A 499624-nucleotide genomic window follows, 5' to 3' on the forward strand; every position below is an offset into this window, starting at 1 on the left:
TTGTTTTCAAGTTACGTTTAAAGTTTGAATGATTGCCCAAACAATTCGTTTAGAAGAAATACATTTTGACACATCATGACAGCGAAACTTCAGAACTGGAGATTTTTGGTTTGCTTTTCTTCTGTTGTTTTGTTATCTTTACTGTATATGCTGTAGTCCACTGCATTACTCTAACCTTTAAGTAGTATACAGTACATATAAGCACTCCTTGTTCTTTCCCATTAAAATAAACCATCTTTTACTACATTAAACTTGGACTTTCTAATACAGCAGGATTTGGTAGCAGTAGAATGCATGTAAAAGATAGGAATTTTGTGGGGACCAAGAAAAATCGTCGATATCATTACAGAAACTGAACAGCCGGCAGCCTCAAGCTAAACCAAAGAGCCACATTAAAGAACCATTCACTGACTTCAACACCATTCGTCATAGCACATGACTAGGGAACTGTGTTCCGAAAGCTAGTCCAATTCGATGTGAAGAAATTCGATATTGCCAAAACGAACTCGCAGCATCAGGCTATAACAGATCGTTAGAATCTACACTGTGGTCTGTGAAGTAAGCAACGATCATGCTGCTAAAAGCGAAACTCAATCAATTACATTACATTGTAGTTGAAAGTGCGCTGAAAAACAGATCAAGCGAGACAAAAATACAAGCCTGCGATGAAAGCGCTTATTTGGCAGCGCCGATATAATTAATTGTAACCGCTCGTGATGACGTCGGCAGAAAACCGCCGCGATGCAACAGGCCTTCCTACTTTCGGTGGCCTCGACTGAATCGATAAACAATTCTACTTTCGCTGCAGCGAATTCGTTGCGATCAAAAGGACTATTACGAAGTAGATCGTTAAAGCGGTTTCAATTATCCGATTTCATATGCATTTTGAAACCGGTTAGACTCTACAACCGGTTATTCTATATTCGGTATTCTATTTTGCCCATCCCTAACCGTAGCCCTACTTAATCTGTTACGGGTGCAACCTAGTTCGTACCTTAAACTATTCGTACAGTCAGTTCATACCCTGAAAAGATCGAGAGAAAAAATTAAAAAAAGCCGAAGTCGCTGATCGCAGTTTAATAGCACATAGTCGAAGTCGCTGATTGGAGTTTCCCCAAACAATTTAAAACAAACTCGAGGGTTAGGGTTAGCGGAAACTGCGGAAAAATGTTTGCGGAAACTGCGATCAGCGAGGGTTAGAGCATAGATTACTCTATGGCAGAGGTCGGCAACCTTTAGCATTAAAAGAGCCAATGTTACCAAGTTTCTTCAAATTAAGACATATTCGGAGCCATAACATGTAACTGTCGAGTTGGCCACTAAAACCAAAGGTAATTATAGCCTATGACTTCATGTAGAATTTCTTTCAATTTTTGCTTTGTACATGCGAATATTCTAGAATTTCAACAAACAAAGCCTGACTATTAAACACAACACTTTTTAGTAGGCTACCTACGGCACAGTATTGGGTAAAAACATACATTTTCAAATAATCATTTATTTCACCCAGCTAATGCGATATTTGCTCCTGAATTTCACTGCACAGCACATCTACATTAGCTTGATAAGATGACACTTTGAGTTTCGTCTGGGACTGCAAGCTCTCATCTGTTAGGCGTGAGCGTTGTTCATTTTTTAAGTAATTCATGACCGAAAAACTTTGTTTGCATAAATATGTTGATCCAAATATCGACAGAACTCCAAATGCATATTTTTTCATGTTCATGTAAGAGTCAGGTATGGCATTCCACGTATCGAACACGAGCTTGTCTGGTTTTTGAAGCTTTTCAAGGTCACTCCATTTGTGGTTGTGACGAAGCATGGCCTTCTGGCGAGCAAGATCTTCAAGGTCAGCTCTCAAGCTTCGGAACTTAGATACCTACACATCCTTGTCAGCTATGTCGGCCAGTTCAAGTTCAAGACTAGATTGACTTACAGCTGTGAATGCAGTCATATTCAGCAGAAATGGATCGATTTCCAGAGGGGTAATAGGGAAGGATAACATGTCTTTTTCCTTCCTAAAATCACAGAATCGTTGTTGAAACACAGTTTGCATATCGATGATAGCTGGCTGAAAGTAAACAAAATTTAACTGGTTGTGTGCTTCTTTGAACTCTTTTAGAAAGGGAAAGTGAAGTAGTGTACCTCTTTGTAAATCTCTGGCAAACACTGTCATCTTGCGTTCAAAAGCCAAAACCTCCTCCAGCATCTGCAGGGTTGTGCTACCTTTTCCTTGCAAGCTTTTGTTCAACGTGTTGAGGTGCGATGTCATATCCACCATGAAATGCAACTTTTCTACCCAATCTGGCTGATCCAATCCAGGAAATGAGAGCCCTTTGATCACGGATATATTTACTCAGCGGATATGAAAGCTTATCTTTTTCCGCACCGGATAAAAACAACTGTGGGGCTACTGTGATTTGCCGCGTGTTTCAAATACAAAACGAAAAGCGAAAAAAAAAATGTAGAAATACTTGAAAGAACCTTTGAGAATAACAACTGAATAGCGTGGAAATTTAGTCTAGAGTTATAAGACAGTTATCTTCTTTGGGTACCAGAATGGTGTATACGTGTTGTGTTCCTCAGTGTAATACGGGTTATCGATCCAATAAGAATGATGGAGAGAAGTGTATGATCTTTCAATTTCCCAAGGATCCTGAGATGCGTCAAACTTGGATAAATGCCATTCCACGTAAAAATTTAAATGTTACTGATTCTTGTAGAATATGCGCCAAACACTTTTGCGAAGACGATTTTGAAAAATGTTCCACTGATAAAAGTAAAAGTCGACAACAACGGAGAGGTTCTGCAGCTCTTAAACAACTTCGATTAAAAGATAGATAGATAGATAGATGTTTATTAGCTGCTGCGAAAAAGATGCACAACAAGTCAAAACACAATGTACGGTACATAGCAAAACTGTTGAAATGATAACAATTAAAAATAAGAAAATGATGAAAGCATCACAACAGCGGGAGGCTGCGAAGTGACCATTCAAGGTCTTCAAGTCAAGCAGCCACCCCTTAACTCATTAATGGTAACTTAATTATAATCGGTTAATTGAGAAAAAGACATAATAATAAATAAATAACATTGAAGCTGTCCAATAGGGTGGAGTGAAAAAAATAAAAATCACTAATTCAAAAAACGTCCCCTCTCAATAGTTGCCTTTGGTCCCAAAACTAAGTTTAAAAGTGGTTTTGGGAAGTTGCCTCGAATACTCAGGTGACAACCTTGACGTAAAGGTCATGCTGGGGTCAAATCCCATAAAAATGCCATCACTCTGTGAGCGGTGATGTTAGAGAGCTAATTTTGATGCCAAAAGAAGCAGAATTTGCATTTTCCTATCTGTCTCAAAAGAAGTTTTTTTCGAAATTTCGCTAGATATATGGTTATTTTCACAAAATGTAATTTTCGGGTGAAATATGAATAACATGTAGCATTATGCACAGTTTAACATCACCATAACATAATCACTCCACAAGAAATCAGCATAATGAGTATGATATATCTCTAACCAATGAAACACACATTTGAGTGGTTTTAGAGCAAGCACAAGCACAGGATGGTAACAACAAACAAATATGAAATTGGGTTTCATAATATTACAATAGCCTAGACGACAGACGTTAAATGCCAGTTTTATGCAGGGGAAAATGGTATGGGCAGGAAGACCTAAGATTGAAATTGCTTTTTGGTATTGTATTGCTTCATCAGTTTTCGTGACCGAATCTTTAGCCTGATCAGACCGTCACGTCTGTTGAAGCCAGCTACTGCTGATGAAGCTTCGGTTACAAGCTTCATGTGGCGCTCCACAGCTTAATTGTGGCATGGGTGGCATAATGAGCTTTTTTTCTCTGATTTTTTCGATGTCGCAGTTACTCAGGTGTGGAATTGCTGGTGGTTCGTTGGTTTGGTCAAAATTTAAGTTCACAAGTTTGTAGTAAGATTTAGCATGAACGTTGATTGCTGGAACATTGAATTTTTTCACATGGACAGAAGCTACGAATTCTTCCCCATCGGATGGCTCGTTTTGGACTGGTGCTGCTTCGCTTTCAGGCACTTCATTTTCGATTAAAAATTGTTCAATGACCTCTCTCAAACTAAGGATTTTGTTCACAGCTAAATGACGAACTGTTTCATCTGCCAACATCCCCAAGAGAATGTTTTCTTGGTGCGCAAAGAGTGCATTTCGCATAAGGACATCCAGTGCAATCTTCTTGACTTTATTGTTCGGAAATTTGACGACTCTTTGTAGCATATTGAAGAAGTTTTTCGGTCTATCTGTGATCGTGTGGTAGTGCTTGATTTCAAACTATGCCGGAAAGTAAACTCTAATGCAAAATTCTGCAATTGTTGTCAATGTTGTGGTTGGTCGTTGTATAGAAACATAGAAACGGAGTATGCGACAGGCCAAGGTCAGCCACCTTGCATGGGAAAGTCCTCCAACTTCGAGAAGCTCGAGATCTTCATCAACAGTGCCCAACATTACGGCCATACAGATTCTGTACCCATAATTTTCGTCATTTAGCTGTGAACAAAATCCTTAGTTTGAGGGGGGTCATTGAACAATTTTCAATCGAAAATGAAGTGCCTGAAAGCGAAGCTGCACCAGTCCAAAATGAGCCATCCGATGGGGAAGAATCCGTAGCTTCTGTCCATGTGAGAAAATTCAATCATGCTAAATCTTACTACAAACTTGTGAACTTAAATTCTGACCAAACCAACGAACCACCAGCAATTCGACACCTAAGTAACTGCAACATCGAAAAAATCAGAGAAGAAAAGCTCATTATTCGCCACCCATGCCACAACTAAGCTGTGGAGCGCCACATAAAGCTTGTAACCAAAGCTTCATTAGCAATAGCTGGCTTCAACAGACGTGACGGTCTGATCAGGCTAAAGATTCGGTCACGAAAACTGATGAAGCAATACAATACCAAAAAGCAATTTCAATCTTAGGTCTTCCTGCCGATACCATTCCCCCCTGCATAAAACTGGCATTTAACGTCTGTCGTCTAGGCTATTGTAATATTATGAAACCCAATTTTATATTTGTTTGTTGTTACCATCCTGTGCTTGTGCTTGCTCTAAAACCACTCAAATGTGTGTTTCATTGGTTAGAGATATATCATACTCATTATGGTGATGTTAAACTGTGCATAATGCTATATGTTATTCATATTTGACCCGAAAATTACATTTTGTGAAAATAACCATATACCTAGCGAAATTTCGAAAAAAACTTCTTTTGAGACAGATAGGAAAGTGCACATTCTGCTTCTTTTGGCATCAAAATTAGCTCTCTAACATCACCGCTCACAGAGTTATGGCATTTTTATGGGATTTGACCCCCTCATGACCTTTGCGTCAAGGTTGTCACCTGAGTATTCGAGGAAACTTCCCAAAACCACTTTTAAACTTAGTTTTGGGACCAAAGGCAATTATTGAGAGGGGACGTTTTTTGAATTAGTGATTTTTATTTTTTTCACTCCACCCTACTGTCCAAGATGATAAGAAATTAAAAAAAAATTCAGGTAGGCCAACGTAGTAGCCTGTGTTACAGTTGCAAGTCAGATTAGTAATTTAGCTTTTGCCTAATATGAGTCCATAATTTTCTTTTTGTACATTCTTTTAAAGGTTGTGAAGGAGGATTTGCGAGTTTCATCTGGTATGTTATTCCAAATTTTAGCGCCAGAGTATTTTATTGAGCGTTGTAGTTTTGTGGTGGTGTATCGATAATAATAGTAATCTAGGTTGGTCGAGTTTCGAGTAGTAAAGTGGTGAATTTCGTTGCATTTTTTAAAGTAGTCTTGAAAAGTGTCGGGTAATGAATTAAAACTAAACTGGTACATGAATTTAGCAATATCAAAGTTGTACAAATCTTTTAACTTTAGGATATTGAGTTGTTTATAAAAGGGTGTTACATGGTCAGCCCATTTGCCTTTTACAACAGCTTTGACTGCCTTATTTTGTAAAACACCAAGCTTTCCAATATGTGTTTTGTATGACGACCCCCAAATTGTCAGTCCGTATATTAGGTAAGGATGCACAAGAGAATAGTAAAGCTGAAGCATAGCTGTGGTTGATAAACAATGTTTTAATTTAGAGAGTATACCAACAGATTTGGAGAGTTTGGAAGATAGAGCATCAATATGAGGAAGAAAAGATAGATTCTTGTCAATTAAGATACCAAGGTATTTAGCAGTGTGAACATTTTTTAGTTGGGTATTGCCGTAAAATACTTCAACATTAGTTGATGTTTGGGTGGTCTTGGGTGCAATTATTAAAAAATTAGACTTAGAGGCATTTATCGTGAGTGAGTTGGCTGTGATCCAACGTTTGATTCCTTTCAGTTCCAGATTAATTAAATTTTGAAGACTTAATACATTATCGGCTTTAATAACAAGACAAGTGTCATCAGCAAATAATCTAGGAACAGAAGAAACACAGTTAGCTATATCATTTATATACAGTAAAAAGAGAAGTGGTCCTAATATGGACCCTTGAGGGACGCCAAATTTTATTTCTTTTAATGTAGAATTTTCTTGTCCTATAGACACAAATTGTTTACGATTTTTCAAGTAGGAAGTAAGTAAAGCATTGGCAACTCCTCGAATTCCATAATGATCAAGTTTATGCAAGAGTTTTTCATGATGAACTGTGTCAAAGGCTTTTTTAAGATCTAGTAAAACAAGTCCAGTTAATTCATTGTTCTGCATTTGCTCATATGAGGAGGTAATAATGTCCAGAGCAGCATGACTTGTTGAATGGTTGGCACGAAAGCCATACTGAGTAGACGTTAAGATCGAATGTTTATTTATAAATGATGTCAAACGTTTAAACATTAACTTTTCCAGTATCTTTGAAAAGCATGAGAGTAGAGAAATTGGTCTATAATTATTTGTTTCGAGTTTGCTTCCAGATTTATAAATTGGAATGACTTTAGCAATTTTGAGAACATCTGGAAATATGCCATTCGAAAATGCGTGGTCGAAAAGGATAGATAGAGGCAAGGCTATGATAGTCGAAGAGATTCGGAGGAAATAAGGCGAGATACCATCACTCCCTGCTGATTTATTTAATTTTAGTTGATGTGTTTCTTCTATTATTTCGTACACGTCTGGTGGTTCAAGGAAAATGGAAGAGGAAACACGGTTGCTTAAAAAGTCTTTAAAATTATTTGTTTTATCAGTTTCGACTCGTTCTGCGAGGTGGCTTCCGATATTGGCAAAAAAGGAATTAAAACTCTCAGCTATTTTTTTTGGATTGCTTTCCAGTTTATCATCAACGCGAACACAATCAACATTTTGGGTTGTTTTATTTTTATTGGGCAAAAGAGAGTTTATAATACTCCAGATTTTTTTTGGTTCATTACTGTTAATGTTCAGTGGGTTTTGAAAATACTGCTTTTTAGCTATACTTTTAATCTTTGTTAGTTTATTTGAGTATTTTTTGTAAATGCATTTTCCTGTTTCGCCTCCTGTTAGAAAGTGAGTTTTGTACATTTTTTGTTTGTTTCGTATGGAAACAAGCAATCCTCGAGTCAGCCAGGGTTTACTTTTCAATTTAGCTTGTCTACGAGAGAGTTGTTTAAGAGGAGCATGTTTATCAATTACGGCAGTGATTATTTTTACAAAGCGAGCAAACTTCAAGTTTAAATTATCGAATGTCAATTCAGACAAAACTGGTAGTAATTCAGACATTTGATTACTAAGCTCATTACAAAATAGCTCAGGATTAAAATGTCGTTTGTCTCTGACAAAGTAGGCATTTAAACGCGAGCAGTTCTTTAAACCAGAAATAATACAGAATATAGGATAATGTTCAGAGAGGTCACTAGTGATTATCCCAGGCAGGATAGTGTTTGAAGTGTCATTTGTTAAAATGTTATCAATAGTTGATGAAGAGGTATCAGTCACTCTGGTTGGTTCAACTATCAGAGGGTACACTCCATTGCTTTCTAGCATGTTTAAATATTCGGTCACACCAGGGAGATTGCAATTAGTGATGTTTATATTAAAGTCCCCAAGAAGATAGTACTTTTCATTCTTTTCGTTTAAAGTGGTTAGGGAATTATTTAGATCTTGGACAAAAGAAGATAAATTAGTTCCTGGGTGTCTATAGAGAGCACCAACTATTAGCTTAGATTGAGTGGTCACGTTTTTGATACTAATCCATAAGTTTTCACAGCAATCGGAGTCGACTTTACAATGGTTTAAAACAGAAAAGGAATAACGGTTGGAAACATATATCATGACCCCACCAGCTGAGGTTAACGAGTTTTCATATACAAAATCATAGCCAGGAATGGTAATGTTTACCAATGGTGCTGTTTTAATGCGAGTTTCAGTGATACATATGACGTCAGGAAGGGTTTGTAGCGTCGTAAGGAAATCGTACAAAGAATCATAGTTTTTTTTGGATAGACCTAATGTTAATATGAAGAAATGCTATAGTTTTATTTTGGTTTCTATAAAGGGCTGGAGAATTTTGTTCGTAATAGTTATATACTTGGGCTAATATTTTGTACAAGCGACTTGTTTAGAGTTTCACACAAATCAAAGTTGTCGTTAGGATTGCAAATGAACGTGGCTGATTGACTTGTACGCAGAAATTCAAAAGGATTATAATCAAGCGAGCTAGACATGAGCAAGCAATTTCAGGCGCATTCTCAGAACAACAAATTAGTTTAGGCCTAGTCGCTTTCTATTTCAGTGTCAGAGTCAGTTTCCATTCAGCTCAGTCACGCAATCCCTCAATCAAAAGCAACAGCAATCCCTCCAGTTTTTCCTGGACTGCCACAATATTTGTCAAAACCTGCACCAAGAAAACGTGAAACTTCTGCTTCTACAACCACTGCAAGATGTGAAAAGGTCAATGCAGAAATTCAGCGACAAACCAAAGCATTTCATGCTGAAGATGCTGTTGATAATTTGAGCTCTTTAAAAATTAAATTATGTGATGCTGTGTTACCAACCAACTATGTGAAAGTAGTAAAAGAACATTCAATTGAACTTCACTACGGTATATTTCATCTTTTGATGAAATGAATAATGTAGCACCAAGACTCATGACTTCATTGATCATAACAGAAGATATGGTTGCACATGCTTTTGTGTCATCAGTTCAGCTACCAAAAGAAATGTACATGCATTTAATGGACTCTCCATTGATATGCAAAGTTACAGAAGTTTGCAATTTACTTGCATTCTGTAAAAACCTTTGTAGTGCCAACAATTATAATGCTTGTAACAATAACTACCATTTGCTCACTTTGGCTTGTACTTCAATTGAGCAGCACATCATTACCCAAGAAGACAATGAGGATTCAACCTGTCGACCAGTACTTCAGTTTTTAACAGAGCAACTTAAATTAATGCAACATGAAAAGAGTGGTCGTCGATATTCATCAAATTTGATAAAACTTTCACTTTTATGGCAACTAACCAGCAACTCTTTATATAAACAACTTTGCAACTTTTTTATGCTACCATCAGTCAGAAGACTTCAGCAGCTTTCAACTGATTGCGCTGTAAAAACACAATTTGTAGATTTAGAATATTTACGACAAATAACAAGCAGCTTATCAGAAGGTGAACGAACAGTGACATTGCTAATCGATGAAGTCTACACTGCACAGAGAGTGGAGTATTGCAATGGTGCGTTTATTGGTTTATCAGAAAATGGTCGCCCTGCTAAAACTGTACTGACATTTATGGTGCAGTCAGTTTGCAACAACTACAAAGATGTAGTATATCTCAAGCCGGTTGAAAATCTTGACACCAAACTTCTTCGATCCTGCTTCGACAATGTCTTGCAAGCACTTGATGAAGTGTTTTTTGTAGTTGCTGTTTCTGTTGACAATCATGTCTGCAATAGGTGAGTGTTCATTGTATACTACACCCACATTTAACCTACCAAGTTATTTACTCAATGTATGCTAGATTCTATTTTTCAAAATTGAAATACTGAAACAAGTATTATAAATCTCTAAAATAGAAAAATATATATGTATGATGGCAAGTTATTTACTGACTTGCTAGTTCAACAATGAACACAAGCAGACTTGTAGTGTTATAATGTCATTTCCCGTGCATGGTTAAGTGGTCAAAGCACTTGCATGAACCTGATGGGGTTCAATTGGTTGGACAAACTGTTCAGGGGCTCAATTAGGTGTCATTCCTTGGAAATTATGCATATCATTCATGGTAAGTATATAGCCTCTGCCATGATTAATACAGTTGAACTCAGTTAATTGCATACCGGTTAAACGCATAAATAGTTTTATAGCATTGCATACTCCTAAACCATTCAAATGTGAAGAAAGTACATCGTCTATTCAGGTAAACTGGTTAAATGCAAAAAAGTGGGGCAAATTGACTATGCGATTAACCGATTTCGACAATAGTGGAAACAACTCACTAACAGTTTTGACTTTGTTTAGGAAATTATTCATGGATTTATGTGGAGGCAACCAACTGACGAACAGCATTGCTCATCCTACAAGGAATAATGAGCGTTTATTCTTGCTTTTTGACTTCACTCACAATTTTAAAAATATCTTTAATAATTTTGTGAATAGAAAGCAATTCCATATCCCTGTAATTCCTAATGCTCAGCATATTTTTGGAGGAAAATGCCTTGCACAATTCATGCATATAAAGCGACTTTATTATTTGGAAGAGCACAAGCCTCTAAAAATTGCTCATGCTTTGAAGAAAGCCTCTCTCAACCCAAGCAACATAGCACGTACATCACCACGACACGCTCTGAGTATGTAAAAATAATGATTGTTTATTTTAGCATCAGGCTGTGTAATTGTAGTTAAATGCAATGACTATTGCTACAATATACTGAACTGATGTAGAAATGAGAATATTTCTTAACTAAACATAGCCTAAGTGTTTCACAAATTCTCAAATGTAACACCAAACAGTAGGCTATAAATAACCTAAGTGAAACAATACAGTTGGTTTGGTCATATGGGAATAGAGATACAATTAAAAAAAGCCATATGAACAAATTTCTAATGTATGCTATTCTTAATGTTGGCCTGTCCTACTCAAATCTGGAATGCTTGCAGCACCCCAAGTTTTAGTTGTTTAATGAATCAATCAACAGTAACAAGCTAATTTTCAAACATTTGTTCATATGAAATCCTTAATGTATTTACTTGTGCAGCAAGCCTTAAAGCAGCCGGCGGCCATCGCCGCTAAGTAGTCCTTGGATGGCCGCCGGTGCTCAGGGCCGTTGACAGGATTTCTCGGGCCCGGTACCAATTTATTTTCGGGCCCCCTTCGGCCTTCATCGACTATGTTATGAAAATAAAGGTTGTTTACAAACTTTTATTGATGTCGTTTAAGCATGGTCATTTAACAAATCTTGCGCAATCTTAAAATTTCTTGAACCGCAAAACTTACTATCTCTATCTAGCGGCTGCTTTTTTGAACTTTTATTTGTCACATGGCGCTAGAGTATTCTAGGCTCACCACAAGAGAATTTACAGCAAAGGTAGTGCAGACAGTCAGAAAGTTTTCAATTTGATTTGGGAAAGGTGTTTGAGCCTCGATCAAACATTTGCTGATTGCTGCAATCTGAAAAGCGGTTTTGTGCAGTTTTTAGTGCAGTGCAATGCAATTTTTAGTGCAGAAACAGGGATAGCAATCTTCTTACCTGTGCCATTTCAGTTTGAGTTTAAACAAATATTAACCTGTTTATGTTGAAATTCGTGTTTCGGGTAATATTCATGGTTAGGGAAATCACTATACTAGACTAAACTAAATTCTTACTTTACTGTTTGGTGGCTGAAGTGGCTATTTGACCACCAGAAAGCTGAAGTAAAGTGCTGTGTTAAGCCCTTTGTGGGCCCCCGGGGCCAAAATAATTTTGAGTCCCTTATTGGCAAGCAGACTTATGATAATGTAGTGTGTATGTTAACTGCACTGATATGGAAAGGTGGTTCACTTCACTAGACTTTCTCACCAGTTGAGAAAACAATACAAATGTAAATAAGAGCAAACACAGGTCTATCAAGTCATAGCTACACCTTTGCTTGCAATGAAAGCCAAAAGTGTTAACGATTTCTAAACATACTGGCAACGGTCATGAAGCGTATGGGTCATTCAACCCAGATCTTATATCACACAGTAGAAGCTGGTATCAAAATTTGACATGCTTATCACATTGAGTTCATACAATTTTTTACATCGGACAAGACTTGACAAAATTATGAGAATTTTAAATTGGTTACCTACATTTAGAAGCAATTTTTTCCAAAAATTACAATTGGCATTTGAAATTTCACTAACCTATTATTTTTAAATGTATAGCCATAACATAGCAAAACAGTTTAGAAGTGCAAAAAAAAGTGAATTCACAAATGCTTTAACAAACAACATTTTAACACTTTCACCAAGTGGTAATTATGTTTTGCCTTATAGGATCGCCGAGGTGGAGGCTGACTTGGTGACCTCATAAGGTCTTTCGCTTCTTTCCTATCTCACTTTTATGTAGTGTACCAGTGCATTTGATGTGATATTTTGTGAAAAAAAATAAACCAGTGATTGATTGATTAAACCACTCACCTATACAATACTTTCAAAAAGCTAACAAGTACCCAATCAAAATGCTAACATGAAAACTCAAGTGTACTCAAATGTGCATAATCAGGAACTTAAGTACGATAAAAACAATAGTTTACCAATCTAGTGATATACTTTCAATTCACAACAGAACAGTGTTAATCCATAACAGCACAGAATGGCGTATATGGTTTATTAACTAGGCCTACTCACACAAGATACACTATTATTAGAAACCTGTTGTTAATCATGCTATATTTCACTAAAACATTTTTTTTATTAATTGCTTTATTTTTGGAACATTGTGGTTGTTGAATTTAAGAAGCACAATTATTATGAGCAGGAGTTGCTGTAATCTAACTGTTGAATTAACTTTTCTACATGTAATTATTTTTTCATATGCAAACACCATTGGTCATGCTAAAAACAGTTGTTATTGAAATGGTGCATAAGTGCTGACTTATGTAGATGAAGTTTAATAACTTCATCACATGTTGCAACTACTTCACAGGAATCACAGCATACATAAGAAAATTACTATGATCTTTAACAAAACGGAGCAATATTTACAGTGTAACACTAGTTAATAGGTTTCTAGGTAAGGTCTAACAGCTTCATCACTCACTGACAACTTTGCAGTACTCAGAAAGCCTTCATAGGTTACTGGTGCTTAATGAAATGTTATAATGCTTACTGCACAATACCGGCTAACTACTACCTAGCTAAACTTTTATAACTTCATAAACAATCATCAACCCAGCAGTGTACAGAACACAGCAGAAATATAACTAATAGTAAACACAGGTCTATCAAGTTATAGCTTCATCTTTGCTTGGAATGAAAGAAATGAAACATAAAGCAGCAACGATTTGAAATCACAAACAAAATACTGGCAACTGTCATAAAATACTTATTATACTGGTATCTAAATGTAATATGCTGGTTACACTTGCTGATAGCTACCTCTGTAAAGTCAGGGATATTTATAATTGCGGGATTGTAAATGCTAAAAATGAAATGCTAATTAATCTATGAGAAATGCTATTTTGTTTACTGTTCACAATTTTTTAGCAATAAACAAAATATGACTGCACAAATGGAATAGGCTACAAATAAGACAAACATTTTTATGGCCTACAGTTAAAGGCAGGTTAATTGATTATATACCTATTACACTACTCAATGTTCGCTTATTACTTGCTGACCTTTGACTTTGAGGTCAGTTTTTGAATTGCTTGTCTTACTTTTGGTGGTCGTTCTTAAGCTTGTGGCCTGCTGATCACTTTATCTGGTTCTTACCACAGCAATTAAAGACATGGGTAAAGATGGCATTAAATGCTTCATGGTTTCTGGTACATTCAAGGTTTAACATTTGGCTCAACATAACTTTTGAAAAAAAAAAACTATGCAAAGACCTTGGAGAAAAACATTCCCTTGTTTGGAACATCTGCAAAACTTTTACAGCACGTCTGCACCATTGCTAATCATAGTAAACAAATGTATTCCAATTGCAATAACGGCAAAGCAAAGTTTGCTAGGTTCTGACAAACCTCCATGTTCAGCCATTTCAAAGAATTCCTCTTTGAGAGTTTTGTTTATCTGAAATGTTCAAAGCAAGAATGTCGGTAGTTCAAACAAGACATCTTCTTTAAGAAATGCTGAATGAAATCTTGGTACATAGCAAGGTTACACCATTCTAGAACTAGATTACCGGTTGTAAACCAGTAACATTCACTTTGAAGTAAAGCTTAAGAAAACAAAACACCCTGTAAAACCAAAACGTTAGTTAAGCTAAAAGTGCAACAGCCTTAATGCAGCTTCTGACACTTCAAAAAATACTTTTACCTTTCAAGTTATACCGGTAGATGTAGAAAAAATATTTTATTGTTAAATGAGATATCAATAGACCCAGGGATATCTAGAGAAGGGGATATGAAGGCTTTTAATACGTCTGACAATAGAAGGGCTTCTGTTTATCGTAAATAATCTCCGTTTACCGTAAAATGACAATTGTCACCGGTAGTAGTTTAATGACTCTTGTTATGATAACCTGAATTGCGCTATTAGCATCAGGCGTGGATACTCACTGCATGCTCATGGTCACTTGTTAATTCAACTACCCGTACACTTGCTTTACATTTAGTGTACAAAAACGGCTTTGTTAAGAAAAACGGCTTTTTGGTAACGTTTCAACTGTCTTTCCAAACAAGTATTGTTTAAATATGCTCTATGTAACATTTACTAACTGTCACCTGTAGCTGACTGTACCAGCTGCACTACAAAACTTTCTGCAATTGTAAAAAGAACCGCATGTTTCACGCGCTGCAAACTACCGCCCTGGTAGTGTCATAAGATTAAGGCAATCGCTGTGAGCCTTCGCATCCCCTTCTTTAGATATCCCTGCAATAGACCAACCATACTTTAAGCTAGTCCAGTATTACAAAAAGTATTTCATGTGTCTTGTTTACTTATTGGCAGACTTCAAAATCAATCGTACCTGACTCTTAAAGTTTGTGCTAACGAGAAGCTAACCTACAAAACATGAACGCTTTCACCTTATGCTAAAGAAAGGTTTCAATCTATGCTTTTGCAAAATTTAGACAAGGCATTGCAATTAAGTTATGCAAATGTCTTATATAATTTGCCCATTTATGACAATCATTTTAAAATGAGCTGTCTACTTTGTGGTTTAACCTATAACAGTAGTACACAAAGCATGGTGACCCTACCACTACTAGTGTATAAAGCGGTTTCAGTTCAACAGTTGCCAATTCCAAAGTTTTACCACAAAATACGAAAAAATAAACAACCAAAATAATTAAAACACATTTATCTTAAACACACCTTTGTAGGAATTGGGCCTGTCTTGATTTCAAGTATTCAATTGCAACCAACCTGTTTTATTTCAAATGCAGGTAATTTTACTAATGTTGTCACATTTTAACTTAACATAATGTGGTTTTGAAATGAAATGTGAATGTGAAATGAAAATTTGAATGTGTGAATGTGAAATGTGAATGTGAAAATTGAAATGTGGGCATTCCGAAAAATGCAGAGGATTTCCTGGACTGACAGAAAAAGCAACCAAACTGTTTTAAATCAAGTCAAACAAACAAACAATCTACTAAAAAATATCAAAGAAAAACAACTTCAATTTTTAGGACACGTGCTGCGAAAAGGAAAGTTAGAACATCTCTCTCTCACAGGCAAAATTGAAGGGAAGCGTGCCCAAGGCAGACAAAGATTAACATACTTAAACCAACAAACCGACAAAACTAACACCAACATACACCTAATACACAAAGCAAACAACAGAGAATCCTGGAAACTTTTCATACACGAGGCAGTCAATGCTTGGAATCAAGTGCGACAAAAAAAGAAGAATGTGGTTTTTAGAGATGTTTTGGTATAAGGGCCCAGCATCTCATTGGTACCGAACCTAAATTATCTTCTCAATGGAAGTACACACAGTAAACTTTAGCAGCTAAAAAACATGTTGTCACTGACACGCAAAAGTCTATTACTAGTAGGCCCCCTGAGATGGTGGGCCCAGTACCCAGAAGGGGGCCCAGTACTTTACCATCTGACGGCTAAAATAGCAGTTTTAACCTCTGATGGCAATTCCTTCAGATCTGATTATATTAAGATCTTGATTAAAACAATGAAAACTATCAATACTACAAAAAAGTGCTCAATGCTAAGCAAAAAAGCAAAGCAGAGCAAATTAAATCAAATATAGTTATTACTATCTGAAGCCTTTACAAATTGTTTCACCTAACGGATCATCAGAAGGTCTGCAAAAACATGCAAAAAAGTAAAGAATCGATAATTCCTGAAAAGATATTAAATAATTACAACTGTAATTTAATCTACAAAAAAAACCTTTTAAACCTGTACTTCCTGAAAAGATATTAAATATTATAACCGTAATCCAATCTGCAGTAAAAAAACCTCAGAATTACTAAGGGCTACCTTCATCCATTACTACAAAGTTTCAATGGATTTGTCCATCTGAAAACCAAGCAACATGATGGCAACCTCTATGACATCACAAAAAAGCAAATTACAAAAAAAAATCACAAAAAAGCAAAAAAACAAATGAAAAAACATCACAAAAAAGCAAATGCAGTTTGATGATCAATGCAACCCGTAGTAATCTGAAAAAAATAAATGGAAATTGTTTGTTTAAAAACCTGTAAAAACTAAATGAGATTTATAACCTGTAAGAATCAAATGAAATTTAATTTTTTCAAAACTATAACCTGTGAAAATCACAAGGAACTGTGATGATGCAACCTGTAGCAACCTGAATAAATGAAATAAAATCTGTTTATAAACCTATGAAAATTAAATGAGATTTATAACCTGTAAAAATCAAATGAAATTTTTTAAAAAATAACCTGTGAAAATCAAAAGGAATTTATTTTATTTTGAAGTACTTGAGTTTAAATTTGTTTCTATGACGACATTTACCCACCAGTTCGGAACGCTTGTTCAAAAGGTGGCCACTATCAGCCTTCAGAATGGCCAGCTTTTCAGCCAAACATAGGCCACAATTATTACGACCACCTCCACTGTAAGGTCGAGCATAGCTGTGGATGGACCAAGATATTTTAGGATCAACACCCTTGTCCTTAAGGTCCCAAACTGCCTTAGATAGTTCGGTGCTGTTTCGTTTAGAACTATCATTAAAGGTACATTTATGGTTGGAAAAACGTTTTTTAAAAGTAGTTTCACAACAACCAATGTAATTAAGGACCTTCGGGCCGTTATCAATGGTAGCTTTGTAAACAACGGCCTTCTGCAAGCATTGCCCATTCAAAGGACAATCTGGCTTCACCCTGCAATTGCAACCAGGCTGCGATGGTTCATTATCAGTCTGCAATATTGCTTTATTGTGGGAGGATATGATGCTTGCAACATTCGGAGTACAACTGTAGCTCAGCTTAATAGTGTTACGGTTGAATATTTTATGCAATCTATGATGGGGCGGAAAGTGTATGGAAACAAGTTTGAAAAATTCCTTACCAATATTGCTATCAACCTGCAAGCTAAAAGGAGGGTTAAACCATAAAATTTTTCGACTCCTTTTCCTAGATGTTCGTAAGTTATTAGCAGGGTTGTAGCAAACTCTCTCCGCAAAACCACTTTTCAATAGGGCATCATTATAAACAGATGCGGTCTTATCAAATTCATATTGGCCAAATGATGTGGCGGACAATCGCTTAGCAATCATAGTCGGGATTTGTTTCTTAATGTTGGGTGGGTGATTGGACTGGGCATGGATGTAAATGGGATCATTATTGGGTTTTCGATAAGGCCAGAATTTACCAGATAGCAAATTCAAAGTGACGTCAAGAAAATCAGTTTCAATTAGACCAGTATCCACAGTAATATTTAAGCCATGTTGTTTAAATAATTGAATGACATTTTTTCTCAAACTATTAACTTTAGGGCCAGATAAATTACGCAAAATAGCCAGACCATCATCACGATATAACCCAAGCATGTCTCTGTCAACAATAGCAGAAAGTTCGTTCAAAAGAAACAAGCCGACCAACTCACAAATCTCAGCACCATCAAATGAGCCCATTGTAACATCGAACAAACCATCTTTCTTAGCCCAAGTTTCACCACCATCAAAAAGCAACGATTTCCTAGCATGGAAAATTGTTTGTATGATACAATCATCCAAATCCATAAATGGTTTGGCAAACTCAATTGCTTTACACAAAAGCTCCTCCGTAATGGATGGGTAAAAATCAACAATGTCAAATTTCAAAAAGGTGCATTGACGTTTAGATGGAATAGCCTTAAACCAGGATAACACAGAGTCTGTGTTTTTCCATTGATTCAGTCGTGATGCATCACGGATGGTTACGTTAATAGAGTCCAAGTATTGTTTACTTATACGGCCAATCTGGGACTTGGAAGGGTTAATCAACCTGCATTTAGGGTTCGATGTAAAGTTAGGTTTATGATCTTTTAGTGTAATAAACGCTGGGTTGCTTGATACTTTTTCAACCCGATCATCAACCTTTAACGCCTTGGCAATCTTTTTAGCCTCAGTATTGATTGTGTCACTAATAGCAGGATTCACCTTTTTGTATTTTGCCGATACATTATCATGAAGTAATTTTTTATAATCCTGGGTTTTAACTTTGTACAAGTTAGTAGTTTTATCTGCTGATATCAACAGATCCGGAGAGTTAATAATGTTCTTAATGTCATTAGTTAGTTTTCTCTGAAAAGAATTGTAAATGGGTTTGAAGTTCGTAATATTAAGTTCAAACCCATTTACAATTCTTTTCAGAGAAAACTAACTAATGACATTAAGAACATTATTAACTCTCCGGATCTGTTGATATCAGCAGATAAAACTACTAACTTGTACAAAGTTAAAACCCAGGATTATAAAAAATTACTTCATGATAATGTATCGGCAAAATACAAAAAGGTGAATCCTGCTATCAGTGACACAATCAATACTGAGGCTAAAAAGATTGCCAAGGCGTTAAAGGTTGATGATCGGGTTGAAAAAGTATCAAGCAACCCAGCGTTTATTACACTAAAAGATCATAAACCTAACTTTACATCGAACCCTAAATGCAGGTTGATTAACCCTTCCAAGTCCCAGATTGGCCGTATAAGTAAACAATACTTGGACTCTATTAACGTAACCATCCGTGATGCATCACGACTGAATCAATGGAAAAACACAGACTCTGTGTTATCCTGGTTTAAGGCTATTCCATCTAAACGTCAATGCACCTTTTTGAAATTTGACATTGTTGATTTTTACCCATCCATTACGGAGGAGCTTTTGTGTAAAGCAATTGAGTTTGCCAAACCATTTATGGATTTGGATGATTGTATCATACAAACAATTTTCCATGCTAGGAAATCGTTGCTTTTTGATGGTGGTGAAACTTGGGCTAAGAAAGATGGTTTGTTCGATGTTACAATGGGCTCATTTGATGGTGCTGAGATTTGTGAGTTGGTCGGCTTGTTTCTTTTGAACGAACTTTCTGCTATTGTTGACAGAGACATGCTTGGGTTATATCGTGATGATGGTCTGGCTATTTTGCGTAATTTATCTGGCCCTAAAGTTAATAGTTTGAGAAAAAATGTCATTCAATTATTTAAACAACATGGCTTAAATATTACTGTGGATACTGGTCTAATTGAAACTGATTTTCTTGACGTCACTTTGAATTTGCTATCTGGTAAATTCTGGCCTTATCGAAAACCCAATAATGATCCCATTTACATCCATGCCCAGTCCAATCACCCACCCAACATTAAGAAACAAATCCCGACTATGATTGCTAAGCGATTGTCCGCCACATCATTTGGCCAATATGAATTTGATAAGACCGCATCTGTTTATAATGATGCCCTATTGAAAAGTGGTTTTGCGGAGAGAGTTTGCTACAACCCTGCTAATAACTTACGAACATCTAGGAAAAGGAGTCGAAAAATTTTATGGTTTAACCCTCCTTTTAGCTTGCAGGTTGATAGCAATATTGGTAAGGAATTTTTCAAACTTGTTTCCATACACTTTCCGCCCCATCATAGATTGCATAAAATATTCAACCGTAACACTATTAAGCTGAGCTACAGTTGTACTCCGAATGTTGCAAGCATCATATCCTCCCACAATAAAGCAATATTGCAGACTGATAATGAACCATCGCAGCCTGGTTGCAATTGCAGGGTGAAGCCAGATTGTCCTTTGAATGGGCAATGCTTGCAGAAGGCCGTTGTTTACAAAGCTACCATTGATAACGGCCCGAAGGTCCTTAATTACATTGGTTGTTGTGAAACTACTTTTAAAAAACGTTTTTCCAACCATAAATGTACCTTTAATGATAGTTCTAAACGAAACAGCACCGAACTATCTAAGGCAGTTTGGGACCTTAAGGACAAGGGTGTTGATCCTAAAATATCTTGGTCCATCCACAGCTATGCTCGACCTTACAGTGGAGGTGGTCGTAATAATTGTGGCCTATGTTTGGCTGAAAAGCTGGCCATTCTGAAGGCTGATAGTGGCCACCTTTTGAACAAGCGTTCCGAACTGGTGGGTAAATGTCGTCATAGAAACAAATTTAAACTCAAGTACTTCAAAATAAAATAAATTCCTTTTGATTTTCACAGGTTATTTTTTAAAAAATTTCATTTGATTTTTACAGGTTATAAATCTCATTTAATTTTCATAGGTTTATAAACAGATTTTATTTCATTTATTCAGGTTGCTACAGGTTGCATCATCACAGTTCCTTGTGATTTTCACAGGTTATAGTTTTGAAAAAATTAAATTTCATTTGATTCTTACAGGTTATAAATCTCATTTAGTTTTTACAGGTTTTTAAACAAACAATTTCCATTTATTTTTTTCAGATTACTACGGGTTGCATTGATCATCAAACTGCATTTGCTTTTTTGTGATGTCATAGAGGTTGCCATCATGTTGCTTGGTTTTCAGATGGACAAATCCATTGAAACTTTGTAGTAATGGATGAAGGTAGCCCTTAGTAATTCTGAGGTTTTTTTACTGCAGATTGGATTACGGTTATAATATTTAATATCTTTTCAGGAAGTACAGGTTTAAAAGGTTTTTTTTGTAGATTAAATTACAGTTGTAATTATTTAATATCTTTTCAGGAATTATCGATTCTTTACTTTTTTGCATGTTTTTGCAGACCTTCTGATGATCCGTTAGGTGAAACAATTTGTAAAGGCTTCAGATAGTAATAACTATATTTGATTTAAGATCTTGATTATGTTTGAAGTCGCGGGGAATTTTTAAAATCCGGGCCCCTCAAATATTCCGGGCCCGGGTCCAAAAGTACCACCTAGACCCCCCTGTCAACGCCCCTGCCGGTGCTACCTCCTCAGTCGGCCAAGTTTGGCCGCCGGTTTCTTCTAGCCAATTATTTAATTTTGCGTTTTATTTATGTAATTTTTTAGGCAACACTAAAAGGCGGAAATGCGGAACGCGGAAATAAGCCGGGCATGAAATGGCGTATTGTCCGCAGAAGTAGCGATTTAATGCCGATGTAGAAAACGCGGAAATACGATCTTGGCGTCCATATTGTTTAACATAGCGATAACTTCATCATGAAAGAATGAAATGTTGCAACATGGAAAAAGGCGGAAATGCGATTTTTAACAACAACTCACCACCGAACCTACTTTTATGTTGAAATATCATTGAAAGATATTGTTTAGAAGCAATTGTGAGGTCATTAAATACGTTGACTGTTTTAATTCCACAGTTATTGGAGTAAAATTCGAAAGTTTAAAGAGAATTTATTGAAATAGGAAAAAAGCGGAAATGCGATTTTTAGCCACAACTCAATACCAAACATTTTCTTTTGTTGCAATATCATTGAAAGATATTATTTAGAAGCAATTGTGAGATCATTAAGTACTATGACTGTTTTAATTCTAAAGTTATTTCGGCTTATTTACGCGTTTCCGCATTTCCGCCTTTTAGTGTTGCCCTAATTTTTTCGAATAATCGTGGATTAACTGTCGAAATATATAGTATCAAAGAGTGACGCAGAATTAGGTCAGCGCGTCATAATCACCACTGTTGTATTATGCGGGAACATTTACTATTGTATATAATGGAATATATCCACTATCCAGCTGCGATTACCAGCTACAAGTCTTGTTTGTAATTCCCGACGTTTATTTAAAAAAGTGTTAATCTGAAATGCTAATTTACATCCGTGGCAACATTGTCGTTTTTATGTTGATTCAATGTTCTCTGACATTGAATCGTTAATGAAAAGGAGAACTAGGTCTTCATAATTGAGGAATGTTCTCGTTGTGGGTTATTGACTTCACACCTTCAATGGTGACATCATAACGGTATAAATGGTCAGGTTTTATGAAAGGTGGTATGCAGCCCAGTAAACATTGATTGTTGGGGCAACATTTGCAAGAAGTTGGCCGCAACATTGGCAAGATGCAGACGCCAATGTTGGCAAGATGTTTTATGCACCATTTGGATGCATCTGGCCAGCGTTGGCGTCTGCATCTTGCCACCGTTGACTTCTGCATCTTGCCAACATTGGATTATGCATCTTGCCAACGCTGGCTTCTGCATCTTGCCAACATTGGCTTCTGCATCTTGCCAACGTTGGTAAAATGTTTTATGCACCATTTGGATGCATCTGGCCAGCGTTGGCTGTTGCATCTTGCCAACGCTGGCTTCTGCATCTTGCCAACTTTAGCTTCTGCATCCTGCCAACATTGGCTTCTGCATCTTGCCAACGTTGGCAAAATGTTTTATGCACCATTTGGATGCATCTGGCCAGCGTTGGCGTCTGCATCTGGCCAGCGTTGGCGTCTGCATCTTGCCACCGTTGGCATCTGCATCTAGCCAACGTCAACTTCTGCATCTAGCCAACGTTGGCTTCTGTATCTTGCCAACGTTGGAAAAATGTTTATGCACCATTTTGCTTCATCTTGCCAACGTTGGCATCTGTATCTGGCCAACGTTGGCAAGATGGATTGTACACCATTTTGCTTCATCTGGCACCTAAATTCTGGTTGACTTTTATGCACCATGATGCTGCATCATCTGACCTATTGACTATTGTGATGCCCGCGCTTTGGCCAAGGTTGGCCATGCGAAGCAAGCTGGTGCATAAAACATCTGAACAGCATTGGCATCTACATTTGCCAAACGTCTCTGTACTTAAACCTCGCTCATCACCAAAAGTTTATTGTTGAACCTAGCTAATCCTTGGGCGAAAGAACAGCAGCAACACGGATTTATAAGCAACACTACTCCCTTTGTGACAAAGCAAAGTAACAGCCCAGCTTCGTATATTTTCACATTTATTAGAAACAAGCCACATCAAATCGTATTGATAGATGGAGATTCATTGCACATCAGCAGCTTTTTCTTGTGTATCCTTATCATTGTGAATTCCTGCGAATGAAACAAAAATATTTAATTCAAGAGGGCTGTTTGGCAACAGTGTAGGATTTTGATCAGTTGTCGTCCAGGACAATACGAAGTTAATTGACAATCTGCAATATCAATGTAATATCCCTCTCTCCAACGTGTGTGACAAAAAACTTATCATTCAATTCTGCGCCACGCAGAGCGATAATCAAGTTCCAATACATTCTAATTGCGTGTACAGTAGTTATTCAACAACTAAAGCAACACATTCGCTGTTGTCTTTCAAACATATAACAAGCTCACCAAAAGTTAGTTTTTGCCGTTTTCGGCCACCTTGCTTGTCCTTCCAATTTCGAAATCACTCTGAAACTCTTCATCAATTTGCTGCATGGCAGCAGCTTTGTCGTGCACCATCACCATGTCTAATCATGAAAGTAAAAAAAGAAGTGTTAAATCAGTATATAAATGCCGACATAGCCTACCAACCACCATGTTCATTGTTCACATCAATGCGAGTACACCACTAAAACATTTTCATACATTACTCAATACTCTTCACAATTACATCATACATTAATCAAAAGAACAAAATGGTATAGTTATGACATAATCATTTAGTCGTAGTAGAAACATTTATCCGTACTCACCTAAGAACAACCTTTTTCAGATTCTTTTTTAAACAATCAAACGAGTGCTTAGACTTCACGACGTTTTTTTTCTTTCTTTTTTCTCGACATGACTTGAACTGTGTTGTGTTCGATAATAATAGTTGGAATAAGTCCACTGATATAATCGCTTGCATTTTTGCCAACAACTTGACTTAAATTGGCCACCTGCAAAATGTAAATCAAATGTAATGACAGGGGTTTCATCCATCATATTAAAAAGCTTCAGCACTTGTTACATAAATTTTCGACTGTTACAAATGACAGCCAACGTTTAAAGTTTATTTTGGGATTCCAGTCGTCTGTTGTGTTGCGTATGTAGGTCGCAGTGTAGGCTACTGTAGGCTATGTTGTCGCAATGGGCGCAAAATAAAACATGTTATTATTATTATTGTTCAGTTGACGGCAATGAAAGCTACATTTGCAAGTACTCTACAACCATCACAGACCTATCCACACGACATAAAAATACAAACACATTCAAGCAGTCAGGCAAACACTGCCGGAGCAGCAAAATCAAAGATTGAGCAAAACCCTACACATGTTGTGGGACATCACAAGCTCTGCTACTTTGCTGATATCTTCTTAGCACTCATCTAGGAGCACTGGCACTAAATTTGTCACGAGAAGATTTCATATGAAAGTTTTCCATTGGTCATTGAGTTTTATAACTTTCTCTAAATTGAGTTTTATAATTTTCTTTAAATTGTGTAAACGTAGCCTAGTGACAAAAACGACTTTACACAATTATTTCAGGTTCAATGAATAAAAGACATTCACTTATCAGGTTTTCATAAACATTGTTGTAAGTCATTCCTATAGTTTCATTTTGATCATTTCTAAAACTTCTTTCGGCCGTAATATCTCAATTGAATTCGATTTTTTATATTTTCGATGCAAGAAGCGAAAATTCCTCTTAGCGCTGTTCACATAAGCATTGTGCTTTCGGCTCTCCAAGTAATTGTGTATTGCGCACAACCGCCATGCTTGAACAGTCGAAGTGAATCGAGTGACGTCATAATCCCTTTAGCAAAGGATTAAGTCATGGACTTTGTCTTCCTTCATAAAAAAAAAGCCAAGTTCTTCTGCTAAATTGCATCTCCTCACATTGATATAACACATCGCCGCATTCTAAAGCTTTGTTGCCTATTTCACTTCAACGCGTCATATTGCCCAGTCAAAGTTTAAGTAGTGACGTCATAATGGAGTTTTCACAACAATTATTGTGCCTGCAGTATTGTTCTATGCACCGCGGGAGGAGAAAAAACGATTCGCCGGATCGTTGAAAGTAAAAGTAGCGATCGTTTTGTGAAATCTCGCTTCAAGAAATTGAGGAGAGATTTCGACACAACATGACTGCTCCTGAAGCTGGCCTATTGTGCAAGCTTTGCTACATTTAAAGTGAAGACGCCCCTTTGTTGGCGACACGAGAATCTCATCCACGTGGTCAAAATCAGACAGTGGGCGAGACTGCTCTCAGAACAAAATCAATAAGTGATAGCGCATCAATTGATTTTTTTTACATTGATTCAGCGTCTGCAGACAGGTCAGCAGCGCGGCGGCAGTGCAGCCGCAACTCAATGAATCAATGATCACATGATCACCACAATCATGCTGCTGTGTCGAGCGCTACCAAACATCAACAAGTGAATTCGATTAAGCTTACAAGTTGTTTACAATTTTCTTGAACTGCACGCAAATTTTGAGGTTAGTCCTGAAAAAATGTTTTCAAAAATATTACAACACATTTTAGTATAGTCAAACTTGAAAATGAAAAAAGCTTTTGTTGAACACAAGAAAAAAATGAAGACCTGTCAACTTGAATTAGCAACCACGTTTTTAAGTTTATCGCTTGTTAGTTACCTTACCAACGTCTGCAGACGTTGAACCAATGTAAAAAGAACGGATTATGCTAGTTGGGTTTTGGAGGCGCCAAAGCCTAAACTTTCTGGAAGTGTCCTCTGAATCACAAGACATTTATTGCACTAAATTATCTGAAGCAATTGAATATGAACAAACGATTTTTATCATGGCGTTGTTGGTACAAGAATACGGTATGCTAAAGAAACTGTGTTTTTCCACTAAACCAATTGAGTCATTTAGTTAAAGAGTCATTTTATTGTTGGCTATTAATACTTTCAAAGAATAAATCAAGTGAAGCTGAAATGAAGTAGCCAACGTTGCAATTGTTTACTTTGTAGAAACGTGTAGGGCAGAGGCGTGCAACATACGGCCCGCGGGCCAGAGCACGGCCCGCGGTATCCATTTACGTGGCCCGCACATTCTTCATCAAGTAGCCCATTATTTTTAAATACTTTTCACTGTTAGATCGGAGGATGTTGTTATTTGTTAACATATTTCCTCATTTCAAGCAAAACTACAACTCTTTCGATCTCAGTTGAGCAAAGCATCCCTGACTCACTTTCCTTTTCTGGAAAGTAGAAGCGTTCAAATTCAAGACTGTGAAAAATATGTTGGAATGGTTGAAAAGTTAACTTCGGCATTTGAAACTCGCTTTGAAGATTTTTGAAAACACAATGTCGACTTTCAACTTTTTGCTCATCCATTTGACCTGATTGTGGAGAATATTCCATCTAGCTTCTAATTAGAAATACTAGAATTGCAAGCAAACGTCGATCTCAAACGAGCCTACAATGAAAATGATTTGCTTACTTTTTACAGAAGCTACGTGTGTTCCAGACAATTGTTCACCTAATCAAACGTCATATAAAAACCGTTCAAGTTTACTGAATATTACGTCATGGAAGTTGCTAGAAAATGTGCCAAAATTGCACCATCGTTCATAAGACTTGTGTCAAACCTGTTTAAACCTGTTTCAGTTTGAAACCTGTTTAAACATGAAACATTGGATCACCAGCTTGAACACCTGTTTTGAATTGCGTGACAATGTCTTTCACTATTGCGTCACAGTACTGCATACGTGAATTTGAGATATTGATATCTATTCTGGTCATTCGTGAAATGGTTGCTTGAGAGTTAGTCGCACATTTAACTGTTTGCTTAGTGCTTGCTAGCTGGACAAAAGTTCCGTCTTTATCTAAGTAGTTTGTATTGTAGTGACAGTTTTTAGAGGTGTACGGCGTTGCATCCCGATTTCGATAGCCGCGGGCTAATTTTACAGGAATACACTTTTGAATAGACGTTTCAAAGAGTGTTTCTTTTTCGGTCATTACATACAGACGAACGGATTCGGGAATCTTACGTTACAATTTTCCCACGAAGAGATTATGGTTTACCGCTGTGACCATAAAAAATAAAGACGATTCTCTGGCTAGTGTTTGTACGGAAGCACAGGCAGCATAAAAAATAAAGACGTGGCTTGTTAGCTGGTAGGCCAAGAAGCACTTAGAAGCATAAAAAATAAAGACGTTGTTGTCAGTTGGAACTTAGAAGCACAAAGAATAATAAAGAAGATCTTGTTGGTTGGTAGTCTATAGAAGCAAAGAAAATTGGAGACATTTCTTCTCGGTTGGTAGGCTACTGAAGAACTTTAAGCTAAAAAGTAAAGACATTTCTTCTCAGTTTGGTACTGAAGAAAAATAACTTTGACATTCATTGGCAAGAAAGAAGATTAAAGACAATCCATCTGTGCTTGAAGATTCAAGTGGACGAATCCAAGCAAGTTTTGTGGACTTTTGGACTTCATATACTCGTACAGCTACGGTATCGTGCATTTAAATTCTTTTTTGTATTTTACGGTCTTTGCAGTTAAGTTTTTTATAACTTAATTTTGTGTGTTTGTGTAACTTAATTTTTTAATTGTTAAATTTAGCCCCAACATTTAATATGTCTACACTCGGTGGCGACAGGGACTCGACCGCCGTCGACTCGACTGAGTTTAAGCCTGATGATGTTCTTTGCGGTCGGGCAGGCCATTCTGGGGAGGGACCCAGTAACGATGAGGCTAAGTCAGTTCGAGAGGCCCGGCATCTTAGAAGGGATATTTTGACTCAAATTGGGGAACTTTCTGTAGCCCTAGGTTCTTTGAGTGATAAGCAGGAACTGTTAATTTTTCGATCTAACTTATCTACTTTAGAAGAGGAATTACTGCATTTCCATGCTCTTTTGAGTAAAATTTGTAACTCTGCAATTCTGGCAGAACTTCGTGATAGGGTAGATCCCAAATTTAACTCGTTAAAAAATAACTTCGAACAAAAAGTAAATGAGTTCTCAGATATGTTGGATGCTGACATACATCCTGAGGATAGCGCCTCAAATATAGGCACTAGGATGTCTGAGAGCTCGTCACGGATAGTTCCACAAATTAACCTGCAGCTAAGACGAAAGGAGCTCCAGATACAAGCTGACGCCGAAGCGAGAGCTGCTGAGGCCGCCACGAGAGCTGAGACCATACGAGTTGAGGCTGAAGCGAGAGCTGCTGAGGCCGCCGCGAGAGCTGAGGCCATACGAGCTGAGGCTGCCGCGAAAGCCGAAGCGAGAGCTGCTGAGTTCGCACTCAAAGACGCACAGTTGAGGGCTGAACAACGTAAAGAGGTAGCTTTGGCTGAATATTGATCAGATGTGGGCTCCCGGCGTAGCTCTAAGAAGGGATCTTCTAGGCATTCCAGAAGTGAACATCAATCGCGGTTAAATTTACATAACCTTTTCCAGACGCCTGTTCAATCTATAAGTGGACCAGTACAATCCACATCTTTTCAAGCTGTTTCAGGAGGTTTCGGGACCGCGGCTAAGGGTCTTCCGAAGGCTGTAGAGCCAAGGTCTGTGAATTATAACCGATCTCCTCCCCCAGAGCGTACAGGTCACGGGGCCGCCATTAGCAGTAATGCTTTGCCCCCTTCACAGTTTTCTGCGCCGCTAGTTTTTGATCGCCCAGCTACACGTAATTTGGGTGGTTGTGAGAGGCGTATCGCGTCTCCTGATTTTAACGTGTGTGAGGATCGTGATCGGGCTGTGCACGTGACTGAGCCCCCTCACCCCCTTAAGGGATATAGCTTGTCTTCTCCCGCTAAATCGAGTTCTCAACAGCAGGATTGCTTTTTTGAATACCAAAATAGTAGGACATTTTTTCGATAAGGCGGCCTTGATTGGTTACGATGGTAATAATATGCCATTTGTCTTCTTTAAAAATCGTATTACGGCCTTAATGGCAGCTTCTCCATTTAAAGGAACTCGTTTGACTTTGTTACAAGCAGCTTGTGTTAGAACAGCTGCGCAAACGATTGCTAATTTGGTTTCTGACACTCCTGGCTTGTCAGAGGAAGACAGGATAGAAATGTCGTTAGCTCGCTTGTCTCAACGTTTTGGAGTTCGTGGAGGTCTTTTCGCAGAACCAGAAATTAGAAAGTATCGCTATGGTAGCAAATTGACTTCTATCTCTTCCAGTGATTTGAAAGAGTTTAAAGATGAATTGTCGCAGTGTCTGCTTTACGCGCAAGCTTATGGTCAGCGTGACAAATTGGAAGGACGTTTTGTTTTGGATTTGGCTAAGCGACTCCCGTTTGACGCTAAGCAGCGTTATCTTGACTTTTTAGGTGATCAGTATGGTGGCACTGATGAGCCTACTTTTCAGAGTTTGTTTGATTTTGTAGTACGGGAGGAAACGCGCAAGTCGACTGATTTTAGCATTATGCTAATGGGCGATTCTGGTGAGTCGCAGCAATTTAAAAAGTTTGGCAAAGGAAAATTGCCTTCATGTCCGGTTAGGCAGACGTCCGTAAAACCCCATGATAATGTGATGTCAGGGAGTTCGCAGTACTCGACTGCACCGCGCGGTGGTGAGGCCAGACGTAAAAACCTACCGGCATGCATTTGTTGTTCGTCACGTGGTCAAGTTGAATATCATTTTTTGTCTAATTGTAAAGAATTTTTGCGCTTGACACCTAAAGATCGGAGAGATGTCATTGTGAAAGCTGGCAAATGCTTGAATTTGTGTATCAATTTGTGTATCATGTGTTTTTATTCATTGGCTCACAATTGTCGTCAATTCTTTTTTAGTTATGCCATGTCAGACTGTCATAACTAGGGGCCGCTATGTTCCAGACAATTGTTCACCTAATCAAACGTCATATAAAAACCGTTCAAGTCTACTGAATATTACGTCATGGAAGTTGCTAGAAAATGTGCCAAAATTGCACCATCGTTCATAAGACTTGTGTCAAACCTGTTTAAACCTGTTTCAGTTTGAAACCTGTTTAAACATGAAACATTGGATCACCAGCTTGAACACTTGTTTTGAATTGCGTGACAATGTCTTTCACTATTGCGTCACAGTACTGCATACGTGAATTTGAGATATTGATATCTATTCTGGTCATTCGTGAAATGGTTGCTTGAGAGTTAGTCGCACATTTAACTGTTTGCTTAGTGCTTGCTAGCTGGACAAAAATTCCGTCTTTATCTAAGTAGTTTGTATTGTAGTGACAGTTTTTAGAGGTGTACGGCGTTGCATCCCGATTTCGATAACCGCGGGCTAATTTTACAGGAATACACTTTTGAATAGACGTTTCAAAGAGTGTTTCTTTTTCGGTCATTACATACAGACGAACGGATTCGGGAATCTTACGTTACAATTTTCCCACGAAGAGATTATGGTTTACCGCTGTGACCAACGTGTATGGAAATTACACAAATCTAGAAAATCACGCGAGAAAAATGATCTCTCTTTTCGGAAGCACATACTGCTGTGAGCAGTTCTTTTCAAAAATAAAGCTGTTCAAGACAAAATGCAGGAATCAGCTGACAGATGAGCACTTGTCAAGTCAACTTCGAGTTGCCACTTCTTCCGTCAAAGCTGACATTGGCAAGATATCTGGACAGAGAAGATATCAGACATCTCATTAATCACTCACTCAATGTGTAACTTGATTGTGTGTACTTTTTCATTAAATAAATTGTTCGTATAAATTCATGTGTTTTTCGATAGACTGACCCTCAGCATCATTATAATTGTACGTTGTGGCCCATTGCTGCACCCAACAGTTGCACGCCCCTGGTGTAGGGCGTATGGAAAGTTTAAACTGGTTCGGTATCAAGCACGTTATCGCGTTCGCGTTTTGTTGCTCCTACCTTTTTTTAGACCTCTGCTCCGTTTGGCACAAACAAACTTGGCAAACTGTTGTCTACACTTCTGACCAACGCTGGTCTTAAGTATTTATAGTATACTTGTACTGTATCAGAAAATAATAACAGCATTGATAGCCTATTATTAAAATGTAAAATTGTAGCAAAATCATGGTATACATTTGTATAATTTTAAAGAAAACACCGAAATTGTTATGAATTGGCACAACGCGGGCAATGCTTCTGACCGATGTTAGCCAACCACACAACTGTGTTTTGAAGCAATACCACATGAAATGAAGTTTGTGTTAGTAATTTTAAAGATTAAAACAAATAAACCTGTGGTCACAGCGGTAAACCATAATCTCTTCGTGGGAAAATTGTAACGTAAGATTCCCGAATCCGTTCGTCTGTATGTAATGACCGAAAGAGAAACACTCCTTTGAAACGTCTATTCAAATGTGTATTTCTGTAAAATTAGCCACCTGGCTGTCGAAAATGAGACGCAACACGGTACACCACTAAAACTTGTCATTACAGAACAGATTACTTGGATAAAAGACGGAATTTTCGTCCAGCTGACAAGCACTAAGCAAACAGTTAAATATGCCTCCAACTTTCAAGCAACCATTTTACGCATGACTAGAATAATTTGCGATATCTCAAATGCACGTAGACAGTAACTGTGACGCAATAATGAAAGACATTGTCACGCAATTCAAACAGGTGTTGAAAGTCGATGATGCAATTTTTCATCAGGTGTTACGAACGATGGTGCAATATTTGGACATTTTCTAGCAATTTCCATGACGTAAGATGCCAGCTAGTTAAGCAGACCATAACGGTTTTTATATGACGTTTGATTTGGTAAAAATTGTCCGTAACAACCTGAAATAAAATCTTTAAGACCTTTTTGAACGCATGATAAGAAATAAGTTATTGAAATTGATGGCGTATTGTTGGCAACATGTTGGACATAATTGCCAATCTTGTGCCCTCACATCCAGCATATAGCCGACATTGCAATTGTTAATTTTGTGGAAACGTGTAGGGCAAATGGAAACTTAAACTGTTTCAGTATCAAGCACGGAATCACGTTCGCGTTTCTGTTGCTCCTACCTTTTTCTAGACCTCTGCTCCGTTTGGCATAAACAAACTGAAATGAAACTACTTTGTTGGCAAACCGTTGGCTACACTTCTGACCAACGCTGGTCTTAAATATTCATAGTATATTTGTACGGTATTATAAAAACAATAACAGCATTGATAGCCTATTATAAAAATGTGAAATTGTAGCAAAATGATGGTATACATTTGTATAATTTTAAAGAAAACACCGAAGTTGTTATGAATTGGCACAGCGCGGGCAATGCTTCTGACCGATGTTAGCCAACCACACAACTGTGTTTTGAAGCAATACCACATGAAATGAAGTTTGTGTTAGTAATTTTAAAGATTAAAACAAATAAACCTGAAATAAAATCTTTGAGACCTTTTTGAACGCATGATAAGAAATAAGTTATTGAAACTGATGGCGTATTGTTGGCAACATGTTGGACATAATTGCCAATCTTGTGCCCTCACATCCAGCATATAGCCGACGTTGCAATTGTTTATTTTGTGAAAACGTGTAGGGCTAATGGAAAGTTTAAACTGTTTGGGTATAAAGCACGTTATCACGTTCGCGTTTTGTTGCTCCTGCCTTTTTCTAGACTTCTGCTCAGTTTGGCATAAACAAACTAAAATAAAACTACTTTGTTGGCAAACTGTTGGCTACCCTTCTGACCAACGCTGGTCTTAAGTATTCATAGTATACTTGTACTGTATCAGAAAATAATAACAGCATTGATAGCCTATTATTAAAATGTAAAATTGTAGCAAAATGATGGTAGGCTATACATTTGCATAATTTTAAAGAAAACACCGAAATTGTTATGAATTGGCACAACGCGGGCAATGCTTCTGACCGATGTTAGCCAATCACACAACTGTGTTTTGAAGCAATACCACATGAAAAGAGGTTTGTGTTAGTATTTTTAAATTTTAAAACAAATAAACCTGAAATAAAATCTTTAAGACCTTTTTGAACGCATAATAAGAAGTATTGAAATTGTTGGCGTAATGTTGGCAAAATGTTGGACAAAATTGCCAGCCTTGTGCCAACATACCCAGCATATAGCCAATGCTGGCCCAGCAATCAAGTTGAAATAAGATCGTGTCGTCAGATGGTCCCGCACTGATAAAGCAGTTATTGCGTGGTACAACCAACAATTCTAGGACAGCAGGACGTCGCCCAGACTTCAACAATTCTAAGTGATCATTTTAGCATTGTAGCAAGTTTAATTCTGTTTATTTGTGCTGTCGTTATTTGTATTTTGGCCTCCAAGTGCGCAGATTTGGCCGCCGAGAAGGAGCTCCCGGTAGGCCACAATGGCCGCCAGAAAAAAATACGAGTTTTAAGGCCTGGTGCAGGTGTATTCAGCGAGTCTACAGCCCATGGTTTGGAGATGTATGCAGAAGCTAACCCAGGTTTTAATGATACTGCAAAGTTTGTCAAATTTATATGCAGCATATGGAAGATTATGTCTGTCAAAACACCCAATAAAGGTTAGTTTTTTGTTAGTTAAGGTGAAATTGCATTCTAATAAAAAAAACTGATATTTTGTATGTTCTGCATATGTGGGTTGGAGACAATATATCTATGAAAACTGTTTGAAGTGAGACACAAATGACAAAGTAATCAAAAATTCAATTCTATGAAAAGTTTAAAGTGACAAAACTACGTTGCAAACGATACAGTAGGAAATATCTGTAATCAGTAACTTTTCCATTTTAAAATTTACTACGATTTTTAAGGTGTCAGAAAAAACGATGAATTATGCAAGCCAATTACATATGATTGCGAAGATGATGAGCCAGTCAACTTAAAGTATCTTGTAACAGCAAAAGATGTCTTTATCAAATGGAAAGAGTCGGGCAATTCTGGCCTTTCCAGTCAGACGTTTTTAGCATGCATTCAAACAATGTCTGCGGTGTAAGAATTGGCCAGATACCTGTATGAAAAGTTTGAATTTAAGTATATTCTCCTTGGGAAATTTACATCTGACCCAATTGAAAGCCGCTTTGGCTGGTACCGCCAAGTCAACGGTGGTAACTTTTTCATGTCATTAAAACAGTTACTAGAAGCAGAAAAAAAAATTCGCAAGCTTAGTTTACTGCAACAGCGAAGCATGGTTGCAGCTTCAAAGCTGACCAGGCCTAGTGATGTTTCCCTGGACAGTGCCGACGTGAACAGCTCTGATATTGCATGGCTTAAAAACTTCTTTTTAGAGGTAACAGTTGACGATCTGTCCGACAATGACGCTAATGTAGCTTACTATGTTAGTGGCTACATTGCACGCTGCATATCCAGACGTCGAAAATGCACTTCTTGTAGAAATATGCTGATTAAGAATGACGATGTACCGCCGTCTCCAGTGTGTGAATACAAGGAACATTCTAAGCTTTTTGAAATTGCGGATCGTGGTGGTTTAGCTGTCCCAACTGAAATTTGCTTTGCTGCAACCACAATAGCTGTGCAATATTATGATGCACTTATATCAAATGATGTTGCTAAACGTAAATTTTTTACTGTTGAAAATCAACGTACAAAGAACAAGATATAGTTTCCTTTCAACTGGCTGTACTGAATTGTATTGTTGTTGATGTAACTTGTTGTGCGTTATAGATTTCGGTGCAGCTACTGTTCACTCGCTGTTAAACAAAGGATTCGAACTCGTCAAATTCCCGCATTGCATGTCCAAAATGAAAGTGATAGTTCTTGCCAGTAGCTTTGATCGGCTTACAGTTGCCGTTATGTTCAAATGTTATGTTATATCGTAACTGTCTTTAATGGCACCAGTGCTTTATTAAAAATGTTAGTTGTATATTCATGTCTGTGTTCTGTATATTTCATAACAGCAAATTGTGATGAATTTTAAATATGCTGGAAAGCGTAACCCTGCAGTTGGTCGAAGTGCAGGGATATTTTGCGCTCGATGAAGTGTCGTTTCAAACAACTTTCATTTGACCAGTCATTTATTGAGTCAATTAACATGGACATGATGGGGCACAACCAGTACTGTACACAGGGGTTTGTAACGGGGCCCCAGGGGGCATTCAGTTTAATTTGACATTTTTTTACAAAATTAACATTATCTTATAGCCTGCACAAGTTGCAATGGCCCTGGGGCCCCGTTCTGCAAAGTTGCAATGCCCCAACTCCCCCAAAAAAGTTGGAAGGAGGGGGAGTTGGAGCATTGCCTAATGCTTTCTGTGTATGCCACTGGACTGGACACAACTGTATAAATTTTATCTTGCGTCAATTTTTAGGTACTTTTATGCAGCTTTCTCTGTATCGTATACTGCGGTTTGTGACATGGAACACTTTCATGATATGTAAACTAAGTGGTTTGATTGTGAAAACCGGTTATACATATTCAATGCTAGCAATAGCATTCATATTAAAATTGATACGAATACTCAACAAACTTCTTAATGTTGCCAGGAAAGAAGAAAATTCACAATAGCTTTAGAATTTAAAGAGTTTTGATCCCACAGCTATAGACCAAGAGTAGCCCTACAGTTGTTAAGGCAATTTTTGAGTTTCATATCCGCTGAATAAATATGTCCGTGGGTAAAGGTTAGCGGAAACTGCGGAAAAATGTTTGCGGAAACTGCGATCAGCGAGGGTTAGAGCATAGATTACTCTATGGTTAGGGTCAGCGGAAACTGCGGAAAAATGTTTGCGGAAACTGCGATCAGCGAGGGTTAGGCTTTGAGCTATTTTTTCTCTCAATCTTTTCAAGGGGAAAATTTTAAACTGATTGCGGAAACTACGATCAGCGATTTTGGCTTTTTTTAATTTTTTCTCTCGATCTTTTCAAGGTACGAACTGACGGTCCGAACTGTTCATGGTACGAACTAGGTTGCATCCATCTGTTACCAGGCGCGGATCTATGGAGGGGGGGCCAAGGGGCCCGGGCCCCCCCAAAATTTTGTAAAAAATTGTTGAATGGTTTGATATGCTTCTAAACAGCTGATATTAGTCCCACAGCGGACTTACAACCCCCCTTTTGGCACGCGTGTGACGTCACGATATTGAGAATGATGCTTTCAGTCTCTATGTCTCTAAAACAAAGTTTGCCTAATTTTAAGCGAAACTGCATTAAAAGAGCGAGTTTTTCCAATACCAAACATTCAAACATCTCAGCCAGGAATTAGCAACAAGAAAACGGTTATAGGCAAATTGTTCGTAAGCAATTGTTCGTAAAGCAATTGTTCGTAAGCAATTGTTCGTAAAACAATTGTTCATAAACTGTTTTTCGTAAAATGAAATCCGTAAAACAATTCTTCGTGAAGCATTTCTTCGTATACATCAAATTTTAACTGCATGCACGAAAAAATGCTTTAGGAAGAATTGTTTTACGAAGAATTAGTTTTACGAACAATTGTTTTACGAACAATTGCTTACGAACAATTGCTTTACGAACAATTGCTTACGAATAATTTGTCGGACACCCAAGAAAACATAGAGACCAATTAGCTTTATTACCGAAAAAATACCGAAGAAAACATGATCTTATCCTTTTGCTATGCCACCGGACAGCACCATTTTACAGGAATATTTATAGGCTACCCATATTTTTGTTGAAAATGCTCTCAGAATGCACCAAATTCAAAGTATTTTTTCAAAATGTTCTGGGGGAGGCCCCCCAGACCTCTCCCAGACCTCGCCCCCCAGCCTATTACTTAAATTTGGTACTACCCATTACTCGAGAAACAACAGCAAGTGCGGGTGGCTGGAGTCGAACATGCAGAAATATTTTCAATTCCTTATAAAAAGTTATTTGCACTGTTTATTTGAATACATCAATGAATGTCATTGTACAATGAACTAATTGTTTAAAATCGCTTCCGGCGGGCTTTTTCTCTTGCAAACAAATCAATAATTTCTTCAAAGTCTGTAGAAATAAGTAAAGATGGGTTAATGCTCAAAAATGTGAGATCATGCTTCAACCTAGACCACCGTGCATTCTTGATCAGCTTCAAAATAGAGACATAAACATCAAGGCAAGTAGGCTACACAAAATAGCCTGCAACTTTTCCATCAACCTAACATTGACTAAAAATATTTTTTCTAGGATCCTTTAAACTTACAAACAGTAAAACAAACCGAACAAAGATTAATAAAAATTGCATAGACAAAGCCTAGTCCTCCAGACTAAGCGAAACAGATAACTAAAAGAAGCGCTAAGCAGCACATATTGTTGAAAACCAATCAAGCGTGAAGTACTCTAAGCGCGATGACTTGCCATACGTGACTTGCCGCACTGTTTATAAATGTGTGTGATGTGATAACATATTTATTAGTTGCTATATATCTGAATACTGGTAGCCTATATCTGTTGTGAATTATTATATTCACGTACCGTACAGTAGCCTATTATTATCAATGTAATATCGGGGACATAGTGAGTATCGGGACGCGAAGGCGATTTCAGGCGTTGTTGGGAGAAGGGCGATTGTAGCAAAAAACTATTTTTGCACAAATAGGTTGCTCGTAACCGTTCCACTGCATTTTAATGCGCAAAAAGCATACATGACTATTGTAGTTGAAAATATAATGTTTACAAACTTTTGCTGAACTAAATCGCCAATACCACGAGACTCTTTGACATTCAAGATTGAAGAAGTAAAAATAAAACGCTAATTCAACAAACTAAACAGTTTCGACTTAGCCAAGTCATCACTCAATATAGCAGTGTAATATTGAACAGCCAGCGCTGTCACTGCAAAGCAGTATTCTGTGGGAGCGGATAAACCGCCACGGTCAGCTATTTCAAAAAGATGTGCACGATAATGTGGTACCGACTCAAGGAGGCTCGGCCCATCAACATTTTTTACCAATAACATCTTACAAGCACTCGAGAGATACTGTGGCCAATGCATCCGCTCACAAAATACGTCACATTAGCATCAGCATCGGAGAGGTCATTCACATTAACCGCAGAAAAAAATTAGTAAACCATCAAACATCTGTAAACGGAACAGTTGACATCGAAACGTCAAAGCCGAGTGGAAAAGCATCAAGGGTTGTGAGGTTACCTGCTGCAAGAAGATCATGTTGCTGCAACAAACTAAGAGTGCAAATTTTTTTTTCAGCTTTCAGAACTTGTTTTACAAACATGAAAAAATTACCACCATTGGCTTGCTGATACCACCCAAACCGTCATTCTATTGAATTGGACAAAAATTTTCCAGTGAGAACATAGGTGAAATGATGGTTGGTTATCAATGTTGCGCCAACTTCGGAACCTCACCCATGGTCTAAATGCATGCAGTAAATGTCTGTGAAGTGAGCCCAGAAAGGTTTCTTTTTTTCCAAAGTATAAATAGATCTCTAGCTTTTCCCAAGAAGGTCAAACTCGGTTGTTGTTTGATTCCATCAGCTTCAATTGGAGAACTCATCTCTTTCGAAAAGCTGAAAAAATGCAGTGCACATTAGTAATTTTTGAGTAGTGTACTACTGTACACCCATTGGTACACAACATACAATTTAGACCTACTATCCTCGCCAGAACAAACCTTTTTTGCCTCGAATCAAAGTCAGAAGACGGTAAATAAATGAGAAAAAAAACTTATTTGCTGGGCCGTAATAAGTAGGCCTACTGTTGTCACTCTACACAATTTCAACCTAATTAAATAAATTTAACAACCAAACTAAAGCCATTCTTTTGATCTTATTCTTACCTTTTGTAGGTGTTGTAACAGACATGATTTTCCACACATTGCAATTAAATTTATGAAACAAGCAGCATCTTTTTTTCATTTTTTCATCTTTCGGAAATCAAAACATTGGTACTTTCACTACAGTCTTGCAAGACTTGTACCCACTTTTACAGCTTGTTACACAACACACAAACCCCATTTCACAAATATAGATTATTAAAGCACTGAATTTATCACAATAAAACCTAAATGAAAGATCACATTAAAACCTTGGATTGCTACTAAAATTTAACATATGTATACTTTTGTTTATAAATAACTTTCTGGACTACTAACAAGCTAGCCCTTTAGTTAGCCTATACTGATGTACGGGGATGCAACCTAGTTCGTGCCCTGAACAGTTCGTAGCCTACCCTGAGTTCGTACCCTGAAAAGATCGAGAGAGTAAAATTTAAAAAAAGTGGAAGTCGCTGATCGCAGTTGCCGCAAACATTTTAAAATTTCCCCCCTGAAAAGATCGAGAGAAAGATAGCACAAAGCCGAAGTCGCTGATCGCAGTTTCCGCTAACCCTAACCCTCGCTGATCGCAGTTTCCGCAAACAATTTTTCTGCACTTTCCGCTAACCCTAACCATAGATTAATCTATGCTCTAACCCTAACCCTTGCTGATCGCAGTTGCCGCAAACATTTTTCAGTAGTTTCCGCTAACCCTTACCCTAACCTTAGAGTAATCTATGCTCTAACCCTAACCCTCGCTGATCGCAGTTTCCGCAAACATTTTTCCGCAGTTTCCGCTAACCCTAACCCTCGAGTTGTTTGCGGAAACTCCGATCAGCGACTTCGGCTTTGTGCTATTAAACTGCGATCAGCGACTTCGGCTTTTTTTAATTTTTCTCTTGATCTTTTCAAGGTACGAACTGAGGGTACGAACTGTTCAGGGTACGAACTAGGTTGCACCCGATGTACGGTACTTCATATTATAACCTAGGCCTACAGCTATATCCGTACAGAGCCACTTTAGGGGGTAAAACTGTGTGCAATTTTAATGAAAGTGCCCAAATACCAAAACAGCCATCGACTGAGTTCAAGAATATGCTAGCGTATATTACAACTACAGCTACTGTGAAACTGGCCAACTCTGCACTTTACGTTCACTCTGTCTGCTTTGCAGTAGACTACTACCCAGGTAGCAATAGTCGGCGTGCAGCTGGCGTCATCAGGGCGGCGAGCGCTCACATTGGCGACATCGAAAATCGTTAGCTGTAGGACAGCGCCTCACTAGCGAATATCGTCATGATTTTTTTTCTGTAAAGTCATGACGATATTCGCCAGTCAGGCGCTGTCCTACAGCTAACGATTTTCGATGTCGCCAATAAGAGCGTTTTCTGATAGCTTTGCGCCGTCGACTTTCGAGCGAGAGACGCGCTTTCGATTTTCACTCGCTTTCCGCTGGCAACGCGCCGTCGAGTTTCGTCAGATGGTGTTGGTTTCGTACGAAAGGCCGAGCTTCGCGCTTGATTATACCGTTTAGTTGCGCTTGATTGAAGTCACGTGCCATTTCAAACACGCGGTTGATCTGATTTGAAGAGCCTGGTAGACTGCTGTACAGTAAAGCTTACTTTGCACTTATTTTGGTGTACCCGGTTACGCCTACAGCATGTAAGAAAGTGTCGAAAGAGGGAACTGTGTCCTAGTCTATTGTGTTTTAACCTTAATTACATGAAGATTTAAGAAAGCTAACAAACGCTCTCTTTTTGATCTGGAAGAAAAGTTAGAAGAAGATGCGGATGTTTTGGCAGCCATTGTAAGTCACTGTACTCATTTGTTATAACTTACACGTTTATGCCACAAGCTACATGTGCGGTAGGCCATGTCGGAATAGGTACATGCAATCCTATTCCGACATGGCTACACCAGCCTTATGTCATGCAACAACCGATCAGTTAAATTCTAACATGACGTGTTGACAAAATATTTGTTATTGCACCTATAAAGTAACTGTTGTCATATTAGTTACATGTTTGTTTTCGCTTTGCAGGTGGTAACTACAGTAAATCATACTCAAAACAGATTAGAACCTCCCAGATAGCAAAATCCGTCATTTTTACATTGATGTGACGTCTGCGGACATTGAACCAATGTAAAAATGACAGATTTTGCTGTCTGGGCTTTTAATTATTCAACTGCTCAGTTTCAATTTTTAAAACTTGTTTGTTTTGCTCTAAACGCTTCCACATACATTTTGTGTGCAGAAATAACTTAGTTTGTAAAATAGAATCATGTTTATTAAACCAATTTATGATGATTTTTAAAGAATAACCTAACGATTAACCTATATATAGAACGTGTGGTTGTTTGGTTTGAGTTCACGATCTAGACTTCGCTTGTTACCTTGTTCAGTTCTAAACTGACTATTGCGTAACGTGTGGATGTTCATTTAACAGCGATGGAAAATAACAACGGTTGGAGGAAACGATTGTACCGAAACTGTGTGGAGAGTTATGCGACTTTTAATGAATGACGATCTGGCCGCTCAGTTTAATTGGAGTGGAAAAAACGAAAAAACTACCTTTCTTGATCTGAAAATAAAAAAGTGTTATTTGGTAAGTTTGTATTTATATAATTGTATATTTAAGACTTAAATTTTAAGTTTAAGTAGTTTTACGATTTTAAAATGATCTTATCCTTAAATTTCAAAATCGTTTTACGTAGTTTTATGTAGTTTTATGAGCTACCGTCAGTAATAAGTGCTGCAATGTTATTGCTAACACCATGCATACTACAATACGATGGTGGAAAATGCCAGGCTTCTTTGTTTGTATGAATGGAAGTTAAATATAAATCAAATCAACTGAGGATTCAGAAATTGGAAGATTTATCAAGGAATGGAATATTTTTCTGTAATATAAACGTTAAAATGTGACAACGTCCTGTAATATATCAGTTTCTACCATTTAGCCATGCCTTCCCAATATCACATGCGTGGTTGTTGTTGCAGGATAAAACACGGGTTTCAGCAGCACCTTATCACAAAAGATGTTTCAATAATGCCGAGTTTATCACTGATGAATTATATTAAACCCCTCCCCCACCGATGTGACGCTAACATAACGCTTTACATACCCCCCCCCCCCCCCCCCCCCCCGTCGAAGGAGTTACGTAATATTTGAACGTTTCCTAATTACAATTTTTTTTATTACTACCCGTCTTGCTACGTCATAGGGGGGCTTATACAGTACATTTAATTGTAATGAACCCCGCTCATGTCCTCATGCAGGTTAAGGATACTTGCCATCGGTTCGATCCCTAATAATGAGTTAGTAGTGTAATTAAGTTGTTGTTGTGAGCGAAATTGTTTTCACAGAGAGCTCATATTGTATTATTACAGATGTGATTCGAAGGCAAGCCAAGGCGACGGACAAAGTTATCAAATCCGCAGTGAAGCGGTATTTGAAGGCGGCTGGTGACAGAAATGAAAAAAAAAGAACAGGGCAAACAAAACTTCCGGCGCAGATAAAAATTCGGACGCTACATGAACGCTATCTGTTTTTTGATTGTTTGTTGACCTTTTAGTGTTCTCTTTTAACATCTTGCTGCGAATTATTATTTTTGCGTGCCTCTTAATTCAGTTTGCTTCCTTCGTACAGTGGTTGCATTTGGGGACAATTTTATCCCGACAAGCTATTGCCAAACACTGTTGTGCCGTCTATTTACTAATATTAATTCTTGTAGTGAAGTCGAGTTTAATGTTATGAATCATTTAATTAATATGTTTAATGTTGTTATTCAAACGTGTTTTCGGAGGGGTGTTTTGCCGCCAGTCCTAATCCCTAACATTAACCCGAACCAAAGCTCTTTGGCGTCAAAACGACCTGTTCCCATTTTTTTTTATATTTACCTAATGGATGTCGGAACGCAATGATCACTCATGATTGTTGGTATACTGCATGTATCATACGTGGATTTACATTTTTTTTCATGCAATGGTATGTTATGAGGGTTTGAATTTTGTGCTATCTGGCTTTGAAGGTTGCCAGCATGACAGCCACAACAGATGTGCAAACGAATATGCGTTATGGTCGTCGTTCAGGCGCCCTTCCCTATAATTGTGGTTGCCGTGCTGGCAACCCTCAAAGCCAGACAGCACAAAAAACTCATTAATTTGAATTTCCATGCTAGCTTCGTATTAATCTTTATTACATCACAGAGTACAGTGGAAGCAATGGTAGTGTTCTTGATGTTGCTGTGTATTTTCTTCCAGTGCTGTGATTTTGACGTATTGCAATACCTACAATATATGCTTATAGTTATGATACTGTCGTATGTAGTACACAATTGGTTTCTAACCGGGAGTAAATTTTACTTACCCCTTACCCTAGGCCTAAGGTAAATGTTGCAAGCAAACATTTTAATCAAACTCATTATAGTTTGGAAAACCAAGAAAGTTTTTTTTAATAGAATTTTTTGCTTAAAAATTATTGTTTTGCGAAAACTGTCAAAATTCACTTTAACAGCTGCTGGGCTTTTACAAATAATCTCATGTTATAGTCTTTAGCTTTGCTCTCACATGGCTTGGATTTGTAAATTGTTCTGTTATTTGTATTACAAATGATCAGAAAAACCGCCATTCATTATTACTGAAACATTTTTTAGCATTGTGTTACGAAAATGGAGCTGTGGTAAGACAGTATATTAAAAATCTTCATTGTTTTCGTTGTTTTACATTCTTGAATTGCGTCTGACTTTAACCACAAAAAGACAAATAATACACGAAATGCTTCAAAAAGTTTTAGTGTTTTGTGTTGATAATTTCGCAAACAACAGCTGCTGCTGGTGGCCGAAAAAAAGGGCTTCAGTAGGGCGACATTCGTCAGTCCAGCGACAGCGCACGCAGCCGCAAAAACGTGCCAGTAAGTTTAGCGAAATTCGTTGGCGTACAGACAGCGCACCGTTAACTAACTTGAGCGACTTTCGCGATCGAGGCGCTTACGCACAGCCGACTTTATTGTCGAATTTCGCCAGCGTTACGCCGGCTATGCGATGAGCAGATCGGTGGCGGCTGGCTGGCGATTATCGCTGGCGCGTCGCCAATAACTTCGCTAGCGTGGAGCTGGCTAGACGCCAATCTTTGCTACTTGGGTAAGACCTTCGTCATTTAGAATAAAAAAATAACTATGGTCAGTATGATAGCCGGAAAGAACGCCCCTCTCTTCACATATGGTCAGTATGATATTAACAAAGTATCATATTGTATTAGCTTTTTTTTTTTTTTTTTTTTTTTTTTTTTTATTCAAAACTGATGAGCAGAGCTGCATGTCAATTTTCTCTAAAACAAGGTCTTTCCATAATATATATTTCTTATGCCTAAACTGAAGAAATGTTTCTGTTTCATAAAAGAGTGATTGAAAATTTTTAACATTTTTAATCAAGTAAACAATTCTTCAGGTGGACATGAAGTAGCAAAAAGTGTAGGCCTATTCAGTATGTTAACAGGTTTTTGCAATTTCTATTTTGGGCAGATGCACAAAGGTTTACAAATGATTTCATGTCTGTGGGTGCAAATATTGTTATCCTGTTATGGAGTTGTAGCTTACAAATTAACATAGCCTACTTTATCAGATTGTACTAGTTTTGTAGTTTCCCAAACATTGCTTAATTATATGTTTCTCGGCAGCCAATTTGTAGCAAGAATTGACAGCGATAGACACGTGTTTCGCCCATGAGGCTGGGCTCATCAGTATCGCACCGTATTCTGCCATCAATTTATTCGACCACCGCTTTACCAGTCAGTTTAACTCTTATCTTTGTGGAAACAAAGAAAGAGCCAACAAAACCAGCAGGCGCCAGGGCAGAGGACATTGTGAAGAAAGAGGCGTTCTTCCCGGCTATCAGCACAAGGCTGAGCACTCACTAGTACAGCGAGCAGCTGCGATTCGCCAACCATAACGGTGTAGCTTCCACGCTAGCCATTCAGACCATCCAATCAACAATATGTTTCTCGGCAGCCGATTTGTAGCAAGAATTGACAGCGATAGACACGTGTTTCGGTGCGATACTGATGAGCCCAGCCTCATGGGCGAAACACGTGTCTATCGCTGTCAATTCTTGCTACAAATCGGCTGCCGAGAAACATATTGTTGATTGGATGGTCTGAATGGCTAGCGTGGAAGCTACACCGTTATGGTTGGCGAATCGCAGCTGCTCGCTGTACTAGTGAGTGCTCAGCCTTGTGCTGATAGCCGGGAAGAACGCCTCTTTCTTCACAATTGCTTAATTACATACATTTTTGCCAAAATTAGTGACTTTGTTGATGATAGAGCTCTGGGCAACTGCTTCACCTGCCTATGGCCTAGCACAATTTAATATACACAAAGCTACATTGGATTAGTCAATGATACTAGTCAGTGTATGGATGGTGTGATGTATTGAAATTAACCCATACTCTTACTACTAGCTCTTGTTCTGACAAGATAACTCTTGAAAGCTCTCACTACAATGACAAGGTTACATATCCAAACCGTAGGCCTACAAACTAATCATTTGTATAAAAAGTATCCTCAGACCTCAGTCATGTTTTTAATACAAAAAATAAACCTTAATAATCTCAGAACTGCCTGTTTTATTTCTTATTATTCCACTTTGCACAGAAAACAACACTGATCACACAAATTTGCTTCAATGGACAATACAAAATACCGTAATGTCTTATAAGCCTAGTCTAAATCCACTTGTAAAGTATTTAAATGTGTATTTGCAGATAGCCTACAGAAAACTAGCATGCAAAAGACGTTCATTAGCCTTTCTGTCCCTATTGCACAACTAAACTTCATTACTAACTAGTCTTCAACGTGCAGCCAACCACCAACAGCCCTGTTTAAACTTTGAATACTTGCCAAACAGTGACACTACTGTGCGCAGAAGTGCTCTCGCGAGGTCACGTGATTTCGTATCCCGAAGCTCACTATATCCCCGTGTAATATATTCGTATATTTTGCCGCCCCCAATATTTTGCCGCCTTAGGCAACCGCCTACTCTGCCTACTGATAAATTCGACCCTGGGTCTCTAGATTAGGAGTCCCCAGCTTTACCTCATCGGATCGTGGCAGGCAGTTTACATCGGTCCTATGGAACAATATGGCCTCATTTCTGGGCAGCAGGATTGCGCACACCACCCTGCGTCCAACAGCAATAGGATGATATGGGCTCGGGTTCCAAATAGCGACTGTCAGAACAGCGACTGTCAATAGAGCGACTACACGACAGCGATTCATTTAAAACAGCGACTGTCAATAGAGCGACTACACGACAGCGATTCATTTAAAACAGCGACTGTCAATAGAGCGACTACACGACAGCGATTCATCAAAAACAGCGACTGCCACAACAGCGACCTCACTTCTTTTATTAAATCCAAGGCTTACGCGCACACGCACTCTTTCACCCCCTCCACACATACCTTCCATCCCCCACACCTCTCTACACACGTATGCACGCACAAATAGGCAAACACTGCGTAGTGAAAGATTGAAACCAAAAGGGACTTTAAAACAACATTTTATTTGGACTATCCATAGAAGTCACATGATTTAAAAAGAAATAGGCTAGTCAAGCCAAACAACAGAAAGTCGTCAAGCCTTGCAATAAAATTCAGGGTCTAGAAAAAGATTGAAACCAAAAGGGACTTTAAAACAACCAAAAGTCTTGCAATAAAAATCAAGCCACGTTTATTTCTAAATTGTGAGCAAGGGCTCGAAGGAACTGCCGCAGATCATACTGGCCTCGATTTTGCTGTACAACAGTGATTCGTGTGTTCATTGTCACGTATCTTTTCATTCGCTGAGTCAGGTCTCTGCCTTGTAGTAGCTGGGTTCGGTTTGGTTCGGTTTAAAGTGTTAAGTCGCTATCATAACAGTCGCTGTTTTAATGCAGTCGCCATTATGACAGTCGCTGTTTTGACAGTCGCTCACTTCATTACGTCGCTATTATGAAGTCGCCATTATGACAGTCGCTGTTTTGACAGTCGCTATCCGGCCTGGATGCCGATGATATGATACAGTAATGAACGCTTCAACTGCAGCCTGAAACTTTCTCTAAAAGCTCAAACCGACCAGGCCTCTTGGCGCAGTAATCTAGGTCTCGTTATGTTGGGAATATACGGTCCGCGTTGAAAGACGATCTATCCTATTCTGCTGCGCAAATGGCCTTGGGCATTTCATTGAGGCTCTTCGGCGAATTCTGTGATACCCGTGACCAGTGGCGTACGCAGGATATCATTTGATATCGATATCATTTGACTTTTTTTTTATCAGGAGTTGCCTTATGCTACTAGTCTGACCGGGTCTGCTACTATTCGGCTAGTCCGATTGGGCTACTCCGATTCGGCTAGTCCGATTCGGCTATTACCCTATTCGGCTACAGCCCGATTCGGTTAGTCCGATTTGGCTAGTCCGATTGGGCTAGTTCCCTATTTGGCTAGTCTTTATCAGTTAGTTCCCTATTCGGCTATTTTTTGAAAATCCAACGATAATCCTCGATCTGTTATCCAACAAAATCCTTCTGTAAATCCAACGACGCCTTCTGTTTATTTAGAGAATTTTGTATTTTATTCCACAATAGGCTATCGTTTCTTTTGCATTCTTGCATTTTATCCAGTGTTTACCTTTGAGTGCCTTCCCAGACGGCAAAATCAGTCATTTTTACATTGATTCAACGTCTGCAGACGTTAAATCAATGTAAAAATGGCGGATTTTACTGTTTGGATGAACCGTGTGATAAATTAAAGCCTTCGGTTGCGTCATAATGAATTGCGTGTAATTACCACCCCTTGACGGAGGAGCAAGACTACGCGCGCCGGTATTTAAAAAAGAATAGCGGAGAAAAAAATGGGAAGCGAAATAAAGTTGTTTACCATAGAAATGCTTGTAACAAAGCAATAACGAAATTCTGGAAAACCTTTTCGAATGCGTTGATTAATGATTTTAACTGGAAAAGAAAGCCAGAAGTAGACATTTTTTTATTCAGGTTAAAGTGAAACCACTCTACGTTGGACTAAAGTTCAAAGTAACTATCAAATGCTAAAACCTCAATTGCTAAGGTAACAGGGATCAGTTGTCAGTAGATGTTACAGAAAATATATTTCGCACTTATTCAGTGCATCGTCAGTTCTGATCAGAACTGACGATGCACTGAATAAGTGCGAAATATATTTTCTGTAACATCTACTGACAACTGATCCCTGTTACCTTAGCAATTGAGGTTTTAGCTTTCTAGATATGGAACAGGGATCGTTTCAGAATAAGACTAGGTCAGAAAGCGAGGCAGACTCCGACGCAGCTCAGCATCAGCCAAGAGCAGTTAGCTACTAACTATCAAATGCCTTGCAAAGCGGAAGATCAAAGTTCGCAAAACCGGTCGTAAAGTTGATTTTGCCCAAAAATTAGGTCGTTGAAATCAATGCTTAATTACTCGTAACTTTCACGTGATATAGGCCTAATTTTTTTTTTGTAGTCAGAGTGTAAAGATGAAGGTTTGATATTATCGAATTGAATCGCCGGTTAATACTTACCGCCGGTTAAATCTCTAAATTGATGGACTATGCATTATCGTAAAAACTGTCCGTCCGCGCATTTGCCACTTTGACTATATATGATAATATATGACTTTGTTTTAGAGCATCAAATTTATGCTATCTCCGTAATTAATAACTCGTATGTAAGTTTTTACGTGTATTTTGAACATAGGCGCCTAAGCCCTGGGGGCAACTTTTTATGCTGTATTGATACATAAAACAATAGATGAACTAGCGATCGGCAGCAGGAAAACATTTTTTGAATGCAAACCGCAACAGATTCGCAATAAATAATCACTAGAACGAGTAGCCATGCTACAATCCCACACCAGACAACAAAATCTTTCATTTTTACATTGATTTAAAGTGCCCCTGACAGGTTGGATCCAAGTATAGTAACTTTTTAAAGCATTTCCTAGCGCAGAATTACACTTAGCGAACTTTTTAATCTTAACCTCGTAGCTCGACTGGTTAGGGCGTAATTTAATCAAACGACTGCTCCGCAGCGCCACCACCGGCGAAACTCCATATTTCACTGCTCTGGGACGACTTTGGTGGTATTACGTCATCCTAAGTGGATGTCGTTAGCAACGGATGAAACAAACGCTTTTTAGATGTAATTGGTGGATCACAGTTTGGTCGGAGTTGGTACAAGCGGTTGCTTTTTTCGAAGATTTATTGTTTTTTGCAGTTTAATAAAACTGTACTGGATACGTTCCTACAAAACCTAAAATATACTTGAAGTAAAAAATGAAGAAATTGTACGAATCATCATTCATATTTAATTCATCATAACTATTCAAAAATAAATAAAAGATCTCTTACTCTCTCATAATGTGCCTTCAGTTGGCCATTGAAATCCTGTGTAACGGCCATCTGGATCTGGAAAATTGTTTCGGATTCGCCAAACAATAGCCTACATGACGGCATCACAATCCGATTGTTGCTCCCGAGAGCATCACCTTGTAGTATCCACTCCAACACATGCCTGTAGGCATTTTTACTTGAGTGGTATTAACAAAATCATCTTCAGTGAAGTGAACATATACGACTAGTTTTGTATGGCCCATCCCACTTTCGAACACTTGAATAAAACTTTGACCATTTTCTTCTCAGTAGCCTACCTTGTTTTGTGGGAAAGTGGGAAAAGAAAGCACACTGTCTTTGTCACTGACAGTGTCACATAAACAGCAATTTGTAGGCATTGCCTCAACCATAAATTAAAGGTAAGCTACTGGTTGTGAGATACTGTTGTTACACTGTAAATGGCTATAGCCAGATTAGGACAATTAAAAAAGTATGAAAATTGTAGCCCTATGAAACTGCAATTTCAATTGAATTGAGATGCTGTTTGATAAAAGTAAACTCAACCTATTTGATCGAAACCTGATAGTAATAATAAGTTCACTTTTTCATTTCAGTAATTCTTAATTTGCACATGCTTTAGACCAACAGAGCCCCACACATTCACGTTTTGCAGTAGCCGTACCATACTTTAGCAAGTCATCACAGAGAAAGAATGTATCCTCCGCGCTTACTGTGACGTCACAGCGGTGTTGCCGTTTTTATTTTCGCAATTGAATGAGTGCCAGATTCGCCGATGTCAACGAAAGTTTGCAAGCGTGTAACTTAGTAGCCTGTTAATATTTTTTACAATTTGCAGGTCAGGGAAGTTTGTTAGTGTCATCTTTTTGGTATCTTAGGTAAATTTAGCGAATTTATTTACCTGTCAGAGGCACTTTAACGTCTGCAGACGTTGAATCAATGTAAATATGATTGATTTTGCTACCTGGGACATAGCAAAAATCTACCATTTTGTGTCGATTCAATGTCATCAGATGTTAAATGCAACTAAAAAAAACAACATAATTTTCTACGTAGACGGAGCGTGCGTTTAGCTTAATGAGCTTGCAAAAAAATGGACCAGTCAGATCTCAACGCCTATCATCAAGGCGCCCATTCCATCGATATGCTACACAACTTGTGGATAAGAACTTCAGCTGCATGGAAACATGGGCCCAAGAATGGAACGAGCTGCCACATATCCCTCCCCAGTTTTCAGTTATGCCAGCACTCTCCATCCCTCCTGGAGCAGACCTCTCAAGAAAGGCATGGGTCACATTGAACAGGATCAGATGTGACGTTGGTTGTACTGGAGCTAATCTGTTTAGGTGGGGGTTGCATAATTCGCCGATATGTGTCTGCGGAGCGGTAGAACAAACAATGCAACACATACTCCACGAATGTTCCATCTTACGGCCCCCAAGTGGAATCATTGGTATTCGACAACTGGACGCAACTACCGTATCATGGCTGCATGATGAGGCATTGCCAATCTAAGCTACTACAAGTCAAACGAGAGAAGAAGAAGCTTGCAAACAGACTTGATGTCGCTTTCGAAAGTCGAAACTCAAACAGGTTAGCTCATATTTCCTTGCTAGCTGATTTTGTCAAAACTCACTCTGCTGTGATGAATTTCATTTAATGGAGATTGACAAATTGTATGATCGTATTGTAGAAGTTCTTCTAGATTCCTCAAGAAAAGTGCATTTACATAAGAATAAGAAAATGTCCACTTATTCTACTCCTGGGTGGAATGATACTGTCAAGACCTTCCACAAGAAAGCTAGAGCAGCGTACCTTTACTGGGTTGACATTGGTAACCTGAAACTGGTAGCGTACACAAGGCCATGTCTGTTACTAGTAAAATATTCAAATCTGCTCTACGAAACTGCAAAAGTAACAGAGACCAGCATGAAACAGACGCCATTGCCAAAGCGTTTCATACTGATTCCACGATTAAATCATTATGGCATAAAATTAGGCAATCTGCATCACAAAGGTGCTCATTACCTACCTCTGTTGGAGATGCCACGACTATTGCCGTATTGCGCATTAACTTGGCTATAGCATGTACACAATACAAATATAATGCACATCCATATCATTGGACAATTAGATATCATAACTACAAACGGTAACCACAATCAAGTGATGACATAAATTCAAATATTCGCAGTCTTGCATGAACCACCACTCGTAAGCTTGCAAAATTTCCACACGGGTTCCTCGCGCCTGGGAGCGTTCAAACGTTTATTCTATGAAAATTTTTACTTCACCAAACCCACGCTCTGCTTTTGTTCGAGCTGTTTAGAACGCCGCAGAGACGTCATTCGGCCTGCAGGCTGATGACGCTAGTCCCATAGGCCACTATAACTTTGAATTGAATTGTCAAAACTTCGTTAAGTTGTTTCGCCAAAAATAAACTAAAGCGTTTGAACGCTCCCAGGCGCGAGGAACCCGCAGTGATGAAACCACAACTCCCTCTTCAAGAAATTAATTCAACGAGGAGTGTCAATATTCTTTGTTCGTCTGATATTTTATTGGTACACCCATCAGCAGATGTAGGCCTACATACGCTGGGGTTGTCATTACTCTCAACCTTTTTCTATCAGCAATGGTGTCAAACAGGGTGGCATCTTTAACCCATACTTATTTGCTGTGTATGTGGATAACCTATCGGCTGCGTTAAGTAAAACGGCTGTTATACAGGAAATACACTTGTCAATCATCTAATGTTTGCAGATGATATTTGTTGTATTTCTCAAAGTATTCATGGTCTGCAGAATATCTTGCTTGTGTGCGAAGAGTATGCACTTTGTAATGACGTCATTTTTAACTGTAAAACGTCGTTTGCTATGTATTTTTCAACCAATCATCTAGAGTTACATTTGAATCCAATTGTGCGGCTAAATAGAAGCCAGATCAAACTCGTAGATAGTGTCAAATATTTGGGTGTTTTTCTTGACATGGCAATGTGTGACGACAAGGATATAAACCGACAAGTGCGATCAATCTACTGTTCTGCCAATAAATCAAAATGAAAATTTTGCTAGTGCTCCAGTGATATTAAAAATGTTCTATTCCGTTCATATTGTACTGCAATGTATGCATGTCATCTGTGGGAAAATCATCATCAACGTGACATTAATCACTTGCGTGATGCCTCCAATATCGCATTTAGAATTATTCACAATTTGCCCAAACAATATAGTGTTCCTAAACATCAAGTTTTGTGTGACATTGTTACATTTGAATTTGATGCATTAGTACGGAAATATGTTTTTTCTTTTGTTGAATGCAAATCGTCGTCAAACTCTATTGTTGCCTCCCTGATGAGGTCTGACTGCTATCGTAAATCGAACTACTGTCTTCATTACAATAAGACTAAGCATGCAGTTACTTAGCCTTGATGGCTGCCATGGCACAAAGATATCAACAGTCATCGTTTGCTAAAGTTAAATCTTGTCGGTTGGTTATTTGAACAAAATGAGCTCGTAATTTCATTTCAATTACTTTTGCGCCGCAGCTGCGTGTATACTAGGCTACTGTAGCCTATATCTTTTATTTTTGTATTTTTCTTTTTGTGTGTAATTTGAATATTTACATTCTTGTCTGATGCAAATAGATAATAATAATATTCAGCTCTTCACATAGATTAGCTCCGTCCCGGGAAAGACGTGAAACTGCATCCATTCTTATTTTCAATTATCTAGTTACTCGATTAGTTGCAATAGTTCATCGTCCTGGGAAAGATGTGAAACTGCATCCATCTCTTCACTTAATAGAACAGAAATTAATTAAGAAATTTAATAATTTAATAATTTTCTGTTCTATAGCTGCCTAGGATAAGCGTTTCCCTCATGTAAGTTTACGACGTAGCTTGCCTCCCTCACGTAGGATTTCGCACTGCTTTAGTCAGACCATTGTAGTTATCCGTAGGCGAGGTTTGTTCACGACGGGCCTTGTTATCTTGTTAAGCCACTGTTATTATCTTCTTCAACAGCCACTCTTATTATAGCCACTGCTTATTCATGTTTAATCCGTAAGGTGGGGTTCACACTATGTAGGTAAGGTAAGGCTGAATGTAAGGTAGGGCTTTTGTTGTAAGGTAGGGCACATATGATATAAGCGGGCATGTTACGTACATTTGTTTGACTGCCGCTGTCTGCCCTATTGACCTTGTCGTGTTACTGCTCTCGTTGCCTCTGTGGTCTGATATACCGTAAGTTGGCATGTTACTTTTATTTACCTGTCCGCCGCTTTCTACCTCGCTTCCCTTGTAGTCACTTTGTGGTTATATTTATTTTACGTGACTTATAAAAGTGTTGTTGATAAGAATTAATAGTAAGGCTGTCTGACTGCCTGATGAAATTTCTATCTATCTAATTTGGCTATCTGACTCCATGAACTGATTTCCACACAATTGTTATTCGAATTATAATTTCAAGTTATCAGAAGGTGTTCGTATAATGTTGTAGGTCTATAACACAATTTGAATTTAAACAGTACAGAATAATGAATTTACAGGATAGTGAAACATTATCACGAGTTATTACATTTTAATTAAACAATCAATTTAATGTTTTCCTGAGAGCTGAACTGGTCTAACTGAGCTGGTTTGATGTGATAGAGCTGGTCCGATTTGATAGAGCTCCTGTCAAAGGACGAACAAACCATTTTATTGTGTGCGCCCTTTTTTCTATTTTCTTTGGGAGCAGTTGCATGGAAAATTACAGAAACTTTAGTAAAAGGCAGGAAAACTTATACGATGAAATAATGGATCGCTACAGAGGCCCCCCCAAATTTGGGCTAAATTGGAACCAAGGGTACCAAGTTTAGTTCAAATTTAAGGAGTTAAAAACGTTAACACAATTGTAACAGACATAGTATGAAATAGGTATGTTTAGTGTTTATGATAATAATGTGGTGTTGTGTTTGTGATATCGTGTCGCGAAGTGATTCTGCGTGGTTCCACCGCCTTCCGCAAAAGAATGTCTGAGTTTGTGCCGTATAAGAAGAGTCCACCGCCTTCCGCATTGGAATGTCTGAGTTTGTGCTGTGTTGAAGAGTCCACCTCGTTGAAACATTAATTGTTTTGTAAGCGCCGTTGAAAACCGTAGCAGGCATTCATTGTTTGTCTGGCTTTTTCTGTTGAAAAGCAGACCATGCCGATTGAGTTGATGCAAATGCAGCAGCAGCCTTGTCTCCTTTTTGTTTACTAGAGATCATCGCAGTTGGAGATCATTGAGGTCGTCGTAGCATTTAATTGTTGGCATTTGGCTTTTTGTATTCCTTGAGAGGCGCTAGAGAGTCGAGTGCAGGTGGCTCTGGAGCATTTTTTCGTTTCAGGCGGCAGTACGCATAATCACGTCCTTCTGGTGTTCATGAATGAATGTGGTGTAAGATTTCTGAAAAAGGCAAAGCAAATTGATTACAAGTTCAACTTTAAAATATTGAGCGACTTGGTTTATAAGTCGACCTGTACAACATGTAAAGATACGATTTGAAAGGCGAACAAAACTAATTAAAACAAAAGAACATAGGCATCGACAGGTCTAAATACCATTCACAAAATCGTAAATGTGCATAAGTTTGAACAGTCGTTCAGCAACTGCAAACAAAACACAGAAATAAAAAAGGTGTAGTAGGCTACATGATTCAAAACCATGCGGTTGTTTCATACAGTATGTAAACTAATGTTTCGTGGGCATATGCATGCTTGCCCAACATAGGTTAAATAGGTTAGTAACATGCCATGCCAACCGTTAGATGCGCGCATTTGCATGCCACTCGCAGTCATATTCAACCATACACAATAAACAAAAACGCTTAGCAGACAACCTATACAGAGAGAAAGGTTGAAATTGACAACCACTGGTTGTCTGGTTCTGCATTGGAAAGGATGCAGGCAGTGGAGAAAAAGACAACGATTTCGTATTAATGCAATATTTGCATTTTTCCTGCAACGAAGTAATATAACCTGCAGTGGAGGCAAGAGCTTTTGAAAAGCAGGTTGGCCAGCTTGTGGCCTACAAGAGACTTGAAAAAGAATTGCCAATTGGCTGAGATGCATCTCTTTCCGAAGTAGGCGTACTTGAGATGGCTATACTGGAAGACGCTGTACTGTCCTGCAAAGAACTACATAGGATGATTAAACAGTCACATGTATTTAGAACAAACAAAAATAACTTAATTCTGCGATTACTGCAGACTGTAAAATAAACAAATGGACAAATGCTGGAGTGGTCAATCCTTAAGACCATTCGTCTTAGCACAACAGCTTGGCGCTGTTAAAAAGACACAAAAAATACAGTATAAAGTTACATAATTACAATATTAAAATACAACGTAAACGCAAGGTTTTGCAGCTTTTAATCACATGAGCTGCCCGTCGACTGTTCGCCGGATGACGTCACTGATTGATGAGGTTGTTGTTTAGCAACATTTCCGGGGTTCGAAGGTCCATCACTGTTGTTCACAGCGTGTGACATCATTTGTGGGGATAATAGCACTGTTAAGAAAAAACGTTATACAGCAACATAACTAAAACATCGAAAACTGTTCATGCAACGTGAACACTGAACACTAAGATTTGCAGTCAACCCTATGGGTTGTCTGGAAGATTTTCAGGGATTTGCTACAAAACGGTTATCCAACGTTGATCAGCCATATTTCGATACAAAATTACAAATGGAAGAAATTATATAGTGTCAGTTGAGTCGAGAGAGACTGGCATCATCAATGGATTGTTTTGCTGAGTAAAAGTTTAAGTGTGATGGATAGTGCTGTTTTGTCGATCTCAGCACCAGAACACGTGACAGCGATTCTGCCTTCTCAAGAGACAAAAGAAAATATATGTCCAAATGCCAAGCAAGCTTACACAAGAGTTCCATTACAGGGTAAAAAAAAACAAAAAAAAAACTGTGCATAGACAGTAGTGCAATGCAAACAAAAAACAGAAACAACGTTTCTTAAATCATGTTAGCTCCTAGTAATATTAAAAAAAAATTGGGGCACACGAAAGCTACAACCTCTTTGGGTGGCTTCGCATAATTTCCCCTGTCTTTGCGCCACAGAGTTATACAAACTGATGCTTCAGCTGAGAACATAAGGGTGGCAAAGTGGTGAAGCAAAGTCTTCACAATGATTTCTCCTATTTGGAGATACTCCTTGTTGGAGTAAAAAGACGCACAAACTCACGGATGGTTGCTTGGAAGCGACACCATAACGCTTTGCAGAGCTGTGCCTGCACGTGTACGTCTGTATAAAAAGTGAGATTGAGGCACGAACCTGGCAATCTCGCATGCTAGTTGCATGTTTAGGTTAAGGCAAAAATAAAAAAAATATATTAAAATGAGCTAAGGATTTAAGTAACATTTGACACTGCGATAAATCTACAAAAAATTACATAATTATGTTTCCCTGCAAAGGCAACTTGTTGGCAATTAGTAGGCTTTGTCTAAGCAACGTTTAAAAACATTAAAATTGGCAAATGGCACTTCGGCATAAAATGAAATAAATTGTCGACATCGGCTGCTGAATGGGCTGTCTGCCGCGGAACAATTCGCTTCATAACATCCATTGATCAGACAACAACAAAAATCAGTTACGTTTAACAAGCAATAAATTGCCGGCAGGGTGCTTTAAAAAGTAGTCTGCAATGAACTGCAGAAAAATTGTTGGCAAACCAACGCGTGAAATGATAAAAGGTGACATGTTTTTAAAAGATAATTATGAGCTCGTGTTGTTTTTATTTTTGACATACAGTAGAAATAAAAATTTTGTATAATAATGCACTTACCAGATTCTTCATAGTTTGGTGATCTTGGTAAACTTACTTTTTATTTTTTTTTAAAAAAACCTACTTACGTGCGGGGTAACCAATGTGGTAACATTTATTTTACGTAACTTATAAAAATGTGGTAATAATTATTTAGGTTATTATTTAAGGTACACAAGGATAATTTATATTTAAGTATGAGAATGGTTTGTTTATAAATTGAATTAAGATGAAGGCTGTCTAACTGCCTGATGAAATTTCTATTTATCTAATTTATCTAGTTTGGCTATCTGACTCCATGAAATAATTTCCACACAATTGTTATTCGAATTATAATTTCAAGTTATCAGAAGGTGTTCGTATAATGTTGTAGGTCTATAACACAATTTGAATTTAAACAGTACAGAATAATGAATTTACAGGATAGTGAAACATTATCACGAGTTATTACATTTTAATTAAACAATCAATTTAATGTTTTCCTGAGAGCTGAACTGGTCTAACTGAGCTGGTTTGATGTGATAGAGCTGGTCCGATTTGATAGAGCTCCTGTCAAAGGACGAACAAACCATTTTATTGTGTGCGCCCTTTTTTCTATTTTCTTTGGGAGCAGTTGCATGGAAAATTACAGAAACTTTAGTAAAAGGCAGGAAAACTTATACGATGAAATAATGGATCGCTACAACTTCATCTCACTTTCATGCTGCTTTTGTCTTGAGGTTGGGTTCTTTCAGCTCTGCCGCCCTCCCTTGATGTGTCTCTTGGCACTGTAGTTCTGGTCTGGTTGTGGATTAAACGTTTGTCCGTTTTTGATCTTCCCCCATTTCATTAGAAGACCTATTCAGCTGCTGTCATGACGCTTTGCTCGCACGGTCTTTGTTCGGACTGTTCCACGGTTTCGTAGAGAAAGTGCGCTCTGTGCTCTATGACGTGCCTCATCATTTTTTCTAATAGAAGTTAGGCTTCGTATGTTTTATCTAGGCGGTAGCCCTGCCTTCGTAGCTTTCATTAACTGTGCTTAGGTTTATCACTAGTAATCCCTCACTAGTAACCGTATAATTTTTGTTGTGCAGAATAGCTTCAGAAATAGCCTTTCTCTCTATCCGACTGTCAGAGCCGACCAGCCGCTTCACCCGGAAGCACCGTGCGAAAGAGATCCGATCTGGCTACTCCACTAATTATTGTGTTTACCATTTTTCACCTCTGTACCGTCGTATACTGTGTTTTGAGTGGGCTACCGTTCGCACATCTTCATCAGAAGTCAAATAGCTCACCCGTCTGCATTTGGGGTGTCTTACTGTCTGTAACTCTTGCGGGTTCTGCATACGTCTTTTCATAATTGGTTCTGAAATCCGTGTGGCCTTATACAGGCTCATAGTTTTTTACCTGCGTTGCGTACAAATCCTCAGGCTGAAATTTTACAGAGCGCGTGCTTGCTTTCTTGCATTACGTTGCATTCACATGATTTTACGTCTATCTACGTTGTTGGTCTGTTACGTGCTGTGTGTAATCAATAAGTCGGGGCCATGTTTGTAATCTAAAAACTGGTTTTTAAACTACAACGTCCAGCGTCTTAATTTTTAGTATGAACTAGTGGTAGGAGTCTTAACTCTTGGTATGTGAGTTTCGATAAGTTGTAGAATGGGTTGGTTTTCAATATGTAAGGTTGTTACATGTTTCAAGAAGTTTCAACGTGCAGTCGAATGTATAAAGAAAGTTTCAGTAGTTTTCAAGATGAGCAGTGCGCTCCAACTGTACAAACTCTCGTTGTGGGCTTCAGCTTCAAAATTGATTTCAAACAGTTTTGCACTCTGTTGTTGGCTTAATTTTGTCAAACCGGTGTTACTCTCTTTTGCTCCAATGTGTCAAGTTGGCTTGTGCAATCGTAATAAACTACTACGAAGAATGTAGACGTTGTTGTGTGTTCATCCCCACCACTATCGTGCTCGGGATGTTGCTGCACTACTGCGGCTGCATATGGGTGGCCCATCTTTAAATAATGCCGCTGCATAATGCGGTACTGCTCACCTCTGGCGACACGTCTCTACGACCACGATTTGCCATTCGAAAAGTTAAAGCTTTAACAGTATAAGAAACTACAAAAATTATGCCGAAACAAAATATTACCTGAGTATGGTAAAAAGCACATTCTGATCTTGTCATAAAACAATATTCAATAAATTATTTTCAAACTAGTCGCTTACCGGCAATCAAGTGCTTGCGTAGCAGCACCGGTACGCGTAACACAGTTCGAGTTGCACAGACTTAGAAATCTCTCATTCTCTTGAACCGCTTTCTTTCGTCAAGCCTTCCAAATGTTTACTTGTCGTCGGGGTAGTCCCAATCAGATTGTCAGTGACAATAGCAGCAACTTCGTAGGCGCTGACCGCTTGCTAGAAGGTCTGAAGAAGACGAATGCAAACCCAATTGCCGACCAGCTGAGTTACCGTGGCATTGAATGGACATTTAACACTCCAGCAGCGAGCCATCAAGGTGGTTTGTGGGAGCGAATGATTAGATCAGTCCGGAAAATCCTCTGTGAATTGTCTGATGAAAAGAATTTAGATGATGAAGGACTTCTGACCTTTGCGAATTCTAAACGGACACCCCTTGACACCAATGAGTTCCGACTGCAGCGACATGGACGTCTTGACGTGTTACCACTGAGATTACAATCTTGGAAAGATTGACAATTCTCTAGCCCAGGGCTTCCCAAACTTTTTGATCGCGACCCCTTTCAATCTCCTAAAATGTTCTCGGCCCCTTACGATTAAAACGACAAACAGTGCGAAATATATATTTGTGATATTTATTGAAAAGCTTAAATCTAACGAAATCCAAAAACAATTTACCGTTCCCAGTTCAGTTTGTTTTTATTTATTTCTTACCGTAACAACGAAGCCTATGGCCAGCCTACTGGAAACAAAACAAAAAAGCAAACACATTTATTCTGTGTGATAGGTGTGACTGCTTTCTGCTACAAAGCAAGTCCACCCGTGGCTCAATGTTTGTTAATGCTGGTATTAAGGCGGTTTCAATGTTGCTTAGGCTGGAACGGTTGGCGAAGTGAGAACATTTCAGATCAATCACTTTGACATTCCAGATGTTCAATTTTTTTGATGAACGCTTCAATTTTAGATTACAATCAAAATATTGATGTTTTCTCCAAGGAGGGACAAATTAAATTCGTTTAGTTTTTCAAGATAATCTGACATTTCATATAATTTCAAAAGCTGGATGTTATTGCGACAATGGTGGACCAAGACTGAATTTTATTTTATTGGAAAAATCACGATTTCGGTTTTCAACGTTAATTGGCTAGCCATTTTAAACCTTTGACTTTTGAAAGCCACCTCACTTCACGATGCAGTGAAAGAGTTTTTAACTCCGATTCCATTTCACATCATAAAGTTTCAAAAATACAGGCAGCCTATTGAGTGCGCGACTCTTAATAAAGTTAATAACTGTCACAGCATCTCGCACAGAAGTGTTAAATACAGCACCTTGTGCAAATTGGTATACTTTATGCGACCCCTGAAGTTCGTTACGTGACCCCTTGGGGGGTCGCGACCCCCAGTCTAGCCTACCTCCAGTTTACCCCGATGAACACGGCAATATGCGGATTGTTAAAAACGATGTGCGAAAACTCTACTTGATGGAGACTGTCGAGTAAGGAACTATTCAATTTCATTTTTCACTGCTGGCATGAACACGAATATTTGGGAGAATCTTGTTGTTTTCGTCGCTGTTGCTTTTTATGTGTTGTGTATTGTGTACAACATGTGCTTTTATTTTTAGTATTAGTGGCGTTGGCCTGCTGGGTGGACGGGATCTGCCCATTTTGTTTGTGCCTTCTTTATGATCACGAGAGTGCTGAGTATGTTAGCTTTAAATAACTTTTATGTCTGGAATTGTGTCCTGCTATCGAATCTTGAGGTGTTTTCGAAAGCAGGAAAGGTGTTGTTCACTGGCCATTCGGGTCTCCTACAAAGAGTTCAGGTTTCACACACATAAAAAAGGGTGGTCAAAATAATGCTTTACATAGCCTACTTTTAGCTTTGTGGACAGCCTGATTCTCCGGCTCCTACACGTTAGACTTCAATCTACTGAAGGCGCAGTACCGGATTTATCACTAGACTGGAAATAGGGACAGTGGACGACTCGCTTTATTGATTTTTCTTACGATATGGACAGCTGGAGGGTCATTGCAAAATTTAAAAATTGGCAGAACTGCAAAATGTTTTCTTTGCTTTTGGGTAGATTCATTTTTATCAAATGAAATGCTATATTTTGTTTATAGAATATCACCTTTGTTCACCTAATGCAGCAATAGATTTCACACTGCAGTAGTAACAGTAGTTAGCCTCACACTGCAGTAGCAAGGTTCTGCCGATGTTCTAGCATCCTAAACCTCACGCAAAATATATTTTTTATTTTATTTTTTATTTATTTATTTGGTTCAGACCAGAAGATAGAGGTCCATAGAAACACGCCAGCACACACATACAAAGTAACAAAGGTGATATTTCTGATGTTTCTAATTATAGGCCCATTGCTATGGCAACTATTATGTCCAAACTGTTTGAAAAATTTATTCTGTACCACATAGAACCGTTTTTGCAAACCACTGATAATAATCAATTTGGATTTAAGTCCAAGCACAGCACTGATATGTGTGTATTCTTGTTAAAACAATTCATTTCCCAGTATGTACAACATGGAAGCCCGGTATTCTCAGTATTCTTAGATGCATCCAAAGCATTTGATAGGGTGTGCCATTATATACTTTTTGAGAAATTAATTCAACGTAATGTTCCAATGGTATTTGTCCGTCTACTCTTCTACTGGTACACCCAGCAGACCATGTCTGTTAGATGGGATGGTTGCTTCTCAGCAATATTCCAAGTCACTAATGGTGTGAGGCAAGGAGGAGTTCTTAGTCCCTTCTTGTTTAATGTGTACGGTACATGGACGATTTGTCAAAATTGCTTAATAACTTAGAAATTGGCTGCAGTATTGGTAATTATTGTATAAATAATCTTATGTTCGCTGATGATCTTTGCTGTTTAGCTCCCAGTATCAAAGGTCTGCAAAAACTCATTGACACATGTGATACATTTGCAACTACGCATAATATTGTGTTTAATTGTTCTAAAACTGTTGGATTGATATTTTTGACTAAACAACTCAGGGGAAAACTCCAGCCTACAATCAGACTTGGCAAAGAAAGCGTCTCTTTTGTAGAAAGAGTTAAATACCTTGGTGTTATTCTTACCAATAACTTGTGTGATAGGCCTAATGATGACATTGCAAGGCAAACCATCTTCATACTGCATAGCGAACATGCTCAGATATAAATTCAACAAATGTAGTGTTCTTGTAAAAAATGTGCTTTTTTGCACCTACTGTTCTGCATTTTATGCTTCTCCCCTTTGGTGTAATCACTCAATATCAGCTATTAATCGTCTGAAAGTTGCATATAACAACTCGTTCAGAATTCTGTTTAAATTGCCTAAAATTTGCAGGATTAGTCACATCCAAGTAAACCACAACGTGAACACTTTTTATGCCCTGCTACGGAAGAGCATTGCTAGCTTTGTAAATCGGTGTTGCAGCTCTTCTAACTCCTATATCAAAGCGTTAATGACTTCTGAGTGTTTCGCTCGTTCAATGTATTTACAACATTATAACCGTACAATGCTTGTTTGATTTTCAATTATTTTATTTGTATGTGTGTGCTGGCGTGTTTCTATGGACCTCTATCTTCTGGTCTGAACCAAATAAATAAATAAAAAATAAAATAAAAAATATATTTTGCGTGAGGTTTAGGATGCTAGAACATCGGCAGAACCTTGCTACTGCAGTGTGAGGCTAACTACTGTTACTACTGCAGTGTGAAATCTATTGCTGCATTATTATGACTAGTATAGCATTACATAAACATGATATTACATATTTTCATGCATTTATTTTGGCAATACACACTTTGTACACATGTAGGCAGATCACATACGCTGCACCTGGATATGCGACATATGGCGGTTTAAACGGAATACATTACATTTGGAGAAATTTTCACCTATTACATAATAACATAAAATCTTCTGAAACCCAACCGGTTCTAAAAAAATTGGTGTTTATGAACAGGTCGCAATGCAGTTTAATTTTCTGTTCATTAAAAAGAAAAGCAGCCATCAAAATTGCACAAATATTTTCTTTCTTGCTAACCGGACAGCATCTAAGCAAGACATTCAGCAATAATGATTGAAACATGGGCAAAAGAAATTGACACGAAACTTACTGATGAACCTTTGCACTTTCACATGTGGCCTGTGTGAGACGAAACTATAGGTCTACAGAAGAGCACGCTTTGTCTCATACAGATCTCAGTCTAATATTAAAGCCTATTAGGCCTACAAGCAAAACATTTCGATGACCTTTCTAGTGTAAAATGAATTATTCGTCTACCTTTTAGCTCATGGATACCAGCTGGGCCTTTTCAAGACTGAAAAGAATTAAAAATGAATTTAGATTCCCAATGTCCCAAGATGGGAGGTCTGTGCTGAGTAGCCTGTGTATTGAAAGTGATAAACCAAGGAAAATAATTGTAATCTGATTTTGGATAATTTTGCTATACGAGAAGGACTGAGGATTTTTTTTGATCAGTCTGAGTACTTTTGTTGATAAAAGTTCATTTCTTATTTTGTTTTTTAAGCCACACTATTTGTTGAAAACAGATATGGTAGGATCTGTATGGATCTCAATTGTTATCAAGGAGGCTACGTGTAACTTATAGCTATTAATTATACCGTAATTATTTTTTTAACTTATTAGCATTGGTCATACAAGCAATATAAAATTTGTATGTTCAATATTTATTCAAAGAACATAACATTAACAATAAAGAAGGCTACAACTATTTTATTTGACCAACATTTATTGTTTTAATATTTTACAAAACGTCTACGATTAAATTACAAACTTTGGTTGTCTTCAAATGGTTATTTTAATACTTGTGTGCATATTTCTCCATCACAATTTACTGTGAAATCAGTGGTTGTTTTCTTGTTTGAAATACTTTTCTCTATGGTTGTTACGATGAAGGTTGGCGACCTCAAACAGAGAATAGCCCAGGGCCTCTCTTTATCTCAATCCGGTCCTGCAAAGGCGATAGATGCTTTGGCGATTCTGTTGTTGATTTCCAAGTCAATGGTGGCTGTGTTAGAAAGAGTACTCCTGAGCTTTGGCATGCATGAAGTTTCTGATCGTTTACAGTGATGATTGTTTGTCATACGATTTTCTTGGGACTAGCTAGTAGGGATTGCCTCCAGTGGCGTAACCAGAAAAAAATGTTTGGGAGGGCCAAATATTTGATGAATTGAAGAGATCAACAAAGTGTTTGATTTAAGCCATCACCACTTGATGTGCAGTGGCGTATCCTGGTGGGTTGAGCAAGGGAAGCAATGAAAGTGGTGGGGGTTAGAGCGTGCCGAAGGCACGCGTATTCTAGGGGGGTCCGGAGGCATGCTCCACGGAAAATTTTTGAAAAATTACACTCAAATAATGGATTATAGCGCTTTCTGGAAACACTTTTAGGGTAATATTTGTATGAAGTTTATTAGCAGATAAACAGCTATTAACTTATTAAAGGTAGCTCTTACACACGAACGGGCAAAAACTGCGGCTAAAATTAGAGAACACCAAAAACTCAGCTACACAAAAACTCAATAACTACACAAAAGCCCAACAGAGTAAGCCATTCTGAAATTGCTTCCACAAATTAGTTCAAAGAAACGTAAATCGCGTAAACTTTGCCCGATTTACGATTTGCGAAATTTATTGGTACCTTTCTGTGTGTCTAAAACAAGTCCTGGGGGGTGTTAATGGCGAAATGTTTTGGAAAACGTTATAAATTTCTGCAAATTTTATTACAGTTTCAACAAAGGGCTCAACTTCGGAATCCAAACTTGGAAAATTTGGGGGGGGGCATGGCCCCTTTCGCCCCCACTGGCTACGCCTATGATTGCTTCTGTTGTTTGGTGCTGATTGGCCCAAAATTACCCAAAGCAGTGGAGAACTTTTTTCAGTTATCGTTGAATTCTGCTTTGGAAATAGCCATTCATGCCTCAGCATACAAACATTCTTGAACGGCGGTTTTGGTAACTCCAGTGGTTGGTTTAAAACGTCTCAAGTCAAATAAATTGTGATCACAAGATATCAAATTGAAATTCATTGCAGTCTTCATCTCTGAAAGTATCAATCTCAGATCTGTTTGCATAACTCAGTGTTTCTTAATCTTTACAACCATATAGAACCATTACAAACATTCTGAAGTCGATAATACAATCAACAGTTTTCACTTTTTTATCGCATGCTAAATTAGTGTGCAAAAATAAAATTCGCTCGTGTATGGCCCTTCCCATGATGATGATGGAATTATTATCATTTAAAAATTCTGCACTGCTTGATCACTAAGAACAAAATTAAGTTTAATTAAGCGATGCCTTGTTTTTTTACTAGTAGTAGTGGTTTCTGCGAACGCAAATAAAAAACCATCGGCATAGCTGAAGACATCAGGCTAAACAGAATGAGTGTCAAGACTTCTTCTTCTTGCTTATGAGGCAGCAATTCAGGCAACATCTCCCAATTGTTGCAACAAGTGCAATGTCTTCATATCAGGGTCTATGAGATCCACATGTTTTACAGGTCGAAACACTGGACAGTGATTTATGATGTGCTGTGCTGTTTGACAGTCACCACAAACACAGACTGGTGAGTCACACAATCCCCAGGTAAACATATTGTGCTTGAAGCGACCAACACCAGTACGGAGGCGATTCAGAGTCACCCATTCTTTTCTTGGCAGGTCTGAGCCAGGTGGTACCGTAGTGTCTGGTGTGACTTGGAACTGGTTAGGCCGTGAGATGGTTTCCCAGCGGTCTCCATGACTTCATCAGGTCGAAGTGATTTTCATGAAGCGCCACAACGTGTCGAAAAAGGGAGCCTGGAAAGCAGGCGTTGACGTGTGAGCTGTTGTGCGTCCAGGACTACAGTGTGGAGGAGATGGCGATCATTGACCTCTGCCTTTAATGCGAGCCATGTGGTGTCAAGACACAGCCCCGTTTGCCTGGCATTTGTGACTGGACAGGCTTTAGAGAATTCATTGTTATCAACAGCGTAGGCCATCATTTCTTTATGAAATTGTCATACCATCGAGGTGCATGTATCTGAGCATTCGTATTTATGCATGATCGTCCACAACCTTTCCCTGCTCACTGTATCAAAAGCTTTTGTGAAATCAACAAAGACAATGCAGAGGTCTTGGTGTTGCTCCATATATTTTGTTAATGCTGTCTGGCCGCAAATATCAAGTCCACAGTTTTTCGGCCCTGGCAAAATTCACATGGGCTTTCAAGGAGAAGACCTTGCTCGAGATGGTTCAAGAGGCGGTTCAGTAGAACATGAACAAGAATTTTTCCAGCCAGCAATTGACAGGAGGAAAATTCTTTGATAGTTGTCGCGCAATTGAGGATTTTCTTGCGTTTATTGATGAGAGCCCTGGTATAGTCGCTCTATATATATAGCCGAATAGTGAAAGCCGCTGTACGGAGGCTCGAAAGGGCGACGGTTCGACACCACTCAAAAGCATACGGCTGTGTCTTTGGCAGGACATTTGGAGGCATGCCTAAACATTGATGCAGAGATTGGGTTCCTTGCTTTCCAGTAGGCTACATTTAAACCAAATTCTCAACCCCAACGCGTTAGCCTGGATATAACAAAGAACATAACAATATGTAGCCTGCAGTAGGCTAGAATGAGCTAAAATGACATCGGATTGTTGAAAATGAAAAATAGATGTTCATTCTATATTGACAATTCAACTAATAAAATTTCAGACGGAAACACAAGTTTCAAACCTAAGATACTAGCTTGTCTCCTGACAGAACGATTGCCAAAATGAAAATCCGCAATAGTTCTATCTCTGCTACATCAAATAGTTTTTGTCTTGCTAATACAGCTTTAAAAAAAATTGAAAAATTTTATCCTGTTACTGCTCTAGCATAAAAGATCTCCGACAAGGTCGTAAAATACGTATTTTTGCAACCAAATTAAAAAATTGTTAATGTTTTAAAAACTGTGTTTTTCACCCGAGCAGGTAGGAAAACTGTCTTTCAGCAAACAAAACAATTTGGTAACCATGCCAACTATACAACTTTTATTCAAAACAAAACCAATAAATTTAACAAAATAGTTTGAATGTTTGTACAACCAAACGTTTAAACTGACTAGGACGACAAAAAAAGGGAACAACTTCATTTGTGTCTCCTTGAATCCATCGCTGGAAGGTTTTCATCAAACTCATCGAGATCACATTTAGAAGGTGTCGGTATATTTAAGTTCCTTTCCTTATTGTTTGTGCTGTAACGTAACGCTTACTGGTATCGATACAATTGTTGAAGTGTACTTGAGCAAGGTTGCCCCATCACCTGTCCGAACGAGTTTCTGCGACTTGCTTGAGATGCCCCATTGGCGACATTTGTTGATGCTGTCCCACGAATAGTATCTGTCGATGACGATTTGCGTCGATTTACTCGGGATAAATATGAGTTGCTAGTACCACTTTTCGTTCCCCGTCGACCAAAGCTACGAGTCGAACTATTAAAACTCCTCTTTCCGCTGAACATGTCCATCCACGCTGATCGTACTGCACGAGGTCGCACCGTGAAGACAATAAAAATCCACAAACCCTAAATTCACATTGCTTGGTTAACAGCTGCAGTAAGACAGACAACTATTAAGGTGCATAAATTACCAGTGAAAATAAAATTTAAGCTAATCAACAACCTCTCAAGCATTATGTAGCTCACTCAGCAAAAGTAGCATGACTTCACCACAGCCTACTGCATTTTTGATTTCAATAAAATAAAACATGTAGAAAAACATTAGGCTACTAACTGCACACACATGTCAACTGTTTTAAACTGAAGGTTTTCTTTAGTGCAGTAAAGTTGCAGAGTAAAAACTTGATTTGGATTGTTCGTGGGTGATCGAAACATAGGATAAGAGCTTTTTCATCTTCGCCGTTCAATCGCTAGCACAACGTAGTTTTAACCATCAATAAGAAGGTTGGACTTTGTTATAGAAAAGTTATGCTAATAAATGATTGAAATATGTTAAAAATAAAAATTGAAGAAACGGTTAAAATTTGTTACTGAGCTTGGACAAAACAATTATCCAAGATAGAACCAAAATACAAACAGTTAGATGCTAGAGGCGCAAAACAACACCAACTATATTTCATGAAGCTGACTATTGTCTGATGGAAGGTTGTCTTGCTAAAGTTTGGTTTTTCAGATATTTTTCTTTTTAAGTTCCCTTCTTTGTGCAACATCATAATATTTTGACTATTAACTGCTGATAACCTTCTTTTTTAGCCCATACTTTTAGGTAACAAATTTTGAAAACAGTTGATTTTGTTTTGTTTCCAAAAGAAATAAGTTATCTCATTTATAACAGTTTGCACAGAAGCATCTGTTACATAATAATATACAGTTGGTAGTTCATAGTTTTGCTGTAAGAGTGTTTTCTTGTTAAAAATTTGAAAATATACGTTCACTCCCTTATAAAACAATAATGTTTTTTTTAATTTTGACCATTAGGAATATTAATTATTGAAGGTATGATGGAAGAAAATAGGTGCAGGGGAAGAAAGAGACGAACAGTAGGCTGACTTGTCAAGCATCGGAGAAGCAAAAAGAGTAGCGGAAGAACGTGACGTGTGGAATCATTTGACAGTCAATCTTCGGCTCGGAGACGCCACATGATGATGCAAATAATTATGAATATTGAAAGACTTATTAAAATAAGCAAAGTTTATATTAGTTCAGCTATTAGACTTGTTACTGAAATTATTCCTTTGCTCTCATTTGTCAATCTCGGTAACCGGATCTGGGTCAGTGGTTCAAGCCTCTACAACAGTGTTTCCCAACCTTTTCAATTCACGGACTATTTTTGCAATAGCCCAAACTTTTGTGGCTCATGTTACAGCAATCACAAAAGAACTTGTTTTAGCGAAATCTGTTTATTGCTCACATTCTCAAATTTCAATGGGAACCTTGTCCCTGAACTTGCTTCACCAGTTCATGGAAATTGGGGTTGATGGTCGTTAAGACACATTTGATGTCGTCTTCTGGTTGTAGTTGGTTACGGTACTTGGTTTTAATCATAGCTAGTGCTGAAAAACCAGCTTCACAAAGATATGTTATCTGAAAGGGCAAAAAGCTCTTGTTGCCTGCAAACAGAGTTCAAATAGATTGGGTTCCATTCCTTGGACGTTGGCCCAAAACTGAGTCAGAGAAACATTTTTGCATTTCTCTTTCCACAGCTGTCGACTTTGCAGCACAACCAGTTGTTCACCAATGCAATCTATTTCCTGATGAACCAGTAGTGCTGAAACCTCGAAGGGATTTCGTACCCACTTAAACTCTTCGTTGAAATTGTGGGAAGGAATATATCTGTCCAGCTCGAACATAAATGAAGTAAGGTGCTAGAGAAAGATTCCACCGATGCTCTTCAAATCAAATTCTTCTTCCAAAAATGCGTTTAAAGCAGGAAAAGCGACCATCTTCCTACTTTTCATTCGATGCATCCACAGTTTCATTTTACCTTTAATGCGACAATGTCTTCCAATACATCCAAAAAGATTTTATTTCTTCCCTGCATAGTAGTGTTCAGCTGGTTTAAATGGCTGAAAAAATCAGATAAAAACAGCAATTTGGCAATCCACTCATTGTCGCTGAATCGCTTGGCAAGTTTATGATCCTGCTTATTTAAAAAAGCAGCTAGGCTGCGTAGGCTAGCCACTCTCTCTAACACTTTTCTGGAAAGCCAGCGAATGTTCGAATGAAATAAAAGCCCAGTGTGCTCCGCACCCATCTCGTCACACAACGCTCGAAATATACGAGTACATAAAGGGCGAGATTTGATATAATTAACCACAGATACAACCTCATTGAAGACTATGGCTAGGTTTTCTTGAATCTCTTTTGCTGCCAGGTTTTCTAGATGAAGAAGACAATGAATAATTAAAATATCTTTGTTTTCCATTTTCACGAAACTCATAAAACATTTTTTTGTTCCATCATAGACGGAGCATCATCAGCACAAACAGAAACACAGTCAGTCCACGACAGTTGATGTTCTTTAAAAAAAGAATCTACTTCCTTAAATATTTTTTCTCCTGTAGCGTGTTTTGTAAGATGACGGCAAAAAAGAAATTGCTGAATGTTGTCCTCACTTGCACGGTATCGTACAAACACCATGGGCATCGTTTCCTATATCGGTAGTTTCTTTCAATTGTAAACTAATTAATTAAACAAACAATTCCGTTGAGTTACATCAGAGTTGCATTGAAACACATGTTGCTTACATATATGATTTTAGTTGATGTGCTTGTGGACTCACCCAGAGCCTTCCGCGGACTCATTTGAGTCCGCGGACTCGGGTTGGGAAGCACTGCTTCTACAAGTATGAGAAATTGCCAGAAATACATACAATCTATCAGGCTTTGTCAGTCCGAGGATAAAGATTTAAAAAATGTAGGCTTTCTTCAACAACAAACATGCGGCTTATCGCAGTCGAGTCCCAACCGAATGCTGGTCAAGTCGAGTTGTTGTGTAGGCCTACTGATGTTGACATTTTGATGATTTTGGTATTATTTGCCGATATCGATATTTCAGTATGTGCGCTTCATTGCCATCGTGGATTAACAAGGAGAGGATCAATCGAGTTTTAACTCGTCTAGTTGGCGCTAGCGACGGATGGACTTTTAACTGCAGTGGTAGGCTATATGTTAATAATGTTGTAAATATGTATTATGTTTCAAATCAAAAATTTTTGTAAAAGCAGTTGTTACAGTGACGAAAGCTATCGACTTATGCTTTGAAATTTAGCATTTGTTGTCGTAATATGTTTGAATAAAAGGTAACCCAAACAGAGTAAGGTATTGTTAATAGCTTAGTCAAAACATTTGGCCCCTTCAAAATTTTGTGTTGGCTACGCCATTGTAGCATATATCATGTGTAGGCTAGGCCAAAACTTAGCTCAAAAACCTGATGTGATAGAATAAAACAAAAGTCAAATTCAAAATCAGCACCAAATTAAGTGTATTTGCATGGTTTTAGTAGAAGAAATGTTAGTTAAAAAATCTAGGCCAGTGTGAGGAATTTCCAATCTGTACTTAGGCTGAACAATCAATATAAGTAATGTCATGCTAAGAAATACCTGAAAAGCATTGAAGATAACAAAAACATAAGATAAAATTCTTCTGGTCACTCCATCTTGGATTGGATCTATGTTGATAAAAAATCCTATCACCCAAGTAGGTCCAGATAGAAGAAGAATTGCGGTTGCATTGATCACATGCTGCTTTGCCTGAAATAGGTTTGTTATGTTACAACAATAAATCATAGCCTGAAAAATGTAGCTTGGAAATACAAATCATAACAATAGCTGATAATTTATCTGATAAACCACACAAAAAAGAAACAATAAGTAATAACAACCTCCAGGGCCGGTGCGTCCATTATGCAAACTATAGGCAGTCGCGGAGAGCGTAGCCATCAAGGGGGCGCAGAACTTCCTTTTTCATTCGGTTTTGTAACTTTTTTAAGTCATTTTTCTTTGAAGAAAGACATTTTTGTGTTTCAAATATTGTCACAGGCAGTGGCGGCTCGTGCCATAGGGCTGCAGGGCTGCAACCCCAGCTGAAAGAAAGAAAAGAGGGAAAATATGTTTTCCTCTGTGTTTGTCCGACCCGGTTACTTTTTTCACATAAGAATTGCGGATCGAAAATTAAAATATAAAAAGTTTCGTTTGACAACACCGATCTTGAGCAAACTCATTTGCAGCCCGAGATTCTGGATTTCAATCGCTCTGATTGGCTATCCTTCAAGCTCCACCTCTCTTGGTATGTTACAGCAATTTTTGAATCTGTTGGGGCTCCATGGAAAACAGCCCCATCTAACCGAATAACTTTACAGACTTTTTAAAGTTAGTTTTTATTTCGCAGAGTAGCGATGAGCCATGAATGTAGAAGTGTTAGCTGTAGAGTTAGGGTATTCAACAGTTATAGGAAATGCTAGGCCATCTCAAAATCACTAGAACCTTGTATGCAACGGCTAGGCTAGTCAAGACTAAGCTCAATACTAGTAAAGTTTGTCTCCAAAGCAATACTGTGAGTTTTTTAAATACAGCTTAGGAATACATCAATTTTTCAGCAAAGTTTGAATGCATTTTTTCAAAATTTGGGATAAAAGCATACTCAGAACGCACCAAATTTGATGCGATTTTTCAAATTTTTCTTGGAAGAGACCCCCCACACCCCCCTGCGAAGTCGTTTGCAGCCCCACTGCTTACAAACAGTACCAGCCGCCACTGGTCACAGAAACTGCAAGCCTGTAGCCTACGAGATAATAAACGAGATACTTGCTCTGATGCTTTGAAACCGCAAGTTTATTGGACTCATCTGGAAATGCGGACTTGCATTCGCAAATCCCTTGCAAAAGCTTTGCGATTGTTGTAATTTTGCAAAACATTGATACAATCAAGTAGGCTCATTGACGCCAATGAGTTGAGCTGTGAACTAACAGCAATAACTAAAAATATCTTAAAATCTATGAAACCTGAAGATGTGTCTGTGATCACACCTGAAGATGTGTCTGTGATCACACCTGAAGATGTGGCATCATTTTTAATGCAATAGAGTTTTTGCTGATCGACAATAAAAAAAACAATTGACGTAAAATATTAAATATTGAGCTTTTGTAGCAGATATATATTTTTCTTTAAACATGCTAAACTGAGTGGGGCTCTAAACTCTCCCGACCGAGGGTACGGGGGGCGGTTAACACAATCCTGGCTCTATTGATGCAATGGTGACGATGTTGTTATTGATTTAGTGAAGAAAAATGTTTAAAAACAGGCTAAAAATAAACCACTTGCGTCCAGCTGACAACGTGATTTGCATCAAAATGATAATCAGCAAAAAATTGGCAACACTAAAACTACCGGTGACTTTAATTAGGCAGCTCCTTTACTAAGAGCGCATATAGTACAAAAAATAATTTTCTTTTGATCTAATCTTCGCAATATTTTCAATTGGGAACAAACTTACTTAATAAAAACAAACAACTTGAGAATTAAAATAAAGTTCAACCAGCTTCATGTTTAAAAAGAATATATATTTCGCTACATAGTAATGAGCATCTTCAGTTCTTATTCAAATAGAATCGTGCCAGGGTTAGGTCTCGGTGTCTCAGATGACATTCACTTTAAAAACAAACAAGAAAGTAAAAATAAAATTATTTCAAAATGTCCGGTATGAGCAGCTAATGCAAGTCCAGAATAAACATGAATTTTAACATGGGAGTTAAAGGATTAAGGAGTTAATTTATCGATCAAATTTATTTTCAGTTGCAACACTTTAATTTTTAATAAAGGGTAAACCATTACAATCTTGCCTTCACATGGTGCGAGTTACTACGTATGCGCGCCAGGCTAGTTTTGGCACGTTTGCAGGTCACGTGATAGATCACTACACTGAAGAGAAGGATGTTGATAAAAAGGATAATTCCCATCGGAAGAAGGAAAGCCCAATACATAGCCAATGTTGAAATCCAGCAGCTAAAAATGTAAAGTTTAAAATCTTCCATCTTCTACTAACATACATGCTATTATTATAGCGGCATTTATTCAATTTGTCAACTTTGCAGCGGTCATAAACAGGATGTATTGTGCAATCCAAGTTGTACTATGGCGTAGTAGATGCTGAACACATTGTCATGGTGCACAAACTGAAAACACTTAACTATCAGATATGTTTACTGGATCGGATCCTGATCTGGCAGGATCATCGAAACTTGTTTGGATCTAAATCAGATCAAATTGAAAATTTTGTGACTCTTTCTGTATTTTATCAACCGTCAGCCTTGGGTGTGACATTGCGATTCTACTACTCAAACTGCGACAACCAATGATTGGCAGAACAGCAATAGTCACTTAGGCTACTTATTACAATTCCTAGGACAGTGATCGAGTGATTGCTATCCCTCGTCTTCGAGGATGATGGCCTTCGCAATAAAATAAAAGCTAACGGTGAGTTCTTAAATGGCTAATTAGTCCAATCTCGGCTTTAAAAGTTCGGTTACATTTGGTACATTTAAGATCCTTTGGGAGAGTTGGTTGTGGGTGTGATTATCGTTCTTTTCTTTGCATTCTTTTTTCTTTTAACCTTTTAGATCTGCTCTTCTCAAATGTGGCAACACCTTCCTGAGTGGCAGATCTCCAAAGCAGCCTATCCTCTGCGGTTTCCTCCCACTTTGTATAATTGATGTTACACACTTTAAGATTACTCTTCAGTGAGTCTTTATACCGCTTCTTTTGTCCACCTACCGAACGCTTATCCTTAGCCAATTCCGAGTAGAACATTTGTTTAGGGAGACGCTGATCTGGCATTTGCACTACATGCCCGCACCATCTGAGTTGATTTCGAATAATGCGGGACTCAATGCTTGTTGTTTCAGCCTCTTCTAGCACGCTCAAATTTGTTTTTTTCTTTTTCCAGCTGATATTTAGAATTTTGCGCAGGCAGCGTTGTTGATATCTTTCAAGAGTTTTAATATGGTTTTGGTAGATGGTCCAGGTCTCGGAAGCATTATAATAGTGTTGTGATAACTACTGCATTGTAGACGGCGAGCTTTGTACTTTTTCGTATGTTATGGTTGTCAAATATTTGTGAGCGAAGTTTTCCAAAAGCAGTGCTAGCACAATTTAAACGATGTTGTATTTCATCCTGAAGGTCAGCGTTGTCTGAAGTTTAACTTCCGAGGTAGCAGAAGTGTTTCACATTCTTTAGAGGTGTACCACCGAGAAGGATTTCTGGCAGAGCACTGGTACGATCTTTAAGAAGTGGTTGAAAGAGGACCTGAGTCTTGCTGGTATTGACGCTAAGTCCAAGCCTCTTGTATGCTTGATGGATACCATTCAGAATCTGCTGTAGGTGGTTTTCACTCAGTGCTGCTACACAGTTATCATCGACATATTGAAATTCCATGATACTCCGTGTTGTAGTCTTTGATTTACTTTTAAGGCGGGCGAGGTTAAAGAGCTTTCCATCCATGCGGTAAGATATGTCAATGCCAGATGGAAGGTCATGGTGGACTATTTCCAAGATAGATGCAATAAAAATTACAAAAAGAGTTGGTGCTATTACGCAGCCCTGTTTCACTTCAGAGTTAACCAGGAAAGGTTCAGAACTGTTGTTGCTGGTCTGTACTCTGGCAAACATACCATTATGAAGAAGACGCAGAATACGAAGAAATTTGTCTGGACATCCGTATTTCGAAAGTACATCCCACAGTAGATCTCTTGAGACGCAGTCGAAGGCCTTAGAGAGGTCAATAAACGCCATGTACAGTGGTTGATGTTGTTCACGACACTTTTCTTGCAATTGTCTGAGGGAAAATATCATGTCTGTGGTGCTACGCGATGGCCTGAAGCCAGCCTGAGATTTAGGAAGGATCTCGGATATCAGTTTGAGGCGATTGTTCAAAATACGTGCTAAAATCTTGCCAGCAGTTGCTAACAGAGAGATCCCACAATAATTTCCACACTCTGATCGATTACCTTTGCGCTTGTATATGGTGATGATATTAGCATCTTTGAAATCAGATGGAACAATTTCATTTGTCCAAATTTTGATTAGCAGTTGATGAAGGTTATGTTGGATTAAACTGCCACCTACTTTGTAAATCTCTGCTGGGATTCCATCAGGGCCCGCTGTTTTGTTGTTTTTAATGGCCATGATGGCAGTTTTGACCTCTCCGAGAGATGGTGTCTGAGAAAGAGAGTCTTCTTGTGTCATGTTGGGAATAATGTCAATCACGTATTTGTCAATAACAGCTGTATGGTTGAGAAGCTCCTCAAAATGTTCCTTCCATCGAGATCTTATTTCGGCTTCGCTCTTAAGTATCGTTTCTCCATCCTTACTTCTCAGAGGGGATTGTCCATGCATGGATGGTCCGTAGACTTCTCTCATTGCATTAAAAAAGCAATGTGCGTTATTGGCATCTGCCAGCTGTTGCATTTTGTGGGCTTTCTTTTCCCACCATTCATCCTTGAGAATACGAGTAGTTCTTTGGACTTCAGCCTTACATTTTTTGTACAGGTCACGTTTTATATCAGATTCAGGGTCATTCTGGAGCGTGATAAAGGCTTCTCACTTTCTATCGATTAGTTTCCTAAGATTTTTATCGTTCTCATCGAACCAATCTTGGTGGTTCTTATTCTTATGACCAATAGTTTCTTTGCATGTGTCGAGAATAGCCGTTTTAAGGTGATTCCAGCAATCTTCAACAGAGTCAGAAATCGAATTTTTCTGAAGACGAGTTTGGAGGCACTGTTGAAAAGTCTCACGTGACTTCGTGTCCTGAAGAGCTTCAATATTGTATTTTTGTGGAACTTTTTCTTGATCGTGGTGTTTTTATTTAGTATGTAGTCTTATCTTTAGAATCGATGCAATGAGACGATGGTCTGTCCAGCACTCATCGGTTCCAGTGACAGCTCTACTAAGGAGCACATCTTGTTGGTCACGAGATCTTACAATCACATAGTCGATGAGATGCCAATGTTTTGACCGCGGATGTTGCCAAGAAACTTTCAGGCGGTTTCTTTGGCGAAATAAAGTGTTGGTTATCAGGTTGTAACACTTAGTGAGAAGAAGGGTTCCGTTAGAGTTGACCTTTCCCATTCCCTCTTTTCCAATTGTACCTCTCCAGGAGTGGATCCTAAAGAGGGCTGCTCAGTCGTGATAACTGCTGCCGAACATCTTTCCTGCTTCTTCCAAAAGATAGAGCGACTGAATCAAGTTACCACCACTAACGTGTCGGTTCCGCACTAGAAACTTCCAGCTTTCACTTGCCTGTTCCCGTTATGCATTATCGATAGCCGTTAGGTTTGAGTGTCTTGCGAAGACGACTGTGCGTGAATTGATTAGCGTGGACTTGATGGCGCACACTCAACAAGCACACATAAACTTGACAAGGTCATCAGCTTTATCCAATGGCAAGGCAAACCAAGACGATTGAAGCTGGTGGCATGCTGCAGCCTTCATCCGCCTTCATAGTCGTTGAGCCTGGCTGGCTTCATCCGCCCGTTCCGCCGTTGGGGACTTTGGACTACGTTTTGTCTGACCTCTACCTTTCGACCAACCTGGCATGGGTGGCCCATCTGGGAGCAGTTAGCTCCCGCCAGTACAGCTGTAGAGGTCATTGAGGTACGGAAACTCTCTCACCACGTTAAGGTAGTACTCCGAGGAGAGAGTAAATTGCAATTGCTACCACCTTTTGTGTTTGTTCGTCAGTTGTTGCTTGTACGCAGATCAGTGCAGTTTTATTGAATTTCAGTCATTTATTATTAACATTTCACGAATAATTGTTTTGTTTAGATGAATTAAGATATTTTCCTGAAGAGGGCAGAAAGTTTTGCCGAAAACGTTTGAAATTATGTGTCTATTTCATTTCTGTATTAATTTTAAATTATGCAATTCAATGTTAGTAAGTTGTTATCGATTGTCTGTCTATGGTTTTTAAGAAGTACCTCTCTACCAAAGCTATATTAAAAGCAAAATGTAGCAAAATAAAATATTTTTAACAAAATATTTCTGCGGCTAATTGAGAGGATCACAAATGGAAATCCAGCATCACCAAAGTTCATTCGTCCATCCCTGACGCCTACTCCCGTCTTATTGGCTCAAAGCTACCGAGACGGCCATATGTATTCCTCAACCTTGTTTGCAGAGGCTTTGGCTCAACCATGCACCAATGGGGAGTAGTATCTTCCACTTCTTGTGAATGTAATGATGAGGAACAGACCGCAGACCACAGCATCAACGATTATACCATCTTCAACTCACTTAACCGAGTTAGGTCTGCATATTTTGGAACCAAAGACTGGCTGCTCTCCTCTGCAGTCATCCAGTTATGTTAGGGAACATCGTGAATTTGAGGTAGTAAAAGGATAAATCCTCGGCTAAACAGCTCACACGACGACTACGAATACAATCTTTGTGCATATTTTGCATGATTTTGGGCTGCTTTTGTGGTAGTACAAATATTGGACAAAATTTTGACACTTGTGTTTGGAAATCTAAGATCATCTGGCAACAGTAGTAGCAGTGTCGCGTAGCGCTTCCACAGGTGAAGCTCGTTCTCTTTAAGCCAGTTTTTAAAAGTGTTTCTGGATTGGTGAATAGTGTTGTAACCTTCGGATAATGCAGTAGATGAACGCAGTCTAAAATCAAATGTTTGCCTGCTCATTTTGCAGTTTGGACAAATTGGGGTGTTTTGATGACCCATCCATGAAAAGTAGTAGCCTAGAGGTTTAGGGATGACAGGATAAAATATATTATATATTGAGTTCTTGATAATGTTTGACGTCGCGGGAATTTTTTTAAAACCGGGCCCCTTAAATATTCTGGGCCAGGGTCCAAAAGTACCACGTGGACCCCCCTGTCAACGCCCCTGATTGTAGCTGATCCATTCTTTTCTGTTACATGTCGAAAAAATTTCTGTTGCATTATCTTCCACGATCTGGGTCAACACGTTGTCATCGTGTGGAGGCTTGTGAACACCAACTTATTTTTAATACAGTGTTCACTGTTCAACATGTTGTTACAGCATCACAAAAAGTGCGAACAATAGGTGTTGCCACAAATAACAGTATTTATTGAATTTTCAACACAATATCTACAGAAGTGATGATACAGCTGTTCTTAACCTAATATTGTTGTAAAACTAGCTCTTCTTCGTACAAACATTTTTTCTTATTCACCACTCCAAGGGTCGAGGAGCTCTGCCTTTCACCACCTTTGAGCAGGGGTTGACTCAGGCTTGATGTTTGGGCAGGTTTCGAGCAGCAACTGAATTTATTCTTCATCCAGTGTACGTGGACTACCACGCATACCATTTGGCGCAGTTGCTGGTGGTGTGGTCTGCGGATTTTTCCTCCTTGTCGCACTCACAGATCGCGAATGGTGCCAGCTCCCATTTGTGTATGTTGGAGCGAAATAGTCCGACGCTAGTGCGCAAGCGATGGATCCACAACATCCAAGCCGTTTTGAGCATTCCAGTTTGGGTAGAAGCCGATGTCGGAGATGAAACTTTGAAGTCTTGTAGGAATCTTCTTCCACTCCAAGCTCCATTGGTGGTTTGTTCAAATAGCCACACCGACGGATTGGTTTTCAGCAGTTTTCATCGGAAGTTGTGCCACCTGCACAAATGGGTGTCTCGATTTTAATCACCAAAGTTGCTTACTTGCAAACTCAGAGTCTTGAATGGAGCAAGTGGTAGGGAGTTATTGCGCGCGCGACGAGAAAGAAATAGAATGGCTTGTTCACGACAAAGCTCAGCTAGTTGGATGACTGCAGCCTGCAAGGACTGGAAATTGTCCGATGGTGTAGGTTGCAGGTATCCAGTCACGATACGCCAGACGTCAGTTATGGTAGTTAACACTGCGACTCCAAACAACTAGGCTACCTGGTGTTCTGTTGGAGCATGAATTAGAGCAGTGGGCGTAGATTAGACGAGCTGCTGAGTTGATGGCCATTAACATAAAGGTATCATGTGATCATTGTCGTTCAAAGTTTATATTTTGTTAAAAAATGTTGTCTGCCTGTTGTTGTGCGCTACGTCAACACATATTAATTTTTTGTTATTAACAGTGTTTTTGCTTAAATATTGTGGCAAAATGGTTATTGGTCAATTTTGTTTTATGAAGAAATTTAAACGGCTTTTTGTTAGTTGACACAAATCATTACGGTTTACTTTTGCTGTGTTATATGTGTCATATGTGATATGCAAAAGATTTGGTGAAATATGATGTTTACCACTATATTGGCTTGATTTCTTTTTTAAGGCTATATGCCACTGGTAAAGCAAAAGCAACCTAATATAATTATAGGACGACTGGTATCATTATCACACGCAACAATGCACTCACACTCCGGTTTCCCTGTAGATTGGGTACATTCTGAACCATTCCATTCCTGGGTGTGCTTGAACGAGACCGAAGTGGGATCCCAGCGTGGCAATGGTTAGAAGAAAGGGAAACCCCCATGCAAAAGTACACATTTTCCCGATCGTGTGGTTGGTTCCGCCCCATACTTTCACAAACATGAGATACATATCAAGGACTTCAATCAGCATCCAAGCGAAACTGGCAGCAGTGAAAAAGTGAAGAAAAAATCCACTCTAAAACATCAGAATCAAATGCTTGTGAAATGGTGTGAAAGTTACCGAGCTGTAGCCTACATTTTATCATGCCTTGTTGCAGCTGATAAGACCTTTCAGTGATTGCGAACCTAACCCAAGCCAACTGTCTGCTTGAAGCGTTGACTATCTCGTAATCGGTTAATAAAAGGTGCTTTGAATGACGCAACAACAATTTACCAACTTCAAGAATTCGATTTCGAAATGCTGTTATAGCCCCATCAGTCTCACAAAGCCAACCAAACAGTCAAAGCTTTAACGTCGCTTGAGTGGCGAAGATAAAGAGTTAGGTGGCGGTAGTCGACATTTCATTCACGTGGTTCGATTCCTACCCCTGCCATAACTCTTTTTTCTTCTGTAATTACCATAGTTCCAGAGATGTACGTATACGCCGCAAATTCTACGCCGCATACTTGCGGCGTAGACTTTTTGTTTACGCTAACGCTTGCGGCCACATTTTTTTTGGATAGTTTGCGCTTGAGGCTACGCCGTAAAGTTTTTGCGGTTTTTTAGCGCATAGCGTCAACGCATACTTTTTAATGTATTTTTTTCGCTACAACATGCCAATACTTTCCAGCGCTGCAGTTGAAAGAATGTTTTCAATGGGAAAAGACATATTGGAACCAAAACGCAGCAAAATGTCAGATGAACATTTTCAGATGCTTGTGTATCTTCGGGGAAATTCAAAATAAAACTTGTTTGTTTCGAGTGGTTTATACCGTGTGAATGTTTGGCACCTAGCAAACAAAATTAGTTTACGCTAGTGTATGCGCTGACGCCGCCAACTTTTTTTACAAGTTACGTTGACGCATACGGCGTATGGTTTTTCGAACGTTTGCGTTTACGCTGACGGCGTCAATATTTTTTGTATGAGCGTACATCACAGGGTAGTTCAAAGCAAAAACCAACTCTCTGGTTGAGTGCTACAAGGGTTACAATTGGACGGTAGCCACTCAAACATGTTCTGATGGGTTGGCGGTTGCAATTGGGATCATACTGGGAGTTAACATAATTAAGTGGCTACCGTAATTAACAAGGCATCTTATACTTCTTTCAACTAGTTAAAAAAAAGTTTACAATGACAGTTGTGTTCAAAACACAATAGACGTAAACTTGTTTGGTTGGTTTTGAATCTTTATCTTCGGACTGACAAAGCTTCTGAAGGTTATTCCCGACTCTGTCGCATACCTGATGAGGCTTTAATTCCACTGACGCGGGTGCGATTACCGAGATTAATAGAGTGGAGTTTCCAATTGTTGAATTGCCAGTGAATTAATCCATCCACTAAGTGCCACTGAATGAAAAGCTGTCCTAAAATGCGATGCTCAAGCGTAGCCTACACACCGAGTCGAACCATGCCGCTTGGTCTTGAGGTTTCTTCGTGTGCAACGTCAGGCGTAGGCCTATAACCGGTTGAGCTATCGGAGCTTTTTGTTTATTTGGTAACACAAAGACGTTACCAACGTAGGCTTCATTCACATATATAGCCTACTGCACAGATATCTGGCGATCTAATACGATTCAACCATGTCTATTAATCTTAAAATTCAAAGCGGATATTAATAACAACCTCACACAAAAAAAAACTATTGTTGGAGAAAGTTGCAATTATTTGGTTAAGCTGAGTTGATTTACATTTCCACAAATGACAACATGCAACATGCATATAACCTTACATCATACTATACAACAAGTAGATTGAATGAGTATATACCGCAATGCATTGTCCTTGTGTGACAGGTAATGACATCACAATCCCGAATATGTAAGTGATGTAGACTCCAAAGAGGGCGACACAAAAGTGCAAAAGGATCTGTTTAGATTTGTGCTTGCGAAGATGTCTGCAAGGAAACCTATGTGCTATAATTCAGTTGTACTTTGATAAAGAAGCGTTAAAATGTGATGAAAAATTTTGAGCTTTAGTCATAACAGTAAAGCATTATTTTTCATCACTAAAAAATCTCGAGAGTTTTCACCTACAGCATGTCAAAACTCTCAGTTTGGTAGTTTTGGCACACAACAATGCATGGGAGTAAATTCTTTATTGAAGTAATCTAGTTCCAGAGGGCGAGAATTCCCCATTAAATCTGAAAGCGATTTCTTAAAGTTGCCAATTTTCAGCCCAAACGATTATTTTGGAGGGAAGAGAATAATTTCAATTCAAACTTTAGTCCTGATTTAAGAAAACAACGGTATATTATAAGATCTCTGGTATTTTTTGGAAATTTTCGTCCAACAACTCCCCTTACCCTGAAAACTACTTTCAAGTAAAATTGCATTGCATAAACGTCATTTTTTGTTTAGGGCGTTAAAAGTTCAAATATTATTTTGCTACTGAACTAAAACATGTTAATAATATTGCAAGACAACCGCAAACAATTTTTCTGATCTTGTTGACATTATCGTAAAACGCGGTAAGTGATTATTTTAATTTCTGCGCATGACAACGCTTGATATGATAGAAAACTGTTTTTTCAAATTTTGCAATCCTCATTGCTTCTGTTAAAAATCCTGTAGTGCAGTGGAAGAAAATGAGGAGAACGTCGTTTGAAAAGCGATTATGAACTCTGAGAGCTTGCAATGACTGAGTAGAAATAATTTTACTGTTTGTCTTTGCAAAAACGCTATTTCTCCAGTTTCTCTTAAAAGCATTTCTAATGATACAATTCCTCATTCAAATCAAGTTTTTCATGTCATTACCCAAGGGAAGATTTCTTGTTGTAAGTTTTTTCTTCGTCAATGGATATTTGCTGGTTGAAACAACTGTTTTGAACAGTTTGTGGCCCACATTTTTATTGTGGATTGCTATTCTTCGTAGAGCTGATAACCCAAAAAACGTTTGCTATTAATTATTATTGCTTCCAATTACGAACCTTGTGTTCACTGTTTTTTATATCATAGCACAAGAAATAATGCGGTTTGTCATATTGAGGTCCAACCAAACAATGGAAAACTAGACGATGCACCTCTCTGCTTGCGCATGTTGATTCACGAAGCAATTATGAGCTTATGGCTTGTAAGCGCAATGTAATCCATTTCTTGCTTTGCTGGAAGTTAGCTAGTAACAGCACAAATTCACCAAAATCTTGAATTTACAAAAAAAAAAAAAATACACAACTTTTAGTATAAAATTTATTAACATCATCAGATCAGCCAATTTTTGAAAAAAGTCAAGAATAAAACAGTGCATGGCGTTACTGTGCTTTCAGTTATCAAACGAAATATTAGGGGAAACCAGACCTGCCCCCCCCCCTTCCCCCCTTGAGGAGCAAAGTGTTAAATAAAAAAGTTGCCAGGTAATTTTTCGGCAAGAAATGCTTTTTATGACTTTCTCATATTTAAAACGAAGCTTGTTTGGTAAATCTATCACAAAGTTTACAAACTCCACAACTTTAAGTTATCCTCCTCACTGCAGAAGCGTTTGGGAAATGAAAGCTTTTCAAACCAATTAGGCTACAGTCTGAATAATACAAATTTAACCAACGACCTTCTGCTGCCTATCCATTCATTTAAGAGTAGCACTACTGTACAAAACAAGTTTTTGGTGCAATTTCTGTGCAGTTCATAATTTAATTACAAGTTGTAATTTCTAAACGGCTAAGTAGCCTAAGTTGTATACACCATCGCATCGATGATGTAATTTTGTCGCATCTTGGTTACATATGCTTTGATGAGTTCAAAGGAGATCACTTTGAATTAAATTTTATAGATTTGTGAATTTTGGGCTAGGTCTGACTGGAAATCATTGGGTTACTTTTGAAAAAAAGTGTTTTAAAATGCCATTTTTTCTGAAAATATAAAAAAGATCTGGCAACGCTTTCACATAACCACCCTTCTCTGCGCTTCACGAATGCTTTTCCAAAGTTTGAAATAAAGTTTATTACGAAGGTAGTTGGTGTATAAGATCTGTGAATATTTGCAGCTCCCGTATTTTGTTGTGTATTTGGAACTCTTAAGATTGCAGACTACTGCGTTGATGGCTGAACAATACCATGGCATGGTATGGCTTGTGGCTAAATCATGGATTATCACGTTTTGATAAAAATAACACGGTGTGTTATGATTTTAATTAATACAAATAAAAACATAAAAGCCTCAAAGGTAAACACTACGAAGAGGGTTGACCTTTTTAGTCTTGTTTCCGCACGACAACCAAAGCAGTCCATTTGCATTGCGCAATTACTAATGAGAAAAACTGTTCACTAAATATGAAAAGTTGAACAGAAAATATTACAAACCTGAACAACGAATATGATAGTATTGATACGAACAGTCCAGCAGTTGACAGAGAACAACCAACGATTGTTAAAGTTGTGAGCACTCCATCCTCCGATGCTTTATCAACGCTCTGCAATCAGCCAGAAATTAGTAAAGTAAAAATTGATCGTTTGTATAATACGGGCAGGAAGATTTTTAAACCAGTAACACTAGACTTAGAAAATGTAAGTTTAAGTGTTGAAAAGTGTGGGTGTTCATCAGGATTATTATCTTTTCTGGCAGTATTATTTTGTAAAAGTGAAAGCAGAAACATACGAGTTGCGTTATTGTTGCACTGACGTTTCGCGCATGATGACAATGCGCATCTTCAAAGCGAATAATACACAAAATAAATCTACGAAATATAAACTGCAGTGCGATTGGATGCAAGATAGAAAAGTGGAAGATACATTATTTCAAATAGGCAATAAAAAACGTGAGAGCGGTTATTTTCTAGAGTTATTTAGAGTTTAGACAACGTAAAGCTTTCAAGCAATTAACACAAAACCGAAGCAGTTGAGATCAACAGAATATTCGGGACGAAATTATAAGGATGCTTATAGTCAGTTAGCTATAGTTACGTTCAAGAAGTTGAAATTTATTGCCTTTTTATAAATATTATCAGGTTCCTGATGAACGAACGTTCCAACGTTTTCGGCAGTAATTAAGCCGAAAACGTTTGACTGTTAAAAGTATTTGTAAATATGTAAAAGATATTGTTATAATGCTAAACCCTGTTGTATTGTTGTGTTTTGCCTGTCTTTGGTACAAGAACTTATAAGGACGTTTTCAATTGTGCCCGATTAGGTACAATGCCTGTCCATCAAGACAATATAGACTTGTTCGTATAAATAGGAAGACTATCTATTTAAATCTCTTTTTTAAACTTTCTTTCAAACTCTGAAGGAAATTATTTGTTTGATAATAATAATTTGCAATTTTCATTTTCCGTGCCCAGTTGTTAGCCATAACATGGTCCTCTGCTGTATGCTACATAAGCAATGGCTACTTAATCCATATTCTGTTACGTATTGAGTAAACCTGCCGATGGAAGATTTTCTGTGTTTGGTCTGCGACCAGGTTTCTTTGAAAGTAAAGTGTTATGAAACATTTCACTTGTAGTTTTATTTTCATACCTTGTCAATTTTCTTGTAGCGTCCAAGTTTTTTCATCACGCTTCCGTTTAATAACCTAGGTGCCGTTTTATGAAATTAATTTCGATTTATCTGCTCAAACTGTTTCGTTCTTCTTGTATAGAATGTCTGCAGAGTAGCACTTTCTCATATTAAGTTTGCGTTTCACCAAGCTGTGACATTGCCTGTGCAAATCCACTCAATAGTAGCCTACTGTGGCAAAACAACAAACTGGTGGTACATTTGTGTAAAATGATGTTTTATTTATGTCGCTTTTTCTATTCCTTTTGATCTTTTCACATTATGTCTCTTTCATAAACGTAGTTTCGGGCACATTAACATAAACGTGTTGAAATCTCTCTTTGGGTAGGCTACTATTGTAATTAACGTTTCTATTATCGCCCCAGGAACGACCAAGTCCGAAACTTGTTGGCTAAGGTGTTGCCTGTTAAGTAGGCTACGAAAAAAGTTGTTAACTAACCTACTACTGTAGTGTAGGTTAGTAGCATTTTACTCAATAGCAATAACGTTCCAGTGTAAGTGAAACATGCGGAAGGTGGAAGTATATTGTTGCTGTTATAGCGTGAGGCCAACCACACTGCAACCGTGCAACGTAAGAGTTATCGTCACGTTATCCATTCCTCATAACAGTAGACTAAGCATGGACGTTGTATCACTTCCCTTCATTTGCTTCCTTATGGAGAGGTCAGGCAACACGCAGCGGTAAACCTCACACTATGGTAGCACAGATGTATCAATATTATTAATGGCATTTATGTTATGTAGGCTTTCTGAAACTACCCAATTTTTTCCCCAAATATTGTTTTCTACAAATTTTAGAGTAAATTTTCTTTATGAGGCAAGTCCCTTCAAGTTAGGACTTATCAAACTGCATTGCGCGTAAGTCATCTGATGAATAATTTCCAATATCTAATCGTGCATTTGAGCATTTTACGCTCCCCAACAAGCAACCTCGACAATTAAAAAATGACACACATTTATGTCAACCACTCAACTTTTAACCGGTGACTTGGACAATCAAAATCTCTTCGCGGCAAAGTGAGTAAACTGTAGTTTAATGCAAAGTACAACAAGGCTCCGTTCCTTCACCGGCACATGTCCACTCTTCCCTACCGGCACAAGGTAGGTGCGATATTTGCATGAGCGTCGAGCTTTTCTTCTGAGCCATGCACGACTGGAGGAAATGGCATATTTTCTGCAAGTAGGCTATGTTGCTGAGGAACAGACCGCACATCATGTCATCAAGGATTGTACCATCCTTCATTCTCTAAGAAAGTGGAACAAAAGTTCTGCACGTCTTGGATGATGAAACTGAAAACTGGTTGCTTTTTGGTAGGCCACCGGTAATCTATTGGTTTATTTGTGAAAACGTCGCCAATCTGCTGTGGCTAAGGACACAGCCTCACCTTCAGAGGCTCATTAACGTTGATAACTAAGAAAGTTTAAGAGATGAAGCTTAGAGTGTTGTTCAAAAGTTTGGATACTTTTTTGTGTAATGATCAGATATAAAATCGCTGTGACCTGAATTTGAGCTTGATTTAGGCAATTGACTTACCATTAAAACTGCAAAACTGGTCAGATGGTTGCAACTGCATTGAACATTTCCGTCCGATAACATCCCAGTAATGCATCCATCGTCTGACCAGTCACCAAGCCCACCTCTGGATTGGTAGTCAAAGAACACACATCTAGGATTGTACAGTGAGGTCCTTATAATTGTGCCGTTGTCCATAACAACCGACGACACCTTGCGGACGAGCGTAGACAATCTGAGATGAAAAAATGATTAAAGCGAAACTATTTGGAATTTCCACCAATAACATTTGCAATGTAAATTGTATATCTTTTCATAGATTAAACAAACTGTGGAAACATAAGTTAATAAATCAGTATTAACGTAATTACCAGAGCTAACTTGATATAAAGAGGAGCGTTCTTCTCGGCAGTTATAGCAAGGCTGAGTATTCACTAGAACAGTGAGTAAATATAGCGCTAACTTCTTTAGGTGTATAAAAAAATATGTAACTTCTCAAGTACATGTAGCTCCACACAAATGATTTTTGACTTTTTTTTATTTCTTTAAAAGTAATGTCTAAAAAGACATTATTGACTGCGGAGAGTGGTCACTGATCAAAAAAAAAAAAAAAAAAAAATGCTTTGATCTTATGGATCTTTTCAGCGCAGTGATATAAAAGTAGAGAATTGTCTTGAAGTTTTGGATGAGATGATGGTTTTCGAGAGTGATTAATAAGCCCAGTAAGAATTCATTTAATTTCGGACTGCAGCGAAACGTAATTTTCCCGCCAATTGGAAAGTGTGATTGTTTTGAGAAAAGTTGTGCTAAGCAATGATTGGAATTTGTTAAAAAAAAAAACGAAAAAAACAGAAATTTGTCACTAAGCTAGGACAATCATCTGATATGGATCTAAAATACAAGAAATTAGAACAGGGGTTCTTAAACTTTTTTTTAACGCGGACCCCTTAAAAAAAATTTGGTTTGCGTGGATCCCCTTTCATGGCCTAGTTCGAGAAACTTTTTTGGTCAGCATGAATTGGACATGACGCAATAAAATTAAAATGAATTGGTAACAAAATTTATTTCTATGTAAATAAGGACCTTATGATGATCCTCCTTTTAGGGTGAAACAAGGTGAAAGGGTTTAGACTCTTTAGAGAGTATAGTAGGCCTAACTATATTCGATTTGAGGTAACAAAATTTATGTTTTATTAAATTTAAGAAATAGCGAATGCAGATTGTTTTTCAATATCTTCGATTTAATTTCATTAAAGGGGTACTAAAGGAAAAACCTGACTTGGCGATTTTCCACGTTCTTTGTGTTTAACTTGCTACCATAAAACTATTTTCAATAAAATTTTGCCCCATGGCGGTCTGACCACCATTGTGCGCGTGCTTTTGTCAGAGCTTTCAAAACCAGTATGGGCCTGAGCAGCGAAGCGTGCGACTGTGCAGTCTACGTAATAAAAGACGAGCAATCAACTGATCACGCAACAGTTGTTACTGCCGGCGATTTAACTGTAGGCTATGTATGTATGTACAATGTACATCAAAACATCAGATTTCAACGTCAAAACATCAGACAGTTAGCTCAAAACCTCAGATCTGATGTTACAACATCAGATGTTGTAACGTGGCTTTTGTTATTGCTGTCTTTTATGACGTATTCTCGAGCTGTGTTTGCACTTTTTAATCATTTTGAAAAAAAATGAAAATAAATGAAACATTGGACTTTGGGCCTTGCCAGCGCCATTGAAAACAAATTTTATTCGGTAATTTTTTTTGAAATGTATTCTTGAATGTTCAGTTTACGCATTTTAATGCTTAATTCCCGTTTGAAAATTTCATTGAGTATGCCTTTAATGTGAAGGATGCTGCTGATTTTCTTCAACAAGAACATGAAATTATGGCTTCGTTTTTAATAGGGCAACACGCATGTCATCCTTTAATTGCATCCAACCGGTTTCGACTCTGTGTTTTGATAGTTACCAAGCAATAGGATGAAAATCCTGACTCATATAAATATGTAGTCGCAAAAGGGATTATAGCAGCCATGGTTCTATTTACCAAAAGAGGACATGCATAAACTTTTCACAATCTTAACCTAGCCCAGCTGACGTCTAGCTTAGCTGCAACTGATAAAATTTTGCAATGTTCAAATAGCGGCAAAAACAATAATGTGGAAAGTGACATAATAACCGTACGTAACAAAAACAGTACAATGCGATAACAATTATCTGGAAACGTCAAACTAGAAATCATCAGCGCTGTTTGAACTTAATCTCTTTTGTTTTGAAAAAATTATTTCAATTTTGAAATTATACACTAATATTTCCATTGGGCCTTCATGGACCCTTTGGAGGTCCACGGACCCCAGTTTAAGAACCCCTGAATTAGATACTAGCTGCACAAATGTATTAAGATTCAAAGAATATGAAAGGTTGTATACCAGCAAACATCTATAGGATTGGCCCATATTACAAGAGAAAGATCCACAGAGGATACTAACTTCTTATACTTCTTCCACTTACTTAAGAGGATACTAACTTCTTATACATCTTCCACTTACTTAAGAGGATACTAGCTTCTTTACTTTCCTGTTGTATCAAACAGCCAGTGTTGGGCGCGATAACTCATTTTTCAGTTAAGCGATAACGATAACACTAGCCGACAAAAAAAAAAAATTTTGTGGTGCCGAAGATTTTTCAGCTGTTTTCAGCTAATTTGTGGTCGCTGATTTCGAAAATGTAGTCAGTTTTTGTCCATCAGATCTAGTTTTCTAGTTACGGTGATTCCACTGCATGAGTGAACTTGTGCATAAGGGCTATTCCGTGTCGATTCACACAGTCAAGAAATTCAACCTTTCGATTTTCTTTAAATTTTACACACCTTTTTACTATTCTATATGATGAACACTTGCAAAATTCGAGTGAAATTTATTGAGAAACACGAGAGTTATGAACCATTTAGTTTGAGGGGGGTCTGCTGAGGGGGCACAATTTTTTTATTTTTGGCCATGTTTGAGGCCCTATTACTGCTAAACTAAATTAGGTAACAACCCAATTTTTTACAGATGATAGTACTTCTGCCAAATATTGAAAAAACAACATCGTTCACTTTGTCACTCTAAAAGGTCAAAGGTCATAGACTCCCAAAGTTGGCCGTTTCCAGCTCTCGGTTAAAATTTTCCAAAATCTGAAAAGCTCACCAAGACCCCATTTTTGATTGATTTTGGCTGAAATTTGGTGGAAGTGTTGTTTATAGGATTCTCTATAAACTGAAAAAATTTTAGTACAAAATATTAAATAGGTTGGGAGATATTTTATATGAAACATGGGTCAAAATGAAAAAAAAAACTAAAAGTGGGGTCCTTTTAATATCCCGGTTACCCATGACCCCAGAAAAAATTTGCACTGAAATTTTATCCACATATTCACTAAGATATGAAAAGTCCACCATGCAAAATTGATCCATGGTTCTCAATGTTTTATAGAAAGTATGCGTCAAAGTAAATCCAGTTGTGGCAACCCTTCAAAAACAGGAACAGGAAGTTCTTCACTGTGTACAAGTGTGTAGCACTGGCTTGATTGCTGAAGCTAGGTTTGGATATTGCAAGAAAGTCCTATTTTTCCTGTTTATGCCTTTTGTGTTTACTGCACAAAAACAGCAGTCGCTTTCTTCTTCTTCTTCTTTCGTTTGAGACCAGATCAAATCAAATTTCAGGGCAGGTGATGGAGAGCCAGGTGAGTGTAGCTTCGTCCAGCGTTGCTATACCATGCGTTCCATTTGGTGCCTTATAGATCGGACATTCGAGAACGACATGGTCAGCAGTTTGTTCCTCCGCGCCGCATTCGCAGGCCGGTGAGGGAGCCAAACCCCACTTGTGCAATGTGCATGTTGGAATGGAAGCGACCGACTCCGGTTCGGATTCTGTTGAGCTTGACCCAAGTCGGCCGAGGCGGTAGAATGGCAGGTGTGGAGTCTGGAGGTGTTGTGTGTCCACGCCTTTACTACTGTTTACTTTAAAGTTTTCTTGCTTACTTTACTGTAAAGTGAAGTTGGGAATCAAGATAAGTCTTGGGCTCCCCACATTGTTTGCAAAACTTTGAAAGAACATTTACGTCAATGGACGAAACAAAAGAAGTCTAATGGTGTGGCATGAGCCAAAATATCATAATAGCGACTGCTGTTTTTGTGCAGTAAACACAAAAGGCATAAACAGGAAAAATAGGACTTTCTTGCAATATCCAAACCTAGCTTCAGCAATCAAGCCAGTGCTACACACTTGTACACAGTGAAGAACTTCCTGTTCCTGTTTTTGAAGGGTTGCCACAATTGGATTTACTTTGACGCATACTTTCTATAAAACATTGAGAACCATTAATCAATTTTACATGGTGGACTTGTCATAGCTTAGTGAATATGTGGATAAAATTTCAGTGCAAATTTTTTCTGGGGTCATGGGTAACCGGGATATTAAAAGGACCCCACTTTTAGCTTTTTTTCCATTTTGACCCATGTTTCATATAAAATATCTCCCAACCTATTTAATATTTTGTACTAAAATTTTTTCAGTTTATAGAGAATCCTATAAACAACACTTCCACCAAATTTCAGCCAAAATCAATCAAAAATGGGGTCTTGGTAAGCTTTTCAAATTTTGAAAAATTTTAACCGAGAGCTGGAAACGGCCAACTTTGGGAGTCTATGACCTTTGACCTTTTAGAGTGACAAAGTGAACGATGTTGTTTTTTCAATATTTGGCAGAAGTACTATCACCTGTAAAAAATTGGGTTGTTACCTAATTTAGTTTAGCAGTAATAGGGTCTCAAACATGGCCAAAAATAAAAAAATTGTGCCCCCTCAGCAGACCCCCCCTCAAACTAAATGGTTCATAACTCTCGTGTTTCTCAATATATTTCACTCAAATTTTGCAAGTGTGCATCATATAGAATAGTAAAATGGTGTGTAAAATTTAAAGAAAATCAAAAGGTTGAATTTCTTGACTGTGTGAATCGACACGGAATGGCCCTTATGCACAAGTTCACTCATGCAGTGGAATCACTGTAACTTAAAAAGTTGACCTGATGGAGAAAAACTGATTGCATTTTCGGATTCAGCGCCCCAAAGTTAGTCTAAATCAGTTCAAAAATCGCCGGCACCAAAAATTGTGTCGGCCAGTGTAATCGATAAACGAAAAATGCCTAAAGCGATAACGATAAACGATAAATCAAAAAAAGTTAAGCGATAACGATAAACGATAAAATTATCGCCGATAATGTCCGATAACGATAATCTTTTTTCTTGATTAGCGCTGCCCCATCCCATGCAGCACGAACTGTTTTCATCAACATGACGAAAAATCGAACATAATATAGGCTACTGTAAAGGGACAAAACTTTTTGTAAGTTATGCATGAATAGAATCGCAACAGCGGCAGTGGGTATCGAATCTTCAACCTCTTGATCCAGAATCAAACCACTGAGGTAACCGCCGTGCTTATAATTATACCCTCAGATACCAGTTGGATGCTTTTAGTTGGATACACTGCCGCTTACGTGCAGTAGGCAAAATAATTAAATCAAATGAAAATACCATAAAAAATTCCAAACTTTGTATTTTGCTTTCTGCTTCAAGGGCTGTTTACAGCAAAGTCAGCAATAATTGAAAAAATTCCAAAAAACGCAAAATCAAACGAAATTTATATCGGAACAACAATATCGGATTTTTCAATGTTAAAATTAACCATTTAATGCCAAAAACTCTCTGATAAACTCCCTGAGCTTCCGATCCTCGGATTCCACTGAGTGAGTTTGCAGCGCTTCCCCAGTTCTCTGGCTGAATTTTAAATAATTTTTCATTCAAATTCACTAGGCTATTATTTGTTACGTTTTTGTCTCTGTGGCCTCTCCTTATCAACCGATTTCTTATTATGTTGATTAGTTATTTGTTAACTTTGATTTGCAAAATTACCATTCCGCATTCACAATATTGTTGCCCCACGAAAACTTATGGCGTTTATTATGTGACCCGGCTTTTTTATGACTTGTTCATTAGGTTAACATTTTGGTGCTCTCTCACTTTGGGCAGGTGCCTCCCTCCCTATTTTTTTCGCTCTGGCGAGAGTACTGAACTATAGGCCTACAGTATTGTTCATGCATCTTTTCTCGACGGTCATACATAGCCTATCTACTTATACTTACTGCATGGCTAATTTTCTTTAACTTTAAACAGAAACAACTTTTAACTTGCTACGCCCCTAATCTAAGCCTATGCAATAAAATCCCACTCTCCAGAGTCTTGATCTTGAAAAGTGCGGTAAAATGCACGATGCTGCAATCAGAGTTGCGCTTACATTTTAATTGTAAAATTTACTCACGATTGCCGATTGCAGCAAAACAACAAGAGAATTGTTGCATGCATTTCATTGCATTGCAATTTGCAACTCTAAAAACTATTGTGTTGTCAAGGCCGTCGCTGCAGGGGGGGGGGGGGGGGGGGTGCCCACTCCCCTGACAACGACCTGTGCACACACACTTCAGGCACTGAAGAAGAACTGGTTTCAATTTTAGTTTCATTAACTAGCTGGCTAGTAAAAATATTACTTTTCATTGTTTTTCCACTTGTGTGTTGATCCGAAATAAAATTTATCGGCGATTATCGGCGATAATCAAATATTGCCTTTGGCGATAACGATAAACGATAACTGAAAAAATAATTGAGCGATAACGATAAGCGATAAAAATTTATCGCCGGTAAATTATCGCCGATAATGCCCATCACTGCAAACAGCTGTTGCATAGACGAATGATTGTGAGAATCTTTAGCTTCGGACTGAGAAAGCTTCTTGCAGAGCTTAATCCTAATAGTTTCGCGTACTTGTAGAGGCTTTGAACCACTGTCGCAGACCTGGTCACCGAGATTGACAGAGTGAAATTTCTGATTGTTGAAGTGTTTTATCCACTAGGTGCCACTGAATAGAGAGCATTGTAGTGCGTTGCCCAAGTGCACATACCTTGAGTCAAACCATCGCTGCTTGATCGTATTAGACAGATTAAAGAATAGGGAAAGGAAATCTAAGTCAGTATAATTGCGTCTGGTGCTGCTATAGGCTAGTATGCATTTCATTGGGTGCTTTGTAGATAGGACATTCAAGAGTGACACGTATACTTACATGGCCCGTCCATAGGCACGAGATCAGTTCAACACAGCTCGGAAGCGTTTTTGGGATTCAGGTTGTCAATTTTTTTGTGGTGAATCCCAGCAACTGAGCAAAAATCAGGCTATACAACAAATGAAACATATCAAGCTATCTCTGGGGAGGTGAAATTATGCGCTCTTGACCCCATAGAACAAAGAAGCCTCAACAGGAAATTCAACAACCCTGAACTGTCTTTAATTACACAAGGTGGGTAAAAATTCACAATTTTTCTTTCATACGCCAATCGATTCCGTGTGTAAAGTAGACACTGTGTTAGCTACTCGCAGGTAGCCTACTAAGGGAGGTATAATAGTTTTTGCAAAACTTTTCTACGATTTTAAATTGATGCATATTACAGTATTGCCATGCGATCAGTCAACAGTTTAGAACCGATTTTTTTCATACTATTGGCGTCTAATCAAGTTAATCATTGCGATAACAATGCAGTGCAATTCAAGTTTAAAATATGATATGAGTCCATAGCGGGATTGCTCCTCACAACATTCTGAAACACCGTATTGTTCCTTTGTGATGCAAACGTGTTGTATTTGTACATTTTGTTTTGAAGGAAAGTTTTCTTTCGATTTCAACTCGGAACCGAAACCAATTGTTAACCAATCGAGCTGATGAGTGTTCAGCACAAAAATAATTTTATTTAAAATATTTTGTTCGTTTTAATGCAAAATTCTTTGTCTAGTACTTGTTCGCTTCGTTTCGATTGTTTTTATTTTTGTCAGTAAAATTTCGAATAAATTAAAAGCAGGATGAACCGATTTTTCCCCACGTTTATGATCAATGTACAAACTAACACAAGCCGCTTAAGATTTGCAAACCGTAGCTTCCCTTTCCCTATGTTATTGTGGTATGCTGTTGAAATTTTCAAAATAATATCTTTCCTCTGACAACAACTAATAGTTCTAGTGGCTCGAACTCACGATATTTTCACGGGACGTTGCAAACCCACTGCAACCGTTCCGTTCAGTGACGCTCCCACCACTGCGCTGTTTATCGCCGATGACGTTTGCAGTGAACTCAGATCAAACGAAGTTCCGACCACTCTCGAGGTCCCAGGTGAATAAAATAATTTCGAGTCATGATAACCCACAAAGGAAATTCTCTAAAAGCATCAAAATAACATGTTAATTATTATATTATGGGCCACCTCACCTTTAAAAATCCTTGTAAAAACAAGTTGTTTAAGCGCAAGGTAAATTGAAAACTGACTTGAATTCTTCTTCATACATACCTTGCCTGAACCAGGCATCGACGGTATCGGATGGACAAGCAATCCAATTATTCCTATTATACTATGAATAACAATAAATACTAATTATCATTACGATTAATGATAAATGCTTTCTGCCTTGTACATTATTGCAGATAAGTTTCTTTGTTTACCAGTTATCTAATAATTTTACAAGCCCAAGAAAGGTGTTCCAGTTTGTAAAGGTAAAGGTCCCATACTTAGATACGGTACTGAGCTTTGGGGAATGAGAAGATAAGGTTCTCATTATACTAAGCCTTCGGCACTAAGGAGAGTAGGGTGGCCAGCAGTGGCGGCTGGTGAGCTCTAGAAATGGGGGTGCTGCGTGTTCGCCGAAAGCAAATTCAACAGAGGGGAGTCTGGGTGCCTCCCCCAGAAAATTTTAAAAAATCACATTTTATTAGGTACATTCTGAGCGTATTTTCAGCTCTGAATTGTGATAAAAGTGATAAAACTGGCTTATTTAAGAGTTTCGCAAATGCGTAATATTTTGAAGGGAACGATCAACAAACAAATGTGAATAACACGTTCTAGCTATTGTGCTGTCACAGCATTTGAGCACGACAGTCGACAGGGTAATGTTATTCACTTGGTAAAACAATGTTAGTAGGCCTATTAGTAAAATATTAATATTCATTACATTAGCCTAACAGGCGGCAGGCCTGACTGGTCACTGGTCAGTCATAAACAACAGCTGCAAAGCTTAAAACCAAACAAGTGGGTTAGTCATGTAAACAACGTTTAAAAGGCCAAATTAAAAAATGCCAAACAAAATTTTTTGGGCAAAAAAACAACAAAAAAGGCCAAAAAACTGCCAAATTTTGAAAAAAGCCAAACAGGATTTTTTTCATGCCAAACAACAAAAAATGCCAACCTGGCAACTCTGAATGTGCTGTTTGAAACGCAGCACAAGCGTTTGCTATTCGTTTGTACAGGCAACTCAAGAAAACACGCGGCTCGTTGACGTCACGATCGAGTGTTTGTTTTATTGTAACCTTGCGCAAAATATTTCACAGCACGCAGAGTTGCCAAATATAATTTACACAGTCAGCAAATCTGTGAACAGAAAACATAACTACATTTTGGGCTGAAGAAACGCTAAGATATTTGAGAAACGTTTCGTGAAAATTTTTGTGGGAGTGCTGCAGCACCGCAGCACACACTAGCGAGCCGCCCCTGGCGGCCAGTTCCTTTCTCTCGGCCGCCTTTTTTAGCAACTAAGCCCACTCAATTTATTACACCCTGAGTAGAGGGGAGCGGTGTCTTTCAACAACCAGCTGAAGCCGGGAGTCAGTTTGTACAGTTTGTACTTTCCTAATATTTGGACAAGAAATTGATATTGTCTGGTTACCTTTTAGCTAAAGGAGTAATTTATGTTGTACGGATTTGGAAAATTGATTCTCATCTTATAAAAAAGTGATTCCAAATACTGCATTGTGGAAATACCCATTGTATATAGGTTAACTAGTTTAAAAAGGAGTTGAACGTTTGTAATAACATGTTTTAATACACAGTTCACCATCAATATGCGTTGCTCGGGCGGCAGGCTACATTTTTGTTCTAGAATGGGTGAACTATTTCATTGTGTCACAATCAATATGCGAAGCCTAACGACAGGCTACATTTTGTCTTGCCCGAGCGTAATATTTTAATAATATTGCAAAATTCTTGTGCGATATGTTATTATCGGTTACTGTCCTGTAGTGACCTCTGATTGCGAAATCTTTATTATGTGACGACTGTGACGTTTTCTGGAACATTCTGTGTACGTACAAGCCTGGAATATTCTTTTGCTTCTCAGGATTTACCAGGTGTAAGGTTTTATGATGTCACAAAGATGTTTACCAGAAGTAAAACTTGACAGAACAATGAGTTCTTATGATGTAACATTATAGTACCTTCTCGAAGTTACTAGACCAGCGTGGTCCAACCACAGGCCCGCGGGCCGAACTTGGCCAGCGAGCTCCGTTTTTTTGACCCTCGAACTGATATTTAATCTAATATCACTTCAATTTTTGTTTTTTTGGTATTGTAATTGACAAAAGACTTTGTGAATGATCCTTTGTGGTGCATAACAATACCACTTTGTTCATAAGTTTTTCCCATGGGCGTGAGAGTTAGTGCACAGCCCCACCCAGAGCTTCAACTCTAATTATGTGAACTTAAGAACGATCCGTTTTTGCTGTAAAAAACAGGAATATCCTACAAGCTTTTGGAAGTTAGTGTCAAAGAAGAAATTTCCCCTTTAAAAAGATGCTGTTCTGAACCTGTAGGTTTGGAAGTACAATTAGTAGGCTACATACATTTGCGAATGTACGTTTTCGGCCATGAACAATATTGAAACCAAAAATCGAAATCAAATTGGAAACGAGGCTCTTTAGGCTTGCGTTCGCATGGCCACAACCACGATTCTCGTGAATATCAATGCTATTGTCTAAAATTAAAATGTAAAGTTGATAAAGTTAAAGATTTTGTTTGTTTGTTTATCTTTATCCTGCATTGCGGGAAAGCGGACTTGAGCGCTATGCATCGGTGTACGCCTTCCGACATATACCTGACCCACGCTGCAGCCGACGGCAATGTCTGTTTCCGGTTGTCTACTCTACTTATGACTTAAATTTGGTACTACCCATTACTTGAAATCGATCACTAGGTAGAGGCAATTATCGTAAAGTTTCTTGCCCAGAGAAACAACAGCAAGTGCGGGTGGCTGGAGTCGAACATGCAGGCTCGACTCCAGCCACCGCACTTGCTGTTAAAGATGATTCCCCTTTTAGGGTGAAACAAGCTGTATAGGTTTAGAGCAGGGGTTCTTAACCGGGGGTAAATTTACCCCCTGGGGGTAAATTTCACCTACCCAGGGGGTAAATTTACTGAATCATAAATTAAAGCAAACTTCATTTTTTCAGTTATTAAAAAACTGGGAGTGACCACTCGATTTTCATTCAAATTTATGCTTAATGTAAATTTCTGTCATTTTCGAGAAATTCTTGATGTGTGAAAGTTGAGAGACGACTACCAAAGCGGTTAATGTTCTGGAAAAAATGGATAATTTCTTTCAACAAAATAATATATCCTGAAATCATGTGGGTTCACTTTGGTGCTAAGTCTGGCTTTACAACTCTGGTGCAAAAACAAAACACTCACCGAACATCATTTCTACTCACTGTGCCCTTTATCGACATGCACTGGCAAGTAAAACCCTTCCAGAATATTTGAAAGCAGTATTGAAGCATGTGGTTGAACGTGCGAATTATATCAGGGCACGTGCTCTTAATCATCGTCTTTTCAAAGTGGTTTGTGATCACATGGAATCAAAACACTCTGTTCTCCTTTATCACACCGACGTTCGGTTGCTCTCTAGGGGTCTTGTTTTGTCTCGAGTTTTCGAACTACATGGTGAAATCGAGATTTTTCTTCGAGATCGCAAATCCCCGTTGAGTAAGCACTTTGGCGACAACAAATTTATTGGTGCATTGGCTTACTTGACAGACATTTTTTCAAGTTTTAACCAGCTCAATATGCAAATGCAAGGAAAAAGTGTTAACATTATAGATGTAGCCTACATGATAAAATTCAGGGCTTTCAGGCAAAATTAGATCTGTGGAGTAGAACAGTTCAAAAAGGAATTTGCCCAAATTTTCCAACATTTGATGATTGGAATATCAGAAGTCGCAACGAGATTTCTGACCTCAAAGTCGAAATATGCCAGCACCTTGCCGCCTTCAAAAAGAACTTTGACGATAATTTCGAAGGTGAAAGTTTTAACAGTAGGCTACTGCTCTTTGGATAACTCATCCCTTCGAAGCCAAGTTAGAAAGTATTGCTGACGATGATCTTTGCAAAGATGAATTGATTGATCTTCAATGTTCAACAACGCTTTGTTCCAAATTCTTATCGTGCAATGGTGACTTCTCCAAGTTTTGGTGTGGATTAGTCGAAGAGTTTCCTACGCTGACTAAGCGTGCATTTGAAGTTATTATACCTTTTCCAACTACTTATTTGTGTGAAGCAGGGTTCTCTTCATTGTTGACTATTAAATCAAAACATCGATCTCGCTTAGCTCCCAAATACGACATACGAGTACGGTAGCTCTTTCAACGACTGTTCCTAGAATCTCCAAAATTGTTCGTGGAAAGCAAGCACAAAAGTCCCACTGATTGACTGTTGAAATTGCGTGTCAGTTATTAATAAAAGAAAAAAACTTAAACATTCTCGTGTGCTTTTATCATAGTTATTTAGGACATTTGAGTAGACATTATTTTTCACAGGACCCCATCAAGAACAATCGTGTCTTCGGCAAATAAACAGTTTGTTTCAGATATTTGCCAAGGTAAATCCAGACAAAAAAGGATGTTTTGCATTTCTTCGCATGGTTGACTGGACACGATGACATCACAAGGGGCCACCAAAACGGTGGGGGTAAACTTTACTTTTTTCATTCGGCAAGGGGTAAACGAGACAAAAAGGTTAAGAACCCCTGGTTTAGAGAGTAGTAGCTATGTGCCATAGGCTATGTATAACTGGCCAGCAATAAGCCTATGAATCGCTATTTAAAAACATTGGCCCGCAAGATAAAAAAAATAAAGTTTTTGGCCCGCGATGAAAAGAAGTTGGACCACGCTGTAGCCTACTAGAACTAGACCATCAAACCTGCTATAAATAATTGGCGTAATTTGCGTAATTGTTGTAGATAGTTGTTGTAGTTAGAAGTATAGAGTATAATGAGACGATTGTTGATTGAAGTTGAAGCTATTGAGTACGTGTAGATGAGAGTTGATGCTATTATAAATTGTGATCGAGATTATAGAATCATACAAGAAGCTGTGAGTGAATCACGAAGTCGATTAAGAATTATAAGCGTTGGAATTTATTGCTGTTTCTTGCTAGTTTGATTATTTGCTGGAATTGTTGAGCTGTTCGTTGGAGTCCTTCAAGTCTTTTCATATATCATTTCACTGGTAGAACTATTCGACATTTAATTGACTGCTTTTCGGTGATATCCCATTAAACTACGTCATTAATCCTTTCCAGGTCTCTTTCCTGGTAGATAGAAAGAATCGTGACATATCGCGTCATTCTGTTGTGGTGTTTCGACAATTGCTGACCGATAGTAACCTTTAGTTACGCAAGTGGTTCTTAACCTTTTTCCTTGTTGGCACTACTTTAAAATCACAAACCAGTTCGAGCACCCCCTTCTAGAATGACTCAAAAGTAATTTTATTTACTCAAAACTACTCCCACACTTCGACTCGGCCCTACCCACAAGTACCAAGAAGACCATACTCCTAAACGAAATACAGAGAAGAAAGGATAGATGTTCCTTACCTAATAGACTAACAGAGTAACACCACACCTGACGGAATTCGAGAAGGCAATTGAGGACAACGGATACTCCAAGGACTTTCTAAAGCAACCACCCAAACGATGACGACACCAGCAAAACAGACAACTCCCCAGACACCATATAACCCAATACATTTTGAACTTCCTTTTATGAGCGACGAATCGGACCGTAAAGTAAAGAAAGTCTTCAAAGACATGGATTTGCCAATCCGCCTCTTTCGACTCTCACGAACCCTCCGAAACGCCCTTCAAAAACCATAAAAATCCGAACCTTGCTGGCTACAAAACTGCCCACCATGAAACGACGACATGTGTGCCACCAAAACTGTGTTTACAAGAAATGCAAGAAACGCAGGTAGAGATATATAGACAGCACGATCAGGGGTGCATTCCTAGCATTTTATTTGAGGGGGGGCTCTATAATCCCAAGCTGTGTTAAAGTATGTATACGTAATCGGTGTAGTTGAGCCAACAATCTTTACCTTTTTTAAAAAGAAACACTGTCAGTTTGTTTTTATTTTTGAACATCATATCAAAAAACAACCCTTGCTAAAACATAACTTGAAGTAACAAAACGTAAAAACGTGGTCGAATCCGAAATAAAGTTATAAGTTTGAAATTTGGCTTGGTTACGAATCCGAAATGTGCTTGCTTATGTGTATGTGTTATGTGTTAATGTGTTATGTGTTAATGTGGTTATGTGTAATAAAAAAAACAAAAACGATCCACACTTTCCTTTCACACGTACCTAGACTCCCTTGCCTGGCCCCCGTGACCTAAGCTGGTAGACTTCCCTTCCGGGTGCATCGTCACCCCATAATCACTCCGCTCCCCGCTTCCGCGGGGCGTGGCAGGCCGGTTCTTTAAAGTCTCTGACCTGGCAATGCTTAGGCTATTGTGTTCTTATCGCCGTGTCAATTATTTTGTACTCGTGCGCTGTTGACCAAAATAAAACAGTTCATCACCTTGCATCGGTGCGCAGCAGTCGATTTCAAGATCGCTCTCATCTCTGCGTCTTAGTCACATCACGTTTAGTTAGTTATTCGCGACGTTGTGTAAGCGTGCTGCATTCCTTGCTGAAACGTCATGTTCGCAGGTTGTTCCATGAAAGATATATTGGATATGCGACACAGCTGCTGGTTTATAGAGTCAAACAGGACTATGCAGATGGTTTTTGATGAGCAGTGAAAACTTTTCATAGAGCCAGTTCTTAACCAATTCATTAACAAGGCCACAAAAAAACTGTGATAAATTGAACATATACTTGATTGTCTGTGGAGAACGGCTGGTGGGATGGAAGAGTGATCGATGGAGAAGATAAACCATTGAGACCGGAAGCAATGGAAAAAACAAGATCTGGAATATTACGAAAGGAGTTTTATAGTCATTGCGATTAGCATCGTTTCATCACTGTCATAAACTTAAACAGGTCGACAATACCAGTAATGAAAGTGGTAGGATTTTCTTGCAAGAACAAATCTACAAGTTGTCAGTCCCATTCAGTAGTGGCTCTAGGTTTTGATCATTATACGGGTTTATGTTAAGTTATGAGTGATATGACATAAAAAAAGAAGATACTCCATGCTACAAATTTATATGCGCATGATAATTAAGAATATAGAAATAAATACAACATGCAATAAAATAATACACTACAGCTCTACAAGTTAATTTTGGTTTTATTTAAACATAAATTCCAATCTCCTTGGTTTAATGGCAAAATAATAAAAAAGTTTATCGTACAGTTCTTTTTTGCTTGTAAAATTTTCCTCGACCACAAAACAAAACTAGCCCAATTCCGCAAAAAAAAAAAACTGAACTGGCAACTCTGCTGCCAACATGTAAGCTAATGCTGACTGGCTGTGATGTGCACCCACTGAGTGAAATGCTTTGGGTGAAATAATAAAAGCCAATCTGCACTTTTATTATTTCACCCAAAGCCAAACTGTATGCATATAATAATAAAATAGACTCTCGGATTTGAATGTAAACTTACGGAACCCCTAGACTTACTGGCAGAACCTTGGGGTTCCGCGGAACCCTGGTTGAAAACCACTGAATCTACACTATTTTTTATTTTTCTTTTCAGCCTAAAATCGTTAAGTTTAGCTAAGGATATGTCTTGTGCTGTATTCGAGGGTATACGGCGGTGTACGGCAGTATACTCAAATTTGCTTTTTTCGAGCTTTTTTCGAGCAACTATAATAGTATACCCTCTGGTTTTCCAAAGAGAGTGCACTAACCTTACTGATTCTTAAAAGCTACTAACTAACTACTTAACCATTTGAGGACCAATGGTACACGGGTGTACCCAGGGCCGGAGTAACCATTAGGCTAATAAGGCTGTAGCCTTAGGCCCTGGAAAAATTCGGCCCTCAATTTTTGTAAGGCTGATAGCGATGCAGATCCAGTAGGCTACAGTACAGTTTTTGCTTAAATGACTGAGTTGAGTCAATACATATGAAGAGCTTACTTCCAAAACCACGTAGGCGCCACTTTTACCGAAATTGAGTTTAAAGCAGGGCTTTTCAACCTGGGGGTCGCGAGCCATTTTTCAGAGGTTCGCGAGGCCCTTGAAATTCCAGTGTAGGCTATAGTTTTCAATTTTTTTTGCCAGAAAAGATTAAAAACTGTGTTTTTTTCGCAATTGCTCATTCCTCTACTTGAGGTTATTATATCGTGCTTTCAGGCGTTGCAAAGGCTTTAACCATAGGAAAGCATTCGATATTTTTCACCAAGGTCTTGTAGCCTACGTTGTTTTGTGCAGACTAAAGTTAACCAGTAACAATGCTATAGTTAAAAAAATTAATAGTTAAAAATATGCAGCACCAACCATCTCACTGAATTGATTTAAATAAATCCATAAAAGATTGCAATAAATTCAACCGGTGAAAGTGCGAAAACGTAGATTATTCTCATTATTTTTTCTCCTATTATCTAGCTAAGCTTGATAGAAAACGGAAATAACAATCGGAGAAAATTTAATAAAAGCCGTGATAACATCGCAAAAAAACGTTTTTCGTTTCGGAAGTTTACGTTGGAACAGCAAAACTAAACATAACTGGATGTCGGCATGAATCAAATTTGGTTAAATTTTGCATTAAATATGCTTTTGTTGAATACTTTTATGGAGGTTGGGCGCGAGACTAGATTGATTGCTCTGTGGGGGTCGCGGTGGAAAAAAGTTGAAAACCCCTGGTTTAAAGTGTCATTAGGTAAAGTATTACCATAGGTACCTACTATCCATTTCTTTCTTTCCAAAATCTTTTTCATCTGCTTCAAATTTGACAAAAATAATTGCATTTGTTTCCAAAATCAATTATGCGCCATCACTAGCCATTTTTATGTTATGTTTATGTTATTTTGCAGTAAATAATTTCAATTTTTCATGTAGACTATGTATTTTTATTACTTTTTGTACGGTAGCTTGGTTTGCAAAAGTAGGCCCTTTCTCTAGTGAACAGCCTTAGGCCTACAGTACCCTTTATCCGGCCCTGGGTATACCATGAACTTAATTCCGTTCCGAGGTACAAAAACAATTTTGTACCTCTCGTCCAATTTTGATAATTCATGTTTTAGTAGAATAAAGATTAGTATTTTGAAAATTGTGTATTATTTATCATTTTGGCAAATTCGACAGTATACCCTGTGGTTTTTTTACGAATACAGCACTGTTGTGGATATGTCTGGTCTTCAAAAACGTGCTTTTGTCACATTTAAAAAATGATTCACGTTAGATGTTACTTAAAGTATAATCAATGTCCAGTAACTTCATTTACTTACAGGCTACTGCAATGTGAAAATGTGCCTGGTTTTGTGCACAAATAGGGGTTTGATCTTGATCAGCGTCAGTGCAAAAAATGCCTATTTGCACTTGTAGGAGCAACTCGATTTTACATTTTTTTTAACTAAAAAGAGAGTTAGGTCGATAAATCAGTCAACGTTTGTGTTGTGGTGGCTTTGAATTCTTCATCAGCTAAAGTCAAAATTCTCTGTTCTAATGCAGTTGCAATATAATGTGAAAGCAATGGACTTACTTGATGAAGTTTCGTTTGCACGGACGGCAGCAACAGTCAGTCGGTTTCTTTTCTGCTGGAAGACTCCAGATTTCAGTTTCATTGTGAGAAGAAGGTGATCCACTAGCTTTGTTATTTCTAACAAAACTTCAGGAACAAACTCTGCTGCAATGACGTATTTACTGGTCAAAGAAAGTGATTGAAAAAACAATTATAGGCGAGAATTAGCATGTAAGAAATAATAATGATAATAACAACATTTATACAGAACAAAATTACATTTATTTAACAAGATTTAATTACATAGAACAGTTGATGTAATAATAAAACAAAATTTTCCACTTGAAAATCTAAATATTCAGCAAGATGGAATTTTGAGGTTAGATATCGCTACACAACCCAACAATTCAACAGCAAACAAGCAAAAATGTGGGAAAGAAATATTCTGAAAACTAACAATAAAAGCTACAAGAATAAGGTTGCTCAGTGTGAGATATTGACAATTGATGCGCAAAGCTTCAAAGAGTTTAGTTTGAAACTTGAACAATGAACATGCCTCTGAATATAAAGTTTGGTTGGAACCAATTTTTTGCACTCTATTGCGTTTGATTGATTGAATCTTTATCCTCGGACTGGAAAAGCTTCTTGCAGAGGTTAATCCTGGCAGTTTCGCATACTTGTACAGGCTTTGAACCACTGACGCAGACCTGGTCACGAAATTGAATATGTGATCTTTAATGGCACTTTGCTTGTTTAAATTGCCATGTTCAAATTGCAAAAGCAAAGTGCCATTAAAGATTACATATTCGATTGTCAAACATGTTCAAATAACAAACCATCCTTGGAGTCCTTTAGAATTGTGCGTAAATGTTCCACCGAATTCGACACTAAAATCCACGAGGGTTTGCTAATAAAATCATGCAATCCTCGCCTCAATACACAGTTGTTTGCCTCAGGTGCTTCTTATTTACTCAACGTCTTTTCTTGATACGTCAGATGATGCGTCTTTGCCTCGTGTAATTTAAACGCCATGTGATGTGCCTTTCTCCTATGTTCTGCCGTTTCATTTTGCATTTCGTTTTTTCAATTCAGTGTTTAGATCAGTTATTCATTTTCAGTGTAGATATGATAAGCAGTTATTATTATTTTTTTTTTGTTACTTGATAAGGGCTAACGTGTTTATGGCCGAAAACGTTTGTAGCTTATAGTTTATGTTCAATTTTAATGGATTATGTTAAATGCCGTGTGGTTGCTTGGTTGTATATGTCTGTGGTTGAAGTCTTGTTGCCGGGGAATTATTCCATCTATTAGATGCTGCTGAAAGGAGAGCAATCCTTAACGTGCGTAGCTCAAGCGCACACCCCGAAAATCGAACCAGCGCAGCTTGACCTTGAATCTTCTTCCTTCCAGAAGCCATGCGCTAACCAACTGAGCTATAGGGGCGGACTGAAGTTTCATATACGAATTGAAACCTTCTTGGAAATTATTATGTAGTCGATCGAATTTACCACAAAAATTTTGCTTCAGACAGAGGGTTTAACCGCGCAGTAAGTTCGTGCACCGATGAAGAGGTTATCCATCCAGACGATACTGTCAGATTTTAAAACCAGGAAATGAATGTTTTGCTAGATTGAGTCATATCCGTAGGTAGGCCGTAGTTCAACAATAAAGCATCAAAAGAAAAGTGAAACATGGTTAAGAAGGAAGAATCTGGTCACAGGTAAATTTCATTGACCAACGAACTAACCACATCAGCTCCACTAGTGCGACTCAGTGGACACTGGACAGTCACTGGACAGCCTGCTTCCACCTACATGGTTTTTACCAGTAGCCTATAATAGCGCAGCCATTTCCAGAGAAAAACAGAAAGAAAATAAACATTGCAACAAAAGTCGATGCTTACACGTTACAAAACAAGGCTTGTTCTTCACAGCCTTTGACATAATGTATTTGTTTGCTAAGCTTCAAACAAAAAGGAGTGGGGTAAATTGCTGAGGCAAGTCGTGCACCTGCTGTTTCTTGCTTGCTTTAATTTGGTAGGTTGGTTACCACTGCCCGATGTTTTGTTACAATAAAAAGGATAACTCAGTCAACGGTTTTATGGGAAAAGTAAAACGTAGAAAGAGAAGTCGCACTGGAACTGATTGAACTTTCTCTATTGAAAAAACATTGATTTGTGGTAAGATTTTGACTTTATTTTTTTGCTTTAAACTTAAAGTAAGTATGAAAACAATTTTATTACCATCTGAAGAAGCAAATGCGTCAAATAGTGAGATAAGTTGAACGGCCGTGTCTTCATCAACAGATGTTCTGGCAAGCAAGTCTGAGATGTTCGATAAAAGCTCCAAGGCAGCTGCTGTCGAAATGTTTCCTGAAACAAGATAAATATGATGTTCAACGTATTGTTAAAGTTTTGATCATAATATTTTTTATGTTTGATTCAATTTTATTCTCATTTTGTGTACATTGTAGATTTAAAGTAATTCCTGATGATGTTGTATATTTCTTTGTGCAATAAAAACTGTTAAACCCGTTAAAGTTGTACAGTCGAATTTGTGTCCGCTTTTCACACAAGTCAGTTCAGTCATAAACAGGTAAAAATTCGATTTCGATCAGCTAGCAGCTAGAATGCTAGATCATCTTCAGTCAAGCTGAAAGCAAACATCACAAAAAATCAAATGATGACGATGCGAAAGAATGAAAAACGTTTCACTCTAGCTACGTCAGAAAATTGATGGAAAAGACTAACAACCAAAGGCGAATTAAACGAAAAATAGCACGAAAGAGCAGCCTATAGGTAAAATTGTAGGCCTACCATCATAAGCCTAACCAGGAAACATCAACAACGCAATTCTTTCCCCTGCGACTTTCGAAGTCAAGCAACAAAGTTTTCGCTCTCCGTGTCCAAATCTAAAAACTGGTTTCGTGATAAATTGGGTCATGGAGACTAACTAAGTTTAGTAAAACAGTCTTCGAAGTTAGCATATTTTTACTTGGGCAAAAATTCCCGGCAAAAACGTTGCCGAGGCCAAACGGCAAAAGTTGAAATTGCCTCGGCAGTTGCTGTGAACAGTTATTACGAAAAGATTGTACCAAAACATGTAAAACGAAAAGAGAAAAATATACTAGAGTAGTCTATCACGACCGCATTGTTTGATTTATTGTGATGTAATAATACCAAAAGTAGCGATAAAGCGAGCAACGCGATACGCACGCTGTTACAGTAATGCGCGTTAAATAACTTCGGATGGGAAGTAGCCTAAGTTAATTTTGGGTTGATTCAACGTTCGAGTCAGCACAAATCGATTTAATTTTCCCGGCGGGTTATATTGCGTAACAACAATGCCCAATAAGAAATTTACGTTTGTTTTAGGCTACATTAATTCGACATCTAGCGATGTTGAATTATCATAAAATAACGTTAATTGCTTAACCAGGTACCAGTAACAAATTAATAGCCCCCACGTGGCGCAATACAAAAATTTACTTTCTGATTCAACGATTGTCTAGTCATCAACAACCTAGAATCGTTGCAACCATCATCTGCTAGAAGCGTTACAAGCTAACATAATTTCGGCACAATTGGGACACTGCGAGCAACACACAGTCTGTTTGATAAAGAACTAGTCAGAATCGGTATCATCAGATGCTGTATCAGCAGCTGGACGAGATAACGGCAAGCGGGCGCAATAAGGAGTAGATGCTTACAATAATTTGACATCTACTGGAGTTAAATCAATGCAAATACGGTGATATTTCTATAAAACATTCAATTTTGCCAGCTGGGCACATGTCTGAGCTCCGGCGCAATAGGAAGTAACCCAAATAAAACATCCAGCAATAGTAAGATTGAATCAACATCCTAGTCTGGTGTAAAAAGGTAAATTGGGTCCCGTCGGGTCAGTGGCGTAGCAGCCACCTGGCAGTTCTGGCTTTGCGCTAGGGGCGGAAGGCTGCAAGGGGGAGGCAAAATGAGGCTGCACAGTGCACACAGCACGAGAAATGATGTAATGCAAAAATAAATGAAAAGTAAAACAAGAAAATGATTTACAAAGTGACAGCTAGCATACCTTAAAAAATTTAAGGATAGAACAACAGCTAAAAAGCTCGAGTTGCTTCTTGCGTGATGTTGGATAGCTGTAGCCTCCCAGCCAGCAAGCCCATATGGGCCTCATATACTATTTTAATGGGCATGTGGGCATGTGGGTTTTATGTGGGTTTTTGTGTTTTTGCCATATGCGCCCAATATGGGCTTTCTAGCAGAATGTGTTGCTAAATGACAAGGTGGAGTATAAAGCTTCCAATCTTCAAATGCGTGATCATTAGGGCCATTTTTATATGACCTTAAAAAATCAATAATATGACTTTATTTTTTGGAAAATATGACTTTATATGACATTATGTGAAAATCGTTTATTTTTACATACGAACAACGTCACTCACGGAACTAAAGAGTAAAACATACGCAACATAACAGTAATACACATCCATTTTTATTTTAAACCACTGTTGTAGTACAGTTTCATGTAGTGTGGAATGTTAGAGTCTTTGAAGTTACGATTTGGACGTAATAATGACTTTAGTAAGGAAAATGAGCGCTCCACAGACGCTGATGTGGGTTGACACTTCTGCAGTTTTGCATAAAGCGCTGGTGAAATGTCTTGTCTTTGTAACTCCATAATTTGTTTCACATCGTTTTTGTCCAATCGCTTTTTAATGTAATTTTTGAGCTCAAGCGGATCTTTTCCGAAATCAAGGGCATTTAGATCAGCATGGGCCTCTTTGATGGTGTACGTACAACTTTCCATTTTGAGTATTAAGTTGACCTCAATGTGTGACCTCATAAAATATAGGTCTGTGACTGTAAGTGTTATGTAGGCTAATCCTACAGTTTGCCTTCGTTCCATCAGAAATTGCCTTACTTTCTTAGTGCTTAATTGCTTCACCGCTTAAATTGGTATTTTTTATTTAAAGTATACAACGGTATGACTTCATAACTCAAAAATATAACTATATAACTTAAAAAGCTGATTTATGACCTAACCAGGAAAATATGACTTTATATGACTTCATAACTTTCTTAATATACCTCAAAGGGATGCGGTTTTTGCGTTAAAATTGATTTCACGACTTACTGATGCATAGAAAAAAATATGACTTTAATGACTTTAAATGGCCCTAGTGATCATATAAATGCATTTTAATAAATTTAGCCACATAAAATTATTGAACATGGGCTAAGCATGAAATATTGATGGGCTTCCCACTTTGTTTATTGGCAGACCATGGGCTTCTCATTTTGTTTATGGGGAGACCATGGGCTTCCCACTTTGTTTATGGGCAGACCATGGGCTGCCCACTTTGTTTATGGGCAAACCATGGGCTGCCCACATTTTTTATGGGCGGAACATGGGCTGCCCACATTTTTTATGGACAGATCATGGGCTACCCACATTTTTTATGGGCAGACCATGGGCTACCCACATTTTTTATGGGCAGACCATGGGCTGCCCACATTTTTTATGGGCAGACCATGGACTGCCCACATTTTTTATGGGCAGACCATGGGCTACCCACACAGTGATTCAAAGGTTTGTGGGCAACCCATACTAATATGATATACACAGGGCCGGATTAAGGTTTTATGGGGCCCTGGGCTGAGCTGAAAGTGGGGGCCCTGATCAAGTGACATTTTTCGCTAAAAATTAATGGTGGAGTGGGGCTACGACACGGGCCCAGTTGCATGTATCTGTGGCACCGAGCCCCAAAGAGCGTAGCCAGTGGCGTAGCCACAAAAAAAAATTGGGGGGCCAAATATTTGATGAATTGAAGAGAACAACAAAGTGTTTGATTTAAAGCCATCGCCACTTGATGTGCAGTGGCGTATCCTGGTGGGTTGAAGCAATAAAAGTGGTAGGGGGGTTAGAGCGTGCCAAAGGCACGCCCATTTTAGGGGGTCCGGGGGCATAACCCCCCGGAAAATTTTTGAAAAATTACACTCAAATAATGGATTATAGCGCTTTCTGAAAACATTTTTAGGGTAATATTTGTATGAAATTTATTAGCAGATAAACAGCTATTAACTTAATAAAGATAGCTCTTACACACAAACGGGCAAAAACTGCGGCTAAAATTAGAGAACACTATAAAAACTCAGCTACACAAAAACTCAATAACTACACAAAAACCCAACAGAGTAAGCCATTCTGAAATTGCTTCCACAAATTAGTTCAAAGAAACGTAAATCGCGTAAATTTTGCGCGATTTACAATTTGCAAAATTTATTGGTGTCTTTCTGTGTGTCTAAAACAAGTCCTTGGGGGTGTTAATAGCCAGATGTCTTGGAAAACGATATAAATTTCTACAAACTTTATTATATTTTCAACAAAGGGCTCAACTTCGGAATCCAAATTCTGAAAATTTGGGGAAGCATGGCCCCTTTCGCCCCCCCTGGCTACGCCTATGCAGCGGATCACCTTCTTGTTTGCCCTCGGCTTGCCACCCGGTGCAGTAGGTGGGACCTGTCAGTGTATAACTCCGTTGCGGAAGAATGTGTCAATCTGTGGTGTATCAACGAACTTTAGAAGACTCGATAGAAGAAGAACTGCATCATATCTAACTGACCATCTTGTATCAGATAATGTCTTCAAAACAGGCAAACCGTCTAGGAATTTTGGATGGACTTGCCAACGATAAGTAGACGAGACGAGCCATGAATAAAGGCTTAGCAACAATTCAAAAAGCTCAGCGGCAGAACGGCATGTTTCTACAGGACATTTAGGTTACTGATTAAATTAAGTGAATGTGCTGTGCAAGGGACATAATGAGCTACACTACATTTCTCGCGCAGAAGAGCTTGAAGACCGTTATACTTGCCACTCATATTGGCAGCATTATCATAACTTTGACCCGTAATCCGTACCATTTTCGAATATGAAAGTATCAAATAAATATGTTTTTTGTTAAAAAAACGAAGAAAAATTGAATAACTGGGGCTGGGCAGGGGTGCTGCAGCACCGCAGCACATATGGGTGAGCCGCCCTTGCTTGTTTGAGATACGAATTAAAGCAGTAATCTCCAGCTGTGCAACTAAAAAAATTAGTAGATTTTTTCTTTGAGGTGGGGGCCCTGGGCTTCAGCCCAGTCCGCCGCCCCCTTAATCCGGCACTGGATATACACCTCGATCAGCATTTGTCTAGAGTTTGAGATTTTTTAGTTGTCTTAAACGAGTTTTATTGGTCTTATAAACAAACACAAAATGAAATTGAACAAGCAAAATTACTGGAGGCACCTTGCTATGCATTGCGCAAAGCTCACTGCTTGCAGTTGGAGCACTTTGGAAAGGTTGGCAGTAGTACTATTTTTGGTGCTTACGTACCACAAATAGGAAAATGTAACATGGGTTCGATACCTTATCGGGTCATACCAAAGACTTTTTAAAAATGGTACTGAATCTAATTCCTGCTTGGCACTGAGCAATGGAGTGGATTCGGGTAATAATGTACTCAATACGGCCGCATTGACACTGTCTGCTTTGTAAAGCGCTGAGGAGCAACGCATTCTGCGATGGATTCAGCGCTATATAAAAACTAACATTATTATTATAAAAGCAGAAAATTGAAGTGCTTCGGACACACAATAAAGCAAAACTCGTTACAAAGATCATTAATAGAAGGGAAGATAAACGGTAAAAGAAACAAAAGCAAACCAAGCATGATTTGGACATCAAACATCACTAAATGGACAAATTTAAATCGCAAAAAAATTATTTCATTAATTGTAACTTTTGTAAATCCTTTGGAAATTGAAACTGGAAATGATTGATCAAAGTTTATTTGAACAGAAGCAGTATGTCTGTATTTTATTATATTTAATTTTTTTCCTATTTTTATTTACTTTTCGTTCTGAATCCGCATGGTCACACTGCTGAGCCGGTTCCCTGTAATTTTTACCTTGCTGAGTCTTTATGACATCACAACTAAGTTTTGGAATTCCAGACTCTTCAATTTCAATTTTCAGACTCAGACAATTCATGTTAAAAACTTAAGAAAGTTTGTCATATTTTGAAATTCTTTGTGGGCTTCATTGTAAAATTTAAATTGTCCTCGTTATACTTGCAAGTGTTTATTGTAGCGTATTGTGCCAAGTGCCTATTTTTACAAATTACAACCGACGGAATAAAAGATTATTTTTTTTCTCTTTTTTTTCTAGGTTTGGTAGCTGTGCATTTTTAGTGTTTCACAAACAATGTTTTATCGATGCATTTAAACCTTTCGGTTTTGTCATTTTTTGATTTTGTTGGTGCGAAATTCGTGTGTTTACCTTATCGTTTTCTACATGATCGCGCCTGCAATGAAAAATAAATTGAATTGAAATATTGGTTAAACTGACAAAAGAGGATAAAGTCATCATCCCCAACCCTGTGGAAAATGCTCTCTTTGCGGCAATCAGCGTAAATACGGTAGTATGATCTCTATTACAAACCATTTCTTCTCCAAATCAGGAAAAACCGTACCACTAAATCAAAATTCACACTGCGAAAACTTTGGCACATACGTTGCTACATGTGAACTATTTAAAGAGCAATATGTTGGTCAAACTATTAATGTTTCCTAAAAAATAATGGACAGGTCACCAAACAATGTGGACAAAGTCCTCTAATAACACAAAAGCATCCCTACTATCACACTACTCCAAATTCCACAACGACATTTTGCAAACCAGACCCAAGCTAGAACATTGCTTCGATGTCACCTTCACAGAACAACCATCCACCGATTTACTCGACCTACATGAAAACAAATGGCAAACAATTACCAAAGCAAAAATTAATATTCAAAAAATGATTACACCTTTTGTTAAAACCTTGTCCCCTTCTCTTTTTTCAACTCTTATGGAGACTGCTTATCTATTCAATTACTTATAATGTAAAAATTGTTTTTTACCTTTCTATCATTTGAATTTATCTTATAGGTACAGTTGCAGGACATGTAGGATAATATTATCTTCACATCTTGCAATTTTAGTCACTATAAAAAATTTGTTTTGTGCAGGTAGTTGTCAGGTTACCTCATGGATATCTTTTGATGTAGTTAATTCTTTTCATCGCTATATTTGCTAAAACAGGAGCCTTATCGGTTAAAGCACATACTTTACCTTTTTGTCAATTTAACCAGTATTTTGCGTATTAAATGCAAAAATAATGAAAAAGGCAATATAACGCAAGAGAACAACTGCACGCCCAGCAAGCTGATGCAAGAGAGAGGCCCAATTACGGATCCATAGGATGCACTGCCAAATAATTATAAATTCAAGACAAATGTACGACTAGTCCAATTGATGTCAAGTTATCTTGTTGTGTATCACGATTTCGAATAATAAATTCTCTTCAGCACAACTTTATAACAGGCATAGTAAAATCTTCAGTAGGTCAGTTTAAGAATGCAGCAGTTAAGTTTAGAAAGAAATCAACAATAGTGTTTTTCGGTTGCTAAGAAACAAATAAATTTAGTCTGCGAGCAGTAGTGACAATATTATTTAAATTATGAAGGAAATTAAGTCATACATTAGTAAAACGGAGTGACAACGCCAGGAATTTTGCGTATTGTTGATGTTTCCTGGTTAGGCTTATAATGGTACAATTTTATACCATACTCTATCGTGACATTTTTCATTTATTTCGCCTTAGGTTGTTACGTGTTAGTCTTTTCCATCAATTCTTTGACGTAGCAAGAGTGAAACGTTTTTCATTCTTTCGCACCTTCATCATTTGATTTTTTGTGATGTTTGGTTTCAGCTTAACTGAAGATGATCTAGCATTCTAGCTGCTAGCTGATCGAAATCGAATTTTTACCTGTTTATGACTGAACTGACTTGTGTGAAAATAAATTCGCTTGCATTGCAAGACATGTAACCGAGTCGTTCACATCAAGCATTGTTGTGGGTTTGACATCTGTCAGAAGACATTTCATTTTTCTAGACCCGTCTAAGTTGCTTTGTTTAGTTTGTGTATGGTTCAACAAAGCGAACTCTATCAAAGCTTTATCATTTTTTTTTTATTTAATAGGCGTTTTTATTTTCAAGCTAACATTCGCTTTATCACTTACTGCCATTTTTTTATTGTACAAATTTAAACTTATTTGGACATACCCTGACACGGCGGTTGAAGATTAAACGGTAATTCAATCTTTGTGTCTACATTAAAACAAGACATGAAGTAGTAATTTTTCACGCAGCAGCATGCTCACAATAAGAGCTACCTTTGTTCTAAGGTCGTACAGGCGCTATCTGCTCTCAGTTGTGTTGCCAGATCGTCAACTTAATTGTTTGCTTTTCTATTGACAAATCTCTTCAGTTTTTTTGGAAGGGGGGTGTGCATGAGGTCATACAGACGCATTTTTATCAAAATGGAGATAAATTTTAGTAAGTGATTTTTCAAAGTCTAAAATTGCTCTTGTAAGGTCATTTTTATTAAAAACAGGCTTGATTTTACCCTAGTGACAGCCTATTTAATAACTATAGTCGGTGGGGGCTCGAAGCTGGAGGAGCTGCAGACTTGATTCGATATGTTTATTGGCCGATGATATTTTTATTAAAGAAATTGTCAATGATTACAGAAATTAAAAACGCGATATTCATTAAAACTCTTGATCCAGGCTTATGCCGTCAAAAGGAATCATTCTTCTTTGCCTAGCAAGATGTGAATCAAACTACTCTACGTTGATTAACCAAAATTTGATTTTTTTTGGGGAAACACTGGTTTAGACTCTTTATTTTTTTATTACAATTTTTATTTTTTTCAAAGTCAATTTAGCAATAGAGGTTGCGCTATGCCCGGGCCAGAGGATTACTTTACGACAAATGATCGGTGACAACACAAGTAGATCTTACACAAGTAAAAATACACTCATGCAAGAACACAAAATCTGGCATGCTACCTGGGCTAAACACATTGGTTGTGACAAAATTAACTTAGTCTATGCATAAATTGATATATAAAGACTTTTTTACGTTTGTCAACTAATGTTATTTTTACAACAGTTTCTTGAGGCTTGTTTCTATATAGTTTTGTTTCCAAAGAATCGTGAACCTTACAAGCCACTCAGTTTCAGGAATTAAAGGAAGATTGTTTTGTAAATCAGCTAGGATACTTTGAAATTGACAAGAAATTTGTTCTTCAAAAGCATATTGGCTCGCAGACAACTGTTAAAAAAAGATACGATTGGTTTCAATTAGCCTTGGTGAAAACAAGAGTATTTTCCATGAAGCAGCCGATAGTAGCAGCTCAATGCCTATCCATCCACCCAACAAATTACAAAATACTATTTAATTATTGTCCCACTTGCCACTATAATTTTATTAAGTCGATCTTGTAGAACAGCGCAGGCCCGGTGCTAGGAACTGCGGGGCCCAATTAGAAATGTGATGACGGGGCCCCTACTCTTCATAGCAAAATTTATGGGTGTTTATATATCATAAAATACATACCAGTACATACAAACTACAAAGATAGACATTTATTACTTGCTATAAAACAAATTAAAGGTAATGTGGATGTTTATTTACGATATGTTGTTTTACATTGTTGAAGCATTGAGCGCGGGGCCGCTAGCGCGGGGCCCCTTCAAGGTGCGGGGCCCAATTTGATCTAATCGGTCAAATCGGCCTAAAACCGGCCCTGAGAACAGGGGTCACCAAACTACGGCCCGCGGGCCGGAACCGGCCCGCGAACTGATTTCATCCGGCCCACCACGTGCTGCTGAAATAACAGCTGCACTACAACTGTTAAGGAAAAAGTTACCAAACTTTTTGTAAAGGTCTGACGTTGCTGTTGAGCTACATGCAACCTGCTAATGATTTTTCCATTGTTTCTTCTTATGACATCACAAACTTTGCTGTTTAAAACACCAATGTTTCATCAGTGTAATGTTTTTTCAAGAGCACGATGCCCCAAACTGTGGACCGCGGACCATTGGTGGTCCGCGACGACTGCACAGGTGGTCCGTGGTGATATGACAAGAAATTAAAAAGTCACACATAGCCTACGCTGTACAGTACCTACCCTGTCAAAGATAACTGCCGCAGTTCTTAATTAATACAGAGTTGATTTTCTCTGACGTTACAGAAGATTTGAAATTGCTTTCTGCACATTTCAAGAAGTACTTTTAAGAGACATGAGAATTTTGATTGGATTTTAAACCATTTTGTTGTTACAAAGACTGATCTGTCAGGATGCGAAGAAAAAGAATTAGCCGAATTATCATCTGATCGAACTTTAATCCTTAGTTTCAATCAAACAGCTATTGCTTCTTTCTGGTTGAGTGTTGTGGAGGAATAGCCATTGGCCTATTGCTATCGCAAAAGGCAACTAAAATTGTATTGCCTTTTGCCACGACCTACATGTGTGAGACAGCATTTTCAGCTCTTACCAACGTGAAGACAAAATACAGGACCAGACTTTCCGTGGACCCTGACTTACGAGTTTGCCTTTCACAAACAACTCCGAGAATTCATGACAATAAGAAACAATCCCATCCGCCCCATTAATGTTGTCAGTTTTTTACATAAACAAAATTCGGTTTTATTGATTTTTACCTTTGTATTGGAATTGGAGGGGTCCGCAAATAAACAGATTTACAAATAGTGGTCTGTGACCCAAAAAATTTGGGAAACCCTGCTGTAGTGTATCACAGCAGGAGATAACTTTTCCAGCAACCTTTCGATTTTCATCACAACTTTGCTATTCCACCGCTGACTTTGTTATTTATTGTGCTCAATTCAAGTCAATGGAGATTCTAAATAGTTGTATATCTTTTCGCAATTTGCATCCGGCCCGCCCCAGCCAGCAAGCCTATATGGGCCCCACATGGGGACCCATATGGGCTGATGTACGGGCCCCATGTGAGATGCCCATATGGGGCCCATACACATTGTGTCCGCGGGCATCACATTGCCCCCATATAGGCTGCCCATATTCATTTATGGGTTGCTCACCAGGGTTGTCAGATTAGTTGTAGCCTTCCCTTCCAGATTGCATGCCAGTTTGATTCTAAATTATTCTAAATTTATTCTAGACATTTCATTTCAAGTCTAAAACGAAATACCATTAAATACGCAGTGTATATTGTAAATATGATATAACTTACAATAAGTAGTGGTGAGAATCTTCATGTTGAAATGAAAATATCCCTAAGATAAGATGATGCCAGCACATTTTTTATCAAGTTTTGTAGCCTTTGTTCACCCCAATTTTATGTCTGTGCCTGCGTGCTTGTTGAAAAATTAAGTTTGTCAAATGATTGGCAGTGTAAACGATGTATGCTGACAAATGAACACAGCAAGCGAAAGAGCAACTGTTTTTTCTTTATATCATTAGAATTCTTGAAAAATGTACGTAGGGTTGCCTCCTGCTGAGAAGCCTTGCCCAGTTTTTGCCCGTTTGTGTAAGAGCTACCTTTAATAAGTTAATCGCTGTATATCTGCTAAAAAATTTCATACCGTACGTACATACAAATATTAGCCTACCCTAAAAGTGTTTCCAGAAAGCACTACATATAATCCATTATTTGAGTGTAATCTTGCAAAATTTTTCCAGGGGGCATGCCCTCGGACCCCCTAGAACACGCGTGCCTTCGGAACGTTCTTACCCCCCACGAGTTTTATTGCTTCCCTTCAATCCCTTGCTCAACCCACCAGGATACGCCACTGCGGAGAGCCATATTCTTCCTACAATAAACTTCACATACGCTTGGATTTTTGAACTTCTTATCTAACTGCTTCGATGCAACAAAATATGAAAATCAATAAATATCGTACCGGTACTTAACAGTAACTACGGTACTGCATTCTGTAACAACCTAAAAACATAACAGATTAAAAGTAGCCTAAACTTAACATACATGGAAATACAACCCAGTGTTAAGTGAGCGGAAAGTCCTGTCAGCTAACTAGGTTGCGTCACACTTCTCACAGACAGGCTTTCGTGCCAGAGAGCATGCAATTCAGCAACACAGTTTCAATCAAAGAGACGGAACTAAGGCAGAAAGTTACGCGCACGCATTGCAGCTACTAAATGCAATGAAAAAAAGACAATTACCGAAACAATCTAGACTTGTCTAAACAATCCCAATTTGCTTCTAAAAATTATTCCAGATTCCAGACATTTTTTTTCCCTACTAGACAGTTCGTTTTGATTCCAGATCTGGAATCAATTATTCCAATCTGACAACCCTGTTGCTCACACTCAACCCACAAATCTAATATGGGCTGCCCATATGTAACCGATAAATCTAATACAGGCTGCCCATATGTATATAACTGCAGACAGATGCCAAAGTGCTGCAAGCAGTGAACTTTGCGCAATGCATAGCAAGGTGCCCCCAGTAAAGAGCTCAATCGGCGTAAGCCATGAGCGTGCACACGATGATGAACTGTTTTATATTGATCAATAACGCACGAGTAGGTATATAGCTCCATGTGATATTTTCCTATTTGTGGTACGTAAGCACAAAAAATAGTACTACTGCTAACCTTGCCAAAGTGCTCCAACTGCAAGCAGTGAGCTTTGCGCAATGCATAGCAAGGTGCCTCCAGTAATTTTGCTTGTTCAATTTCATTTTGTGTTTGTTTAAAAGATCAACAAAAGTCGTGTGAGACAACTAAAAAATCTCAAAGTCTAGACAAATGCTGATCGAGGTGTATATCATATTAGTATGGGTTGCCCACAAACTTTTGAATCACTGTGTGGGTAGCCCATGGTCTGCCCATAAAAAATGTGGGCAGTCCATGGTCTGCGCATAAAAAATGTGGGCAGCCCATGGCCTGCCCATGAAAAATGTGGGTAGCCCATGGTCTGCCCATAAAAAATGTGGGCAGACCATGTTCTGCCCATAAAAATGTGGGCAGCCCATGGTCTGCCCATAAACAAAGTGGGCAGCCCATGGTCTGTCCATAAACAAAGTGGGAAGCCCATCAATATTTCATGCTTAGCCCATGATCAATAATTTTATGTGGCTAAATTTCTTAAAATGCATTTATATGATCACGCATTTGAAGATTGGAAGTTTAAATTCCACCTTGTCATTTAGCAACACATTCTGCAAGAAAGCCCATATTGGGCGCATATGGCAAAAACAAAAAAACCCACATGAAACCCACATGCCCACAAGCCCATTAAAATAGTATATGGAGCCCATATGGGCTTGCTGGCTGGGGCAGCTGTTAATCTCGCAGCAATCCGGCCCTCAGAGAAAAAAGTTTGGTGACCCCTGTTGTAAAATGAACATTTTTTAAAACGTGATATAAAAATTCAATTTTTAATGTTGTTTTTATCTCTTGTTAGAATAATGTTTCAGATTGTTTATTTTTTTCCCTATACAGTATTTTATCAAACTTTGTTTATATTGCTCTGCAATGGTTCATCTATGCTGTGATTTGCAACTCGCAGAATGTCGGATGAGTGACCGAATCTTCAGACTTGAGAGCATCTATCGTAAAGATGACGTCATCCACTGCCAGTGCGCTGCTACGTTTTGGCAAGACACTTGATGACATGCTCAAGAGTGGACACACCAGTGGACTCAATAGTGACATAGGAGTGGACACAAGAGTGGACAAACGAGTTGACTCAAGAGTGGATACAAGAGTGGACATACTGGACAAACGAGTGGATACAAGAGTGAACACAAGAGAGGACACATGACTGGACTCAAGAGTAGATTCAAGAGTGGACACAAAATCGGATAAAAGAGTAGACTCAAGAGTAAACACAAAAGTGGACACAAAAGTGGGCACAAGAGTGGGCACAAGAGTGGACACAAAAGTGGACACAAAAGTGGGCACAAGAGTGGGCACAAAAGTGGACACAAGAGTGGGCACAAGAGTGGACACAAGAGTGGGCACAAGAGTGGACACAAGAGTGGGCACAAGAGTGGACACAAGAGTGGGCACAAAAGTGGACACAAGAGTGGGCACAAGAGTGGACACAAAAGTGGACACAAGAGTGGGCACAAGAGTGGGCACAAGAGTGGACACAAGAGTGGGCACAAGAGTGGACACAAGAGTGGGCACAAAAGTGGACACAAGAGTGAGCACAAGAGTGGACACAAGAGTGGGCACAAGAGTGGACACAAAAGTGGGCACAAAAGTGGACACAAGAGTGGGCACAAGAGTGGACACAAGAGTGGGCACAAGAGTGGACACAAAAGTGGACACAAGAGTGGACACGAAATCGGATAAAAGAGTAGACTCAAGAGTAAACACAAAAGTGGACACAAAAGTGGGCACAAGAGTGGGCACAAGAGTGGACACAAAAGTGGACACAAGAGTGGACACGAAATCGGATAAAAGAGTAGACTCAAGAGTAAACACAAAAGTGGACACAAAAGTGGGCACAAGAGTGGGCACAAGAGTGGACACGAGTGGGAACAAGAGTGGACACAAGAGTGGACACAAGAGTGGACACAAAGATTGGATTTTTTGTCACCATGGTTACCAATAGTCAATTTTAGTCATAACCTCGTTTCAATTTCTATTCTGAGAGTGCAAGCATAAAAGCAGTTTGGTAGCAGCCTGCCGCAACAATCTACATACAGGTTGTAATTAGAAACAAAACATTTATTGCTCTTATATCTCTAAAGCGTGACGTGATAAATAGGCTAAGCCATAAAGTTCAATTTAACGTTCTAAAACACCCAAAAAAAACTCCACACGAGCAAACCTGTATTGGTTAGAACAACATTTTTACTTAACTTTTAACTAAGGCTTTGAAAAATAAAACTTCTTTACGTTATAATCAAGTTGTAAATAACAACATTTTCGAAATCACTCACCAGTGATGACGCTTGTAGCCATTGAAATGTATTCGGCTGTGACAGCTGTCGGTCCAATAGTGACCTAATAGAATAAATTGTTAGTTATAATCTAAAGCAGTATGGTTTGCTTTACGAATGTTTGAAGCAGTAAAATTATAAAACAGTGTATATTTGACACATATGTTAGCGTTGCACAAAAACGATCCATTCAAAAGTTATGAAAAATCCATTGTATGAAAGATCCATTGTTATGAAAAACTTATATTGTTTGCATTTGCAAGAAATATCAAACTTTTGGATTTTTTTATCATTGAACTGTCCGTTAGTAGAATGTTTCTTTATTACCTTAGTTAGGCCTATTGGTAAGTCAGGAAAGTATTTGTTGATGTGACATATGAGGATATTCTAAGAGATCGAGTTATTTTGTAAATAATATTTGATTTTTGGACACCATCAAAATTTTCACACAATACACAAATGCGCATCGAGATATAGTGCTCATAGTTGGGAAAAGTTAGATTGTGATAATTACAACTTGCCTGAGTAGGCCTACAGCAAGGGACAATCAAAATAGATGAAACCGCTCATGGTAATATAAACGTTTTGCAAACTGCTCTTTTCATTTTCAATATAATAACAAGAATGACAGCTTATTTTCACTAAATATATAAACAAATATCAAAATTATGGATGAACAGCGCATCTATATTTTTCGGTTTAGGTTCAACAATGCATTCTAGCCGTCAAAATGATGGAATATTTAGTAATTTTGTTGAGACATACCATTGCCCAATCGTTGAATTTACATCAGAGATAATTTTGTTAGATAGATTATCAGTTTCATGCACATGGTTTCACTCAGCGTTATAATGTTGTTTTTCAAGCCACGTGGCGTTCATGGTCATAACGCAACATTGCAGAAACAGCCAATATTGATACCAGGTAGGCCTACTAATTATTACTTTCGTCGAATCTACGTCGCTAAACGACGAAATTGTGCAAACGCCTGCTGGATTTACCTTCTACGTGTAGTTTATCATAAACGTGAAGCATTGCTCAAGAAGCTAATCTGAATCACCATAGATAACCATAACATTCATATAGTTTCATCATCAGTAAATATGTAAAGTGCACTTCACAATTTTTGACAACGGTCTGACAATTTATTATATTGCAAAGTTTTGGTTTATTCTTGACTTTTATAATTCTGTGTAACAGTTTTTTTCTAACTAGTTTCTATGTGACTAACAATTTGTTTCATTATACATTTTCTTTAGTATTTCAACGCCATTATTAAAAAAATTACGTTCTTTTCACTTTTAAATAAAACATGGCAAGGCAAGGATTCAGTGCTGAAGAAATATTGCAACATGTTTTACTAGATTCTGACGACGAAAGCCAGGCGGATGATTTGGAGGATTTATGGCACTCCGATTCAGATGAAGAAGCGGAATCTTTTCCGTCAACTTCCGCAGCAACAGCGATTCCGATCGAGATTGACGACCAGTTACCTTCCATGGGCGATGTTCAACCGGAGTTTGCGCCACCACGACCAATTATAACATCGAATAGACTGGTGAACAGCATAGATTCCTCTCTCGACACGAACAACTACGATGCTGTTGAGTTTCCCGCCACACTGAAGTCTTATACAACTTTTGTAGAAAAGCCAAAGAACAGACAAAGAGGGCGGCGTCAGCATTACTTGGTCTAATGCGAGACCGGTGCACAATGGGAGAAGGGGCCGGGCTAACATTATATCTGGCCCGATTGGTGTTAGAGGAGAAGCCAAAGAAGCCAAGACTCCTCGGCAAGCATGGAAACAATTTTTTACTTTAAACATTTTGAACATTATTGTTCAAGAAACAAATAGAAAAATTGCCACATTCATTTCTCAATTGCCAGAGAGAATTTTAGATGACAGCAGTTACTGCTATTTTGGCCCAACCAACAACGAGGAGATGCTGGCCTTTGTTGGATTGGGCATGGCCACCTGGAGATGCGGCATGATTTGTCACATTTTGCAGATTTTGATTACAGCTACTGCTCGTGCTTGACTGACATTTTTTGAGATGTTTTTACTTTTTGCGGTTTCCTAATGACAAAAAACTTTTTTGTTTCCTTGGGGAAGCAGTAGCAAATGAGAAAAAGCAAGTTGAAAAACGCAAAATCAGACTGTTATTGAAAATTAACAGTCTGACTAAAATTTTCGAAATCAAATTTTTTTTGTTTTTCAACATCTGAGAATGTTAAAACCTGTTGTGTCATCTGGGGAAAAGAATAAAGAAAGCGTAAAAACAAATTTTTAGAAAAATTTATTTAAACGTTTGCCCAAAGTTAGAAAAACCTGGAAATTTCTGCAAAATGTGACAAATCAGGCCGTATCTTCAGGTGGCCATTGATTGGGGTATTTTCGGGGGCTTTTAGGACAGTCTGGTCATTCCACGGATGTATTGTTCAATCGACTGCAAGGACATCCCATGTTTAGTGCAACAATGAGCAAGAACCGCTTTAAATTTTTATGTTCGAACATTTCGTTCGACGATCAAAATACTAGGCCGCAACGTTGGAAGAATGACCGGTTGGCCGCATTTCGAGTCGTTTTCGAAATGTTTAACGAAAACTGCATCAAACATGTCATTCCAGGTGACTACTTGTCGTTGGACAAAACGCTATACCCCATGAGGACACAAATTGCCTTCAAGCAATATAATCCAAACAAGCCTGCGAAATATGGCCTTCTGTTGAAGTCGGTAAACGCCAGCAGATTCCCATACACATTTGCGGCATCGTTCTATTCAGGTAAACCGAAGGAAGAGCCATTTAATTTTTACGTTCGTGGAACAGAAGAACTGGTAAAAGGTATGGTGATGAGCCTGGAACAACACGGTGACTTTCAAGGTCGAAATATTTTGTATGACCGCTTGCACACCTCCATACCACTCGCGCAGTGGTTACTTGACAGGGATATAACGTCAGTGGGAACCCTCAACGCTATACGTAGAAGAATACCCCTGGAAGTGAAGCAAGTGAGTGGTAGGGAGAATTGTCGTACGAAATTTATTGGCAGATGAGTGAGGCTGATCTCAGCCTACATTCTTATGTAGTAAAAACGAAGAATTCTGGCATGCGGAATGTGTTGATGTTGACGACCAGTGCTGTGAAAAGCCTTTATGCCCTGCACATTCCATACGAGTATGCCAAGCTTGTTTTTGCGCAGAATAAACTATTTGAATGATTGCAGTTTTATAAACTTTGGCTTCAACCACAGCCTAAATAAAACGCGGAGCTCAATGAAAGATTTTCCTTTTTTCCCTTCATTAGACAGATAGCTATTTTTACGTTGATTCAACATCAAGACGTTGAATACTTGTAAACATGCGCGGTTTTGCAATTAGATTGCTTATCAAAATCATCTATCTTTTTTTGTATAAAAAGTGGGTCATAAAACTAATCGTAATACTCGATGTAAAATTCAGCATTTTTATATGCTGAAACAGTATGGTATTCATATTTTATAAATCCATTTTCTATTTAGAAAATATCAATATAATGCGGTTTGAACATAGCTGAATTTTAGCACGGATACAACGACTGATTTTATGTCTTTTATACAAACAAGGACAGAAGAGAAGTAATCTAATTGCAAACCCGCGCATGTTTACATCGTCTTGCAATGTTGAATCCACGTCGAAATGATTGTATTAGCGTTGTATTCCATTCCTCGTATTATCGAACTGTAAATGTGCAGCCACTTGTAATTTCAATGTGCCTCATTGCATATTCCTAAATATTTCTGAACTTGTGTGTACATAACCTGACAGAACACAGGTTGCTTTACCATTGAATCAAGTTGAAAAACGTTGCTGCAAGAGCCTTGTGCCAATTGCTGCAGTCCGGTATTGCTGTAACCAAATCAAAATACTTATCAATATTTTGCTGCCATACTGACATTTTTATCGCATAAACGCCCATTAGGCAGCTAATTCTTTGTAAAGTATTTCTCCAGGTTCACAATGATTTGACGCATAATAAATACTACTTTGAATGAATCTAAATATTGTTTGGATTTTAGTGTGTGGCATATGAATCTTAGAGAGCTTATTGAATCTACAAGAAAATGACCCGAGGCATTACAGATTTTCCTTTTGACGAAAAGCGTTGTGACGTTCTGTTAATTAATGAACCGTAACTGTTTTATTTTGAATTTCATTCTGACTTTTGTTTACGTAGAGCATCATCGACTTTATCGGGTAATCTTACTCCTAGTACTAGCCTTGTATGTAGCCGAGTTCACATTGAACTTACATTGAGAGACGCTGTGGCAACTACAATACATTGCATTTAAACCGCTTTTTTTGTTGCATGATCTTCCATTCGTTTCGTGGATTACATAATAGTATTTGATAAACGCCACCCTGCTTCTTCAGCTGGTCTACATTTGTTAATAAAGCGTAGTAGTTGCTGTTCTTGGAACCGAGGTCACAAGATCATAATCCAAATTGGTGTGACACGCGTTCAGAAATCTCATTACTGCATGTAATTGATGAAGCGTTGTTCTTTTAGTCAAGGAGCGAGCTTTATTTTGAGCGTGGGAAAAGTTATTATTTTGCATGAAAAATATAGATTCAAATTGAGATTATGTAAAAAAAATTTAATAACAACATTGCAATGCATGTTCTTCATCACTCTACCAAAAAATAATGTGTGAACTCACGCTACAATTGCTTTAATCGCAAAATAATCCAAAAGTCATAAGTCACCTCAACATTTTAACGTCTATGAGTAGTTCTAAAATTTACATAGGTTTAATTTTCGGATATGCTCAGCGTGAATAATTTTACAAAGTGAATCCCAAAGTTTGAAACCGTACCTTAAAAAACAACAGAGATATCACTCCTAAAGCATAAGAAGAATCGACAGCCCCCCCCAAACTGAGCAAGACTCCAGGGAGCCCAACCTTGTAAGGGTTAAGAGTCACACGCGCACTGGCACCGTATTTCTGAAAAATTATGAGGTGAAATGGAATCGGAGTTAAAAACTCTTTTAGTGCATCGTGAAGTGAAGTGGCTTTTAAAAGTCAAAGCTTTAAAATGGCTAGTCAACTTTGAAAACCGAAATCGTGATTTTTCCAACAGAATAAAATTCGGTCTTGGTCCACCGATTTTCGCAATAACATCTAGCTTTTGAAATTATGTCAAATGTCAGATTTGCTTGAAGAAAAACTAAGCGAATTTTGTCCCTCCTAGGAGAAAACATCAATATTTTGAATTGAAATTTGAAATTGATGCGTTCATCAAAAAATTGAACATCTGGAAACCAAAATTTCAAAATAGTTTATCTGAAATTTTGTCACTTCGCCTATCGTTTCAACCAAAACAACAATGAAACCGCCTTGAGACCTGCATTAACAAACACTGAGCCACGGCTAGACTTGCTTTGTTCACACTGGATAAATGTGTTTGCTTTTTTGTTTTGTTTTCAGTGGTCTGCCCATAGGCTTCGTTGTTATGGTCAGAAATAAATAAAAACAAACAGAACTGAGAACGGTAAATTGTTTTTGGTCTTCGTTAGGGTTAAGCGTTTCAATAACGAGCACAAATGTATATTTCGCACTGTTTGTCGTTTTAATCGTAAGGGACCGCGAAACATTTTAGGAGATTAAAAGGGGTAGCAAGCAAAAAAGTTTGGGAAGCCCTTCTTTAGACTATATCGAAAGATTACTAGAAATCAGCCAAGCTTTCGTTTTATCATTTAAGACACACTTGATGGACAGAAGTTGGTACACATTTTGATAATATGGTCTGTGGTGTGTTTTGTTGAGTTGGTTGAGCAGAAAAGCGAGGTGCCTGTAGGGTACTAAGACGATCGAAAGCCATGTATGCCTGGCTCGATAGGCTCAGGCCAATAGGCAGAGGCGGGCAGTAGAGCGCTACTTTTTTCAATGTAGCGATAGCGGAGAGGCGCTACATTTTCTTTATGTTGCTACATTTCTTTCAGTCGCACTCTTGCTACCAGCTACTTTCCAATATACAGTGAAGTGGAAAAATGACTCGTTTTCAGAAATTTTTTGTGGAAGCAATGCGTGAAAAAATCAAAACAAAAATCATTCGACTATTGAGGGAAACATCAAGCCACGTTGATACCGACAAACTGACAGCAACATCAGTCACGACTCCGAGAATGAATTTTTGGTGTGCTGGTGCCATCGCATGAAACGTTGGTACGGAAAGAAACGTCAATTGTGAAGGACTTTTTTTAGACAGAAGCAAGTCCTTTATTTTTCCCAGTGCCAATTAACAGTTTCTACATTAAATACAACAGCTCCATTTCTGCCAGTGCTACGGTGGAGAGATTTTCTCTGTGGAAAAAACGTGCTGAAGTCAAATGGGGCAGGACTCACCGACTCGCATTTTGAAATGCTCGTATTTTTGAAACATGCACATTGCACAACAATAAATTTCACCTAGAACGTGTTTTCTATAAAGATGTTAAAAGGACAGTGTAAACGAATGATACCATTTGTTTTCAAGGTCATTTTAACTTCACAAAGTGCTTCCTGTGACAATTTAAGTGAAGACAAAAGTAGCGGTAGCACGTTCTACTTTATCCCGAGTAGCGGTAGCAGGTTGCGCTCTACTTTTATCGATTGGTAGCGGTAGCGGTAGCGCGCGCTATTTTAGCCTGAGTAGCAGTAGCAGGCAGCGCGCTACTTTAAAAGTAGCGGATGCTTACCTCCGCTAATTAAGCGGCGTCGTGGAAGAAAGAATGGAATCTGCTCGCACTTAGTCTTTATTCTAAGCTTCAATTATGGTTCGCCCAATAAGTTGCAAATGTCATTTGTTTGTACTGAGGATAAAATTGAGAGCTGGCACGAATGGGTGACTTGACTTCAGTCGAGCGGTTGCTACACTCTATACCTACCAGTTAAAGTGACAACCACACAACCTATACTCAGTGGTTGTTCTACTTCCCGGTAAACTTGTGATGGTAATTTTAAAGTAAAGTAGACATGGATGCTGAGTTCGTCTCCTTGCACAGTAAATTAAACCACAGCTGCAGAAATGTATGACGACTTGTTCAAGGTATGAACAAAACTTCAAAGCCACTAATAAGCAGACAATTATTTCACATGCTGTTGGAAAAATTAATTTGTCATTTGTGCGAATCGTTTTCAGTGAAAAAATTTCAGCTGTGCAACATACATTGAAAAGCCAAGATTACAAACAATAAGCATAATGCTGGCTGGTTACAAACATTTTTACCTCTTGCCTTGTTGTTGGAATTGCTGGTGTTGTTGACAAGATTTCTGTACTTGTGGGGATGAAAATTGAACTTGCAGCTGTAGAAATGGTCCCATCATTGCTTTTGGTTGTTTGGTTGGTTGCATTCAAGTTGACATTAGCGGAGCTGGTGGCCCCGATGCTTGTGGATAATTGGGTGGTTGAATAGGTTCTTTTGGTCACAGGAATCGTTGCATCAACGCTGGTGATGGGGATAGTTGAATCGGCTTGTGTGATTTTAGGAATGGTTGCATCAAGATTATTGGTTGTGGGAACGGTTGAATTAGTTTTTGTAGTGATTGGTATGGTTGTATCTATGCTTGAAGTTATTTGGGTAGCTGAAGCCGTTGTTATGTTTACGGAAGCCGTTTTTGTGGTTGAATCGGTTCTTGTAGTTTTAGGTATGGTTGCATCGTTATTCCTGCTGGTATAGATAGTTTCATCGATCGTCGTGGTTACAGGAGCTGTTGAATATATGCTTGTGGTTGTTAAGGTATTCGAATTGGTTCTTGTAGTTGTAAGCATGATTGAACTAATACTGGTGGCTATGTGACTGATTGAACCATTGTTTGTGCTGGTATGAATGGTTTCATCGATGTTTGTGATTGTGGAGCTGGTTAAATCAATTTTTGTACTTGTATGAATGATTGAATCGATACTTGTAGTTGTTGGAATGGTTGAATCGATGCTTGTAGTTGTTGGAATGGTTGAATCGATGCTTGTAGTTGTTGGAATGGTTGAATCGATGCTTGTAGTTGTTGGAATGGTTGAATCGATGCTTGTAGTTGTTGGAATGGTTGAATCGATGCTTGTAGTTGTTGGAATAGTTGAATCGATGCTTATAGTTGTTGGAATGGTTGAATCGATGCTTGTAGTTGTTGGAATGGTTGAGTCGATGCTTGTAGTTGTTGGAATGGTTGAATCGATGCTTGTAGTTGTTGGAATGGTTGAATCGATGCTTGTAGTTATTGGAATAGTTGAATCGATGTTTGTGGTTGTTGGAATGGTTAAGTCGATACTTGTAGTTGTTGGAATGATTTCATCTATGACTGCTTTCGTGGAGACAGTTGCATTTACAGCCGGCGTACTAATAGCCACAAAGTTGATGGTTGTGACTGGACTGTGGGTGCGTGATTGCATCGCAGCAGTTGAAATATCTAAAATAATGCAAAAAAAAATACATTTTCAGTTTTCATCTGTGTGTTTGTTTTTCATATGTTTACCCTGCATTGCGGGAAAGCGGACTTGAGCGCTATGCATCGGTGTACGCCTTCCGACGTACACCTGACCCACGCTGCAGCCGACTGGAATGTCTGTTTCCTGTTGTCTACTCTACTTATTACTGACATTTGGTACTACCCATTACTCGAAATCGATCACTGGGTATAGAGGCAATTATCGTAAAGTTTCTTTCCCAGAGAAACAACAGCAAGTGCGGGTAGCTGGAGTCGAACATGCAGGCTCTCGACTGCAAGCCCAACGCGCTAACCACTCGGCCATTGCTGCCACTCGGCCATTGCATTGACTGATTGACAAAGTCTGTTTGTTTGTTAATGATGCTGACTTTGTTTTGAAATAAACTTCGAAACACCGTTATGATACTTTCAACGCCTTTCTTTAGTTGCTAAAATCCACTACGTGTACTTATCCATTGAGATAATAATTTAAATCGGATACCAATAAATTGCTGGATCCTTATACCAGAACATCTCTAAAAGCACTTGGCTATCTTGAAGGAAGGTAAAAATGCAATAACGTTAATAAAACCATTTACAAAAATGTCTTTAAAATAAAACAAGCAAGTTACAATTGCATTACATCAAAAAAGTGTTTTGTTTCAGTTCCTGGTTCCTTTAAATCCAAACAAGCTATGAGCCCAGGACTGTAAGGTATAACAATGAAGCCAGCATCATAATGCTCAAACACAGAAAACTACTGTAATACCGTTGCTGTATTCAACCTCGAAACAAACTTGATTAGAAATTGTGGCATGAATGGCCAAATCATCACATGGCTAATTCACTTTTTGCACCATAAAATTCTTAAGTATACAAAACAGCATTTCTCATAGCTTAATTAGCATTTCATTTTTAGCAATCCAATCCTGTAACTCCGTCCCAAAAGAATGTGTAAATCTGTGGCCTGTCAAATAAATTTAAAAGATTCAGTAGAAGACCGAGATAGCTATCAGCAAGTGTAGCCAGCATGCATTTAGAAATAATAATTGCTTCATGACGATTGCCAGTATTGTGGAACGTCCTCTGAACTTCCAAAGGACACACCAGGGCGTCGGGACGCACAGCTTGAGAACCGCTGATCTAAACTATTCTTCACATGAAATTTCAATAACAAAGCTTAGATATGGATAGCGAATTCTACAAATATAATTCATCCCTTAGAGCAGGGATGTCCAAAGTTTTTCCCGGGCCGGTCAGCTTTGATCACGCAAAAGTGTTCGCGGGCTGACGGATTCTGACAATCTTGTTTTGCATAAAGATGCATAAATAGCAAAATTGTATTATCTAACGTCATTTTCATACAACAATGCAATATGCGGATTTAAGAATTTTGTTGTATAGTCTTGTTACGGCCAATCTCTATACAAATCAAACGTCATATAAAACCGTTCAGGTCTACTGAATCTTACGTCATGGAATTTTTCCTAAAAATGAGCCAAAATTGCATCATGGTTCGTAAGACTTGTGTCAAACCTGTTTAAACATGAAATATTGCATCATCACCTTTGAACACCTGTTTGAATTGCGTGACAATGTCTTTCACTATTACGTCACAGTACTGCGTACGTGAGTTTGAGATATTGATATCTATTCTGGTCATTCATTTTAAAATTGTTGCTTGAAGAGGTTGGTCGCACATGTTTAACTGGTTTGCTTAGTGCTTGTCAGCTGGACGAAAATTTCCGTCTTTTATCCAAGTAATCTGTTCTGTAGTGACAAGTTTTAGTGGTGTACGCGTTGCATTCCATTTTCGACAGCCAGGTGGCTAATTTTACAGAAATACAATTTTGAATAGACGTTTCAAAGGAGTGTTTCTTTTTCGGTCATTACATACAGACGAGCGGATCTGGGAATCTTATGTTACAATTTTCCCACGAAGAGATTATGGTTTACCGCTGTGACCATAAAAAATAAAAGACGTGACTTGTTAGCTGGTCGGCCAAGAAGCACTAGAAGCACATAAAGAATAAAAGACGTTACTCTGTCTAGTGTTTGGTGCAGAAGCAAAAGAAAATTAAAGACATTTCTTCTCAGTTGGTACTGAAGAACTTCAAGCTAAAAATTAAAGGCGTTTCTTTGTCGGTTCTGAAGAAAAAACTCCATTGACATTCATTGGCAAGATAAAAGATTAAAGACAATCAATCTGTGCTTGAAGATTCAAGTCGAAGAATCCAAGCAAGTTTTGTGGAACTTTAAGACTTCATATACCCGTACAACTACGGTATTGTGCATTTAAATTCCTTTTTATATTTTTTCGGTCTTTGCAGTTAAGTTTTTTATAACTACTGTAATAATTTTGTGTGTTTGTGCAACTTAATTTTTTAATTGTTAAATTTAGCCCCAACATTTAATATGTCCACCCTCGGTGGCGACAAGGACTCGACAGCCGTCGACTCGACTGAGTTTAAGCCTGATGGTGTTCTTTGCGGTCGGGCAGGCCATTCTGGGGAGGGACCCAGTAACGATGAGGCTAAGTCAGTTCGAGAGGCCCGGCATCTTAGAAGGGATATTTTGACTCAAATTGGGGAACTTTCTGTAGCCCTAGGTTCTTTGAGTGATAAGCAGGAACTGTTAATTTTTAGATCAAAGTTGTCTACTTTGGAAGAGGATTTACGGCATTTCCATGCTTATTTGACTAAAATTTTTAACTCTGCAATCTTGGCAGAACTTCGTGATAGGGTAGATCCCAAATTTAACTCGTTGAAAAATAACTTCAAACAAAAAGTAAGTGAGTTCTCAGATATGTTGGATGCTGACATACATCCTGAGGATAGCGCCTCAAATATAAGCACTAGGATGTCTAGGAGTTCGTCTCGGATAGTGGCACAAATTAACCTACAGCTAAGACGAGAGGAGCTCCAGATCCAAGCTGAGGCCAAAGCAAGAGCTGCTGAGGCCATGGCGAGAGCTGAGGCCATACGAGCTGAGGCTGCCGTCAGATCTGAGGCCGCACGAGCAGAGGCCGCCGCGAGAGCGGAGGCCGAAGCGAGAGCTGCTGAGGCTGTACGAGCAGAGGCCGCCGCGAGAGCTGAGGCCGAAGCGAGAGCTGCTGAGGCCGCCGCGAAAGCCGAAGCGAGAGCTGCTGAGTTCGCACTCAAAGACGCTCAGTTGAGGGCTGAACAACGTAAAGAGGTAGTTTTAGCTGAATATCGATCAGAGTTGGGCTCCCGGCGTAGTTCTAAGAAGGGCTCTTCTAGCCATTCCAGAAATGAACATCAATCGCAGTTTAATTTACATAACCTTTTCCAGACGCCTGTTCAATCTGTAAGTGGACCAGTACAATCCACATGTTTTCAAACTGTTTCAGGAGGTCTCGGGGCCGCAGCTCAGGATCTTCCGAAGGATCTAAAGCCAAAGCCTGCGAATTTTAGCCGAACTCTTCCCCCAGAGCGTACAGGTCACGGGGCCGCTGATAGCAGTAATGCTTTGCCCCCTTCACAGTTTTCTGCGCCGCTAGCTTTTGATCGCCCAGCTACACGTAATTTGGGTGGTTGTGAGAGGCGTATCGCGTCTCCTGATTTTAACGTTTGTGAGGATCGTGATCGGGCTGTGCATGTGACTGAGCCCCCTCAGCCCCTTAAGGGATATAGCTTGTCTTCTCCCGCTAAATCGACTTCTCAACAACAGGATAGCTTTTTTCAATACCAAAATAGTAGGACGTTTTTCGATAAGGCGGCCTTGATTGGTTACGATGGTAATAATATGCCATTTATCTTCTTTAAAAATCGTGTTACGGCCTTAATGGCAGCTTCGCCCTTTAAAAGAACTCGTTTGACTTTGTTACAAGCAGCTTGTGTTAGGACAGCTGCGCAAACGATTGCTAATTTGGTTTCCGACACTCCTGGCTTGTCAGAGGAAGACAGGATAGAAATGTCATTAGGTCGCTTGTCTCAACGTTTTGGAGTTCGTGGAGGTCTTTTCGCCGAACCGGAAATTAGAAAGTATCGCTATGGTAGCAAATTGACTTCGATCTCTTCCAGTGATTTGAAAGAGTTTAAAGATGAATTGTCGCAGTGTCTGCTTTACGCGCAAGCTTATGGTCAGCGTGACAAATTGGAAGGACGTTTTGTTTTGGATTTGGCTAAGCGACTCCCGTTTGACGCTAAGCAGCGTTATCTTGACTTTTTAGGTGATCAGTATGGTGGTACTAATGAGCCTACTTTTTAGAGTTTATTCGATTTTGTTGTACGAGAGGAAACGCGTAAGTCGACTGATTTTAGCATTATGCTAATGGGCGATTCTGGTGAGTCGCAGCATTTTAAAAAGTTTGGCAAAGGACAATTGCCTTCATGTCCGGTTAGGCAGACGTCCGTAAAACCCCCATCATAATGTGATTTCAGGGAGTTCGCAGTACTCGACTGCTGTTGGCGCACCGCGCGGTGGTGTGGCCAGACGTAGAGACATGCCGGCATGCATTTGTTGTTCGTCACGTGGTCAAGTTGAATATCATTTTTTGTCTAATTGTAAAGAATTTTTGCGCTTGACACCTAAAGATCGGAGAAATGTTATTGTGAAAGCTGGCAAATGCTTGAATTGTTTGCGCCAGCATATGGTTAGGGATTGCGTTCATGCAAATAACTGTCGTAAGTGTGGGCCTAACAACGATAGGAAACACTATTTTCTTCTGCATGATTTTTATGTGATGTCACGTGATTCTCTGGTTTCGATCGGCAAAGGTGATGCTGGTGCCAGAGTTCCTGTGCGTAACGTTAAGATTGGAAATGTTAAAGCAGCCTTTAATCGCGTTACTGCTGCTCGTGTTTTGAATCCAATGACTGGCAACTCGAAGTTGGTGTATTGTCAGCATGATCCTGGTTCGCAGTTGACGTTTGTTTCGAGTGATTTGGTGTGCAAACTTGGCCTTAAACCGTCTGATAAAGCGTCGTTTAAAGTGGATACTCTGGCTGGTCAGAAACCTACTTTTGCTTACCTTGTCAAACTCAACATCCAGTCGTTAGAGACAGATGAACTGTTTTGTGATATAACCTCGGTGGTTAACCCAGCTTGGGCTGACGATGTTAAAACTTTACCGCATAAACAAGATTTAAGTGGTTTCCGTCATTTTCATGACGTGAATATGTTTCATTTGAATGATTGTAGTACTGTAGATGTGCTGATTGGCAACGACAACGCTTATTTGACGTGGGCAAAAGAAGAACGTGTTGGTGAAAATCGTAGTGAACCACATGCTTTACTCACTCCTCTCGGTTGGTTGGCTTGTGGTGGTAAGTCACCCTTAGTTGAAAGCGTTGCTAAAGTGTGCAGAGTGCAGACGTCTTCAGAGTCGGATGTCATCTCTGGCTTTCAGCGTAAAATTGAGTCTCGTGATATGGAAATAGCAGACCTGAATAAAGTCATTCAGGATTTGACTTTGCAAAATGAAACCTGTGAATTGTCTCGCAATGATATTTTGGCTAGAGAACTTGTCGAACCGAACATTGAGTTGAAAGATGGTCGATTTGAGATACTTGTTCCGTTGAAGGAAGATATTGATCTACCTAACAATTTTATGTTGGCGTCAGATAGAGCTGCTGCTTTAAAGAAGAAGGCTTTAAAACAACCTGAACTTTGTGATTTCCTTACTGACACCATGAAGGATCTTAAATCTAATGGCTATATTGAGCGTGCTGGTGAAGCAGAAAATGTCAAGGGATTTGAATGGTATTTACCATACTTTGTGACGTCACAATTAAAAAAACGTATTGTTTACGATGGCAAGTCTGAATTTCGAGGAACTTGTGTTAATGATGTAATGTTTTCGTGTCCTGATTTGTTAAACTCTCTGGCAGATCTCTTGGCTAGATTTCGGCTTGAAAGGTTTGGTTTCATGGCCGATGTGATTAAATACTTTTTTCACATTTTAGACTCTTCAATACGTAAGCCCAATTTTATTGAACTGCTTACGTGCACAAGCAGTGCCGTTCGGATCGTGAACGAACGCCCTTTGGTACCTTTGAGTGACGACCCTAGCGATTTTACTGTCATCCCCCCTGCCTCACTTTTGACCCCATACTTAGACCCATACTGTGCTGTTGGAAAACCACATGATCGTGACCAACTAAGAAGGGATTATCGGTTCAATTTGTCACTTTCTCAGCAGTTTTGGAGTAAATGGATCGATTTTTACTTGCCAGGGCTTCAGGGCCGGAAAAAATGGTTAAAAATGGCCGATAATTTGGAGCCTGGTCAACTTGTAGTGGTGGGTTCTCTTCAACTTCACATTGGTAAACGTGGGAAGTATCAACTTGGGAGGGTGCATGAGGTAGTCCCACAAATTAGGAAAGGGAAGCCTGTGGTTCGTAGAGCCAAAGTTGCCGTCTGCAACTATGCTGAGAGTACGGGGAAAGTAAAAGTAGACTACGTGTTGAGAGATATTTCGTGCCTCGCCCCCGTAAAGAACACCTAAGTGTTAAGGTTTGAGCCTGGTTTTGTCTGCGGTGGCCGACACTTGTCTGAGCCCAGAACAGTCGGTTATTATCGAAACTATTGTATATAGCGTTATTTTAGCGTGTACCTATGGTACCAATTTCATGTATCGTCGTATATTATTCTTATTGCTGTTCATTCTTTGCATGCCCTTTGTATTTGCGTATTAACTTATACGTGAGTGACTCAAACAATTTGTGTATCATGTGTTTTTATTCATTGGCTCACGATTGTCCTTAAATTCCCTTTTAGTTATGCCATGTTAGACTGTCATAACTAGGGGCCGCTATGTTACGGCCAATCTCTATACAAATCAAACGTCATATAAAACCGTTCAGGTCTACTGAATCTTACGTCATGGAATTTTTCCTAAAAATGAGCCAAAATTGCACCATCGTTCGTAAGACTTGTGTCAAACCTGTTTAAACATGAAATATTGCATCATCACCTTTGAACACCTGTTTGAATTGCGTGACAATGTCTTTCACTATTACGTCACAGTACTGCGTACGTGAGTTTGAGATATTGATATCTATTCTGGTCATTCATTTTAAAATTGTTGCTTGAAGAGGTTGGTCGCATGTTTAACTGGTTTGCTTAGTGCTTGTCAGCTGGACGAAAATTTCCGTCTTTTATCCAAGTAATCTGTTCTGTAGTGACAAGTTTTAGTGGTGTACGGCGTTGCATTCCATTTTCGACAGCCAGGTAGCTAATTTTACAGAAATACAATTTTGAATAGACGTTTCAAAGGAGTGTTTCTTTTTCGGTCATTACATACAGACGAACGGATCTGGAAATCTTATGTTACAATTTTCCCACGAAGAGATTATGGTTTACCGCTGTGACCAAGTCTACATATCACGGGATATGATGAGTTAGGCTTTTTGCACATGTGAGTGAGGTTGACAATGAGTCTCCAACAGCGTAGCACCCACAAGTTACAATCGGTACAGATTTTGAAGTTTGCGGTATGACCCGACCTGGAATCGATCTCAGATCTCAGAGCATTATAATGCATCTACTTATAAATGACTTATTGCTGAGATTCTATTTGAATAAGGACATTTTGATGATCCCCCTTTTAGGATGAAACAGGCTGTAGAGGTTTGAAAAAGTAGTAACTATACTTGATGTAGTGCACCTACCGTGTATCTATACGAATATAAAGTAAAAGCTCACTGTTTGTCGAATTGTCAGACAATTGCTATATTGGTCGGCCCTGGTGCGTTATCAGGAGTGTCAAATGATCAACGTGGGAGACAAGGCTCTTGATGCGTTAGGTTTAGCTCCTCAAAAAAAGAGCAATGTAAGCAAATAAAACCCCACAAAAAGATAAAATATATCCTACCATGGGCAAAACTATTCCAAAACGCACCAGGTCTTGCAAGATATACAAAATATAACGATGGGATATACTCAAACATTGTGAAACGCATGCTACATTGCGTACCCGCATGCCTTGATTCAACATTTCAAAGTAGAGACGTAATTTTGATATTGTGACAAGACAGGTTTAAAGTTTAGGCAAAACAAAAGGAGAAATATTGTGATTATTCTTATGAAGTATTAGCAATACAGTGAATCAGGCAGACTAATTGAAAAATTAAACTTATTGCGTTATTGGATTGTAATGTGCATGCACTCATGCATGAACTTAAAACAAAATGTCGTTTCAGTCATTAGCCTCATTACAATTAGAGTGATTCAGGATTTATAATGAAAAGCGCTCGAGTTAAAATCACACGACTCGCTGTAAATGAAATCGTCTCCGAGCGTCTGGATGACCAGTTCACGCTTCTACTTTGCGATGTAGGCTCCACATATTTGTTAGATATTGACTCCAACCCCCACTCCGACTCCAAACGCAAACCATACTTTAGGTTTTTAGTACAACAGTTATACCTTCCCAGTTCCCAGTCATGAAAATAAAAGTATATTTTGTAACTTAATAAAAAACTTACTACTTAGAAAAGAAAACACAAAAATAACAACTGCGCCAAGTATAACGCAATTATTTGTATGCTAAGAGTATCAACTGGCAAAATCATACTCCGGCTTCAATTTGGCTCCTTTTTTATCCAAGTATTTTAGACTTCCACTCAACTCTGACTGCGACCTAAACCTTAGATTTTGGCATCTTCAAAACTCCGACTTCTGTACACTTCAGGTGGTGAACAATTGCTTTCCCCACGTTCCTCCTACAAAGGCCTTCATTAACGATCTTGGTTGCACAAAGTCTAATGCAATGTTATTGCAAACTGTACTAAAAAGATGGAACTTACTGGATCCATCCAACCAAACCACTGAATAGCGGATACGCCTCAGAGACATTTTAGATTTTCACTGCAATGCATGGACTTAGGTTCTCTCCCAATGCAAATGTTTTTCGTTTAATCGAGATTCTCTGTATTTCAATGTAGTAAAGTATGTTTTGCATATAGCTCAAGCAAGAATCGCAACGCTGTATGATTTCAGCTGGAAACAGATATTCCTCTTGTCCAATCAATGCACTAAAATAAAACCTGTGTAAGCTCTTTTTACTTAAACCCATTTCTGAAGCTTTTCTGACTGCTTTTGTTGTAAATCCATTTAGAAAGTAATTGAAAATTTCAAAATGATGGAACTTATTAGGACTGACAAAAAAATATCTGAAAGTGTGTATGAAAGTTTAAAAATATAACACACATTTTTATCTTTAATTGCGCTTTGTATCCATCTAAGTGGACAATAGTAACGGTGATTACAATTCAATACTAGATGTACTCCTAGATTAATATTGCATATTGGTGCCAACTCCATATATTGTAAGAAAAAAATGAAAGAGTGTAGGTGTCCTTTAACGCTTATCGAATGAAATAGAGAATTAAACAGGATCGAGCATAAAAGCCGGTAGAACAGAATGACGTAATGACAACGTTGGTTTCCTGCACACAGAACCATCCAATAACGAAAGCATCAAAGCTCCATCCACTATGGTGGACTACCCATTTTAACGTTAGAACGAGAAGTTTAAAACATATCGCTCTCATCAAATCACAACGCAACATTTATAAGAAACAAACAAAAGGTATTTCAACCCGTTAAGTGCGCAATTAATACTTTTCAACTCGCTATAGTGCTTATTTAATTTGACAACTCCCAGTCTTTTTCGTCGCATTACTACTTCGTGTTGTGGAGCCCGCAGCGCAACAAGCTTTTCTTTTAATTCTGTTGTAGTTTTTTACTTATTTTTTTGTGGTTTTGACTATTTCTGAGAAGTCAGTATAAGACTATTCATGGACTTCTAAATAGCAGCATCTGGACTGGAAACGCAGTGACCAACAAAAGGCCAAACAGTTGGTACAACAGTTGGCCAACAGTGGGCCAACAGGGTTAGTTACTTGGCTGTTGGCCCACTGTTGGCCAACTGTTGTACCAACTGTTTGGCCTTTTGTTGGTCACTGCGTTTCCAGTCCAGATGCTACTATTTAGAAGTCCATGGACTATTGTTTTCTGATGTAATCGCATTATTTCTGTCAGACTGCAATTGTCCTTAGAAACAATGCACCTCGGTTCTTCACACGCTGTAACAGCGCCTTCCATATAAAGGCAAGCCGGTTCGCCCCCGATAGCTCAGGTCCGCCCCGATAGCTCAGTTGGTTAGCGTGTGACTTCGTAAACGAAGAAGCTTTAAGATCAAGCAGCGCTGGTTCGACTCTCGGGGTGTGCGCTTGAGCAACGCACGTTAAGGACTGCTCTCCATTCAGTGGCAACTAGTAAATGGAACAATTCTCCGGCAAGAACACTTCAATGATCGGAAAACTTTTAATCTCGGTAACCGGCCTTGACTATACAGCCTCTACAAGTATGCGAAACTACCAGGAATAACGTAGGCCTATCAAGGCTTTGTCAGTCCGAGAATAAAGATTCAAAACCAAACCAAAAGCAAAGAGCACGAAACGAAATTAAATGCGTCATGAAAGGATCCACTACCGAAATCGACTATTGTCGTGTTGCGTATATTGAGAGCGATTGGCTCGAACAACAATTATTTTGACGCGTACTTAACAGAAAGCCTAAACAGAATTATCTCATGATGCTGGTTGATTATAACGTAATCGCATGAAACGGTACCTAAACAAGGCAAGTTCGTCGAGCCAGTTCCATTCAACTGGCAACTACACGTGTAACCTCCTTCAACGTTGACGCATGTCTCGTGGGAGCTGCAGTCGTTCAACAACGAATTGTCACATTCATCTATATCTGAAAGCAAAAAATAACATTCATTTTTAAGTGACAAGAACTGAAAAGTAACAGAGTATAATATTATATTAGAAATAGCTGAATAATGGCAATGTTAGACAAGAAATATTTTCCTAATCTTTTTTCGAATGTATTTTTATTCATGATTCTTCCACTGATTCATGTGTAATTGACCGTACAAAGCATTGAGAGCTGAGAAATTGGTTCGTTCACAAGAAACTCCGTTAGCTCAGTTAGCTCAGTGGTTACACGCCCGGCTCAAGATTAAGCGGCGCTGGTTCGACTCTCGGGGTGTGCGCTTGAGCAACGCTTTTCAGGACTGCTCTCCATTCAGTGAGAGGATCAAAGTGAAAGCACCTAGTGAATGGAATAATTCCCCGGCAATAACACTTCAACAATCGGAAAACTTCACTCTTCCAATCTCGGTAACTGGCCCTGCGTCCAGAGCCTCTACAAGCATGCGAAACTACCAGGAATAACCTATCAAGGCTTTGTCGGTCCGAGGATAAAGATTCCAATCCAACCAACCAAACTTGTATTCTCAGATTGCCTAGCTGCATGTAATCATTACAAGATGAGCTTTCCGAATGACTTTTTGTTGTTGTAAAATATGTTAAATATCCTATGTCATAGCAGGGGTGTGAAAACTTTCAACACTGCGGGCAAAATACACATATCCAGCTTAGTTCGCGGGCCATCACAACTGAAAATATCTAGTGTTCACTACTGTATATTATGACGAATGTATAATTGACCACGCAGGTTCCTCACGCCTAGCTAGTCTAAAGACCCTTTCCACCGCAGCGGGATGCTCAGCGGATGGGTGTTCACTTCTTCATCATACACAGCACGTGAGTAGTTTCTTGCGCAGTGACACCAAATGGTGGCGGTATGTGAGCGATTCGTCTACTGTCATTCCAAGATACTTTGGTTCAGGGCAGAAGAACAGAGATTTTTCGTTGCTCTGAACATGTAGCTCACGATCAGCTTCCCGATTGTGTAGATGGAAAGTTGCTGCCGCAATTTTGGTTTCGCTGAGTTTCAGTCACCAGTTCTGGAGATAAGCTGGGTTTTCATGGTGGAGTGGAGAATTGCCAGGTCGTCCACAAAAGCGTATTTTGCGGAGACCGTGGTTGGCAGGTCGTGGGTGTAGATGCAGAAAAGAAGAGAAGCCAGAAGCGATCTCTGTGGGACGCCGTTTTTCAGGTGTCTCAGTCTGCTTCGCCGTGAGTTGCAAGTGGTGAGGGTGAAGCTTCGATTCCTGACAAGTTCCATGATCATATGGACCATATGTCGTTCAGGAAGCAGGCTAAGCCGCTTGCAAGTAAGGCTGCGGTGCTATACGGTGTCATAAACAGCTGTGAGATCTAGAAAGACAGCGCGGGCCTTCTTTTTTGCCTCGAAGCAGTCCTCGATATTTTGGGTCAAGAGTGTGACCTGATTTACAGTGGATGTTTCGCGCCAGAATCCAGCTTGCTCTTTTGGAAGGAGCGGGTCGATGATTGAGTTGACGCGTGCATTGATCAGTATTTCGAGTATTTTGAAAGGAACATCAAGGAGGGATATCGGAAAATAACTCTTTGGGTCCTCTGGCGGCTTGTGAGTAGGCTGGCGCAAAATCTCGAAAACATTTTTTTTTTTTTTTAAATTTTTCGTCAGTTTGTAATATTGTTCCTTTTGGTAAATGTATCTCCTACACCAAATTTCACAAAAAAATATTAACGTTTGACCCTGGTTCACTAGGTTTGAATTTTTTCAAAATATCGAACTTTCGCTTATCCCTGAAACTGCTCACTCGCTATCTTCTAATGAACTCTAGCATCTCAATGGACACAATTAAGAGGCAGTAACGCAAACTTGTAGCAAGCAAAGTGGTTTAATTAGCAACTCCATGAACACTGACACGTGTATTACTCTCAAAATGTCGAATTCTACCACATTTCAGGCATGATTTTCTTTGTGCCCCGTTCACCGTATAGTAAATATCTACTGCTTTCAGTTTCTTGAATCATTTGACGCTGTTTATCGATTTTCACAGGCCAACAAAACTTTATATATAAAGGCAGGACATGTGAAAGTCATTTTAAGGTATTTCGAGGCTCCTGATTCTGAAAATGCACTAAGTTTTCTCGAATTGGCCCTAGTTTTTGATTTACAGCAAAAAATTTTTTTTTTCAATTTTGAGCCCCTATAGATTTAACGTCGTGTCGTTTACTATATAGACAAAACTGGAAGTAATCCCAGGCACATTTCTGAGTTTTATAAACGCTATTTGAAACCAATCATGTTGATTACAACCCAAACAAACAGCTATTTAACGTTTACTGGCCTAGTAACAATCAAAATATGATGTGAAGTAGGTCTAAGGATACAAGATGTAGAATATATAACTTGCGTTTTGCGTTGATATATTTGTTGCCTTCAACAGTATCAGACTTACTAACTAAGCTACTAAGTGCTGTAGGCCTACAAACAAAATGCATTCATTGTTTTGCTTTAACAAACTAGACAAATAAGCAAAATAAAGCTATCGATGAACAAACGCAACTCTTCATTATGATTGGCCTACTGAGCAACACCCATGAAGATACGTAGGCCATTTATATAATTACAGAATACAAAGTTATGTTCTTCAGTAAAGTTAGCTACTTAGAATTTTATCCTTGTTGCGGAAGAACGTAATCTTGGCCTTGGAGTCAAGAATGCCATGTTGATCGAGATGAGGAGCCAAGATTCCACTTACCACTTTTGATAACTAAATCTTTAACTACTACAATAGGAGGTAGACATGGTTTTGAGAAAAAAACTTGACCCTGCTCCAAAACATTACTGATGGTATTGAGGTTACTCTCAGTCATGCCCGTTTTCCTATTGTTTCAAGCAAATCACCACTTGAAACAAGAGAAGGCAAACAAAGAGAAATTCCAACGTCCACGCAACGACTGCCTTGCACAAATGCACACTCCACGTAATCATGATGTTCCAACTTCCTTCGAACATGCTCACCGTACAGAAGTATCAATTTTCATGGTGATTCTACGGCTCTCTTTATGCCATGGCACTCTGAACTTCTCAGCCTTGAGCCCAGAAACGGGTTTGAGTACAATGTTTGCATACTTTTGGAGGAACCCAGGACTTATTTTGATCACCCAGCTTCATGTCAAAGTAATTATAATAATAATGCTTGTTTTTATATAGCGCTGTATCTATCGCAGAATGCGTTGCTCCTCTGCGTTGCCTCATGCAGTAAAATATATTTGGGTTGTTTGTGCAGCATCCTATTTGTCAAAGGCATATTTTATTAGCCTATATGCCATTTATTTAGCCTATAGACCAGAAAAAAATTCTTGCAGCAAAGACTTGGCCTTAGCAAAGGCTTAGAATAAAATTTCATTTGTGCAGTAGGGGAGATGTGGGACCAATGATACAAGGGGACCAATACAACACAGCTTGTTTTTGATCCCTACTAAAAATTAACTTTTTTTTTGGTAGTTATTGGAACGAGATTACATAAACCTTCTTTGCCACGAGGTTTGAAAGTTAGGTTGTTGCAAATGCAGAAATGAGAGACAAAAGTATGTTTTTGGCAGGCAAAAGTAAAATGTAGTACTTCTGGAAAACTTTCAATATTATGTTCAAGTGTTTATTATAGCAAATGCTAAATTTTTCATGTACTAGGTAGGAAGGTATTTTACAAGATTGGTAGGCTTTATGAGAGATAATAAGTCGAGTTTTGTGAAACCATCGTTTAATTCAAAGTTTTTGAGATGGGGGAGCTTTGAGACACTGTCAATTGAGACCATGTCTCAAAGGTCCCTGTCTGAATTTGAAAGTATTTTTTGCAGAAAATGCCTATGTTAAAGCCATCCGAAGGCTTAAAAAAGAATTTTTCAAATGAAGCTTCAAATAATGCTTTGCATGACATTGTTTAATATAGCCTAACTTATCTGTGAGAAAAGCTGCCAAACAACATAAATTTGATCATACCACTCTTGGCAGATACTTGAAGGATGGATGAAAAATGAGCCATTTTCTGAAGTCTTGTCACACTTCATTAAATTTATAAATTTCTCCAAATCAATCTAGGTATTTCTGGAAACGTACAATGTGAGAATTCTGTAACTTCTGATGAGCATCACCAAACAGGAGAAACTGAGCCTTGTACCTCAGCTTCCTTACAAAAAAATAATTCGATTTTGTTATCTTCAATACGGCCATATCCAAAAGCAGTTGCAAAGGGAAGAAAGAGAAAATCACGAAAACGTAAATCAGTTGTGAAAATCTTCAGAATCTAACACAAGCAGTGTTGCGGAAGTTCATCTAGAAACTGACGTTGAGAGTATTTGCACCGATACCAGTGATGTTTCATGTGAAGAAAATGCATTGCAAAACATAATTCCTGATTGTCTTTCTACTGGAACCTATGTAGGCTAGTGGCCAAAGTTCATGCAAATGCAGATGTTAAATTTAAACATTTCATCGGCCGGCTTGCACATGGACCTGATCAAGATAATGACTATGAAATGGAGTTTTTAAAACTAAATTGAGAAAACATCGGACAAAATGAAGGACTGTTTGTGTTCCCAGGAAATGAAAATGTGGCTTATATGTCTCATTGTGATATTGTATGTCTTCTGCCAGACCCAACCTCTGTTGCCAAAACGAAACGCTTGTCTGGTGTTTTGAAATTTGCAATAAACTTGTCACAATATCACATTGCTGTCTGTGACGACCCCTCCCCAGCCAACTGTTACTGTTTCAACAATTTTGTATTGAATCAGTGTCTCAAACGTTTTCTGCCTAGACTGGACAAAGTGCAGGCCTTACTTATTAGAAGAAATGGTGTATTGGAAACGACAATAATAAAACGAAACAAACAGTTGCTTACCGAATTCTTACATATTCCCTAGTCACTCCAAATCTCCAGTTCTCCAGATTTATAAAACAATGACCACTCCAGTCCATGCCAAAACGTAAAAAAAAAAAATCAACTAGCAAAAATTGTTAATGCATGGCCGGGTCACTCAAGCATGAAAATAGAATGGAGCAGAGATACAACAATAATATTAAATGGGCGGGGAATCGTTTCTAACAATCAGCTTGTTCGTTCTTCCATCTGTCCATGTTCGTTCTAGAAACTTTTTGTTCTTTGCTTTTACACAAAATGCAATCTTTCTTCAGAAAAAGTACAGTTTTCGTGTAAGTAGTAAACCTGTCTCATTGGTCCCATTGGTGTGTAGCAAAGGTCCCACCCAGGTGGGACCAATGATACAAAAAAGTGAACTTTTAAAAAGTGAAATAATTTTTTAATCTGTGGTCCAATCCGAAGCCTTAGCTATGCATAAATACAGTAAGAAGATGTGCTTCCCTCAAACGCTTAAGTAGCCCTGTACTGCGAAAATCACGCGCGACAACGGAAAAAATACCCATTTTGTTTCATTGGTCCCACATCTCCCCTATCCATTTCAGTAGGCCTACCTTTTCAATATAAAGCGGCATTCATAAACACATGACTTTCGGAATATTTTTCTTGTGATGTAGGCTTACTGATTCACAACTGTTTTCATTGAATATTTATGTGTCACTTACGTAAAACACAGTTCATTTCAACCTTTGCTTGCGTTTTGAACTTTCGTGCAATATGAACCAATTGAACTGGACAAGTGCAATTATGACATCATAATGGTAAACAGGGCTAAAAATAAGTAATTTGATAATTAATTGAAAGCTTTTGAGAAACGATTTCAAAAATATTTCCATTGTCGAATATCTCGAATACTAGAGCCAATTCGAAAAAACTAAGTGCCTTTTCGGAATCAGGGCCCTGAAATACTCTAAACTGACTTTCATCTTTTGTGCCTAAAAGTTTTGTTGGTCTATATCAGGGGTTCCCAACCTTTTTATGTTCTCGTACCACTTAGCCACCACGGATTGTCAACACGTACCACTATTTTCAAAACAACTAATTTGATCCAATGTTAAATTATTTGCAAGATGATGAATCTGGATGTAAAGTCAGCGAAAGTAGCAAAATTACCAACAAAATATCACAAAGTCCATTACACCACACAGCACAGAACGCATCAGAATAACAAAGAAAAAGACACAACTAAACACAAACACAATACAACTAAATTTAATGAGATTTTTGTTATTGTTTATCTTTCACCAGTTGATCGATGCGTGGCATAACTTTGCTAATAGCACATCTGAAGTCATGTCCAGGGGCACTTAGTCGGTTTCGATTTTTTAATTTGATGTTCTGAGAATAGAAAATCCCTGCTGCTCGCATTCCCTAGTAGTTGTGGAACAGCGTGGAAAGCTAGCGTTGGGTATGAAGAAGCCATACTAAGCCAGAAGTTTATTGCAGAACATTCTTTGCGTTGTTTTTTTGCTGTCTGGTCCTCCTGGATGTCTATCAGTTCTTCTTGTTCCCCTGTACCGACAGGTAGGTCGGCTGGGTCCACTGAGAAAGGATCTGTGATGTATGGGCAGCTTGTGGTATCTGGAAAGTAATGCTGCAATTCAGCAGTTAGCAGCGAGAGGTGCTGGGTAATTTCTCTGGAAAAGTCATCACTGATTTCCATTTCAAGGGCTGACAAAAATTTAAACATACCATAGCGCTTTTTTTCCACCTTTTTCCTCCATAATTCCATCTTTCGGATAAAAGCTCCCAGTTTTAAAACAAAGTCTACGACCGTGCAGTTTTGCCCTTGAAATGACAGATTTAAATGATTGAAAGCTTCAAATATATCTGACAAATAAGCCAATCTTGCAATGAATTCCTCGTCCTCCAGATCGTTTTGAAATTCATGGTCTTTCTGTTGGAAAAATAAAAGTAATTCATTCCTCATTTCAAAAAGACGCTTAATTGTATTTTTTCGAGAGAGCCAGCGCACTTCTGTGTGATAGAGGAGATAAGTGTGGTCTGAGCCGAGATCTTCACAAAGAACCTTAAACAATCGAGTATTTAAAGCTGATGTTTTAACAAAATTACGATTTTGACTACCCTGTTCAGTGTTCAAGCACATCAACAACTTTGCAGGAAGAACCTTTGTGCAAAGAGCAAACCTGTGTATGAAACAGTGAACTCTTATGACGCGAGGTGACACAGCTTTGACATGGGCTTGAAATCCAGACTTTCTACCGAGCATAGAGGGAGCCCCATCTGTCGTATATCCGACAAGATTTCCCCAATCCAAGTCATTTTCCTTGAAAAAATTATCCAAAGAGTTGAAAATATCTTTTCCTTTTGATGTAGTTGACACCTCATGATTCAACAATAATTCCGTTTTTACAGCATCGTTCTGTGCAAAACGGACGTAGACAAGCAGTTGGTAGCAGTTTGTGACATCTGTGGATTCATTAAGTTGTAAGGCAAATCCAAACTTCGAATCTCCTACTCCTGCAATCACTTGGTCAGTGATATCAATTGACATTTCCTCGATGCGTCGTTTCACAGTATTGTTAGAAAGCGATACACTATCTAACTTTGCCACTGAATCTTCTCCAATCAAATTTCTGACTAATATCTTTGCTGCTGACAAAACAAGTGACTCCGCAATGACATGAGATTTTTTGTTTTGGGCCACCAGAAGAGATACTTCATAGGATGCCTTCACAATTCCGGCATTATTTCGGTAAAACTGGCCTGTGTGATCCATGCACTGTCGCTTCACGTTCTCCCCAAGTCGCTCAAAATAACTCTTATTTCGATTCATCTTATCTGCATGATTGGACTCAAGATGCCGCAAACTTAGTTTCAAAGCTTCATTTGAAAGGGTTTTCATACAAATCACGCACTGAGGTGAGCTATCTCCACGATGTTGAATAGCAATAAAGCCATACTTAATATAATCTGCGCTATACTTTCGCTTCGACATTTTCAAATATTTAGACAAAAGTGTAATGCTGTTCAGAATTCAGCCACTACACGTCGAAAAACCAACATCAGAATAAACGCAATTCTGCAATTGCACAGACCACATTGCACACGTAATAGTTTCGTCACAGACACCATTCACTTTATTTGACAATACTACTAGCCTACATATCGCATGCAACGGAGAGCTGCTCGCGTACCACCTGAAAAGCTCCCGCGTACCACTAGTGGTACGCGTACCATCGGTTGGGAACCCCTGGTCTATATGTTATAGATTTACTGACTGCGAAAAGGCTGTAAAATCAACTAAAATGACACTAAAAGCATGCACTATTAGTGACTCTCAGACTTGGAGTAGGGTGAAGATGTTCCACGTGGAAGTTAACAGAGGAAGTGACGTCAAAATCAGGTGGTCAAATTTTGAGAAATCCCCTCTTCAGATACTGCTAAACCACTTCGAAATTTACTAATTTTTCAGAAAAATTCAGAATTTCTCTTTGGGTGAACCAGGGTCAAAGGTCAAAACCGAACAAAATTTTGGGTTTGCAAATATCAGTGAGCAAAATGGAACATTATTCCAAACTGACAAAAATTTTAAAGAACATCAAGGAAAATGTGCCAGCCTACTTGTGAGTCTTAGGGATCGCAACTACTAAAAATATTCTCCTGATGTTTGGAATTGTGAGGTAGTTGTAGTCTGAGATACAAATGCACACCCATTAAATCTCGGCGTCAGTTGGAGTTTGGTCGACAAAGGTCCACTTCAGGCTCTCATGCAAAAACGTGGCAATGCCATGCTTCCTGCTTAAGGTAGACCCGGCTAGCGTGTAGTTGGAAACAGCTAGCCTATCTGCAGAGGTGCAGTGGGTCTCTTGGAGGAGGATGATGAGTTCCCGATTGGTATGGGCAAGCTGCTCCACAACTTTGATCTTGCTTGTTGTGTAGCCTTCTATGTTGAGCTGCAGAATGGTGAAAACTTATCAATTTCCCCTTGCAGTTGTGCCGTCCTGGTGGAGGCTCTTTGTCGGCATGTCTCGTTTCTCGTCTGCTTATGTGCAGATGGTACTCACAGGATGGGGTACGTGGAGTCACTTGTCGTCCATCCCATCGCATCAATGAATAAGTTAACTATAAATTGTTCAGAAACCTAAGTTCGTATGAAATAAAGGGCCAACGCAAGGCTTTGTCTGGGAGTCTGTTGCGTGTTGCAAACAATCGATTTTACAGAATGCGTCTTCAAACATCACCTCCAACAAGTCGAGCTCCAAGGCGGACTTTAAATCTTCCCTTGCGTACTTTCAATGCTGATTGCTAAGCAGGAATAAGATTCTGTGGTAATTCCATAATATCTCTGGTATGACCTGACAAGACAAGTTATTGCACCAAGGGCCACCGACAGAGAGGCAGGCATTCAATTCACTAGACCTGCGAGACGATAATAAGTGGAAACCAAAGCCTGCGATATCCTTTCTAGCACCTGGTGAACAGTCCCTTTCCGTGTTTGTATGTCTCGTTTATTTTATATGTAACGTATTGTATTGATATGTTAAGCATAAAATGGTTCATACAGTATAACACAAGGTTCAACCAAAGGCCAGTGCAAGTTGTGCAGATTTTTTAAATGTACTGTATGGTGGAACATACTGCATTTTTATTTGAAAATTACGTCGACTTATTTGTCAATTGTATCAAATTCATCTCTATTCACGCTCCATTGAAACACTATACACCCAGCAATCAATGGGCAATGCCGTGGTTTCAAACTATCAATCATGTTCACACAAATACGTTGTGTTGGCCTGTGACCTGCAGTTTCAATTGCTTGAACCGAGCTTTTTATAGAAGAGAGAATGGCATATTTGCTGACGATGGACAATTCTCTCAAAACCGCGCCACCATCCAATGAGGCCTCACCCGACTCTCTCGCCGTCCACGTATAAGATATTTATGTTCAAGCCTTTTTCAAACCTGCTGCTTATAAATTAGACATAAGTGTCATGTTTGACCAATGTGATCGACCCTACTTTACCTAAGCTGCTTTTACGTGCAATTGCTTACCTGCGCATTGAATGGATCCGTTTAAACTGGTCACATTTTTGTAGCCTTGCAAGCATGTACAGGAGAAGGTGCGGAATATATTTTCACATCTAGCATTGATTGAACAAAACGAAAGACTGTTGTCGCACTCGTTGAAGTCTAAGCAATAAAAACATTTCAAACAACCACAACTGTAGAAAGTTTAAGATAAGACTGTTTTTTATGTCGCCTATATTGTTGTCCAAATGTATCATCATTTAAAAAACTCTTGCGTGAGATTTATTAATACACAATTGAATTTCAAAAGAGCAGGAATTATTCCGTTATCTGAAAATCTTACTTCACCTTGCAAAACAACAGCGTAAACCACAGGAATGCTGGTGTTGGTGTTTGCAGTGATGTTGATCTCTTTAGGAATCCTGGTTGCAAATATCTCCTGCAGCATTCTACACTGTTCCTCCCCAGAGCATGTAGCTTCGATCACGTAGTCACCTCCTACAAACAAACCAGTAACGTTTTGTTTTTACAATACAATTCGATCCACAAGTACATTGTAGTCTATAACGTATTGCTTTATCAATGGCTAGCCAGGTAAATTTACCATGATATCAAACACGCAAATGAGGAAAACCAGCTTCTGTGAGTGTCGCTGGGTGGTCGTATCGTGAGATAACTTTAAGCAGAACATCTCTTTAATGTTTTTTTCTAATATATTTTATGCCGTAAAGTGTAGATTCTGCGAGCTTTCCGTATATCGTTTTTGTGCAGATGACGTCATGTATTATTGGTTCTGGAATCTGTGTACCCTTCCAAGCTCTTTACTTTTGTACAACTCATAGGATTTCAGTGCCATGGAGTGCGTGGTCGCGTTCATGCAATCGGGACATCGCTGAGAGTACAGTGCATGATCTTGCGTTCGTTTTACGTTGTTATTTTGTCACATGACATATTGTAATCAATATGATGTAGGCCTATGACGTGTGACCATGGCTTACTATATTACAGGCCTCCCAGACGCGCAGTGCCACCTAAAAACTGGAGGCGAGTGTTTTAAAATCACGTTTAACGTGTAATTGGTACAGACCAATCATTTTACCATTTGCAACCATTTTTACATTTCTGACTGTCGAACCTACTACTTCTACACAGAATAAATGTTGCTAGATATTGAAACAACATAAAACAACTGATTTTGCTATAGGTTGTGTAATGCTTAGAAAGCATGCAAAATTGCAATTTAACCAAATGTCAACAAAAGAAACTTAAAGTTTATCAACATGAAAATGTATGCATTGCACTCAATTCAACAATATTCATAAACAAATATGCAGTTATATGCTGTGAGCTTTGAGTTTTCAATTGAGTTTTACATTGCCAATTAATAAATTGTCACTTCTGGCAATATACGAAAGCCACATGCTAGCACAGTGATACTCAACCTTTTTTCTTTGTGGCCCATTTTTACCAAGCAGAATTTTCTGTGACCCACTATCCTGTTCACACTGTTGTAGTAGCTTAAAATCAAGGTTCGTATATGGTGCAATACAAGGCATTGATTGCATATCAAAACTACTAAACTAACGCACAAGTGTAAAATTAACTGCAGTGAAACAAATGAAACTAAAATTTTCAATGAATCCAGCATTTTTTAAATAGTTCTGCGGCCCATCTCAAAATGTTTCCATGGCTGAGAACCGCTGTGCTAGCACAATCAAATCAATAAAACATATGGGGCTCTACGTTGTGGAAGTCAGACAAATTAGCATCAGTTCTGTAGTTTCAAAACTTTTAGCTTTGCCTCCTTGTTGCTACGAGGTGTGTACAAGCGCGAATGATTGTTAAACAAAATATTGCACAAGGTTGCAGCATGCTGTTTACTTGCACAAAGCAAAAGAACACATAGAGATTTACGGCAAGTTACATTTGCCACTTCTCGAAAAAGTATGTAGCTGTAAAACACCCACTGGCAGACGTTATCGCCAGGAATTGTCAATCCCCACGATTTATTTTTTTCATGCATTCACCGTACTTTTTGTAATAAAAACCGGTGTCATCAACATCAAAATTACTGTTTCGCACAACATAACCAGCAATATACAACAATGTCATCTTACATCTGTAGGCAGTGAGCCCTCTAATTTGTCCAAATGTTCAAAGACTGTGCAAACGTTTTCTGACATAGAAAAATCACATTTCAAGCAAGAGTGACCACCAGCATTAGCACTTTTTAACAGGTTTTTGTCTATGCCAAGAAGAAGTTTGGTTTTGTAAATATCAACTTTTTCAAGCACTTGCTGTGCAGTAATAAAATATGCACCACCTGAGCCCTGGCGCAGTTTGCCAAACTTTTTCTGAAGTGCATCGGTAGAAAACTTTTGCTGAAAATCTCAGATTTTTATGCCTGTGTGCAAGTAAACAGCATGCTGCAACCTTGTGCAATATTTGGTTTAACAATCATTCGCGCTTGTACACACCTCGTAGCAACAAGGAGGCAAAGCTAAAAGTTTTGAAACTACAGAACTGATGCTAATTTGTCTGACTTCCACAACGTAGAGCCCCATATGTTTTATTGATTTGATTGTGCTAGCACAGCGGTTCTCAGCCATGGAAACATTTTGAGATGGGCCGCAGAACTATTTAAAAAATGCTGGATTCATTGAAAATTTTAGTTTCATTTGTTTCACTGCAGTTAATTTTACACTTGTGCGTTAGTTTAGTAGTTTTGATATGCAATCAATGCCTTGTATTGCACCATATACGAACCTTGATTTTAAGCTACTACAACAGTGTGAACAGGATAGTGGGTCACAGAAAATTCTGCTTGGTAAAAATGGGCCACAAAGAAAAAAGGTTGAGTATCACTGTGCTAGCATGTGGCTTTCGTATATTGCCAGAAGTGACAATTTATTAATTGGCAATGTAAAACTCAATTGAAAACTCAAAGCTCACAGCATATAACTGCATATTTGTTTATGAATATTGTTGAATTGAGTGCAATGCATACATTTTCATGTTGATAAACTTTAAGTTTCTTTTGTTGACATTTGGTTAAATTGCAATTTTGCATGCTTTCTAAGCATTACACAACCTATAGCAAAATCAGTTGTTTTATGTTGTTTCAATATCTAGCAACATTTATTCTGTGTAGAAGTAGTAGGTTCGACAGTCAGAAATGTAAAAATGGTTGCAAATGGTAAAATGATTGGTCTGTACCAATTACACGTTAAACGTGATTTTAAAACACTCGCCTCCAGTTTTTAGGTGGCACTGCGCGTCTGGGAGGCCTGTAATATAGTAAGCCATGCGTGTGACGTAATAACAACGTCATGTGACAAAATAACAATAACAAAATTACATATTGTAATCAATATGTCGTGGCCACATGCTCTAAGTGGCACAACTTTGATCAAAACGGTTTTTTTTTAAGCTGGAGCGACCAGCGTTTAGTTTCAATATGTACCAGAGAGCCTCTATACCAATATGCCTCAGTGTATCAATATACCAATATGCCTTGTGGATACTAACTCTTAGTACTACTGTTAGTCTTAAGTTTGGTTCCTGGTATGGACGTCATTGTTCTGCAGTTTTGTTTTGCGTTCTGTTCATGGCTTAATTTTTGGTGGCACACAGGTGAGTCTCTTTTTATGTTTTGATGGTGAGGATTCATTATTTTTACTGCAACACACTACTACATAAGAACATAGGCCTCGTTCTCAGGTTACCCCAACCACTACTGTGCTCGGGCTGTCGCTGTCTTCATTACAGCTACGTATGAGCGGGTTGGTACACATTACATCCGCTACAAAAGCATTTGACAGGATAAAACACACCACATTACTACAATTGCTTGAAAAATGTAATGTCCCGTTCTTAGAAAGAAGATTTATAAAAAACATATATTTTAAACAAACAACAGCAGTTCGCAGTGGTAGCAGACTCACTGAATTCTTTCCAATATTTAAAGGTGTTCGACAGGCATGCATACTCTTACCAATTATGAATAATTTATATATTTTTAGAGGATCGGCAGGACAGCTACATCAGTTGGATATTGAAGGTATGGAGGGAGAAAATATATGCAGGGGAAGAAGTAGACGATCATAAATATCAAATTATCTATTGTTTTTCTTGTCTCTCCTATGCTTATTGTGGTATGTATGAAGTGGATTCCATCTATGCAGTATGCACACACCTCTCGGGATGTTCGCTTGAGCAACGCATTTTAGGACTGCTTTCCATTCAATGTTTCCTAGTGGATGGATTAATTCACAGACGATCCAACAATCAGAAACTTCGCTCTGTCAATTTCGGCAACCAGGCCTGCATCAGTGATTCAAATTCTCAACAAATATGTAAAATTGTCGGGAATAACCTAGCAGAGGCCTTGTCAGTCCGAAGATAAAGATTTAAACTAAACCATGCAGTAAAGTGGTGTGGTGTGCACAGACGTTCAGCCATAGCTTGAGAGAATCAAAATATCGTAAAAGTTCTTGTAAAGGCAACCCACAAAATATTATGTGAAAATGTTACTAGCAACAGCTCGCATTACCTTTCAAATAAAATAAGTCTCCAACGACAAGTAAGAAAACATTTACTTTCTAAATAAAATAACCCTTTGTAATTCTAATGTTTTTTTTTGCAGATGAAATTAAGGTTATAATATTTCATGTCTTTTCAGGTATTACCGGTTTATTGCTTTTGCATATTTTTCAAGACCTTTTGATGATCCCTCTTTGGTGAAACAGGCTGTAGAGGTTTTAGAGAGTAATAACTATATTTGATGTACTTCAAATGTATTTATTGCTAATGTCGGTGAAAAGTATTTAGCTTTTTAATCCAAAACCAGGACGAAGTAGATCGAAGGCGACACAGATGAAACGAAGTGAGCAGAGGAAAATGTCCGACTTTTTCTTTTAGTTTTCTGATGGCTATGGAGGCTTTCAAGTATAAACCATCTCCAAAAATGACTCGGTGACCTCAGCAGAAAGAAATAAATCTGTGCGACCACAACGTATTGGCAAGGCAGCATTGTATGCAAGCTCAAAATAAATCTTGGATTGAAAAGGTGAGAACGAAAAGTAGGAAAGTCACAAAATGTCGGTTGTAAGATGATTAATGATAATAAAATAGTTTAGTTTTCAGATAACCCCCAATATGACGATGGGATGGCGCAGCGGATAAGACGACACTCGACTTTATTTTTGGGAAACATTTCATAACATACTGGAAGATGGCAATAAAAATAAGCTCATTTCCTTCCTTTCCACCTAATTTCAATCTTCAACGGCTTGAAATGCTTCTGGAGATGACGAAAAAAAGGTTAAGAACGAATGACGCAAAAGTTGAAAATTGTATTTTGGCGTATTCAGGCAACGAATGGCAAGTCATCATCCAGTAGCCACGCGTTAGATACCCCAAACGTAATAATTAATTGTACTAAAACAGAGCAGATACAAACTTACCATCGCACGCTTGTAGGCTTATCAGAAGTTGAAGAAGTGATGTGATACTCCACCACATTACAGTAAAAATCAGCACACAAAAAACTTTTTTTAAATAAAATTATTGAAAATGTAACAAAACAATTGACCGGTCTTCAAAGTATTTTTGTCTGTGTGAACACCTCATCTGCGTCGAAAACATTTATTTTGCATCTTCTACTTTTGTTGAATGAAGCTTCAGATAGCTGCAAAAATAAATCAACTACCTGTTATGACAACTCTATTGCAGATGTTTTGCGACAGGCGATTGTACTAAGATTTGACAGCGATGGACAGTTGGACACCCATGTTTATCGCTGTCAATTCTTGCCACAATCGGCTACCGAAAAGCATTTAGTTGATTGGAAGTCTTAATAGCTCCCGTGGAAGCTATACAGTGAAGGTTAGTACATCGCAAAATTGCTCGCTAGTCTAGCTAGTAGCCTAAAGCCTTGGCTTGTGTTGAGTGCCATAAAGAACACTCTATCTATTGCCGATTGTTGAATTTGTGTTTTTTTACAATCCCGATTTGAATTTTCTTTATTACAAATACTCTAAGTACAAAACTATTGATATACAGTACTTCAAAATCGACAGATGGAGTTATCTTTATCAAACGAAACTTGAGGACAGAGTGCAACAGCTGGAACGCTGAAGATGTGTCAGCGTTGCACTTCTTTAGTTTTTCTAAGGCAAATAGGTTGTTCTTTTTCCTAACGTTTTTTCTGTTTGCAAACAATAAAAAATTTCAGCTGTAGAGGCCTAATTTGCAATATCAAAGTTAGAATGCGCTTTTTTTTAGCTGAGCTTTTATTTTAGAAAATGAAACATTTGTCCAAATATTCGCATCTCTTACCAACATAATACCTAACCCTATCTTAATACGAGCTGTTTTCGTAGGCGGAAAGTACGTCACGGTCTACAATATCTTAGCCCCGTGCTAATTAATCGCTAATAACGGGAGCTATGAAAATCACAGAGCCAAAATATTTTACAAGATAATAGCCATGTGTATTGTGCGTATAAAAATTAAATTTTTACCCAACAAATTTATTAAAATAAGATGTTTGAGATGAAAAAAGGTCAGAAAGTCGGTTTTTATTCTAATTTCCCGAAAATAGCTTCAAAATTGAATTTTTGAATTATAACATAGAGTAATGCTAAATTAAACAGAAAATTAATTTTCATCATAAATATAAGGAATTTTTGGCGTTTTTACATTCCAAAGTAATTGTAATAACATTTATATTGCACTAACATTAACATATATATAACTAGCACTGCACGAAAATGTTTAGCTACCTGAGACGAAATGCTTATTGTGAACGGCAGGAAGGTAGAAAAATGACCAGTGTAGGTTTAAAAAATCTGCAAAGAATCAAAACTAAAAGTCAAGAAATTTCAACATTTCTAGCATATTTCCTTCTGTGAAATATTTCACTACTCGAGTGAGGCGTCCTCATAAAACCCCGTGTCACTACAGATAATACTTTATAAATTACAAGCAAACGTTGAAAAAAACTTTATACCTGAACATCAGATCGGAAAGCCGTTGCTGAAACCAATGTTCTACCATCGGAACCTCTGTTCCAAGAGAGCAAACGCCCATTGAGAAAGTGAAAAACACTAAATCAATGAGGGATCATTGTCTTGTGGATAGTTTTGTTAATTTTCCAGCAGAAAAAAATAAGTAAACTGAACTGAACTACAAAACCGCGTCTACGACCAATGCATCTTTCCAGCTGTTACATATGGCACAAAAACTTGGAACATTACAAAAAAGTTAACTCTTAAACTATGAGATCAATGCAAAGAATACATGAACGAATTATGACGGGTTTAACATGGCGAGACAAAAAACAATGCTGGATGGATTCGAAATCAATGAAAATTACGGGATATTGTGATAACTATCAAAAAACTAAAATGGTCATGGGCAGGTCATATAGCAAGACATCAGGACAGCAGACGGACTAATAGGGGAAGACGGGGCAAAGCGGGACACTTTTCGTAAAAACGCAATTTCAGCAACAGTGACGGTTGGATTTAGTTAATTTCTTTTTTAATCGAAAGCCTTAGTTGGTCAGCATATTTGGTTCGAAGATCAAGCGGAATCTTTCTACTGTTATAGTACAAATCAAAAAAGATTGTTTTTTTAAATGTCCCGCTTTGCCCCAGCCGTGGGGCAAAGCGGGACACTTCATTTTCGCATGATTTGGTACTGTTTAGCCGCTTCTCTCAAAGACAACTTCTTGCTTTTCACATCTTCTATTGCATTCTTAATATTGATAGCCTATCCGTCCATTTACCTATTTCAGTTTTTCACTTATAGCGACGAACCATTGTCAGAATTAAATTGTGTAGGCCTACAGGTACAATATAAATAAATATTGATAAATATTTTACAATCTTGAAGGTTAAAAGAGTTATAAACAAAAATTCAATCAACAGAAGAACCACAGATACAATCTAGACTTTTAGAGTCTCATATTGCCCTAATGCACTGTCCCACTTTGCCCTAATACAGCTGTCCCGCTTTGCCCCAAACTATAGCCTTTAGAAAATAACATCTCTGCTGAAACCTATAAAGTTTTAGGTAAAAGTTGCTTTTGTTACCAACAAACACTGTCTCAATGTCTAAGATAAAAACAAAGCTACCAACAAATTCGCTTATGCTAACGAATGTGGTAGCTACTTTTCCATCTCTTTCTTATAACAAACCATGCCAAAACACATTTTGCTTCCTCACGACACGCGTTGTGCTCTGCCAGTCGCCATTTTTTCACAGCAAATACAGTTTATAGTTGCCTAACTAGTGCTTCCGGTTAGAGGGAGCCAAAGAATACAAAACGTGAGAAATCGCGATGTCCCGCTTTGCCCCGCGTCTCGCTTTGCCTCGTCTTCCCCTACATTAACAAACGCAAACGAAGAAAGCCAAAAATGTGATGGAGAGACAAGATTGACAAAGAATGTAGAACAACAAACTGGTAGGCCTACATAAAAACACACGATCGACTGGAATAGGTAGAAAATGGGAAGGCCTTTGCTCAGCAGTGGGCTACCACAACCTGAAAGTGATGACGATGGTGATGACTAAACGTCGTCAGCCTCTACAGCCATTGCTCGCTTAAATCATTGCGTTCTTTTATTTTCATTGAAAAACAACTTGTGCGGTTTTCACTGAATCGTAATAGAATCTTCAGTGTCGAAAGATAAAATAAACTTTCATTTCCGATGATATCAAAGGTTGGTGAACTGCAGCCGTTGAATTGAATACGTTGGAGCTGGTCAAGTCAGCATCATTTCTAATGAAATAAAAATTTAGTTAATCGCATAGTTTTTGCACTTGTTCACTCCTTTTTCATAAACCTTTTCTCTGCCAGTAATGAGTCTGCTAGCCAACAACTCCAGAACATCAATACTTGTTTATACTTTGCTACCACTCTTTCCCTTTGAGCTTGATTGGCTGCACTTCAATATTTCACGCTTCTGATTTATTTGCGGTGTGATTTCCTCAATTATATTGAGGTATCGCTTCACCCTCAGCCTGCTGTCTCGTAATGAAATATCAATAAAGGAATTTCGAATACTTTGCCTCAAATCAGATACCAGTACCAGTTTAACACTAAACCAACACATATTAGCATAATTGCTCAATTTAAGGTAATTCAAGACAGGGTTAGTTTGACTGCAATCTGTGCTAATTAGCCTACTGTACACAGAGCGCTTGTCTAGCACACAAAAACAGTTCGCTTTAAATATTCGACTTGCCACAACGGCTTCTTACATTTCGTCCAAAAGCAGACTTCTTGTATTTCAGTTGCATTTTTTTGTTTGTTTTCCAATGCAAGTAGAAACTATTTGTCCAAATGAGCTAGTTATGAAACAAAAGTACTAAAGAAAGCCTAAACAAAGCTATCATGTTGTGAACAGCTTGGGTTGTAAAATCTTGTCTATCGAAATTTTGTAAGGTTCTTACATCATAATGATTAAGCTTTTTTTCTATTTTTTAATTTTTTTCAATTACTTTTCTTACAAAAATCTGAAATGTTGAAATCTTTTCATACTTTTATAAGAATACCGGCAGGGAAACACATCTTATGCCAGAACGTTTAAAGAATGCGCACAAGTGCAACGAAGCGAGATGACCAGCCCCGGGCTGGGACCGGTTACGTCACAGCTGCTCTATTGTAATGTATTTACTTCAGACTTTGCTTTTGATAGACGTTGTTTTTGCAACTTTCATTCAAAGTTATCTCTGCACTTTCAACGTCACAAAAGTATCGCTCGCTTCAACTCTCGTGCTTGAAAACAACAAAGGGCAGAGCAATATTTTAAACATTACGCAATATCGCGAATAAGAGGCTTGAACAGATGCAAGAGTGGAATGTGAAAAAATGCCTAAAAAAAGTGTTTACTCGAAAAACTAAATTCTAAAAATAGTCAAGCACATTGTGATGGAATGCATGCTGGTCGCCTGTATCGATTGCGCATTGGCCACGTATAGAAAAAAAAATCTGCTGAACAAAATGTGTTGGTAGCCGGGTGCTAACAGTATAATTGTTAGCATGAATAAGAGCAAGATAAAGTTTAACTTTGTTAATTTAACAAAAGCCAGGATTTACCTTTTCTATCAAAATGGAGAATCTGTTGAGCAGTGATTCGTCTAAACAAACCGCATTATAATATTCATAAAGCACAGTGAAGGCACCTTGAAATGTACAATCTGTAGCCTTGCATGTGGAGTAATTTGTCAACATACAAACGACAGTCGCCAAAAGGTGTTTCACCCAGAATGCAATAAAACTTTTTTCAAACAAAATACTGTATTGCAGAATTGTCCATCATTCTAACTTCATAAATCTACAACAAAAATTGACTTTTTTGTTGTAAAAATTTATGTTTTTTGCAATTCTCGCAACTTTCATGGTCATTGGCGAAGTGCTTATGATTTGTCTTTTAAACAGGGTATGGGATGTAATCGAATGGAAGATGTCTTGTTCATCTTCCGTCTTGAGATTTTCTTCTATTTCATTTCCATTCCATCTCAAAAATTTCTTCCACTTTTCATCTGAAAATTTGAGGTTTTTGCATTGTTATACGCCACAAGTAGCTTAAGCCTATACGGACTATAAGCCAAATTGAGCTAAAAATTTTACAGTACGGTAGTATTTTTCCAAGGATGAGGCTACGTACCGTCTGGTGATAAAAGTTATGATTGGAAGACCTATATGTGTCATATTGAGAGAGGTATTGTTTCTGTTCAGCTTCAACACTTATTGTAGAGAGAAGTGAAGCATCAGAAGTATCTTACTTACAGTCTGTGACAAAAATTTAAGGACACTTTGCGTTTTTCAATAATTCTGTGTGTAAACCACCATAACTTTTATTTCACCCCATAATTTTTGTTGTTGGTTTGTTAGTTACTTAGAGTAGCCTACATAAAAACACAACAAGCTTACGTAGAATTGAAAAAGGTTTACATTTATTAATATTTTGTGTGACCGCCCTCGTTTTTGATCACGTGTTGCAGGCGACATTGTATGCTGTCAATATGTTAGCAGCAATAATTTGAAGTGATTTCACTTTCCCAAACTTTTTTTATTGCTGTTTGAAGAGCTTCAAGGCTTAGGGATGCTTTCTTGAACCTTTCGTTTTGATAAAGTTTCGTAAGTTTTCTATCGGATGCAAATCCGAACTGTTAGCTATCTGTGGCCACTCCAACATTTGGATACATTTTGCCCCAAGATTTTTTTACCACTTTGCTTCGATAGTATACATCGCCATAATTCAAGAAAATCTTGCAGTTGTGGACTTTCATATAAAGTTCAAGCTTGCTCCTCAACAAATTGATATATTTTTTACCATTCCTGGTGCTTCTTTGGCGATAAAAAAAAGTCCAGCTATCCCCATGGAAAACATTGCTCCCCAATCATTTAGCTAGGGAGGTGTTTTGCAATTAGGTAGTGTACTTTTCTTTGTAGTGTGCTCCAACAGACTTCCAAATCGATATTTTTGAAAAACAAACTGTGGTAGACCTACACAATATTCATCAGAAAAAAGTACCTTTTACCACATCTGTATGTTCCAGCTAGCTTGTTTCTTGTCAAGGTCCAGATGTTTCGTCTTCATTCCTGTAGCGCACCCAGCATGGGGCTAAGGGGGATCAAGCCCCCCCAAACCCGCCTTCAAAAATGAACTTTTTGTATGTTCCCATCTGTACATTTTGCTTACAGGTTAGATAAGAATAAGACACAACATTAGTTACAACAGGGCTGAGCATTATATCAAGATATATTATACATATTTACAAGTAGTTTTAACAGTCGAACGTTTTCGGCTTAACTTAAGCCCTCATCAGGATTCTAAAAATATTTATAAAAATAAAATAAATTTAAACTTTTTGTAGGGACAGTGGAATACCGGAACGACTCACTTTACTGATTTTTCTTGCGATATGGACAGCTGCAGGGTCACTAAGAATTTCAATGGGCCGAACTCCAAAAGTTTTCTTTGGTTGACGTGAATTCATTCACAACAAATGAAATGCTATATTTTTCTTGAAATATTGGGTGCTACAACATCAGCAGAACCTTACTGCAGTAGTGTGAGGTTACCTATATGCTATCGTCACCACTGTAGCGTCAAGTTTACCGCTGCATTATTGTGATAAATAGGCTAGTATTAATAAACATGACATCACGTATTTTTATACATTTATTTTAAAAATAGCCTGCAGTATAGGTTACACACTTTGTACACTCGTAGACAGGTCATCTACACGCTGCACTTGGGTGTGCGACATATGGCGGTAGACCTCAAGCTGTAGTAGACCGGGAGCCCGCGACGTCCACCCTAGGTGAAAAAGTTACCAATTTCTATTCATACAGCGATGTCCGGTGGTATGTGGGTACTCATAATCTGGAAGTCTGCCGGGCCGCCGGTGGTGGGTGTGGGAATGGGGGGCATTTTTCATGGCCCAAAAAATGCGCTAGGTCAGCTGAAATAGTTACTGCTTGAAACTTAGTTGGTTGTAAAGTAAATTGTTTCTAGATGATTGTCTGGTATGTGGCAGACATTTTCGGTGGTGGGGGGGCTCTGACAGACAAGTTTTATACCCCCCAAAATTTGCGCTAGGTCAGCTGAAAAAGTTACCGGATAAAACCAACTGATTATTAATCTGTGAGTGTTAAGCTTCACAAAAATATATGTGACAGACAAATTTGATGGTGGGTGTCCCCTGACAGACGACCTAAAGTAGGCGACCCCCCTAACTGAGCTAGGTCAGCTGAAATAGTTACCGGATAAAACCAATTGAAAATTAATGTATGAGTGTTAAGCTTCACAAAAATGTATGTGACAGACAAATATGGTGGTGGGTGTCCCCTGACAGACGACCTAAAGTAGGTGACCCCCCTAACTTGAGCTAGGTCAGCTGAAATAGTTACCGGATAAAACCAATTGAAAATAAATGTATGAGTGTCAAGCTTCACAAAAATGTATGTGACAGACAAATATGGTGGTGGGTGTCCCTTGACAGACGACCTGAAATAGGCCTAGGTAGCCTAACCCCCAGGTTTGCACTAAGTCATTTGATAGGAGGGATTTGTTAGCTGTGCTTTTGAAGTATGGTATACTAAGTAACAGAAGGTGATTTATCTACTTCATTTGTCCACACAAATAAAAATAGTTTCAGTGCAAGGAACTATATCAAGCGTTTTTGCATCTGCTTGGCTCACTACAATCTCAGCTAGTAAATCAACCGTTTTCTACATTGGTTTAACGTCTGCAGACGTTGAATCAATTTAAAAAAGGGTTGATTTGCTGTCTGAGATAGAAAAATCCGGTTGTCTTACTTTTAGCGAGTTTGGTGATTGGAATTTTACAGCCCTAGTGCAAGCTGTTAAATTAGTTTGAAAGGGATCATTTGCTTTTGTGTCACAGTGGGCAACGACACATTACTAACAATTCACTCCTTAAAGCGCTTGATCATCTAACTATACCCTAACCATTTAGCTATGTGATAACACTTTTTTCGAAACTCCCTACAATAAGCTACTATATGACATCACAATAATAAATAATCATGTACTCTACGTTTTTTATTCCTCCAGCTCCAAACCGTTATTCCATGAACAAGACTTTTCAAAGAGGCAGTTAGTGACAATTCAGTTTAAGCTACGCAACAAATCAGCGATCTAACGAGTATGGGTAAACATTAGTAGGCTAAGTTGAAGAATATGATACAAAAACAGTGTAAAAAGCATCCTTTCGAAGAAAACATTGACAGCAAATCAACCGTTTTTTACATCCATTCAACGTCTGCAGACGTTGAATCAATGACAAAAAAAAAAGTTGATTTGCTGTCTGGGAGTAGGCTAATTAGTGTACGTTATTAGCCAATACTGCAACTATTTGTATAGTTTTGATTTATGTCTGGTGATGTCTGCAATACGTACTCCTAACTTTAGAAGAGTTAACAGGTGGCTTGGCTACTTTATTATTTTTAAGCCAGCAATGTTTCGCCTATCACACCAAGGTTTCATTTACCCATAATTCTAAGAGTTACTCAAAAGATTTGCAAGATTTTTTGTAACAAGCATGTTGGAAAAGCAGCAGTAACTTGGACAGACTTCAAAAGAGTGTCCGAATTTTGGAGTGATATTTTGCAGACAACCACCAAATGGAGGCGTGTGTCATTGATCAGTTGCCTACCATCATCGTAACTCCGCCAACCGATGAGGATGCGACTAAGGTACCGTATAGGAACTATCACGATAAAGGATGGTATTTCGTACGCGACGTGAAAGCGCTTGATTTGAGATTAACTCGTATACAGTTATATCGCGATTGGCAACGCAAAACTATAGATTAGTAACCAACATGTTGCTAATTTAACTTTACGTTGACATACGTCTAACTCTTTAGGCTCACACATTTTTTTTTTCCAGGTCAACTACGAAAGACCTGCAGAACAACATCAACTATGTTTTATTTACTGCAGCACGACTTCAGACGATGCAAAATGTAAAGTTGTGAATATAACAATCTGGACTTCATGGAAAAACATTGCAAGCATTCGACTACAATTATTATCATCCAATTGCTTTTCTGTCACCACACGTAAAATCATTCAGACAAGTTCCTCTGCGTTACCCACAGGTGTCTATCATCAGTCATGTCACAAAAAGTTTACCTGTACAGCAGTTAAAAGAACATTTCAACCTAAGGCAGTTGCTTTATCTTCTGCTAAAGTTGAAAAAGATGCAAAAGCTCGCTCCCTAAGTCGGACAAAATAGGTTTATTGAAATAATCCTGCATATTTTGCTGTTGTAAGCGAAAGAAATACAAAAACAAAGAAGAAAATACCGTTAAGGTGTCAACGATGGATGGATGCGAACCACTTGCCAAGAGCAGTGTTTTCTAAAAACGAAAGGATTAAATCACTAATTCGTAGTGGTGTGGACTTAATTGCCAAAGAAGCAGAGTATCACAAGTCTTGCCTGGTTCATTTTGATAGTGAGACTAAAAGCAATCCCCAAACCACCACAAACTGGAATATTTCATCTCGCCAAACTCACAACCTTCCTTTCCTAACAACATGCGAATTTGTTGAGGAAGAGATGCAAAAGCAAAGGCCAATGCTATTTTCAATATTGTTTAATCTATACAAAGATGAGTATTTGGTAAATGGAGGAAATGATGTTGAGCTATGGTCTAGCACCACACAGAGCCTTGTGAGGAAAATTTCTCATAAGTTTGGTAAAGCACTAACAATAAGTAGGCAATTTTATTTACAACTCACTTCTCTCCGCCCAAGAAAAAAAACATGCTCTGATAGGTGATTATAATAGTGCCAATCAAGATGATCAGTTTCAAACAGTGGCACTTCTCTTACGAGGTGAAACATTGAACTTACGAGCTACTCAAAACCAAAACCCCGAATCCAACAATCATAGAGAGCTTGAAGGATATGGCCTCAAAACTTACCGAATGATTGCAACTGTTCTATACCACACTATTATGCGGGTTGAAATTTAAATTTAGTGATTCTCACACAGACACAATGGAAAGAAAAGTAGAATCAATGTACTCAGATGCTGTGTATAACGTCAGTCGAGGTCATGTAAAGCCATGGAAGCACACAATACTTGGTTTAGGAGCAATGACAGGTTCCAAGTTAACTTTGCAGATACCTAACAGGGAAGGCCACACAATTAACTACAATGATGTGAAAAGTTTAGAGCCGGAATTTGCATACTCCGCTTTAGGACAGGAAGAAAGTAAGAATCACGTTCCGTGAGAGAAGCATCTGATCATATTCAGGAAATAATGGATAAAGAGTCCATCTTGACATGCAAAATGAAGCCGCTAGATATGTATTGGTTCAGTAAAAGTAGAGATTTTGCAACTCCACTCTATGCTGATTTCATGAGCAATAACAGGGAACAGAGTGGATTGTCTACCGCTACAGTGAATATGTTACATGGACCCAATGACAAGATTACCAACCAACACTAACGTTGTTTAAGAAACACTGGCTAGAACGATGAAGGTTGCAACTGAAACTCACCAACAATATGCCGTGGTGACGTATGACGTAGCTGTTGCACACCCCTGGTTGCACAAAAAGCCTACTCCATTTAAGCCATTGAAGCCCCTCTTTTTGACAATCTCCTCATTATGCTTGGGAATTTCCACATGGATCTTGCATTTTTCGGAGCAGAAGGAACCTTCATAAATGATTGCGGAATAGAGTCCATATTGTCGGACTCAAAAATCATTGCCAAGGGATTATTACAAGGGTTCATTATAGGAAATTTTACAGCAGGTGTACTGTACTCGTGTGCACGAAATTTCAGCCAAGGTCATGGAAAGAAAGCTATACGATCGATTTTTGACAACTTTAGATGCAGATGAGATTGACAACTCCTAGCAAGTCATGTCCACTATTCCAACTGACCCTGATAAAGCAGAAGTATGCTTGGCCAATCCAGTCGTCACCGAACATCGGGAAAAGTATGAAGAATGCTTTAACAGGTCCATGAATGGAGTGTTTGGTGAAACCTGTCAGTTCTGGACACTATACGTATTCTTAATAAACCGACTCTATCGAGAAGTGCAGAGATGTGTCAGGATGAACGACATAAGTGGTTACATGGTTATTGTACCAATACTTCTAGAAATATATTTCGCTCTGAATTGTCTAAATTATGCAAGATGGGGATCGTTGTTCTACAACAAACTAAAAAACGCGTATCCGAAACTGAGGGCTATATTAGATAATGGTGCTTTCTCATTTAGGCGTACCAAAAAGGATTACTCTAGGACGGCAGTCGACGGCAGTCGGCAGAGAGCAAACTGCGAATAGGGACGCTGCGTCGCAGGTACTGTAATAAGAATAATTGGCTTTCGGAACTCGAAAAGTGCCATAAAAAGATGTTGTGTCACAGTTACACAGAGACCTGCTTCTGTAACAGAGTTAACATATCTTGCAGGCTTAGAACAAGCCGAAGATGCCGGCATGCCGCGAAACAATTACGCAATCACAGAATTGTCCAAGAAAACGAACAAATGTCACTATTATGGCTGGTCGAAAACAAATGAAGTTATCATTCCAGACTGATTTGAAGGCGCAGCTATACCATCTGAGCTATTTAGTAAATCCGAGGAAAGAAATGATGAGGATGACATTGAGAATTGTGATGAACAGTGGAGCGGAGATTCCGACTCGCAAGATGAATCTGACTTGGAATTGTTTTTTTAGTCAATGACTCACCACCATTGCCAAACATTTTTTCTTATATAAGCTAGAGCTAGACTGTTCAGTGTTGGCGAAAAATTCAGACAAAAACTTTTCAAGTATCAATAAGCTACCCTTAACAGTGATTGTTATTATAAATCTAACTAACCCTAACCCAAATTGGGTAATTGCTCAATTTGCATCATTTTTATTCCGGTATTCCATTAGTAGTTAAAATGCCTGTGATACGTAATACTTATTTTCTGTTGTGCACACATAAAACAAAACACTTCTTCAAGTTTTTTTGCGGTAACTCCTGTTATTGATTTAGCGCAAAACTGAGGGTTACCTAGGTCTACTTCAGGTCGTCTGTCAGGGGACACCCACCACCATATTTGTCTGTCACATACATTTTTGTGAAGCTTAACACTCATACATTAATTTTCAATTGGTTTTATCCGGTAACTATTTCAGCTGACCTAGCTCAAGTTAGGGGGGTCACCTACTTCAGGTCGTCTGTCAGAGGAGACCCACCACCAAATTTGTCTGTCACATATATTTTTGTGAAGCTTAACACTCACACATTAATTTTCAATTGGTTTTATCCGGTAACTATTTCAGCTGACCTAGCTCAGTTAGGGGGGTCGCCTACTTTAGGTCGTCTGTCAGGGGACACCCACCATCAAATTTGTCTGTCACATATATTTTTGTGAAGCTTAACACTCACAGATTAATAATCAGTTGGTTTTATCCGGTAACTTTTTCAGCTGACCTAGCGCAAATTTTGGGGGGTATAAAACTTGTCTGTCAGAGCCCCCCCACCACCGAAAATGTCTGCCACATACCAGACAATCATCTAGAAACAATTTACTTTACAACCAACTAAGTTTCAAGCAGTAACTATTTCAGCTGACCTAGCGCATTTTTTGGGCCATGAAAAATGCCCCCCATTCCCACACCCACTACAGGCGGCCCGGCAGACTTCCAGATTATGAGTACCCACATACCACCGGACATCGCTGTATGAATAGAAATTGGTAACTTTTTCACCTAGGGTGGACGTCGCGGGCTCCCGGTCTATAGTTGCATCAAATTTTGTCGTAACACTAGTGGCGTAGCTAGAGGGGCGCGGGGGCGAACCTAGGAGGGCGGACCGCTCTGGTCGGCACGTCTGGGGGCGGCACTTTCAAATTACGATTTTTGATTTTGATTATAATCTGATAAAAAAACTCATTTCATTTTCACATGTTTTTTCTTGAAGGAGCGGCAAAATCTGAATCCGCCCCGGGCGGCACATTCCCTAGCTACGCCACTGAGTAACACTATGACCCTCCAGTTGTCCACCTTCTTTTTGAGTGAGCAATCCCCTACTTCTACCTTCTCTAACTTCTTGAAGGTACAATTACATTGGGAAAAGGCAACTACAAAAATAGCTACAAAAAATTTTACACCACAGGGAACGTGATAGGCTACATCACGCAAATGTTGAGGAGAATGGATGCGCCTCCAGCAAATAATTGTTTGTTTAAATTTGGGTTGTAGCGTTTGATTAATAGCGCTTCCTCGATTTTGGTGTCAAATTGGGATTTGCCTTTGCGTAAAATTTGAAATGAGTCAGTAGAGAATTTTCGATCTGTGCAAAAAGAACACTCCATGATATGGTCTTTGGTGGCACTTTTCTTTAACTCCCTAAAGTTCAGATGCTCCCGTTCTCTCGTGGTCAAATGTCTGGTGGACATACCGATGTAGGCTACCGTACGTTAATGCCGAATCACACGGACAAGTATAACTGTATACTACATTAGAGCAAAGAGACAAAAGAGTCTGGGACTTTAGTTGAAAATAAGAACTACTTTGAATGTTTTGTTAGTAGGAAAAACGTCCACGTCAAATTTACTGTTTACAAAATTAGTGTTTTGTTTCAAACTGTTTTCGTGCTAGTTGTTGTTATCGCTCTTATTTTTGTTGACAAACGGAAAGCTAATTCTATTTTGTCATACATGACAAAAAAGTCGAAATCTATAGAAGGGATGAGGATGCTGCTAGTAGCCTAGCATGGGGTTTACTAGGCCAACTTCTAATCTGATTGAGAGAACGAATCCAGATGTATCTGCAACCGGTTAGTTGTGGGCCGTGAGTGCCTTTAAATATAGATCAAAGGGATGAGCATTGGCTTATTGTCACTGTCACTATTGTCGCAAATCACTAGGCCGAAATTTCTAAATTAGCCTCCCCCTAAGTTTTTTTTCTGGGTGCGCTACTGCTTCATTCTGAGTCAAACGTAGTTTTCTGGCTGGCATGCACGACCGGAGACTGAATTTCACAGACATCTGCATTAAATCACTGTGGTACTGACTACTGTGCCAGTTTCCATCCACTTCGCCTGGATTTTTTATAAGAACTCATTAGAGAGCAAGGAACCATCCTATCCAAGATGCAGTCTTCTTTGCTGCAAGTAATTTTCGGTCTGACAGACGTTTTTCTGTCTTTAAAAATGCTCTCATTTTGGTATTTTATAGTTGCATTGTGCACAGTAGTTTTGCAAAACTTCAGCTGTTTCGCAATTTTACGTACAAAAACGTTTAAATTACAAAAGGTTACAATTTGGGACCATTTTTCCACCCTGAGTGATGTTTTTTAGCTTATTTTTACGTCTATACATTTTTTAATGATTCTAACTAAAACTCGCTCTTGCAAGTAACTTATTGAGGAGAAAACTACATTGTCACACATAGATTCTACATCAACGCAATAAAATAGTTATGCATGTAAAGCAAAAATACCACTTAGTGGAGCTTAAAAGCGGCTGCTATATGGCGTTTTTTTCTTCATTATTTTCAGGAGTTTGTAGCAGGGCAAGCATTCTCTCTCTCTTCTATTGTTTCAGTTTAATTCAGGCCCGATAGTTCAGCTGGTTAGCGCATGACTTTGTGAACGAAGAAGCTTCAAGATTAAGCGGCGCTGGTTCGACTCTCGTGTGTGCGCTTGAGCAACGCATTTTAAGGACTGCTCTCCATTCAGTGGCACCTAGTGGATGAAATAATTGCCTGGCAACAACACTTCAACAATCGGAAACTTCACTCTGTCAATCTCGGTAACTGGCCCTGCGTCAAGAGCCTCTACAAGTATGCGAAACTACCAGGAATAACCTATCAAGGCTTTGTCAGTCCGAGGATAAAGACTCAAAACCAACCAATCAACCTTCTTAAAACCCATTTACGGCCGGTGTCCTTTTAAAAGAACATCGTTTTGAATGCATCAGTATTGCATCATCTTATTTTGATTGAATCATTTTGGACTTGCTAGTAGTTGTTTAGGGTCTGTTTTGGAAGGTGCTGATAAATATTTGAGAGCAGCATACTTTTTCTGGATTTTGTGAAAGTTTGAAGATTGTTGAAAAATGAGACGAGCCGGTAGAGGTGAAGTGAGGAGGAACATGCAAGTTTTATTGCCTATTAGTAATAGATATGAATTGTGTCTCTTCATAGTTTGACTCTCTATAATATTGTGTTTCCTACTACACTACTACACGACACCGGCCACATGGCCAATTTTTTTTTGGCTGTTTGTTACACTGTCAAAGGATATTGAACATCGTATAAAAGCGTATACTTATAACCATCGTGTTTTTAACAACTATGCTATATCTATTCGCACAAAAGTTATGGTCTTCCGGGCAGTCGTTCTTTCCACCCTTCTCTCTTCTCTAAGCTTGTGGGACCTGGACATTATACCGCCGTCACATTAAACGTCTTGAAAATTTCCAGCAGAGGAAACTGAGGCAAATGCTAGGCACTCGTTGGGAAGATTGTCTCGCAAACGATGCAATCCTTGATCGCGCTAGGTTGCCCACCTTAGAAGCCACCATATTGCAACACTGCCTTCGCTGGATAGGACATGTCGTGCGAATGTACCCAACGAGGCTTCCTCGAATAATTGTTTATGGTGAACTAGAGACAAGGAAAAGACCCCCGCCAAAAATGAGATACAAAGATCAGCGAAACTCCCTCAACCATGCAAACATTGATCTGGATCCATGGGAACAACTTGCTAGTGACAGATCACTCTGGAGGAAAAGAACTAGGAAAGACACGAAAGGCACCCTGGGAAACAGCCACAAAACTTTATGAGGTTGACGTTAGACTCAACAATGTTGCTCGCGCGATAACAAGAAATTCCAAATTTAATCTTCTCAACAATCTATACAAGTCATTACAATTTTTAAAGCGGAAAGATATTCACAAACTGGAACTCGCCAAATTCATGCATCAACTCATCAACACCAACTTCCAAGCTTGTTTTAAGAACACTTCATCAAACTTCAGAACGTACACACTCATAATACCAGACAGTTAAATAAAGCTGCATCTTTTCTTCCTCAAGTAAACAAAGCCTTCGCGCAAAACTTGCTGTCTTATTTGTAATGTTTCGCGGAATTCTTGACGTCCAACTATCTCGGACGAACTTTCATAGGCAAGCAGACAACTTTATTTGAATCTCAACCAGTACTCAGAGACTTCAACATAAACTGGCAATGTAAACGCCCACATGGCTGCGGCACTAAAACGATTGAACTTGATATTTGAACTCGAGTTTTGAGAGTGATAACGCTGTCAGGAAAGCACATTTAACAGCGGCCAATCAAGAGGTCATGGAAAACGCGCAAGGCAAAATGCGAAACACACGGTAGGCACTTTAACTTAGTACACTCTTCGAAAAACGTACGCGCAAATCAGCTGACTTCAGTCATGTGACTCAACGTGATTATCTGGTCGTCTTTATCGAAAGATTTTGATAGAAAGAAATTTAACTGGATGCATCCCCACAACCTGCGTGGCCGAATGGGTTAGGGCAAAGGAGTAGTAATTTCGATTGCGTGGGTTCGATTCCCACCTTCTGCTAATACTATTTTTTTTCTGCAACTGAACTGAGTGCAAGAAGAATCTTAATGACTGCAATCAATGGAGTTTATAAGGAAAATTGTGACTGAAATATCAGTGATGTCATATACGTCACGCATGATTGCGTTATGAATTCGGACAGTGTGGTATGTAAAAGTGCCTACCGAAACACAAGGTACAAGCTTAAAAGGCAAGTTCTCAAAAGAATTAAAAGTTTAAAGGCACTTTTCCAATATTACATTATTGAGAGACCAAAATTTGGACTGAAATTAACTTCACAATAAAAAACTTGCATATAAACTCTTTTAAGGAACACTACAGTATAATAACATTTCACTTGACTCCTATAAATAGCCCTTTTGTTTCCAAATGGAAGAAAATGTATCATTTGTCGCTGGTTGTTGAGTTGCCTGAATAGCTTGTGATGGAGTTATGAATTGTTTTCAATGACGTTAACAATGAACGGACTATGCTGTTCTAATTGTATAAATATTAAAGTTTATACGCACTGCAAATTGTGAACCTTTGTATGTGCTACACGCAGTGATTATACTTTTTGATGAAAGGATGTTATTTCTGTTACTTGATGACAGGCAGCATCTCGACTAGGAAACCGCAAGGTTAGTCGGTGCTGCCAGTCTTTTCTCCATTATATAGGCTACGGTATGTGTTTTATGGTGTCCGACGTTTTTTTCGTAAACAGTTTTTCGTAAAACAATTGTTCGTAAGCAATTGTTCGTAAAATCAATTCTTCGTAAAGCAATTCTTCGTAGCCTGAAACAATTCTTCGGGCATGCAATTGACCGTAATACTAATTGTTCGTAAACAAATGTTCATAAAAGTTAGGCTACAGCTTTTTTTAAAAACAACAGTTACAATTGTTTACGAACAATCAATTAGGGTAGCCTATATGCTAGAGATGTGCTAATTGTGCTTAAAGACGTGCTGTACCTGTAGAGTGTAGACGAGCAGACAGAGTGTAGAGTCCCTGATTCAGAATGGCATTACAGTTTGTGAGCAGCGAAAAAGGAAAGCCAAAACTTTTGTATAGTGGCAGTGGCGCGGGAACTATTTTTCTCTAGGGGGGGGCCGAAGCTTCCGTAGTGTTGTCAGCTTCTGGGGGGCTTCGCCCCCCAGACCCCCCTTATGCAGGTGAACTTTAAGAGCGGGTTGTAAGAATTCGGTTCCTTCCTGTGAAAAAAACGACGCCAAATCACACACTTTGTTATTGTAACAAATGAAGAACGGTAACAACAAAGCAGCTGTTCAGGAAATCAATATGAAATACGCTTCCGAAGAGTGTTTTTTCTATAAACTGTGTCATGAGTTCTTTGACATCGACAGTGTTTTGGTGGACATAATCATGTTTTTATTTGCGCCCATTGCGATAACATACAGTACACTGCGATCACAGATGCGATACGACAGGAAGCAGCGAAGTGACATATATAGTTTTCGAGTCAGCTGCTCCCTTATTTTGGTTTGCCTTTAAGTGTCTTTCGCCGAGACACAGCCGCGTGCTCTGGAGCGGTGTCGAACCCATGTCCTTTCGAACGTCGCGCAGACGTTCTCACCACTCGGCTACGCAGCCGACGACTACGCAGCCGGACATGCATCAACGCAAGATGAGTAAGTCTTTTTTGTGTCATTGAGCTTCTCAAGCATGTTTTCAGGCGTTTAGAGCAGAAAAAGAACGTTCTGGTGATGCAGCTGAAATCGGGAGGCAAAGACAGAGCTCCACGAATTTCCGCGTTTCTTTGAAAAGATCTAGTGCTTGGAGGTTTAGTTGCGATAGCATCTCAGCAACCTTTTTAACGGAGTTTGCGATTTTTCCACTTACAACATCGCTGAGCAAGGTAAGTTGCGTTTTTATGAGATTATTCTGATGGCATCGGGTAAGCTGATCTCAGTATCAGACCTTTCGTCACCGTTTGCACAGCTCAGAAGGGCCTTCTCTCTGTTGGCTGCTGTAAGCAGATCCGCCTGGTTGAATCTTCGATCAAGCTCAGCTTGAACCAAGTTAAGGGCTTTAGTGTATTGCCGTTTCCACGCTCCTTCTCCCCCAGACGACAAAGCATCCGATTCCTCTCCGGGATCCTTTGGCGTCTTTAGGTTATTAGCAGACGTAAAGACGTTCGCTGCTTCCATAGGCTTGTAAACGGAGTCATATTTTCTGAGATTTTTGATCCGTTTGTGGAGAATGGTGATGGATTCTAAAGCTGTAGAAGCAGAGATCTTCTTGTTTTGGAGCTATCTTGCGACGGCTTCTGCAGGCTGAAAAACTTTACCGCTGCAGGTAATCGCAAAATAAGGTCGCATCGTGCGTACTTGTTTTACCAAGCCGAATGTCTTTGTACGTGCGTCTACTCTCATTGCACTATCTTCTGTCATGTCTGTCAGACATTGCAACAGGGTAGGGTAGCACTTAACAACACGAGCTAGGGCAGAAGCACGAACGCACCAACGAGTAGGACACAAACCCAGCAAATTGCAGGCAACTTTATCGGAACCAAAAAGCGACATGAATAAATATTTACGTTTAGACGATTCACGAATTACAACTGCAACTGTTTAAACGAAGTGGGCATCGGCAACAAGCCTCACCTCCTTTACAACGTTATGTACCTTAAATTGTCAGAATTTTCTAGGGGGGGCTGAATCAATTATTGAAAATTCCAGGGGGGGCTGAATTAGCTCTAGGGGGGCTGCAGCCCCTTGAGCACCCCTACTTCCCGCGCCCTTGTATAGTGGCCACCTTTATTACAAAGATTATAGTGCACTTAACGCACAAGGGCAAGAAACTACTTATTGGAAATGTGAGCATTTTAATAAGAAATGTCCTGCACGAGTAACAACTGCTATGGCAGCCATTGTACAATCCAGAGGTGAGCACAACAGTAGCGCACCCAGAAAAAAATTTATGGGGGGGCTAATTCAGAAACGTCAGCCGAGTGACTTGCGACAATTGTGACAGTAGGCCAATGCCCATCCCTTTGATTAATATTTAAAGGCACTCACGGCCCACAACCAGTGCTGTATTCGTAGGGTATACGGCGGTATACGCAGTATAGGCTACTCTCTGCTTTTTCGAGCAACTATTAATAGTATACCCTCTGGTTTTCCACATAGAGTGCGTATGCTATCCTTAGGCTACTGATTCTTGACAACTATAGCCTACTAACTAGCCTACTAAGCATTGTTAGCAGAATGCAAATGAGATTTTGTGCTAATGCCGACACTAACAATGGTCAGCTACTGGTTGATATTGCTAACTTTGCAACCTGAACAAATGATAGAAGGAAATTTGCGTCATGGAGAAGCAGAGGTGAGAAGAATTTGTAGACGCTTTGACATTGATGAAATACAGTCAATCCAAGGGTTAAGAGACTTTAGTGAAAAAGTTGAAATTGTGCCCAACAATTTGAAGCCTCTCTTGACAGCTATTTCAACTTTCCTTGTTCTACAGCAGAATGTGAACGTAGTTTCAGTTTATTGAACAATATTATCACAAGTTCAAGAGCATCTTTGCTTATTGATAATGTGGGCTGTTCGATTTTAACTAAACTTAACTTAACTTTAACTAAACTTAACTAAACGAACTTAACTAAACAATTTTGTACCTCTCGTCCAATTCTGATGTTGATAATTCATGCTATGGTAGAATAAACATTAGTATTTTGCAAGTTGTGTATTCATCATTTTATCAAATCTGAGACAGTAGCCTATACCCTGTGCTTTTTTTACGAATACAGCACTGCGGCCCACAACCCACCAGTTGCCGATACATCAGGATTCGTTCTCTCAATCAGATTAGAAGTTGGCCTAGTGAACCCCCCCGCTATTAGAACCATCAGCACTCTCATCCTTACGTCCACTCTCGCAATCTTCTATAGATCTCGACTACTCTCGCTTTCCGTTTGCCAACACAAATAACTGCGAAAACAACAACTAGCACGAAAACAGTTTGAAACAAAACACTAAGTTTGTAAACAGTAAATTTGATGTGGACATTTTTCCTACTTACAAAACATTCAAAATTAGTTCGTATTTTAAATTAAAGTCCCAGACGCCTTCGTCTCTCTGCTCAAATGTCGTGTACAGTTTTACACCACGAGAATACGGGAGCATCTGAACTTTAGGGAGTTAACCCTAGCTGTAGCGACACCGGGTTTAATGAGGACGCCCCACTCTAGTAGTGAAATATTTCTCAAAAGGAAATATGCTAGAAATGTGAAATTTCTTGACTTTTAGTTATTGTTCTTTGCAAATTTTTTAAACCTACACTGGTCATTTTTTTACCTTCCTACCCTTCACAATAAGCATTTCGTTTCAGGTGGCTAGAAATTTTTGTGCAATGCTAGATATATACAATTTAATGTAAATGCAATATAACTGTTAGGCCTACTGCTATTACTTTGAAATGTAAAAACGCCCAAAAATGCCTTATATTTATAAGCAAAAGTAATTTTTTGTTTAGGTTAGCATTACTTTATGTTATAATTCAAAACTTTCAATTTTGAAGCTATTTTTGAGAAAGTAGAATAAAAACCGATTTTCTGACGTCTTTTCATCTCAAACACTTTATTTCAATAAATTTGTTGGGTACAAATTTAATTTCTATACGCACAATACACATTGCTATTATCTTGTAAAATATTTTAGCTCTGTGATTTTCATAGCTCCCGTTATTAGCGATTAATTAGCCCGGGGCTAAGATAGCCCGTGACGTGCTATACCCAAGTACGAAAACAGCTCGTATTAAGATAGGGGTGAAGAAAGGTGCCATCAAAGACCATACCATGGAGTGTTCTTTTTGCATAGATCAAAAATTCTCTGCTGACTCATTTAAAATTTTACGCAAAGGAAAATCCCAATTTGACACCAAAATTCAGGAAGCACTGTTAACGCTACTGTAGCGATCCATTATTTCGTCATATAAGTTCCCCTTTTACTTTAACTTAAATTTATTTCCTAGTGTTTCTGTAATTTTCCATGTTAACTGCTCCCGAAGTAAATAGAAAAAAGGGAACAGAAAATAAAATGATTTGTTCGCATTTGGCGACAGTCCAGTTAGACCAGTTCAGCTCTCAGAAAACATTAAATTTATTGTTTAGTTAAAAATGTAATAATGCGTAATAGCTTAAAGTTTCCCTGTTCTGCAATTTCACTATCCTGTAATGTTACCTACAATATTATACGAACAGTCGATCACCTTCTGATAACTTAAAATTATAATTCGAATAACAATAATTGTGTGGAAATTATTTCATGGAATCAGACATGGACTTCTAAATAGTAGTTAGACAGCCTTCATCTTAATTCAACTTATCAACAAACCATTCTCATACTTAAATATAAACTATCCTTATAGCCTACGTTGAATATAACCTAAATAAATGTTACCACACTACAACCCAAATTCAAACAAACAATTATTTGCTGGAGGCGCGTCCATTCTCCTTAACATTTACTTGATATACCACGTTCCCTGTGATGCACATTTTTTTGTAGTTATTTATGTTGTTGCCTTTTCCTAATGTAATTTTACCTTCAAAAAATTGAAATTTATTGCATTTTTTAATTAACTTACTTTCAGATTCCTGATGAGGGCTTAAAGTTAAGCCGTAAACGTTCGACTGTTAAAACTATTTGTAAATATGTAAAATATATTGTTATAATGCTCAGCCCTGTTGTATTGTTGTGTCTTATTCATATCTAACCTGTAAGCAAGAGGTATAAATGGGGATCATACAAAAACTTCATTTTTTGTGGCGGGTTTGGGGGGGCTTGAGCCCCTTTAGCCCCATGCTGGGTGCGCTACTGGAGCACAATCATGCTTGAGATGCTGGTCATGTCGAAGCAGCAAAGGTTATGGAAAATATTCGTTGTGCAGCAAAAGACAGTCGTGATGCCCCAAGTTACCTCGTCTCAGCAAAAACTATTGGACTCAGTCAAGCCACGGCAGCAAAATTGCCAAGTGTGCAGAGCATGAAAAGGGCAGTCACCCAAGTGCGATTGAAGGAAAATGCAGGCCCGGCAATCCCACATTCTCTCCGTGACATTGTGCTTCCAGTAGAGTACAAGCAAACGTTTGCTGGTGTAACATTCTTGGCCTATGATTCTGGGCCTGGAGATAACCGTATGGTCCTCTTTGCCACTGAAAGAAATCTGCAGCTCCTTGCCCGTTCAAAGCACTGGTATGCTGATGGCACCTTCAAGACAGTGCCTTCACTGTTTGAACAGCTTTACACAATACACGGACTGAAGAAAAACACTTCAGTGCCTCTGGCGTATGCTGGGGGACAAAAGGAAAGGGACATACATTCGTCTGCTGCAAAAGATCAAGGAGTTGTTACCTGCTGTTGCTGTTCCAGAGACAATCATGACTGACTTTGAGATGGCCATGGTCAATGCAGTAAGCAGAGAGCACCCACTTTCAACTCACCGTGGCTGTTTCTTCCATTTGTTGCAGTGCATTTGGAGAAAGACGCAATCAAGTGGCCTGAAGGAGCAATACAAGACAAGTGCAGAGTTTGCTCTGAGGCTGCGCATGTTGTCGTCTCTGACCTTTGTGCCTATTGATGAAGTCAGCCGGGCCTTTGACATTCTCATTGATGGGAATGTATTACCAGATGTTGCTCAGCCAGTAATTGACTACTTTAAAGACACTTGGGTTGGGCGCCCAGATCGTCGTCAAGGGCTCCGTCCTCCAATGTTTCCAATTCAAATGTGGAACTGCTATGATGGCGTCCTCAGTGGCCTTCCCAAAACTAATAATAGCATTGAAGGATGGCACAGAGGGTTCATGTTCCAGGTATCTGCAAATCATCCAGATATTTGGAAGTTCATATCTGCAATCAAGCGAGAGCAAAACCTAAATGAGGTTCGCATTGAACAGTATGTCAGTGGCCAGGCAGGACCCCCTCCAAAGAAGAAGTACAAGGACAAGTAAAAAAATATCTCCCTGTCTATACCTCTCCTTTATAGAAAAGATTCATACGTATTGAGTGCATGGTTGCAATTGCTTTCATTGTAATCGATTTATTTTATGGTTGAGGATATACTTTCAACCAACTCGCAATCTCGACTGCCATTTTGATTGTGTGTTCTCGTGACCCGGTAGTAGGACCCCTATCGTAAAGCTTTCATTGGATTATTCATTACATCATCGTCTTCTCAATTCTAACGCATGTCTGCTCCGTTGGCTCAGTGGTTAAGCACCCGACTCAAGATCAAGCGGCACTGGTTTGACTCTCGGGCTGTGAGCTTGAGCAACGTATTCTATGAGCAACGTATGCTTTCTTGAACCTTGCGTTATCTACTGTATGCTTTTCTTGAACCAGTTATCGCCGCAGTACTGCGACGGATCCAACCAGACGCCATTCATTCGCATGCGAATGTATAATAAGTCCCGTACTCCATTTTTCTGCAACACAGAACAAGAGTGATTGATTGGTGCGATAAAATGTTTGCCAGGTTTTCGTCACTTACAATCACAATACAATTGAGTCGGTTCTCAACTTGATTGATTGATTGAATCTTTATCCTCGGACTGGGAAAGCTTTTTGCAGAGCTTAATCCTTGCAATATCGCATACTTGTAGAGGCTTTGAATCACTGACGCAAGCCCGGTCACCGAGATTGACAGAGTGAAGTGTCCGATTGTTGAAGTTTTGTTACCGGGGAGTTATTCCATCCATTAGATGCCACTGAATGGAGAGCATTCCTTAACGTGCGTTGATCAAGCACACACCCCGAGAGTCGAACCAGCGCAGCTTGATTTTGAAGCCTCTTCGTTCCAGAAGTCACGCGCTAACCAACAGAGCTGTCTGGACAACTTTACGTGTGGTGCACATTTGAGATAAATAATAAAGAATCAACAAAAAACGTCCTACCCAGTGTAACAAACACTCTGCTTTTCGTCGCTCTCGGCGTCATGGATCATGCATTCGTACTGATTGTAGGGCGACACAAACATCGCTTCCTTTGTTGGCTCTGAACTGTCCAATTTCAAGTTTGTATCAAACCCTGCAATAACATGCAGCATGAGAAAACAATATCTGGGAACTTGTATAAGTCGCTATCCTTCGCGCAACGCGAGATATGACACAAGGAATCTACCGCTTTAAACATTTTAACACAATTAAACTACTAGCAATCTCCAACAAAGTAACACTAACACATGTTCAACAGCAACGCAAAAAACGGGTTAAAGGCCTATCCTATAGAGTGGCTTGAGTGCTCACCTCCAGATCGGTAAATGAGGGCATGATTTCCCGGTACTACGACAGTGTATCAAACGACTATTGATCGAACGGCAGTTAATCGAAACGACTGTTAATCGAAACGACTGTTTATCGAAACGATAGTTTATCGAACGACAATTAGTGGAACGACAGTTAATCGAAACAAATTTTATCGAAACGAATTTTATCGAAACGACAGTTTATCGAACGACAATTAGTCGAACGACAATTAATCGAACGACAGTTAATCGAAACGAATTTTATCGAAACGACAGTTTATCGAACGACAATTGGTCGAACGACAGTTAATCGAAACGACGGTTAATCGAAACGACTGTTTATCGAAACGAATTTTATCGAAACGACAGTGTATCAAACGACAATTAGTCGAACGACAGTTAATCGAACGACGGTTAATCGAAACGACTGTTTATCAAAACGACAGTTAATCGAAACGACAGTTTATCGAACGACAATTAGTCGAACAACAATTAATCGAACGACGGTTAATCGAAACGAATTTTATCGAAACGACAATTAATCGAAACGATAGTTTATCGAACGACAATTAGTCGAACGACAATTAATCGAAACGACTGTTTATCGAAACGACAGTTAGTCGAACGACGGTTAATCGAAACGATAGTTTATCGAACGACAATTAGTCGAACGACGGTTAATCGAAACGACTGTTTATCGAAATGACAGCTAGTCGAAACGACAGTTTATCGAACGACAATTAGTCGAACGACAATTAATCGAAACGACTGTTTATCGAAACGACAGTTAATCGAATCGACAGTTTATCGAACGACAATTAGTCCAACGACAATTAATCGAACGACGGTTAATCGAAACGAGTTTTATCGAAGCGACAATTAATCGAAGCGATAATTTATCAAACGACAATTAGTCGAACGACAATTAATCGAAACGACTGATTATCGAAACGACAATTAGTCGAACGACAATTAATTCGCAACCACTGTTTATCGAAACGACAGTTAATCGAAACGACAATTAGTCGAACGACAATTAATCGAACTGACTGTTTATTGAAACGACAGGTAATCGAAACGACAGTTTATCGAAACAACAGTTTATCGAACGACAATTAGTCGAACAACAATTAATCGAAACGACTGTTTATCGAAACGACAGTTAATCGAAACGACAGTTTATCGAAACGACAATTAGTCGAAACGACAGTTAATCGAAACGATAGTTTATCGAACGACAATTAGTCGAAACGACTGTTTATCGAAACGACAGTTAATCGAAACGACAGCTTATCGAACGACAATTAGTCGAACGACAATTAATCGAAACGACTGTTTATCGAAACGACAGTTAATCGAAACGACAGTTTATCGAACAACAATTAGTCGATACGACAGTTAATCGAAACGACAGCTTATCGAACGACAATTAGTCGAAACGACTGTTTATCAAAACGACAGTTAATCGAAACGACAGCTTATCGAACGACAATTAATCGAAACGTCTGTTTATTGAAACCACAGTTAATCGAAACGACAGTTTATCGAAACGACAGTTTATCGAACGACAATTAGTCGAACGACAATTAATCGAAACGACTGTTTATCGAAACGACAGTTAATCGAAACGATAGTTTATTGAAACGACAATTAATCGAAACGACTGTTTATTGAAACGACAATTAATCGAAACGACTGTTTATCGAAACGACAGTTAATCGAAACGATAGTTTATCAAACGACAATTAATCGAAACGATAGTTTATCGAAACGACAATTAGTCGAACGACGGTTAATCGAAACGATAATTTATCGAACGACAATTAGTCGAACGACGGTTAATCGAAACGACTGTTTATCGAAACGACAGTTAATCGAAACGACAGTTAATCGAAACGACAATTAGTCGAACGACAATTAGTCGAACGACAATTAATCGAAACGACTGTTTATCGAAACGACAGTTAATCGAAACGACAGTTTATCGAACGACAATTAGTCGAACGACAATTAGTCGAACGACGGTTAATCGAAACGACTGTTTATCGAAACGACAGTTAATCGAAACGACAGTTTATCAAACGACAATTAGTCGAACGACAATTAATCAAAACAACTGCTGTTTATCGGAACAACAGTTAATCGAAACGAATTTTATCGAAACGACAGTTAATCGAAACGATAGTTTATCGAACGACAATTAATCGAAACAACTGTTAGTCGAAGGACGGTTAATCGAAACGATAGTTTATTGAACAACAATTAGTCGAACGACGGTTAATCGAAACGACTATTTATCGAAACGACAGGTAATCGAAACGACAATTAGTCGAACGACAATTAATCGAAACGACTGTTTATTGAAACGACAGTTAATCGAAACGACAGTTTATCGAAACGACAGTTTATCGAACGACAATTAGTCGAACGACAATTAATCGAAACGACTGTTTATCGAAACGACAGTTAATCGAAACGACAATTAGTCGAACGACAATTAATCGAAACGACTGTTTATTGAAACGACAGTTAATCGAAACGATAGTTTATCGAAACGACAGTTTATCGAACGACAATTAGTCGAACAACAATTAATCGAAACGACCGTTTATCGAAACGACAGTTAATCGAAACGATAGTTTATCGAACGACAATTAGTCGAACAACAATTAATCGAAACGACTGTTTATTGAAACGACAATTAATCGAAACGACTGTTTATCGAAACGACAGTTAATCAAAACGTTACTTTATCGAACGACTATTAATCGAAACGATAGTTTATCGAACGACAGTTAATCGAAACGACTGTTTATCGAAACGACAGTTAATCGAAACGATAGTTTATCGAACGACAATTAGTCGAACGACAATTAATCGAAACGACTGTTTATCGAAACGAAGGTTAATCGAAACGACAATTAGTCGAACAACAATTAATCGAAACGACTGTTTATTGAAACGACAATTAATCGAAACGACTGTTTATTGAAACGACAGTTAATCGAAACGATAGTTTATCGAAACGACAGTTTATCGAACGACAATTAGTCGAACAACAATTAATCGAAACGACCGTTTATCGAAACGACAGTTAATCGAAACGATAGTTTATCGAACGACAATTAGTCGAACAACAATTAATCGAAACGACTGTTTATTGAAACGACAATTAATCGAAACGACTGTTTATCGAAACGACAGTTAATCAAAACGTTACTATATCGAACGACTATTAATCGAAACGATAGTTTATCGAACGACAGTTAATCGAAACGACTGTTTATCGAAACGACAGTTAATCGAAACGATAGTTTATCGAACGACAATTAGTCGAAACGACTGTTTATCGAAACAACAGTTAATCGAAACGACAGCTTATCGAACGACAATTAGTCGAACGACAATTAATCGAAACGACTGTTTATCGAAACGACAGTTAATCGAAACGACAGTTTATCGAACGACAATTAGTCGAACGACAATTAATCGAAACGACTGTTTACCGAAACGACAGTAATCGAAACGATAGTTTATATCGAATGACAATAAGTCGAACGACAGTTTATCGAACGACAATTAGTGGAACGACGATTAATCGAAACGATAGTTTATCGAACGACAATTAGTCGAACGACAATTAATCGAAACGATAGTTTATCGAATGACAATAAGTCGAACGACAATTCATCGAAACGACTGTTTATCGAAACGATAGTTTATCGAACGACAATTAATCGAAACGATAGTTTATCGAACGACAATTAGTCGAACGACGGTTAATAGAAACGACTGTTTATCGAAACGACAGTTAATCGAAACGACAGTTTATCGAACGGCAATTTGTCGAACGACAATTAATCGAAGCGACTGTTTATCGAAACGACAGTTAATCGAAACGATAGTTTATCGAACGACAATTAGTCGAACGACAATTAATCGAAACGACTGTTTATCGAAACGACAGTTAATCGAAACGACAGTTCATCGAACGACAATTAGTCGAACGACAATTAATCGAAACGACAGTTTATCGAACGACAATTAGTCGAACGACAATTAATCAAAACGATAGTTTATCGAAACGCCAGTTAATCGAAACGACAGTTAATCGAACGACAATTAGTCGAACCACAATTAATCGGTACCCGGTCAATTGGTCGAAAGACAATTGGTCGACAGTCATTTGGTCGACAGACATTTGGTCGACAGGACGTTTGGTCGACAGACATGTGGTCGACAAGACATTTGGTCGACAGGACATTTGGTCGACAGGACGTTTGGTCGACAGACATTTGGTCGACAGACATTTGGTCGACAGGACGTTTGGTCGACAGACAATTGGTCGACAGACATTTGGTCGACAAGATATTTCGTCGACAGGACATTCGGTCGACAGAACGATTCATTTTAGGGTTAGGGTTAACTAACCCTAACCTAACCCTAACCTAACCCTAACCTAACCCTAACCTAACCCTAACCTAACCCTAACCTAACCCTAACCTAACCCTAACCTAACCCTAACCTAACCCTAACCTAACCCTAACCTAACCCTAACCTAACCCTAACCTAACCCTAACCTAACCCTAATCCTAACCTAACCCTAACCCTAGCCCTAACTCTAACCTAACCTAACCTAACCTAACCTAACCCAACCCTAACCCTAACCCTACCCTAACCCTAACTGTAACCCAATTGTCCTGTCGACCAAATGTCTGTCGACCAAATGTCTGTCGAGCAAATGTCTTGTCGACCAAATGTCTTGTCGACCAAATGTCTTGTCGACCAAATGTCCTGTCGACCAAATGTCTGTCGACCAATTGTCTGTCGACCAAACGTCCTGTCGACCAAATGTCTGTCGACCAAATGACTGTCGACCAAATGTCTTTCGACCAATCGACCGGCCACCAATTAATCGAACTGACTATCGAAAGGACTGTTTATCGAAACGACAGTTTATCGAAACGGCAATTAGTCGAACGACGGTTAATCGAAACGATAGTTTATCCAACAACAATTAGTCAAACGACGGTTAATCGAAACGACTGTTTATCAAAACGACAGTTTATCGAACAACAATTAGGCGAACGACGGATAATCAAAACGACTGTTTATCGTAACGACAGTTTATCTAACGACAATTAGTCGAACGACAATTAATCGAAACGACTGTTTATTGAAACGACAATTAGTCGAACGACGGTTAATCGAAACGACTGTTTATCGAAACGACAGTTTATCGAACGACAATTAGTCGAACGACAATTAATCGAAACGACTGTTTATCGGAAGACAATTAGTCGAACGACGGTTAATCGAAACTACTGTTTATCGAAACGACAGTTTATCGAACGACAATTAGTCGAACGACAATTAATCGAAACGACTGTTTATTGAAACGACAATTAATCGAAACGATTGTTTATCGAACGACAATTAGTCGAACGACGGTTAATCGGAACGATAGTTTATCGAACGACAATTAGTCGAACGACGGTTAATCGGAACGACTGTTTATCGAAACGACAGTTAATCGAAACGACAATTAGTCGAAACGACTGTTTATTGAAACGACATTTAATCGAATTGATAGTTTATCGAACGACAATTAGTCGAACGACGGTTAATCGAAACGATAGTTTATCCAACGACAATTAGTCAAACGATAGTTAATCGAAACGACAGTTCATCGAAACGACAGTTAATCGAAACGACAGTTTATCGAACGACAATTAGTCGAACGACAACTAGTCGAACGACGGTTAATCGAAACGACTGTTTATCGAAACGACGGTTTATCGAAACGACAATTAGTCGAACGACGGTTAATCGAAACAACTGTTTATCAAAACGACAGTTTATCGAACGACAATTAGTCGAACGACAATTAATCGAAACGACTGTTTATCGAACGACAATTAGTCGAACGACAGTTAATCGAAACGACAATTAGTCGAAACGACTGTTTATTGAAACGACAGTTAATCGAATTGATAGTTTATCGAACGACAATTAATCGAACGACGGTTAATCGAAACGATAGTTTATCGAACGACAATTAGTCAAACAACGGTTAATCGAAACGACTGTTTATCGTAACGACAGTTTATCTAACGACAATAAGTCGAACAACAATTAATCGAAACGACTGTTTATTGAAACGACAATTAGTCAAACGACGTTTAATGGAAACGACTGTTTATCGAAACGACAGTTTATCAAACGACAATTAGTCGAACGACAATTAATCGAAACGCCTGTTTATTGGAAGACAATTAGTCGAACGACAATTAATCGAAACGACTGTTTATTGAAACGACAATTAATCGAAACGACTGTTTATCGAACGACAATTAGTCGAACGACGGTTAATCGAAACGATAGTTTATCGAACGACAATTAGTCGAACGACGGTTAATCGAAACGACTGTTTATCGAAACGACAGTTAATCGAAACGACAATTAGTCGAAACGACTGTTTATTGAAACGACAGTTAATCGAATTGATAGTTTATCGAACGACAATTAGTCGAACGACGGTTAATCGAAACGATAGTTTATCCAACGACAATTAGTCAAACGACGGTTAATCGAAACGACTGTTTATCGAAACGACAGTTAATCGAAACGACAGTTATCGAACGACAATTAGTCGAACGACAATTAGTCGAACGACGGTTAATGGAAACGACTGTTTATCGAAATGACAGTTAATCGAAACGACAATTTATCGAACGACAATTAGTCGAACGACAACTAGTCGAACGACAGTTAATCGAAACGACTGTTTATCGAAACAACAGTATCGAAACGACAGTTTATCGAACGACAATTAGTCGAACGACAATTAATCGAAACGACTGTTTATCGAAACGACAGTTAATCGAAACGACAGTTTATCGAACGACAATTATTCGAACGACAATTAATCGAACGACGGTTAATCGAAACGAATTTTATCGAAACGACAGTTAATCGAAACGATAGTTTATCGAACGACAATTAATCGAAACGACTGTTAGTCGAACGACGGTTAATCGAAACGATAGTGTATCGAACGACAATTAGTCGAATGACAGGTAATCGAAACAACTGTTTATCGAAACGACAGGTAATCGAAACGACAATTATTCGAACGACAATTAATCGAAACGACTTTTTATTGAAACGACAGTTAATCGAAATGACAGTTTATCGAAACGACAGTTTATCGAAACGATAGTTTATCGAACGACAATTAGTCGAACGACAATTAATCGAAACGACGGTTTATTGAAACAACAATTAATCGAAACGACTGTTTATCGAAACGACAGTTAATCGAATCGATAGTTTATCGAACGACAAATAATCGAAACGATAGTTTATTGAACAACAATTAATCGAAACGACTGTTTATCGAAACGACAGTTAATCGAAACGATAGTTTATCGAACGACAATTAGTCGAAACGACTGTTTATCGAAACGACAATTAATCGAAACGACAACTTATCGAACGACAATTAGTCGAACGACAATTAATCGAAACGACTGTTTATCGAAACGAGAGTTAATCGAAACGACAGTTTATCGAACGACAATTAGTCGAACGACAATTAATCGAAACGACTGTATATCGAAACGACAGTTAATCGAAACGATAGTTTATCGAACGACAATTAGTCGAACGACAATTAATCGAAACGACTGTTTATCGAAACGACAGTTAATCGAAGCGATAGTTTATCGAACGACAATTAGTCGAACGACAATTAATCGAAACGACTGTTTATCGAAACGACAATTAATCGAAACGACTGTTTATCGAAACGACAGTTAATCGAAACGATAGTTTATCGAACGACAATTAATCGAAACGATAGTTTATCGAACGACAATTAGTAGAACGACGGTTAATGGAAACGACTGTTTATCGAAACGACAGTTAATCGAAACGACAGTTTATCGAACGACAATTAGTCGAACGACAATTAATCGAAAAGACTGTTTATCGAAACGACAGTTAATCGAAACGACAGTTTATCGAACGACAATTAGTCGAACGACAATTAATCGAAAAGACTGTTTATCGAAACGACAGTTAATCGAAACGACAGTTTATCGAACGACAATTAGTCGAACGGCAATTAATCGAAACGACTGTTTATCGAAACGACAGTTAATCGAAACGACAGTTCATTGAACGACAATTAGTCGAATCGACAATTAATCGAAACAATAGTTTATCGAAACGACAGTTAATCGAAACGATAGTTTATCGAACGACAATTAGTCGAACAACAATTAATCGAAACGACTGTTTATTGAAACGACAGTTAATCGAAACGACAATTAGTCCAACCACAATTAATCGAACGACAATTAATCGAATCGACTGTTTATTGAAACGACAATTAATCGAAACGACAGTTTATCGAAACGACAGTTAATCGAAACGACAGTTTATCGAACGACAATTAGTCGAACGACAATTAATCGAAACGACTGTTTATCGAACGACAATTAGTGGAACAACAATTAATCGAAACGACTGTTTATTGAAACGACAATTAGTCGAACAATGGTTAATCGAAACGACTGTTTATTGAAACGACAATTAATCGAAACGACTGTTTATCGAAAAGACAGTTAATCGAAACGATAGTTTATCGAACAACAATTAGTCGAACGACGGTTTATTGAAACGACTGTTTATCGAAACGACAGTTAATCGAAACGACAGTTTATCGAACGACAATTAGGCGAACGACAATTAATCGAAACGACTGTTTATCGAAACGACAGTTAATCGAAACGACAGTTTATCGAACGACAATTAGTCGAACGACAATTAATCGAAACGACAGTTAATCGAAACGACAGTTTATCGAATGACAATTAGTCGAACGACAATTAATCGAAACGACGGTTAATCGAAACGACTGTTTATCGAAACGACAGTTAATCGAAACGATAGTTTATCGAACGACAATTAGTCGAACGACGGTTAATAGAAACGACTGTTTATCGAAAGTACAGTTAATCGAAACGACAGTTTATCGAACGACAATTAGTCGAACGACAATTAATCGAAACGACTGTTTATCGAAACGACAGTTAATCGAAACGATAGTTTATGGAACGACAATTAGTCGAACGACAATTAATCGAAACGACTGTTTATCGAAACGACAGTTAATCGAAACGATAGTTTATCGAACGGCAATTAGTCGAACGACGGTTAATCGAAACGACTGTTTATCGAAACGAAATAATAAACTTAGTATTTCAAATGTAGCCACAGTATGGCCGGTGCATGGAGGAAAGTCTTGGAAAACTTGTCCTATATAAGAAATCCTATATAAGAAATCATATAAGAAATCATTATTCTCCTTAGTGAAAATTAAACATTGTTTACAAACTTTTAGCTTTAATAACACCTTTTACGTTTTTGATGAGTAATTAGTTGCTGACTGTGGTAATAACTTTACAAAAAATAAAATTGCTAACTGTCTAATAATAACAATATAGGCTGAAAATAAAAACAATACATAAAAATATTATCTGTCTATGGTATTTCTAAATTAAGCATTAATCAACTATCTGCTGTTTCAAAATAATTAAGTAGAGCTTACGTAGCCTTATAAAAAGATTTAACTTTTTTATATGAAGAACCTTTGTTCGACGCCTTTTGAAATTTGAAACGACGCACCAGTGCGTCGTGACACACAGTTTGCAAATCAATGTAATTCACAAAGAAAACACAATCAATATTTAAATATGTAATTTATCAATCATGCTGCAAAGCTTTTACGAACTCTCTAAATACCCTTCGCGAACCCCTTGGGGACCGTAAACCCCCGGTTGAGAACCGCTGCCACATAGGCAAGAATTGTTGTTGAACCGAGCAGTGCAACTACATCATACAAAGGTTTAACACTTTGCTCCTCAAAGGGAGGCCAGATTTGGCCCCCCCCTCATATTTCCTTTGATTATTTGAAGCACAATAACGCCATGCACTTGGTTTTTCTTGACTTTTCCTAAAATTGCCAGGCGGTTCTGATGATATTAAATTTGATGCTAACAGTTGTGTAGTTTTCTTGTAAATTCAAGATTTTAGTGAATTTTTGCTATTTCTAGCTCACTTCCAGCAAAGCGTGAAATGGATTACATTGCGATAACAAGCCATAAGCTCATAATTGCTTCGTGCATCGATATGCGCGAGCAGAGAGAAACGTCCTCTTGTTTTCCTTTGTTTGGTTTGACCTCAATAATACAAAGCGCGTTATTTCTTACGCTACAAAAGAAAAGCCAGTGATCACAAAGCTGTTAATTAGAAAAAATAATAGCAAACGTTTTTTGCGTTATCAGCTCTACAAAGAAGAATAGCAATCCACGATCAAAATAGTAGGCTATGTAGGCCACAAACTATTCAAAACAGTTGTTTCAAGCAGATAATATTCATTGACGAATAAAAAACGTTACAATAAGAAATCTTGGGTAAAGGCACGAAAACCTGGTTTCGAAATAAATGTTCTATGGAAATACTCTCATTGACAAGCATTGCAATTGCGGAAATGTATGACTGCAAATGCTTTTGGGAGAAGCCGTGGAGAAATAGCGTTTTTGCAAACAGTAATTGTGAGATACACTCAAAATTATGAGATAGGCTCCATTTACACGTAGCAGCTAACTCGATGGCGTCCCTTCCCTGCTTTATGTCGCCTACTTGTTCTTATGTCCTGCATTTTTGTTCCACCGTGCACTGTGTGTTGTTCCAAAGAGCGCAAAATAAAGATGATAATGCCTCATGTACATTACAAAATATTTTGTAATGTAGACAAGGCATAAAGTTAGGCGTCACATTAGACAAAAAACAAATCAGCTTTCTTAATCATTGATTCAACATCTGAATACGTTGCGCCAATGTACAGTATAAGAGGCCGGCTATTGTGAAGACCCGCCATTTATAAACGATCCGATTATACCAATGTGAGACAAACTAGTGGATCAAAGAATGAACAAACAATGCTGAGGAAACTAAATCTAAGTGACGAACAATACCGATGTCTTCATTTATCTTGGAAAAATGCTGCCTAAACTTATCAACAAAAAATACAGTAAATAACGGCAAGGATCCCGAAAGCAGAATTTGCTCCACTTTGGCATGAATTTAGTCAGACATCTACAGTAATAATTCCACACATACAATAACGCCCTCTCAACGGCAGTAAGATACATAATAATCAACCTGGTTCTGGGCGGTTTGTGTAACAGCTTAGGGGAAGACACTACTTGAAATGATGCACCACACAAAAGATTTTCAATGAAGACTGAGTCTAAAAACCGATGTGGATTGTGCTTCACAATGACTTCAAGTTTAGGACAGAAAAGGCACAAAAATATCACGATAAAAATAAAGACCTTGTGGGAAATTTTCGAGAATCATAACACGATGCAAATACCAAAAACGCGTAGTTTGCATGCTGGTCTAAGCTGGCCGGCAACCACAAAGGTAGACAATACAGGCAGTTTATAATTCGATAACAGCGCAATAAACATTATAAATACGTAAACCGACTATTTTCTTTTACAAACGTTTTACGTCTAATAGTAAATTTTCCCCCAACAATTTTTGTAAAGCGCTTGCAAACCACGGTTTTGTAAAATAATTCATCATTATTATTTTTTTTACTTCTCGGATATTGTAAAACGTCATCAGCAAAATCACAAAAAATTTCATTACTTCAATGTAGTAGGCCTAAGAATTTTTTATAGAATTGTAGCCACGTTGTTTCAACAAAGAAGCCATTTTTTGGCAATATAAAGTTATAGAAAATAATTTGCAATCATGCAAATGTTTGGAAAGAATCTAGGAAGTCTTCTCACAATCTGGCACAAAATGATTATGTTTATTGCATCTCTGCAATATTTTTTACGACAAACTTTGAAGCTTCGTTATAATCATTTTTATCTTTGAAGTCAAAAGTTAATTTTTTTTTTGGCCAGAAACATAATCGCTGCCTTGCTGATGTTGTCGCCTTTACGCGTATTTTTTGTGCTTCAAACAATAAGGACCCAGTCAGCAATCCAGTCCTTTTACATTGATTCAACATTTGTAAACGTTAAATTTATGTAGATTTGCTGACTGTGGGTTATTTCACATTTCTTTTGTTTACGCATGTTCCTCAATTCGCTGTTGCATTGTTTCGACGCTGGCGGACTAAAAATGTTATTTCAAATTGATTGACACAATCTTCAATAAAAAGTGAGCTTCGAACTTAGCTTTGTTGATGTAAATGCTGTATTTTTTGTGGATGTAATTTATGAGTCATGTTTATAAACACCCGTAAGCGAAATGACTTATGATGTGGCCTGCATGATATTTGTGTTGCGACTTGACACACATCCACAATTTCAAAAGCACCTAATTTGAACTTAGAATTTCAGATAATTTCAACAACTTGTTCAATTGTCTTCTCTCTACTAAAAATATTCATACTACAAACTCAATTGTAGACATGAAATACACAAACGAAGATGTAAACAGCTATTCAAGCAGGCTAAGGTGTTACTTATGAGAAATTTGGTTTCATAAAACTAGAAGCTAGCCATGAGTTTCGGAATGCATTAGTTTAGGATAAAAATGTAAGACAACAAACGCAGTTTTGTTTTTTTTCAAATTCGTGTAACAATGTTACTCTGATTGTAACTATTTTAGAATCAGTGAGTAGCTTACAATAAGATTTGCTCGCAAGTCGTAAATTCTAATCAATGCAATGATTCGGCACACCGCACACACACTTCGTGCGTTCGATCGAGCTCTTTGTTATTCAGAAGTTTGCATGAAATCGGATTAGCACGGTAATTAAATAGCGGCAAGTTAAATCAAAATTGTCGTTTTTGGGTACCTTTGCAAAAATTGAAATATCAAGTTTAACATATAAAATTTTAAAATAATGACTTTTCAAACTTATAGACAAATGATTTGCTTTCACACCAGTGCAACTTCTGTTGAAATAGCACCAGCGGATAACACGTAACAGCTGATTGAATTTGATCCAAAAACGGCCCCCCCTTGAGCAGTTAACTTCCAAAAAAACGTTGAAAAGCAAAGGGTTAACAAAACTGGGTCCTTTTTATGTATAATTATCTGTCTGAGCCAGTTTGCTCACACCTTTCTGGTATGTTACACACCAAAAAACCAGAGTAATAGTCTTCGTCGTGTGAGCCTCTTGGGCCGAGGGTCTATCTTTTTACCACCCAGATTCACGATGTTTCCGGACTACACTGGAAAGCTATTAGAGAGCAGTCAGTCTTTGGTTTCATCATCCATGACACGCAGACCTTCCACTCCATTAGGTGGCTTGAAGATGGAGCAGTCATTGATGATGTGGTCTGCGGTCTGTTCCTCGGCACCATATTTACAGGAGGAGGAAGAGGCCATTCCCCATTGGTGCATGGTTGAGCGGAAAAGCCCGACGCCCGTACGGAAACTGTTGAGGCGCACCCATGCCTGTCTTGGCAGTGTTAGACCAATGGGGCGTGTATCGGCGTCGGGGATGAACGAATAGAGTCTGGTGGCGGTTGACTTCCATTCAGAACTCCATTTATGGTCCGCCCAAGCAGCCGCAGAGATGTCCTGTACATCAGCTTCGTTGATAAGAAGTTGAGCAACTGGCACGAATAGGTGTCTTGATTTCAGTCGACTGGGGTGCTCGTTTGGGAGAGCAAAGATCTTGTGGTGGAGAAGGTGGTTAGGCTCCAATGTCCGTCGATCGAGGGACAGAGTGGCTTCTTCGCGACGAAGCTCAGCGGGTTGGATGCCAGCGAGAATGGAGAGATTGTCCAATGGTGTGGGACGCTGGCATCCGGTCACTGTGCGCAGGGCGCTGTTTATGGCAGTGTCGATGTTATGGCAGTGAGAACTGCTGCACCAAACAGGTGCACAGTACTCTGCTGAAGAGTAGACAAGGGCTAAGGCTGCTATACGCAAAGTGTCGGCCCTCTCCCCCCAGCTAGAGGCTGCCAGGCGCTTGAGTAGCGCAGCGCGGGATGTGAGTTTCTTGCGCAGTGACACCAAATGGTGGCGGTATGTGAGCGATCTGTCACAATAATAGCGAAAATGATGGTTCATTTGGATTGTATTTGACCTTTTCACGTTATAATTTACTTAACGTGATATAACTCCTATAGCTAAGTTGGTTAGCGCGTGACTTCGTAAACGAAAAAGCTTCAAGATCAAGCGGCGCTGGTTCGACTTGATCGTGGTTCGCAGATCTGCTTATCAAGATGTTGGTAGAACTAAGTCAAAGTAAACGATCGAAATGGTTTTTACCTTGGCACGTTCCCAGCTGGGCAGTAAAAAGTAACCATAGCTCAAATGAGGAAATTAAAAATGCTGTCACCATTTTGGCCAGGAGCAGCAGATAATGAGATCTATAGAAATGCGGCAACTGAAGTTCTTGAGTCACAGCATAAGGAAAGGCGAACTTGAAGATTCATCTTTAAGTGGAAAAATAATAGGAAAACGGTCAAGAGGAGCTCAAAGATTCACATTTTTGCACAATTTTCAACCACAAATCAAAAACCCTACTAAAATTTGGCAAGACGCACGAGTTCGATCAAACTGGAACATCATTGTACATCGAGGGCTGTATCAGCCATGATACCTACAGAGAGAGAGAGTCACCATTTTCGCTGCAGGCCACATTGCCATCCACTGACAATCGCCGCGCAAACTTCAAAACTGTTGATGTTTATTGACAAGATAAACTTTTCTGTCTAATTTATGATTTAGAAAATTTGTTAAAAGCTGAAATAATAAATTTAGTATTTCAAATGTAGCCACAGTATGGCCGGTGCATGGAGGAAAGTTTTGGAAAACTTGTCCTATATAAGAAATCATCGAGATTTATTCTCTTTAGTGAAAGTTAAACATTATTTACAAATTTTTAGCTTTAATAACACCTTTTACGTTTTTGATGAGTAATTAGTTGCTGACTGTGGTAATAACTTTACAAAAAATAAAATTGCTAACTGTCTAATAATAACAATACAGGCTGAAAACAAAAACAATACATAAAAATATTATCTGTCTATGGTATTTCTAAATTAAGCATTAATCAACTATCTGCTGTTTCAAAATAATTAAGTAGAGCTTACGTAGCCTTACAAACAGATTTAACTTTTTTATGAAGTTGTTTTAGTTGAGAAACCGAACCTTTGTGCGACGCCTTTTGAAATTTGAAACGACGCACCAGTGCGTCGTGACACACAGTTTGCAAATCAATGTAATTCACAAAGAAAACACAATCAATATTTAAATATGTAATTTATCAATCATGCTGTAAAGCTTTTACGAACTCCCTAAATACCCTTCGCGAACCCCTTGGGGACCGTAGACCCCCGGTTGAGAACCGCTGCCACATAGGCAACAATTGTTGTTGAATCGAGCAGTGCAATTACATCATATAAAATTTTACAAAACTCGGTCCTTATTATGTATAATTATCTGTCTGAGCCAGTTTGCTCACCTTTTCTGGTATGTTGCGCACCAACAAACTAGAGTAAAAGTAGACGATTGACAAAACAAGAATCATTAAAACTTCAAACAGCACTCACCGTGTTGTGGTTTCACAAAAAGAAAGTGGTGAAAATGATGGTTCATTAGGATTGTATTTGACCTTTTCACGTTGTAATTTACTCAACGTGATATAACTCCTATAGCTAAGTTGGTTAGCGCGTGACTTCGTAAACAAAAAAGCTTCAAGATCAAGCGGCGCTGGTTCGACTCTCGGGTTGTGCGCTTGAGTAAGGCATTCTAAGGACTGCTCTACATTTAGCGGCTCCTAATGGACGAAATAATTCCCCCGCAACAACATTTTAACCATCGAAAAACTTCACTCTGTCAATCTCGGTAACCGGCCCTGCGTCAAGAGCGTCAAGGCTTTGTGAGTCCGAGAATAAAGATTCAAAACCAACCAACCAACTTTGAATTCAGCCATTCAGAAAATACAAACGTAAAATTTGGCTGAGAGAATTATTTAGCTGGAATCGGAGCATTTCATCACTTGACACTTGTTGCAACGACATCATTTGAATGAATACACGTTTGTGGAATTTGAATTTTAGCATTAAAAGAGCTTTTTCAGTAGTCAAAATTTACTATAAACATTTTTTATTACTTTTAGGATGACAATATTTCATTGCTTCATGTATTTTGACGCAGGTTATCACTGACCATTCTACCTGTCCAACACATCGCCTCGACGCCTGAGTCAAACGTCTTTTGCAGCAGAACACATCGTTAATTTTGCCTCGCGTTCTGTCAATCAAATCGATGCTGGTGGTTCAAACAATTGCTCAATAACAATACATTGTGAGATTATGTGTCAAGCTTTGACAACATAAATACAGATGGTATGTGATAGATGACAATACTCTGTAACTCTTTGGTATCAAAAGCTGATACAAAGGAACAAACAAGTGTTAAAAGGAACTCTCGCAATTAGATAATAGTAATTTGAAGAAGTGAAACAACAGCTATTGTGGAAACATACACTTGATGTGATTAAAAAGTGATGTTACTCTGGCACCTGTAAACTTTGTAATGTCGCTCATGGAATGTAGTTATGCAGCTTTGCTACGATTTTGGAGAAGTCACACAAAGAATACGTTTATCTTTCACTTGAATCTTGGACAACGACCGCGTTTCAATGTGCGCTTCAGCTCGTTTCCGCTTTATACAGAAAGACTTGACATTGCCCTCATTCGATGATCATTGTTCATTCATACATTGTTGAAGATCTTTCTCAAAATGGATTGACTAGTGTACATCTAAATAGTGTTGTTTTTGTCTGTGCTAAAACTATTTTTGTGAAGACATTGTCTACAATCTACCAAAGATACTGTTGTTGAGTGGAAAGACCGTCGTCCGATGCAATAATGCACTACGATGCTACAAATAATGGGGCGAACAACCTTGAACACTTGTGCTGATTGCATGCTTGTCCGTGCTTGGGAAAGTAGCCTTCACAAATCGGATGTCAAAATACGACCGGGCTATTTTTTCGTCTTATTAACTTATTTCGGTTTCAAGCACATTTTAACGTTTGCGCTTTGTCGCTTCTACCCTTGTCTAAACTTTGCTATGTTCACATGCGTTGTTTTCGCGTAATAGTCAAAAATAAAAACGCCTAAACTGATCTGAACTGAAACGTGAAAAACTAATCTTTCTAATAGAATGAAGCAAAAAACTGGCGACAACTACATGCGCTACATTAGAACAACATATCAAACGCAAAGGTAGGCTAAAACTTTAAGACTTGAAAATCTCTGGGAATGACTGTAAATACAGTATACAGTAGTTGGGATTAATTCAGCGGCAGCCTGGAGAGTTGGTTTTCAAGAGCCAGTTGGCAAAAAAAGACGTAGCTTCTACGTTTTCATAATAAAAAATCCGACGTGTTTTCGACTTTTATAATAAACATTTTTTTCCTTCACAAAGTAAATAACAACCATTTTAATGCGTAATATCAGAAAATTGACACTGAAAATCCTTTGTTATTCAAAACGGTGTCTAATTACAAAAAAAACATTTTTACTTTATTGGAATTTTGGAAGAAAGTGTATGCTTGTAAAAAACGTTGTGTCATCATTATTTCATCAAAAACAACATTTTCCATGACGTTTTGATAAAAGTGGCTGGTTTTCCGTCCAGTAATGATTTGTTCTGACCTTCTGTGTCATTTTGTTTTATTGTAAATACAACTAATCAAGCTCGTATTTGAACTGATATTTTTCATTTATTAAATTATCACATTTCCACTTGAGTCCGAATCGCGCCACTTGGTGCGATAAAGGTGTTAAAAATGTTGCTAGGATGAAGGTTATTTCGCAAATTTTGTTTGCAACCATTGAACAGAGAAACGATGAGAGACACACATCTGGTGGTGAGTGGTGACCCAATGCAACAGCGTCTCCAACGCGGTCATCATCTGGCTCTTTATCGAAGGGTACAGCTTACCAACGAGCAGGGACTCCGAGAGGGGGGGATGAGTCGGGCAACTCCCCCCCCCCCCTAGCATAACATTGTAAAGGAAAAACGAGTAGTTTTTCGTTTTTTTTTGCATGAGGGGGGCCCATTTTTGCCACTAAAATAATAGTGTACCAACTTAAAAAATAAACAAATTTTTTAATGAAATAGGTTGTTCCAAGCATTTTTCGATCATGGTAGATGCTACTTCAGATGTTACTCATCAAGAACAAATTATTCTTGTATTAAGGTAGGCTATGTTAAACTGCTTCAAGGCGTAAAATTTGATGCTGTTAAGTCCATTGATTTCTGCGTCATTAAAGGGTTTCTATTGTTTTAACTTGAAACCTGGTGCTGCTGCCTTTGGCTAAGCGTTGTAGCCTACTATTTTTGCTTGACCAACTGAACCTTGACTTCAAAAACTGCGTTGGCCAGGCATATTGATCCAACATGTCTGGAAAGTTTAAAAATGTTCAAGCAAGGTTCAGTTTAAGGGAAGTAAACTCGTTTTGCCTGTGGTCTGCTTATGGATGTCATTGCTTAAATTTGGTTGGAGTTCATAGTGTTGTCCAGATGTCATATCATTTTTGGAGTAATTGATCGACTGTAGGCTAAGCTTGTGTCTTTTTCAATTGTAACCCGGCCAGATAGGAAATTCTAAAGAAAGCTTTTTCATTCAAGCAGTCTAGCCTACTGCTTGAGCCACTGAGCTACTTGAGCTACTGCTAGTCATTGAGCTTACTACAGTTTTAAATCTATGCTTCTCTGCATTTTGTGGTTTGCACTTCTAAACAATATTCATTCGACTAACCTATAGTATTTATACAGCGATAAAGAACTGTTCAATGGATAGCTAGATATTCAACAGGTAAATGTCCGCCCCGATAGTTCAGTTGGTTAGCGAGTGCGACTTTTTGAACGAAGAAGCTTCAAGATCAAGCAGCACTAGTCCGACTCTCTGAGTGTGCACATGAGCAGCGCATTCTGAGGACTGCTCTCAATTCAGCAGCATCTAATGGATGGAATGATTCTCTCAGCAAAAGCCCTTCAATAATCGGAAACTTCACTCTGTCAATCTCGATAATCGACCCTGCGTCAAAAGCCTCTACAAGTATGCGAAATGACCAGGAATCACCTATTCAAGGCTTTGTCAGTCCGAGGATAAAAATTCAAAACCAAACTAACCAACCAAACTAACAGCAGCTACATAGCAAACCTGAGCTGGACGTTAAGGATTGCCAAGTCACCAAAATCAGTGTCGGATATGGAGTAGTATGTGTAGATGTTAATATATGACAGTAGGCCTACACATGTGAACATAGCAAAGTCTAGACAAGGGTAGAAGCGACAAAGCGCAAACGTTAAAATGTGCTTGAAACCGAAATAAGTTAATTAGACGAAAAAATAGCCCGGTCGTATTTTGACATCCGATTTGTGAAGGCTACTTTCCCAAGCACGGACAAGCATGCAATCAGCACAAGTGTTCAAGGTTGTTCGCCCCATTATTTGTAGCATCGTAGTGCATTATTGCATCGGACGACGGTCTTTCCACTCAACTACAGTATCTTTGGTGGATTGTAGACAATGTCTTCACAAAAATAGTTTTAGCACAGACAAAAACAGCACTATTTAGATGCACACCAGCCAATCCATTTTGAGAAAGATCTTCAACAATGTATGAATGAACAATGATCATCGAATGAGGGCAATGTCAAGTCTTTCTGTATAAAGCGGAAACGAGCTGAAGCGCACATTGAAACGCGGTCGTTGTCCAAGATTCAAGTGAAAGATAAACGTATTCTTTGTGTGACTTCTCCAAAATCGTAGCAAAGCTGCATAACTACATTCCATGAGCGACATTACAAAGTTTACAGGTGCCAGAGTAACATCACTTTTTAATCACATGAAGTGTATGTTTCCACAATAGCTGTTGTTTCACTTCATCAAATTACTATTATCTAATTGCGAGAGTTACTTCTAACACTTGTTTGTTCCTTTGTATCAGCTTTTGATACCAAAGAGTTACAGAGTATTGTCATCTATCACATATCATCTATATTTATGTTGTCAAAACTTGACACATAATCTCACAATGTATTGTTATTGAGCAATTGTTTGAACCACCAGCATCGATTTGATTGACAGGACGCGAGACAAAATTAGCGATGTGCTCTGCTACAAAAGACGTTTGACTCAGGCGTCGAGGCGATATGCTGGACAGGTAGAAAGGGCAGTGATAACTTGCGTCGAAATACATGAAGCAATGAAATATTGTCATCCCAAAAGTACAGTAGTAAAAAAATGTTCATAATAAATTTTGACTAGTGAAAAAGCTCTTTTAATGCTAAGATTCATATTCTACAAACGTATCTTCATTCAAATGATGTCGTTGCAACGAGTGTCAAGTGATGAAATGTGTCAAGTGATCAAGTGTCAAGTGATGAAATGCTGTGGTTTCAGCTAAATGATTCTCTCAGCCAAATTTTACGTTTGTATTTTCGGAATGGCTGAATTCGAAGTTGGTTGATTGGTTTTAAATCTTTATCCTCGGACTGACAAAGCCTTGATAGGTTATTCCTGGTGGTTTCGCATACTTGTAGAGGCTCTTGACGCAGGGCCGATTACCGAGATTGACAGAGTGAAAATTTTCGATGGTTAAAATGTTGTTGCGGGGGAATTGTTTCGTCCATTAGGTGCCGCTAAATGGAGAGCAGTCCTTAGAATGCGTTGCTCAAGCGCACACCCCGAGAGTCGAACCAGCGCCGCTTGATCTTGAAGCTTTTTCGTTTACGAAGTCACGCGCTAACCAACTTAGCTATAGGAGTTATATCACGTTGAGTAAATTACAACGTGAAAAGGTCAAATACAATCCAAATGAACCATCATTTTCGCTATTATTGTGACAGATCGCTCACATACCGCCACCATTTGGTGTTAGTGCGCAAAAAACTCACATCCCGCGCTGCGCTACTCAAGCGCCTGACAGCCTCTAGCTGGGGGGAGAGGGCCGACACTTTGCGTATAGCAGCCTTAACCATTGTCTACTCTTCAGCAGAGTACTGTGCACCTGTTTGATGCAGCAGTGCTCACTGCTATAACATCGACACTGCCATAAACAGCGCCCTGCGCACAGTGACCGGATGCCAGCGTCCCACACCATTGGACAATCTCCCCATTCTCGCTGGCATCCAACCCGCTGAGCTTCGTCGCGAAGAAGCCACTCTGTCCCTCGATCGACGGACATTGGAGCCTAACCACCTTCTCCACCACAAGATCTTTGCTCTCCCAAACGAGCACCCCAGTCGACTGAAATCAAAACACCCATTCGTGCCAGCCGCTCAACTTCTTATCAACGAAGCTGATGTACAGGACATCTCTGCGGCTGCTTGGGCGGACCATAAATGGAGTTCTGAATGGAAGTCAACCGCCACCAGACTCTATTCGTTTATCCCCGACGCCAATACACGCCCCATCGGTCTAACACTGCCAAGACAGGCATGGGTGCGCCTCAACCGTCTCCGTACGGGCGTCGGGCTTTTCCGCTCAACCATGCACCAATGGGGAATGGCCTCTTCCTCCTCCTGTAAATATGGTGCCGAGGAACAGACCGCAGACCACATCATCAATGACTGCTCCATCTTCAAGCCACCTAACGGAGTGGAAGGTCTGCGTGTCATGGATGATGAAACCAAAGACTGACTGCTCTCTAATAGCCTTCCAGTGTAGTCCGGAAACATCGTGAATCTGGGTGGTAAAAAGATATACCCTCGGCCCAAGAGGCTCACACAACGACGACTGTAACTCTGGTTTTTTGGTGTGTAACTGTAACATACCAGAAAGGTGTGAGCAAACTGGCTCAGACAGATAATTATACATAATAAGGACCCAGTTTTGTAAAACTTTTATATGATGTAATTGCACTGCTCGGTTCAACAACAATTGTTGCCTATGTGGCAGCGGTTCTCAACCGGGGGTTTACGGTCCCCAAGGGGTTCGCGAAGGGTATTTAGGGAGTTCGTAAAAGCTTTGCAGCATGATTGATAAATTACATATTCAAATATTGATTGTGTTTTCTTTGTGAGTTACATTGATTTGCAAACTGTGTGTCACGACGCACTGGTGCGTCGTTTCAAATTTCAAAAGGCGTCGCACAAAGGTTCGGTTTCTCAACTAAAACAACTTTATATAAAAAAGTTAAATCTGTTTGTAAGGCTACGTAAGCTCTACTTAATTATTTTGAAACAGCAGATAGTTGATTAATGCTTAATTTAGAAATACCATAGACAGATAATATTTTTTGTATTGTTTTTATTTTCAGCCTGTATTGTTATTATTAGACAGTTAGCAATTTTATTTTTTGTAAAGTTATTACCACAGTCAGCAACTAATTACTCATCAAAAACGTAAAAGGTGTTATTAAAGCTAAAAGTTTGTAAACAATGTTTAATTTTCACTAAGGAGAATAAATCTCAATGATTTCTTATATAGGACAAGTTTTCCAAAACTTTCCTCCATGCACTGGCCATACTGTGGCTACATTTGAAATACTAAATTTATTATTTCAGCTTTTAACAAATTTTCTAAATCATAAATTAGACAGAAAAGTTTATCTTGTCAATAAACATCAACAGTTTTGAAGTTTGCGCGGCAATTGTCAGTGGATGGCAATGTGGCCTGCAGCGAAAATGGTGACAGCATTTTTAATTACGTCACTTGTGCTACTGTTACTTTTTACTGCCCAGCTGGGAACGTGCCAAGGTAAAAACCATTTCGATCGTTTACTTTGACTAAGTTCTACCAACATCTTGATAAGCAGATCTGCTTACTTTAAAGTCCATTTTCGGTGTGTATGCATCCGGTTATCTGTTCCCGGGAAGGCTTATGTGCAATGCTATTTTTATCTGTTGCTTCATGTCATAAATGACATCTTCGTTAGGTTTCGTTAGCAAACAGGCAAACAGTTTGCCGATTTGAATTTTTCTGCTTGGTGAGAATATTTTTTTTTTGCAGAAAATGTAGTGGTGTCCTACGTGACCCCCAACTATGGAGGAAGGAATGGGGGCACCCAAGTTCGCATCTTCGGAAAAGGTAGCAAACCAATACATCATAACAAATCATTTTTGCGTTAGTACGACTCATCATTGGATCGAATAGCAATCTGTTACTGATACATCTCACAAGGCGATTGTCAGTTGAAAATTTCTGAAACAAAATAACTTCTTGAGTCTATCTATTCTACAGTAACTTAGTTGCACTTCAAATCAATGAAATGACCGGTTCTAAAAAATAGAAACAACGCATTTTGTTTTTGTTGGTTTGTTGAGCAATTTGGGTTCCTTCCCAGGCTAACGTCGAGGCGTCTTAATTAAATCGCGATCAACTGTCAAGTTTGAAGGATTCCTCCTTGTTGTCCGAAAGCAATTAGTTCAGCTCGTAAGAAAGGCGGCATAGCCCTTGACACCGAGAGACGGTGCGAACGACGTCGGTGCCTAAACCCACTTCCTCCGCAGAATGCCAAACATGAGTGAAGTTTAGTTCCATTTTTTGAATTTCTTTGGAATGATCCGACGGGAAATCAAATCCTCACTTACCGGTCTGGAGATGGGCACTTGGGCACTCAAGCCACTCTAGGCCAGTAGCCTAAGTGTTTTTTTGCGTTGCTGTTGCACACGTGTTACTTTGATGGAGATTCCTAGTAATTTTATTGTGTTAAAATTCTTAAAGCGGATAAATTCCTTAAATCCTTGTTGTCATACCTCGTGTTGCGCGAAGGATAGCGACTTATACAAGTTTCCAGATATTGTTTTCTAATGCTGCATGTTATTGCAGGGTTTGATACAAACTTGAAATTGGACAGTTCAGAGCCAACAAAGGAAGCGATGTTTGTGTCGCCCTACAATCAGTACGAATGCATGATCCATGACGCCGAGAGCGACGAAAGGCAGACTGTTTGTTACACCGGGTAGGAAGTCTTTTGTTGATTTATTTATTATTTATCTCAAATGTGTACCACATGCAAAGTTGAGAACCGACTCAATTGTATTGTGATGGTCAGTGACGACAACCAGGCTAACATTTTATCGCACCAATCAGTCACTCGGTCGTCGGTCGGCCGTCACTCTTGTTCTGTGTTGCAGAAAAATGGAGTACGGGACTTATTACATTCGCATGCGAATGAATGGCGTCTGGTTGGATCGGTCGCAGTACTGCGGCGGTAACTGGGTCCATCCACAGTGCACATTTCAGGTAAGATTGTTCTCCAGATTAGTGTAGCCATAACATGAAAAAAGTTGAAATATCTGCGCTGTGGTTCCTTCTAGTTAGTTGAAAATCGTAATGTTTCTGAACATATGGAGTGACTAGAAAAAGACATCCACAATAATGACAGTACAGGTTTCACCGATTCGCTTGACTCTCTAATGCTTCTAAGTACACAAACCTCAGAGTAACCCTTTTCTAACCAAGTCAAGGCGCGCAGTATTTCTTCGGTTTGCATTTACCTTTGATCCATTGTGACAATATGCGTGTACTGAGAATTGCAAAATGACTCGCGATACTTTCATGCGCCGAAAGTCGAAATCGACCAAACGGATTATAATGGCTTTCATGTAGGCCACATTTTTGCGAAATAAATAAACAGTTTGTTTCTGGCGAGGTAGGAATACGGATAAATCTTTGTGACTTGAAGCGTAGAGATGTGTGGATAGCAGCACTCGTTGTTTCTAGAATGGTACATCACTAAACTTATGACGCAGATCCACGAAGAGCACACTCCTTACATCACAGACCTTAGTTGGATCACAGGAGAACCCAAGTCGCTATTAGGAGTAGGAGGGCGGCTATTTACCAGTCTTATATCATCGGCCGAAGCATCATCTACCAATGGAAAAACAGCTGCGATTGTCCGAGTGTGGATGACGTCGGGACAATGTCTCCTGTACAACGAAACAAACCAACCGTAGGTGGCGGTTGCATACTTTTATAATGATCTTTATTTGTCCACATGAAAGCAAACGTTTTTAGAGTTTTTATGTTCATTTAGCTTTGTATGACCTGCTGAAAGTACTTTTTCGCATCGTATTATTTCAGCCCCTGTAGCTCAGTTGATTAAGAGGCCGACTTTGTGCACAAAGAATCTCTAAATTTAAGCGAAGCTAGTTCGGTTCCCAGGGTGTGCCGAACAACTCCTTTCAAGAACTGCTCTCCAAATGTTACAGCTTTTCTGAGACAAATTTAGCCATTTGAACCAAGAACTCTCAAAATGTATTTGATTTTTTTGCTTGTATTGACCTGCTTATTTAAAGTTTCACCTGCTGTAGCCTACATAGAAAATACCAACAAATTCTTTCTGCTTTTTTAAAAATATCATCCTCATCATCATTATTGTACCGAATGGCTGTTAACGAAGAAGTTAGGCTACATGCTAAAGCTGGAACTTGTTACAAGAGAAATTTACTGCTACACTACTTATGAGTTGGGTGATGAAATATCAAGCAAAATATTATACGAGTATCGTTAAAAGTGGCGTCACGAAGACATAAATATAAGGCAACAATTTTGTACAAGCACAAAGAAAACGAAGCTTGAGTGATTGTATAATTACGCTTATTGCAGTCACAACAACAAAATTAATTGGTGCTAACTTAAAGTTTAATGTACGACCAGTGGCGTAACGTGACTCATTTAATTGGAGGGAGGGGGCACTCCAGAAGCACAAATATTTAACTTGACATAAAAATTTAACGACAAGCAATTTTTGGTCTATACCATTCCAAATTTCATCTATCCAATAAGCGCATTTTTTTACCCCTGGCCACTTTCCCTTTACCAACTTAACCTTTTCGCAGTAATACAGGGCTATATGGAATAATAGCGAGATACGTCCAACAGGAAAAGATTCATCAGACAAAATGTAGACATATGCGAAATTTGCCTAAGGTTTCTTGACTTTCTTGAATTCGACAATTGGGTTTTGAAAGATAAGTTATATTGAAATTAGGCCAAAGTGTCATGAAGATGGAGTATCGCGCATTCTACTCGCCAGTAGGTTTGTATGAGCCATAAACCTTGGAAAAAAACACATTTTAAATCAATGGCGCAGGCTTCACCGAAATTTTCAATGGTGAGGAGAGCAGAACCATGGTGAATACCTTTTACTCCGCAGCAGAAACTTGAAATTTGCTGTTGGCTACAAGTAGGTTGTCACTGTCACTGAACAAGCACGTGACGCGACAATTTATCGAAAGACAATTTATCGAAGGACAGTTTATCGAAGGACAGTTTATCTAACGACAATTCATCGAAACGACAGTTCATCGAACCGACTGTTTATCGAAACGACAGTTTATCGAACGACGAAGCACATATGCTATGGAATACTTAGAGTTAGGAGTTAGGAGTTAGGAGTTAGGAGTTAGGAGTTAGGAGTTAGGAGTTAGGGGTTAGGGGTTGGGGGTTACGGGTTAGGGTTAGGTTTTCGATTAACTGTCGCTCGATAAATTGTCGTTCGGTGAACAGTTGTTTCGATAAACTGTCGTTTCGATTAACCGTCGTTCGATTAATTGTCGTTCGATAAACTGTCGTTTCGATTAACTGTCGTTCGATAAACTGTCGTTCGATCAATAGTCGTTCGATAAACTGTCGTAATACCAAATAAGCACGCTCTAATGTTCTGAATTACTTCCATCTTGGGTAGTAACGTTTCGTTGGTCTTACCCCAATTAATTATTATCGAATATTGAAGATATGATTGAAATAATGAAAAGTAAATTAACCGTAATATGGATAATGGGAGATAGCATTTGATTTTGCAAGCAATGCCGCATACTTTACTCAATTTTGTGCAAAGGTCAGAGATATGGGCGTTCAAGCTCAATCTGTGGTCCATTGTTACTCTAAGATATTTTATCAGTTTTGATATTTTATCAGTTACTAAGTTACTTGATCAGTTTTGTTAGTGTTTTGGCAGTTTTAAAGTGAGAGAGATCGATTTTGCATTTAGTGTAATTCATCGATAATAATTCATTTATTCTCATCCAAACATCAATCTTTTTTTAATTTAGGCTATGCTGAACTAGCCTTTTTACCAAATGCTATTTCACAGAAAAATTAAAAAATATGTATTTGCCCAATTGTTGGTATCGTTATAGGTAGATGGGTATAGTGCGGTTGCCAAATCAAATTTTTTGGCTGAACCTGGAAATTTTATGTAAAGTTTTTTTTTTATTGATTTTGGTAGCCTAGGGTCTACTTTTTCAGAATCTGCCGGGTGCACTCCGTGCATTCTTGAGCGTTTTGAGAAATTCAAGGTGGCGTCCAAAATGGCTGCCGTTTCAGATAACTCCCTCTAACTCAGTTAGTGTTTGACCTAGGATGATAATTTTGGTGTCTAACCATATGTTTTGAGGGGCAAGGAATCCATTGAAACTATTTATTTGACTGGTTGGGGATTGCATCATGTAGAAATGCAATAATGCCGCCAATAGGGCTGCCATATTACAAAATTTAAACAAAAACAAACAAATTAACTTGTATTAGGTGTAGAATGATAATTTTGGTGTCTATCCATATGTTTCGTAGACAAGTAATCCATTTCAAGGATTAAAACAATTGCATTTAAATTACATCACAGTAAAATTCAAAATGGCTGCTGATATATTTGCCGAATACTTACTGTAAATTTCTTAATCTCGAACTTCCACTATGCTACGTAATGACTTTGCTTTCTGACTGATAAGTGCGAACTTGCGTCTCAGCAGGCTTGTAAGAAAGATCGATAAAGCGTTCTCTCTTTCGAAGCCGCAGTGCTTGTTCTAATTCAATGTTCTAGTTAGTAGTTCTTATTATATATATTCTTCGAGGAGCACTTGATTGCAATGCACTTGAGTCAAAGAAGGATTTCGTGGAGGTCTTGGAGAACATAGCCAAAAGGAGTAAGACTGCCAAACTGTGGGTGGACATGTTGATTAAACCAGTGTTCCTTATCATGAGGTTTGTCCGAGCTGAGCGGGAGGCTGATTGGCTGTTGCATCTTGAGGCATACAAACAAATGCTTCCCTATTTCTTTGCCGCTGGTCATGTGCATTATGCAAGGTATGGGATGTGCTACCTAAGGGCAATGGAAGCCCTCCCAGAAGAGGTACTAGTCCGGTTCATGAAAGGGGAGCATGTGATGAGGCACCTGCGCGAACTATGAAATGGCCTATGGATTGATATGTTTATAGAAACTACTTTCATGAGATGTGGCCATGTCCCAAATGCCATCATAGGAATAACCTTGAAGCCGGATACGTTCAAGATCTGGGCATTGAATCTTCATACGTAGTACTGTGGAGGCTGCTCTGGGCGAAATGCTTGGAGATTCTGGAGACCAGGGAAGTGGACATATGGAAGAAAAGAGGGCACAGATAGAGAATGACAACAAGGACCGAGAAGCCATAAGGACGAAGCTTCAAATGTATGAATCCACTTGATCCCGAGAAACATCCAGAAAATCTAGTGAACATTGCAACTGGTCAACATGGAACCCCGGCAGCGAATGTGCAAGAGGCTGTGCAGAAAGGATTCAAACAGATGTGCGAATTTGGAGAAAAATAACCTGATGGCTTACATGAAACAATTCACAAGACTGTGACTACCATGGTGGCTACAAAGAAACATGTGAATGTGGGAGGCAGTAAAGTGTACGACATGAACGTCATCTACTCCAGGGTCATAGGCTAACAGGCTAGTGGGCGTGATGTTGACATAAAAGATGTCCTATTCTATATCAAAGTCTTTCTTAAAACCACAGCTTCAGGTTGAGGTAGCCTATCTGCTCGGACAACAGCAAGTGACACTTCAGTAGTTGTGATTGATGGTTCAGCCCTACTCTGGGTGATTCCTTGGCCTGCAGAGGGCACCACTACAGACTCAGGGATATCTAGAGAAGGGGATATGAAGGCTTTTCATACGTCTGACAGTAGAAGGGCTTCTGTTTATCGTAAATAATCTCTGTTTACCATAAAATGACAATTGGCCCCGATAGTAGTTTAATAAATCTTGTTATGATAGCCTGCATTGCGCTATTAGCATCAAGCCTGGATACTCACTGCATGCTCATGGTCGCTTGTTAGCCTAATTCAACTACCCGTATGCTTGCTTTACATCTAGCCAACTGCAAAGGCTTTGTTAAGAAAAACAGCTTACAGGCAACTTTTCAACTGTTTTTCCAAACAAGTATTCTTTAAATATGCTCTATGTAACATTTGCTGACTGTTTTCTGTAACTTACTGCATCAGCTGCACTACAAAACTTTCTGCAATTTTGAAAAGAACCGCATGTTTCACGCGCTTCAAACCACCGCCCTGGTAGTGTCATGAGAACAAGGCAATCGCTGTGAGCCTTCGCATCCCCTTCATTAGATATCCCTGTGGCCTGTACAGACTACGCAAACAACTTGAAACACGCCATTGACAAGAGACTAAAAGTTGGGGACGTTTACCTAGTGTTCGATCGATACTACGATTACAGTACTAAGAATGTCACCAGAAGTGCTAGGGTCACTGGAGTTAGCCGAGTCCACGAGCTGCAGTTGAACACCAAATTACCACCTCAAAAGACTGTATTGACAGTGACCGAAAACAAGAAGCAATTGATAAACCTGATTGTCAAACTTCTGATTGAAAGGCAAGTCATTCCAAGAATGCACCCAAAGTCACAAGTTGATAGTGATTGGTGAGGACGTTGCCCCATTTGAGATCATCCATGGTGGTGTAGTGATTAGGAGGGCGGACCTCTCAACTAGTCTGCTCGACTAGAAGACCTTCCAGGTCACTTCGCAGCCACCCGTTTTAGTATCCAAACATAATACATTCTACGTTATCGTTTGTTTTATCCGACTTTGTTGAATATGTGTGTATATACTCGCAACAAATAAAATGTCAAGCAATCAATTAGTCATGAGGAAGCGGACACTATCATTGTCCAACAGGTGATGCTGTCTGCTCGAAATAATGAAGAGAGTGATATAACTGTGATATCTGATGACACTGACGTTTTCATTCTCTTGCTTCATTATTATCACGTTGGAAGCATGAAAAATCGTATCACCATGGAATCACCAACGAACAGTAGGGTGGCTCGTTTTTGAACTTTTTTTTAAATTCTCTCTGGGTAGTGAAGAAATGGTGCCAATGAGTGAGAAAACGCTCATGACAAAATTTGAGATTCGTAACAAATTGTCTTCAGCCTCCTCATGGGGCCCAAAAATCGAAAAATGGGGTCAAAAACGAAATTTTTTCAAAAATATTTTTAGTTTGGGTAGATACAATATTTTTTAGATATATCTAATTAACCTAAAAAAAAATTTGAAGTGTTTTTTTTTATTTTTTTTATTTGAACTATTCCTTCAGCTTCCTCACAGCTTCTGAAAATTTCGCATTTTTGTTTGTGGTTAGCCTACATAACTACAAACTTCGTCAGTGACGTAAATTCAAATAAAAGACGTCACTTTTTCCTACCAAATTAACCCAATTTCATTAAAAAATGACGCAATAGCTCAGGGCAAGTCTATAAAGAGAAATACAATGACGTTTTATAGCTGGCAAAATGTCTAACGCAATTATGTATTATGTAACCACAAACAAAAATGCGAAATTTTCAGCAAAATGGAAATTTTCAGAAGCTGTGAGGAAGCTGAAGGAATAGTTCAAATGCCTCCAATTTTTTTTTAGGTTAATTAGGTATATCTAAACAATATTGTGTCTACCAAACTAAAAATATTTTTGGAAAAAATTTCGTTTTTGACCCAATTTTTCGATTTTTGGGCCCCATGAGGAGGCTGAAGACAATTTGTTAAGAATCTCAACTTTTGTCATGAGCGTTTTCTCACTCATTGGCACCATTTCCCCACTACCCCGAGAGAATTTAAAAAAAAAGTTGAAAAACGAGCCACTCTAACGAATAGTCATTGACATTAGAAAAACCGTAGAGAAGCATGTGTCTTTTGTGAACGAACTCCTGCCAGCCCATGCTCTTACTGGGTGTGATGCGGTAGCATGCTGCTATGGGGTTGGAAAAGGTACCGCATTGAAGGTTCTGAAAGATGGTCACTCACTGTCACTTTTAGGGGTCATTGATTCTCCCATAGAATCAGTGATTGCGCAGGCAACCACATTCATGTCAGCCTGTTACGGTCAATATACTACCAGTAAATCAATGTCCGAAACACGCTGGAGGGCATGGGCATTCAAAACGGGTCGGGCCTCCGCGGTACCACCAAAACTTTGTTCCCTTCCTCCTACAAGTGAGGCCTTTAAAGATAATGTAAGAAGGGCCCATCACCAAGCCATTGTGTGGCGATCACTGGAAGACAGCAATCCGCTTGAACTTGATGTAGAAATGTACGGATGGGTGAAAGACTCGAAACTTAAAACGCTACAACCGGTCCTCCTTCCCGCAAATGTTGAACTCGCCCCGGAAACTGTCATGCGCATGATCAGATGTGGATGCAAGAGTAACAACCCCTGCAGAACGTTGTCTTGCAGCTGCACAAGGGATGGTTTGAAATGTACAATATTCTGTGCGTGTTATGCTGCAGGTTGCAGCCAGACTCTTAGTTACCATTTTAATTCCATTGGACAACATCACAGATTTGTGGACTAGGTGACTTAATGACGAGATGATAACCACAACTGACTGTCTTGTGACAGTAAGAGAGGCTTGTACATTACTAATGGTTACATTTGTGATAACTAATGGTGACATTTGTGAGTGATGTTATATGTTAGATGGTATTTCACAAGCAAAGTCGCAGATATAATGATTTTCTGTAAGTATTCAGCAAATACTGTATATCAGCAGCCATTTTGGATTTTACTGTGATGTAATTCATATGCAATTGTTTTAATCTCTTAAATGGATTCCTGGTCAACGAAACATATGGATAGACACCAAAATTATTCTTCTAGACCAAATACAAATTAATTTGTTTGTTTTTGTTTGAATTTTGTAATATGGCAGCCCTATTGGCGGCATTATTGCATTTCTACATGATGGAATCCCCAACCAGTCAAATAAATAGTTTCAATGGATTCCTTGCCCCTCAAAAAATATGGTTAGACACCAAAATTATCATCCTAGGTCAAATACTAACTGAGCTATAGAGAGTTATCTGAAACGGCAGCCATTTTGGACGCCATCTTGAATTTCTCAAAACACTCAACGATGCACGGAGTGCACCCGGCAGATTCTGAAAAAGTAGACCCTAGGCTACCAAAATCAATAAAAAAAACAACTTTATATAAAATTTCCAGGTTCAGTCATACTTCTGCCGGACTAGTACTACGACAGTTTATCGAAAGACTATTGATCGAACGACAGTTTATCGAAACGACAGTTTATCGAACGACAATTAATCGAACGACTGTTTATCGAAACGACAGTTTATCGAAACGACTGTTCACCGAACGACAATTTATCGAACGGCAGTTAATCGAAAACTTAACCCTTAACCTAAAACCTAACCTCCAACCCTAACTCCTAACACTAACCCCCAACCCCTAATCCCTAATCCCTAACCCCAAACCCTAACTCTTAGCCCCTAACCCTAACCCCTAACCCTAACCCTACCCCCTAACCCCCTAACCCAACCCTTAACCCCTAACCCCTGAGTATTCCATTGCATATATGCTTCGTCGTTCAATGAACTGTCGTTTTGATAAACAGTCGGTTCGATGAACTGTCGTTTCGATGAATTGTCGTTTGATAAACTGTCTTTCGATAAACTGTCGCGTCACGAGGTAGATGATAGGCTACTGATTTCTTTGCATAAGCTAAAGTACTGTACAGCTGTAATTATTGGAAAAAAATGGATTATGCAATTGCCTACTCCACAATGTGCTACCCCATAGATAATGATCAAAGGCTACCTTAAAACTTTTATCTTGTGCAAGAATTGCATATGTAGACATTGTAAAGCTTACATGGACTTCACAAACTAAATAGGCCTATGCCTCATTTAGAGCCTGTGAGTGTTTTCTAAGATTCAATCAAAATTGGAAGCTGGAAAAAAAGTTGAATAGTTTTTTGTCCAATATTTACCACAAAGCATCTACATGCTACATTTTGATTCTTTCAATACAGTTTTAAAAGTAGTATCTTAGAATTGTAGCCTAAAGGTTTGTCTTTTGTATTGAATGATATTCAAAACTTCGAAGGCAGTAAAGATCACATAATTTTTACTGCCAGAAATGGGCTGAGATTGCTTGATTTGAGTGCCTGTTTTGTACATCTTGTGTTTAATCATGATCCGAAATATTTTGCGTTTAATTGAACATACAAATAGATAGAATAATATTTCGACTGTTAAAGTTCGCACTGGGTACAACAAGATGTTTTATCAATGTCGTGGCTGAGATCTATTAAGCAGTGTGCTTGTTATCGTTAAATCGTGTTAATACTTGCAAGGGTATCCTTCGCATGGTTTGTAAACACCTGCTTGTTTAAAATTTAGTTAGCACAAGCCACACATGAAATACGTAGCAAACGCTGTATTGTGACATGCTTACGACACAGACAAATCGGGATGATGAGCACCTTCACGTGATCCCTCCTGTGAGCAGTGATGTACGCGCATACAAAAAATATTGACGCCGTCAGCGTAAACGCAAACGTTCGAAAAACCATACGCCGTATGCGTCAACGTAACTTGTAAAAAGTTGGCGGCGTCAGCGTCAGCGCATACACTAGCGTAAACTCATTTTGTTTGCTAGGTGCCAAACATTCACACGGTATAAACCAGTCGAAACAAACAAGTTTTATTTTGAATTTCCACGAAGAAACACAAGCATCTGAAAGTGTTCATCTGACATTTTGCTGCGTTTTGGTTTCAATATGTCTTTGCCCAATGAAAACATTCTTTCAACTTATCCAAAATTTGGAAAGTTTGATAAAAAAAAATGTAAACAACAGCTAAGACATTAAAAAGTATGCGTTGACGCCAGGGATTCATAGTATATACTATGAATCCCTGGTTGACGCTATGCGCTAAAAAAACGCGAAAACTTTACGGCGTAGCCTCAAGCGACAACTATCCAAAAAAAAATGTGGCCGCAAGCGTTATCGTAAACAAAAAGTCTACGTACATTTCTGCCTGTGAGTAGCCGAGTTCACTTACAAATGAAAAGGCGAAACAACGCTCATCAAAAAGTCAGAGAAAAAAACTACATTCACGACGTTTCACAGCGAAAACAGCCCTTTTCAGGGCGTACGGTCGTCCCAGCTGGGACAAAGACGGGAGAGAGGAGAAATCGGCAGGGGTCTTTCCGAATCCTCCAGGTGAACGTCGAAGGGCTCACGACCGGCAAGCTTGACATTGTGGAGCGGCTGGCTCACGAGTACAATGCAACCGCTGCTCTTCTCCAGGAAACTCACTGCACAACAGTGGGAAAGCTAGCAATCAACAACTTTTCGATAGTGGGATACACTTTTAGCAGGAGACATGGCCTCGCATCTTTTGTCAGAAGAAACCTGTCTTGGAAAACATCAGATTCCTCTCCGGAGAATTCCGAGATAGAATGGCACTGCATCAATGTAGAGCGACACAACATCATTAACATCTATAAACCTCCTCCCTCACAAATGACTGTTACATCACTACCATTGTTCTCCGCCCCTTGCATTTATGCTGGAGATTTCTATTGTCAGCATACTGACTAGGGGTACAATAATATCAGTGCAAATGGAGAATCTGGTCTCCACGCATCAGACTTAGCGGCCAGCAAACTGATCACAAGGCTTGATAACAACAGACGAGAGTGATGGGAAGAAACGGTCCAAAACATCGACTTCACCCACTCAAGCCGTAAAGCATGGTCCACGATTAAAAGGCTAACTAGCAGGTCCAGACAACCGCTTGGAGAACGCCCCATTATAGCCAACTCTATTGCATCACAACTTGTGAATAATGGAGTATACCGCCCTTAAGTGATAAAAGCACGGCTCGCCAAGTGGCTAAGGAAGTGTCTGAACTGTGGAAGATTCCAACACCACCTGAGCAAAATATATCCCGAGACTTCACTCTTGAAGAATTACAGCAATTACAATTACAGCAATTACCTCGAAGATTTTACTTCATCCTCAAAAAATTACTCTAAACCTCCTATAGCCAGGCAAAGCACCCAGAACAATATGCCCAGAGTTCATCCTCCACGCCGGCAAAGCACTGACATCTTGGCTGCACGCTTTCCTCTCCTCCTGCCTGCACCACCTAAAAATACCCAAAACTTGGAGACGAGCTGACGTCATAGCCATACCAAAGCCCAACAAGCCCCTGGATGACGCTAGGATGACGCTAAAATCCTCGAACGGCTCATCCACACCCGAGTCGATCCAATCATTGACCCACTTTTACCACCAGAGCAAGCAGGTATTCGCCGTGGCCGATCAACTGTAGAACAGGTCACTCGCATGAGCCAAGACATAGAGGATTGTTTTGAGGAAAAGAAAAAGGCTGTTGCCGTGCTCATTGATCTCACTGCAGCATGAGACACAGTGTGGCACCGCGGCCTCGTCTGCAAACTTCTTCACCTTCTTCCCAACCGGCACATGGTCAGAATGATTACGGAGCTTGTCCACAACCGCAGTTTCACCCTCACCACCGGACGCGGACAAAGAAGCAGGCCAAGACGCCCCAAGAACGGTGTTCCTCAGGGATGCGTCCTAGCTCCACTCCTTTTTAATGTTTACATCCATGACCTTCCACCAACAACATCCAAGCTGTACGCCTAGCAGACGACCTGGCTATGGTGCATAACGCTTCGGAATGGTCTCCACCGAAAAGGACCATAACTCAAGATATGGCTAAGATGTAAGACTACCTCCTTAAGTGGAGATTCAAGCTCAGTAAATCTAAAACAGTGTCAACCGCTTTCCATCTAAACAACAAGGAAGCAAAGAGTGAGCTGACCATCAACATCGATGGAAACATTCTGCCCTTTAACCCCACACTTGGAATCTACGAACGCAAGGAAAGTAACATCACAGTCTACGTAGGTGTTAGTTTGGACAGGACTCTCACGTACCGACACACTTGGAATCACTCCGCAAGAAAGTAACATCACGCATCACCCTTATTCGTTGACTGGCAGGAACGAGCTAGGGTGCGACAGCAACAACTCTGCGCACCACAACCCTGGCTCTTGTCCATTCCACCGCGGAGTACTGCGCCCCTGTATGGTGTCGTAGTGCTTATATACTCACTTGCTCGACAAACCCATCAACGACGCCTTGCGTATTGTATCGGGATGCCTGAAATCTATACCTACTGAGTTTTTACCAGTTCTTTCAGGCATCGCCCCTGCTGAGCTTCGCCACAGAGCTGCCACACTCTCCCTGGCTCGCCGGTCACTGGAGCCACACCACGCGCTCCACAACCACACCAAGCGCTCCACAACCACAATCACCAGATCGGTAATAAAGAAACGCCTCAAATCGAGAAACACCTTTGTTGCTCAAGCACAATCCTTGCTGGAGCACAACACCAGTGCCTCATCCTGGATCACCAATACCTGGCAAGAGGAGTGGACACACAACACCTCCAAACTCCACACCTTTGTCCCCGAAGCTGGACCCATGCCTCCAGGAAAGAATCTCAGTCGACCTGCTTGGGTACGGCTGAATCGCCTTAGTAGGGGTGTTGGGGCGGTTGGGCGCTTCGCATTCTTGATACACAAATAGTGCCTATCAACATCTACGGCATGCAACTGTGGTGTACAGGAACAGACAGCAGACCACATCCTCTACCACTGCCCGACGTTTACTCCTGCAAGGGCAGTTGGCCTGTCAACGTTGGAGGACTCTACATCAAGTGGCTGCTCGAAGAATGCCCGGACATTTGACCCCAATGAAACATAGTCAAAAACCAATCTCTCATACGAAAGAAGAAGACACAGATAAATAGTATCCTAGCAACTTAACTCCATAATGTAATTTTAATTAGACCTGCTTTTAGTAAAACTGTATCACATTCGTTCATTCATTTTATATTTCATCATTCACGCGTCTGGGACGAAAAAGATACCACTGTACTAACTACAATAGTGGATATAGGCCAACCCTATATTATAGGCCAACCCTATATTATAGGACTACCAGCACGTTTAATGAACGGGGAAAGCCAAAAAGGAGGCAAAACCTTGAAAGGTTTAAAACGTGCCTGAATAGTAAATCATGCAGTAGGCTTTATGTCTGTAGTTAGCTTAACCTAAAAAACAAACAGTAAAAAATAAAACAAAAGCAAAGAAAAGCACACATGTAGTAATAAATGGCAACCAAATGAATGATGACATCGCATGCAATAAATGAAAATACTTTGATTTCACATTCTGAGCGATTAGTTTTGAGTTGTTATTTGTTCATAAGCTTATGTTGTGTCAATGCAATAACAAGGGAATGACAAACTGCTTTGAGTTTTACTTTCCAAATTTTACAAACGTTTCCATTTAATTTAATTTTTCCTTGTTGGATCGAACATGACAAGAACGTCAAAATAAACACAGGGGATTGGCACCAACAAAAGGAAAAGAATGAAAAAGCAAAAAGGTTAAATAGTATGCATCAATAAAACAGTTTTTAAAAGTTAATATTTTAAATTTGCACAGCCACCAAACCTAATTGATATTGCTTTGTAACTCGATTTATGATGAAAGCAATAGAGATGTTTGAAGCACTAATAGCTAAACTCCATTTAGACGTCGTTTCAACAACGCGAGACGTTGGAACAATATGAAATAATGGTCGCAAAAGAAAATTTAAGGCGAACTAATGTAACATGCAAAAGAACGCTTCAAAAGAAAACTGCTCTTCAAAAAATTTTTTTTTTTAGGTCATATTTTCTTGACTTTGTGTTTATAGCCACCTACAATTTATAAATATTGGCAAACCGTATAGTCGCTTCATTGTTTCCCTGTCAGTATGGGAACTTGTGCCACTTTTGCAATGTATGTACATTGTACAACTTGCATATTTCGACCATGTACTGTTCCTCATCGTCGTGTGAGCCTCTGGGGCCGAGGGTCTATCCTTTTACCACCCCAGATTTACGATGTTCTTGGACTACATTGGAAGGCTACTGTTCCTGTTTCTGGCAAATAAACTATTGGTTGATTGGAAAAGCAAATAAGTTTTTATTCTTTTCGAACAGATTCACAATTTCTTTGGGAAACTACGGTCAATCGGACTGGGGGAGTTTTGCTTGTTTAGTCAATAACTCGTACGTGGGAAATCAAAACATCTCGTTCATAGTGGACCAAAATTACGGCCGATCCCTTCCAGTGGCTGCTGTTCGTAGAATCAGCGCAGACAACAGAATCTACATGATCCAGACCTATGCAGGTATAGCACCCTTGTATTGCAGTTCCGTTAGTGACGTTTCTGTTTTATTCCACGTCATATTAGGCAGGTAAACTGAAACAAGAACCCCGCGCCAAAGCAGATTTGTTATGCTTCTTATAATGTTGCAAGTGTTTTTTATAGAAGTATAAAAACAACTTCAACCAATTGCTCCTTAATTGGTAATTGCTGAGTCCGCATGATTTCCTAAGAAAAGTGGACGTGGATTTGTGATCCAATGGTATAGGAGACCTACGTTCTATTCAGATGTTGCAGCAACGCGGAAACTTTTGTCGATCCTAAGGCAGTATTGCAAAATTTTTTTGTTCAGTTTCTTGTGAACAAAAGACGGGCATTCAAGCGCAGCCCATGTTTGATAGCACTGCTCATAAACACTATCTCATATATCTCAGAGTTTTTGAACTGTTTTTGGTTAATTCTTGAGCGCTGACTATAAATCTGAAATCAGCGCCAGAATCTATCACATCTAGTTTTTGAAATACTGAAAACGGCCATTACGTGTGTTTTACTTTGAATTTCACATAATAGTGTCATTGCGACCCCCTTTATATACAAAAAATTCATACAGGATTAATTTGAATGATTGTATAATTATGCTTATTGCAGTCACAACAACAAAATTAATTGGTGCTAACTTGAAGTTTAATGTATGTACGACTAGTGACGTAGCATGACTCATTTAATTGGGGGGAGGGGGACAATCCAGAAGCACAAATATTTAACTTGACATAAAAATTTAACCAAAGTTTCATCTCCGCCACCGGCTCCCACCAAACCGGAATACTTTTTCCTGGGTGCGGGTCACCGCTTGCGCACTGGCGTCGCACTCCTTCGCTCCAACATACACAAATGGGGCTGGTATCATTTGCAATTTGTGAGTGCGACAAGCAGGAACAAATCTCAGACCACACCATCTGCAAATGCGCCAAATAGTGTTCTACGCAAACTGGATAAAAAATCAATTTGGTGGCTGGCGAAACCTGCCAAAATGTTAAGCCTGAGTCAACGCCCCTGCTCATGGGAAGTAAAAGACAGTGCTCCCCGATCCTTTTGTAGACATTGTTTTAAGAGTTCAACAAATAGTCTATTGTTGTTTGTAGTAGCAGCAATTGTTTGCCCTCTTTGGATTGTTGCAACATCATATTGAACATTGTGTTAAGCTGATTTGAGCCTGATTTTTTTATATATCAAATATGGAATAATCTGATTGCAAATTTGGTTCAGCGCCCTCAGTTTACCCCAAAACGCATTCTGGATGGTTGCCAGATACGAAATTTTTGTTAGACAGTGTGCCCAACACAATAATAGTCGATTTCACTGTCGTAGTCTTTTGTGGCACATTTAATTTTGCTTCTTGCTTTTCGCCTTTGTAGCCTACATCAGAAAACAATCGTCCAATTTTGACTTCTCACGAGTAGTCAAAAAGAAAAAATGAAGCAAAAACTAGACTACAAAAAGAATTAAAACAAAAGCTTTTTGCACTGCGGCTCCCCAGCACTATGAAGTAATAATGCGAGGAAAAAGACTGGGAGTCGTCAAATTAAATACGCGCAGTAGCGAGTGGAAAAGTATTAATTGCTCACCGGGTAAAACCAATGTGAAAGAGAGCAGTGTTTGCTCCAAGCAAAATAAGACCTTGCGAAATTTATATTTATTTAAGAAATTCTACTATAGTATAAGGAATAGCAAAACTTAGAAAATCAAAACATGCATAAAAAATTCACCGTGGTTTTTCGCTTACAGTGATCACAGATGTGTCGCCAAACGCTGGCAGCATCGCAGGAGGTACACTGTTGACCATCAAAGGACGCAATTTTGATGACCTTTCTGGAACGCGAGCAAAGGTATACGATGTTCAATTAGTTTTGTTACTGTGACGTTACGACAGTTACTTCTCTTGTAAACATTTCGTTGCTTTTATCGATTTTAATCTGTTTTAACAAACTTCATGAAACGGCTACAATACAAATTAGATGATAACAACTTAGAACCATTCAAAGTTGTTATAAAGTTTCGTCTTGATTGTACAGTAGCTTTATTTGAATGAGTGCACCCTTCAACTCGTTGTAAATTGATTGATAGGTGATGGTTGGAGGGAGCGATTGCGTGGTACAGAGTGTTACTCATAACGAGATACAGTGCCTGACGCCCGCAGAAGTCCCATCCCGCTCTTTATACAGCGGCGGTCGAGGGATAAATGTGGAAGTTTATCCAGGGGTGGGCAGTGTGTCAGCTGATTTGGATGAAGGAACCCATAGTGGTAAAGTAATAGCATATTTTCAAAATGTTTGAAACCATATTTTTAGCCATTGCTAAAAACAACTACAAACAAAAATGAGGTTTAACGAGTTAGCTGCAATGCAGCCTTGACCTTCTCACAGGACCATGCCTATTTCCCTTGTTCAGTAACTTGAGTTATTGTTAGCCTACTTTGCAAAAACAATTAAAAGCGTGTGTCCTGACCGAGTTTTTCATTGTAATAATTTAAAAGCAAATCATACATTTATGTTATTATGGTTGTAGTATGCCTATTGTCGTTTACGTTGTGATTCCGCTGTATATCGATATCATACTGTCATACTGATATGAATAGTATCATCATCAGCGCAGCATATAAAGAAAGTAATGGCCAAGATAAAAATGCAATTTTTCAACTGGACCTGCCTAGAATCCAGTGAATCTTTCTTTAATCATTTACTTATACGAAAAACATGGCATCTGAAAAATTAGCAAGATTTGTGCAATTGATGCTTTTCCACCAATATGACGATTCTCTTCTGGTTGCTTCGACCTCCTTGGTGGCAATTTGATCCTTTCACCACTCTGCACCTTCCAGCTCAAGTTCATATTTCAAATATTTGTTTTTGTTGATTCAAAATTTAAACAATATTTGCTTACTTTTTTAAAGACTTGCAGTTTGTTGATTCCACGTATGTAACCAACATCCTCAACAGTCCATACGTGTCGAGGACTCGGGGCTTCTTCGTTCCATCCATTGACGCTGATTATTTTCTTACAATAACAGCAGATGACTTAGCAGAACTTTTCTTCAACGGGAATGGTCATGATCCTGCTCAAGCGGTAGGCGATCATGACGATTACTAGGCTTAAGCTGTATCATTCCTTTCACACTTAGTTTTGACACCAAGACATGACGGAGGTAAAGTCTAAATTTTCCTCGACCTCAGACAAACTTTTCAAACAGGTCGTTGTTCTCAACTGATGATGCGGCGGCCGCCAAGCCACCTGCCATGACGTGCAGTTGCTGTATGGGTGTTGCGTCACAATCACCATGCAGCAACACAACTGTAACACTGGAATTTTGTAACCTTTCTTTTAAAGTTTTATTTTTGTGTGTAGACAGTAGAGATGCAGCGAACCCAAAATTTTTATCCGCACACCGCACCGCAACTGACTCATCTATCCGCGCACCGCACCGCACACCGCAATTTATCTGGAACTTTGACACTGCACCGCACCGCACACCGCAAATTACAAAATTAAAAAAAAATATTTTAACGAGTTATTGTTTAGAAAGTCAATTGTAGGAAAAAGCATCCATGGCATATAACTGGTAACCTAGTACCAATACAGTTGTGCACTAATTGGCCAGGCTAACCAGATCATATTCTCTTATCAGCAATGCATCTAAGTTCTAAGACATAATACAAACTAAGACAAATAGAATGTTCCTGGATCCAGTATCAGGACTTTTGAACACTTTTTGTAAGCAATAATGCAATTATAATGCCAGTGGCTATAGTGGCAATGCAGTGAAATAGAACATCTAGAAGCATCTCATAAGTCACTTGAATTACACAATAAAGTTAAACAGCTAACATGTTTGAAGAAAGTTGAACAAGCAAACAGCTGCATCATGGATAGTGGGGGAAAAATGTTATTTCAGGAAGAGGATATAAAGAGTAGATGGGAAGAGTATGTAACAGAATTATATGATGATGATAGAACATGTATGCCTGAAATTACCAATAACGAAGGAGAAGAAATATTGATATCTGAAGTTGAGAAAGCCATTCAAGATCTGAAATGTAATAAAGCTGCAGGAAAGGATAACATTTATCCAGAAATGCTAAAAGCACTCAATGGCATAAGTTTAAAACGCATACACAAATTATGTAATGAAATATATATGACTGGATTTATACCTAAAGAAATGAATGAAACTGTTTTTGTCAGACTACCAAAGAAATCCAAAGCAAAGAACTGCAGTGACTTTAGAACATTAAGTTTGATCAGTCATGTACTGAAAATTTTGTTGAGAATAATTTTATTAAGAAATCGAAAATCTATTGAGAATGAGGTTAGCATGACTCAAAGTGGATTTATAACTGGTAAAGGAACACGAGAGGGTATACTTAACTTCAGAACAATTTGTGAGAGTTACAATGCAGTAAATAAAGATGTATATGCATGTTTTATTGATTATGAGAAAGCATTTGATAGAGTTAACCATGAGAAACTGATTCATTGCTTGTCCAATATTGGTATGAATGGCAAAGACTTACGTTTTATTATTAATTTGTACTGGAATCAAAAAGCATTTATTCGCATGGAAAAAGATTTATCTAAAGGAATTGATATCAAGCGTGGAGTACGCCAAGGATGTGTACTTTCTCCATGTCTTTTTAATTTATATACAGAAATGATTTTTCGATCAATTGATGATATGAAAGGAGTAAAAGTTGGTGGCTTGAATATAACAAATTTACGCTATGCTGATGATACTGTTCTGTTGGCTGAATCACAAGAAGATCTTCAAGAAATATTGGACAATGTTAACTCAATTGGTAAAGAATTTAATATGAAAATTAACACTAAAAAGACCAAATCAATGATAATCTCAAAATCACCAGACACCGCAGTACTCCAAATTATAATTGACAATAAAATTATACAAAAAGTAAAATCTTTTTCATATCTTGGTCATTTAATAACTGAAGATGGGAGGTGTGACCATGAAATTCTTAGACGGATAGAAATTGCAAGAACTACATTTGGAAAAATGAAAAATATTTTAACCAATCAACGTTTAAATTTATCAACTCGTCTCAGGATCTTAAAATGCTATATCTGGTCGACCCTATTATACAGTTCTGAAACTTGGACAATATCACAAAAAATGGAGAAACGGATCGATGCCTTCGAGCTCTGGACATACAGGCAAATGTTAAAAATTTCATGGAAACAAAAAATCACTAACGATGAAGTACTCTCCAAATTCAATTCAAGCAAAATGCTCTTACAAACAGTCAAAAGAAGAAAATTGAAGTATTTCGGACACACAATAAGGCAAAATTCATTACAAAGATCATTAATAGAAGGGAAGATAAACGGTAAAAGAAGTAAAGGCAGACAAAGAATGATTTGGACAACAAACATCACAAAATGGACAAAATTAAGTTATGAATGTGCAGTACGCACAGCTCATGGTCGAGAACAATGGCGCATTGTATCCAACCCTCCAGACGAGGAAGGAACAAAATGATGATGATGATGATGGCTATATGAACTACACACACAAGAGTAAAACTTATAGCCTGAACTCACTGGGCTAACTGATATAGTAAATAATGCGGTAGTTGCGCTAGGCCTATAGCCTGGTAACTGAGCTTATCAGCTAGGCTACTAACCAAAAACATTCGTACAGCTTCCCTGACAAGCAAGCCCTAAAACCCTGTCAACTGCAAGCCATTTGCAATTTGCATTTGCATAGCTTTCCATCTTAGGGTTTCCGAAGGGAAAAATAACTGATCCGTGTTTCCAATTTAAATTTGAAGTTTCATAGCTGATTCTTGAAAAGTTGAAAGTTTACGTTTACGAAAGTTTAATTTCTTGAAAGTTTACGTTTACGAAAAATTAATTTCTTGAAAGTTTACGCGGCAAGCGGCGCGGCGCGGCTTTGTCATTTCAACCTTCCACGCGGCGCGGCGCGGCACGCGGCGAAAAAGTCAAAAGCGGCCGCGTACGCGGCGCGGCGCGGCGCGGCTTGCATCACTAGTAGACAGTACCATCTGGGTTGCTGGGTGGTGGTGGTAAATCACAGCCGTTTTTGTTGACAAACCTCCCGAATTCTTCCATGCAGGTGTTGGTTGCAAGGGCTAGGTTTGGTGCGGCCTCCACGAACAGATTTTCCTTAACCGCTGGCACAGAATATTACTACGAGATACGTCACCTGGAGGGAAGAAATGGAGGAAAGTTTAAACTGGGGGTCTACGCAAACAGAACCACCTACACACCGGACCAAACAAGTACGTGAGGGCGTCTTTTTCTGCAGCCAAGTAGCCTACAGCAAGAATAGCCAGCATTGATAGACCTTTTGTCGTTTCTGAAGTGTTTGTTTGATTTTCATTAATTCAGTTTAAATCGGTGGTTGTTTGCGTGATGTTGCAGCTCTAAAGTGATAATTGTTAGTCCTGTATGCCAGTAGCCTACGGAACAACAATTTGATCTCCTTATCTCTCTAGCAATTGTTGCACACATGCATAAGTGCTTTAGATTTTAGAACACATGGGTGCTTCGCATTCGGTGGCTTGTTGCCAGGCGCACTCACATGTGCAAAATACTTATTTGCCCCTCCCCTGAAATTGTGTGCTGGCTATGCCCCTGGTAGAGTTGTGTGCCGCCAGACTGGAAAAGCGTCGCGTGTGGATAATCGGCAACAGCAAATTTCAACTTTCGTTACCAGCTATGGTGTCAAACTACAAATCTTTGTAGCGAAACATTGTCACATACGTATATCGAATTGGGAATAAGTTGGCATTGTGGTTTTATAACTGAAGTGGTGTTGGTATAATCAAGTATCAAAATGTTTTGCATCTGATGGCATGTTTATCCATCTAAACCGATACGCTTTCCTGCATTCAAGAATAAGATGACTTGTTATTCCGCTCACAGAAACAACTTAATAATATTATTTTGTTAGTTCAACGTTTATCGGTTGTTCAGCAAACTGAGTCGTGTTACAAACACGTATCAATTTTCCTTTGTTCAAATAAACAGGTTCAGTAGTGGCAGAAACACAGACCCTGACCACACGTCATGACGTCACACAGGAAGTACAACTAATCACTTTTGACAACTGGGAAGAACGGAACGGGACTTACTCTCGATGGAAGGTTTCATTCAATTGCTCAGACGGAAACAATGACTGCTTATACGGCAACAGTTACAGACTTTCTGTGTTTGGTCACACTACAGGTCCGGTTTTGTTATCAAATAGATGGTTTGTGATTATGGATAAACCTTTGTCACTGTCTATCAACGTTGCCGATCAGCTTCTCATTTTAGTCGTGGAGTGATAACTTTATTTCTACTATTGCTGTCTAATATATGCTGTCAGGCCGTTTTCGAATTTTCGGTGTGTCAAAAACATCTTTGTTCTTTTTTGTTTTCTTCTATACGACTTCCTTTATCTTTTTTACCTTCTTGCAGATGTCCAGCATGTTTCTTTCATTGTTTTTTGAGGTTATTGTTGTTTCTCTCGTTTGACGTTTTGAGAGTGACTAATACTAATAACAATATTTTTAATCTATCAGTGTTTACATCTTCCTGTAAGCTCAGCATCTTTGGAAAAGTCACAATTTCACAATTATCAATAAAAGATGTCTAGAAGCTGTTTTGGCGTTGTGTTTTTTTAAGAGCAGTTTTGCAGCTGACGTGTTACAACCAGGGTCAGACATAATCACATCAATCTCATGTTTGCTTCACTAGAATTGCTTTCGATTTATTGTTGACATTTTTTCACGTTTTAATCCCAAAATATATCACGAACGGCGCAAGTAGAAATGCTTGCATAAGGTAATCAATGTAACTCTTTACTTTCCAGACAACTTAAACGTCATGCGTTCTACCGAAGCAGACATAGAAGCAGACCTTCAAAATTTTGTGGCAATGGCTGGTGAAAAAGTCAACGTCACAATCAACTCGACCGACCGTAGCCACATCTACGTCACCTTCCTGTCATCAAGAGGTGCCCACAGTATCGCGTTTGTATACACAGTACTGTACTACCGTATAGGAGTGAAACTGGAACATTTTCAAAATCTTTTCTTATGTTTTTATTTCAGTAGATAAATGGAAGCCAGGTAGTTTATATTATAATGGTTCCAATCTCGCGGTTGGCATCGAAAGCAAGAAAACAAGTATAGTCGGGACAGCCAACTTATTCGGGTTTTGAACCAGGTTCGCGTGGCTGGAAGTGCATATTAAGATTTTTTAGGACATCAATGCCTCTGTCGGCTGTATAGCCGAGTGGTGAGAGCCGTGGAATGGCAATCGAAAGGGCGCCGGTTCGACACCACTCAAGAGTATGCGGCTGTGTCTTTGGCACGACACCTAATAACGTGCCTGAAGGTGGACACGAAGATTAGCTTCCTTGCCTTTCCGTCCACTTAATCTAAATCTTCAACCACCGGTGCAAGCCTGTAAACGACAAAAAAAATGCATCTTAGTAGAGGATATATGTTTGTTCAAGCCAACCACAGATGAAATGCACTTGGGTGTGATGTAACAAAGAAATCGTTTATGCCGCAAAAGAATAAATATGCAACTAAGAATATCACAACTGTAAATTACCAGTGTACCCTAACGCTGTGGCGTAGGGTTTTGTTGTTTGGCCGTTTGATCATGTCTGGCCAACAAAACCTAAGCAATGAAACTTTAATTATCACGTTACATGCCTTATGTGGGTTGGGTGCAATGTGGATCGGTTTCGCTTCAAATGGGTCGGTTCCAATGTGGATCGGGTGCAATGTGGATCGGGTCCAACTTATTTTGTACAATTTGGGTAGAGAAGTTACTTTTTGAACCATAAGCAGACGAAAGCGAAAGAATTTCCTTGTTTCTTTCTTTAATTAAAAATTAAGTTAAACAGTCCTAAACTTCTTCGTAAGAAAAACTTTCAATCAAAGTAAACAAACACAGCTGTAATTCTTCTGTTGTGTGGAGTTTTAATCAGCATTTACGACGATGTCAAGGGGGGAAAGGCGTCATTTCGTGCAAAAATTTAAGGGCAGTATATTGCGTTGCTACGCCACTGGGATAGGCTGCCCCATTAAATTGATAAATTCAAGTGCATTGTGAAGTTTTTCCTCCAGAAGTGTGGCTTCGTCAATGACTACATATCTATCATATTGTCTCGGTTCTTTCTATCTCTTACCAGGAAAAAGACTGAGGGAAGAAGAATGATGTAGTTTAATGGGATATCAACGAAAAGCAGTCAATTAAATGGTCGAATAGTTCTACTACTGAGATGATAAATAAAAATTCTTGAAGGACTTTAACGAACGGCTCAAATCTTTAAACAAATAATCAAAGTAACAATGAACAGCAATAGATTTCAACGCTTGTAACTCTTATAATCGACTTTAACGTGATTCACTCACAGCTTCTTATACAACTCTAATCTCGATCACAACTTATAATAGCACCAAATCTCATCTAGCCTACTCGTATTCAATAACTTCAACTTCAATTCAACTTTCCATCAACAATCATCTCACCATAATCTCTACCTCTATCAATAACTCAAATTACGCTACTATTTATAGCAGGTATGGTTTGACCAGTAGCTTCGAGAAGGTACGACAATGTTACGTCATAAGAACTCATTGTTCTGTCAAGTTTTACTACCGGTAAACATCTTTATGGCGTCATAGCAACCTACCACCTGACAAATTGTTTGATCTTGTTGGTGAAGCTTCTAGTCTTGCACGTATGCAGAATCTTCTAAAAATACGTCACATAATACAGATTTCGCAATCAAGGGTCATTAGCAAGATATAGGGCAGTAACAGATAATAACACTTTGTAAGAATTATACAATTAAAACAGTAGGCTACGCTTAGTCGACACATAATGTAGCCTGTCCTGAGGCTTAGCATTTTGATTGTGACACATTATCAAAGTAAGTTTAAAGTTCTAGTTTTGTAAGAATGATACGTGTAGGTTACTTAAGAAGGCATACGTGCATGGCAAAAGCTGTACAATTCCTTGGATCAATTTAATATGGCAGCCTATTCTGTATTTGTTTAGTATAAAATATACGGTATGTCTTTTTGCTACGCTTTTGTGCATCATTAACGTGTTTTAGCACAGCAGTAAATAAAATTTGCACTTTTAGTACCATAAACAAAAAATGATGTCACTAACCTACAATACAAGGCTTTTACTCGAAAAGTAATTTTTAGGGTACCGTATAGGAGGGCTGTTTGGACGTAAGTTTAAAAAACAAAAAACAAAATTCTAGAGGTTTTGAAATGTGCTGTTGTATTCTAAAACTAGGCCTAAAGCTGATATTAAAATTAACTATACAATTAAATTCTATGAAAAGTAAACAAACTGACAGTAATGTTTTATTTTTTGTCTAAACCTACTCATAAACTACTAATTTAGTGTATCTTTACAAAGCTTTAGGCTATACGGCTAAAAATATGCCGAATATTGCTCACAATATTCTGGAAAACTTTACAAAAACTGTTCACTTAGCCAATAACTTTAATTGCGCCTGAAGTGCAGTGCTGTGTCAAGGGGGAGGCCCCCCCGAGCCCACAGATAGCAGACTTTTATGTTTCAATAACAACATGTTTAGGCTACTGTTTTAATTTTTCATTCTGGCAAGGAGTGTGGTTAGGTCAATATTTTTTTGTAAATTGTTTGGTGTAAACTCACTTGTACCAAATTACTGACTTAAATGGAATGGTTGTATGCAGGTTTTTTTTTAAGGTTTGGTTTGGGTGACCGCTAAGTAGTTTTAAGAGGCCGCAAGTGTTTCATTTAAATACCAAAAAATAACCAAAAAATAGCCACAACTACATACAATCAACGCAACATAAAATGAATTATTCGACAAGGCACAGCTTAAATGATTGTGACAGCGACCAAACAGCCTGCCCAACACGGCCGCCAAACAAGTTTGCTGCACAATCAAACAAAGTGTGCTTGTTGGCTTCTGCTTGTTATGTTTCCACACGTAAAAACTGATCATTATGCGCCATGAATCAGAAATAAACATTGACGAGTATCGAAGGTGCACTTCTTTTGTGAATAACTCTTTGATTCAGCTGTTAGCTGTACCTCCACTTATTCTTTTTTCCGGACGTGAACTATTGATCGTAGGCTATATTAGTATTATCGACAAGACATAGCGAGAAACAACCATTACTTTTCTACTGTAGTTGCAAGTCCAAATTTTGGGAAACCGCTGGAGAAATTTGGGGGACCGTTTCGGTCCCCCAAAACACCTTAAAAAAAACACTGGTTGTATGTATGTATAACACTAGAACGGTCGAGGTGTCGAAATCGACACTTTTAGAAATTTAGTTCACTATTTTGGGCCTTAATTGTTATCGCAATGTTTTCAAACTATCAGTAGCTTCCCATTTATGCTTACACTTTATAGTTCAGTATTACTTTTCTATAAAATTTTTTTATGTTATCTGCCATGTGCGGATATACCTCCAACGGCCGAGGTGTCGAAATCGACACCTTATACAAATTTAATTGTAAGATAGAAAGATTTGAAAAATATAAAAGATTTCCTGTGTGAAAAAAACTAATTCAGTAGTTTTCACAATTACATGTGGCGTTTCTCATGGTAATTGTCCAATAGGGTAGCTCGTTTTTAAACTTTTTTTTTAATTCTCTCGGGGTAGTGGGGAAATGGTGCCAATGAGTGAGAAAAAACTCATGACAAAATTTGAGATTTGTAACCAATTGTGTTCAGCCTCCTCATGGGCCACAAAAATCGAAAAATGGGGTCAAAAACGCAGTTTTATCCAAAAATATTTTTAGTTTGGGTAGATACAATATTGTTTAGATATAGCCTATCTAATTAACTTTAAAAAAAATTGAAGTCATTTGAACTATTCCTTCAGCTTCCTCACAGTTTTTGAAAATGTTCATTTTGCTGAAAATTTTGCATTTTTGTTTGTGGATACACATGGCCACCTAAAGATACGGCCTGATCTGTCACATTTGCATAATTTCCAGGTTTTTATAACTTTGGGCGAACGTTTAAATAAATTTTTCTAAAATTAGATTTTTACGCTTTCTTTATTCTTTTCCCCAGATGACACAATAGGTTTTAGCATCCTCACATGTTGAAAAACAAAGAAAATTTAATTTTGAAGCTTTTAGTCAGACTGTTAATTTTCAATAACAGTCTGATCCAGCGTTTTTCAACTTACCTTTTCTCATTTGCAACTGCTTCCCCAAGGCGACAAAAAAGTTTTATGTCATTAGGAAACCGCAAAAAGTAAAAACATCTCAAAACATGTCAGTCAAGCACTGGCAGTTCCTGTAATCAAAATCTGCAAAATGTGACAAATCAGGCCGCATTTTCAGGTGGCCATGGGTTACATAACTACAAACTTCGTCAGTGACGTAAATTCAAATAAAAGACGTCACTTTTTCCTACCAAATTAACCCAATTTCATTAAAAATGACGCAACAGCTCAGGGCAGTTCTATAAAGAGAAATACAATGACGTTTCATAGTTGGTAAAATGTCTAACGCACTTATGTAGCTTATTACTGTATGTAACCACCCACAAAAATACGAAAATTTCAGCAAAATGGAAATTTTCAGAAGCTGTGAGGAAGCTGAAGGAATAGTTCAAATGACTCCAAGTTTTTTTTCTTAGGCTAATTAGATATATCTAAACAATATTGTATCTACCCAAACTAAATTTATTTTTGGAAAAAATTTTGACCCCCTTTTTTGATTTTTGATTCCCATGAGGAGGCTGAAGACAATTTGTTACGAATCTCAAATTTTCTCATGATTTTTTTCTCACTCATTGCCACCATATTCCTACTACCCGGAGAAAATTTAAAAAAAAGTTCAAAAACGAGACACCCTATTGTCCAACGCTCGGCTTGAAGTTTGTCATCGCTCGGCTTGATTTTAGGTCATCGCACTGAGTTTACAGATAGCCTACCTTCCATAAATCTACCAGCGATTTGCAACAGATAAGTTTATTCATATTCGAGAGCCAGTGGAAGGACTTGTTGCTAATTGCATAAACAATTATACTCCGAATTGGAGCCTGCCAATCGATGAGCAGCTGTTTCCAGTGGAAAACAGATGTCCTTTTATCGTGTTCATGTCAAACAAACCAGACAAGTTTGGCATGAAATTCTGGGTATTAGCCGAGGTTCATTCCAAATACGTATGCCATACCGTGGGCGTACCGTATTTATCGTACCTCGGAGCCATTGAAAGAGAGCAACGAAATGAAAGGCTTTTCCTCGAGGATGTAGTGATGAGGATCACCACCAATTTACACAGACAAGACGGGTACAACGTCACAACAGTTAACTTCTTCGCTAGGGTGAATCTTACTGGTTTGCTACAGGAAAGAAATATACCGTAACCATTGTTGGAACTATTCGAGCTAACAGTAAAGGACTGACAAAGGAGATGACCAAGGGTGGAGGAGAAAGATTTTCCAGTAAATTCTTCTACAATTCAACGAACAGCTGCATGCTTGTGAACTATCAGTGCAAACAAAAGAAAAATGCAAATGTCTTTTCCACTATGCATGACAGCCCCAGTATTGATGCTACAGAGAAAAATAAACCCTCTGTGATCCATTTTTATAGCGAGAACAAAGTAGCAGTTGATGTGTTTGACCAAATGGGAAGAAAATGCACCACACATGCAGCAAGCAGAAGATGGCCTCTTGCAGTTTGGACAAACATGCTAGATATTGCAGTAAAAAACTTTCTGGCAGCAACATCAGCCGATATGATTTTATCCTCCAGCTCATTGAGAGCTTGAGAACTGCTCGTGTGCTAAAACGAAATCAGACACTACACTGAGAAGAGCATGGACGATCATCTAGAAAACGCAGAAAATGTGCTGGACATTATTGCAAAAACAATACAGTTACCATATACAGTCACTGTCGAAAAGTGGGAAGTGTGATAATGGTGACTGGAAAGTCACAGAGTGCAAAAGCTGCACTGCGTGAAGCGCTTATTGGTTTGTTTGATTTTTTTCTCCTGAATAAGAAAACTTTATGCTTTTTTTATGATAATTATGTCTTCGCTCTGTTGAATTCTTAGATCATCGTATAGAGTGAAGATACAGATACAGTCAAGCTTCGAACTGATCAAAACCTGGTAACTTACGTCATAATTTTCGTCTAAAACCAAAAAATGAACAGCGCAAATAGGTGACAAACGTAATAAGTGCTTCAGATAGTTTTATCAGTGTAAAATAAAACGAACTCTTACTGTTAACTTTGCGGAAAAATAAAGTTTTTGTGAAAAGTGTCGATTTCGACACCAGCGGCCGTTGGAAGGATACTTTTTTTTCGGCCGTTCTAGTGATAAGTAATGTTGGCAAGCACAAACGGTGCAGTGTTAGTAAGTAGAATCGGTAGTAGGCTGTGCCATAAAGAGGCGAGGTTCATGGATAATTCCTTAACTTTCTGAAAAGTTGTAGTGGACTTTTACAAACACAAACGTGAAAAAAAATAATTGAAAATAATGACGTCACACGGTCGCGCTGGGCGTTTCTATGGTAACCAGTACCCATTTTCATAAAAATTGTCATATTTCGAAAACCACTGGAGATAAAAAGATGAACGTTACATCAAAAGCTGCAGAAGTGGCATGTTTATATCTGCTCTGAGAACACTTTTTATTCTAGGACTACTTGAAAAATATTTATAAACAAAAAACTCAATTTTACTATTTTTTTGTAGTGGGGGAGATGCAGGACCTATTAGACATTGAATTGTCCTCCGAGGACACTAAAAAATGCTCAAATGTCCTTTTTTTTTAACAGTTTGGGTTTTCATGCTTATATTTTCAACGGGATTATATTGCTTGATGACGTTTCAGCGGCGGCTTATAGGCTATTTGTTTTCTAAACATTTTGTACAGGTTACCAATGTAACATGCTGATTTATAAATTCTACAAGAAATTGGCGTATTTTATGGAACTGTTGTTGAACGTTCATTGCCTGGTTCACTGAAAGATATTAAACGACATTTTAATAGCCATGCTCATTCTTTCACAAAAAATTATTCTTTTACCACCTACATACGTTTTATATTGATACAACGGTTGTAGACGTTGTTGATTACTAACTCAGTTTGGTTCGTTTGGTAGGCTACTTGAAACAAATCGAAACGAATGTCTATAAAGTGCAATGTGTATAACATCTAACCTCCAGCAAAAGAAATCGTTGCATGGATAGGCCTACAACTTTGCAAGGAAAGAGACAGATTTTTAGTTCAGTCGTTTTTAGCATCTTAACGGTATGTGCACTTTGTGCAGCCTACCGTTTTAATCATATTTCTTGCAAGTAATTTAACAATTTCGTTAAGGCTGGCTATTCCTTGTTGGAGAAAGTTAAGTCTTGGCTACCCGTAGATCGTGCCTGATTTGTCACATTTTTGTGATCATGGCTGTCTGACTGAAACTGTCTAAAAATTATGTGTTTTTTAACTTTTTGCTGACTCTTAATGATATAAAATCATTTGTTGTCTTAAAAGGAAGCACTAAAAATGAGAAAAAATAAGTTAAACGTTCAGTCAATTTGCGTTAAAATTTCTTTTCCCAAAATATATTGAAACAACAGTTCAAAAAAGAGTAGGCCCTGCATTCTCGGAAGCCTATATTGCTAATGGCCTTCTGTGACCAGTTAATCCATCATAGAAGGCCATTTGTAACAACAATGTGTACGTCACAGTGTGACCGTCACCATGTGACCAGTTATTGTTGATCGGTCAGTTATGCAATTTGTGAAAAGTGTTTTGCAGAGTAGCCAACTTCTCAAATTTGCAAAATTTTACGTTGTATAATGGCTTCTGGAAAGAAAAGAAAGATTGGTGATGAAGGCAGAATGTTCCAGAAAGATTGGAACTGACTGATAAAAACGTGGAGATGCAGTTAAGAGTTGCAACTTCTTCCGTGTCAGCAGACATCACAGTACACGACTCATCATAAATATAAACTTTCAGCCATCCCACTAGCTGTGAAAGTGAAATAAATCATTGTCTACTTCGCTGCATTTTTTATCTGTAAATAAAATTTCGACATTTTTATTGGCCCGCCTGTGTTATTTCTCATTTTATGTGGCCCGCAATACTAAAAAGGTTCCCACCCCTGATCTAAAATGATGGAAACGATTTTTCAAGCCTAAAATTCTACCTGCTGGGGAAACGTGTCCCCTTTTTAGGCAATGAAAATATGGTAGGCCTAATGTTCATTAGCCTAATGTTCATTAGCATTAGCATTAGTCGGCAGCCGTGGCCGAGTGGTGAGCGCGTTGGGCTCGCAGTCGAGAGCCTGCATGTTCGACTCCAGCCACCCGCACTTGCTGTTGTTTCTCTGGGCAAGAAACTTTACGATAATTGCGTCTGCCTAGTGATCGATTTCGAGTAATGGGTAGTACCAAATTTAAGTCATAAGTAGAGTAGACAACCGGAAACAAACATTGCTGTCGGCTGCAGTGTGGGTCAGGTGTATGTCGGAAGGCGTACACCGATGCATAGCGCTCGTCCGCTTTCCCGCAATGCAGGATAAAGATAAACAAACAAACATTGACTGTGTAAATATCTTGACAATCGAATTTATTTTTGTGAGCTTATAGGCCTACAAACTTTTTTGAAGAGGGTATAATCGATCCTGCCCCTGAAGGACCTATTATACACAAGCAAACATTGAAAAACAAAACATGTTTTTTCACTTTCATTGCAAAACAAGCACATAAAAATGTGAAATAATAATAATTAGTGTCTATAAACATCTTAATTGCCAAAGTAAGATTAATTAACGTTACATCAATAGCTCTTAACTGGGTAAGAGGCGTCTTCATATAGGGGTGGTTAAACTCTTTTCCGCCACGGTCATAATTCACTATTTTCGTTGAAATGACTTTTGGAGCGTACATGTAATTTATAATGTTGCTAGAGAAGTAAGCTTTTTATTTTTAAAACGTACAAAAGTTAATTCTTCAAGTGCAGGGATTCCAAACCTTTTTTTACACCGTAGCCCCTTTGGAAATTTTGACAAATCAATGGCCCCCTATTTGTTTCAACCTTTTGAAAAAATTAAGAAACGTCATTTTAATTAAAAAAAAACTTGCTTATACAGTCAGCAGACATATCCACATCTCTGCCATCCAATACTTCTGATAACTTTGGAAACATTGCAAAATTGCATAATTCTATTTTTCTCTGCCAAGTTTTCTGATGAATCTTTCAATAATGGGCAAAATGTTTGGGCAAAATGTAACCTACTAGTATTGGTGGAGTAGACTTAGAGATGATAAATCAAACAAAAATTATTTTTCAAATTTTTCCATGGCCCCCTTAAAAAAGGCTCATGGCCCACTAGGGGGCCATGGTCCCCAAGTTAGGAACTCCTGTTCAAGTGCCTTAACTCATTGTGGGCCTATAATAGATCTTGGACGTTACTGTTTAATAGGTCCTTCCAGGATTCATTTCAAAGGTGTGAAAGAAAAGCTACACAGTTAAGACCTATTGATGTAACGTTCATTAATCTTACTTTGGCAATTAATATGTTTATAGACACTAAGTATTATTATTTCACATTTTCATGTGCTTGTTTTTGCAATGAAAGTGAAAAACATGTTTTGTTTTTCAATGTTTGCTTGTGTATAATAGGTGCTTCAGAGGCAGGATCGATTATACCCTCTTCAAAAAAGTTTGTAGACCTATAAGCTCACAAAAATAAATTCGACTGTCAAGATATTTACACAGTCAATAAACATTGACCTTGGCCGTATTCTCTAAAATTTTTGTTTATTTTGAGCTGATTTATAAGCTAAAGAAATGAGAGCAAAAAAGAAAAAAAAATGTCTAATAGGTCCTGCATCTCTCCCACTACGAAAAAAATAGTAAAATTGAGTTTTTTGCTTATAAATATTTTTCAAGTAGTCCTAGAATAAAAAGTGTTCTTAGAGCAGATATAAACATGCCACTTCTGCAGCTTTTGATGTAACGTTCATCTTTTTATCTCCAGTGATTTTCGAAATATGATAATTTTTATGAAAATGGGTAGTGGTAGCCTAACCATAGAAACGCCCAGCGCGACCGTGTGACGTCATTATTTTCAACTATTTTTTTTCACGTTTGTGTTTGTAAAAGTCCACTACAACTTTTCAGAAAGTTAAGGAAAAATCCATGAACTACGCCATTTTTTGGCACAGCCTAATCGGTAGCCTAGTGCTAATTGCTGTGCCCCTGAAGTAGCCTATTAGGCAGTCAGGTAGGTTTATTTGTGCATGAGCTTACAATGGGATGGTTTAAACCTACCAGGCAAAACATAGTAACAATTGGGTAAAAATGTTGAAATGTTTTTTGTTAAAGTCAATCCTTGTTGCACTCCCAAAATGTTTTGCTCTCTTACGCCTACGTATTTACAAACGATAGGTTAGTAAAATTTCGAATAACTGTACTTTTTAAGGAAAAATTGCTTTCAAATGTAGCTAACCCAATTAAAACTCCTAATTTGTCAATTCTTGTCCAATCTAAAAAAAATGAATTTAATAAGCATGCTAAATTTTCATGCTAACTTCTACTGTGTGATATAAGTTCTGGGTTGATTGACCCCAATGTTCATGACCATTGCCAGTACTTCTGATTAAAAATCTTTTTGCTTTTACCTAGCCTAGACTGCATTTGCGTTGTTTTCAAACTGCTTAGACAGTCTATTAAAGTAAACCACCTTTCCATATCGATGCAGTGAAAATACACACTATAGCAGTGGTTCCCAGCCTTTTTGTTGTCACGGACCCCTTTAGACAAATTATTAATTCTGCGGACCCCTAACTAAATTTTGCCTGAAACTCAATTAAAATACTATTGATTACAGCAAAGAAATTTATTTTCACGCGAGTCAGTTCAATCACAGTACTATTGACTATTGTAATAATTATGCTACTCAACTACTGTACGGTGTCATATTGCATTGCCGCTGTGACTCCTGCGGCGAATATCAGGATAAACAGTTGCTCAAATAAGAAAATGAATGAATTGTTCAAGAAATGTCAGCAGTATTTGAATATTAAGGTGACCCAAAGTGCCATGCCGAAACTTTTTCAACGTAAGCAAATTTAATGAGATGGTTGTAGTTCGTAGTTCTCACACCCACCAGATTGATACCGCCATCAACGACGCACTGCGTACTGTGACTGGATGCCTGCTTCCCACTCCAACGGACTGCCTACCCATCCTAGCAGGCATCCAACCCGCTGAGCTACGCCGTAAAGGAGCCACGATTTCTCTCGCTTGCCGCGCTTTGGACCCCGACTATCTCCTCCATGCAACACTCAAGAGACCACCACCTATAAAGCAGCGGTTGAAATCAAGACGCCCCTTTGTGCCTGCCGCACAACAACTCCTTAAGAACGCCGAAGAACTTGGTTTAAGTGCGGCACACTGGACGAACCACATGTGGAACACGGAATGGCAAAATCACACTTCCACGCTCCGTGACTTCATACCCAACGCCGATCCCCGTCCACCAGGGATGTCCCTCGCAAGGCTTGCGTGGGTCAGGCTTAACCGCCTGCGAACTGGCGTCGGCCGCTTTCGTTCGGACATGCACAAGTGGGGCCTGGCTCCTTCATCAGAATGCGAGTGTGGTGCCACGGAACAGACCGCAGACCATGTCATCCACCACTGCCTAACCCACCGGCCTCCACACGGTGCGCATGGTCTGAGAATCCTGGACGACGAGACTGCTGAGTGGCTGAAGATTTCCTGCCCTCCAATCTAGCCTGGAAAGATCGCTCATACGCCATCATCATGAGATGGTTGTTGTTGTTGTTGTTGCCTTTCCTGAACTAAACTGCGGTTGAGTTTTTGACAACGCAACACGCATGTCATCTTCAACGTCCACTGTCCAGGCGATTTCGATGTTGCTTTTATTGAACTAAACTGCGGTTGAGTTTTTGACAACGCAACACGCATGTCATCTTCAACGTCCACTGTCCAGGCGATTTCGATGTTGCTTTTATTGTAACAAGAGCTGAGACTCCTGCCTCGTAAAGGTTAAGTGGTTATGAATGGTAACAAAACAATAATCGCTTGCTTTGCCAAGAATGATAGGTTTGCAGTTGTGAGCACCAAAAATCCTCCACAGTTTTTGAATGAAACTCAATGCGTAATAACTCTTTTGATCTTAAATCAATTAGGTCATCTTTACTGAGATCGTCATCGCTAATGTTGTTCAAGTCAAAAAGAAAAGGATTTCAAATCCATGTTTCAAATTCGTTCGGCAGGTGTTCTAAATTAAAATAATGTTGAAATGAGATTTGCAGGGTTTCAAGTGTGCGCAAAGTTTTTCTCTCATAGAGATCAAAAGAGTGCATTCTCTTTGAGTTTCATCTATCAAGATAAAATCTTCTAACATTGGAAAGTTAGCGTAATTACCTGCTTCCAATCTGCGTTTCCAAACCGGCAACTTGGCTAAAAACGCTTTCAGTTTTTCAGCTGCATCAATTATTGTCACACCTGGTACTGGAATGCCACGATTAACATTGTTAATCTGACCGAAAATATCGGCTAAGTAGGCCATGCCGTATAGAAAACTTTTACTCTCGAACAAATTTGAGAGGGGACTTCCATTTCCTTTCAAAAGAGTTGATACCTCATTTTTAGGTGCTGCAGTCGTTTTAAAACTTCTCTAGATAACCAACGTACCTCAGAATGATACAAAAGTACCGTACTCCGTAATCTGACCCTACTTCTTGACAGAGCGCTTTAAAAGTACGGTGGTATACAGCTCTGCTTTTGATGAAATTAACGACTTTCACGCAATTCGTCAGAATTTCTTTGAGACTTGCTAGTAAAGTTTTTGCTGCTTACGCGTACCTGTGCAAGAAGCAATGGGTAACAACCAACCGAGGAGCTTCGTTTTTTACTAAAGCAGCAAATCCGGACTTGTTCCCGAGCATAGCTGGTGCTCCATCCGTACATATAGAACAAAGTTTTTTTTCCAAAATTCATCAAGGTAATCACGGACCCCTAAATGCTTTCTCACGGACCCCCAAGGGGTCCGCGAACCCCAGGTTGGGAACCACTGCACTATAGGCTATTATCATAGAATTTCTTGCCTGTATGGGCTTGAAAATTATTTTGGCCTCGGGGCCGATAAAGGGCTTAACGCAGCACTGATGAAGTGCCATACTAAACTCAACTTGTTAGCAGTCGCCTACTGTGATAATAATTGAAACAGAAATCTTCTACACGCTAGTAAAAGCCATTTTATGAAAAAGTACAAGTGGTACTTTATACAGTATTTCATAAAATAGGAAGATTTTCAAGCGTTTGTGTGGGGGTATAACTAAGATTTAAAAAGTAATTTTGTAATTTGGACCAAAACGCCTTTCTATATTATAAAAATTCTTTAGTAAAGGTTTGTAAAAAAATTAAATCAAGAGTTGAAATAATCCAAATCACCAACATCTCGGTCCATTTGATTGAAATGCGTGGTAGCCGTGTTTAAATTTTTGCTACCTTTCGAATTGATCTAGTTTTGCGTTGGCTTGAAGTAAGCGACTGTATGGAAGAGCTTCAACCAATCGTCTAATATTACTACACTGCTTAGTGACTAAGGTTGAAGTGCAGCAGACATAGGCGCCGACTCCGGGGGGGCGGAGGGGCGGCGCCCCCCCATAAATTTAGCTCGGGGTGGCTGCCCCCCCCGCAAATTACTTTTAAAAAAATCCTAAAGCAAATGTTTGTAAGTTCAGATTTGCGTTAGTTTGACCTTCATTGCGGATCGATCTCAATTAAAAGATCTACTTGTTGCAACAAGAGCGCTGCTCCGAAGATAACAAAAGAAACAGAAGTACGGTAGCTGATAAACGAAAGCATGGTGCCGTTGAAGCATAGTAACAATGATTGAAAAACGTTTTTCTTGATTTCTTCCTCTTTGTTTTTTCTTGGGAGTGTCAATAACGAGGTGCAGTTTGCTCAGTTTAGTGTCTACGTGTATTAAGAGCTAAAGTTCAAAGTGACTAGCATATAATTCGAAGTAGCCTTAGGCCTCGAAATTCGTTTTTGTTGACGGCGGACAAGCGTGTCCGGTCTGAGCAGCTATCTCGGCGGACAAACCAAGTCTCACGGCGGACACACCAGTTTTAGCCGCCGATCGTCATGCTTAATCACTTTATCTTGATAATAATTCTTCGCCATTTCAGAACTATAACTACGGTTTTAGAAGGCTTTTTAAAAAATCAGTAAAGTCACTCTGAAAGGCTTTCATCAGACCAACGACTTGCGCTTGAAGAGTCAAAGCGCCGTGTAGCTGGTCAATACGTGACATAACTGATTAACTTCCACCGAGCGAGGTCGTGTGGCTTATTGTGTCACAATACTCTGGGCAGGAGTCGGAAAATTTCTACACCAACGCTACTATTTTCTGCTGTGCAAAGTTTCACAGGCTTTTTTCTTTAAGTTTATTTTTGCGTGTCATGTGAGCGAAAGTAAATTTTCCTTGGGTCTTTTCTTTCTTACTGTAATACCAAAACTTAACAAATTTTGTTGTATCTTGCTGTAATAGCCTACTCGTATAATCTAAATTTAGTAACCAACCTTGCCGTATCATTATTACTCTGAGATCAAAGCCAGACATTGTGACGTAAAACTTGAACTAAATTGCGCTTGATTAGTGTAGAAGTACCTGTACTTCTATCGATTCTTAGCGAAGAATTCACCTTTGTTACGCTGATTCAATGTCATCAATCGCTGAAGCAACGTAAAAATCGAAAGTTTTCTTCCTTGAATGAAAGCTAAGGGATACAGTATTCACATTTTCTAGATGCGCGCTAGAATGCGCTGGAAAATGTATTATCGCAACAATTGTTCCTGTGTTATTTCTCTGCGGACAAATATGAACGATCTAGATGGTAATTCCCGCGGACGTGAATTTCGAGGCCTGAGCCTACATTATAAAGCTTGGCAATATACAATGGCAGATAGACGCAAACAAACATCAATGCTGACAAACAAACATCAGCATTTTGAATGTAAGCAATCAGTCGGCTAGAAAGTTTGCCCCCCCCCCCCCCGGCAATTTTGAAAACCCGACGCCTATGGGCCAGCAGATATAAAGATTCTAGTTGCATAGTAAAAGAAATAATCAATATTGTTAGATGCCACAGTAGGAGTCTATAATTTGAACTAATTTTTTGGTATGCTTCAAAGGTTGCTTTTGCAAATTATGTTTTAGCCAGGGCATTTAAAATCTCACTGAAGGTATCATCATCATTATGTTATTTCCTTGTATTGAGAGTTGGATGCAATGCGCCATTGTTCTCGACCATGAGCTGTCACATACACTGAAGGTGTAGGCTACGTGACAATGTTTCTTGTAGTATAGTTTTATTCTTACACTACTACTGGCATATTGTTAATAATCGGGTGGAAATTAAAGAATGCAACTCATGTAGCACAATTTCAATCATTTCTGTTTGTTATCACTGTGGTTTCATTTGTCGCAGCACTAGTCATACCCGCCGTAGATGAATTGATAACGTTGAATTTTTTCTTGATATTCTCTGTGCTGGTTGGAATTACACTCCAGAGCGTTTAATTCGAACAAATTTTCAATTTCTTGCTGTGTTATTATTACATTTGTTTTCGATAACTTTGAACAACACTTGGTGAATATGTCATGTAGTGCCGTAAGTGCTAACTGTACCAAAAATAAAAAAAATTGATATAATTTTGTGGAGTTGCTGCTGTTCTTCTTTTCGGGGGTCCGAATTGTACTACTTTCCACCTATGTTACATGTAACGTATATGCCTAAAAGTGATAATATCGAAACATTTAAAAAAAGCTGGCAACTTTCACGAGTAACGTTGGTCCATATCCGGGGTCCATATGTAACTGTTTAAGAAAAAGAACTTGGTGAACTTGTGGTACGAACATTGGTCCTGTGGCGTTGAAGAGATAATTTCTGTTAATGATAATATGAGCGATGAAATCTCAACGTAAAAATTATAGCACAACCTCTCGAAAACCCTCTCCTTCCAGTCGGTTCACGCTACACGACTATTCAATAAAACAACAACAACCTAATCCTAGGGTCCTCTAGAACGTTTGCAGTTCAATTAAACTCTTTTCTTCAAGCAGTCGCCCAATGAATAGTGATGATTGGGTTTTGCTGCTCGCATTGGATATTCTACCTACTTACCTATTATACCTATATTATACCTTACCTAAGGTTTAAAATACGAAATATTAATCAATTTGTTTCTTATTGCCTGCGTTATCGTAAAAACAAATATGCCACAAGTTAGACATTTTAATAAAATGATCAAATCAATAAAACAATAAATACTATCAACACTCAAATACTGTTCAATGAAAAGCAAAAACGCCAAGCAGAGCGAATTATAGGAAATATAGGGCAAAGTTCGATAACTCAAAACTCTCCTTACCTCGAAGAAAGTTGACTGGTCCCTGTAAAAACACCTAACAGATACATGGCAAAAACTAACTTGAAGCTTTATAACTCATTCATTCATTTGATTTTTCGTCATTAACGCGTTCGGGACGAAAAAAATACTAATAACTGCAATAGTTGATATACGCCTACTAGCACCTTAATGAACGGGAAAAGGTGGCAAAACCTTGAAAGGTTTAAAACGTGCCTGAAAAGTAAATCGTGTAGTAGGTTATATGTCAGTAGTTATCACGGCCACAAAACCCAAAAAAACAAATATCAAAATAAAGCAAAAACAGAAAGAAGCACACATGTAGTAATGAATGACAGCCTAATGAAAAGTGTGGTGGAATGGTTTTGCCAGTTTCAATATTGATGTAGATGAGCACTGAGCAGCCATAATAATAATAATAAAATAGTGAAAGAAAACCGGACATAAAAGAAACCCATCCTCAGGCAAAAGTCCGTTTCGATGTGGCCCAGGAGAGCAAGAAACCCGAAACTTTGAATAACTCAAAGTGCTTTTGTGCCCCCAGAGCATATGCAGCGCTCTCTATCTCGAAATTACCGAAGACATCGATGTTTTTGAAGAGTTCAAATTGCTTGATGGAGCTTGGATATAAGCAATTGCTTCAGACATGCCAATTTAATATGACTTCTGGCACCGAAGTCACGACGCACACATCTCATGACAAAGATGACATTCCTATTGCTGAGCTCACCAGATGTGCTGCAAATGCCTGTGTGATTATTGGCGGGACGTAGGATGATTATGCAGCAGCTGATGACATTCCTGAGGCAGTCACTGAAAAACACAAAATAGCTTTACTGGTGGAAGTAATAATATCTGCTGAGGCTGTTCTCTACAATATGTGAAGAAACATGAACGATACATTGCTTTGAAGAAAGTGAAGGCACTGAGACAAACTGATGTTGACTATTTGCGTAATTTATTCGTGTGTATTATTAATACTACACAGTACTTGTTGTTGCGTCATGCATTGATTATACGCAAACTGCGGATAACTCGAAATAATTTGGTCGGTCCGTTCAACTTCGAGTTAACGAACTTTGATTGTACAGTTACTAATCACTACCATAATTACTAAACAAGTTACTAATCACCTAAAATCTAAACTGCCTGTTTCAGTTTTAATTGGCTCTTTGGAACGTTTTTATTCAAATAGAATCAAAATCTTGCAGACACCAAACAAAACAATACAACAACAATTTATTCACTTCTTGTGTTTCTCAGTGCGATATCTGAGCGTGGGGTGAGAACAAAAAGTTGATATTCGGGCGGGAATTGTAGAAAGACAAACGGGAAACTCTTGCGGTTTTGACTTTCGACCGCTCTTATATGGAGCATTACTCAAACTAATAAATTTCTTGCAGCACACCTGACGATCTATCCCGAAACACTATTGCTCCGGGAAATTTAGAAATCTCGAAATCGCTGGTATAATCAATGCTGAAAGTAAGAAATCGCTGGTGTAACCAATGGATTTAAATTTTTTCAAGGGCACATCATGCTATCTGGGGAGAGTTCAGATTCCTCGCAACTCCAAGTGACTTTTGTTGAGGAAGAAGTAGGAATTTCTGATCTTTCTACAATCACACTTCTCGTCAACGAAATCATGTCGGATCCGATTCCAATCGACGCCACAGAATCGGAGTTTGCCACCGGTGTAAAAAGTTTGTTTGGTCCAAACTGCCCAGAAAGCCTGGGGACTGGTATTGGGAAACAACTTCTTGCATATTAGTACGTTTGCTTAAATTACGTCATAGCGTGCTTATCATAAATGCTTTTGAACATATCAAGTTATAGCCGTTGTATTAACATCTTGCGTTTTCATTTTCTTTTATTATCATCTTATTTCTCATACGGTTGGTGACCATGCAAGGATAACTTTGCTGCTTCATCAAACCTAAGGTTGTATGGAGGTAAGACAAACATAAACTGTTACCGGTCATCGTTTTGTCAACATATCCAACTTTGTATATTTTCATATGTCGATAATATCAACATAGCCATATGCCTTTTACCGAACCACGAATATCTGCAAAATTTGAAAGTTCAAAGGACCGCAGTTCACCGGGTACGATCGTCGAGAGCTTTTCATCCACTAAACAATTTTGATTGCGTTGTCGATAAGTTGCCCAGTAGCTGCTGACCACTGATGGATCAATACGGATTTTCTTTTTCTGTCCTCCTCTTCTTAAGCAGCTAAACCTAACGCATCAAGAGCTGTGTCCCCCACGTTGATTATCAACACTCCTGATAACGCACCACGGCCGACCAACACAGCAATTGTCTGTCAAGTGCTTATTTTGTTTTATCTGTTGGTTACTTTTTTATAGACCTGTAGGTTATATATTTTCTCTCTTAGACGCCAATTTTTGATCCTTTTTTTGCATTTGTTTCATTTTTTTTTTCTCAAAGTGTTGCGACGGTGCCAAATGGCTATCAGAAAAGGTTGTCCTTTGTTTAGTGATGCGTTTTGTGCTTTCACCACATACAAAATAAAAAGTTACACAAGTAACTTTTACACAACATTTCACCACGCCCCCGGTAGGGAACTATCGCCCTGGATTTAGGTTTTAATATTTTATTGTATTGTATGCAGCGACTTGGAATCGAACAACTACCACAGTGGTTCCCGGACAACACAGACATCTTATTGTGGAGTGTACTCCCTGAGAAATCCAACTACTCTGTTTAAGACCAAGGAAGCTTTCAACCCTGCGATGTATTCAGACGTGAGTCTCGCTCCTAGTTCCATGGAAGATTGTGTTGCTTTCAGCGCGTAAAATCGTAAGATGTTGCTGCATTATATTCAATGCATGCTATGAACTTTGCTCAATTTGAGTTGTGTCTGTAATCATACAAACAAATCTTTCCTACCTTTTGAATAACGCTGGGAGCTGCTGCATAGAGACTAATTCTATTGGTTGCCATCCGAACATTTAGTGGTTGTGAAAACTTTTTATGAACTTTTAATCAATCTAAACAATTGATTTCGAACATTTATTTCACCTGTGGCGCGGCTGGTCACGACTCTGAGCGAGATTCACTTACGCCATACCTAATCTTTTACAGATTTGCTTTGCCTACAAAGGTGATATAGGTGACGTCATTAGAATGACGTACTCGTATCAAGAATCAACAGATTCAGGAACAAAAAGTTTTTATCACGAGCTTCGGAACTTCGGTGACGTAGATTTGGTCGACTCCATTGACGGATGGAGACACTTTTGCTACAATGTCTACAACAGATTACTAAACGGTGGAGTTGTCTTCCATGTTTGTTTTTTTTTACTTTAGCCCACTACCATGCACAATTAATACACTTTATGCTTAAATTCATATTTTGAATGCGTACATTTTTTAGCAGCTTGTGTTTACCTACGATTCTCAGAGTTTATCATTACAATTCTTGGAAACACCAACCATTTATTACTGAAAAATTTCTAAGTATCATTTTGTTACAATATTTTCCTATCGCAACATTTAGTTAAAGTTTGTCAACACATTCAACACCCAATCACAGTTGACGTCAAATCAGTTTTGACATTTTTTTAATTTTGCAGCCGCCCCCAACAAAGAAATCAATACCTGCAAATATTGGTCTTTTAATCTTTATAGATAAATACAAAAACATAAGCACTCAGTGACTCAGTGTGCAAACACAAATAAAACTTTATTTCTGACACAGCAGGCTAACCTTGCTTTATTGCAATGTGTTATTTTGCAATGCTGCGGCACCATTCAGACACAGTAACGTAAGAGTTTACTCTCTATAATCATAATTGCCACAGAACACCGGTATGGACGGAGTCTACAAATATACGAGATTGCGATTTCTCAAGGTTCCAGCTCTTCTGTAAGCCTCTTTGTGGACAACATCTTTATAGGAGGAGAACTGAACTTTGGCCATTACGAAATCGAAGGTATAGGTTGATTAACCGAATAAATTAGAAATAATTATTTTTTTAACAAATTTCTACTGTGTGAAATGCTGTCAGTAGCACTGCACATCAATCCCTGTCGAAATATGATCAAGTATAGTAATTTACGTTCCGGCGCATGAATGAGTAGTATGAATATTTTTTCATCGTAGTGAGGCGTTTTATAGCCAACCAACCTGTTGCTTTTTGTTCAAATTTGTAAGATCAATGGTAGAGCAGGACTTGTACAACAGAGAATGGAAGAGGCATAAGCTATCCTGTTCCACATTCAGCCAGAGGGCTACTTGAGAAGGAAACATTTTTTATAAACAACGACTCACAGATGCTAACTCTTGAGCAACGGTTGGTAAACTTTTTGCCTTTCAACAATTGGTGTTGCGAGGCGTAGTTGTGTTGTAGGTGGCCACGGTTGTAGGGTAAAGTTTTGGTGGCGACTATTGCATCGCGGTTTCGCTAAAGTGGCGAAGGTTTGCCCTAACAGCTCGTTTTTGCAAACTTCACAGTTAGCAGTAACACAATGATTCACTTGAAGGTTTCTCTTATATTGGAGATAAAAATCGAAATGATCACTTTAACGTGTTTTACAATGAGACCAAGACCAGAAAAACTGTTTGTAGCAGTCTTGCAACCTTATTAACGTGTTTTAGTACAGTAGCAAATAAAATTTGAACTTTAAATTCAATAAAAAAAATTAACATCAATATAATATGAGCCAATTTTACGCAAAAAGGAATTTTCAGGGTAAGAAAGGGTTCTGGACTGAAAATTCAAAAAAAATTATATCAGAAGTCCTAGGACCTAGAATACAGTATAGTCTACTCTTAAACAATAAATACTATTAATAAATCATGATGTTCATTTGGCTCCACAAAAGCCAGTGTTTCTTTCGGTCTCTGTAGACACAATATTGCATGAATTTGTTGGTGCAATATCTGCTTTATTGTTTCATAGGCTACAATTCAGTATGGGAGACATTGGTTTCTTGAAGTATGCAGTAGAAAGATGGCCGGAGTTTCAGAATTACAAAAGATTGGAAAAAGTGATAAAGCGTATCAAAGTTGTAAACGATGTGGCAGAACGAGAAGTGAGAATTATGGAAGAGTACAAAGGGATTTTAACCCATGATGCAGAAGAAAGAAATGTAGGCTAATTCTTCATTGTGTAGAAAGGGCAAGGCGGAATTATCCAGATTTCAAAAAAGCCACATTGTCATCCTCAAGAATGTAATTGTTGACGTATTGGGAGTTTAGTTCAGTTTCGTTTGCCTCATCACCGCAATTATATGCTAACTGCGAAAAGGATTTCCTTGCCTGATCCAACAGCAAATAAAAGAAACCTGGATGATGGGCGACACGTTGAAGCGGTGTTCAGGCTTTCAACTAAGATTGCCCTTACAAAAATAGGCATAATATTGCTACTATTTTTTGATCAAATTAAACTTTTCTTGTATCTTTTAAACATCGATTGATACCAGATATGTGGTGATTTCAGTCAAAAATGATTATTTTAGATGTTAGCAAGTGCATATAGATAAAAAATCACTTAAAAGCCACCAAAAAAATTGTTTTTTTACCATACGTTTTCCCATATGGCCTATCATGCTCCTATACTGAAAACTTCAAAGGGCCATTGCTTGACGAATACTTGAACAAACCTGCTCAAATTTTTTTGGGGAGTTTCCAGGACCAACCTCATAATCTGAAGGGGTTGCCGCCATGTTTTGCATAGAAAAACTTTTTTTTTGACCCAGCCTAGAGTAGGCTACAACCTTTCCTAACTTGCTTTGTTTAATCATTGTGGTTTTAAAGAAAATTGCTCTTAAACAGGGATTTTGCCAATCGGTTTAAACGTAAGTGACTATGCAAGTACCAATCAAAAAATTGTAACAAGATTTTGCGTCAAACAATTTATGTTATCAATGTTATTGCAAGACGGTTTGTTTGTTTTCTCTAGTAAGGTTTAGTTCAAATACTGATTGGTCAACAATTAAGAAATTTACGCACCACTACAATAGAACTACGAAGACCATGTAGTTGCAAGGCGTGATACCCATGATCACATGATACCCATGATCACATGAAATCACGTAATAAGTATCTCCATTGCCATCGATGGTTGTTCCAAACGTTAACATCATCATTGTTTTGAACAGACCAACAGAAACACATCCTCCCCAGTGCTGTGCCTCACATCAAATTAAGCAGTTTAAATGTGAAAAAGACAAACAACCAATTTAAAGTGGCACTAACTCCAATGAACTGCGGTTTCAACTTGCCTCTGTTTGGTAAGTTATAAAATACATGAAGTATTTCATTAAATCATTTTATAATTGAACTGGTAAATTATTGTAAATTGAACTACATCTTTTTTGACCAGATTTGTTACAAAAGAGACTTTTTCTTACCGTCCTCTACTAGTTTTAAATTATTTGATACAGGCAATTGTGCTGGAAAGTGTTTTACTTTTATTTTACGCCGTTTTTCTTTAGCTTTTAAATCTTTCAGAATATGTGACATAGTTTTCTTCCAGGTGGTTATTCATTTAGCTTCAAATATTTGAGTTGATGAACAGCTAGAGCAGTGGTTCTTAACCAGGGTTCGATCGAACCCCTGAGGTTCGACGAAGCTTGCTGTTGCTGTTTCCGAGACAAAGCCTCGAATCTCATTATTGGTCTCAGAAAAACAACAACAGAAGTCTCATTGATTCAGTAATGTATTATACTACTATTAAATGTGGTAGATTTTTGTTTTTGTAACTCAACGAAAATTAGGGGTTCTACGAAACCTTGCAGATTAGCGTAAGGGTTCAACAGGTTAGTAAAAGTTAAGAACCACTGCACTAGAGTACGAAAACCTAAACAAACGTAAAATACTTAAATTTCCGAGTTCCCAAGTACCAAGTTTTTATTTTTTGTGGTTAGTTTCACGGCGTTTCAATATTTTTCAAAACATTTATCCTTTTGCAATAATCATTTTCTTATACGAAGTTAATAGAAAAATTTCCAGAAACTATAGTTGGTGTTCCAAACCAGGGGTCACCCAACTTTTTTCTCTGAGGGCCGGATTGCTGCGAGATTAACAGCTGCGGGCCGGATGCAAATTGAAAAAAAATATACAACTATTTAGAATCTCCATTGACTTGAATTGAGCACAATAAATAACAAAGTCAACCGTGGAATAGCAAAGTTGTGATGAAAATCGAAAGGTCGCTGGAAAAGTTATTCCCTAATCCCTGGTGTGACCTATGATACGCTACAAGGCATCGTGCTCTTGAAAAAAGATTACATCTTTCCAAATTTGGCCTAGGCCAGCGGTTCTCAACCTGTGGTCCGCGGACCACTTGTAGTCCGCGGACATTTACCTGGTAGTTCGATTGCAAAGTCTGAAATCGTTGTTTTTTAACCCTTGAAATCTATTTTTGATCAGGTCATCAAAGTTGTAAATTTTATCAAGGCTCATCCACTAAATTGTCGTCTCTTTGGTTCATTATGTTCAAATATGGATCTTAACTATGAACAGCTACTAATGCATATTTAAGTTCGCTGGTTATTAAGGGGAAAAGTGTTTAACAGACTGTTTGAGTTACGTGATGCTGTGAGAAAGTTTCTTAGAGAAAAAAATCCAAGCTTGTTGCTCATTTCAACGATAGCTTTTGGGTTGCTGTTCTGGCTTACTTGGCTGACATTTTTAAACAACTTAATAAACTTAATTCATCGCTGCAAGGAAAGCAGACAAATTTAATTACCCTCAGTGATAAAGTGTCTGTTTTTACGAAAAATCTCGATCTTTGGAAGACAAGATTATTGCAAGGTAACTTTGACATGTTTGATCAATTGAATTAGGAAGAACAGTCACCTTCACGCGGTCCCCCCTGTAAGTAGCATTATAAAAATGCGAAACGAAGACTGTCAAAACCGAACCTCGACCCGGAGCGCTCAGCACAAGACCCCACGAGAACCGCTCTTTTCAGAGCGCGGCAGTCCCACTGTCGACAAGTACCGTCGTCCCACCATCTTACAGCTGAACGCTGAGGGCATCACATCCAGCAAGATTGATGTGATCGAGCAGCTCGCTCATAAGAACCGAGCTCTTGTCATCCTCCTCCAGGAGACCCACTGCACTTCTGCAGACAAGCTAGTAATTCCACACTATTCACTAGCTGGGTCAACCCAAAGCAGGAAACACGGCCTCGCCACGTTCGTCCATGAGAGCTTGAACTGGACGCTTGCAAACTCCTCCGTCAATGAAGAAATAGAATGGGTTTGTGTGAGCATTGAAAATTACAACATCATCAATGTATACAAGCCACCATCCTCACGCCTGAACCCATCATCTATACCCGCATTCCCCTCACCCAGTATCTATGCTGGTGACTTTAACTGCCAGCACACCGACTGGGGTTACAAGTACATCAACAGCGACGGAGAATGCCTGGCTACTTGGGCTGCGAACAACAACCTCGCCCTCCTTTACAACCCAAAAGATCCACCCAGCTTCTGGTCCGGACGCTGGGGAATGGGCACCAACCCTGACCTGGCCTTTGCAAGCATGGACACAGACAGCTCTCTTCCTGACAGACAAGTGCTAGAGAAGTTCCCACGTTCCCAACACCGACCTTCGCTCATCACTGCCCCTAAGCTTGTCTCTCCTATCCCAAGTGCCCCAGTGAAGCGATGGAACTTCAGAAAGGCCAATTGGAATCGCTACAGCCTCATAACCAATCAAAATGTGGCGGAACTACCATCACCTTCTACCGCCAACGTGGATGAGGCCTACCAAGACTTCTGCCGTGCTATCAAATCCGCAGCTAAACAAGCTATCCCTCGCGGCCGCCGAAAGAACTACACGCCGTGCTGGGATTCAGAGTGCGAAAATTTATACCGCTCTTACGTTCGTGCCTCACCAGGTGCTGCCTCTACCTCAGCCGCAACAAAACTGCTCGATCGGCTAGACTCACGGAGGCTAGAGCGATGGAAAAACACCGTCAACACTATCGACTTTACACACTCTAGCCGGATAGCATGGAGTACTGTCAACAACCTTACGGGTCGTTCAGCACGCCCTTCCCGCCAATGCCCCGTTACTGCCAATAACATCGCATCAGAACTGGTGAAAAATGGGACCTACAAAATAGGCGATCGCAAGTTCTCCAAACTTGTAAAGAGGGAAACGTCTGATCTCTGGAAAATCCCAACACCAGACGAGGAAAGTATCTCTGATGAGTTTACGTCAGATGAGTTCACCGCTGCCCTACAATCTACTAAGACCCGTAAGGCCCCTGGTCCCGGTAACATCTGCCCCGAACTTGTACTCCATGCTGGCACCGCCATGAAGTCTTGGCTGCGAAAATTCCTGTTTTCCTGCTTATGCCAACTCAAGATCCCCAAAATTTGGAGACGAGCCAAAGTAGTCGCGATCCCTAAGCCTCATAAGCCACAAGAGGATCCGAAGAGCTATCGACCTATATCTCTTCTCTGCATCCCTTTTAAAATCTTCGAACGTCTTATCTACACTCGAGTCGAACCAATTATAGACCCACTCTTGTCCCGGGAGCAAGCTGGTTTTCGACGTGGAAGATCTACTGTAGACCAAGTCACTCTCTTGACTCAAGACATCGAAGACTGCTTTGAGGCAAAGAAGAAGGCTGGTGCTGTGTTTCTTGACCTCACAGCTGCATACGACACCGTATGGCACCAAGGCCTCACCTGCAAACTGCTCCGCCTGCTCCCGGACAGGCACATGGTCCGCATGATCATGGAGCTCGTTTACAACAGAAGCTTTACTCTCTCCACCGGAAGTGGTAAACCAAGCAGGTTACGACGCCTTAAGAATGGCGTCCCTCAGGGATCTGTCCTGGCCCCCCTTCTGTTTAACATCTACACCCACGACTTGCCAATCACGGTATCCGCAAAGTACGCCTATGCCGATGATTTGGCCATTCTACACTTGTCGAATCAATGGCAAACATTAGAAGGGACTCTAAACCAGGACATGTCGACACTTTCGGCATACCTCCAGAGATGGAGACTGAAGCTCAGCGAAACCAAAACAGTGACGACAGCCTTCCACTTAAACAACCGGGAAGCAAAGCGTGAGCTCAAGATCAGCACCAATGGAAAAACCCTGCCCTTCTGCCCAAACCCTAAATATCTAGGGGTAGTCCTGGACAGGTCGCTTACTTACCGTCAACATTTGGAGTCACTACGCAAAAAGATCTCAACACGCACAGCTTTGCTAAGGCGTCTGGCCGGCTCTGGCTGGGGAGCCGGAGTTGATACCTGCGCATTGCCACCATCGCGCTAGTTCACGCTCCAGCAGAATACTGTGCACCTGTCTGGAGCCGCAGTGCCCACTGCCATCAAATCGACACTGCCATAAACGACGCCTTGCGTATCGTGACAGGATGCCTGCGACCTACACCATCGGAAAATCTCCCTGTCCTTGCAGGCATCCAACCAGCTGAGCTTCGTCGCGAAGATGCTATCCTGTCTCTCTCTCGTCGCGCTACGAACCCAAACCACTTGCTCTACTCAAGTCTCTACGAGTCTGTGAACGAGAAACCTCGGCGACTGAAATCGAGACACCCATTTGTACGTGCCGCACAACTCCTGATGAAAAGTGCTGAAGACCAATCCATCAGTGCGGCTACCTGGGCGGACCACCAATGGAGTTCGGAGTGGAAGAAGAACTCCTCAAGACTCCAAAGTTTCATCTCCGATACCAGCCACCACCCAACCGGAATGCATTTGCCAAGGAAGGCCTGGGTGCGGCTCAACCGCCTGCGTACTGGCGTCGGACTATTTCGCTTCAACATGCACAAATGGGGGATGGCTCCATCCGCGATCTGTGAGTGTGGCATGGAGGAACAAACCGTAGACCACACCATCTGTAACTGCGCCATCTACCATGCGCCAAATGGTGTGCGTGGTCTGCGTGAATTGGATGACAAATCAATTCAATGGCTGCTCGACACCTGCCCAAACATCTAGACCGCGTCGCCGCCACTGCCCAAGGGTGGTAAAAGGCAGAGCCCCTCGACCCTTGAAGTGGCGAAGAACAAGGTTCAAACGAAGAAGAAGAAGAATTGAATTAGTAGGCCTACGAATTCACTGAGCAACCAGAAAATGCTGAAATCAATAAACAACTGTTGAGGAATTTTATTTTTGACCATAGTTAGTCACTGCAGGATCAATTTAACTTCTACTTTGGTGATTTGAACGTTCAGAGTTTTTCGTGAGTTTCCAGTCCGTTACTTGCACACATTGATTCATTAAAGTTACCAACATTGGAACTGAACCAATTCATTGAACTGACCTATGACACTACTGTGAATATGTTGCATCCGAGAGTGAGCTTGATGAAATTATGGATACAAGCTTCACATGAGCATCCACAACTGTCTCAGAAAGCTATGAAAATAATTTTACCTTTTTGGACATCTTATCTTTGTGAATGCGGATTTTCTGCACTGGTTACAATAAAAACGAAGTATCGTTTACGACTTAAAGTCGAAGATGAACTCCGATTGATTCTTTAGACTTATTACACCTCGTTTGGATATGCAGTGCTCAAATGTGCATTGTGCAAGCTCAAGGCTAGCTCTAAATATAGCACTCTGTTTAATACTAGCTACTGTTTATGACTTAGCAAGCAATAAGTGACATTTGTTCGTTACAAGGGGAAGAAGAATAGTGGTCCGTCACTGAGACACAATTTTTTAAGTGGTTCCTGAATCTCAAAAGGTTGAGAACCTCTGGCTTAGGCTGTCCCCAGTTGTAGTGGCCTAATGATAAACAACAACGTCAGTCCTTTACAAAAAGTTTGGTAACTTTTTTCCTTAACAGTGCAGCTGTTATTTTCGCAGCACGTGGCGGGCCGGATGAAATCAGTTCGCGGGCCGGTTCTGGCCCGCGGGCCGTAGTTTGGTGACCCCTGTTCCAAACTAAGAATGCCCAAAGTGCGACTCGAGAGAACAATATCTGTCTTGGCTCATAATTTATTTAAAACTCATTAATCGCTGACGTTGCGTTGCTGCAACGCTTTCTTTGAGCCTCTATAAACGCATTTCAAAAGCAACTTTCTATCTAAAAAAATAAATATTCTTGTCATTTGAACTCTAAATAAAGTGTTTAAAACCTTATTTTAAAAAAATAAAAATTTTTGTATACAATCATCGCTCTTTTACGACACTTTTCACGCATTTCGAGCGCATTTTGTTAGTCGTATTTCAATATGCATTAATTCAATAAAATAATTTCAAAAATTGGCTCAAAGTATAGTGTAGTGATGCTAGAACATACCAGTGTAAGCACATCTTTTAAATGTGTGAAGAGTCGGAGCTATTTAAGTGCAAACTGTTGTTTCGTAAAGAGATGCTGATTACGGGCGAAAACTTCTGTTTGTTTGCTAACAAAGCATTTACGAAACAATAAAGTGACAATGTGACATAGCACGGCAGTGACAATTTGCAAATGATTTCTGAGAATTACTAGCCAGTGACCAGTTGTCCAACTCTAAACGATACTTACTGATGGCTTGACCGAAAAAGAGCTGGATTTTGTTTTCTGTCTCACACGGTAGCTGATTGTTACAAGAGGCAGGCCGAGCTACTGCTATTTTTTCCGAACGCATTACGTTACACTAAATAATGTCTCGCCAGAAGTTTCTTACTGTAGAGGAGGTATTAGCCGCTTTCGAAGATATGGAATATTGTGAAAAAGATGAAACTTACATGGTCATAGCACCACCAGATCCGGCTGCAGTTGGCGACGAAGAGGGTATGGACGAAAACGATTTGACGGTAACGACTAGAACATCACACAACTAAGGCGAAAGAGAAAATTAAAAAAGAAAAGTAATCGGGAAAAATGATGGTTTGCGAAAATGAGAGTAGTCATTGAAAGCAGTTACTTTTAGAGCCAAAAAACTCGAGAGTGCGATGTTTTGACTATTTCCCGATTAGTTTTTATTTTTCAATTTTCTCTTTCGTCTTAGTTGTGTGATGTTCTAGTTGTTACCCAATTTGACAGAAAGAGAAGCAGTGCTACCAGACGCTGCAGGAGAGATTGAAATTCATTGCAACCCAGTACAAAGTGATGATGTGCCAACGACCCCAGTTCCGAAGAAAAAACGCAGCTTATCGGAAGTAAAATGGAGTAGGAAAAAGGCTTCTTTCTTATCTTCTTCTGTAAGCAAAGAAGCTGACAAGCTGGAAGATTTGGAAAGGAAATTGCTGGGACTACAGTTTCGACGACAAGTGACTGTGAAACTTTTGAACTCCAAAGGCTTTGCAATCTCTGCCACTGGCCGCCCAAGTGTTTTTGCTCTTGAATAGGCTATAGCCGACCAAGTAATTCTACATCGCACCACTTTCTAAAAACTATTCCCTGCAATAAAAGACGTCGTTGCAGACAGTGTTACAGCCAAACGCGTTTTCTTTGTGGGATGTGTGACGTTCCTTTTCCAGCATTGCAATGAATTGTACCACAAAAACAGGCAGTAATCCAAAGTAGATGTGTTCAAGGACATTGTGTTTATTGAGTGCATTTTTTGTGTACTTTTATTACTCGTATGTTTTTATGCCACATGATTTCGTTGTTTGCGATTGTGAATAGAAAACTATGTTTTTGCACTTGACTAAAATATGGTCTTAGATATTTATATGCTCTGAGGAAAAAAGAAAACAGTCAAAATAGAGACGCAGAAGACGCAAAGGGAAAGGATTCTTAACACTCGATTAGTCAAACAATTAAAAAAAAATTATCGCTTAACCGCTGACGTTGCGTTTCTTGCAACGCCTCAGATTTTGTATAAACAAACAAAAAGTTTTAAATTTATTTTACTAATTATTGAAACTGGAAGGGTGCTACTAACATATTAGAAAATGAAAAAAATTAACTTCTAGAAATAGGTGCGGCGTTTAATGGGTTGTTACGTCATATGCTGAAGAAAACTTATTTGTTTTCGACACATTTCCAAAACTAGTAGCCTAATGTGGTATAGTAGTATTTTTGTAGCATGCAAGACTAACAAGCAAATATAACGCTGACAAACCTACGCGCTCCTGTCTGTTAAGAAATCTGAATTGTTATGGTGCTATTTTATTTGCATTGTTTATGATTGTACCGTATAAGCTTAGTACTATTTTTACAACAGACGAAATAAAAGAATTTCTCTTTCTCGCTTGACTCTTCGTTTGTAATCATTCTGTGACGTAGTGATCATACATCATTTGTTATCCACTGGAGTTGCACGTACAGTCAGACCTTTACCACCGAGATCACAAGGCCCATTGTCCGATTGCGATGTCACAGGTTGTAGATACACATTGCTGCAATGCAGTGTCTGGCTGTGCTGGTGTAGCAAAGTATTCAGGCAATGGGTCATAAAACACAGAATGCGTTTAGCGATTCGTGTGCAGCGTGTTATGTAAATTAATATACTGGTCTGGGAACATTGATAGATTGTTGAGCTAGGCGTAGCCTACCTAATTGTTTCATTAGATTAGCAAGAAAATGTAATATTTGAAATAAGCCTACCAGGGTAGGGTGTGTCATACTTTTGCAAAAATTTATTTTTTATCGGCTATGCTAAAAAAGGTGATATTTTAATGACAATAGCAAGTCCTGATAATTTGAAAGAATTTGAAGAAGGTCTACCTACATCGATTTTCACTTGAAAATCTTCATTTTTGGCCAAAATTTGCATTTTTTAAAAATTTTCTTGATTTTATAATTTGATACCCAACAATTTTTTTCAGCTTTTTTGACTCCAGTATGGCTCAAAATAGTTACACTCTCCCTCCTAAATGTGGTTAAATGGCTCTACCCTCCAAAAACATTCTTGTAAATAATGTCAAAAAACCAGTGAATTTTGAAAAAAAAAGCCAAGAATAGTCTCCATTATTGACTTTCTGATTTGAGGGCAATGAGGATCCTGACATGCTTGTGTTTTGCAGAATATCAAAGGATATGATTACATTCTAAAACAACATTAACAATAAAGTGATAAACAAAAGTTTACAAGATAAATATGTGACAAAGTGATTAAAACACCTTCTCCAAGTGTATCAAATTATTTGTGATGCAATAATGAACTCTGGTTGCTTGATAATGGTAGCTTGAAGGTTGCTGGTTTTCCAGTTTGTTTGGGAATGAAAAACCAAGGAAATAGTAGGCTTTCAAAGATAATTTAGCAATATCCAACACCAATGTATAGAATCAATGTGAAGATTGCTGATTTAACAAAAGCCAGCTTTAGTTCAGATTGGTTTAACCTGTTCACTGGGTTCAGTGGTCAGTTAGTAGCCTAAGATTGTTAAATTTTGCATTAGCCTATGTCTGCAATGTCATTCAAAGCTTATCCAGATCGCTTTTTGATTAGATTCATCAGGCATTGTTTTAACCAGATATCCAGTGCTCGTACAATATAAGTTATAACTTAAGCTAAGCATTCAGCTAAGGTTTACCATGCAAAGTAACATACTAAGCACAAGCTATTACAGGTAGGCTACTGCAAAAAGTTTAGTCATTGTTTTGTTTTTGTTGTTTCCAGATCATTTTTACTGTTAGTAAAATCTGACTGCAGTTTTAATGAAACAGTCATTATGGCTACTAACACAAGAAGTGCTTCCAGCTGTCATTTAAGTAATATGATAGGATGTGGCAGCAAGATGCTGCCATCAGAACTTCCAACTGTCAGAGATGTGCTGAAGCTGGGTCTCTTTTTGCGAGAAACAAGTGAGACTAATCGCAGAAATTATACACAGAATGAGCTCATTACAGATATCTACAACCAGGTGTATGCTCAGTGGCAAAAAGCTAATGCCCTATTCAAATTCCCTGTCATTATTGCAGAAAAAAGCATTATGAACCGGTTAAAAAAACTGTGGAAAAGAGCAAATGAGATTGGAAGTGGTAAGGGAAAAACTGAAGCACGCCAAAAGTTTCTAGGAAGCATAGACTCATTGTTTGACATCCTTCATTGTAACTGTGCTATAAAAAAATGTGATGAATGCCAATGTGGTTCGGGTTGTGAAAAAGTGGTTCATACTTTCTGTACCTGCACCCGTGAACACAAGATTCCAGTTACGGATTTAGAGTACATCAAGAGACAAAGGGAAAAAAATAGCAGCAAGGGGCCCCATCAAATGTCTCATAAGGATGTTCCTGAAACAAGAAAACAAATTGCAAGTGCTTTAAATCAAAAAAGAAAGATGGAAGCCAGCGAGAAAAGAAAATTTAGACTAGAAGAGAAGGATGAAATGTTCGAACCTCAAGAAGAAGAACAAGATGACTATCAAGCAAACGAAGTCCACAAGATAATGAATTTGTTACAGAAGCTTCTGCTTGGCCTTCTACTATAAAGCGACGTAAGCGTAACACAGAAAAAATACCAAACATTGCATTAGCTAGTTTACGACACAACACAGGCTTACGAGAGGCAGCTGAAATAGCCAGTGCAGCTTGGATGGATGCTGGGATTATATCAAAGGATGACCTATCTAAGGTGATTGACCATAACAAGCTCAGAAGAGCGCAAACAGAAGTGATGAAAAGCATCGAATCCAAGCTTGAAGAGCGGATCAAAACGGAAGGAATTTCCTGTGTGTTTTTTGATGGAAGGATAGACAATACTAATTCTTATTTCTATGTTGAAGGATCTAGCCAAAAGTACCCAGGAATGGTAAAGGAGGAACATTACTCGGTGTGTAGTGAGCCAGGAGGAAAATTTTTATTTCATTTTACACCAGATACTGCAACTAAAGAAAAGAAACATGCTGAAATCATTGCTGAGAAGATATTCGAGTGGTTGGTCGAAAGAGAATTGGACAAAACTATCCTGGCGGTCGGCGGTGACTCAACTAACGTAAACACAGGTTGGAAAGGAGGAGTAATGCACTGTTTGGAAAATAAATTGAACAGAAAACTGGTTTGGATAGTTTGCGACTTGCACACTGGAGAGCTGCCTTTGAGGCATCTTATAATTGCTCTTGATGGAAAGACCGTATCTGATAGTAAGTGGTCTGGACCCCTAGGCAAGATGTTAGACGATGCGACGGAGATGGAGATAAATCCAAGTTTTCCCACGATTAGTGGTGGTCCAGCACTTCTTAATCTTCAACCAGAAATTATAAAAGATCTGTCCACAGATCAGTGCTATGCATACAAAATCCATGAAGCTATAAAAACTGGTAACCTCTCACCATCTCTCGCTCGCATGGAAATTGGCCCTGTAAATCATGCTCGCTGGCTCACTACCGCTCTTCGATTCTGCCGAATTTGGATTTCCAAGCATAATTTAAAGGGAAAAAAGCTACAAAATCTTCAAAGCATTGTTCAATTTATTATGGGAGTCTATCTTCCTAACTGGTTTAATATTAAAATGAAACATAAATGGACAGAAGGTCCCGCCAATTTGTTGTTCATGCTAGAACAGATAAGAAAGCAAAAGACCGAAGTGCAGCAGCTGGTCATTCCTGCAGTGCAAAGATCAGCTTGAAACGCCTTCAGCGAGACAATTTTGCAGGCAATGCTTTGTTCCCAGGATGAAAGTGAAAGGGTTTGGGCTGTTAACAAGATCATTGAACTGAGAGGAGAAGGAGAAAGCAAAGTCGGAAATGAAGCAGTGCGAGTGAGACGGGTGGAAGAGATTAATATCGATGCAACTAAGATTTCAGACATGATAAAGTGGGAAGCATCGGCTTATGAGCCACCTCTTACATGTTCTCTTACAAGCAGTAAACTGAGAAAGTTTTATGCTATTCCTATGGACGTGCCCATGTGGTCTAGCCACACACAAAGTGTTGAGAGGTGTGTAAAGATGGTGTCTGAAGCAGCAGCAACTGTTTTTACACAAGAACGAAGGGAAGGGTACAACAAATCCCAGCAGGTTAGCCGTATGCTGATGTCCAGAAATCATTCCAAACAAGACATAGCAAAGTTGATCCAGTTTGGCAGTTTCGGAACAATTTAAATATCCATTTTGCCAACTCTTGTTGTGTTTCTGTAGTTGTGCAACAATTATCTACGTGTTTTACGATGTGTTGCTGTGTTTTAAATGTTTTTTCAATTTTTTTTTTATTTTTAAAAAAATTGAAAAAACTTCAAATTTTCTCGAAATTTCAGATGCAAAATGATGTAGGTAAACAAACTTCAATATTGCTAAAACTTTTTTCCCCAGTACTAGGCATATATTTGCACCATTTGTTGGGGTAGCCGAGAGAATATTTATATAGATTCTAAAAATCAAAAAATATGACACACCCTACACCAGGGGTTCCGGACACTTCCTGAGAGTGGGGAGGTAATTTAAGCAGAGCGGGAACGATGTTTTGACATCGACAGGGGCTTATTGGATTATCGCATCACATATACTTCTGGGAGGTCGCTTCCCAGACCCTCCTTTGCATTACTGAAAGCTTCAGTTTCTTATACAGCGTCTTAGGCGGCATATTTCGCGCCGAAGGCGCAAAATTTTTGCCTTTCAGCACGATTTAAGGTCGAAAAATTATTTCAACGAATCTAAAATCGCGAGCAAAAGCTCTTTAATACTTGCCACATTTTTGAGGTTTTTAGACAAATTTGACTGGAAGAGGGGCGTAGGCCTACGCAAAAATTCCTCTCTGTATTCTTCCTTGGCTCAAATCTTCCAAATTTTGCGCTTCAGACGCTAAATGGTTAGATTTAAAAGATCAAAAGCGTTAAGGTCCAGGCTTTCTATAACTTAATTTACAATTGCATGAATAAGTTACAAAACGATAACCTGTGCCATAACATCCACAGTGAAAGAAAAAGTTTCGGCATCTAGGGTCTAGGCCAACGGTGTTTAACCTGCGGCCGTATGGCCGCATGCGGCGTCGATGAATAATTATGCGGCCGTTAACACGTAGCCTAATTTCATAAGCATGTGTTGGCGACCGTGTCCTATTGTTGAAATGAAAAAATTATTTCATTAAAAAAAATGAAATGTATTTTAAATATTATAGGCTACAAGGATATCTAGAACCACTGGGTGGATACCTTCAAATTTTAGAGCTTGAAAAACATTTTCATCGTAAGTTTTTGTAGGCTAGACTGTATTGTTAAAATCGTTTAGAGACAAAACTTTTTCCTCGACCCAATTTCATTGTAACATTATAGCCTACATTGCATTATGTCCTTAAAAAGAAAAAGAACATTAGCTGAGGAGAAAAGGGTATTCAGTTCCAAATGGGAGTTGGATTATTTCATGATCGAGACGGCAGCGCATACTATGATGTGTCTAATATGCAGTCAAGTTGTTAAAACTGTTAAAGGAGATAATGCAAAGCAGCATTTTCGTCGTCATATGTCACACAATTACGCAAAATTAGGCAAGTCGAGGCAAATCTGTGTCGAAAATGTGGAAAAGTGCACTTGATTATCCAATGTTGCAAGAATTGGCAAGAGAAACTCTTGTTCTTTTCGGAAGCCCTTAATAGGCTACGTGTGCGAGTCTGCCTTTTCACAAATGAAGTAGCCTACCTGAAAAATGAGTAGCCTACCGAACGCGATTGTTGGACGGAAACCTGGAGTCTCAACTAAGACTGTATCTCGAGAGGTTCTCAACTTAGCAATTTTATCTGCTCGTATGCAAAATCAAGGGAGTTACTTGTTGCAATGTCGCAGACGGAATAAATTCATTTCAAAAAGTGTTATGGCGCTATTAGGTATACGTATGATTAGTAGATATTAACGAATAAATTCTTCTTTTTAATAACGCAAATTAAAAAAAAATCATTTAAAACTCACTGGCGGCCGTGCTTTGTAGAATTAATCTGAATGCGGCCGGCAATAGCAAAAAGGTTGTGCACCCCTGGTCTAGGCTTGCATTCAATTCACAAAAATAAATAAATAAAAGCTAAAATGCATTAACTTTTACAACAACCAAAAGTATAAAGACATTGAAACAATGCAACTGCAGTGGGTTTCGTTCGTGAGTGGTAAAAGCGAAATTAAACAGTTTGTAGCAGTGAGAAACTATGACGTCACACACAGCGCATTGCGATGCGTATATTTTTGACAGGATTCATAGTTTGGCCATAGATGACTTGGCGTTGTCTTGTGAGTCGGAGTTTCCAAGCAAAAACCTCAAAAGTTGTGCAAAAAAAATAAAAACATAAAAATAAAACACAAAAGTAAAAAATATATTAAAAATGAAATTTTTATCTCTACATTAGTGGGGGGATAATTTTGCATTAGTTACCTCCCCGCTCCGATTGGTGGGGGGTAATCACCCCCCCTCCCCGGCCCCCCCTCTAACGGAGCCCATGAAGCCTACAATAGGATAAGCCATTTTTACATTACATCTGCAGCAGCATGTTGCAAAGTTACAGTACAGTCACAAAAATACAAAAAAAAAATTTGTGTGCCTATAAAAAAAAATGTTTAGCAGTCGTTCACAGTCGTGCTGTTTACTGAAAAGTTTGGGTGTTCATCAGGACAATTATCGTTTCTAGCACTAGTTGCTACGTTCATCTGATGAAATTGAAAGTAAAATTAACAACAAACGAGATGGTTTATTGCTTCACTGACGTTTCGCGCACCATGACAATGCGCATCCATCCATTATTCGCTCTGAGGATGCGCATTGTCATGGTGCGCGAAACGTCAGTGAAGCAATAAACCATCTCGTTTGTTGTTAATTTTACTTTCAATTTCATCAGATGAACGTAGCAACTAGTGCTAGAAACGAGTCGTGCTGTTGATAAATTTGGGTTTGTCACTGTCATGGAATAAGCTATCTATGTGTTATTATGCTTCTATTGTATATCTTTGCCCACTGGTCACAAATTCGTTAATAAGACGGTTGCTAGATCATTACACTGTAGGCTAAGCTGTATGAAATCATATTATGTAACTTTTTGTTATGTCAAACTTACGTTTATCTTTGGAAAGTTATTTAGCCTATTAATTAGTTAAGTTTTCTCAGTTGAATATGAATACAGTACTCTCTCAATTAATTAGTCGCCTGAAGCCTTTCCCAGCTTTTACAATACAAATTCATTGCTTTATTGTGGCAGGAATTGCTTTCACCAACAGCAAGAACGAGATATCTGATGATTATGTTGAACACAGTTTTGAAAATTCATCATCTCAGGTAAAAGCAATCTGTTTGCAGTAGCGGTACCTTAGAAGCACTTGGTGGTGTGCCCCAAAACCGAGAAAAAACTAATACATTTTATCCTACTTTGCAAAATGATCTAGCTGATTTTTCTGTCTCAATAACATTTTATTAACCCAAGAGGTGGTAGCCTATAAGGCACCGATGCTTTCAGATGGCTATTAAAAACTTCAACGTTCACAATTAATCTGCTTCATGTTGAAAAATAAATGAGGTTAAAAGAACGAGAAGGTGGGAATACCTAGGACGGAATTTTTAACTTTCACTGAACAACCAGACACTAATAGAAATTACAACACTTGGTCTAAAATAAAAGTTATTGAAATCCTTCTGTGGCCATAAAAAACAGTTGAAGCTTAAATTCTATTTCAAACGATTTTAAACAAAATCTTGTAATTCTAACTTTTACAGAAGTATAATTTTAGGTGGTGGTGGAAGAGAGAGGCAAGGCAGGATTTTAGATTTCCAGAGTGTTTGAGACACTCTGGCGGTTTCGCAAAAATCCATCTTATTTTTATGTGTTAAAAACGTTGTTTTTTTGAAGTAGATGCAAAGGGAGTTTGTAGCCCAAGGTACCTTGACCAATCACAAGAGTATCCTACACTTTGGCGTAAGCCTTTTCTGGGAGCAACAACTATGAGAAAGTGACAAAAGACATCATATCCTATTGGTGCAAGGGGTAGGCTAGTTCATAAATGCTTTCTTTTATTTTCCATCCATTTAAATTGCTGCATATCGAAATTTCAAGTACTTGAGAATTATTTAAGTAAGTAATAAGCAAAGGTTTTCAAGGAAGTACGTATTTAAGCAACTACTTACTTAAATCGAGCCCTATGTAGCATATGACAGACTGTACATAGTGTACAATCACCACACGTCAAAGTGGGCTGACATAATGAAGATCGGTTTGACGTCTCATGAGTAGGGCCATTTTTATATGACCTTAAAAAATCAATAATATGACTTTATTTTTTGAAAAATATGACTTTATATAACTTTATGTGAAAATCGTTTATTTTTACATGCGAACAACGTCACTCACGGAACTAAAGAGTAAAACATACGCAACATAACAGTAATACACATCCATTTTTATTTTAAACCACTGTTGTAGTACAGTTTCATGTAGTGTGGAATGTTAGAGTCTTTGAAGTTACGATTTGGACGAAAAATGACTTTAGTAAGTTTTACAATCGCTTTGACTTTCGCTGCATTTGATGCTTTCACTTTTGGCATGCTGAACCAGATATTCTCTCTATGTCTAAGTCTCTGTATATATTTAACTGTTATATTCTTTAGTTTGCTACTAGTTGTACTGTATTTGTATATAAGTAGACCAAGGTTGAGCTTTTTAGCTTGCTTACCCACTGACTGAACTTCACATGACCTCCCACTTCAATGCACAGAAGTAGAACAGATTGTGTTGCAACACAATGCAATGTGTGACCTCATAATGCAATGTGTGACCTCATAAAATATAGGTCTGTGACTGTAAGTCTTATGTAGGCTAATCCTACAGTTTGCCTTCGTTCAATCAGAAATTGCCTTACTTTCTTAGTGCTTAATTGCTTCACCGCTTAAGTTGGTACTTTTTATTTAAAGTATACAACGGTATGACTTTATAATAACTCAAAAATATGACTATATAACTTCAAAAAGCTGATTTATGACCTAACCAGGAAAATATGACTTTATATGACTTCATAACTTTCTTAATATACCTCATAGGGATGCGGTTTTTGCGTTAAAATTGATTTCACGACTTACTGATGCATAGAAAAAAATATGACTTTAATGACTTTAAATGGCCCTACTCATGAGTCTTGTTGTCGCTATCACGTTTGCAATATCTTCGCTTTGTCGATTTGTCTGCCGATAGCTTGATGCAAGTAACTGTTTTTGCTGATCAATGCGTGTGATAAGCCTTTCGTCTTCTTTTTGCTCGTAAGGCAGCATCTCCTAATTGCTGCAACCAGGGCAATGTCTTCATATCAGGGTCTATGAGATCCACATGTTCTGCAGGTCGAAACACTGGACAGTGATTTATGATGTGCTCTGCTGTTTGACATTCACCACAAACACAGTCTGGTGAGTCACACAATCCCCAGGTAAACATATTGTGCTTGAAGCGACCAACACTGAGGCGAGCCTTTAGATGGATGCTAGTAGGAATTTTGTCAAAGACTTTAATTGCACAAAAATACTAGTTGCAGGATACTGTCAGCAAAGGAACCAGCAGGCTGAATGATATGTCATTTTACTATTGTTTCATGCCATTCTCTAGTTTTTAGTCACATTTTGTTTACTGCATGAGTTGCTATAGAATCAGATCCAGCAAGATTATCGAAATAGCAATCGAAATAGCAAGCTATAGAGAGAGTTAACAATGTGACTTTGAACTGAACAACTTGTAGTTTTACAGTTGCAAGTTTTGATAGCCGATTTTTTGCTTGCGAGTTGCCAGAGAAGCAATTGTTTTGCGCGGTGCAGAACAAGAAGAAAGGTGCAGTTTGAAATAAAAATTTGAACTCTCAATTTTTAAATCAACTCAACCAAACTGGAGACAGACGACCCAGAAAACAAAAAGGAGACGCAGTCTCTAAAAAGAAAACGAATGCATTCCGAAGAGGATTACCAAACGGAAAACAACCCAGACGAAAATGGCAACAATACTGCTACAGTCATATTGAAATCGAACCAGCCGGGAGAGCAAAAAAAACATTAAAAATGTATTCGCCGATACTGATCGACCGATGTCTGCAAAATCTAACAGGCGAATACAAATCCTGCTCAGCAAGACAAGATGGAGGACTTCAGTTAAATGCAAACCCAAGCCAGGTAGAGGTGATCCTCAATACAAAGACACTGACGGATGGAAACACCATCAACATTCCGATCACCGCCTATGCCAAAAGACCACCTGGAGCAAGTGGAGTAATATACAATGTTCCTCTCGGCATGGAGGATGGTGATATTCTTGCGGCGCTGAAGGATGCGAACATAAGGTCGGTTAAAAGGTTTAATAAAAGAAATTCTGACTCGTCTGAACTAATTGCATCTACTACTGTATTATTAATCTTCAATAGCAAATCACTACCAGACTCAATAAAAATAGGTTATCAACGATTTAGAGTCTCGCAATACATTCCAAAACCTTTAAGATGTTACAACTGCAATCGCTTTGGACATACAGCAAAATTCTGCAGATCTAAACCCAAATGTTTCCGATGTGGTGAACAACACAAGCATGACGAATGCCCAAGTCTAACAGTGAAATGCTCAAGTAGTGGAAATCACGTCGCTATTTCTAAAAACTGCCCCAAGTACTTGAAAGAAAAAGCCATTCAGAAAATGAAAACCACTAAGAACCTAACATATGCTGAAGCCTGCAAGCAGCAAAGAGCTGTAAATACAGAAATGCCAAGTTATGATCTGGACTTTCCTCCCTTTGTAGCAAGCACAACCCAAACAAGCCAATTGAATAAAAAATTATCTTCTAACCAAACAAATGACAGTAGGCTATAAATATACCTCTAGTCACAATGGAAAAACCCGGACCCTCTAAACCAACCAATGTAGAAGACGAGTGCAGCCACTTTTTTTAACCCAATCCTATTTCTTGCCATTTTAGCAGAAGTGATCACTAAAACAACATTTGCTCAAAGCCAAAACAAAAAAATTGATATTTTTCAAATTATTGCGATGCAGTAGGTTCTAGAATGGGATTCCTAACAAACTCGGAAATGTTAAAATCACTAATAATGTAATGTTCCTCACGGTGTGGCAGTGGAACTGTCGGTCAATTTATTGGAAAATCCAGAAATTGAATCAACTAATAGCAAGCTCACGAACCCCACCGGATATCATGTGCTTACAAGAAACACACCTAACTCCTAAATATTTCCCTAATATTAATGGATATCATCTCTACAGAAAAGACAGACCTGCTTACTTGGGAAAACGAGGTGATGTCGGAATTTGCATTAAAAGAAATATCTCCTTTACAGAGCTACCCATCCCGGATGCAGACCCACAGCTGGAAATTATTGGAATTAAAATCGAACACCTGACGGTATGCAGTATATATAACCCACCCACAAACTCATTTGAAGGAGACCAAATAAACTGTATCTTCTCTAACCATGATAAAGTATTAATTTGCGGTGATTTTAATGCCCACCATGTCATGCGGGGGTGCAACTACAATAATAATAGAGGGTATGCTCTACTTGAAATAGTTGAAAATCATGACGCAGTAATCCTCAACACCACTGTTCTCATCCACATGTCTTTAAATAAACTGGAAAACCGATGAAACACCCTAGACGTCACTACTACTTCCACTCCCCTTGGTCATAAATGCATCACCGACGTCACCAATGAATTTTTGGGTAGTGACCATTGCATAGTCGCTACTACAGTCAATGTTTCTTCCCCAGATACTGCAGAGTTTGTACCATCATGGGCATTCCAAAGAGCCGATTGGGCAAAGTATTCCAAATTATGCCAAGAAAATCTAAATTCTTCTATTGTTTCAAATGATATGAACACATTTAACCAAAACCTCTCCGAAACTATCCAACTATGCGCGTCTATAGCAATTCCTAAAACCAAACCTTTCAAATTAAATGGCGTTCCATGGTGGAATGACGATTGTAAACGAGCAGTAAGGAACAAAAAAATAGCACTACAACGTCTTCATCGTACCAGACACCCAACAGACATCCAAGCCTTTAAACGCCTCCGGGCAATTGCCAGAAAAAAACATCATCCAAGCAAAAAAAAGAAAGCTGGAAAAATTTCTGCTGTTCCCTCGATAGTAAAACAAAGCTTGACAAAGTGTGGAAAATTATTAAAAAATTTTCAGGCATAAAGGAAATCAAAAGAATTCCCACTCTTGCCACTAAAGCAGAAAGTGATACCAACAAAACCAACATCCTTGCAGATCAATTTCTCTCAGTTAGCACCTCAACCAACTATTCCAAAACATTCCGTGAAAATGCCAGTCTTTCAATTTCGCATAATCTACAATTAAAACTGGCAACCCATTTCTACAATAAATCGTACAATTCACCCCTGCAAATGAACGAGTTGAAGACAGCCCTTAAAGGTAATAAAAACACTGCCGCCGGAGCGGACGGCATTTATTATCAAATGTTATGTCATCTACCCTCTTGCAGTTTGAATATCCTCCTCGACTTCTTTAACTACGTCTGGTCAACAGGTACACTGCCACTCAAATGGAAACATTCAATCATCATCCCAATTCATAAGCCAAACAAACCAACGGGTATACCCTCCTCCTACAGACTAATTTCTTTAACCAGCACCTATTGCAAAACTATGGAGAAAATAGTAACTAATCGCCTCAGATGGTATCTAGAACAAAACAATCTACTTCATCTTCAACAGTCTGGATTCAGAAAAAGACGTCGAACAACAGATCATATTATCAGACTCCACGACACCATCCAAAAATCCTTATCTTGCGGTGAATCAGTACAAACAGTATTTCTTGACCTTGAGAAAGCTTATGATATGGTCTAGCACGACGCAGTCCTCCTAAAACTATATGACCTAGGGATCAAAGGAGCCATGCTATCTTGGATCAAATCTTTCCTGTCAAATCGTACTTTTCAAGTCAAGGTTGTTAAAGCTTTATCTACCACAACAAAACTAGAAAACGGAATTCCTCAAGGCAGCGTTATTAGTCCATTACTATTCAACGTAGCGATCAACGATTTACCAAACTCAATTACCTCTTCTACAGTACAGCACTTTTTGCAGATGACTTCTGTTTTTGGAAAATAGGAGAAGACATCTCAACTCTGTCTAATATAATCAAATCTGACTTTTCAAAAACCAAAGACTGGTGTGATAAATGGGGCTTCAAGGTATCCGCAAACAAATCAGCGGTTGTGCTCTTTACAAACAAACGTACATATGATCCGTGTACACTCGAAACAAAAAACTCGTTAATCCCCTCAAAAAAGACTACAAATACCTTGGAGTCACATTTCAGTGAAATGGAAAGTATAGCATCCATGCTAAACATGTTGCAGAAAAATCCAACTCAAGACTAAACGTTCTTCGTGTACTGAAGGGTACAAACTGGGGAGCAGGAAAATCAGCACTGCTTTGCATCTACCGAGCCCTAATACGATCGGTTATTGAATATGGTATGGAAGCATATTTTGCCACAAACAAAACCACACTCCAACCAATTCTGACATTACAAAATGAAGCTCTAAGAATATGCTCCAGAGCAATGAAAAGCACACCAATTTCAAACCTACAACACTACTGCAATGAATTGCCCTTGTCACTTAGATACGAGCAACTCTGCCTAAACTACAAAGCCCACATTCTGACATTTTTACGCCACCCAGCACATGACATCCTTGAGGAAAGTTTGCCAAGAAATTTGATCAACACAAGTAACTACCAACCATTCCATTCCCTCACCGAGACAATAGATACGATTATTACCGTAAACCTCATCCAAGAACCATCTATCCCACCCTGGGAAGTCTATATACCCACAACTGACTACACCCTTGTAACTGAAACCTCCCAGCTTGACCATCCAAATGCCATCTCTGGAATAGTCGCTGAGCACCTCACAAAAAATTACTCAGAATTTCTCAACATATATACAGACGGATCCAAGACCAACACGAAAACCGGATCTTCCTTTTTTGTAAGCCGCCAATCCGCCATGCAATAAAACGCTGTTTCACCATTAATAGATCCGCATCTGTGTTCAGTGCCGAACTGTTTGCGATAAAGGCTGCACTTACATGGACAAAAGAGACCAAACCAAGTAAGTCTGTCATCATTAGCGACTGCTTAAGTGCACTACGGACGATTTCAAATCCAACTTGGACAAAACACAGCTTAATCAATAACATACTTCTGCTTCACTCCAGCATCATATCAAATACAACAAAAGTAAAGTTTTTATGGGTTCCTAGTCATGTAGGCATTCCTGGAAATGAAACTGCTGATTTCTTAGCAAAACTTGCTTCAGGAGCCATACCAGCAATACCAATATCAGCCATTACCCCCATCTTCGCAAACACAAAATCAGCCTAAGTGAAGTAAAAAACCTCACCAAAGATCTAGCTCTGCAAAAATGGAATAATCATTATATAAACAGTACCACAGGCCAACTGTACAAAGCTATATATCCTGATACTAAAATTGCAGGAACCAACAAAGTACCTGACCATCCAACCGTCTTTAGACTCATCACCGGCCACTGCCGTCTAAACCAACACCTCTTCAAGATCGGATTCCACACTTCTGGACTATGCGACACATGTATGACCCCTGAGACGGTGAATCATTTTCTATTTCATTGCAGTAAATATACAACTCAAAGGAAGTGTCTTGAACAAAATCTTAGCACGTATGGAATAAATATATCGTTGAAAAATTTTGCTGTAAATCGTCCAACTAGTAAACATCTTGCTAACGTTGGATCGGTGTGGAGGTGACGAGTTTAGCTGACTGGGGTATAAAATTATCGCTTTATCAACGCAACTTTATATCAAAGTACGCTTGATATCTTCAAGACATAACTTCTCTGGGTATAATTGAATTTCCGCAAGATGATGATGTTGTTTTTGCTAGTTTGTTTTATTTGTTTTCGTCATTGATTCGCATCGTCAAGTTGTATCTATTTTGTGAGTCGTGCAAGGCTTGGTGCGTTGCGGTTGAAATGGCTTTGCCCGTGGTAGAATTTCTTTGTGGGGTTTTCTTTGCCTACCTTGCTCTTCTTTGCTATGAGCTAAACGCATCACGACGTGTTCCCCTCACGACCATCAGCACTCTTGATAACGCACCACGGCCGATCTTCATAGCAACTGTCCATACAAATCTTAAATTTATCAGCTAAAACTATTTGGGCTAATAAAGCTATAGCTTAAATATATGTTGTTTATTTATTTGTTTTTTTTGTAACAGTTTCTTTTTTTTATTTTCCTTTTATATCTTAAATTTTTCTGAAGGTGTTGCGACCGTGCCAAATTTCTCAACTCAATAACTTACTTCGGTCACAAGCACGTTTTAACGTTCGCGTTTTGTCGCTTCTACCTTTTTTTCGACCGTTGCTATGTTGACGTGTATTGTTTTTGATGTGATGGTCAGACATAAAAAATAACTGAACTGAACTGAAACTCCTGCAATAAGCTCGTTTAAATTATTATTCTAATCACTGTTACCAACCATGTTATACTGTAGTGTACTCGTGTCGTGTCTGCTCCCAGCCAGAGATCGATCGCTTTTTACATTGATTCAGCGTCTACAGACATTGATTCGGTGTGGAAGGTGATTGATTTGCTGGCTGAGATTTCCTTATTTTGTTTCAGTTTGTAACACCAAGCGTGCAATTCCAAAAAACTATCTGATTTTCGTGGGCCTAACCTCCTACAAGAATTTTGTTTCCACTAATGATGTGTTTAAACTACTGTATCGGATTATGTTGTGTTGTGTCGTATTGCACCCTTCACTACGCCCTGTTGCTACTGTTCATTGCTCACTACTGTTGTTCACTACTGTTCACTACGCCCTGTCGCTACTGTTGCCCTGTTCACTACGCCCTGTTAACTGTGCTAAATAGCTATTATAATAATGACTGTCGCTAAAAGACCTTAGATGTTGTAAAGCGACATAAAACAAACCATAACAATCAATCAATCAATATTGTTTCATGCAGCCTTGCCTTTGCAGCTCACAGATTTACAGGAAAAGTGAGATACAGTAGTTACTTCAGCAGCAAAGTTGGTTTTGACGTGTGAATTTTGCTATGTAAAGTTTCAGTTTAAATTCTTAGTGAGATTTTATGAATTGAGAAATACCAGTTGAGCTACAATTTGTCCAGCTGGGCGAGCTAAAAAGAAGTCAGTATGATGCAACACATTTTGCTGGCCGAGATGGTGCTTCACAGTCTTTGCAAGTTGTTTTTAGATCTTGACTAGTCAAAAATAGGATGGTAGTTATATTTTTATGACATACTGATATTATTTAGCTGGGGATGGAAAATTTTTTCATGAGCTTAAAGTCATGTGGGAATACATTGCTGCAGTTTTGCAGAACTGAGAGTTAATTTTAATTTTGTCAAACATTTACAATGTTTAATCTTAAAAAAGGTCTTAAAAAGCAGCGATTGATAAAAGTCAGGCAGATACTTTGTTGTTGCTTGGTTTCGCTTACTTGTGCTTCAAAAAAGTAACCCCTCCATGATCCATCCAGGATATTGTGAGCACCATCTTGATCCCTCCCCGAAAGCCACTAGTGGGCCCCTATGTTTAGTGATTGTTCTTAAAAATGGAACCAGAAAACGTTTAGAGCAACCAACTCTTTCAACGTGGGAAAAAATTTACATTCATTACCGTATTTTAGAAAAAAGTAAACAACTTTTAAGATTTTATAGAAAAAAGTAGTTAATACACTATGCCGAAAATGCAGAAATGGATTTCTAAAAAAGTTGGGAAAATACCACAGTTTTAAGAAAGTAAAATTTATAACATAAATAAACAATGCAAAACTTAACGTCCAAATAAATGAAACGGAAGGGGAGTGTTGAGGGCTCGCCCCCAGAAATTTTAACAAATAATCTTGTTTTGATCACTTTTTAGACATTTTTAGTAGCAATATTCTTTATCACAATGCACACTTTGTATAAAACCACATTCATCAAATTAAAATTGAATTGTAGTAGAAGTTTTGTTTAAAATTTAAGCTAGCCTACTGTTTCAATTTTTTTTATTCACAACAACAGAAGGATTTTAATAATTCATTTCTTGAAAGTTTGTATAGCCTATAGTGTGTTGTAGCCTTTCAGCAGGCCAGAACTGCAAAAAGTTTACCTAAGCTGCTGTTCCCACCTCCACAGATAACATTTTCATTTCATAATCTATCTCGATTCACATCGAAATCTATCAACTTAATTATGATTAATTAACTAGGCTATTTGAGTCAGCATGGGTTACTTCGATAAATTGCATTATTTTATTTAGTCACAAAAAACTTTTCACTCCCGTAATCACCATCCATGCTTGTTGCCCAACATCGCCGAGATGAACAAAATGCAGGATTAAGGTGGATGCTATTGATGCTGCAGCATTAGGCCCATTCCTGAAATAGGCCCAGACGAAAACAGACGTGAATTTTCCGGACGCTGAACAGTTTTCCTTTGCTTAATTAACCCACAAATAATTCTTATTATGAAATTTGTAGTCTGACTTTCGCACGCCTAGGCACAGTGTTACGCCTAGGCACGTAAGATAAAGCAAGATTTTGGCATAGACTACGTATTTAAGATGAAAATTATAACACTTTTCGAGCTGTTTCAGGGCCCTTCATTACTTCAGCCGCAGATAAGATGCACGGCTTTATTAACTCTTCCCCAATCGTGTATGCTTTTTTTGGTTTTAACTATTCGTAGAGAAACTAGATAGGATTCATGAAGAAAGGATTTTTCGGTAGTCGTCATCTTTTCATTTGCTTTTTTTAATCGTTCATATCAGAGAATATTCGTCCAAAATATTCAAGTGGCTTGCCTTCAAGATTGTTGTGCTTTGAATGAAAGTGACGAACAACTTTAGAATATTAGAAAATATGCGAACCGCGGGAAAGGTCACATTTCTTATTTGTCATCCACAATTTGCGAGGAGCTGGTGCAGCTCATGGGACAAAAGGTGCAGGACACCATCCTGAAAGAAGCCAAGAAGGCGAAGTATTTCTCTGTCTCGATTGACTCTACACCTGACGTATCACACCTCGACCAGCTAACGATTGTTATTCGATATGTTCTGCCGTTGGGTCCAGTTGAACGGTTCCTGACATTCTTGCCTATGATGAGACACACCGCTACGCACATGGCTAGCATACTTCTGAACTTTCTGAAGGAAAATGGCTTGGATGTTACTAACTGCAGAGGCCAGTCGTATGACAATGCGTCAAACATGTCAGGACGGTACAACGGTGTTCAGGCAATTGTGAAGCGAGAATGTAAATATGCTGCTTTTATTCCATGCTGCAACCACAGTTTAAACCTGGTAGGAGACCAGGCTGTTAATAGCTGCGCTGGCTGTACCAGGTTTTTTCATTTTGTCAATGGACTATACGTTTTCCTGTCTGAATCGACATATCGCTGGCAGAAACTGAAGAATCGCTGCACATTAACGCTCAAAGGTTTGTCTGGAACCCGATGGTGTGAACGTGCAGATGCTGTCAAAGCGCTAGTAGAAGGGTGGAAGAGCATTCAAGAAGTCCTGGATGAGCTTGCGGCAGATAAGGAGCAGAAGGCTGATACGAGAAACCAGGCCGACGGATTTTCGCGCAGGATGGACGAACTTGAGACAGCAGTTATGGCGACTGCCTGGAACGATATCCTATGCCGTCTCAACAGTACGAGCATTAGCCTCCAAGACCCTACAGTCAGTCTGATTCTGAATACGGCAACTAGTTTATTGGCATCACTGGTCGACACGATTCAATTTGCACGGGACAGATTTGACGTGTATGAGCAGATGGCGATCGAAAAGGTTCCTCACGGCGAATACAAGGCTGAAGAACGTCGAGGCCGTAAGCGAAAGCGAATGCCTGATGAAGGAGCTGCAAACGAAGAAAACCTCACCCCTAGGGAAACATTCAAAACCCATATATATCTGGTCATGATCGACAGACTGTTAGCTGAACTGGAAAAGCGAATGAAGGCGTATGAGGATATATCTACAACATTCGGATTTCTTTCGGAGCTAACGTCATTGAGCATAAAGCAGATCGAGAATAAAGCTCAAAATCTCGTTTCCTCGTATCCAGATGACTTGGAAGACACGCTGGTGGCTGAGCTCATACAGTTTGCTGCATTTATGCGCACCCAGAAATCGGTGAGTGTGAACGAGTCAGCAGAGCTTACCATGTACAAGCTTTTGTCGTCGTTGAACCTTTCTCAAACATTTCCAAACGTCGAGATTGCTTTGCGCATCTATCTGTGCTTGATGGTGTCTAATGCCTCCGGCGAGCGGAGCTTCTCAAAACTGGGAATAGTCAAAGGAGAGCTGCGGTCCTCGATGAGGGAGGAAAGGCTAAACATGCTGGCGCTTATGAGCATTGAACATGAGGTGCTGAGCAGCCTTGACTGCACTGACATGATCGAAGATTTCGCGCTTGCTAAGGCTCGAAAAACAGTAATATAAGTAAGCAGCACTAGCGCAGCATTGACAATATGCCAACGTTAAGTTGATCTGGATTAGCCTTTTCTTCATTAACTCCGCTTTTCAGGCAATATTGGTATTGAATTGTGTTGGTGTTACATAGCCTGATGTTACTCTCGAGTTTTTACGATAACACGTCGTTATTATTGTTCATGTTCATTAAAATTTGGCTGACTGCGTCGAAAGCAATAAAGGCTCTTTGGTCGGTCTGATTACGCGTGTACGGTGGAGTCAGAGTGTCGAATGCATATGTACCAATGCCTAGAAAAAATAGGCCTGTTTTTGCGCTGCAGCATCAGGCCCAGTTTCGTCTTAATCCGGCCCTGATCACCATCCATGCTTGTTGCCCAACATCGCCGAGATGAACAAAATATGGTTGAGGAAGCAAAGCGAGCCAACTTTTTTTCAAAAATGGAAAAAGAATTATAAAATTACAAGCCGAAAAACGCTGCATGAACTAAGTATGAGTGTGCCCCTAGTTTGAGATAGGCCCCCAGTTGGAGGTTTGGAAAGCCGTAACTACAGCCTTGCATGATCTAATTAGCTATTGATTATGTCGAGCATCTGTAGTATTTATTTTATTTTTTTAACAGTCAAAAAACATCAGACAGATTAAAATGAGTGGGCCCCTGATCAGCCGTGCCCCACCTCCCCGGCAGGGGGATACGGAGGGGCGGATAACACAGCTCTACCTCCACCAAAATAGCACTAGAATCACTTTGCTAGTATCTTCATTACAATTTTACTTTTCAGGTACAAGTCCGTCGCATCACTCCAGCGTCGTCGCCTATTGGTGGGAGTTTTGACATTCGTTTCAACGACGACAGCTACCGCGTTCTGTCGGCGCTGTCCGCTAGAATAAGTGCAGATGCGTTGAAGAACGAGTTAGAAACACTTGAACAAATCGACGCGGTAAAGGTCACCAGAGCTGGAAGCTGCTATGGGTAACAAGCATAGACGTAACCAGAAGGGGGGCAAAGGGGCTATGACTTCCAACTTTCTAAAATTTAAATTGTCAATTATTATATTTGTAGCATTTACGAGCTGACGGTCACAAATTTTGCACAAAATTTGTGCAAAATTACACTCAAATAATGGATTATAGCGCATTCTGGAAACACTTTTAAGGTAATATTGGTATGAAATTTATTAGTAGATAAATACTACAGAAACTATTCAAAAACCCAACAGAGTAAGCGGTTCTGAAATTGCTTCCACAGATTAGTTAAAAAAGCGTTAATCGCGTAAACTTTGTGCGATTTACAATTTTCAAAATTTGGTGGTTTCTTTTGTGTGTCTAAAACAAGTCCTGGGGAGTGTAAATAGCCAGATGTCTTGGAAACGATATAAATTTCTACAAATTTTATTATATTTTCAACAAAGGGCTCAACTTCATAATCCAAACTTTGAAAATTTGGGGGGGGCATGGCCCCTTTCGCCCCCCTGGCTACGCCAATATATATTAGGTGTATGTTAGTGTTGGTTTTGTTGGATAGTATTACGCCCGTTCTATACAGTGTTAGCCTACATCGCATATCCTACCACCTATAGTTTCTCCTCGACTAACTTTCGTCAATGAAAAGTATTGTGTCTTATTTTCAGGTAGTTTTAGCTTGGTCGATTTCGTTCTGCGATTTCGAATTTCAAATGGTTAGCTAGCTTATCATCATAGTTTTGCAACGCGCAGTTTCCTTTAAAGGCAACACCTAAACAAGCAAAAAGAGATATAACTGAGCAACACCACAACATTTAACATTATAACAAACAAAAGAGAATAATGCGAACGTTTTCGACTATGGAATATGCATAAGCCTTTGAAAGCTTTTCAAAGTTTAAAAAGGACTACATGCATATTGCATAGTCTAAACGTTTGCTTTATTTTGTTATCGTGTTAGCCTATATGTCTCTACCCAAATTACACTAAACAACCAAAGTTGATTTTTTTTTACAAAATATCAAGATTTCTAGACATTGATTGAAAAAGCCGTTGACACCGAGATGCTGATTACTGCAAAGAAGCAACAATTTCATCAAAATCATGGAAACCTGTCAAAACGTGTGCGCAAACTTGGAGGCAAAATAAGCAAACGGAAGAAAACAGAAACACAAGGACTTCCATTGTAAAGACTGTGATGTTCCATGCCTCAAGTAGCATCTTTTTGTGCGGACATTTCGAGATAATATTTTCTTCAATCTTGCATTGAAAGAAAATTTAAAACTGGTTTTTTGCATTTTTTGTCGCAGTATGCTTGGATAGGCGGTGCTTCAAACAAAGTATTGCTAATCGCTCAAAGTCAAAATACTTGGCCTCCTTCAAAATTTGGGCTGGCTTCGCTACAAGAAGCAAGATGTTTCTTTAGTAAACGAGTCAGTTTATATCGTAACAAATAGCATTTGTGTTTTACATAAATTACATTTAGCCTACTTGATTGCTTTGAAAAAGATCAAAACGTAGCTACTTCGTTTAGGTAAAAAAAAACAGTGCATTGCACTGTACAAACAGTTTACCGCAAAGTCAGTAATAACAAATTTAACCATTTTCAAATATTACATTTTTGAAATTTCTTTTATGATAAATCAGTAATTGCAATTTGCAAATTGTTAGGCTACTGTTTAACTTGCGGAGCAATAGTCGGTTGGAATAGTTTGCCGAAATTTTTGTATTACAATAGCACTTATATTGCACTATTGAGAAGGAGACATCTTCCTGGCGTCAGCACTACCTGACTACTCATTATAGAACAGCAAGCATTGTATTTCGCTAACCATACCGGTGTAGCCTCCACACTAGCCATCAAGACTTTTCCCAAAAACATGTGTTTCTTTGTGTTCCTTTGTGGAAAGAATAGCTTGGTGGCTAGTGTGGAGGCTACACCGGCATGCTGACGCCAGGAAGATCGCTCTTTCTCAATTGTGCATTCCACAAAGGTAGATTCAATTGACCGACAAAAGCAGCGGTTGAAAACTATGTGGCATGATTTAGTGGGGCAGTACTGATGAGCCCAGCTTCATGGGCGAAACACGTGTTTATCGCTGTCAATTCTTGCAACACTCGACTGCCGACAAACACTGATATTGTAGTCAAGTTTCTCAAAGCATGATTAAACAAGCATCCCACTTTACAAATTCAAGAACAATCAAAGCAATAGTAATTTAATTTATCTTAACGTTTACAGAAAAAGAAAGCTTTTAAAACACGCAAATAAACGTAACATAATGTTAAATGTATCGTAACAGTTGTAATCGTCAACATTCAAGAGCTTGTCAATCTTTTTTGAGCCACAAAGCACTTTTTGCATTGAAAAAATCTTGCAAAACACTAAACGAGCCGCAAAAAATGGCAGCCTCTTTAACGTAACAACTTTGCTAAGAGCTTGTAAGACATGAGCCAATCATAACATGGATTCCGGTAGGCTATTTCAAACGCAATAAGTGCTCCATTGCATTTTAGGTACACATGGGAAATCACTTTCCTTGCTCCTGGAGGAGACTTTCCAACAATAACGGCAGAGAATGGCAACGTGCAGTCCTCCCCAAACCGGGCCACAATAGAGATCAGCGTACGTGACGGTGGGATGCTCCTGGAGCAAGTCTATGGCGACTTCTTGCGCACCGCCCATCAATCACCACAGGTGCTGTCTTTCACGATCGGGATTACTTTTAGAAATGTATTCATTATACCAACAATTCTTGACCATCAGCACGCAGATAGGGCATGTGCACATGACTTCCCACAAGGTTTCAGCGTTACCGTTTTCTAAACCTCTGCTATGTTGTCATAAATTGTTTTTGCTGTGATAGTTAGAAATAAAAATAAAGCAAACTGAACTAGAGTTTTTAAAGCAAGTAGCCTACTGTCCAAATAGAAAGTTTAAATTTATTTTGGATAGCAGCAGTTTAAAAAACGATTCTAACAAAATCATATTTAAAATTAAGCCCATGTTCCAAATTGTCCAAATGTCAATCAAATGCACTTCCGTTAGTTTGTTGATTTAAACCAGGGTAGCCAGATAACTTGTCGAATAAAGTGGCTCGTTTTTGAACTTTTTTTTTTAACTCTCTCGGGGTAGTGGGGAAATGGTGCCAATGAGTGAGAAAACAATCATGACAAAATTTGAGATTCTTAACAAATTGTCTTCAGCCTCCTCATGGGGACCAAAAATCGAAAAATGGGGTCAAAAACAAAATTTTTTTAAAAAATATTTTTAGTTTAGGTAGACACAATATTGTTTAGATATATCTATATAACCTAAAAAAAAATTGGAGTCATTTGATCTATTCCTTCAGCTTCCTCACAGCTTCTGAAAATTTCCATTTTGCTGAAAATTTCGCATTTTTGTGGGTGGTTACATAATACATAATTGCGTTAGACATTTTGCCAACTATAAAACGTCATTGTATTTCTCTTTATAGACCTGCCCTGCGCTGTTGCGTCATTTTTTAATGAAATTGGGTTAATTTGGTAGGAAAAAGTGACGTCTTTCATTTGAATTTACGTCACTGACGAAGTTTGTGGTTATGTAACCACAAACAAAAATGCAAAATTTTCAACAAAATAGAAATTTTCAGAAGCTGTGAGGAAGCTGAAGAAATAGTTCAAATGACTTGAAATTTTTTTTTAGGTTAATTAGATACATCTAAACAATATTGTATCTACCCAAACTAAAAATATTTTTGAAAAAATGTTGTTTTTGACCCCATTTTTCGATTTTTGGGCCCCATGAGGAGGCTGAAAACAATTTGTTACGAATCTCAAATTTTGTCATGATTGTTTTCTCACTTATTGGCACCATTTCCACTACCCCGAGAGAATTTAAAAAAAAAGTTCAAAAACGAGCCACCCTACTGTTGAATCATTCGCCAAGCATAATCATTTTTAGTTTCCGACTACATTTTTTAAAAACTTTCGTTTTACTTCAGATAAAATGATGGTTTTGAAAACATTTTTCTGTAACATTTTCCATTTTAACTGAAGTGAGAATTACTGACATTGTTTTGTAATAGAGAGCTGCAATTGTTTTACTTATCCACATTTACAGTGTGAAAAGCTATTTTCTAAAGCTAGGAAATAGACCTCACCTTTAAAAGTTTTTTTGCAACTGATATTCGAGCTATGCAGTACGCGACAGTAAACCTGTTCAAAAATCGAAAATTTTCAATTTTTTTAGCTTCTTGCATTGTTTCCCATGATTTTGACAATGAAAAATCCGAAAATGACAATAATTTTGCTCTCAGATGATGGGATACCCTGCCTCAAGAGGCCTAAACCAGCGTTTCTCAAAGTGGGCAAAATCGCCCCCTGGGGGCGATTTCGAGCGCCAGGGGGGCGAAAAAATCAAAGGGGGCGATTGGGGGGCGAAAACACTTGAAGGGGGTGAATTTAGCAAACCACCAATAACAGTCCAACGCGCTAGCAACAGTCCAACGCGCAAACTATTTACTGCAAATAGATGAATCCAACTCGACCGACAATGTATCGCTGCCGCTGCTGGGGTATGTGCGTTTTGTTCATAATATGAAAACAATAAAGAAGAAATGATTTTTGTGCTCAGTCTTCCTGCAGATATTCGGGCATCAAGCATCTTTAATGCAGTAAAAAACTTCTAGGAAGAGAAGGGGATTCCACTGAAGAATATTCTGCAATGCGCAACCGATGGTGCTGCGGCAATGGTTGGAAAGCATCGAGGGTTCATTGCACTGATGAAAAGAGCAATTCCTGGACTTATTGCAAATTTTGCAATACATTGTGTAATTCACCGTCAGCATTTGGTTGCCCGTAAACTCAGTCCTGAACTGCATGAATCGCTGAATATTGTGATAAAATGCGTCAACAAGATAAAAGCGCAGGTCAAAATGTCAACTCAGTTTCCCCATTTGCTCGAGACGGTTATTGTAGAAGAACAACCGCAAAAATACTGCTCAGTGCTCACATTTAGACATGCTTCATAAAGACATGAAACTTCGCTATGCAGATCTCGTGGACCTCCATGTTCCAAACTGGGTGGTAGTGGTACAAGTAGGCCTAGGCTACAACCATTTTCTATCCAACCTACAGACATAATGCAGAAGTGGAACCTCAAGAGCAGTTCATTGATATGCAAACAGATGATGAGTCAAGAATGAAATTCAAAAAGGATCGATACGATTTGTTTTGGTGTCAGGTTGCTGGCAAATATGAGCTTCTCTGGAAAGAAGCTAGAATGTGGATTTTGTCGTTTCATACTTCTTATATGGTTGAAAAGGGGTTTTCGACTGTGGCATTGATGCTTTCAAAGCAAAGAAACGCTTGCTAGTTCATAAACCGGATGATCTTTGACTCTATCTTACAAAGATGTCGCCAAACATTTCAAAACTTTGTAAAAGTCGCCAAACTCATCCACCCTATTGAACATTATCATGTTACTGTCAATTTCGTTGATTAAATTCCCAAAATTAAATTTGTCCATCATCATCAATGTTTATTTTACTTGACAGAATTAGGGTGGCGAATCTTTATTTCAATAACGAAAAGGGGGCGATGGACTAAAAAAGTTTGAGAAACACTGGCCTAAACATTGCCATTTTTGCCAAAATCACTTAATTTTGACCTGTTAAGCCATGATTATGACAGTGGAAGTCTTTATTTCAACTGAAAACACTTTCATCTAATGCCTTACTGATAGCCCACAAGTGAAAATCAACTTTTGGATATTTGGAATCATTTTGAGAAGTGTGAGAAAATAAGAAGATTAAAAAGCAGCACTTAGCGCCACTAATGGAAAAAGGCATTTTGCTTATTTCAGCCAAACTATACACATCTTTTGAAATTTCTCAATGGACTGACGAAAAGAGACCACATTTAGTTTCGACGATGACGTCCAGATGACGTCATAAAAGTCATGATCACAATATTCTAAAATTTTAAACTTGCGCTATAACCATCTATTATAAAGGACAAGAGATTAGCTAACTACTCTATAAGACAAGAAAGATAGACAGTTGACATAACCGTCATGATGACTAGGATATGTCACAGAATGCAGGCCATCAACTTGTTTAGAAACTATTGTATTGACATTCCCAAAAGCAAAGTCTATCGCCAATGGAAAAGTTTGCACCATAACTGATTGACTTTCGATGTCAACCATCAAACCACAGCAAGAGTCCCTGCTGTATTGAAGGCTGGTGGTGCAAACCTTGACGAATTTAAAATCTCAACATTGACCACAAGAAGAGAATCAGTTTAAGGCGACACATCAGTCATGAACATGAACCAATTTCTAGAGCAGGGGTCCGCAAATACTTGTTGGCGCGACCCAAAAAACAATCATTCGAAATCCTCGCGACCCAAACGTTTCAGAAGCATATACTGTGATTTTGCGCAAAATCTTTTGCAATTTAATATCAATTCTAATACGGTCGTCCCCGCTTATTAAGCCCACAACGGGACCGGACGACTTTGGGCTTACTAAGCGGGGACAATTTTCTACCACTCCTATACCTTCAGAAATTCCGCAATGGACCAAATTTGGCTTAATAAGTGGGTGAACCTATTAACCGTGCGCTTCGTCGTCGTCATGTAAGCCTCTGGGACCGAGGATATATTCTTTTACGACCCCAGACTCAAAATGTTCCCGGACTACACTGGAAGGGGCAGCAATGGCCGAGTGGTTAGCGCGTTGGGCTCGCAGTCGAGAGCCTGCATGTTTGACTCCAGCCACCCGCACTTGCTGTTGTTTCTCTGGGCAAGAAACTTTACGATAATTGCCTCTACCCAGTGATCGATTTCGAGTAATGGGTAGTACCAAATTTAAGTCATAAATAGAGTAAATAACCGGAAACAGACATTGCCGTCGGCTGCAGCGTGGGTCAGGTGTACGTCGGAAGGCGTACACCGATGCATAGCGCTCAAGTCCGCTTTCCCGCAATGCAGGATAAAGATAAACAAACAAACAAAGGCTACTAGAGAGCATAGGTGTACGGGAAGCATATGTTTTGGGGGTGCAAAAGAATTCTTGCCCAAATATAATCAACTGGCCTAATCAAAAGTACACATGTAAGAAAAGCAATAGTATAGCCTTAAAAAAAAACAGCATAAAGCATCAACTGACAAGGCTTCCACAAAGCCACTGGTATGATAAGTAGGCTACGGTACGGCATTGGCGTAGCCAGAAAAAAATTGGGGGGGGGCAAATATTTGATGAAATGATGAGAACAACAAAGTGTTTGATTAAGCCATCGCCACCTGATGTGCAGTGGCGTATCCTGGTGGGTTGAGCAAGGGAAGCAATAAAAGTGGTGGGGGGTTAGAGCGTGCCGAAGGCTCGCGTATTCTAGGGGAGTCCGGGGGCATGCTCCTCCGAAAAATTTTTGCAAATTTAAACTCAAATAATGGATTATAACACTTTTAAGGTAATATTTGTATGAAATTTATTAGCAGAAAACAGCTATTAACTATAAAGGTAGCTCTTACACACAAACGGGCAAAACCTGCGGCTAAAATTAGAGAACACCAAAAACTCAGCTACACAAAAACTCAATAACTGCACAAAAACCCAACAGAGTAAGCCATTCTGAAATTGATCCACAAATTAGTTAAAAGAAACGTAAATCGCGTAAATTTTGCGCGATTTACGATTTGCAAAATTTATTGGTGTCTTTCTGTGTGTCTAAAACAAATCCTTGGGGGTGTTAATAGCCAGATGTCTTGAAAAACGTTATAAATTTCTACAAATTTTATTATATTTTCAACAAAGGACTCAACTTCGGAATCCAATCTTTGAAAATTTGGGCGGGCCATGGCCCCTTTCGTCCCCCCCTGGCTACGCCTATGCGGTACGGTATACCATTAGGCTATGCAAATTTGCAAAACAACAAATTCATCAAAAGACAATTGAAGGGAGTAATTGACACTACACTAACGAACCAGTAGAATGCAGTAGGCTACTACCGGTAGGCCTACATGGCTCTGAGACTGCAAAACTGAACTAGAAAGTATTGATAAGTGGTAGACTGGTGGTATAGGCTACACAAATTTAAAAGAAGTATTTGTTTCGCCAACTTCGTTGTCCAAATATATCTACAATGCGATTGACATCCACTTTATTTGTTGTTGTTCTTTCTAAGCGCAACAAAGCTAAGTTTGACAGTCGTGTTTGGCCCATTATTGATCTCAGATATGTCTTCAATCGTCGTAATCCGGAAAATGACCTCTCAGCTGAACATGAAGTTGCAGGAACTATGTTGCTAGAATTTTTGCAGCTTTGGCAAAGTGGGGCATAGTTTTATCTAATCCATTTGAAATTAGGAATATTTGTTCAGCAGTTTTGATTTCTCTGTTGCGAGTGAGTTGGTGAAAAAGTTGATATTCCGATTCCAGGAAATTCTGTTCCACGGTGTAGAATTCAGATATCAACTTCAAGCTTTGTTGGTTGGCATTATTTGTATCTTCCGAAAATTCTCCTTTTGAAGACTAAGGAGGATTGATAGGTGTGAAATCTTGCCCAAATATGAAAAATTGCCCAAATTCTCGACAGATTGGGGGTGCGATTGCACCCCCTGCACCCCCGGCTCGTACACCTATGCAGTAGAGAGCAGCCAGTTTTTGATTTCATCATCCATGACGCGTAGACCTTCCACTCCGTTAGGTGGCTTGAAGACGGAGCAGTCATTGATGATGTGGTCTGCGGTCTGTTCCTTGACACCACATTCACAGGAGGAGGAAGAGGCCATTTCCTATTAGTGCATGGTTGAGCGGAAAATCCTGACATCCGTACAAAGACGGTTGAGGCGCACCCACGCTTGTTTTTGTAATGTCAGGCCGATGGGGCGTGTGTCGGAGTCGGAGATGAACGAATGAAGTCCAGTGGTACTTGACTTCCATTTATGGTCCGCCCAATTAGCGGCAAAAATGTCTTGTTCATCAGCTTCGTTGATCAGAAGTTGAGCGGCCGGCACAAATAGGTGTCTTGATTTCAGTCGATGGGGGTGCTCGTTTAGGGGAGCAGGGATCTTGTGGTGGAGAATATCGTCATGCAGTGCCCATCGGCTCCATGCAGTGCCCATCGGCCGAGAGGCTTCTTCGCGACGAAGCTCAGCCGGTAGGATGCCAGAGAGAATGGGATATTGTCCAATGGTGTGGGAAGCAGGCACCCGGTCACTGTGCGCAAGACGCTGTTTATTTTAGTGTCGATGTTGTAGCAGTGGGCAATACAGCACCAAACAGATGCACAGTACTCTGCTGAAGAGTAGACAAGGGCTAAGGCTGCTATACGCAGTGTCAACTCTCGCCACTCAGCTAGAGCCTACCAGGCGCTTGAGTAGCGCAGCGCGGGATGTTAGTTTCTTGCGTAGTGACACTAAATCAGTGGTTCCCAACCTTTTTGTTGTCACGGACCCCTTTAGAAAAATATTAATTCTGCGGACCCCTACCTACATTTTGCCTGAAACTCAATTAACATACTACTGACTATTGCAAAGAAATTTATTTTCACACGAGTCAGTTCAATCACAGTAGGCTACTATTGACTATTGTAATAAATATGCTACTCAACTGCGCAACACTGTACGGTGTCATATTGCATTGCCGCTATGACTCCTGCGGCAAATATCAGGTTAAATAGTTGCTCAAATAAGAAAATGAATGAATTGTTCAAGAAATGTCAGCAGTAGCCTATTTGAATATTAAGGTGACCCAAAGTGCCATGCCGAAACTTTTTCAACGTAAGCAAATTTAATGAGATGGTTGTTGTTGTTGTTGTTGTTGCCTTTCCTGAACTAAACGACTGAACTGCGGTTGAGTTTTTGACAATGCAACACGCATGTCATCTTCAACGTCCACTGTCCAGGCGATTTCGATGTTGTTTTTATTGTAACAAGAGCTGAGAATCATGCCTCGTAAAGGTTAAGTGATTATGAATGGTAACAAAACAATAATCGCTTGCTTTGCCAAGAATGGGTAGGTTTGCAGTTGTGAGCACCAAAATTTTTCCACAGTTTTTGAATGAAACTCAATGCGTAATAACTCTTTTGATCTCAAATCAAATAGGTCATCTTTACTGAGATCGTCATCGCTAATGTTGTTCAAGTCAAAAAGAAAAATATTTCGAATTCATGTTTCAAATTCGTTCGGCAGGTGTTTTAAATTAAAATAACGTTGAAATGAGATTTGCAGGGTTTCAAGTGTGCGCAACATTTTTCTCTCATAGAGATCAAAAAGGTACATTCTCTTTGAGTTTCATCCATCAAGATAAGATCTTCTAACATTGGAAAGTTAGCGTAATTACTTGCTTCCAATCTGCGTTTCCAAACCGGCAACTTGGCTAAAAACGCTTTCAGTTTTTCAGCTGCATCAATTATTGTCACACCTGGTCCTTGAATGCCACGATTAACATTGTTAATATGACCGAAAATATCGGCTAAGTAGGCCATGCCGTATAGAAAACTTTTACTCTCGAACAATTTTGAGAGAGGGACTTCCTTTTGCTTTCAAAAGAGTTGATACCTCATGTTTTAGCTGCTGCAGTCGTTTTAAAACTTATCTAGATAACCAACGTACCTCAGAATGATGCAAGGCCTACTCCGTCATCTGATCCTACTTCTTGACAGAGCGCTTTAAAAGTACGGTGGTATACAGCTCTGCTTTTGATGAAATTAACGACTTTCACGCAATTCGTCAGAATTTCTTTGAGAATCGCTAGTAAAGTTTTTGCTGCTTACGCGTACCTGTGCAAGAAGCAATGGGTAACAACCACGCGAGGAACTTCGTTTTTTACTAAAGCAGCAAATCCGGATTTGTTCCCGAGCATAGCTGGTGCTCAATCCGTGCATATAGAACAAAGTTGTTTTTTTTCAAAATTCATCAAGGTAATCACGGACCCCCAAATGCTTTCTCACGGACCCCCAAGGGGTCCGCGAACCCCAGGTTGGGAACCACTGCACTAAATGGTGGTGGTATGTAGCCTAAGCGATCTGTCTGGTGTCACCACAAGATACCTTGGTTCGGGACAGAAGGACAGAGGTTTTTCATTGTTCTGAACATGTAGCTCACGATCAGCTTCCGAATTGTGTAGGTGGAAAGCTGCTGCCACAGTTTTGGTTTCGCTGAATTTCAGTCTCCAGTTCTGAAGATAAGCTGAGAGAGTTTTCATGTCCTGGCCCTACTGTAGGTGTCTTCTCGGCTTATAACCGTGGGCTTAATAAGCAGGGACTACTGTAGCCTACTAGGCTACATAAATTTTCTTGTACAAAATTGTACGAAATTTAGCAGATCAAAAATTATATGATTGTATTTATTTTTGCCATACAAATTATATTTAAAGTAAGTTTAAACCGTTTTGCGACCCACTGTGAATGGTTGGGTCGCGACCCACTATTTGGGGATCCCTGCTCTAGAGGAGCAACCGCCAAAGCATTGTGTTTTTCATTGCGTGACAAACTCTTTGAAGATATATTGGATTGAAAGCCAGGTTAGGCTTCAGAAGCTTCGGCATTATCATTGTCTGAGACACTAAAATATACCGTAACGAAGCAAAACTCCTAGGTGAGCCAAACCTCAGAGATTCTTCTGGTGTATCCCCAGCAAAAGCATCATCACAAAATCAACTGGTTGTGGTAAAGTATTTATGGTGCAAGGAAAATAAAAAATTAAATGTAAATTTGACTGATCAAAGTAATTTAAATTAACAAAAGAGCTTAAAGTTTAATATGCTTTAAAGCTCCTTTGCAAAAATGAAAATCGTTAGGCCTTTTGAGACAGGGTATCCTATCGTCTGAAAGTTACCATTTTCGAATTTCTCATCCTCAAATCACGGGAAACAATGCGAGAGTGAAGTGGAAAACTGGTCTTCATTTACTCGAATTTGTTAATTCAAGAATAAATTTTTGATTAATGAATAGAATAATAGTAAGATTTAAAGAAAATGAAAGGGTGTACCACTAAGCATCTATAGGATTGGCCAATGGTACAAGAGAAGGATCCACATAGGATACAAACTGATATGCGTAAATCAACAAGTGAATAAAAAAAAATAACAGTAACCTCTCAAGTACATCTACAGTAGCTCCACACAAAATGAAATTTGCATGAATTTTTTGTCACTTGTTTTTTTTTAAATGTGTTTGAAATTTTTTGTATCGTTATTTTTTATTTTGTAAAAACAAATAAAACATATAACGGACAAGAGTTTGAAACCCAAAGGATTTACCTTTGTGGATTTCATTGCTATGCGGACAACTTGTGATTGTGATTGCTCAGGAGAAACAGTTTATATTATAAGATTTTTAATCGTAGCTACATGGTATCAAACTGTCGTCACGTGGTTAACAAATTCGAGGGCTATCTATCATCACTTGATCAAATGATGACTACGAGGCCAAATGTTGTCTTTATCTGACCAGGTGCAAGTCTACATCAACAACATACCTTCCCATTGCGCTGCTAACCTCAACTCAACTACGTCATGCGGCTTTGAGTGGTCAGTTGCGTCAACACCCGTCATCGATCGCGTCACACCACCAAGTGGACCGGCTGGCACAGAAATAGTTATCGAAGGTAACGAGGTCGCGTCGTTGGAGCCTAACACTTGGCCTTGAACGGCTTTAATTCTTGAGACAATTACCATTTGAGCATTTTTGACAGTAACAACATGACTAACGACTGCATTCTGTAGCCATCACATCGTTGCAGTTTGCAACTTTTACTGTGGGCAGCTACACCAGTGGCCTTCAACAGTGACGAAAGGTTGTATGAAATACTTCTTATATACAAAAAATTGCTTGCATTTTTACTTTTTGAGTAACTTAGTTAAAAACGTTTGACTACAAAATGTAGTCGTTTAATTATAAGGAAACAAGGCGGAATGTAACTTTAAAGTAAAAAAGAAGCATTTTGAAGTCAACATGACTTACTTTTCATTAATCTATAATGATCTACTGTAAGATCCAGCATGGTTTATAGCACTTTGTTCTGGCAATTGTGTGTAATGTAGGTCTACTACATTGTTCACATTGTTATTCTGGCAAATGTTCAGTAAGCCACTTTTAAAGCGCAGGTTTTTAACATGAAATCGACTTCGTAACATTTGAAAACTAAACCACATCTATTTGAAATGTATTTTACTGACTATATGGTCTAGTTAGGGAACGAGATTGAAAAAGTATTGAGCTGCCTACACCTAAACGACACAATGAGCGGACCGTAGCTTCAGCTTATTTCAGAGAAGTTACACTGGTACGACGTGAATGTGGTAACATGAGTTTTCAACCGGTGCAGCTCAAACAAATTTATGAAGTTGACAGTCATCGATATATCGAAGAAAATTCAAAGAAAATTCAAAGGAAAGTAGGATTGGATGGCAAAGATGAGTCCGAAGACACGTCAATGGATCCATCGAGTGGATTCAGAGAAGACTCATATTTACTGATAATAATTAATTGACCAAGTTTATTTACCAATGAAATTCCGAATTGCAGCACACAATCGCCTCCAGTGTCAGTATCATCGCTTTAAAAACAAATTTTAGTTTCACGCGAAAGTAAACACTGCGCCTAACAATAAAATTGAAGAGAAACCATTGCTTCACTCCTGATGGTCTCTAAAAGTATCACTGCCAGAAGAAATGATTTGTTTTTTGCATTGCTGAAACAGGTCTATTTTCATAGTGAATGCAGTAAAGCAATCAAAATATTTAAGTCAGTCGATAAAAATGAGTTCATATATGCATTAATCATCTAACGTAGGCTAGCTGTTGTGCAAATAATGCATCTTTGTTTGATTTTCAAATTGTTTGTGTGAGCGATCATTTTCAGTGCTCAAGAAAGTACAAAATCAATTGTGTTTGTCTATAGGCCAGGTGAAGCCACAGTTCTTAACTTTACTTTAAACACAAAATTTTGGAAAAAATTACACCGATGATGTGATATGATTAACAGTTTGCTTTGACCTAAACCAGAAACCACATCATTTGAATGTAAGCAATGAAAAAAATACTTCGGGTATAACTGTTAGAATGCTGAAACTTTGTTATTTTAATTGTGGTTGGCAGTAGTTTCGTGTCGCATTCTCACACTGAAAGCTCGTTGCTGTTTAGCCAGTTACATTTCCGGATTGGCAAACTGTGTTGAAACCACCAGGTAGTGAAGTTCATGGACAATCTAAAATGAAATGATCAACAGTTTGCCTGCTTTTTTCGCGCTTTGGACAATTTAGTCTGTTTTGATAGCCCATTCGATGAAGAGTTGTGACAGTTCGGGCATAACGGGATAAAATTCTATCATAACTGATCCATTCTTTCTGTTACATTTCGAGAAATCTGGGAGGGGTTGGATAGCCGATATTGTCTCCACCATATGCTCCATTTTTTGTCTAATATTTTTTCCATTTGTGATTTAGATCAGTTAACGGAATGAAGAATTGACCTCTTACTACATTGTAGCCTCCGGTCTATCAAAACCTTAATCAGGATTTAATGTAAAACCGTTCATCCGCTCACAAATCATACAAATGCACGATGTGAAACTTGTTTTTGAAAAACTAACATTGCGACGTAATTATGCTTAAATTTGCGTTCTTATGTATCGGAATGAAACATAAACGCAACAGTTTCTGCGCCTTTACGCTGCATTCAGCAAATGACTTCACAACGACTGCCAAGTGCCAATACTAAATGTGCCAATAAGCTATCAAGCTGAAACTTTGGAATTATGCGCAGCTGCACCCTCGATGCCAGGAATGTGGAAGTGATTGGCATATCAGTATGTTATACTATCTATTAATTATGCGGAATAGGTTTACCTCATGGCATAGGTCTCCCTTGCTGTACTCAGGCAAGTTGTAATTTTCACAATCTAACTTTTCTCAACTATGAGCACTATATCTCGATGCGCATTTGTGTATTGTGTGAAAATTTTGATGGTGTCCAAAAATCAAATATTATTTACAAAATAACTCGGGTCCATTCGACAATAAACGATTTTTTTCATGCATTCTCAGTTCAGGTTAGCAGTTACCCGCCTTTCCGTCGATTCAACGTCGCAAGACGTCGCATAATTTCATATCTTCAGTTTGGTAAACGGAGATAAGATTTCATTGTGACTTTACTATGTAAAAGTAAACGTATATTTCACATGAGACAACTTGACAAGTAAATACACAAGTTTTCACAATTTATGACGAGTTATAGCACATGGCAATGTTACGCTACAATTGCTTTGCGAGGTACTGCATTGCGTTTTACTTTATCAGTGACAGTAAACCTGGTACAAGAAGCCTCGAATATATTGATTCAACCAAGCCACATCACGTATAAACGTGGTGGAACGATCGTCCTTTTCACAAAAGCGTGATGTTCCGGTTTATCCTACACAAATGAGAAGCGTATTGCATTTCAAATCTTTGCATGTCGACTTGAGAATAAATCTTTACAAGTATGTTTGAGAAGCTTTGGGAACATCGACGCCTTTTCTGCTTTTGATAGTGTGTCGGACAGAAGGAAAGATTTGAAACCAAAATCATAATATGTTACAGCGCAGCTTCTATAATAGCTAAATTTCAAATTGTTCATAAAAGCGTTGTGGCCCAAACAGAACAATCTAAAAACAGTCCACAACCTTGAATATGTCACGAGAAAGGAGAGTGCAATCAAAACAAGTCGATCACTTTCAATACTTATCTCACATTTTACATCAAATCTACTCCAAATGACGCTGAGTCATTGCAATAACGTTGTAGCCTATGCTTTGTTTGATTGAAAGGACATCATTGTCTGCGAAAAACAAATGTCGCGCTAGATGCAATGGCACCAAGTCTTATGTTTAATTTTACGCAATTTCAACTGCAAGCGACGGTAACTCATCGTATCAAAGTTGAAGCTTTTACTGTATCGACGTCCCTTATAAGCCTTGGTCAGAACAAAAGGTCCACGCATACAGTCAATACCCTTCACGCTGTGAAACAGTTAGGATTAACGAGACACGGGCCAAATTAATTACTTTCATCCAGCTGGTGGGAAAGTTTTGAACAATAGAATATGAAATATTTCAGAGGATGTGCTGAGAAATGCCTTATATCTCTCAATTTATAAGCTTTATTTGCTCAAAAATTCAACTCAATAGAGGTGAATAAAAGTTAGGAAAAGTCAAGAAATCTCATAGTCGCAGCCTCAGTGGTTTTAGAGATACAATTGTTGATACAAAAAGTTGAATTGCCAGCCCCCCCACCCCACAACCCTCAAAGGGTTAATTTTAGTTTTAAATTCACCAAACATTTCGAAATGTTTTCGTAAAAGACAGACAAGACACGACAATACAATAGGGTTGAGCATTAATAACAATATATTTTACATATTTACAAATAGTTTTAACAGTCAAACGTTCGACTGTTAAAACTATTTGTAAATATGTAAAATATATTGTAATTTTCAACCCTGTTGTATTGTTGTGTCTTGCCTGTCTTTGGTATAAAAAGCAAACTCTCTTCCGAAACTATATTTTCATAATAGCTCTCGTGATCCATATCAGTCATCGACAATTCTAGTTTACTTTCCGCTTTTATGTAAAAGCTCAAGAAATAATTAACTGCTAAAGTGTTCAACCTAATTTAAATTTTTTGTTAGATCACTGAAAGTCATTTATTTTCGAATCAAATTAGTTTTAGGTTAATAAAAACTTGTCCTACATTGTGCGAGATGAACCCACCAATCGCTTCCATCGAGCATTGGAACGCATCACTGCTCGATTCACGATGTACGGCGGCAAAGCCTGTCGGATGCCTCATGTGTTGTTACAATTTGTATTTTGCATCTGACCACCAACATGTTCTGATCTCGCGGCGTTTCTCAACAAGATGATTGTTTTTAGGAAGCGGATTTTCAAGCACAGATGAGTCGGATGTCATTGTCACAGTTGGAGGAATTTCTTGTTTCGTCACAAACGTCCTTGTGTCGTCAATTCACTGTATCGTTGGACATTCACCATCGGGGAGGCAGCCAGTCGTCGTCACTGTTGAAGGCAAAGGTTTGAAGTTTGTTTTCAGTTAATGTCGTCGATGCAACGTTTCACAAGGATATAAACACCAGTTGATTTCCAAACGACGTAATCTCTTTAAATTAATCATTGTTTCGTCATAGGCCTCTCTTCACCTTCTGGAAGCTTTGAAGTAGCAGGTACTCTAACTGACATTACACCAACTATCGGAAGCAGTCACGGATGTACAGAAGTCACTATTGTTGGAACTGGTAAGTTTTTCAAAGGTTTCAATCAAGTTCTCAAGAAATCGACATAAAAAGTAATTTATATTCTAAAGTTTTTATAAGAAACCAACCACAAGTAGGGGTCGCTTTGATATGCGGCAAAACTCACAAGATCGCTTAATAATTGGATTATTATTAAAGATATTGTTCTAACGTTTGGGCTTGAAGACCTCACTGAATGTAGTGTGGTAAAGCATGGTAGTGTGGTAGACCATCATCTCTAGCTGCCCATTGACTCTTCTCTCGACAATACTGGATGGAGCGTTCTACTCACCTGCAATTCCATTGCACTATGTATTCCAATAATCATTAGAGCTTTTCGGAACTAACTTTGTTTGATATAAACGGGACAAAATTCTTCACAAAGAAAGGAGAATTATCCTCTAACTGCCCATTCTATAGTAGATGAGACTTAGCGTTTGTTCCCGCTAGCAAGGGTCCGTAGCCCTTTGGCCATACTTCCTGGTGATGATGGCGTATGAGCGATCTTTCCAGGCTAGATTGGAGGGCAAGAAATCTTCAGCCACTCAGCAGTCTCGTCGTCCAGGATTCTCAGACCATGTGCACCGTGTGGAGGCCGGTGGGTTAGGCAGTGGTGGATGACATGGTCTGCGGTCTGTTCCGTGGCACCACACTCGCATTCTGATGAAGGAGCCAGGCCCCACTTGTGCATGTCCGAACGAAAGCGGCCGACGCCAGTTCGCAGGCGGTTAAGCCTGACCCACGCAAGCCTTGCGAGGGACATCCCTGGTGGACGGGGATCGGCGTCGGGTATGAAGTCACGGAGCGTGGAGGTGTGATTTTGCCACTCCGTGTTCCACATGTGGTTCGTCCAGTGTGCCGCACTTAAACCAAGTTCTTCGGCGTTCTTAAGGAGTTGTTGTGCGGCAGGCACAAAGGGGCGTCTTGATTTCAACCGCTGCTTTATAGGTGGTGGTCTCTTGAGTGTTGCATGGAGGAGACGGTCGGGGTCCAAAGCGCGGCGAGCGAGAGAAATCGTGGCTCCTTTACGGCGTAGCTCAGCGGGTTGGATGCCTGCTAGGATGGGTAGGCCGTCCGTTGGAGTGGGACGCAGGCATCCAGTCACAGTACGCAGTGCGTCGTTGATGGCGGCATCAATCTGGTGGGCGTGAGAACTACGACACCAGACCGGCGCGCAGCACTCAGCGGTGGAATGAACAAGGGCTAGGGTAGCTGTACGAAGAGTTTTAGCACCAGCTCCCCAGCCGGAACCCGCCAATCGTCTCAAAAGTGCGACGCGTGCAGATAGTTTTTTGCGCAGTGACTTCAAATGCCGGCGGTACGTGAGTGACCTGTCCAGGGTTATGCCGAGGTATGTAGGTTCGGCACAGTAGGGCAGGCGTTCCCCATCAATTTTGATGTTTATCTCACGCTGTGCCTCCCGGTTGTTAAGGTGGAAGGCCGCCGACACTGTCTTTGACTTGCTGAGCTGTAGCTTCCATTTCTGGAGGTATGCTGATAGTGTTTGCATGTCTTGGCTGAGGTTCCTCTCCACTGACTTCCAGTTTCCTGCTGAGTGCAGGAGTGCCAGGTCGTCTGCGTAAGCATATTTCCTGGAGGTGGTGGGGGGCAAGTCGTAAGTGTATATGTTGAACAGGAGAGGAGCCAAGACTGAGCCCTGTGGGACGCCGTTTTTAAGTCGGCGTAGTCTGCTTCGACGACCGCTACCGGTTGTGAGGGTAAAACTGCGGTTTTGCACAAGTTCCATCATCATATGGACCATGTGTCTGCCAGGGAGCAGACGGAGTAACTTGCAGGTAAGGCCGCTATGCCATACGGTGTCACAGGCAGCCGTGAGATCAACAAACACGGCGCCAGCCTTCTTCTTAGCCGAGAAGCTGTCCTCAATGTCTTGGGTCATGAGTGTGACCTGATCTACGGTTGATCGTCCGTGTCGGAAACCAGCTTGTTCACGGGGGAGCTGCGGATCCATTATTGGTTCGACACGGGCGTAGATGAGTCTCTCGAGGATCTTGAAGGGGATGCAGAGCAGTGAGATTGGACGGTAACTCTTCGGGTCCCCTGGGGGCTTCTTCGGCTTAGGGACTGCAACAACAAGGGCTTTTCTCCACATTCTGGGAATTCTCAGGTGGCGCAAACAGCAGGAAAGGAAGTCTTTTAACCAGGACTTTAAGGAGGCAGCAGCATGGAGTATCAACTCCGGGCATAGGTGGTCAGGGCCCGGGGCTTTACCTGGCTTTATGTGCTGGAGGGCGGCGGAAAACTCTTCCGGGGTGAACCCACCCGAGATGTTGTCCCCGTCTGGGGTTGTTACCCTCCAGAGGTCCGTCATTTCTTGCAAGACGGATCTATCAGATTCACGGTCTCTCGATTTGTATTTCCCGTTCTCCACAAGTTGTGAGGCGATGGAGTTAGCTGAAACGGGACATTGTTGACAAGAGGCACGTGATCTGCCAGTTAGGTTGTTCAGTGCACTCCATGCTATGCGGCTGGAGTGCGTGAAGTCGATTGATTCAACGGCTTCTGTCCAGCGCTCCTTCCTCTCCAAGTCCAGCCTTGCCAGCAGAGCTGTGGCTGAGCTGTTGGTGTCATTGCCCTGAGGGGCGTGGAGGAAGTCGGAGTAAAGGCTTTCGCACTCCTTATCCCAGCACGGTATGTAGGTCTTTCGTCGGCCGCGGGGGATGGATTGTTTTGCCGCTGATGTTATTGCATCACAAAAGTCCTGGTAGGCTTCTTCCACGTTGTTGGTGTGAGGGGATGGGAGATACTGTGTGGCTTCATTGGTGAGGAGGCTATAGTACTCCCAGTTAGCCATTCTGAAGTTCCATCGATTAACAGGCTTGCTCGGGACAGGCATTATGAGCGTTGGAGCCGTGATAATCGAGGGTCGATGTTGGGACCTGGGGAACTTCTCTAGCACACGTCTGTCCGGTTGGCAATTATCGGGGTCATCACTTGCGAAAGCCAGATCGGGGTTTGTACCAGTGTTCCAGCGTCCGGAGAAGAAGCTCGCTGCACCCCTGGGATCATGCAGTAGGGTGAGGTTGTTATTGGCTGACCATGAGGCCAGGCTTTCTCCGTCGGTGTTGGTGGTGTTGTAGCCCCAATCAACGTGGTGGCAATTAAAATCGCCAGCATAGAGGCTGGGTTGGGGGAACACTGGGATGGCTGTTGGTGTTAAGCGTGAGGGTGGTGGCTTATAGACATTGATGATGTGATAGCCTGATATGTCTATGCATAACCACTCTATCTCCGACTGGGCACTGGACTGGTCTATTGGCGTCCAGCTCAGTTGCTCATGGACAAACGTGGCGAGGCCGTGTTTCCTGCTGATGGTTGCGCCTGCGAGTGTGAAGTTGGGTAATACCAACTTATCCACAGATGTGCAGTGGGTCTCCTGGAGGAGAATAACGAGGGCCTGATGTTTTGTGGCCAGATACTCGATGATGCTGAGCTTGCTGGCCGTAATGCCCTCGGTGTTCAGCTGCAGTACGGTGGGTCGTCGGTACTTTTAGACAGAGGAGCTGCCGCGCCCTGAGAAGGGCGTTTCCCTATCCACCCTGGGCTGAACCTGGGCCTGGTTTGCTCGAGTGTGACAAGCTTCGTTTCGCATATCTTTTCTCAAAGATATGGTACTGACGGTAGGGACCACGAGAAGGTGCTTGTTCTTCCCCCCCCTTCCTGGTGACTGGGGTTGATTCTATCCAGATTTTTTATACTGGTTTTCTCCCATCAACTCTAGCCGTCTCTAGCCGTCTCTTTTTTGGTCTCAAAATTTTCTTTAGATGGATAGAAGTCGTTTTTTTGTCATTACCAGAGCCTTGACATCAGACATACTTGATTACAAATTATGATTGAAAACATGATCCACCAACTTGTGGATCTATTGAGCTGGCGAGTCCACGCGTACACAAGTGCTTCAATGGCTGCTCGGATGAAGAACATGTTAAACAACTTAAAATACTTCAACGTTGCCGCTGCAGTACGACAATGTTACCTGCTACACACGAGAAATGCTTACATGCGTTAAAACCTGTTGACATAGCGGAATCAACTCTGTGCTGGCTTTGCGCCATGGCCACGCACTTACCTATAATGCAGGGTGCAGAGGTAGCCTGGAGAGTTTTTCATTTGCCGTTATTGTGATGACAAATCAATTTCTGCTAAGTTTAAATAACATAATCAAAAAGAGAGCACCATATATATCATCCTCTCATCTCGTGGTGTTATATAAGTCATTAAAAGGTATGATGGTAGTAGTTTCATATGGAATTTTCACACTTGAAGCTCGTTGTCTTTTAGCCAGTTTTTAAAAAATATGTTTCCGCGTTGGCAAACTGTGTTCTAACCACTGGGTAGCGCAGTAACATAAACAGCCTAAAATCAAACAATCAACGAAACACTGGCCACGGTCCGTATAGTTACTTTTAATACTGTTATGTCTTTTTAGACATTATTTTAAAAAAATGGAAAAGAGTCAAAAGTCATGTAATTGTCAAATTGTGTGGAGCTAATGTATAAAATATGTATTTGATGGGTTATTGTTTTATTTTTTTAATTTACTTGTTCATTTATTCACATCAATTTGTATCCTCTGTGGTTCCTTCTCTTGTATCATGGGCCATTCCTATAGATGTTTGCTGGTACACCCCTTCATTTTCTTTGAATCAACAATTGCCTAATTTATACCCTTATACCCTAACCCTAATTTTCTTCTTTTTTTGTAACTTGCGCAAAGTTGGTGTGTTTTGACAGCCCCATCGATAAAGTGTGATAGCAGTTTGAGCATGATAGAATAAAATTCTCTTGTACCATTCTTCCACAATAATATCTCCACCATATGGTCGATCTTTGTACAATATTCTTTCCAGTGATTTGAATCATAGTTCGTGAATATTTGGTTGTAAAAAGGTAAAATGAATGTGATCGTTCTGCTTGATCGATCTCTAACATACCGCAAACATCTTGAAAAGGGGCCGCAACTGTTTTGTCGACATTCATACACAGATGCCATTGCTTGAAGTATAATTGTCCAATCCTGAAAAATATGGTAGAAGATCACTTGAAAGTATAAATTTTTATCGCTTTCTGCGATTTGAGATTCTTGTACACTTCGTGAAGAAGTCATGACTAAACAAAATTGCTTGCAATGCGAAACGAAATTCTTCAAACAAAACCAAGAGAAGAAATTTACTCCGAACGTTTCTTGTGATGTCGATGTTCTGATAAATTTCTTCTGCCGATGACATAACAGATGGCAACTAGCTATATGACTTGTGTGACGCATATTTTTGCTCATTTAAAGGGTTTGACTTCACCACCACCGTTACTATTGGAGGCAGCGATTGTGATGTAAGCAGCGTCACGTATACGTCAGTGACTTGCGTCACATCACGTGGATCCGTAAACTCAGGCTTGAATGTTCTTGTGACAACATCGTCCGTTACGACTTCATCCGACTCTGTGACGTTTGAATACACCGATGTTGGGATCGGGTTCATTTCCAAAATTTCTCCCTCCACTCTTTTTTCAAACGGAGGTATTCAGTAACATGTTTATTTCATCATAATTTTAATTCTACTGTTATTTATCAAGGAGCTTATTTTTGGTTCTAATTATTCTCGTTTGAACAGGTAGTTCTCTCATTATATCTGGAAGTGGCTTTGGCGTCTCCTCTGGCCAGGTATATTTCGACACCATTCTGATGAAAAACGTGACGTCATGGACCGATGATATGATACAATTAGATTATCCTTCGTTATCGCCAGGCAATTATGAAGTCACAGTCGTGGTGCCTGGAATAGGTTGTGCGGCCGGCAGGTGACAGGCTGTTAAATCACAATACCGTATTAAATTAACAATAGCCTATTCTTTATTTTATTTTCTAGATTGAAAACCTTTGGGAGCTTTCCATCACATTATCCCATTAACCCAATAAACTACGAACACTTCAGCTTTAACAGTGTCAATTTATTTACAGTTTTGAACCATAATTAAATTTTAGTAAGCAACACGTCCTACCATCATCCAGCTGAACGCCGAGGGGATCACATCCAGCAAGATGGATGTGATCGAGCAGCTCGCTCATAAGAACTAAGCTCTTGTCATTCTCTTTCCGGAGATCAACTGCGCTGCTGCAGACAATCTAGCAATGCGACAATGTTCACTGGTTTAGATACTTCACAAAAAAACTGTAGCGTCATAGCAACGCCAAGCTGTTTTTGATGGCTTGAAATTTTGATGAGTGCCATCCGAACACTGACATCAGTGGGGACTTTGCGATGGCAAATCGTTTTGCTTTCTCAATCCACTACACGACTTATTGGGCAAACACAGCTTTAATTTCTTGCTCTCTTGACTATTATTGATTATTGGATGTTATACTTTCCAGCCAAAGTGTGAGTTACACGTTTTCGGTGAGCGGCATCTCCCCTACTACAGGCTCACTTGTCGGTGGAACCATGGTCACAATTACTGGAACTGGCTTAACTGATGATGTCAGCGTGATGTTTGGTGACGTTAGCTGCAATGGTATTACAGTCAGCGAATCAGGAACAATTCTAACTTGCGTGACTGGCTCGATTGGATCCAAGTATTTGGTGACAAACGCAGGAAAGCACGTTGGTAAGAACAAGTTACGATTCGCTTGCAAGATAAGGTTAGCACGCTCTTGCTTTGACAAATAGCAAAAAATCCTTTTCTTGATCACTGCTGAATAAATCAGCGTTTAGTTGTTGGTATGAAACACATACTTGGTACATTTTATTGCTGACAACTATGTTTTCTCAATTTCCTTTATTAATTAGAGGAAATCTGCTTTTACTCCAATTTTATTAAGGATCATGTCATGCTTCACAAAGTCAAGTCTTGACAGATTGTAATGGTGTAAAATCCTTTCTTTTGCTGTTGGCCAGAATATGGATTAGGATACGCGTGGAATCCTTCCACACTCGACATGGTAGTAGGTGATCAGGTGACTTTCCAGTGGACCACGCCCTTTCTAGTGAATAACATCAATGTGGGCGTGTTCACCACCAACAATACCGTTTCTACAATCTACGACAACAATGGCTTCACATATCCATCTTCAAAATCAGGCAAGGAATTTTTTTTTTCAATTTTGTTTGAATTTTTTTACTGACAACAATTTACTTGTCATCGATTCGTGTATATTTACAGAAATTGCAGATTATGAATTACGAAAGAGCAGTTAAAAAGAGTTATAAAAACTGTAAATACATTGGTTATTTCATATTGGCTTCCAGCTTTAAAAAATGTAAAATAGTAATAAATCCAATCATTGCTCTACATTTACTTGAATTCAGAGAATCCCTAGAGATTGACTTAGCGCCAATGATGTTACTCCAGTACCCACTGCCCAGTGGTGTCGAAACCTTAAATCTTAACAATTTTCTTGTTGCTTCTTAAATTAAACGGCAATTTTGTGTCTAAATTTTAACGCAATAAGAAAACTCAAGTGTGTTTTAATTATATCCAGAAGAATACTGAGCAGTATAAACTTAAGTGGCAAAACAGGTGTGTTATGATGCAGAAACCTTAAATAGTTTTGACCGTTTTTAGCTTAGCGAAACCTAGTTCTGTACGCCGATGCATGATTTTGCAGAATTAGTGACCTACATCTTTAATAGAACAGATTGGAATATAGCTCTCATTGTCTGTGCGCGAGAGCCACAGAAACATGATTCATGGATATATCAGCGGCAACCATAAAATCTGAAAGTTACAAAAATGATAAAACATAAAGGCTTCAAACTCGTCTTACTATGTATGGCATTATCCTGCAATAGTTCAACACAAAGAAAACAATACAATCTTCCAGGAAGCCAACATATCTGCTGAGACACAAAATGAAGGAGTCTCGAAATTAACTAAACAATCAACTGTACATACAGCAGAGTTCATTGTATGCTGGCTGTTTAGGTCGGTTACGATACGTCACTAACAACCCTGGGAAATACTACTTTGCAAGTGGTTGTGTGGATAGACAGTGCAACATATTTATGAGGGGAGTCATGAACGTTCAGGAGACAACTGCAGCCATCAGCAAGCCTCTCTCTATTTCGATTGCTGGACACCAAGCGGAAAATGTAAGTTGTGTTTAAATAAATACTTGATGGCAGTGGCACATAAAAGTTGGTCAACTGTGGCAATCAATTTGTTTTTTTCCCATAATGTAAACAACAAAACAAGTTACTTTTTATTTACCGTATTATTGCAAGGTTGTATTGTAACATGGTCATCAGTCACTTTGTTATTCATTGTTTCATCACTGCAGGAATGTAACTCATGTCTTACTAAACCTTTTTTAACAAAGCGACGTTTTTACGAACATATTGCAGTCGGCTACAACACTTGCATTGAAAGTTTGACAGCAAAGTAGAAACGCGACAGATCACAGAAAACTTGAATTATGCGACCGTCAGAGGCTGTGTTATGTGAGAAGACTTGAAGAGTGTTTTTAATGTCAGTTAAACAAAAGGGAATCAAGAACATACCGGAAAGCAAAGTTACGCCATCTTGGTTTTTGAGAGTAGGGTGCGTTATTCAAAAGTATCACCAGATATTCACATTTCCAGACAAAATGGTATTTTACCACGTCACTTAAAAGTGAACCAATGCTTTCCAGTCAAACTAGACCAAAATTTACAAATCTATAAAAGTTAGTCGAAAGTGATCTCTTATGAACTCATCAGAGCATATGTAAGCTAGATGCGACGAATTACGGCATTGATCCGATAGTGTTGACAAAGTTTGGTTACTTAACTTTTTAGAAATTACAACTTGTGAACAAATTACGAACTGCACAGACATTGCACCAAAAACTTGTTTCGTACAGTGGTGCTACTCTTAGGTAAATGAGACTGTTGCTGGCTAATTGCTTTGAACAGCTTCCATTTTCAAACACTGATGCAGTGTGGAGCTGATACATTAAAATTGTGGGATTTAAAAACAGAGAGAGACTGTTCACCAGGCATTTTATAATAAAAGTAATTTGCGTTCTTCTGGTGACTATTTACTAGGTTACCTCCTGATGTTAAAGATGATAACTAGCTTTTGTATTTCCGACGTTTCGTCAGTCAGCACGACTGACTTTATCAAGGTGGCTAAAACAGGTTAACACAACCTGTTCAGCAACGATGGCACAACACAAAAACGTACTGATAAAATGAATAAAGTAAGCAGCAAGAATCAGAATTAATTCTGATTCTTGCTGCTTACTTTATTCATTTTATCAGTACGTTTTTGTGTTGTGCCATCGTTGCTGAACAGGTTGTGTTAACCTGTTTTAGCCACCTTGATAAAGTCAGTCGTGCTGACTGACGAAACGTCGGAAATACAAAAGCTAGTTATCATCTTTAACATCAGGAGGTAACCTAGTAAATAGTCACCAGAAGAACGCAAATTACTTTTATTATTGTGGGATTTTGTAATTATTGGGATAAATTTACCAAACAAGCATCGATTTATATTTGAAAAAGTCATGAAAAGCATTGTTTGTTAACAAAACGCCTGCGCACTTTTATGTTTAACGCACCCTACTAGTTTGTAAAACCGACTTCATCTCAACGCGGTACAGACGTGGAAACACTGAAACATGTTTCCAGCAGTCCAACGAGGCTTGGTGAAGCTAGTAGGGCTAATCGCCCGCAAGTGGAAAAAAAAAAAGGTCAAACGAGACATTTCCATTTGTGGTCTGCTCCCCATCGTAACCTCACTGCCATGACGTATGTGCATGAAAGACGTCAAGGAAGTGACAGACCGAATCCGAACAATGGAAGCAACTGCCCTCTTTTACATTGTCAACGTACAATGCACGCACACTTGACAAGTGTGGAAAATTACATCAACATCTATCTAGTGCTGAAGGTAGAGCCTTAGACATCTTATGCATACAAGAATATACTCAAATGTTGACGATTTTAAACCAACGGCAACAAAATTAATAACAAATGACAGTTTTACTATTCCTCTGCTGAAAAAAATGGGAGTGGTGGTAGTGGGATAATTATGAACAGACGATTGAGTAAATTTGTCTCATAATGATATAACAGCGAAACCATGCATCTAATCATTGAAGTTAATCCTCAATTTCATATCACCGACTGCTATGCTCCAACAGAAATGACTTCTATCGACCATCGAAGATAAAGAAGCCTTTTACATTAAATTGGAAACAGTAGTTTCATCTATACCAAAATATGTCATGGTGTTTCTAGCAGGAGACTTTAATTGTAAACTAGAAAAGGACAGTAATTAAAAAAGCAATTAAAAAACATGCACTCCATGAAAAAACAAATGATGTATGGAAAAAGATATTTAGACTTTTGTACACTTTTTGACTTTTTGCATAATATGCGAGAGCTACTTTTTCGGTTTCCACACAGATCAAATCAACTGTGAATATGAAAGTGTAACATGTACCATGTTAACCCTACAAATGTACCTCAATGGCATAAAGAACCAAGTTGATCATCTTGCTGTCAATTCAATATGGGTTAGAGCAGTGGTGAACTGCCAAGCATATTCATCTGTAGAAATTGGCTCTAATCACAGAATTATATGTTTCCATTTTAAAACAAAATTCCCCAGGAAAACTACTAATCAATGTGTATACATGCCAAAGTATGTGTTTGGCATGTAGTAGTCCAGTTTTAATCCGGTGATGTCCTCGTTACCGAGGGTGACCGGATTCACCTCCAAGTGCCGCAATCGCCTTCACACCCTGCCTCCACATCGATCTGTCTAACGTGTCCTCTCTTGTCAAGCCCACCTTGCTGCTTTCTTCTTCAACTTGCCTTTTTCACGTTTTCTTGGGTTTTCCTTGTTTTCTACGACCCTCCACTCGCAACTCCAGCGCTCTTGTCAAAACATTATCTTCATCCCTTCTCAAAACATGCCCATACCACCTTACTCCATTCGCTTTCGCCAACTTATCAACATTCTCATTCAACCCAAGCAAGTTCATAAGTTCTTCCGTATTCCTTTTGTCCATTAGCTTCACACTACACATTGCTCTCACCATCGCTCTTTCAGTTCTTCTTAAATTCGCCAATTCCTTTTCCAGTAAGCACATTGTCTCATTTCCGTACAGCATTGCAGATCTCACACAGCTAGTATAAATTCTTCCTCTCATTTTCAACGGAAATTTTCTACCACACAACAACTCTCGACACTCTCTGAATTTCACCCAACCAAACCTTACTCTTGCAGTCACTGCCGCTTCACAACCACCCTTTGTATTCAATCTATCTCCTAGATAGCAAAAGGCATTCACTGATTCAACTTCGTCATTCAGCTTTTCAACAGGAGCGACCATTCCTTCTTCAATCTTCTTGCATCCTTTCACATCCAAAACCATCTCCGGATCTGCATTTCACTCTCTTCTTCTACATTTCACTCACATACGCCACAAGGGTCGTGTTTACTCATTGTGGTTTCCCCTTCCGTTCCACTTATTACGACCTTTGTTTTGATGTTCACACGTATTCCTTCACATTGCAGTGACCCCTTCCACATCTCAAATTTCTCTCACAGATTTTCCATTGTCTCACTGAACAAAATCAAATCATACGCGTACAGTATCTCCATCAATGAATCTTCTATTGCACATTCGGTAATCACATCAATCACAATGGCAAAAAATAGAGTAGAGAGGAGAGAACCCTGGTGTACACCACCTCCACCGAAAACTCGTCGTAGAGGGCAGATCCAACGCGATCTCTCGTCTTTGCACCGCCATAAAGACTCATTACTGCTTGCATGAGTGCCTCTAGTATTTCTTTTTTTATCATTGCCCATTCCATTACTCTTCTTGGAACTCTATAAATCGCCTTTTCCATGTCAACGAAGCACATGTACAAGTTCTTTCCCTTGTCCCGATATTCCTCTTGCAACCTCCTCAAAATAAAAATAGCATCTGTCGTTTCCTTCCCAGGCATAAATTCACACTGCATCTTGTCCAGCCTCACCACAGATCTTATTCTATTCTCCAACACCATTTCCACTACCTTCATTGCATGCTCCAACAGTTTTATTTCCCTATATGACCCACAACCCATTGCATCATCCTTTCCTTTGAAGATGGGTATCACCACACTCGTCTTCCATTCATTTGGCATTCCTTTCCATCTAACACACGTTGACTGATTTCCTGCATAGCTTTCAATCCTATCTCTCCACTTGCGCGTATCTTCCACAGTGACTTCAGATTGTCCAGGAGCCTTCCGGATTTCATTTTCTTTCTTATTTGGGTCACCACCTTTCGATTTACTCTCTTTAATGGACGCATGTTACCATGTCGGCTTCCACATTTTGATCCCAATCGTTTTCCTCGTTCATTATCACTTCCATATGTTCTTTCCAAACTCTTCCAGGATCTTTCTCACTGAAACCAAGTTTTCCATCCCTTCCTTTAATACATCGTCCACCCTCTACGTCTTTCCCATCCTGCTTCAGAACCTTCATAAAATAGTAACCAGCCTTAAATGTTTTACACACGGAAAAATTCGACATCAAGGTTCACGAAGCATTGAACATCAAATCTTTCAACCCAGGGCTCAACAGGCAATTATTTGCTGGCGGAGCTTCCTATCTTTTAACAGTTTTTGATTGAATTGTCGCGTCTCGTGCTTATCGTGTTTTGATTTGTTTGTGCCACTATCTCGTGCTGTGCTTCTGTCCATCTTACGTAATATGCTTGAGTTCTTTTCTGAACAATTAATTAATTTTACCTCTCAAATACTTGACCCGTTGTGCTGCGTATTTTTTTTAGTTATCATTTTGTGTGAGCAAGTTAAGCAATCTCTAAAATGTTTATATTTGACCATTTGCCCATATTTTTTGCTGTGATGCTATATGATACTTTAGTATGTCTTTGAAAATATGTTTTCTTCTCGGCTTGAAAAGGGCTGTATGACTAGCCGAAAATGCTCGGCTATTGTTTATTTATTTTTATAATGTTAAATTGTTGGCGAGGTATGTCTGTTTATGGTTTAAAAAAGTTACCTCTCTACCCAAATTGTTTCACTGCTTTTCTCTGTTTAACTATTGTGCCTAATTTTTAGTGCTGTTTGTTTAAACGTTTGGGTGGCCGCTTACTTTTAGTGACCTTTTGGTTTTTCGCTGCCATCCTTGTGAGAATTAGTTGTGTTTTTGTGTTTTTTTTAATTTTGTTTTTTGCAAACAAAACAAATAAAGACTGAACTGAACTGTAGCGTCCATCGCTATATTGTCACCACTTAAATATGAAATATACAGACTTTCACATGTATTCTAGCGCTACACATTTTGTACGTAGGCGTACGTGGACAGGTCACATATGTTGTACCTGAGTGTGTGGCATGTGGTGGTAGACTTTACGTTACAATTGGACTAAATATTGTTATAATATAAGGCACTCCCGTTGTTCACCTTCTTCTTTAGTGAGCAACCCTTACTTCTACCCTTTTTAGATAATATGAAAAAATTGCTCTTACAGCATGGTCAAAGCCTATTCATCGTAAAAGAAGTTAAAACTGTTTTTTTAAATCAATTTTTTTTATGTCAAAATTTTTAAATAATTTTTATTAAAATGAATTGTGCAATGTACTGCTGGAATAACCTCTATACTTTAAAAATTGCAGGTCGAAAGTCATTCGTTTTTGTTCTCTGATCAGCTCACTCCCACGGTTAACACAATCTCGCCAAGACATGGAACGACTGCCACCTCAATTATTATTAAAGGTAGAGATGGATTTATTGTCAATAAAATACAAATAGCCTACTATAGCTATTACTTGCAAAGTTTTATCGAAACCATTTTGATTTTTTAATTCAGTTAAAATTTCTGATTTGCGGAAGTGTAAAGATAAGAAACACATTCACCTCAACCTCCAGCAACTACCGCAGCCGTTTCTGTTTTCTTCATTGCAGAGTAGGATGCCTAACTCTGCAGCACGTGCGTTGAAAACAAACATAAAATTTAGACAATGCTTGCAATTTTCACCACGCCTGAAATATCAAAATAATATTTGGCTTATACAGTATAATATATTGTTTGTGTTTGAGCCGTATTTATTTTGTCAATAAAGCCGAACAGACTGAATATAGGTTCCTGATTGAACAATGGACAGCCAGTTCACTTATGACATCATCGGTTGAGGTCCTAGACTTTAGGTTGAAGCATCCAACTTGTAGCTACTGTTTGTGTAAGTTTTATCTAGATTCGTCTTGGTCCTGTTCACATAATTTTTGCAAAATTGTTAAGAACTGACGGGTTTTAAAAAATATAAACAGACATAACTCAGCAACAACACTACATTTAACATTATAAAAACAAAAAAGCAAACGTTTTCGGCTAGTCATATAGCCCTTTTCAAGCCAATAAGATATAAACGTTTGCGTGTTGTTTTTTTAATGATGTTAAATGTAGTATTGTTGGTGAGTTATGTCTGTTTATGGTTTAAAAAAGTTACTTCTCTCCCCAAATTGTAGGCTATTATAAAAAATATGTTAATGAATTCGGCTACTTTTTCATATTATAATTACATTGGCATTATGTCGATCTTAAATGTCTAAACCAAGTATTCTAACTTTTGTTCCAAGATATAAAAACTGGTTCATACCAAAATTTATCACAGATCAGTGTAGGTACAGGGCTGCCAGTTTGAGTACCGGTAGTTAATTCTGTAAAGGTATATCACTTCTGTTAGAGATAAACGTTTAGCCATCTGCCAATATGTCTCAAATCGCATTACAAAGAAGGAACAAGCGTAAAGGTCGTTCCTATTCGCTTTCAAACCACTCCAGCGTGGTACGCATTATGTTCACCAGATAGCTCCGGCTTCTTCGGCCACAACCATGAACATAAAACATCTGGAAATTATAACAACTAAATATGATAAATAAAATCACTAGCATATAGTCACCAGAAGTGACTATAGTCACCAGCATATAGTCACCAGAAGAACGCAAACTAATTTTATTAATAAAATCACTGTTGGGTGGAAATTTATTTTTGTTTTTGTAAACTTATTCACGTTTGTGATTTTTATTCTTGGCATTGCTTTGTTTGGCTTTGTGGATAGATCGGGAATTCTTTTTATAGTTTTAATAAAATATACTGCATTAAAATTACTGCATAAATGTTTTTCTCAGTTAAAAACAGTATTGGCATTTAGCCTACGCGTTGCAAAGGAAGTGAAATGATAAAATTGTTCTATTTTTACGTTTTCTTGACTCAGGAGAGGGTTTCGACAACAAGCCTTCAGTCACTGTTGGAGGGATGTCCTGCGTTGTGGATTCGTACAACGTGACACATATCGTCTGCAAAGTGGATACCAGCGCAGAACTGTCCATAGGTAGGCATTTCTCTTTTTGATGTTCACTTTATAACGCTTTTAGATGCTCCTGTTCAGATGTTGCATATTTTGATGAAACACTTTTAACATATTTTTTTTAGCAAAAGATAAAAGTGTGCACGTTTTTAAGGTACAATATGAGGTTTCAAACTTTTCTAAAATATTTACTTGCAAGTCCTTTTACAGTTTTTATGGTTTACGTCCATTACAAAATAAAGAGCCAAAAACAAGCAAAATAAAGTAACCTTAGCCTAGCGGGTTTAACATAATGTATAACATAAAACAAAATATATAACATAATAACTCAAACGTTTTCGACACGTACGTGTGTCCCCATCAGGAAGTAAATCTGCAATAGGCCTATACATAAAATGAAAAATTGTAAGATAAATTTGACTTTGCACTTTTACCGTAACGACAATCTGGACTGAAAAACACAAATTGAACAAATGATGCAAGAATGATTACCAGTAAACTATACTGTGGGAAACGGATCACGTGAGGTGTAAAACTACAGGCATTGGACAAAACAAAATTGGATTCTCTGCCAAAGCTTTAAAATAAAGAGCACTTAACAAAGCAAAACGATTATTTTGAAAGTAATAGGCTAATGTTAATTGGCTAATAGGCTAATTGACAGAAACAACTGTCAATCAAACAAACAAACGAACTTTCTGTCAATCAAACAACAGTTTGATTGACAGAAAGTTCCTGCCAGAGAATGTAAAACATTGCATAGGCCTATGTGTAATTATGATTTAAGTACAAATTGAAACTAATTTAGATGCTTTTTTACGTTGAATTGCTGCCATTTTTTTCGCTTTCTTGTTTTCATTGAATAAAGTTACTTTTTGGTTACTTTTTCACAAAATTAAAGTCACCTTTTTGAGTTTTTTAGGTTACTAAAAAATTGCCCTACTTATTAGGCTACTTAATTGATATTGTATTTCTTATTGTAGTTACTGCTGTCTTTTCTCGTCCCATGACAAAACGTAAAGTGATATTACGCTTATTCTTTTTAATTTATTTTCAATTCATCATCATCCAAATTCGGCTTGGTAGGGGTGGCCGATTCGTTCCTTGCAGCGATTGACCTCACTTCTATTCTTCATCTCGTTCTATCCATTCAGTCTGACTTCAGCCTGATTCCATCTTCTTCCTTCAGTCCGACTCTATCTGCCTCATTCTTCACCTATTCTTTTTATGTTGTTTTTGGCCGTTCCCGTTTCCTTTTGTCTAATTTTAAACTTAGTGCCTTTTCCTTCATTTCTAGCACATCCATCACTTCTTCAGTCTTTTTTCCCTCCTGGTTTTTACCTTACACATTGCTTTCACCATTACTCGTTTCGTTTTTAAGAATGCAATTTCACATTCTTTCTTAGTATTTGTAGGCTTTTTGCTCCTTAAGAGACTCTGTGCTAGGCTGTTTTAATCTGTTTTAGACTCTGAGTCTCTAGTTGAGAATAATTTAGGGTGTTTCTGTCTAGATGATTGTCTACAATTTACTCAAGTCCGGTACATTGAAGTTAAATGTATTTTACAATAATCAAGGTTACCAGCTCCTACTTGGGAAATTAAGAAATCCTTATCTTGTCTACTCAATTCAGTTCATTGGGCGGGTGTCATAAATTCGACATTTTCCCCTCGTGAGGTTTACGTTTTGTTCGAGAGTCGTTCTTCTTCTGTTCTGAAAGTCTGTTTACTGTTTTTAAAAATGGAAATACTTTCTGTGATATACTTTAGGAGTATTTTTCGATTCCAAGCCTTATTTCATAATGTAGTGCTTTTTATCAGTACTATCACTGTGGGATTTATGAAATCTGAAACGTTAATAACGGCCAAGTCGCTTTCAAAATACGAAAGCGTGACCTAAAATTCCATGAGGGCAGAATTTTTTGTTGAACGTTTGTTTTCAACTAAGCTTAAAAGATCGGGCTTCAACGGAGTAGACATTTGAACTTTCAACTATTTGTTGAAGCGCTGTTGTCAGCAAACTACTCTTTCAATAACGTGCCACTGCAAGAAGGGCAGGTAGAAAAATATCCTAACAACCTGTTGTTCAACCGCACACGCGGAGACTTGAGCCATTCTCATTTGATCATCCCACACCTTAGCTTTCACACCCGGATGATCACTGAGTGAGCAAGTTTGTGCCTGGACAATGCTTTTGCACATTCTTTTTTGTTACTAATGTGTCAGGGGTAGGCTATACGCCATTGAACAGGGAAAACTGGTAAAAGTTTTTTTGACGCAGGGTCGGTCACCGATTTTGACAGAGAGAACTTTCCGATTGTTGAAGTGTTGTTGCCTGTAGATTGTTCTATAGTCTATTCATGAAGTGCCGCTGCTGGAATGGAAAACTGTCCTTATAGTGGATTGCTCAGACGCACTCTAGAATTACTTATTCCTCCACACGTTGGAGCCGGAGTGAAACAGGAGTCTAAAAACTTGGCTCCGTATGAACTTCTGGTTTAGTTTGGTCAAAAACACACGGTAAAAAACAATTTCGAATCTATTATTTCAACTAAGAACTTAATAAAAATAAGTTTTTTTTATGATGTTGCTAATACTAACCATTAAACTAGGTATTCAACATGAGGTTCGGGTTAATATTGACGGCAAAGGAGACGCACGTATTGAGATACGAGCTGCAGCTGACAGAACATTCACTTTGTTGCCTCGCATGGACTCGATTGCTCCACTTACCGGTTCTCTTGCAGGAGGAACAAAGATTACAATCCAAGTGAGTTTAGCCAACTATAAAGCAAATAGAGGCCTACAAGCAGATTTGTTTTTTTTTCAATTCGAACTGGGTACGTGTTTTGTAATTATCGTTTTTGTCAGGGGTATCCTATAGCTAGCCTAGAAATTAGTTAAGAAAGCTGAGAGAGTTCGTTATGTTAGTGTATCTCTAAAAAATGTTAATTTTTAGAAAACTATCGGATCTGTTGTACGCTCTAACAGAGAATATTATAACTTTAGTTATTTGCGTATAACTCGATATTTTAAATTTTTAATCTACTTTGACAAAACCTTGTTTGAACAGTCGCGATCCATGAGTTGGATGGAGAAATTGTTTTTATTAGACTACAGCAGACCCCGCTTATTAAGTCCATCTCAGAACCGAACAATTTTGGGCTTATTAAGCAGGTGGGCTTATGAAGCGGGGACGAATTTCTGCCACTCTTATACGCATAATTGAGTTTGGCCGACTGTATTGTGGCTAAAAGTTGCTATGTCTGTTAACAACTGTACACAACGATTGGTTCTTTCTGTTATACGCCATCCATTTTTGCGGAGCACCAAAATTTTCGCGTTTTGCTGTCTTGTACAACCCAACAACCCACAACTGAGTTAGTAGCGCAATAAAGCGTGAAATTGTCAAAAGCTAGACGAAAAATAATAAATTGTGACGTCTTTTTACACAATTTCCAGCACTTGTCATAAAAATAGGCTTATTAAGCGGAGTTTTAGCCTCATTGATCGGGTTGTTTAATTACTGAAATAAATAGGAACCGGACCAAATTGGGCTTAATAAGCGGGTGGTTCTATTAACCATGGGTTTTATAATATTAATAAGCTGTGACTACTGTATTAAAAATTAAACAAAATAACTTTCCAAATCATTCGCAAAATTTGAAGCTAAAAAGGTTACGCTGCTGAAATGAACTGCTCTAACTATTCTACAAAATGACCTTACATCGTCCTCTGAGGTTCGAATTCAGATTATGTTTTGCTTCTTTTAGGTACGACAACACATGATGTTGATGGAGCGCACCGTTTCTAGCCATAACTTATGAATGTATTAACATTTATTGGGTCAACTTCGTCACGTTATGTAGAAAGGAGTGTTCTTCCTGGCAGTCAGCACAAGGCTGTATTAGCTAGAACAGCAAGAAATTGAGATTCGCAAACATAACGGTGTAGCCTCTACGCTAGCCATTTAGACCATCCAATCAAGTATATGTTTCTCGGCAGCCGATTGTGGCAAGTATTGACAGCGATAGACATCGTGTTTCGAGTTTGTTTATTTTTGTAAATAAATTTTCAATCACTACCGACCAACATAAGCTTGAAAGCAGAAAGTAAATATTGAATTTCGATTAGTTAGTAATTATGTGACCAAAGAAGTGGAGGACTGCAGGTGGCTTAGCCAATACAATGAAATCATCGAAGCCATAAACTCGTGGGTTTCAGTGCCTCGTCAACTCAAGCATACCTTGAGATCATCGCCTTCTTTGCAGGGATCCGGGTTTAGTGACAGTGCGCAGGTTCGCATCGGAAGCATCCCTTGCGACCTTCAAGCCGACGCAACCTCGTACGCGACCATCACCTGTATCACCCCCAGTGTGTCACAACCTACGTCAGCTGTCTTTCAAGTTTATGTGGGGTGAGTCTATATGTGGGGTAAGCCTATATATGGGGTGAGCCTATGTGTGGGGTGAGCCTATGTGTGAGGTGAGTCTATGATAAGATGCATATATTAAGCACTACCATGAATTCAGCGTCACTTGCTTCAAGTCTGAATGACGCGGCTGCAAGTACAAAAACAACACTGCGCATATTACATAGATATGATCCAGAGAAGATGTGCGATGCAACGACCACATTTTGGTAAAAGCAAAGTATTACTTTTTGGAAGCACAAGGGAGCAAATGCTCGAAATGACCGAAAGAAATCTTTACCAATGCTATGTTCGTTTACAAATTACCAAAACTTTCATTTGTTTGGTATCAGTTTCCCAAGATAGTCATAATAGTTTTCTCGTTATGGGACCTGCTTGTTTTTGTATCTTGTAAATGTTTTTTTGATAAGCAAATATGTCGACTTCGATGTGTTCGTGTAGAATTGAGATCATTTGGTTATAAAAAATTTCCATAAAAAATTAAGACAAAACACAATTTAACCTTTTTTACGCTTCGCGATTAAATTTTACAATAAACTCACACTTCACAAATTGACGGTTGTTTTCCAAATGGTTTGTATTGAGCAGTATGTCATTGCATGTTACCACTATCGCTACATTAGCAACAAAGCATAATATGCTAAAGAACATGATACGTTCTAATGGCGTAAACTAAGCTAAACTATCGCAAGATGTATAAGGTGACAATCTGCTTTTATGCCGACGTTTCGTCAATCAGACGCACCTGACTTGAATGTTCACTTAATCTACAGCAACATGGTCTTGTGTTTTGTTGCGCTAGACAGGTAGTCACTACCTGATCTAGCTCCCTAAAGAAGTCAGTCATGTCTGATTGACAAAACGTTGGAATAAAAGCACACTATCACTTTATACATCTTGTGATAGTTTACTTAGTTATTTAATTAAATTCCTGGTGAACAGCTTCATTCAATTTTAAGTATAATAGGCTATGATTACTATTAGTTTTTTTGCTTTGTCTTTGATGTAGGCAGTTAGCAATTGTCGTTGTGTATATGTGTTCTCTTTTTCTCAGAGTAGCTACTTTTGTAGACAATACTGCCCTTGCATTTGCACAAGATCACAGGATTTTCCACAAAAGGACACGAGAATCAACTGACTCGATGACTGATGCAGTCTTTCGCTAATTCCTGTCTGTTTTGGAATTTAGCCTTTTTATACTGATTAATAATAATTAACTATTCTTGAACCGTACAATTTATACAAAAAATGAAATAGGTGTTTTTCTCTCTTTCCCCAGAACACTGTCAGCTGAGTGCGGGAGTTCCTGCGCCTACAAGTTTGATGACGCATCAACGCCGAAAGTGACGTCATGGACAAAGACAAGCGATTGGGCGAATCTGGTGATAACGTTTTCAGGAGAAGGTTGTGATTTAAGATTTTTCGAAGCGTCGTGATTACTTCATTGCGCGATTGAAGTGTTGGAATAGCAACGGATTTTTATATTGGAAGAAAACTCAGCCTTGCTGGTTGAAAAATGTTTAGATGTCAATTTATTTTCGTAACTTGCTAAGTTTTAAAACGTATTATACTGTGGATAAAAACTGTTTCAATTAGATTGAGCTACCAGTTTTTATTTTTGTTAAGAAACTGGAAGTGGAATTTCATTGAATCTGGTTTTGACTCATTGCGATCGTGGCTTGAGGCTTGTTACCTTGCGACTTGCGAGTAGCCTGCGTTGCGATCCGCGCTATCCAGCTGGGTTGGGACTCATTTATCTGTTTTATATCTTCCAGAAATATCAGAGTGAAAGTGGTAAACTGTAACTTAGATTTTGAGACAAAGAAAAGATCAGATGGCTCTTCTCTTCAGGATACTCACTACTTTCCACAAACAAAATTTTAAACAATCTTTATCAATGGCAATTTTAGGCCATAAAAACACCAGGATGCAAAAGAAAAGCATCAATATCTGTATGTTTGGTTCCGCCAGAGAACTTTACTTACCTAGATAAAAAGCCTAATCCCTGCTAACTTTCGAAAGGCAGCTATGGGTTGAAGAAAACGAAATATATTATCACACTAGGTCAGGGGTTCCCAACCTTTTTACGATCTTGTACCACTTGGACGCTTTGTACTGCCACGCGTGCCACTTCTTGCAGAACAACTGTTATTGAACATTTTATTCCGATATATTTTTAGCTTACAACTAGCATTATTCAACGCTATTTGTAGCTTAAGCTTTAAAACAGTAGATGATATCTATCAAGAGCAATCATTTGACATAATTAACGCCCACTGTCCCACAGCGTTGTACGGCTTTTCAAAGCAACTGTGTTCCTTGTTGACAATTGACATGACCTGTGAGCCTATGTTGAAGATCGTTATGATACGAAACAACAGAAATAGTTACGTAACAATAAGAAAAGGCTTCAGGGAATTTTTTTTTTGTAAACAAAACCAGATAAACAAAATATAAAGTTGTGAATCCAGGTTTTTGTGAAAAAACGAAAGCTACTCTCGTAGGCTACCACCTGAAAAACCAACCTTCGCGTACCACTAGTGGTACGCGTACCACAGTTTGGGAACCCATGCACTAGGTCGACGATATTCGTCTTCGAATAAAATTTTTAACACTGATCCAACTGGGTGTCTGGATATTTTCTTTACTAAAACCAGGTAGCAAGATTTATTGCAAAGGCCAGTAAATTCTACCATCCTCATTTCTTGAATACTCTTCTGATGGAAGTGTTGAAATCGTAAACCAGAACCACTTAATAAAAGACGCTTACAGACAGTTTCAGTTAAATGAATGCCCACATGAGCCAGAACATTTCAAAGACAAACCACCAACAAATGATATATCCGATTTCAAGTTGGTTTTTTATACATGGGCCAAATTTCAAAAGCTGGAATTTCGTTAAAACTTTTTGGATACATTTTTACTTATAGAGACTTTCCATCTGTGAACAAATTATTCTCTCTATTATTTATCTCCGTTCATTATGTTTTTTTGTCCTTGCTTTTAGCGCTAGCATTCCTGAGAAGCAAGTAATTTTGTTTAGATTTTCCTAAATAGTTATCTACATAGCCACTTCTCATCGGGAAACGCCCATTTAACTGAACCTTTGAAAATAGCTTTCACAAAAAAATTGAGAGTTCTTATTACTATCTTGAGACTACTTTCTAAAAAGTATCCTGTCTGCTCTGGGCTCTTAAACCTGTTCAATGCGCAGTTAACATTTTTCAACTGGTGTTACTGTGAGTATTTATTTTGAGAACTCCCAGTATTTTTCATTGTATTATCACTTCATAGAGTGCTGTGGAGCTGCAGTGCAACAAGCTTTTCTTTGTTTTCAGTTTTAGCCTTCTTTTATGTCCTTGACTATTTCAGAGAATTCAATATTGTACTATTGATTCGCACTTCACTGGTTAACCATGTAGACCGACTTTTATACTTCTCGCCCAAGATAAATAAAAACAGTTACTACATTATGGCCGACAACAGACAATCATTTGTCAGTTACAATCGTGCAGTAAAACAACACTAATCCTCGTCATCTATGCGGGCGTACCCGGACATAAAATGTATTGCATAATTATTTAAAGTAATTCCTGATGAGGACACAAGTACGTGTGTGAGTTTATTTTAATTATGATATATTTCTTTGTGTAATGAATATGCTAAACCCGTTGAAGTTACTTTGTTTTGTCTGTCTGAGGTTCAACACTTAGTTTGTTTTTGTGTCCGCTTGTATTCATCAGAAGGTCCTGGCGTTTGGCTAAAAACTTAAAGTTTTCTTTTTTCTTTGAGCTTGGAACATGCTTTTTTTCAGCTGTGTAGCAGAAACGTAGTGATTTTAGAATTTACAATCCAGGTTAAAATAAAGATCACAAGCATTGTGCGATCTGAATCTAATTAATTCCGACAGCAAAGTCAGGAATTACATAAACCTGCAATTTACTTAAAATAAAAATTATAAGATAAATCTGACTTTGCAATATAACTGTAACGACGCTCCGAATACAGTGCGTTTTTCTTATAAATGTTTTGATTTGGAGCCAAATAATCTCGAGTTAACATTAGAAGACATTAAAGTAATAACTAAATTAGCAGAAGTCTAAATTCAAGTCCATGTTGATGATGATGGCGTATGAGCGATCTTTCCAGGCTAGATTGGAGGGCAGGAAATCTTCAGCCACTCAGCAGTCTCGTCGTCCAGGATTCTCAGACCATGCGCACCGTGTGGAGGCCGGTGGATTAGGCAGTGGTGGATGACATGGTCTGCGGTCTGTTCCGTGGCACCACACTCGCATTCTGATGAAGGAGCCAGGCCCCACTTGTGCATGTCCGAACGAAAGCGGCCGACGCCAGTTCGCAGGCGGTTAAGCCTGACCCACGCAAGCCTTGCGAGGGACATCCCTGGTGGACGGGGATCGACGTCGGGTATGAAGTCACGGAGCGTGGAGGTGTGATTTTGCCACTCCGTGTTCCACATGTGGTTCGTCCAGTGTACCGCACTTAAACCAAGTTCTTCGGCGTTCTTAAGGAGTTGTTGTGCGGCAGGCACAAAGGGGCGTCTTGATTTCAGCCGCTGCTTTATAGGTGGTGGTCTCTTGTCCATGTTGATCTGTGTCGTATAGCTTCTGCATCCCGTGACACCTCGTCGCGATTGGAAAGACTTTGTGACGTCATAATCTCTTCTTATTTAGTATTAGTAATAATACAGTATGCAAACTACAGGTAGAATTGTTGTGTAATGAAGAAAATCTTTTATTGATAAGTTAGTTGAATGCCTTTTCAAACGAGACATTTATTTTTTAGGCTTTAAGACTACTGCTGATGACGTCACAATCCAGCTTATTTCTGGAAAAATCATCCAGTCGTGCGCCGTGACGTCACTTGCAGATAATGAAGCGATTTGTAACGTCATGAGATTTGCGGTTGGAGTCAACGAAATCAAACTGCACGTCAAAGGCCTGGGTAGGTTTGTCCTCAGGTGTTTAGTGAAGCTTATCAAAGTATGTTGAAGAGAATTACGCAGCTATTTGTACACAATGCCCACCATTCTCTGAACAGCAAACGTTTGAGGCGCGGATAACAAATATTGTAAATCTTATTTGATGCGGGAGAGCCATGCCCAGGTTGGAGCACAAACATGTTCGATATACAAAGTATAACAAAGATACAAAGTATCTCAAGCGACATCACCGATTTTTTAAGAAATCGTTTTCCTCTGATGAATTATTGTTTAGTTTTGTGCTTTACAAGTGTGAAAACAACAAATGTTCTTGATTTGTGAATTATATTTTAGGTAACTCACTGTTCAACGGGGTCAGCTCACAGATCACAAGCCCGGCAGTCATCGACAGCGTGGCTCCTTCTGCTGGAAGCGTCAACGGCGGAACAACAATTACACTATCAGGTTTGTTTACCGACGCAAGCGCGGTTAAAAGACCAGCACATTGTCATGCAGTAGCGACAGGCAAACTATTTTTAAACATTATTCTGAATCAGAAAACACATGCTTGCTATAATTATATAAAGAATCTGTGTTTTGAATATTAATATTTGGTAAGAATCAACTTCAATCAATACTTTTGCACTAACATGCTTTGGCAACAAAATCTAAATTTATTTCTTCATCGTCAGCGCGAATAAAGACAATTTGTTAGATGACAAGTGCTTTTAACGGTCGTTTATTTTTTAGGAAATGGCTTCGTTGAAGGAGACACCGAGGTAACGATGGGTGGAAAAAATTGTGACATCATAACCACAGACCTATCTTCAATTCAATGCATCGCTCCGGCTCACAACCACGGTGCTGTCGTCATTAAAGTGACATCAAATGGAGAATCGTACCCTGAACAGGATTACCAATACGATTCCTCATCCACACCGAACGTAGTCGCAATTTCGCCGAACGAAGGTGACCGCACTTTTGATGATTTTGCTGTTGAACTTCGTTGAGAGCTCGATAGGCGATGCATTGCTTCTTATTGAACTAGCGATGATGGGAAAAATTTAAAAGCACAAATCGACTTAGTTTTATTGACGCGAAACCGAAGGAAAACCAGAGACACTTATGCAAGTTCACATAAAGGAGATATCCACTCCACATAGACATTGATGGTTCAACCAGCGTTGTCTGCCACTTTGTTTTCCCACAGTCAACCGCCGTGCGCGCTGCTGTTTATTGATTTTTTTAGATGCTTGTAACAACAGAAATTTGGCACCAGAGTTGTTTAAATAATAGCTTTCATACGTACGGACGTGGAAACATTTGTCTTCAACAAGTATGATCGTACTTTTCCCGTGTCTGATGTTTTTCTGAATTTTTTGATTGTTTTGAAAAATAGGGTTTTGCTTAAGGTTTTTTAAAAATCGTTTCAGTGATGGACGTTTTTAAAATTTTACTTTCTACAACTCAAAGTAATTACACTGAAACACAGGGGTTGGGGGAGACATGGTGTCCCTCACTGGCAATGGATTTGGCACAATGGTCGATGACGTCATGGTGGCGATCGGTGGAGTATCATGCGTTGTGGCGTCGGTAGATGATGACGAGATTCAGTGCATGCTGGGGAACAGGGAAGGAGGCAACACAACTGTCGAGGTCTATATGATGCTACTTTCTGCAGGTTGCAATATGACGCAAATGATTCAAAATAAAATTTATCTCAAAACAGAATGAAATCAAGGCAAAAAATGTTTCATCAAAAAGAAACGAAATGTTTCAAAGTTTTATGCTGAACAATGGTGGGCTTGAATAGTTTCAATGTATTTGCATTTTGTTTTGAATTTACAACGAAAGAACAAAAACTGTTAATCAATAAATTGAGCCACAGGCATACGAAGCCGAGCAACGTCATCGTTGATGTTGATAACGTTGCTCGGCTTCGTATGCCTGTGGTTCAACAAGACCAACTCTCTACCGAAGCTGCTTTACTAAGTAATACTTTGCCCTGGGTTCGATTCCAGGTAGGGTCATACCAAAGACTTTAAAAATGGTACCTATTGTGTTCTTTCTTGCATAACACAGTGAGGATAAATCGGGTAATAATCTTGTGACATATCACCCTCTTCCAATCTGCCTTGAGCCAGCATGGAAGCAGTAGGCCCTACGGCTCATAAATACACATTAGGCTGGCGCAAAATCTTGAAAAAAAAATGTTTTTCGTTTAAATTTTTCGTCAGTTTGGAATATTGTTCCTTTTGGTAAATGTATCTCCTATACCAAATTTCACAAAAATAATTCACAAATATTAACGTTTGACCCTGGTTCACCTGGTTTGAATTTTTTCAAAATATCGAATTTTCGCTTATCCCTGAAACTGCTCACTCGCTATCTTCTAATGCACTCTAGCATCTGGACACAATAAGAGGCAGTAACACAAACTTGTAGCAAGCAAAGCGGTTTAATTAGCACCTCCATGAACACTGACACGTGTATTACTCTCAAAATGTCGAATTCTACCACATTTCAGACATGATTTTCTTTATGCACCGTTCACTCAGTGGCGTAGCTAGGGGGGGCGGGGTGGGCGGACCGCCCCGGGCGGCACGTCTGGGGGGCGGCACTTTCAGACAGGACGTTTTTTTTTTGATAATGCAAAAGTACACGAAAAATAAAAGCAAACAGAATGGCAACGTTCAAAACACAGGGCCGGATTTAGCCTAAGCGCTGCCCTAGGTAGATACGAAAAGTGCCGCCCCCCAAAAAAAAATTTTCGATGGTGCGCTATGATTTATATTTTCAATTCCTTACAAAAAAGTTATTTGCACTGTTTATTTGAATACATCAATGAATGTCATTGTATAATGAACTAATTGTTTACAATCGAGGGTGAAGTTCTCCTTTTTAACAACGGTTCAATGTCCGACAACATCGAATCGACATAAAAACGACAATATTGCCAGTCGATGTAAATTAGCACTTCGGATTAAGACTTTGTTAAAATAAACGTCGGGAATTACAAACAAGACTTACAGCGATGGCGATCGCAGATGGATAATGGATATATGTCTTGATATATTCCATCAATAACAAATATTCCCCGCACAATGCAACAGTGGCGATTATGACGCGCTGACCTAATTTTGCGTCACTCTTTGATACTACATTATTATTATGTTCGACAGTTAATCCACGATCATTCTATTGCGAAATTAAATAATTGGCTAGAAGAGACCGGCGGCCAAACTTGGCCGATTGAGGAAGTAGCACCGGCGGTTCATTCAAGCACTACTTAGCGGCCATGGCCGCAGGCTGCTTTAAGGCTTGACAGTAGGTTACATCACTATAACATAGCATGGTGCCCTTCTTTGTATACCGGATTATCATTATCGCTATATTTTATCTTGAAACTTGAAAAAAAATTGCATTTTTAGTAAAAAAAAGTGCCCTTTTTTCGTAATCTTGCCCCCCAGTCAAAAATCGTTCCGGCGCCCCTGACTCTGCCTACTGCTAAATCCGGCCCTGTCAAAACATCTTAAATATCTAAAAGCGTTTCAAATTTTCATGAATTTTTCTGCCGCTATGTTTTTAATACGTTACAAAATTCCTACTAGCCTTTATTAAGCAGAGGCGGAAACATGCTCTTCAAATTTGGGTAGCCTTGTAAAAGGTTATAAATTGATTATTGTAATTCTGCAGCAGTTTTTGTGCTTTTGCATTCAGTATATTACTAAATTATAGTGGTCAGTGGCGTAGCCAAAGGGGGAGAGGGTTGGAGGTTTCAACCCCCCCTTTTGAGAAAAACTAAATGGAGAAAACTGAATCACTCTTTGAATTTTACGAAGCAGATCTGCCGTGTATAAACGCCCTTGCTATTATATCTGAACTGCGTATATGTGGTATCGATGTCTTTTCAATTCTTCCCGAACCAGCTTGCCAAAAAGTGCTGTAAGTGCATTGCCATTTTGCCCGCAGTCAACGCTTCCAAACATTAATATTTTACTCCGCATTCTGGCTACTCTTCCAGTTAGCCTACCACTTGCACCAATGAAAGATCTTTTTCTGCTCTTCGAAGACTTAAACTTATTTAAGAAATTCAACCTCTGAAAACCGATTAAATGGTTTGGCTTTGCTTAATCTGTATAGAAAATTGGTCCCAACTGTTGAGGATGTCGTTAACAAGATGTGTGAAAAGGTTCGTCGACTTCCTTTTTCCCTTTAGTTTCATCAGTATCAATGATTTTTTGCATTCTTATTGCTTGTGTTGATGAATTTTTCATAGCTGTTAGCTGTAAGCATGATTCTACTAATTCGACATGTTAAAGCAATTGTGGTGCTTTATCTTTTAAAATGAGTAAGAACTTGTGTGTCATATTATGCTTTATAATTCGAATGACCTTTCATAATTCATATAGCAGGGTGTGACCGCTCTACAACTGTTCAGTATCCATGGTATCCAGCTAGCTCGTGCAGTCGATGGAAACACCGCAATATCTACAGCTGTGAAAAATTGCACTAACCTTTTACAGCCTATACACGATTCCAGTGATTCGTTATACAAAACTTGAATATGTCAGAAATAAAGTAACTTCTTTGTCTCAAAGCTTTTTGTCTGACACTCATTAAGATGTATGACGTTACATTTTCTAAACTTCGGGTTAACTTTAAAACATAAAAGTAATAAGATCGTTTTTTGGATCAACTAAGGAGAAAATTGATAAATATTAAAACTGTAATAACTTCGCAAAAAAAAGCAATCAACCTATGTCTCTAAAAAAAAGTTTGCCTACTTTTAAACGAAACTGCATTAAAAGAGCTAGTTTTGCCAATACCAAACATTCAAATATCTCAGTCAGGAATTAGCAACAAGAAAACATAAAGACTTCAGCTTTATTTTCGAAAAATGTCGAAGAAAACATGATCTTATTCTTTTGCTATGCCACCGGACAGCACCATTTTACAGGAATATTCATACCCACATTTTTGTTGAAAATGCTCTCAGAATGCACCAAATTCAAAGTAATTTTTCAAAATTTTCTGGGGGAGGCCCCCCAGACCCCCCGCCGATAAGTGTCCTTCGGCGAGTACGCGGTCGGGCTTCGCCCCCCGGCCGTCAAAACCTTTACCTTTCACAATTCCTGGCTACGCTACTGATAATGGTACGTTCGTCTGACTTTACACCGCAAATTGAAAATAGCACGTTGCGTATTGCAGTGCTAATAAATAAACGCATTTCATTTTCACATGCTTTTTCTTGAAGGGGCGGCAAAATCTGAATCCGCCCCGGGCGGCACATTCCCTAGCTACGCCACTGCGGTTCACTGTAGTAAATATATCTACTGCTTTCAGTTTCTTGAATCATTTAACGATGTTTATCGATTTTCACAGGCCAACAAAAATTTTTTTTATATAAAGGCAACCCATGTGAGAGTCATTTTAAGGTATTTCGAGGCCCCTGATTCTGAAAATGCACTAAGTTTTATCGAATTGGCTCTAGTTTTTGAGTTAGCCAAGATTGCAGCTACCACTTTTGATAACTAAATCTTTAACTACTGCAGTAGGTGGTAGAAATGGTTTTGAGATAAAAGCTTGACCTTGCTCCAAAAGATTACTGAAGGTATTGAGGTTACTCTCAGTCATGCCCGTTTTCCTATTGTTTCAAGCAAATCACCACTTGAAACATGAGAGGGCAAACAAAAAACAGAAATAGCAACGTCCACGCAATGACTGCCTTGCACATTCCATGTAAACATGATGTTCCAACTTCCTTCGAACATGCTCACCGTACAGAAGTATCAATTTTCATGGTGATTCCACGGCTCTCTTTATGCCATGGCACTCTGAACTTCTTAGCCTTGAGCCCAGAAACGGGTTTGCGTGCAATGTTTGCATACTTTAGGAGGAACCCAGGACTTATCTTGATCACCCAGCTTCATGTCAAAGTAATAATAATAATAATGCTTGTTTTTATATAGCGCTGTGTCTATCGCAGAATGCGTTGCTCCTCTGCGTTGCTTCATGCAGTAAAATATATCTGGGTTGTTTGTACAGCATCTTACTTGTCAAAGGCGTATTTTATTAGCCTATATGCCATTTATTTAACCTATAGACAAGAAAAAAACTTCTTGCAGCAAAGACTTGGCCTTAGCAAAGGCTTAGAATAAAATTTCTTTTGTACAGTATCCATTTCAGTAAGCCTACCTTTTCAATATAAAGCTGCATTCATAAACACATGACTTTCGGGATATTTTTCTTGTGATGTAGGCCTACTGATTCACAACTGTTTTCATTGAATATTTAGGTCTCCCTTACGTTAAACACAGTTCATTTCAACCCTTGCTGCGTTTTGAACTTTCGTGCAATATGAACCAATTGAACTAGACAAAGGCAATTATGACATCATAATGGTAAACAGGGCTGAAAATAAGTAATTTGCTAATTCAAAGCTTTTGAGTAACGATTTCAAAAATATTTTCATTGTCGAATATCTCGAAAACTAGAGCCAATTCGAAAAAACTAAGTGCATTTTCGGAATCAGGGGCCCTGAAATACTCTAAAATGACTCTCATCTTTTGTGCCAAAAATATTTGTTGGTCTATATGTTATACATTCACTGATTGCGAAAAGGCTGTAAAATCAACCAAAATGACACTAAAAGCATGCACTATTAGTGACTCTCAGACTTGGAGTAGGGTGAAGATGTTCCACGTGGAAGTTAACAGAGGAAGTGACGTCAAAATCATGTGGTCAAATTTTGAGAAATCCCCTCTTCAGATACTGCTAAACCACTTCGAAATTTACTAATTTTTCAGAAAAAATCAGAATTTCTCCTTGGGTGAACCAGGGTCAAAGGTCAAAATCCAACAAAAATTTTTGGTTTGCAAATATCAGTGAGCAAAATGGAACATTATTCCAAACTGACAAAAATTTTAAAGAACATCAAGGAAAATGAGCCACCCTAATACACATGGAACCCTGTCAAGTAACCCATGTTGATGCGCAATCTGCTGCAAGCGGAGATAGCGAATGATTATTAAGTAATACTTTTATACTTTTAATAATGTCTTTTTAGACATTACTTTTAAAGAAATAAAAAAGAGTCAAAAGTCATGTAAATTTCACTTTGTGTGGAACTACATGTACTGGAGAGGTTACTGTTATTTTTCTATTCACTTGTTGATTTATGCATATCACTTTGTATCCTCTGTGGATCCTTCTTTTGTATCATTGGGCAATTCTATAGATGTTTGCTAATAGGCAGTGATGTACGCGCATACAAAAAATATTGACGCCGTCAGCGTAAACGCAAACATTCGAAAAACCATACGCCGTATGCGTCAACGTAACTTGTAAAAAAAAGTTGGCGGCGTCAGCGCATACACTAGCGTAAACTCTTTTTGTTTGCTAGGTGCCAAACATTCACAAGGTATACCCCACTCGAAAGAACATCTGAAAGTGTTCATCTGACATTTTGGTTTCAATATGCCTTTGCCCATTGAAAACATTTTTTCAACTTATTCAAAATTTGGAAAGTTTGATAAAAAAAAATGCAAACAACAACTAAGATATTAAAAAGTATGCGTTGACGCTATGCGCTCAACAACCGCGAAAACTTTACGGCGTAGCCAGTGCTGTGTTAAGCCCTTTGTGGGCCCCGGGGCCAAAATAATTTTGGGCCCCTTATCGGCAAGCAGACTAATAATATAGTGTGTATTTTAACTGCATTGATATGGAAAGGTGGTTGATATACAACTAGACTTTCTCACCAGTTGAGAACACAGTACAAATGTAAATAAGAGCAAACACAGGTCCATCAAGTCATAGCTACACCTTTACTTGCAATGAAAGCCAAAAGTGTTAACGATTTCTAAACATACTGGCAACGATCATGAAGCGTAGAGGTCATTCAACCCAGATCTTATATCACACAGTAGAAGTTAGTATAATAATTTGACTTATCACATTGAGTTCATACAATTTTTTACATCGGACAAGAATTGACAAAATTACGAGAATTTTAAATTGGTTAGCTACATTTGAAAGCAATTTTTTCCAAAAATTACAATTGGCATTTGAAATTTCACTAACCTATTATTTTTAAATGTATAGCCATAACATTGCAAAACAGTTTAGAAGCGCAAAAAAAAAAGAATTCACAAATGCTTTAACAAACAACATTTTAACACTTTCACCAAGTGGTAATTATGTTTTGCCTTATAGGACCACTGGGGTGGAGGCTGACTTGGTGACCTCATAAGGTCTTTCGCTTCCTTCCTCTCTCACTTTTATGTAATGTACCAGTGCATTTGATGTAATATTTGGTAAAAAAAAAACAGTGATTGATTGATTGATTAAACCACTCACCTTTACAATACTTTCAAAAAGCTACCCTACCACCCATTCAAAATGCTACCTATTACCACCCATTGCGTACTCATTCAAAATGCTAACATGAAAACTCAAGTGTACTCAAAACTCAAATGTGCATAATCAGGAACTTTAGTATGATAAAAACAGTAGTTACCAATCTAGTGATATACTTTCAATTCACAACAGAACAGTAACAGCACAGAATGGCGTACATGGTATATTAACTACTTACACAAGATACACTATTATTACAAACGTGTTGTTAATCATGCTATATTCACTAAAACATTTTTGTTTATTATATATAATATATATATAATTGCTTTGTTTTTGGAACATTATGGTTGTTGAATTTAAGAAGCACAATTATTATGAGCAACAGTTGCTGTAATCTAACTGTTGAATTAACTTTTCTACATGTATAATAATTATTTTTTTCATATGCAAACACCATTGGTCGTGCTAAAACAGTTGTTATTGAAATGGTGCATGAGTGCTGACTTATGTAGGGACATGTAGATGAAGTTTAATAACTTCATCACATGTTGCAACTACTTCACAGGCATCACAGCATAGGCTACATAAGAAAATTACTATGAACTTTAACAAAACGGAGCAATATTTACAGTGTAACACTAGTTAATAGGTTTCTAGGTAAGGTCAACAGCTTCATTACTCACTGACAACTTTGCAGTACTCAGAAAGCTTTCATGGGTTACTGGTGCTTAAAGAAATGTTGTAATGCTTACTGCACAATAACTATTACCGGTACCTAGTTAAACTTTTATAACTTCATAAACAACTTCATATAACTTCATAACTTCATAAACAACATAAACCCAGCAGTGTACAGAACACAGCAGAAATATAATTAATAGTAAACACAGGTCTATCAAGTTATAACTTCATCTTTGCTTGGAATGAAAGAAATGAAATATAAAGCAGCAACGATTTGAAATCACAAACACAATACTGGCAACTGTCATAAAATACTTATTATCATATACTGGTATCTAACTGTATGCTGGTTACACTTGCTGATAGCTACCTCTGTAAAGTCAGGGATATTTATAATTACGGGATTGTAAATGCTAAAAATGAAATGCTAATTAATCTATGAGAAATGCCATTTTGTTTACTGTTCACAATTTTTTAGCAGTAAACAAAATATGACTGCACAAATGGAATAGGCTACAAATAAGACAAACAGTTTTATGGCCTACAGTTAAAGGCAGGTGAATTGATTATTACACTATGATACTCAATGTCCGCTTATTACTTGCTGACCTTTGAGGTCAGTTTTTGAATTGTTTGCCTTACTTTCGGTGGTCGTTCTTCAGCTTGTGGCCTGCTGGTCACTTTATCTGGTTCTCACCACAACAATTAAAGACCTGGGTAAAGATCGCATTAAATGCTTCATGGTTTCTGGTACATTCAAGGTTTAACATTTGGCTCAACATAACTTTTGAAAAAAAAAACTATGCAAAGAGCTTGGAGAAAAAACATTCCCTTGTTTAGAACATCTGCAAAAATTGTGCAGCACGTCTGCACCATTGGTAATCATAGTAAACGAATGTACTCCAATTGCAATAATGGCAAAGCAAAGTTTGCTTGGTTCTGACAAATCTCCATGGTCAGCCATTTCAAAGAATTCCTCTTTGAGAGTTTTGTTTATAAATCTGAAATGTTCAAAGCAAGAATGTTGCTAGTTCAAGCCATCTTCTTTATGAAATGCTGAATGAAATCTTGGTACACAGCAAGGTTACACCATTCTAGAACTAGACTACCAGTTGTAAACCAGTAACATTCATTGTGACAAAATTGAAGATTGTCTATCGCTGTCAATTCTTGCTACAAATCGTCTGCCGAGAAACATTCATTTTGAAGTTAAGCTTAAGAAAACAAAACACCCTGTAAAACCAAAACGTTAAGCAAAAAGTGCAACAGCCTAAATACAGCTTATGACACTTCAAAAAAGACTTTTACCTAGCAAGTTATACCAGTAGATGTAGAAAAAATATTTTATTGTTAAAAGGGATATCAATAGACCAACCAAACTTTCAGCTAGTCCAGTATTACAAAAAGTATTTCATGTGTCTTGTTTAGTTATTGGCAGACTTCAAAATCAATCTTAAATCTCACTCTTAAAGTTTATGCTAAAGAGAAACTAACCTACAAAACATGAACGCTTTCACCTTATGCTAAAAAAAGGTTTTAATCTATGCTTTTGCAAAATTTAGACAAGGCATTGCAATTAAGTTATGCAAAGTCTTATATAATTTGCCCATTTATGACAATCATTTTAAAATGAGCTGTCTACTTCGTAGTTTAACCTATAACAGTAGCACACAAAGTATGGTGATCCTACCAGTGTATAAAGTGGTTTCAGTTGAACAGTTGCCAATTCCAACGTTCCACCACAAAATGTACGAAAAAATAAACAACCAAAATAATTAAAACACATTTATCTTAAACACATCTTTGTGGGAATTGGGCCCTGGGTTTTTTTTTCGTTCATTTATCGGTCATTGACCGATTTTTTAGCAAAATGACCGAAAAAATTATAGTTAATTCGGTCAAAATGTCTGAAAAAATATATAGTCAATTGACTATATATGACCATAAAAATGACCGAAATAAATAAAGAATGACCGAATTTTTACAAGCCATTTCGGACAAATGAACGAAAAGTCTCAGCGAAAAAACAAACCCAGATTGGGCCCGTCTTGACTTCAAGTATTCAATTGCAACCAACCTGTTTTATTTCAAATACTGGTAATTTTACTAATGTTGTCGTATTTTAACTTTTCTTCAAGATAATGTGGTGTTTTTAGAGATGTTTTGGTATAAGGGCCCAGCATCTCATTGGTACCGGGCCTAAATTATCTTCTTAATGGACAAGTAGGCTACACGCAGTAAACTTTAACAACTAAAAAACACATTGTTACTGAAACGCACAAGTCTATTACCTGTGGGCCCCCTGAAACTCTATTACAAAATAACTACAACACATTTATCTTAAACACACCTTTGTGGGAATTGGGCCCTTCTTGATTTCAAGTATTCAATTGCAACCAACCTGTTTTGTTTCAAATACAAATGATTTTACTAATGTTGTCGCAGCCTATTTTAACTTTTCTTCAAGATAATGTGGTGATTTTCGAGATATTTTGGTATATAAGGGCCCAGCATCTCATTGGTACCGAACCTAAATTATCTTCAATGGAAGTAGGCTACACGCAGTAAACTTTAGCAGCTAAAAAACATGTTGTCACCGACGGGAAAAAGTCTATTACTAGTGGGCCCCCTGTGATGGTGGGCCCGGGGGCCGGGCCCCCCTTGGCCCCCCCCTTGACACAGCACTGGGCGTAGCCTCAAGCGACAACTATCCAAAAGAATGTGGCCGCAAGCGTTAGCGCAAATAAAAATTCTACGCCGCACGTCTGCGGCGTATACGTACATCTCTGCTAATAGGAAGTTGTTTTGCACAAAATCGTATTTTTGTTTCAATAAAGAGAAATCCTCACTTTTTGTTTTTTCATACACAATAACCTAATTTTTTTAAATTTTGTCCCACATTTCAAACACCATTTACAATGTTTTAATGATGTAAACCACCGACCTGTTTGCATCTCATTTGAGCAACAAACAGCGACTTCAAGTGACGTTGTTATATTTAGGTTGACGTCGCTTCAAAAGGCCTCGCCACAGTCGCGGAAACTTTTAGATATTCCCTTATTGTGACGTCAATTTCATCATTGGAAGGTGAGCTGTAATTGAACAAGTGCTCTGATGCCTAAAGCTAGTGCCTGAAGCCGACGTGTTGATTCACTGTTCACTGTTGGTGAAATTGTATTTCTGTTCGCAGTTTTAGTTTTGTGCAAGTTGGAGTGAAGGGTGTTGATTCAGCTGGTCTGCTGTTAACTTGAGTTGTGTTATAGAATGATTATTTATTTTGCAGATTCGAGTTTTAAGTTTAATAAAACCAAATAACGGTTACAACAATTTATTAAACTTATAATTTAAACATGGACAAGGTCTTGAAACCTGAGCGTTTGGAAACTGAGCCAAGTGCTCCGTCAGCAGTCGACGGATTCAAACATTGGCTTGAGACGTTCAATCTTTATTTATAAGCTTTGGCTGCAGCAAATTTGAACCCAGACAATTTGAAAGTTTTAATCAACATGGTTTGATTTTTGATTTTTTGATTTGATTGAATCTTTATCCTCGGACTGGGAAAGCTTCTTGCAGAGCTTAAAGTGCCCCTGACAGGTTGGACCCAAGTATAGTATCTTTTCTAAGCATTTTCTAGCGCAGAATTATGCTTAGCGACCTTTTTAATCTTAACCTCGAAGCTCGACTGGTTAGGGCGAAATTTATACAAAACGACAGTTTCGCAGCGCCACCACAGGTGAAACTCCATATTTCACTGCTCTGGGACGACTTTGGTGGTGTTACGTCATCGTGGGTGGGCGTCGTTAGCGACGAATAAAACAAATGCTTTCTAGATGTAATTGGTGGATCACAGTTTGGTCGGATTTGGTACAAGCGGTTGCTTTTTTCGAAGACTTATTGTTTTTTGCAGTTTAATAAAACTGTACTGGATACGTTCCTACAAAACCTAAAATATACTTGCAGTGAAAAATGAAGAAATCGTACGAATCATCATTCATCTTTAATTCATCATCATTCATCACTATTCATAAATAAATAAAAGTTCTCTCCCTCTCTCTCTCTCTCATAATGTGCCTTCAGTTGGCCATTGATATCCTGTGTAACGGCCATCTGGACTTGAAAATTGCTTCGGATTCGCCAAACAATGCATGACAGCAACACAATCCGATTGTTGCTTCCGAGAGCACCACCTTGTAGTATCTACTCCAATTAATACATGCCTGTAAGCGACTAATTACCGATACTGCCTGCAAGGAAATGAAATCACTTCGTTTAGTGTGCATTCTTTAACGTTTAGGGTATTTTTAGCCTAATGTAGCATCCTTACTCTATTGATAGGTCTCCGTTTTCTTCTTTCGGTTTATTGCTTTTTCTCCAGTTCTTCCTGCTCCTCATAAAAAAAAGTCCTCAAAACTGCAGGATGTAAGTGTGCCTCAAAATCGGTCAAATTGATAACACAGCTAGATGCGTCTTTCTTCAAAAGTTCTTTCGTCTGTGGCACTTCATGGCAACATACACATTCATTGGGCTGGGACATGGACTCGCACTTGTGGCAAACGCACCACCTACAGTTCCCAGCACGCCACTCATTGCTGAGAAGATCCAAATCGGGTTGGTGGTGTTAACAAAATTATCTCCATTGAAGTGAAAACATACCGGTATACGACTAGTTTTGTATGGTCCATCCCACTTTCGAACACTTGAAGAAAACTTTGACTATTTTCTTCCCAGCACCTTGTTTTGTTTGAAAGCATGAAAAGATAGCACACGTCTTTGTCACTGACTGTCACATAAACAGCAATTTGCAGGCATTACCTCAACCATAAATTAAGGGTACTGTCTGTGAGATACTGCTGTTGCACTGCAAATGGCTATCGCCAGATTAGGACAAATAATAAATAATAAATAAATAGACAAATAATAAATTATCCAAATTGTAGCCCTACAAGAGGTTAGAAAAACTGCATTTTCAATTGAATTGAGATGCTGTTTGATAAAAATAAACTCAATCTGTTTGATCTAAACCTGATAGTAATAATAAGTTGACTTTTTCATTTCGTTAATTCTCATTTTGCACATGCTTTAGACCAATAGAGCCCCACACATTGACGTTTTGGAGCAGTCGTACCATACCTTACCAACTCACCACAGAGAAAGAGTGTATCCTTCCCACCCATGGTGACGTCACAGCGAGGTTGCCGTTTTTATTTTCGCAATTGAATGAGTGCCAGATTTGCCGAAAGTGAACGAAAGTTTGCAAGCGTGTAACTTAGTAGCTCGTTGATATTTTTTACGATTTGTTGGTCTGGGAAGTTTGTTAGAGTCATCTCTTTGGTATCTTAGGTAAATTTAGCAAATTTATTTTCCTGTCAGAGGCACTTTAATCCTGGCAGTTTCGCATACTTGTAGAGGCTTTGAATCACTGACGCAGGCCCGGTCACCGAGATTGACAGAGTGAAGTTTCCGATTGTTGAAGTCTTGTTGCCGGGGAACTATTCCATCCATCAAATGCTGCTGAATGGAGAGCGGTCCTTAACGTGCGTTGCTCAAGCGCACACCCCGAGAGTCGAACCAGCGCCGCCTGATCTTGAAGCTTCTTCGTTTCAGAAGTGACGCGCTAACCAATTGAGCTATCGGGGTGGATAGCTCAATTGGTCAATTGTCCCCGAAGGTTTATAAAAGTATAGCAAGTGCTAGAGACTATGAATCGGCCATGACTATCCTGAAGGGTCTCTATGTAAAGCCTAAGAATATCGTAGCTGCACGTTATCGCTTGCGCACATGTCGACAGCAACCTGGTGAAACAATTGACAATTTCGTTTTGCGCCTGGAACATTTTAGTAAAGAATGTGAATGTAACGCTGTGACCGCCGAGGAGCATCGTCGCGGACTATTGAGAGATGCGTTCATTGCCGATCTTTCGAGCGGGATACGCCAACGATTGTTAGAAAACAGACGTCTGGATTTTCAAGATGCATATGAGCAAGCTCATGCTCAGGAGCTCGCAATTGCAAACGCTGAGGCCTATCAAACATCAACCAGTTCCATGGCGTCCAGCGGTGCATGTGCGTGGGAGTGGCCAAACAGACAGGAACGACTTTCCAGTCAGCAAGAACTGCAGTGCGCCAAACCAGAGCTTCTTCAGGCAGCTTATGCTAAGCAACTGTGTTATTTCTGCGGAGAAGCTCGCCACCCCAGAAGGGAATGCCCAGCATGAGATTCAGTTTGTCACTACTGTTCCAAAATCGGACATTTTTCGAGAGTCTGTCAACAACGTTCTGTTCGTTCTAAATCTAAAAAATCACAGCGCACCAAATTGAACACTATCCGAAGCTCAGTACTAGCTACAGCTAATCTTTCAGAAACGCAAAACAATAACAACGTTTTTTGTGATGTTTTAATTGACGGTTTTACAGCAAAATCATTGATGGACACGGGGTCATCAGATTGCTACGTTACCAAAAGATTTGTCGATCAACATTCCTTAAAAATTCGTCAAACATTGGGCGAAGTAATTTTAGCCGAAACATCTGTTCGTTTGCCAATCTTAGGGCAATGCTTTGCTACCTTGATTGTAAACAAAAATGAATATTCGAATGCTTCTTTCAACATTTTAGACAATTTGGCCACCGATGCAATAATCGGAGAGAAAGTCTTTAAAGAACACGAAAGCGTTGTATTTAAATTCAATGGACATCGTCCTGTGCTGACTCTTAACGCCTTACCAAAAATGAATTCGCTTCACCCTAAGCTCTTTGACCATTTAACACAAGATTGCCATCTTATTGCTGATAAGGCCAGACGATACTCCAAACAAGACAGAGATTATATTCATGAAGAAACACAACGCTTGCTACAAGACGGCATGATTGAACCCAGCAATTTTCCGTGGAGGGCTCAGGTTTTGGTTGTCAAAAACGAGCAACAGGGAAAAGGCGCATGGTCATGAATTACAGAAGAACTATTAACCGTTTTACTCAGCTTGATGCATATCCATTACCACTAATCGAAGACATTGTGATTGAACTTTCTAAAAATAAAATATTTACCACTGTCGACCTAAAGTCCGCTTACCACCAGATCGAATTTGATCCGAAGGATAAAGAATACACCGCTTTCCAGGCGGGCTCTGGCTTGTATCAATGGCGACGGTTGCCGTTCGGTTTAACCAATGCCGTTCCCGAATTTCAACGAGTCATTGACTGGTTCATCAAAAGCAACAATTTAAAGGGCTGCTTTCCTTACCTCGATGACATCACGATTGCTGGGAAGAACCAAGCTGATCACAATCGGAACTTGGAAGAATTTTTTAAAGCCGCGTCGAAAGCCAACTTAACTATAAACGAGAAGATGACACAGCACTGTCAATCAAAGATTTCTTAATTAGGATATCAAATCGAACATCAGTCAATCAAACCAGATTCAGACAGAGTGCAACCACTTCTCGATTTACCAGTACCCAAAACGCATAAAGAGCTCCAGCGCCTGGTTGGACTATTTGCTTATTATGCACGCTGGATTCCTAACTATTCGGACAGAATACATCCGCTTATCAAAGCTTTATTGCCTCTGCCAGAAAGCGCCAATCAAGCCATTCAAGAAATCAAGTCATTGCTGGCTACAGCTTCGTTGCATCCTATCGACAACTCCCTACCCTTGACCGTGGAAACTGACGCTTCCAATTTGCTATTGCTGCGACTCTTAATCAAGATGGACGCCCAGTTGCCTTTCACTCACAAACCTTGTCGACGGGTGAACAGCGTCATTCTGCTGTGGAGCAGGAGGCATATGCTATTGTGGAGGCTTTGCGCAAATGGAGACACCTATTAATCGGACGTCACTTCACATTAATCACAGACCAAAAGAGCGTACCGTATATGTTCGACGTCAAACACGCAAGTAAAATAAAAAACGAAAAGATAACTAGATGGCGAATTGAACTCTCTCAATTTAGTTACACGGTCTTACACAGACCAGGGAAGGAAAATGTAGGTCCCGATGCACTTACACGTGCATTCTGTTGTGCAATTAGTAAAGACAATTTGTGTGAGCTTTATGTTGTTCTGTGTCATCCCGGCATTACTAGAATGACTCACTTCGTGCGAAACAAGAATCTTCCTTATTCCGTAGCAGAAATATGAGACATGGTTTCCAAATGCTCCGTATGTGCTGAAGTCAAACCACGCTTTGTCAGATCGGACCAATCTCAATAATAAAGGCTACCCAAGTTTTCAAAAGACTCAACTTGGATTTTAAAGGACCTCTTCCCAACGCAACGAAAAATAAATATATTTGACCATCGTCGATGAATATTCCCGATTTCCATTTGCTTTCCCATGTGCCGACATGACGCCAACAACAGTAATCAAGTGTTTAACGGAACTGTTTGCTACTTTTGGAATGTGTTCATATATTCACTCCGATCGCTGGTCTTCCTTTCAGTCTCAAGAATTAAAATCTTGGCTGCACTCTCATGGGGCAGCTGCCAGTCGAACGACCAGCTACAATCCTATAGGAAATGAACAGTATGAAAGATACAATGGAATTATATGGAAGGCGGTTCAATGTGCGTTAAAATCTCGTCAGTTGCCACCTTACCATTGGGAAGACGTTTTGACCGATGCCCTGCATTCAATCTGTTCATTATTATGCACGTCGATCAACTGCACACCTCATCAACGATTCTTCCAGCATGTTCGACGCTCGGTCAACGGAACTACTATTCCGTCGTAGCTTAAACCAGGTCCAATTTACGTCAAAAGACACGTGCGTAATAAGAATGATCTTTTAGTGGACGAAGTGAAACTGCTTGAAGCAAACCCAGGTTATGCTCACGTTCGTTTAAGCAATGGAAATGAAACCACCGTGTCTATTAGAGATCTCTCACCATGCAACAGGTCTGCCGACGACGCTGCTGTAAACTCGGCGTGTAATTCTGAAAACGAATCTTTTGCCGAACCTGATGCTACTACTCCAGAATTCTTGTCCATCATACCTCGAGAAAGTAACACTTCCGAGCCGTCGTCTTCAGAAACAATGCAGCCTGATGATGGACCAAGTGAAACTAATGAGAATAGCGTTGTCACTCCAAAGCTGCGCCGCTCTGAACGGAGACGCAAACCTGTCGATTACTACGGTGCTGTGCCTTACGTTTGATACAATTTGTGTTCAACTTCATGCTATGGCACATGTAAACATTAGATGTTGTAATAACGGTGTACCTTCAATTGCAATTTTAAGTTCCAATTGTTCTCTTTGTTTTTTTCAACTTTTGGTGTTGTTCAATTTTATATGGGGGAGAATGAGCTGTAATTGAACAAGTGCTCTGATGCCTAAAGCTAGTGCCTGAAGCCGACGTGTTGATTCACTGTTCACTGTTGGTGAAATTGGATTTCTGTTCGCAGTTTTAGTTTGTGCAAGTTGGAGTGAAGGGTGTTGATTCAGTTGGTCTGCTGTTAACTTGAGTTGTGTTATAGAATGATTATTTATTTTGCAGATTCGAGTTTTAAGTTTAATAAAACCAAATAACGGTTACAACAGAAGGTAATGTCTGAGCTCTCAGCACCGGGTAGCAAGGGGCGCACATGTTTGCAACTTGGTAGGCTTTTAGCGAAACGATTAATGCTCAATAAGCTACTAGTTCGATTGTGGCGCGCTTTTTATAGCTAAACTTGATAAATTGAGTTCAAGCCCGCAACCAGGGGGGGCATTGGGGGCATTTGCCCCCCCCCCGAAATTTTTTGAATATTTTTTTAAGCGTTCTATGCAGTATGAAATTTACTATGAAGAGACGTACGTCGTACACGTACAGCCATTACTGTAGAGTGTAGATTGTAGACTCTTAGTAGACCATCGAAACCGAAAGTAGGCTACGCTGGTTGCAAGCCATGCTAACGATTTTGTTCGATAAATTAGGCTGGCATCCTCATTATCTGTTTCGTTAGCGTATACATAATGTCAGCATCCATCATCACCATAAAAAGCGTTTAAAAACAACTAGCCTAAATAATTCGAGATCAAAAGCAGCTGCGATAGCGTGGTGAGTAAGCTACTCAGTTGGGCTTAGGCATTTGTAAATCTGATTACGAGTAAGCAGTTATGAATCACAGCGCACAGCACTGGTGTGTTTGACCAGCTGTGATTCTCACTATATCTCTGTTACGTCACATAAAAACATTTGTATCACAATTTCACAAAAAATTGCCTGCTCTATGATTGAGCAGATCGAAGGCTGAAGCGCATTTTGAAGTTAAACCGTTACAGTAACAAGCGGCATGGCAAATAAACAGAATTCTATATTGAGTTTTTTTCCAAAACGAAGAAAAATCGATAACTCAGAACAGATTGATAACTCAGAATAGATTTGAGCCTACAAACATAAAAACTTGTTGAGCCAACAAAATGTTTCAGGATTGTAATTTGTAATTACCGTGTTGAGTTTATTCATATGTATCTGTTTGTTTATATTGATGTAAATATGTGTTATGGATTAATTTATTACTCCAGTCGCGCTAATGCAGTTCGTAGCCTACAGATGTTGTATTTTATTTGTAATCGACTGAACACATTACCGTGATATCGTAATTTTCTTCCTTGGGTAGTCAACTAGTCATAGCTAAATGAGAAAAGGTTACAAAGGGTAGTTTCCTTTAATGCTGTAGGCTACTAAACAAAAATGTGATTGGCATAAGTTATGACCACTGAACATGGTAGTGCCACACACTCTGTCAATGGGCGTGGACATTAACATAAAATGTCACAATGCATCATTTTAATGTTTGTTCTTTGATAAAAATTAAATGCCTCCCCGAAAATATTTGCTGGTTGCGGGCAGGGGCGGATCTACCGGGTGGGCCTGATTGGTACAGGCCCACCCAGATTGACAGTGGGCCCACCCAAAATCAGATTGTTTAACACTGTGGCATCACTATTTCACAGCATGATACCACTTCAACAGCCCACAAAAGGCCCACCAAGATATTTCCTAGGCCCACCCATAAATTACGTTCTGAATCCGCCACTGGTTGCGGGCCTGATTGAGTTGCTGGTGTCAAATGCGGAAACCTTTTCTTGGTTTCAGGGAGCTACGCAGGTGGACAGTCATTGGTTTTGCAGGGGAAGGGATTTTCTGAAAATACCGTGATAAACATTTGCGAAAACCAATGCATCATCGTCGATCACACCTCGACCAGCGTCACATGTCTTACACCAAGCAACGCGGAATTTCCAATCGGTGAGTTGCTAGTTTTCTCAACCAGAGTAGCTCAACCATGAAGTGGTAGCTGGCCGATTTCTTTGTAAGCTTTAAATCGTTTAAACCAGGGGTCACCAAATGACGGCCCGCGGGCCGCATGCGGCCAGCCACGCTGTATCGCTGCGGCCCGCGGAAGGTATCAGCGTACAAGTATAACCAAAAATACTTTTCTTGAGGAGTCAATGAGCATGAAGGTAAAAATTACTTGACAGCTGTTGGTTGTATTACTTTTGGTTGTATTATGGTTGTATTTTCATAAGACAACTTCTGGTTATATTATGAAAATATTTAGTTTGGTAGGCTACTGCAAAATGTTGTTAATCAACAATTCTTGTCATGCTGATAAGCACCTCAAGTGACAGTTGTCTAATAATCAACAAATACGGTTTTATAGACTCTCACAAAAAGATGAAAAACCAACTCATTGCTTTTCATGAGTTACGATAGAAACGTTTTTTCGGTGATTTCTACAAGCGTTTGTTTCATGGTACCTAGTTTCTTTCTCCCTGTTATTGAAGCCTATTTTTCGCTGATATGTTAGCAGCATAGCAGGTCACTGTTGTTGCCTGTATTGCGATGTGTCAAACATTTCTTTGGTTACTGAAACTGTTAATTGCAAGGTACCTTTTGTGAAGCGAAGTGACAACATCACTCTTGCTTGGCGATGAATATTCTAATGGAAACCGTTCGCCTCGCTACAAGTGCGCAAAACAAGTGGCCTCGTTTATTAGACATTGTTAAAGAAGTCAAAAGTGTTGTTAAAGGAACTTGGTCTGGCAGTAGCGTTGTTCTGTTCGACTAATTTTGTTGCTGCGGTATTCTAAGATAAATAGTAACAACATGTAACGCTGAATACTGGGTACGAAATGCGTTCATTTCTAGCATAAGAGTCAACCTACCTAAAATTTTATTAGTGCGGCCCGCCACAGCTTTCCTAAGTGCCAAAGTGGCCCGCATGCAAAAAAAGGTTGGTGACCCCTGGTTTAAACAAATCATTGGCATAGACTAAGAAGTTGATAAATTTGACAATGCAACTGATTGTTACCACTTCTTGCATCTGCGAACTTTGTCCATGTTGTTCAGCGGCGCGTATTTTTTGCAAAATTTAGCATTTTTTTTTCTGAAGATGCTATTGTACTATTATGGCGTAATTCCTTGTTTGAAAGTTTGATCCAACATGGCGCTCGGTCACTGGAAAGCAACGAGGCAGGCTTGAAGATTCTCATGACACTTGAGATGCGCAAGGTTATAAAGTTAGTGAGGAGCTGCGTGACGAACCGACGCGACATATCGTCCTACTTTTGTTTCCAGCCAACACCTCCTGTGTGGTAAAGGTCGCCAATGGAGAGAGCAACATAATCGTGGCCGATCAATACGTTTACCAGGCCGACCTAACCCCAACGATCACCCAAACCGAACCGAAAGTTGGAGGTACAGCGGGAGGGACCAGAATAACCATCACAGGCACTGGATTTGAGTGAGTTTTATATTCTCGTCACTTTCTCGTTAATTTTCAGATTAAGTAATTTGTTTGAGATAAAACATTGCTATGGTAAAACAAAAGTTATGTGATTTTCAACTTTTTATATTGTTGTATGTGTCAAGTTGTACAATTTGTGATGTTTTGCGGCCTTTTTATATTGTTGTATGTGTGATAACTTCCCAATAACTTCTCTAGCAATAAACATTTTAAAAATGACTGGAATGTTTTCTGCAACTTTTCTGGCAATGTGTCGCTAGTCACCATGCTGAGTAATGATCCCCTTATCACAAGAGATGCTTGATCATCTCCATGTGCGACTGCTATCATTGGCGGTGTAAGCTTATCAAGTCTAAATCTATTTAACCCGACGCCAGATTTTGTAATGTGATGTCGTCGCTGATTTAAAAAGAATTTCATTGTATCTCAAGTGTTTTTGGGTGGGGGCCAGAAAATTTGAAAATAAATTAAAAAGTAAGAAAAAGAAAAAACAGATATGAACAACCAGTGGCGTAGCCAGGAATTTGGGGTGTTTGACGGCCGGCGGGCAAAGCCAGACGGCGTGTTCGCCAAAGGCGACACCCAGCGGCGGGGGGTCTGGGCCCCCCCAGAAAATTTTGAAGAATTACTTTAAATTTGGTGCATTCTGAGAGCATTTTCACAAAAATATGGGTATAAATATTCCTGTGAAATGGTGCTGTCCGGTGGCATAGCAAAAGGATAAGATCATGTTTTCTTCGTCATTTTTTCGGTAATAAAGCTAAGTCTCTATGTTTTCTTGTTGCTAATTCCTAGCTGAGATGTTTAAATGTTTGGTATCGGCAAAGCTCGCTCTTTTAATGCAGTTTCCCTTCAAATTAGGCAAACTTTGTTTTAGAGACATAAAAAAAGGTGGGTCCCATACTTGATTCAAGCTTTGGGGAATGAGAAGATAAGGTTCTCATTATACTAAGCCATCGACACTAACGAGAGTAGGGTGGCCAGTTCCTTTCTCTCGGCCGCCTTTCCTTCAGCAACTACGCCCACCCAATTTATTATACCTTGGGTAGAGGTGAGCGGTGTTTTTCAACAACCAGCTCAAGCCGGGAGTCGAACCAGGATTGCATGATTGGAAAGCCAACGCCTTATCCGTTGCGCCATCCCACGTTTAGAGACATATTGTAGACTGAAAGCATTATTCTCAATATCGTGACATCACACGCGTGCCAAAGGGTAGGCATTTTAACATGCAGATATCCAATCCAGCACGAACCAATCAGAAGCTACGCTGTTCATGACGTCATCAAGGTTGCGTTTAGAAAGAACAAAGGAAAAACGCAAATTCTAGCTAAATTAAGTCATCGCTTTGCCATCGGTTGGCTTGGCGCAGAGGGTTAGGGCGGTGGTAGGCTAGTCATTTCATTGACGTGAGTTTGATTCTCACCACTGCTAAAGCTCTTTTTTCTGTAATTACTGAACAAAGTTCAAAGTAATAATCAAGTCTCTGGCTGAGTGCTGGAATGGTCACAATTGGACAGACAACGTAACATCTGATTGGTTCGTGGTGGATTGGATATCTGCATGTTAAAGTGCCTACCGTGCCAAAGGGGGGGCTGTAAGTCCGCTGTGGGACTAATATCAGCTGTTTAGAAGCATATCAAACCATTCAACAATTTCTCACAAAATTTCGGGGGGGCCCGAGCCCCTTGGGCCCCCCCATAGATCCGAGCCTGTTTACAAGCTTCCCATTCTGATGTTCATTGCTGAAGACAGTTTAGTATATTCCACAACTTCGCTGAGTTGAAGTGAATTGAAAACTCGTTGCGCGTCGTTGCGCGCCGTGACGAAACTAACGTTGAGCTACAATTGCAGAAAAGCGTCCCCTTTGTCTGTGTCGATCGATGGGAGCGAGTGCACGATCATCAGCTCCAGCGACACCAGTATCGTAGTCGAAACAAACCATCACCAGGGGTCCGTCAGAACGAAGGTAATTCTTATTTTCAACAAGTTTTGAAAACATTCAGTTCTATCTTATTTCGATGAAGTTTTGCAAGTTACAAGTTCTATTTTACTTCAGGATACTTTCTCACTTAAAAGGGAAACGAAACATATGAAGAACGCTTTTGGGGGTCCTGCTCATTGTTCAATATAACTTTGTAGACTGAAGCGAAAATAATATAAAAAGCTGGTGTTCCTAACGACGGGAAATATACATTATTACAATATAATCGGAAGTTCTACTATTATAAAAAGATGTTTATGGCAAGTACATGAAGATGGAGTCATGAAACGTTACCACCGAGACAACATGACGTGACAATCGACCTTGTTGTCTCAGTGGTAAGGTATGGGGTCAGGGTCATGGGGTCGGGGTTAGAGGGATTTAGGCTCGTCCAGAGCCTGAGTCGTTTTAAAAAGGACGACACTGACTTTCTACAAAATGATGATCTATAAACTTTTGTTTGCAAGTTTCTTTCAAAATATTCTGTCTTGTTCTCTAAGTGCACATCCCGATAGCTTAATTGGTTAAGCGCCCGGTTTTGTGGACGATGAAACAGCAAGATGAAGTAGCGCTCTCAGGGTGTGCGCTTGAGTGATGCGTTTTGAAGGACAGCTCTCCATTCAGCAGCAGCTAGTGGGTAAACAAATCTCAGTAATATTGATTTAAGACCACTTCAAAGTAAATTTCTTGCTACTTTCTGCATTCTGAGATTCTTGTGAAGTTCATTTCGAAAGCATAACGAAACGAAATAGCTTCAAACTTGAAACGACATTCTTCACTAAGAGAATAATTTTGATTGTAAAGCTATAGCGTCTCGTTTGGATCGTTTTTAGTCTGGAATCGCATCCACAGCCGCTCCAACATGGTTAACCCTGTGTTGGCGCCCTTGACAGGAATCATCAATGCTCGCAAGCCTCCACACGCCGCCAATGTGAAGATCTAAGTCGTGGAGTGTTGGAGTGCACAGTATCCAAGCTTTAAGGATGATACCTCACAGTACACCAATGCAACAACGCTCTCATGGATTGGCTAAATAAAAACTGCTTGGACTTGTAATAAAATGGCGTCATAGGACACAACAACAACAACTAAGAAAATTATCAGGAAACGGAAGAAAATATTAAAAAAAAAAATGAGATACTGTATTTTTGAAATATTTTTATTTCTAACAAACCTAAGAATTAGCCAAGTTCAAAACAACTAGAAGCTGATAAGCCCTTCACTAACCAAATCCACTGCATATGAGCATAACCACTTCCATAAAAGTAGAAAAGAATAAATTGCTACATTGCAAAATAAACCTGCTCCAGAGGTATGGCCTGCTTGAAGAAACTATTTGTTGTCACTTTCAGATACGAGTGTTGGTGGGCGAACTCGGAATAGCGACCCAGGATGAAGCCGACTTCCGGTACGTGGACCGATGGTCGTCCATCTTCACCTGGGGTGGGATTAGATTGCCAACCACCGAAGATTTCGTCATTATTCAAAAGGTGACTTCAAAGGCCGAGATCTCTCACAGACTCTCATAGATGGCCGCCCCGTCAGCTCAGTGGTTACGCACCCGCCTCAAGATCACGCAACGCTGATTCGACTCTCGGGGTGTGCGCTTGAGCAACGCATTTTCAGGACTGCTATCCATTCAGAGGCACCTAGTGAATGGAATAACTCCCTGGCAAGAACACTTCAACAATCGAAAAACTTTACTCTGTCAATCTCGGTAACCGGCCCTGCGTCTAGAGCCTCTACAGGAATGCGAAACTACCAGGAAAAACCTATCAAGGCTTTGTCAGTCCGAGGATAAAGATTCAAAACCAATCAATCAACCAATCACTTAAACTTAAAAATATTTAGTGTCATTTTCAGCCCTGGTATCAACACGAAGGGCATGAACTGAAATGATCTATTTAATTACGTTCTCATAAATTAAATTCGTCTACAATTTTAATTCAGGATTAAACGATCAAGGCTAGCTAACTCCAACATTGTAGGTTGTGTGAAAAAGCCAAGTATTTTCTTTTTAACTCTACTCAAGCAAGAAAACATTGTTTCTTCGGTGTGTCAATCGAATGTTGTCAGTTTGTGCGGATGACTTTTCTCAGAAAAATTATGAAGACTAATTAAAACTATGAAGCAACAAAGCACCATTGTTTGCCACAACAACAAGCAGGGATTTATAGAATTAAGGGATGATCGACTAGGCTACGCTATCTGACAAGTGGAGGGTAAAGTAGGACTGCCAGATAGTTTTTAAACAAATAAAAAATACTTTTATGATCTTTTTAAAGCAGAAGTCAGCCAAAGCTCGCTTATTTAAACCCAACCCGAAGTTTAAAGTTGCACAAAAAAAGTGCTTTAAAACACCACTGCTTTATAAATGTCAAAGAAATATTTTAAAAATTGTTACTAAACCTTTTAAAAATACCTGGCAGTACTTTACCTTCCACTTATCAGATAACGTAGCCTAATTGGTCATTTCGTAATTCTACGAATCCCTGACAATAGGGTTCAAACGTTTGTGATTAGCGTTTGTCGAAATCTAATCAAACTCGTTGTTTGCATGACAGGGCCAAAGCGTGGTTTTGGACACAGACACTGCGGTATTAAAGATGCTTTTGATCGACGGCGGCGAACTTATATTTGATGAGCAACCAGTAACTCTCAATGCAGAGAACATTCTCATCACAAATGGAGGTCTGCTGCAGGTATGGCTACAAAAGCGCTTTATCTAGGGCCGTTGACAGGATTGCTCGGCCCGGTACCAATTTATTTCCGGGCCCCTTCATCGACAATGTTATGAATATAAAGAGTGTGTATAAACTTTTATTGATGTTGTTTAAGCATGGTCATTTAACAAATCTTGCGCAATTTTAAAATTTCTTGAACCGCAAAACTTACTATCTCTATCTAGCGGTTGCTTTTATGAACTTTTATTTGTCACATGGCGCTAGAGTATTACTTCACGATTCCATTGATGTTTCACTGGTCATTGTAGGCTCACCAGAAGAGAATTTACAGCACTGCAGACAGTCAGAAAGTTTTCAATTTGATTTGGGAAAGGTGTTTGGGTCTAGGTCAAACATTTGCTGATTGCTGCAATCTAAAAAGCGATTTTGTTCTAATTTTTAGTGCAGAAATAGGGATAGCAATCTTCTTACCTGTGCCATTTTAGTTTTGAGTTTGAACAAATATTAGCCTGTTTATTTTGAAATTCGTGTTTCGGGTAATATTGGCGGTTAGGGAAATCATTGTACTAAATTCTTATTTTACTGTTTGGTGGCTGAAGTGGCTATTTTACCACCTGAAAGCTGAAGTGGGCGCGGTACTTTGCCGTCTGAAGGCTGAAATGGCTGGCAATTCCTTTAGATCTGATTATATTAAGATCTTGATAGCCTTATGTTTGAAGTGGCGGAGAATTTTTTAAATTCGGGCCCTTTAAATATTCCGGGCCCGGGTCCAAAAGTACCACCTAGACCCCCCTGTCAACGCCCCTGGCTTTATCAACATGAAGTAACTATAGTTTTTATTATGTCTTTGAAAGTAATCATTGAGTTGGTTGCTGGCTTGATGATCAAAGATTTGCGCAAATGAACGTGACGAGAAGGTGAGACGCATCCAGCACCTTATATCCGCTATTGCTAAATTGTGCCAATCGGGTTCTTTACAGATTCATTAATATAAGTACTTAAATTTATCGTGTGTCACTTAATAGGCTTTCTGTGTTACAAAACTCGTTATGACAGTCGCAGCTTTCCTGCTGTTGCTGTTAGTTGTTAGAATAGTGTTCCTCTCACTTAATAGGCTTTAAAGGACTCGGAAAATTTAAATGAATTTAAGGCTTCCCTGATAACATTCTATGTTATACGTGATCAAGACTAATTTTGTAAATACGTTTTTAGCAGGTTCAACATGTTTTATTACAAAAAGATGTAAAATAACTAAAAAATCAACTCAAACGTTTTCGACACGTTAGTGTGTTTTCATCAGGAAATACTTAAATCTGCAGTATACATGAAATAAAAATTATAAGATAAATCTAGCTGTGCGCTATAACTGTAACGACACTCCGGACTGAAAAGCACAAACTGAACAAATGATACAAGAATGATTACGAGTACATCATACGACCGGAAACTGATCACATGGGGTGTAAACTGTAAAGTACAGGCATGTGACAAACAATTAGAACACCCACAAAAAGAACGATGAGCCACAGGCGAATAACTGCCTCTTGAAAGACGGATTATTACGTTTGATTCTTGGCTTTCATGATCTTGGTCTGAAATTCAGATCTGTCTCAAGAGATGATTTTTAAATCGGTCGGTCGCGACATTGTCAGTGCACGTTACAGAAGAGGCAATGTGCTCTTTAATTGCACTTTTGGTTGTTAAGTTTGGGTTTAAGTGCTCCTGGGCCGTTTTCAACAAATGTCTGGTTGGCATAACACTGTATGTCTGGTTTGCGTCAAGCAAACGACTAAATTTATATACAACATTCGAAGAGCAAAGGAGTAGGCGACTTCAGTTGAAAATATCGGTGCACCATATTTTCAAAATATCATACACAGGATGGATGCCAAACGAAAATTTGTTTCTATAACTAAGTTTAGCTAAATTTTTTTGCAAAACTTGTTGAATCCTTTCCTAAAAAGGTATACCAATAAAATAACCAAATCTATTTCTTCAAGCGTGTCCTCAGGTTTATCAGCCATGAATGTGTTTGGGTCGTTATTAAACAAATGAGAAAAATATCAATTTAAATAAAACATGTTTTTCAAGATCATGGAAGCCTTTAGAACCAAACGTAATAATCCGTCTCTCAAGAGGCAGTTATTCGCCTGTGGCTCATCGTTCTTTTTGTGGGTGTTCTAATTGTTTGTCACATGCCTGTACTTTACAGCTTACACCCCATGTGATCTGTTTCTCGCCGTATAATTTACTCGTAATCATTCTTGTATCACTTGTTCAGTTTGTGCTTTTCAGTCCGGAGTGGCGTTACAGTTATAATGCATAGTCAGATTTATATTATAATTTTAATTTTATGTATATTACAGATTTAAGTAATTCCTGATGCACAGTGCACACGTTTGAGTTGATTTTTTAATTATTTTATATCTCTTCGTAATAAAACATGTTAAACCTGCTAAAGTTACTCTGTTTTTTCTGTCTATGGTTCAACAAAGCAAACTCTCTACCAAAGCTGTAAATACGATTTGTTTGCTATTGTCACGCACAGCGCCATAAAACATAATTTCTAGTGTGGCCGTGTGCTATGTAAATGTTATTATTATTATTACCTGCTGGAGGTGATACGTTTTATTCTGTTTCAAACTAAAAAAGTCATAAAAAGGTTGACTGGTACCTTGCCAACTTTCCTAATCCGCTTCGTTGTTTACATCCTTGGCCCTTTGCAACTGCTCCCCATCGTTTCTACTTCGGATGCTCAAATTTTTAATTTTTTTCTTCTTTTTTAGATAGGAACGGAAGAACAACCCCACCTTGCGAACGCAACCATTGTCATGCATGGCCATTTGAGGTCACTGGAGCTTCCAATTTATGGCACAAAAACACTTGGTGTCCGCAACGGGACCTTGGACCTCCATGGGATGCACATTCCTCATCCTTGGACCAAACTGGCAGCCACAGCCGATGCTGGCGATACGACGGTGAGTGAATGTTCACAGCTTTGAAAGATTTAATGATTTCAACATTTGAACCACTTTTTAAGTGAGGAGATGCTCACACGAGGAAAGTATTTCGAAAAAGCTTTGCTTGCTTTGACAATCCCTGATTAAGCTTCTAAGAATGTTTTTGTGCGATGGAATGACAATGAGAATTGTCGCAAGAATTGTTAATTTCCTGAAAGAAGGAAAAGCTGTAGTTGGTAGCTTCAAAACGAATAAAACGGTTATTTTCCATTAAACTGTTAGTTTCATATATTTCTGCAATGCTCTGCAGTATGCGAAGAACCTGCAGCGTAGAATGCAGCATTATTTATGTCATTGAAAGTATATAAGAAATCGTAAAAAAATAACTTTATTTCAACGTTATTGTAATGGCCAACTCCGAACTGGGCCGGCTGTATTGGTGTTATAAAGTGACTGAAGGCACAGCTAGATGACAGCTAAAACCTGCTATTCGTTCTCATCTTAGTGCTTTGTTACTCCACAATTAGGCAACCCACACTTCTATCTAGCCGGTTCAGCCACGCAGACCACCTTGCAGTAGAATGACTTGAGACTGAGTATAGACAGCAAAAACAATTGCAAATGAAAAAATACAAGAACCGATTGCAAAAAAAATTCTTATAACCTTGCCGTCCCAAGTTACATTGGTGTTCATAACATGTACCCCTACCGTTCCAAATTAATAGCAATGCCTGCACGACCGCCAAGTTTATATCAAATTAAGTAGGCTACATAGAAAAATAAGGGTGAGTTTCTATTGTTATAAAGATCTTTGTTGTCAGGGTTGATGTTAAATGGCTACAGGGTACAATACTGATTCGAATTTTACTATTCTACTTTTAAAGCATTCGTTTGAGAAAAATGAGCTTTTCCATTTGTTTTATTAATTGCAATTTTTACTTGTGTTGTTTGTTGTTTGTTTTGTTTTTTTGCACGTCTGGTCGTAGATATGAACCTACAGGTCGTCTATCATCGTCTTGTTACATTTTTGTCATATTCGCTTCGAAAAGTTTGTTTGTCTTCTAATGGAACAGACCTAAATTTCTAAATCAACACTGTGTGATGAACGAAAAATGACCAGACTGGGACTATAATTTTTTCTGTTCCTTTCAGATCCAGCTTGAAAAGCCAGCAACGAATTGGAGAGTGTGGGATTATGTCGTCATCGCAACCACCGGAAATCGCCACTCTCAGTCACAAAACGAGAAGCGGCAGATTGTTGCGATCTCTGAAGGTGATCGGACAATAATGCTTATCTGACATAGGTGGTCGTGAAACGGTGACTTTAAGTTGGACAATAACTTCTTGTATTTGCTACACTAAATAAATCTTCAAAAACTCCGTATAAGTTTGGACTTGGGAATTGTATGGGCTTTTATCTGTGTGTCAAGGCTGACTACAGTACGCATTCTGCTATTGTCGGCTGGGTAGCCGAGTGGTGAGAACGTCTGCGCGACGTTCGAAACGACGTGGGATCGACACCGCTCCAGAGCACGCAGCTGTGTCTCGGCGAAGACACTTAAAGGCAAGCCAAAATAAGGGGAGCAGCTGACACAAAGACTATATGTCACTTCGCTGCTTCCTGTCGTCTGTTGTATCGCATCTGCGACCGCAGTGTACTGTATGTTATCGCAATGAGCGCAAATAAAAACATGATTATTATTAATCATCTTGTCTTGTCAAAAACAGTTCACCGTCACCAGCCATTTTACTTCGAGAATTTATCGTGCCAACTTTGCCTCCATGGTCGGTAAAATTTGCACTTAGTTGAGAGACACAGTTCACACAAACTACACTTTTCATTTAAATTTTTATTTCATTGATGTTTGGTCCGAGATTCGAAGACCACCGATTTTTGGGCCACGTATGAAAAAAAATTGCAATTTTACGAGACCTCAATTCTAGTCTCGATAAGTCAATATGATGGCAAATCAAAACAACATTGCAGGCTGCAAACATTGCCAGAATAATAGAAAATGTTTGTGGTGCCACAAGAGGACACCCGCTCACAAACCAGGCGATTTCCTTCGACAAACTTCTAAAATAAACACTTGTCATGCCATCAATGAGCATGAGGTGAAATCGAAGAGAGTTAAACGATAACTCTAGAGTATGACATCTTGAAGGGACTTCACATTTTTATTGTTTAGTAACCTATTAATTTTATATACGTTAGCTACCTCCTTTTACATCTTAACTGTATTTACGTTTCCTTTCATTCGAGATTTGGGGAGACGAATTTTTAGCAGTGCTAGAAATGAATTGTTTTTTCACTGAGTCTATCACCTTTTGTTTTTGCGAATTTTATTTTTTCAATACGATGTTCATCCAAATCTTTTCTGCTCTGCAGATAAACTCACTTTGACAATCCAACCCCCACTCCGTTACCGCCATTATGGCGTCACAGTTGACATCAGCGGCACTGTTGTGGATTTTAAGGGTAAGTAGAATCACAGTTCGCGTCATCTGCTGACTGAGCGAAGCTGTTTTCAGATATCTCGATTGGTTCTTTAGTGATTCTGTTGGAAATTAGTGTTTCTTTTTCTTTTTTGGTATATTTTCTGCCATCAATGTCCGCTATGTGACTCCAGCAAGCATTGCATGTGGCTAAATATTGTTACTGGCGACTATCGTTACAATATGTTATTTACACACTTGTTAAAGCCCACAATACCATGAGCTTATCGTTCAAAGATGCATGACCACTTATGCAGGTAGCATTGATGGAAGTACCAAGGGACAATTGAAACCGGAAAGTTTATAGCTTACAACAATTTGGGTAAATACTTTTTGCGTGCAACTCCAAATGATCGCTTTGATCGACTATTTGCGTCTGTGCTGACATGTTCCAATGAAACATTTCCTCATTTGTGTTTCCAGCCGAGGTTGGTCTTCTAAGCAGGAACATCGTGTTTCGCGGTTCTAACGATAAGCAATGGCATGATGAGATCGAAAGATGCCCGGATGGGTTCGATACTGGAATGTTCGCTGTGCAAACCTGCTTTCAAGTGAGTTCGCATAAAACCAGCTTTGTGATTTCCACTTAACAGGAAAAACGTTTTTATAATGAAGTTTTTGATTTTTTGCCTCCAAAACAAAAGCTGCTATAAAATGGCTTCTAAACATAATACAACGAAGTGAAAATAAATTATAAAGTACAACCATTTTCGGCCATACACATGTTAGCCCTTATCAAGTAAAAAAATAACTGATCCTGTACATAAATTGAAGATACATAAGTGGTCTACATACAATTAATCCAAAAAAGAAATGCATAAGAATGGACCGGCAAAGCAGAGGAGAGGCACATCACATGACGCATAATTATTAAATAAAGATGTTTAGCAGATAGGAGGCACCTGCGGCAAACAACTGCCTATTGGGGCAAGGATTGCAGGATTTTATGAGCAAAACCTGGTAGATTTTAGTATTAATTTCGGTAAAGCATCTACGCACAGTTCCAAAAGACTCCAGGGATGGTTTATTGTTTGAACAAGTTTGGCAATCGAGTACATGATCTTTAATGGCATTTTTTCTGTTGAGAGTAGTTAAATACACATGCTCTCTCACCTTCGTGGCCAAATGTCGCGTGGACATACCAATGTATGCGCAGTTCGCGTCGTGGGAACTAGTGAACTTGTACACGACATTTGAAGACAAATAAGAGGGAGTGCTAGATTTAAGCTGAAAATAATAATCAACTTTAAAAGTTTTATACACGGAATAACATCACTGTTGAACTTCAATTTAATAAAATTAGACATATTCTTGATAAAACGTTTGAATTCTTTTCCAAGAAAAGAAACAGTGAGAATTTTTTTTAATACGCGTCTACGTTCCTCCGCTTAAGAGTCAGTACAAGGTGAACCCAAAAACTCTCTGAGCACTTTATTAAAAAAACGATGAGGGATAGTTGTTGGCATTAAAATAAGAACGTAATCGACTGACTTTATTATTAAAACTATGCAGATTAGATCAAATGTCTCGTGCTTGCGTAGGCACTTGATCAATCCAGATTGGTAGTTAGAAAGGCATACAGAGTTGAAGTTACAAAGGAAGTGAATATTGGTTGGTCTTCGCCAAACCCAAGTACCAAGTTTGTTGCTATTAATTTTGCTTTTGGTATTGCTTTGTCTACGATTGAATAATTAGACAGATAAAACCAAGCAACCACAAGGCATATATAATACATTAAAGTGAACGTAAACTATAAACTACGAACGTTTTTGGCCATACACATGTTAGCTCTTTTCAAGTCACGAAAAATAACTGATTTTGCATCTACATTCAAAATAAATAAGTCTTTTAGAGTTGTACGTAAATGTTTCACCGAATTTGACACCAAAATCTACGAGGCTTTGCTCATAAAATCCTGCAATCCTCGCCTCAATACGCAGTTGTTTGCCGCATGCGCTTCCTATCTGCTTTAGGCTATGTCTTTTTCTTCGTCATATGATGCGTTTTTTTGCCTCGCGGAATTAACCGCCATGTGATGTGCCTTTCTCCCGTGTTTTGTCGTTTCATTCTTATGCGTTCCGTTTTTCAATTCATTGTGTAAATCAGTTATTTATTTTCAATGTAGATATAAAATCAGATATATTTCGTTACTTGAAAAGGGCTAACATGTGTATGGCCGAAAACGTTCGTACTTTATAGTTTTATGTTCACTTTAATGTATTATGTTAAATGCCTTGTGGTTGCGTGGTTTTATCTGCCTATGGTTGAAGAAAGTCACCTCTTTACCAAAATTGGATTGAATAATTGAATTCAAATTATAACAAATTCAACAACGGTCCAACGTCAACAGGGCGGAACAGGGGCATTAGGCTGGCGCAAAATCTCCAAAAAAAATTTTTTTTCCTTTAAATTTTTCGTCAGTTTGGAATATTGTTCCTTTTGGTAAATGTATCTCCTACACCAAATTTTACAAAAAAATATTAACGTTTGACCCTGGTTCACCTGGTTTGAATTTTTTCAAAATAGGCTATCGAATTTTCGCTTATCTCTGAAACTGCTCACTCGCTATCTTCTAATGCACTCTAGCATCTTAATGGACACAATAAGAGGCAGTAACACAAACTGGTAGCAAGCAAAGTAGTTTAATTAGCAATTCCATGAACCAAAGACAGGCAAGACACAACAATAACACAGGGTTGAGCATTACAACAGTATATTACATATTTACAAATAGCTCAACATTCAAACGTTTTCGACTTAACTTAAGTCCTCATCAGGAATCTGTAAATAATTATAAACTACAATAAATTTCACTTCTTGACAGTGACTACCGTAACTAACTAACTAAACAACTAACTAAAAGCATCGAGAAACACGCAACGATTAAAAGCAATGGAGTGGAAAACATACAGACAGACGAAAAATTACATTAAGAAAAGGCAACTGCACGACTAAGTTACAAATGAATTTGCACCACGGGGTACGTGATACTTGTTGTACAAACAAGCTGAGTAGGCATCAGAGTAAGATCTACTTTATAGTTTTATGTTCACTTTAATGTATTATGTTAAATGCCTTGTGGTTGCGTGGTTTTATCTGCCTATGGTTGAAGAAAGTCACCTCTTTACCAAAATTGGATTGAATAATTGAATTCAAATTATAACAAATTCAACAACGGTCCAACGTCAACAGGGCAGAACAGGGGCATACAGCGCACGTCTTCGACGGCAAAAACAATCAACTACACCTTACAAAATTAATACCAACTGCAAGCAATAATAGCCTACTTTTTTATCGTTCATAACTTTTCAATGCAATTTAAAACAGCTGTTGCTCCAGTTGTTATACACATCTGTTGATAGCAAAAATACAACTGCGGAGAACAATAAATGAGCAGCGACAACAACCAGTAGTCGTCCTGAGCATTAGAAATTAAAGGTTTCTACTTCACAGGGCCGCTTCGGTGAAGAAATCGGCAATGACCAATTTGGCGCTTCTATCATGATCCACTCCAAAGAACCTGATTCTCCTGATATCAAAGCGAGGATAGAAGGAGTGGAAGTGACTTATGCAGGACAAGCCTTCCGCTTGGGGAGGTTCGCTAATTACTCAACCCTCAAGATAACTACGTTTTATCGTTAATTTTGATCGATTGGACCATTAAATAAAACCAAAATTTATCTCAAAATTAATACCATTACAGGTTCAAAGCATCGGCCTAAATCTGTTCAAGGGAAAGTTTTAAATGTTTTCAACTTTAATTTTTCTTCAAACGCAATGAATCAGAATGGTTGACGTCAGACTCGTCAACCAAATCAATCAATCAATCAATTAATCAACTTTTACAATCCTGGAGCACAGCATCATCCAAAACATATAAGTGTGAAAATATAGTGAATGCAAATATCCTACCTTTGATGTAGCTGAGAACATTCTCATGTTTGGTTCAGTATTAACCGCAACATGTATGCTGATGATAACAAAAATAGGTTAGCTGAAAAGTAATGATTGATTGACTGATTGAATCTTTATTCTCGGACTGGGAAAGCTTTTTGCAGAGCTTAATCCTGGCAGTGTCGCATACTTGTAGAAGCTTTGAACCACTGACGCAGGCCCGGTCGCATATTTACAAAAGGCTCCCTATTTTGTGCCTATCTCGAAAACTGACCAATCAGAAGCCGTATAGCTTTCTTACGTCAACTCATTTGCAAAGTTTCTTTGCGTGATTGCGTCGAGTTCGTAGGTTTTCTCCAGGATTGCCAGTTTTGCGGTTTTCCCCTGGCGTTAGGCTAGTTTTATTTCAAAGTCGCGGAAAAATGTTAGCAGTGGCGTTTTTTCTTGTTTTGTTTTATATTCACAAAAAAATCTTTGACTATATTCTGGACTTGTTTCATCACTTTCGACGACTGGGCTACTTTTCAGTAGCAGTTGGGCTATAAATTTTAAAAACATCTGGCAACCTTAGTTTGCTCGTTGTTCATGTCTGCTCTGCTGTCTGGCAGGCTAATCGCTAGGCTAGTACTGTGGCAGGCTATATCACGTAATATTTTTGTATATATCAAATAATCACTGAATATACAATGTGCAGTAATGAACCGTGATGATTATCCAATTCTTACAATACATTTTATCTGCAATTTTAGATTTGGACTATCGGACAAAAAGAAAGCATTTCACCCCTACATCTCATTCCTATATATGTTGCAAACATTTCACTGAAGTTGAAATCTTGACTTTATAATTTACAAATTTTGACTCATAACTTTCTGCGTTTGCAACCCAAATGCAAAATACAAAGCATATTAGAAATCAAACCGTTGGCGTTAAGTAAGGATATCTTTGTTTTTCTAATGAAATAAAAGAAAAATGTGGAAGACTCAACGACAAAATAAAAGACAAAAAATGGACAACAAATGTATTAAGCAAATAATAGATCAATAGCTAAAAACACAAAATTAAGATTGCTGCGAATTCTCGTTTTCCCAATTGCCACATATGATTGATATATGGATGTGAAATTTGGACATGCAAAAAACGTGACATTAAAAAGTTAAAAAGTTTTGAAACCTGGTGTCACAGAAGACTATTACGCATCAGCTGGATGGAAAGAAAAACAAATGAATTTGTTTCCCAACAAATAAACGATAAATGGAGTCTGATTAATAACATTAACCTTAGAAAATTGAGATATTTCGGACACATAGCAAGAAGCAACTCGTTGGAAAATTCAATGTTGACTGGGATGGTGCAAGGCAAACGAACAAAAGGACGACAAAAAATGAAATATTTTGACAATATCAAGCAAATTACAGGAATAAAAAGCATACCGGAAACACTAATAAAATCAAAGGACAGAACAAAATGGAGGCAGTTCATAAGGGAGATCACAGCTGATCAAACATGATCAATCTGTTGAAGAAGAAGAAGATCAATAGCCGCCTCAAAATTGAATTTTTCGAGCTTTCGCCGAAGCAAAATCAGCGATAATATCTTCAAAATCAAGTTTTTGAACGTAATCTCTTTCTATAGAAAGAATCGATAGAGCTGATAGCCGATCATCATTCATGGTAGAACGTAAATACGGCTTTATGATTTTGAGAAACTCCTCTAGATTTATGACGTAATAAATGTTACTAAAAATTGAACAACAGACGAAGTACAGGCTACAGCTATCCAACATCACGCAAGAAGCAACTCGAGCTTTTTAGCTGTTGTTATATCCTTAAATTTTTTAAGGTGTACTAGCTGTCTCTTTGTAAATCATTTTCTTGTTTTACTTTTTATTTATTTTTGCATTACTTCATTTCTCGTGCTGTGTGCACTGTGCAGCCTCATTTTGCCGCCCCTGGCGCAGAGCCAGAACCGCCAAGTGGCTGCTACGCCACTGCAGAGAAGTGCGTTGCATGGAACTTGTCTAGAGGATCAGCGTTCATACCTTTAAACAGTTTATATTGATCTATGGTCACAAAGATCACTCTCTGCAGGAGCTCGTTGATAGGCTGCCAATAATCTTACCACCTGGTATGATTCAAATGTAAACAGCTGCTCTTCATCCTGCTTAAATATGTCCTGCATATGATTGGAATATGATTGTCATCTTTAAGGATACTTTATTGGTAAGATGAAAACATAAACGTTATGCATAAAATTCATTTACTACAATTTACTTCTTTAAGAAGATACATCAGATGGTGTAACATGACAGAGCACAATACCATGCAATAGTGACAATCAAGGAAGCAAGTAAATGATAAGATTGATGACACAAGCAATTTGAACAACGTAATTAATGCTTCCAACACTTTGATCAAATTTACCCAAGTCAAATATTCTAGATTACACTATGTTTCGTGATATACACAAGTAGACGTAAATATACTTAACCAATGACTAAGACAGTTAATCATGCAAACAGCTATAGGCCTATCCCTTCGTAGATAGGGTGATTACTTATTAAAAGTCAGCATTTTGTGTCTGCTTCGTAAAGATGACCTGTATTTAATAAAATATATCACCTGTTAAAAAAAAGAAATAAAAAATAATCAAATACTTCTTCGAGATATGGCCATCAAAAATAGTCCGGAATGACCTGGAGATTATGTAGTCAAATCACACTGATAAACAATCTACCCTGCCACAATAAGGTATTGCTAATCAATGAAAATTTGATCTTATTCAATAAGAATACAACAGCAACTTCACCAATATTTACTTCATACGATTGGTTGTAAATAAATGTGAAGTAAGCATATAATAAACATTACAGTACAATACCAAGCACGCTTGAAAACACTGTTAAGGTGTATATGAGAGTAGCAACTCCATTGGCTGTGAGGTATAACAAATAACATAGGTGAAATGATGGTTGGTTATCAATGTTGCGCAAACTCTGGAACCGCACCCATGGTCTGAATGCATGCAGTAAATGTCTGTGAAGTGAGCCCAGAAAGGTTTCTTTTTTCCAAAGTATAAATAGATCTCTAGCTTTTCCCAAGAAGGTCAAACTCGGTTGTTGTTTGATTCCATCAGCTTCAATTGGAGAACACATCTCATCTCTTTTTCCAAAAGCTGAAAAAATACAGTGCACATTAGCAATTTCTGAGTAGTGTACACCCATTGGTACACAACATACAATTTAGACCTACTATCCTTGCCAAAACGAACCTTTTTTAAGTCAGAAGACGGTGAATAAATGAGCAAAACTTATTTGCTGGGCCGTAATAAGTACTGTTGTCCCTCTACACAATTTCAATCTAATTAATTAAATTTAACAATCAAACTAAAGCCATTCTTTTGATCTTATTCTTACCTTTTGTAGGTGTTGTAACAGACATGATTTTCCACACATTTGCCATTAAATTTATGAAACAGGCAGCATCTTTTTTTCATTTCTTCATCTTTCGGAAATTAAAACATTGGTACTTTCACTGCAGTCTTGCAAGACTTGTACCCACTTTTACAGCTTGTTACACAACACACAAACCCCACTTCACAAATATAGATTATTAAAGCACTGAATTAATCACAATAAAACCTAAATGAAAGATCCGATTAAAACCTTGGATTGCTACTAAAATTTAACATATGTATGTATGAAGAAGGGGTGTTCTTCCCGGTCTATTCGATGCTACAATCGGCTGCCCAGAAACTTATCATATGTATGTGTATTGTATATACTTTTGTTTATAAATAACTTTCTGGACTACTAACAAGCTAGCCTTTTAGTTAGCCAATATTGATTTACTTCCTATTTTAGCCTAGGCCTACAGCTATAACCGTACAGAACCACTTTAGGGGACAAAATGTGTGCAATTTTAATAAAACATTGCTTAATTCAGTGGCGTATTCTCCATACATGCACTGCATGCCTTACAATTCTGATGAAATCAGAAATCTTTCAAGGACAACGAATTTATGCGTAGAAATAGAAAATGTTAATAGCAGAACCTCCTCGCTCTCTTAATTTCAATATTCGAAACAGCTGTTCATTTTTAAACTTTGGCAACTTTGCTGCCCCTGGCAACCAGCCTAGACTATCTGTGGTTTTATTAGCCAGCTTGGAGAAAGATATTAATTGCACAGGCTTTCTCAAGTTTGTAACGTTCTAACCGCTTTACCAATTGCACAGGTGGTAGGCTACCTGAGAAGCCATGATGCCAGCAATTGCCTAGGTTAGGCTACCAAAACAAAAAAAAATTAACATTGCCAATTTGTCAGGCTCAATTTCACTTGCACCAGTAGGCTACAGTTAACTGACTAACTTGCTATAACTGCTACATCGAGTGCCAAGAAAATTACACTAACTCATTTTCCATTGATAATTATTTTATGCGCGCTTTCATTCATTTCAATTAACTGACTAACTTGCGAACTTTAACCTGCCAGCCTGCTCCTGTACCAGACATTAAGACAACTAGCAGAAGACCAAAGAAAGAAAACGTAAATGACGCAATGACGTAAGAAAGCGATACGGCTTCTGATTGGTCAGTTTTCGAGATAGGCACAAAATAGGGAACCTTTTGTAAATATGCGGCCCGGTCACGAAATTTTTTTTCCAACGAACTTTTTGTTACTTCGCATAGAGTTTGTATTTATACCGTGTGAATGCAATCGTTTTTCGTTGACGCGTTTGGTTCAGTGGTTTCGTCTTTTGCCTTATGTTCGCGAGGACAACGCTGCCTTGATTTGGCAGAATCTAATATCCGCCATTTTTAAGTTTTCTAAATAAACGACTTTTTGTGTTTATAGCTGTAAAATTACCAAGGTAAAACATTCGAAGTTGACTTTTGTAAGGCTGGAACGGACAACGAAACAAAATTTTTCAGAATGAAATTTGAGCCAGATTTTTGTTTGTTTGTTAAAACATGGCGTATATTTGGTTTTGTCAGATAACTAGTGACAAAAAATGTATTAGGTTTGTATGATAAAACCTAATATATACTCTCGATGTTGACTTTAACCGCCTTATTGTAGCCTACTACCGTAGCCTACTACATTGGCTACACAGCTTCTGGTAGGCTACCGTAAATTAGAAATGACCAAACACACTGAGTAGCGTACTCCTGGGTCTCTGCTTTAAAATCTTTATAATTGTATGCAAGCTAAGTTATTTAGCGTACCGTAAAGTCAACTAAGCCATCAATACACCAGTAGGCTACGAAAAGTTAAACTGATCGACGAGACGTAAATGATACGGCATTTAATGAAAAGAAAATCTAGTGTGTTCGGACGGACAATTTTAGGCTAGCCATGGCCACCTGGAGATGCGGCCTGGTTTGTCACATTTTGCAGATTTTGGTTACAGCTACTGCTAGTGTTTGACTGACATTTTCTTAGATGTTTTTCCTTTTTACTGTCTCCAAATGATATAAAAGCTTTTTGCTGCCTTGGGAAATGTTAGGTTTCAGAAAATTATTCTTGCAAAGATTAGAATATGTTAGGTTTTACACACCAATTATCTCGAAAACCAAACTACATTGGGACACAAATTTTTGTCAGGAGATGCATGAAGTCTTTAAACGTAGAAAAATGCAAAAAAGTCAGTTTTGGCAAAATGGCGGTTATTAGGTTTACCAAAATCACGGCAGAACGGTTCGACGCCCATCGAAGTCAATTTCTTTTTTCTTTAAACTAAATTTTGCGGTGAACAAAAGCTTATCAAAAATGTACGGTTAGGGTTAATTTTTAATCAATTCGGAAAATCTTACTTTTAGAGTGACCAGAATCAATTTCTTTTCTCAACTTTTTTAAACTTGATTAGACTAAGTGTGTCTCCACTCTGGCGACAAAGATATATCTCCGAGCTGACTGTGGAACAGATCACCAGTCGCTAGTAACCAAACTAAAAGGTACGATTTTGCAACGCCGTTAAAAAACAAGAAAAAAGAAACATGAAATTTGACACAGAACAGATTGGACCAAATTATATAGCCGAAGTTGAAAACAGTTTGAAATTTCTAAACACTGAAAATAAGCAAGCGGATATGATATGGGACAGACAATATAAAGGAAAAGATCTTGGACGCAGCTGCAAATAATGTACCGAGTAAAAAGGCATCCAAATCTGCTAAATGGATTTCCCCTGTGACAATTAATATAGCAGAACATAGAAGGAAAGCAAAAGCAAATGGAAACAGATTACAATTCAAAAAGCTAAATGCTGAATTCCAAAGACAAGCTCGGAAAGATAAAAACATATAGTGGGAAGAAAAATGTAGGAAGATGGAATCAGCAAGTAAAACTGGGAACATGCGAGAGCTTTACTCACAAGTAAAGAAAGCAAGATCAACCTTCAAGGCCAAGAATGCTACAGTAGGTGGAGAAAATGGAGAAGATTTGCACGACAAACAAGCAATTTTGAATCGGTGGAAGGAGTATGTTGAGCAGTTATATCAGGACCCTCAACTGCAACTACAGATTGAAGAATATAAAAGTCAACAATTTGATCTTGAACCAGATATACTGGATAAAGAAGTTATCTGGGCAAGAGACCAACTATCTTAACAAAAAGCACCAGGAGTCGATGGAATTCCAGCAGAATTACTGACATGTGCCAACTCAAATACTATTGGCCTTATGCCAATATATTTGGAAATCACAAGAATGGCCAAAAGATTGGAAAAGATCAATATTTATCCCAATTCCAAAGAAAGGAGACATACGGACATGTTCAAACTATCGAACCATAGCCTTAATACCTCATGCAAGCAAAATTCTTTTGAAAATCATCCAAAAACGACTGGGCTCAATTATTGAAAGAGAAATGCCAGATGAGCAAGCTGGATTTAGAAAAGGCAAAGGTACCGGTGACCAAATTGCAAATCTCAGATGGATTATGCAAACCAGCAGGGAGTACAAAAAAGATCTGTACATGTGTTTTATTGATTATTCGAAAGCTTTTGATGTTATCCAACGTAACATTCTTTGGAGTTGTCTGAGAGACATAGGAACGCCAATGCACCTGCTGGAACTCATAAGGTCACTGTATGAACATCAAGAAGCTACAGTTCGAACAGCATACGGAAATACAGCCTGGTTTAAAATAGAAAAAGGAACAAGCCAAGGTTGCATTTTATCTCCTTCTCTATTTAATATGTACACAAAAATGGTCATGAGGAGAGCAGGGTTGAATAATTTCAATAGAGGAGTGAAAATCGGTGGAAGAATTATAAACAACTTGAGATATGCAGATGACACTACCCTTTTGGTCGAGAACGTACAAGATCTTGAATACTTAATCAACAAAGTGAAAAAGGAAAGTGAAAGGGCTGGATTGAAACTCAACATCAAAAAAACAAAAATTATAACAACTGGTAAAGCAAATAACATAAATATCAAGATCTATAATCAAGAAATTGAAACAGTGAAGGAATTGATATTTCAAAAATAAGCTGGGATTCTAATAACTCACCAGAATAAGGAGAAGAATAGCACTGGGAAGAAAAGTCACGCAGTAACCAACTGAGCTGTAAGTACATTGAAGTTTCTTTGTGGCTCACCAGAGTTATATCGCGACATATCAATGCCGTGGCATATCGTTTTCTTTAGTGTGCTGTGCAATATCAAAGTTGCGACCATGTTGGAAATTGCAGTCTGGCCTTCTTATTTTTAGATACCCCATCCACTGGCACTTGATGGGAAGTGTGCAGGGTATGTACGTGAAGCGGTGTGCCATTCACCAAACTTTCAATCGAGCGATCACCATTCATGGTAAGTGAATCACATACAACTTGATTTATGAGACTCTCGAACGACGTTAAGTTAGGGTCGGTTACTTTTGACCGGGTCGGTTACTTTTGACTCCAGCGTTGATCTTGTATGTTTGGCTGTTAATAGCCATCACCATCTATCGTCGTAAACGAAAATGTTTAGTCTTCTCATTGACTTGAGTGGCTTGTACAGACGCAGGGTTTGGCTTCCTTGACCTTGATGACGTACACTTAGGTTGTTCAATGGTAAGGCGAAGTTCGTTGGAGCTGATGACATCCTTTACAGTTTACAGCGTTGACGTTAAGCGGAACAACGTTTTCGTCAAAACGTCAATTGCATCCATGAATCCGATATCATTTCCTGTAGATGTGAGGAATTTCCGAGGAAGATGTAGAAGGCAAGGAAGCCAATCTTCTTGTCAACCTTCTGGCCTTTAAGTGTCCTGCCAAAGACACATGAGTGGTGACGAGCCGCCACCCTTTCGAGTACCGTACTAGGGTTCTCACCACTTGGCCATGCAGCTATTTTATGTGAATCAAACTAATGCTTTCATATCAGAGCTGCTTAATCTGGAACTTTTCCTTCACTGCTCGGACACTTGCTGGCGCGCCAGCACAATATGCGATTAGCACGCAAAAGGATCTACAGCAATTATATATAAATAGAAAATATACAGTAGAAAAGTAAAAATGTTAAAAAGAACAGCAGCATGAATAAAGCGGAAAATGATAAAAAGGTAAAGTAAAATGATAAAAACGCGTTAGTTTGACAGCTGTGTTTTTCAAACTGAGTGGTGTGGTGTACAGTAATACGAAATGCACATTACGATTTTAATTGTTTCGTGTTCTGCTTACAAGCTCATAGCTCTAGTCGCAGTAGCCTATTTGATTGTTAAGGTTAATGTAACCCCATATCCTAATCTGATGCTAGACTCTACTTACATTGCAGCAGATCATTTTTGCGAATCAAGAAACACACATGTAGATTGCATACCATACTACATCTACTTGCTACATTTCGAAGCCAATGCTCCTCCGAATGTAAATTAAAGGAACATAATCATTTGTGCCATAGGCTCAGTTTGTTATCAAGACACCTCACAAACAATCATTGTTTAGAATTGTTAGTTACATAGTCCCTCCTTGCCAGCACTAGGATCGCAGATAAAAATAAACTTCAAATTAAAAAAAATATTTTAGAAATCTTGAATTGTCAACTTAGACTTAGAGAATAATTTACGTTTACCGTGATTTATTGAAGGAAGTGACTTAAATGCCGGTAAAACTGCTTGCCATAATTGATTTTGATAAGAGAAGCCATATAAAAACGTAAGACGCAATAATTGTTGATGTTGGGATTAAAAAACTCAATAGAAGAAAAAATAGTTTATTTATAAATTAATTTACAACAGTCTCATTTTGCCAGATTTAGATCGTCTCTGCACGATCCATTTTCTGACCCTTCGCGACCCATGCTTGGGTCGCGACCCATAGTTTGAGATCCACTGACATAAGGGGATAGAAAGACCAGTATTGAGAACTGCTCTTGAAAAGTTAACAACACTCAGTTGCTTTTTGCAGGAACTCATAATCTTCTTGTTGAGGCCAATGTGGTTTATGACGTCATGGGAGGTGCTATCTTTATAGAAGATGGAATTGAGACAGGGAACATCATTCAGTATAATCTGGTTGTTTTCGTCAAACAAAGCACGTCATTGCTGAATGATGACATCACGCCAGGTGATGTGTAAGCGTAATCGGATACGTCATCTATCAGTTGCATTATAGAATAAATGTGATTGCTTTTATTTTATGGATTGGTGGTTACCATTGAGTCGTTGATTGTTGTAAATTATTCTTTCAGCTGCTTACTGGGTAACCAACCCAAACAATGTGATCCAGCACAACCACGCAGCAGGGGGAACACACTTCGGCTTTTGGTATCGCATGCACTCGCACCCGGATGGCCCTTCATTTACTAGCAATGTTTGCCCACAAAAAGTCGAACTCGGAGTCTTTCAAAACAACACTGTTCACTCCCAAGGATGGTTTGGCTTGTGGATATTCGAAAACTACTTTCCAGCCCAAGGGTCGAAGTAAGTCCCAACACAACTGCTACTTCACTTCACCAACGTAACTCACAACAAATCGCCATTATAAAGCTTTAAATGTGTGATAGCCTCACACATGAACAACATATTTCAGCCCTCTTAATAAGGTTTGGCGCTTCTACCTTTTTCTATACCTCTGCTATGTTTGGCATATATTGTTTTTTGCCGTGATGGTCAGAAATAACAACAAACTAAACTGAAGTGACGAAACGTCGGAAATAACGTCAGTTCTCGTTTTCAACATCTCGTAGTAGTTTAGGCTGTAGTCATTCGCAGAACGCAAGAAAACATTTTGTTATCGAAGGTCTGGTGTTCAGTTTACTTTTATTTTTGTCCATACAATACATGCCAAACATAGCTAACACCTAGACGAAGGTAGGCTGTAAGCGACGAAACGCAAACGCTATAACGTGCGATCGAAACGGGAAGATCAGTTTAAACTTTTGCACGGTCGCGACGTCGCGATCTCAATGTGAACTTAAATTTTAATGTGCTAGTTTTAGATCTACAGAACTTGAAGATTATACAGCAAATGCTATCAATACCCAGACTAAGATGCAAGGTTGGGCTTCTACGTAAGCTGATGGCTATCCGCGCACACGTAGAAGCAAACCAGATTCTCGTCACCGTTTTTGTTCCAAAGGCGAATATTCACTCGTTTTTTGAATTCTTTTTTGTCATCTTTCCATGCCATGGAAAGAAAAAAAGAATTGTTAAACACAATAACATGCTTTAAACTTAATACTTCAAGTATGTATTGTGTTCAACTGGCAAAGTAGGCTACTCAGAGAAAGCATCCCTACCAAGTCACCATAATAAATCTAAGCGATTTTTAAATTGGCATTGCTTCAACCCGTAGCTAGTCTGCATCAACGAGCTAAGCCATTAGCAGGCTTGTTGTTTGAAACAAAAATCCGGAGATACAGTAATATATTTTGTTAGTTCTGATTATTTTAGAATTATTTTTTAAAGAAAAGTTTCGCTACGAAAAAAGTTGATTGGAATTTTCAAACAACTGACGTGGTTCTTGGAAATTCCAATCGACCCTGGCAAACCGCTTTTCATTGCCTGGATTTACTTATAGCCTATACTATGCTGGCTAGATATCCTAAACACTGACTAGTTTTATTGACAAATACTAGATTTTGGAACTTCAAAAATAATTTCTTATTTTATTATATTTTTATAATCTTTATTATACACAAAAGAGTTTACACTTAAGAAATTTATCATCTTTGCATTGTTAAGCTTCGTGCTTCATTCAGTTTTCCTCGTTAATTTGTTTCACCGGTCAACAGATGCAGCTCGAGTACACCAAGTGCTGCCAGGTTTTACTCCCTCACAGCATGGAACTGTGAAAAAGGAGCTGAATGGGTTAACGTGGGGGCCGTACATTTTATCGACTTTGTTATGGTGAATAACGAAAAGGTCGGCATAGCGGCAATGTCGGTGACGACAGGGTATGGCGATGACACCGGGACAAGGATAAGAAATCCGATATTAATTGGGAATCACAATGATATCTCTCCACGCGCGTCAGGCATTGGATTGGTATGTTGGTGTTTTCATTCTCCCGTGCACCTCACTGCGTTGTCTAAGAGTTTACTTTTTATATTGTTCTTTATCCACTGTTTTGTAATATTTCATTCGCCTATTTATTTGTGTTTGCATAACGGATAACAACTGACTTTGTTAGCCTTGTAAACTGCAGCCATCCTAGTGATAGCATCATACCTACCATTTTATCATAATCTGTGATATCTTTGGAATGTGTTTTCTTTTTTATTGGAAGCAATAAACAAATCTGGAGAGTTTACTTTACAAATAGAGTTTATATCGAGTACAGTTAAAAACTATCACTTGCACTGGTCAACAAATTTTTACTAATTTTATTTATCAGAGATACAAGTAAAATTTTCTGAATGATTTTTTTGCTCCGATTCCGAATCTGCGCTCGATTTCTTTAGTACTTCAGTTTATCTAGCAAAGTTTACGAATTAAGTTAAACTTTGTTTCATATTAATTTTTTCAAAATATCTTATAAATTTTCAATCTAAAGCTTTACGATACCTGTCGTGTACTGTGGTGATGTTTCGAACAGAAACTGCAGCTCTAATAAAAAAAAAGTGAAACAAATACAAATAACCAACAAGCAATGGCTTACAATTCGTTTATCTTGAAGATTGAATTGACACGCATCGAATATGCTTAGGCAACTGGTATACTGGTTGCTCTAAACAAGTGGTTCTTTAACTCGGGAGCGCGCTCCCCCAGTGGGGCGTGAAGATTCTCCAAGTTGGTAGGGCTGCTGCACTAGTATGCTACTGTACTACACAACTTGTGAACAGAAATGTTTGTAGCACCTTATATTGTGTTACCTGCATTGACTGGTAGTGTGACTTTATTTTCCAGGGCTTATTCTTGCAACAAAGTGGACGGTATCAGACTAAATAAGAAAAACTAATTTATTTATAGAGCTTTCGCCACACAAGTGTGGCTTCAGTATAGTCTTATTCAATAATAATCAATCAATAAATTGATTTTTCTGATTTAGTCTGGTACTGTCCACTTTGTTTTACACATTTTATTTAAGTTTACATTCAGTTTGTTGTATATTTCTGACCATCACAACGACAAAAAACAATATATGCCAAACATAGCAGAGGTCTAGAAAAAGGTAGAAGCGACAAAACGCGTACATTATAACGTGCATAATACCAAAGCAGAACAACCACTTTAAAATATAGCACGGTCGCAACACCTTAATAGAATTTTTTTTTTTTAATTTAAAAGAAAAAGAGAGGGAAAAAAAGGCTTGAATTTTTTTTTTAACAATTTAGATAAGTAAAAAAAGACAAGACAAAAGGACAGTTGCTATGTTGATCGACCTTGGTGGGTTATCAAAAGTGTTGATGGTCTTGGGGGGAACACTCTTGATGCGTTAGCTCATTACGAAAAGCAAGGTAGGCAAATAAAATCTCTGAAAGAAATCCTACCACGGGCAAAGCCATTTCAGAACGCAACGCACCAGACCTTGCAAGACTAACAAAAACGATACAGTGGATATTAATAAAACATCATAGAAACATGTTGCGTTTATTCATTAGTACTTACGTAGTAATCGATTAAACAATAAATACTATTTACCACAAAACGCACTCAATGCCAAGCAAAAAGCTAAGCAGAGCGGATTACATCAAATATAATTGCTATTCTTATTAATATATTTATTCTTTATTTCTTTGTTCTTAGTAATCGATTGTATAATCTGTTTAATTGTTTTCATGGTGGCGCAACATGCAATTTTCACGTCACAATATCTAAACTTAAAACCTTTAAATTTTATTATTTTTGCTCGTGACATGATCACACTGAATACGCTGTGATAACAAAATCGATTTATGATTAAAAAATGAGGCTGGTACAAACTGTTTGTTGCGTTTAGCAACAAGGCTTACACTTCTGTAATACAAACGAATTTATTTTCACACGAGTTAGTTCAATCATTAGCAGCTAAAATTTCTAGCAGCTAGAATGCTAGATCATCTTCAGTTAAGCTGAAAGCAAATATCACAAAAAGTCAAATGATGAAGGTGCAAAAGAATGAAAAACGTTTCACTCTTGTTTCGTGGTCCAACTTCTTTTCATCGCGGGCCAAAAACTTTTTTTTTATATCTTGCGGCCAATGTTTTTAAATAGCGATTCATAGGCTTATTGCTGGCAAATTATACGTAGCCTATGGCATATAGTTACTACTGTTTAAAACCTCTACAGCTTGTTTCACCCTAAAAGGGGAATCATCTTTAACTTTATCAACTTTGGACTTTAATTTTAGACAATAGCATTGATATCCACGAAAATCGTAGTTGTGACCATGCGAACGCAAGCGTAAAGAGCCTCGTTTCCAATTTGATTTCGATTTTTGGTTTCAATATTATTCATTGCCGAAAACGTACATTCGCAAATGTATGTACTTCCAAACATCGAGTGGCCTACAGGTTCAGAACAACATCTTTTAAAAGGGGAAACTTCTTTTTTGACACTATCTTCCAAAAGCTTGTAGGATATTCCTGTTTTTTTGACAGCAAAAACGGATCGTTCTGAAGTTCACATAATTAAAGTTGAAGCTCTGGGGGCTGTGTACTAACTCTCACGCTTATGGGAAAATTTTTTGAACCAAGTGGTATTGTTATGCATCACAAAGGATCATTTACAAAGTATTTTTTGTCAATTTCAATAACAAACAAAAAAAAATTGAAGAGATATTGCTAGAATAAAGCAAAGCTGACTATCAGTTTGCGGGCCAAAAAAAAAACGGAGCTCGACCACGCTGCGTTAAAGAATTATTCTATAAAGCATAAAAATATAAATTTTTGCCATTTTACTCAGCAAAAAAATTTTTTTGTAGTAGTTGTCAGGTTATCTCGTGGATATTTTTGATGTAGATGATTCCTTTCGTCGCTATACTTGCAAAAACAGGAGCCTTACGGGTTATGCGCAGTCAATTTAACCAATATTTTGCGTATTGTTGATGTTTCCTGGTTAGGCTTATGATGGTACAATTTTATACCATACTCTTTCGTGCCATTTTTCATTTATTTCGCCTTAGGTTGTTACTTGTTAGTCTTTTCCATCAATTCTTTAACGTAACAAGAGTGAAACGTTTTTCATTCTTTCGCACATTCATCATTTGATTTTTTGTGATGTTTGCTTTCAGCTTAACTGAAGATGATCTAGCTCAGGGATTCTTAACCACCGGGTCGTGAAATGGTTGTTACCGGGTCGCGAGAACTCATATCAAAATGGCCGTCAAGAGTGCGAGTTGGTTAAAAGCAACCTTAGCCTATGTCCTTAGCCATACAATAAATTGATTACAGAGAAAACAATCGCAGCCATGCACTGAATAGGCTACGTACGCATGAGTATTACCTCTAACTTGTTGTATATCAAAGCAATAACGGATCCAAAAAGAAGCACTTGGTCACGTACCTCCACTCAAAATTGAAAAAAAAAAACATTTTGTAAAATTTTCTCGCTCGTTGCGCTCTCTCAGTCCCATGTCAATCCCCTAACATTCAGAGGCGAGCCTAATATTCAGTCAATACCCTAATATTCAGAGTTTCGTTACCGTACTTTAAAAGTTACTAGTAGCGCGCTACCGGCTACCAATCAATAAAAATGGCGCGCTACACGCTACCGCTACTCGGGCTACAGTAGCGCGAGCTACCGCTACTTTTATCTTAAACTGACACAGGAAACACTCGTGAAGTCAAAATGACGTTGAAAACAAATGCTATCATTTGCTTACACTGCCATTTCAACGCCGTTATAGAAAACACGTTCTGGGTGAAATTTATTGTTATACCTCTTTCAAAACACGAGCATTTAGAAATGCGATAGTCTTGCCCGGTTTGGCTTCAACGCGTCTTTTCCTAGGGAAAAAAGTCTCTCTACCGCAGCACTGGAAGGAATGGTGTGTGCTGTTATACTTAATAAACAACCTTTTTAAATCTGCACTGGAAAAGATCAAGGACTTGTTTCTGTCTGAAATAAAAGTTTTCCACATATGACTTTTCTTTCCGTACCGACGCTTCATGCGATGGCACCAACACACCAACACACCAACACACCAACGCACCAACGCACCAAAACAATCATTCTCGGAGTCGTGACTGGTGTTGGTGTCACTCTTATCGGTATCAACGTGGCTTGATATTTGCCGCAATAGTCGAATGATTTCATGCATTCTTTCATAAAAAGGTCTCTGGTGGCATCGGGAACGCTCGGGTGGCACCGGGAACGCATGGTTTCAGTAGTAAACTTAAAGAATAGTACCGGTGAAGTTTTAAAGGCCCCTTAAAAATCAAGACAGCAGTAGTAATGAAATATTTCAAAGTAAACGTCTTGTTCACTTACTAGGCTACTTCACAAGTAAATTGACCTATGAGGTTAAATGTGCCTTGTATAAGGTATATACTAAAGATGGGAGCACCTCGAATGGATTTTCAAAATGCTCACACAATGCTACACAAACCTTTAACAAATAAATTATTGAAGCCTTCTGTAGTCGTGCAAGAAAATATATTTTAAAAGGAACTTCAGTTTTAAATCAAAACCACTTATTTAAACATCCAAATAAATTCAATTTTAATTTGATAATATTCGTCAAATGCAAGGTGTGTGCCTTGTTTAAAAAATCCTTATTGAGTTTAAACGTGCACTAAAAGCGATCAAACGACGTTAAATTAGCCAGAACTTTCTAGGGAGTAATGCTCCCAGACCTCCGACTTAATAGTTTTCTTTACCGATCTAGACTTCTACATTATCTGTATTTAATGAATCCTGTTTAAGGCGTGTTACTACTATAAAAAATTAGACCGATAAGTAGCATGTCAAACTTGTTTTTCTTATCGCCGGTCCGCGAGGCTTTTTTTCAAAACCGGTAGTTGACAGAAAAAAAAGGTTGGGGGCCGCTGATCTAGCTGCCAGCTGAGCGAAATCGATTTTTAGCTGTTTATGATTTAACTGACTTGTGCGAAAATGAATTTGTTTGCATTGCAAAACATGTAACCGAGTCGTTCATATTAAGCATTGTTGTGGTTTGACACCTGTCAGAAGATATTTCATTCTCTTGATTACTTTACTGCATTGTTGTTTGTTTAAACATTCAAAGCATATAAAACTTATGTAGTTTAATTTAAATTTATAACTTATACGAGAATAGGGGCACAAGCTTTACAAGTGACGTCAAAGGGAGGCGCAATCCAAAAATTTTGAAAACTGTTGTACTAAACAAGCCTTTGAGCATTTTTAGTCCCCAAACAACGCTCAGAATTAATGCATGGTTTCTTTATTGATAAGGAAATTACTATAAACACATCAAACAATGCTTTGAATGTTATTTTCGTTTGTAAGAATGACTCGGATCATGACGATACCCAGCAGCAATAATCGCTCATCATTCCTTTGTTCCAAAAACCTTGGTAGAGTGCCTTCATTGCTTGTATATTGGTTTGGTTTTGAATTTTTATCGTCGGACAGACAAAGCCATTAATTCGTTATTCCTGGTAGTTTTGCATACTTGTAAAAGCTTTTGATGCAGGGCCGTAATACCCTGATGAAATTGTTCACCTTTTGCTTATCACTGACAGCACTAATGGTTAGCAAGGAAAAAATCTAGATGTGAGTGAAGAAAATGTATCTTTAAAATACATGCATCAACCCATCTCTTCATGACTGACATGATTGGCTTCCTTGCCTTCCCGTCCACTTGATCTAAATCTTCAACCACCGGGTGTAAGCCTGGATACGATAAACAAAAAAACATGACTTACAAACAAGTTTTCAACTACCTCCTTACAAAGGTGACATTCTATTGCCCAAAACATCTGCACACAGCAGCCACTGAAATGCTTTCCAAGCACGCAGTTCGTGTGCAGTTAGCGCTTTTTCAAAATCTGGATCTTTCAAAACTTCTCGAATTTGTAGTCCAATGAAGATGCCTTCTTTCATTTTGCTTCGCTTATTTTGAGAAACTTGTTGCAAAGAAATGCTAATTCATTGGAATCGCTTTTCTTCTGCGCTTTGTGTTGTTTACGCTTAAATGAAATATTGGTAAACCTGGTTATGCTACAACAAAGTACACACCATGTCTAGCCTCTATTAGCTTAAGAAGTCATGCATATTAAAGAGACGGAAGGAAAGTTAAATTTAAACAAAAAATAGAGTTGTACGATCGTGCAAGGCATGGTCATCACCACCTGCTTGTGCTGAAACCTAATTGTCGAGATATTATTGTCAGGGTCTGCCTGGAGGATCTGGTATGTGGGTCTCCAATGCGAGGTTCATCAACTTGGGCCTTGCACTCACAATTGGCTCCAGAAGTAGCGACGGAGGAAACTACATTTTCTTCGACGGTACGATTCTTGTTAGGAAAACTTGTTGCCGATCAGTCATGCTGTTTCTATTTTTTATGGCTCTAGGATTAAAGCTGGTTTGCTTATTGGAATCACCCAACCATTAAAGCATGTGTGGTGACCAATGATTTCATTGCATTCTACAAAATCTACATACTGTAATTGCACCGGGTATAATTTTAAAATATCACATTATTTTGATAAACCGTCGTAAAATGAAATATAACCTAATTAAAATCTTTATTGCAAATAAAAAAAAAAATGCTTTGATATTGAAAGAAATGTACAAAATGTAGATTCAATGAGTTGTACTTCAAACTCAAACATTGAACTTTTAATCTCAACAACCAAATTACTCAGCTCGGCCTGTTGATGATTTCGATTGAAACAAATAATTCTTCCTAAAATCCAGGTTAACACCATCATGTGCTATTCAAATCGTTTCCTCCGCACATTGCAGCTTTTGTTAACTACTTGTACCAAGCATACGACAAGTGATCCCTCATATAAATGTTGTTTCCTTTAACTGGAGAGAAGTGTTTTTGAATTCGGGGCAGTCCTGCCGAGTCTGAGTTAGAAATTTCAGTTTATCCACCTGACAAACAGTTTTGCTTTCATCTTGCAAACACTAAGTTTGTGTCTAAACATACATTATGCTTTTATTTGCAGGCTTCAGTTTCGTAGACACCCCCGTTAGATTGAGATGGGGATGGGCGCAGCACGCTGTCATCATCGACAGAGACGGATCGCTTTCTGGAGCGGAACCGATGACGTTGGTCGCTCCTTATTCGGGATTGTTCAATACAACCCTTTGTCCGGTATGACGTCACAAACATAATTGAAGCAACCTTGATATTGGCTTAGTCACTAAGTCTCGGTGTGTAATGACTGCAGTTCTATAGCACTCTTTGCTGGGCTTATGCGATGCAAATAGTTGTCTTGAATAGTTCTATTGTATTTAAATAGTACTTTTATATAAATGAATTGTTCTCAATTGAAAGCAACGTCACATAAACCAATTTTTTAAGTGGAAAGGTTACGAACTTATACTTTTGGAAATTAATAAATCAAACTGTTCCACCACAGGCACACATTCCCAACAAAGTCACATGTGTGTAAGTGCACTGCGCCTCTTCCATTGGGCTCTTTCATATCGAAAGCCAACACCCCACTGTCGAATGGTTTACATTTGTTACAATTTCTGGTTTGTTTTTGGCGTTTGATTGAAAATTACTTGGACATGATTGGCCAGCTAAATCCGGCCAATGAACAAGTTGTTTTGTAACAGAAAGTGGAAGGCCAGAAACTATCTAGCGGGGTTCCATCGGTGCTGTGTCCCCCGGGAGTTAAGCTGCATAGAATGACGTTCTCTGGGACCCCAGAAAACTTCCATGAACGAAGCCTCGTTGTCAGCAACCAACACGGAAACACAACTAGCTCGTTCTTAAAGATAGCAGATGGTTACGCTAAAGGTGAGTGGGAACAGCAAATGAGATTGTGACGTTGTATAAGATTTGTTTGTGTTCATGTGGTTAATGATTGTTGTCACATAATGACGCTTAATCAACTTAAAAGTGTGATGCCTCATGTTGGAATGCTAAAGCTTGTTCTGCTGGTTCAGGGTGGACAGCGCTCCTGCCCAGCAAGGAGGAATATCGGATAGTCATCAGAGGCAAGACCTTCACCAACTTCACGTATTCCATGGCAATCTACGATATGTCTCCTGGTTCCTACCTGTTTGTCAACCACTCTCTCAACCAGCGACCAGACGTGTAAGTTGCTTCCTCGTCTACTTGTTGCCATCACTGCAGTTATTATATTGGCTGGTGTAGTAAGCGCGCCATCTAGTGCTGAGATAAACCAGTAAGTCACATAATTATAAGTCTTCTTCTTCGTGTGGTACAGCAGCCCAGAGCATCACTCAAACTACTGTTCTATCGATGAACTCGACCAGGTCTCGTGCAGAGCATTTTAATTTCAGTCCAGGGCATTCGAGCAGATGTTGTATTGTTTGCTCTTGTCCGCATTCGCAATTAGTCTATTCTGAAGGGGGATTTTCAAACTGTGTGCAGCGAGAGGCTGGAAACTTGAATGCTGAAACCGTAAGCGCGAAGCTTCAAACTATTAATTTAGTTTAGAAGGGGGCATATTTTCTTCAGTGTTACTGTAGGCTACAGTAAATCTGCGTAAATCGAGGCTGCCCAACAAGTCGATCGCGTGATCTGTAGAAAAATTAAAAGTCAAAAGTTTTTTTTTCCTAAAGTGGCTTCCAATTAATTGTCTGGCGTATTGAATAAATCGGCGAGTTCGATGTGTTTAGTGTAGAGCTGCAGTGTGTGGGTAAAAGTGTAGCCAACAATATGAGCTCCTTGAACTCGTTAAAAAGTAAAGTGCAGCTCTGCCGTAATTTTGGTAAACCTACTATCCGCCATTTGCCAAACATGACTTTTTTGCATTTTTCTACGTTTAACCCTTAGAAGGTTGGGCTCCTGGAGTCTTGCTCAGTTTGGGGGGTCTGTCGATTCTTCTTATGCTTTAGGAGTGATATCTCTGTTATTTTTTAAGGCACGGTTTCAAAATTTGGGAATCACTTTGATTCACTACATAATCTCAATTTGAATCTATATTTTTCATGCAAAATAATATAATAATGCAAAATAACATATAATAATGCAAAATAACATATAAATAGAGTATGAAATATTTCTGAGGATGTGCTGAGAAATGCCTTATATCTCTCAATTTATAACCTTTATTCGCTCAAAATTTCAGCTCAATAGAGGTGAATAAAAGTTAGAAAAAGTCAAGAAATCTCATAGTCGCAGCCTCAGTGGTTTTAAAAATACATCTGTTGATACAAAAAAGTTGAATTAACAGCCCCCCCCCCAAACCTTCAAAGGGTTAAAGACTTCATGCATCTCCTGACAAAAACTTGTGCCCCAATGTTGTATGGTTTTTAAGACAATTGGTTGTGTAAAACCTAACCTAACATTTTCAAGAATAAATTTCTGAAACCTAACATACTCGTCTACTCCAATCACGTAACAGGATATCGTCACGTGACAGGTAAAATTTCAGCAGCATTGCAGCAGGCTACTTCACCACATCTTACATCTCTTAGGTTGCGTGAAGCGGATTTAAAAGCGTTCGATCAGTGGCGGCTCGTCCATAGAAACTGCAAAACTGCAGCACCCCCTGCACATTTCAGTATTTTATTTTTTTTATTAATTTAACGTTTTTTTTCGTGTTCTCTATAGATCCTACCGACTGGAAGTTTCATAATTTCTGGGTTTTAAAAAATATGATGATTTTTTAAGTCTTGTATTTGGCAGCTCTGAACTGCAAGCCCTGCAGTTGCGATCTTATAAAAGAAGAACAAAGAGAAATTGTGACGTCATATTTTGGCTGAGGTTGCTTCAAATCCCACAATTTCGAACTGCAAATTTTGCAGTTGCTGGTCACGTGGTCAGGCTAGCTACTGTTGCAAATACTGTTGTTTTCAAGCACGATATTAGGTGGCTGCGACTGATGCTGTTACATGGGTAGACTAATGTGCTTTGCTTTCTGCACAAAAAGATAAAGCTTAGACTAGGTTTTCATTAGTGTTGTTAAATTAAATTTAAGTAAAGCTCTACCAATAAATTTTTGTAGTTACCAAACCTGGTGGATTTTTTATAAACTAAATGTAACCTAGGTTCATTGTTAACTTACGATAATAAGTTAAGGCCAAAGGTCACATGCTAAAACAGCCTATTTAAACTTGATGAACATCAGGAAATTAAGTGCTCAAATAGCCTCAGAATTCATAAAATACCACTAAAATAAGGTAAAATTTTATGGGGGTCATGTCCCTAGACCCCTTGGCATCGCGCCTTTGGCGCTCGCTCTTTCACGTATAGGCTACTTCCGGTTGCAGCACCCCCTGCTATAAATACCACGAGCCGCCACTGCGTTCGATAATGTAGATTGGGCTAAGATGTTGTTAAGCACTAGTTAAGCTTAATTACATAGGCTAGCCCATGACTAACTAAAGATACGGCCTGCGGATTTGTCACATTTTACAGAACTTTTCAGATTTTGCTAACTTTGAGCGAATGTTTAAATTAATTATTCTAAAAATTATATTTTTACGCTTTCTTTACTGTTTTCCCCAGATGACACAATAGGTTGTAACATCCTCACATGTTGAAAAACAAAGAAAATTTGATTTCGAAGATTTTAGTCAGACTGTTAATTTTTCAGTAACAGTCTGATTGAGCGTTTTTCAACTTACTTTTTCTCATTTGTGACTTTGTTACCGTCTTTGTCATTATCTATTATACTTTGCATACAGTGCACTGTGCAGTGTGCAGTGTGCAATACAAATTTGATAATGATTGTCTAAAACTGAAGATTTTCATTGTTGAAACCGAATTTGGCTTTCAGATATTATAGCGTTTTACTTCTCGTCCAATGAATTGCCCATTCATACACATGTTCAATGTAAACAGTTCTCGAGATGTTATCACCAATCCGAAGTCGTTGACGTTAATGGTACTACATTGTTGCTTCAGGATTTCCCTGAACGGACGACACCCCCACTCGGTTGAGAACTCTTCAGCTATCAGTCCATCCAACGCGAACCTGGCTTGGCATTACGATCAAAACACTCAAACTGTGAAATACTTGGTCAAAGTTAATGGGGCGAAGCGCAAGCGGAGAGATCTTGAAACTTTGTCATACAAGGGAACAACTCGAGGCATCTCCGCCGTCATGTACAGGTGACCAAGGGTGGCGTCTTATATCACAATTCTCACTACAAATTATTTAATGGCCTCTTAATTGTATGAATAATAAAAAAGCGTATTGTTTCTTGCTGTATGCAACACACGTTTTTATCATGTCTAGCTTGGCTCACAAGCATAAGCTATGTCCATTATCTTCTTGCGTAAAATATTCGAGTCTTTGTAATCTCATGACAATCCACCATCCAAAGAGAGATGTGTAGGTGAAAAGCCAAAAGAACAGTCTCATTTAATCCCTGACGTATGTGTTGTGATAAAGTGAATGAAAACAAGAATTGTTGTTTAGATGTTTGTATGAGGATTGCAAACCTCCAGCGAACCCTTATGACCCGCCACCTCCACCGCGTAATCCCCCGACAGTGATCAGGTTGTGGTCGGAAAGCGACAACCCGTGCATGGAATGGCCCGATAAGGTTGGTCAGTGAGAAGTTACCTGGTGACCATGTAAATAATTTTGTAAAACTTATATTTCAAACGTTCAACCGGACAAACATGAAATGGGTTTGTTTTTAAACCTTCATTTTCTTGTAACTGCAGCCAAAAATGTATAACTGGTTAGATGAACATTTTGGCATTGTAGGACACAGTTGTCATCAAACGCTTCATCACTGGCGAGAACGATACCATGGAATTGTGCTGGGTGGAGGTGGACGTCTCAGATATCCACGTCATTAACATTACCATTGAAGGAACTCTGCAATTTCTGAAACACGACGTTAAAGTTTCAGCAATCTACATTATGGTTCAGGTGAGAATGCTGGCCACCCGAATTGCTTGGCAGTGTCGCTGGCGATGGGAGTGTCCCATGCCAATTACATTGAAACAACGCAAGGTTTTTCGCTAACAAAATAAATGAAAAAAAGCTTGCAAAGGAATTTATTCTCTTCATTTTCTTAAAAAAGGATTTTAATTTATTCAAAGTATCCAAATTGCTTCAGCAACAGATTCAGATGATTAAAAGACTACAAACTATTTTGGTAAGCCGAGGCGTTTGAAGTTGCAGTATAACAACTATCCAGTAACGATTATATTTCCAATTAATTGTCACAGGGCGGTAGGATAGTGGCTGGGTTTTCTGACAAGGAATTCTTCTCGAAACAATTGGTAATTGAACTGCGAGGAAACACGAGCACACCAACGTGGGATCTCCCAGGTGAGGATCCATGCTTGCAAACCATCGCGATGTGATTGGTTTATTTTGTTATAAGTATAATAACGCAGAGGGTAAAAAACAAGTAAAACCACGGCACATATTGGAAAAAGTAACATTTACAAAGCAATATCAAATAAGAAAGACTGTCCTGTAGAAGACATGCGTGCTGCAAATGGGAAGCTGCGAAGTGACCTGAGTCCTGGGAGGTATTCGAGTCAAGCAGCCACCCTCAGCTATGTTGATAAACGTAAAGGAAGTAAAATGCGATTGTATCGTGATCCTTGCTTTGTGTATAGTTGCGCCGAAGATACAATTAGGATATCAGTGTAATCCGTGACAATTAAAATACTTCAGCAAAGACAAAAAGCTACAAATTGCCTGATGAGTGATGACTGTAACAAAATCCTTGTGTTCATAAGCAATCGTATGTTGTGGCAGTGCATAAGTTTTTTAAACACTGAAGGCAACATTTCAAATCAAAGCCTTAGCTTCACTTTGATGGGTGTTCGTCGGGAAACAAACATAAACATTATATTTTCGGCAATGTCTGCACGATGAATATTTTTTCAGGAATAAGTTTGGGGGCAAAAGGACTCGGTTGTTACGGGGGTTGCGATTTCCATGGTAAAAGCCACAACGTGTACTGGACACAGCTGGCAGAGACCGCTCAACCTGGAGAATCCGTTATCCTACTGATGCAAGAGGTGGATTGGGAAGTCCAAGATGAAATCGTGATAACAACCACAGGATATAGGTGAGTACAGTATATACACTTAGAATTGTATATGAATGTTTAAAATTTTATACGTTTGAATTAACGGCGACACCTAGAGATCGAACATCACCACTATCTTTCACCACTGATTGACGCACTTTAGGTCCGCTGAAACCGAGAAGCACGTGATTGCTAAAAAAGGAAACGATTCCCGGACGATTACACTGCAACGTCCGCTGCAGTACAGACACATGGGGCAGAGCTACAGGGTTGGTGAGCATGAGTACGAGATGAGAGCTGAAGTTGGACTATTATCAAGAAATATCATCATTAAAGGTATAGAGCCTAAATCTTTTTGAAAAGTTTTGCATTAAAGCAACTGCTCCATTTTTTTACTTACCAAAAACTAAAAAGTGCATACGACTTGTGCTTAATCAATTATCGAACATTAGTGCAAGTAGTGGTGAATCAAGAGTTCAACTTCTTCTTGATGTAAAGATTAAAAACTATCCTGTTGACGGTGACGTCAGCGAGTGTGGGAAGAACTCGTTGATGATAAACAGGCAACTCGGCAATTTTCCCCTGCTTAGCTGCAATTTGTCTTCTTCAAATGAAATTAAATATGAAAAACAAGATAGAATGAAGCTCTATTCATAACAGGAATAAAGTCGCGAAACGATGGACATGTTATATATCCTATGTTATCCTATATCCATGTTACATATTATATATCCTGCAATTAAAGTGAAGGTCACCAGATCCACTGCATTCGGCAGCAATAGAGCGCAACATAGTGTACGACATTAAAGTTATGCCTCCAAGCACGGCCTATCGCACGACGCAAATGAAAGCACTCATTTTCAATTTTAGCTACTTGTACTCAGATAGCTCACTTGCATGCAATTGCCAAATGACTGATGAAAAGAATCTGCTAATCTGGAAGAACTTAGTAGGCCTAAGCCATTTCTTACGGAAATTGAATTCTGTCAAGTTTTGAACTTACACTGTTTTTCTGCATCTATTAATCAACTCAAAATATGTGAAATAATTTCCTTTTGGTAGGTATAGCCTACTCGGCAAAATTTATCTAGCCTCTTATTCATAGGCGTAGCCAGGGGGGGGAGAAAGGGGCCATGGCCCCCCCCCAAATTTTCGAAGTTTGGATTCCGAAGTTGAGCCCTTTGTTGAAAATATAATCAAATTTGTAGAAATTTATAACGTTTTCCAAGACATCTGGCTATTAACACCCCAAGGACTTGTTTTAGACACACAGAAAGACACCAATAAATTTTGCAAATCGTAAATCGCGCAAAATTTACTGGATTTACGTTTCTTTTAACTAATTTGTGGAAGCAATTTCAGAATGGCTTATTCTGTTAGGTTTTTCTGTAGCTGAGTTTTTGGTGTTCTCTAATTTTAGCCGCAGATGTTGCCCGTTCGTGTGTAAGAGCTACCTTTAATAAGTTAATAGCTGTTTATCTGCTAATAAATTTCATACAAATATTACCCTAAAAGTGTTTCCAGAAAGCGCTATAATCCAATATTCAAGTGTAATTTTGCAAAAATTTTCCGGGGGAGCATGCCCCGGACCCCCCTAAAAAATGCGTGCCTTCGGCACGCTTTAACCCCCACCAGTTTCATTGCTTCCCCTTGCTCAAGCCACCAGGATACGCTACTGCACATCAGGTGCACATACGTACATACGCCACTGCACATAAATCAAACGCTTTGTCGTTCTCTTCAATTCATCAAATATTTGGCCCCCCCCAAATTTTTTTCCTGGCTACGCCACTGCTCTTATTCATTAACTACAGACAGGGACAAAACAGTTTTTTGTGTTTTTTTGAATAGGGCTATTGCTTTCAGTCTCATTAGGTTTTTCCAGATCATAGGAGAGAGACGGCATAAAAGCGCATGGTTTTTTGTAGAATTATAAAATTTCCATCATTTACAGTGCTAGCATCAGTGGCAAAACAGATTTCATTCAATACATTTGTTACGTCATGAAAGTTCAAAAATAGTCTAAACCAGTTGAATGTTCTGGAAGCAAAACTTTTGAATTGTTTTCAAAAAATATTCGGCTTTAAGTCAAGTATAGACCACAGCAGGGCGAAGGCTATCATTTTCTTGTTTTATTGTCACATGTGTAGTTAGTGTTTCCAATTGAAGACAAATCAAAGGTGATTTTACACTGTATCTAATCCCTCCTTCACTTCGTAGCTTTGCCAAGGGGAAACTTGTAGGCTGTGCTGTAAACCTGGAATGATGACCAGGTGATGAAATAAAAAAGTCATAAGCAAATGAATTTTGTTCATGGTTTAAACAGTAATCTACTTACCGAAATGAAAAAAGAAGAAACAGTTTGCATGCTTAATAGAATGACCTCGTACTGATCAATAGCAGATTAATATAAATCAACTTCATTTTCAAAAACTACGATGTCGTAAACTATCTCTGTCACCAGTTACTTGAATTGTGTAGCCTATATTTTTTAGACATTGCTTCAACAACCAGACGCTTAGTTATCGATAGAAACATCTTGTTTTCAGTGATGATTAAATTACTGTGTAGACTAATAAATAATCAAGGCCTGGAGACACATTAAGTTGGAAAAATTTGATAAAAGGATTTGTTTGTGGTTACTGCAAAGAAATATTTTTCAAAATTGATCAAGAATTGTTGAAGAAAAAGCGATTTGAAGAAATGTTAAAAAATTGCTGAAACAACAAGTGGATAAAGACATGAATTCAATTCAATTCAATTTATTTTTCTTTGTCAGAATGCAAAAGAAATGATATTGTGAAAAAGAAATACAGTAACAAAACCAACAAAAGGAAAAGGTGGCAAAACCTTAATGGTTTAAGACTTGCATGAAAGGATCTAATATTTCGGTATATCATCGACAAATATTGTTAAGCACGGCCACCAAACCGGATAGCCTACTTTAAAACAAGTAGATGAATTAGTTAAGAATCAGTCGCCTCCTCGTTCCTGAAACAACTGGAGCGTCAATTCCAGGGTTGTCAGATTGGAATAATTGATTCCAGATCTGGAATCAAAACGAACTGTCTAGTAGAGAAAAAAAATGTCTGGAATCTGGAATAATTTTTAGAAGCAAATTGGGATTATTTAGACATGTCTAGATTGTTTCGGTAATTGTCTTTTTTTCATTGCATTTAGTAGCTGCAACGCGTGCGCGTAACTTTCTGCCCTAGTTCCGTCTCTTTCTTTGAAACTTTGTTGCTGAATTGCACGCTCTCTGGCGCGAAAGCCTGTCTGTGAGAAGTGTGACGCAACCTAGTTAGCTGACAGGACTTTCCGCACACTTAACACTGGGTTATATTTCCATGTATGTTAAGTTTACTTTTAATCATTATGTTTTTAGGTTGTTACAGAATACAGTACCGTAGTTATTGTTAAGTACCGGTACGGTATTTATTGATTTTCATATTTTGTTGCATCGAAGAAGTTAGATAAGAAGTTCAAAAATCCAAGCGTATGTGAAGTTTATTGTAGGAAGAATATGGCTCTACGCAGTGGCGTATCCTGGTGGGTTGAGCAAGGGATTGAAGGGAAGCAATAAAACTCATGGGGGGTAAGAACGTTTTGAAGACACGCGTATTCTAGGGGGTCCGAGGGCATGCCCCCTGGAAAAATTTTGCAAAATTACACTCAAATAATGGATTATAGTGCTTTCTGGAAACACTTTTAGGGTAGGCTCGCTTGAAAACGTTCTATTTCAATGAACATTATGACTGAATGTACCGTATTAATTATCACCATTGTCATGTACAGCGCCCAGGAGCATAGTTTGACTGTGGATGTGGCGCTATATAAATATTGTTATTATTATTATTATTATTATTAGGCTAATATTTGTATGTACGGTATGATATTTTTTAGCAGATGTACAGCGATTAACTTATCAAAGGTAGCTCTTACACAAACAGGCAAAAACTGGGCAAGGCTTCTCAGCAGGAGGCAACCCTACGTACATTTTTCAAGAATTCTAATGATATAAAGAAAAAAACAGTTGCTCTTTCACTTGCTGTGTTCATTTGTTAGCATACATCGTTTACACTGCCGACCATTTGACAAACTTTTTCAACAAGCACGCAGGCACAGATATAAAATTGGGGTGAACAAAGGCTACAAAACTTGATAAAAAATGTGCTGGCATCATTTTATCGTAGGGATATTTTCATTTCAACATGAAGATTCTCACCACTACTTATTGTAAGTTATATCATATTTACATTACAATATAGCCTATATATTATATTTACATATTTACACTGCGTATTTAATGGTATTTTGTTTTAGACTTAAAATGAAATGTCTAGAATAAATTTAGAATAATTTAGAATCAAACTGACATGCAATCTGGAAGGGAAGGCTACAACTAATCTGACAACCCTGGTCAATTCTTAAAGCAATGAGAACACGACTGAACCCAACAACATCACAAAAACAAACTAATACACACATATTGTAATTACGTAACGGACTATCAAAACAAGCACTAACTCATTTACAGATCAATGATATCAAGTAGCCTATAGATTGCAGAACAAATACACAATATGGCAGCTCATTATCAAGATAAAATACCGTAGTTAAAAAAAGCTTGTTTTTTAAATTAATTTCCTGCACATGTAAGAGCATAAAAAGTGTGATGATATAGCAGCGTGTTTTTGGTATTGCCAATAAGAGTTGAATCATCTTTCATAGCGTCAGTGAGGGATGGAGTGGGCTTACAAATGGAAATTGACTTTTGTAAAAAGTAAACTGTTCTAGACAAATTTGCAATTCACTATGATTAAAATAGAACTTTAAATTATACTAAATTTTTATTATTAAACTGTCACTAAACAAAGGTTCATTACTAGCCTCCTGTGTTTTGAAAGTAGTGTTGCCAGACGTGCTTAGAACAATTATAATGTACTGAAATTCGTATCATCGTAACTGTATTTTGTAGACTTAATTTTTTGTGCAAACTGTTAGAACAATAATATTTCTTCTTAATTTGCTTTTAAATACTTGTTTTTAACTTTTTATCACTTATGGCTACCTTTTGGTGACATTGTAAATCGATTTAAATTACAAAAAAATTGTTTTATTTGTGATTTTCATAAAGCTTTGAAAATTTTGAATTAAATTTGATTAATCCAACCTTATCTAAAAAAAAGTAAATAGCACTTATGGTTTTTTTTTTATTACGCCTAATTGTATCTCACTTTTTATTATTTTGTTTTTCTGAATTCATATGGTCACACTGAGCCTTTTTCATGTAGCTTTTTGTCACTCTGACTCATCCCTTTATGACATCACACTTTCATTTTGTTAATTGTCTTGAGACTTCATAATTTAAATTTTTAAAAGCTTGGGAAACTTTTCACGTCTTGAATTTGGTAAAAGTTTAAATCGCCCTTGTTGCAAGTGTGAATAACTTAATAAAAGTTTGCACGTTTTTGTTTTCTTGAAAAACTAAGATAAAAAAATGTAATAGGGCTATGTAGCCTATGTATTTTTTTAAATATTTAATCGCATTTTTGTTTTTTTTTCTAAATTTGTGCGGTCACTCTGAGCCGGTTTCGTGTAATTTTGCCTTGCTGAGTCTCTTATAGCATCACTTTTTTTTAAATGCTTTTGATGACTCACAAAGCGAAAGTTCAGGAAACTTGTCACCTTTTGGATTTTTTTCTTTATGTTAATAAGTTTAATCGCCCTTGCACTTGTAAGTGTTAATTGTAATTATAGGACTATTTTCCCAAAAATTAAACTTTTTTTTTCTATTTCGCTTCTAGGTTTGGTGGCTGTGCAATTTTAAGATACTGGTAACACTGTTTTATCGATGTATATTTTAAACTTTTGGGTTTTGCCATCTTTCCCTTTTATTGGTGTCAAATTCGTATGTTTACTTTGCCGTTTTGTACATATTTGCGCCAGCAGCAAAAAATAAATTGAATTGAATAGTATTGTTTTGATTTTATCGTGATGCAGATTTATTGTTGCCGCATAATCATCAACTGCACAACAACCGTCGTTTGAAACCATGGTTGGTTAACTTGGTTCTGCTATCGACACGTTACTGAATAATTGTTTAACCAATTTCTTTTCCAAAGGGGCAAATTACTTTGATGATAAAACTGACATGGAGGCAGATGGATTCGGTGCCAGGGTTATCGTGGGTAACAACCAGGCTCCAGATGGGGCAAACGTTGAAGGTGATGTTGCAGTGCTATTTAGGTTATTTAGATTCTAGGCCATCATATAAGCTTTAGGCCGCTGATCACATTTAAGTGAAGGTTGTGAAAGAAAATTTCGACGGACTTGTACTTAGCTGTACAGTGTGAGCTATAGCTTCAGGTTGAAACATAATCTGATATGACCTTGTTGTGACATGTATTTTCTCTAAAGACTTTCATACCATCAATTGCGGTGATTGCTAGAAGAAATGAAATAATTCTTTTGAAGGTCGTCGGCTGGCTAGACGTTAACATACTGATATAAAAGTATGAAAAGTCTTTTCTAAACATCCATGTCTTTCTCTTAAAAGTAACCCGGATGTGGTGAATAACCTCTTTAGAATTAGTGTGTGAGGGTAGTTCAATGGTTTATACCAAAACCGTTAAAATTTTATTTCTTGGTGAAGTTTCTTTCAAAGTTTAAAATCATTATCATTTTCAGCCTCCTATGATTTACATGATTATGTGCTAGTTGGTACCAATTGGTTGTATTGCATTTAGTTTAAAATACGTGATAACAAATCGTGACAACGTGACAACATACGTGACAACGTGACATTATTACACATAAAGTTTAAAATACGTGACAACGAATCCGCTACGATGTTAAATAGTTGATTGAATTCCATCCTATTTAACTATGTAGTATAGAGGCGGATTTGGCTGAGAATATTGTCTAAGTGATTTTGTAGGAAAGGTATAAAAGCGATTTTGTTCATGGCTCGTTTCTTGAAATGTTCACGTTTTCACGTTTGATCACAGGTTGGGCTCGTTTCCGGAATGTCGAATTTTTCAAGACAGGTCAAATTGGTAGCTACTCCCTCCAGTGGTGGGATACAGGTCTTGTGACAACATCGAAACCGTCCTTTGTGGTCGGTTGCGCCTTCCACGAAGGATACGCGACTGCCATCGGTGTTTCCCTGGCCGACGAAATGAACATAACAGACAACATTGTTCATCGTACAACGGATGATGGTCAGTGATCTCAATAATCGCTATATTATAACAATGATAAAGCTTTGGTAGAGAGTTCGCTTTGTAAAACCATATGGAGACAAAACAAACTAACTTCAACCGATTTAACATATTTTACTACCCAAAGAAATATATTATAATTAAAATAAACTCAAACGTTTTTGACACGTAGGGGAGATGTGCCACCTATTGGACAAAAATAACATTATTACTGATCAAATGTTTTTTTAATTCAAATTATGAAATAAAGGAATTGTGTTGTGAAGTTTAGTCATTGTTTCATAACATGAAGTCAAAACAGTAACAAATTTAATATTAGTTTATTGCTTTTTATCTCATTAAAAAATGTCACTCAAGTGTCCCATAGGTTGGTTGCATAACTGACCAATCGGACAAGAGGTTACGTCCTTTGAGACACTTAGTTAGATACAGCAACGCGGTGTCTGACGTATCGCAATGAGAAACAATGTTGTTAACCTTAGTGCTCACGGAACAGTAGGCTACTTCACAGCACTACATAATCGAAGTCACATCACATGTTTATTAGACATTCAAATGCACAAATATTTGGCAAAACAAAAGATGAAATTTGCAGGACAAATTCTGAAAAATTTACCTCCTGGCTAGCCTACATCAACTGATCATTGAAGGTATGGGGGAGAAAAAGAGATGCTTGAGAACTTAGGGAAATAGTGAAAACTGACTCGTCGAGTATCGGATAGGGCATGTCCCAAAGGTAATCGATTGTATTGTCCCATTGCTCAACCAACCACCATTTTGTGTTCAACTTGCCTGAAAACCTGTCACAGTTCGATATGTAGTTTTCTGTTGCTGTAGTTTTAAAGCTAATCATATGACTCAAACTTTATTGCCAGGCCCCAGTTGTTATAACCCTGATTTAGTATAGAAAGGATTAACAACACTCAACCATTCAATTTTACTCAGACAGTTAAAAAAATGATTGACTGATCTCACCACTTAAGTACACAGTACACCAGTAAGTAAACCACGCTGTAATGATGTAATGTTAGTCTCGATTCCATGACAAAAATCTCAGTTCTTATGTTCACACATATTCAGAAATAATGAGCTGTCCCATAGGTGATGGTGTCCCATAGATAGTAGGCCTACATCTCCCCTACTTGTGTCATCAGCTGGAATTACTTTAACTCTGCAATATACATAAAATGAGAATTATCGGATAAATCTGACTATTTCATAGTCGCCGGTTCAAGTCGCCTGTCGCCAGTTCAAGTTTTTTACAACAGACTTCAAATTTTTGAACAAAGAAATGACAAGATCGTGAAACGATGGTTCTACTCTCAATTAAGATTCAAAAAAAGCTACTTCAATCCTAGGATATATTTTCACAATCAAATAGTGATCGAGATAAAAATGTTATAACACTAAAGCATTTTTTGCATCAAGTTGTTTGCGGCATACGTCTCAAGGCTTTTAGACGTAAGTGTTATTAATGGGTAGCTGATCAATTCCGAATAAGCAAGGCAAACGATACATCCGGTTATCGCACTAATTAGAAACCATATCACATTTGTGATAATGTTTTATTTTACACTTTTTAATTTTATCTGTAGTTAATTTAACTCTACAGTTTGGGTAGACAGGTTACTTTTTTATGTCTATTTGTGAAACTTAAAACCTTTGCTGCATTGGCACTCAAAAGCCAGGACACACAGACAACACCTCAAGAGGAGGTGGCGGCTTGAGCAAAGGAACAGATCTTGTCTGAAAAAGAAACATTGATTAGTGGCGCTTCATGAGTGTTTATCTTTATTTTTTACCTTCCCAATTTTTACTCCAGCCCACCTTGGAGGAGATATTCATACCGCTTTAAACTTTGCCATATCAAGGAAACAGCCTTTGATAAAATTTGTATAAATTGCATTGGAAGAAATAATTGGAAATATTACGTGACATTTTGGGCCGCTATAAAAGCAGAGGCTGCTCCCATATTTGTATAATAGCTTTTTCATAGTTAGTTTATCTCAGCTATATTATAATATTTGTGTTGATTTGTTCAGGGATCCGGCTTGCCGGTAGCGGTCACACATTGGTCCATAACTTAGTCACAATGGCGTTGTCGGCCAAGATATATCAAAACAGATCATCGGCTCTCATCAAGGTAACAATAATGACGAATCACGAAGAGTGGCTAGGTTAGAGACGTGTCGCTTGTGGTGGCCCAGTGCCGTGGTCGTGTCAATGGTGCTCGCTGATGTCTGGCGGTATGGGAATATCCGTGTCAATGTTTTATTGAGAAGTTGCATCAACCGCGGTATTAGTTTTGTCGAAACATTCATGTTCAAGTAGGCCTACGACCCTACGTTGTTGGTTGATTTGGCTATATCAGTGTAGAAGCTAACAACCCAAAAAGAATAGAATATGTACGAAATAGTTGGATTTATTTGCTGTTTGTAGAAAGGTCTTCATTGTAGGCGAGGCTGTGTTTTAGTGATGCTTACTTTGGAATCTGTGCTTCTTACATCGCTACCTTAAAGGCTCAGGCTCATCAGAATACGTTTAGTCACAGAAAACTTCTTAGGTTCAATGACGATGGAAAGTTCTTCTTACTCTATAGTTCTGCTAGTGCAATGATCTTTCTTTGCACATGTAACTAACTTATAGTCCCTAGCATGCGATCTAAAACCTGTGGTGTCTTGTTACCCGCAGCATCAAGACAAAATCACTTTTGCATGATAGCAGATAAAAAAGTGAATAACTTTAAAATTTAAAGTTTTTACAACCTAGAGAATTTTTCTTGTATCTTCTTCTCTGAGCGATCGATGAATGTTTTGTGCTTCCAGGAGTGGCACGCGAGCTTTGACGTCACACAAGCGACCCAGCTTACCATGATCGGCAACCGAGCGGCCGGGAGCCACAAGGTTTGCTTCCACACTAATGGGGAGTATTGCGACGCCGAACATGACGCTGCCTGGAAAGGTTCGTCTGCTGCCACTTTAACTTTGAAACCACTAAAACAAACTGAGTCAGATGTTCTTAGACAATCTGTTGTTTAGATAACGTTGGACATGGCTGTGTTCATGGCATGCATATCTTCCCCGGATCTAGCATCAACAAATGCACATTGATTCGTAACTTTGTTCTTTACAAAGTTAGCGATTTTGGAATTTACCAACAGACTTCCTCCAGCGTGATAATTCGAGACACCATTCTAGTGGATGCAAAAGTAGGTCCTTTTTTGAAGTATAATTTTTATTAGCAGTTCATAAGTCCACAGACTAACACATCCTCAGCACTGACACGCTTGCCGAGATTGACGTAGTGAAGCTTTGAATTAAATTGTTGTAGCTTGTAAATCATTTCATCCGCTAGGTTACGCAATAGTGCTCCGATCAACTTTATACACCGAGTGCTGCAGCATCGTTAGGAAACTTAAAGTTGGGGGAGAGAGGGTAATAGGCTTTTTCTTAAAATCCAACTTTAGTTTTGGTTTTAGAATAAAACAGGACATCTTAAGACTTCTGGAAAGAAAATGACATTTCCGTCCAAACCTCCTAGCCCGAAAATTACTTTGCTCTTTTAATTGTCTTCTGGACGTCATTTTTTGTTTATGGTAAAGTTAAAATATTATTTTCTCCTCTAGTAAAACAGGTTAAATATATTGCAAGACTGCCGTAAACATTTTTCTGGTCTTGGTTTCATCCCAAAACACCGAAAAAAGAGTCATTTCGATTTGTGCGCATGTGTGAAACGCAGGAAAATCGTGAAATGAATGCAAATAGCTTGTAGGCTATGAAGCTTGAGTGAACTGTTTTTTCTTGAAACCTACTATGTTCCCCCGATTTTTTTCATCCACAAGCCAAATATGGAAAGTTTTGGCACCGCTGTTTTTGGTTAATCCTTTGAAGGTTAGGCTCCTGGAGTCTTGCTCAGTTTGGGGGGGAGGGGGTTGTCGATTTTTCTTATGCTTTAGGAGTGATATCTCTATTATTTTTTAAGCCACGGTTTCAAAATTTGGGATGCACTTTGTAAAATTATTCACGCTAAGCATATCCGAAAATTAAAACTGCGAATTTTGTAACTGCTCATATACGTTGAAATGTTGAGGTGACTTATGACTTTTGGATTATTTTGCGATTAAAGCAATTGTAGCGTGAGTTTACACATTATTTTTTGGTAGAGTAATGAAGAACATGCATTTAGGTTTAGTTAGGATTAACGAGTTAGGATTAACGAGACATGGGCCAAATTAATTACTTTCATCCAGCTGGTGGGAAAATTTTGAACAATAGAATATAAAATATTTCAGAGGATGTGCTGAGAAATGCCCTATATCTCTCAATTTATAACCTTTATTCGCTCAAAATTTCAGCTCAATAGAGGTAAATAAAAGTTAGGAAAAGTCAAGAAATCTCGTAGTCGCAGCCTCAGTGGTTTTATAGATACAACTGTTGATACAAAAAGTTGAATTGACAGCCCCCCCAACCTTCAAAGGGTTTACTTGTGTACTGGTGGAAGCCCAGCCAGCTTGATCCAATATCTATAGCTCAGCCAGCCATGGGTATCGACTAACTTGACCCTATATCTATAGATGCAAATTTGACTTGTTTCATAATGACAAGTAGGCCATTGCCATCACTATCTGTTCTAACAATAGTAGCCAACCATCCCTAATTTAGGCTACATACTGTAGCCTACATTAATTAGGCCTACTTCTGGACATGACCTAAAGGTCCTAGGCTACAACGGATCTATCTTGTCATTAAACTTTTCACAGTTTCCAAAAAGTAAGTTTACGATACAACATGTAACATGAATAAACGGCTGTAGTTTTAAAAAAAATTCCAAGTAAATATTTCCATGGAAAATCTGACGTTGTTGTGCAAAACAATAATTACGGCCCAAAAGTAGGTTATTTCTATCGTGGGAGATAAGGTTGCATAGGCTAGGCCAGTGGTTCTCAACCAGTGGGCCATGGCTCACTGGTGGGCCATAGAAGCATTTTGAGGTGGGCCACAGACATATTTAAAAAATTGAAAGATTTATTGAAACATTATGTTTCATTTTTGTCACTACAGTCAATTTTACACTTGTGTGATGGTTTAGTTGCAATGAATAATGCTGCTGTTTTTAGTTACAAAGTGGCAATCATCATTCTAATTATTGCAACATACAGTTTTACATCAACTCAGTTTTTACAACACTTTATGATGTGATAGACTAGTTTGTGGTTACAATTAAGCCATCTTTATACGAGGTAGCCTTGTTGAACTTCTGCAGATCGCTTTTTAGTAGCCTACGTGCAGCATTTTATTTTGTGGATTATTTGGGGAGGAATTGACAATACTTGGAGCTTTAAGTTTGATGAAAATCACATTCAGTATGTACATCAATTTTTTATAACAAAGAAAAAGGACAATGTGTATTACGTTGCAAAGTTCTTAGTCATCATTCATTGAGGCCATCAAAACTGAAACTTTACCTGGAAAAAGTTCATCCAAATTACAAGGATGAAGATGTGAACCTTTTTAACGAAAAGAAGATAGTGTGAAGCGTCAGCGCTTGAATTCAAGAAGGGGATTCTAGCAACTTTCCAAAGGCAATGCTCTGCTGCTTTTTGTTTGTAAACCTTGTTTGCAACTTTTTTCATACATAAAAACTGAATGGGCCACAGAACTTTTATGCAAACAAAAATGGGCCACGAAAGAAAAAAGGTTGAGAACCACTGGGCTAGGCCTATCATATACATGTTACCGTCAGAGACTTTAATATGAAGTAGATTTTTACATGTAACCTATTCGCACAAAAATGATATAAACCTACGGAAATATTCATGCAGTATACGAAAAAGCAAAAAGCCTGTGAAAGTTTTGAAATCGATTTTAAGTGGATATTGTTATATTTATTTTTGTTTGTTAATTTGGCCAGCTCAATACCAAATTCGAAAATCAAACTTCGTGAACGAACTTTTCAATCTTCTTTTGGATTTATTAATCATCCAAATCGATGCGTAGCCTACTACGATCAGTATTAATCAAAAAGGTAAAGAGTAGGCTACCCCATTAAATTGATAAATTCAAGGGTAGGCTATTGTGAAGCTTTTACCACAAAAGTGTGGTTTCGTCAGTGACTACATAGTCTAGCCTACCTATTTTATAAAAAAAGGTATAAAGTTGTATTTTTGTAAGAATGATACGTGTTTAGGCTACTTAAGACGGCATATAGGCCTATTTGTGTGAAAAAAGCTATAGCCTGCAATACCTTCGGATCAATTTAATATGGTAACCTATTCTCTATTTCTTCAATACAAAATACTTGTATTATTGGTACGCATGCGCGTAGTCATGCGCACAAAAAATCGAAATGAGCACTTTCCCCTGTTTTGTAACGAACCAAGTCCAGGAAAACTGTTTGCGGCAGTCTTGCAACATTATTAGCGTGTTTTGGTAAAGTAGTAAATGATATTTGAACTTTAAACAACATAAACGAAATTAGTGATGTCAATGCATTACAAGGCAATTTTAGGCAAAAAATAATTTTCAAAGGAAGGGAAGAATTTTGGACGAAAATTTCAGATTTTTTCCAGAGGTCTAAGAATATACTGTTGTATCCTAAAATCAGCGCTAAAGTTGAAATTAAAATTATCCTCCCCCCCCCTGCGTAAAGACAAAAGTTGTAATATCGCCAGATGTAGATGTTTTCTTCAGGCGTTTCTTCAGGCGTATTGAGTAAACTTAGAAAATTTACTTCTAGAAAAGTTCTTATCAATACTTATTATAGCATTGTACACTCTCACCTACAATAATAACTTATGGAATTATCAACTGGGGATGCGCAAGCGCAAAATACTTGAATAGAATCCAAGTTAGACAAAATAAGATAATTAAAATCGTTACAGGAGCATTTGAAATGAAAACAAAATTACTGCCACTCTATCAAGAAAATGAAATACTATCTGTTAATTCTACTTATAAACTAGAAATAAGCAAATTTATGTTCAAATTTTATAATAATAAACTACCGGAAAACTTCAAAACTTTCTTTACACATGTATCAGCTATTCATTCGTATAACACCCGACGCTCAAGCTCCAATTCGCTTTATACTAAACAGGCAAATACCCAATTATTTCAAAAAAGTTTAAAATGCATTGGAATCAAGGTATGGAGAGTGCAGACTCGACGACCTCCCACGCCTTCAGGGCTACGGTCTTTCGCACTCTCTCATTGGATGCACAGTTGCACACTGTACGTTTTTGTTTTATGTACGTTTTGGCGTTTCGCATCCAAACAAAAATAACATGACCATCTGTTTTGTGCATGTCCACAACTTTTTTTCTTTTTCATTCCAAGCGCAACAAAGTGAGTGATACTTGGCATGTGTGGCTATATAATTAGGTCGCCTACCTTCCACTGGTTGCCGGTCCTGAAGCGACCCGTCATTCTTATGAAAACAAGTATTCCCGCATGGAGAACTGTCTCTGCGTAGGAAGGAGTGATGACTACGATCCACGGGTAGATACCAAGACTGGTGAAGAATTTTCTATTCTCGTGTTTGGGTGAGTCGGCTAGAATTTGAAAACTAAAATTCCAAGAAAGTGAATTTCCTGAATTTAGTGACTTTCTGTTTTCTTATTTGTCTTGCAAAGTGTAATATTGAGTATATGGTATGTTCCCGTATAAATTGAACAGGTGTCTATTTTGGGTGCCAAATAGATCACTATAATCTGCATAAGGCCTACTTACGACTAAGCGACTACTGAGTAATGCCTAGAATTTTCTACACAGTCTTTTAGCTAAGTTAGCCAATCGGTTGTAGAGCTAGATATATTCACTGGCGTTAAGTTTCTGGAGGATTATTCTGAGACGGTGCATTGTATGAAAATAGTTGCTTGCAGTGGACCTGTTGGGAAGTCGAAAGTAGATAGAGTTGCTGCAAGTATCACCATAATTCCATTAGTCATTTTATTATCATTTTGCATCAATTATTCAGATTAGTCATTGTTTTTGAATGGATTCTATGACTTTATGAACGAAAAAAACTGGAAGATCACCCGGTGCTGGTTCGACTGAACAACTGGGTGTACGCTTGAGCAACGCATTTCAAGGACAGCTGCTTTCCATTCAGCGGCATCTGTGGTGGATGAAATAATTCATAGACCAGACTTCAACAATCGGAAACTTCACTCTGTCAAACTCCATGTCCAGACCTGCGTCAGTGGTTCAAAGACTCTACAAGTATCCGCAAAACTGCAAGGATTACGCTCTCGAAGAAGCTTTCTCAGTTTGAGAATGAAAATTCAATCAATCACTATCTCGGTTGTTTTCCAAGTTGGATCGTAATGATAACTTCAGGAATGCGGCCGATTGTGTTCTCATGCAAAGCAATAGGAATCAGTGGATATCGGGATAAAATGTGTAAATACAATAAGTAGCACAATTTCTGAAGGACTTGAGCATTTGAAGAGCGGCAATACATAAATCGCATTATTATTTTCATTCAAGAGCTGCAGTTGGGTCGCCATCGGGTGGGAAAGTTTGCATCACGCTTCCTGTGTTTCAAAGTGGTCCCAACAAAGCACCAAGGGGAGTGTTTACAGATAATCGAGAATACCCAGCTCTTCACGGAATGCTGAATGTCACCAGTAAGTGCTTGCACTCACAAAGTGTTCATTGTTTTCTTTTCAGATGCCAAGTTTAATAAATGACGACACTGATCAGTTGGAGCTCATTGTCGCATGCCATCGGCTACCTAGTTGAAGAACACATTTGCTATTTTGCTACCCCAATTATTTAAACCGCCAAGCTACAACTCAATCTATGTCAGTTGTTAAGTCGACTGAATTGGCAAGAAAAGAAGAAGGCCTTCGCTCAGCAGTGGGCTACCACAGGCTAAAAATGCTGATGATTTCGGTTGCTAGTGAACATTTGCAAGGAGAGGGTCAGGTGTTTTGCAACTTTCAGATCTCCACATCCATCACTACAAACTCAACAGCGACAACACGCGAGATGTTGTATTCATGACCAACGTGTTCAATGAAGACGCTTTCCACCCAACCTACCTGTACGGCACAATCGCCACCGAAGTGGATGACGATAGCAAAGCCCACTACCACCGACCTCTGATTGGGTAAGTACTCTAACGGAATCACCACAATATTCAACAAAAATGGAGCAACTGAGTTTGTTTCCGTTCTCCTTTTGTGTAAAACAAACAGTTCAAACTTCAAAGCAGATGATGAAAGACCAGGCTAGGGTAGCTTTGCTTGGTCCTGGTAAGCCGTGCATTCTCGTCCTGAGCTACATAGTTGAAAGCACTCAAGGATGACATCGATCAGTAATATTTTAGCAAAACCTATTTATACATCCTGGGAAGCAACCAACCAATGTTCGAATTCGACCTGGCTTGACCCAAGCACCGTAGGTCGTAACACTGGGTAGAGCATGGAAGAGTCTGAGTGCAACTCTATAATTCAATTAGTTTGATGATTGACGCCACATAAAAAAAATAGGTTGCAATCCTTCTTCTAGTTTGCTTGCACAAGCACATCCAACTCCCAGCACAACGATTGGGCTATTGCAGCACATAGATAGATAACAAAGTCACAACAAAGTTGCCTCTCCTTGTACGTCGAATTCAATTTGTTAAACATAATCCTATTCGTCACATTCACGAGCCAAAATTAAAGCACTGCGACTCTAGTCATCCGGAACAAAACTGCTCTGACTTATAAAACTGAAAAGTTTTCTAATAAACAATTGGGCGCGACTGACATCCCATCACTGCGGTCTGGAATGTTTCCGACCTGGTCATAGGGGAAGGGAAGGTAATTTGATACACTTTTAACATTTTTGCCTGTTAACTGAAAATTACGTGACACAAACTGTTGATTTTAAGCTGAAATGAAAGTCTGATCCCTTACACACTTTTTAAAAACATTTTCACTTTTCTATTTTTGTTACTTTTTTTTCAATTAAAGTTTTAAAAACGTCACTCAAATGTATCAATTTACCTTCCACGGAAGGTAAATTGATACACCCGGAAGGTAATTTGATACAGTAAAACTAACACAGAAATCCCCTTTGACAGCAAAGCAATAAATGAAAATTTAATATGTGGTTGGCGTGCTTGGGTGCAAGGATGACTGTTGAGGCCTATTTGTGCGGCGAAGCTTCTGCAGCGGGATGGACATGGGAAGGATGATTGGCTGGAGTTCTTATTCAAGGGGCGTGCCTTACGCTGTTCTCGTTTTTTGACAGCAGATACCGTGTAGGCCTACGAAAGTCTATATAATAGTTGTTTCCCAAAGTAGCAAGTCGAGTTAATAAAGAACAACTTATTTAAATCAACTAGATCAATGACAACATTTATTACAGTCACAAAAAAGAACTTAATATACTGTATCAATTTACCTTTTTCAAAAAAACTTATAAAATTCTGATTTTTGTATGCTTGGATGCACATTGCAGAAAAAACGTGACATGCCCTTGAAGCCTTATCAATGGTTTGTTTTCATCTTTCAGGAACTTTTCTTTAATTTTCTAGGCGGAAATAATCATGAGTCAAAAAAATTATGAAAATACTCAAAAAACACACTTTTACAACTTTATGCCACAAAAGCGCGAGTTAGCTGCATGGTGCAATTTTGTAGGCATTATTTTCACAGATCTTCCACCTAATGACAAAATTTTGGACTAATATTTTTTGTACATTTCTGTAAGGGGGGTGTATCAAATTACCTTCCGTATCAAATTACCTTCCCTTCCCCTACATCATCAAGTTGGCTGCTTTAAGATAGTTTGCTTATTTGAGTCGTTAAATCTTCCAGGAAGATCAATCCTGCAGACTGCGTGGACATGGAGTGCGATGCAAAGAAGAAGGTGCTTGTCAAGGATGTTGATGGAGGCTTCTTAGGAAGCTACGGCGCTATCATACCAGAAGTAGGTCTATCAACAATGTTATCATGAAATATTTGCTTATCACTAACTCCTCGCTTCATTGTAACTTGGACTGAACAGTGAAAGTAGTTCATAGAAACATTAAAGAGACGACGTGCATTAGTCCTGTGTCATGGAAGCCCTCATTTGATACACCGCAGCAATACGACGCCAGCAACTTACTCTACTATTGCCATTCTTTTCCGATCTCGGAGAAATAGTTTGTCACATTGAAGCGTTGCGTAAAACAAAAAAGTAAGAAGCGAAACATCTCTGTTCACCAAATATGGCTCCACCTCGTTTGAAGGTTACAAGCTTCCTAGAAAGGTAACAAGCTCTCACGATGCAGCATTGCAGCCGAAGAAAGATACATTTTGATGAAATTGTTACTGTGGAGAACGTTTTGCTCCCGATATTATGTTTATGAAACTTTCAGGCAGAATTTGGTTGGGACGTTGCCGCGCAAATCAGCCGCGGCTTAGGGGATTACCGCATACCAAAAGCCATGCTCACTGGAACAGACGGGACTCGATTTCAGGTCGACGATATAGCGGACGGGAGAGGTGAGTTTACAGTAGATACGTCCTGGCATTCTACAAAAGCGCAGCTGCATGCTTTGATCATATAACTGTTAATTAACTGGTCAACATTTTTTTGTTGTTGCGTGAAATGTTTTAACTGATTTTACATAATTGTGAACAAAGTTAGATAAATTACATAGGCTAGTTTTCAGTTTTAATTACATTAGCCCACTGGACAATCAAAAACAATTCCACTGTCTAAAGTTTTAATTACATTACAGTCGTATTGCTCTAAAATTTTCAAATTATAGTTATTTCTGAATGTATTTAATTACACATATTTCAATTAAATACTTTATTATTTATGTTCTTCAATGACTTTTTACAGTTTGATTTTATCAAAGACAAGACTTTGATAAAGATTAGGTTGCAATGTAGAAGTCCCTTTAAACCCCAACTAGCGGCTCAGCAAACGTACTAATATCATGCGTTCAACTTACCACATGTAATGTTTAGTTTGTTTGAAACATTGGTGTGATGATTCGTAACTGTTTTCGACTTCCTCTATTCTAAATGAACCCACCCACAGGGCTGCCTGCTATGTCTTGGAGGCTTTTGCAATTCTTTAGGTTTTAAATGCTGCATCGTTGCGGACATCAAGAAATATTTTTATCATTTGTATTATCTCAAAGATTTCGACAAACATACGGTACAGTTTCAAGTAGGAACAGTTTGTTACAATAAGATCTCACTCTACCAGCTATAGACAGGACCTCCGAGAGAAATCAGGACTAGTCTGGAAACAATACGAAAATTGGGCCCTAACAAAATATGTTTAAGCAAAAAAAAATTTTATGCGTTGCATGTTCGTATCAATAAACTTAGTCTACTTTTATTGGCGTGAAATTGATTTCCTTTAAATATTCGATTTTAACAACGTATTGATATGGATAAAAAACTTCTCTCGATATGAAACTCTTCACAATTTCTCGAATATAACCTCCTTGCAGCAGAAATACCATTCTTGCTAACTATTTTGTCTTGAAAAAATTGTAAAAAAATCACAATAGCCTAGACCAGTGGTTTTTAATCTTTGACACTGCCAGACGGTAAAAATATAAAGATGTTTTTGCCGACCGGTCACCATGGTATCAAAGGCACGACTATTTTAGGAAAGGTGCGTTAGAAAATAAAAAGAAAACTTATGCAAAACTATACTCAAATATTCAGTGTGGCGTTGGCAAATATTTTAGTGTGTGCTGGGACAAAATTTATTTTAAAGTTGCTTGTATAAAATAGGTCGTATAAATATCTATAAAATAGCCTACTACAAAGCTGGAAGTGAATGATACGAAATGGGTCCAGAAAAAGCATGAAGGGTACCACAATTTAATATGACACAATATTCTTAGAGAAATAAACAATGTAAATTTTCGAGATTCAATTTTTGCGCTTGTTTAGGTCGCTTTTTGTGTAGGCTATATGTACACAATCTGACTTTTCGCATAAGATTCGCACTTCGCATTTGACTTAATGCATCCAATTAAAAACTAGATGTTTCTGTAAAACCTATGCCACAAAGTCTGGTTTACACTTAAAAATTAAATTTCAAATCAATTTTTTATGGCACATGATTTTAACAGTATAGGCTACACCATTGACGATAGTTATGCCTAGTCTTATATAATTATTCTGGGAAGTTTTGTATATCCCTCCGCGGTGTCACCATCTTACCACATGGGTCTAGTTTGTTGGCCTTCACACACATAACGCATTTTACTTCATACTTCTATAAACACTGGAATAGGTTAATTCAATTGTTGACTACTGCACTTCGGTGAGGAATGTGTTCTACTTTGAGTTTTGTATTACGTTTTCAGTTTTGGAGAGGCACAAAAATTCACACCTTCTAGGCTGCTACTGAAAACAGGAGACTCCTATGCCACTGGTTAATGCAATAAAATGATTGAGCGAGCAAAACAAGCGAAATTTCTTTTTTAAAATAGGAAAAAATTACATGTTTTTGTCTCGATTTTGGGTGGGGAACATAATCAAGTCCCCTCCCTAGGTCCGCTACTGTTTGTACGATCAGTTGAACAACATGACTGCAAGAAATAAGTCTAGCTTCACAAGCGAACATTACAGTAAAAATGGCATAAAGTTGTGCATACGTAAGGAAAATGACGAAACAACGAAGCGAAAAGCGGATGGCAGACCGGCGGTTGAGAACCACTGGCCTAGGCTACAGGCAACGAAAATAGCTCAACAAAGCATGCATGCGATTCATTCTTTTTTGGAACTTTTGCAATGCAAAGTTACGGATCAAAGCATCAAATAATAACAGATTTTCAACGCCTGAATTGATACATAACATGCATAGGCTGTTCAATCGGTTTTGAGTCATAGCGAAGCTCAAACAAATTTTCATGAGTTTTAATGTGTTAAAACCACCTTCTCCACTAATTGTTGGCAACAAGCCAACAACTAGTTTATTTAGCCTACTAGCCTATAAGGTAAGTTAAAATATAACATATTTATGTAGGCTATAGTCTACTGAATATAAGGAGAAAATGAAACAGCACTTGTTTCATTTATTTATATTATTATAAAGTTGATACATTTTCATTTTATTAGTAAAAATGGGCCCCCTCAAAATTGAAAACACAAAAAAACTACTCGTTTTTTGTTTACAATGTTATTCTAGGGGGGAAGTTGCCGGACTCCCCCCCCCCTCTCGTAGCCCCTGGCTATGGATAGGATCAGATACTGCACATTCGATCTGCAAGTGATATCTTAGTGATAGCATTGGTATACTGTACAAGTGTGCATTGTAGCCCATATGTTCAAGATGGGTCGTAATGGTTACAAAGCTCAGTGATTTTCTTACCTAGGCCAACTGTCAGATGTGTCAACTTGCAATGTTGCAATGTGTGACATATAACTAAAAGTGACTGCAATTGTTTGCTTGACATCAACAGGAATTGCAAAGACAAATTCGTGCCGCTATATGTCGGCTTGGCAGGCCTACGACTGCAGTGGTACAGGAACTCTCGATTATCAAGTGTTGGTCATTGAAAGCTTGGACGGGGACACCGAGACAAGACGACTGTCACCTGTCGCGTTACTAGGAAACAGATACATCGATCTCAACAATGGTGAGAGCTCGGACATGAATTAATGCACTTTATGCTCGTCATGTTAGATTATGTAGGCTGCTTCAGCTCGTGGTTTCAAAAGTAAGAATTGAAGAATTTCTGTTGATGAAGTTGCTTTACAGAATTAACTTGATTCTGCAGGACCTCAGGATCACGGCTGGTGCTCGCATTACACTTGTCAGAAGAGACTCTCTACCTTTCACACCATCGTTGCAGCTGACATGCACTTTGACATATTTTTCACCGGATATGCTCCCAGGAAAACTCGACTGCATTTTCTAAACGTTGATGACCAAACTACAGTGCGGGTGGCGATATGGTGAGATTGTTGTGTTATTGGAGACGACGTTAAGATGATAGTTTTGCTTTTCTTGCTAAATATTGTTGGGTAAGTATTTTGTAAGAATTTTGAGATTATTATCAATACAACTGGTGGACAGTTATGCCAAACGAATTAAATTGTTGCATATGTTTGTTAACCCGTGCTTGATACTTTGTAAGATGATAAAATTTGTCAATAATAATTTTTGGGATAAACCCCCGGATCTTCTTCCAAAGTATTTTCATTTTCGTAGCTTCTTTTTTCATTGTTTGTTTTGTTGCAATTTTTTCTTTTGAATTTTTGGTGCCCCCATTTTTTTTGACACGCTGCTGAATCGAACCGTTGAACCCGGAAATTGTTCCTCAGTTACTGATTGCGATACTTTTGTTTGAGTGATGTTTCAAATCTGCTGCAGGTTCCCCAGACCAGAACGCCTTGATGTCATCCGAACGGAGTCAAAAATTTACATTCACCCAGAAAATTCTTATTACGATCCCGTTAGGGAATTCTGGGGAGTCCAGGCTGCCACCCCAGAAAACAATGATTTGTTCAAACCTGCCATTGACGCGAGTGAGAAAACGTTTTATTCTGGTTTTAGTAGAGCTCACTACTTTTATGAATCCAATTCAAATACAATGTTACACTTTTAGTAGGAAACGAAAGAACAATTGGTTCTTGCATTTTTACTTGATTTTATTATTTTTCACTTAATTGGTTCTTTTTGACATTACTGAAGGTATTCACGGCGCCAACTACATGGACCGCACCACTCGACTCCTTTACGTCACAATGCGAGGCAGCGAACCGCTTGACATTGTGACGGTGCCGGCCATTATTCTGGGATTCGGTGTTCCCCCAGTGTCGGTGGACGAGTTTTTTGAAGAAAATCTCATTCGGAACCTAGCGCTGTAAGTTATGAAGCTTAAAGGCCTGGTTTGGATTCAAACCAGGATATCAGCAAATCGAATCATTGTTTCAAAGAAAAATTGAAAAATGGCGACAACATATTGCTTTACAAGAAAGTAACGTGACATTTACTTCCATACAAACGTTCGGACATAATAAAGCATATAGAATCACCAACGGCAACCCAGAGTCGCTTATCATGTTGAAACAAATTATTCAATTGCTTGCAAAGACGCGTTTTTCATCACAACTTACGTCACAGGTTCCTCAATGTTCCCAGCTACAAGATAGTAGTTGCAAATGTTGTGAGGGAGACCCCTACAGGCCGCAAACGTAGATCCACAAACAGGTAAATCTCTAAATACAGAATGGGGCTGCTCACCAGGCATTTTTAATTATAAATCAATTTTTTGCGTTCTTCCAATGACTGCAGACTAGGCTATCACAAAATGTTGAGCTAATCTACAGTCACTGGAAGAACGCAGGTAAATTTCTGTTATTAATATTGATACTATCAGTAGAACTGCCGAGAGAAATCTATATTAAACTCTATGCTAGACGAATTGAGTTTGGCAGTGATGGACGCGATATTGTATTTTCTGTCTGAAGTCTACACTCCCTTCCCTGTGGGCTTGTCCCTACCAAGACAGACCCAGGTCACAATCATCAAGGAATGACATCTTTCTCTTTCTGCAAGTGTAGCTCTAAAGAACAGACCAGCGTGTACCCCATCATCACCGATTGATCATCCTCCGTGCAACTAATGGGGCAGTAGTTGCACGGTTTAGAGGAGGTCAAAAATTGGCTGTTCTCCTGTTGCCTCTCGATGTAGTCCAAGGGCAGTGGTTCTCAAACTTTTTGGGCGCGACCCAAATCTGAGTTTTATAAACATCTCACGACCCAAGCCTCAAACATCAAAAAATGTATTTTTTCTGATATGCATAAAATAGAAAAAGACGCAGACAACCATTTGTAATACACAGTAGGGCCTAAGTACTTTTCGTCACCAAACAAGCGTGGCTGGATTGGAAAAAAGCGCTAGATTCGTTAGTGAGCAGTGATGAGAGCCCTGGAACGGCAATCGAAAGAGCGCCGGTTCGACACCGCTCAAGAGCATGCGGCTGTGTCTTTGGCAGGACACTTAAAGGCACGCCTGAAGGTAGACACGAAGATTGGCTTCCTTGCCTTCCCGTCCACTTAATCTAAATCTTCAACCACCAGGTTTAAGCCTGGATACGACAAACAAACAATCGGCTTCGTTTCAGTTTCTTTCTCAGTGCTGAAAATAAATTCGATTTTTCTTCACATGTTGCGAGTGTTTCGTTTCCAGAGGTCTCCTCAGTTTGTTTTTCTTCAGACATTCGTTCGACAATAACGCAGCAAACATTGTGGCATCACTATGATCATTGATAAAAGTGAATCCCAATTTTTTTTTTCCTTTTGCGCATACTTACTCATCCTTAAACGCTAACTTTTAACAATACTGCGGGCAACAATCAATCTTTTTTGATGGAAGATGACTCTCGACGCAATGTGTGGTTGTGGCTTAGAGTCCTTAGACAATCAGACGATAAAGCACATCCTCACCAACTTCTCTCTTATAGCTCTTCCTGTGACGACAGCGAACTAAAAAACATTACAAGCAATACTTTCATCTGGCTCCGACGCTGGCGTAATAAGCTATAAGTGAAAGGTTAAATGGCGTTTTTAGTTTCACTTTCATTCAAGAATAATTTTTCTTTGAAAGTGCAGATGTAATTTTTATGTGTGTCTGTAAAACGTTAAATGGCTTTGACTTAACACCAGTGTGTTGATGTATTTAATAACTCATTTTTTTGCAATTGTAGACACGCCATGTTTCAAAAACCTGTAAACAACAACATTTGACACATGTGAGAATGGCCTAATGACGTTTGTTCATTAAAAATGTCGGCCGTTTCTGAAATTTTGATGTTGCGCATCCTGCATATTACAGCACATGTTTTACAGCGGAGAAACAATCACCTACTCGCTGATGTTCAGTGATGAAATGCGAAACGTATCAGCCATCAACCTGACGTCAGAGTACACAGCGGAATACCTCAACGAGCTTTCGGAGACGGTAATAGGCTTTCTCAAAAAACGGTTTTAGATGTCATTGTGTTTAACTACTTGTTCACCTGGATCAAATTTTAACTCACCGTTTAAACACACAAAGATATTTAAAGGTTAAATATTCTTCTTATAAATTATTTAGCACAGAGGTTTTTAAAATTTCTAGATTGTGGACCCGTATTTTTAACACAAAATAATTACGGACCCCCAAGTATTTCGTTCCATTTACAAATAAAAAAATTTCCTAATTGCTGTGGTTACTCAATTCACTGGTTAAAATACAATCAATCTCACGCGATCACAAAACAATGACTTTGTTGGAAGGATGGGGTTGTTCTGCCTTGCACCGGTCATCCATGCTGGATCTGGATCTGTATTTCGTCTTCATGCAAGTAAATGCTGATTATGGAGTTTCGCACATGTAAGATATTGCAAAAGACAACAAATTGTTAGTGATCTTACAGGAAAGGAATAGACAAAAACACTAAGCCTAAAAGATGGAAGAGAGGTATTCTAGAAATGAAGCATTAAATTTCAGTCACAACTCAGTTCAGTTATAATTCTTCCTGCTAGCTTTCTGCAAGATCTGTTTTTTCAACAGCAAAAGGGCTTCAAATCCAACCAAACTTTTCCACATTCTGCTTTAAAAATGCTTTTCAAAGTAATTACAGTATGAATGCGTCTGAACATAAAAAGTTATTGGGTTGGCATTAATTTGTGGGTTGTTGAAATAAAGGTAACCAACCAAAACTAATAATACGTCTACAATGTCATTATTGATTTTTGTTCTCCTAAATAAGATTTCTTTAAAAAATTGTTATCTTGTCCTGACTGCTCAAAATCTTGCTGTCCCTTCAATGAAAAGTTAAGTTTAGTCGATTAAGTGCGTTGAATGTATTAGCCAGTTAAGCAAAATGGACCTGTTCAGTTGCATTCATAATACGTAGTTCATTCTGAAACATCATTTTAATTCTCTCGCGGGCCGCTTGCGCGTCTAGACTGGCTTGGTTGAACTATTATTCTTGTTTTAGATTTCTACTACAACTCACTAAGTCTTGTAACAGACCATGAATGATTTGCATTGCTTCACTGTGTTTTCATTATTTCGTTCGTATTCAAGAGGGCTGCACCATTCAATGACGGTGGTTTCAAATCTCTCACGTTTGTCGAAGAATAGAAAAAGGCATAACGTTTGCAATAGTGTACGCTTGGTAGAGCTAAAGAGCTTCATTGAAAAAGAACGCATCAAGGCCTTGGTGAACATGTATGATGATGAACATCTCGCATTGCTACAACAAACGACAGTTGATGATATTATGTATTGTACAGTATAATAAAGAATGATGTCTGCAGTAGGCCTAAGATAACACTGACAGGAACGAAACACAGTGGAAATAGTTTCCAATCAATTCATTGCAGCTTGATGTTGCACGCGACATAGTTGTGTGTATGGCGATGACGTATTTATTGAGCGAATAACGATGTTAAATACTTTTACATCTGACACTGTTTGAAACGGCATAAGTGAGATGAATTATGCTTTTGGAATATGCATCACAACAAAACCGCGTTACTTTTGCAAAACTTGCTTTGCGACACTTCACATGTACATAAGGGCAGGGAATTAAATCAATTGCCTTCACACAACAGGCCTGGGTTGATCAATTAACGGAAAGGTATTTGTGTGACCAAGGCAAAAAAGAGATAGTGAAGAGAAAAGCTTAAGAATAACAACTTTAACTGAAGGCATTATAATAACATGTTATGCCATTGTACATATATGTTTCACATTACTCCTGACCAGTGTTGTACGCGTCAATGAAATAAATTGACGGCGTCAGCGTCCGCGCGAATTGCCTAAAAACTTTACGGCGTAAAGTACTGCGTCAGCTCTTAAAGAAATTGACGGCGTCAGCGCTAATTTCTAGCGCTATTTTAACCAGGGTCTCACAAAACGAAAGTATTCGACTTCCAACGAGTTTGGTTTTTGAGACTGTTTTGAGCTGTGAAAGACGATTTTGTCTTTTTTCGACTCAGATTAACCCAGGATACGATAAACAAACTTGAAACTGCATAATTGGATAGACGAACAGCTGCCACAGAAAAAGATTGTTCATTGCTATCAGTCTGAAAGTCAAAACGTCCAACAAAATTTAAATCTAGGCGCTAGCCTCAGCGTCAACAAAAAGTTGCCGCCGTCATTTGACGCCGTCAACGTACAACACTGCTCCTGACCTATGAAAGCTGTTATTAGAGCCAGTAAAGTAAGAATCACCAGGCTCGCACACCATGCTGAGGCACCCGACAGCAGCGGACAGGCTCATGCCTACACTTTGAAGGGACATTGTAGATCGATCAATAACTCTCACTCGTGATGAAAGTTTTTGTCTTCAGAAATTTCAACATAAAACTGATATTAAATGAAGCCCATCGATGCTTTTTATTTAATGTCACTTTTTGAGCTACTAATGCAGTTTTGATCTAAAGTGAAGATGACATGAAAAAGCAAAAACCTTTAAGGTATTTTCAGCTAATAAGGCCCACCCCGTCCATGGCCCACCTAACTTTGATTGCTCATATTTCACAATTGCTTTGGTAATATTGGTTCATACTTGGTAGGAATATAGTGCTGGTATGTATCTATCAAATATTTAAACTTGAACTTCATTTGTTACTTCTAATTCTATTTATAGCAAATACAAAAAAATTAGCATCCAGGCCTTAATACTCGCATATGTTGGTAATAAGGCCCACCATATTTTTAGTTAAGGCATGCCGGAAATACAACTCTTTTTGCTTGAAATCATTCAAGTTTTTCAGTGATGTCTCGGTATTCCAACTGTATACCATTTGTATAGATATTGCTGGCATATCAAACTGAGACTCTGTGGGAGCTGATCAACATCACAGGGATCAGTTACTCCTCTAGTGAGGCGGCGACCAACATAACCACAGGTACGAAAGTCTTCTACAAAATCTCTTTAAAATATGTTTTTAAACTAGGATATTTTTGGGCTAATTTGTAGCTAAAACCATAAACAGACATAACTCAGCAATAACACTGCATTTAACATTATAATAACAAAAATACAATAAGCAAACGTTTTCGGCTAATCATACAGCCCTTTTCAAGCCTATAAAAGTAATATTTTAAAATAAATGCTAAAGAATCATACAGTATCACAGCAAAAATATGGTCGAATCTAAAGGTTGAAGTCATATTTTTGCTGTGATGGGCTACTATTATGATTCTGTAGTATTTCTTTTAAAATATTTCTCTTGTATTCTTGAAAATGGCTGAATGGCCAACTGAAAACGTTCGCTTATTGTTTTTATAACGTTAAACGTAGTGTTGTTGGCGAGTTATGTCTGTTTATGATCTAAAAAAATAACCTCTCTACCCAAAAAAAAAATAAACTCTCTAAAAATAATAATAAAAAATAAATAATAATAAAAAAAATAATAATAAAAAAAATAACCTCTCTAATAACCTCTCATTGTTGCTTCGCTTTTTAGAAACCGACTTCGGATACTTGATCGAGCACAAGATTCCCACATCCTTGGTGGTGTCCTCCTTGGCTGCTTTCTCAGAGGAATTTATCGAGTTCCCAGTGCAACCGGTGGTCAGGATGTACGATGAACTGGTGAGCATCTGGTGACCAACTGGAGGATTCTTTGGAGATTTGCTGCTTCTGGCTAACGTTACTAGCACAGATGCTTATTCGGCTACGGCATCTGTTTTTTTGTTTGTTTGTTTGTTTTGTTATCTTTATCCTGCATTGCGGGAAAGCGGACTTGAGCGCTATGCATCGGTGTACGCCTTCCGACATACACCTGACCCACGCTGCAGCCGACAGCAATGTCTGTTTCCGGTTGTCTACTTTACTTATTACTTAAATTTGGTACTACCCATTACTCGAAATCGATCACTAGGTAGAGGCAATTATCGTAAAGTTTCTTGCCCAGAGAAACAAGAGCAAGTGATATAGAAATATTTAAGTTATTTGAAAATTGATGACAGATCCTTTGAAAGGATGATCGGTAATCAAAACCATTTAATTAATGGCTGTAATGTTTGTGTTACCAAACACGTGTTTATAAATGTTTCAGCTTTGTTGCTCCTTTTACTTGTATTGACGTCAGACAAAGCAATAACAAAAAAAAATTCATCGCCTCTACCGACACATGCTTAGGATAACATTTTGTTTTCGCATAAGGTGAACAAATTGTAACCGAGCACTCGACAGTTTAACCGATGTTGCAAGGAATGTCACCTGCGTCTGGCGTATGAAGACTTGGGAAGGGCTAGTTGTCCTGATGGAAGAAGTGCCATCAAAACACATCTGTTGACTCCGCACAGTAACAACGTTGCGCTACCTTGCTCAACAAGCTTGACTCGACGACCTCCTATACGCCTTCAGGGCTACGGTCTTTTGCACTCTCTCATTGGATGCACACTGTAGGCTACGTCTTTGTTTTATGTACGTTTCGCATCCAAACAAAAATAAAATGACCATCCATCCATCCTACCTTGCTCAACCACCTAGGCGATAGCCTTGTTGGTCATGGTTTTTGAGGTAAAGTTCGGGGGTAAAGGCTAAAAGAAGTAAACCTTGATCACAAACTGTTGATTGCGGAGTGGCGTCCTCTCGACATAGCCTTTGATATGTCTCATACTTATGAGCAGCAGACTACACTGCTTTAGAGAGAAATGCCAACAACCCTCTTGAGAGCTATGGCGTACTGAACTGAAGTTGGATTCAACGAAAAGTGAATTAAAGAGTTGAACGTGTTGCTCGAGCATTTCATAGAGCAGTAGTTTAGTCATCTCAGTTGCAATCACCACAATGCTTCCAAACGTTGCTTGTAGATGAATGACGACCTTTATCCAGTAGCCCAGTGGCTTTTTTACAACTTTCGTCTTCGGCACACCTAAGAATTTTGGATCTACCTCGGCACATTGATTAACAGGTTTTTCTCAACATTGCGTTTCACTGACTGATTCATTGAAGCTGTAGTGTTGAACAAACTATACATCAAGGATCTCAAACTCAATTTGCTCTGAGCGCCAAATGAATTCATGTAAATTAACCCAAGGGCTGCAATACCTTTTTGCATTGTGGAAAATTAAACCTGTCTTCCTGGGCCGTTTCGCCATTCCAAATTTTGCGGACGGGTCTTAAGGGGGTAATGTGCTCAAATATTTAAAAAAAAAATATTTTTTTTCCATTTTGTGTTTTTTTTTGGTTTTGGATAGGTTAAGTCTTCTTCTATAAAATAAACCCATAAAACTTGGAATATGTGGCCTATATAAGACATTGAAATTCAATTTTTGCGAAGGCCACTCTTATTTTTGACTACCGATTTATTGCGTTTGGTTAGCATTTTATTGCTAACTTTGCATGTTGTTTTATCGTTATTTGTCCCCTTTCAAAAAGAATAAAGTTTAATAAAATTTCCCATAATGCAGTGAATGTGTTTATAAGAAAAGCTCTCCTTCTACAGATAACTCGTCTCTCTAGCCTGGCCCCCGCGACCTAAGCTGATAGACCTTCTCGAGGGTACATCGCCACCCCAAAGTCACACCGCTCCCCGCCGCCGCGGGAGTGGTAAGCCGATTCTTTGAAGTCTCTGACCTTGTTATGTTTATAGTACTCTCCTCGCCCTGTCAATTCTTTTGCACCCGTTCGTTGTCCATGCTGATAAAACAGTTTATCACCGTTCAATAAACAAAATAACACAGTAAGGACGCAATAAAAAAAGGTAGGCTAATATGGCCTCATAAACAAGGTAAGATTGCAAAACAAGAAATAGTAGTAGGCTAAGAACAAAGAGATAGAAAAACACTGTAAAAACAAAAGAAAATAAAAAAAATATGCAAACGGAACGACATGGACCTGAAGATGCCTGGGTCGACAACATCCCCACTATTTTTCAAATAACTTGTCCAGGGAAGATGCAGGAGCAAATATTTGGATATCATTCTGGCCAGTTTTTGTTCTGAATACGTATCCTAGACTTGTACAGGCACTGTACGTGCGTAACTACAAAAGGTCCAGAAAGATGTTTTTTCTGCAGAAGAAATATACTTGTCTTTATTTTACTTCCAGGAGGAGCACGTGGCAACCATAGGAGGAACATGGAAGGTGACAGCATCTCTTGCTGCTCCGGAACCTGGGGCGGAATTGAGAGGAGACACCACGGCCGAATTTTTTGAGGCACGGACATCCAAATATACTTTTGTGTAAAAAATAAAATGCAAAAACCGAACCATTGATTAGTTTCAAACGTGGCTACAACATTCAACTCTAATATGATAAATTAAGTTTTGCTTTTAGCAGCATAATCGTTGTTTATTTCACAAATGTAGATTCTCCTCATTGTTCCTGATTAGGGAACTGTATTCACTTTATGATCACGAACCAGCAGTATCAGGATACAACAGGTCGTTTGTATCTACAGCATAACACTTGTGAAATTCAAAACTAACTTCTAATACTTGTAAAAGTTAATCCTGACTTTACAGTGACTATATTTGTCACACCTGGATTTATTGCAGGGGGCAGCCAACTTCACAAATCTTCGGATCACGAAAGCTGGGATCCATGCTTTGCGATTCCAAGTGAGTTGGTTGGTAGTATAGCAAGTACTTTTCCCTAGAGCTCAGTCCATTGTGATGATGCGAATTGGGTTGTTTATGCCGCGCTGTATAAATGAGTTGAACTCTGTACACTGATGTGGCGACGTCAAACACAGAAGCCATCACGGTGCCTATTGCTGTCAATTCTTGCTACAATCGGCTGACGAGAAACAGAAGTCGCTATTGTTAAAAAAATAAATGTGTCAAACTTAGTGTGGCTTATTTCTATATATAATATAACCATTAGTTTAGTCCATACTTTATTCTAATTGCTTGCAATCGGCACACTGTGCCAAGAACGCATTTCAGGACTGCTTTCCATTCAGCGGCACCTAGTGAATGGAATAATTTCTCGGCAACAACACTTCAACAATCGGAAAACTTCACTCTGCCAATCTCGGTAACCGGCCCTGCGTCAAGAGCCTCTACAAGTATGCGAACAAGTACCAGGAATAACCTATCAAGGCTTTGTCAGTCCGAGGATAAAGATTCAAAAACCAAACCAAACCAAACCAATTTTACCTTATTAAAAAGGTGGCATTTTTTGTTTTTGGTAAACTGGTTTCTTGGCTTCTCCAGGCTTATGTCCAGCAGTTGAAGTTTTAGATTAAGTAGACGGGAAGGCAAGGAAGGCAATCTTCGTAACCACCTTCAGGCATTTCTGCCCTGCCGAAGACACACTGACACAGCCACATGCTCTTGAGCGGTGTCGAACCAGCGTCTTTTTGATTGCCATACCAGGGTTTTCACTACTCAGCTGTGCAGCCGACTAACTGTTATTTAAGAGTACAGAGACATACCTACACAGTTGTGTGTCAATAATGCTCGCTTGCAGATCAGCCAACCCTCAGGCGTGGTCTTGTCCTCCATCGACCCCACTATCAACGTCACAGAAAGAGACGTTTTCGTCGACTTTATTGATAACGCTGGTGGGATAATTGAAGGAACCAACGAAGTCAATTTGACGTTAGAATTACGTAATTCCATGGGAGGGAAATTGGAAGAAATTGACGCGAGGGTGAGTAATCTCAAAAGAAATTGTAAGCCTTAGAAGGACACGACGTGTGTCACTGCTCTGATTCAGCTTCATGTGTCCAGCAGCGGCAAGCTAGGGATCGTTCTTCATGCACAACGTTCTTCATGGATTTACGGGTTGTTCTTCATGGGTTGTTCATACGCAGTGGGTTGTTCCTATTTTTTTTTTGTGTATGCATCAGACTCAAGATGGTCCATGTTACAATCACACATAAAAAAAAAACAAAAAAAACAAAGCAAATAGTCAATTCTGAAGATCTGAGTCATAATGTAGCCTACCATATACAAAAATTGATAGTAACAGTCTGTTCCCATCAGTTTATAAATCCATTGGTTGAAAGATAACTGACAACGTGTTATACAAACTGATATAAATTTTTACGAATTGTTCATGCGCTGTGGGTTGTTCTTCATGCATTGTGGGTTGTTCTTTATGGCTGTGTAGATTCTAGTTAATTATGCGTGTAGTGTAGGAGTAGCCTAGCAGAAATTTGTCCCCCGCTTGATAGACCCACTCGCTTAATCAGCCCAAAATTGTTCGGTCCCGAGATGGGCTTAATAAGGGACTGCTTGTATTTATAATTTAGATTTTAGTTCATATTTATGATGATGTTTTACCATGCATCTTCTTGCATTTGAGGCCGCCGCAGGTCCCGTTGTTAGCCTATAGCCTATCCAGGCGCAGCAGCCAATGGATTGTGTATTCATTGAGCGTTGTTAGGCCTACATCAGGGATATCTAAAGAAGGTGATGAAAAGGCTTTCATTATGTCTGACAGTAGAAGGGCTTCTATTTATCGTAAAATGACAATTGACACCGAGTGTAATTTAATAATCTTTTTTATGATAACCTGCATTGCGCTATTACCATCAGGCATGGACTGTCATTCAATGATCATAATTACTTGTTATTTCAACTACCCGTGTATTTGCTTTACACTTAGCTTACTGCAAAGGCTCTGGTAAGAAAAACAGCTTCCTGGTGACCTTTCAACTGTCTTTCCAAGCAAGTAGGCCTAGTCTTCAAATGTGCTCGATGTAACATATGCTAACTGTATTCTGTAGCTGACTGTACCAGTTGCACTACAAAACTTTCTGCAATTAAAAGAACCGCAGGTTTAACGCGGTACCAACTACCGCCCTTCTAGTGTCAAGAGAATAAAACAATCGCCGTGAGCCTTCACACCCCCTTCTTTAGATATCCCTGGCCTATATATGTCTATCCTTGGGTCGGAATACAGGACACTGGTACAGAATGTGGTTTGCAGTCTGAAAATTCGAGCCACATGCACAATATGGTGAGTCGGCGAGGCCCCATTGGAACATGTTGCTATTGAAATGGCCCACCCCAGTTGGCAAGCGATTGAGCTTCATCCATTCCTTCCAAGGTAGTTCTGCTCCTGGTGGAGCATTGGTTTTGGGAAGGACAGTGAATTGAACTAGTCTCGCGACTTCTTTCCATTCCCTATCAAATGTAAAAGTTGGATTTACTGATGCAGCATAGCGGGAAAAAGGGCGTCGAGATTTCAATCGCTGGGGCTTTTAGAGGTGCGATTTTAGGACCATCTGGTTGAGGAGGTCATCCCTTGACATAGCTTGTAAAACCAGCCTATGTACCGTACGTGATTTTCCCTCCGGAGTCTAGCTGGGACAATGCTTGATAGTACCGGAAGAATGTCAGTGAAGCAGGCAACCGGTGATTATTCTCATGGGTTGTGTTAAAGTCAGTGTCAATTTTGCAAGTGTGTACGCTGCAGCACCACATGGGAGAAGCATATTCGGAGGTGCTGTTAGCAAGTGCACGAGCACTTGTACGGAGTGTGGACGTACTAGAACCCCAGGTTGTTCCATCTAAGCATCTCAGAAAGTTGTTGCGTGCTGATAGCTTAGCATTGAGGGCTTCAGCGTGTTGTTTATAGGTCAATTGCCGATCGAACTTCACTCCTAGGTAGTGATCGAACACTCCTTCACTACAGGAAGTGGGGCATAGGTTGAGTACCATGCTTAGAACTGGCGACAAGCTAATCGGACATCTTGTATTTAGGGCCACGTCTGGAAAGTGGACGTGGCATTGGATGACAGCGACATCTATAAGCCAGCCACACTCGGTGACATGACAACCTTTATTTTTGATACGGTGACGTCACGAGCCATTACGCATGGATTGAAGATCGAAAATGCCACAAGCTACAGCAAGTACAACCTCGTATGTCGCGTGTACTCGGAGCCCGCGCAATACCAATTCCTGCTGGAGGCAAATCCTCTTCAGGTAAAAAATACACAGGCTTTTAATAAATCATCACATCTTGCTATAAGCAGGAGCAGAGATTTATCATCAAACGAATAATCCTCATTATTCTTTTATGATGGGACTTACAACATCAGCTGCAAAAACATCCGGGTAATTATGAGTTCACATCAAGAATATCGTTCAAAATGTAAAAACATATAGTAGACGAGTCAATATAAGGTTGAACCCCAAAAAAATTGATACAAAAGGTTTTTCAACGGATTCTGTTACCTATGGGCCTACTAAATAACATACTAAAAGTCTACCAAAATCGGACCTCCAGAAAGGGGTCATTTTCAAGATGGCGTCCAAGATGGCCGCCGGAATGTTATATTGCCTATATCTCAATTGCTATTCAAGCTAGAAAGGCGGTTTAGGTGTCTATCCCTAGGTTTTCGGGGTCAATGAATCGAATTAAATAGGTTGAATTACGATAGGCTGATTATCTACTGAGATACGTATGATTTGTATATAATATACGACCTGGGGGAGCCCGGGGACATTTCGGACGCAGCGATAGGCCAACATCAGACAGAGCACGATATTAGCAAATTTACTTGAGGCTTGAGATAAACCGCAAACAAAATCATCTTTACTTCCATTATGTAACACGAGCTTGAGAAAAGTGGTTTTCCAACATTTCAGTTTCTATACTTATGGCACCTTGATAAGCCGAATAGTGGTAAAATTTTCAGAGACAACTCCTCAGTTTTCATCTGAAAAAATTCCATATGTATTGGTGCTAAACGGTTTCCAGTACAGTTTTCATCTGAAAAAATTCCATATGTATTGGTGCTAAACGGTTTCCAGTACACTTTAAAATAAAACATTTTTTCGAAAACAAAACACTCGAAAATCCGTCCGTAGTAGCCTATCCCCAATCTCCCCTAATAAGATGGAATTATCATAACAGCATATTACATGCGGCATAACAGGTACTATCAATACAGGCATCTAAGAAAAACTGCAACCAACAAGAGGCTCATACTTGGCCTCCTACAGTAGATGAATACAGGGGATTAATCTGTTCTAAAGAATGGCGTACCATTAAAGTCTGGGCACAGACACATTCAGAAAATCATCGGAATTACAACAGTAGGCTACAAAGGTAAATCGTAAACCAGTCGTTACCACTTATCATCCAAATCAAATTTTGTTTATTGGCATCTTGTGAAAGGAACTCCTCCTTCTTGCCTGTGAACATAGTCTCAGCTGTAAAGTTGACAACGGGATGAAGATTACGTCCTCTTCTTTGATGCATGTTGTCTTTAATGGTCGGCCCTTCTTCATAGCCGTCAAACACAATGGTCGTACCGGATCCATATTGCCGGCTGGTGAAATCAGCATATGACCGTGCTATTTCGCCATAGCTTTGTCCACGCTGCCATGGAATGCGGTGAAGGAGTGAACCGCCATCAAGCACGTGGCACTCCGTTTTTGGCACAGAATGTAGGATTGCATTACTTGCGTGATCACAGATCGCGTGTGCTAACTGTGGCTTTGCAGCTTTTCGGAACACATGTCTCGATTCAAAGAGAGCAGGAGGGAAAGGACTAAGCTCGTAACACATAACTTCCTCCAGTGATAGATGTCCAGCTTGGGAGACCACCATGAAGCGTTGAAAAAGAAGTGCAGTATCAATGGTTCGATCAGGAGCGACCTTGATAGCACATTTTTTCCCAAGGGTCCTGGCTTTATCCTTTCTACTGAATGAGTATGCGAATGCAGGTTGTTCTGTCACTTTTTGTAAGATTTTTTGTCCAACAATTTTATATTCGTGCATGTTCACACTATCATTGGCAACAACACAAGTGACAACGTTCCTTAACGAAGCATCTTGCAAGAAAGGTGAACATACGACAAGTTTTGAACTGATCTTCTCCAGGTCAGCAGCGTCCCTTTGCATCCTTGCCTTTGTTGAATCCTTGTGCTGTTCAGATGTCGTGAATGACAAGTTTGTAAACTCCTGCATAGCGCTGCTGTACTCTGATGTTATGGACCTGGACATGGTCCAAAGGGCTCTCTGCTTTTCATCTATTCCACTTCCGTGCGTCATACCCCCAGTGGTTTTCAACGACCTCATCAATGTCGTCTCGGTGACGAGATCTGAGCTGAGGCCTGCCCAGAACTGGCTGCTGCGACGGATAACATGAAACCTTTTCAAACTTCCTGAATACGTCTGGGTGGTTAATGTGAAGCTATCCCATCTGTTGGATATAGAAGTATGCTGATTTCAAGTAGTTGTAATGCCCAGCTGCGGCAAATATCGGCATGCAGTCACTGACAGCACGTAGGTGCATCTGCCAAGAACCTATTCGATCTTCCTTTATCAGTGACCTGGCAACTTTTACCATGCTTTGGTAATTCAGCCACAATTGACTTGTCTTGGATCTAGCACCCAGTTCTATCCTCCTTTTCTCCAGCTGTTCATTTATCTTACTGAGGGTCGCTGATATAAATACAATTTCTAATGCCATCTCACCGTTTGATAGTGCAATATTCATCCTTTCAGACTCTGCAGACTCATCCTTTCAAACCATCGCTGCGAATTCGGGACTAGCATCTTCCATCTCTGATACCATCATTCGGCTAAGACATTTGTCCACAAGAAGATGCTCTCTGTACTGCTTTGCCTGTTAGCATATGGGCTACAAAATTTTCACCGTAAACTACCCCTAGAATGTCCCGAAGTCCTGTGCCGTCCATCAGTGTTCCAATCGCTCCTAGCAAATTCATAAACGTGTGGAAACCACCAAGTGGCAGGACAATGGATTTAAGGTGGCTTTCCGGTGGTGAATCTAGGATTATCTCTGATGCCTTCCAATATAATGGTTGGTCGAATGTAACTACCGGTGCAAGGTTGTGCTTGGACAAAAGACCACAAAGGAAGTCCAATGTTGACAGAATGCACGTCTTGTCCCCGGAGTACATGTCTATCATTGGCAGATACCTTACTAAAGACTGGCCTGGGTGTTCCTTTCCCTGACAAATAGTGTGCATCATCCCCTGCCAGCCTGGCGTGGCCTGCTTGAAGTTGAATGACAACTCCCAAAGCAGCTCAACCATGTTGGCACATGCAGTGAGAATGGGAAGTTCTCTGAATGTGATGTCTTGTCGAATATGTTTCGCAAAACGATGCTTAATTATCGCAACCTTGGACGTCTCTACAATGTTCTGTTTTATCGTTTCGTGCCTTAGGCGGCTATCATGCCCATCCCGTGAAACGTTCCTTTCCCACCAATTGTGAGAATGCTATGATCTACAATTCTACAATGTCTGCTGCGAATAGCAAGTTGTTGTCCAACACATCAATATCCCTACCAAGCATGTTTGGTGCAGAACAATTTGTGGCATTCCAAACCTCTGCATTTCGCCATACGAAGAGCAGAACCCCATCTGACACAAGCTATCCAAAAGAAACCGCGATCGATTTAGATGGTGCAGTTGCACTGAAAGGCCAATTTGCAAAGGGGCAATAACAGCTCGTGGTCGGACTGCGTGTATGATTGCATGACCAATACTATCAACTTTTGCATTGTGATGCGACTATGCACGCATTCATGTGATTATGATGTCACAAACACAAGAACAATAACAACTTGAATACCACCATCTACCCAATATGCAAAATTATTTAGAAATATTCCGTATATTTCCTTGAAAATGACCCCTTTCTGGGGGTCCGATTTTGGTAGACTTTTAGTATGCTATTTAGTATGCCCATTGGTAACAGAATCCGTTGAAAAACCTTTTGTATCAATTTTTTTGGGGTTAAGTGCCTTTTTTCCGTATATTGACTCGTCTATAGGCTGAAAGACCTTAGCAATAGTAGTAGACCAACTATTGCAAATACACCTTGTCACCAGTATATTACAGTACAACTATGCTGTGCACTACTCTCATTGTATTAGACTTGTACACCTTCTGTTTCTTGGTAGTATACTTCAGCCGATGACGTCATCCATCAATCCGCCACCACTGTCAACAAGCAGATAAGGTAATACGTCACTGTGATGTCACCAATGATCGCATGGTGTGTTGTTGTTTTACAATCAGGTTTAACTTCGCAACAACCAAGTTGTGACACCGTCGCTGTTGCATCGTGTGCGTTGATGCTTCTGCTGGTGCGCTGCAGCGCATGGTGGCGCGTACGTACCAAAAAGCGTTGGTTTATCGCTGAAATAATGGATTGTAATAATGTTCATTAAAGTGAAAACAACTTGCTGCATTGCTTTGGAAAGATTTTAACCTGTAGACGCAAAACAAATTATTTCCAATTCAACACAAAACCCGCTACAAGACGTCATCAACGAGACCTTCGTAACAAAGTCGCACAAACTACTTCAGTTGTTTTTATGTGGGAGCAGCAGCTGACAAGATAAACATTTTTTTCGCTGTTCCCTAGCTAATCGGATTGAATTGTTGAACACAAAGTGTACTTAAGCACTTCTTTATTTTTGTCAGCTATAGCCTATAAGTTATTATTGTAATGTAAGCCCATTGTCACTGTGTTATTATAAAATCTAATTGTCAAATAAAGTTAGTTTTCTCCCTTTGTTTCTGACCATGAAAGCGAAAACCAATGTATTTCAACATGGCGAATGTCTAAGAAAAATGTAGCGTAGAAGCGACAAAACGTGAACGTTAAACCTTGAGACAGGAAGTAAGTAAGTTAGTAATTTAACAAATTTGGCATAGTCGCAGTACATTCAGAAAATTTTAAAACGAAAAGATTTAAAACAGAAAGGTAAAATAATCATAAAGAAGCCTTACCACGATCGAAGCTATTTCAAAGCGCACTTTACATTTTTAACAAAATTGTTGCAGTCTTACGATACAAAACAATGCACTGTAAAGTCACATACCAGCATAGTTAGGACATGCTGCTGAGCATGTCATTCACAAAACATGCAACTGATTGCGATCATTGCGCCAAGGACATAACCGTTCGATATCTTCATGATCATCCAGTAGGCTACAGCCCCACGTGCTGGTGAGTGGACGATCTGGACGTTTACCTAGTCAGAAGATATTCGTCAGTGACGATCGGTGAGGGAAAGCAAGGAAAGCAGTGCTTACCTGAGCGAAAACTATGCAAAATATAATGACTGAATTCTAGGTTTAACTTCTTATTATTTTTATCACGTCTATTTTAACTTGAAAATTACTGTATTCGTGACTAGAATTACTCGTAACGCTTGTGAGTAGTCTAAGTCCTCACCAAACCGCATGTCTTGCCTATAAATGCCAATTAACGCAAACGCTTCTGTCAGAAACAATCACTGAGGCTCCAGGGAAGCAACTATCAAAGTTGCTTTCCCCAGATTCAAAAATGTCAAAAAACGCCTTCGTTTTATCCAATCCTTACTCGTTTTGCAAAACGTCACCAGCTGCTTAGCCAATTAGATGTGTTATAGTTAGACTTGCTTTCCCAGTGACGTCAATGCGTGCATTCGCTAGAGCGGCTAGACTAACTCGTCAGAATGGTCTCTCGTCACGGTACACAGCACAGCATCATAATGCCGAAAAGAGTGTTGCTGTTTTTTGATGTCTCCTCGCCATGTACTTTAGCCTACTAGCTTTCATAGTCATGCCTTTGCCCTTTTTACAGCGTTGACATAACGTTACTTCGCCAATGAACGTTCAGGTGCGGATGCAATATTTAGTTCGTTAAGCTTCTATACGCAGGAGGCAAACTTATCCAGCTTTTTGTACAAATTGCTTGCGATTGTAATGTTTAGGCCTAAGTGTTAGCTTTTGTAGTATAGGCCTAACTGAATATCTGAGAATGAACATTCATGACGAATTAAATATTTAGACAACTATTATTCCATGTCTAACACTGGATTTTGGTCCTGCAACGTTAAAATTAAGATTGTTCATGACTTCTAAACATTAAATGGATGTATGATCACGACATAGGCGAAGCACAATTTGACAGATTTTTATTTTTGATTTGTTTTGGAAATGCTCTCAGAGCGCACCAAATTGGAAGTGTTTTTCAAAAATTTCTGGAGGAGGCCCCCCAGACCCCCCGCTGGAAGCAAGCTAGAAAGCAAGGTTATTTGAAATTCTATGTCAAATATGAACTTATTGTCAGTATAGAATAGACCATCGTTTTCAATGGTAGGCTATAGAAAAAAGTTAATGGGTAGACCTATTTTGTTAAAAAGTTTGTTCATCTAAAGTCTAAACGAATTTATACGGATGTCAAATCGGATGACAGAGAAGTTTGGAAGACCATGGTTGTGAACGTCTGCATCAGATATACCTAATCATCAATCATCATCCACGCATTGACTAAATTGTTAAAAAAATTCAGTACCAATCGCCTCATTGAAGTAGATTTAAATAAATCCATAAAAGATTGCAATTAATTCAACCGGTGAAAATGTAGCTTATTCTTATTTTTTTCTCCTTTAATCTAGCCAAGCTTGATAGGAAATAACAATAATTATAATTGGAGGAAATGTAATAAAGCCGTATAATATCGTGAAAAGACGTTTACGGTTTCAGAAGTATCCATCAGGACAGCGAAACATAATTAGATGTCATCGTAAATCAGATTTGGTTAAGTTTTCTTTCAAATATGCTTTTGTTGAATATTTTATGAGGGGTCGCGATGCTACGTTGATTGCTCTGAAGGGGTTGCGGTGCCAGTAAGGTTGAAAACCCCTGGTTTAGAACCTTCACCTACTTCAAGGTAGGTTTTTAAAATTAATATCATATTCCCACTTTCAATCAAATTCAAGTATCTCTGTTGTCAACAGCGTCGAGCTTTTGGGACAGCCTTACAACGCCAGGGTTTCCACTTCAAAATCTACTTTTGATGTTATGGCTTACAACAAATTCACAGAAGTTGTTCACAATCTTGCTTACCTCAGAAACTACCTGGCCACCTCTTCCGCTAATGGTGAGTTCTGGTGGCGGGCGTTTCAAAGTCCACAATAGTTGTTTGTGACGTAATGTTGTACATTTTAGATCATTAATTAAATTATCAAGCACCGGATTAGTCAAAACCTCTGTTTTATAAACGAAATTTCGACTGCAGTCAAAGCGCCTTATTAACAATGGCGTGGGTATTATGATGCTCTGGAAAAAAAATGTATCAATTGGTTTAGAAATGACTAACTTCACTTTCCACGCAGGAAATACACTTGTAACGTTCATTCTGGCATCGCTGAATGACGCGGATTCCATCTCGGCTGCCGACGCGATTTACTCGTTTTTGTCCAACAGCGAAAACGACTGGTCCTTTGCTGGTATGCGATTGGAAGCGGCCAGCTCGTCCTGTGTTATGGAGGTGGATGGCTCTTGCTACAGCGGCAGCGCTTCAACGGTGAGGCACAAAAGCGTTGGCAATATGGCGAACATCAAAACTATGACGACATGTCCCCTTGAGAGACCGGGCCGTGCGAAACCGTCCTTGTTAGGTCTCGCTTGTTGAATATGCTTGCTGAATGACTTGTGGGAGAGTTGTTCTTCTAAACAGAATAAAGTTTGCCACAAAAATTGATACAAGAATGCATTAATAAGAAAACATTCTACGCTTTTAGATATCTGATAAACAGGTTATCGTAGGCTACAAAGTAGGTTTGTCCCTTAGATATCACAATGTCACCTGAAGATAGAGTATGGCGGTCTTCATTTTCGATTGGCAGAGAAAGCTTCTTGGGAGCTTCATCTTGGAATTTTTGCATATTTGCAGTGGTTTTACACCACAGGCCAGACCACCGAGTTTAAAGGAGTAAAGTTTCCAATTGTTACAGTTGTTATGGGCGATTTTTCCATCCACTATGTGTCACTGAATGGAGAGCAGTTCTTGGAATGCGTTGCCCAAGGGTACACCCCGAGACTCGAACGAGCGTTTCTGGGTATTACGATTAGCTACTTTGTTCCCAAAGTCGGACGCATAACCAACTATGGGGGTGACCTCTTGCCAAACTGATTGAATTTCAGAAAATTTGCCTTTTCTCTTTGCTTTCTTCCTCCGTCGCAGATGACATGCCAGAGTTATGACATCGCCAGGCAGTGTAGGCCCTATAGTAGAAACAATTTGATTTTCCTCCCAGACATTAAAATTTGTCATTTTTCAGATTTTAATATTTCGTTCATGCGTTAACATTTCGGTCAGACTGCCAGTCGGAGGAATATGCAAAAGTCTGTAAAATGTGCCGTGTGATCACCATCTCAGCGAAACCAAAACTGTGGCGGCAGCTTTCCACCTACACAATCGGGAAGCTGATCGTGAGCTACATGTCCACAACAACGGAAAACCTCTGTCCTTCTGCCCCGAGCCAAAGTATCTTGGGGTGACACTAGACAGATCGTACACATACCGCCACCATTTGGTTTCACTGCGCAAGAAACTCACATCCCGCGCTGCACTACTGAAGCGCCTGGCAGGCTCTAGCTGGGAGGCGAGGGCTGACACTTTGCGAATAGCAGCCTTAGCCCTTGTCTACTCTTCTGCAGAGTACTGTGCACCTGTCTGGTGCCGCAGTGCTCAATGCCACAACATCGACACCGCCATAAACAGCGCCCTGCGTACAGTGACCGGATGCCTGCGTCCCACACCATTGGACAATCTTCCCATTCTCGTTGGCATCCAACCTGCTGAGCTTCGTCGCGAAGAAGCCACTCTGTCCCTCGATCGACGGGCACTGGAGCCTAACCATCTTCTCCACCACAAGATCTCTGCCTTCCCAAACGGGCACCCCCGTCGACTGAAATCAAGACACCCATTCGTGCCAGCCGCTCGGCTTCTGATCAACGAAGCTGACGAACAAGACATCTCTGCGGCTACTTGGGCGGACCATAAATGGAATTCTGAATGGAGGTCAAGCACCACCAGACTCCATTCATTCATCCTCGACGCCGACACACGCCCCATCGGCCTGACACTACAGTGACAGGCATGGGTGCGCCTCAACGTCTCCGTACGGGCGTCGGGCTTTTCCGCTCAACCATGCACCAATGGGGAATGGCTTCTTCCTCCTCCTGTGAATGTGGTGCCGAGGAACAGACCGCAGACCACATCATCAATGACTGTACCATCTTCAAGCCACCTAACGGAGTGGAAGGTCTACGCGTCATGGATGATGAAACTAAAAACTGGCTGCTCTCTAACAGTCTTCCAGTGTAGTCCGGGAACATCGTGAATCTGGGGTGGTAAAAGGATAGACCCTCGGCCCCAGAAGCTCAGACGACGACGACCATCTCACCCCGAAATCCACTAAAGGGCTCTTAGTAGTGATAGTGTTTAAAATGTTTCTCGCCTAAAACAAGATAATGTACCGTACACCAGTCGTTTCGTTGTTTGGGATTGGTTAAAGGCAGCATCGATTCCCTGATGTGGTAAAAATAATAACCTACTTCATCCCTGAAATAAACAATGTAACAGTCTTAGGCTATGTCTGTTACTTTTTCAGTCCGATCCATTACGGCACGTCATTTTCCAGTTCGTTTTCTGTCCCCTAGTTGTTAGGCTACCAACATCATGAAGTGGTGGAAGAACCCTGCTATGAACCATGCAAGTCATCTTTGTTTTTACCCTCGTTACTATGTTTCAGATTCAGACACCAGTGAGCAGTGATGATCAACTTCCTACTTGGCTCTTTCTGCTTCTTGCCGTTCTAGCAGCGGTTCTCCTCTGTAGTGTCCTGGTTGTGATGGTCATCAAAAGAGGAGGTAGGCTAGGTAGCCTACTCGTTTGTTCGATAAAGTTCTTCACATATAACGCGAGACTTAATGAAAAAAGGACGATATCAGACAATAATACGTTGGAAGATTAAGTAACCTCACTTGACCCTCTTATTCTTCTAGCATGTTTTGACTTTGATACATGTTCGTTAGGAGGACGTTGGTACATGGTTTATTGAGTTAAATTATCAAGACAGATAAGAATCTTCATGATCATGTAGCGCCACTACGCTTCATAAACCGAAAACCACACAACCTAGCTTAGCCTATCCCGCAACCCTTTTATGACATAGTTTATCCCTCCACCCTTTTACGACATAGCTTATCCCTCCACCCTTTTCACGACATAGTTTATCCCTCCACCCCCTTTTACGACATAGTTTGTCCCTCCACCCCAGTCATGACATTGATATTTTTGCTCCAGAACCAGACATTTTCATTGAACTTTATGATTATTTCGGTCATGCAATGATGACGCCCTAGTTCGGTAGCCACTTTAACAAGTCGAAATTCTGCCACTGAAATTGACTAGAATGAAACCGCCAACCAATCATAAGCTACGGTTTAAGTGACGTAAAAAATGGCGAAAAGAAGATGATAGAAAGCAAATTAAGTGATGGATTTTTTGTCAGCTGGTTGGCTTAGGGGTTAGGGCTAGAAATAGTCATTTCATTGACGCGTGTTCGATTCTCACCACTGCTATTGCTCTTTTTCTTCTGTAATTACCAAATAAAGTTCAAAACAAGCATTAACTCTCTGGATGAGTGCTAGAAGGGTCACAATTGGACGGTAGCCTCTTATAACACGTTCTGATTGGTTGGCGGTTGCATTGTAGTCAATTTCAGTGGCAGAATTTCGACTTGTTAAAGTGGCTACCCCCTAGTTCGAGCAAGGCAGGCGTTTCATCGCAATTTCTTTATTCCCACAGTCTATTAAGTTATCATGTAAATTTAAAAAGGGAATCTATCTGCGTTTTGCTACAGTAGCCTACTCTATGAATAGTTACTCACGTTCTGAAGAAAGCCTCTGGTCTTATGTGGAAATGATCTCGCAAGGTTTTGTGAGATATTTGAAAACAGCTGAAATTCTAACCACACTTTTCTGTCAAGTGTCAGAGGCCACTTTTAAAAGTGTAGCCTACCTACCGTGCACAAACCAGATATAAAAGGCAAACATTAAATGTCCGCACATGTCAAAATTGAATCCTGTATTTTGACTACTTGAAGGAAATCTGATAGCCTACATCTTGGGGTTACCGGTACATCTAAAAACTCGTGCGTGCACCCCTGTCAAATTTGCAGATGTGATCTTCAACAAAATTTGACTTAGTTTGAACAGTGAACAGACTAGGTATCGTTTGCTTTCAATTATATTCCATGAGCCTAGTTAAAACTGTGATCACTTTTTACCTCATGATTAGGGCGATTTTTTGTAACCTAAAAAACTCAAATAGGTGACTTTAATTTTGTGAAAAAGTAACGAAAGAGTAACTTTATCCGATGAAAACAAGAAAGGGAAAGAAATAGCAGCAATTCAGCATAAAAAAGAATCTAAATTAGTTTCATTTGTGCTCAAATTAAAATTACACATATATGATGTTTTACACTCTCTGATGGCAGGAAGTTTCCGTCAATCAAAAACTTTACCTGTTGCAGGGAAAACAAGTGGTTAAAAAAAGTTAACACAATTTGTTTCATCGAAAAAATGACTTCATGAGTTTTCGGGAATACACGCGATTCGAACAAGCATGGGCTCGTGCAAACCTAAAATCCGTACCATAGTAGAAGTCTTGGCATTACATTATAGAATGTAAATTCATCTCTCCAGTAGCAATGAAAGATATAGGAGAATTAGGCAAAATAGCATACAAAATATAGTGACCTAACAAATGAAAAGTAACCTAAAAACACAAAAAGTTACTTTTGGTAACTTTATAACTTCTTAAATGTTGACCCCATAACCATGAAATTTTGGTTCTACAGTACATTTCATTTGTTAATATTCTAAAAAAAGTAAATTTAGTGACAAAAAATCGCCCTACTTATGATGATATATCAGACAGTATATCATCATGAGTTGGTTGTTTGTTCCACTGGTTTGGGTTTATGATTTTAAAAAAGTGCACCTTCTTCCGGCAAGATGCAGGTGATGACCGTTCATACGATGCTGGGGTGCAAAGGGCATTATTTCTGGCAATAAAAAGTAGGCTACATCGAAGATATGTAACCGCTTTCATTCTTCCAGCTCGAGTGAACAAAGTGGGAGTAGGAGGAGGATGTTTGGACGCAAATTCGTCAAGAGGATCTTCTCCTAGCATGAACATTCTGCATCCAGATGTTGCGTAAGAAACTATGGATATTCACTTTAATTGACAGTTGCTTCATAAACGTGTTTCTATTAAGCCTTACATTTCGACTAAACAACGGTACCGGTAACCCACTTTATTGTTTTAATGCACAAATCTGGTAAAATGTTTCAATGAATAAAAATTTGGTGATAAACCGTTTTGTGTGTTGAGTCAATCATTTGCTATCATATTGAAGTAATTATCATTAGGCCAAATTGAAAATGATGAAATGCCAGTTGATACATGAATCAGTGATAGGATGCGCTGCATCGATGTGAGAAAGCCATCATGGCAATAAAACGATTACAAAGTTTAGCACAGAAATGCCTTTTTCCTTAAAATTAGCAAAACCTCATTTAACTGACAACAAAAAGATGATGAACGATCAAAACTCTGATGTGACAAAAGGACAATAATGATGTCATAAATGCGTTTGTTAGGCTAATACTTCGTTGGTTTCAATGTTTTAAAAAACACCAATTTCATTAATGACGCATTCTTGGAATGTAATTTCTATTTCTTGTATTCGAGTTTTCAAAACAGAAAAGTTTAAAGTGCATGAATTGCGCAATTTAAGGGATCGGTAACCCCACATACCCCCCTTCCCCGATACTTCATTAATTCAGAAAAATTTCAAACCAATCATACAAAAAAGATTTTTTTTTTCAAAAAAATACAGTAGCCTAACATCAAAATGATTGGAGGGGGCATGTATCCCATAGACGCTACTGGCGTAGGCTATAGCCTAGCGCTTAATTATTAAATTTAATGAATTGGCACGGTCGCAATTTAATTTAGAGTTAGCTCTACCTCCACCATCCCTGGTTACTAAGTTAGCTCTAGCAAATTTTCATCATCAAAAATATTGTTTCGGGTTCTATAAGATGCTGCAACCGTGTCAGATTTTACATTGTTTCGGTTTCAAGCACGTTCGCGTTTTGTCGCTTCTACCTTTTTTAGACCTCTGTTATGTTGGACACATATTCTATTTTTGTTGTTAGAAATAAGAACAAATTGAACTGCTCCAGCCGTGAATTGACTGTTGCGGCACCTATTCAACAAACAACTGCTACGGTTGAACTTAGTTTTCCAACGCCATCTCAAGCTAGAAAACGTAGCAAATGTCGCGCGCGTAGCCTACATTCAATGCGAGAGACATAGGTTGTTATGCCGTTGTCTAAATGTGATGACTTTGCTGACCACCAACCAATGTCACGTTTATATTTTTCAGCCCAATCTCCAACTGAAGAGCACGAGATCACTTCCACGCTAACCTTCTGTGAAGCAGCAAGAAAACCGACCGGAAATCAATCGACCTCGATTAAAACCTCTTTTTTTATAGATGTGATGTGTTCTTAGATCTTATTTCCTCAGCTTAGATATTCTTAGTATGACTGCATCTACCACAACAAATTCGACGATAGTTTTCTGTATTTGGAAGGTGTGAACAAACTGTTTTGTGACAACCAAATTGTTAAGGTTTACCACTCTTGTAAAAGCAAGGCTGTATTTGTAATAAAAAGTGCTTTGAATGTCAGTCTTGCTTTGAATTAAATTCCTTGTCTTCAAAGTTCTAAAATTTTGGTTTTGTGAATGCAACTGTTGAGTGTTGATGTAATAAAACTTTGTAGTGAATACATGGTATCGAAGATTGGTCGAGATAGTTTTTTTACATTTTTTAGAACTAGGCGGAAGTATAAAATGACGTCATGCGATATTCAACAATCTGTTTTTGAATTCCACAAGCCTGAAGCAATTAAATAAAACAATAATAATAAAATTGCTTGAAAAGCTTAATTACTACAAGGGCTTAATTCAAACTTTTTCTGCATATATTTCATCTTTCTACAAGTATGTTAATGACCAACTGCAAAAATCTCATTCATGCTTCTGATACATGTGAGTTGTATTTAAATAAATAATTGAGACAAACGTTTTAAATATCTTTAATGTCATATATAAAATTTCCATTTCTTTGGTCAATAAAATTAAATAAAAGTTTTTTAGATTTTATTGCTTTGGCTTATAATCTTAATTATACTATAGTGTGAACCTGTGACAAATTCAGACTCTTAATGCGGCCCTCGAGATGAAAAAAAAACAGTTTGCCCACCCCTGGTCTAGACGTATGGTTACTTCTACGTGAGACAGGTAAGTTACGGCACAGTCAGACAAACTATCCAGGAAACTTGATTATAAACACGGGTCTGTTTTTTCATCACGCAATTTTTTCATCGCACATGTGATCGCAGCCGCAACCCACATGACGTCATAGGGTAACTTTACTCGCACGCCTTTACTCGCACGCCAGCAACCTGACCTAGCTTTATACCAAATACATTGAACTTTAAAAGATCTGTGTCAAATTGAACATAACGGGACAACAGCAATTGCAACATGGTCGTTAGATAACAAAAAGCTTAAACAAACGACTGTATCCAGACAATGTCGCCCGTACGCGTATTTATAGTCTGTAGGTCGTTGGAGCAGATGCCGTATTTTGACCGGACTAAGACACTTTCAACATTGGACAATTTTCCCTGTAAACCAGCTGACTGCAGCATTGTGATCCTTCTAGCACGCAGTCAGAGAGTTGATCTTTGCTTTGGGCTTTGTTTGGTAATTAGAAAGGAACAAAGTTTAACGGCAGGGGTGGGAATCGAACCCATGTCATCGAATGACTAGTTTTCTAACCCTCAAACCGCTAAGCTACGCTTCCGATGGCGAAACATTCATTTAATGACTGCAACCAGTTGAGTTAAATCCTATCTTCTGATTGGTTAATAAACTTCATCTGATGCAGCGACCTGCAGATTATAAATACTTAGACATCTCCATCCGGTAAACTATTGGAATGGCGTCATAACTGACCAGCAGTCCAAATACGACGATTTCAAATAACCTAGATAAAGACAGCATTTCCACAAGACTTATTGCTGTAAAATAATCTCAAAGTGTTCAAGTTAAGAACAACAGTTCGTGGCCGCCGAGTGAAATTATTTGTCGTGTTAAGGCATCCACCAGATGGTGCTCATCACAAAAGCTAGTCGGGATCTGTGATACATTTCTCCACAACTTGTTTGATGCTTGGGTTTTCCATGGCGGCTGCCGTCCTCTCCTTGTCGTTGATTTGTTTGTTAACTGAAGACAAGCAACTTGCGGTTAACTCAGCATCATGAGCAACACATACTTATTTGTAAGAAATATAACTACAGTATATTGCGCCCAACATGAAACGATTTTAAGTCCCAATAACCGCAACGAACATGCGCGTCTACCGATAGATTATGTCCGTCATGGGTTGTTAAAAATTTCAATTGTTTCTGTGTCGACGATCTGGGTTTTGAGCAAAACAAGGTTTCATAAGAATAAAAGATAATGTCCACTGGAGCTATAATTCGAGTTTAACCGGCTCGATACCTCAAGTTGGTTAAGCGCCCGACTTTATGAAAGAAAAAAGGCTTCAGATCAAGCGGCGCTGGTTCGACACTCAGGGTGTGCGCTTGAGCAACGCATTTCAATGACTGCTCTCCATTCACTTGCATTGTGGAGACATCACATATAAACAGTGTTCTTTTTTCAATTACAAATATTGAGTAGTGATTCGGAAAGTAGTTCTGAGTTATTCGAACAAAAATACCTTGTGCGGAACGCTTTGTGGGGATTTCGTTTTGTTTCAACTTACATTTGGTTGACAACTAAATTTTACTTGAACAAAAAATGATTTTTAACAGTCCTGCTCAGTATGCAGTGCGTATTCTTTATTGGTTTGTTACATGGAAATCAAGAGCACACGAGGGAGCGCATCTTGGTTTTGACTTTTGAGACTAGGATGCATCATTCAAAAGTGTTATAAGGTCTTCTTCACATTTCCAAACAAAATCATATTTTAATCACGTTGTTCAAAAGTGAACCAATACTTTCCAGTCAAACCTGAAAAAGTTAATCCAGAATGATCTCTTATTAACTACATGCAAGCCCGGATACGACATTATCAATGTAGGGTAATGGTGCTAATAAACTTAGGCTACTTAGCCGTTTAGAAATTACAACTTGAAAATAAATTATGAACTGCACAAAAATTGCACTAAAAACTTGTTTTGTACTGTAGTGCTACTCTTAGATGAATGGATAGGCAGCAGAAGCTCGTTGGTTAAATTTGTATTATTCAGACTGTAGCCTAATTGGTTTGAAAAGCTTTCATTTCCTAAACGCTTTTGCAGTGAGGGGGATCACTTGAAGTTGTGGGAGTTTGTAAACATTGTGATAGATTTACCAAACGGTTTAAATCTGAGAAAGTCGGAAATGGAATTTTTGCTGAAAAATCAACTGGCAACCCTTTTATTTAATGCACCCAATTTTGAGAAGGTAGTTTCGCATGCCGGACTAGAAACCCCTGGTTTGTTATGAGTAGGGATGGTTAAAACGTTTTTTTTAAGTTTTTTATACTATTTCCAATCGTTTCATAATTCATACATGTTCCCATACATGTTCTCAAGTCAAGTGTTTTCATTCATCATAACATTTCCCCAGGGAATGTTGGAAAACGCATGGGAAAACATTTTCGTTAAACATAAAAGGAAAGTCTATCGAAGTTGTGTGCGGCCTGCAATATTGTACGATAGCGAGATATGGATATTAAGAGAGAGTGAACTTGCAATTCTGAAATTTACGGAAAGGGCAATGAATGATGAGAGCAATGAATGGGGTAAAAAAATCGATGGTGCCGCGTAAGATGCATGAGCAATTGAGCATTGGGCATGTACTCAGAAGTAGGCAGTAGCGTGCTACTCTTGCAGCATAAGTACAAATTTTGTTCCAATGTTTCAATTTTAGAATTTAGACAGACTGTTCGCGCAAAAAAAACGATTGTTTTTTATTTTCGTTTTTTTTTTTTCCAAAAAAAAGCATGTTAAAAAATCGTCTGACATCCCTAGTTATGAGCACATCAATTTAAAGATTGATGATTTTTTGGCAGGCACCACAGAAAAAAAATGTAAATAAAAGTCCCTACATCCATCTTACTTTCGTCTTCGGTGTTGTGCGACCCTTCAGCGATGAGTATGGAGATCTTGTGCGAGGTTGGCAAATTGCGTTCCAGCTTGACGCGAAGGCACAGACCAATCAAGGTGGCCAGAGAGCAGTGCTTTATGGTTGGTCTAAAAGTCATTATGATGAGTAAAATGAAGAACACGAGTTGAAGAACAATTTGTCCAATTTACGATTTTTGAGATAAAGCGAATTAAAATTCTGTCTTTTCAACTTGTTATAGCGAAATTAAGCCGTTTATCAAATAAAATTTTGCGCGAGGATAGTCACTGACACAACATATTTTTGGTGAAAATTAAATTTTCAGAGGAGCAAAAGTGCAAGTTTTGTTCCAGCATTTAAATTTTAGACCAATAGTTTGCGCAAAAAAAAACAATAGTTTTTTATGTTTCATTTTTTTCAATAAAACGAGGGCGAAAAACGTCTCGCATCCCTAACCAAGGCAAACAACGAATTGGAAGAAGCACAGGCATAATTATATAAGCTTCATCAGTGGCGACCTTCATAGAGAGCCCAGAAAGGCCTACTTCATCTAACAGTTAAATTTTACCAAAACAGATAATTTCGAGAGGCAGAACATTCCCGGTAAGGTAAACAACGTATTTTTGTGATTATGTATCCAGCAATCGTATCTCAGACAGTAAACAAACCATTTGATTTGCAGTTGATTTATTTAACTATATTATAACGGTTGATTTGCTGTCTGGACTGTGACGTGCGTAATGCAATAGCAGAAAAGACGACATGAAATGTATACCGTAGAAAAGGTACAAGTCTTGCAACAAGCATAAGTTGATGTACCGTACGGTAGTTTTCTAATGTATGCCTATAAACCTAGGAGCAAGTCTTTTAGGCGCAGACAGTTAGGCGCCGATCAAATAGGCGCGCACACTGTGGGTATGGCGTCTGGATGTTTAGGTGCGGAGCACTGTGGCGCCCGTTCATTTAGGTGCTATTCCTATTAAAATCTGCAGATTGTATCAGCTTGGCAGGTAGGGCAATGCTTTTCACACAAAATGTTATATTGAACAAAAAAATATGTCATGGCTTCCGTGAGTGAAGCTGCTTAAACCGGCAATGCTTTTCACACAAAATGTTATATTGAACAGAAAAATATATTGTATTTTAATGCGCGTGTTTGGCATTTATTTGTTGTTAGACCAGGTTTGCGTGGACGAAAGCTTTATCAATAAATTATTCAAGTTTCCGAACATTACTGAGTTCACTTTTTGTGAGTCAAATAATAACTACACTAAACATTATCAGAAAAAAAATATACCGTAGCCTATATTCAAGCGGGTGGTAGGCTTGAGTGAAACGTAACTTACTTTTCTGTCAAAACCTCGACTAGGTTTAATAACGAGCAAAGTCGCACCATTATGCTTGCAGCTTGTAGCCAGGGTTCGTATGCCCTATAGAAATGTATTCATGTAGCAGAGCGTTCTCTCATACGTACTAGCCACACGACCAATCCATCCCAAGTAGAAATAATTGCGAAAGATAACAGATTAAGTAAGGTTCCATCTAGCTGCAACCTGTGTTCAGGATGCATAGTAAATGTCCTGTGGAGATGTGCTAATATCAAGAGTAGTAGAGCATTGTCTGGTACCTCATCTCCACACGCGCATTAACAAAACAACATATTTTTTCTGTTCAATACAACATTTTGTGTGAAAAACATTGCCCTACCTGCCAAGCTGATATAATCTGCAGACCTTACTAGAAATAGCACCTAAATGAACGGGCGCCACAGTGCTACGCACCTAAATTTCCAGACGCCACAGTGTGCGCGCCTATTTGATCGGCGCCTAACTGTCTGCGTCTAAAAGACGTGGACACATAAACCTCCAGTTAGCAAGGTCACAGCAAAACCATTATTGCCAGGTTTGATTAAATCAAATAATTTGAAGTAAAACTGCAAACTTTGATATACTTAATTATCACTAATACCGAAAACGAACTTGGACGCCACAAAGATGCTCTCCACATGTTTCAACCTTAATGCCATCTTCGTAAACAACATCTAAGTCTTCCAGTGTGCCAGGCTTCTCTGGATCTTTTATTGTGCTGATGATATCTGGACAAAAACAATTTCTATGAACTTGTAACTGTCATTACATCGGAGCAAGGCACGTGCGCACATGTCAAGCAGGAAGATCGATAGCCAGCTTACACCAATGGCCAGGGTTGGAAGTCATTGTCGTTAGTCAAAACTCAAAAAGCAATGACTATTTCAAAAAGTAATGACTTTCCGCTATCAATACTTAAAAAAACAATGAATAGCAATTACTAAAAATATTGTATTTTATTGTATTTCCGTATTTAATGACCAGTGATACCAGGTTGTTTTTTGAAAATAAGCAAGTGAATCTAAAAAACAAGCCCAAACAGACAAATCAACACAAAAACAAGCCCAGTAATTTGCAACCAATACCAATTAGCATAAAGCACGCAGTTTAGCAGTTAAAAATTTTTAATACAACCTTTGCAGTCCATACATCACGTTTATTTCAAAAATGACATTTGCTCACGCCATTCCAAGCAATCTTGAAAAGAAGGGATACAATGTTGACTTTGACTACAATAAAAACCTCGCAATTTCAGTGTCAAAAACAAGTTAAAAAAGTTTGACTGGCCAAAAAACAAGCCCAAAAACAAGCAACTCGCAAACTCAAAAAAAAATACGCAAACTCGAAAAAAACAAGCCCAAACTTGCGGGAAAACCGCAAGGTTGACAACACTGTTAACGACTCTCACTGGCATGGTTTTTCTGAACTGTGTTGTCGGAAAATTTTCCTTAATCCTTAAAAGTTCGAAAACCGGAAGGGGACTAGGTCGGATAGTAATCCGAAAACTAAATCTCGTAAATTCGTTTTGACGACAAAGTAAGTGAACAACAAAAAATAATTCAGCAGTTCTCCTAAATATCGATTAGTCAAAAACGAATAATTATTTCATTGCTTGCATAAAAAGGCAATAAATAACGCGCATTCAAAATTTATTTTTAAAAGGAATGGGTAAAGCATTCGACATTCAGAAAGAAACGAATAACGCTATCGAATAGTGACAACTAGTCGTTACTTCCAACCCTGCCAGTGGCTGTACATAATCTTGCGTTTTCTAGATACTAAAGACGATAGCAGCCGTCATGACTTTGCCTTCACTGCACCCTTTGATTTTACATCATTTTGAACTTAATAATTTGTGTAGAATTTTTTTATATAATGCAATAGATTGAGTTTCTTTATTAGCAGCATGATCGTAGCTTACTTCACAATGTAGATATTAACGACTTGTGGCCTGATACTGCGAGTTCGTTGTGGTAATAGTGGTTTGCACTAGCTTTTGGAACACAGTTCCATAGCCAAGTGCTATGATGAATGGTGTTGAAGGCAGTGGGTTGTTGTTTTATGGGGGTCTTTTGTTTGGCTTGGGGCTGCTGTCTGTTAAGGTTTTTGGCGTAGCCAGGAGGGCGAAAGGGGCCATGCCCCCCGCCCCCTCCTAAATATTTAAAGTTTGGATTCCGAAGTTGAGCCCTTTGTTGAAAATACAATAAAATTTCTAAAAATGTATATCGTTTTCCAAGACATCTGGCTATTAACACCTCCCAGGACTTGTTTTAGACACACAGAAAGACACCAATAAATTTTGCAAATCTTAAATCGCGCAAAGTTTAAGCGATTTACGCTTCTTTTAACTAATCTGTGGAAGCAATTTCAGAATCGCTTACTTTGTTAGGTTTTTGTGTAATTTTTGAGTAATTTTTGGTGTTTTCTAATTTTAGCCGCAGTTTTTGCCCGTCTGTGTGTAATAACCTTGAATAACTTAATAGCTGTTTATCTGCTAATAAATTTCATCATCATCATTTTGTTCCTTCCTCGTATGGAGGGTTGGATACAATGCGCCATTGTTCTCGACCATGAGCTGTGCATACTGCACATTCATAAGTTAATTTTATCCATTTTGTGATGTTTGTTGTCCAAATCATTCTTGGTCTGCCTTTACTTTTTTTGCTGTTTATCTTCCCTTCTATTAATGATCTTTGTAATGAATTTTGCCTTATTGTGTGTCCGAAATACTTCAATTTTCTTCTTTTGACTGTTTGTAAAAGCATTTTGCTTGAATTCAATTTGGAGAGTACTTCATCGTTAGTGATCTTTTGTTTCCATGAAATTTTTAACATTTGCCTGTATGTCCAGAGCTCGAAGGCATCGATCCGTTTCTCCATTTTTTGTGATATTGTCCAAGTTTCAGAATTGTATAATAGGGTCGACCAGATATAGCATTTTAAGATCCTGAGACGAGTTGATAAATTTAAACGTTGATTGGTCAAATTATTTTTCATTTTTCCAAATGTAGTTCTTGCAATTTCTATCCGTCTAAGAATTTCATGGTCACACCTCCCATGTTCAGTTATTAAATGACCAAGATATGAAAAAGATTTTACTTTTTGTATGATTTCATTGTCAATTATAATTTGGAGTACTGGAGTGTCTGGTGATTTTGAGATTATCATTGATTTGGTCTTTTTAACGTTAATTTTCATATTAAATTCTTTACCAATTGAGTTAACATTGTCCAATATTTCTTGAAGGTCTTCTTGTGATTCAGCCAACAGAACAGTATCATCAGCATAGCGTAAATTTGTTATATTCAAGCCACCAACTTTTACTTTTACTTAAATTTCAAACAAATATTATATACCCTAAAAGTGTTTCCAGAAAGCGCTATAATCCAATATTTGAGTGCAATTTTGCAAAAGTTTTCCGGGGAGCATGCCACCAGACACCCCTAGAATATGCGTGCCTTAGAACACGCCTAGAACACGCTCTAACCACCACCAGTTTTATTGCTTCGCTTACTCAACCCACCAGGATACGCCACTGCACACCAGGTGACGATGTCTTAAATCAAACCCTTTGTCGTTCTCTTCAATACAACAAATATTTGCCCCCCCCCAATTTTTTTCTGGCTATCATCATCATCATCATAATCCATCGTCGGTTTGTTCCCCACTAGTGGGGGTGGCCGATTGTTTCCGCGCAGCAATTGTTTTAATTCCTTTTCTCCATTTCACCCTGTCCCTTGCATCTTCCTCCTTCAGTCCGACTATGCCAATGGTTAAGGTTCTGTGTTGTTAAGAGTTATTGCTGTGAAATTTTGTTGAATCAGTTGATCAATAGATTATATTTCTTCCCTTTCGGCACGGCTCTGTCTACTTATGATATGTTTTTTAGTTAAAAAAAATGTTTGATATTTTTTCACCATTGTTTGCATTGGGGCTTCTCAAACTTTATTGTGCGAAATACTCTTCAATGTGCATTGTGCACCCTGTAGTGTAGACCTTATAATTTGCTTGGACACACTAAAATTACGATTTGCAATCCCATCTGTGGTCGAGACCCATAGTGTGGAAAGTCTTGGTTTATTGCCTATCATTTTCAAAGTCAAAAGTTGATGTTTAAATTCGGTTAAAACTGACGTTTTTGGATGATCTGCTATCTGCATGTATTTCTTGACTTTTGTACCAGTACATAGTTGGAAATCGTGGCAGAACATCAGCTTAAGATTTAGATTTGCAGCTTTTGATTTTAATACTATGTAACCACATATTCAGAATATAATTTTTATGCATGTAGATAATATCGTATTGATTTCCATTAAGGATAGGCTAGGGCAGGGATGTCCAACCTTTGATTATAGTGGGCCGCATTGTCATTTGAAATAAATCAATGGGCCGCAGGACATATTAAATTTCAAGAAAAATAGGTTAAAAACCAATTAAAAACCATTAATTTCATCTTTTAAAATAGGAACAAATAACACACACATAGAAAGAAACAAAAATTTATTTCTACAATGAGCTTGCTTGGGTTGAATGAGAGTGTTGATAAATTGGCGAAGGCGAATGGAGTGAGGTGGTATGGGCATGTTTTGAGAAGGGATGAAGATGATGTTTTGAGAAGAGCGCTGGAGTTGCGAGTGGAGGGTCGTAGAAAACAAGGAAGACCAAAGAAAACATGGAAAAAGCAAGTTGAGGAAGAAAGCAGCAAGGTGGGCTTGACAAGAGAGGGCGCGTTAGACAGATCGATGTGGAGGAAGGGTGTGAAGACGATTGCGGCACTTGGAGGTGAATCCGGCCACCCTCAGTAACGGGGACATCACCGGATTAAAACTGGACTACTACAAAATCAATGAGATTTTTGACATTGTTTTCCAGCTAAGAGGTTATCAACATTTGCATTAAGACTTTGTCTTGATTCTTAGGATGTTTGCTAAGTGTTTGTCGGTTAGTCTGTTTCTTTCTGCAGTTTTGATGTTTTTCATGAATAAAAATAACTGCTCGCAACAATATGTGCTGCCCCACCTAAGCAATAATTTTCTGGACAAACTAACTAATTTAATAAATTCATTACATGAATGTAATTCTTTATAAAATAAAGGAAGAGTGTGTTCTCTGTGGAAAGTTTTTAAACTTTCTCGACTTTGCAGTTCAATCAGTTCAAGCTGGAATTCGGTAGCGCTTTATCACACTGAAATGAAACTGGATCATTGAATAATTTTAATTCAATTTCAATCTTTTTGAAGTCAGAAAATCTGACTGGAAATTCTTCAAGCAAATCTTCACATAACTTAGCATACTTTTCATAGTTTACAGACCTGTCTTGAGTTCTTTTTGATAGACGACGAAAATGTACAATTCCACCTGCTTTCAATTGTGCTACCGTATGAAAAGTTTAAATTTCCTGATAAAGCTACTTATTCACTCGAACATTGAACTACACAACTGACCTTTCTCTTGTAGATGCAAATTGAGCTCAGCTAGCATTTCTGTGATGTCAACTAAGAAAGAAAAATCATTCAATCATTCTTCATTTTCTAGAAAGTTCACATTTTGTTTCTTTTTCTCCATGAAGTTCAAACTACTAGTCTACTTGGAGTGAAAATGACTAGCGGGCCGCACAAAAATCTCAGGTGGGCCGCAGTGCGGCCCGCAGGTTGGAATCCCAGGGCTAGGAGATCTACTGATTAAGAAGCAGCAGGCAGCGATTCTCCATCAAGTATCAATTAATCATTGTTTATTACAAAAATACATGGAAAATCAGCAGAGTCCTATTGGCATATGCATTTTGCTCTAACTGTAGAGCATCATTAGTACCTTATTCAAATAGAATCTATTTGAATTCTATTGAATAAGGCACTAATGATGCTCTACAGTTAGAGCGAAATGCATATGCCAACAGGGCTCTGCTGATTTTCCATGTATTTTTGTAATAGATATCGGAATTTGCTTTATTTGTTCGGTTTACGTATTTTTCAAAATTTTCTTTTTTACATGATTGATTGATTGTTAATAAAATCGATTGTTAATAAATTACATTAAGAGGTTAGATTGTTGTACAAATGCCAGCATTTGGTGAATCCAAAATAGCAGTACCGTTTTTGGAAAATTAAAATCGGGCAACTTGTACAATGTATATACTTTTAAAAAGTGGGCATACGAATTTCATGTCTAATTTAATTATTAGAATTGGTTAAGTTTAAACTTTACTTACTTTTTAACTAATATTACTTACTAACTTAACAGTTAGTTACATTGTTACTAACTTAACAGTTTGTCCTCTGGCATAAATTATGTCATTTTTCCAACAATATTGTTTTGTTTAATATAATTGCAAACTGCAATTACAGCAAAGTATTTTATAGAATACCGTGAAAACAACATATTTGATTAATACAGTAGTCAGTAGTTATAAACATCCACTTGGACATTCGATACATATTTGAATTTCATGAACTAGGCCAAGATTGGTTCCACTTATTAGTGGATTCACAAACACAAACAGAGTAGACCTGCTGAGATTTGTCTATAAGTCATGGAGCATACACATGAGGGATTGAGGGTGTCCCATTTTTAGGCGACTTTTGATTTCATTTTTTCATTATGCTGTCATCTTGAGGTGCCACCTGGCAAATGTCTGCAACTTTGGTGACACTTTGAGAATGATAAAAGATAGAAAGCTGGAACGTCTAACAAAATAACTTGAAAACTCAGTTTTCTATCTGGTTTCAATACATGGTTGAGTGGTAAGTGCAAAGAAAACAAGCTATTTAGAAAAAAAGTGTTTTTATCCATGTAGCTTACCCTGGCGGATCGACGTTTCACTTTTCTGTAACAGTCTTTTTTCCAGTAATCAGTGCAGTTATATCAGCCATAACCGAACATGCATGAGGAAGTAATTCTTGGTTAATGTCTTCAATTATAACCTGAAACAGTATTTCCGCAATATAAATGGAAGTTTTCTTTAGAAATGACTTCACATGCACAGGCTTTATAATTTTTGTTTCAGTATTTTTATTGAAATACTAACTTATAAATACCTATCTTTCAATACCATCTATGATTTTTCAATCATAGCATAGCTGCCAAGCACCAACAGAACTTATTAGCTTTTTCTAAAAGAAACTTATTAGCTTTTTCTACATGTTCAAGACGAAATCTTTTCCTTTTACGGTGCACGGATGATTTTGATGCTCCAGCTCTTTCGGAATTTTCTGGAGTCGGTTGGTCGGCTTGCTGTCGCAGAGAAGTGAAACGTCGATCCGCCAGGGTAAGCTACATGTAGTCTTGGTCACATGACCTTTGCTCCGAAGCTGCACAGGATAACCACTCTCTGCCTTACATGAATATTTTTCCTTGTCATCTGTTGCTTCTTTTATTTCTTCCACAAACGCAGTCTCCAATTTTTTTCTTATTAGTACCTAGGGTGGAGTGAAAAAAATAAAAATCACTAATTCAAAAAACGTCCCCTCTCAATAGTTGCCTTTGGTCCCAAAACTAAGTTTAAAAGTGGTTTTGGGGAGTTGCCTCGAATACTCAGGTGACAACCTTGACGTAAAGGTCATGCGGGGGTCAAATCCCATAAAAATGCCATAACTCTGTGAGCGGTGATGTTAGAGAGCTAATTTTGATGCCAAAAGAAGCAGAATGTGCACTTTCCTATCTGTCTCAAAAGAAGTTTTTTTCGAAATTTCGCTAGATATATGGTTATTTTCACAAAATGTAATTTTCATGTCAAATGTGAATAACACATAGCATTATGCACAGTTTAACATCACCATAACATAATCACTCCACAAGAAATCAGCATAATGAGTATGACATATCTCTAACCAATGAAACACACATTTGAGTGGTTTTAGAGCAAGCACAAGCACAGGATGGTAACAACAAACAAATATGAAATTGGGTTTCATAATATTACAATAGCCTAGACGACAGACGTTAAATGCCAGTTTTATGCAGGGGGTAATGGTATGGGCAGGAAGACCTAAGATTGAAATTGCTTTTTGGTATTGTATTGCTTCATCAGTTTTCGTGACCGAATCTTTAGCCTAATCAGACCGTCACGTCTGTTGAAGCCAGCTACTGCTGATGAAGCTTCGGTTACAAGCTTTATGTGGCGCTCCACAGCTTAATTGTGGCATGGGTGGCGCATAATGAGCTTTTCTTTTCTGATTTTTTTGATGTCGCAGTTACTCTGGTGTGGAATTGCTGGTGGTTCGTTGGTTTGGTCAGAATTTAAGTTCACAAGTTTGTAGTAAGATTTGGCATGAACGTTGATTGCTGGAACATTGAATTTTTTCACATGGACAGAAGCTACGGATTCTTCCCCATCGAATGGCTCGTTTTGGACTGGTGCTGCTTCGCTTTCAGGCACTTCATTTTCGATTGAAAATTGTTCAATGACCCCTCTCAAACTAAGGATTTTGTTCACAGCTAAATGACGAACTGTTTCATCTGCCAACATCCCTAAGAGAATGTTTTCTTGGTGCGCAAAGAATGCATTTCGCTTAAGGACATCCAGTGCAATCTTCTTGACTTTATTGTTCGAAAATTTGACGACTCTTTGTAGCATATTGAAGAAGTTTTTTGGTCCATCTGTGATCGTGTGGTAGTGCTTGATTTCAAACTATGCCGGAAAGTAAACCCTAATGCAAAATTCTGCAATTGTTGTCAATATTGTGGTTGGTCGTTGTATAGAAAGATAGAAACGGGTTATGCGACAGGCCAAGGTCAGCCACCTTGCATGGGAAAGTCCTCCAACTTCGAGAAGCTTGAGATCTTCATCAACAGTGCCCAACATTACGGGCATACAGATTCTGTACCCATAATTTTCGTCATTTAGCTGTGAACAAAATCCTTAGTTGAGGGGGGTCATTGAACAATTTTCAATCGAAAATGAAGTGCCTGAAAGCGAAGCTGCAACAGTCCAAAATGAGCCATCCGATGGGGAAGAATCCGTAGCTTCTGTCCATGTGAGAAAATTCAATCATGCTAAATCTTACTACAAACTTGTGAACTTAAATTCTGACCAAACCAACGAACCACCAGCAATTCCACACCTGAGTAACTGTAACATCGAAAAAATCAGAGAAGAAAAGCTCATTATGCGCCACCCATGCCACAATTAAGCTGTGGAGTACCACACAAAGCTTGTAACCGAAGCTTCATCAGCAGTAGCTGGCTTCAACAGACGTGACGGTCTGATTAGGCTAAAGATTCGGTCACGAAAACTGATGAAGCAATACAATACCAAAAAGCAATTTCAATCTTAGGTCCTCCTGCCGATACCATTCCCCCCTGCATAAAACTGGCATTTAACGTCTGTCGTCTAGGCTATTGTAATATTATGAAACCCAATTTTATATTTGTTTGTTGTTACCATCCTGTGCTTGTGCTTGCTCTAAAACCACTCAAATGTGTGTTTCATTGGTTAGAGATATATCATACTCATTATGGTGATGTTAAACTGTGCATAATGCTATATGTTATTCATATTTGACCTGAAAATTACATTTTGTGAAAATAACCATATTTCTAGCAAAATTTCGAAAAAAACTTCTTTTGAGACAGATAGGAAAGTGCACATTCTGCTTCTTTTGGCATCACAATTAGCTCTCTAACATCACCGCTCACAGAGTTATGGCATTTTTATGGGATTTGACCCCTTCATGACCTTTGCGTCAAGGTTGTCACCTGAGTATTTGAGGCAACTTCCCAAAAACACTTTTAAACTTAGTTTTGGGACCAAAGGCAACTATTGAGAGGGGACGTTTTTTGAATTAATGATTTTTATTTTTTTCACTCCACCCTATTAGTACCTTTTCTTAGTCCCCTTTGTTTCTCCAACACTTCCGGGTGCTGTTCAATAATACAACTTACGATGAAAATGGGGCTTCATGCCGAACACTAAGATTATATTATTATGTCATAATTTCCTAAACAATAGAAATTTCGCCACGTAGACCAGATTAGGCAATCAGATGTCCATTTAATACTGTTTTTATATAAAAATGAGCAAAAAGATACTTTTCTCTAAATAGCTTGTTTTCTATTGCAGTTATTACTTAATCATGTATTCAAAGCAGACACAAAACTGACCCATCCGGTTACTTTAGTACAAGTTCCAGCTGTCCATCTCTTATCATTCAGAAGATATGGCCAAACTTACAAACATTCACTAGGTGGTACCCCAAGATTGACAAAGTAACATTAATTTTGGAATTCAGCATTAAAAATCCATTCAGAATATGACCTAAGCTTATTTTTCCTGAAAAGTCGATCAAAAATGGGACACCATAATGCACATAGTAATCATGGTGTTTCAAAAAGATTGGAAATTTTCAAGTATCACAACTTTTTACAATTTTTCCATGTGACTTTTCATAATTACAAGTAGTGTTTCGACTTTAGAAACTGATTCAGGGTAATTTTGGGATACTGAATTTGATGAATACATTATTTTTAGTAAACGTGGAAGATTTAACGTTGTGTTTAGCATCAATATATATGCAGTGCCACAGCAAAAGTTTAGTGTTACAGACCAAAATAGGTAAAAAATCTTACTGGACAAGCATTGTCATAGGCTTACTTCAATCTTTGCTATTTGATGCAAAACATTGACAGATGGTGCCCATTTATGCTTTTAGTTTGTCGTTACTTTTTGTGAACAATTTAGCATCCAAAAACAAATTAGTATCAAAATTGCAATTGGTGGGTGTATTTCAGTAATAAGTGCACTTAGTGGCATGGATTACTGGACATAACACATTATGTATATATGTGTAGTAAACGCAACGCTAATTCATCCACTTGGTGGGTTGTGGCATTTGAAAACAAAGATAATAATCATTCGCTATCTCCGCTTGCAGCAGATTTCGCATCAACATGGGTTACTTGACAGGGTTCCAAGTGTTTTTATGAGCCGTATTGCTTCCATGCTGGCTCAAGGCAGATTGGAAGAGGGTGATATGTTATCAGATTATGAAAATCAAATGAAAACAAATATTTGTGTTCAAATCTCAGGTACTAGTTCACTTGTTTGCATGACGTGAACTGTACATAAATCAGTAATCCACATGATATTTGGCCACGAGAGTGAGGAAGCACTTAGATTTAACTGTTCTCAACAGAAAAAGTGTCATTAAGCATCCTATACTTGATCGCCAAACTTGTTTAAACAATGAACCATCCTTGGCATCTTTTAGAATTGTACGAAGATGCTTCTTGATACTGAAATCCATGAAAATTTTTTCATAAAACCCTGTAATTCTCGCATTAATAGGCAGTTGTTTGCCACAGATACCTCCAATATATGCTAAACATCTTTATTATGCATCGTGTCCTGGGTATGACGTTAATCTGCATCCTCGACATTGTCAGGAGGAGAGGTAGCACTTTCTTGGGTTGAATGAGAATGTTGATAAGTTGGCGAAGGCAAATGGAGTGAGGTGGTATGGGCATGTTTTGAGAAGAGGTGAAGATGATGTTTTGAGAAGAGCTGTGAGTCGAAGGTCGTAAAAAACAAGGAAAACCATAAAAAAGATGGAAAAGGCAAATTGAGGAGAAAAGCAGCAAGGTGGGCTTGTTTGTTTTGTTTTTCGTATCCAGGCTTACATCCGGTCATTGAAGATTTAGAGTAAGTGTACGGGAAGGCAAGGAAGCCAATGTTCATGACCATTGACCACCTACAGTAGACCTCCCCAATCCCCGGACTTTCTTTTGTTTTTATCTATATTGTGACTTTTCTGCATGGGTTTTCAATGCTGATTTCAAAAATATGCATAAAAATTTTTTTCGATCAACATCTGGGAAGTTATTCGCTGTTACTTAGCAACAACTTTTCATAAAAAGTACAAAAATCCCCTTTAAAACCCCTTTACTTTTAACCTAGTATGCTGATATCTAGATTATCTGAAAGCATTTCTTCTGCTGAAGAATTAAAAAAAAAAATTATTAACATTGGACAATTGGTACCAGAGTTATGATCGTTTAAGTACCCAGATTACGCAGTCACGCATGACTGATTTTTGTTAATTTCTTGCCAAATGACACTAGAAAAATGGTAAAAGTTGCTGTCAAGGGGTTTTTGGGGGTAAGGAGTTCAAAAAGTTTATTAAAAAGTGTCTCAGAGCAACAGAAAAAAAGTTATTAATAAATTGATACGAACAGTCACGCATGAATGATTTTGTCGCAGTCGCTTCATTCCTACAACGAGATGTATTCCTTAGGCACCACAAACGTTAAATGCCTGGAGTCATAAACAGTATAACGTGGAACCGATCATCTCAATGTAGCTAACATCTGGGTACCCATTGCACTTGATGTTAGAATACACGCTTCATTGCTCGAAAAGAGCTCTGATCAAGTGCAAGATGGCCACAGTCCGCCACAATTTCAATAGCATCTCTCACCCAGCATAATGTAGTCTATGTATCTAAATCATGTGGTAAAAAAATAGATTAAGTCAGCTGAACTTAACGATAACCTTCTGTAATGTATTTTAGGTTTCACTATTGATCAGTTAGCATTTCTACTTGTATCTTGTATGATTATATAACGTATTGTATACAGTTCTACTGTCTAATATTCCATGCGTATTCATGTATCCATCATGGAGCTGAGGAAGAGTAAAATGAACAATGGTGGTTTGCTTGGTAATTTGCAGCCTTTAAAACATTTTAAGGAAGGACAATTTAGACCAACTACTGGAGATGTTCTTCAGAAATACATATATCATCTTCAATTAAATCCTCGTAACCACCAGAGTGGGAAACTCACAGCTTGGGATACAGCAGTATGTGTAGCAAAAGTATGGCAGCCTGCTTGCATTCCACTGATGACAAAACAAAATATTCAAAACAAAATTATTCGTTTGGTTGATGAATACAAGAAATACAAACATGCCAAAAAGGAATCTGCTGCCTTAATTAAATTTCGAGAAACACTGACAACACTATTTATGATATCTGCTAAGAATGCCGAAAATCTTATTAACAAAAACAAAACGTTGCTACCAAAAGATAAGGCAGAAGGTATACAGTTTCTTAAATTACTTGAAACAAACCAACCAGCATCTCTTGGACCTCTTGATAGAAAGAGGTTGAAATGCTTCAAGAATTATGCATTGAAGAATCGAATAAAGGTAATAAAGTATGATGTATGTTTGTTCCCAGTATGCTTAACAGCCCAATGATTTTTAAAGTAACATATCTATTAATTTTTGATACGGATGAATAAACAAGACGTTTTTTACAGATAAATGCAGATTCTCAGCCATCTACCTCAGGACTTAATTTACTCTCCTCGTCATCTTCCCAATAAATTAAGTCGAATCTGCACTGAGGAACAAACATACATCATAATTTATTACCTTTATTCGATTCTTCAATGCATAATTCTTGAAGCATTTCAACCTCTTTCTATCAAGGGGTCCAAGAGATGCTGGTTGGTTTGTTTCAAGTAATTAAGAAACTGTATACCTTCTGCCTTATCTTTTGGTAGCAACGATTTGTTTTTGTTAATAAGATTTTCGGCATTCTTAGCAGATATCATAAATCGTGTTGTCAGTGTTTCTCGAAATTTAATTAAGGCAGCAGATTCCTTTTTGGCATGTTTGTATTTCTTGTATTCATCAACCAAATGAATAATTTTGTTTTGGATATTTTGTTTTGTCATCAGTGGAATGCAAGCAGGCTGCCATACTTTTGCTAGACATACTGCTGTATCCCAAGCTGCGAGTTTCCCACTCTGGTGGTTGCGAGGATTTAATTGAAGATGATATATGTATTTCTAAAGAACATCTCCAGTAGTTGGTCTAAATTGTCCTTCCTTAAAATGTTTTAAAGGCTGCAAATTACCAAGCAAACCATCATTGTTCATTTTACTCTTCCTCAGCTCCATGATGGATAAATGAATACACATGGAATATTAGACAGAAGTGTATACAATACGTTATATAATCATACAAGATACAAGTAGTAAATGCTAACTGATCAACAGTGAAACCTAAAATTCATTACAGAAGGTTATCGTTAAGTTCAGCTGACTTAATCTATTTTTTTACCACATGATTTAGATACATAGACTACATTATGCTGGGTGAGAGATGCTATTGAAATTGTGGCGGACTGTGACCATCTTACACTTGATCAGAGCTCTTTCCGAGCAATGAAGCGTGTACTCTAACATCTAGTGCAATGGGTACCCAGATGTTAGCTACATTGAGATGATCGGTTCCACGTTATACTGTTTATGACTCAAGGCATTTAACGTTTGTGGTGCCTAAGGAATACATCTCGTTGTAGAAATGAAGCGACTGCGACAAAATCATTCATGCGTGACTGTTCGTATCAATTTATTAATAACTTTTTTTCTGTTGCTCTGAGACACTTTTTAATATATTTTTTGAACTCCTTACCCCCAAAAATCCCTTGACAGCAACTTTTACCATTTTTCTAGTATCATTTGGCAATAAATTAACAAAAATCAGTCATGCGTGACTGCGTAATCTGGGTACTTAAACGATCATAACTCTGGTACCAATTGTTCAATTTTAATAATTTTTTTTTTTAATCCTTCAGGAGAAGAAATGCTTTCAGATAATCTAGATATCAGTATACTAGGTTAAAAGTAAAGGGGTTTTAAAGGGAATTTTTGTACTTTTTATGAAAAGTTGTTGCCAAGAAACAGCGAATAACTTCCCAGATGTTGATCGAAAAAAATTTTTATGCATATTTTTGAAATCAGCACTGAAAACCCATGCAGAAAAGTCACAATATAGATGAAAACAAAAGAAAGTCCGGGGATTGGAGAGGTCTAACCTACAGGCATGTCTTTAAGTTTCTTGCCAAAGACACAGTCGCATGCTCTTGAGTGGTGTCGAACCGACGCCCTTTCTAACGTCATTCCAGGGCTCTCACCACTCAGCAATGCATCAGACAAGAAAGGCAAGGTGGGCTTGACAAGAAAGGATGCATTAATATACAGATAGATGTGAGGCAGGGTGTGAAGGCGATTGCCATTTAAGTTAGCGGTTCAGTTTGTTTTTATTCCTTGCTATCACGATAAGAAGTAGTGTAGGCTATGTCATCATAAGAAGTCAGGCAAGTCAGACAAATGATAGGAGCTATAATATGTAGAAACTAGTTTTATAGTCAAAAGTTCTCTTTAATTACAATTTTAATAAATTTGAATTTTTACATGTTGATTATCTTCTTATTATCTGATGTATTGACCTAAAGTTTTATAGTTATGCATAATATTTTATCTTTTCTATTCTTTTACTATATTACCTACTTTTTTAACACATTAATTAAATTTTATAATCATTTTAATAGTATTTCATTCTTTATTATTGTTGCAGTTTATACTGATGAAGCCACACTTGTGTGTCGAAAGCTCTGTATTTAAATAAACCGATTCTTCTGATTTGGTGTGATATCATTTACTTTATTTAAAATGTTTTGTCACACCATGCATCCCAGTGGATCATCAGTTGAATTATAGGAAAATTTCATGAAAAGTTTAGGAACGAAGTTTTGTTTTGGAATTAAATAGGAAATGACTGAAGCTGTTTTGAAAAAGGCAGTGGCTATTCGACCGGCTCCGGTCTTTGAATCTGAAACACTATTTGACCGGTCATGACGCAGGGGTCGACCTTAACTTTTTTTCGCACTGGCCAACCGGACCAGTGGCTCACCATTTGCACTGGTCCGCACGAGACCGCACTGGTCCGCACGAGATCGCACTGGTCCGTCCTGTTTACTGATAAATTTTATAATAAAGAGAACTTTATTGAACAGAACGTGAATTCTTTAAGCAATCTTGCATAAACCTTAAGTACAGTATTCTTATTCAATAGTACCTAATTCAATAATAACAGTCAACAATCATTATTAATTTAACCTATTTATTAAGTTAATTTGATGCCTCATCACTCACATGCTCTTTAAACTCTAGCACAATCTTAACATTTTTATGCATCAAATCTCTTGAGAGTACAATACTAGGCTACCAGAGCTCACGCAATGTTGCGATTCCCCTTTTTCTTTCGATTTAACATCGTCACGTGACGTTGCGATTGCTTTTTTCTTATGATTTAACACGTGATGTTGCTGCCTTTTTCTTACGGTTTAACAAGCACGGATCACTTGTTTTCTTGTTTGAATAGAAGCGCAAACGAGAACCACGCACTCTAAACGATCAAACGACAGTCATAAAACAATGATATTTTCGCACTGGACAGTCGGACCAGTGCGAAACGATTCGTACTGGTCTGCATTGGCCAGAGGACCAGCGCTAAGATCGAACCCTGTGACGTATTCTTTTTCTCTTTCAAAGCAAAAGACGACAGGAGAAGAAAAACGTGCCTTTTAAGTTCTAAATTGAACAACTTTATTCAACTGAGTCCGTGGCGTGCGCGGTTTTTTCTCGGGCTGGTGTTCGCGAGTGAATGAGTTTGATACTATCCCGAAGCGCTCTTTTTTTTTAACTAAAATTTGACCTAAAGTGAGCTCAATTGTTAGGCTGCTGCATTTTTGTGGTTAATTTTTAATTTGAGTAGCTTTTTCACGTCTTTTCAAATATAAGTAATAAAGTTAGAGTATTTTTAATTTGCTGGAATTTGATAATTTTTCTGGGTAAGGTTCCGTTCGTCGTAAGAGGATGTGACCGTGTTTGCCAAACAACGCATTACATTTTTGCTCTGGTCATTGATGACTTCATGTATGGCTTGGTGGCTGTAAAAAGTCACTTGTTGAGAGCAAAAACAAAACTAACTTGTTGGGAGCAAAAATGTAATGCGTCGTTCGGCAAACACGGTCATATCTTCTTACGACGAACGGAAACTTACCCAGAAAAATTCTCAAATTCCAGCAAACTAAAAAATACTCTAACTTTATTAGCCTACTTCAATTCATACAATTTGGGTAGAGAGGTAACTCTTTTAAACCATAAACAGACATAACTCAGCAACAACACTACATTTAACATTATAAAAACAAAAAACAAAAAGCGAACGTTTTCGGCTAGTCATATAGCCCTTTTCAAGCCTATAAGAAAATACATTATTAAAAGAAATGCTAAAGAATCATATAGTATCACAGCAAAAATATGGTCAAAGCTAAACATTTGAGAAACTGCCTCGCTCACACAAAATGATAACTGAGTCGAAGGGTTTTATTTTTGCAGTTTCTCAAATGTTTAGTTTTGACCATATTTTTGCTGTGATACTATATGATTCTTTAGCATTTCTTTTAATAATGTATTTTCTTATAGGCTTGAAAAGGGCTATATGACTAGCCGAAAACGTTCGCTTTTTGTTTTTTGTTTTTATAATGTTAAATGTAGTGTTGTTGCTGAGTTATGTCTGTTTATACTTCAATTCAATTGAATATTACTTAGGAAGTGGCTGCATTTACAGCGCCGTAAATACAGCCGTTATATGCCTTTTTTTTAATCTTTACGTCGCTGTCGCTTTTACTGCGCATGCGCGCTGTTGCTGGAAAAAAACGTGCGTATACAACTTCTAAATTCAACTGGTTTTGCCAAGTGAATCAGTGGCGCGTGCGATCTTTGACTGGCCCATACTCGCAAGGATATGAGTTTGATTCCACTGAAAAGTTTTTTTTTTTTTTAACTCAATTTTAAACCGAAGTGAATTAATCGTTAGGCTACGTATTTTTGAGGCTGTTCAGTTTAGTTTGTTTTTAGTTCTGACTATCACAACGAAAAAACAGTATATGACAAACATAACAGAGGTATAGAAAAAGGTAGAAGCGACAAAACGCGGACGTTATAGCGTGTTGATAGCAAAGCAGGACTTGAGAATATTTGAAAAGACGTAAAAAAGCTACTACTCGAATTAAAAATTGACCACAAAAATGCAGCAACCGAACGATGGAGTTCACTTTGGGTCAAAATTTAATTAAAAAAAAAAAGCGCTTCGGGATAGCATCGAACTCGAACTCAGTTGAATAAAATTGTTGAATTTAGAACTTATAAGCACTTTTTTCTTCTCCTGTCGTCTTTTGCTTTGAAAGAGAAAAAGAAAAAAGAATACGTCATGACCGGTCAAATAGTGTTTCAGATTCAAAGACCGGAGCCGGTCAAATAGCCACTGCCTTTGAAAAAAGTTATGACAAACGTTTAAAAACACAATGTCCATTAAAACATTTTACTCACCATAGATGGTTCCAGCATAATCTTCCATTTCCATACAATTCAATCACACAAATGAATAAATAATATCATTTGAAAAAATCAACAACTAAACTGCAAACAATAGAGAAAATCACATGCCATTGACAGATGCATGATTAGTGGTATCTTTCTCAAACATCTATTTTCTCTCTCCTCGGACTACTACCTTAACGTGGTGAGAGAGTTTCCGTGCCACAGTGATCTCTAGAGCGGTACTGGCGGGTGCTAACTGCTCTCAGAAAGGTCACCCATGCCAGGTTGGTCGAAAGAAAGAGGCCAGACAAAACGTAGTCCAAACTAGAGATGCAGCGAACCCAAAATTTTTATTCGCACACCGCAATTTATCTGGAACTTTCACACTGCACCACACACCACAAATTACAAAATTTTCAAAAAATATTTTAACGAGTTATTTTTTAGAAAGTCAATTGTGGCAAAAAGCACCCATGGCATATAACTGGTAACCTACAGGTACCGGTATAGTTGTGCACTAATTGACTAGGTTAACCAGATCATATTCTTTTATCAGCAATGCATCTAAGTTCTAAGACAATAAGACATCATGCTTTTTTAAAAGGCAGTGGCTATTTGACCGGCTCCGGTCTTTGAATCTGAAACACTATTTGACCGGTCATGACGTCACTACATAAGCACTTTTTTCTTTTTCTCTTTCAAAGCAAAAGACGATAAGCGCATTAAGTTTTAAATTCAACACGTTTTCTTCAACTGAGTCCGTGGCGCATACGTCAGACAACTGAGAATTTAAATTTTTGACAATCATTATATTATCATCATCATCATATTTAGTAGCTACACGGCGTCAAGCGCACGTCGTTGGTCTGATGAAAGCCTTTCAGAGTGACTTCGCTGAAGTTTTAAAAAGCCTAAACTGTAGCTATGGTTCTCAAATGGCGAAGACTTATCAAGATAAAGGGATTAAGTATGACGATCGACGTTGGTGTGAACTGGTGTGTCCGCCGTAAGACTTAATCTGTCCGCCGAGATAGCTGCTCAGACCGGACACGTTTGTCCGCCGTCAACAAAAACGAATTTCGAGGCCTGTTGTATCCTTTTGTAGTTAAAAAAAAAAAAAAAAAAAAGAACGCTTCCGGATAGTATCGAACTCATTCCCTCTAGAATGGCAGCCCGAGACGTTACGTATGCGCCACGGACTTAGTTGAAGAAAACGTGTTGAATTTAAAACTTAAAGCGCTTATCGTCTTTTGCTTTGAAAGAAAAAAGTGCTTATGTAGTGACGTCATGGCCGGTCAAATAGTGTTTCAGATTCAAAGACCGGAGCCGGTCAAATAGCCACTGCCTTTTTAAAACAGAATGTTCCTGGATCCAGTATCAGGACCTTTGAACACTTTTTGTAATCAATAATGCAATGTTAATGTCAGTGGCTATATGAACTACCGGTACAGTACCATACACACACAAGAGTAAAACTTATAGCCTGAACTCACTGGGCTAACTGTTATAGCAACTAATGCGGTAGTTGCGCTAGGCCTATAGCCTGGTAACTGAGCTTATCAGCTAGGCTCAGGGTTGCCAGATACTCAAGCTATAGTAAGGCCAAATCCATTATAAAATAAGGCCAAAAAAGGCCAAATTTTTTATTTACTTCTAAGGCTAAATAAACGCTAACAACTTAATTGAAATAATTTTTAGAAAATGTCATTTTAATCAAATATGACAGATAATAATTTAGCACTGTCAGAGCATAATGACCGGTTTGTTTGCATAATTTGATTAATGAAAAATTACTGTAGTAGCAGATAAACTAGAAACCACTATTACTTCAATTCATGAACAGTGCTATTCGGAACATCTAGCTAAGCAATAAGCATGAATTTGTCTTATTGAGTATATGTACCAGGGATGTCTACAACTACAGGATTGGAAACTATTTTCAGGGCTATACATGAATACAAAAGAATTATTAAAATAAAACACTGTTTGTATCAACTAAAGAATGTATAAAATTCAATTTTGCAATAACAGTATAAAATATAGTCTTCACTCACATCAAAACTTATTTGCTGGGTTTTTTTTTTTTTGGTCATTTATCAGTCATTGACCGATTTTTTAGCAAAATGTCTGAAAAAAATGTAGTCAATTCGGTCAAAATGTCCGAAAATATATATAGTCAACTGACTATTAATGACCAAAAATGACTAAAAATGATCGAAATAAATAAAAAATGACCGAATTTTTTCAAGCCATTTCGGACAAATGACCGAAAAGTCTCAGCAAAAAAAAATCCCAGCTTATTTGATGTATAGAAGTTTAAAACCACAAATCTAAAAAATCAAAAATAAACAAATGCAAAGATTTCCTGTCGTTCTGTAGCATTTTGCGTATTGCAAACCGGATCAGAAGTACGGTAAACGTGGAGTGTTCAAAAATCAGTGAAATGTGTTGTCGTAGGCTTTTATAATAAACTTATTCACAGACCAACCCAGTACGAAATCAATACGTTTAAGATTTCATAAGAACTAAAACTAATACTGTACTCGGTTTTGAAATTATTTAGCAGCAAACAAAATACGACAAAATTGAACAAATGGAATGCAAACACATCACATTAACAAACAAGGTAAGTGTATATTATACTTTACGGTTTACGGCAGGTGCAACTTAATAGAACTGCCCTGTCCACCGCTAACACATTCTCTACTCTCTACCAATGTCTCTACTCACTAATTAAAATTAAAACGAATATAGGTCAGCCTCTAAGTGATACTTTTATATTACAATTGAAATTGAATTTCCTTAAAATAATACTTTCTAAACCGGTCAAAACTTGCAGCCATAAAAAGGGCCAAATAAGGCCAGATTTTCTGGCCTTATTTGCATCAATTTTTGTAGGCCAACTGCAATTTAAAAAGGCCAGTTTTCTGGAATTTGGCCTAAAAAAAGGCCATCTGGCAACCCTGGCTAGGCTATTAACCAAAAACATTCCTACAGCTTCACTCACAAGCCAGCTCCAAAACCCTGTCAACCAGGGATGCCAGCGACAAATTTCCAATAAACTTAAATTGTGTGCTAAAAAAAACCTAGATGAGGCAAAAAAACCCAGGTCCAGAAAATATGTAGTAAAGCGGTTAAAAAAACGGTACCTCTAAATACCCATTGTCAGGCATTGTCAGGCATTGTCAGGCATTGTCGGGCATTGTCAGGCATTGTCAGGCATTGTCAGGCATTGTCGGGCATTGTCAGGCATTGTCGGGCATTGTCGGCTTCTCGGGGGGTTGTGGAGCATTTCTAGGGGTTGTCAAGCATTTTCAGGGGTTGTCAGGCATTGTAGAGTAGCTACTTTCAGGCATTGTTGGAAATTTCCAGGCATTGTCTAAGATTTCAAGGCATTGTCGATCATTATCAGTGGTTGACGGGTTTGTTAGGCATTATAGAACATTTTCAGGCATTGTCGAACATTTTCAGGGGTTGTCGAGCATTTTCAGGGGTTGTCAGGCATTGTAGAGTAGCTACTTTCAGGCATTGTTGTGAATTTCCAGGCATTGTCTAGGATTTCCAGGCATTGTCGATCATTATCAGTGGTTGACAGGTTTGTTAGGCATTATAGAACATTTTCAGGCATTGTCGAACATATTCAGGGGTTGTCGAGCATTTTCAGGGGTTGTCAGGCATTGTAGAGTAGATACTTTTGGGCATTGTTGTGAATTTCCAGGCATTGTCTAGGATTTCCAGGCATTGTCGATCATTATCAGTGGTTGACGGGTTTGTTAGGTATTATAGAACATTTTCAGACATTGTCGAACATGTTCAGGGGTTGTTGAGCATTTGCAGGGGTTGTCAGGCATTGTAGAGTAGCTATTTTTAAGCATTGTTGGAAATTTCCAAGCATTGTCTAGGATTTCCAGGCATTGTCGATCATTATCAGTATGGTTGACGGGTTTGTTAGGTATTATAGAACATTTTCAGGCATTGTCGAACATATTCAGGAGTTGTGGAGCATTTTCAGGGGTTGTCAGGCATTGTAGAGTAGATACTTTTGGGCATTGTTGTGAATTTCCAGGCATTGTCTAGGATTTCCAGGCATTGTCTAGGATTTCCAGGCATTGTCGATCATTCATGATCAGTGGTTGACGGGTTTGTTAGGCATTGTAGAACATTTTCAGGCATTGTCGAACATTTTCAGGCATTGTCGAGCATTTTCAGGGGTTGTCAGGCATTGTAGAGTAGCTACTTTCAGGCATTGTTTGGAATTTCCATGCATTGTCTAGGATTTTCAGGCATTGTCTAGGATTTCCAGAGGCATTGTCGATCATTATTAGTAGTTGATAGGTTTGTGAGGCATTATAGAACATTTTCAGGCATTGTCGAACATGTTCAGGGGTTGTTGAGCATTTGCAGGGGTTGTCAGGCATTGTAGAGTAGCTACTTTCAAGCATTGTTGGGAATTTCCAAGCATCGTCTAGGATTTCCAGGCATTGTCGATCATTATCAGTGGTTGACGGGTTTGTTAGTCATTATAGAACATTTTCAGGCATTGTCGAACATATTCAGGGGTTGTGGAGAATTTTCAGGGGTTGTCAGGCATTGTAGAGTAGATACTTTTAGGCATTGTTGTGAATGTCCAGGCATTGTCTAGGATTTCCAGGCATTGTCGATCATTATTAGTGGTTGACGGGTTTGTTAGACATTATAGAACATTTTCAGGCATTGTCGAACATTTTCAGGTGTTGTGGAGCATTTTCAGGGGTTATTAGGCATTGTAGAGTAGCTACTTTCTGGCATTGTGAATTTCCAGGCATTGTCTAGGATTTCCAGGCATTGTCTAGGATTTCCAGGCATTGTCGATCATTATCAGTGGTTGACGGGTTTGTTAGGCATTGTAGAACATTTTCAGGCATTGTCGAACATTTTCAGGCATTGTCGAACATTTTCAGGCATTGTCGAGCATTTTCAGGGGTTGTCAGGCATTGTAGAGTAGCTACTTTCAGGCATTGTTTGGAATTTCCATGCATTGTCTAGGATTTTCAGGCATTGTCTAGGATTTCCAGGCATTGTCGATCATTATTAGTAGTTGATAGGTTTGTTAGGCATTATAGAACATTTTCAGGCATTGTCGAACATGTTCAGGGGTTGTTGAGCATTTGCAGGGGTTGTCAGGCATTGTAGAGTAGCTACTTTCAAGCATTGTTGGGAATTTCCAAGCATTGTCTAGGATTTCCAGGCATTGTCGATCATTATCAGTGGTTGACGGGTTTGTTAGTCATTATAGAACATTTTCAGGCATTGTCGAACATATTCAGGGGTTGTGGAGAATTTTCAGGGGTTGTCAGGCATTGTAGAGTAGATACTTTTAGGCATTGTTGTGAATGTCCAGGCATTGTCTAGGATTTCCAGGCATTGTCGATCATTATTAGTGGTTGACGGGTTTGTTAGACATTATAGAACATTTTCAGGCATTGTCGAACATTTTCAGGTGTTGTCGAGCATTTTCAGGGGTTATTAGGCATTGTAGAGTAGCTACTTTCAGGCATTGTGAATTTCCAGGCATTGTCTAGGATTTCCAGGCATTGTCGATCATTATCAGTGGTTGACGGGTTTGTTAGGCATTGTAGAACATTTTCAGGCATTGTCGAACATTTTCAGGCATTGTGGAGCATTTTCAGGGGTTGTCAGGCATTGTAGAGTAGCTACTTTCAGGCATTGTTGTGAATTTCCAGGCATTGTCTACTGTCTAGGATTTCCAGGCATTGTCGATCATTATTAGAGGTTGACGGATTTGTTAGGCATTATAGAACATTTTCAGGCATTGTCGAACATTTTCAGGGCTTGTCGAGCTTTTTCAGGGGTTGTCAGGCATTGTAGAGTAGCTACATTCAGGCATTGTTGGGAATTTCCAGGCATTGTCTAGGATTTCCAGGCATTGTCGAACATATTCAGTGGTTGTTAGGTTTGTTAGGCATTGTCGAAAGTTTTCTTGGGTTGTCGGTCATTTCCAGGTTTATCAGGCATTGTCGATGTTACACACTATCCACAATACACAGCAAAAAACAAACATTAACACATGTTTTCGATAACAAACAGTCATACAAGGAAGAAAAACATTCCTAAAAAGCATGTTTTTCATCAATATTCCGGAGAGAAACATTCTCGATCGACTCAGATAATTTGCTTGGTAGATAAATCCAGTCAGAGCTTTAGTAAGTAGGCTATAGAAACAAAATATCCATTGCTGAAAAATAAAAATTGTTTTTGATGATTTTGAATCTCGATTTAGTGTTTTTCATGAAATCGAAAAAATAGTCGACTACGTCTCATACCCGTTCAAGTCGGATTTAATTGTGTCTACTCTCTACTAATTTCTCTCAAAATAAATGAAATATTTTTGTTGGAAACAGGTACGTAGGTACGATTGAAGTGGAAATGTAGACATTGAAGGTTCGAGCATCCGAAGATGATTTTTGGTGGTTTGTTGTTGATGCAAAATAGTGCAATATCAAAAGATGTGCGGAACACATCCATTCTAGTTTTGGTTCAACTTATTTATGTCAATCTGCATTTTCATTTGTGAACGTAATCAAAAAAAAGCAACGTGCTGTGCTAACCGACCGCCACCTGGACGATTGCTTTAGACACCTGATGTAATGATAACGGCAAGCTGAAGTACCTACAACATGATGACTCTAATATTTCACTGACTCATTTAGAAGAAATTTAAAGTAAATTTACTTGTAGAACATAATTATTCTTCTCGTGTTTTATTGTAAAGAACCAAATTAACTGAAACATGAATAGACTGCTCTGTGCTGACGATGGTGGATGTGTGATAAATGTAAATGCATTTACAGTAAAGGTGTCACTGGAAAAAAATTGTTTAGTGACTTTATCACCGACCGATTGATCGCTAGTGATTAAGAAATTTTCTAGTCGATCACAATCGATGAGAAAGTTGACCATCCCTGGCCTAGAGTATAACAGGAGCAAATTGTAATAACTGCTTCCAAAGTTTGCTTAGGCTATATCTTCTTCAACAGGAATCCAAAAATAGTCAAGTGGTATAGCGTATTGAAACAACTTTAATCCTTGAGTTCCGTCAGTTCAACAAAGACAACCTAACAAACCTTGCCTCGGAATTGTAGTATGAGGCTCAAATAGAACTTAAGCCTAAACGTTTTGTTCTTCAATAATGTCCGCCCCGATAGCTCAATTGGTTAGCGCGTCACTTCTGGAACGAAGAAGCTTCAAGATCAAGCGGCGCTGGTTCGACTCTCGGGGTGTGCGCTTGAGTAACGCACGTTAAGGACTGCTCTCCATTCAGCGGCATCTAATGGATGGAATAGTTCCCCGGCAACAAGACTTCAACAATCGGAAACTTCACTCTGTAAATCTCGGTGACCGGGCCTGCGTCAGTAATTCAAAGCCTCTACAAGTATGCGAAACTGCCAGGATTAAGCTCTGCAAGAAGCTTTCCCAGTCCGAGGATAAAGATTCAATCAATCAATCAATCAATCAATCAATGGTGAAAACGTCTGCCCCGAATGGTCTGTGGATAAATATCATATTTTAGTAAAATAAACAAAAAAGCAGCAAGATCAAACAAAAGTAATTTTTTAATTTTTAGAGTAAGCTATTTAACTATATGAGCATGAGCAATGTAGGCTACTTCAAAGCAGTTCTCCATATTCAAATCTGGAAAACAAACAGTAGGCCCATAAAGAACTAACTTCATAGGACCTCCGACCGACAATTTATGCTGACGTCTGAAAATCAAATCATCCTCTCAAATCACTAGTCTGCCTTCAAATTGCGAGTCGCTTTTTTAAAAGTATGTTCAGATTGCGGTCCGTCCCGATAGCTCAGTTGGTTAAGCGCCCCCCCCCCCTTTATGCACGAGAGAAACCGCAAGGTTCTCTGATTCAGCTCACAGGGTGTACGTACAAGCAACGCATTTTAAGGACAGTTTGTTTTTATTTCTGACCATCACAGCGAATAACAATATATGCCAAACTTAACAGAGGTCTGTTACGGCCAATCTCTGTACAAATCAAACGTCATATAAAACCGTTCAAGTCTACTGAATATTACGTCATGGAAATTCCTAAAGCATGTGCCAAAATTGCACCATCGTTCATAAGACCTGTTTGGGCCTGTTTAAACAGGAAATATTACATCAGCTTAAACACCTGTTGGAATGACTTCATAATTGTCTTTCATTTATTGCGTCACAGTTACTTTTACGTGAATTTGAGATATTGATATCTATTCTGGTCATTCGTAAAATGATTGTTTGAAAGTTGGCCGCACATTTAACTGTTGGCTTAGTGCTTGCTAGCTGGACAAAAGTTCCGTCTTTTATCCAATTAATCTGTATTGTAGTGACAGTTTTTTTAGAGGTGTAGGCGTTACACCTATTTTCGATAGCCTCGGGCTAATTTCACTGGAATACACTGTTTGAATAGACGTTTCGAAAGTGTGTTTATTTTTGGGTCATTGCATGCAGACGAACGGATTTGGGAATCTTACGTTACAATTTTCCCACGAAGAGATTATGGTTTACCGCTGTGACCATAAAAAATAAAAGACGATTCTCTGTCTAGTGTTTGGCACAGAAGCACTTAGAAGCAAAAAAATAAAAGACGAGTTCTTGTTAGCTGGTAGGCCAAGAAGCACTAAAAGCATAAAAAATAAAAGACGATTCTCTGGCTAGTGTTTGTACGGAAGCACAGGCAGCATAAAAAATAAAAGACGATTCTTTGTCTAGTGTTTGGCACAGAAGCACTTAGAAGCAAAAAATAAAAGACGAAGTTAGTTAGTTGGTAGGCAACTGAAGAACTTTAAGCTAAAAAGTAAAGACATTTCTTCTCAGTTTGGTACAGAAGAAAAATAACTTTGACATTCATTGGCAAGAAAGAAGATTAAAAGGCAATCCATCTGTGCTTGAAGATTCAAGTGGAAGAATCCAAGCAAGTTTTGTGGACTTTAGGACTTCATACTCGTACAGATACGGTATCGTGCATTTAAATTCTTTTTTGTATTTTTACGGTCTTTGCAGTTAAGTTTTTTATAACTACTGTAATAATTTTGTGTGTTTGTGTAACTTAATTTTTTTAATTGTTAAATTTAGCCCTGACATTTAATATGTCTACACTCGGTGGTGACAGGGACTCGACCGCCGTCGACTCGACTGAGTTTAAGCCTGATGATAATCTTTGCGGTCGGGCAGGCCATTCTGGGGAGGGACCCATTAACGATGAGGCTAAGTCAGTTCGAGAGGCCCGGCATCTTAGACGGGATATTTTGACTCAAATTGGGAAACTTTCTGTGGCCCTAGGTTCTTTGAGTGATAAGCAGGAACTGTTAATTTTTCGATCTAAGTTATCTACTTTAGAAGAGGAATTACGGCATTTCCATGCTCTTTTGAGTAAAATTGTTAACTCTGCAATCTTGGCAGAACTTCGTGATAGGGTAGATCCCGAATTTAACTCGTTAAAAAATAACTTCGAACAAAAAGAAAGTGATTTCTCAGATAGGTTGGATGCTGACATACATCCTGAGGATAGCGCCTCAAACGTAAGCACTAGGATGTCTGAGAGCTCGTCACGGATAGTTACACAAATTAACCTACAGTTAAAACGAGAGGAGCTCCAGATACAAGCTGAGGCCGAAGCGAGAGCTGAGGCCATACGAGCTGAGGCTGCTGCGAGAGCTGCAGAGGCCGCCGCGAGAGCCGAAGCGAGAGCTGCTGAGTTCGCACTCAAAGACGCTCAGTTGAGGGCTGAACAACGAAAAGAGGTAGTTTTAGCTGAATATCGATCAGAGGCGGGCTCCCGGCGTAGCTCTAAGAAGAGCTCTTCTAGGCATTCCAGAAGTGAACATCAATCGCAGTTTAATTTACCTAACCTTTTCCAGACGCCTGTTCAATCTGTAAGTGGACCAGTACAATCCACATCTTTTCAAGATGTTTCAGGAGGTCTCGGGGCCGCGGCTAAGGGTCTTCCGAAGGCTGTAGAGCCAAGGTCTGTGAATTATAACCGATCTCCTCCCCCAGAGCGTACAGGTCACGGGGCCGCCATTAGCAGTAATGCTTTGCCCCCTTCAAAGTTTTCTGCGCCGCTAGTTGCTGATCGCCCAGCTACACGTAATTTGGGTGGTTGTGAGAGGCGTATCGTGTCTCCTGATTTTAACGTGTTTGAGGATCGTGATCGGGCTGTGCATGTGACTGAGCCCACTCAGCCCCTTAAGGGATATAGCTTGTCTTCTCCCGCTAAATCGAGTTCTCAACAACAGGATTGCTTTTTTGAATACCAAAATAGTAGGACGTTCTTCGATAAGGCGGCCTTGATTGGTTACGATGGTAATAATATGCCATTTGTCTTCTTTAAAAATCGTGTTATGGCCTTGATGGCAGCTTCGCCCTTTAAGGGAACTCGTTTGACTTTGTTGCAAGCAGCTTGTGTTAGAACAGCTGCACAAACGATTGCTAATTTGGTTTCCGACACTCCTGGCTTGTCAGAGGAAGACAGGATAGAAATGTGATTAGCTCGCTTGTCTCAACGTTTTGGAGTTCGTGGAGGTCTTTTCGCAGAACCGGAAATTAGAAAGTATCGCTATGGTAGCAAATTGACTTCTATCTCTTCCAGTGATTTGAAAGAGTTTAAAGATGAATTGTCGCAGTGTTTGCTTTACGCGAAAGCTTATGGTCAGCGTGATAAATTAGAAGGACGTTTTGTTTTGGATTTGGCTAAGCGACTCCCGTTTGACGCTAAGCAGCGTTATCTTGACTTTTTAGGTGATCAGTATGGTAGCACTGAGGAACCTACCTTTCAGAGTTTGTTTGAATTTGTAGTACGAGAGGAAACGCGCAAGTCGACTGATTTTAGCATTATGCTAATGGGCGATTCTGGTGAGTCGCAGCAATTTAAAAAGTTTGGCAAAGGAAAATTGCCTTCATGTCCGGTTAGGCAGACGTCTGTAAAACCCCATGATAATGTCATGTCAGGAAGTTCGCAGTACTCGACTGCTGTTGGCGCACCGCGCGGCGGTGTGGCCAGACGTAGTGACATACCGGCATGTTTTTGTTGTTCGTCACGTGGTCAAGTTGAATATCATTTTTTGTCTAATTGTAAAGAATTTTTGCGCTTGACACCTAAAGGTCGGAGAGATGTCATTGTGAAAGCTGGAAAATGCTTGAACTGTTTGCGCCAGCATATGGTTAAGGACTGTAATCATGCAAACAACTGTCGTCAGTGTGTGCCTAACAACGATAGGAAACACTATTTTCTTCTGCATGATTTTTATGTGACGTCACGTGATTCTCTGGATTCGGTCGGTAAAGATGATGCTGGTGCCAGAGTTCCTGTGCGTAATGTTAAGATTGGAAATGTTAAAGCAGCCTTTAACCGCGTTACTGCTGCTCGTGTTTTGAATCCAATGACTGGCAAATCGAAGTTGGTGTATTGTCAGCATGACCCTGGTTCGCAGTTGACCTTTGTTTCGAGTGATTTGGTGTGCGAACTTGGTCTTAAACCGTATGATAAAGCGTCGTTTAAAATGGATACTCTGGCTGGTCAGAAACCTACTTGTGCTGACCTTGTTAAACTCAACATCCAGTCGTTAGAGACTGATGAACTGTTTTGTGATATAACCTCGGTGGTTAACCCAGCTTGGGCTGACGATGTTAAAACTTTACCTCATAAACAAGATTTAAGTGGTTTCCGTCATTTTCATGACGTGAATATGTTTCATTTGAATGATTGTAGTACTGTAGATGTACTGATTGGCAATGACAACGCTTATTTGATGTGGGCAAAAGAAGAGCGTGTTGGTGACAATCGTAGTGAACCGCATGCTTTGCTCACTCCTCTCGGTTGGTTGGCTTGTGGTGGAAAGTCACCCTTAGTTGAAAGCGTTGCTAAAGTGTGCAGAGTGCAGACGTCTTCAGAGTCGGATGTCATCTCTGGCTTTCAGCGTAAAATTGAGTCTCGTGATATGGAAATAGCAGACCTGAATAAAGTCATTCAGGATTTGACTTTGCAAAATGAAACCTGTGAATTGTCTCGCAATGATATTTTGGCTAGAGAACTTGTCGAACCGAATATTGAGTTGAAAGATGGTCGATTTGAGATACCTGTTCCGTTGAAGGAAGATATTGATCTACCTAACAATTTTGTGTTGGCGTCAGATAGAGCTGCTGCTTTAAGAAAGAAGGCTTTAAAACAACCTGAACTTCGTGATTTCCTTACTGACACCATGAAAGATCTTAAATCTAATGGCTATATTGAGCGTGCTGGTGAAGCAGGAAATGTCAAGGGATTTGAATGGTATTTACCATACTTTGTTACGTCACAATTAAAAAAGCGCTTTGTTTACGATGGCAAGTCTGAATTTCGAGGAACTTGTGTTAATGATTTAATGTCTTCTTGTCTTGACTTGTCTGACTTGTTAAACCCTCTGGCAGATGTCTTGGCTAGATTTCGGCTTGAAAGATTTGGTTTCGTGGCCGATATGACCAAATACTTCTTTCACATTTTGGACTCTTCAATTCGTAAGCCCAATTTTATTGAACTGCTTACGTACACAGGCAGTGCCGTTCGGATCGTGAACGAACGCCCTTTGGTACCTTTGAGTGACGACCCTAGGGATTTTACTGTCATCACCCCTGCCTCACTTTTGACCCCATACTTAGACCCATACTGTGCTGTTGGGCAACCACATGATCGTGACCAATTAAGAAGGGATTATCGGTTCAATTTGTCACTTTCTCAGCAGTTTTGGAGTAAATGGATCGATTTTTACTTGCCAGGTCTTCAGGGCCGGAAAAAATGGCTAAAAATGGCCGAGAATTTGGAGCCTGGTCAACTTGTAGTGGTAGGTTCTCTCCAAGACATTGGTAAACGTGGGAAGTATCAACTTGGGAGGGTGCATGAGGTAGTTCCACAAATTAGGAAAGGGAAGCCTGTGGTTCGTAGAGCCAAAGTTGCCGTCTGCAACTATGATGAGAGTACGGGGAAAGTAAAAGTAGACTACGTGTTGAGGGATATTTCGTGCCTCGCCCCCGTAAAGAACACCTAAGTGTTAGGGTTTGAGCCTGGTTTTGTCTGCGGTGGCCGACCCTTGTCTGAGCCCGGAACAGTCGGTTATTATCGCAACTATTGTATATAGCGTCATTTAGCGTGTACCTATGGTACCAATTTCATGTATCGTCGTGTTTATTCTTATTGCTGTTCATTCTTTGCATGCCCTTTGTATTTACGTATTAACTTAAACGTGAGTGATTCAAACAATTTGTGTATCATGTGTTTTTATTCATTGGCTCACGATTGTCCTTCAATTCTTTTTTAGTTATGCCATGTTAGACTGTCATAACTAGGGGCCGCTATGTTACGGCCAATCTCTGTACAAATCAAACGTCATATAAAACCGTTCAAGTCTACTGAATATTACGTCATGGAAATTCCTAAAGCATGTGCCAAAATTGCACCATCGTTCATAAGACCTGTTTGGGCCTGTTTAAACAGGAAATATTACATCAGCTTAAACACCTGTTGGAATGACTTCATAATTGTCTTTCATTTATTGCGTCACAGTTACTTTTACGTGAATTTGAGATATTGATATCTATTCTGGTCATTCGTAAAATGATTGTTTGAAAGTTGGCCGCACATTTAACTGTTGGCTTAGTGCTTGCTAGCTGGACAAAAGTTCCGTCTTTTATCCAATTAATCTGTATTGTAGTGACAGTTTTTTTAGAGGTGTAGGCGTTACACCTATTTTCGATAGCCTCGGGCTAATTTTACTGGAATACACTGTTTGAATAGACGTTTCGAAAGTGTGTTTATTTTTGGGTCATTGCATGCAGACGAACGGATTTGGGAATCTTACGTTACAATTTTCCCACGAAGAGATTATGGTTTACCGCTGTGACCAAGGTCTAGAAAAAGTAGAAGCGACAAAACGTGAAAGTTATGACGTGCTTGACACCAAAATAGAATAATCAGCTTAAAATATGACACAAAGGTAAGCAAGAACTATCTCGAAAAAACTATCCTCTTCTTCAGGCGTACTGAGTAGACTTAGAAAATTTACTTCTAGAAAAGTTCTCATCAATATTTATTATAGCATTGTAGGCTATACACTCGCACCTACAATATGGAATTATCAACTGGGGATGCGCACCCACAAAATACTTGAATAGAATCCAAGTTAGACAAAATAAGATAATTAAAATGAAAACTAAATTACTGCCACTCTATCAAGAAAATAAAATAGCCTACTAACTATTAATTCTCTCTCTTTAGGTATCATGGCTGATACAGCCCTCGATGTACAATAATGTTCCAGTTTAATCGATCTCGTGCTTCTTGCCAAATTTTAGTAGGGTTTTTGATAAGTGGTTGAAAATTGTGCAAAAATGTGAATCTTTGTGCTTCTCTTGACCGTTTTCCTAGAATTTTTCCACTTAAAGATAAATCTTCAAGTTCGCCTTTCCTTATAATGTGCCCTAAGAACTTCAGCTGCCGCATTTCTAAAGATCTCAGTATCTGCTGCTCCCGGCCCATCTGTTGGAGAACTGCTCTGTTGGTTCGAAAAGCTGTCCATGGAATTTTAAGAATTCTTCGGTAAAACCACATTTCTGCAGCTTCAAGATTTTTTCGTGTTTTGCCGTTAGTGTTTGATTGATTGATTGGTTTATTTTGTTGTGCAATATTATAACAGCAAAATCATTAAATGATGCAGTACGCTTAACGAACACAATTGAAACAAAGAAAAATAACAAATGTACACTGCATCGTTGATAAGTAAATCACAACGGGAAGCTGCGAAGTGACCATGACGGTCTTCGAGTCAAGCAGCCACCCTCAGCCAAGTCGATGAATAAACATTTAGTAAACATTACACTAAAATATCTACACTGGCAACAAAGAGTCAAGATAGGAAACAAACTTGCTTCCATGATATGTCAAAATTTTCACATCCATACATCAAAATTGACCAAACAAAGCATTTTAACAAACGAATTTTTAAGGTTTTGGAGAGCTTTCGATCTTTAAAGATTTTTGCCATGGTGTTGAAACTTGACTTTGATAATGCAATGCGTCGTCTAATTTCTTCTTCACATCGGGTGCTTGGATTCAGTATTGAGCCAAAATAATTGAATTTTTGAACCTGTTCAATTTTGTTATCATTGCAGTACACGCAAATTGTTGGTTCAGGAAGACATTGTTAATTCTACTTACTTAAGTTACTTAAGAAGACATTGTTAATTCTAGTTAATTCTACTTATAGCCTAAACTGGAAATAAGCAAATTTATGTTCAAATTTTATAATAATGAACTACCGGAAAACTTCAAAACTTTCTTTACACATGTATCAGCTATTCATTCGTATAACACCCGACGTTCAAGCTCTAATTCACTTTATACTAAACAGGCAAATACCTAATTATTTCAAAAAAGTTTAAAATGCATGGGAATCAAGGTATGGGACAGTTTACCTCAAAATATGAAAAAAAAAACATGAAAAAAGGCTTCAAATTTTTCAGTAAAATGTGCAAAAAATACTTCTTCAATCATCAAGAGCTATAGAAACGACATCCACTACCTGACTATGTTAATTGTTATTATTTTTTGTAGTATCTGTATTTGTTTTTTTCTGTTCTTCCTTCCTTCTTCTTTTTTGTGTCAATTTGCTACAATATTTAAAAACCCAATAGGCCAACTTTCTTTCGTATAACTATTTGAATGAGAGAGTGCAGACTCGACGACCTCCTACGCCTACGCCTTCAGGGCTACGGTCTTTCGCACCCTCTCATTGGATGCACACTGTCAGTTTTTGTTTTATGTATGTTTCGGCGTTTCGCATCCAAACAAAAATAGAATGATCATCCATCCATCCAACACCTTCGAAGAGTTTCAATATTTAGAAAAACGACGAGGAAAAAAGAGCAAGGAAAATTTTTTAAATTTATATTGGTAAAAACAAAAAATAATAAACAGTTGCTATGTTGATCGGCCTTGGTGCGTTATCAAGAGTGCTGATGGTCTATAGGTGTGCGTTATAGTCATGGGGTGGGTGTCTCATCATGGAGGAGAGCAAGCTATTGAAGGTATTGCATCATGAAGAAGAGCTCCATTCAGCTACACTTACTGGATGGAATAATAACAACACTTCAGCAAACGGAAACTTCACTCTGCCAATCTAGGTGACCGGGCCAGCGGCGGTGGTTCAAAGCCTCTATAAGTAGGCTATGGGAAACTACAAGAATTAAGCTTTCAAAGAAGGTTTTTTAGTCCAAGAATAGAAACATCTCCAAATCAATTATCATTCCGTTGGCTACACCTAGTGCCGCCGCTCGGCACACTACTGTGCCACGGCATGCTGGTTACAAAGTAGCCCACTGGGCTGTAATGATGTTTCTGAAGAAAGGAATTTGAAAACCTTTACTTTTGTAGTTGGTGCATATAGGGCCTAGATGATGAACTGTTTTATTTTGATCAACGACGCACGAGTACAAAATAATTGACACGGCGAGAAGAACACAATATACATAGCCAGGTCAGAGACTTTAAAAAACCGGCCTTCCACGCCCCGTGGAGGCGGGAAGCGGCGTGATTATGGGGTGGCGATGCACCCGGAAGGGAAGTCCACCAGCTTAGGTCGCGGGGGCCAGGCTGGGGAGTCTAGGTACCTGTGGAAGGAAAGTGTGGATCGAGAATTTTGTGCGACTCGTCCGCAAAAGTTAGAATGGCGGAACGGGCCAGGGAGACGGGCTTTGCTTTCTGCAAACGCAAAAAGGTCAGCTCACGACGGGCCGGGCGACAGAAGTTTTATAAAGCCAGGCAGCGCCCACGTCTCCATCACGTGACCGTAATACAGGTACGTTTGACTCTTATACCCGGTCTGCCCGTAGGCAGAGCGGATAAACTTTGAGGTCTCCCACGAGGAAGAGAAGCTTAGCTACAAGGACGATTTGAATACTCGTGGGAAACGAAAATTATATAAAATCTGGAGCAAAGGCTCAATTAATTGGTGTAAAAAAAAGATGGCAAGTGGGAATATATTGTATGCTTTACCTACCGAAAAAGTGTTGACGTTGAACCAACGAGCGCGGATGTGCACTGGCCAGACGTTGAGACAGGTTCGCCCAGATGGGTCGGGGGGACTAGCGATCGAAGCATAGATATGACTAGGCTACGTTACCAGGAAAAATATAGAATAGTTGGATGAAACTTTGGAGGTTGCATCGAGTTGATCGGGAAATCATGTTTATCGATGAGTTAAAAGCAACGCGAGGTTGATCCGAGCGGGAAAGAGCAGCATATCGGTAGAAGGTAGTGTGTGATAATCTAAAATATTGCTTTAACTGCAGACAGTGCACACCGTTTCGACCTCCCGGTCTCATCAGTGCAGTAGTTAAGGTGTTAAACTGTTTTATTCGCATCAACAGCGTACGGGTACAAATAATTGACACGGCGAGAGAGCACAAACTAACATAGCCAGGTCGAAGACTTTCAGAAACCGGCCTGTCACACCCCGCGGCGGCGGGGAGCGGCGTGATTTAAGAGTGACGATGCACCCGGAGGGGTAAGTCCACCAGCTTAGGTCGCGGGGGCCAGGCTGGGGAGTCGAGGTACCTGTGGAGGGAGAGTGTGGATCGAAAACGTTACATGACCCGTCCGCAAATTTAGAATGGCGGAGCGGGCCAGAGAGACAGACTCTTTCTGCATTGCCCAGAGAGATGGCCTGCGACGGGCCGGGCGACCCGTCGCGTGTGGACGCTGGAACTGGCAGTAATTGACCGCCGGACGGCGCCCACGTCTCCCTCACGCGACCTCGGCGCAGGTACTTGACTCTTATACCCGGTCTGCCTGTAGGCAGAGCGGATAAAATTGGGGTCTACCATGAGGAAGAGAGTCAACTATTTAAGGATAATTTGGCTCTAGGTAGACTTAGTCTGTCGAGGTGGGACGCAGGCATCCAGTCACAGTACGCAGCGCATCGTTGATGGCGGTATTAATATGGTGGGTGTGAGAACTACGGCACCAGACTGGTGCGCAGTACTCAGCAGTGGAATGAACAAGGGCTAGGGTAGTTGTACGAAGAGTTTTGGCACCAGCTCCCAAGCAGGAACCCGCCAATCGCCTCAAAAGTGCGAAGCATGTAGATATTTTTTTGCGCAGTGACTCCAAGTGTCGGCCGTACGTGAGTGACCTGTTCAGGGTTATGTCGAGATAAGTAGGTTCGGCAAGTAGGGAAGGCGTTCCCCGTCAATGTTGATGTTTATCTCGCGCTGTGCTTCCCAGTTGTTAAGGTGGAAGGCCGCCGACACTGTCTTAGCCTTGCTGAGCTGTAGCTTCCATTTCTGGAGGTATGCTGATAGTGTTTGCATGTCTTGGCTGAGGTTCCTCTCCACTGACTGCCAATTTCCCTCTGAGTGCAGGAGTGCCAGGTCGTCTGCGTAAGCATATTTCGTGGAAATGGTGGGGGCATGTCGTAGGTGTAGGCTATGTGTTGAACAGGACAGGAGCCAAGACTGAGCCCTGTGGGACGTCGATTTTGAGTCGGCATAGTCTGCTTCGATGACCGCTACCGGTTGTGAGGATAAAACTGCGGTTTTGCACAAGTTCCATCATCATATGAACCATGTGTCTGTCAGGGAGCAGACGGAGTAACTCGCAAGTAAGGCCGCTATGCCATACAGTATCATAGGCATTAGGCAGCCGTGAGATCGACAACACGGCGCCAGCCTTCTTCTTAGCCGAGAAGCTGTCCTCAATGTCTTGGGTCATAAGTGTGACCTGATCTACGGTTGATCGTCCGTGTCGGAAGCCAGCTTGTTCACGGGGAGCTACAGATCTTTTATTGGTTCGACACGAGCGTAGATGAGTCTCTCGAGGATCTTGAAGGGGATGCAGAGCAGTGACATTGGGCGGTAGCTCTTCGGGTCCCCTGGGGGCTTCTTTGGCTTAGGAACTGCAACCACAAGGGCTCTTCTCCAGATCCTGGGAATTCTCAGGTGGCGCAAGCAGCAGGAAAGGAAGTCTTTTAACCAGGACTTTGAGGAGGCAGCAGCATGGAGTATCAACTCCGGGCATAGGTGGTCAGGGTCCGGGGCTTTACCTGGCTTTATGTGCTGGAGGGCGGCGGAAAATTCGTCCGTGGTGAACTCACCCGAGATGTTGTCTCCGTCTGGGGTTGTTACCCTCCAGAGGTCCGTCATTTCTTGTAAGACGAATCTGTCTGATTCACGGTCTCTCGGTTTGTATTTCCCGTTCTCCACAAGTTGTGAGGCGATGGAATTTGCTGAAACGGGACGTTGTTGACGAGAGGCATGTGATCTGCCAGTTAGGTTGTTCAATGTACTCCATGCTATGCGACTGGAGTGCGTGAAGTTGATTGATTCAACGGCTTCTGTTCAGCGCTCCTTCCTCTTTGAGTCCAGCTTTGCCAACAGGGCTGTGGCTGAACTGTTGGTGTCATTGACCTGAGGGGCGTGGAGGAAGTCGGAGAAGAGGCTTTCGCACTCCTTGTCCCAGCACGGCATGTAGTTCTTTCGTCGGCCGCGGGGATAGAGTGTTTTGCCGCTGATGTTATTGCATCACAAAAGTCCTAGTAAGCTTCTTCCACGTTCTTGGTGTGTGGTGATGGAAGATACTGCCTGGCTTCGTTGGTGAGGAGGCTATAGTACTCCCAGTTAGCCATTCTGAAGTTCCATCGCTTAACAGGCTTGCTCGGGACAGGCATTGTGAGCGTTAGAGCCGTGATAAGCGAGGGTCGGTGTTGGGACTCGGAGAACTTCTCTAGCACACGTTTGTCCGGTTGGCCATTATCGGGGTCATCACTCACGAAGCCAGGTCGGGGTTTGTACCAGTGTTCCAGCGCCCGGAGAAGAAGCTCGCTGCACCCTTGGGATCGTGCAGTAGGGTGAGGTTATTATTGGCTGACCATGAGGCCAGGCTTTCTCCGTCTGTGTTGGTGGTGTTGTAGCCCCAGTGAACGTGGTGGCAATTAAAATCGCTAGCATAGAGGCTGGGTTGGAGGAACTTTGTTTTAATTCTCAATTGATTGATTTTAATGCATTGCCATAGGCTACTTCATTACTACATTGTTATTGGCCTACCCTAAATAGTCGAAGATGAGCTGCCATACTGTATTTTCTGGTTATAGGCTACGATAGAAGCTGACTTTTCTCACCCTGTGGTATTTCACCCCCATCCAAAGTAGGACTTGAGTATGGTATCAGCACCATACGCATGATAATCGAAATAGCCTACTGCAGCGGTCCCCAACCTTTTTGCTCTCACGAACCGTTTTTAAATAAAAATAGCCTTGCGGACCGGCGATAGGAAAAACAAAGTTTGACATCTACGTATAGCCCAGGTCCAATTTTTTATTGCGGTTTAAACACACTTTGAGCAAGATTTGTAAAATATAATAAACAATGTAACAGTTGAGGTCGGAAAATGAAGCTAGTTTAGCAGGGAGTCTGTGAGGATTGCTCCCCAGAAAATTTTGACTAAATTTACGTTGTTTTGATCGCATTTTGATGCACTTTTAGGCCCAATAATGATTTATTTATGAAGTCGCACACCTCGTAATTGATCAACATCATCAAATTAAAAATAGATTTTTAGAAGTTTGAGTGACAAATTTTGATTCAAAATTAAAGTTACTTTTTAAATATATTTTCTTTCTCGACTACAGAAGGATTTCAATAATTTATTTGTTAAAAGTTTGTCTAGTAGTATATTGTATGAGCTTAAAGTAAAATTTCGAAAATCCATTTCAGGTGCCCCCACCTTTCGTATATAGCTTATACAATGCACATTTCACCTTATACTTCAATTTTATTGTTGGGTAGTTGATTGATTGATTTTTATCCTCGGACTGGGAAAGCTTCTTTGAGAGCTTAATCCTGACAGTTTCACGTAGGCCTACTTGTAGAGGCTTTGAACCAGCCGGTCACTGAGATTGACGGAGTGGAATTTTCGCTTGTGTTCTTGTCGGTGTTGAAGTGTTCTTGTCGGTGAATTATTCCATCTACTTGGTGCCACTAAATGGAGAGCTAAACTGAAATGCGTTGTTCAGTCAAATACACACCCCGAGAGCCGAACCAGCGCCGCTTGATCTTGTTTAACTGTAATTAGTTTATTCTATGGCTAAGGACATACTGGGTCGCGACCCGGTTATTGGGAACCCCTGGCCTACTGTACAGCATAGCCTACCCGCGATCTTCATATTTCAAGCTGCATCGAAGAAATAAAAACAAACTGAATCTCACAATGAAGATAGAGTGGAAAATCTAACTTTTATAAGCTAATGTCTTTCTTATTCCAATTTTGCAGTTCGCAATTTGAAAAAATCGCATCTCGAGTTGGCCCATGTTTAGTCAAAACACCAAGTAAAATGCAGAGCTTTTTATGATTATATGACGATTCAAAATAATGGAAATAAAAAACACGATAATCGTGGATGCGCAGTGTGAAACATGGCTTTGGAGTCGGAATCTGGCGTATTCAGACAATGCCTGGAAATCCTAGACAATGCTTGGAAATTCCCAACAATGCTTGAAAGTAGCTACTCTACAATGCCTGACAACCCCTGAAAATGTTCGACAATGCCTGAAAATGTTCTATAATGCCTAACAAACCCGTCAACCACTGATAATGATCGACAATGCCTGGAAATCCTAGACAATGCCTGGAAATCCTAGACAATGCCTGGAAATTCACAACAATGCCTGAAAGTAGCTACTCTACAATGCCTGACAACCCCTGAAAATGCTCGACAACACCTGAAAATGTTCGACAATGCCTGAAAATGTTCTATAATGCTTAACAAACTCGTCAACCACTGATATAATGATCGACAATGCCTGGAAATCCTAGACAATGCTTGGAAATTCCCAACAATGCCTGAAAGTAGCTACTCTACAATGCTTGACAACCCCTGCAAATGCTCGACAATGCCTGAAAATGTTCGACAATGCCTGAAAATGTTCTATAATGCCCAGGGCCGGATTAAGGTTTTGATAGACCTGGGACTATATAGTAATCTGAGGCCTATATTTCATTCCCCTCATTGTACCATTCACAATTAAAATGAAATAGCAAAAATTATACCCGAAGTACAGCATTTGCTTATCAAACACATTCAAATGACATGTTTTCTGGATTTAGACAAAGCAAAGCTGTAACATCATCGGTGTCTATTTTTTTTCCAAAATTTCGTTTTCCATGCAGAGTAGAGCTAAGGAATGCAACCTTTTCTGGCCCATGGATGAACGCAGTTGATTCTTTACTCTTTTAAGCACTGAAAATGAGCGCTCGCCTGAATATTAGAAATCATCAGACAAACATACATTCTTAATCTTAGTAAACACATACGTCAGGAAATGCATACATCAGCTCATTTTCATTGATGAGTCTAAACATTTGAGTTTTTTGCTGTACTGTGTTTGCTGCTAAAATGGTGTTGTTTTAGCAGTGCAGAAAAATGAATCATCTCTTCAGGCAGTGATTCTTCTACTGTAGATCACCTGGATAATAGTGAAGCAATGTTTTAGCATTCTCTTCAATTTTACATTTAGACATGGTGTTTAATTCGACGAGAAACAAAAATCTTATTTGAAGACGATTGTATGCTGCAATTCTGGATTTCATGCACAAAATAATTTGGTCAATGTTTGGCAAATATGAGTCTACTTTGAATCTGCTCGATGGATCAAGTGATGTGTCTTCAGATCCACCTTCGCTATCCAAGCATGCTTTTCTTCTTTCTTAAAATTTCTTCAATGCAATGATGAAAGCCACTTGATTCTCTAGCCTTTTCTTCGAATTCATGAAATTGGGATCTAAATGTTTGAAGAAAATCATATAGACCCTGAAGCAAATTTGTTGCTTTATCAAAGTAATTTTGCTATTCTGCAGCGCCCGACTAGTTTTATGAAACCGTTCCATTATGCACCACCATTACTCAATTAAAATAACGGTTTCAAGTTGTAAAGCGCGCTAGGTCTCGCGCCCTTTTGGAAATTAGCTGACGCCCCCCTGGATGGGCGTGCCCCTTGGTTAAGAAGAACCACTGGTTTACACAGTTAGCATTAGTTCTATGATTTTCGTCTTTTTTTCTCTCGATCCTGATAATAAGCATGTCAGTTGCTCTTAGTAAGTTGTTATCGGTGGGCCTATTTTTTTGGTGGGCCTGGGGCTGCAGCCCCATCAGCCCCCGCCTTAATCCGGCCCTGATAATGCCTAACAAACCCGTCAACCACTGATAATGATCGACAATGCCTGGAAATCCTAGACAATGCCTGGAAATCCTAGACAATGCCTGGAAATTCCCAACAATGCCTGAAAGTAGCTACTCTACAATGCCTGATAACCCCTGAAAATGCTCCACAACCCCTGAAAATGTTCGACAATGCCTGAAAATGTGTTATAATGCCTAACAAACCCGTCAACCACTGATCATGATCGACAAATGCTTGGAAATCCTAGACAATGCTTGAAAGTAGCTACTCTACAATGCCTGACAACCCCTGAAAATGCTCGACAATGCCTGAAAATGTTCGACAATGCCTGAAAATGTTCTTTAATGCCTAACAAACCCGTCAACCACTGATAATGATCGACAATACCTGGAAATCCTATAGACGATGCTTGGAAATTCCCAACAATGCTTGAAAGTAGCTACTCTACAATGCCTGACAACCCCTGAAAATGCTCGACAACCCCTGAAAATGTTCGACAATGTCTGAAAATGTTCTATAATGCCTAACAAACCCGTCAACCACTGATAATGATCGACAATGCCTGGAACTCCTAGACAATGCCTGGAAATTCCCAACAATGCCTGAAAGTAGCAACTCTACAATGCCTGACAACCCCTGAAAATGTTCGACAATGCCTGAAAATGTTCTATAATGCCTAACAAACCCGTCAACCACTGATCATGAATGATCGACAATGCCTGGAAATCCTAGACAATGCCTGGAAATTCCCAACAATGCCTGAAAGTAGCTACTTTACAATGCCTGACAACCCCTGAAAATGATCGACAACCTCTAGAAATGCTCCACAACCCCCCGAGAAGCCGACAATGCCTGACAATGCCCGACAATGCCCGACAATGCCCGACAATGCCTGACAATGCCCGACAATGCCTGACAATGGGTATTTAGAGGTACCCTTAAAAAAACTTGTGTGTGCTTTTAGCAGCATTTTAAATCATTACACAGAAGCCTCAGAAAGCTACAAATAGTAACACATATATATAATTATACAATATACATGCTTATGTTGGTATGGTAGTTAACATATACGGTATGGAATATAAAAATCATCAGAGATTTTATTTCTTACACTGCAAAAAAAACACCTAAACAGCAAGGCACAGTCCTAAATGATGAATAATGCAAGATACAATAAGGATTTAAAATTAATTGAATCAAGAAACAACAAAAACGTTGCCCACAAAAAACAATGATGAAGGGAACATTGAAACTATTTTGTCATTCTGTCTACTTTCTGCCTAATTGCTTGTACCACTAAATGATTGTTCAACAGATTAGTTGCTGGAATATTATGTTGTTTGATGCTACCTTCGAGTCTTCAACCTTCATATTAAATACTGTAAAAGTACACATAAATGCAACGATTTACACTCAAACTTACACATTAAATTGTTACACTTTGGAAATCACATCAGCAGTTCAAAAACAGTGTCTGCATTAGTTACTACATCACTAGTGTTGTTAGCTTGGGAGTCGCTTTCAACAGTATACATATCCGAGGTAAACAAACAATACATGGCTCGTGTCGGTTGAAATTTGGGTGCTCTTGCACAAGACGCCCTGTTGCTCAACTGGACAAAATGATGACGTCGGTAAACGTCACACACATTGGAATATACTATTATGAAAGAGGAAGTGCGGGGTGGAAATGCAATGAAACTCACCAGAAGAAAATTGTCTCCCATTTATTGATTTGTTGTTCAATTGAAACAAATATGCGATCGGTGAAAAGCACAAGCATAGATCTAAACAAAAAAGTTAATACCAAGTCCCACTATGCTACTAGCTCCATCTGGTGGCCACCTAAACTTGACCAAATTCAAACCATAACGAAAACATCATTTTAAATGATAAACCATCTAAATCAAATCCAATTAAAAGAACATGTTACTGTTTATTGAAGGGCTTACCTTCATTTTCATATCTTATTGAATATGCGAGCAATCGTTGTTCGAAGACAGCCTCCCAACGAAGCTTTTAATTGTCTCCCATTTATTCATTTCTTGCTCAATTTCAACAGATTTGCTATCGTTGAAAAGCACAAGCATATATCTAACCAACTAAGTTAATATCAAGTCCCAAAATACTACTAGCTTTATCTAGTGGCCACCTAAACTTAACCAAATTCAAACCATTATCAAAAGTTTATTTGCAATGATAAAAACATTTAACGACAACCAAATTAAAAGAACATATTACTGTTTATTGAAGGGCTAACCTTCATTTTTATATCTTATTTAATATGCGAGCAATCGTTGTTCGAAGACAGCCCCCCAACGAAGCTTTTGCCCAATGCATTTCAATGGCGAATCGATCGTCTTTCAGTTCACGCCCTGCGTGTTTATGATAATTAATTGTCTCCCATTTATTCATTTCTTACTCAATTTCAACAGATTTGCTATCGTTGAAAAGCACAAGCATATATCTAACCAACTAAGTTAATCACAAGTCCCCAAAAATTACTAGCTCCATCTGGTGGCCAACTAAACTTGACCAAATTCAAACCATTATCAAAAGTTTATTTGCAATGATAAAAACATTAAACGACAACCAATTAGAAGAACATGTTACTGTTTATTGAAGTGTTAACTTTCATTTTTATATCTTATTTAATATGCGAGCAATCGTTGTTCGAAGACAGCCCCCCCAACGAAGCTTTTGCCCAATGCATTTCAATGGCGAATCGATCGTCTTTCAGTTCACGCCCAGCGTGATCACGATAATTAATTGTCTCCCATTTATTCATTTCTGGCTCAATTTCAACAGATTTGCTACCGTTGAAAAGCACAAGCATAGATCTAACCAACTAAGTTAATATCAAGTTCCAAAATACTACTAGCTCCATCTAGTGGCCACCTAAACTTGACCAAATTCAAACCATTATCAAAAGTTTATTTGCAATGATAAAAACATTTAACGACAACCAATTGCAAGAACATATTACTGTTTATTGAACCTAACTAAGTTAATATCAAGTTCCAAAATACTACTAGCTCCATCTAGTGGCCACCTAAACTTGACCAAATTCAAACCATTATCAAAAGTTTATTTGCAATGATAAAAACATTTAACGACAACCAATTGCAAGAACATATTACTGTTTATTGAGTGAAGGGCTAACTTTCATTTTTATATCTTATTTAATATATGAGCAATCGTTGTTCGGAAACAGCCCCCCAACGAAGCTTTTGCCCAACGCATTTCAATGGCGAGTCGATCGTCTTTCAGTTCACGCCCTGCGTGATCACGATAATTAATTGTCTCCCATTTATTCATTTCTTGCTCAATTTCAACAGATTTGCTACCGTTGAAAAGCACAAGCATAGATCTAACCAACTAAGTTAATATCAAGTTCCAAAATACTACTAGCTCCATCTAGTGGCCACCTAAACTTGACCAAATTCAAACCATTATCAAAAGTTTATTTGCAATGATAAAAACATTTAACGACAACCAATTAAAAGAACATATTACTGTTTATTGAAGGGCTAACTTTCATTTTTATATCTTATTTAATATGCGAGCAATCGTTGTTCGAGGACAGCCCCCCAACGAGGCTTTTGCCCAATGCATTGCAATGGCGAATCGATCGTCTTTCAGTTCACGCCCTGCGTGATCACGATAATTAATTGTCTCCCATTTATTCATTTCTTGCTCAATTTCAACAGATTTGCTATCGTTGAAAAGCAAAAGCATATATCTAACCAACTAAGTTACTACCAAGTCCTAAAATACTACTAGCTCCATCTAGTGGCCACCTAAACTTGACCAAATTCAAACCATTATCAAAAGTTTATTTTAAATGATAAAAACATTTAACGACAAACAATTAAAAGAACATGTTACTGTTTATAGCAGGGCTAAATTTCATTTTTATACCTTATTTAATATATGAGCAATCGTTGTTCGAAGACAGCCCCCCAACGAAGCTTTTGCCCAATGCATTTCAATGGCGAATCGATCGTCTTTCAGTTCACGCCCTGCGTGATCACGATAATTAATTGTCTCCCATTTATTTATTTCTTGCTCAATTTCAACAGATTTGCTACCGTTGAAAAGCACAAGCATAGATCTAACCAACTAAGTTAATACCAAGTCCCAAAATACTATTAGCTCCATCTAGTGGCCACCTAAACTTGACCAAATGCAAACCATTACCAAAACTTTATTTTAAATGACAAACAACCTAAACCAATTGCAATTAGAAGAACATGTTACTGTTTATTGAAGGGCTAACTTTCATTTTTATATCTTATTTAATATGCGAGCAATCGTTGTTCGAAGACAGCCCCCCAACGAAGCTTTTGCCCAATGCATTTCAATGGCGAATTGATCGTCTTTCAGTTCACGCCCTGCGTGATCACGACAATTAATTGTCTCCCATTTATTCATTTCTTGCTCAATTTCAACAGATTTGCTATCGTTGAAAAGCACAAGCATAGATCTAACCAACTAAGTTAATACCAAGTCCTAAAATAGTACTAACTCCATCTGGTGGCCTCCTAAACTTGACCAAATTCAAACCATTATCAGATGTTTATTTGCAATGATAAAAACATTAAACGACAACTATTTAAAAGAATATGTTACTGTTTATTGAAGCGCTAAATTTTATTTTTATACCTCATTGAATATATGAGCAATCGTTGTTCGAAGACAGCCCCCCAACGAAGCTTTTGCACAATGCAATTCAATGACGAATCGATCGTCTTTCTGGATTCGCATTGCGTGTTCACGATAATTAATTGTCTCCCATTTATATTGAAAAAATGCTAAAGTCATAGAAAGGATTAGGATCAGGCACACAAATAGCCTAATTGGTGGTGTAATGGCTTGTCCGAATCAAGTAATGTAACAAACACTGATCAATAGGAAAGCGATGTGTGCTCTAGAGCGGTGTAGAACTTTGATCCTTTGTGAGGTCGTGGAAGAATTCTTGTCACTCGGCCCGCAGTCGACATCAACTGGAAAAGTTCGGTTGAGGAAGCAAGTGATGTCAGCTCCAAGTGCAGGAACCAGAAAATTGTTCCTATTTGGATGGAGAAACTTCTGCAAATAATAAAAAGAAACAACAACCAGCGATACAGTGGGTGCGGATACTTATGTTTTGTTCAATGCTTGGCCAAATAATTTTTTCACAACACATAGGCTAAGCCGAATAAACCTAGGCTTAAATATGGATCAAAGGTAAGTAACGAAACCGTAATGAAATGACTTGGGCTTGCATTCTCGTGTTCTTTCATAACCACATGAAGTCATTTTCCCAAAGGCATCCGTGTGTGTAAACAAAATGATTCATAGGTCCAAACCTTAAACGTTGACACACAAAAATCATATTACAAACGTAACTTTTATTAAGTTAAAAAAATAATTTTGTTTCATGCGACATTGCACTTTTGTTAGCCTAGTTTGTTTGTAATAGAATAAACATCACAAAGTATGTGGGCAGCAACTCTTTTTTATCATTAGGTAGCCCTGAAAAGGGCTGTTTTTTGGCAAATGGACGATGTGGCGGCTACAGTAATGGGTAGGACTCCCTTATGGCGCGGAGAACTTCCGGAAAATGTCGTCCCCGTGGAAACTGATGTCGCCACATAAATTCATCAAGATACCCAGGTATCATGTGTCTTGTGGTGCCACCCATTCTTTTAAATTTCCGTTTACAATTCAACCACAGGTTTTCAATGTGGTTCGTATGAACCCCTGTGGCCGAAACATAATGATGGTGATGGTTGACCGTTTGGTGGCGATATCCAAGATCTAGAAACATACGAAAGCAACTTTAAATAAATTTCAGCGTAAAATGCTTGCTGCAACGGTTTCCAAATAGAAATAACAAAAACATGTTAAATTGGTAAATTTATTTTTAATGGATGCATAATTCTTTTGACATGAACCATCGTGCTTTTTGAAAAGGAGCTGTGCAATTAAGTGGCGAGGTCAGTTGATTGTTTTTTCTGCTCCCAAAGTAACTTTAAATCAGTGTTTCTCAACCTTTTTTGGCCCAAAGCCCCCTTCATGAACTGGTAAAATTTTACCGCCCCCCAACAAAAACGATTAATTATGAAAAGCAAATATAAAACAATAAATATTATTTATTCTACAAAAAGTGCTCAATGCCAAGCAAAAAGACAAGCAGAGCGATATAATTATATCAAATATAGTTACCAGTCTCTAAAACCCTTACAGCCTGTTTTACCCTAAAAAGGGGATCATCAGAAGGTCCTTATTCAAATAGAATTATATTTCTATTAGAATAAGGACCTTTTGATGATCCCCTTTTAGGGTGAAACAGGCTGTAAGGGTTTTAGAGACTAGTAACTATATTTGATGAAAAGCAATATATATTTGCGAGCATGAAAATAGTATAGGCCTGCTGGTAGTCAGTGTGAACCTTGGGCTTGGTGAGAAAATGTCAGTTTCTTCACATCCGGTGTAAAGCCAGTGAGAAACATTCGAAGATCACCTCTTATGGATATGTCAAGTGGGATTCGCTGTTTGGTATGTAGCAGAACAACATGAATCCCTTTCCCACCAGGTATGAGGTAGGAAATGCTACCACGTAGATACGTGCTCTTTGACAAAATCGTTACGCTGGGCGGTAGATGGGTTAAACCAAAATGCACCCTAGTAATCAAAACGCCCCCTTAATCCGAAGTAATCATACCGCCCCCCTGCAAAATCAAAAACGCCCCCTGGGGGGCGGTACCGCCCACGTTGAGAACCGCTGCTTTAAATGGTTAACTGTTGTTAACAGTTTCTACACTATGAATAAGTTGTATCAAGTGGGACTTGGCATGACAGTTTAAGCCATATGGTTGGGTCTGATGTTATCACAACAGAAAAGTACACATTGTACTGTGATATGTCTTCAGACAAGCTAAACACAAACTGGTGGTGGAATGACCAATGGGACTGTGCAAGCAATCAATTTTGGGACATATTCTTAGGTTATTTTAAGGCTGAAAGAAATTTTTTTCACTTAAAAAGTATTTTTCACTTGGGATGTAGATAAGAGCTACTGCTTTATTTTTGTACAATCTTGAAAAGCCTTATTACACTAGACTTTGCTATAGATCATGGCAAAAGTATATACCTTTTTAGATTTCAATTCATTGAACCTTTAAAGCAGTGATTCCCAACCGCGGCTCTTAGAGCCGCATGCGGCTCCAAGCTAGCCTTCTTGCGGCTCTCATTGACCCCTGAAAATCCCACAAAAAATGTATTTATAATAATTAGGGCTATTTTTTGACTTGTCAAAATTGTTTACGAAGTCAAAAATGTTTACAAACTGCATTGTCGTTGTGTCGTAGAGGTTGCACTGTCAGTGAACTTTTCATTTTACACAGTGATGCCAGGTTGTTTTTTGAAAACAAGCAAGTGAATCTAACAAACAAGCTCAAAACAGGCAAATCAAAGCAAAAACAAGCCCAATAATTTGCAACCAATACCAATTAGCATAAAGCACGCGGTTTAACAGTTTTCAGCTTGGCGATGAAGTTTGGATTGCTGATTTGGCGTTTTTTGTTGATATCACTAGATTCATTGCACACCTTTTTACTCTAAATCGAACTCCACAAGGCAATAGCAAGTTTTGTCACAATTTGTACAGCACAGCAATTGCTTTTGTTAACAAGCTTTGTCTTTGGAAAACGCAGCTTGCAGGTGGTATTACAACACATTTCCCGTTATCGTTAATGTTAATGTTAATGCGGCGGTTGAACTCATCAAAATAAATTCATTCCGTTAATATTTTCCAATGATGTACATGTTTGCAAATCCTATTGCAGTTAATGTGGCCACTGCTCCTGATAATTTTCAATTGGAGTTGCTAGACAAATATCGAGCTCAAACAATTATTTCAAAATAAAGACCTACTTGAATTTTGGAGTTGAGTTCCAGAGGGAAAGTATCCCAACTTGAAAACCAATGCCCAGAAAAACGCCTCTGTATTTGGATCAACTTACGTAGCCTATGTGAAGCACTTTTCAGCAAAATGATCACAATCAAAAATAAATATCGCAATCGGTTGACCGATGACCACCTCAAGCAGCTACTGCATCCTCTGCAATTGCGCCTCGCTTTGACAAACTTGTTAAAGCTCAAAGCCAATGCCAAGTTGGACATTAAATTGATTTGTGTTATTTTTCTTGTTGGTGTTGCTATTCGTTGGTACATGCTTTCATGCTTTAAAATTTTCGTTATAATTACTTGAGTGTTTTCATGCGGCTCCATACGTAGTCTGAAGTTTGAAATTTGGCCCCGACACCAAAAAAGGTTGGGAACCACTGCTTTAAAGTGTCTTATTTTATCATGTCTGAAAAGAAAAGCGGGTCTATTTATTGATGAAAACCAAGAAAACAAGTTCTGCTTCTTCTCTTGAGTCTCTTTCATTCCATCATACCCTTGACAATCAATTGATGTATCTAGCAAAGTGTCCCCTGGCACATAGACCCTTGTCCCATTGATCATGTATGTAAGCAACCTATGGGACAGTTGTCTGACACTTTTTAATGATGAAAAAAAAAAGATAAAGAATATTAGCCTACAGTCATCACTGTTTTGATTTCATGTTATGAAACAATGACTAAACTTTGCAATAAAATTGCTTTAGTTCATGATTTGCTTTAAAATAACGTTTTATTAGAAATAATGTCATATTCGTCCCATAAGTGCCACATCTCCCCTACATATTTTTACTCTCAGTACACCTAGTCTACACAAATGTTTAATCTACATGCATTTTATGTACTTCATCCAATCCATTTAATGTTTAACATAATCCACGTTAAGTGTTTACATGTTAGTGTAAGTCATTTTAAAATAGAACTACAAGAAACACTCACTAGACAAGTTAGAGTATGCACCCCATTCATCGGAATGAATCTCTGTTCCTGGTGCGATGTGGCGTAGAATTTCTGCCTCCAGTGTAGCCCTGTCCCGCCGCGGTACCATTACGATGAAGCATTCTCTAATAGCACAATTTTACTAGGGATATCTACAGGCATTGAGAAGCAAAGGAACGTGCCCGAAGGAGGGTGGGTTAAATAAAAGTGTTGTCAAATATTCCTTCAAATCCCAAGCCCAAGTGATATTGCTCACCTGCTCCAACGTAGTTGACTAGGCGTACAGGGATGGAGGAACCATTTTAAAAGTAGGTGGGCCCAAAGGCGTAGTAGTCAAAGTTATTCAAACTTCTGGGGGCTTCGCCTCCCAGACCTCCCATAGCATTGCTGCATTCCTGATACTTCAAATCGCTTATGCATTGTGTTTTCATGATTGCCTTTTGTCCCAGCCACAGAAAAAATTGCGTTTTTAGGCCCGATTTGGTCAAACAAATTACAAAATTGTTAAATTGTAGCGCTGTACAAAATATGGCGATGTAGGCTACACACAAATAAAAAGGCAATAAAGCCTACACACACAGTTATAATACCAACCTGGGAGAAATAATCTGCAGCATATACAGTAGGCCTACGTGCATGCACTGCATAATATGTAATGATATCATTGTTTTAACCTTGGAGAACAATTAGATTGATTTATAGATTACTTCACCAATCACAAGCAACCACATCCACTGCCCATCAACAGTGCGCTCAACAGAAAAGTTTGAAGATTAGATTTCATCATTGAGCTACCAAAGATAACACAGGCAAACAAAAATTTTTTTTAAAGGCACGGCATGTGAGAGTCATTTTAGGGTATTTCGATGCCCCTGATTCCGCACTTGTTTTTTTCGAATTGGCTCTAGTTTTTGAGATCGCCTACAGCAAATACTTTTTTTTGGCAATTTTGAGCCCCTATAGATTTAACATCGTGTCGTTTATTACATAAACAAAACTGAAAGTAATCCCAGGCACATTTCTGAGTTGTATAAACGCCATTTGAAACCAATCACGTTGATTACAACCCAAACAAACGGCTATTTAACGTTTAGGCTACTGGCTTAGTAACAATCAAAATACGACTTGAAGCAAGCCTTAGGATACAAGATGTAGAATATATAACTTGTGCTTCGAACAACGATTGCTCGCATATTAAATAAGATATAAAAATGAAAGTTAGCCCTTCAATAAACAGTGACATGTTCTTTTAATTGAAATTGATTTAGGTTGTTTATCATTTAAAATGAAGTTTTGGTGATGGTTTGCACTTGGTCAAGTTTAGGTGGCCACTAGATGAAGCTAGTAGTATTTTGAGACTTGGTATTAACTTAGTTGATTAGATCTATGCTTGTGCTTTTCAACGATAGCAAATCTGTTGAAATTGAGCAAGAAATGAATAAATGGGAGACAATTAATTATCGTGAACACGCAGGGCGTGAACTGAAAGACGATCGATTCGCCATTGAAATGCATTGGGCAAAAGCTTCGTTGGGGGGCTGTCTTCGAACAACGATTGCTCATATATTAAATAAGGTATAAAAATGAAATTTAGCCCTGCAATAAACAGTAACATGTTCTTCTAATTGGTTGTCGTTGTTTTTATCATTGCAAATAAACTTTTGATAATGGTTTGAATTTGGTCAAGTTTAGGTGGCCACTAGATGGAGCTAGTAGTATTTTAGGACTTGATATTAACTTAGTTGGTTAGATCTATACTTGTGCTTTTCAACGATAGCAAATCTGTTGAAATTGAGCAAGAAATGAATAAATGGGAGACAATTAATTATCGTGAACAAGCAGGGCGTGAACTGAAAGACGATCGATTCGCCATTGAAATGCATTGGGAAAAAGCTTCGTTGGGGGGCTGTCTTCGAACAACGATTGCTCATATATTAAATAAGATATGAAAATGAAGGTAAGCCCTTCAATAAACAGTGACATGTTCTTTTAATTGGATTTGATTTAGATGGTTTATCATTTAAAATTAAGTTTTGGTGATGGTTTGCATTTGGTCAAGTTTAGGTAGCCACTAGATGAAGCTAGTAGTATTTGGGACTTGATATTAACTTAGTTGGTTAGATCTATGCTTGTGCTTTTCAACGATAGCAAATCTGTTGAAATTGAGCAAGAAATGAATAAATGGGAGACAATTAATTATCGTGATCACGCAGGGCGTGAACTGAAAGACGATCGATTCGCCATTGAAATGCATTGGGCAAAAGCTTCGTTGGGGGGGCTGTCTTCGAACAACGATTGCTCGCATATTAAATAAGATATAAAAATGAAAGTTAACACTTCAATAAACAGTAACATGTTCTTCTAATTGTTTGTCGTTTAATGTTTTTATCATTGCAAATAAACTTTTGATAATGGTTTGAATTTGGTTAAGTTTAGGTAACCACTAGATGGAGCTAGTAGTATTTTGGGACTTGATATTAACTTAGTTGGTTAGATATATGCTTGTGCTTTTCAACGGTAGCAAATCTGTTGAAATTGAGCAAGAAATGAATAAATGGGAGACAATTAATTATCGTGAACCATTGAAATGCATTGGGCAAAAGCTTCGTTGGGGGGCTGTCTTCGATCAACGATTGCTCATATATTAAATAAGGTATAAAAATGAAATTTAGCCCTGCAATAAACAGTAACATGTTCTTCTAATTGGTTGTCGTTTAATGTTTTTATCATTGCAAATAAACTTTTGATAATGGTTTGAATTTGGTCAAGTTTAGTTGGCCACTAGATGGAGCTAGTAGTATTTTAGGACTTGGTATCAACTTAGTTGGTTAGATCTATACTTGTGCTTTTCAACGATAGCAAATCTGTTGAAATTGAGCAAGAAATGAATAAATGGGAGACAATTAATTATCGTGAACACGCAGGGCGTGAACTGAAAGACGATCGATTCGCCATTGAAATGCATTGGGCAAAAGCTTCGTTGGGGGCTGTCTTCGAACAACGATTGCTCATATATTAAATAAGATATAAAAATGAAGGTTAGCCCTTCAATAAACAGTGACATGTTCTTTTAATTGGATTTGATTTAGATTGTTTATCATTTAAAATGAAGTTTTGGTGATGGTTTGCATTTGGTCAAGTTTAGGTGGCCACTAGATGAAGCTAGTAGTATTTTGGGACTTGATATTAACTTAGTTGGTTAGATCTATGCTTGTGCTTTTCAACGGTAGCAAATCTGTTGAAATTGAGCAAGAAATGAATAAATGGGAGACAATTAATTATCGTGATCACGCAGGGCGTGAACTGAAAGACGATCGATTCGCCATTGAAATGCATTGGGCAAAAGCTTCGTTGGGGGGCTGTCTTCGAACAATGATTGCTCGCATATTAAATAAGATATAAAAATGAAAGTTAACACTTCCATAAACAGTAACATGTTCTTCTAATTGGTTGTCGTTTAATGTTTTTATCATTGCAAATAAACTTTTGATAATGGTTTGAATTTGGTCAAGTTTAGTTGGCCACTAGATGGAGCTAGTAGTATTTTGGGACTTGATATTAACTTAGTTGATTAGATCTATACTTGTGCTTTTCAACGGTAGCAAATCTGTTGAAATTGAGCAAGAAATGAATAAATGGGAGACAATTAATTGTCGTGATAACGCAGGGCGTGAACTGAAAGACGATCGATTCGCCATTGAAATGCATTGGGCAAAAGCTTCGTTGGGGGGCTGTCTTCGAACAACGATTGCTCGCATATTAAATAAGATATAAAAATGAAGGTTAACACTTCAATAAACAGTGACATGTTCTTTTAATTGGTTGTCGTTAAATGTTTTTATCATTGCAAATAAACTTTTGATAATGGTTTGAATTTGGTCAAGTTTAGTTGGCCACTAGATGAAGCTAGTACTATTTTGGGACTTGATATTAACTTAGTTGGTTAGATATATGCTTGTGCTTTTCAACGATAGCAAATCTGTTGAAATTGAGTAAGAAATGAATAAATGGGAGACAATTAATTATCGTGAACACGCAGGGCGTGAACTGAAAGACGATCGATTCCCCATTGAAATGCATTGGGCAAAAGCTTCGTTGGGGGGGCTGTCTTCGAACAACGATTGCTCGCATATTCAATAAGATATAAAAATGAAAGTTAGCACTTCAACAAACAGTAACATGTTCTTTTAATTGGATTTGATTTAGATTGTTTATCATTTAAAATGATGTTTTCGTTATGGTTTGAATGTTTTCGTAATGGTTTGAATTTGGTCAAGTTTAGGTGGCCACCAGATGGAGCTAGTAGCATAGTGGGACTTGGTATTAACTTTTTTGTTTAGATCTATGCTTGTGCTTTTCACCGATCGCATATTTGTTTCAATTGAACAACAAATCAATAAATGGGAGACAATTTCCTTCTGGTGTGTTTCATTGCATTTCCACCCCGCACTTCCTCTTTCATAATAGTATATTCCAATGTGTGTGACGTTTTTTGACGTCATCATTTTGTCCAGTTGACCAACAGGGCGTCTTGTGCAAGAGCACCGAAATTTGTTGCAACAAACACCAGAACGAGCCATGTAACCCCGAATACGTAGTATGTTATGCAGAAGTTGCTGTTGCATTCGAATTCCTATGGTATGACCTCTACGGTACGGTATATAACCCTACTAGATACTCTAGTAGAAAGTAAGACAGAGCACTGGGAGCAGGTAGGCTACCGTAATAATTAATAGATCAAACTAGCAGCCATGCCATTTCTCCTTCACGTGAAGTTTCCATCACTTTTCCACTAAGGCGCTACAGTAATCCAGTTCAACAGAAAAAAATTCACTCTGATTTATTCACTGCAAAGCGAAATTTATAGAATTGCAATGAAAATTGTTGCGATTTTTTGCAATTTTATGCTTAATATTGCTCAAAAAAACAAGCCCAAAAACCCGCAGTAAAAAATAAAAACAAGCCCAAAAACCCGCAACCCGCGACTGCTCAATTTTTCCCGCAACTCTTCAACCAAACAAGCCCAATTCCGTGGGAAAACCGAGGACCTGGCAACCTTGATGGATTTCCAGCTTAGGGTTTCCGAAGGAAAAAAAACTGACCCGTGTTTCCAATTTAAATTTGAAGTGTCATAACTGATTTTCTTGAAAAGTTTACGTTTACCAAAGTTTAATTTCTTGAAAGTTTACGCGGCAAGCGGCGCGGCTTTGTCATTTCAACCTTCCACGCGGCGCGGCACGCGGCGAAAAAGTCAAAAGCGGCGGCTTACGCGGCGCGGGGCGGCTTGCATCACTAGTTCAAACTCCAAAGTACCCAACAAAGTTGCCAGATGCACTTATAGAAATATGCAAAACAACTGGTCAAAAATGCCAAATAGGAAAAACGCTGCAAAATCGAAGGTTTCTTCATTAATAAGTAATGGATTCGGTAAAAAAATGGATAAAACAGCAACAAAGCTCAGTTTACACTTGCTGCTATTGCACAACCTAGCTATCTTCATTCTTGAGAGTACTGTATTCTTCAGAAAAAAAAACTTTGAAAAATGCCAAACAGGATTTTTTCATACCAAACAATATAAAAAAGTAAGGGGGAAGGTATAGGGGGGAAGAAAAGTGAAACGAAGACTGTCAAAACCGAACTTCGACCGGGATATAAAAAAAAGGCCAAATTTGTGAAATTTGGCATTAAAATTGCAAACCTGGCATCCCTGGCTACCCAAGTCCCCAACGGCGGCACAGGCGGATGAAGCCAGCCAAGCTTTAGGATCCACTCTGCTCACCCTGAATACGGAAGGGGCTATAAAGGTGCCCTGAACAGTGAACATAGTCTACTTCAACTCAACCTGTCTGGAAAACCGCGTCCAGAGGGTTCACCTTACCTGCGGTCGAAAAACGAAATATGTAACCATGAAATTTGGAACCTGGCATGTTAGGACTCTAATGGATAACTCCAGCTCAAATAGGCCAGAAATACGAACTGCTATCATTGCTCGTGAACTACAGCGTTTCAACTTTGACATCGTGACTCTTAGCAAAACCAGGAGAGTTGGAGAGGGTCAAAAAAGGGAAGAATGTGGAAATTTTACTTGTTTCTGGAAGGGTATAGGGCTGTAGGCTACAAGTCTCCGCCCTGGTAAAAAATCCCATGATATCAAAGACAAAAATTGCCAGAGTAAGCTATATAGGGTGAAACTACTTTATCTTTGCTTTGCTGTTAACACATTTCCACCCATGTTTTTTGGTCAAAATACCTGTCTGACGTCATGGTATTTTTTACCTAGGCGGAGACTCGTACACCAGCTCCCAACAGGCTTTGTTGTTTTTACAGTTTTGCAGACCTCTGCTGTTTTTATCATAGACTAATTTCGCTTTGGCCACAAAACATTACTTGGGAAAACCTCTACAGCCTGTTTAACCCCAAAAAGAAGATCATCAGGGTGCAACCTATTTCGTCCCCTGAAAAAATCATCCCCCGATTTCGCCCCCTGAAAAGATCTAGAAAAAGATAAGCAGAGTCAAAGTCGCTGATCATAGTTGCCGCAAATTTTGGGTTAGGGCCGGGTTTAGTTGATGGTGACCAGGGGCACTTTTAGTTAAAAAAACAACAGAGTTATTTGGCGACGAGGATGGGATTTCGGATCGATTGAACGAGAAGCTTACAGTGCTACGCAGAGTGATCAGCTTTAATTTCTACAAGTTTGGTTTTTACAATAATTATCTTCTATACTCAAGATGGAAAAGGTCGTGGAATTGATGCATTCGCAGTTAGAACATATGCATTATGCAACAACAAAGGCAGTAGCCTAACATAGCAAGAAAAACAGGCGGGACAACAAATGCAGCAGCAAGAACGTCATCATGAAGAACAACTGAAGGAGTTCATTTCAGCCCTCAAAATTCCTGGCGAATCGGAAAAACAAAATCCGGTATCTCAAGTTATTCTTAAATTCTGTGAGTTTGATTCAACTTTGGACTGATTATTGGTCCCGTTTTTTGCATATTCGTAAAAGCACAGTCCATTCCTGATAATAAGAAGGCTCAAGTTTTCCTCACCAACCAGTCAGACAGCATCTACAAGATGATCCTCAATCTGGCCACACGAGAGTAGCCTATACAGCAAAGCCAATCAATAAACTTACAACTTACGATGGAAGAAATCTCAAATTACATGAAGGCACAGTTCGACCCTAAGCGCTTCGTCATTCTTGAACGATTTCGCTTCTGGAGCAACTTGAAGCGAAAACCAAGTGAGACTGTTCCAGAATTGGGTGCACGAATAAGGCAAGCCGCTTCCACCTGTGACTCTTCTTCTATTAATATAATCCTTTAAACCAGTGGTTCTTAACCTTTTTTCTATCAAGCCCCCTTCAATAATGGTCATGTGCCTCGCGCCTCCCTAGATTTAAAATAAGTATCTAACCAAAAACATTGCATTTTTGTCTGTTTATTGTAGCCTACACATCAGTGAGATACCTGACACTGCTTCTTAGCGACTAGATTTTTAATGCGAGTTATAACTCCAGAGAGTGAACAACGTAAGTCTCCTTCAACTCTCAGCCTGTTTCTGTACTTGGTCTTGATAGCAACTTGAGTACCACGTGACTGCAACTAGGCTGGGGATAGGCCACTGAGCTAAGCACTCATGTGACCTGATAAGGTGATCGAGCATTAAATAAAAGTGTAAAAAAGCAATCCAGCAGTAAGAAAATAAAACAGGCCATTAGTAGGCTACAAAAATGAAGCAGCGTAGAGAAAATTTGATAAATCTGAAGGAGTTCAGCGCAAAATAGGTTTGTAAAGTTCTGGTCTAACTAATAAAGCAAGAATTACTGAATACAATATGACATAAAATAAAATACAAAATATGACGAACAGCATAGCCTAGGTCATAGGACATTAAAATAATTAAAAAAAATTGAAATTGTTGTAGAGCTCGCGCCCCCCTGAGAGATGCTTCACGCCCGCTTGGGGAGGGCGCCCCCCCCCCCCGGTTAAGAACCACTGCTTTAGGCGAAGCTTTGCGTACTTGCTTTATGTGCTTGGTAGGAAACGAAGCAGTTCTTAAAGCTCTCTTTAAAATTAAACCTGACAATCTTACTTTTTCACGTGCTCTTGAAATAGCCATAGGAATTCATAGGCTAGCCTACCTGCAGCTATTCTTTATTCTCACCGCAAATGGGAAACAGTGCAGAACACCTTGACTAAGGATATGGACTTTCTATCTGCACCAATGGCGCCTCAAGTTGAGTGAAGCGAAGACCGTGACTTGTGCCTTCCACCTATGTAATAGAGACTCAAACAGGGAAATTAACTTCCAAAATAACGGCCGGACACTTCCTTTTGAAGCCACACCCACATACCTTGGGGTTCGACTTGATCGGTCTCTTACATACCGCAAACACCTAGAACACTTACGCGAAAAAGTGACAGCTCGCTCTGCTCCCTTGAAACGTCTTGCTGGTACACGGTGGGGTGCTAGCCCCTCAGTGCTGAGAACAAGTGGTTTAGCCTAAGCCCTTGCTGAATACTGTGCTGCTACTTGGTGCAGAAGCGCCCATACTGACCTTGTCGATGTGCCAATCAACAACTGCCTGCGAACTGTCACAGGTTGCCTCCGTCCAACTCCAACTGACTGCTTGCCTGTCCTCGCAAACATTGAGCCAGCTGCACTACGGCGCCAACGTGCTGTTCTTTCTCTGAGCCGTAAAGCCCTAAACCCCGGCCATCTGCTACACGCAACCACGCTGAGATATCCACCAAAGCCTCTCTATACACCATGGCCTCTCTATACTTGCCTCATCAAGGCGTAACCGTTTGCTCACTGGTGTTGGACCCTATGGTGCAGACATGTTGCGCTGGGGCTTGGCAGAGAGTGCTGCTTGTGAGTGTGGTGAAATGCAGACGGTAGCCCACATTATCAAGGATTGCCGGCTATACAGACCACCTCATGGAATGGAAGGCCTAGTTTTCATCGATGACGACACCAGGCAGTGGTTAACCAACGGATGCCTTGACATATAGCGACAACACGAGAGAAGAAGAAGCCATAGGAACTGAAGATGGCCGAGTGGTTAGCCCGTTGGGCTCGCAGTCGAGAGCCTGCATGTTCGACTACAGCCACCCGCACTTGTTGTTTCTCTGGGCGAGAAACTTTACGATAATTGCCTCTACCCAGTGATCGATTTCGAGTAATGGGTAGTACCTAATTTAAGTCATAAGTAGGCTAGAGTAGACAACCGGAAACAGACATTGCCGTCGGCTGCAGCGTGGGTCAGGTGTAGGCTACGTCGGAAGGCGTACACCGATGCGTAGCGCTCAAGTCCGCTTTCCCGCAATGCAGGATAAAGATAACAAAACAAACAAACAAAAGACGCTGCCAAAGTGGCTAAGGAGACGGTGTTTGGCACCATAGCCGTACGAGCCAGGGGGGTAGGGGGGGCAACTGCTCCCCTGTTGTTGCAAAACATCGCAAGTTCGAGCAAAATCTTGCAATTATTAGGGCAAAAATCGCTATATGAAAAGCTACAAAATTGCATGAATTAAGAAAAACTATAAATTAATATATTTTACCAATCAAACTAAGTAGCCTACAGCCTCTTATTTGCACAAGAAATGTGCCCCAAAATTTTCATTTGGCACACCCGTATGGATGTATTGTATTGCATGGTGATCAAACTGTAGTACGAAATGCGTTTAACCAACTGCATCATGCCAATTTGGGCAGTCACCAAAATATGTCTCTAATACTTTTGTGAAACTGCCCAAATCAAAACGCAAAATTAGCTATATAGCTAATTTTATTAATTTTCACAAATGCATCGTGTTGATTTGGGCAGCTGAAAACATGAAATTATCTGATGAAGCCGATTAGTCTGTTTATGCAACTGCCCATAAATTAGCATGAGGCAGTTTCCACAAAATGAACAAATTCATTAATTTTTCCCATTTACATAACTATATCGTTTAGATTTAGGCAACAAAAAAATATGAAATTATCTGATCATAGTCTATTCCTGGTCTATTTATAAAACTGCCCAAATTGGCATCAAAATTTACAAAGTCTTTAATTTTTTTCATAATATCCATAAATGCATCATCTTGATTTGGGCAACTACAAAATATGAATTTATAGGCTATAAATGTGGTGAATACTTTTATAAAACAATTCGGGTGGAGAGGTTACAGTACTTTTTCAACCATAAACGGACATAGCTATAAGCAACACCACAACATTTAACAAAAAAATGTTATAGGCTACCTGTTAAATGTAATGTTAATGTTGTGGTGCTGCTTAGCTTTGTTTGGTTACTTATATAAAACTACCCAAATTAAAATGATGCAGTTGCGCCCCAAAATAACAAAAAAATATTTAGTTTGTTTATGCAACTGTGTCATGTTAATTTCACCAACATTTAAAATGCTACTGCTGAAATATATAATCTCAAACCAATCATAATATATTCATTTATTTCAAAGCTTTTCAAACTCAAAACCTGCAATGCAAGCTGGAAAAATATTTGTGTTACGGACAATTTTAACCAAATCAAACGTCATATAAAACCGTCATGGTCTACTTAACCTAGCTGGCATCTTACGTCATGGAAATTGCTAGAAAATGTCCAAATATTGCACCATCGTTCGTAAGACCTGATGAAACATTGCATCATCGCCTTTGAACACCTGTTTGAATTGCGTGACAATCTCTTTCATTATTGCGTCACAGTTAGCCTACTGTTTACGTGAGTTTGAGATATCGCAAATTATTCTAGTCATTCGTAAAATGGTTGCTTGAAAGTTGGAGGCATATTTAACTGTTTGCTTAGTGCTTGCCAGCTGGATAAAATTTCCGTCTTTTATCTAAGTAGTTTGTATTGTAGTGACAAGTTTTTAGTGGTGTATCGCGTTGCACCCATTTTCGACAGCTTTGAGGCTATTTTTACAGAAATACAATTCTTGAATAGACGTTTCCAGAAGAGTGTTTCTTTCGGTCAGTACATACAGACGAACGGATCCGGGAACTTTATGTTGCAATTTTCCCACGAAGAGATTATGGTTTACCGCTGTGACCAATTTGCTTTGCAAGATCTTACGTGAAACATGGCAGCTCCACTTTTTTCATTAATATCTTGACTTCTGTTCTGTGGAGACAGATCCAGTTGTTTGCATTAACTTAACCTGATTTTTCTGGTTGCAAAAAAATGTTGGCAAGCTGCATGCGTATCTTTAAAGATGAATTCGGTTGTTCTATCTTGATTACTTTGGTAAGAAATTCTAGCTAGCTAGTGATTTTGTTATGTTAATTTTTCACTGTTATCATGGTTATCATGCACCGCATAGGCTCCATTATATTTGGGTTTCTATAAAAGCGTGCAGATTTGGGCAAATTTACGTTCTGCCCCCTCAAAATGGTTTGGTCTCGTACGGCTATGTTTGGCACTGAACCGTCGGTGGTACATAAAGTTCAAGGCACCGATAGACGATTTTCTTTCAAGAAAGTTACAGTGGTCAGTGTTAATGTGAACAAGCAAAGTAAGTGCTATCGATGAGGTAATTCCAAGTAATCCCCTTGCTAACAACTGCAGATTTAAAACCCATCAGCGGATGTATATCCATCAGCGGATGTACATTGTACATACGCTGGGGTTGTCATTACTCACAGTCTTTTTCTGTCAGCAATGGTGTCAAACAGGGTGGTGTCCTCAGTCCTTACTTATTTGCCGTGTATATGGATGATCTATCGACTGTGTTAAGCAAAACCAAGGCAGGCTGTTACATAGGTATTACACTTGTTCACTAAATCATCTCATGTTTGCTGATGATATTTGTTGTATTTGTATCTCTCCAAGTGTTCATGGTCTGCAGAGTATCTTGAATGTGTGTGAAGATTATGCGCTTTCTAATGATGTCATTTTTAACTGCAAAAAGTCATTTGCTATGTACTTCCAAACCAATCACTTAAAGTTAAATTTGAATCCAATTGTACGGCTCAATGGAAGTGAGATCAAATTCGTAGACAGTGTCAAATATTTGGGTGTTTTTCTTGACACGGCAATGTGTGACGACAGTAGCGCACCCAGAAAGAAGTTTAGGGGGGGGCTAATTCAGAAATGTCGGCTGAGTGATTTGCGACAATAGTGACAGCAGTGGCGTATCCTGGTGGGTTGAGCAAGGGAAGCAATAAAAGTCATGGGGGTAAAAGCAAACTATTTTAGGGGGGTCCAGGGGCGTGCCCCCCCCGGAGTTTTTTTTGCAAAATTACACTCAAATAATGGATTATAGTGCTTTCTGGAAACATTTTTAGGGTAATATTTGTATGAAATTTATTAGCAGATAAACAGCTATTAACTTAAAATGAAAGATAGCTCTCACACAAACGGGCAAAAACTGCGGCTCAAATTAGAGAACACCAAAAATTCAGCTTAACTGCTCAGTTACAGCTACCTAGTGCTGTAGTACTAGTAGTAACAGTGTAAATCTAACATTAGGCTCAAACTTTTCCTTGCGAGGCAGATATAACCCCAAAGCCTTAGATTTTCTCATTACGTACTGGAATAATACCCAACAGGAAGCAACTCTGAGATTGCTTCCACAGATTAGTTAAAAGAAACGTAGGCTAAATCGCGTAAACTTTGCTCTGCTTTTTTCCTGTGTTTCTCACCTTGTTTCTTCGTATAGCAAAAACGAGAGCAATGGATGCGGTACGAATCTCTGCTTCCGTAAGCTTCCAGCTTTTTTTAAATTAAAACCTAGACGGGGACATGAGTTAGAAACTGTTCTAATTCGTAGCCTACCGGTATTCAGGTAAAGAAATTACGAAATCGTTTCACTGAAAAATATTATATATTTTTTCAATTGGGGTAGGGGAAGCAATGCTTCCCTTGAGGATACGCCCCTGAGTGACAGTGACAATAGGCTACCCAACCCTTTGATTAATATTTAAGGCACTCACGGCCCACAACCCACCGGTTGCCGATACATCAGGATTTGTTCTCTCAATCAGATTACAAGTTGGTCTAGTGAACCCACTACTAGCACCATCACCATCCTCATTCCCACGTCTACTCTCGCAATCTTTTATAGATCTTGACTTTTTTCTTATGTAGGCTATGACAAAATAGAATTAGCTTTCTGTTTGCCAATACAAATAAGTGTGAAAACAACAACTAGCACGAAAACAGTTTGAAACAAAACACTAATTTTGTAAACATTAAATTTGATGTGAACGTTTTTCCTACTTACAAAACATTCAAAATTAGTTCGTATTTTCAACTGAAGTCCTAGACGCTTTCGTCTTTCTACTCAAATTTCGTATAGCCTACAGTTTTACATGTCCGTGTGCTTGAGCATTGACGTACGGTACATTAGTATTTCCACCAGACATTTGACGACGAGAGCATCTGAACTTTAAAAGTGCCATCAAAGACCATATCATGGTATCATGGAGTGTTCTTTTTGTAGCCTACCGATCGAAAATTCTCTGCTGACTCATTTAAAATTTTACGCAAAGCGGCAAAGGCAAATCCCAATTTGACATCAAAATTCAGGAAGCAGTGTTAGTCAAAAGCTACAACCCAAATTTAAACAAACAATTAACTTATTTGCTGGAGGCGCGTGTATTTTCCTCAACATTTATTTGATGTAGGATTGTAGGTATCACGTTTCCTGTGGTGCAATTTTTTTGTAGTTATTCATGTAGTTGCCTTTTCCTAATAGTCGAAATTTATTGTATTTTTACAAATATTTTCAGGTTCCAGATGAGGGCTTAAGTTAAGCCGAAAACGTTCTAGTGTTAAAATTATTTGTAAATATGTAAAATATATTGTTATAACGATCAGCCGTTTTGTATTGTTGTGTCTTATTCATATATCTAACCTGTAAGCAAAAGGTATAAATGGGAAACATACAAAAACTTGATTTTTGGTGGCAGGTTTGGGGGGGGCTTGAGCCCCTTTAGCCCCATGCTGGGTGCGCTACAGTGTGACGACAAGGATATAAATCGACAAGTGCGATCAATCTACTGCTCTGCCAACAAATTAAAATCAAAATTTTACAAGTGCTCCAGTGATATTAAAAATGTTCTATTTCGTTCTTATTTTACTCCAATGCAGGGCTTCTCAAACTATGGGTCGCGACCCCAAATGGGGTCGCGTAATGAAATTTTGGGGTCGTAATGAAATTCTAGTGCCGGTGGGTTGTAGTCTTGCCATGATGTCAATTGACCGCAACCGTCGGTGCGAAATGTCGAACGATAAAATATAATCAATCGTAACAATTGATGCATTGTTACGCTATCATTGCTGTAACGTGCTGACCAAAAGTAACCTTATCGCTCGCATTATGATTTCAGAGTAGCTTATCAACTAGTTTCTGAAGGAACCAGTTACAAGATTAATTGACTATGGATCAGTGGTTAGGTTCCGTAGATTCATGCGGTAACAATTGCAAGCACAAAGAAAACAATTGAAAAGTCAGAAAGAAAAAGAAAATATAATGATCAAAATGATCCGTTTTAATGTGATTAACGTGGATGTCCCCATAATGCAACAAAACTTTAATTGCAACAAAACTGTTGGTGTTTTATTTAAATCCAAGATGTTGAAACTTGACTTTAATCCGATCATATATTTAAATGAAAAACGTATCTGCTTTGAGACCTAGTGAAATATTTAGGAGTAATAATTAACGACTTGCTATCCGATGATGAAGACACGAAACGACAATTACGGTCGTTGTATTGTGCTGGAAACATGTTAAAAGCAAGGTTTTCCAAATGTTCGATTGCTGTTAAAAATGTGTTGTTTCGTTCCTATTGTATTCCTTTTTATG

General features: G+C 38.8%; 4 protein-coding genes and 1 long non-coding RNA gene across 7 annotated transcripts; 2 read left to right on the forward strand and 3 right to left on the reverse strand.

Annotated features, from left to right (window-relative positions):
• Positions 1–67381: 67381 nt before the first annotated feature.
• On the reverse strand, positions 67382–156787 carry LOC145785880 (uncharacterized). Its single transcript, XM_082597583.1, has 18 exons — positions 156635–156787; positions 151518–151667; positions 151194–151331; positions 147696–148979; positions 141125–141253; positions 129330–130504; positions 122083–122146; positions 107496–107624; positions 105275–105418; positions 102502–102593; positions 95563–95744; positions 87466–87679; positions 84738–84847; positions 82214–82340; positions 80231–80481; positions 73696–73858; positions 71459–71608; positions 67382–67923 (listed from the first exon to the last, which is right to left on the reverse strand). Exons 1-18 carry the CDS (start codon positions 156690–156692, stop codon positions 67609–67611), a joined length of 4875 nt encoding a protein of 1624 aa, XP_082453709.1. The 5' UTR covers positions 156693–156787; the 3' UTR covers positions 67382–67608.
• Positions 156788–180585: 23798 nt separating this feature from the next.
• LOC145785448 (uncharacterized) lies at positions 180586–181575 on the reverse strand. Its single transcript, XR_014291174.1, has 3 exons — positions 181542–181575; positions 181191–181323; positions 180586–180722 (listed from the first exon to the last, which is right to left on the reverse strand). It is a non-coding gene; the product is annotated as an uncharacterized LOC145785448 (long non-coding RNA).
• A 22611-nt stretch (positions 181576–204186) lies between these two features.
• Positions 204187–278688, forward strand: LOC145785882 (fibrocystin-L-like). The gene is made up of 19 exons (XM_082597585.1): positions 204187–204316; positions 204569–204646; positions 205388–205520; positions 205696–205804; positions 206314–206516; positions 219741–219931; positions 221693–221793; positions 222032–222209; positions 222858–223030; positions 226053–226218; positions 226970–227167; positions 227796–227939; positions 245928–246168; positions 247034–247166; positions 247507–247693; positions 248226–248357; positions 250528–250659; positions 265416–265492; positions 278494–278688. Exons 1-19 carry the CDS (start codon positions 204220–204222, stop codon positions 278686–278688), a joined length of 2868 nt encoding a protein of 955 aa, XP_082453711.1. The 5' UTR covers positions 204187–204219.
• LOC145785375 (fibrocystin-L-like) lies at positions 278554–429462 on the forward strand. Its single transcript, XM_082597030.1, has 72 exons — positions 278554–278684; positions 281192–281372; positions 291118–291271; positions 295576–295731; positions 295845–295952; positions 301255–301488; positions 301583–301769; positions 302341–302573; positions 302864–303046; positions 303891–304057; positions 309593–309692; positions 311192–311308; positions 313894–314051; positions 315553–315698; positions 316993–317117; positions 320517–320675; positions 321007–321117; positions 321403–321621; positions 322145–322308; positions 332700–332784; positions 340775–340927; positions 342260–342425; positions 344280–344394; positions 345762–345899; positions 346974–347111; positions 349880–350071; positions 351206–351326; positions 352443–352532; positions 352973–353100; positions 356003–356145; positions 364161–364258; positions 365839–365997; positions 366122–366353; positions 367667–367919; positions 374170–374284; positions 374954–375102; positions 375573–375756; positions 375906–376056; positions 378838–379044; positions 379355–379481; positions 379649–379816; positions 380119–380221; positions 380792–380975; positions 381100–381272; positions 387062–387163; positions 387947–388159; positions 390202–390302; positions 390985–391120; positions 391198–391367; positions 395539–395699; positions 396646–396785; positions 397105–397270; positions 398970–399081; positions 399515–399641; positions 402578–402754; positions 402896–403073; positions 403492–403646; positions 403813–403984; positions 404245–404331; positions 405972–406083; positions 408935–409031; positions 409593–409720; positions 412187–412294; positions 412636–412698; positions 413552–413734; positions 415795–416019; positions 419979–420037; positions 422811–422953; positions 423189–423379; positions 425613–425730; positions 427987–428083; positions 429321–429462. Exons 2-72 carry the CDS (start codon positions 281316–281318, stop codon positions 429334–429336), a joined length of 10287 nt encoding a protein of 3428 aa, XP_082453156.1. The 5' UTR covers positions 278554–278684; positions 281192–281315; the 3' UTR covers positions 429337–429462.
• Positions 429463–429826: 364 nt separating this feature from the next.
• LOC145785376 (cytosolic iron-sulfur assembly component 2A-like) lies at positions 429827–452758 on the reverse strand. Of its 3 annotated transcripts, XM_082597032.1 has the most exons (6): positions 452667–452757; positions 441285–441406; positions 439931–439981; positions 435089–435215; positions 433115–433248; positions 429827–431230 (listed from the first exon to the last, which is right to left on the reverse strand). In XM_082597032.1, exons 3-6 carry the CDS (start codon positions 439965–439967, stop codon positions 431133–431135), a joined length of 396 nt encoding a protein of 131 aa, XP_082453158.1. In that variant the 5' UTR covers positions 439968–439981; positions 441285–441406; positions 452667–452757; the 3' UTR covers positions 429827–431132. The 3 variants fall into 3 exon arrangements, with proteins under 3 accessions (XP_082453158.1, XP_082453157.1, XP_082453159.1); XM_082597031.1 differs by lacking the exon at positions 441285–441406; XM_082597033.1 differs by lacking the exons at positions 439931–439981; positions 441285–441406 and having other exon boundaries at positions 452667–452758.
• Between the last annotated feature and the right edge of the window lie 46866 nt (positions 452759–499624).

This window comes from Aplidium turbinatum, chromosome 16 (assembly GCF_918807975.1).
Source record: "Aplidium turbinatum chromosome 16, kaAplTurb1.1, whole genome shotgun sequence".
NCBI classification, from domain to species: Eukaryota; Metazoa; Chordata; class Ascidiacea; order Aplousobranchia; family Polyclinidae; genus Aplidium; species Aplidium turbinatum.

Coding starts and splice junctions, on each gene's coding strand:
- LOC145785880 (XM_082597583.1), bottom strand. CDS start 156,692: ATGTGGTGGAGTATCACATCACTTCTTCAACTTCTGATAAGCCTACAA. Junction 87,680..95,562: donor CAACGTCCCGTGAAAATATC/GTGAGTTCGAGC, acceptor TTTTCATCTCAG/ATTGTCTACGCTCGTCCGCA. Junction 84,848..87,465: donor CCAGTTTTGCAGTTTTAATG/GTAAGTCAATTG, acceptor GGCTGATTGCAG/AGCGTTGATAAAGCATCGGA.
- LOC145785882 (XM_082597585.1), top strand. CDS start 204,220: ATGGCAATGTGGCCTGCAGCGAAAATGGTGACAGCATTTTTAATTACG. Junction 204,317..204,568: donor CCAGCTGGGAACGTGCCAAG/GTAAAAACCATT, acceptor TTTTTTTTGCAG/AAAATGTAGTGGTGTCCTAC. Junction 223,031..226,052: donor GTCATGATCCTGCTCAAGCG/GTAGGCGATCAT, acceptor TCTTCCATGCAG/GTGTTGGTTGCAAGGGCTAG.
- LOC145785375 (XM_082597030.1), top strand. CDS start 281,316: ATGCTCCTGGAGCAAGTCTATGGCGACTTCTTGCGCACCGCCCATCAA. Junction 309,693..311,191: donor CACCTCAATTATTATTAAAG/GTAGAGATGGAT, acceptor TTCTTGACTCAG/GAGAGGGTTTCGACAACAAG. Junction 391,368..395,538: donor CCATTCTAGTGGATGCAAAA/GTAGGTCCTTTT, acceptor CTATATAATTAG/GTCGCCTACCTTCCACTGGT.
- LOC145785376 (XM_082597031.1), bottom strand. CDS start 452,700: ATGGAAATGGAAGATTATGCTGGAACCATCTATG. Junction 439,982..452,666: donor TTATGCTGGAACCATCTATG/GTGAGTAAAATG, acceptor TTTCTTTCTTAG/TTGACATCACAGAAATGCTA. Junction 433,249..435,088: donor GGCGTCCAAGTTCGTTTTCG/GTATTAGTGATA, acceptor AATGACTTTTAG/ACCAACCATAAAGCACTGCT.